The sequence below is a fragment of the Trichophyton benhamiae genome (genome assembly GCF_000151125.1).
Source record: "Trichophyton benhamiae CBS 112371 chromosome Unknown Abenha-G-c-176a04.f1, whole genome shotgun sequence".
NCBI lineage: Eukaryota > Fungi > Ascomycota > Eurotiomycetes > Onygenales > Arthrodermataceae > Trichophyton > Trichophyton benhamiae.
This window is the reverse complement of record NW_003315107.1, coordinates 1-535,460: the sequence shown is the minus strand read 5'-3', so window position 1 is coordinate 535,460 and position 535,460 is coordinate 1. Positions and strand designations below refer to the sequence as shown.

At 48.8% G+C, this 535,460-nt stretch overlaps 197 protein-coding genes and 1 non-coding gene across 198 annotated transcripts in view, besides 3 other annotated features; 101 read left to right on the top strand and 97 right to left on the bottom strand.

Moving 5' to 3' along the window:
* Positions 1-470, top strand: part of ARB_07118 (DUF89 domain protein) — a gene marked incomplete at both ends in the record, with an annotated part of 1,177 nt that extends 707 nt beyond the window's left edge. The window contains 2 exons of the mRNA XM_003014510.1: positions 1-160; positions 231-470. The exon at positions 1-160 is cut by the window's left edge and continues 707 nt beyond it. Of these exons, the coding sequence (XP_003014556.1) occupies positions 1-160; positions 231-470 (400 nt within the window). The remainder of the gene's footprint in view (positions 161-230) is intronic.
* A 206-nt stretch (positions 471-676) lies between these two features.
* On the bottom strand, positions 677-2,959 carry ARB_07117 (uncharacterized protein; the record flags this gene model as incomplete). The annotated part of the gene is made up of 1 exon (XM_003014509.1): positions 677-2,959. The coding sequence occupies one exon, from the start codon at positions 2,957-2,959 to the stop codon at positions 677-679; it is 2,283 nt and encodes a 760-aa protein (XP_003014555.1).
* Positions 2,960-4,095: 1,136 nt separating this feature from the next.
* ARB_07116 (uncharacterized protein) lies at positions 4,096-9,275 on the top strand (the record flags this gene model as incomplete). The annotated part of the gene is made up of 7 exons (XM_003014508.1): positions 4,096-4,284; positions 4,400-6,394; positions 6,525-6,854; positions 6,903-7,905; positions 7,972-8,399; positions 8,460-8,913; positions 8,971-9,275. 7 exons carry the CDS (start codon positions 4,096-4,098, stop codon positions 9,273-9,275), a joined length of 4,704 nt encoding a protein of 1,567 aa, XP_003014554.1.
* Positions 9,276-9,439: 164 nt separating this feature from the next.
* ARB_07115 (uncharacterized protein) lies at positions 9,440-10,648 on the bottom strand (the record flags this gene model as incomplete). The annotated part of the gene is made up of 1 exon (XM_003014507.1): positions 9,440-10,648. One exon carries the CDS (start codon positions 10,646-10,648, stop codon positions 9,440-9,442), a length of 1,209 nt encoding a protein of 402 aa, XP_003014553.1.
* A 470-nt stretch (positions 10,649-11,118) lies between these two features.
* ARB_07114 (uncharacterized protein) lies at positions 11,119-12,079 on the top strand (the record flags this gene model as incomplete). The annotated part of the gene is made up of 4 exons (XM_003014506.1): positions 11,119-11,208; positions 11,311-11,670; positions 11,729-11,838; positions 11,893-12,079. 4 exons carry the CDS (start codon positions 11,119-11,121, stop codon positions 12,077-12,079), a joined length of 747 nt encoding a protein of 248 aa, XP_003014552.1.
* A 1,114-nt stretch (positions 12,080-13,193) lies between these two features.
* On the top strand, positions 13,194-14,499 carry ARB_07113 (uncharacterized protein; the record flags this gene model as incomplete). Its single annotated transcript, XM_003014505.1, has 4 exons — positions 13,194-13,273; positions 13,344-13,411; positions 13,488-14,134; positions 14,206-14,499. The coding sequence occupies 4 exons, from the start codon at positions 13,194-13,196 to the stop codon at positions 14,497-14,499; spliced, it is 1,089 nt and encodes a 362-aa protein (XP_003014551.1).
* Positions 14,500-15,029: 530 nt separating this feature from the next.
* Positions 15,030-16,892, top strand: ARB_07112 (uncharacterized protein; the record flags this gene model as incomplete). The annotated part of the gene is made up of 5 exons (XM_003014504.1): positions 15,030-15,179; positions 15,329-15,388; positions 15,445-15,546; positions 15,619-16,006; positions 16,069-16,892. The coding sequence occupies 5 exons, from the start codon at positions 15,030-15,032 to the stop codon at positions 16,890-16,892; spliced, it is 1,524 nt and encodes a 507-aa protein (XP_003014550.1).
* A 1,010-nt stretch (positions 16,893-17,902) lies between these two features.
* On the bottom strand, positions 17,903-20,733 carry ARB_07111 (DNA damage and replication checkpoint protein Rfx1, putative; the record flags this gene model as incomplete). Its single annotated transcript, XM_003014503.1, has 3 exons — positions 17,903-19,769; positions 19,833-20,451; positions 20,523-20,733. The coding sequence occupies 3 exons, from the start codon at positions 20,731-20,733 to the stop codon at positions 17,903-17,905; spliced, it is 2,697 nt and encodes an 898-aa protein (XP_003014549.1).
* A 524-nt stretch (positions 20,734-21,257) lies between these two features.
* On the top strand, positions 21,258-22,622 carry ARB_07110 (uncharacterized protein; the record flags this gene model as incomplete). The annotated part of the gene is made up of 7 exons (XM_003014502.1): positions 21,258-21,265; positions 21,407-21,453; positions 21,474-21,688; positions 21,796-22,086; positions 22,203-22,266; positions 22,348-22,405; positions 22,499-22,622. The coding sequence occupies 7 exons, from the start codon at positions 21,258-21,260 to the stop codon at positions 22,620-22,622; spliced, it is 807 nt and encodes a 268-aa protein (XP_003014548.1).
* Positions 22,623-23,209: 587 nt separating this feature from the next.
* ARB_07109 (uncharacterized protein) lies at positions 23,210-23,362 on the bottom strand (the record flags this gene model as incomplete). The annotated part of the gene is made up of 1 exon (XM_003014501.1): positions 23,210-23,362. The coding sequence occupies one exon, from the start codon at positions 23,360-23,362 to the stop codon at positions 23,210-23,212; it is 153 nt and encodes a 50-aa protein (XP_003014547.1).
* Positions 23,363-25,237: 1,875 nt separating this feature from the next.
* ARB_07108 (uncharacterized protein) lies at positions 25,238-27,276 on the top strand (the record flags this gene model as incomplete). The annotated part of the gene is made up of 4 exons (XM_003014500.1): positions 25,238-25,395; positions 25,433-25,815; positions 25,885-26,980; positions 27,138-27,276. 4 exons carry the CDS (start codon positions 25,238-25,240, stop codon positions 27,274-27,276), a joined length of 1,776 nt encoding a protein of 591 aa, XP_003014546.1.
* Positions 27,277-28,102: 826 nt separating this feature from the next.
* ARB_07107 (K+ homeostasis protein Kha1, putative) lies at positions 28,103-31,113 on the top strand (the record flags this gene model as incomplete). The annotated part of the gene is made up of 3 exons (XM_003014499.1): positions 28,103-28,252; positions 28,324-29,434; positions 29,606-31,113. The coding sequence occupies 3 exons, from the start codon at positions 28,103-28,105 to the stop codon at positions 31,111-31,113; spliced, it is 2,769 nt and encodes a 922-aa protein (XP_003014545.1).
* Positions 31,114-32,700: 1,587 nt separating this feature from the next.
* Positions 32,701-34,566, top strand: ARB_07106 (MFS transporter, putative; the record flags this gene model as incomplete). Its single annotated transcript, XM_003014498.1, has 7 exons — positions 32,701-32,910; positions 32,982-33,027; positions 33,119-33,241; positions 33,299-33,655; positions 33,719-33,772; positions 33,931-34,263; positions 34,331-34,566. 7 exons carry the CDS (start codon positions 32,701-32,703, stop codon positions 34,564-34,566), a joined length of 1,359 nt encoding a protein of 452 aa, XP_003014544.1.
* A 727-nt stretch (positions 34,567-35,293) lies between these two features.
* On the bottom strand, positions 35,294-37,033 carry ARB_07105 (uncharacterized protein; the record flags this gene model as incomplete). The annotated part of the gene is made up of 3 exons (XM_003014497.1): positions 35,294-35,978; positions 36,049-36,875; positions 37,031-37,033. 3 exons carry the CDS (start codon positions 37,031-37,033, stop codon positions 35,294-35,296), a joined length of 1,515 nt encoding a protein of 504 aa, XP_003014543.1.
* A 786-nt stretch (positions 37,034-37,819) lies between these two features.
* ARB_07104 (uncharacterized protein) lies at positions 37,820-39,130 on the top strand (the record flags this gene model as incomplete). The annotated part of the gene is made up of 4 exons (XM_003014496.1): positions 37,820-37,871; positions 37,950-38,007; positions 38,073-38,244; positions 38,312-39,130. The coding sequence occupies 4 exons, from the start codon at positions 37,820-37,822 to the stop codon at positions 39,128-39,130; spliced, it is 1,101 nt and encodes a 366-aa protein (XP_003014542.1).
* Positions 39,131-39,719: 589 nt separating this feature from the next.
* ARB_07103 (uncharacterized protein) lies at positions 39,720-41,461 on the bottom strand (the record flags this gene model as incomplete). The annotated part of the gene is made up of 5 exons (XM_003014495.1): positions 39,720-39,910; positions 40,095-40,224; positions 40,288-41,130; positions 41,199-41,276; positions 41,357-41,461. The coding sequence occupies 5 exons, from the start codon at positions 41,459-41,461 to the stop codon at positions 39,720-39,722; spliced, it is 1,347 nt and encodes a 448-aa protein (XP_003014541.1).
* Positions 41,462-42,951: 1,490 nt separating this feature from the next.
* ARB_07102 (uncharacterized protein) lies at positions 42,952-44,562 on the bottom strand (the record flags this gene model as incomplete). Its single annotated transcript, XM_003014494.1, has 1 exon — positions 42,952-44,562. One exon carries the CDS (start codon positions 44,560-44,562, stop codon positions 42,952-42,954), a length of 1,611 nt encoding a protein of 536 aa, XP_003014540.1.
* Positions 44,563-45,472: 910 nt separating this feature from the next.
* Positions 45,473-46,884, top strand: ARB_07101 (uncharacterized protein; the record flags this gene model as incomplete). The annotated part of the gene is made up of 3 exons (XM_003014493.1): positions 45,473-45,589; positions 45,658-46,455; positions 46,519-46,884. 3 exons carry the CDS (start codon positions 45,473-45,475, stop codon positions 46,882-46,884), a joined length of 1,281 nt encoding a protein of 426 aa, XP_003014539.1.
* Positions 46,885-47,557: 673 nt separating this feature from the next.
* Positions 47,558-48,848, bottom strand: ARB_07100 (cAMP receptor-like protein, putative; the record flags this gene model as incomplete). Its single annotated transcript, XM_003014492.1, has 3 exons — positions 47,558-48,253; positions 48,318-48,444; positions 48,592-48,848. 3 exons carry the CDS (start codon positions 48,846-48,848, stop codon positions 47,558-47,560), a joined length of 1,080 nt encoding a protein of 359 aa, XP_003014538.1.
* A 1,728-nt stretch (positions 48,849-50,576) lies between these two features.
* Positions 50,577-51,725, top strand: ARB_07099 (uncharacterized protein; the record flags this gene model as incomplete). The annotated part of the gene is made up of 1 exon (XM_003014491.1): positions 50,577-51,725. The coding sequence occupies one exon, from the start codon at positions 50,577-50,579 to the stop codon at positions 51,723-51,725; it is 1,149 nt and encodes a 382-aa protein (XP_003014537.1).
* An 859-nt stretch (positions 51,726-52,584) lies between these two features.
* Positions 52,585-54,792, top strand: ARB_07098 (uncharacterized protein; the record flags this gene model as incomplete). The annotated part of the gene is made up of 1 exon (XM_003014490.1): positions 52,585-54,792. One exon carries the CDS (start codon positions 52,585-52,587, stop codon positions 54,790-54,792), a length of 2,208 nt encoding a protein of 735 aa, XP_003014536.1.
* Positions 54,793-55,148: 356 nt separating this feature from the next.
* ARB_07097 (uncharacterized protein) lies at positions 55,149-56,292 on the bottom strand (the record flags this gene model as incomplete). Its single annotated transcript, XM_003014489.1, has 2 exons — positions 55,149-55,701; positions 55,769-56,292. The coding sequence occupies 2 exons, from the start codon at positions 56,290-56,292 to the stop codon at positions 55,149-55,151; spliced, it is 1,077 nt and encodes a 358-aa protein (XP_003014535.1).
* A 617-nt stretch (positions 56,293-56,909) lies between these two features.
* On the bottom strand, positions 56,910-57,893 carry ARB_07096 (uncharacterized protein; the record flags this gene model as incomplete). The annotated part of the gene is made up of 2 exons (XM_003014488.1): positions 56,910-57,554; positions 57,615-57,893. The coding sequence occupies 2 exons, from the start codon at positions 57,891-57,893 to the stop codon at positions 56,910-56,912; spliced, it is 924 nt and encodes a 307-aa protein (XP_003014534.1).
* A 1,596-nt stretch (positions 57,894-59,489) lies between these two features.
* ARB_07095 (uncharacterized protein) lies at positions 59,490-62,198 on the bottom strand (the record flags this gene model as incomplete). Its single annotated transcript, XM_003014487.1, has 3 exons — positions 59,490-59,627; positions 59,705-61,991; positions 62,170-62,198. The coding sequence occupies 3 exons, from the start codon at positions 62,196-62,198 to the stop codon at positions 59,490-59,492; spliced, it is 2,454 nt and encodes an 817-aa protein (XP_003014533.1).
* A 1,912-nt stretch (positions 62,199-64,110) lies between these two features.
* On the bottom strand, positions 64,111-65,915 carry ARB_07094 (C3HC4 finger protein; the record flags this gene model as incomplete). Its single annotated transcript, XM_003014486.1, has 3 exons — positions 64,111-64,203; positions 64,277-65,508; positions 65,585-65,915. The coding sequence occupies 3 exons, from the start codon at positions 65,913-65,915 to the stop codon at positions 64,111-64,113; spliced, it is 1,656 nt and encodes a 551-aa protein (XP_003014532.1).
* Positions 65,916-67,026: 1,111 nt separating this feature from the next.
* Positions 67,027-67,354, top strand: ARB_07093 (uncharacterized protein; the record flags this gene model as incomplete). The annotated part of the gene is made up of 2 exons (XM_003014485.1): positions 67,027-67,083; positions 67,109-67,354. The coding sequence occupies 2 exons, from the start codon at positions 67,027-67,029 to the stop codon at positions 67,352-67,354; spliced, it is 303 nt and encodes a 100-aa protein (XP_003014531.1).
* A 180-nt stretch (positions 67,355-67,534) lies between these two features.
* On the bottom strand, positions 67,535-67,960 carry ARB_07092 (uncharacterized protein; the record flags this gene model as incomplete). The annotated part of the gene is made up of 1 exon (XM_003014484.1): positions 67,535-67,960. One exon carries the CDS (start codon positions 67,958-67,960, stop codon positions 67,535-67,537), a length of 426 nt encoding a protein of 141 aa, XP_003014530.1.
* A 735-nt stretch (positions 67,961-68,695) lies between these two features.
* ARB_07091 (uncharacterized protein) lies at positions 68,696-69,676 on the top strand (the record flags this gene model as incomplete). Its single annotated transcript, XM_003014483.1, has 2 exons — positions 68,696-69,097; positions 69,161-69,676. 2 exons carry the CDS (start codon positions 68,696-68,698, stop codon positions 69,674-69,676), a joined length of 918 nt encoding a protein of 305 aa, XP_003014529.1.
* Positions 69,677-69,993: 317 nt separating this feature from the next.
* Positions 69,994-71,104, bottom strand: ARB_07090 (nucleoside diphosphate-sugar hydrolase (predicted); the record flags this gene model as incomplete). The annotated part of the gene is made up of 4 exons (XM_003014482.1): positions 69,994-70,297; positions 70,344-70,425; positions 70,505-70,742; positions 70,925-71,104. The coding sequence occupies 4 exons, from the start codon at positions 71,102-71,104 to the stop codon at positions 69,994-69,996; spliced, it is 804 nt and encodes a 267-aa protein (XP_003014528.1).
* Positions 71,105-72,067: 963 nt separating this feature from the next.
* Positions 72,068-72,814, bottom strand: ARB_07089 (uncharacterized protein; the record flags this gene model as incomplete). Its single annotated transcript, XM_003014481.1, has 1 exon — positions 72,068-72,814. One exon carries the CDS (start codon positions 72,812-72,814, stop codon positions 72,068-72,070), a length of 747 nt encoding a protein of 248 aa, XP_003014527.1.
* Positions 72,815-74,298: 1,484 nt separating this feature from the next.
* On the top strand, positions 74,299-74,631 carry ARB_07088 (uncharacterized protein; the record flags this gene model as incomplete). Its single annotated transcript, XM_003014480.1, has 1 exon — positions 74,299-74,631. One exon carries the CDS (start codon positions 74,299-74,301, stop codon positions 74,629-74,631), a length of 333 nt encoding a protein of 110 aa, XP_003014526.1.
* A 158-nt stretch (positions 74,632-74,789) lies between these two features.
* ARB_07087 (uncharacterized protein) lies at positions 74,790-75,903 on the top strand (the record flags this gene model as incomplete). Its single annotated transcript, XM_003014479.1, has 3 exons — positions 74,790-74,960; positions 75,022-75,334; positions 75,395-75,903. 3 exons carry the CDS (start codon positions 74,790-74,792, stop codon positions 75,901-75,903), a joined length of 993 nt encoding a protein of 330 aa, XP_003014525.1.
* Positions 75,904-76,027: 124 nt separating this feature from the next.
* ARB_07086 (aldo-keto reductase, putative) lies at positions 76,028-77,170 on the bottom strand (the record flags this gene model as incomplete). Its single annotated transcript, XM_003014478.1, has 3 exons — positions 76,028-76,363; positions 76,428-76,857; positions 76,980-77,170. The coding sequence occupies 3 exons, from the start codon at positions 77,168-77,170 to the stop codon at positions 76,028-76,030; spliced, it is 957 nt and encodes a 318-aa protein (XP_003014524.1).
* Positions 77,171-78,837: 1,667 nt separating this feature from the next.
* ARB_07085 (tannase, putative) lies at positions 78,838-80,451 on the top strand (the record flags this gene model as incomplete). Its single annotated transcript, XM_003014477.1, has 1 exon — positions 78,838-80,451. One exon carries the CDS (start codon positions 78,838-78,840, stop codon positions 80,449-80,451), a length of 1,614 nt encoding a protein of 537 aa, XP_003014523.1.
* An 816-nt stretch (positions 80,452-81,267) lies between these two features.
* On the top strand, positions 81,268-82,902 carry ARB_07084 (uncharacterized protein; the record flags this gene model as incomplete). Its single annotated transcript, XM_003014476.1, has 4 exons — positions 81,268-81,634; positions 81,696-81,982; positions 82,053-82,174; positions 82,236-82,902. 4 exons carry the CDS (start codon positions 81,268-81,270, stop codon positions 82,900-82,902), a joined length of 1,443 nt encoding a protein of 480 aa, XP_003014522.1.
* Positions 82,903-83,075: 173 nt separating this feature from the next.
* On the bottom strand, positions 83,076-87,053 carry ARB_07083 (uncharacterized protein; the record flags this gene model as incomplete). The annotated part of the gene is made up of 7 exons (XM_003014475.1): positions 83,076-84,059; positions 84,116-84,223; positions 84,274-84,612; positions 84,681-85,124; positions 85,186-86,321; positions 86,382-86,555; positions 86,636-87,053. 7 exons carry the CDS (start codon positions 87,051-87,053, stop codon positions 83,076-83,078), a joined length of 3,603 nt encoding a protein of 1,200 aa, XP_003014521.1.
* A 477-nt stretch (positions 87,054-87,530) lies between these two features.
* ARB_07082 (DNA directed RNA polymerase III subunit Rpc82, putative) lies at positions 87,531-89,897 on the bottom strand (the record flags this gene model as incomplete). Its single annotated transcript, XM_003014474.1, has 4 exons — positions 87,531-88,562; positions 88,622-89,479; positions 89,586-89,634; positions 89,782-89,897. The coding sequence occupies 4 exons, from the start codon at positions 89,895-89,897 to the stop codon at positions 87,531-87,533; spliced, it is 2,055 nt and encodes a 684-aa protein (XP_003014520.1).
* Positions 89,898-90,152: 255 nt separating this feature from the next.
* On the top strand, positions 90,153-91,792 carry ARB_07081 (uncharacterized protein; the record flags this gene model as incomplete). Its single annotated transcript, XM_003014473.1, has 4 exons — positions 90,153-90,404; positions 90,514-90,688; positions 90,765-91,627; positions 91,697-91,792. 4 exons carry the CDS (start codon positions 90,153-90,155, stop codon positions 91,790-91,792), a joined length of 1,386 nt encoding a protein of 461 aa, XP_003014519.1.
* A 652-nt stretch (positions 91,793-92,444) lies between these two features.
* Positions 92,445-93,686, bottom strand: ARB_07080 (uncharacterized protein; the record flags this gene model as incomplete). Its single annotated transcript, XM_003014472.1, has 5 exons — positions 92,445-92,499; positions 92,570-93,242; positions 93,300-93,415; positions 93,462-93,519; positions 93,626-93,686. 5 exons carry the CDS (start codon positions 93,684-93,686, stop codon positions 92,445-92,447), a joined length of 963 nt encoding a protein of 320 aa, XP_003014518.1.
* Positions 93,687-95,337: 1,651 nt separating this feature from the next.
* On the bottom strand, positions 95,338-95,713 carry ARB_07079 (uncharacterized protein; the record flags this gene model as incomplete). The annotated part of the gene is made up of 2 exons (XM_003014471.1): positions 95,338-95,541; positions 95,654-95,713. The coding sequence occupies 2 exons, from the start codon at positions 95,711-95,713 to the stop codon at positions 95,338-95,340; spliced, it is 264 nt and encodes an 87-aa protein (XP_003014517.1).
* A 1,180-nt stretch (positions 95,714-96,893) lies between these two features.
* ARB_07078 (uncharacterized protein) lies at positions 96,894-97,355 on the top strand (the record flags this gene model as incomplete). Its single annotated transcript, XM_003014470.1, has 1 exon — positions 96,894-97,355. The coding sequence occupies one exon, from the start codon at positions 96,894-96,896 to the stop codon at positions 97,353-97,355; it is 462 nt and encodes a 153-aa protein (XP_003014516.1).
* Positions 97,356-97,976: 621 nt separating this feature from the next.
* Positions 97,977-98,693, top strand: ARB_07077 (uncharacterized protein; the record flags this gene model as incomplete). The annotated part of the gene is made up of 1 exon (XM_003014469.1): positions 97,977-98,693. The coding sequence occupies one exon, from the start codon at positions 97,977-97,979 to the stop codon at positions 98,691-98,693; it is 717 nt and encodes a 238-aa protein (XP_003014515.1).
* Positions 98,694-99,901: 1,208 nt separating this feature from the next.
* On the bottom strand, positions 99,902-101,762 carry ARB_07076 (uncharacterized protein; the record flags this gene model as incomplete). The annotated part of the gene is made up of 7 exons (XM_003014468.1): positions 99,902-100,090; positions 100,145-100,445; positions 100,504-101,111; positions 101,272-101,319; positions 101,378-101,462; positions 101,550-101,614; positions 101,694-101,762. 7 exons carry the CDS (start codon positions 101,760-101,762, stop codon positions 99,902-99,904), a joined length of 1,365 nt encoding a protein of 454 aa, XP_003014514.1.
* Positions 101,763-102,462: 700 nt separating this feature from the next.
* Positions 102,463-103,230, bottom strand: ARB_07075 (uncharacterized protein; the record flags this gene model as incomplete). The annotated part of the gene is made up of 1 exon (XM_003014467.1): positions 102,463-103,230. The coding sequence occupies one exon, from the start codon at positions 103,228-103,230 to the stop codon at positions 102,463-102,465; it is 768 nt and encodes a 255-aa protein (XP_003014513.1).
* Positions 103,231-106,305: 3,075 nt separating this feature from the next.
* On the top strand, positions 106,306-108,471 carry ARB_07074 (uncharacterized protein; the record flags this gene model as incomplete). Its single annotated transcript, XM_003014466.1, has 4 exons — positions 106,306-107,404; positions 107,477-107,510; positions 107,585-107,753; positions 107,818-108,471. 4 exons carry the CDS (start codon positions 106,306-106,308, stop codon positions 108,469-108,471), a joined length of 1,956 nt encoding a protein of 651 aa, XP_003014512.1.
* A 933-nt stretch (positions 108,472-109,404) lies between these two features.
* On the bottom strand, positions 109,405-110,562 carry ARB_07073 (uncharacterized protein; the record flags this gene model as incomplete). The annotated part of the gene is made up of 4 exons (XM_003014465.1): positions 109,405-109,535; positions 109,711-109,888; positions 109,923-110,260; positions 110,436-110,562. 4 exons carry the CDS (start codon positions 110,560-110,562, stop codon positions 109,405-109,407), a joined length of 774 nt encoding a protein of 257 aa, XP_003014511.1.
* A 4,744-nt stretch (positions 110,563-115,306) lies between these two features.
* Positions 115,307-119,330, top strand: ARB_07072 (plasma membrane H(+)ATPase, putative; the record flags this gene model as incomplete). Its single annotated transcript, XM_003014464.1, has 5 exons — positions 115,307-115,559; positions 115,625-116,092; positions 116,130-116,674; positions 116,741-116,971; positions 117,045-119,330. The coding sequence occupies 5 exons, from the start codon at positions 115,307-115,309 to the stop codon at positions 119,328-119,330; spliced, it is 3,783 nt and encodes a 1,260-aa protein (XP_003014510.1).
* A 1,169-nt stretch (positions 119,331-120,499) lies between these two features.
* Positions 120,500-122,927, top strand: ARB_07071 (heat shock trehalose synthase, putative; the record flags this gene model as incomplete). Its single annotated transcript, XM_003014463.1, has 6 exons — positions 120,500-120,673; positions 120,732-121,135; positions 121,192-121,467; positions 121,526-121,990; positions 122,044-122,153; positions 122,212-122,927. 6 exons carry the CDS (start codon positions 120,500-120,502, stop codon positions 122,925-122,927), a joined length of 2,145 nt encoding a protein of 714 aa, XP_003014509.1.
* Positions 122,928-125,825: 2,898 nt separating this feature from the next.
* Positions 125,826-126,427, bottom strand: ARB_07070 (major allergen and cytotoxin AspF1; the record flags this gene model as incomplete). Its single annotated transcript, XM_003014462.1, has 2 exons — positions 125,826-126,018; positions 126,138-126,427. The coding sequence occupies 2 exons, from the start codon at positions 126,425-126,427 to the stop codon at positions 125,826-125,828; spliced, it is 483 nt and encodes a 160-aa protein (XP_003014508.1).
* Positions 126,428-128,953: 2,526 nt separating this feature from the next.
* ARB_07069 (uncharacterized protein) lies at positions 128,954-129,958 on the top strand (the record flags this gene model as incomplete). The annotated part of the gene is made up of 2 exons (XM_003014461.1): positions 128,954-129,289; positions 129,461-129,958. 2 exons carry the CDS (start codon positions 128,954-128,956, stop codon positions 129,956-129,958), a joined length of 834 nt encoding a protein of 277 aa, XP_003014507.1.
* A 219-nt stretch (positions 129,959-130,177) lies between these two features.
* ARB_07068 (uncharacterized protein) lies at positions 130,178-134,068 on the bottom strand (the record flags this gene model as incomplete). Its single annotated transcript, XM_003014460.1, has 5 exons — positions 130,178-132,998; positions 133,065-133,466; positions 133,533-133,756; positions 133,822-133,944; positions 134,048-134,068. The coding sequence occupies 5 exons, from the start codon at positions 134,066-134,068 to the stop codon at positions 130,178-130,180; spliced, it is 3,591 nt and encodes a 1,196-aa protein (XP_003014506.1).
* Positions 134,069-137,503: 3,435 nt separating this feature from the next.
* On the top strand, positions 137,504-138,203 carry ARB_07067 (uncharacterized protein; the record flags this gene model as incomplete). The annotated part of the gene is made up of 3 exons (XM_003014459.1): positions 137,504-137,802; positions 137,956-138,010; positions 138,045-138,203. 3 exons carry the CDS (start codon positions 137,504-137,506, stop codon positions 138,201-138,203), a joined length of 513 nt encoding a protein of 170 aa, XP_003014505.1.
* Positions 138,204-138,584: 381 nt separating this feature from the next.
* Positions 138,585-142,509, top strand: ARB_07066 (RNA-binding protein, putative; the record flags this gene model as incomplete). The annotated part of the gene is made up of 9 exons (XM_003014458.1): positions 138,585-138,893; positions 139,054-139,215; positions 139,333-139,754; positions 139,819-140,068; positions 140,145-141,144; positions 141,212-141,378; positions 141,427-141,540; positions 141,597-141,783; positions 141,836-142,509. 9 exons carry the CDS (start codon positions 138,585-138,587, stop codon positions 142,507-142,509), a joined length of 3,285 nt encoding a protein of 1,094 aa, XP_003014504.1.
* A 1,677-nt stretch (positions 142,510-144,186) lies between these two features.
* ARB_07065 (origin recognition complex subunit Orc5, putative) lies at positions 144,187-146,015 on the top strand (the record flags this gene model as incomplete). Its single annotated transcript, XM_003014457.1, has 3 exons — positions 144,187-144,273; positions 144,348-144,845; positions 144,933-146,015. 3 exons carry the CDS (start codon positions 144,187-144,189, stop codon positions 146,013-146,015), a joined length of 1,668 nt encoding a protein of 555 aa, XP_003014503.1.
* Positions 146,016-146,355: 340 nt separating this feature from the next.
* On the bottom strand, positions 146,356-147,114 carry ARB_07064 (uncharacterized protein; the record flags this gene model as incomplete). Its single annotated transcript, XM_003014456.1, has 1 exon — positions 146,356-147,114. One exon carries the CDS (start codon positions 147,112-147,114, stop codon positions 146,356-146,358), a length of 759 nt encoding a protein of 252 aa, XP_003014502.1.
* Positions 147,115-147,426: 312 nt separating this feature from the next.
* On the bottom strand, positions 147,427-148,825 carry ARB_07063 (uncharacterized protein; the record flags this gene model as incomplete). The annotated part of the gene is made up of 4 exons (XM_003014455.1): positions 147,427-147,783; positions 147,856-148,314; positions 148,366-148,614; positions 148,700-148,825. The coding sequence occupies 4 exons, from the start codon at positions 148,823-148,825 to the stop codon at positions 147,427-147,429; spliced, it is 1,191 nt and encodes a 396-aa protein (XP_003014501.1).
* A 3,585-nt stretch (positions 148,826-152,410) lies between these two features.
* Positions 152,411-153,821, top strand: ARB_07062 (uncharacterized protein; the record flags this gene model as incomplete). The annotated part of the gene is made up of 2 exons (XM_003014454.1): positions 152,411-152,555; positions 152,593-153,821. 2 exons carry the CDS (start codon positions 152,411-152,413, stop codon positions 153,819-153,821), a joined length of 1,374 nt encoding a protein of 457 aa, XP_003014500.1.
* A 923-nt stretch (positions 153,822-154,744) lies between these two features.
* On the top strand, positions 154,745-156,703 carry ARB_07061 (uncharacterized protein; the record flags this gene model as incomplete). The annotated part of the gene is made up of 3 exons (XM_003014453.1): positions 154,745-154,879; positions 154,981-155,122; positions 155,193-156,703. 3 exons carry the CDS (start codon positions 154,745-154,747, stop codon positions 156,701-156,703), a joined length of 1,788 nt encoding a protein of 595 aa, XP_003014499.1.
* A 1,978-nt stretch (positions 156,704-158,681) lies between these two features.
* On the top strand, positions 158,682-159,454 carry ARB_07060 (uncharacterized protein; the record flags this gene model as incomplete). The annotated part of the gene is made up of 4 exons (XM_003014452.1): positions 158,682-158,692; positions 158,855-159,109; positions 159,189-159,237; positions 159,311-159,454. The coding sequence occupies 4 exons, from the start codon at positions 158,682-158,684 to the stop codon at positions 159,452-159,454; spliced, it is 459 nt and encodes a 152-aa protein (XP_003014498.1).
* An 818-nt stretch (positions 159,455-160,272) lies between these two features.
* On the top strand, positions 160,273-161,165 carry ARB_07059 (uncharacterized protein; the record flags this gene model as incomplete). Its single annotated transcript, XM_003014451.1, has 4 exons — positions 160,273-160,600; positions 160,721-160,765; positions 160,818-161,011; positions 161,079-161,165. The coding sequence occupies 4 exons, from the start codon at positions 160,273-160,275 to the stop codon at positions 161,163-161,165; spliced, it is 654 nt and encodes a 217-aa protein (XP_003014497.1).
* A 1,559-nt stretch (positions 161,166-162,724) lies between these two features.
* Positions 162,725-165,272, top strand: ARB_07058 (uncharacterized protein; the record flags this gene model as incomplete). The annotated part of the gene is made up of 7 exons (XM_003014450.1): positions 162,725-162,797; positions 162,869-162,993; positions 163,078-163,195; positions 163,264-163,376; positions 163,443-164,143; positions 164,206-164,541; positions 164,606-165,272. The coding sequence occupies 7 exons, from the start codon at positions 162,725-162,727 to the stop codon at positions 165,270-165,272; spliced, it is 2,133 nt and encodes a 710-aa protein (XP_003014496.1).
* A 204-nt stretch (positions 165,273-165,476) lies between these two features.
* Positions 165,477-168,085, top strand: ARB_07057 (uncharacterized protein; the record flags this gene model as incomplete). Its single annotated transcript, XM_003014449.1, has 8 exons — positions 165,477-165,570; positions 165,765-165,891; positions 165,973-166,148; positions 166,301-166,386; positions 166,455-166,913; positions 167,024-167,261; positions 167,323-167,934; positions 168,006-168,085. The coding sequence occupies 8 exons, from the start codon at positions 165,477-165,479 to the stop codon at positions 168,083-168,085; spliced, it is 1,872 nt and encodes a 623-aa protein (XP_003014495.1).
* Positions 168,086-169,876: 1,791 nt separating this feature from the next.
* ARB_07056 (FAD/FMN-containing isoamyl alcohol oxidase MreA-like, putative) lies at positions 169,877-171,488 on the top strand (the record flags this gene model as incomplete). The annotated part of the gene is made up of 2 exons (XM_003014448.1): positions 169,877-170,437; positions 170,514-171,488. The coding sequence occupies 2 exons, from the start codon at positions 169,877-169,879 to the stop codon at positions 171,486-171,488; spliced, it is 1,536 nt and encodes a 511-aa protein (XP_003014494.1).
* A 376-nt stretch (positions 171,489-171,864) lies between these two features.
* Positions 171,865-172,911, bottom strand: ARB_07055 (uncharacterized protein; the record flags this gene model as incomplete). Its single annotated transcript, XM_003014447.1, has 3 exons — positions 171,865-172,074; positions 172,136-172,385; positions 172,463-172,911. 3 exons carry the CDS (start codon positions 172,909-172,911, stop codon positions 171,865-171,867), a joined length of 909 nt encoding a protein of 302 aa, XP_003014493.1.
* Positions 172,912-174,146: 1,235 nt separating this feature from the next.
* Positions 174,147-175,449, top strand: ARB_07054 (uncharacterized protein; the record flags this gene model as incomplete). Its single annotated transcript, XM_003014446.1, has 2 exons — positions 174,147-175,153; positions 175,209-175,449. The coding sequence occupies 2 exons, from the start codon at positions 174,147-174,149 to the stop codon at positions 175,447-175,449; spliced, it is 1,248 nt and encodes a 415-aa protein (XP_003014492.1).
* A 723-nt stretch (positions 175,450-176,172) lies between these two features.
* On the top strand, positions 176,173-178,083 carry ARB_07053 (uncharacterized protein; the record flags this gene model as incomplete). Its single annotated transcript, XM_003014445.1, has 2 exons — positions 176,173-176,623; positions 176,702-178,083. 2 exons carry the CDS (start codon positions 176,173-176,175, stop codon positions 178,081-178,083), a joined length of 1,833 nt encoding a protein of 610 aa, XP_003014491.1.
* A 326-nt stretch (positions 178,084-178,409) lies between these two features.
* On the bottom strand, positions 178,410-181,736 carry ARB_07052 (uncharacterized protein; the record flags this gene model as incomplete). Its single annotated transcript, XM_003014444.1, has 5 exons — positions 178,410-178,541; positions 178,636-178,975; positions 179,051-179,376; positions 179,444-180,286; positions 180,312-181,736. The coding sequence occupies 5 exons, from the start codon at positions 181,734-181,736 to the stop codon at positions 178,410-178,412; spliced, it is 3,066 nt and encodes a 1,021-aa protein (XP_003014490.1).
* Positions 181,737-182,565: 829 nt separating this feature from the next.
* On the top strand, positions 182,566-183,528 carry ARB_07051 (uncharacterized protein; the record flags this gene model as incomplete). The annotated part of the gene is made up of 4 exons (XM_003014443.1): positions 182,566-182,586; positions 182,775-183,198; positions 183,239-183,346; positions 183,389-183,528. 4 exons carry the CDS (start codon positions 182,566-182,568, stop codon positions 183,526-183,528), a joined length of 693 nt encoding a protein of 230 aa, XP_003014489.1.
* An 898-nt stretch (positions 183,529-184,426) lies between these two features.
* On the bottom strand, positions 184,427-185,545 carry ARB_07050 (uncharacterized protein; the record flags this gene model as incomplete). Its single annotated transcript, XM_003014442.1, has 1 exon — positions 184,427-185,545. One exon carries the CDS (start codon positions 185,543-185,545, stop codon positions 184,427-184,429), a length of 1,119 nt encoding a protein of 372 aa, XP_003014488.1.
* A 788-nt stretch (positions 185,546-186,333) lies between these two features.
* On the bottom strand, positions 186,334-187,615 carry ARB_07049 (uncharacterized protein; the record flags this gene model as incomplete). The annotated part of the gene is made up of 2 exons (XM_003014441.1): positions 186,334-187,216; positions 187,320-187,615. 2 exons carry the CDS (start codon positions 187,613-187,615, stop codon positions 186,334-186,336), a joined length of 1,179 nt encoding a protein of 392 aa, XP_003014487.1.
* Positions 187,616-188,137: 522 nt separating this feature from the next.
* Positions 188,138-189,774, bottom strand: ARB_07048 (uncharacterized protein; the record flags this gene model as incomplete). The annotated part of the gene is made up of 4 exons (XM_003014440.1): positions 188,138-189,025; positions 189,084-189,254; positions 189,343-189,586; positions 189,695-189,774. The coding sequence occupies 4 exons, from the start codon at positions 189,772-189,774 to the stop codon at positions 188,138-188,140; spliced, it is 1,383 nt and encodes a 460-aa protein (XP_003014486.1).
* Positions 189,775-192,261: 2,487 nt separating this feature from the next.
* ARB_07047 (uncharacterized protein) lies at positions 192,262-193,173 on the top strand (the record flags this gene model as incomplete). The annotated part of the gene is made up of 1 exon (XM_003014439.1): positions 192,262-193,173. The coding sequence occupies one exon, from the start codon at positions 192,262-192,264 to the stop codon at positions 193,171-193,173; it is 912 nt and encodes a 303-aa protein (XP_003014485.1).
* Positions 193,174-194,551: 1,378 nt separating this feature from the next.
* Positions 194,552-196,930, bottom strand: ARB_07046 (uncharacterized protein; the record flags this gene model as incomplete). Its single annotated transcript, XM_003014438.1, has 2 exons — positions 194,552-196,723; positions 196,805-196,930. 2 exons carry the CDS (start codon positions 196,928-196,930, stop codon positions 194,552-194,554), a joined length of 2,298 nt encoding a protein of 765 aa, XP_003014484.1.
* A 714-nt stretch (positions 196,931-197,644) lies between these two features.
* ARB_07045 (ARS binding protein Abp2, putative) lies at positions 197,645-200,154 on the top strand (the record flags this gene model as incomplete). Its single annotated transcript, XM_003014437.1, has 2 exons — positions 197,645-198,355; positions 198,463-200,154. 2 exons carry the CDS (start codon positions 197,645-197,647, stop codon positions 200,152-200,154), a joined length of 2,403 nt encoding a protein of 800 aa, XP_003014483.1.
* A 522-nt stretch (positions 200,155-200,676) lies between these two features.
* On the bottom strand, positions 200,677-201,395 carry ARB_07044 (uncharacterized protein; the record flags this gene model as incomplete). Its single annotated transcript, XM_003014436.1, has 2 exons — positions 200,677-201,133; positions 201,247-201,395. 2 exons carry the CDS (start codon positions 201,393-201,395, stop codon positions 200,677-200,679), a joined length of 606 nt encoding a protein of 201 aa, XP_003014482.1.
* Positions 201,396-201,487: 92 nt separating this feature from the next.
* Positions 201,488-201,592, top strand: ARB_07043 (uncharacterized protein; the record flags this gene model as incomplete). Its single annotated transcript, XM_003014435.1, has 1 exon — positions 201,488-201,592. The coding sequence occupies one exon, from the start codon at positions 201,488-201,490 to the stop codon at positions 201,590-201,592; it is 105 nt and encodes a 34-aa protein (XP_003014481.1).
* Positions 201,593-201,945: 353 nt separating this feature from the next.
* Positions 201,946-202,056, top strand: ARB_07042 (uncharacterized protein; the record flags this gene model as incomplete). Its single annotated transcript, XM_003014434.1, has 1 exon — positions 201,946-202,056. The coding sequence occupies one exon, from the start codon at positions 201,946-201,948 to the stop codon at positions 202,054-202,056; it is 111 nt and encodes a 36-aa protein (XP_003014480.1).
* A 546-nt stretch (positions 202,057-202,602) lies between these two features.
* On the bottom strand, positions 202,603-203,153 carry ARB_07041 (uncharacterized protein; the record flags this gene model as incomplete). The annotated part of the gene is made up of 2 exons (XM_003014433.1): positions 202,603-202,989; positions 203,052-203,153. 2 exons carry the CDS (start codon positions 203,151-203,153, stop codon positions 202,603-202,605), a joined length of 489 nt encoding a protein of 162 aa, XP_003014479.1.
* A 934-nt stretch (positions 203,154-204,087) lies between these two features.
* ARB_07040 (uncharacterized protein) lies at positions 204,088-204,821 on the bottom strand (the record flags this gene model as incomplete). Its single annotated transcript, XM_003014432.1, has 2 exons — positions 204,088-204,675; positions 204,729-204,821. 2 exons carry the CDS (start codon positions 204,819-204,821, stop codon positions 204,088-204,090), a joined length of 681 nt encoding a protein of 226 aa, XP_003014478.1.
* Positions 204,822-205,560: 739 nt separating this feature from the next.
* Positions 205,561-206,006, bottom strand: ARB_07039 (uncharacterized protein; the record flags this gene model as incomplete). The annotated part of the gene is made up of 3 exons (XM_003014431.1): positions 205,561-205,739; positions 205,842-205,914; positions 205,974-206,006. 3 exons carry the CDS (start codon positions 206,004-206,006, stop codon positions 205,561-205,563), a joined length of 285 nt encoding a protein of 94 aa, XP_003014477.1.
* Positions 206,007-206,470: 464 nt separating this feature from the next.
* Positions 206,471-206,945, bottom strand: ARB_07038 (uncharacterized protein; the record flags this gene model as incomplete). The annotated part of the gene is made up of 2 exons (XM_003014430.1): positions 206,471-206,839; positions 206,904-206,945. The coding sequence occupies 2 exons, from the start codon at positions 206,943-206,945 to the stop codon at positions 206,471-206,473; spliced, it is 411 nt and encodes a 136-aa protein (XP_003014476.1).
* A 914-nt stretch (positions 206,946-207,859) lies between these two features.
* Positions 207,860-208,681, bottom strand: ARB_07037 (uncharacterized protein; the record flags this gene model as incomplete). Its single annotated transcript, XM_003014429.1, has 1 exon — positions 207,860-208,681. The coding sequence occupies one exon, from the start codon at positions 208,679-208,681 to the stop codon at positions 207,860-207,862; it is 822 nt and encodes a 273-aa protein (XP_003014475.1).
* Positions 208,682-210,754: 2,073 nt separating this feature from the next.
* On the bottom strand, positions 210,755-211,416 carry ARB_07036 (uncharacterized protein; the record flags this gene model as incomplete). Its single annotated transcript, XM_003014428.1, has 2 exons — positions 210,755-211,260; positions 211,323-211,416. 2 exons carry the CDS (start codon positions 211,414-211,416, stop codon positions 210,755-210,757), a joined length of 600 nt encoding a protein of 199 aa, XP_003014474.1.
* Positions 211,417-213,045: 1,629 nt separating this feature from the next.
* On the top strand, positions 213,046-214,008 carry ARB_07035 (uncharacterized protein; the record flags this gene model as incomplete). The annotated part of the gene is made up of 2 exons (XM_003014427.1): positions 213,046-213,324; positions 213,397-214,008. 2 exons carry the CDS (start codon positions 213,046-213,048, stop codon positions 214,006-214,008), a joined length of 891 nt encoding a protein of 296 aa, XP_003014473.1.
* Positions 214,009-214,255: 247 nt separating this feature from the next.
* Positions 214,256-215,152, bottom strand: ARB_07034 (DUF829 domain protein (PaxU), putative; the record flags this gene model as incomplete). The annotated part of the gene is made up of 1 exon (XM_003014426.1): positions 214,256-215,152. The coding sequence occupies one exon, from the start codon at positions 215,150-215,152 to the stop codon at positions 214,256-214,258; it is 897 nt and encodes a 298-aa protein (XP_003014472.1).
* A 450-nt stretch (positions 215,153-215,602) lies between these two features.
* Positions 215,603-216,795, bottom strand: ARB_07033 (uncharacterized protein; the record flags this gene model as incomplete). Its single annotated transcript, XM_003014425.1, has 2 exons — positions 215,603-216,466; positions 216,532-216,795. 2 exons carry the CDS (start codon positions 216,793-216,795, stop codon positions 215,603-215,605), a joined length of 1,128 nt encoding a protein of 375 aa, XP_003014471.1.
* Positions 216,796-217,377: 582 nt separating this feature from the next.
* Positions 217,378-218,757, top strand: ARB_07032 (uncharacterized protein; the record flags this gene model as incomplete). Its single annotated transcript, XM_003014424.1, has 1 exon — positions 217,378-218,757. The coding sequence occupies one exon, from the start codon at positions 217,378-217,380 to the stop codon at positions 218,755-218,757; it is 1,380 nt and encodes a 459-aa protein (XP_003014470.1).
* Positions 218,758-219,080: 323 nt separating this feature from the next.
* ARB_07031 (uncharacterized protein) lies at positions 219,081-220,637 on the bottom strand (the record flags this gene model as incomplete). The annotated part of the gene is made up of 3 exons (XM_003014423.1): positions 219,081-220,040; positions 220,118-220,564; positions 220,629-220,637. 3 exons carry the CDS (start codon positions 220,635-220,637, stop codon positions 219,081-219,083), a joined length of 1,416 nt encoding a protein of 471 aa, XP_003014469.1.
* An 892-nt stretch (positions 220,638-221,529) lies between these two features.
* ARB_07030 (uncharacterized protein) lies at positions 221,530-223,362 on the top strand (the record flags this gene model as incomplete). The annotated part of the gene is made up of 1 exon (XM_003014422.1): positions 221,530-223,362. The coding sequence occupies one exon, from the start codon at positions 221,530-221,532 to the stop codon at positions 223,360-223,362; it is 1,833 nt and encodes a 610-aa protein (XP_003014468.1).
* A 386-nt stretch (positions 223,363-223,748) lies between these two features.
* Positions 223,749-224,543, bottom strand: ARB_07029 (uncharacterized protein; the record flags this gene model as incomplete). The annotated part of the gene is made up of 1 exon (XM_003014421.1): positions 223,749-224,543. The coding sequence occupies one exon, from the start codon at positions 224,541-224,543 to the stop codon at positions 223,749-223,751; it is 795 nt and encodes a 264-aa protein (XP_003014467.1).
* Positions 224,544-225,745: 1,202 nt separating this feature from the next.
* On the top strand, positions 225,746-226,688 carry ARB_07028 (uncharacterized protein; the record flags this gene model as incomplete). The annotated part of the gene is made up of 2 exons (XM_003014420.1): positions 225,746-225,956; positions 226,021-226,688. The coding sequence occupies 2 exons, from the start codon at positions 225,746-225,748 to the stop codon at positions 226,686-226,688; spliced, it is 879 nt and encodes a 292-aa protein (XP_003014466.1).
* Positions 226,689-228,642: 1,954 nt separating this feature from the next.
* On the top strand, positions 228,643-229,493 carry ARB_07027 (uncharacterized protein; the record flags this gene model as incomplete). The annotated part of the gene is made up of 3 exons (XM_003014419.1): positions 228,643-228,964; positions 229,037-229,275; positions 229,341-229,493. 3 exons carry the CDS (start codon positions 228,643-228,645, stop codon positions 229,491-229,493), a joined length of 714 nt encoding a protein of 237 aa, XP_003014465.1.
* A 290-nt stretch (positions 229,494-229,783) lies between these two features.
* Positions 229,784-230,246, top strand: ARB_07026 (uncharacterized protein; the record flags this gene model as incomplete). The annotated part of the gene is made up of 2 exons (XM_003014418.1): positions 229,784-229,859; positions 229,930-230,246. 2 exons carry the CDS (start codon positions 229,784-229,786, stop codon positions 230,244-230,246), a joined length of 393 nt encoding a protein of 130 aa, XP_003014464.1.
* A 669-nt stretch (positions 230,247-230,915) lies between these two features.
* Positions 230,916-231,725, top strand: ARB_07025 (NTP binding protein, putative; the record flags this gene model as incomplete). Its single annotated transcript, XM_003014417.1, has 1 exon — positions 230,916-231,725. One exon carries the CDS (start codon positions 230,916-230,918, stop codon positions 231,723-231,725), a length of 810 nt encoding a protein of 269 aa, XP_003014463.1.
* Positions 231,726-232,832: 1,107 nt separating this feature from the next.
* ARB_07024 (uncharacterized protein) lies at positions 232,833-234,398 on the bottom strand (the record flags this gene model as incomplete). The annotated part of the gene is made up of 1 exon (XM_003014416.1): positions 232,833-234,398. One exon carries the CDS (start codon positions 234,396-234,398, stop codon positions 232,833-232,835), a length of 1,566 nt encoding a protein of 521 aa, XP_003014462.1.
* A 3,028-nt stretch (positions 234,399-237,426) lies between these two features.
* Positions 237,427-238,806, bottom strand: ARB_07023 (uncharacterized protein; the record flags this gene model as incomplete). Its single annotated transcript, XM_003014415.1, has 1 exon — positions 237,427-238,806. One exon carries the CDS (start codon positions 238,804-238,806, stop codon positions 237,427-237,429), a length of 1,380 nt encoding a protein of 459 aa, XP_003014461.1.
* Positions 238,807-239,907: 1,101 nt separating this feature from the next.
* On the top strand, positions 239,908-240,208 carry ARB_07022 (uncharacterized protein; the record flags this gene model as incomplete). The annotated part of the gene is made up of 2 exons (XM_003014414.1): positions 239,908-240,024; positions 240,125-240,208. 2 exons carry the CDS (start codon positions 239,908-239,910, stop codon positions 240,206-240,208), a joined length of 201 nt encoding a protein of 66 aa, XP_003014460.1.
* A 1,995-nt stretch (positions 240,209-242,203) lies between these two features.
* ARB_07021 (uncharacterized protein) lies at positions 242,204-244,061 on the bottom strand (the record flags this gene model as incomplete). Its single annotated transcript, XM_003014413.1, has 4 exons — positions 242,204-243,032; positions 243,171-243,541; positions 243,716-243,737; positions 243,829-244,061. 4 exons carry the CDS (start codon positions 244,059-244,061, stop codon positions 242,204-242,206), a joined length of 1,455 nt encoding a protein of 484 aa, XP_003014459.1.
* A 1,657-nt stretch (positions 244,062-245,718) lies between these two features.
* On the top strand, positions 245,719-246,694 carry ARB_07020 (uncharacterized protein; the record flags this gene model as incomplete). Its single annotated transcript, XM_003014412.1, has 2 exons — positions 245,719-245,894; positions 245,974-246,694. 2 exons carry the CDS (start codon positions 245,719-245,721, stop codon positions 246,692-246,694), a joined length of 897 nt encoding a protein of 298 aa, XP_003014458.1.
* A 2,266-nt stretch (positions 246,695-248,960) lies between these two features.
* ARB_07019 (CorA family metal ion transporter, putative) lies at positions 248,961-250,998 on the top strand (the record flags this gene model as incomplete). The annotated part of the gene is made up of 2 exons (XM_003014411.1): positions 248,961-250,357; positions 250,419-250,998. The coding sequence occupies 2 exons, from the start codon at positions 248,961-248,963 to the stop codon at positions 250,996-250,998; spliced, it is 1,977 nt and encodes a 658-aa protein (XP_003014457.1).
* Positions 250,999-251,787: 789 nt separating this feature from the next.
* ARB_07018 (calcium channel subunit Mid1) lies at positions 251,788-253,807 on the top strand (the record flags this gene model as incomplete). The annotated part of the gene is made up of 2 exons (XM_003014410.1): positions 251,788-253,057; positions 253,122-253,807. 2 exons carry the CDS (start codon positions 251,788-251,790, stop codon positions 253,805-253,807), a joined length of 1,956 nt encoding a protein of 651 aa, XP_003014456.1.
* A 756-nt stretch (positions 253,808-254,563) lies between these two features.
* On the bottom strand, positions 254,564-256,050 carry ARB_07017 (uncharacterized protein; the record flags this gene model as incomplete). The annotated part of the gene is made up of 2 exons (XM_003014409.1): positions 254,564-254,617; positions 254,641-256,050. 2 exons carry the CDS (start codon positions 256,048-256,050, stop codon positions 254,564-254,566), a joined length of 1,464 nt encoding a protein of 487 aa, XP_003014455.1.
* A 1,032-nt stretch (positions 256,051-257,082) lies between these two features.
* Positions 257,083-259,612, bottom strand: ARB_07016 (uncharacterized protein; the record flags this gene model as incomplete). The annotated part of the gene is made up of 2 exons (XM_003014408.1): positions 257,083-258,956; positions 259,063-259,612. The coding sequence occupies 2 exons, from the start codon at positions 259,610-259,612 to the stop codon at positions 257,083-257,085; spliced, it is 2,424 nt and encodes an 807-aa protein (XP_003014454.1).
* A 6,358-nt stretch (positions 259,613-265,970) lies between these two features.
* On the bottom strand, positions 265,971-266,264 carry ARB_07015 (uncharacterized protein; the record flags this gene model as incomplete). Its single annotated transcript, XM_003014407.1, has 1 exon — positions 265,971-266,264. The coding sequence occupies one exon, from the start codon at positions 266,262-266,264 to the stop codon at positions 265,971-265,973; it is 294 nt and encodes a 97-aa protein (XP_003014453.1).
* Positions 266,265-270,691: 4,427 nt separating this feature from the next.
* On the top strand, positions 270,692-272,320 carry ARB_07014 (uncharacterized protein; the record flags this gene model as incomplete). The annotated part of the gene is made up of 1 exon (XM_003014406.1): positions 270,692-272,320. One exon carries the CDS (start codon positions 270,692-270,694, stop codon positions 272,318-272,320), a length of 1,629 nt encoding a protein of 542 aa, XP_003014452.1.
* A 352-nt stretch (positions 272,321-272,672) lies between these two features.
* On the bottom strand, positions 272,673-273,800 carry ARB_07013 (lactonohydrolase, putative; the record flags this gene model as incomplete). The annotated part of the gene is made up of 1 exon (XM_003014405.1): positions 272,673-273,800. The coding sequence occupies one exon, from the start codon at positions 273,798-273,800 to the stop codon at positions 272,673-272,675; it is 1,128 nt and encodes a 375-aa protein (XP_003014451.1).
* A 660-nt stretch (positions 273,801-274,460) lies between these two features.
* On the bottom strand, positions 274,461-278,129 carry ARB_07012 (uncharacterized protein; the record flags this gene model as incomplete). The annotated part of the gene is made up of 2 exons (XM_003014404.1): positions 274,461-275,618; positions 275,676-278,129. 2 exons carry the CDS (start codon positions 278,127-278,129, stop codon positions 274,461-274,463), a joined length of 3,612 nt encoding a protein of 1,203 aa, XP_003014450.1.
* Positions 278,130-278,741: 612 nt separating this feature from the next.
* Positions 278,742-280,060, bottom strand: ARB_07011 (uncharacterized protein; the record flags this gene model as incomplete). Its single annotated transcript, XM_003014403.1, has 2 exons — positions 278,742-279,138; positions 279,222-280,060. 2 exons carry the CDS (start codon positions 280,058-280,060, stop codon positions 278,742-278,744), a joined length of 1,236 nt encoding a protein of 411 aa, XP_003014449.1.
* Positions 280,061-280,329: 269 nt separating this feature from the next.
* Positions 280,330-281,102, top strand: ARB_07010 (uncharacterized protein; the record flags this gene model as incomplete). Its single annotated transcript, XM_003014402.1, has 3 exons — positions 280,330-280,338; positions 280,386-280,722; positions 280,906-281,102. 3 exons carry the CDS (start codon positions 280,330-280,332, stop codon positions 281,100-281,102), a joined length of 543 nt encoding a protein of 180 aa, XP_003014448.1.
* A 149-nt stretch (positions 281,103-281,251) lies between these two features.
* ARB_07009 (uncharacterized protein) lies at positions 281,252-282,698 on the top strand (the record flags this gene model as incomplete). Its single annotated transcript, XM_003014401.1, has 3 exons — positions 281,252-281,390; positions 281,458-281,572; positions 281,627-282,698. The coding sequence occupies 3 exons, from the start codon at positions 281,252-281,254 to the stop codon at positions 282,696-282,698; spliced, it is 1,326 nt and encodes a 441-aa protein (XP_003014447.1).
* Positions 282,699-283,625: 927 nt separating this feature from the next.
* ARB_07008 (uncharacterized protein) lies at positions 283,626-284,215 on the bottom strand (the record flags this gene model as incomplete). The annotated part of the gene is made up of 3 exons (XM_003014400.1): positions 283,626-283,893; positions 283,918-284,061; positions 284,151-284,215. The coding sequence occupies 3 exons, from the start codon at positions 284,213-284,215 to the stop codon at positions 283,626-283,628; spliced, it is 477 nt and encodes a 158-aa protein (XP_003014446.1).
* A 689-nt stretch (positions 284,216-284,904) lies between these two features.
* ARB_07007 (uncharacterized protein) lies at positions 284,905-287,647 on the top strand (the record flags this gene model as incomplete). The annotated part of the gene is made up of 3 exons (XM_003014399.1): positions 284,905-286,998; positions 287,064-287,163; positions 287,235-287,647. The coding sequence occupies 3 exons, from the start codon at positions 284,905-284,907 to the stop codon at positions 287,645-287,647; spliced, it is 2,607 nt and encodes an 868-aa protein (XP_003014445.1).
* A 1,092-nt stretch (positions 287,648-288,739) lies between these two features.
* ARB_07006 (uncharacterized protein) lies at positions 288,740-293,082 on the bottom strand (the record flags this gene model as incomplete). Its single annotated transcript, XM_003014398.1, has 4 exons — positions 288,740-290,518; positions 290,624-290,867; positions 291,054-291,433; positions 291,502-293,082. 4 exons carry the CDS (start codon positions 293,080-293,082, stop codon positions 288,740-288,742), a joined length of 3,984 nt encoding a protein of 1,327 aa, XP_003014444.1.
* Positions 293,083-293,635: 553 nt separating this feature from the next.
* On the top strand, positions 293,636-294,949 carry ARB_07005 (uncharacterized protein; the record flags this gene model as incomplete). The annotated part of the gene is made up of 1 exon (XM_003014397.1): positions 293,636-294,949. One exon carries the CDS (start codon positions 293,636-293,638, stop codon positions 294,947-294,949), a length of 1,314 nt encoding a protein of 437 aa, XP_003014443.1.
* Positions 294,950-295,262: 313 nt separating this feature from the next.
* On the top strand, positions 295,263-296,348 carry ARB_07004 (uncharacterized protein; the record flags this gene model as incomplete). Its single annotated transcript, XM_003014396.1, has 1 exon — positions 295,263-296,348. The coding sequence occupies one exon, from the start codon at positions 295,263-295,265 to the stop codon at positions 296,346-296,348; it is 1,086 nt and encodes a 361-aa protein (XP_003014442.1).
* Positions 296,349-296,990: 642 nt separating this feature from the next.
* ARB_07003 (uncharacterized protein) lies at positions 296,991-300,207 on the bottom strand (the record flags this gene model as incomplete). Its single annotated transcript, XM_003014395.1, has 4 exons — positions 296,991-297,719; positions 297,782-297,862; positions 297,926-299,586; positions 299,757-300,207. The coding sequence occupies 4 exons, from the start codon at positions 300,205-300,207 to the stop codon at positions 296,991-296,993; spliced, it is 2,922 nt and encodes a 973-aa protein (XP_003014441.1).
* A 3,860-nt stretch (positions 300,208-304,067) lies between these two features.
* ARB_07002 (uncharacterized protein) lies at positions 304,068-304,406 on the bottom strand (the record flags this gene model as incomplete). Its single annotated transcript, XM_003014394.1, has 1 exon — positions 304,068-304,406. One exon carries the CDS (start codon positions 304,404-304,406, stop codon positions 304,068-304,070), a length of 339 nt encoding a protein of 112 aa, XP_003014440.1.
* Positions 304,407-305,155: 749 nt separating this feature from the next.
* ARB_07001 (uncharacterized protein) lies at positions 305,156-305,329 on the bottom strand (the record flags this gene model as incomplete). The annotated part of the gene is made up of 1 exon (XM_003014393.1): positions 305,156-305,329. One exon carries the CDS (start codon positions 305,327-305,329, stop codon positions 305,156-305,158), a length of 174 nt encoding a protein of 57 aa, XP_003014439.1.
* An 816-nt stretch (positions 305,330-306,145) lies between these two features.
* ARB_07000 (uncharacterized protein) lies at positions 306,146-307,408 on the top strand (the record flags this gene model as incomplete). The annotated part of the gene is made up of 4 exons (XM_003014392.1): positions 306,146-306,317; positions 306,385-306,493; positions 306,667-307,039; positions 307,109-307,408. 4 exons carry the CDS (start codon positions 306,146-306,148, stop codon positions 307,406-307,408), a joined length of 954 nt encoding a protein of 317 aa, XP_003014438.1.
* Positions 307,409-308,302: 894 nt separating this feature from the next.
* Positions 308,303-309,700, top strand: ARB_06999 (uncharacterized protein; the record flags this gene model as incomplete). The annotated part of the gene is made up of 3 exons (XM_003014391.1): positions 308,303-308,419; positions 308,594-308,672; positions 308,847-309,700. 3 exons carry the CDS (start codon positions 308,303-308,305, stop codon positions 309,698-309,700), a joined length of 1,050 nt encoding a protein of 349 aa, XP_003014437.1.
* A 790-nt stretch (positions 309,701-310,490) lies between these two features.
* ARB_06998 (uncharacterized protein) lies at positions 310,491-311,275 on the bottom strand (the record flags this gene model as incomplete). Its single annotated transcript, XM_003014390.1, has 2 exons — positions 310,491-310,554; positions 310,590-311,275. 2 exons carry the CDS (start codon positions 311,273-311,275, stop codon positions 310,491-310,493), a joined length of 750 nt encoding a protein of 249 aa, XP_003014436.1.
* Positions 311,276-314,531: 3,256 nt separating this feature from the next.
* Positions 314,532-314,849, bottom strand: ARB_06997 (uncharacterized protein; the record flags this gene model as incomplete). Its single annotated transcript, XM_003014389.1, has 1 exon — positions 314,532-314,849. One exon carries the CDS (start codon positions 314,847-314,849, stop codon positions 314,532-314,534), a length of 318 nt encoding a protein of 105 aa, XP_003014435.1.
* Positions 314,850-316,262: 1,413 nt separating this feature from the next.
* On the bottom strand, positions 316,263-316,436 carry ARB_06996 (uncharacterized protein; the record flags this gene model as incomplete). Its single annotated transcript, XM_003014388.1, has 1 exon — positions 316,263-316,436. One exon carries the CDS (start codon positions 316,434-316,436, stop codon positions 316,263-316,265), a length of 174 nt encoding a protein of 57 aa, XP_003014434.1.
* A 114-nt stretch (positions 316,437-316,550) lies between these two features.
* ARB_06995 (uncharacterized protein) lies at positions 316,551-317,399 on the top strand (the record flags this gene model as incomplete). Its single annotated transcript, XM_003014387.1, has 1 exon — positions 316,551-317,399. One exon carries the CDS (start codon positions 316,551-316,553, stop codon positions 317,397-317,399), a length of 849 nt encoding a protein of 282 aa, XP_003014433.1.
* A 4,164-nt stretch (positions 317,400-321,563) lies between these two features.
* Positions 321,564-322,558, bottom strand: ARB_06994 (uncharacterized protein; the record flags this gene model as incomplete). The annotated part of the gene is made up of 4 exons (XM_003014386.1): positions 321,564-322,017; positions 322,083-322,230; positions 322,285-322,404; positions 322,483-322,558. The coding sequence occupies 4 exons, from the start codon at positions 322,556-322,558 to the stop codon at positions 321,564-321,566; spliced, it is 798 nt and encodes a 265-aa protein (XP_003014432.1).
* A 2,148-nt stretch (positions 322,559-324,706) lies between these two features.
* ARB_06993 (serine/threonine protein kinase, putative) lies at positions 324,707-326,846 on the bottom strand (the record flags this gene model as incomplete). The annotated part of the gene is made up of 3 exons (XM_003014385.1): positions 324,707-324,821; positions 324,979-325,148; positions 325,326-326,846. 3 exons carry the CDS (start codon positions 326,844-326,846, stop codon positions 324,707-324,709), a joined length of 1,806 nt encoding a protein of 601 aa, XP_003014431.1.
* Positions 326,847-328,155: 1,309 nt separating this feature from the next.
* bet5 (TRAPP complex subunit Bet5 (predicted)) lies at positions 328,156-329,895 on the bottom strand (the record flags this gene model as incomplete). The annotated part of the gene is made up of 6 exons (XM_003014384.1): positions 328,156-328,462; positions 328,606-328,687; positions 328,756-328,955; positions 329,021-329,189; positions 329,295-329,612; positions 329,781-329,895. The coding sequence occupies 6 exons, from the start codon at positions 329,893-329,895 to the stop codon at positions 328,156-328,158; spliced, it is 1,191 nt and encodes a 396-aa protein (XP_003014430.1).
* A 464-nt stretch (positions 329,896-330,359) lies between these two features.
* On the top strand, positions 330,360-332,749 carry ARB_06991 (uncharacterized protein; the record flags this gene model as incomplete). The annotated part of the gene is made up of 5 exons (XM_003014383.1): positions 330,360-330,384; positions 330,467-330,627; positions 330,710-331,516; positions 331,566-331,703; positions 331,760-332,749. 5 exons carry the CDS (start codon positions 330,360-330,362, stop codon positions 332,747-332,749), a joined length of 2,121 nt encoding a protein of 706 aa, XP_003014429.1.
* Positions 332,750-336,650: 3,901 nt separating this feature from the next.
* ARB_06990 (uncharacterized protein) lies at positions 336,651-337,694 on the top strand (the record flags this gene model as incomplete). The annotated part of the gene is made up of 1 exon (XM_003014382.1): positions 336,651-337,694. One exon carries the CDS (start codon positions 336,651-336,653, stop codon positions 337,692-337,694), a length of 1,044 nt encoding a protein of 347 aa, XP_003014428.1.
* Positions 337,695-340,075: 2,381 nt separating this feature from the next.
* Positions 340,076-341,232, top strand: ARB_06989 (uncharacterized protein; the record flags this gene model as incomplete). The annotated part of the gene is made up of 2 exons (XM_003014381.1): positions 340,076-340,239; positions 340,320-341,232. The coding sequence occupies 2 exons, from the start codon at positions 340,076-340,078 to the stop codon at positions 341,230-341,232; spliced, it is 1,077 nt and encodes a 358-aa protein (XP_003014427.1).
* Positions 341,233-344,212: 2,980 nt separating this feature from the next.
* Positions 344,213-345,929, bottom strand: ARB_06988 (scramblase family protein; the record flags this gene model as incomplete). Its single annotated transcript, XM_003014380.1, has 2 exons — positions 344,213-345,217; positions 345,276-345,929. The coding sequence occupies 2 exons, from the start codon at positions 345,927-345,929 to the stop codon at positions 344,213-344,215; spliced, it is 1,659 nt and encodes a 552-aa protein (XP_003014426.1).
* Positions 345,930-347,174: 1,245 nt separating this feature from the next.
* ARB_06987 (uncharacterized protein) lies at positions 347,175-347,975 on the top strand (the record flags this gene model as incomplete). The annotated part of the gene is made up of 1 exon (XM_003014379.1): positions 347,175-347,975. The coding sequence occupies one exon, from the start codon at positions 347,175-347,177 to the stop codon at positions 347,973-347,975; it is 801 nt and encodes a 266-aa protein (XP_003014425.1).
* Positions 347,976-348,181: 206 nt separating this feature from the next.
* ARB_06986 (DNA damage repair protein (Rad9), putative) lies at positions 348,182-352,360 on the bottom strand (the record flags this gene model as incomplete). Its single annotated transcript, XM_003014378.1, has 1 exon — positions 348,182-352,360. The coding sequence occupies one exon, from the start codon at positions 352,358-352,360 to the stop codon at positions 348,182-348,184; it is 4,179 nt and encodes a 1,392-aa protein (XP_003014424.1).
* Positions 352,361-352,915: 555 nt separating this feature from the next.
* ARB_06985 (uncharacterized protein) lies at positions 352,916-354,211 on the bottom strand (the record flags this gene model as incomplete). Its single annotated transcript, XM_003014377.1, has 1 exon — positions 352,916-354,211. The coding sequence occupies one exon, from the start codon at positions 354,209-354,211 to the stop codon at positions 352,916-352,918; it is 1,296 nt and encodes a 431-aa protein (XP_003014423.1).
* Positions 354,212-355,595: 1,384 nt separating this feature from the next.
* Positions 355,596-357,020, bottom strand: ARB_06984 (uncharacterized protein; the record flags this gene model as incomplete). The annotated part of the gene is made up of 1 exon (XM_003014376.1): positions 355,596-357,020. One exon carries the CDS (start codon positions 357,018-357,020, stop codon positions 355,596-355,598), a length of 1,425 nt encoding a protein of 474 aa, XP_003014422.1.
* A 335-nt stretch (positions 357,021-357,355) lies between these two features.
* On the bottom strand, positions 357,356-358,894 carry ARB_06983 (uncharacterized protein; the record flags this gene model as incomplete). Its single annotated transcript, XM_003014375.1, has 1 exon — positions 357,356-358,894. One exon carries the CDS (start codon positions 358,892-358,894, stop codon positions 357,356-357,358), a length of 1,539 nt encoding a protein of 512 aa, XP_003014421.1.
* Positions 358,895-363,620: 4,726 nt separating this feature from the next.
* Positions 363,621-364,422, top strand: ARB_06982 (uncharacterized protein; the record flags this gene model as incomplete). The annotated part of the gene is made up of 2 exons (XM_003014374.1): positions 363,621-364,239; positions 364,295-364,422. The coding sequence occupies 2 exons, from the start codon at positions 363,621-363,623 to the stop codon at positions 364,420-364,422; spliced, it is 747 nt and encodes a 248-aa protein (XP_003014420.1).
* A 920-nt stretch (positions 364,423-365,342) lies between these two features.
* Positions 365,343-367,088, bottom strand: ARB_06981 (uncharacterized protein; the record flags this gene model as incomplete). The annotated part of the gene is made up of 6 exons (XM_003014373.1): positions 365,343-365,360; positions 365,503-365,877; positions 365,968-366,457; positions 366,549-366,778; positions 366,862-367,002; positions 367,050-367,088. The coding sequence occupies 6 exons, from the start codon at positions 367,086-367,088 to the stop codon at positions 365,343-365,345; spliced, it is 1,293 nt and encodes a 430-aa protein (XP_003014419.1).
* Positions 367,089-367,923: 835 nt separating this feature from the next.
* On the bottom strand, positions 367,924-368,878 carry ARB_06980 (uncharacterized protein; the record flags this gene model as incomplete). The annotated part of the gene is made up of 3 exons (XM_003014372.1): positions 367,924-368,085; positions 368,139-368,371; positions 368,470-368,878. 3 exons carry the CDS (start codon positions 368,876-368,878, stop codon positions 367,924-367,926), a joined length of 804 nt encoding a protein of 267 aa, XP_003014418.1.
* Positions 368,879-370,269: 1,391 nt separating this feature from the next.
* Positions 370,270-370,470, top strand: ARB_06979 (uncharacterized protein; the record flags this gene model as incomplete). The annotated part of the gene is made up of 1 exon (XM_003014371.1): positions 370,270-370,470. One exon carries the CDS (start codon positions 370,270-370,272, stop codon positions 370,468-370,470), a length of 201 nt encoding a protein of 66 aa, XP_003014417.1.
* A 772-nt stretch (positions 370,471-371,242) lies between these two features.
* Positions 371,243-372,045, bottom strand: ARB_06978 (uncharacterized protein; the record flags this gene model as incomplete). Its single annotated transcript, XM_003014370.1, has 3 exons — positions 371,243-371,687; positions 371,858-371,966; positions 372,006-372,045. 3 exons carry the CDS (start codon positions 372,043-372,045, stop codon positions 371,243-371,245), a joined length of 594 nt encoding a protein of 197 aa, XP_003014416.1.
* Positions 372,046-373,415: 1,370 nt separating this feature from the next.
* On the top strand, positions 373,416-374,375 carry ARB_06977 (uncharacterized protein; the record flags this gene model as incomplete). Its single annotated transcript, XM_003014369.1, has 2 exons — positions 373,416-374,081; positions 374,232-374,375. 2 exons carry the CDS (start codon positions 373,416-373,418, stop codon positions 374,373-374,375), a joined length of 810 nt encoding a protein of 269 aa, XP_003014415.1.
* A 1,478-nt stretch (positions 374,376-375,853) lies between these two features.
* On the top strand, positions 375,854-376,939 carry ARB_06976 (uncharacterized protein; the record flags this gene model as incomplete). Its single annotated transcript, XM_003014368.1, has 1 exon — positions 375,854-376,939. One exon carries the CDS (start codon positions 375,854-375,856, stop codon positions 376,937-376,939), a length of 1,086 nt encoding a protein of 361 aa, XP_003014414.1.
* A 1,417-nt stretch (positions 376,940-378,356) lies between these two features.
* Positions 378,357-378,903, bottom strand: ARB_06975 (hydrophobin, putative; the record flags this gene model as incomplete). The annotated part of the gene is made up of 3 exons (XM_003014367.1): positions 378,357-378,413; positions 378,471-378,550; positions 378,621-378,903. 3 exons carry the CDS (start codon positions 378,901-378,903, stop codon positions 378,357-378,359), a joined length of 420 nt encoding a protein of 139 aa, XP_003014413.1.
* A 5,661-nt stretch (positions 378,904-384,564) lies between these two features.
* Positions 384,565-385,395, top strand: ARB_06974 (uncharacterized protein; the record flags this gene model as incomplete). The annotated part of the gene is made up of 1 exon (XM_003014366.1): positions 384,565-385,395. The coding sequence occupies one exon, from the start codon at positions 384,565-384,567 to the stop codon at positions 385,393-385,395; it is 831 nt and encodes a 276-aa protein (XP_003014412.1).
* Positions 385,396-386,216: 821 nt separating this feature from the next.
* ARB_06973 (uncharacterized protein) lies at positions 386,217-386,962 on the top strand (the record flags this gene model as incomplete). Its single annotated transcript, XM_003014365.1, has 2 exons — positions 386,217-386,445; positions 386,508-386,962. The coding sequence occupies 2 exons, from the start codon at positions 386,217-386,219 to the stop codon at positions 386,960-386,962; spliced, it is 684 nt and encodes a 227-aa protein (XP_003014411.1).
* Positions 386,963-387,559: 597 nt separating this feature from the next.
* On the bottom strand, positions 387,560-389,274 carry ARB_06972 (uncharacterized protein; the record flags this gene model as incomplete). The annotated part of the gene is made up of 2 exons (XM_003014364.1): positions 387,560-389,132; positions 389,249-389,274. 2 exons carry the CDS (start codon positions 389,272-389,274, stop codon positions 387,560-387,562), a joined length of 1,599 nt encoding a protein of 532 aa, XP_003014410.1.
* A 173-nt stretch (positions 389,275-389,447) lies between these two features.
* On the top strand, positions 389,448-389,992 carry ARB_06971 (uncharacterized protein; the record flags this gene model as incomplete). Its single annotated transcript, XM_003014363.1, has 2 exons — positions 389,448-389,760; positions 389,895-389,992. 2 exons carry the CDS (start codon positions 389,448-389,450, stop codon positions 389,990-389,992), a joined length of 411 nt encoding a protein of 136 aa, XP_003014409.1.
* Positions 389,993-392,489: 2,497 nt separating this feature from the next.
* Positions 392,490-396,572, top strand: ARB_06970 (uncharacterized protein; the record flags this gene model as incomplete). Its single annotated transcript, XM_003014362.1, has 13 exons — positions 392,490-392,683; positions 392,743-392,816; positions 392,886-393,425; positions 393,478-393,704; positions 393,755-394,042; positions 394,100-394,485; positions 394,600-394,822; positions 394,992-395,451; positions 395,519-395,575; positions 395,715-395,765; positions 395,835-396,013; positions 396,086-396,347; positions 396,406-396,572. 13 exons carry the CDS (start codon positions 392,490-392,492, stop codon positions 396,570-396,572), a joined length of 3,108 nt encoding a protein of 1,035 aa, XP_003014408.1.
* A 327-nt stretch (positions 396,573-396,899) lies between these two features.
* ARB_06969 lies at positions 396,900-396,970 on the top strand. The gene has a single exon. It is a non-coding gene; the product is annotated as a tRNA-His (tRNA).
* Positions 396,971-397,397: 427 nt separating this feature from the next.
* ARB_06968 (DNA damage response protein Rtt109, putative) lies at positions 397,398-399,020 on the bottom strand (the record flags this gene model as incomplete). Its single annotated transcript, XM_003014361.1, has 1 exon — positions 397,398-399,020. The coding sequence occupies one exon, from the start codon at positions 399,018-399,020 to the stop codon at positions 397,398-397,400; it is 1,623 nt and encodes a 540-aa protein (XP_003014407.1).
* An 813-nt stretch (positions 399,021-399,833) lies between these two features.
* Positions 399,834-400,385, top strand: ARB_06967 (uncharacterized protein; the record flags this gene model as incomplete). Its single annotated transcript, XM_003014360.1, has 1 exon — positions 399,834-400,385. One exon carries the CDS (start codon positions 399,834-399,836, stop codon positions 400,383-400,385), a length of 552 nt encoding a protein of 183 aa, XP_003014406.1.
* A 168-nt stretch (positions 400,386-400,553) lies between these two features.
* On the bottom strand, positions 400,554-401,711 carry ARB_06966 (uncharacterized protein; the record flags this gene model as incomplete). The annotated part of the gene is made up of 5 exons (XM_003014359.1): positions 400,554-401,088; positions 401,152-401,276; positions 401,329-401,408; positions 401,453-401,484; positions 401,539-401,711. 5 exons carry the CDS (start codon positions 401,709-401,711, stop codon positions 400,554-400,556), a joined length of 945 nt encoding a protein of 314 aa, XP_003014405.1.
* Positions 401,712-402,203: 492 nt separating this feature from the next.
* On the bottom strand, positions 402,204-405,310 carry ARB_06965 (uncharacterized protein; the record flags this gene model as incomplete). The annotated part of the gene is made up of 6 exons (XM_003014358.1): positions 402,204-402,770; positions 402,791-403,293; positions 403,357-403,600; positions 403,664-404,017; positions 404,086-405,132; positions 405,215-405,310. The coding sequence occupies 6 exons, from the start codon at positions 405,308-405,310 to the stop codon at positions 402,204-402,206; spliced, it is 2,811 nt and encodes a 936-aa protein (XP_003014404.1).
* Positions 405,311-406,308: 998 nt separating this feature from the next.
* Positions 406,309-407,244, bottom strand: ARB_06964 (uncharacterized protein; the record flags this gene model as incomplete). Its single annotated transcript, XM_003014357.1, has 3 exons — positions 406,309-406,550; positions 406,721-406,863; positions 406,991-407,244. The coding sequence occupies 3 exons, from the start codon at positions 407,242-407,244 to the stop codon at positions 406,309-406,311; spliced, it is 639 nt and encodes a 212-aa protein (XP_003014403.1).
* Positions 407,245-409,388: 2,144 nt separating this feature from the next.
* On the top strand, positions 409,389-410,138 carry ARB_06963 (uncharacterized protein; the record flags this gene model as incomplete). Its single annotated transcript, XM_003014356.1, has 1 exon — positions 409,389-410,138. The coding sequence occupies one exon, from the start codon at positions 409,389-409,391 to the stop codon at positions 410,136-410,138; it is 750 nt and encodes a 249-aa protein (XP_003014402.1).
* A 288-nt stretch (positions 410,139-410,426) lies between these two features.
* On the bottom strand, positions 410,427-411,566 carry ARB_06962 (uncharacterized protein; the record flags this gene model as incomplete). Its single annotated transcript, XM_003014355.1, has 1 exon — positions 410,427-411,566. The coding sequence occupies one exon, from the start codon at positions 411,564-411,566 to the stop codon at positions 410,427-410,429; it is 1,140 nt and encodes a 379-aa protein (XP_003014401.1).
* A 601-nt stretch (positions 411,567-412,167) lies between these two features.
* Positions 412,168-415,584, bottom strand: ARB_06961 (uncharacterized protein; the record flags this gene model as incomplete). The annotated part of the gene is made up of 3 exons (XM_003014354.1): positions 412,168-412,381; positions 412,443-415,266; positions 415,338-415,584. The coding sequence occupies 3 exons, from the start codon at positions 415,582-415,584 to the stop codon at positions 412,168-412,170; spliced, it is 3,285 nt and encodes a 1,094-aa protein (XP_003014400.1).
* A 2,356-nt stretch (positions 415,585-417,940) lies between these two features.
* On the top strand, positions 417,941-419,063 carry ARB_06960 (uncharacterized protein; the record flags this gene model as incomplete). The annotated part of the gene is made up of 4 exons (XM_003014353.1): positions 417,941-418,132; positions 418,281-418,592; positions 418,645-418,810; positions 418,870-419,063. The coding sequence occupies 4 exons, from the start codon at positions 417,941-417,943 to the stop codon at positions 419,061-419,063; spliced, it is 864 nt and encodes a 287-aa protein (XP_003014399.1).
* Positions 419,064-420,806: 1,743 nt separating this feature from the next.
* Positions 420,807-421,470, top strand: ARB_06959 (uncharacterized protein; the record flags this gene model as incomplete). Its single annotated transcript, XM_003014352.1, has 2 exons — positions 420,807-420,918; positions 421,028-421,470. The coding sequence occupies 2 exons, from the start codon at positions 420,807-420,809 to the stop codon at positions 421,468-421,470; spliced, it is 555 nt and encodes a 184-aa protein (XP_003014398.1).
* A 594-nt stretch (positions 421,471-422,064) lies between these two features.
* Positions 422,065-424,454, top strand: ARB_06958 (uncharacterized protein; the record flags this gene model as incomplete). Its single annotated transcript, XM_003014351.1, has 4 exons — positions 422,065-422,201; positions 422,358-422,391; positions 422,455-423,833; positions 423,962-424,454. The coding sequence occupies 4 exons, from the start codon at positions 422,065-422,067 to the stop codon at positions 424,452-424,454; spliced, it is 2,043 nt and encodes a 680-aa protein (XP_003014397.1).
* Positions 424,455-426,580: 2,126 nt separating this feature from the next.
* ARB_06957 (enoyl-CoA hydratase/isomerase family protein) lies at positions 426,581-427,465 on the top strand (the record flags this gene model as incomplete). Its single annotated transcript, XM_003014350.1, has 1 exon — positions 426,581-427,465. The coding sequence occupies one exon, from the start codon at positions 426,581-426,583 to the stop codon at positions 427,463-427,465; it is 885 nt and encodes a 294-aa protein (XP_003014396.1).
* A 696-nt stretch (positions 427,466-428,161) lies between these two features.
* ARB_06956 (ribokinase) lies at positions 428,162-429,277 on the top strand (the record flags this gene model as incomplete). Its single annotated transcript, XM_003014349.1, has 1 exon — positions 428,162-429,277. One exon carries the CDS (start codon positions 428,162-428,164, stop codon positions 429,275-429,277), a length of 1,116 nt encoding a protein of 371 aa, XP_003014395.1.
* A 330-nt stretch (positions 429,278-429,607) lies between these two features.
* On the bottom strand, positions 429,608-430,663 carry ARB_06955 (uncharacterized protein; the record flags this gene model as incomplete). Its single annotated transcript, XM_003014348.1, has 1 exon — positions 429,608-430,663. One exon carries the CDS (start codon positions 430,661-430,663, stop codon positions 429,608-429,610), a length of 1,056 nt encoding a protein of 351 aa, XP_003014394.1.
* A 4,542-nt stretch (positions 430,664-435,205) lies between these two features.
* Positions 435,206-436,452, top strand: ARB_06954 (uncharacterized protein; the record flags this gene model as incomplete). The annotated part of the gene is made up of 2 exons (XM_003014347.1): positions 435,206-435,287; positions 435,353-436,452. 2 exons carry the CDS (start codon positions 435,206-435,208, stop codon positions 436,450-436,452), a joined length of 1,182 nt encoding a protein of 393 aa, XP_003014393.1.
* Positions 436,453-437,178: 726 nt separating this feature from the next.
* ARB_06953 (RNA polymerase III transcription factor subunit, putative) lies at positions 437,179-439,218 on the bottom strand (the record flags this gene model as incomplete). The annotated part of the gene is made up of 5 exons (XM_003014346.1): positions 437,179-438,346; positions 438,405-438,438; positions 438,573-438,650; positions 438,708-439,017; positions 439,072-439,218. 5 exons carry the CDS (start codon positions 439,216-439,218, stop codon positions 437,179-437,181), a joined length of 1,737 nt encoding a protein of 578 aa, XP_003014392.1.
* Positions 439,219-441,043: 1,825 nt separating this feature from the next.
* Positions 441,044-442,867, top strand: ARB_06952 (uncharacterized protein; the record flags this gene model as incomplete). Its single annotated transcript, XM_003014345.1, has 5 exons — positions 441,044-441,619; positions 441,679-442,032; positions 442,093-442,263; positions 442,318-442,445; positions 442,516-442,867. 5 exons carry the CDS (start codon positions 441,044-441,046, stop codon positions 442,865-442,867), a joined length of 1,581 nt encoding a protein of 526 aa, XP_003014391.1.
* Positions 442,868-444,522: 1,655 nt separating this feature from the next.
* ARB_06951 (uncharacterized protein) lies at positions 444,523-451,479 on the top strand (the record flags this gene model as incomplete). Its single annotated transcript, XM_003014344.1, has 2 exons — positions 444,523-444,741; positions 444,823-451,479. 2 exons carry the CDS (start codon positions 444,523-444,525, stop codon positions 451,477-451,479), a joined length of 6,876 nt encoding a protein of 2,291 aa, XP_003014390.1.
* Positions 451,480-451,690: 211 nt separating this feature from the next.
* On the top strand, positions 451,691-456,028 carry ARB_06950 (phosphatidylinositol kinase (predicted); the record flags this gene model as incomplete). Its single annotated transcript, XM_003014343.1, has 1 exon — positions 451,691-456,028. One exon carries the CDS (start codon positions 451,691-451,693, stop codon positions 456,026-456,028), a length of 4,338 nt encoding a protein of 1,445 aa, XP_003014389.1.
* A 391-nt stretch (positions 456,029-456,419) lies between these two features.
* Positions 456,420-457,232, bottom strand: ARB_06949 (uncharacterized protein; the record flags this gene model as incomplete). Its single annotated transcript, XM_003014342.1, has 1 exon — positions 456,420-457,232. The coding sequence occupies one exon, from the start codon at positions 457,230-457,232 to the stop codon at positions 456,420-456,422; it is 813 nt and encodes a 270-aa protein (XP_003014388.1).
* A 480-nt stretch (positions 457,233-457,712) lies between these two features.
* ARB_06948 (uncharacterized protein) lies at positions 457,713-460,171 on the top strand (the record flags this gene model as incomplete). Its single annotated transcript, XM_003014341.1, has 3 exons — positions 457,713-457,809; positions 457,940-459,934; positions 459,972-460,171. 3 exons carry the CDS (start codon positions 457,713-457,715, stop codon positions 460,169-460,171), a joined length of 2,292 nt encoding a protein of 763 aa, XP_003014387.1.
* Positions 460,172-460,603: 432 nt separating this feature from the next.
* ARB_06947 (fungal specific transcription factor, putative) lies at positions 460,604-461,839 on the bottom strand (the record flags this gene model as incomplete). Its single annotated transcript, XM_003014340.1, has 2 exons — positions 460,604-461,678; positions 461,751-461,839. 2 exons carry the CDS (start codon positions 461,837-461,839, stop codon positions 460,604-460,606), a joined length of 1,164 nt encoding a protein of 387 aa, XP_003014386.1.
* A 225-nt stretch (positions 461,840-462,064) lies between these two features.
* Positions 462,065-463,156, bottom strand: ARB_06946 (C6 finger domain protein, putative; the record flags this gene model as incomplete). Its single annotated transcript, XM_003014339.1, has 2 exons — positions 462,065-462,350; positions 462,408-463,156. 2 exons carry the CDS (start codon positions 463,154-463,156, stop codon positions 462,065-462,067), a joined length of 1,035 nt encoding a protein of 344 aa, XP_003014385.1.
* A 4,653-nt stretch (positions 463,157-467,809) lies between these two features.
* ARB_06945 (uncharacterized protein) lies at positions 467,810-468,106 on the top strand (the record flags this gene model as incomplete). Its single annotated transcript, XM_003014338.1, has 1 exon — positions 467,810-468,106. One exon carries the CDS (start codon positions 467,810-467,812, stop codon positions 468,104-468,106), a length of 297 nt encoding a protein of 98 aa, XP_003014384.1.
* Positions 468,107-468,481: 375 nt separating this feature from the next.
* ARB_06944 (DHHC zinc finger membrane protein) lies at positions 468,482-469,364 on the top strand (the record flags this gene model as incomplete). The annotated part of the gene is made up of 3 exons (XM_003014337.1): positions 468,482-468,590; positions 468,717-469,125; positions 469,193-469,364. 3 exons carry the CDS (start codon positions 468,482-468,484, stop codon positions 469,362-469,364), a joined length of 690 nt encoding a protein of 229 aa, XP_003014383.1.
* Positions 469,365-474,227: 4,863 nt separating this feature from the next.
* Positions 474,228-476,146, top strand: ARB_06943 (uncharacterized protein; the record flags this gene model as incomplete). The annotated part of the gene is made up of 2 exons (XM_003014336.1): positions 474,228-475,923; positions 475,998-476,146. The coding sequence occupies 2 exons, from the start codon at positions 474,228-474,230 to the stop codon at positions 476,144-476,146; spliced, it is 1,845 nt and encodes a 614-aa protein (XP_003014382.1).
* Positions 476,147-477,970: 1,824 nt separating this feature from the next.
* ARB_06942 (cell wall glucanase, putative) lies at positions 477,971-480,069 on the bottom strand (the record flags this gene model as incomplete). The annotated part of the gene is made up of 2 exons (XM_003014335.1): positions 477,971-478,115; positions 478,193-480,069. 2 exons carry the CDS (start codon positions 480,067-480,069, stop codon positions 477,971-477,973), a joined length of 2,022 nt encoding a protein of 673 aa, XP_003014381.1.
* A 1,046-nt stretch (positions 480,070-481,115) lies between these two features.
* ARB_06941 (uncharacterized protein) lies at positions 481,116-482,427 on the bottom strand (the record flags this gene model as incomplete). Its single annotated transcript, XM_003014334.1, has 4 exons — positions 481,116-481,348; positions 481,431-482,072; positions 482,105-482,245; positions 482,295-482,427. 4 exons carry the CDS (start codon positions 482,425-482,427, stop codon positions 481,116-481,118), a joined length of 1,149 nt encoding a protein of 382 aa, XP_003014380.1.
* A 72-nt stretch (positions 482,428-482,499) lies between these two features.
* ARB_06940 (uncharacterized protein) lies at positions 482,500-483,582 on the bottom strand (the record flags this gene model as incomplete). Its single annotated transcript, XM_003014333.1, has 1 exon — positions 482,500-483,582. The coding sequence occupies one exon, from the start codon at positions 483,580-483,582 to the stop codon at positions 482,500-482,502; it is 1,083 nt and encodes a 360-aa protein (XP_003014379.1).
* A 109-nt stretch (positions 483,583-483,691) lies between these two features.
* On the top strand, positions 483,692-484,790 carry ARB_06939 (uncharacterized protein; the record flags this gene model as incomplete). The annotated part of the gene is made up of 5 exons (XM_003014332.1): positions 483,692-483,719; positions 483,761-483,845; positions 484,021-484,445; positions 484,507-484,542; positions 484,567-484,790. 5 exons carry the CDS (start codon positions 483,692-483,694, stop codon positions 484,788-484,790), a joined length of 798 nt encoding a protein of 265 aa, XP_003014378.1.
* Positions 484,791-488,784: 3,994 nt separating this feature from the next.
* On the bottom strand, positions 488,785-489,471 carry ARB_06938 (uncharacterized protein; the record flags this gene model as incomplete). The annotated part of the gene is made up of 1 exon (XM_003014331.1): positions 488,785-489,471. The coding sequence occupies one exon, from the start codon at positions 489,469-489,471 to the stop codon at positions 488,785-488,787; it is 687 nt and encodes a 228-aa protein (XP_003014377.1).
* A 2,008-nt stretch (positions 489,472-491,479) lies between these two features.
* On the top strand, positions 491,480-493,150 carry ARB_06937 (uncharacterized protein; the record flags this gene model as incomplete). The annotated part of the gene is given in 5 exon segments (XM_003014330.1): positions 491,480-491,618; positions 491,638-491,941; positions 492,093-492,493; positions 492,568-492,881; positions 492,941-493,150. The coding sequence occupies 5 exon segments, from the start codon at positions 491,480-491,482 to the stop codon at positions 493,148-493,150; spliced, it is 1,368 nt and encodes a 455-aa protein (XP_003014376.1).
* Positions 493,151-493,555: 405 nt separating this feature from the next.
* Positions 493,556-494,707, bottom strand: ARB_06936 (uncharacterized protein; the record flags this gene model as incomplete). The annotated part of the gene is made up of 1 exon (XM_003014329.1): positions 493,556-494,707. The coding sequence occupies one exon, from the start codon at positions 494,705-494,707 to the stop codon at positions 493,556-493,558; it is 1,152 nt and encodes a 383-aa protein (XP_003014375.1).
* Positions 494,708-495,779: 1,072 nt separating this feature from the next.
* ARB_06935 (uncharacterized protein) lies at positions 495,780-496,397 on the bottom strand (the record flags this gene model as incomplete). Its single annotated transcript, XM_003014328.1, has 2 exons — positions 495,780-496,186; positions 496,265-496,397. 2 exons carry the CDS (start codon positions 496,395-496,397, stop codon positions 495,780-495,782), a joined length of 540 nt encoding a protein of 179 aa, XP_003014374.1.
* A 202-nt stretch (positions 496,398-496,599) lies between these two features.
* On the top strand, positions 496,600-499,848 carry ARB_06934 (uncharacterized protein; the record flags this gene model as incomplete). Its single annotated transcript, XM_003014327.1, has 1 exon — positions 496,600-499,848. The coding sequence occupies one exon, from the start codon at positions 496,600-496,602 to the stop codon at positions 499,846-499,848; it is 3,249 nt and encodes a 1,082-aa protein (XP_003014373.1).
* Positions 499,849-500,358: 510 nt separating this feature from the next.
* On the bottom strand, positions 500,359-501,186 carry ARB_06933 (uncharacterized protein; the record flags this gene model as incomplete). Its single annotated transcript, XM_003014326.1, has 1 exon — positions 500,359-501,186. The coding sequence occupies one exon, from the start codon at positions 501,184-501,186 to the stop codon at positions 500,359-500,361; it is 828 nt and encodes a 275-aa protein (XP_003014372.1).
* A 764-nt stretch (positions 501,187-501,950) lies between these two features.
* On the top strand, positions 501,951-503,605 carry ARB_06932 (MFS transporter, putative; the record flags this gene model as incomplete). The annotated part of the gene is made up of 2 exons (XM_003014325.1): positions 501,951-502,981; positions 503,053-503,605. The coding sequence occupies 2 exons, from the start codon at positions 501,951-501,953 to the stop codon at positions 503,603-503,605; spliced, it is 1,584 nt and encodes a 527-aa protein (XP_003014371.1).
* A 409-nt stretch (positions 503,606-504,014) lies between these two features.
* Positions 504,015-506,237, top strand: ARB_06931 (Woronin body protein HexA, putative; the record flags this gene model as incomplete). Its single annotated transcript, XM_003014324.1, has 4 exons — positions 504,015-504,289; positions 504,463-504,708; positions 504,779-505,159; positions 505,220-506,237. 4 exons carry the CDS (start codon positions 504,015-504,017, stop codon positions 506,235-506,237), a joined length of 1,920 nt encoding a protein of 639 aa, XP_003014370.1.
* Positions 506,238-508,420: 2,183 nt separating this feature from the next.
* On the top strand, positions 508,421-509,137 carry ARB_06930 (uncharacterized protein; the record flags this gene model as incomplete). Its single annotated transcript, XM_003014323.1, has 1 exon — positions 508,421-509,137. One exon carries the CDS (start codon positions 508,421-508,423, stop codon positions 509,135-509,137), a length of 717 nt encoding a protein of 238 aa, XP_003014369.1.
* A 2,011-nt stretch (positions 509,138-511,148) lies between these two features.
* ARB_06929 (uncharacterized protein) lies at positions 511,149-514,530 on the top strand (the record flags this gene model as incomplete). Its single annotated transcript, XM_003014322.1, has 5 exons — positions 511,149-511,399; positions 511,460-513,000; positions 513,151-513,259; positions 513,308-513,561; positions 513,695-514,530. The coding sequence occupies 5 exons, from the start codon at positions 511,149-511,151 to the stop codon at positions 514,528-514,530; spliced, it is 2,991 nt and encodes a 996-aa protein (XP_003014368.1).
* Positions 514,531-515,243: 713 nt separating this feature from the next.
* On the bottom strand, positions 515,244-517,654 carry ARB_06928 (transcriptional regulator (Cti6), putative; the record flags this gene model as incomplete). The annotated part of the gene is made up of 5 exons (XM_003014321.1): positions 515,244-515,983; positions 516,040-516,302; positions 516,357-516,606; positions 516,663-516,910; positions 516,999-517,654. 5 exons carry the CDS (start codon positions 517,652-517,654, stop codon positions 515,244-515,246), a joined length of 2,157 nt encoding a protein of 718 aa, XP_003014367.1.
* A 482-nt stretch (positions 517,655-518,136) lies between these two features.
* On the top strand, positions 518,137-518,869 carry ARB_06927 (uncharacterized protein; the record flags this gene model as incomplete). Its single annotated transcript, XM_003014320.1, has 3 exons — positions 518,137-518,340; positions 518,395-518,582; positions 518,614-518,869. The coding sequence occupies 3 exons, from the start codon at positions 518,137-518,139 to the stop codon at positions 518,867-518,869; spliced, it is 648 nt and encodes a 215-aa protein (XP_003014366.1).
* A 232-nt stretch (positions 518,870-519,101) lies between these two features.
* On the bottom strand, positions 519,102-519,835 carry ARB_06926 (uncharacterized protein; the record flags this gene model as incomplete). The annotated part of the gene is made up of 3 exons (XM_003014319.1): positions 519,102-519,322; positions 519,357-519,579; positions 519,617-519,835. The coding sequence occupies 3 exons, from the start codon at positions 519,833-519,835 to the stop codon at positions 519,102-519,104; spliced, it is 663 nt and encodes a 220-aa protein (XP_003014365.1).
* A 229-nt stretch (positions 519,836-520,064) lies between these two features.
* Positions 520,065-522,337, top strand: ARB_06925 (uncharacterized protein; the record flags this gene model as incomplete). The annotated part of the gene is made up of 4 exons (XM_003014318.1): positions 520,065-520,080; positions 520,146-521,042; positions 521,138-522,100; positions 522,222-522,337. 4 exons carry the CDS (start codon positions 520,065-520,067, stop codon positions 522,335-522,337), a joined length of 1,992 nt encoding a protein of 663 aa, XP_003014364.1.
* Positions 522,338-524,077: 1,740 nt separating this feature from the next.
* On the top strand, positions 524,078-524,691 carry ARB_06924 (uncharacterized protein; the record flags this gene model as incomplete). The annotated part of the gene is made up of 2 exons (XM_003014317.1): positions 524,078-524,263; positions 524,323-524,691. 2 exons carry the CDS (start codon positions 524,078-524,080, stop codon positions 524,689-524,691), a joined length of 555 nt encoding a protein of 184 aa, XP_003014363.1.
* Positions 524,692-525,373: 682 nt separating this feature from the next.
* On the bottom strand, positions 525,374-526,946 carry ARB_06923 (uncharacterized protein; the record flags this gene model as incomplete). The annotated part of the gene is made up of 4 exons (XM_003014316.1): positions 525,374-525,960; positions 526,026-526,485; positions 526,560-526,744; positions 526,838-526,946. The coding sequence occupies 4 exons, from the start codon at positions 526,944-526,946 to the stop codon at positions 525,374-525,376; spliced, it is 1,341 nt and encodes a 446-aa protein (XP_003014362.1).
* Positions 526,947-528,519: 1,573 nt separating this feature from the next.
* ARB_06922 (uncharacterized protein) lies at positions 528,520-529,831 on the bottom strand (the record flags this gene model as incomplete). Its single annotated transcript, XM_003014315.1, has 4 exons — positions 528,520-528,700; positions 528,776-529,201; positions 529,263-529,332; positions 529,402-529,831. 4 exons carry the CDS (start codon positions 529,829-529,831, stop codon positions 528,520-528,522), a joined length of 1,107 nt encoding a protein of 368 aa, XP_003014361.1.
* Positions 529,832-530,553: 722 nt separating this feature from the next.
* On the bottom strand, positions 530,554-533,728 carry ARB_06921 (urea amidolyase, putative; the record flags this gene model as incomplete). The annotated part of the gene is made up of 6 exons (XM_003014314.1): positions 530,554-530,913; positions 530,985-531,158; positions 531,333-532,956; positions 533,014-533,111; positions 533,170-533,368; positions 533,445-533,728. Coding segments are annotated over 6 exons (2,739 nt in total), but the record flags the coding sequence as incomplete, so codon positions are not given.
* A 357-nt stretch (positions 533,729-534,085) lies between these two features.
* Positions 534,086-534,457: a repeat region (AT_rich region).
* Positions 534,458-534,921: a repeat region (AT_rich region).
* Positions 534,922-535,460: a repeat region (AT_rich region).

Sequence of the window (535,460 nt, the reverse complement as noted above, 5' to 3'; positions counted from 1 at the left end):
TGCGGAAGGACAGTTGATTATTAGACCAAACCGATTCTGGACAACAGCGTCAAGTTATTGGCGGCTACCGCATGAGGCTCCTAGTCTCTATGAAGACCTAAAGGAAAGTGAACTGGTCATCTTCAAGGGAGACCTGAACTATCGAAAATTGACAGCAGATGTAAGACCACTTTCACATTTCCATGTCTTAAATGTATGATTGGAGTACAGATATTAATTCTATTGTTTAGGCTCACTGGGACCCAACTACTCCCTTTGACACGGCAATTGGACCACTTGGCCAAGGTTCAGGGGTTAGGGTTCTCGCTCTCCGCACTTGTAAGGCTGACGTTGTCGTTGGTCTCGAGAAAGGTGAAGATGAGCGCTTGCGTAACATGCCAAATGGGGGAGGTGACTCTGGTTCTCGGAAATGGGCCTGGAGCGGGAAATGGGCTGTCGTTTCACTTTGTGACGGGAAGAAAAAGGAATAAACGCATACTCAACCATGAGAGAAAAGTGGATATAGGAGAAATTATTAGTAGGAGAGCTAGAGTGTGTTTAATAGATATTAATTTTCGCGATGATTTCAAGGGGATGTGAAAAACGTTCGCTTGCTCAATGCCTTTTGAACAAAAAGCTAGTACAAAAATATATAACCAAAGACCAAGTCCAAATCAATTCATGCTACGGATGAACCCTATGCTGAAAGCATATTCTCCTTGTCCTCTGCTTCGACCTTAGCATGAAGTTGCCTCTGCCTTAACCTAGCCTTAGCCGCTGCAAGTCGGTCTGATGGAATAGAACCTAATTTGGATTGAGCAGGACCATCCGATTTTGTGGTGGATTGGCGGTTTATATCCGAATGATTAGTAGTTCGGTGCCGTTCAAGGTGTGAAGATGTCCGTGACTTCTGCCTTTTAGGCAAGGTGTCTACACGACCGGAGTTTAGATACGAAAGGGAAGGACGAGGTGAATGACCAGGGCGATACGACGTTCGTTGTTTGACGGCTGGCTTGGAGAGAGGCGTAGACTTCACATCGCCTACTGAACCTAGGGTCGTGTTTGTCATATCACTGTCCTTCTGGCGGAGTGATTCAAGATTCCGGGCGGAACCGCCGAGTCTAATAAACAGTTCTTCGGCGAGATTGAGCGGTTCATCGGAGTTCTTTGAAGTATTACCGGAAGCTTTTGCATCGGCTTTGAGTTGCAGTTTGCGACGGACGCTGGCCGTAGGGACGCCATTAGAAGCTTCGGTGTCCTCATGAATATGCTCGGATGTGCCTTGCTGTATAGATTGCTTTGTTGGTGAACCAGCCCCCCCTCGAAGGGTTTTTAATAAAGCACCTATAGTTTCTTCATCAAACGGACTTTCAGGAGCTTTACTTTGGGTATCCTCACGAGATTTAGTCAGTGACTTTGTGGGCGAATTAAGCACATCCTTATCACTTGGGAGGGTAATTTCTAGTTGGTCGTCGCTTGAGTCGTAGGAATCCACCCGTGCGTGATAGTTACTGGTAGCTTTTTTAAGCCGCTCAAGTATATCTTCTGTAATCTCCTCACGTCGTGTTGAGCGAGTGGATGTTTGGGGCTGTGAGTTGTCCGAACGCAAGGCCAAGGTTCCTTTCAATAAGTCGATAGTCTCTTGCATTTGTTTCCTCTCGGCGTCAAATGACTTTCTTAACGCTTCCTCCGCCGCTTGGTGGTCTCGTAAAGAGTCAGTCAAGCGCTTACTATATTCCTGAGCGCGAGACTCGAGTCGTTCTTCACGCTTCTTCGCTCTCTCTTCCTGTGCCTTTCGCCGCTCGCCGACGTGTAGAAGTTCGGTCTTTACCCTGTCAAGATTGCGCTGCAGTAACAGATTATCTCTTTTCAGTTCAGCAGCCTTCCGCTCCGAGCTCCGGACCAGCTCTTGTAGTTCCTTTAACTTTGGGTTTCTTTCGCTCTCGCGAAGTCGAGCGTTCGCTTCACAGAGAGCCTCCTCAACCTCACGAAGCTTCGCAGCAGTTCTCTCTGCTGATAGATCTTCTGCCAACATCTCCTTATTGACAATGCCATGATCTTCTAATGTTTTTCGGAGAGTTGCTGTTTTCTGTTTATGTTGCAGTGCGGCAGCAGTCTGCCTTGAAAGCTCGCGGAACATCTGGTCCTTGTTCGAGTTCTCACCGTCGCCACTGCCAACCATGCCAGCAGCAAGCTCAGAGACGCGCCTCTCCATCTCCGCTACTTTAAGCTCTTCTTGCTTCAGTTTCTCAGTAAGGCGAAGGGCCTCTGTCTCCTTTTTCTTTGCGTAAGATTTCGCGACTGATCGGTATTCGATGAGCTTTCGTATTTCCTTCTCCGTTTTGGTCCGGTAGTTTTCGAATTCGGATTTCCAGTATTTTCCGGATTGGGAATGCGGAGCTTCGAGGTTAATTGTCACATCTCCCTCGTCTTCCTCTTCTTCCTCAGACTGATCAGAATCACGGTACTCATCTTCGTCCTTTTCGCGGGTATCTTTGCGCTCTTCTTTCTTGACAGGAGTGTCATCAAAGCCATCTACTTTTTGTCCAAACTTCTCTTCGCGGGCTTCAAGTAGAGACTGTGTCAATTTGCTCCTGCGTCCAGAACCACTGGGCACGCTCATTGACCATTGGCTGCTGATATTTCCTCCGCTCAGCTCTAGATCCCGCTCATCATCAAGGAAAACGGGCTTGCGTTCATTATCCTTAACACCAGCCCCAAAAGACACCGTTTTACGGCGCGTTGTGGCAGTTCCAGGAGTAAGCAGGATACTCTTTGAGGGTGAAGTTATCGCATGTGCAGGCTCCTGTGTCTTTGGCTCAAGCTTAGGAATTTCCATTTTTCGGTCCTCGCCGGACGAAAGTTTCTGAACTGCCTTTTTCAGGTCATCGTTCTTCTTGTGAGAACTCGGGTCTAGTGGGCGTATCGGGACGGTTAAGTCCTTGTCCTCGTCCACCTCGGGGGCAGGAGTCCCAAGCATCGCGTTTTTAAAAGCTCTATACGCAAAAACCGGTGCTGGTGTCTCTGGCGCATCAAGTACCATAGACTCGTCTGTTTTGAGTAGAGATTCGTGGTTAATATATGGTGTTCAAATGACAGGTATATTTCCCAGAGGGAAGTGAGGTGAGGCGCCTTACCTCCCGCAACGCCCTGATTGGAGCCTGCCAACCAGCTCAGCATCGTTGACACCTCACGAGTATCGAATTGGTCTCAATAGCTGTCCATTACCAAGTATACCTTTCTCTCAGAAGCATGCGAGCCGCGTCCGATGCTCCCTTTGCCGGCCTCTCAGGTTGCGCTTCTATCGTCTTCCTCACGCGAACTTTTTACCCGCCGTCCAAAAGGGAGAAAAAGCGCTTTGTTTACTCTCCTGACGTCACGTGGTTGCCGCATCGACGGTACCCGCCACTAGTCCCGACCTGGACTAGCCGGTTTACTCTAAAACGTGCCGAGGTACGGGGTGCATGGGCGGAAGCGAAGTCGACAGACGGCGGCGACGGTGGCTCTCCATATTGTTTAAAAAAAAAAACAGAGGGCGTCTTGCGGGAAGGCAAATCAGGGCTGCGTAGGGATAATCTTGGAGTTTCTGGTAGCGGGGCTTGCAGAGTTCTGTAGACAGGGGCGCGCGCAAGATCAACTGGTGGTGGTGATCTATAAATAGGAACCATGTCAGCCTCCAAAAGTGACAGATTCCAACGGCGGAACGGTTGACAGCACCCACCATTGCTTCTCGAACACAATATATTAGCCATGCAATACTACACGAGATATAGACGGCCGGCCTTTCGAGTTATACTACACCTCCTTTATATATATTTTCTCCTGGGCATCGTAGACCGCATCTCAGGTAATGCAGACTTATCAGCACGTGATCCGGTGCGACTATCTTCCGCTCACCGCCAGCAAAATCCCTGTACAAAGATAGAAGATGTGAATCACTTGTTGGGCACAAAGACAGACAGGACAATCCAGCACTTCTTCTCACCTAACCACCAATTGTTTTCCGTCTAATAATGTTCCAATAGAGGGCTGCAGCTACGGCTGCAATCTCTGTTGCTTGCTTCCTGAGAAGCAACACTCTCGCTCGTTGAGAACACTCTCTATTTGTATGCGATCATGCCGCGCAAACAAAGGAAAGGGAGCACAAAAACCAACGGTTCCCCTGTGGAAGACAAACAGCAGACTGCCTCTAACCTGGCCCTGGCCACTAATTATGAAGAAATACACAAGAATGAGGCGGACGCCCTGCGTTCAATATATGGCGACGAGTTCGAGGACGTAGAGACAAAACCCTCTGCGTGGAATGTAAGTTCGTGTCGAGTGCTCTGCACTGCCTGTAAATTCGCACGCAGTTTTATAATGTATTTTCTTTTATATGAGACTCTTGATTTAACCTATTATGCTTATCTTGTCTATCCAGCAATCCTCGACAATATCCTTTAAGCTGCAGCTCAAGGCGTCCTCAAATCCTGACGTTCGAGTCTGCCTTTTGGTTGAACTGCCGACGACTTATCCCAAATCTGTTCCGATATTAAAACTAGAAACTGTTCAAGATGTCAGACAGAGTGCCAAAGAGCGGCTTGAGGGCGTTCTGAAGTCCAAGCCAGTAGAACTCCTGGGGTCCGAAATGATATATGAACTGGCTGTTGCCATTGAAGACGTCCTGGAAGATTGTGCGCAGGCACAAGCCCAAGACAAGGACTTACCAAGCCTCGAGGAGGAACGTATAGTCCAGGAGGCTGCTGCTCTTCAGCAGGCCGAGAAGCTGAAGCAGGAGGAGTTAGCTCGACAGCAAGAAGCAACCGTTGAGGAGGAGAAATCGCTACAATTGCTAGTTGAAGATAAACTGAAGCAGCGCCAAAGGGAGAACGAGCAGTTGTCTCGTCGCAAGAGTAGGACTAATGCAGAAGACTTTGGTCTTTTGGAGTCTGTTATCGATGTCCCAGATGCGATATCGTTCGATCCCCCAATGGCCATCACAGGTCTGCATGATCGCCCCCTATGGTTTAAATCAGTTAGTGGGAAGAATATAATTGGCAAATCTCATTACAAGGAAACGTTCTTAGTGAGGCCAATTGTCCCAGGAAACACACCGTTGGTACCACTCCTTGTTTTGAAGGAGATATTCATTCAGGAAAGTGAACATAAGGATATTGATCTCCGGTTCCAGATCAGCGTGAGTGAGGACAAACTTGAATTCTTGAAGAAGCTTCGTCATCCCAACCTTGTGGATTTCATTGGCTTCAAAATCCAACGTCCCATTGATTCATCCCCAAGTAAAACCGGCACCTGGCACATATATGCCCTCTTTGAGCATGCTAACAAGGGTTCCCTATCCGAACTACTGGATATTGTTGGCAGCGTTCCGGCAGATAATGCCAGAGCCTGGATGATCCAGCTGGTCGAAGCTCTGGAGTATTATAATCGTCACGGTGTGGTGCATGGAAATATACACTGTGGTCGTGTTTTGCTCTTCAGAAGCCCATCGAGTACAACAACAGTAAAACTACTCGGTAACGTGGAGGAAGTACTCCCGTTATCATCTACAGCTAGAAGAAGAAGTCTCACAACGCCGAAATCTCCATTCTGGTTACCTCCTGAACTCGCAGGTGAAGGCATGAAACCAACCATCAAGACTGATGTTTGGGATCTAGGTATTCTGTTCTTGCAAATGGGCTTTGGGAAAGATATCCTACAACGGTATACATCCGCAGATGCTGTCATCAACTCCATGGAGCTGTCCCCTCAATTAGAGGACATGCTTGTTGAAATATTTAGATCTGACCCTAAAAAACGTCCGACACCGTTCCAGATCCAACCATTCGAGTTCTTCCGCGTTGACACACCGTTGATCGTCCCCACTGGATCTCCTGGCTCGTCTTCCCTTCCACATCGCACACGTCATGATTCCCAGGGTCACTTAGCAGCAGTCTCCCGTTACAGTCATGATTTCGATGAAGTTGGTCGCCTGGGAAGAGGCGGTTACGGCCTGGTTGTCAAAGCTCGAAATAAATTGGATGGCAGGTTCTACGCTGTCAAAAAGATATCCCAGAAGTCCCCTGTTGCTTTAAAGGATACCTTGTCAGAAATCATGCTGCTGTCAAGACTCAATCATCCTTATGTTGTGCGATATTTTACGGCATGGCTAGAAGAGAATTACATTGCAATGAGTGATGATGATGGCTCGGATGCCATTCTGTCTTCAGACGGCTCCGGTTCCCATTCGGGAGATAATATCGAGTTTGGCTACAGCACTAGTGGACTGGATTTCATCAGCTCCAGCGGTTACCCAAAGGTTGAATTCGGATATGATACCGATGAAGAAGGGGAAAGTGATACCATTTCAGATGGCACTGGCGCTCAGAAGAAGGGCACCAATGCTAGTACTACGGAGGAGGGTGTATCCCTTCGCAGGGTAAGGTCAGGTTCGCAGTCACGAGTCGTTCCTACAACCCTATATATCCAGATGGAATATTGTGAGAAACACGTAAGTGGTTGTTCGGCAATAATTACCGAGGTTTTAGGAAATTAACCCACCGTTCTAGACTCTACGAGACCTTATCAGGTTTGGATTGCATGAAAATATCGATTCTTCATGGAGACTCTTCCGACAGATCCTTGACGGTCTCAATCACATCCATTCCCATGGCATTCTACACAGGGATCTCAAGCCAGACAATATTTTCATTGATATGGCAAATAACCCGCGAATTGGAGACTTTGGCCTGGCTACAAGTGGACAACTTAGCTCAACCGACCGATCGCCTGCGCTGGAGAGCATAGGAGCTGGTTTTACTCAGAGTGTTGGTACCACGTATTATGTCGCTCCAGAGGTTAAAAAGGCTTCTATGGGGCAGTATAATGAGAAAGTTGATGTAAGTTACTCTTCCTTTTATCACTAAGTTCATGCTAACAAGTCACAGATGTACTCTCTTGGTATTATCTTCTTCGAAATGTGCTATCCGCTTGAGACTGGAATGGAAAGAGATCGGATACTCCAGGGTATCAGGCAAAAGGAGCATACCCTTCCTGAAGCGTTCAATCTCCCAGAAAAAGTGGCACAGGGAGAAATAATCCTTTCTCTCATCAGCCACCGACCTAGTGAACGCCCAACCACAACTGAGTTGCTTCAGAGTGACAAAATACCGCTACAGGTTGAGGAAGAGATGTTCCGGAAAGCAGTCATGGGACTCCTATCTGACCCTGAATCTCCGGATTATAAAAAAATACTCTCCGCGATATTTTCCCAGCCTCAAAAGAAGTTTGAAGACATTGCATGGGATATCGACTCGCGTGCAAGTCCTACGGCTACAGAATTGCTACTGCACGGGGTGGTAAAAGACAAGCTTACTGCATTGTTCCGAAAACATGGAGCTGTAGAAACTTGCAGGCAGTCACTATTCCCACGATCATCCCATTATGGCCCAGGCGCCGTCCGGCTTCTAGACCCCGGCGGAAATCTCGTCCAGCTTCCCTACGACCTTACTCTTCCAAACGCTCGTGCTCTACCGAAACAGGATTTATCTATCGAAAAGGCGTTTTCATTTGGTACCGTCTACAGGGAATCTGTCCATAGGGGCGAACCCAGGGGTCATAAAGAAGTTGATTTTGATATTGTTTCCTATAACACCTTGGATCTACCTTTGAAGGAAGCAGAGGTAATCAAGGTACTGGATGAGATTATTGACGAATTTCCGCCACTGAGATCTACCCAGATGTGCTTCCACCTCAATCACTCTGACCTCTTGGAGGCAGTTGTGGCATTTTGCCGTATTACGCCCGAACAGCGACCCATCGTGAAAGAGGTCATCAGCAAACTTAATATTGGGCAGTACACGATGCAGAAGATCAGAAGTGAACTCCGATCACCGAGTATCGGTGTGCCATCGACGTCAATTGATGATTTGTCGCGGTTCGATTTCCGAGGTATGTGTAACGGACTTTCTATTGTGTCATTGTCTATCTAAGATATCAAATTGACATTTTCTCTAGATACCCCCCAGAAAGCATTAAGCAGGCTTCATGCGATCATGGATGGAACCGAATACGCCGATAGATTGTCACCTATCTTCAACCGATTGAACATAGTTGTTTCATATCTGGAGAAGTTCAAAGTGAAGCGAAAAGTCTATATCAGCCCATTGAGCAGCTTGAATGACAAATTCTACAACGGCAGCGTGCTCTTTCAATGTGTCTTTGATAAGAAGAGAAGAGATGTCTTTGCAGCCGGCGGAAGATACGACAGTCTAATACAGGAATTTCAGCCCATCTTGCGCTCGAACCGTCCAAGATCCCATGCGGTTGGCTTTAATCTTGGATTAGATAAATTGAACGGGTCGATGACGAACTATCTGAAAGGATCTAATAAATCATTTCTCAAGCCAGATGCAGAGGTTGGAAACTCCTGGCGCAAAAATAAGGTAGGTTGAACCCATTACTATGATATAATGGGCGTGCATGGCTAACGCAAATGATTACAGTGTGATGTATTGGTTGCTAGTTTTGATCCTTCTGTACTGCGAACTGTTGGAGTTGGTATTGTCTCGACTCTATGGGCACACGACATCAGCGCTGAGCTTGCAGCGGACACAACGCCTTCACTAGAAGACCTTCTCACCAGATACGTCGACGATAACTACAGCTGGGTGGTAATTGTCAAGCAGGACAGTATTGAGAGGGGTTTGAGAGTCAAGAGTGTACAACGCAAAGAAGACTTTGACGTGAGAAGCTCAGATCTAGTCCCCTGGCTTCGGAATGAGATGCGCGCTCGCAGGAAATTCAAACATGACCGACCCCCTGACTCTCCAAAGCTGGTCAAACATCCTAGCCAGGTTGAGGCCAGCCTTTCAGGCAGGGAGAGAGACTCGGATGTTAGAATCCTGACACCCCTTCACAAGAGCAAAAAGACTAATAGGAGAAATATTGTTGAATTTGGTAAGTCTTCTGCATAACCCCATGCGAGAGTCTCCCTTGTTAATGATTATGTTGCAGCACTGCGTCGCTCTCGTGAAGTTTTGGACAAAGGCCTTGATGGGCCCATTGCTGCAATAGACGTCCGAGATGATGTTCTGGAGAGTATTCGAGACACTCGTCTTTCAGATCCGGATAGCTGGCGGAATGCCATCCAGAGTGCGCCGTTGGTGGAAAGAAAATATCTAGGGAATATCCATGAGCTATTGATCGATCTAGCGAGTGAAAGTGTTGCACCGGATGGAACTGTGAAGTATACCAACGCTTTCATCTACAACTATCGAACCGGAAACTGCATTTATTATGACTTGAAACGAGGAAATTAAATTAATTAATCAGCAGACGGTTGAATTCATGTAAATATAGTTATTTTACAGTATGCCCTGTTAGAGACCAGCCAGATGAAATCTAAAGTACACCAGAAAAAACAAAAAGACCTAGGGAGCCTGGAAAAGAGAAAAAAAACGGAGGGATTGTTATCCCGGTGGTATCATTCGCTATCATCATCACTATCATAAGCAACCAAAGGACCGCCTGAACTCTTGGTTTCAGCCGGTTTTGTAGTAATACCAGAGCCTCCATAGCTCTGTAACGCAGCCAAAGTTGAGCCGGATAATATCCCATTACCCGCAGCCGGCTGTGCGGGAGGTGGTGCTTCAATCAACCCAGGCTGGGCCGCTGGTTCAAGCTCTTTTGCGCCATCTTGGGCCTGTTCCAGCTCTCGACTTCTCGCATACCAAACTTCATCTGGCGGCTCATAGCCATCCAAATTAAACCCAGCTTCTAGCCTCTTCCTTTTCTTGGCATCCGGGTCCCTGCCTTCAAGCTCTGCTACAAATTCAGCTGGTAGAGCTCTCCTCACAGCTTCCGCAGCCTGCTCTTCAATTCGTCTTGCCTCCCTTTTCTGCGCGGCCGGGTTTGGATCCACGGTCGCCCAGCGAACGTTTAATATTTCATTATTATCCAAGCTCTGATGCGACATTGCCTCCTTTGCGAACTGGGAATTTGCTTCATTCGTGTATGTGACGAACGCTACTCCTCTCTGGTTGAGAACGCGGATCCTGTCGATTTGTCCCCATTCGGCGAAATGCCTGGCTACCACTTCTTCGATATCGTCTGTAACGTGTATTCTTCCGACGTATAGAGTCCTATTCTGTCTCATAAATGTACCCACGCCTCCCATGTCATCTCTGTAATCGCTGAACTTGTCTCTGCCAAAACAGTCCACGTTTGGGTTGAAAAGGTCATGTATTCCTGGTAAGCGGTGAAGGTATTCACACTCATGTCCCTTTGGACAGAGCCCCCGAGCAAAGAATATGCAAAAGAAGGATCCTGTTATTTTATCGGCACGCGTGTATCCGCTGTCCTTTGCGATATTGCACCTCGACTCTGCTGGTTGTTGGGAGAGGTATTTGTCTTCTCGATCGCCTCCTGACCACTTATTATACCAGATGTTGAAGATGGTTCCGGTCTGCGGCGGCGGTTCCGATTTCACAGTCGATGGATCAACCTGCACTCGTGCCGGTCGTCTTTTCCGCCGTATTATCTTGGTCTTCTTCTCCTTGTCTGCTCCGTCTGTCGTTGCAAGGGCAGTTTCTGTTGCCTCTGTCGCATCTGCTTTTTGCACCTGGAGGTCCGTCGATGGCTGTTCAGCCATCGCTACACCCTCCTGAGTCTCAACCGAGTCTGCCGAAGCCATTTTTTCTATCGTAGGTGTAAGATTGTGGTTGTTCTGATAAAAAGCATGAATTGCAGCTCGTTGAAGCTCCAAAACTTCCGAAGCTGCAAAAAGCGAGCAGTTTTGCTTATGTAATCACTGCAGCCCACATTTGCGCCAATCAGTTGGCGGGGAGAAGACGATGAGAAGAAGAGAATAAGAGAAGAAACAAAGAAGAAGATATAAAAATTAATACCACTAGCTTGATCTCATTACTTTGGGCGTTGGTGGAAGAGGAAAGGTCAGAGATTTCAGACCTCACGGATAAAACATACCGATACTGGATTGATAATACCCTGCTACGTTGCCCATCATGGTGAACATCACGGAAAAGATTAAGGAGTGAGCTTTACCATATATATATTTATCCCTACAGGCGGTGAATGAATATAGGCTAATATAAGTGTCTGGTGATGTGCAGGATCGAGGAGGAGATGCGCAGGACGCAAAGTATGGGCTCTTATCATATAGATTTGTTGATATCATCATTTGGTATATATGAACTAACTACTTGGGCGTATAGAAAACAAGGCCACTGGTATGTTCGTACGGGTTCAGTTCAATTTCTGCATTGACAAAAACTGACGTCTTCTAGAATATCATTTGGGTCTACTTAAGGGGTACGTATACCTGTGTACAACCAGGGGTTCAGCTATCAAACTAATTTATACCCTACAATCAGAAAACTTGCACGACTACGAGCCCAGCTTCTTGAGCCAACTGGAGGATCTGGATCTGGCGGAGGAGCTGGTTTTGACGTTAGCAAGAGTGGAGATGCTCGAATTTCCCTTGTTGGATTCCCTTCCGTTGGAAAGTCAACCTTTCTATCAAAAATCACCAAGACCAAGAGTGAAGTTGCTGCGTACTCTTTCACAACTCTCACAGCCATTCCCGGCGTGTTGGAGTATGGCGGTTCAGAGATTCAGATTCTGGATCTTCCCGGAATCATTGAAGGAGCAGCAGAAGGCAAGGGACGAGGGAGGCAGGTTATTTCTGCGGCTAAGGTACTTATTCCCACCGATAGACTAAGTTTCCCTTTACAATAGCTAACGTGAGATGAAGACCAGTGATTTAATCTTGATGGTTTTGGACGCAACGAAGAAAGCCGAGCAAAGAGCATTACTAGAGGCAGAATTAGAAGCTGTCGGAATTCGGCTGAATCGAGAAGTGCCGTAAGTATACGCAGTTTCTATCACAGAAGAGCAATTCTTAATATATGCCGACAGAAACATCTATCTGAAAGTCAAAAAGGCTGGCGGGATGAAGATCACATTCCAGTCACCTCCAAAGTACCTCGACGAGAAGATGTTGTACAATATCCTGAGAGACTACAAGGTGCTCAACTGCGAGGTCCTGGTTAGAGATGAAAATGGTAATGACTCTCATCCTTCTTTACTTGCCTATACGCCATAGACTAACCATAGGCTATAGCTACCGTCGACGACTTCATAGACGTTATCATGAAGGACCACAGAAAATATATTAAGTGGTAAGGACATCAACAGCAAGACTAATCTAGAACCTCTTCGATTTGTCTAACCGGCCAATTCCTAGCTTGTACGTGTATAACAAGATCGACAGCGTCAGCCTGGACTTCCTCGACCAGCTAGCGAGAGAACCTCACACCTGTGTGATGAGCTGCGAGCTCGACCTGGGCATTAAAGACGTGGTAGACCGATGCTGGCAAGAACTCCAGCTCATCCGCATCTACACAAAGCGGCAAGCCACCCCCTGGTCCCACCCCTTTGTGCTTAATGTTATTGTTATTATTGCTAACCGGAGCGTAGGAAAGGAGTGGACCCCGACTTCAACGAGGCTCTGATTGTGAGGAGCAACTCTACAATCGAGGACGTGTGCGACCAAATCCACCGCACGCTCAAGGAGTCCTTCAAGTACGCCCTTGTCTGGGGCGCCAGCGTCACGCATGTACCGCAGCGAGTAGGACTGGGCCATCTAGTAGCAGACGAAGACGTCGTCCACATCGTGTCCAAATAGTCTACACCTCAATCTATATAATATCACTATAACATCATCCTCTATGCCTATATCAGCTAGTTATCGATATCAACACCCCCTATCAGCACCGCCGGCCAACCAGCGTTGGAGAACCTTCTCGAAGCTTCGCTCGGCCGCGGGATCGGCCCAGGCATCACGTCACAGGCGGCACCCACTTAGCCGGCTTGTAGCAACGCCTCATAAAGGACACCAGAGGCTGCGCCAACTCCCGCCTGCGTAGACATCACGGACGCCTCTATATATACTTGCTGGTGCTGCTGGAGCTTGGAAGCGAGAGACAAAACAGCCAATCTTTATCCAAGACTCCCTTGCCTGCTGGACAGTGACTTATTACCGACTCGCCAGCCTGGTCGCTGTTTGACTGGCTGCTTAATTCGCCCTGCAGCAACTCTAACCAACCAGTTAGTTACTTCACGACTACCACACCGCATAATCCACGAGACCGCAAGCAGCTTGACACTGCGGACAACCCAGCCTACACATTGAACACTCTCGCTCAGAACCAGCAGTCATGGTTGCTGAGACAAAGCTCTACGACTCGCTAGGCATATCTCCTTCTGCCTCGCAGGATGAGATCAAGAAGGCATACAAGTAAGTGTACCTCCTGGACCCCCCGCTTAACTAGCTCCCCGTGGCGTCGCCAGGACTGACAGATTGATAGGAAAGCAGCATTGAAATGGCATCCAGACAAGAACCCAGACAACCCCTCGGCAGCTGAAAAGTTCAAAGGTGAGTGTTTACTGGGTTTGCATGTGTTTACTTGACTACGGGTGGCAGACGGAGTGGGCTGACAACCTGTGTGTAGATGTCTCCCAGGCATACGAAGTGCTTTCAGACCCCGAGAAACGAAAAGTCTACGATCAATATGGATTGGAATTCCTCCTTCGTGGCGGAAACGCAGAACCCCCACCAGGTGCAGGAGGAGCTGAGGGCATGCCATTCGGTGCTGGTGGAATGCCTGGAGGCTTCCAAGGGTTCGGAGGCATGCCAGGCGGAGGGACTCGAACATTCCACTTCTCAACCGGAGGCGGACCAGGCGGATTCTCGTTCAGCTCGCCAGACGATATCTTCTCTAGCTTCGCCCGGTCCGGTGGCGTTGGTGACGACGATCTCTTCTCCTTCCTGAGCGGAGGTGGTGGCCGTGGCTTTGGAGGAGGAGGTGGTGGTGGCTCGCGATATAGACGAGAAGCACGACGGCCTCCAACGCCTGAAGTTACAACTGTTGAAAGACAGCTTCCCCTCTCGCTGGAGGAGCTGTTCCACGGTGTGCACAAGAAGATGAAGATCAAGCGGAAGACCTTCGATGAACGGACAGGAAAGAGAAGTATGGAAGATAAGATTCTGGAGTTTGACATCAAGCGAGGCCTCAAGGCCGGCAGCAAGATCAAGTTCAAGGGTGTTGGCGATCAGGAAGAGGGCGGAACCCAGGATCTACATTTCATCGTCGCCGAGGTAAGCCATTCTTCACCCGAACAAATACAAGTATCGTATGCAGAGCACCTTTGCTAACTATTATTCTACAGAAAGAACATCCACACTTGAAGCGTGTTGGCGATGACCTGATAACGACCATCGAAATAAGCCTCAAGGAGGCGCTGACTGGCTGGTCTCGCACAGTCAACACTATCGACGGAAGACAGCTGCGTGTCAGCGGAGCCGGACCAACACCACCTGGATTTGAAGAGAAATTCCCAGCACAGGGCATGCCAAAGCCGAAACAGCCAACTCTCCGAGGCGACTTTATCGTCAAAGTGGACGTCAAATTCCCGACCTCCTTGACACAGGCCCAGAAGACAAAACTCGCACAAACTCTCTGATCTGGGATTCCGTTCCCAACCGGTCCCGCTTCCATACATATACAGGACCTCGCTCGACATGAACACACAATGAATTAATGAAATAAATTCACCACAAAGGGGATGGAGGGCAGCTGCATTGTTGGAGTTTTTTTTTTTTTTGTTTTGGTTTCTAATATCATCAGTGGAACAACAGGGGATTGGTTGATTTCACATGCAACAGCTACTAACTAGTTATCATCTGGGATGGCGTTTATCTGTCTTTTTACTCTTCTACCTCTCCGGCAGCGCCCTTATTGCTCTATTATAAACAAATACATAGTTTCATCTCTTGCTTCTTGCTGCTCAGCATGTATCTACTACTATCTACTTCGGCTCTGCCCGCTTTTTAGTCTCAAAGCTTATTGGCGCGCTAGGACTCCACCCCAGAAATAGAACATTCAAGTTCCAGCAAGCTTCAAAACTACAAACAACCGATATAAACAAGCACGGAAAAAAAAAAGGGGACTCGAAGACGCCAGACGAAGACATAGACAGCGCAGTCCGTCACGATGAAGACTCGCCTGACGTACATCCACGAAGGCGACAGCGACTTCGACCCCAGCCAGACCACCGTGAACCAGACGGCGCTCTCCATCCGGGCCTTGAAAGCAGCTAAGCAGGAGAGGATCTTGTTCGACTACACCGAGCTCCCTCATGAGGTGAGATATGCTGGGTGCTGGGCGATACGAGCTTGATCAGCGGTACTGATAGCATGGCTGGTTTAGATCCGACAAGTGCTGAAGAAATGCCGCGACCTGCGCATTCGTTGGGCCTCCGAACGACCGTATGCCGCCGTTGCGCCGTTTAGCAGCAGGGTCTCTCCAGGACTGCATGTCGTCTTTACGCCCGCCAGCAGCGGTTCATCTGGGTACGTCGTGGCGCCCTGCGGCCTCATTACCTGATCCTTTGTCTACTTCTCCCTAGACATGGACTGCTGCTTACATCAATCTTTTTGTTTATAGTGAATCTCTATGCCGTCTGCTACAGAAAAGCTTCAGCAGTCAGATTGATTGTACCATTTCACCGGTTAGTTCTGGCACCTTCCCACTCCCTTGCTTTGAACAGAAACATATATTAAACGCTCAATGTGCTCTCTAGTTATCATCTTCCCCGTCCTCATTCATACCAACCACCGATCCCTACGCACGGCTAAAACTCCAAACACTGCTTCCATCCTTACACCAACTTATTACCTACCTCGATCGATACATTTGCCAGGAAAATGCCGAATGCCACAACCGCATTGCTTCGATCTCCTCGGCTTCTTCACTGGATATAGACTACAATGACTCCACGGCTCATCTTATGGTGGCTGCATACTGGCCAGACGCTCCCGAAAAGACTGGCTGGTCAGAAGTAATCAATGAGCCTAAATACGACGGAGACCGAGTTGAAATTGGAATCTTAGCGGAGCAGACTCCCCTGAAACCAGAGGAAGTGAGAGTGGGTGGGATGTTGGCCGATATAGGCCGAAAAGCAGAGCTAAGTATGAGCACCCTGTCCATGCAAATCACCCACCTAAAATATTTCTAACATCTCGCCGCCCAGCTCCCACTCTATTCAGCTTCGGTTCGCGACACCATCCTATCCAAACTACATACCGCACCCAATTCACATCTCCAACCGGTCTCCACCCTACTCTCCAGCTCTCCCTAAAGAAATCCTCCCTGTACCCGCCTACAAAACTACCGCCCGACACAACCTGCTCTTTATACACATACCTCACCCTCCCATCGACAATATTCGCCGATAAATACCAACTCTCCACCCAAGACCCCCTCTTCCTCCAATCCCACAACCTTGTTTCCCTACACAGCATCCAAGGCGAAACCGACCTCGAAGCACCAAACTGGATAACGCAACAATGGGGATCCAACCTGCTCCTAGAACTAGCCACGCCTTCACTGGAAGCTGCATCAGAATACCCTCTGACGAATGATGAATGGAATATAACCGTCCCTCTGCACCTGCGGTACCTACACCCTTCCCCGTCAGGGTACCGCGACATATCCGTCCCCTGGCCCGTGGTTTTCTGGGCCTGTGCCAACGACGACGGAAACGCAGACGATAAGCAGAAAATTAACCCGTTTGATCGTGTGAGTTTGGGATGGGAGTCGAGTTTCCCTGCTCGGACGACATATTATCATCTCCAGCCTGAGCCGGAGCCAGCGTCAAACCTGCTCGTTGAGACGATTAGCGTTCCAGTATTGAATATGAGCCGTGATACGCAACGGATGGAAATACAGGTTGGAACTGCTATGATTATCATCGGCGGTTTCATGTGGATATTGTGGAAACTGGGACTAATAACGAACTCACCGGCTCCCGTACAAGCAACGGATGAGCCAGAGGAGAGTAGGAAGGATCAATGATGCATCATACCATAACTTCTAAGCACACTTTTAATTAATAACTAGGCTACGTATGAAAAGGAAGATCATGACGGGATACAAATGAAGACATATTTAATTACCCTTGCAATAAACGCATAATACAACACACAAAAAAAAAAAAAAAAAAAAAAAAAAAAAGAAAAAGAGCTTATGAATGAAGAAAGTGGAATTTGCCAGTCATAAATCAAATGCCTCATGTATAATCAAGTCCAGTATCAGGGGGAAGAAAGGACTATATACACATAAAAGGAAAGAGCTTCAATCGATCCTATCATAAACATTCATCGTCATCATTAGATCGATAAACAAGGGGGGGAAAGGTGTAGGTTGTTAGCTTTGTGCATGAATAGAGTAAAGAAAAAAACATTTCCCTCCTTTTATTTTCCTGACATTCAGGAATAGCATCAGATTCCATACCACTTCGTTGACTTGAGCTTCCGAAATTGGTTTGAACAAAATAAGGGAAGCAAATAGAGAAGAAAAAAAAAGTTAAAGAGAATCGAATATGACATGAATATTGAATGGACACCCATCTGGAGTTTTCACCAGTTGAAGCCAGGGGATAGGATAGGAAAATAGGGGCGTGAGGTTTGGTATGGATCTGTTGCTCTTATCGTCATGCTAAAGGATGACTTCTGAATGAGCAAACCTGATTGAAATAGGGGCGAGCATCCTTCGTATGTGAAAGTCTGCGTGGAATTGACCGCAGTAGGAGACCGCTTGCGCGGAATGATATGAAGCTTAGAAACTCGAACAAAGAGGCAACAATGGTTCTATCCCAGTAACCACCAAAAAGAAAAGAAACGCCGGATCCAAATGGCCCAATGAGATATTAGTGCATCGAGGTGTGAGTGTGAATTGAATAATCGATCCAGTGAAAACTCCAACATGGTGAAATGGCCAACAAGAAGGAAATTAAACTCCAAAAAGCGGTACGCAAACATGTTGGAAAGCAGAGACGACTGGACATCAAAAAAAGGCGGTTTGTGTTATACGACGATAACGTCTCCTTCTGCATCTGCAGGATCAGACAATGTCATGTCTGTATATTTAGTGGTTCCAAGAAGGACGGAATCCTCTTCCAGAGCAATGGCGCTGTCATCATTATTAATTTGGTTTCCCTCTAGACTCGTGTCAACAGCAGGCCGATTTGGGACATCAGCCTTGATGGTCTTAGCTGCGGTATTCGACGTGACCTGATTCACGTTTGGGGCCGCCTCCTGAGCTGATTGCTCGGTTTCTGTTTGCTGACTGGAGAGCTGGTTGGTAGAGGCGAAGCTTGCAAGCTGGGCTGCAACATTTGCTGTGGGTTTGTTCAAGAGGTTTGCAGAATGTTCGCGTAGTGACCTTGGCGAAGTAGCCATAAAACCTCCCCTTTCTGCTTGCCAATGCATCATTTCAAGGAAGAAAACCTTGGTCATCCACCAGGCACTGAAGCTCTCTGCATTCGAAAGGGTGAGACGGTGAAGGGCAGTGGTCCATAGAGCATCCGCCTTTTCGATTATGCAAGTTGCCGAATGATTGGGGAACATGGCAGGCAATTGTAAAATGAAAGTGATCCATCGGTCTGGGAAATTTGTGTATTCTTCATTGTTAGTTTGCTGAAGGGGGAACTTTTGGAACCCAGCTAACTCGTGGTCAATAGAGTCGGTCTGAGGGGGTGGGCAGTTATCCAATGGGTATAAAAGAGATTTCATATGTTCTTTTAAGATGGTAATTGCGGTTTTCAGTGAGCATGGAGGTATGTTGGCCTTGATGACGGTCTCAGTCGGATCAACGAAGGTACTAAACTCTTCCCACATCTTATTTCGATTTTGTTGGTGACAGAGCCATGCAGCAGCGGCAATGGCAGACTGGTTAACGTCAAGCATACGTTTCAGCAAATGACAAAACAGCCGGCAGGGAACAAGTCGCGCGGTGGACACATGCTCTGGTTGTGATTTGAGGGTTTCGGCGATGTGAGTAACAAGCTTGCATGAAATGGATTGGAAAGCCTTGAGGACAGGGTCCGGGACAACCTGCGTTGTTAGTGGGGATACAAAGGCAAGCATCTTCTGGTACATGATCCAGTCGCATTCCTCCACCCATGGTGCGACATTCGGATGAATGAGAAGTTTGTGGACCGGCACAGTGAGGGTGCCCTGGAAGGCAGTAAAGTGACGGAAGAGGTTCTTTTCCTTGCAGAATCTGAAGCTGTCGATAACTGAGGTGCAATGAGAGCGATACAAGGCGGCAAGTGCGTCGGCGGCTGAAGGATCAGAGTTGTCGGGGAGATACTGATGTATGTTTGGCAATGAGAGGGTATCGCTGTCGGTGGATGGGGTATTGTCTGTCGGCTCAAAGTGAAGCAGATGGTTGATCTTCAATTGGGTTTTGACAGCCATGGGGTCAACTCCCACGTTGATATCGGAGATGTTGGTGTCTGCGCAGGCACAACGGTGTGTAGGGCCGGATGGCTGGCTTTGCTGCTGCAGGATATTCAGGCCCGGAGATGTAGCGTCTCCCGCATCAACAAGCGATTTTTGTGTTTGCTGAGAATCAGGGAGAAAGCTGGACTCGAGCTGTGAACCAGCACCATCAAGGTTCAAACCATGGTCTTGCACTTTGTCCATCTTATCGTCGCACTCAGCCTTGGTGTCTTGACCAATAAGGGACAAATCAACGTAATGATATTTTGACTCTCCGCGGACTCCGAGGCGACGAGTCTGCACGTTTGGGAATATGATCCTGACGAGCTTGCCAAAAGAGGCGGGATTAAGCACCGACACACGGTCATTTCCACACTTTTCGGCATAACAACAGTAAACACGGTCTCGACGGACCGAACCATCTCCTCTCTGGCAGTTCTCACGAAGCCTGTATCGGGTGAATTAAGTAAATAACACACATGACGAAATAAAAGTGGGAGACTATGCATACCATATCATAGCAAACACTTGTTTGACTTTTTCTGATTTACCACCGGCTCCCTCGTTCTTCCTAACCTCGGAAGCCATATCCTGTAGAGAGTAACCATCATATTGACGAAGAAGTCGTCGTAGTTCGTTATCATTGGCAATGGAAGATGAGGTGCCTCGTCTCTTTCGAGGACCGACTTCTGACCCGTCATTATCTTCAAGCATGCGGTCTGGTGTGGGATGATGGTGGTTTTCTGTGGTATCAAACATCTGGGGGAAATGAGCGGATGCAAACTCGGCCGGGATGATACCTGGCGGCGGAGACGGCTGTGACGGTTGTACACTAATATTCCTATTGCGAAGAAGATGCTCCTGAAGCTGTAGGTCTGGACGCTGCTGTCGGACTGCTGAAACATTATGACTCTCTTGCTGTTGCTGCAAGGTATGCTCGTCCAGTCTGGGCGCAGGAGGAGGAGCAGCATGCCCGAACTGCTCACCGTACCGCAGGATCATCTCTTCTGGGTTTGGATGATGATAAGTTACTTGTGAAGGAGGGTACTGAGAGCGCATGTACGTAGCATAGATATCCTGGGGCGCTGGCTGTTGCTGTTGCTGGACATCTGGATGGTACTGTGTGGTGACTGAGTGAATGCTGGCAGTCGACCCCCGAGACCTCGAGAGTCGAGCACTCTTGGTCGACGCTGTGTTTGACCTTGACCGCATGGGTTCAATGGTACTCTGCCGGCTTCTCGGTCGCTTCTGAGCTGTCTGAGCCGGCAAGCATGAAGTATCTGCCATCGCGAGGAGCCAGTCAGCCAGGATGTCAGGGTCATGATGGGGGGGTGGGCGGGAAACACCCCGAGTACAACAACAACATCAACAGCAGCAGCAGCAAATGCAAAAACAGAGGTCAACAAGGCCATTTACCGATATCTGGGGTCATGATGACTTGTGTGAGTGTTCAGCGAATGGCTGGATAAGAATATGATCCCTCTTTTTTGCTTCCTTCGTTTTTTCCGCAGTCGAGGGCGGTCCCCTGCTGGACTCGAGATTGTCACCGCCACAGGCCCAGCTCGAGCCAGGCAGTCGTCGATAATACCAAGGCGACAAAGCGATGCAAAGACAGCCAAAGGACAATGGGCAGTGCAGGTTACCTCGTCGAGCCCGGCGTGGCTGCGGCCGTCGTGGTCGTTTGCGGATGTGTTGGGACGTCGTTCGCGCAAAAAAGGGCCTGAGGTGCCTGGGTTGTCGTTTTCTTCCGTCCGGCATGTAAACAAGGTGTTGTTGATGGGGAAACGCCTTCGCCTGCGCTCGGCGCCTTTATTTTTTCGCTCTTTTTTCGCTTGTTTTGGTCTAGCTGCTTTTTCTGCTTAGTCATTATTACCACCTAAATCACATGATGTTTTATATCACGTGATATAAACAAAGGTCACGTGTTATGAGGCTAATGATCACGTGAGTAGTAGATAAGATCACATGACAAAGCTTATCGGTGAAGGCGGTGGAGGTCGGCAGAACTCCCAACCAGGGAAGTGGCAAAGCACGTGAAAGTCATCACGTGACCCCTCGCCTGCGCACACGCCCCAAAGCGAGAAGGCAGAAAACCCCGAAGGGAAAAGGAAAGGAAAAGGGAAAACGCAAAAGTAAGTAAAACAAGCCACAGGTTTCGAACTTCCTGGTCGAACAACACAACAACAAGAACCAACAACGACGAGCCGCCTCTCGACTCTCCTTCTCGCACCAACAGCTCCATCCCATACTGTCTTCGTCTTCAACACCACCGTCTCTCCCACACAGGCACACACATACAAGCTAGCTACCAGCAAGATGTCGTTCCAGGACCGTGTGCAGCACCAGATCGCCCAGATCGATAAGGAAGTATGCAAGCTCCTCGCTCCTCTCCTCCTCTTATCTTACGCAGCCCGACTCCAAAGGCGAGCATCCCACTTCGCACGAAACCAGTGCTGACGAAGGCCTCCCTGCAGCTCTCCAGATACCCAGTGCTCAACAACCTCGAGCGACAGACCTCAGTGCCCAAGGTATACGCCTTCCTCGGCGTCGCAGGCATCTACGTCTTCCTTGTCTTCTTCAATATCGCCGGAGCTTTCCTCGTCAACCTCGCCGGCTTCGCCATCCCAGGCTACTACTCCCTCAATGCCCTCTTTACCTCCTCGACGGCAGATGACACTCAGGTAGGCAGTGCAATGCTTCGGCTGTTCTCTTTTGCTCTTCCGACGCTTACGTTCGTCATCTGTGCTCGTGCTAACGTTTTGTTTGTGTTTTTGTAGTGGCTGACGGTTAGTTTTTTTTGCCCCGAATGACCCACCATGTGTACCGAGACCTCCAGGTGATCGATTTCAGAAAGCTAACCACGTGAAATCGTCGTCTATAGTACTGGGTTGTCTTTGCGCTTTTCAGCGTTGTTGAGAGTGCTATCAGTGCTTCATACTGGTTCCGTAAGTACATGCTGGTTTGCTTTGCCCATTTCGCTGCTGCCTAGGCTGACGTGTTCCCGCCCCTCTCCTTTTTTTTTGCAGCATTCTACTACCTCTTCAAGTTCTTCCTCGTCCTCTGGATGGCACTCCCACAGACTAGGTAAGCCCAGGCGACTGCTCTGATTGCACGGAGAACCCCCCTTTATATATATATGTATATATATTTGATAACTAACGGCCATTGTGTGTACAGCGGAGCTCAGATTGTCTTCCACTCCTTCATTCAGCCTGTCTTCGCCCGCTACTTCCAGGGCCCCTCTACCTCCTCCAACCTGAGAGCCCAAGCTGAGCAGGCCGCCAAGGAGCACTCCTCTTGATCGCCTCAATTCTTATATCGACATAGTCAACTGGAATGGTGGGCAAGTCCCTCCTTGCCCCTGCCGCTTGTTCTGACGGGATATGGACCCCTTCTTCCAGATGCGCGCATAACTATGAACGACAAGCTTGACGCTGCGTTTGGTATATGGATAAGGACACAAAAACATTCTCTCTCTCTCCCTCTCTCTGTATCACGGATGGATTCTTTTTTAATGGTCACAAGAGCAGTCATCGCGGCGTCCTTCAGGACGTGAAAACAAACAATTGCTTGTTCTATTTTACTGTCTGTCTGCCCTCGCGGTGACTCGACTCTTGTATCCAACTGCATCGACTCTTTTGTCTTTTTTATATTGTCTCTTCTGAATTTATTGTTATTTGTTTCCTTCCGTTGGCTCGCAGGGGGGCTTGGCCATGCAATAATTATCATAAGAAAAAAAAAAAAAAGGAACAACCCCCTGTTGCATGGTCCCACGCCATTGTCCTATATTCTTCTCTCATCTTGATTCATTTTCCATTTTCTTCGTCGGTACGCGCGGTAATTCTGGATGTAGTGGGAGAAGGGTAGGTGGTGGTGCAGTGGCTGGGCTTAATTGGTTGTTTTGATGTATAATGACTCGGATTGCCACCTGTCATTTGTTTTTTCTTCTTCGTCTTCGTCTTCGTCTTCGTCTGCTCTTCCCATACCCAAAGTTGGCTTTTTTCTCCTCTTCTGCCCCTCGATAGAAGCAAACTCGGACATGGAATTGGCAGAAGAACTTTCGTTCGGTAAAAGTAATTAAAAATATTCAGTAGAGACCCAATCTGTTTCCCCAGTTGTCCAGTTTCGGGTTCAGAACAATCTGGTAGGGAAACGGGTTCGACTCGCTCGTAATCGGCGGAATGTGGTCTTTATTCTTATTCGCAATAGCCACGATCTTGAGCGCGGCTTTCCTCAACATTTTCTCCATCGCCTTTCGCACCTTGGCTCGGTCTATACACACTTCCCCATTAGAGCTGCAACTACCACTTATATAAACACACAGTAGAGAGTCAGGTCAGGTAAACATACCTAGTTCGGTCCGCGGAGTCGCAATGGTGATATCTAGAGTCCATATCTCCCAACAGACCTCCTCCTCCCCACTGCCGGTCAACCCGGTGAACCACGCACCAGACTTCTTTCGCCTTTTCTCAAAGAACTGCACGGCAATGCGAGACCGGACCCCACCAGTCGCCGAGTTCGATGCCGTAGAAAGATGTTGCTGTATCAATGCATTCACCCGCGCATCGATCAGGGTCTCGACCTCCAGATCGTCCACAACAGGCAGCGTCAAGTCAAGAACGTCAACGGAATCCGGTCTGACGCAGGGGAAGTACCGATGGAAGAAGATCGCGTGTATGACTCCTGCTCAACCAGTTGTAATTTAAGTTAGCTACAGTACTCCACGGGACAGTAGACAGTTGTAGACATGGCGCAACGCACCCTTCACGATCTCCTTGACCGAGGCACGATCCGCAAAGATCTCGAGGATATGCTCCGGCGGCTTGCGAGGATCCATGGTTCAACGACGGCTGGCTGCCAGAGCAGGCTGGGGGGGGAGGGTCGGGTGTTGGTTGCGTTGCTGAGGGAGCGCGGTACTTTGTCCGATTTGGCTTGTGTGTCCCCCCCGCGGACCCAGCGGACTGGGATGCAGTGTATGCAAGTAAGTAACTTCTTATGTCGGTGGTTTTAGTATGTATGTATGTATATGCTGGGCTGTCAGGTAATATGTGTCTTGTATATGTAAGGGGAGGAACGCCACCGGCAGCGAATCCCGTCTAAGTAGTTGACTTATCGCACGCGGGAGGACGAGGTCACCATCTCGCTGGCGGCAGACAGGGCGCTCTTAACATAGCAGCGTATCCATCGGGTTCGCCGGATGTTATTACGGTGTAGCAGCGGCGGCGGCGGCGGAGGAAGCGAGGGATCGAAGCGAGGGACAGAGAGAAAGGAGCCCGACTCAGAGCTGGCTGCGGGGAGCTTTTTTTTCGCCTTTTCAGCTAGACCATCGGCCGCCTGTTCTTTTTTCAAGGAGAGTCTCGAGGGTGCCGGCGATCGCCTCTCTTTCTATATCATCTGAGCGCGCGCAGGGACTGGAGCCTCCAAGGATGTTATAAGTATACTTGAGAAAGTATATAAAGAAGAAGTCAAAGAGTTTATCCCTGGCCTTTTTTATTTTGCTTTGCTTTCTTTGGCTGCTAAAGGGAAAAAAGGGCGACGGGGGCAGCCGATGAGGCGATAGCGGGGTCACGGGGCCGCAGTGACGCCATAGCCTGCACGACATGACTTGGCAACTAGTCCAGAAACGGCGAGCTTCTCGTGACCCCGATAAAAGAGACTCTAGGTCACCTGCTGCCCTTTGAGCCGAGGCTCGAAGCTGCTGAAAGTCCAAACGAAAGCAAAAAAAAGCGCTGAGACGGACGGGAATCCGGGGAAGAAGACGAAGAGACGCAAAGAAAACAGCTTTATATACCATCCAGGGACGCACAGCGGTTATCTTTGGATAGGACTACGCGAGTATACGCCTCCTGTTGACCCTGTGGCTGCGGCAAAATACCTCGATAGCACGATAATGCGCTCGCGGTCAGCGTAGGGGGCATGTTCAACTCAACGAAGCAGTGGTTGCGCCGGCACCGCAGTGGCATTGCCATTGGTGCTGGAGTCATCGGAGTCGGCTACCTGGCCGGTCAGTATGTGCTGGGCAAGATATCAGAGGCTAGAGAGCGCATGAGCAGTGAGCGGATTGCGCGAGAGAAGTACGCACGAATTTCGTCATTTGGAACAGCACTCTAGACCGGATGAGATAGCTAATGATTATACTCCTAGTTTACGACGCCGATTCGAGCAGAACCAGACAGACTGTACTTTTACCGTGCTTGCCTTGCTACCTACAGCTACGGAGAATATACTCGGAGCTCTTCCGGTCGAGGAGCTGACGAATGAGTTGCAGCAGAAGCGTGCGGAGAGGCTGGCTAAGCAGTTGAACGGAGGAGAGACTGCAGGGTCAGAGATAAGCTCAGATCCTCTAAGTACAATAGACGACGATGGGAAGAGCCTGTCAAGTCTCAGGAGCCAGGGGTACGTGCATACCAGCCAGATGGGCGATTCTGTTTCGGGAGACGGGACACCACGGAAGAAGAGCAGGACGCAGCTGTGGAACGAGCTCAAGGTCAACTGTACGTCACATCCCCGGGTCAATGAAGCATATATTTATATATATATCACTTGCTAACCGGTGTTCACAGCTTTAACGCGATCGTTCACTCTTCTATATACACTCTCGCTGCTAACCTTGCTCACACGCATCCAACTCAACCTATTGGGTCGACGGAACTACCTGTCCAGTGTCATATCACTTGCCTCCCCACAAGCCGATCCAGCTATAATAAGCCTGGAAGAGAACGACGGTGACAATGCGTTTGGAAACGACTTCGAGACCAACCGTCGATACCTTACCTTTAGCTGGTGGCTGCTACACCGCGGATGGAAAGACTTGATGGAAAAAGTCGAAGAAGCCGTCGTCGAAGTCTTTGGACCGCTTAACCCGCGAGAGGACATCACGCAGGAAAGGCTCTCGGAGCTGACGCTAGAAGTACGCAAAAAGGTCGAGGGGGCCACGAGCGAAGAAAGACGGGTGAAGCAGTGGTTGCCATACCTACTACCGGCCGTCGAGCAGGAGGACTACGTGCTACGAGAGTCTGGTGTGCTGCTATCGTCTGAAGAAGTCTCGCCGCAGACAGCATCCAACCTGCGACATCTGCTCGACGAGACAGCCGACCTTATCGAGTCGCCTCAGTTCACGCATATTCTTTCCTTGCTCAACAACGAAGCCTTCTCCTACCTTATCGACCACAAATGTGCCATCGACGCCTTCAAGAAGCCGCCCACAGTCCCTGCAACACAGGCACCGGAAGCAAGTCCGGCAAATCTGTTCTCGTCTTCAGCTACTGTTGTGCCGTCAGATAGCCAACAGCCACCGCCAAACCCGAGGGTGAAGCTGGCTACGATTCTAGCGGTCGTTTCCCGCCAGGCACATACTATCGGCCAGGGCTCTAATCCGCCCAACGAATATCTTTCAGCCATGGAGGAAGGGGTGCGGGAACTCGAGGCCTTTGCGGCGGTGGTGTACAGCAGTAACTTTGGGCTTGAAGGGACAACGTCACCGGGGGGTTCGGTAGGCGGTTCCTTTGTCGTTGTACCGCAGTCAGAGAAGGCAGAGAAGGTGTCGAAGATCGAGATGAGAGATGTAGAAGCCGAAGACGAAGCTGGAGCTGGAGCTGGAGCTGATGTCGAGGAGATCAACTTTGAGTCTGCCTGGGGCAAGGCAACGACTGATGAGAAGTAACTCCCATGTTAGAATACCCTATATAGCACGAATAATCACATTCCAACCATCCATCCATAGACAGACAGCCATCACAGATAGCACAGCAGTGTAGGCATGTAGCTAAGTATCCGGAGTACTCCAGAGCTCCATCTGCTCCATCGCTCTCCACAGTGGCCTGACCATGCACGACGCTGATCTCTTTATCAAACCACCACCACCACCACCACCATCACAACCATCGCCAACGTCTATTTTCACCGTCACCGTCTGTCCATCTGATCTCTTATCTACCTTCGCCAGCTTCTTTTAAGCCCTCCAGCTCGGCTTGCACTACCGCTCTCGTGTTAGACCCTCCCGTATCCCGGCCAGCACCAAGACGCTTATCTCTCCCAGCGGCAAGGAAAGAAAGAAGACAAAAAGAAACACCAGCCAGCCAGCAGCTCCATCTCCATATCAGCTAAACTACGGTCCAGCACGAGAATAATGGCGTCCAGCGGAAGCGCAGCCTTTCTTCCCCGTCGACCTGAAACCCCCGCGCAAGCCAGACAGTTCGACCTAGCGGGCTAAGTTAATTTGATATCAACCAGCCCAGTCCATGCCATGCCATTGCCATGGTATGCTGTGAGACCCGAGACTCGTTCTCGCTGCCATGCGAAGTGTGACCTGAACCACATGGCGTCTGCAGGCTGCATAAAACACACTTCGAGCTAAGTCGTGGCTTTAACCATGGAACCGCTGGCGAGCGTTCGATAAAGGGATGGGCCTTTCGGGGGCCGGGGGTGGCCTTGGGACTGACCGGAATATAACACCAACAGCACCAAGCAACGGCTCAAGCGCTGAAGGAATCCCCAAGACAAGCCGTACCACCCTGGCCGAACTAACTAATTGAACGAGCTAACGAGAAAAGACATGCAAGGCTCTCCCTGGGCAGTGGTCCATGACGTCGACCGGGTGGTGAAAGTCGTTTTTTGCTTGCTCTCAGGCAGCTGAGAAAGCGACTGCTCAGGTTAAATAAATAGCTGCTGGACCGCTCCCCCCCCCCTTTGTTAGAAGAGCTGCTCTCGTCCAGCTGCTGCGTCTTTCTTGCTCTTCTGGCTGCCAGAGAAAAGCGTTTGAAGCTGCGCTGCGTCGTAAAGATGACTTCGGTGACTGGCTCGTTGGTGGCCGCTGCAGCGGTGGCTTCACCTACCTCTACGCACCGGGCGTCGCCGCAGGGAGGCATCTTCGACAAGGCGAATCCGACTCACTATGACTCCAAGAACCCGCTGGTTATCTTCATCATTCAGGTAGATATTTTACTTCTACTGGGAGAGTTGAAGTCGTAGAGTTAATGTTTGTAGACTGACATGTTCTATAGGCTGGCCTGATCATCATCTTCTGTCGACTGATACATATCCCTCTCTCGCGGATGCGCCAGCCACGAGTTATCTCAGAAGTCCTAGGCGGCATCCTGCTCGGCCCTTCAGTTATGGGGCGTATACCCGGGTTCCGCGAGACCATCTTCCCCGACGCCTCTATCCCCAATCTCAACCTGGTGGCGAATCTAGGACTGGTGCTGTACCTGTTCATGATTGGCGTTGAGACGGATCTCAGATCGCTGATAAGCAACTGGAGAGTGGCCGCCAGCGTCTCTGCGGCGGGGATGTTGCTGCCGTTCGGCCTGGGTTGTGCAATCGCATACGGTTTGTACCATGCGTTTCGGCAGGAGCCTGGCCTGGCGCCCATCGGATTTGGAACTTATTTGCTATTCATCGGCATTGCTATGGCCATTACGGTGGGTTCTAACAGAGAGAAAGGAGGCTATAAATGGGCCATTGCTAACAAAAATTTACAGGCATTCCCGGTGCTATGCCGTATACTGACTGAGCTGGAACTTCTCAGCACCAGAGTCGGAGTCATCGTGCTGTCTGCTGGCGTGGGCAACGACGTCGTTGGCTGGATCCTGCTGGCACTCTGTGTAGCCCTGGTCAACGCCAGCACGGGCCTGACAGCCCTATGGGTGTTACTGACCTGCGTCGGTTTCACGTTGGTGCTTGTGTTTGCCGTCCGCCCCGTGTTTCTCTGGTACCTGAGACGCACCGGCAGTCTGCATGACGGCCCCAACCAGTCGGTTGTCACTCTCACGTTGCTGCTAGTCCTTTCAGCCGCATTTTTCACCCAGATCATCGGTGTCCATGCCATCTTTGGCGGTTTCATGATTGGTCTGATATGTCCTCATGATGGAGGGTTTGCTATCAAGCTGACGGAGAAGATTGAGGATGTGATTGGTGCTCTTTTCCTGCCGTTGTATTTTGCTCTTTCGGGTCTGAATACCAATATTGGACTGTTGGATTCTGGAAGAGTATGGGGGTATGTGTTTGGCGTTATCTTCATTGCTCTTATTGCAAAAGTGACGGGTGGTATGGTTGCGTCGAGGTTGAACGGACTGTTGTGGAGGGAGAGCTTGACCATTGGTGTCCTTATGAGCTGTAAGGGTCTGGTCGAGCTCATCGTTCTGGTAGGTAACCTTTTTTTTCTTCTTTTTTTACTTCAAGCACTCTGGTTATGCCGAGACGATGCTAATTGTATTGTTTGGTACGGGTAGAACATTGGACTCCAGGCCAAGATCCTGAGCCCGAGGACGTTCACGATCTTCGTAGTCATGGCACTGGTGACAACCTTTGTGACTACTCCAGTAGTGTCCTATCTGTACCCTCCCTCGTACCAGATCAAGGTCGAGCGCTGGCGCCGCGGCGAGATCGATTGGGAAGGAAACGTTCTTGACTCCGAGCATGACCCGCACAGCGGCGCAGACAGCATTAGCCGACAAAAGTCACAGGGCGCGTCTGTCCGCAAGCTGATGATATACCTGAGGCTAGACAGCCTGCCAAGTCTCTTCACCTTCGTATCGTTGCTTGGAGCTGGAGACGGACGGGACCCAGTCGCCTCTCGAACCCATCATGCCCATACCAATACTAATAATAATGATGGCGAGGAGGCAGAAGAAGGAGGAAGACGATCCGAGAGTGCGAGAAGAGCCAGCAGTAGGCCGATCGAGGTTCATGCAGTGCGCCTGGTCGAGCTGACTGATCGAGACTCCAGTGTGATGAAGGTATCTGAGGTGCAGGACTCCAACTACAGCTTCAGTGACCCGATCCTCAACGCCTTCCGCACCTTTGGCCAGCTGTACAAAGTGGCAGTTTCCGGGGGCGTGGTGATAGCGCCCGAGCACGCCTATGCGGAGACGCTGGTCAACAAGGCTCGCGACTGTGCCTCTGACCTGGTGCTGGTGCCGTGGAGTGAGACGGGAGGCATGAGCGAGAGACAGATCCCGCTGCTGGACGACAAGAGCGAGAAGTTCTCCACCGGCCCTCACAGCTCGTTCATCTTCAACATCCTGAAGAACTCGAGGAGTAATGTTGGTATCTTTATCAATAAGGGGTTCGGGGGTGCCGGACTAGCACGGCCCAAGCCAGGCGAGATATCACGAACGTTCAGCGGACACAACACGTATCGAACGAATGATCTTGCCATGAGCCCATCTCCCGACAGCGGCCATCACATCTTCATGCCTTATTTTGGCGGTCCAGATGATCAGTTTGCGTTGCGGCTTGTTCTTCAATTGGCTAACAACTCATCCATCACTGCAACTATTGCATATATGAATGTCGTCAACGATGCGCCGACGCCGCAGCAACAGCAGCAGCAGCAGCAGCAACAACAGGAGAAGGACGCCGACGAGACTTTCTATCGGTCGATCCGCGACTCTGTGCCTCCCGAGCTTCGTCCTCGCGTCGTGTTCCAGACGGTCGATTGTGCATCATCGGCATCGTCGTCGTGCAACGCACTGCTGGCCACCACCCGTGAAACAGCCGCCCAGGACCTGGCCCGGAGCACTACTGGCAACAGCAACGGCAACCTGGTCGTCGTCGGTCGCAACAGTCCGGCCATGACCATGAATAACGCATCAGCACCGGCCGCCGCTGCAGCAGCAACAGGCTCTCCCTCTGTGGCACCCCGGCCGTCCTCCTCGTCTGCTGCCTCTGCTTCGGCCTCCCCCGAGTTTGGCCATGAGGCAAAGAAGGCGATTGGCGTCCTGGGCGAGGCGATGGCAGGGAAGGCCTACGGCATCGACGCCAGCGTCCTCATCGTCCAGGCCAGTCACTAACCGTCTCATTCTTCTTCTTTTCCTGTCATCTACCTCTCTCCATCTGTGGCACTCTAGCATATTAATAGCATGCGCTCTTATGATTTGAGATTTCACTCTTTTTAAACTCTTCGGCAAGATCGTAACCTATCCACGGAAACAAACACGCGGAGTAAAAAGGTTAGACACAGACGGGCCTGTCCTGTTGCATCGGCGAATATCCCAGCCCCGACGCTGGGCTCTCTCTCGTATTAAGAGCTCCATGTCCATCATGTCGACTTCCGTCCGTCCGCCGCCCCTTGTCACCCTCTGCTAGTTACTCCGGTCTATACTCTTGTCCCTCTCTATACAGCAGTGTGTCGCTGCCGCCATCCTTGCCGCATCTACAGCAAGTATACTCCGTAATAATAGACAGGCATCCGGCATGCGTCAAGGGCCCCTTTCTGTCTCCGTCTGGCTGCTGCACCCTGCCGTCTCCATCTGCCCTCCCTCCTCTTCCTCTGCGCTGCTCGGCCATGTGTCACTTCACTCACTCCTGTCACTCACTCACTCCAGGTGTACTCCGTAAACGCTCCCTGGACTTGAACCCGCTGCCGGAGGTCCTGCGCGCCCCGTCTCCACGTCCGCCTGTCCAGTCCCAGCGTCTCCAGCAGGGACGGCCAATCGCAGGCCCGCCAAAGGGGCCTTTTGCTGCTTCTTCTCTTTTTCTTCCAGAACATGTGGAGATGAAAAGATGGAGAATCTGAAGTTTGATGTCCTTCCTGGTCTGGTCTGGTCGGGGTTGAAATCAGCGAAAGCTCGTTGTCGGCTGCAAGTAAGGTTGTAAGTAGGCTGGACTGGAGTGAAAGTCGAGAGTGAAGGCTTTTCCCGTGCGACTGGGATGCGACGGAGGGACAGGAGGAACATCCAGGCTCTCTCACCATCGATCATTCACTACGGAGTACAACGGACGGCCTTTATAACCGCCACCAGGCCTCGTCTTTCTCCTTTTCTCTCCATCTCCTTAGTGCTCTCTCTCTCCATATTAACGTATCTTCTCGATACGAGCTGTCTCGCTCTTTTATTCGGCAACTCAAGCGCGCCCAGCAGGTGGACTCTCGACTCTCCCCTCCGTCGGCCAACGCCAGCCCTCGACCTCCATTATAAAGACCAGCATCAGGACCAGCAGGACAGCCAGCAGGACAGAGACGGGCCAGCGCAGATAACGAACTCGCCGGGGTCTCCCTTGCGACCTGGTTCTCCTCTTCCGACTGAGAGCAACCAGTTAAGTACTTAAACTGACTGTCCTGTCCCGCCGGCTGAAGATCTCACTCAAACTTCGCCCTCCACGCGACTCTCTCTTTAACTGCGTCTCCGGCTTCAAGTCGCCATCATGGGCGTCAAGGCAGGTCAGTATTGGAGTCTCTATCTCTTAACTATCCTTGCTGCTTGCCGGCCTGCTGACTCTCTCTGTAGAAGCAGATGTCTCTCCCGACCTCTCTATCGAGCAGGACAGCGAGCTCCCGCAGCTCAAGAACACCACCGAGCGCAAGCTCATGGCAAAGATAGACCTCTACATCTTGCCCATGCTCAGCATCCTCTACCTGCTCGCGTTTCTAGACAGGTAACATGCCCGCCTGTGTCTCACTTCACTTCACTGTTTCTTCTTCCTTTGTTCTCATTCACTTCATTGTGATGGTCACTAACGCTGGGCGCGCATGCAGAGTGAATATCGGTAACGCCGTCATCTTCGGCCTCAAGAAGGACCTGGGCATCACCTCGGGCACGCAGTACAACACGGCCCTGACCATCTTCTTTATCCCTTACGTCCTGTTCGAGGTACGACGGAGAGCAAAGTGATAGATGAGAAATTAAAACAATCCGAAAGAGTGAGCTGACTGGACGGATAGATTCCGTCAAACCTGCTGCTGAAGAAGTTCAAGCCTCATGTCTGGCGTGAGTTCGGCCCCTAGAAACCCGTTAAACTATTTATCAATTACCCCGAGTGAACAAGGGACGGGTTTGACTAACAAGCATTTCACTACAGTCTCCTTTTGCATGTTTGCATTCGGCCTCATTACCTGTCTCCAGGGCATCACGACCAACTATGCCGGCATCCTCGCGACTCGCTTCTTCCTCGGTCTTGCCGAGACCGGCATGTTCCCCGGCTGTAAGTATCGCCATGCCTCAATTATATTAAGTACATACACGTTCTGACCTTGGACAGGCTTCTACTTGATGGGCATGTGGTACAAGCGATCTGAAGCCCAGAAGCGATTCTCCTTCTTCTTCAGCTCTACTACCCTGGCCGGTGCCTTTGGAGGCTTACTTGCTAGTGGTATCGGCAAGATGGGCGGTCTGCGCGGCTACAATGGCTGGAGATGGCTGTTCATCCTCGAAGGTGTCTTCACCTGCGTCGTTGCTGTCATCTGGTTCTTCCTCATCCCCGATTTCCCTGAAGACGTCAAGTGGTTGACCGAGGAGGAGCGTGAGTTCATCAAGGCCAAGCTTGCAAAGGACGTCGGTAAAGCCGGTGTCGATGCCAAAGTCACCTTCAAGGACGTCATCTCTATCGTTAGTGATCGTGAGTCATACCGACCTAGTTAACCCATCATCCAACTGCTTCTATACTAACTAATGGGTACAGCCAAGGTCCTGATCGGTGGATTCATGTATCTCGGCATGATCGTTCCAGCATACAGTATGATATCCCTATTCTACCACCACCCCGTTATACCCGTGGCTAACAATCAATCATAGGCTACGCATATTTTGCTCCCACCATTATCAAGAACTACGGCTATGGACGTGAGTCTAGACCTACCTACATATTACCCCTGGAAAAAAGACATTAACCAGCTAAACTCTCCGCAGCAATTGAGACCCAGCTCTACTCTATCCCTCCATGGGCCGTAGCCTTCGTCTTTGCCATGTTAATGGCCTACGTCTCAGACCGCATCTCCCACCGCGTCTCATTCGCTACTCTGCCCGTAGCCTTTGCTATTGCCGGTTTCTCCATGCTTCTCACCGTCCATGGCAAAGAAAACAGACACATCCAGTACGGTGCTCTCTTCCTCATCACATGCGGCACTTACAGCGCCATGCCAATCATTATCTGCTGGTACGCCATGAACCTGTCCGGTCATAAGCGCCGAGCCATCGGAACCGGATGGCAGATCGGATTCGGAAACAGTAAGCCACCACCCATAATTACCATTCATCAAAAATACTTTGAAATACGTACTAACTGTTATTCTAGTCGGTGGAATCATAGCTACATACAGCTTCCTTGAGAAAGACGCTCCGCAGTTCAAACCGGGACACAGCATATCAATTGGCTTCCTGTGTCTGGCTGTCGTCTCCTCGGTGCTGTACCTCTTCCTCATCCTAAGCCGTAACAAGAAGAAGGATGCTCAGGGCGCTCCAACCCAGGCTTTGGACCAGGAAGATGGCGACTTGGGCGATCTCAGCCCGAACTACAGATACCAGATCTAATGTCACTGTGCTGTGCGTACGCAAGCGATTGAAGAGAGATTCTTTAACAGAACTTAGTAACTAATAGATGGATATGGATCGGGAACTTAAAACAGACGCCAAACAAAAACCAGAAAGGATCACGGCGGATAGTTTATGTCATGTTTGTTACGTTATGGGATGGATGGATGGATTTCTTTTCCCCCCCTTTCAATGCCAGCGATGAGCTTCTTTTTTATTTGGCCTGCATTCTAGCTAGAGTCAAGCAGTTTTACAGAATTTAATCCGTTCCTCTTTATTCCCTGTATTTATTCCATTTGACTTATTATATCTTGTCTTTATGAAGAGAAAAAGGGGGGGCCATTTATTGATTCCATTGATTCCGCTCTACACGCCTTGCGCCTGACATATGTATAGAGATGTGCATGTATATGTGCATCATTAACATCAGAAAAATGGGGAATGGACGTAGAGAGATGATGATCAATGACATGAGATATGAGACAGGTAGGTAGCCATGTTGGTAAGGGATGGAAGAAAAGTAGAAAAGATGCACATTATTAAGTGGAGAAGGTGGACGGGTAAAGGGGGCTATCTCGGCTCCTGCGAAGGGAAGAAGCGAGGCCCGGCAAAGCCATGGGCTATGATGCTCTCAATATCCATCCGGCCGGGGTTGTAAGGAGCCCACATCTTGATAAGGATGTATCGTGCAGACCTATATCGAGTTAGAAAGAAACATGTCATAGGTTCAAAGAAGAGAGAGACCATACACTGGAGGATTGAATCTGATCTGTACAGCGGCTCTCTCGTGTTCGATCGCAAATCTAGCGACAGGCTGCATGGTATCGGACTCCTGGTTTTGTCCTGTTTCAGCAGCTGGCCGAGCAAAGACGGTCGTGGGTGAGAGTGCTCGGTGCCGATGCGATGGTCTAGTCTGCATATACGGCACACGAACGCCGAGGGCCTCAAGTAACTGGCGTTGTCGGCTATCTAGGTTCTGGGCCAGTGCCTCGGCCACGCCAGATATGCCGTCACTGCTCTCGCTGTCGCTGCCATCGTGGTTCGGGGAACTGTCGCGCGAATTGGAGGGCTCAGGGTCAGAAAGGCCCAGTTGGTCGCGAGCGGCATCCAGCTGGGTTGATTCGTCGTCAGATTTGTCTTCAACGTCAATGCCGCCGAACGGGTAGTCGAAGGCTTGGTACGGCTGCTGGCTGGCGCGGGTTCGAAGCATACGGGCACGAAGGATTGAGGCTGAAGTCTCTGGTCGTCTAGTGTTCCCCATGGCCGCTGCTGTGAAGGGGGATAACTGTTCGTTCCGACGGCGAGGCCGGCGGGATGGGAACCCAGGCATGGAATCGGCGGTACAGCTGGCTACCGAGCGAAGGAAGCGTGAGTCAGAGTCCATGGCTATGCTCACTGTTCCTTCTCGGACACTATATATTTGTATCTATGTTAGTAAAGTAAAAAAGGTAAAAAAAAAGTACTGGAGCTTGATAGACGTACTTTGTCTCGTCGTGACATCCGCTCTTGGGAGTCTTGATGATCAGCTTCTTCAGCGAGAAAGGTATTTCGCCACGGTGCTTGAGGACGATGTTGCAGAAACCGCCCTGTGCCCTGTAGGCGATACCATCGTTGACCAGAATATGGTCCGGGGAGTTTCCTCGTCTGTCGGGTTCGGCACTGCCTCCCTTGCAGCTATGGACTTCCATTTCCAGCGGCACCGAGGTGACCTGGCCATAGTGGCTGTAGCTGAACCCCTTGGTGGTATCTCTGCTGTCGTCAGCGTCGATTTTTCGGCGCTTGGACTGGCGGTGGTCTGACATCGAGTCCGTGGGTGGGGATCTAGCAGGTGCCCGTTCAGGCTGCCGTGGTGTCGACTCTACCGCCCCAATACTGGCGATTGCCTGCCGGAACTGACGCTCTGCACGCTGCAGGGAAGCCAACGAGGCGAGAGACTCCTGTCTCTGCAGTGGAGGGCGTGGCGGCGGCGGTGGAGGTGGAGGAGGCTGTTGCTGCTGTTGCTGCTGTTGCTGTGCCTGTCTGGCTTGTCTCCGAGCCTCTCTCTGCGAGATAACGTGTCGTTGTAGAGTCTGGCTCAGGGTAGGAAGCGGTTCCGAAGAAGGGTTACTGATGGCCTGGGGGTCGACGGTCGAGTCTGCGGTGTTGTACTCTTGCAGAGAGCGGTCCAGGGCATGCAGGAAGAAACTCCGGTCCTCGTCCATTTCGGAGATGATATCTCTCAACTGCCGGATTCTTGCGGCGATGGTCTGGAAGCTCGTCAGGTCGTGAGAAGAGTCTCGGTCAAAGGATGGCGGTGGAGGGTTGTTCGACTAGATAACGCCCGTCAGTATTGTGTGCGTGTGTGCGTGTGTGCGAGTTTGTCTTAGTGAACAGGACAGGCACAGGCGTAACTGAACACAGGCCCGGTCGACGCAACAAAAGAACAGGTTGACCAGTTCTGGGGCGAGAGAGGGGTGTTGCTCACCATGGCTAGGGATCGGTAGGGAGGATTTTTAACAGCCAGACAATCAACCCTGGACGCTGCCTTGCCGCGGACGCAAGTGCGAGTGTGTGTGTCGAGCGGGTTATACACGCACTAACGTCCTCTTCTTCCTTCTTCCTTACGCTCTGCTGACTATTCCGTAGACGCGGGAACCGAAGGACGAGCTGGCCGTTCCGTGGGATGCTGCTCCAGGAAAGCTGAGGGAAAAAGCTGCAGGCCAAGCCGCCTCTTCTTTGACTACTGTTATTATGATTATGATTATTATCGCAGGCAGGAGAAGAAATAAGCAAAACAGCGGAAAAAGAAAAGAGAAACCGGCGGTTGTTGAAAGTTCGACGTCGACAAGCAAGTTACTTTAAATTATATAAAAAGACACGAGAATAAAAACGAAGGACGACGAAAAGCGCTGAAACTCGCCCGTTTCGGCGATGGAGAAACCCGGGAGGGAGTGGGGGCCTTAGTCATCACACTTTAAGCTGTTTCAGGACTAGCGCAGGAAGGTTAAAAGGGCGCACGGTTCAAGGGGGACCCGCCGTTGCCACGTGATGGATGATGTAAGCAAGAGATGACATAATCAGAGCTTCTTTGCTTTTTCTTTTTTGGATTCAAGTAATAATAATCATCCATATCATTTATTTAACTCAATAATAATAATGCTTTCCCGCCTCGCAACAACAGCTCACAGGTTCAACCCTCGACAAGCTGCTAGACGAGCTCTCTCGCTTGGTGGAGTTGCGGTGCTTGCTTAGGCGTGCTGGAGCAGTTTTGAAAATGGCTACCCATGAGACAATGGCAACCAATGGAAACAGTGGGATCAGTGCCGGTGAGTCTTGCGCTTGCGAGTAGCTGACAGCTCATGCCCTCTTCTACGTACAGCCTGACCCTAACACTGTGTGACTAGACGAAATCGCACTCTACGATAGACAGATCCGGCTCTGGGGCGTGAAGGCGCAGGAACGGTGAGGCGAGAGGATCAGCGAGACCATGTCTGAATAGCATTTTGCTGATATGTGTTATCCACCAGAATACGCAACGCGAACATCCTCCTGGTCACTCTCAAAGCTCTCGGGAACGAGATTGCGAAGAACCTCGTGCTCGCAGGAATCGGAACTCTAACTATCGCCGACGATGGGGTTGTGCGCGAGGAGGATCTCGGTGGACAGTTCCTCGTTACAGAGGAAAACCTCAACCAAAGTGTATGTGCATACTTGCTTACTGACTTATAACACAGAGGTCCCCAATCACTAACGCTGTCTGTCATAGAGAGTCGAGGCTGCTGCACCACAAATCCGCCAACTGAATCCTAGAGTCAAGCTCATCGTCGACCCCTCCAGCATCAAACTGCAACCGCCAGTGTACTTTGAACAGTTCGATCTTGTCATTGCCACGGATCTTGACTTCGAAACTTTTTCTACCATCAATGCTGCCTGCCGCGTCGCCAATCGCCCTTCATACATGGCTGGCGTCCACGGTTTCTACGGCTTCATCTTTGCTGACCTGATCAGCCATACCTTTGTGATTGAGCGTGAGAAATCAAACGTGGCCCCGCAGACAAACGAGACACCTACACGCACCGTGCTAGAAGTCACTACTAAGGTCGAAAACAACAAGACGATCGAGATGGTCACCAAGCGAGAGACATACACTCCTTTACTGCTGGCGAACACCTCCCCCTTGCCAGAGGAATTTACCCGTCTACCCCGGAAACGCAAGCAAGTCACACCCTTGCTCACCTGTCTCCGGGCTCTGTGGGATTTCGAGCGCCAACACGGTGTTCCGCCATCCTTTTCCCGCCAGGACCTGGAAAACTACACTCGTCTAGCGAATGAACGCCATCTAGAACTTCAACTCGATCCTTCAACACTTACAGCCGCGGTCCTGCGATCATTCCTACAAAATGTTGGGAGCGAAATTAACCCCGTAGCAGCGTTCTTAGGCGGGAGCCTGGCCCAGGACGCCATCAATGTGCTCAGCCAAAGAGAGCAACCACTTCAGAACTTCCTTATTTTTGACTCTGAGAAAAGCGTTGCCCCCGTTTATTCGCTTCACCCGTTCTTCCCTGATACTACCAATGGTCTTTAAGTTCCTTTTCTTAACTTCAATTTTGGGATTGGGGGGGTTTCTATGGGCCGGGGCAATGGTTTATTTACAGGCGGCTTAAGGGATTTTCTTTTTTTATTTCTTTTTCTTATATCTCTCCCATTCATATTCATGCTCGAATTTTACCCCTTATTTGGTTGGCATGTAAGATAATAAATCTTACGACTTCCTAGTACGATCGGGCAAAATATATATCCATCCAAACAAGGACGAACTTCTACGGTAGCAAGTAAAGCTGGAACTACTGCAGTCAAATCAGAAATACCTTCCCATTATTTGATTTCCTAACTAAACTCCCAAACCCTTATCCTTTACTTGATGACCTAGTGAAACGACAGACGAAAAAGACTGGGGGAAAGGTGAGATGAACAAATAAATACAAGAAAGTTAGGAATGTAGAAGAATCTGCTCGTCCTGAATATGCTCATGGTAGCTGGAAAGGTCACTTGTTGCGGGGAACATGGAAACGGAGCTGTTTCCGAAATAAAAAACCAAGAGGGATAAACCTCACTTTGGTCTCATGAGCTTGGGCGGAAAGTGAAGCTCTGGTAGAAGAAATGTGAGAAATAGCTCAGAGCTTAACGGCTCCGTTGGCTGGAGCTTCTTCCTCGTCACGGTCTTTATCAGCCGCGCCGATAAGGCCTTCGAGTTCGAATTCTTGGGCATCACGGATATTGCGTTCCTGGGCAGCAGCAGTCGCGCCACCGTTCATTCCACCGTGAATGTCTGCATTTGGGGATGCTCCATCAAGGCCAAATGGGGCTGTCGGGGCTCTGGCATGATGGTGGAATCGCCCAGGCATATGGCTCGGGCGGTGTCGGGTGTACACAGCGGACTCGGGCCAAGCATGGACTGCATAAATGTGGAGAAGAACATTTACGACTGTTCGGTACCAGATGGTTAGTTTGAAATAGCTATCGATTGGTTGGGTATTGCAGAAACTTACAGAGAAATAAGAGGCAGGCCAAGCTGTAGAGGATAAGGAGATAAGAGACATGGCCTACTCCAGCATCGTGGAGAAGCTGCATCTGTTCTTCTGTGGCACCCATGAAGATGAAGCCAGAGGCAAAGAGGAGCTAAATAGTTTTCGTTAGCTAATTTGACTGCAATTAAAATGCTCATTGAAAAGGTAAACTTACGTATGGAGTGAGATACTGGAAGCTGTTTGGGTCAGAACCGTCTGGGCTAAGGGTGCTGCGGTCCTTGAGGACGAAGGAGATCTCAATGATTCTTGCCGCACCAGCGGCCATCAAAGTGTATCCGAACACAGAGTGAACCATGGTGCTGAGCATTAAATGCTGGGCATGCGAGGACATGGCATATCCAGTAAGCAGAATGACCACTGCAGGGAAGATGTTACGCTTTGGACGTCCGTTTCGCTTTCTGCTCAACCACATTCCCAGAAGACCAGCACACCACCAAATGATGCCCATAGTTGTGTGCTGCATATCACTATGGCTCCATTCGGATCCCCAGCGGTGCTCAGTAAAGGTATTAACAAAGCCCCATGCAGTAATGACAGCCGAGTCAAAGAATTCCTGGCTTCGTCCGGTACTGCGCAACCAGAACTGTCCAACGAGGAGTAGAATGGTAAGGATGATGCCGTATGCGATGAAAGCGCTTCCCATGATAAAATGAGCAAGACACTGGCCGAGATGGTCTGCTCGGCAGAATCCGAGGGCTGTGATGCCTCCGAAAACCATCTGGATCCAGCTCACAAGTGGCATAATCTTTCCGACTACTCCGTGGGTTACAACCACGTATCGGCGAATTCGGCCATGGAATCCTCTCTCGATGTGAAGTTTGAGGTACACGCCCAAAACGACTTGCACAACGAGCATGAGCATAAGAGAGTTGGCAAATGAGGCATGAATGTTCGGGGCGAATTGGCGTCCCTTGTGAAGGTGGCCAAGAAAGTACGCGAGGATGGCCACAGCGGTACCAACGACTTGAACCGGAACATGGTATCGAGACCGGACGATCTGGATGTATCAAGAAATGTCAGAAATGTCAAAACAACGCGTGTATAGGGTGTTTCGACAGCACTTACGCCCAAAACCATGCCAGTTGGAAAGATGAGGCCGAACGCGAGAGTCATCAGCAGAATGTGAATCCATAGCGTAGTATCCTATCAACCAGACAAAAGTCATTAGCAACCGTAGCCTCGAACACGTCCACTTCAGTCTCCAGCTTCAGAAGATAACGTACCAGGGGATCTCCCGAGATGACCTTTCCATCCGGAATCTTGTGATGATCTCCATGGGCCATCACCACAGGGCTGAGGGCTAGGCCCAAGGCGATTGATCCAAGCATCTTGATCGTCTTTTCCAGCTAAGATATGGTCAGGGGCAGGGTCTGTTGATTATCAAGTAAAGGAAAAGGTGCAGAATAAAGCAGAAACAGGGCTGGCTCTGTTGTAGAGATGTAAAAGACAAGATATGTGCAGAGATCGGGGTTTGCTATATATATATGAAGGAGAATATATATAAAGAGAAAAGCAGTGTGACGCCGAGCTATTAGGACTATAAAGCCATAGCCAGTGTCCTCAAGAAGTGCGTCCTAGGCCTAGCAGACAGCAAAGACAGCCCAGGGCATCCTCTAGCAGATGGAATGCAGAGTGGTTTGATAATAAGATGGTGACAATGCTCTCCTGTCCTTAGTAGCAGGATGCAAGCCCTGTCGCAATCCCCTTTCTGCTTATGTCATCCGCTTCTTATCTCCGGCCGGTCCAGCCATGCAAAAAATTCTCCTGAACTTTCGACCAAACAACGTCCGCCCATTGACAATTAATGGAGAAAGCAGGCAGCAGCCCTTCAACGAGGACATTCGCTACATGCCCAGCAGCCATAGGCCTTGTGATCCCCCCCCCCCCCCTTATTGTGTGAATATACTCCTACGTTCTGCAAACAGCCCGGGCGAGTCGAACAAAGACTGCTTCTTGCTCTAGTTCGAAAGCTTGGGAGCCATACCAAAAGGGTACCCCGGATACCCCATACCCCAGATACCCAGATACCCAGATACCCCAGACACCTCAGCTACCTCAGAAACACCTAGCGACAATGACTGTGGCTATTGATGATGAGAATACTCCCGGAGTCACACCCCCAACGCCTCTGCAGGCTAAGAAGATTGTGCGTGCCGCCGTATCCAAGATGTAGTAGGAGACAGGATGTGGTGCTGATTGATTCTCGATTCCGGTATAAAGGAAACTTTAGAGGCCAGGATACCCAAGCTCCACGAGCAGATTAAAAACAACGAACTAGCTATTGTCAAAGCAAGAGAGCGACTCAAGTACTTCTTCCCCTTGTATTCTTTTAACTTTAATGTCCTGCAAGATCTAACACTCGAGTTTAATTCCACTATAGTGAGTTGGTTAAGGAACATGGGGGGCCTCCGGACGCTGCCGGTATCGTCAAAGAGCATATTCGGCTTCTTCACGACTATAATGAAATCAAAGACGTTGGGCAAGGGTTGATCGGACTCATTGCTCAAAGCCGTGGAGTGAGACACATTGAAGTACAAACTGAGTTCGGAATAGCTACCGCAGATTAACCCGACTGCTAGAGCCGCCAGAGGATGACGCCGTGTGGCAGGTATACTATTTTAAGCTAAATCTATATCTATTAAATTTAAGGTCAAAGTCAAGAACCAGCTTTCGTTCCATCCTAGATCGTTCACAAATGAAATTCATATAAATCAAACAAAAAATCTCATAGACAAAACAAGACTAGACAAATGAAAATGGGAGAGGGGGGTAAATATATGGATCAGACATTTCGGTGAAATAAAATGATATCTAACAATTATCCTCCGACGAGAGAAATACAATCTTCAACTGCGCTTTCAAGATCTATGATGCGGTTCTTTAGGTATCGGTTCTCCTCCCTTAGGATGCTGGTGACGGTCGAAGCGTCCGATGAGCCATTGGCACGGCAATCGGGACATTTAAGTCTAGAAGATGTCAAGGCATTGAAGGATGTGCCGAGAGCCGACGATGATATGCCTTTGAGAACTCTGCCGTAGGCACTCTCGCGCTGTGGTGCTGGCTGGGCGGCTTTCGGAGTACTCGGGCTAGATGTAGGCGCAGACATTGCTGGACTCTGCTGGGGGGTAGTCGCAGACGGGCTTGCCATCGAGACTGCAGAAAACCTGGTGTTGACTGATGCACCATCGTCATTTTCTCGAGAAAACACGCTTTCAGCAATGCTCTCGTCTCCTGAGTCAAAGCCGGAATCGCTAGTAATCGTCACGCCACTCGAATTTTTTGAGTGAGTACCCTTGGAATCTCGTGTTTGTGTAGCCGTGCCTTCCGGTTGTTTCTGCTGTTGCTGCTGCTTGGTCTTTATTTCGTCCTGGTATTTCTGCCTCTCAGCCTTAAGCTCCTCGGTCAGAGCCTTCAATGCTTTGTCTTGTTCAACTACCCTAGCCGCCATTCCGTCAAGCTGAGACTTGATATTTTTGATCCGCGATTGCGCGTCCTCCAGCTCGTCTTCCTGTGCATTTTTCTCCGCTACCGCCCCATGTAATGCAAAAGTTCGTTGTTTGTAGGATTCTTGGAATTCGTGTAGGAGGTTTTCTGCGTTGGCTCGAAAGGACTGAAGGGCTTCTTCGGGAGGGAGGTCAGCAAAGGAAGGGTGGCATAGGATAGATTTGATATCGAGATTTAAAAGCTTGTCATTGGCAGGTTCTGGCAGCGGTTCCCTTCGGGCTTGCTGGGGCTTTGACGTGAAGAATGAAAAGGGATTTCCTGAAGCAACCTGCCTCAACGAGGCCGAGACGTTCATATTTCCCGACAGCTTCGTGGGCGACGATGGGGAGGAGTTGCGACTTGATCGCTCGAGAGAAGGTGAGGTGTCGTGCATAATGTCATCTGAAGCTCCCCTATCCGAACGTGGGGAGGAAATAAGCCCCAATCGCATAGGTGTAGATTCTCCCTGGAAAAGCCCAGAGAACAACCGGCTGGAGCGGTTGGATTTAGGCTCGTTGGCTTTCTCCGTTGAAGCGCCCAGATCCACGTCCTCGAGCTTGGACGGGTCCGTGTCAGTGTAGTGGCTGGTCGTCCTTATTCCATCTATGGGGAATGACGGCCCATTCACAAGCCCCGGAAGATCTGTTTTGGCACGACGATGCGAGGCCGCAATGCTTTGGGAAGAGCTATGAGGTCGGTCCTCTTGAGGCCGTAGCCGCGATGGTTTCGTTGGTGAGCTGGGTAGAGACCGGCCTCCTTCTGCAGAGTATGTGGCAGCGCGAACAGTAGCAGACCATGCTGTTTCCTGTTGACCTTTCGATGGCTGGCTGTTGTTCGTCCTTGATTCGTCAAAAATCCTGTTTAAGCGTTGCTGCAACCGGTCTGGCGACGGGTTTCTTGACGTCTCGGGCGTCTTCTCGCCAACCTGCTTTTTCCACGTATCCATGCTTTCACAAAGCTGCCCGATAGCGGTTCACATCGATATTTCCACAAGTCGGACCGTTTTCGAACGGGTACCGGCCCATATATAGGACAAGGCGTTTATTGTTCGTGCGAAAGCTCGCAGCGTTGCTCAGAGGTGAAAGAGGACACACCGACGCCCGGAAAATAGTCGGCTTCCAAAAAGCAAATCTGCCTGAGACGTGCGATGACGAATTTCACTTGCTGGGCTGGCCCCTGGTGGAGCCGAATGATCTTTATCGATAAAACAAGCGTGTTGCCTTGGTAATGAAGGACCGCGTCCTGCACCAGCTTGTTTGTGACAAGGTCTCGCCATGAGAATTCACGACCGAGGCATTTGAATGGTGAGCTTTGCCGTGCTAAAGATGCACATTTAACTAGTGGCTGTGCGTTGGGCGTAAGTTGCATGCTTTTGACTATGACGGTTGCCACAGCATCGCGTGGACCATTATTTTAGTCGAGGTTAGCTAAGAAATGCAGCATAACCATAAAGGTACTAAGTACTCCTTACGTTAACAACTTTCTTTCTCGTCGTCTATGTCGTCTATGAGTATCTAGGAGTTGCGGATAAGCAGAAATGCGAGATGGATGTTGTAAACAAAGGGGGATCCAGATGTTCGTCAACAAAGAAGTGGAGCAGCGCGGCTAATTGGCGGGAACGGGCGCTTATTACTTAACCAGCCCGGCGAGCTTAAGTTCGACACCGCAGGGTTAACTCCATCAACTGGACAAGTGGCAGGTCCGCCGACATCTAACCGCACCCACGGCCTAACGAACGGCTGTTTGATTCCTCTGTTATATCGCTCGATGGTGACCTAATTTTATATTTTGCTTCCAATTTCCCGCCTGAGTTCTGGTCAATTGGCCGGGACCGCAGTTGCCCATCTTCTACCACCATGATAACGCTGGGCCTAGGATCGCTTTGCGCAGAGTGCGTAAGCGTAATCAAGGATATTCCTCTGTCGCTGCTTTTTGGTCTTTTACTCTCTTGTTGTATGGGACTTTTCAGCCTGGTAAGCCTTGCTTGATCCGCCGGTTATCAGTTAAAGCCACGTTGTAACTAACCAAGATGTTCCGTTAGGTCTACCTCCTCCTTTTGATCCTAGCGCCTGCTCCGCGAGCTCCATTTCCTGAGGAAAAGAAATACAAAGCGATTTTAGAAGATGGGAGTCTTTCTAAGGACCAGCAACTACCTTGCTGGCATGATAAGATCAACCTGGATACGTACAAACAGTCGGACCTCGAGGAACCCACCTTGTTCATGTCTGTCGTGATACCAGCGTATAATGAGGAAAAGCGACTCCCTGGGATGTTGGAAGAGACTGTTAGCTATTTACAACGCGCGTACGGAACACCAGAGCGAACGGACCAGGTAGAGAAAACAAAAACTACCAGCTTGCAGGACGGCGATCTTGGAGACACGAGACTTCGACACAATGCCAACGGCAAAACAGGATCAACCGCTGGCAAGGACTCTGCCGTGCCCTTGAAAGGCTGGGAGATATTGATTGTCTCTGACGGATCGACCGACAATACCGTGGAGACGGCACTGGCCTTCGCCAAAGACCACCAGCTGTCCGCTCATCCCAAGGGTCATGCAGGGCCATGGACCCCAAAAATAAAAGAAGGTGTTAAGATACCAGCCGGGAGTATACGGGTTATTGAGTTGACCCAGAACAGGGGTAAAGGTGGCGCAGTGATTCACGGAATGAGACATGTTCGAGGACAATATGCCATATTCGCGGACGCTGACGGGGCCAGCAATTTCAACGACTTAGGCAAATTGGTGGAAGCATGTGAGAAGATGGAGGATCCAAACCGCCGTGTAGTTGCTGTCGGGTCGAGAGCGCATTTGGTAGGAAGTGATGTGGTCGTCAAGGTAAGTGTCGACAATATACTTGTGGCTTTATTCCATTCAACATGAGATATAATGTAACATCAGCTAACGTTCCTCAAGCGATCCAAACTACGGAACTTTCTGATGCACTCTTTCCATTTAGCGCTCCGCCTCCTTACGCCACCGGCAACAGCCAGAATTAACGACACTCAGTGTGGCTTTAAACTCTTTTCCCGGGCAAGTCTGCCATACATTATACCCTATATGCACTCAGAAGGCTGGATCTTCGACGTTGAAATGCTCATGTTAGCTGAATTTGCCAACATCCCCGTCGCTGAAGTGCCTATCGGATGGAAAGAGGTATCAGGCAGTAAGTTGAGCGTCGTCTGGGATAGTCTGGGCATGGCTTATGGGCTTGCTATACTTCGAGCCGCGTGGGGTTTTGGCGTCTATACACGGGCTGGAAACTGAGCTTATCTTTTTGAATATTCATACATTTATACTTCTTAGACTGTACATCATTTGCATTTAAGCTGCTATTCTAGCTGGAGAAGAGTTAACTACCATTGATAGTACAATGGAAGCTAAGTTGGGAACTGCGGAGCTGTTTTGAAGACGATCGCTAGAATTTGCTCTACTTTATATAGTTACCCATAGTTCCCGCCGCCGCCGAGAGATACCCGTGTCCGCCTGATCCCACCCACTGATGTATTTCCAAACCGACTAATCAATAAAAGCCATTCCTCCCAAAAGCCCCAATGTAGTTGAAAATATGCCAGAGATCCAACGTTGGGTAGCCAACAGATAAAAAAGAAACAATAGAGCAGAAGTGCGTCTGACTGCGTTGCTCTGGGTATATGTACGGTGACGTAAAAAAATAACATCTTCGGAATCATGTCTACCGTCTGAAAGGCCGTGAAATATAATTGTACAGTCGTTTTGGGTGGAGCCATTGGTAGAGTAAGTGTGGGTTATGTCGGTATAAAGAGATGTATGAAGATATGGCTGACGATGAAACAGCAGTGTAGACAAGGGTGTTCCAGAAACCTTGTAGGGGGAGCACAAGGGAGGCGATGTATGTCAAGACGTTGCTTGGTTTGTTTGGTTCTACAAATGAGTAGACACGGTTTAGCGATGCAGGTACCTATCGGTAATTGTTAGAAAAATGATAAAGAAGAGGCAAAGTTGGTTTGAGAAGCAAGGGGAATGGCGGGGTACTCACCCAGGTGACGAGCAGAGAGCAGAAGAAGAGAAGAGCGAATTTCGAATAAGCCCATGCAGCGCTCTGTCGTTCCCATGAGGCCTTGCGGATGCGGTACTTATCACCAGTTGTGCCACGTATTCCGGCTAAGCTCTGGCTGTTCCCTGGTGCATGTTCGATGTCTATTTCATCCCGTGTTCCTCCAAGTTCAGGGCCGTGTGTGGTATGTCGGGGTGACGCCGGAGGGAAGTAAGCTGGTTCAAGGTCATCACCTAGATGATCTTGCCGAAGCGCCGGTTCTGGCCAATTTTCCAGGTGGTATGTGTCTTGTTTTGGTTGCTTTTTTTGCTGATGCTGCCGGTCTGTATGTTGACCGACTTTCTGAGCGTGTTGCTGGAGGCCAGGGCTGATATCATGTTCGGCGTAGCTTGAGGCATCGGTCACCCCAGCAGTGGTCGACTCAACACCCGACAAGGTAAGACTGATGTTGCGCAGGCGTTGAATGTCTCTGCGGCTGGCGAGGATGAACCTGGCACTGTATAGGTAGATGCCGAGAGTGATCAGGATGGTGGTCCAGATGGGTCCGTAGACGCCTCCGATTCGGAGGACCGACCACTCCGGTCTAATCCAACACCAAAGCTAGCAAAATGAATAAAATTAGCATTTTTTGCCAATACCGCCGATTATCTCTAGGCAAGCTTACAGTCGCATCTCCATAAACCTTCCCTTTCTCCTCATTTTTGATAAAGAGGAAGGCAAAAGCGGGTATGAAGGGAAACAGGTAGCATATGACCATGTACTTCCACTCCAGCTTCCGTAACTCTGCGGTGCTATATCGATGGAACAGGGTCAAGTAGACATTGCAGGCCATACAGAACGCCCAAAGAGCATCGGCGACATGGAACCTTTACTCCATGAAACAAATTAGCATCCAACATGGTCCTCACGAAGGAAGTGGTTCGAAGAGGGAGTCATACCATTGAATGAAGAGAGCTTGCCACTGACAGAGAGCGCTGTCCTCGCCCGCAACGATGCCAGATCTTGATGTGGCCGTGGCACAGATACCGAGTAGATTCCCCCATGTTGCGAAGAAGATGAGGCGGTTGACGGGCGTTCTGAAGCGGCGGCTGGCGACGAAGGTGAGGATGACGAAGAGGCAGCCGACGAGAGAGATCGTCGAGCTCACCCGTTCAGTGATGTGCAGCACATGCAGTTGTCGCTCGGTGAATGGCATCGGTCTTCGCTCATGGTCATCTAGTCAGTCAAGTCAAGCCGTTGGAGATGATTTTGACGTTTGTCGGGCTGAGAGTCGGACACGCAGAGATGAGGTGTCCAGCGTCCAGGCAAGGCTCTGGCTGTGTCTTTAGAGGGTGGGAGAGTAACCTCTCAGCCGTGCGGGTATCCTGCGCCTGGCTGCGTCCGGTCCTAGGTAGTTATATATATATATGTACTCCGTATATATATATATATATATACACACAGCTAGTGAGTTACTCGACGCCATCTCACCCGCCAGCCGCTTGCATCACTTCGCCTTTTTGCCTGCCTCTCGGTTTCATCTCATCTTCGTCCTTTTTCCATGTGCCCGGGGCGGATGCTCCGTCACGTGTCAGACTCCATGGATGGCATCAAGTTTGTTCTTCCTCAGCAAAATGCAAACCTGCATATAATGTGAGATTTCGCCGGCCGAAGCGAAAACGAAATCGACCAAAAAGAAAGCAGCAAAGTAAAAAAGTGACCAAGAAGAATCGGACCCCATATTATGTGGTCGGGTGGTTGGTATCAGATAGCGCGATCCGCTGTGGCGTGTCTTGTTGATCGCGATGCATGTCACTTATCACTGTTATTGGGCCAAGCGAAGGAGGTTGAGCAGTCTCTTCGACCTCTCCCTTGTAGCGGCTGGCAGGGGTATTTGTGCTGCAGCGGCAGAGGTACTCCGTACAACGCTGCTGTTGCTACTGTTGCTGCTGTTACCTGCTGCTGCAGTTACTCAGGAGAAGTGACCCCTGTCAGGCCAGCCAGCTGCGTATCCGGGGAGAAGGAGCCGTCGCCTTGATCGATGCACTATTGATGCAGGGCAGAGTGAGAACGTATTATATTATCTGCGTGTCTCTTGGTCCCCTTTCTCACCCGTCGTCTGCGCCCGCGTCGTCTTCATCATCTTCGTCTTCGTCTTCGTCTTCGTCTTCGTCCCTGCGTCTGGCTGTCTCGTCGTCTGCATCTCCCTTTTTTTTTTAGGGTTAGCCCCTTTTCAGAAGGGAAAAAGTTGCCGAGGTTCGAGTCCCGTGATCTCGGCCGGAAGAACAAACTTCCGCTTATCGTATCGGGTTCGATCCGCCCGCTATTTTTTTCTATGGCGGGACTTTTTAGTCGTAGATCCCGCCCGATGCCTGATAGTCCTCCGTAGTTATCTGGTCTTTGTTGGCTTGCTGACGGCGATGCTGAATTGCTTACATTGAAGATGCAGTCGGTAGAGCCTTGTTGAAGGGGAGACGGCGATTGATTCGAGTCTACATGCCGTCGATGCCTTTGGATACGTGGGATTGTGCTGTCTGTTTGGTCAGTGGGCGCTGTGGTCAGCCGTCGGCGCGCCTAATCCTTCGATCATCACCTCCATCAGCGACTGCTGCGTCCTCGATATCCGACGATACGTCCTGAAAAAGACGCCCGCCAGAAAGCCACTGCGCTTATTAGGACTGGATGGGCTGATAGTTTATATTCACTAGTTGATGCTTGATCTTACCCAACATCTCCTGACGCCTACATAACACCAGATGTTGTCTCTGCACCGTTAAGAACCAGCCGTTAGCCGCTAGCCAGTTGAGACGCACACACAAGCACAACAAAGAGGAATCGAGAGAGAGACGGTGAAGAAAATAGTCTCTCCAAATACGATATCCGACACCATCCGACTAGTCTATATAAGTCTCCGCCTCGAGGTGGTGGTCAAGGTCACCTACCCATGAACCTAGCCCCGGCGGACCAATCTCCTATACGATACCATCACAACCACTCACTCCCGCCTTTACCGCTACCAGACGACAACAGCGGTCTACAGGCCTACATTGAACAGTCGCGAGCGGCCCTACAGAGCCAGCGTGCCAGTTTCGAATGTGAGCGCTTTGCATTTGGCGAGGAACGTAAATTGTGGAGTCAGGAGCGGGAACTACTCAAGTCGAGGATAGCGAGTCTCGAGAAACATATCAACTGCACCCATGTGGACATGTCTACCGTCGAGCCTGTAAGCCAGGCCGGCAACTCTTCTTCTGCCAGCTTACGAGTCTGGGAGGGCTCAAGGCCGACAGGAAAACCGACAAGGAGGTTTCTGGACGGGACAGCAACAGCAGGACCCCTTGCACCAGCAGCGCATGATCCCCCTTTTCTCCAGGTCGATGATCACCTCGCTTCTGGTAGATCGCCGTCTCTAGATGAGGCGCTCTCCCCCAGAACCCAGCCGGTTGACCGAGCACACCATGTCGCCATTCCTGTGGAGTTGGTAGACAGCAGCCTGGACGGCATCACACTCAAATCAACTGGCCTGCCTCCCAATGTTGCCGCCAAGCTAACCTCCCCTCCTCTCTCAACCCCAAACGTTTCCTCTCCACGACAGCCAGGCACCGCCTTCACCGCCGCTGTGGAAAGTGAATCGCGGGCCCATTACCGGACCCATGATGGCTGTGATGCTGCGACCCTTCAGACCGCTCTTCCGGACGCCGGCCCTGCTGCTACTTCTTCCGAGCCCACTGTCCAAGCGCCCGTGCAGCGCCCCCGACTAACGACACATACGACAGACGAGCAACCTAAATTCACACCAGATGCGGACTCACCTGAGCACACTTATGCAGAGGACGAAGCCGACGAGGACCCGGAACTTACCGGCCCGCTTATGCTCCGGAATGATGAGGAGCACGATTTAGACTTCCTCGAAGCGCTTGACAAGAAGTTGCTGATGGAGGCCAAGAAGGCTGTTTCAACCAATCCTGCATTATCTGACTCCGATGCTCTGTCTGATGCGGCGAATCCCCAGTCGGAACCTGAGCCGGAGATTCGGTTCAAGAAGAGTACCAACTTCGGCACAGCCTTTGGCTCGACGCAGCAACATATAGCATGAAATACCCCATGCCCCATGCTGCAGTCATCTCAGTCTGTCCGTGCGTCTGCTTGGCTACGATGCTTGATTTTACCTGACCTTCTCCCTTTTTCGCTTTCTTTCCATTAAGTTAGTCAACTAACTACTCGATTGGATAATTGCATATGTTGATCATGTTCTGTGCTGAATGAGCGAACAAGCAAGCAGGCATTCCTCCATAGTATTCTCTTATCCTCCTCATCCCCCCTCCTCACCCCTTGTCATCTTTCACTCACTTCTCTCCTATCCATTTATTCAGTCCCAGTTCTTACAGCGTCTTGTATGCAGCATTTGGAGTTCGTTTTTGTACCAGGGACTGGCGGGCACAAATTATCATGAAGGGCAGGGATACCCGCGAATGTACATATCATAATAGCATTTATCTAATTACTACCTCTAGTTATTTCCTTCCTTTCCCTTTTGAAGGGACTTTCCGTTGCTTTAGTAGACACAGAACCGGGATATATACTCTACATTGCAAATATCACACACATCCTTGTTAATCACGATTCGATATCGTGCTATTTATTTATGATAATCTCCATTCCCTTATGTCGAGATATAAAAAAGATCCCCAAGGCAATCCATTATCCTCCCGGACGCTAAAAGCGCCTCACGTGACACTCTTCCCGGGACCCCTGCTCATCTGATTAGCCGCGCTGCTGCCTGGGCGTCAAGAAACCAACAACTACAACATCTCCCCTCCCTCCATCGCTGCCTGGGAGCGGTTGATGCCATGGCTCAAGTTGTGGCCTTTTACACTAGTAACACATGCTAGTACCCTTATATTTCTGATATCATATAACTAAAGATATTAACGGCGGGTCGTATTGCATTCAAGATGTCCAGTCCTCCAGACTACCGTGCTCTTTACCTGCAGGAGAGAGAGGAGAGAAGACGGGCGGAGGAAGAACGGGATCGAGAGAGGGAACGGACTCGTAATACGACCTTCTTGGAGTTCCTTGGTCTCTGTCATCATCTCTTCTCCGTCCCATTACGAGTTGGGATACCACATCTCTCTACCAAGGGATCTATCAACCGTCCAATAGGGAAGGCTTGTCCTTTGCAATTTTTAAAATGGGATAGCTGTGATGCTGAACAGCAGAGGATTTATAATTCTGTCTGCACCTATCTACAACCTTTCGGAGAACCTGCACCGCGGCTCTTTGCCTCGCGTCATGCTTTAGACCACTTTGGGGAAGTTTTCAGGGCCAGGGCATTAAGCAGTGAGAAAGACCTAGAAGGATACGAAAGATTTGGGGTCGAAGATCATGTTCACAAAATCATATCCGAACTCTGCAAGATACCAGGTGCTCAGGAGGAATTCGATTTGGGCGATGGAGTCTGGTTTGACAATCATGGGAATGACCTTGACTCAACCGGCGATAATACCCGTGATCTGGATTCAGATGGATACCCTTCGAGACCGGACCAGTTCTGCATCCATCGAGTCAACGGTCAGTCGACCCATCTTCTGACCACGGTTGAATACAAACCACCTCATAAACTCTCTGTCGAAAATCTCCGTTGCGCTCTGAAAAATCCCATTAATTTCTGGGAAGAAATAGTCAACGTTGACTCGGTTCCGAAGGAAGGTAAGGACAAGTTAGTCCATAATGCATATGTGCTGACTGGTTCGGCCATTGTGCAAGAATACCATGTCATGCTTCAGGAGGGCCTTGAATATTCCTACTTGACTAATGGGTTAGCCGTGGTGTTGCTGCGGGTTCCACGGGATACGCCTGAAGTCGTATACTACCATATGTGTGAACCAAACGAAGACATCAAACCCGCAACTGCTCATTTACAAAAGCCATTGACCACCATTGCACGGGTTCTCTGTCTCTGTCTGATGAGCTTTCGCTCGCCAATCCGTGACCAGACATGGCGACAATTTGCAAGGGCACGGGTACCAGAATGGACGACGAGTTTTGACCATACACGCTCCCAAATTCCAGACGAAGAACTGCGGCAAAATCCACCTGACTCAGAATATACTTCGTCGGAGAGTGTAGGTGCCCCTACTATCTCTGAATATATGCCATCATCATCTTCCTTTGAAGAAGTTGCTGGAGAGAGCCAGATATTGACTCGGGCTAGTACCCGATCTCGAGCTCAGTGCAGGCCTAATACAGAGGGAAGCAGTGATCCTCCAGATGCCGATGAAGACCCTGATGCTGGACCCAGCGGGCGCAAACGTGGCTTTAGTGAATTGACAACGTCTTCGTCATCCCAGTCAGCACAGTCGCCGCGTCAGACGACGGGCTCTCGACAAACTGGAGGCAGTCCTTATCAGCACAATGCCCAATTCTGTACCCAGAAATGTCTTCTTGGACTAAAGCAAGGGGACAAACTAGATGAGAACTGTCCAAACGTGGCTCTTCACAGAAAGAATGGGGACGGTGATCACCACCTCATCGATGCTAAAACCCTAGTTCAATTAATCAACGAGCAGCTGGATAAGAACCTTGACATTGACTGCACTCCCATGGGAAATTGCGGAGAATGCGGAGCCACAGGGGCGCCCTTTAAAATCACCTGTACTGAATACGGGTATACTGTCGTTGGCAAAGGAACCACCACTCATCTCTGGGGGGTGGTCTCGCGCGAAGCAGAAATATACCGTTTCCTAAAGCAAGCCCAAGGCTCAGCAATACCAGTCTTTCTTGGTACCATTGACCTTGCCATGACATACTACCTGCATGGGGCTGGAAGGATCCGACACATGCTGCTCATGGGCTGGGCAGGTGAACATATTGACGAAGAAAATGTCGATAGGACCGTTAGACGAGAAGTTTCAAAGTCAAAGAAAGAGATTCGTTCTCTAGGGTTATTGCACGGGGATCTTCGATGGCAGAATATCCTGTGGAACGCCGAGCTCAATAGGGCGCTTATTATTGACTTTGATGCGTCCCAGATGGACCCACGGCTAGCGAAGAAGCAGCCGAAGCAACTTAAGCGCAAACCATCTAGGCCAAAGGGTGCTTTATCCGAAAAGATTAATCATGGAGAAGTGAAGAGTGAGCGGAAACGACTTCGTGTGCTTTGATAGCCACTGTAGTCAGGAACGAGGAATGCTGAGCGGATAGTTTTGGATACCCATACAGGATATATATATATGGACATTTTTGCCTGGATATTTTTAATGATTTGATTAGAATTGAGAACTAATCTAGAGAGTGGTTTAAATCAAGTATTTGCGTTCTGAAGACATCATCAAGGCAGATATTTAAAGGCACTGCCTGCCTAAATAGGGGAATGCAATGCAAACAACGAGGAGATCTCAAAAAGTTCAATCAAATGAAACCAAGTCAAAAGGGACAAAATGTAAAAAAGAAAAGAAAAGCACCAACCCCATTCACTCCCGGCCAAGTAGATAAAACGAGAAGCAAAGTTGAAACGAGCCTAAACTCCCATGGTGAAATCGTGTTCGATGCCCGGCGTGACGCTGGCGATGAACTTGAGGAAAACAACCAGGTACTGATCAACCCGGATCGCAACCTCTTGGTCTGCCTCATCATCCCCTTCATGCTCTAGCACCTCCCACTCGTCTCCCGCACTACTGCTCCCACCCTTAGACTTATCTTCGCCAGAGACCTTCAGTTTCTCCGTATCATCCACAAGGCCCTCTAGGCCAGCTTCAACCTTGTCCTTGCCCTCCTTGGAGCGCTTCGACTGTTTCTCACGACGGATTTTCAGCGCAGCATCGGCACGGTCGAGCAGGACTTTCATCACACTTGCGTGCTTGCAAGGGTGGACGCTAGCCATCTTCACACCCCCGTCGAAAAAGGGGAAGTCTTCTAGCGTGACTGTCTTGTCCTTATAGTCGCCTACTATATCCTCCATCATCAGGTGGGGAGGCAGTGGTTCTGATACGGCGGCGTAGCCGGATAGATAGAGGCGAGGGGTCTTGTAGTATGGGGTATAAGTTATGTAAAGTGAGTATGTTCGCAGGGGACTAGATAGACAGGTTAGCAATAAGAAGCATATATCTTGAGCGAAGTATAAGAACGGTTAAGACTCACGCATTCTTCCCGCCCTTCTGAGCTGGTTCTCGAATGATAGCTTCCTCATCGTCCTCTTCATCGTCCATATCAGGAATCTCTTCATCCTCTTCTTCTTTCTCAGCTACGTTCCCCGAGTCATCCACTGTCCTGACGTCCTTTGCATGCGTCTCACCGGCGCCCTCATCGCCACCTGTATTTAACCACCCGTCGTCATCACCGTCTCCGCCTGCGCCAGAAGACTCTCCCAGTTCGCCTTGTATTATGATATCCGCAGCCTTGCCAGCGAAGTTCTCGTCTAGTCGGCGGTTACATGGTACCCCGCGGGTGACGAGGAACTGCTTCTCCTCCGGCAAGTAGGAGACTCGTTTTGACGGCGACGACGCGGCGGACCACGACCAGGTAGGGAACTTGTAGACGAGGTAATCTCCGGCGCGCACGAACTCTTCAGGCGTCACTTGGCCGGTATTTCTGAAGGTAGAGACGTTTGAGATGGGGGCCAGACGGTCCCGGATATCGTTTAGTTTGGAACGGATAACGTTCATCCTGACGAGTTATCTTGCTCTTCTTGCTCTTCTTGTTCTAGATTTCCAGAAAAGATATGTGGCTTGTAGATGTTGTAGATGTGTGTATGTTACAGAGTTGCCTGGCGGTTGCAGGGTGCCGTTTGACTGTCGTGCAGTTAGATGGTGGTGGTGGTGCCTGGCGAAGGCGCTTGACAGGGTGGGATGATCTCTATGACGTTTTTCACGTGCTTGGCGGCTTTCTTAAGAGGTCTCTAGACGGTCATATATCATTTATCCGCTAGGAGGACATGCATATATATCTACAGCTGCTTAGACGATGATAAGTTTGTGGTCATTTCTTTATCGTACATGGGCCTCTGGTGACTCTTGGGGTGTCGGCTGGCCGGCCTGTTTGCTGCTAGACCCGCTTTAATCAAGGTAGTTTACCAAGGTCTTGAGACGGGACCTGAGTACTCCTTTAGGGAGCTCCTCTTGAAAGCATCCGTTTGACAGTTCTGCTCGGTGGTGTTTTCTTTGAGCTGTTGCAGATGCTCTGTATGTCACTGTTTAAATCAGGACTCTCTCTCTCTCTCTCGTAGGTGAATAAAAGCATTCTTCCCGAGGCGACAGCGGTGGTAGACCATGGGCAGGTGGCATCACGACTCAGCGGAAGCGGCCTGCTGACGTCTAGATGCCTCTCTCTCAACGCCGCCAACGGTCAAGGGAACAACTTTGCCCTTCCAGTACTCATGTTCAGCCCTAGCAAACCCATCCATGCTCCTCATGGCGACAACTAGGAATCCCAGCTCCTCTCGATCAACGTCAAACACCTCCCACCACTCACTGTCAACGATCTTGACCCCTTGCTCCCTCGCAGCGAGGTAGATAGCGGCCACAGCCAGCGCATTCGGCTGGTGAGTTAGATATAGGATCTGAGGCGAGAACAAGGCGGCGTTGAGATGTGCGAAGGTACGCGCAGCCACGGAGGAAGAGGACACCTTGAGAGTCTGCAGGTAAGTCAGGGCGATGGTATGCGGTAGAACGACCCTTGTGTGAAAGGAAGCGGTGCGTAGGACGGCCGACTCGATCTTCATCAGGTTCTGGCGTTCAATCTGGTATGAGCCTTCGGACAGGTAATAGCTCTCTGGCTCGGGCTGTTCGGGAGCTCCCTCTGGGTTGACGAAGGGTAGAGGCGAGGCTGTAGGGGAGAGTAGATACGTGTACACGTTGAGCACCGAGCGAGGCGATACGGGGTAAAAAGAGAGCTTCGCCGTCATGTACAGCGCTGCGGCCGATACATCCTGTCAAGGTCGTTAGTTATAACAAACACCGTAACGGCTGAAAAGTGAAATGGGGCGCACCTTTGCAGAGTAGACTGCCAGACTGCCTCCCTCAGGACCGACCCAGAACCGTGTAAAGACGACTATCGCCTGGGCAATGACATCCTGCGGCAGCTGAAGCAGCACTCCAGCAGCCTGCGTGAGCCTGACGCCCGCATATCGAACGGACCTCTCGAGCTCCCCGGGCACTCCGTCCAGCGACGAGGAGGAGTGTTCCAGCTGCGCCGGAGAGGCGAGGGCGTTTGACAGGTGGCCCAGCTCGCTCTCTGCGCCCGACATGACTTCCTGCGCCGTGTTCATGCCGCTGTATCAGCCAGCAGCCAACATGTCGACGTCAAGATCTATCTCTCTTGTAAGAAAAGAGCCAACACATGCGCCTTCCACTCATCAGCCACCGGCGCCCTTCCGCCTTCCACCAGAAAGTCCTTGATGGTCTAGTGGTCATGATTTCCGCTTGTCAACTTCGCTGAGTAAGCCGAGTAACAAGCGCGGGAGACCGGGGTTCGATTCCCCGTCAGGGAGTTCTTTTTTTCGTTCTTTTTTTTTTTCGTCTTTATTTATTTTTTTGTTATTTCATCTTCTTCCATTCTCAACTGCATTTGAATCTCACCTGGTGCAAAGGATCAGCCATGGCCCTGAACTCGGCAGCGCTGACAGATCAGCCGACCCTCGGTGTCTCATGGCCGTTGCAGAAAATGGATGCCTTAAAGGCAGACAGTCCCCGTGTCGCGCATGCGCCGGGCGAATAGCAGCGCTTGCCGTCTGGTTGGCGGCTGGCAAATACAAGTTAATGATCAAACCGTCGCGGATGCATGCACCCGCCGCTGCCCTATAGGATCCTCCGCATACCTCGCATCCCATCGGTGTCCGGCCGTGTCCAACCTCAGCCTTGGACCGGGCTTACTTAACTAAGGGATAGGCATGAGCTATGACATCCGTGCATTAAGGTTATTTTCATCCAGGTTATTAATGCCTAGATATTGATTTGATACCCCGTCTAGATCGTGGCAAAGGACAAGGCCAGTCGCGGCGATGACCAAGCAATGCTCTTTAATTCAGCCGTGTAGAGACGGAAACATATGGCAGCCTTGACTATTAATTGGTAGCCGTGGTGGTGGCTATCAGTGGCAACCTTGCATTCTTGTTTGAAAAGGGGGTGGGCAGTTACTCCATAGGGCGTGAGATCGTTTGCTCTTTGGAAGGTAACCGTTATGTCGGTGAAGGAAGCGTATCGACCTGTCGAATGACTGTCCAAACTAACGTCACACAATGCAGAGAGGAAAGCGGTCAAACGCCGGGAAGATGCACACTCCAGCATATGCATGCATGAGGTGATCGTTTGAGAGAGCAAGGTGGATATTAGCCAATGAATGAACGAACGTATGATGCAGCGGCCCGAACACGACTTCATATATATCTAGCAGTGGTTATATGTACATATCGAGTCATATCCTATATACAAATTTCCGAGAAAAAAAAAAAAAAAAAAAAGGCAAGACGACGACGTTGGTAGTAGATATGAAAGTAAAACGTAATGTTGAATAGAGCAAGTAGAAAACGGCACGACCAATTTTCAAACATACGTGGCCATACAAACTCGGAGTGACTCAAGAGTAGCCTCCCAACGCTAAGAAACGACGACATAGAAAGAGTTATAGAAGTTGTAGATAGGATAAATAGAAACATGGGTGAGAGAGAAGGGAAAAGAGAAGGAACAAGGGCCGATCCCGGATGTTGGTATGGAGATTAGCGAAATTAATGAGATATGAGACCTCATGGCCCCCTATCCCAGTAGAAGGTCAGCTAGTACCTGTAGTTTCGACCAGGTTGCTTTTGAATATTCCAATTTTTCGATTGTCATTTTTTGCCGGCTTTTTTGTAACGTTGTGACAAGACTTATGCGGTTGCCTCAGAAAGCACCTCAGCGGCCTTCCTAAAGAAAGGGACTCGCTCCGAGTACCGTTCAAGCTGCGGAACAAGATCCTTTATCTTGAACCGTCGCTGGGAGGAGTCATATGTAAACCATCGGTCCATCTGCCTCACCGTGTTACCGACCCAACTCAAACAGATGCAAAAAAGAGAAAAACGGGAAAGGGAAAGGATGTACTTACGGAAGCAAGCCTGCATCCGAGCCACAGACACCTCTCGGCCCTGACAAATGCAGTATGAGCAAGCTCCAGCATCCGCTCTTCGTCCTCCGGCAGCTCCGTATTAACAAAGTGTCCGTCAGGGAAGTAGAGTCTTGTCCAGGCCAGGCCGCGCAGGTCAAAGTCTTCAGGAAGATAGTACTTGACGCCCACATCCCTGGACTCAGGGAGCGGGAACTCATCACTAGCGATCTTGGACTCGCTTACACGGTGGCGGTTAAGGGTATTAAGGAAAGTAACTAGATCGCGGAAGGGGACAAGGGGTTCAAAAACAAGCATTGCCTCTGGGGCAAGAGAAAGGGTAAATAGAAAGGCGAGAGAGACGTGAATTGCTGGGAGGACGTTTTTATCACCTATTTGGCGGAGTAGGAGGGAGAACGTATGCATAGACTGGTAGATAGTATAGTGGAGAGGGCTAAGGGAGGAACTAAATCTCGTGCTGGATGATGTAGGAATAGTGTTAACCAGAGAGATAAGGGGCTCTGATTGGGTACAGGTACTCCAGTAAGCTCTTGCGGAGGGGACTCTGCATTCAACTGGTGTTGCTATAGCTGTGGTATATAGACCCGTTAACGTCTTACCCATTTCTGGGACTAGGGCGTTATCATTGATAAAAAGCATAGCAAAGTTGGAGCAGGAGATATGGACTCCTTGTCCGCGGAAGTTGTCTCCCATCCGGCCTATATGTTGAGGCAGGCAGGAGAAGAACTGCAGGGTGTGCTCGAAGTAGGAGTGGACTGACTCCTTCTTGAATATAATGCCGTGTGCCTTGACGAAAGAGGCCAGTGTTAGTGGGTGACGAGTTTGCTGCTTGGGGCGGGCATGCTTGTGTAGCTTTTGCTGCTGCTGCTGCTGCTGCTGCTGCTGTGGCTGTTGTTGCTGCTGCTGTTGCTGTTGCTGTTGCTGTTGCTGTGGCTGCTGCTGCTGCGGCTGCTGTTCTTCTTCCAGCAGCGGGTTGAATAGCAGCAAGATACTTTCCCTCGAGCTGGCAAAGGGCTCAACACAGACCAGGGACTTGGTATAGTAGAATAGCTGGGCCAGGATATAGGGTCTGGCCAGGACAGCAGAGTGGTGCTGAATCCGGCCAACATTAGGCCCCTTATCTGCTGCCATTCGATACCAGTACCTAGCTACCTCAGCCCAGTTCTCGCGGTTTTGTAGATCAACCTCTTCCACTGCCATCTGATACCTAGCCAGATCGCCAAGGCACTCTATCCAGATATTTGCAAAAGTAGGCACACTCTCGAGCAAGAGAGTCATCATAGAATAGGCAGTATAGATAAAGGATATCATATGTTCCAGAGAACCCGGCAGTCTGTGCCTTAGTAGCTCCAAAAAGGAATGCACCCCATGCCTCCACATCCGAGCAGGCATCCCATACTCCGTGGCCAGCTTCCGCAGTCTCTCTGTGGCAGAAGGGTGCTGGGAAGCCAGGAAGAAGTCGTGGTGTTCATGCAGCAGAGTCCTGTGGATAGCTATCAGGGCCTTCCACTGGTCATTATTCAGTTCCGTCCTGCTATTGAGCTGCTGCATGTCAATCTCAACACACTTCTTCTCGACGACGACGAGCCCAGAGTAGATGCCCTGCACCTCGACAATGAGCTGGTCTTCAGCGATCTGCCTGGTCTCTGGCTGCAGAAAGAGGTCTGGAGAGCAGGGAATGCTGTGTGGTAGGGACTCATCATGACCACTGGCCTCTTCATCTTCTCCCACCTGTTCATCAATTCCATCGTCGTCATCTTCATCGTCCAGATCGTCATCTATAGCTTGATCCATGAACCCGTCGTCAGCAGTGGCAGGCCTGGTCTGGAAAAAGACACCGCCTCTTTCGACCGTGTGAGGGTGCGAGTGAGAGCACCGCTTCGAAGACGGCAGCCCACGCTGTCCGTCCGGCTTGCCGTCACCATTACCATCTTCATCGGCGTCTCGCTCGGAAGCAGGACGCTTCTTCGGCGTGGTATTACATTGGCTGCTTTGGTGGTGCTGTTGGTCCCGGGGGCTGGCCAGGTTGGACTTGGACTGCCGCCGACTGCGTGCCTTGGGAGTGAGCTCCTGGAGATTCAGCTTCTGCAGAGCCGAAGCATCCGGCGAGCGAGTCCTAGCTGCCGCCGCCGTCAGCGAGTCCTCCTCCAGTCCGGTGGTCCGGGAGGCTGAGACCGAGCCCGGGGCTGAGGCTGAGGCGAGGGGGGATGGCGAAGGTGACGGGGACGGGGATGACCTGGGGACAGCCAACCAGCACAAGTTAGACAGACTATGAAACAGGCAGAGACACCAGGGCGAAGCTAGACAGACGCTTACTGTTCAACTTTGTCGAAGCTTGACCATGACGTCCCGCGCGGCGACTGGGCGGCTGCAGGCTTATTTTGGTCCGGGTGGTGGTGGTGGTGGTGGTTTTGATGACGCTGCCGGTGGTCGAGATCTACGCGTACCATGATAGGCGAAGCTGCGGACAGAGCATGCCAGGACAGACAGACAGAGAGACAGACAGACAGGGCTCTCGACCGAACTAACCAGAGCTCAGCGGCAGCAGCAGAAGCCAGAAAGGAGAGATAGGGCTCGGGTTAGGTCTTGAAGGCCTGCCATCCATCATGCTGGCGATGGGTATCGGTAATAAATAACCAAGTGGATGGGCTCATATCTCTCAGCGGCTGCAGGACTTATGCTTGCTGCCTGCGAGCCAGAAAAAGCAAATTACACCAACAGATCGCTAACTCAATATTCTAGGGGCTGACTGTCGTTATCAACAGTCTAGACGGCGCCCTGGTTTGTTTGTCGTGTGCGCTGGTGTCTCCAGTGAGAGCCCCTGGTGGGCAGCCGGGGCAGTCGTTGATATCTATCTCCCTGCCAGTCTTCGGTCTACAGCATAACTACAGAAGCGCCCTTACAAAACAACCTGCTATGCGGAGTATACACAGTTAGGCGGAATCACATAACTATTAGTGTGAGTTACGGTTACCGCATGCATGCTACTCTACTTGATGGCCTGCAGCCGCGCTTCCGCCTGGTTCCCGGACATCCCTGGCCTGCATAGGGGCAGTGCAAAAGAAGCAAAGTGACACGGCATTAACTATTTCATAGGACCAAGATACGGGGTTGTCTGTGGTCACTAATGTCTCCTGAATGTGCCTGTTTCAAGGGCGATTCTGTCTCAAATGGTATGGTATTCTCGTAGTAACTCCCTCTCTACTCGGTTATTAATAGACTGGTTCGCAGGCATATAGCCTTGTCATAACTCGTTAACGTCTACTCCGTACGGAGTACTGCTTTGAAAATCACAAAGGATCCTATCCCATCTCACAAGGTCATGTTTTGGCTGCCTTGAAGCTGTGGGCGCCCGCATAATTGCCCGGAAGGGGCATGTCCAAGCAGAGGCTCACTTTGGACAGCAGACAAGCCACTCTCATAGACATTCCTCTATAGGCCATATTGGCTGACCGGCAAAGGTCATGCAATACAGCGGCTGGCAGATGGTGGTCTCTACGGTAACTAGGTGGTTCTCTCTTGTCTACCAAGGTGATCAGGCCATGGCAGGTGATACGAAGCGGGTGCAGCTTACACAAAGGCAGAGAGGACAGACTAGGCATATATAGAAAAGAGCAGCGGGAAAGAGGGGATTGTTGATTGCTCTTCTACGACAGTTACATACAGGGTATATCTATGGCATTAGATAGCTTGACTGTCGGGACCGGAGCCGGAACCGAGGCTGAGGGGGAGAGAAGAGAGAAGCCGTCCATTAGTTAACTAGTTATCGTGACATTAAGCCAGGCTACCTCGGGGAGCTACATGCTTAGCTAGACAACTGGAATAAACTAGATGAATCATGCCGATCGAAGTTGGCGGGTGCACAGCAACTGAAACAGAGAACAGGTACAGACAGGTCTTTGAGAAAGGGGGTCAAGATGCAAGGTACATACAAGTGCTCTAGGGCGGGGAAAAAAGGCAGGGAGTAGGGGGGAAAGGGGCATAGTGTATGTAGTTAACGAGTTCAAAGGTCCAACGCGGAAAGAGAGAAGCTAGATTCCAGCCAAAGTAAACTCCGTTTGGTTGCAAAGTCGTGTATTCGTTTAGATGCGATGGAACGGCCCGGAATGCGTGATTGAAAAAGTGATATGCAAGGTTGTCATGCGAGCGAGAAGAACGATCATGCCTAAAGTGATGCGATGATACTCGGAGAGAGAGAGAGAGAGAGAGAGAGAGAGAATAGGTTGAGTTGACGTCAGAAGGGCGAAAAAAAGGCAGACAGGCAAAGACCGTTCGGTTAATTAATTTTAACTACGTCTGCGGCTAGGAGATGAATATCCGAAGCTGCAGATGGGAAAAGTCAGCCATTGGTTACATCTTGCATAGAAAACATGGGAAAGGGCGGAGGCTTACTCTCTGTTTAATTGTCGTTCGACACACGGGACAAGCTGGCGGCGGCGCTGGACGGCCAATTTGCCCCGGCTTCGCAAGGATATGCTGCTCTGCACACCATCTGCAGAGAACAGCGTGACCGCAGGGGATAAGTGCGGTGTCAACGAGCTGGGTCATGCACACCTTGCATTCCATATTGACCGTCAGGTTAGCTGAATCCTTGGGCTCCGGGCGGCCATCGATCTCGACATCCAGCCCTATCATTGGTGCTGGCAGGCGGACGTTGGTAGATGTTTGTCCAGGTTGCCCCCGGCGTTGGTACTGGCGGAGCATTTGGAGACGTTGATCTGTGCTCATGGTTCTCGCAAGCCCTCTGTCCATAGCGGCCAGGTAGTTGGAAAGGTACTGCGGGTTGAGGATGTTGTCGCTGGTGTAACGAGGTCTGTAGCTGGGAAAAACAGGCTCCTGAGACTGCTGGAGACTGGAAGTAGCGGTGTTGGCAGCAGCAGATGACGCTGCTGGATTAAGCTGTGGTTGAGAACCACTAGCTGTAGATGGCTGCTGGGTAGACGATGCAGGAGATACACGCAGAGTTCTCATACGGACTCGGCGTTGAGTCAGGCCATCGCTGCCTACCTGTCCCTGGTGAGGAGCAGACTCATGCTCGGAAGAGGCCATGTCTTGGGCACTACGGCGACGCTGGGCCGGAGTTGTTGGCATCCCTGATGAAGAAGGGTTCATCGAGTAGCCGAACGTCTCAGAGTCCTGGCCCTGGTTCTGGTTCTGACCCTGACTCTGGCCTTGGTTCTGGTCCGGATCCTGATCCTGATCTTGATCCTGATCCTGGTCTTGATCTTGCATTTCTGATTCCTGGCGCGGGTCTGGAGAGGAGCTAAAGTCCATGGCCGACCCCATAATCTCACGTATGTCACCAGCAGATAATCGGGTGCCCGCTGACCCCAATGGAAGGGCGGGTCTGGTATCCTGGTGAGCTTGCTGGGGCGTTGTAGGCGATGCAGCGGAGAATGCAGGTGACGCTCCTGGCTCCTGGCTTGCCTGTCTCTGCGCGAGCTGCTGTCCCAGTAGGATATCATGGTCGTAGTCAGACCGCCCTGCTTGGGTACTGGCGATAGCATCCTGATATCCAGCCATGAAGTGGTTGAAGTTCTGGTTGGTATCATTCACATCAGGTACGGATGGCGAGTAGAAGCCAGGAACGGGCTCTGCGAGACTGGCCAAGTCAGACGAACTGGATCCCTGCAGTCTGGCCAGGCTCTCATAGTTGAAACCGCCGCTGTGGACGGTGTTGATGGCGTTGGTATTAGCAGTGGTATTATTAGCATTGGTATTGGCACTGCTGCTGTTGCTGCCAGCACCATCGTTCTGCCGTCTTGCATACGGCACCAGGTAGCCGGCTAATGCATAGGTATCAATATGTCAGCTTGACTATCTCGCTTGATTTTTTTAAATTTGCTTTTCAGGGCGTCTTACTCGTCACCTGGGGGTTTGCTCGCTGTCTACTCTGAGGAGAAGACAGGCCGTGCTGGAAGCTGCCAGGATACGCTTCCATGGACTGGTGTCTGGACCTGGTGGTGCCTGACCCGTAGCCAGGCTGGCCGTAGTTGGGCGGCATGCCGCTGCCGTCTGAGTAGCCAGCCGAGCCTCTGTTGCTCGAGGTGAGCCACTGCAGGCGGTCGGCCTGGTCCAGGGCCTGCGGACTCACGGGGGCGTTTTCTGGAAAGGGCCAGTTTAGCATTGGCTCTTCAGAGCGTCTGCGAAGAGGCGGACGGAGACGGGCAGGGGGGGGAGGAGGAGGAGGCATCTTTGCTCTTTGCGGTTCCGGACTGGGGAGAAGGCAGAGATGCGCGTGCAGAGACAAGCAAGAGAGAACAGTCCGGACCAAGATAGGGTAGACACGATTGTGGGTAGAAGTGTAGTGAAGGGGGTGAAAGAAATAAAAGGGGCAGAGAGAGAATGTGTGTGTGTGTGTGTGTGTGTGTGTGTGTGTGTGTGTGTGTGTGTGAGTGTGATATTGATATGTCCTGGCCAGAAGCAGGACAGGAGAGACAAGACAGCTGGTGAATCCAAGCAAGAAAGATATCAGACAAACTAAAAGAGGACAGGCAGGCAGTCCACCCCCTTTTTAGCGCCCTTTTTATATTATATCAAGAAAACAGGGAGGACATGGTGATAGCAGGTGATAGCAAAGGTGAATACAGAGAAGATTCAGGGACATTTGACTGACCACTAGAGGCTGGGTGATGGCGACGGTGGTAATTGACACGGCGCTCTACTTCCGGGATATCCAACAGAGGGCCCTCGACGGCAGGATAACGGGGATACGATGGTAACAGAGGCGGAGGCGGAGACGACAGGCTGGCCCTTCGAGGTGGTATATCAGACAGGCGCTGGGGCAGACAGGCAGAGCGCTTGCGAGTTCCAGGACGGCCAGGCTGCGCGGCTAGACACGACATGACGGGTATCGAGCATCCAGCAACATCCACATAAACACTCCTTTTCTCTTCTTCAACGGCACTCGGGAAGGGCGAGATCTAGATGTTCAAAAAGTACACGGCCTTAGCGAGGGTATGTATATGTATATATATCTATATTTGTTTATGGATATACGGTCCAGAGGTCCTCCCCCAAGGTCCCTTGCAGAAGACGAGAAAGGCGCATGTCCGAGTCCAGCAGATCAGGGAGTCACAGTGAAACAGGCCGGCAGGGCGAAGAGATAAAACGGAGGAAGAGAGAGATATAGAGAGGGAGAGCACCAACCGATCCTGACGCTGCCGTTGACGCTGACGCTGACGTTTGATATTAGCTAGTTATACTCCTGCTGTGGTGACGACCATGGGTGTCACCACCATCAGACACATCGAGAAGACGGACAGACGGACGCAGAGAGAGAAGATGAGAATGGAAAGAATAAAATGGTAGCTATTCTAGAGAGAATAGCAGTCTATTCAGCGCGGCGAGGGAGATACACAGTACGGATAGGGACAGGATATATAGGCTGTGGTATCAGGTCCCGACGGCGGTTTAGCTGATATCTGGCTGTTCTTTCGGCCACAAACCACACGATACGAAGATCAACCGCTTAAGCTAGTTAACTACCAGCCAGGGGGGGAAGAAGGGAGAAGAGGAGGAAGCAAAAAGGAAGAAGAGAAAAGAGAGAAGAAGACGCCGAAGAGAGACGGCGGCCTTTATAAAAACGATGCTCAGGCGAAGATGATTGAAGGCAAAGGCCTCCTCACATGACGGAAGACGCAAACGAGGACGCAAGCAGATGAACAGAGCCAGAGACGAGAGACTCCAGACAAGCCCTCTGACATCAGGATAAGTTACCTCAGGGCGAGAAAGCAAGAAAAGAAAAAGAACTTGCCGGACCCAGATGGCGGACGAAGATGGCCCCGAAAGCTGATCCAGGAGGCGAGCAAGCTAAACGGTGAACGAGAGGACGAGACACCACCTCCTAGGAGCCAGCCAACTCTCCAACAGTCTCTGGCTAACGCAGGCAAGGGGCGGGGGATGGCGCAGGACGGCGAAGAAAGAGGCACAAGCAGCAGCACCAGTTAGAGGGATGAGAAGCGAAGAAGCAACGAGATACTGATCCATGACCTTGAAGATCAGAGAGGCTGCTGGCTGGTTGGAACCAACATCTCCCTCTCGCTTCTTCGTTCCATCCTCCTGTCTTTCTGCTGCTGCTTCTGGCCCTGCCAGAGGATGACCAACCCCGAATCTGAATCCCAGTTGGTCCAGATGGACGAGACAAGAGTGTTGCATCGGCTGTACAGGAGGATCCGATTTGCTCATGGAACAAGGGAGACCGAGACCTGGTGGCTGGGATCTACCGTCTCTGGCCATCAAAATTATGCATCACACACACAACAACCTGCATCCATACATACATACATCACAAAAAAAAAAAACGAACTCCAAAGACAGTTAGTTACCGAGCAACTGAGTTGCGCCTGTCAGGGCAAGCAAAACTGGAATCTGATCGAATCGAGGCCGAGAACGAGATGACAGCATCAACCAGGTTTTCAGCCGCTGAGGCTGCCAGCTCGAACAAGATACAGCATGCCCTTCGACTCGGCTCGTCCCTTTGCCACATGATATCATGAAGCCGACCAGATGCGAACAGACAGCGTTTTCTCCAGCAAGGAAGAGCCCGCTCTCGCATCTCATTCTCCACGCCTGCCCGGGGTGTCGTTAATTCCGTAGCTACATAGCACGGGGTATTATTACACAACAGCCAACGGGGGCCCCATGGAGAAGTCAACGAAGTAGCTACATAGCTAGCGAGTCAACCTGAAGGGCATAAAACCTGTCACGAAAAAGAAACGAAGGCCGCCAGTGTAGAATGTAGTTAATGTAAAAAGCTGCAGGAGATGTTGTTGACGGAGAGGATCTAGATCTCTCAAAATCAAGAATCAGCAACCCATCTTTTAACCACTTAACTAGTTAGTTATCAAATACGACTTGCCGCGAAGACCCTATTTGCTGCCAGAGAGCCTCGGATGGCCTGTTTAACCAGTTCATTAACTAGTTAGCTACTTGGCTGTTCGTTGGTTGACTAGCTGGCTGTTATCAGATCTCATGCTGAGCAGGCGTCTGCAGCAGCAGCTTCGCCGGTTCTCACTGAAAGCCAGCCGCAGCACCATGGCGACGTCGACAGCACCATCGAGCTTCACGCTGCCCGGCTCTGAGCCCCCGGTGGCCGTTCAGTTGACGCCAGACATCTCCCAGGCGCAGTTACTGTCGTTCCCGGCGTTTAAGATCTGGCTGTCGACTCTACGTCATTCGCTGTCGCGGCAAAGCAACGCTTCTCACGAGTTTCACGTCAAGCCATACGCACTCCGAGGCATCACCGTCCAGGCCGTCGACTACTTTGGCGCAAAGAAGCTGGGATTCATCAAGATCAAGGCAGATGTCTCTACGGACGATGGGGACAGGCTGCCGGGGAGCGTCTTTCTCAGAGGTGGCAGCGTCGGCATGCTGGTGAGCGTCTAACTACTTGTCTACTTTTCTATTTGAACCGCTGTGCTGACTGCGAACATATAGCTCATCCTCCAGCCAGATGATCTCCCAGCCTCTTCTAGCGATGAGAAACACGTCGTTCTTACCGTCCAGCCACGTATACCGGCAGGATCGCTTACCTTCACGGAGCTACCGGCCGGCATGATCGACGAACACGGATCCTTCGCTGGAGCAGCAGCAAAAGAAATCCATGAGGAGACGGGGCTTACCATCAAGCAAGACGAACTCGTCGACATGAGCTCACTTACTCTGCTCAACAAGGACAAGGAGACGGATCAGGAAGAAACTTTACAGAATGCTGTCTACCCGTCTCCAGGAGGATGTGACGAATTCATTCCTCTCTTCCTGTGTGAGAAACGCCTGCCCAGAAATGACATACAACAGATGCAAGGGAAGCTTACTGGCCTTCGGAAAGAAGGCGAGATGATTACGCTTAAGCTGGTGCCTCTGTCTAGACTGTGGCAGGAGGCTGCTAGAGATGCGAAGGCCTTGTCAGCCTGGGCGTTATACCAGGGACTAAAACAAGATGGTCGACTGTGAAAAAACATAAAATAAATAAACAAAACCACCTCAATACCTATCTTTGTATACCCGGTGACGCCATTAGCATGGCCTGCAAGAGTGATATATGCTGTCATCTTTGCCTTATAGGTGGTCTCAACTTCGGTTTCAGCTTTTTTGACTTCTAGGTTTACCGTTTGGACCCGGCTCGCCTCTGCCACTACAAACATAAATATACCCCAAAAAACAGAGAGAGGAAACGAGAAAGTGGCTTATCTATTAGCTATTTCTAGAATCTACTTCTATCTAACTCCTCTATCTAATGGATATGCCATCATAACCGTAACTGCCGACATCTATCCGACAATCCCCCATTGCCGCGCCATCTCTATTCCCTCGGCTAAGGTTCCTACATGCGCATCAATGGCATATCCTTCCTCTCGCTCCAGCCGTCTTGTTTCCTCGAACAGTTTGGCAAGAGGAATACTGAAACTCTCGATAAACTCGTCATCCTCAAGCTTAGGCTTTGGATTCTGGTTTTCGGGCAATGACATGTCAACATGTACGTGAACCATGTTCATATTTGTGTTGCAGAATCCGGGATCTGAGTTGCTCTTTTCTGTTAGCGGGCGATTCTCGATATTTCCACCAAAGAAGGGCCTGTGAAGGCTCAGGTGGTGTCCGTCCTTTGCATTCCACTGATTACGATGCGGCAATTGGAAATAGCTCCCGTAGCATCCGGGAGTAATACACTTTTATTATATCTTCCTTCCAACGTCTTTTGTTGCCTTTACAGCTTGCCCGGAGTCCGAGGAATCCGCCCAACGAAGAGTTAAAATCAACACGGATAGAAATGCTTTTACGTACCATTGTATAAGATAGGCCCTTTCTGCTGGACAACACCAACATATCCGGTCTCCTCCTTCAGCTCACGGACAGCACACTCCTCCGCTGTCTCACCTGCATCAACCAAACCAGCCGGAATCTCAATGGTGACCATATCAATCGGAGGCCGGTACTGTTTCTGCAGCAACAGCTCAGGACCAGATGGTTTGGAGAGAATGGCAACTATGCCCACGCCGTCTATCGCGGAATCTGCACGAGTCTAGACGTCGTGCTGTTAGCATACCTTGAAGCTACATGCGTTATTTCATGGAATGCATGCGACGAGCAAGGCAAGGGGGATAAGAGAGAGAGAGTGTGTGTGTGTGTGTGAGAGAGACAGCAAATAAGAAACAAAACGAAGGCCTAAGCAAACCCCATCCTGGTAACGAGTTACACATGCACGAGATGGGAGTTTGCCCGGCATATGCATGTAATAGATGTGATGGCGCGGATCAAGCGGAAACCAAGCAAGCATGCATGCCTGTCAGCAGCCGAAAATGGACATGTAGCTACATAGCAGTTGTACCAGCGGCGGGCAACATCGACGCCATGCTCACTTGTGTAGCCACCATAGACATACATATCCTTTTCGCTCTGTACCGGAGAATAATGTAGAAAGATAAATAAAAAAAATCGGTAGAAAATAATACAGAATACGCATTATACTCACTAGTCTTTCAGCGGCTTCCCATGTTCTGGTTATCCCGTTTGGATCGGTGTACGTCCGCTTCACGAGTCTGATCCAGCGTGCCTCGGACGGATCCTACAGCAAGTATGTTTGTTAGTTGTCAAGAGCAGCAATCATTACGTAGAGATTAAAGTGATATCATCGTATTGGAGGAATTATATAGTTAGTTTGTTTGGGCGGTAATGAGAATCGGCTTAGGCTGGTAGCTCTGTGCCATAAAGAGAGCCATTGTTGGCCGCTACTTGAGTGGTTATATTGGCTAGTTACTTACCAAGGGCCCAGTGGAGAGCAGTGCAGGCCTCTTGAAAGCCGTCGATTGGCCTGACATGGCTCAATTGGTTGTATTTAATTGTTTCTGTGAGAGTGGCGGGTTTGCCTGTTAAGAGCCGGGCAGGGAACGAGTTGGGCCGCAGTTTTGGACGTTGGTTAGTTGGTTATGTTTTAGTTACTGCTAGCCAGTTAACCAACTAACGACTGCTTGCTGCTTCCAAGGTTCTATCATGTGACGTGGGATGGCTTCGGGAGGAGCCGTGGACAAGGGACAGAGAGAGGACTTATTTGGAGCTGCTTTGAACGGGAAATGTCTTTGGATTTTGTTCTTATCTGGGGTCTATCTGGCCATGGTGGGATTTCTGATCTGCCGGACATACATAGTTATGCGAGTTTGCATCTTTAATAACGCCCCATCTTTCGAGTACGGAGCAATATTGGAACAAGAAAAGCGAGGAAAAAGAAAACATCCGAGAATCATGAGAAACAGGTGGGACATGAGGGGTCAATTAGTTGTTCGTCAATTCGTCTTGGAGAGGAGAAGACAGGCTCTTGGAGAGATGGCAAGAGTGTAGAGCTGTACAAGACTAGAGGGAGGGGATGTCCATCTTCTCGATCTCCGCGATGCACTTATCCCATTCAGACCAGTTTCTCATGACGACCTTTGCTCCCTGCTCGAGCAGGAGCTTGGCCATCTCCTCCTGCTTCTCGGTGGTGGGGTAGCTGCCAACGTATGCGACGACAGGGATGCCGGCTCGAACAGCACTGAGGCAACCACTCTTGCTGTCCTCAACGGCGACACACTCAGTAGCGCTCTTTCCGATGACCTTGAGCGAGTGGAGGTAAATGGCTGGATCGGGCTTGGTAGTAGGCTTCTCGAGAGAAGTGGCAGCGGAGAAGATGTGGTCTTCGGGGAAGAACTGGGACTGGTCGACCTTCTTGATAGAGGCCCTGACGCGTCGAAGGGCAGAAGAAGAGACGACGGCCATGCCATACTTCTTCTCGGCGAACATCTTGACAAGGACCTCGGTGACGCCAACGCAGGGCTGAGCCTTAGCCTCGAGCTTAGCAATGACGCGGTTCTCCTCCTCCTTGACGTAGGACTCGAGCTCCTCGGGGGTAAGAGAGATGTTGAACTTGGTCTGGATGGAGACCATCATGCCGCGGAAGTTTTGGCCGACGAACTCGCCGATGAGCTGCTCGCCGGTGTAGCGTTTCTCAATGCCATGTTTCTCTAGGATCTCGTTGGCAATGTCGGCACAGGCCTCGAAGGCAAGCTCCTCGGACAGGACGAGGGTGTTGTCACAGTCAAAGAGGATGTGGGTGATCTGCATATCAGGTTAGCCTTCTAATATTCTCTGTTTGTTCCTCTATAGAGCAGATGAATCGCCTACCTTGGGCATGATGGCGGTTAACGCGGGGGAAGTAGACTCTAGATGGTAGGTGGAGGAACGTAGACTGATGCTGGCTGATGGCTAATGGTTGATGGCTGATGTTGCTGGTGGTTGTAAAAGAGAGAGAGAAGTAGAAGTGAGAAGAAGAGGAAGAGGAAGAAGTAGGAGAAGTCGACGGCACGTTTCTGGCTGTCCTGCTCGGTGGGGCCGGCGGGCAGGTGGGATGAAGCAGAGGGAGAGGCAGGGGAAGTACAGCAGCAGCAGCAGCAGCAGCAGCAGGGCCTGGTCAGTTAGACAGCAAGGAGGCAGCGCAGAGGGGTGGACAGCCTTGAGGTCACTTGCTCTTCTTCCTGGATGTTGAGGACGGCCTTGAAGATGTAGGCCGCCGAGGGTTCCAAGGTCGTCCGTGGCATGCCAGCAGAGACCAATATCAAGGAGCCATCACCGGCCACAACTCGGAAAGACACGATGGACACCTACCTCGGGCATCAGTACCAGCAGACCGTGGGAGCCTAAGCTGCGTACCACGGTTGTCTCGGGACTCAGCCGTGAGGCCTGAGATGCCCCTGGCCGGCTTTCTTTCTTGACTGGTACTGTACTCTCTGGGGGGGCCGTCTCTGTCACTGCATTAACTATGTCGAGACCAGAACAGCCGCCGGCCATTGCAGAAATAGCAGGAAGATGCATTCCGAATCTGTTGTTAGCGTAGTATATAATAATGTAGTTTATCAACAAGAGTTCCCCATCAGTTAATGACAGAGACCTTTTTTTTTTTTTTTTGGCCTGGTCATGGAGGGTTGGACACGGATTCAGAACAGGTTCAGGGTCGGGCCACTAGTTAGGCAAAACCAGGCCATGGGCAAAGCTAGACGTGATATTCTCGATCTCATGCCTGTTCCTGTTCCTGATTCTGCATAATAGCCTAGCTAGTCCCATTTGCAACGATTGATGCGCAGATAGCCATATATTATTGATCGGAATAGGAGAAGTCCTTTCTCTCTCCGGGTGGTACCCTTTGCCTGTGGCACAGCGAGTTGCTGTCTTATCTGCAGTGTATGGCAAGCAACCGTGCTCAACTCGCCCATCAGACTGTCAATGCATCGGAATCACCAACCCTCCCCATCTCCATCGCCCGTCAACGTCATTCACCTGCAGCTAAAAGATGAACGGTGGAGTCGTGGCCCGCCATGCGGAATTTTTATATCACGTGATCATCTCAACGCCCATTTTTGGCCACAAGGAGAAACGAAGACAAGTCAACGTCAACGACGAGGTCACCGTCTCATTATTATTATTATTATTATTATTATATACATCATGATCGTTTGACGAGTTCTTTTTTGGATAGACGGGCGCATGGCCCCGGTATATACATAATATTTTTACTTATTTTTATTGGTTATTTTGGATAATTAGTGCCCGCCATGCGGGAACCAATATCCCTAGCAGATATCCAATTCCCAGCTGCATCCCAGAATATATCCCATCTGCTCTCGGACCTCCGGAGATCGGCTCTGTCAATCACAAATAGACTAAGGTCTATGGAGACAGACTCTATCTTTGTCCAAGAGATATCAGACTACTATGGTTTACCCCTCGTTGCCAATGAGAGATGTGGGAGCTGGTATATCCCGCCAGACAAGAAGGTCGGCAGCTCCTATTTCAAAAGCACAGATGGCCACATGGGACAGTGGGACTTTAGCCTGAGACGGCTGAACTTGCAGGTTTTGGATATTTTGAAGAAATATGGAGGGTGAGTTGGGTTTATCTAAGATGGGTCCTTTTGAGCCTAACTAACCTCCGGCTTCTAGTTGTGTGATAGTTGATTCAACGAGAAGGGGTAAAAGTATGGCAATTCTCCAAAAAATCAAAAATAGTACATTATGAATTATGCTAAACTATATACAACTCAGCTATGCCGGATGCCATGGGGAAGACAATACCAATTTGGTGTGCGGTCATGAATAGAACCCTGTTTCCTGACAAGCCTGCCTATCATGCAGTTCAGTTTGCACCGGCATACCTTGGAGAATCAGAAGAGTCACAAATTGAAAACAAAATAGACGGTTTCATAGAATCATTTAGAGTAAGTACAAGCCCTTGATAACACAATTTCATATTTCATACAATTTAACTTGGGCTACTAGACGTTAAACTTGGATATGGGAAAACTAAAAGAAAGGCTGGGAAAACCTATCCGCCTGGTCTGGGCTAGCAGGGACTTTTTCTCAGACAATGACGAGCATGTCGATTCACATTTACTCGTGCTCTGCTCAGCGTCAAGATGCGTTCGTGGTGCCGAGATGTCAGAGGGCGGATATATCCAGGGTGCAGGTGATGACAGTGAGGGATGGTCCCACGGCCTCACACCTCCCGTATTTTGGAAACATAAAGACCAACTCATGGCAGCTGGAGAATCGGAGCTTCCTGGCCTTATTCAAGAGCTCGTTGAAAAGGAATGTAAGCTGCCATCAACTAATGGGCGGTATCTGATAAAGCCCACCAGGAACGTATATATAGGCAAACGCAGTGGTGTCGGTGATGATGATGCGTCATCTTTTGATCTGGTCATTGATTGTGCTGGAAGGGTCGATTCCAGTCAGTCGGGATCACCACAATCAACAAAATGGCTGAATCTGGGCTGTCCCTCAGGGAAGTTGGGAAGTCGGCAGCTTAGAAAGGTTCTAGCAGGTGCTGAAAGCTTTGTGTCCCGCCATTTAACTGGCGATCCCTCTCTTTCCCTCCTCATAATGTGTTCGGATGGTAAAGATATTTCTGTCGGAACCGCATTGATGGTTCTTTGTTCCCTCTTCGATGATCAAGGTATCGCCCCCGGAAACAACCTGGCGCGCGTCCAACTAATATCTAACTGGTTCACAGGAGCTTATTGTGGACCCAGAGACAAGTTTGCAATAAACAAGCAATTTATTCGGCAACGTCTGGCATGGATAGTCATGTCAAAGGAGGACATTAATCCATCTAGGTCGACCCTTCAATCAATCAATTCTTATCTTATAGATAAGGTATAAAGGAAGGCACTTGGAGCCTAGTTTTTTAAGCAGCCCCACCAATCTGTGGGCTAAAGAAGCAGGAAGAGAGTGCCTTCAAGAAAGAATACGCATAGGCAAGGATAATAAAAATACACCAATCGAATCAAGCATGCGGTATGTCCCAACGAGAGTGTCCCCACATGCCGTCATCCTTCAAGTCAAGAGTATTCATTTCTTCTTCCGTAAGGCTGAAGTCGAAAACATTTGTGTTGGACGTGATGTGGTACACGTTCGTGCTACTCAGCAAGGGCACCCAGCCCTTCTGGAGCGAGTACCGTATCAGGACCTGGTGTGGGGTTTTGTTGTATTTCACTGCCAGGGATACCAGGTCGAAGTCAAGAATCATCGCATTTCCGGTCATCGAACAGTACGCTTCAATCACTACGCCATGATGCCGTAAGTGTCGAACGAGCTCCTTCTGCTGATTCCACGGATTCAGCTACGTATATGAATGTCAGCTATCTCATGGCTCCTTTAGAAGGTAGCTGCGGAATTGAACTTACCTCAAGCTGAATTACATGTGGTGGCCCTATGTCTGAATACGAACCGATCTGGAGGAAAGGGAGAAGGGTATAGTCACAAACGCCGATACGTCTCGTCTTCCCCTTTTTGAGCACATGCTCCAGGGTAAACCACATATCACATCTCTTCTGGACATTATGGGAGAGGGACTGTATCAAGAGGAGGTCGACGTACCCGCCCATGCCGCCAATCTTGTTCACACTCTCTATTATTTTGCTGTAGGTCTCACCTGCGGAGGACCATTGCATCGAGACCTTGATCGCCAGAAAGAACTCCTGCCGAGGAATGCCAGACTTACGCACTGCCTCGCCGACTTCTGCTTCGTTGCCAGATTCTTGGGAAGTGTTGATATGGCGGTATCCGCAGGAAATTGCGTGAGAGCAGAGAATTTCACAATTGAACGCAGGGATCCTACAGACACTTAACCCAGGCCGGGGTATTTGCACCGTCGAGGTTTGCACTGGGACAGTGGTGTCCATGAAAACCTCCTGTACCATGTTGCTGGCCGACATACTAGGGGCTTTTTCACTAACAAGCTAAGTTGCTTTGTTGTTTCGTTGTTTCGTTGCTTCTTTATTGCTTGGTGGTTGCTGGGTGACTGCTTCGTTGTCGTGTGGTTGTTCCTTACTGTTTCGCTGTTGTTTCTTCGTTGCTCTTTAAAAGTGCGAAGTGTCTTACTATATATAAGGCGTTTTGCCTCTCTACCACTCTTGGATTTTGCCATCAGTCTATGATTCTGTTAACTCGAGCGTTGTTATATTTGAGGCCCGGATCAGCTATTTTAAGTATCATCAAGTCTATGATGTTGTCGACTCGAGCATGTCCTTATCTCTCGAGGCTTGGCGTCCTGGATTGGCCGTTGGCTATTGGCTGATGTCGATGACGTCTGTAAAAAAAAAGCGCCAGGCGCTCCTCTCGCAGCACCCTAATTACATAATCATGGAATAAATAGATATTATTGGTTAAGAGAGCAGAACGTGATTACTAAGTGGTATTCTTTGTATGCTATTTACATTACATAAGCGCCCTTTTCCTTGTAGACACACTTTTCCATCTTTTGCCCACGGCCTAACTTCTCCCCCTTAAGCCTGCTCCCCCTCCTAAATGCTCTAAATACTCTTCCTCCAAGTACGGAGTATGCTCTCCCTAATAGCGGTAAGAGACTTAAGTAAGAGAAGCCCTTAGTGAGAGGGGCTTAGAGAAGAGGGCGGGAGAGCAGATAGCTAAACAAAGAGGATAGTTAAATAAAGAGGATAGGTAAAGGAAGAGCCTCGTTAATGAAGGAGAAAGAGTAGGCTTAAGACCAGTTGGCTCCGTGGAATTATCCCTTACTCGGAAGTTGAAAACGAATTTCGCCCTGGTTTAATCAAGCTATTTCGTCCCGCCGCCGTGGTTATGGACAAGCGCCAGACGCAGCTTCCGCGGACCAACCGCGGCTGCTTTGAGTATAGTTACTCCGTACAGAGTAAACAGCAACAAAGACAACAACACAAAAACGTCAGACAGGGCCGCTTTGGTGTGATACTCGAGAGGAGACTCGCAGCAAACGGAAAGCCCTGGTTGCAGGGCAACAATGGAAGATACTCAGCGAAGATGGGTGTCAGTTGCGGCGAGAGGCGGCATGCTTGTGTGGTGGAGGAGCACTCTCCTCAACCGTCGGTTTTGTCTCAGTTTTGTGATATTTGGCTTTCTGAAGCCCGTGGATGTCAGAGCATTAAGCTACTGGTCGAGGAAGATAATGGAGGTTTCCATTGCCAGGCTGACCTAACGCCATGCCGTCCAGCCATATCCCGATCCAACAGCCGCAGCGGTTCGCTCATTTGGGACGCCGCATCCGCATCCGGGATACAGGGCCTTTCCTGTGCTCAGGTGGAGCGGCATATCGCACCAAATCGACACTCCGCAGAAATTCAAACAGCAGAAGCTCCAAGACAAACGCATCGGGAAAAACTCATGAGTGGCTGTCGGGCAGAGTTCTTCCGGGCGATCCTTGGGCAGTCCAGGTGGATCCTCCAAGAATAATCATGACAACAACCTACACGAAGGCTGGAGTAGCAAATCCTTCGAGAACATGGAGAGCGGGCTGGGGTGCCCTCTGTACATGCTCGAAGGATGGGGGTCACAGCCATGGCCATGCAGGGATTCAATGGATCTTTCGGCCCGTTTGATAAGTCTTGTTACGCTCTGTTCGTGTCACCTTGCATGGGGCGGATAAGGAGCCCCCGAAAGCGATGCTGGTTTTCAGTACTCCGGTATATGCCTCCATTATTATGTTTTATGCATTCGCTTTTGCGAAGTATATAAAGAAGGACTCAGGGTCCCAGTTGCTACGACGTTGAAAATTAGATCGCATACCTATGAATTAACTACATTTTCTATATCTCACCCATCATGGTTACCCTCCCTCTCTTGTTAAGCATACTTCCCCTTGCCGCAGTCTTTAGTTCTGCTGCATCACTTCAGGTCCGTGAAAATCATGACTGTGCTTCGATACAGCCTCCTCAGGTCCCGGGAGCTGAGATCCTGTCTGTGATAGGCGTGCAACGCCGGGTCGAGGTCGCTCCATTCCCGCCTTCGCCATCAAAACCCAACACGACCATCGACATCTGCAGCGTTAATGTTACCCTTTCCCACATGGGAGTCAACGACAAAGTCGTTGTCTCAGTATGGCTGCCTCTACCTGATAAGTGGAATGGACGTTTCCAGGCGACAGGTGGAGGTGGTTGGGCTGCCGGCACATTTGACCTGCTCATGGGTCCAGCTGCCCTCGAAGGATATTCCACTGCTGGAACTGATGCCGGCGTGACCGTTGACCCAGGATCTGCTGATAAATGGGCCCTAAAGGAGGACGGTACTGTCAACTACGACTTGCTGGAGAATTTCGCTAGTCGATCAATTCACGACATGGCCATCGTCGGAAAAGCCGTGACTGAGAGCTATTACAAGAAGCCGGCCAACTATTCTTACTTCTACGGCTGCTCCAATGGCGGTCGACAGGGAATGGTGGAGGCACAGAAATACCCAGATGACTTTGACGGCATTCTTGCGGGTGCTCCAGCCATCTACTGGCCCCAATTTCTCACCTCGACCGAATGGCCACAAGTTGTTATGCAGAGCGAGAAGGTCTTCCCGTCCCAATGTGTCTTTGAGGCTTTCAGAAAAGCCGGTATTGCCGCATGTGACAAGCTGGACGGAGTAGAAGATGGCGTCGTTTCTAACCTCGACGGCTGCGAATTCAATCCCTTCGCCCTTGTTGGCAAGAAGGTAAAGTGTGGAGAAGAGTCAACTACCATCACCCTCGCCCAGGCCTGGGTTGCGAAGAAGATCTACGACGGTCCCAAGTCTACGGCGAAACACGCCTTGTGGGATGTCCTTCCCGTAGGGGCCTCTTATGTCGGACTCGCCAACAGCACCATCGAGAACGGTGTCCCCAAGATTGCTCCCTTCGTGATCGGCTCCTCCTGGATCAGATCGTTCTTGAAAAAGGACGTGAACTTCGATCTCTCCACCATCACGTACGCCGACATGCCCAAACTGTTCCAGCAGAGTATCGACGAGTTTGATAAGATTGCCGGTGGAAGCAACCCCGACCTCTCCGCCCTTAAGAAGAGCGGAACGAAACTCCTCAGCTGGCACGGCCTAGCAGACGAACTCATTCACCCTCAAGGCTCCATCAAATACCGCCAGGCAGTCGAACACCGAATGGGAGGCGGCTCTGAAGTAGACAACTACTACCGTCTATTCTTGGCCCCTGGAGTCACTCACTGCGGCATTGGAGTTAATGACGGAGCAGCCCCCATTGATACGCTGAAAGTCTTGGTGAGATGGGTTGAGAAGGGCGAGGCTCCAGAGACGATGCCTGCTACTGCAACCGATGCAAGCGGTACTACTACCCTTTTCACCCGAAATCTCTGTCGATACCCTTTGGTCCCCCGATACAAAGGAGGCGATAAGAACTCTGCGGACAGCTTTGAATGTGCCAAAGACTTCGGATCCCACCATTAACTGGTAGGTTGCTGGAGGGATTAAGAATAGAATAACGAATGAAAGTCTTCTTAGTCTAGATAGAATCGATTTTTCAATTATTATTATCTTTTGACCTTCAAATTTCCTGTGCATTATTCTTTGATATTCTGAGTCCACTAACTATTTGTCACCGCCAGTTGTATATATAACTAACAGGTTGACTTGATAGCTTGCAGTATTTGTCATTCTAGGGGCTGAAAAGCCTCAACTCAACTGATTCCAAAAACCCCAGCTCAGCCCTGCGGGATCCTTAGTTGAAGGCTCGGGACAGAGACTTGAGCTCTTAACTAACCAGGTGCCCCTAGCCTGAGCAATGCTTAACTAGCTTTTCAATACCCTATGGCGTTGCGAGGCGTGATGATCCTTTATTCTGGGCCCTCAGCCGTGGTATTGGCCATTTCTTAAGGCTACCATATATCATAGCCCAGGACCAATTGGAATACTCTATGCATCGTTCCAATGCCTTGTCCCAGGGAGGCTCAGCGTCTAATGATTTATCCGAGCAGTCCGATGGAGCCTTTAGCTCGTTCTCGAAATCGACGATCAGCCGGACCTGCAAAGCATAGGCATCTTCACCGAGCGGTTGATATAAACGACTCACCACTCCATACGAAGTATAAGTTGCATTAGTTACACGTTGAAAGGCCATGAATATATAGCGAGAGGGACACCCAGCACTATCCTCGGTTTTACCTCAACGGCTCCCTTCCCGCAATTGCAAAATGGCGGAAAGTGACCTCTCAGGCAGTCCCCAGGTGGGCTCCAGCGAATCTGACCAGCCTGCCAGGGCCTCAAATGCCTGCGAGCCCTGCAGACGAAGGAAGAAAAGATGTGACAGGATATCGCCGACATGTAGCTCATGTAGGAAGTACGCTACGCCCCTTAATTGCTCTCCTGGTTTGGATAATACTGACTATCGACAGACATCTCCTCCAATGCTCATACCCCAGAGTCAGCCGAATTTCACAGCTTAAAGTCCTACGTGAACGACTTCAGGTTCTAGAGAATGTCATTGCAACAAAGGATAGCGGTGCATTTACCCAGCCACAGGATATGCAAATTGCTGCGTCCCTGGTCACTGCTTCATCCATCCAGGAAATTGGACTTCCCCAAATATACCCCGTCGAATCTCAATGGTATATGCCTGAACTGCTACGATTCTGTAAGTCTGGTATCTCGTTTCCTTTGTTCCGTCGAAACAGTTTATCTCATTTTACCTATAGATAACGAATCTATTGCACTTCAGTCGCAAGGAGATGGGTCATTCACACAGCTTGACACCCTGCGAAACATATGGATGACAACATCTCTGACCGACGAATGTATGTTTCATGCTACATTATACGCCGCATCTGCATATCTCGACCTACTTCGAGGGCAAAGCGGCAATGTTATTACTCTATATCACCAGACGGAGACCCTTAGGCTGCTAAGTAGCCAACTTGCAGTACCTAACCTACAGGTCACTGACGCCTTGATTGCAGTAACAATGGCTCTATCTCAGACCGAGGTGAGTGATACCCCTCCTTAGCTATTATTGACTTTAAGGGCAAACAGATTTGCTCATTCCTAATGCCTAGGCTCTCTCTGGCAATGTATGCGTCTCTGGGGTACATAGAGCTGGATTACATCACCTGGTGAAGATTAAAGGCGGCCCCGAAAACTTGGGGATGGATGGTCTACTTGCTGAGTTGATATATGTGTAAGAACTCCGTCATTAACTAAGGGATATATATCCATTCCCACGATACTAACTCCTGTAGGGGTGATACCATGGACTGTCTTCTCTATGGAATTGAACAGTCGTTCCAATGGGCCACAAATCCTACGCCTCCACCAATGGCCCTACTATCCAACGTTTTATCATGGGAGACTTCCGCACATAAAACATCGCCCACCAGTCAAAGTTCGGCTAATATCTTAGGACTTGTACAGCAATCAATGTTGTTAATTGATAATCTACCCAGTGCATCTGTGGAAGATGTTATAGCTCCCTCCTTCATTCAAAAATTCATCCATCTCCATGATGAATTTTCATCTCTATGCAGAGACAATACCATCAACTCTTCCTCGGACTCATCTGCGGAAGTTTACATAAATGAATGCTGTCGTCAGACAGCATTGCTGCATTGGCGCCTAGTCAACAATAAAGGTATCTTTTCTACTGAAGACACAATACCAGCTGATGGTAAAGATCTTAAAGTGGCTATGGGAAAGATGGACATCCCGACATGGTCGAAGGTTGCTCCAAGGGTATTTATTTGGGCCGGAGTGACTGGAGCTGCCGCGTCCAAAGAATGTGCAGAGCGTGCATGGTTTGCGGCCCGTTTAGGCCCAGTGGTAATGGCTCAAGGGAAAGACGGGATTCCCACTCTTAAGCAAGGAATGGCTCTTTACCATTGGCTGAAGGCACCAGTTCTGGTGTGGTAGGATATAATTAAAGCTTAGATTGGAACGGCCGAGTGAGCTTAACGAGATATCTTAGACGTCGTGGGTGATTAGTATCCGATTTCACCAAATCAGCTTTTACCAAGATGAAATCTAGCCAATATATGTACACAAGGTCAAGGGCGATAAAGGCAAATGATCCGTTAGCAGGTAGTTCAAGCATCCCACATAACCTCACTTAATCTAAGTAATGAATCGTCAAGCCCACGCTTAGCTGCCATGAACTCTTCTCTCGCCTCAGGCCCCTGAGGACCTTTGAGTGCAGCAGAGTAACATAGCTCAATCAACACCCTCAACTCATCAAATGTAAACGGCTCCCCGTTGCCTTCCGTCAAGACTTGGCTGCCCATCTCCTTAAACATATCTCTTTCTTCCTTTGCATTTCGTAATGTCTTGCCAGGCCCTTCAAGGAACCAGTCCAGGAACTTGGCACTTTGTGGGAGTGCAACTACTTCGGGCATAGAAGCAGCAACGTCTTTGTCCAACGATAGGCTGCTCTTGGATGATACTGGGGAAGGGGAAACAACGATGATATTCTTCAGATTCTGTTGAAGCACAAGGACATCAAGCTGAAGTCTCAAAGCTCCGTAACTGTTCATTGCACCGATAAAACGAGTGCTGGATACCAGTGCACGGTCTATGAGTCTTGAAAGGCAAGATGTGATATATCGGCATTCATTTGGTCCCAGATAGTTGGACATTCTAGCACCAAACGAAATAAGGTCGTTGTTTAATTCAAGCACGATAGGCGAAGCAGATGTTGGTTCGACCGTTAATATATAAGACCAGTTGTTTTCGGTCGAGGAATTTCGGTTCGGCTCCTGTGGCTGTCCATCATTTTTTCCTTTTAATGCTCGGGATATCATGTATATTGATCCACATCGAATATCGAGGTGTAAGGTGAAAATGGCCGTAAATGCTAGGTTCTGAATTGATGTAACAGCACCATCGAAACCCACAACAGACTCTTTAGTCATAGGAAGACGCAGAGGACGTTCGAGATCACCACGTTTCGGTCTCATCGCCGCCTCTAGAGTCCAACGTCGAGTAGGCGCTACCTGTCTTGATTGGATATGGCTCGAATCTGTTTGATGGGGAGTGATGTGGCGCAGTTTGGACAGGTTACTCGATAGCCAGTTCTAAATTAAAGGGTCAGATGATATCACAGCCTGCAAAGCACAAGGGAAGAGTTTACCATGCTATTATAGAGCAGTGACAATGATCCAACTATCTTTGGATCAGCTACCATGTCATAACCTTTCAGTGAGGTTTCATTGGTTGCAGAGAGAAGAAGCTCTATTTCCTACATAGAATTAGCGTCTGACCTCAAAACTGATTTATTTGAATACCAACCCTGTTGATTAATGACTGTTTCTCACTAGCAGAGCATTCCCATAGCTTTCGTCCAACTTCGCGGATATCCTGGGACTCTGCAAATGCCGCTGAAGTCTTTAGGGCTACACCACCAGGATGGTTAGGTGATATCCGAGTCATAAGGGCTGTACGGGCTTCATTAGAACCTATCGCAGATACACTGGGAGAGTTGTCACACTTACCCTTATACCAGCCACAGCACTTTTCGTAGTAAGTAATGATTTGATCAATTATCAATTGCGTGAAAGCTTGATCGTGGGGTATACTATCCAACATCCGGCTAAACGTTTTTATTAAATTCATGAAGTTTATGGTTCCCTAAAAGTGTCAAAAAAGTCAGGCCACAACCTAGTCAATGAAACCCACAAAAGACAAGAGTTCCTTACTCTGAAAATTGGCCGAGGAGAGTGCAAGGCCCATTGAGGATCCTCAGTGTAAGCATCCATAGAAATGAAATTGATGGCACAGAGCTCGCTGACAGCTTCATCAAGCTGAGGTTGGAAAACGTTTATCAAGAACTCATCGAGGAAAGACGTAAGTGCGCCAACCGCGATGTCGGAGCTGGGGGGAACTATCTCCTTGAGCCGGTGGATAAACGAAAGGGCAGGAGGTAGGAGCAAGCTGATATTAAAGACACTAGGTTCAATGAGTAGCTTATGGCCAGTCCCTGAATTTTGTTGGTTAGAGCTATTGTTATCGCTGGTCGAAAACATCTGGCGTGATTTAGGCACAAGTCCGGGAACCGAGGCTCTCAGGATCTCGGCCAGCTCATCTTGCTCTGCTTTCAAATCAGAAGCGGCCTGGTCGACTTCGGACATTTTGAAGAGTTTCTAGAAACAGAATTAGTGGTGGTTTGGTAGGAGTTCGAGACAAAATCCAGAGGTTTTATACCTTTGTTTTATCGCGCTTGACAGAAGAATGGGTGTAGCCGTTATCCGTTGCTCTAGTAGTGGCTCTAAAAGACTCGGCTCCGTCTGTGGAAAGATAGTCATGAAGTAGAGATCGCATCTGCGTAGACATTAGTATTACCACTGCCGATTTGATATATGGCGTACATACCTCGCTTTGATACAATTTCCATAGCTCTTGGAAGCTGCTGGTCAAGTGAACCTCATTTGCAAGCTTGTCTCGTTTGACAATGCCACTGATAACTTCATAAAGGAGGCGATGACCTTCCGCAATTGTCTCAAACTTGGCATATAAATTCCACAGAAATTCTGACAACAGATGCCTTCGCTCTGACGCGGAATCGGCGACTGCTCCTGGCCCAGGCTTTCGAGTATCCTTTTGAAAATTAGGATGGCTGTTATTTACCTCAGCGCCTGTTTTATCGACAACACTGTACAGCTCGACAGGAAGACGTTGCTCTATCCGATCAACAACAACGTCCAGGTTCCCCATTTTATGAAGAGCTTCCAATAAAAGATGGATGTAATAAAACGTATCTGTCTCTGGGTTGCGAGATATATCCTCCACAAAGTGTGTAGTTGCATCCAAAGATGACAGATATTGATAAAAGGGCTTCTCCCAAGAAGTTCCACTGGCACTAGCTGAAGCACCATCTCTGTCGGACGAGGGCTTCCACCGGTCACAGCAGTACGGGGACTTCAGATACAGGTGGTCATGCAGTTCCTCGACAAGGATATCAGTCAAAGAAGTTTCTTGGTTGCTGAAGTAGGTCCGAAGGTCTCCTAGGGAACCTATACCGGCAAGCTCGGGGCGTTGAAGGAGCGCAGTCCCTTCTTTGAGGATATCAACCGCTGCAATAAATTTCTTATCCGACATCCGAGCTTCTAGCTTCTCTGGGAGGGATTGAGCATGTTCAATCAGCTCGAAAAGCTGTAGGATTTCATCGTAGGACTGCGATGCCATTGCCTGTTCCTTCAACTCCGGCTTCATAGTAAGCAAACTGGCTTTAGCTTCCAAAAGGGCGGCCTTAAGAGTTCTGATTTGGTGCTGTGAGCTTTGCAGACTACCCTGGATGTTATGGTACGTCCCGAGGAGACTGTTGAACCCGTGGTGATGCTCTATAAGGATAGTCAACCCGGCTGCCCTTTGCAAGCGCATCAAGAAGATGTATCACCCACCATTGACCACAGACCGCAACGCATGCTGGATCCGCTGATGTATTTGTAAAAACTCCGGCTCTCTATCTGCGCGACCAAGGGTACTTGTGTCCATCAATTGTAGGCCAACTTGAACGGGGATGCACTCGCTGTCCGCCATAAAGTCCCATTCGTCTTCGATAGCTTGAACAACACCTGATAGCAAGTTCAAACAAGTAATTAGCAAGACATGACTCTTCCTTTGGATGCCGCCAAATGCTTCATGGGGAACATACCATCGATCTCCTCCCCTCCCTTGATTTCTCGGCCGCTACCTCCGCTTCGTCCGCTGCGACTGGCACTCCTCTGCCTCGCATTCTCTTCCCGTCTCTGTCTTTCGCTTCCTCGAAATCGGCCTTCATCTTTGCGACCACCCCATGAGGGACCATCGTCTATATCGCGACCCCGAGACCGCACGGATATCTGGGGAGACAGCTGTTCCATTGAGTCGCCGGGCGAGGGCGATTCAAGATAGGTCCCTCCTCCATATCCTCCTCCGCGCCCCTCGCGCCCCCGGCCATATCCCGCAGGCGAATTCATTGACCCATTATTCGATGCGCCGTAATCGTAGTCGTAGTCGTAGTCGTAGTCTCGTCTGGGGTTGCGTGAAGTCGTGAAATAATCGTTTCTTGGTGTTGGGTTGCCTGAGTTCATGATGGTGATGCAAGGGGCAAGGAGTAGGAGCTTTGAAAAGCCCCAACCATGCTAGCGGCTCTGGTTACAGGTTAGTTGGTTACAGGTTACAATGAGGGTTGAAGCCAACGCACACAATAATAAGAGATATAAATATGGGAATATATATATAAAAATATAGTAAATATCAAATATATAAGTGAGAATCCAAGGTAGAATTATGACATAGACATCATGCGCGAAGGTTTTGGTTAACATTTATGCGTACCATGGAACTTGGTTACTTAGAGTGATCAAAAGTGGCTGATAGCACATAATATACATGCATGATAAAAAGTAATATAACAAGTAAGATATCCATCATTATATCGTATCAATAGGTGGCAGCACCTCCAGGGTCCGAATGCAGCCCTCGCAAGTGCAAAAGAGCCTCGCTGAAGGCCCGAAGAGGACCAGTCGAAGAGGCTATGAGGACAATAAGTACATAGGCTGGAGTTTCTAATAGTCCCTCAAGATAGCAACAAGTTCATCCAGCCTTGCAACTTCGCCTAGGAGTAAGGTCTCCTTTGCTTCCCATTCCTGGAGTGCAGCCATATCAGAGGCAGAGAGATACCGCTCCATGTTACGCTTCACATCAGATCGTTCAGCTTTTTCAATCAGTGCTTTTAGTTTGCTTCGTTCATAGGCCAGGCGTTGCAGGCATCTGGCCATACTCTTGTAGGTATCTTCGATAAGCATCATGACCACTCGGTCAGCATCGTAGAACCATAGGTATATTGTTCGAGAGGGCTGCCGTTGGGCATCCCGAGGAACTTCTTGCAGGTCGATAAACCCGCCAGATTGCAGCCGTGCCAGTATCTGCCGTAGATCCTTGGAGGGCATCAAGCTTATTTCTTGCAACCGTTTCTCGTCTAATCTCCCCTTATCTGCTAGAACACGGAGAACTCGTACAGCAACACTGCCGTACCGAGATTCAACGAGCCGTTCGATTTCAAGATGCCGTAGCTTTCGAGCAAGATGTCTGAACTCCACAGCCCATGTGATGATCCCCGAGTCCATCCTCCGCGTAGAAAAATGGTAGGGCTCTGAAGCGAGTAGAGAAAGATGCTGTGCGACTTGGAAAACACGGCTTTGAGCTTTCGATTGCGCATTCCCTTCACCGTCCTCTTCATCAAAATCGTCTTCATCCTCATCCTCGTCATCCCCGCCATGGCCATTTTCCAGACCATTCTGCTTTGGTTTGGTCGCAGATATACCCGCAACACTGCTGAGGAGATCCAGGTTGGGGTCAAGATCATCAACTATGGTATGTAAAGGGATCGGAACAGAGTAATGTTGCCCTTCTTCTCCTTCTAGAACAGGCTCATCCTGCTGGCGGCACTTCCGAGTCTTAAGTTCAATCCGAGATAGTAGTATTTCATATACTTGTGAAGTGACATGCGAGGTTGCCTGGTCAGCCAACTTAATCAGCCTTTGATTGCGGAGAGCAACATTGAATTGCTCATAATTGATCCGGATAGTCATATTACTCTGTCAATCACAGTTAGCTTAAGGACTTTAGGGTTATAGAAGGCTAAGCTGCCACTTACGTCCAATGTTATATCACTATCACCATCATCCTCATCTTCTGATATGTCATAGTTGTCCGTTTCGACTGCTTCATCAAGCTTCGGCCGCTTGCGCGGGCCTTCCGAAGCCCCATTTGCGGCTCGCCGTTTTATGCCCCTGGTGATATTTCGGGGAATTAAGCCATATGCAATGGTCCCATCCATCCATTCCTGAAGCATGACCTCCGCCTTCTCCTCAATTTTTTCTTCAAGCTTTTTCCCTTTTAGCCCTTCTGTTTCACCACTGGCCTTGACCGCTCTCCTAGCCGATTCCCGTAGATCAGATGGTGATTGAAAATGGACATCCTTCACTCGCATGATGTAACCATAAGCAGCAAGCTCGCGAAGTGTAGAGTTGAGCCGAGAATTTCCCTCTCCATTTGTACTATCAAAGGCCCCAGCGTCTCCGTTCACACCATCCTCCATACCATTCTCCATAGTTTCCTCATCTCCATTTTCAAGTGAGTGGTCACCGTTTACACCGTTGGGTTCATGGGCTCCATTGCGCAGAAGAGCTGGCTGAAGCTCCGGCAGGCTCTCGAGATGGCTTATTTTGACATGTCCCAGGGAAAGAATTGTCGACACCACTTTTGCGGCATAATCCCCCAGCCGCTCCCTTGTCAATTGCAAGATACTTCCAGACCGCACCAGCAAGTATGCAGCCCGCCAATTCGCCTGGTAGTATGAGACGCCGTCCTCGAAACCGGTATAGTGGAAGATAAGCTGCTGCTGGATGAGGACAGCTAGACCGTGTTTAACTTGTCGAGGCGAAAGATGTGTGTTGTGGACTATTCTCATGAGCGGTTGCCGTCCATGGTGGACAAGGTAGGAGAATATCAACTATACATAGATATATCAGTCACACGCACATTGTTGGCCCCATGCTGTAAAGACTAGGCGCATACAGAGTATAATTCTCCAAAATTATCTGCAATCAGAAGCGTACATAGCTCCGCGGCATACTAAAATGATCGTCAGCCTCCGCTTCCCTTCGTCTATTGAGTCCCAAAGAGCTCACTCACCTGCGACATCTTTTTTTTTGTGTATGACTATGACTTCTAGAGAGATGCCACTCTAGAAGCTCTCAAAGGTCACGAATGAGCAGTCATCAGCATTCCACGCATAACACACTCCAAGCGCACCCTCGCTGCTTCGTCTGCTGCGCTTTTCTTCCCGTTTTCTGGCCTCCTTCGTCGTCTCTTCTTCTTTCTTCGTCTTTTTCTGCCTTTTTTCTTCTTCTTGCAACAAGCGGGACCATCTTCACGTGACACGAAAAGCACCACCACGTGACTTATAAGAGTGTCGTCAAGTTGACCAATCAGAATGTCCGCATTTAGCCCATTTCGTGAGTGACCGGAAGCTTTTTTTGGCCCAGAAAGGCGAACGTCGACTTCTTCACTCCTTCTGGTATATCAAGACCACGACAGCCACACCCGAACAACCATCCCCCCGGCTTCAGCCCGCCCGTTTCTCCCTCTCCCGGCTGTACTCACCGTCGACACAGAAGGCAATGATGCTTCCGCGAGCTTCCCTTGGCCGGACCGCCGCGCGCGTCTGGCGCAATGGCTGCTATCAACAGACCACCGTACGAGGCATGGCATCGCAGGCCGGTCTCGAATTTGAGACTAGTGAGAGTGCTGGTGTGAAGCTTGCCAGCAGGGAGATCTCTGGACCAACTACCACCCTTACCGTGGTTGCTAAGGCCGGTTCCAGATACGAACCATTGCCCGGCTACTCTGAGGCATTGGAGAAATTTGCTTTCAAGGTGAGCCCGGAACCTCCAGAAAAGCGTCGATTGCCTATCAATCAGAAGGGCTATCGTGTTTATTTTTCATTGCGGAGGCATTGGCTGATGGATTGGATTTCAATTGCAGTCTACTCTCAAGCGTTCGGCCCTACGAATCACCCGTGAGAACGAGCTTCTCGGAGGCCAGCTTTCCTGCTACCGATCAAGAGAGAACCTTGTTCTCTCTGCCCGCTTCCTCAACAACGATCTGCCATACTATGCTGAACTTTTGGGAGAAGTTGTCTCGCAGACCAAGTATTGCAGTAAGAAAGCTCAATTGCTCGTCTTGTTTCTGTTTTCGTTTCAGAAAGGATAACTAAACATCGATTGATATATCAGCCCACGAACTCAACGAGCTTATTTTCGACCTCATCAAAGCCTCACAGAACAACATTGCTGCGTCTCCATCGACTCAGGCTCTTGATGCTGCGCATACCCTTGCTTTCCATCAAGGACTCGGAAACCCACTCACCATCCCAGCTGCTACTCCACTGAAGAAGTATGTGTCTGCTGAGGGTGTTGCCTCCTTTGCACAGGGTGTCTACACCAAGCCATCTATTGCCGTTGTCTCCAGCGGTTCCAACTCTGCTGAGCTATCCAAATGGATTGGCCAGTTCTTCAATGAGCTTCCTACCTCCACTGCTTCCGGTCCTCTCGCCCCAGCTGCCACCCAGCAGACCAAGTACTTTGGAGGAGAGCAACGAATCTCCAGCCAGGCCGGAAATGCTATTGTCATTGCTTTCCCTGGTTCCAGCGCCTACGGCGCCTCTGGATACAAACCAGAGCTCGCCGTTCTCGCCACCCTCCTGGGTGGAGAGTCCAGCATAAAATGGTCTACTGGATCTTCCATCCTCGCAAAGGCTGCTGAAGGTTTCCCTGGCGTCCGCGTCTCCACCAACCAGTCCGCCTACAGTGACGCTGGATTGTTCCATATCACTATCTCTGGCCAGGCTGCCGACCGTGTCTCTCAGGCCGCCAAGGCTATTGTTGATGCCTTGAACAACGTCGCTGCAGGCAACGTTGCTGCCGAGGACGTCAAGAAGGCCATTGCCCTTGCCAGATTCAATGTGCTTGATGCCGGATCCAGCCTTACCGCCGGAAGCGAGGCTACTGGCTCTGCTCTCATCCATGGTGGCAAGCCATTCAGCATTGTTGCTAACGCACAGGGAATCGAGAAGGTCACCGACGCCCAGGTCAAGGCTGTAAGTTTACCATTCTGACAATCAAGTGATATCTTTCTTGTAGATACTCAACTAACAATGACTTACCAGGCTGCCAAATCCCTCCTAAGCAACAAGGCCTCCGTTGCTACCGTCGGAGAACTCTTCTCTCTCCCATATGCTGCCGACCTCGGTCTCACTGTGTAAATATACCCCCAAGGAACAGGTACTTCTCAACCACAATCGCTGAACTCCTAAAAACCACACCTACACACACAATAGACTCAGCGTAACTTTTTTGATGTTACTATACTAGTTGAAATAGTTGAAGAGAAAGAAAAAAAGGGAGAGTTAGATAGGTGGCATTTTTCCTTCTTTCCTGTGCTCTCTTCCCTATCCTCCATCTTCTCCGTCACTCTCCATTTTGTTCTCTTTTGTTTGTCCTCTAGTAAATGTACTTATATAAAGAAGAATCCGAGTGTTTTTCATCTTTACTCTTCCTCATGGTGTACTCATCAACTATGGTATTTTGTTGCTATGCACGACTGAGATTATAAAGCTTGAACTGCTTTGAAATATTTCCCCAGATTAATAAATAGATGGGCAAGAAATGACATACACGAAGGAAGTAATGACACATTTTTTTTTCTACCCACATTCGTATCGACGACAGTAACTTCGTGGACGTTTTCTTATGAAAGCCAGAAACCTGAGAAAGAAAGGGGGGGCAAAGAACACATTACTTCTATAGCTAATACAACATGCTGGAAGATATATGGCGAAAATGGAAACGAGATGAATAAAGAAGGAAAGAAGAACATATTTTTGCAGTTCAAGACCGTGATAAGCTGCTGGCAGCTTAATGTTTGGCAGTGACCTTTTCTCCAGTTAGTTTCTCGACAGCTTCCTTGGCCCTATTAGAGTCGACGAATTAGTAAAATGAATATGAGACAGACAAGTAATGGAAATTAAAGATGAACATACATGTCTCCAAGAGCAACCATGCAGACAGTCTGCCAGATACCAAGACCAATACGAGGAGTGACACCCCTGTAAAGACCCTTGATGCCGTTCTGGCTATAAATGTAGCTGAAGGCCTTGCCGACAGTCAAATTCTTTGGACGGTTTGGGTCAACGGTCTTGCTCTGCATCTCGACACGGATAACCTCAATAGGCTGGTTCCAGGCCGACAAGCCACCACCGATGGTACTGGCAGCAATCTTTTCAAAACTGTTGAGCTTCTGGCCGTCCTCCTTTCCAGAGACCTTTCTAATACCGATTTCAGCAAGACGAGAGAGACCGAATCGAGAACCCCAGTTAGTAGTCTGTCGAATGGCGACGGCGTTGACGCCCTTGTTGATTCCGCGGATACCTTCACGGCGGTAGATGTCCATGAAAGTAGCAAAGGTGCTTGGGGGCTTGACGCCTGCAGCAGCCATCTTGGACTTGGTGATTTCGACAGTCTTCATGCATGTGCAGAAACCCATGGTAGCGTAGGCCTGGGCAACACCACCGGCCATACCACCGCTGATTCCACCGATGAAGTCATTGGCGCCGAAAGTTTTGGCATAGTACTCTGCTTCGGAAGCCACGAAGAGAAGGACAGCACCTTTGGTAGAGGCCTCGATCCAGGCCCAGGGAATGAGACCTTGGTAGTCTATAGAAAACGTCGGTATTTATACAAGCGAGTGTATGAAAGAGAAGCAATTCTTACATCCAAGGATGCCACCACGACCCCAGATACGACCCATGGCACCGGCAAAGGTATCTGACCGGTTAGCAGCCATTGTAGTCTTGATGACTTCCAACGGCTGGCCGAGGGTTGTAACCCTATTTCAATTAATCGTTCGTCAGCACTGTACAGCCATTGACACACGTAAGGTGGGCATATATAGGCGGGGGAGCGTACTCGAACAGGTTCAGGCCAGCGCCAACTAAAATTCTCAATCCATCAGCATCAAATCACAGTGCGTAAAGGGAAAAACAATAATAATAGCAATCTTCATTCCACTCTTCTCTTCTCGCGCGGACTGCACTTACGTAGCAAATTGCTAAACTTGACGGGCTTCTTCTCGATCTTATTCTGGCCTGAGGCGGACATCTTGGATACTGAGATGCTGAAAGGGGCCCTGACCAAGGGAAGAAAGATTGATGTTTATCGGGGTGGAGGACGCCTTATTTAAATTATCTGAGGGCGGCTAGCTGGAGCTGACGGAGTATACCCGTTGGGACTTTGACTGGGTATGTATATATTGCGGCGAAGGAATCTAGAAGCACCAAGGCTGTTGCTGTTGCTGCTGTTCCTGCAGGTGGTCTCCGAATATACAACGACTCAAGGGCACCTATTAAGTATCAACAACAGCGCGTTAGTCGAGGCCAGCCTATTAACCGTGCTATCTGACGGCGTCTTTCACAAGCCACCGAAGACAATGAAGCGCCTTTCTACTGCGGCGGTATATGCTCCGTTGCGGACAGGGGCCAGTGGACCGCAACGAAGCACAAGCACCGCCGCCCATGGAACGAAGAGCTCCGGCAAGAGTTAAGTAAGGGGAAAAGCTTACCGTGAAGTTTTTTTCTTCTTCGTCCTGCTTCTCTGGAGACAGTGATTGACAGTAAAGAGATGACCGAGTTGAAAGCGAGATGAAGCAGAAAAATGAAGACGACGAAGCCGGGAAGGGGGAAAAAGCAGCTGAATACTCGGACCTTTTTCTCTCTTTTCTTCTTCCTCCTGGAAAGGGACCGCGGGCGGTTTTGGCCTGTGATGAGCTTATGTAAGCGGTGAGAGCCTGCGTTTTAGCGGGCCTGGTTGGGGTGTTTTAGCGTTAGGCGCTCAACAAATGCGCCTGCAGAGCCGCGATAAACGGAGCTTTTCTTCCTCAACAGCTCGCCTAAGGGGAGCAATCTACTTGTATCTACTTATATCGGACACGACTATGATTATTGCTGAAATACGAGGCAGAGGACGAAAGTCGGTTGGTGTTCTATGCGATGAGCTGCTCATCCTTAAGAGGCTATCGATAGATATAGACTCCATTCTCACCACTTCAACAGGGGAGTGTCAGCTAGGTCCTAGGCAACTAAGGCTTATTGCTATGCATGCAATTACTAAGTATAATTATCGAGAGACTCAGACTTTGCCAAAGTTCCCTTGCCGATAGTCCGTCGTTGGCCTGGGTTAGCGTGGGGAGTCGGCCGCGTTGATCACCCTGAGTGGAGCATATAACTACCGCTGATTTTATATATCAAGTACTTCATGAGGAAAGCCCTTGTAGCACTTCTGTGTAATTGTGATTAGCTATGACGGATCTATATGCAGCTTCTCTAACAAATTTTGACATCTCTATGCCTCTCTGCATAATATAATAGTGAATATAAGTAGAAATGAAGAAAAACTATAAGATTCCTTGACATCGGACCTTATTAAAGCCATCACCATCACTACTTAGGTTTCCAGTAAAGCAGGCTAGAAATGATGATGCCACGAAGCCTAAGCGAAAGTCAACTGAGTTCTGCTGAATTGGAAGCCCATCAAGTAGTAGGCAGCTGTATAGAAGGTAGTACTTTGACTTGCTTGGCTTCGCCAGACAGCTGGCTACTGGTCCTAGACACCACGTAGAGGTGCAAGTCTTGCCTAGGTAAAACAGAACGCCCAAACGCTCAAACGCCCAAACGCCATAACAAAGGAAAACATGGAGAAGTGCCGCATTACACGTCATGCGGCGGACCAGAGCACCACCAGAGCCTTCACCATCCTAGGCAGGAGAGGAGTCAGGAAGAGCGCTGACAGACTCAGGGGCAGGGTCACCAGAAGGCGTCAACTGTTCGGCTCCCTGCTGGGCGCCGGACGCATCAACGCCCTCCTCAAGGACCGAAATCCTTTCCTCTTTCCAGAGGATTCGCCTCCTGACGAGCTCAATCTCCCTGCGGAGACGAGCAGCCTCCGCCGCCTTCTCTTCCTGCGAAAGGCCTCGAAGCCGCTGCCTCTCGGCCTCCTTCCTCCTCTCCTCCTCCTCCGTCGACCTGGAGGCGCCGTCAAGCAACCCCCGCCACGGCCCCCGCGTCCCCCACCCCCTCCTCTCCCTCCTCCTCTGCCTCTCCTCCCTCTCGCTCCTCCACGACCGCGGCCATGCCTGTTGGCAGGGTAGCTGTAGATCGTCACGTTCTTCGCGTGGAAAGTCTATGCAAATCGAATATTAGCCACATCAATCCAACTATGTTTGTTATTCCCAAGAATGAGATAAGAAAAATGATATAAGAAACACGTACCATTGTCGAAATTTCCTGTATACGCGAAGAGTAGGTAGTAATGAGTTAGTCACAGCTGTTTGAACGCATTTAAAGCGTGTATAAGGGTACTTACTCGAATATGAAATGTTCGGACGAGGAAAGAAAAAAGGAAGGAAGAGAGAGAAAGAAAGAGGAAAGAAAAGAAAATAAACAAAGAAGTGAGAGCTGGGCAGAGTGGCTGGGAGGGAGCTAGGGCTGGCACTAACCCCTTTGGGCCTGTCCTGTACCCTCGAACTAGATATAAAATATCCTGCTTACTTTATGAACGAGCTGCTGTGTGCTCCATGTCCTTTGTGCCGCTTAGTGATTATATCAACCACTAGACAAGTGCAATTGTAATCAAAGATATAATCCTATGTTCTATTCTCAGGGGTATCTAAGAGAGACATCAAGCTGTAAAGCTGAGATAAAGACGCAGTAAATTGGATCTGCTATGATTTAATGAACATGCTCCTAGCATAGCCTTCTTCTTGTTGTCTCTCCTCCCTTTTTAATCTATATTTCCTCAGATTATACAAAGGGTGAAATTTTGGCATGGTATATAGGTTCTTGATATTTTTGGGTATATTCAGCGGATCAACTGGACGCCCTTGATATTTATATAGTATCTGGAGTAAAGTGAAAATATGCGCGTCGTTTATTTTTTATGCCAAAGATGGAATAAGGTTTAGTTATGATAAATCACGTGATGCTTCTAGCGCCGATCCAGCTTCTGCTGAATGACGTTACGACTTCCGAACTCCAACTCCAACTCCAACTATATCATTATATTTTATTATATTAGGGGGATACCTCTCCTATGCACTCCTGTAAACACGACACAACAGGCTAAACGAGCCCTCGGTTTCGTAAGTGCTCAGCTGGTACCCACAAATCTTCATGTCGTGTCCCCCCGATACCCTAGTTGTCATTTAAACATAGAACACTAACTAAACATGACTTGCTGTCCACCGTTGACCATCTTTACAGTATCATACTCCTGGTACCGCTGATAATCAGCACGTATTGCACTACCGCAACTATGGACAGCGTTTGCAAATTTATCAGCGAGTGGATTTCAGCAAGTTTTCCCTCGACCGAAGAGACCCGAGAAGCGGAGGCTTTTAGAAGCGCCTTGCGAATTGAGCATGTCATCGATGGCTTTGAAGATGACGTTCGGGACCTGTATCCAGATCGTACAGACATCATCACTGTGATCAAAAAATTTAGGCAGGCTTTATACGATGAACATGGTGGAGTACCACCATCTTCCGTCCTCTGTCTCCCTCTTACTATCCAGGCCCAGGGGAAAATGACATATGACAGAGTGGTTGAAAGATGGTCAGATTGGACCAGCCTATCCAAGGAGTTCCCCTTTTTGACGGGCTTCCCCTCTATCGAAGAGCAAGCTGACTCCATCGATGACAGCGAAGCGCTCGCCGTAGAGACTGCCCTTGCCATGCAAAAGTGGCATGTGGATAAATATGGGAATGCCTTATGCTAAGGATGGTCAGTTTACTTTCGAGTTCAAACTTTGTAATTATACCCTGATACCCTTCGATCTTATCGCTGTTTTATTCGCCGCTTGAAGGCCTTAGGCCACCACTTATGTCTACTTAATGGCCGTGGGTGGCTTTCCTCGAAATTCTCGCCACTCTTGATGTATTTCTTAAAAGTATGAAACGATGGATATATTAAGATGCCGTGTCTTGATACCTCTTCTTCACTTTCTTTTTGTTCTCGTGCCCAGCCAGCTGTCCTGCTCACTGCTGAGCCTGAAAGTGTTGCATCAAACTATACGCACCTGCCGCAATAGGACAGAAAACGTGACTGAGCGTGATGGAAAGGGGCACTAACCTGGTGGCTCGAAACTGACGCGAGTTTTTTTCTTCTCAAGACTCTTTTCTCAAGACTCTTTCTCAAGACTCTTTCTCAAGACTTTCTCAAGACTTTCTTCCCCAGACTCTTCTCAATTTTCTTCTCAAATATCACGTTCCTCGGAACCAGGTTTCTAGATCACTGAATCAAAGATGGCTCCAGGATATAGCAAGTTCGCTTCTCTAAGCCGTAGCTTGCAGCATGCTTATGCTAATGTTTGCTCCTACTTAGACGCGATATCCAGATCATGGATCAATGGTTGAAATCAGAGCAGGTGAAGAGCTACATTAATGCATGCCGTCAAAGACAGGAGAATCATGCATTCGAAAAGGCAAGGTGTAAGGAGTACTTTGCTGAACTATTCTATCAAGATGCTCAAAAGGGGTTTAAGATGGAATGCCCCCCGGCCTTGTGGGTTCTGGCGATCTTCTGTCGATTTCTGTTCGCCTTACTGCGGAAACCGGCCCTTGACCTTATGGAAAGTGGCGGTCACTGGAACTGGCCCTACTGGCTCGGAGAACTTTTTTGCTGCGGTGGCATGGTGCTGCAACTGGCCATTGCCAAAATCCCGCAACTGAGTACCACTAAAGCCCGTGTCACTAGATTGGTAAGTACCTTTGTCTCTCACACGATGGATGCTATTGCAGCATGCTACCTTGGGTCTAGGGAAAACGACGCCTTTCTTAACGGCGTAGCTTACGTCTCAAGGATTGGTTGTGAGTTTTTCATTATGATCATAGGCTGCTGGGCTACGCTACATACCCTACAGCCACAGGAAGTGGACCAAGCCGGATGCTTGGAGACGTGGGATCAACTTCCCGCTGAATACAAATATTGGGCCGAAAGCTCTCTCAGTAACTACCGCGACGAACAAAATTGCCAAGGAGCCCTCCGACGCAGCAGCAGACAACGCGTACAAGCTAAGGCGAGAGCTTCTCCAGTTGACAATACCAAACCCGTATAACAGACGTTAGCGGAATATACTCGTGTTATATCGAGGACCACTGATCCTTTGGTTTGTGCCATCGGTTACGTGGGTGCGATGACAAAACGGGTTGAACATATTGGACAATTGGGGCTTCGGACCTGGTTCTATGGGGCTTCGGACCTAATATATTTCAGACTTATAGTTTGACCGAGCCTTCGGGCTTGGAGTCATCGCGTCTATATGTGTTCAACCCACCCCCCCTTTTTTTTGTCAGCTGATGGTCTGTGGCGACCATCTGGTATCACGCTCAGAGTCTCTGCGCCTTGTTGCGTACAAGATGAGGGTGTATGTGGGTTCGAATCCTACAGCTGACGTTTGCCGCACCCATATGTTACTATTCCTGATTTCAAACCCTGCTTCTCCTCCTCGGTAGGCCCAAATACTATTTTTTTTTTTTTTTTTTATCCTAGAACCAAATTGCCCTTTCGCTAATCCTTCGCCAGGAATTTCAATGGAGCTTTCTAGTTGAAAAACTTGACCGAGGTCTCCTTTAGCAGGTAACCGGAATTTTACGCCGGGATAACTCCCAGCACCAATTAGCTTCCGCGGCTCTATCGAGCAATATACCATGTCTTAGCACCTATTTCGGCGTTGTACGTATGTAGGATGGTATAGATCAGGATAAGGTGATAGATAGCTATATAGATATAGTTATTGGTACTTGGTCGTAGCCCTTCCGCGATATACTCCAAGGCTTGCCATTTCGCTTTGAGAATAACAGAAAAAAATATGATTGGGTATATGCGGTGTCCCAAGAAAAGTACATGCAAGTTGATGTCAACTCTGCATGATGCATGGAGTGCTTTACAGCCACCAGCAGATGTCAAATTAGATTAAGTTTGGGTATGCGGGCGGGCCGCTGAACGTGAGGTCCCGGCGCGCCATTTGGAACAATATATTTCCCATTCTAATTACATAATGTAACTTTATTTTCCAAACTCAATTGGATGGATGGCCTACGAAAAACCGGAGAGGAATACAGACTCGTCTGACTAAAGAGGATATAAAATACAACTTGATAGTTTCATATAGTTACAGACTCGAACGGACAAAGGAAATAAAGAGGAGGTGAACAAAAGAGAAAAGGGAGAAAATGGGTTGTCAGCGCGTCATTCTAGACAGCCATGTTCCACGGTCTATAACTTTCGACTTTTGGTTCGCTCAATGATTGTAAGGTATATAATTTACAGCTTTGCGCCGACGAGCTTGGCGTAGCCTTCGGTACTGAAACTCTTTGGACGCTCGATAGGGGAGCCGAGGGCGCGGTCGATGATGAGCTGAGGAAGGACACCAAGGGCACGAGAGACACCGAAGAGGACGGTGTAGTAGCTGGCCTCGGTCAGGCCGTAGTACTGGAGGAGAACACCAGAGTGCTATTCCATGTTAGAATTGTTCAATTTTAGGGGAAATATAGCATTCAAACTTACAGCATCAACGTTGGGGTAGGGGTTCTTGGTCTTTCCGTGTTCGGTCAAGACACCAGGAGCGATCTTGTAAACCTGGCTGACGAGCTTGAAGAGTGGATCCTCAGGCAGGTGACGGAGGGCGAATTCACGCTGAGACACGTAGCGGGGGTCGGTCTTGCGGAGAACGGCGTGGCCGTATCCGGGGACGACCTGGCCAGCGTTAAGGGTAGACCAGAGGTAGTCCTTGATGGCCTGGTCGCTCAAGTCATTGCCAATGGCCTTCTGCATCTTTTGAAGCCAGTTCAAGACTTCCTGGTTGGCCCTGTAGACGGATTAGTCCAAATGATATGGCTATGGTTACGTTATGAAAGATGACTTACAATCCGTGGAGAGGACCGGCGAGACCGTTAAGACCGGCGGCAAGAGAGAGCATGGGAGAGCTCAAGGCAGATCCAACCAAGTGAGTGGTGTGGGCACTAACGTTACCACCCTCGTGGTCGGAGTGGATGGTAAGGTAAAGGCGCATCAACTCTACGAAGTCGGCGTTGTCACCGTAGCCAAGCTGGTTGGCCAAGTTGAAGCCATAATCCTTGTCCTTTTGGACGGGAGCGACCTTTCCGTCCTTGAAGACGTTGCGGTAGATACGGGCAGCAATGGTGGGCAGCTTGGCAATCAAGTCCATGGAGTCCTCGAAGGTGTACTGCCAGTAGTCCTTCTTGTTCATGCCCTTAGCATAGGCCTTGGCAAAGGCAGACTCATGCTCAAGAGCGGTGACAGCGAGGGAGAACTGGGCCATTGGGTGGAGGTCAGATGGGCAGCGGTCGATGAGTTCCTCAATGAACTTGGGGACATCGGAACGGGCAGCCCACTCAGCAGAGAGGTCGCGAACTTGTTGCTCGGTTGGGACCTCACCGGTAAGCAACAGCCAGAAGAGGCCTATCAGCTTGTTAGACCTCCGTGTTTCAGACACGTTTTCCATCCGTCTGATCTATACACACCTTCTGGCAATGGCTCCTGGCCGCCTGGCGCCTTGGGGAGGAGTTTCTGGCACTCAGGAATCTAGTTATCCACAGTTAGTTGAGATATCCTAAGACAGCTATTTGTCCATCTAGATAAAAAAGAAAAAAGGAAAGAAAAGAAAAACTTACGGTCTTTCCACGGAAGCGAATACCCTCCTCAGAGTCGAGAATAGATCCCTAAAGCGCGGAGTTAGGCTCTGTTGCCATACTAAACCGGGTCCAGCACCCTCCTTACCTCCCAGACGAGGGACTTGATGCCACGGGCACCACCATAGACCTGGTCGAGGGTCACCTCACCAAGGACCTTGTGTCCATGCTCCCTGTAGATTGTAAAGGGCCGTCATCAGCGATGCTCTCCAGACTTCTCAATGTCTCGATACTGTTCTTGGGGTTTGAACTTTACATACTTTCGGAGCTTCTTGACCTGCTCAATCTTCTCTGGTATCTGGGCGGCGAAGGTCTCCTTGAGGGTCTATAGGTAAACAACCACTTGTTAGTAAACTAAACCATCGTGTATGCAAGCATACTCAATTCTGGAATTGGGTACGTACAGGAGCCTTGGAAGAGTACTGTCGGAGAGCATTGCGACCAGCAGCCTGGATAACTGGCTTGGAAGCCATGGAGGTGGATCGGAGAGCAGCGCTCCCTAGTCTGAGTGAAGCGGCCATACCAGCGGCTGATAGAAGATAGTGTACAGGGGACGAATTAGAAGTACACGGCGAGGGGAAGGCTTGTTCGAGGGTTGAGATGAACTTGAAGCTGTGAAGTTGAAGAGGAAGAGAAGGAGAAGAAGTTTTGCTTTGCTTGTGAGGGTATTGTCGGGACCGAAAAACGTGACCAGCTGGAATTACAAGGGCCGGTCTCGCAGTTCCTGGCCGTCACGTATTGTCACGACGTCTTTTTACTCTCCCGGTATTTTGTTGGGCCCAGCAATCTTTTCATCGCTTTTTTCTTCTCCTTTTTGTGCCGGTGATGCATGGAGTTCGGAAGTAATAAGGGGCAAGGCTGGCTGTCCAGGCGTCAGTTGGCTTGCTTCCCTCAACCATTGAGCGATAGACAGCCTCGGAGGCAGCTGAGGGACAAAGGCTGTAATGATGCAAGTTGCTGCTGTCGTTATAGAACATGGCAGCGCTGTGCCGAGGCTCAGAGATAGAGTTATGCGATATAGATGCAACGCACATATTATTATGGAGATGGGCTATTATTATTATTATAGCTGCAGCGATATTTTATGCTATTTTCATCTCCACGGCATCCATGTCCCGTCTGAGGTAAACCTGTCTAGAATGTGAATAATGCATACAGATTGTGGGGAGTGTGTTAAAAATCCAAGGTCTGCATCCCTGGCAGCTCGTCCCCGGTGAGACCCTTCTCCTTCAGCAGCACTGCTCTTCTCTCTAGATACGCCTTGTAAGGAGCTTTAGGAATTGTCTTCTCCTTGTCCTCCCATGGCTGGTATTGGACCTGCTCCCATACTTCCAGTTGATCCATGAACCCTGGGTTGGGCCGGATCTTCCGCTTTTCTTTCACATCCGCTAGCACAGCATCACGGCTTTTCCCATATTTCCGCATCAGATAGGCAGTTACCATGGTAGGAGAGCGAGATATTCCTCGCTCACAATGCACAAGTATGACATTGGTCTCAGGGGCCGCTTGGGTGTCTTCATGCCCTCCCGTTCTTTCGAACTTGCGATGTACTAGCTGAAGGTTTACATCGGTGCTGTGGAACCCATCTGCAGCAAAAGCCGGTAGCCAGTTGGAAGCAAAATAGCCTTTATATTCACTGCACACGGGGCTTGCTGTTGAATTTCTCGGAGTAGCGTACACTTCATCAAGGAAATCGCAGAAGATATTCATGTGTTTGATGAGATCTTGGGTCTCTGTGTCGTCGCACCGTATCCAGAGATGATGCTTGACATGTCGTTTGAACTTTTGTTGCTGCCACAGTGAGCATCCGTTTCCAACTAGAGAGACCACAGCGGATATATGATTGTCTCGTAGCACAGGTTCCTGGTACGTATTGAGGACATCTGCGATATATAGAGCATGATCAACCTCAGAAGGTGGACGGACATCGTATTGTACCATACTTGGCTGTAGCAATACAGTGTTCAATCTATAGTAGTAGATCTATGGACGATTGAGCAGGTGTTGCAGACCGAATAACTAATTAAGCAGCAACTACAAAGTTTGTCCTAGCCGGAGATTTGGAGAACCCGACGGCCAATGATGTCGAAACGCAACAGGCTGCCACCATAAGTTTAAGAATATAAATACCCTACCATTGAATTTGCTTCTGGCGTATTACCAGGGCTAATTAATATGGCGTCACAAAGACCGCATTTGCCGATTCTACCATCCCTAGCATACGTGGGATCCACTGCGCTCAGCTTTTGGCTGCTAGCATTGCTAGAAGAGCTCCAGGCCTCAGGCTGGTTCTCCCTTCCGTTTCTAATCTACATTAATATTTTACATTGCAGGTAGATGGACTTCCTCCCTAATTGTTTACTTACAGCTGTGGCCCCTTGAAAGGAAAGAGTCAATAGTAAAACGGTAGAATCATGGTAGAAAGGTGGGAAGGTGCAACCGAGATCATACTAGTGACTTCTGCTATAGGGAATTTCTAGAGTAAACAAATAAATAAACATTCCATCACAGATCTGGAAGGAGAATCCCACAGTCTTTAACGAAAGGGAAGGAGTATCTTAAGCTCAAGGACGCTCGCTGCCACATATCAATTCTAAGATAAAAACCATCCTGTCATCTTCCCATGTAGGCCTCAACAAGTGAATGAGAAACTGTTCCTGAGGTAGGATAATGGTATAGAAATACATTGTGGGTATGGCAGTTTAAGGCTCAAGATCCGGATATATATATTATTCGAATGAACGAAAAATCTTTATGCAGCTTAATGAGTTTTGCTGGTGGTAATAGGTGGACGAGCATTGTACGATCAACCTATAAGGATTCAAGCACCACGAGGGAAATAACCGCAAGGTAATCAGGCACGCTTCATGGTAGCAGCTAATTTTTATGCTTCCCACGGAGATTTCTCAAGTGAGAAGAGCGAATTATCACGGCGTTGCTTGAAACGACGTCTATATGATCACATTCTCCGAGCTGTGGTTTCAGGGCGATTGTCTGGTGGTTTAATATAACAACTAAAGTCTCCCTAATTCTTTACCTGCTTTGGGAATTTGGAGGCCGTGCTACCAACATGGTTTGTATTTAGCTCATTCCGCTATCGCCTACATGGTTTATCATGATCGAGAGGAAGCCCTTTTTGTATGGCCCTAACTACAGGCTGATCATGTCCACTCATGAGCAAACCCATTGTATGACGAAGCCTCGGTTTCCTTGTCTTAGGGCGCTGGCTTCCACAATCCTGAAATTTTATCCCATAACCAGGAGAAAGAATCTGCTCTCAGTAGAACCGTATTAGGGGGTATCTAGCTTGGGCTTGTTCGAGGGTATTTGGTACAGAGGTAGTGGGAATTCATCTCCTAGCAGCCTCATCAAGACAGGCAAACACTCACTCCAAGTTCAGGGCAATAAGTAGCGAGTTATAAAAGGACCTTTTGTATCTGGAATCAGAGGTATTCTATAGCTTAAGCGAACCAGAGCCCCATCCTTAAAGAGTATCAGCCTGAAGGTCGAGTTAAACTCTATTCCAATTACATAATCGTAATCACATGAGTCACATGACCATGTCGCCATTGTCACCTGACCATACCTTCCTGTTTAGGTTAGTCTAGGACAGCCAAATTTCTTCCTTCTCCTTGAAACTTGCAAGAGAGAAAAACCTTTCTCACCAGCGCCCAACAACTCCTGTCTTCATCACCCTTTTCTCTTTCTTTGAACACTTTTCATCGCCTAATATTAGCAGACAGGCTGTCTTATCACTTGTATCTGGCCTGCTTGGATCTTTTCTGTCTTCTTTCTTGAAACTGATAGTGGAACAACCGGCCGTAGGCCCTTTTTTCTCTGAGCCTGCTGCTTGTGGCCGGGACTGTAGTGACAAGATCACCCATCAAGCGTCAAATAGAGACCTTATCTACTGGATCACGGATAGCTTTCCTACTCTCAGTAGATACAAGATACAACATAGTGTGGAATCTTCCGGTCCCAAAGAACCTGCAGATACCAGCCCAAAACCAGCCATATTTGCAAGTACTAGCTTTCACATCCTATTCACATAAAATCGGTAGCAGCCTCTATCAGCCATGTCTTCTGCAGTAGCAGAGCTGGATGGCTATCTCCATTCTATGCTTTCCTTGAAGCCCCCTGGTGTGTCTGGATCCAAAATTAACGGCATTACTTCATTGTGTACTGCCAATGTTCAGGTTAGTCATACGCAATACTCTCCTGACACTCTCACTTCTTGCAAGCTCTTTATGACTAGAAGGACCCTAACTAACTTCTTTCTTCTCTTCTCTATATAGTCCGAATCGGTGTTGATACAAAAGATCTATACCCATTTTAAGCGAGCACCGGGGACACACAAGTTGGGCGTACTCTATGTCGTAGACTCTGTAACTCGACAATGGGTAGAATTAGCACGCAAGGCTGGCCAGCAGATTGGCGGCAGTGCTCCGGATGGAACGTATGCTGCAGGCGTTAACCGAGTGACCGAGCTTCTCCCAGTCCTCATGACTGATATCATAAACAATGCTCCTGAAGACCAAAAGGTACGCGTACTCTTAGACATGAATCAGACTCAATATCTCCTGCAAGGTGGAAAGCAAAATCTCCCCTGCAGTGCAGAATATGATAGACCTAGGCATCCGCCAGCATGGCGTTGCCTTAAGACGCCTAAATCACCGTATCACGAAACTCCTTTTCTCCCCTTATACTTATGATTTTATATCCGCTGCCCTTCTTGAACAATAGGTCATATATCATGCTGTGGCTGAATAATTCCCACTTACGTATATCCGGTTTTTTTTAATTTAGGACAAAATCAAAAAGTTGGTGGACATCTGGGAGCGAGGATACACATTTCCAGCTCCCATGCTCCAATCGTTCAAAGACAAGCTAAATGCTCCAGTATCTCAAAGTAAGAAAATGCCCCCTTGGAAAAACGCCCTCTGAGTTCATCCCCATTGGTTTTAGAGAAGTGGTTTTTAATACAGCCATGGGATTCTATACTTGGGGGGAACTCGAATGGCTGTAAGTTATAACAATGGACGAACATTTTTTTCTAATGTACACGCAACTTTCTTAGACGTTGAATCCACAACACCAGAAGGGTCACCGGCTCCAAATTCCTTTGCGTTCGGTGGATCAGGCCAACAGCCGGCTCCTGCAGCTCCTGCTGGAGGTGCTGCTGTTCCTGACACATCAAGCATTTTGAAAGCGCTTGCTGAAATGGCAAAGCAAAACACAGCCGCCCCAGTCGCTCCCGCCGCCCCAGCAACACAGACTAGCACAAGTAATGTATTAAACACACAGGCTGCAGTCCCGCAAACAAATGCACCGCCTGTAGACCAGACTGCACTTCAATCTAACGGGCAGTCCGTAAACCCCTTTGCTGGAAATCTTGCCGCCCAATTCCCAGGTCTGGCCAATACCGCCCAAAACATGTTCCAAAACCAACCCCAAGGTCAGGCTGCAGGTGCAGGCGCAGGTGCAGGTGCTTATCCTGGTCAGAATCCGCTTGCACAATTGATACAGCAGCAGCAACCTCAGCAGCAACAGCCAGCCGCCCCAACTCCTGTTACTCCAGACCCCCTTCAGCAATTAAATCTGATCCAGCTTCTTGCTGCACAGGGTATTCCACAGGAACAGTGGGCTACAGCTCTTCAAATTTTAAATCTTTCCAACGCAGCCAACGCAGGTGGAATGGGTAATATGAATCCTGCTGCACTGGCAGCCTTTGGCCAGATGCCCGCAGCGAATCAGAATGCTTGGGGAGCAAATGCGCAGCAGCCCGAGAACTCATCACGTGACAGAGACCGGGACACCCGCTCTCCACCAGGCCAGTATCGTCGCCGTTCACGGTCTCCTGGATGGGATAGACGGCGTGATGTTTCCCCCCCTCGTCGGCGCGATAGCCCTGTGTATGGTGAATATCATGGTGACTCTCCTGGCCGTAGCCGCGGTGAGCACGGTAGAGGAGGCCGGCGAGGGAACGAGTACCGTCAGCGCAGTCCACCCGGTAGACGCCGTCGAAGCCCTAGTCCTCGCAAGGAGAGTAACCTCCCTCCTCCGGGACCGAAGTTCATTGACTATGACTATTCCATTGGAGACGGAAACATTAAAGGTTCGTTTATAGATCTCTTTATTAGTCCTATGCGTCTATATGAAACAAGGAGCTAACGTGTATATTATATAGTTCTGAGCCGGACATTATTCGTTGGTGGTGTAACGTAAGTACCAGTACATCCTGCTTGTTTATGTCTATGATTTGAAAGATTGTCTTTTTAACACACGGGGCGATTAGCTCAACTGAATCTCATCTCCGATCGCTCTTCTCCCGCTACGGCACAGTTCAGACATGCATTGTCAACAATGACAAACGACATGCGTTCGTCAAGATGGTCAACCGGCGCGATGCCATGAATGCCCGCGAAGGAATGGAGCAGTACAAATCCGGAGACATGCAGCTTAGAGTAAGTCATACATCCGTTTGCCCGCATATAAATAGCCTGGTGGCCTAACCTTGAGTTATTCTAGACACGCTGGGGAGTTGGATTTGGTCCCCGAGACTGCAGTGATTATCATACTGGAGTCAGCATAATACCCGTTGACCGGCTGACTGAAGCCGACCGCAAATGGCTCCTTACTGCAGAGTACGGTGGGACTGGCGGCAAGCCCATAGAGAATGGAATGGTAGTTGAAGAGCCCGATATCGAGATTGGAGCCGGTGTATCTTCCAAGGGTACGTACAAAAACCTAAAGGGCCTGGAACCTTCTACTTTGTGTTTTGCATGTAGACTAACTGAAACAACCAAAACAGCCATCAGCCGACGCATGGCAACCGACCAGGGAGGCAAGCGTGGGCCCCAGTCGAGCCGATATAGCCATGAGCGCTTCCGCCGCAACGAACGCAGCGGCGGCGGCGGTGGTGGCGGCGGAGGAGGAGGAGGAAGTGGTGGTGACGACAGCCACAATAGCGGTAGTGGCAGTGGTAGCGGTGACCATGACCGCGACCGAGACCGTGACTCTGCCTCTGGGCCCAACGCCAATGCTATAGGAGTTCCTCCAGCCGTTCCAGGGTTCGGCTTCTCGTTCCCTGGAATGCCAATGTTCCCGCCTGGGTTCATACTTCCAGGCACGCAGACGTCTACCACCGGAGCCCCATCACAGTCAAATGCACAGGGCCAGTGAATAGTAGGAACAGAACGTTGAAACGGCCTCCCCCTCCGTCTCCCATGCATGACATCAGTATACGGTATACCTCCATGGCGTTTTTAAAAGAGTCTCCAAACCTTCGGTCAAGGAAATGCTTTCTTCCCCAAAAAAAAACAATCCGAGCTAGTTCGCGGTGTGCCAGTCGCGAATGAACCAGAACAACCCTCTCTCTGCAACAAAATAAATACCCCTTTTTTTCCCTCGACTTGCTGTTCTACTTACTTAACCCAGGCCGGCGTTTGAGCTTACTTTTGCATCCCTTCCATTTCTTCTTGCTTTGTGTAATTGATTGATCTGTTCTTCCCCTATCTTCTTGTTCCCTTTTCCTGGCGTGTCAGTGGCTTTCTCCCTTCTTCTTCTTCTTCTTTCGCCTTTCCTCCTCTTCAAGTCTTGTACAGTATTTAACCTTTTTGCTTCTCTCAATCACCTTATTTACTTGGGGCACATATGTAATGGCAAATCCAAAGCAATTGCTATCTAATTCTTTTCTTCATCATCCGTCCCGTCCAGCCGTAAAAAGAGAACAAGCTTAGCTAAGCTTCATCACGTGTAGATCACCTCGTCTTAACTTGCAGCTTCTCGCAGTGCCTTTTTTTTTTTTTTCTTTTGCTTCTGCGTAGTTGAGGACACCGCATAAGTAGGTCGGGTATAAAAATAACACCTGAAGTAAAGTATGGAGCAAGCTGCAGCGTCATAGTATCGTCGTACCGAGGGAGGTGAGCAGCAGCTATCCGTCTCCGCGAACGTCATGGGAACAAAAAAGTGGGAACATCGCCACGCTTCACGAAGTGCTTGTTCATTGCTTATCTGTAGCACGAAGGCCACCCATCGTCCAACCCCCCCATCACTGAGCGCATGCTGGGTTCATTTCTTTTTCGTTACCCTTTTTTGCTTCTTCATCCTCCTCTCTCAATGCGAGGGAGTCGACCAAAGGTTGAAGCCGAAACCGAAGACGAAGACGAAGAAGAAGAAGCAAAAGGGCTCGGGTAGCTTGTTTTGTTTATATTCATATGTTATTGTTTTGCTGATCTCGGACGTAACTAACAAACTTAGGTAGTTAGGTTACTAGAGCCCAGCATGCCCATCCACAAGCTAGGTACGGATACACTTATGATATAATCAATAATGGATATATGGATATAAGTATAAATGGGGGGCGAGGGAGGGGGAGAGAGAGTGAGATAACACTACTTGACTCGCCGGAGCAACTCCTACCAAGCCCCAGACCCAAGAGTATCACCACCCAGAAGAACCACCAGAACCGACGCCCGCCGCCAAACACGCATCTGCTCGTCCCCTTTGCTGACCCCTGGCAAAGCAATATGCAGCCCAGCGCAAGTGGACCAATGGCAGCACGAGAAAAGGCAATGGTCGCAGTTTCAAAATTCATTTCCTAACTGCCCATGGGACTCCACCGACCAACCCACGTCGACATCTGCAGCATGACGAGGGAGCGAACAAACAGCTTGGGGCAAGCTTCCTCCTCCTCCTCCTCCTCCTCCCCCCTTCATAGTCGAGTTATTCGTTTTTCCTTGCTGCTCGCCCTTCCTTTCCCTCGTCCCCCCTCCCGCCGCCGCCTGGTCGTCGCCAATGCTTGCGCCGAGCACGATCTGCGAAATATTTAATTGGGAATAAAAAGGGGAGGAGGAGGGAGGCATTGGCAGGTCAATTGGGCGGATAAAGGGGTCAAGGATGGCTGGAGGGCGTCTTGGTCCAGCTTTGAGCGGCTGTGCTTTGCTTGGTGGTGGTGGTGGTGGTGCTGGTGCTGGGCAAGCGAGGTGTCATCATGACTTGCTTTGTGGGAGCTTGGGGGAAGCTATCCTTCATCTTCTTTCGCCCCCCCTGTCCTTTTGTCCTGCTCTTCCTTGACTACCGCGAGCTAGTCCCGTCCTGCAGGTTACATACAGCAGCTTTATTACTTACATACGGGCCATACGTACCATACGGGGTGTGTATGGTACCGAGTATTTGATACGGGTACATACAGTACACTATTAACTCTTGAAGAAGGAGCTCAAGCTCGAGCGAGCGAGCGAGAATAGAGAGAGATGAGGTAATAATCGTCATTAAAGTGCAGCGGGAGAGCGATACGAGGCTTTGTTACTCCGTACATTACAGAGTACTGGCGGACATGCCCAGATTACTTTACAGCGTTATTGCTCGTCATTATTCATGGGGATTACGCCCCAAGATACGCCTGGGGGTCCTCCTCCATCGTATAAGTACTTCTGTCGGAAATGGCGCCTGTTCTCCCCAGAGAGGAGGGCCTAAAGTAAGGGAATATTTAAAAGAGAAAGAAAAAAAGAAAAGAAAAAGAAAAGAAAAGACAGCTGCAAGGAGCGTCAAGGGTAGGCCAGACGAAGCGGAGGAAGCTCTCTGCTCTGATTGACCGGCACGGCCTCTCCCCAAGGCATACCAGACTCGCTAGCTGCTTCGATTGATGATTTGCATGCATCACCGATGACACCTGGGCATGGACCACCCCGAGAAAATATTAATAGGTAGGCCCCGTTACGATGGCAACGGGAGAGGGATAAACAGCGAGACTTACCTAGCTCTCTCTTGAGACGGTGGATAGCAATAATATAGACGAACATCTTATGGCCGCGATGAGGTCACCGTCTCACAATAATGGCTGCTAGTTACTGCAACAGTTACAGCAGCAGAGGAGTTGCAGCACAGCACAGCACTAGCTAGCAAGCACCCGAAATGATGAGGCCCGTCTCCATACACTATTAGTTACATACACGGCAGCAGCAGCAGCGGCAGCGGCAGCAGAGAAGAAGACGCCTGCATAATAATGCGTGAATAAAACGACACAAGACCGCAGGCAAGCTTTTCTAGAAGACGCGAAGAAGGCGGGAAAAGCGAGACAACACAGAGCCAGCCAGCCAGCCAGCATTGAAGACGAAGAGCGAGACAGAGAGAAGTAGAGAGAAGAAGCGACGCTTGGGAGGTGGATGAAAACTTTGATTCATCTTGCGACCTTTGCGGCATTTTCGTGATTCGTGTGAATTTTTATTTTTTTTATTTTTTATTTTATTTTATTTTTTTTTTTGCGCTGGCTTGCTTGTTTCCAAGGCCCGCGGAAATCCTTCCTGACCCGCCCCCGTCCGTCCCAGCTTTGAAGCAGCAGAAAACGAAGGCAAGAAGAAGAAGAAGACGAAGAAGAGGCTCGCTCGCTTCACTCTCTCCAAGGGGAACACCGGACGACCCATTCAACCGTCACCTAACCAGACCCCGACGCCGTTAGCGTAGGGCTTGGTCCCATATAATAATACTTCAAGAATAATACTACTACTACGGAGCACTGCCTAACAAGTATGGGGAGAGATTGAGGAGAACGAGTCTTGTCTTGCTCGTCTACCCGGCTTGGCGATTCTACTGGCTTCTAAAGCATTGATGTGCATTATCGCTATCTTGCTTGTTTGTTGTTGCTGTTGTTGTTGTTGTTGTGGAAGCCGTATCTCTCCGAGATGGCGGGCCGGCCGGCAGACGCAATTGATAGCCATATAACTACGGTGACGAGTTGAATGGCAATTGCGGGATATACGCCGTGTCAGAGTGCACAGGCTAGAAGGAGAAAAAAAGAGACTTCTGCTCGACATCCGCGCCAGCCGGAGCCAGAGCCGGAGACCGTTGGATTGGGAGCAAAAAAAGGGCGGAAAGGAAGCGTAAAAAAGTTAAGATGTGAGATGACGCTTTGAACCTCGACTGGGGTGCAGGAAGGAAGATAGATATGGAGGGAGAAAAAGAAGAAACGAGGTGCCAGAGCCAGAGCCAGAGCCAGAGAAGAGAGAGTCCGGTGACACTTTTCTCGCACGCATGGACGGGCCCGTACCGACCGATATAACCATGCCTGTCCATAACTATTATTATTATTTACTTACACACTGAGTTGTTGAACATGTCAGCGTGGCCGCCCGGCATATAACTAGACGCTAGCATGGCATGGGCATGGCTGGGGGGACATGGGGCATGGGACATGGCTTGCAAACCCGTCCATGCCCACGTCCACGTCCGCCGTCCGCCGTCCATCTCATGCCCGACGCACAGGCAAAACGGTAATCTATGTATAACAAACAAAAGCAAGGAAGAGAGGAAAGCAAAGAGATTTGACAAGGCAAAAAAGAAAAGATGAGAGATGAAAAAAAAAAAGGAACGACGCCCCCCAACGCCCCAAATCTACGGGGACTGGAAGAAGATGGCCAAGTGCCGCTGTTTCCATCCCTCGTCGATTAAGTTGAGCAGGCGGTCGTGTGAGCTAGGTGTGTCATCCTGCCGGCCGGTTCTGCACAGACAGAGGAAGAAGAGAAGAGAAGAAGAAGTAAAAAAAAAAAAAAAAGGCCCGGCAACGAGTCCCCGAGTGGCTCTCGCATTCCATTCCATTCCATCCATCTACACCGCATCGATGGAGGAGTTTTCTCGGTTTTGCCTCTTTGTACAGGAGGTACCTGCTGGATAGTTAACCTAACGAGGTACTCCACGTTTACCCGCTGAGGGTGGCATGGCATGGCATAGCATGGCATTATTAAGTAACTACTTCTACCAATGGCCCAGGTTTGAGTGAGTATTAACAGCGTCTATAGATAGACCTTGAGAAAGTAAGGAAAATAGCTGACTGTTTGACGGCAGAAGCAAGATGCAAGCCAGCCATTGACCAATGAGCGCAGCTGCATTAGAGGCCGTCATCGACAATCACCTGATGGATGGAAGTTGAAGCACCCTAAAGTAAAGTAACCTGGCCTGCAGCTAACATTATTACTCCGGCATAACCTTTCAAAAGCAACGATCAGCCACCGACTAAAGCTAGCTCGTTAACAGGAGCAGTCAAAGTGTCTGTCTGTCTGTCTCTCTGGTAAGGCTTCAGGCTTCAGGCTTCCCGTCATAAACTCCCGTCGTCGCGTTACATCCGCGTCCTTTTTTTTTTAAGTACGAGCCAGCCTAACCTTCTTTTCTGCTAGTCAACCAACTCCGATCATGCAGAATCAGTCTTTCGGGACAGCCTGACCTTAACACTGATACTACTACTACGGAGTCCTACGACTGACTGGCCTTCTCTCTATCTTAACCTTAAGCAAGGCCCCTTCTTCTCCGTCTCCGTGGGGTGGAGGATTATTTCCCCTTCTGGCCCTGCTTGCTTTTTCACCACCTTTAGCTCCGAAGTTGAGGACTTTTTTCTTTTACTCTTAGAGGTTAAGAGGAAGTCGAGGCGTCAAGTCGAGCGAGTTTGCCGAACTTGCCGAAGGGAGTTTTTCTTTTTGGTTTTGAACGGCCAGTCCCAAGGAGAAAAAGTTAGCATCCTTAGTCAGCGGGGCCTCTTTCTAGGTACTTAGGTAGGTACCGTACCTGGTTAGTGTTGGTTATTATGCGGTCAGTTTGAGACTTCCGACGAGGTATAAAAAAGTGAGGAAAAGAAAGGTGAGCAAGCAAAAGAGGTGAGTCTGATTCGGTCGGCAGGCAGGGTCGGAGGGGGGCAGATAAGCAAGAACAAGCAATTGATCTCGTCGGGAAGAAAAAGAAGAGAGAGAAGAAAGAGAAAGAAAAAGAAGAAAAGATGGACGCTGTAACGGCCGAGTTATTTACCTCGTTATGGTTGATACTTGTATGGAGTATGCAGTACATACATACGTAGAGATAACGATAGAGGCAGAGAGAAGGCATACAAACAAAAGAGAAACAAAAGAAGAGACAAATAAGAAAGAAAAAGACAGGAGAGCCCTGCCTCAGCCTGCGTGTCCGTCCATGGCTGACTCGCCAAGGGTCTCTGGTCTCCCAGGTGCTACTATCAGCGCTCTACCATCGCACATCACCTCTTGGGGTTCTTCAGACAAGCCAGCATGCCAAACCAACGCCCAGAGACGCTGCCTCTGCTTCCTTCAGATCTCCTTCCCTTCCCCCCTTGGCATCGTGACGAGTTCGTCTTGGATCTACGACATGGATGCGAATTGAGGGAGCGCAAAGGGAGCTCGCCAAGTGTTTCGACCCTTCACTACATAGTATAGTAAACGACTTGAACATCGTACACACTTCTTAACAATCACGTAGTTAACTAAACCACGGCACGGCGGAGAGGGAGGAAACCAACACCCTTGTTCCCTTGGTTTTTTTTTTTTTTTTTTCCTTGGGTGCTGGCTGCCCTTGTCCTGCCTGCCAACCCCATGGGGGATACGGGACTTGACTGACGACTGACTCCTCTCTTGTCCGTCCTGCCTGCTCGCTTGGTTCGTCGTCGTCGACGTTTTTTTTTTTTTTTTTTTTTGGTTTCGCCTTCAAAGGCTCGTCAAAACCGCTTGTCCTTGGCCTCCCTGGTCCCCTTCACGTGACCACGGAAACTCCGTCAAGCTTTAGAGGCGAGTGAGCGTCAGAAAATTTCTGACTTGATATGAAGAAGAAGAAGAAGGTGGTTTAACTAACTAACTAGCGAGACGGGTAAGGGAGGCCATGTGGAGAGAGACAGGAGGGGAGGAGGGTTGAGAAAGAAAATTTTCGTTCGTGGGCTCTCTCCACTGCGACCAGCGGCCAGCGTTACAAAGATTGATGGTGATAGGTGATAGGCAGCGGGAGGGGGAGATAAAGATAAGTAAGGAGAGGGAGAGGGAAAAGGAAGGGAGATGGATGGAGGCGTATGGAGGAGGGAGAGGGAGTGTTATTGGCTCGGGAGGCAGGCCGGTCGGTCAGTCGGAGTCGGTTCAGGCCCGTTCTAAGGCCGAGGAGTGGTAGAGGCAGTCTGAGGATGTACTCCTGGAGTAGACGGCGACGCAGACGAGGTAGTCTTGTGTAGAAGTGACGTAGTAGATGGAGGAAGAGGATGATGAGCAAAGATCGAGCTGATATCGGCCGTGAGAGCCGTCCGTCGAGCGAGGAGAAGACTTCCGCCCAAGGCTTCCTCTGGCTGTTCCCTAACTGGCTTCTGCTGCTCTGCCCTGCCGCCGTCCTAGCCGACTCTTCCACTTACTCTTCTTTACTCTACTCTTACTTACTACTATCACTACTGCTATCACTCTACTATTGCTGCTGCTGCTTTACTGTCTGCGCTCTTCTCTCGTCTGTGTATCATGATGGTAAATACCAAAAGTGACAAGACGTGACAAGACGTGACAACACCAGCATCGCCGAAAGAGGAAAGGCCTCCAAAAGAAGTGGGTCTTTTTTTCCTTTTTTTTTCTTTTCTTTTCTTCTTCTTTTTATTTTTTCAGCGCTAGTCCCGATCGAGTTTTACCGCGGATACGCCTTGGAGCTCCCTTGGGTCGCCTGTATCCTTACGCCTCCTTACCAAAGTTACTCACCTTTCGAGTGTCGTCTTATGTGGGCGTCTTACCATACCTTACCGGGGCAGCAGGCGGTCGCACCCACTTTTCATTTCTCCTGCTGGCGCTGCTCGGCTTCTCTTCTTATATCTTGCTCGCCCTCGCTCTTTTTCCTGCCTCTCTCTTCTTCCCTCCTCCTCCTTCTCTTCTTCTTCTTCTTCTTCTTAACCCGCCATCCTCTCTTCTCCCCCTTGCGTCTCCCCTTCTTCTCTCTCTTCTCGCCCTCTCCTCCCTTTCTTCTTCCTCTCTGCAATTCCAGCCAGTCACTGCGACTGCGACTGCGTCTTGTTCGATGAGCACGTAGGATCGCCGACCAGCTCCCAGCTTACGACCAGCTAACGACCGAACCTCACGACCACCCCACGAAGAAAAAAAACCCACTTTCAATTCAAATAAGAAAGAAAGAAAACAAGTCATTCGCAATGGCCGACCACGCAGCCCAGGGGCAGGGCCAGCCTGTCCCGCCAAACCATCTCGGCACTGCTGTTCCCAGCGGCCAGTTCGGCGGCGAGCACAAGGATGAGGTCCAGCAGCACCAGCAGCAGCAGACCTCGGCCGCGTTCGACGAGAAGAAGGGCGCCATGCCCGAGGACGACGAGGAGGACGAGGACATGGATCAGCTCATTGCCGACCTCGAGTCTCAGGACGGCCACATCGACGAGATCGACGAGGAGGACGATGACCAGCCCGGTGGCGAGCGTCCCGTGCCGGACGAGCTGCTGCAGACCGACACCCGCACCGGTCTGACCGACGCCGAGGTCACCACCCGCCGCAAGAAGTACGGTCTCAACCAGATGAAGGAGGAGAAGGAGAACCTCATCCTCAAGTTCTTCTCCTACTTTGTCGGACCCATCCAGTTCGTCATGGAGGTAAGATTTCTCTTCATAGGACTTCAATTGATTGATTGATTGATTGGTACTAACCAAAATGTATAGGCCGCCGCTATTCTTGCTGCCGGTTTGAGAGATTGGGTTGACTTTGGTGTCATTTGCGCCCTTCTCTTGCTCAACGCCTGTGTTGGTTTCATCCAGGAGTTCCAGGCCGGTTCCATTGTCGACGAATTGAAAAAGACCCTCGCCCTCAAGGCTGTCGTTCTCCGTAACGGCCGTCTTGTTGAAGTCGAAGCTCCCGAAGTCGTTCCCGGTGATATCCTCCAGGTCGAAGAAGTGAGTACTCCATATCTTTGCTCTGACAGCAGAGACTACTTGTTACTGTAGAAGATAAATGCTAACAGGTTAGGGAACTATCATTCCTGCTGATGGCCGTGTTGTGACCGAAGACGCTTTCCTCCAGGTCGACCAGTCTGCCATTACCGGAGAGTCTCTCGCTGTCGACAAGCACAAGGGAGACCACTGCTACGCTTCCTCCTCCATCAAGCGTGGTGAGGCCTTCATGGTCGTCACCTCCACCGGTGACAACACCTTCGTTGGTCGTGCCGCCGCCCTCGTCAACGCTGCCTCCGCCGGAAGCGGTCACTTCACCGAGGTCCTCAACGGAATTGGAACTGTCCTGCTCATTCTCGTCATCTTCACCCTGCTCGTTGCCTGGGTTGCCTCTTTCTACCGCTCCAACGGCATCGTCACCATCCTCGAGTTCACCCTGGCCATCACCATCATCGGTGTCCCCGTCGGTCTGCCCGCTGTCGTCACCACCACCATGGCTGTCGGCGCTGCTTACCTCGCCAAGAAGAAGGCTATCGTCCAGAAGCTCTCTGCCATCGAGTCCCTCGCTGGTGTCGAGATTCTCTGCTCTGACAAGACCGGAACCCTGACCAAGAACAAGCTCTCTCTCGCTGAGCCCTACTGCGTCTCTGGTGTCGACCCCGAGGACCTCATGCTCACTGCCTGTCTCGCTGCCTCCCGCAAGAAGAAGGGTATCGATGCCATTGACAAGGCCTTCCTCAAGTCTCTCCGCTACTACCCCCGTGCCAAGTCCGTCCTCACCCAGTACAAGGTCCTCCAGTTCCACCCCTTCGACCCCGTCTCCAAGAAGGTCTCTGCCGTCGTCGAGAGCCCCCAGGGTGAGCGCATCATCTGTGTCAAGGGTGCTCCTCTCTTCGTTCTCAAGACCGTCGAGGAAGACCACCCCATCCCAGAGGACATTGACGCCGCCTACAAGAACAAGGTCGCCGAATTCGCTACCCGTGGTTTCCGTTCTCTCGGTGTTGCTCGCAAGCGTGGTGAGGGCTCTTGGGAGATCCTCGGAATCATGCCTTGCTCCGATCCTCCACGCCACGATACCGCAAAGACCGTCAACGAAGCCAAGACCCTCGGTCTCTCCATCAAGATGTTGACTGGTGACGCCGTCGGTATTGCCCGTGAAACCTCCCGCCAGCTCGGTCTCGGAACCAACATCTACAACGCTGAACGTCTCGGTCTCGGTGGTGGCGGTACCATGCCCGGATCTGACATCTACGATTTCGTCGAGGCTGCCGATGGTTTCGCCGAGGTCTTCCCCCAGCACAAGTACAACGTCGTCGAGATCCTGCAGCAGCGTGGCTACCTCGTTGCCATGACTGGTGACGGTGTTAACGACGCTCCATCTCTCAAGAAGGCCGACACCGGTATTGCCGTCGAGGGTGCCTCTGACGCCGCCCGATCTGCTGCCGATATCGTCTTCCTTGCCCCCGGTCTCTCTGCCATCATTGACGCCCTCAAGACCTCCCGCCAGATCTTCCACCGTATGTACGCCTACGTCGTCTACCGTATCGCCTTGTCTCTCCATCTCGAGATCTTCTTGGGTCTCTGGATCGCCATCCTCAACACCTCTCTCAACCTCCAGCTTGTCGTCTTCATCGCTATCTTCGCTGATATCGCTACCTTGGCCATCGCCTACGACAACGCTCCCTTCTCCAAGACCCCCGTCAAGTGGAACCTGCCCAAGCTCTGGGGTATGTCCGTCCTTCTCGGTGTCATCCTCGCCATCGGAACCTGGATCACCCTCACCACTCTGCTCGTCGGCGGCAAGGACGGCGGTATCGTCCAGAACTTCGGTCAGATCGACCCCGTCCTCTTCCTCGAGATCTCCCTCACCGAGAACTGGCTTATCTTCATCACCCGTGCCAACGGTCCTTTCTGGTCCTCCATCCCATCCTGGCAGTTGTCTGGTGCTATTCTCGTAGTTGACATCATCGCCACCCTCTTCACCATCTTCGGCTGGTTCGTTGGCGGTCAGACCTCCATCGTCGCCGTCGTCCGTGTCTGGGTCTTCTCCTTCGGTGTCTTCTGCGTTCTCGGCGGTATCTACTACCTCCTCCAGGGCTCCACTGGCTTCGACAACATGATGCACGGCAAGAGCCCCAAGAAGAGCCAAAAGCAGCGATCTCTCGAAGATTTCGGTAAGCCACCACCACCTCCTAACATACTCTATGCATCCATTCAGCTACTAACATCCTCGTCTAGTTGTCTCCCTCCAACGTGTCTCTACCCAGCACGAGAAGAGCGCATAAATGAACATAACCCCTATTCCCCAAAACGCGCTATCTTAATCCGGAGGCTGCATTCCCTCTTTTCTTGCCTTGTTTAAAGCTCAAACAACCCCCCCCTGCGCGCATCTTTTCTTGTTCTTTGTCACTACTACCAATTTCACGCACACACCCCTTACCCTCCCCCTTTGCTTGTCCTTCATATAGACAGACAGACACAGCTGGCCAGATTTTACCCCCTCTGGCATGGCACGGCAAACGACCCTAGCTTGGTGAACCCATATACGCACTCTGGCAGGATCCGGGCCCGGCCTAACAAACAAACAAACAGTTTAGAGCGGAAATAAAGAAAAAATTCAAATAATCTGGTCCTCCTTTGCCAATACCAAGCATGCAAGTCTTTTTTGAAGTGATGTAGTTTGATCCGTGCATAAAAAGCAACAGGCAAGTTCTACTGGATACCATACATGCATGCATACCTTGTATTATGCCTGGATTGGGTTGCCTTTATGTTTCTTTTGCCTTTTTCTTTTTCCTCTGTTCGTTTTTCTGGCTGGTGAATGGGCCTTGGAGTGTTTAATTACCCTAATTTGTAGCTATTAGATATGCCCTGTGTGGTTTTAATTCTTAGACTGTATTCATTTTTCTCTCCCTTTTCTCCCTCTTCTTGCGGCTGTTCTATGTGTGTGATTATGTAATCATACTCTTTTAACTTCCGAACCTAACTTGGACGTCAAAGAAACAACTTCAGCTTCTCGGCTTCGACGTCTCGCCACGCGGATAGACGAGCTGGATGAGCCTATCTATCTTGGCTCGAGTGGTGTTGAAGTAGCTATCTTTTTGTATCATATACTTAGATGCAAGGTGTTTTTCATTGCGGGCTTTCAATCTATCGTACAGATAGATGGTGGACCCGGACGTTATGATGCAGCTATGCCTCAACCGCCGGGATAATGACGAAACCACCATCAACGTCGCCATATACCTACTCTGTTCCCCAGGATATGTCCAGGTTGATATTGTACCATGTACATCAAGCTCTAATTAGCTAACGTCTCTACCATCCTCATTGGGCCATGGGCCATGCCCGGTGACCTGACCTGGCCAGTAGCTAGGCTAAGCTTGGAAGAAGTGACGCAACAGCTCCGACTTCCCCTACTTCTCGTCTATTTATTTATACCCTCGGTCATGAGGCCATTCATACCTATACACACATACCATCATTACCTATTATCTGAGTAGTACGTTGGTAGTAGGTTGACGATTGACCATGTTAGCGCACCATCCGGCGCCCCCGGCGCATCACTTCACTCCCCATCTAGCAGAGGTAGTCGACGCCGCTACCTCGCAGAACAGACTCTTCCAGCGCCGCACATCAGTATACCAGAAATACCATCTTCTAGAAAACATCAGGAAGAAGTCATGGCTTGGACCGCCGTCGGAGGTACGCCCAACCAACCAACCTCTTAGATACTCTCTCTCTCCCCTGCTAACGACTGCAGACAATATACGGCGGCATTTCCTTCTCTTTTGAGAATGACGACAAGCGGATTGGCATTGCCCTTGCGATCCGTGATACGGTCTACTTCCTTGATTTCTGCGAACACCACTTCTCCATTGAGCAGTATGAGCCCGGCGAGGTCGGGGAGGTGATTACACAGTTCATTATCGACCAGCTGCGCACGTACGAGAAGGATCATCTAGAGAAGTTCTTTGGAATAGCTCTGCCATCGCTTTTGGTTGAGAAGTGTCCGGCCTTGTGCTCGCGGATGTGGGCGGAGTTAGACATCGTTCCGTTCGTACTTGATCCGCACGGTCCGCAGAGGTTGGAGTGGGTTAATATGGAGCTGTGGCGGACGAAGACTCTGGATGAGCGTGCAGAGTCCATTGCGAGGAAGTGCATTACGTATGTCATTGTTGCAGACTCCTTGTTTGACGGGATGCTAATGGATAGCTGAATAGATACTTTGGACCTAACCAGGCGCCGTTACTGCAGGTTGGGTTCAGGGGACTGGTTGATGTTGACGCCGGGTCGACGGCGGTGCTTACTTCGCTGTCCGATTATGAGAAGACGGTTGACGAACGTACGTGGAGAGCGGTGATGAAGTATGCGGCTGATATGAAAGAGCGGAATGTCAAGGTTGCTTTCTTCAGCAGTACACCGCAAGGGGGAGGCGTGGCGTTGATGAGGCATGCTCTCGTCAGGTTCTCGCATGCCCTTGGAACGAACATCAAGTGGTTAGTTACAAATTGCCTTTCGCTATGTTCCCGTTTCCATTCTAACTTGGTTGGCTAGGTTCGTGCCACGACCACGACCAGGTGTATTCCGCATCACCAAGAACAACCATAACATTCTGCAGGGCGTGGCTGCGCCTGACCAACGACTAACGGATCAGCATAAACGAGACCTAACGGACTGGATATTCGCGAATGCAAATCGATACTGGTTCGGTAAGGGAGGGCCCCTTGAACCGCCTGAGAAGGGAGGTGCGGATATAATCATCATCGACGACCCGCAGATGCCGGGCTTGATACCCCTGATTAAAAAGGCGACTCCCAACAGGCCTGTTATATACAGAAGTCATATACAGATCCGAAGCGATCTGATTGATCAGCCGGGCTCGCCGCAGGAAGAGTGCTGGCAGTATTTCTGGGAGAGTATCCGTCAGGCCGATTTGTTTATCAGCCATCCCGTTGAGGCGTTTGTGCCTAGTACGGTTCCCAAGGAGTCTGTGGGATATCTTCCTGCAGCTACTGATTGGTGAGTTCTATTCACGTTTTGCATTGTGTTGGAATGCATACTAATATGCTCAGGCTTGATGGTTTGAATAAGTCCATGGATGATTGGGATGTGGGATATTACGGTCGTGTGTTCAATGGTAAATGCAGGGAGATAGGCATGACCACCATTGACTATCCACAGGGTAAGCACATCACCCCTCTAGAGACCAATACATTCCTCTAACCGATAAATGAATATAGATGAATATATCGTCCAAGTAGCCCGCTTCGATCCTTCTAAAGGCATCTTCGATGTTCTCAAGTCCTACGCCAAATTCCACGACCTCATCAAAGACGTGCCCGACGTTTCTACCCCCAAGCTCCTAATCTGCGGTCACGGCTCAGTTGACGACCCAGACGGCGCCCTCATCTACGACTCGGTAATAGAGTATCTATCGCGCGACCTCGCCCACCTCAAATCGAAAATATGCGTCATCCACATCCCTCCATCCGACCAAATTCTTAACGTCGTCCTTTCAAAAGCCAGAATAGCCCTGCAACTATCCACCCGCGAAGGCTTCGAGGTCAAGGTTTCCGAGGCCCTGCATAAAGGTAAACCCGTCATCGCAACCAAGGCAGGTGGCATACCGCTACAAGTCCAGCATGGCAAGAACGGATACCTGGTTGAAGTCAGCGATACGGACGCAGTGGCAAAACACCTCTATGACTTATGGACGGACCACGAGCTGTATGACCGTATGAGTGCGTATGCTCTGCATAGTGTTAGTGATGAGGTTTCAACGGTCGGTAATATCCTGTCGTGGCTTTATCTGGCCAGCTCGATGTCGAAGGGCGATAAGTGTAAGCCACATGGCAGGTGGATTAATGATATGGCGAGGGAGGCTGCTGGAGAGCCCTATGTGTGCGGCGAGAACAGATTGAAGCGTTCGGTGGATGTCAGGCCATTTGGTTGCTGATCGCGGAGTACCTTGATGGATGTTTCGTATTCACACTGGATTTTTGCCTAGTTGCGTCATATTATTTCAAAATCTCTACTCAACGTATGATTCGACATAATTAGTCGCTTAGGAATCACTCGCGCATCTGTTCTAGCAGTTATGCGGCTTTATAAAGCGTTAATTTATCTTCTATTCGATCTAGTTGGTGAGTAACTAGCGCCGGCGGCTGGAACCAAGAGTTGCGGCTTAAAATGCGCCGAGAAAATCTTGGATAACCTAAACTGAAGGTTTCTCTCAACTTGCTTGCCACCTACAACATTCAAGATACCCCTACCTGGATATATCAAGGGCATTAAAAAGTCGTTTTACAGGCCCGTATGCCCTTCTGTCTATTAAATTAGGATATTATAGCCATATTTATCCGGTTTTATAGGAGGGTGAAAGTCTAGGCACCTCAGAAATGATATCCGTACCATAAACATGAGACCAATACCCGGATTCTACTATGGTATGTCGGACTGTCGTATTCCTTACTCTCCATCTGGTTTAAGCAAGGCAAATGAGAGGGAAATGCTATATTATACCCACTCGGCTCTCCAAAGTGATGGACAGGACCGTTTAATCGGCTTTCGGGTAGACTGCTCTAACAACACCCTAGATACTGAAAAGAAGAAGTACTTCAAGATACAACCCGGCCATACACCCCAAAGTCAAAGTGAGCCGAAATACACGAATGCTGAGATAAATAAACGCGAGACACAGTCCAAGGTAAGCCCCCGACACTCCAGCATCACGCACTACAACCTACTTACAACCAACAAAAGAAAAAGCGGCAAAAGGTCGCACATCATGAGCGTACACGGCTTGAAAGGGTGAAGAGGACGAAAATGCTTTATAGTCCTATGCTTGGCGTCCTTGGAGTCGAGCAGGAAGCAGGTCGATGCAGAGTACCGAGTAAAGATACCCTTAGCCAAAGAGCTATGACGTGCGCCAGTCTTATGGAGCGCCGAGAGCTGGTTAATCTTAGCCGCAGGGGAAGACAGTATTGTCATGAGTTTGCGCGAGATCCGAAAACCGGAATCATACTTACCGGTATGTGCGTGGGTTAAACCCCAGCGGATCAAATGCGCATAGCTAACGCGGGATATTGTTGAAGCTCTGAAAGCTACGAGCACGTCTAATTTTAGGTAAGTTATTTACCGCCTATCTTCTCCTGGTTAAATTGTCAGTGGGTAGGATTTCTGATGGTGGATATTTATTAGTGCGTTTCGGCCTCTATCGTCCAAGAGGCCATGGAAATATGACGAGCGTGTTGACGACGGTATAATCGAACTCAATCACTGCGATTGGGTAAGTTTTCCATGGTTTTTTCCTTCTTCGCAGCGTCTTAACCGATCAGTAGGTTGGTAGTGTCGCTATAAACACGGATAGATATGCGCTGTGAGTTTCCAAATTATATCTGCCTGTACTGGATGAAGCAGCTGCTAACCACCCTTATGCAGTGTGGTGTCCCAGGGCCTTTTGTCCGGGAAAGGCACCGAATTTGCCGTTTGCAAGCTCATTGAGCCTGATGAGATATATGGTAGAAGCAGCAGAAGCGTGTTCCAAAGTAAGGCGAAAAGATGTAGTAGTCCTTGCTTACTACTGACTAGCTAACAATGTGCAATGGGCGTTAGATTACTCGGTATTTAAGCGGAAAAATGCAAGCTTCTGTTCAGCCGTCGCCTATCCAGGTGCCCATTCATGTTCATTCATAATTGGGCACGGAAACGAGCTGATGGTTGTGAGCTCTGCTCATGGAATGCACTCAATGGGTCGCTTTAATGTCTATCCAGCCGATATAATGGCAGTTGACTGGATAAGCAATAGCGAGGTGATTGTCGGTCTGCGGAATTCAGCCGTAGCTCTAACTGACTGGCGGTGCGCTGCCTCGACTACACGACTGGTGCATTCTCATGGCGTGAAAAAACTGAAAATGGTGGGCGAGTCGAAAGTACTCGTTGCCGGGTTTGATAATACGGTAAGTATATCCAAGGATTTTACAAGCCCGTATACCCATATTTGCCTCAAACCGGAATGGGGGCCTAGTTACAGCTTCTGCTCTAACAATGCAATACGTAGCTTGATATGTATGATCTACGGTTCACTCGAGCAGCTGCCCAGCGTCATCTAGATCCAAATAGTCGGAGTCACCGATCTAGTACGCCTTACCTTCGGTTCGGCGAGATCAACTATAGCACACTAAACGACTTGGATGTTTCTGCTGAACTTGGGCTTGCGGCCTGTGGTAGGTCTCGCTTTTCCTAGAAGCCCCTGATGAGCTCTATGCTAACTTAGGTTGGGTACAGCAACCGATTTGTCGACGGTACAGCTTTACTCTTTATATACCGGCAAACTACTTGAGGCTTCCGCTACATATCCAAGCAGTCCCCGATGCGCAGGGGGGTTATTGTCCCGAAATTACTTGAACCCGATTGACTGCGTGCGATTTGAAACAGTTGTCGAGCCATACGAGTATGGGAAATCGACACAAACGAGTGATGGCCGCAATAATACCCGTTCTACTAGTTTATTGGTTGGATCTAGCGAAATTATAGAAGAGTGGAGTATGTAGAAGCTATCGAATAGCGGAATTGTCAGTGTGCATCCAGAGTATACATAGAAGAATTGGTTTTGTTCGGCTAAACGGATTTATTCGGGTGTTTAATGAGAATCCGGAGCTATTCCTAAGGTTCACTATAATCTCTTATTGAAGGGTATTTTAATTAATTAAAGTCAAAACTTTTAAGCATTTCCAGACAAATCATCTCAATCTTCCACAATACTTCAGACATCATTAGATCCTCCACCACTTAGATATTCAAGTCAGCTGTGCGTCAAAGGACTCGAAATCGGAATGTGTGGCAAGAGATACATCTACTTGCAGAGGTGGAAGAGTCCAGCGTTTGGATTGTGACCAATTCCATCATGAGAGATGATGCCGCAGAAATGTCGGCTGTCCTTAGTAGCAATGAGGCGGAAGGGGCCAGGGTTCTCTTTGGGGCGAGAGTTATAGTTGTATACTTTATGGTGCTGCTGGAAGACCGGGTACTCGCGGAGAGACCTGCCCCTGCAGCGCCTAGGGAAGCGGAAGTGCTGCAGGTTCAGGAAGTCGTGAGGGTAGCCAGACCTGCCTGTCTCGATCGGAGCGTGGCCAAGTTGCCATTTAGCGTTTGCAATATCGATTACCTGCGCGGCGGCCGGGAGAGCCACGTTATGGCATTGGACGTGCTGGATATAATTGTCAGTCCTGACTGTTTGTTATTGAGTAGCTGACGAAGGATGTTTCTCACAAGCAGGCCGCGCTCCTCAATGGCATCTGCAGTTGGGTCTGTTCCTCCGAGGTCCATGCCACTTCCTTCAGGGGAATTTGCAACTGCGCCAGAGTCTTCAACGGGCTCTGCAGCTCGCTGTTCAATGGGGGTTGCAAATGCAGCGCCAATCAGGGAGAGGGTGAGAATTGCCTTGAAGGACACCATTTTGACGAGAGTTGGTTTGTGGAAGATGTTTCGTATAGTGGATTGAGCTGTGTTAATATGCTGTTTTGTTGCGTTCGATGATCTGTGTGTTGATGAGAGGATATAAGCTGACTAGTTTGGAGGACAAAGGGTTCTTTATATAGACATCTTTCTTCGTATCTTTCCCATTCTTCTCGATAATCTCTAGGATTGTGTGCTCGAACAATCATCTGGCCATGCAGAAGACCTTGCCAAGCACTATGTCGCAGTTAGGCAGTCATCTGAATGAATAGGTAGATGCAAGATTTGCATCGTCTTTGGGCAGATCGCAGGTTAATTAGGGACAGAGAGATAGGGTTTCCAAGGAGAATCGGGTGGTCCAAATGAGCTTAATTGCTAGATAGAGCATGATACATGTTCTATGTAGGAGCATGTCTAAATTTCTAGGCAGATTTCTCGGACTACGAAGGTATGAGAAAACATCTTATCTAGCAGTCGGATTGCCATGTCCAATTGTAAGATACCTTGGCCGGTTGGTTGTCTTGGCTTTGACAGTTGGATTGTTATCCCGAAGTATGGTAAAAGCCAGGTTACCCAAGTGAGTAGGGAGCTGGATACCTATCTAACCTGGTGGGCATGGCAATGAAGGATTGCAGCAACTTGACGACTCCAGCAGGATATCAGCCTTGGTCTTGGCTATTAAACTGAAGCCCGACTGCAGATTTAAGTGACGGCCGAGATAAAAATTTTCTGGTCATTTCTAGCTCGTAGCCATGGAAAATAACATGATATGCCCTCTCTTCCAAGATGAAGATGGGCCCTGATACTGAAAGAGGGAGTGATCTGTCGAGGATGTAGATTAACTATCATTTCTCCTCTCCAACGGCCAAAAGGATAAAAGGAGCTGTAATCCACATATTGTTAGAATAGACGGTGAATTGTTGAACTGTCCAGAATTCAAACGAATTGCTTGTGTATTTGCTAGCTGATCCGTCAGGGCAGCGTTAAACCTCCGTAGGTAGGTCGACCGGTATTCCCCGGGAGGCTTCGAAGAAGGAGAGAAAGATCTGCACAGGGATACCACATCCTCTTCACAGAGCCTGTAAAATGGTGTTCTATAGTGATATGTGGAACCTGTCCTGTAGCATGTATAGGGTATCAGATCTCTGCACTAACACACCGTTGGCCAGTCTCCAGATCCTCAAAGGTGACCAGTGCCATTATAGCGGGGCGTTCGGCCAGCAGCTCCAAGATATCTAAGTAACTGCAGCCGAAGGAAGAAAAATACGGAGTACTCCTCTCCATGCTGCTATCTCCCCGGTCCCGTAGACAGCCCGGTTCGTGGGCTGATGTTTGATCGACGCCGGTTTAGGATCGTCACAACTAACTAACAAGTTACTTCGTAAGCACGTAGTTAGTTAATTCCGTAACTGGTTAGTTAATGTTAGCTAGCTAGTTAGCTGCTCGACTTGATGCCATCTGAGCTTCCCATCGGGCTCTCGCTTTCACTAGCCACAATATCCCATTAGATAAGCAGGTCGAATATCTCTTGGCATAACTATTTCACTTGGCGATACTTATTATGCTCAAGCTTATGCGCGATGCACAACTCGACATAATTCCGGACAAGCTCCCTTTTTTCCATTGGCCACTTATTATAACTATTATGATTAAATTATCTTTTATTTACTCTTGACTCCGTACTTCATGCGGGCATTGCTAGACCTGTGGCAAATCCTCTTGTTTACTCCCCTTATTTGATCCTTTCCTGCTTTCCCAACCACCCTATCGGGCCGTCTTATGTAAGACAGGCCATCATAGCTTCTCGGTACTTATATATCAGCAGGTAGATAGTTGTAGGAGTAGAGATCCAGGTACGAATCGGAGCAAAAAGTCCCTCCCGGCTACGTATATGCGGTTGACTAGGTGAAATAGGATCTCACCGCATCTCAGCATCTAGTTCTTAAACAGGAAATCAGTCCGATTCGGGCGAGTGTGTATATAAGCGCATTTAACGTTTTTAAACTCCCCTCCTGAACCTTAACCAAACCCACGGGGGGTCTCAAAGTGGTTGTCGCCCCCCTTAGGTCTCCCTTTGATAAAGACGTTGATACTGATGCCAGTGACAAGCCAGAAGAACAAGCTAGAAGACAGCCAGAGAACAGCTAAAGGACACTCTGGCCTCTGTCCAGTTAACCAATGCCTACCATCCGACGAAAAACACCTTTCTCCCGCTTTCCTTGCGCCCGGTCGACTTTACTGGCCAAGAATCGGAGACGACTATCCGCAGCCAATAGCCACGTCACGTCACAGCGCCCTTGGTCGATGTTCAGTCGTCACTTGTAGGTGCCAGGCCTCTCCCCACTCCAGCAAGGCAGACAGAGCAGAAAACATACAGAAAACCAGTTACTAGTCAACTAAAGAGTGATCCGATCCTCAAGGGTGCCAAAGAATATAACAACTACCCCGCTGCATGCTTCATCGAACCACCACCCATCTGGTTTTCTGATTGTACAGGCAGCAGCAATAGCATATCTGAACGACAACATGGCACCTCTCTCTCTCCGTCTCCCATCTCTTGAAGATGGTGAACCTTGGATCGTCCATAGGAAGCTCTTCGAAGTTCTCACTGGATACCTGCAGCCTGGTAGCTGCACTGCTCCTTCCGCTGCTGCCAAGGAGATTGACGACTTGACTCCAGATAAGCGCCAGTCTAACGATGGAAAACCAAATGAAGACCACGAGAGCTTTCTTCTGGAGATCTGGGACTCAATGATCGAGATTGCTAAGCAGATCCCAAGTGACCATGCCTCTCAGGACCGCCTGGTGGAGCTGATCAAAGCGCTGACTGAGCTGCCGGCTACTGATATTGAGGTCTGGGGGGTGAGTTCGATTCAATAGAGGATAGCCAGACAAAATGGGGCCCCTATTTTAGTGAAGTAATATGTTAATCTCCATACCATTGCAGAGCAACGTCAAAATGTGGGCTGATTTGCCTTTACTCGGGCCGGCTATGAGAGAGGCTTGGATAGGTAAGCGTGTCCCCTGGACAAGAAGAATGTCGATCTGGCTTCTGCTCATACGGTTGCAGGACCATCAAGTGATGACAAGGCTCCCACCCCCGAGGAGGCCGAGCGATGGATCAACCAGAACGCCTTTGCAGCACGCCTCTTGAATCTCAACCAGATCGACTGGTCCAACTTTGCCGTCTGGAGTCTCCGGTCTGCTCTTGAAGAGGCGCCGGTTACCGCGGCGGAAAGCCACAAGTGTGACATTGCTGCAGCAGCACAATGGATGCTGTATAGCGGCCAGTACCTACTCGAAGAGGCAAAGGGTGATGCTGCCAGAGAGGCAGAAGAGGAAGAAGCAGCGAAAACAGAGGAGCAGCCAAACAGAGGCCAGCCACTCGCTGCCGGAAGCTTGTATAAGGGCAAGGCAAGACTTTGCCCTGAACGTTGGGAGTTCTGGAAACAGCAGTTTGGAAGCATCACCCAATCGGATGTGCAGAGTGTTGCATCGCTCGCAAAGCAGAAGATGGATGCTGCCAAGTAAAGACAGAAACACTGCCTAGCTAGGAGGTGCAGTAGACTCAATGATTTCGTCCGCTTGTTTATCATTAATGTATGTCATTCACTAATATACATTGCGAACACTCGTTATGTTGGATGTCTATCTTTCTCTCTTTTTTTTTGTCCCAGTAGTCAATCGAACCCACGTAAATGCAAAAATCCAAAAAATATGCCAACTTGAAAGTCGCTACGATAAAACATGCTACATGCCTCGGTCTTCAGGGAACTCGTCCTGCAGCCTTAACCGCGCTACGACGTTCATGCTGAAAAGCTCCTGCACAAGCAACTTGGCCGCATATGGTATGACCATCTTCACCACCCCCACGGAGGACTTACAGCGCTGACACCAACCGGAATAGCCCATGAATCCACAGCTCTCACAAACATCCACCTCATGACGATCGGACGATATCATCAACCGCTCAAGGAGAAGCTGGCTTGTACCGTACGCAATCAGACAGTCACGCTCCATTTCTCCTAGGCGGAGACCTCCATCTCGAGATCGACCTTCTGTGGGCTGGCGGGTAAGCGTCGCGCGAGGTCCACGGGCACGTGAGTGCATTTTATCTTGGACCATATGCTTGAGTTTCTGGTAGTATATCGGGCCGGTAAAAACATAGTACGTAAGGGGCTCCCCGGTGATGCCTGAGGTCAAGTAATCCTTTCCACCGTAGCTGAACCCGTGGTCCACAAGGATAGCAGACATCTCTTCGACAGGGCTGCCACCAAAAGGGGTGCCATAGCCAAACTGGCCAGAAATAATGCCAGCCTTTCCTGCAACGAGCTCCAACATCTTGCCCACAGTCATTCGAGACGGGAAACCATGAGGATTCATGATGATATCAGGGACCAAGCCTGTGTCCGTAAATGGCATGTCTGCCTGCTCCGCAATGATTCCTACAACACCTTTCTGTCCGTGGCGAGATGAAAACTTGTCACCAACTTCTGGCCGTCGGGTTTGCCGAGTTTGAACTTTGATAAGCTGGCTCTCGCCTTCGGTAGTGGATATCATCACCTTATCGATGTAGCTATAATCAGGGAGTTTGTAGGTCTGAGGCGTGGGATTATACTTCACGGGTAAACCTGCATCAGAGCCAGTGATGCCGGATGAAAGCGCATTGTCTGGTGTCTCCTTATTTATATATACTTCTCCTGGACTGACTTTCTCTCCAACTGCAGCCAGGCCATCATTGTCCAGAAGACCGTGTTTCCTGATCGATACTCCGTTCTCTCTCGTCGGGCCAACGAGTCTATCCTTCGTCCCATTCGAATAACTTTTGAGGTTCGCCGAATACTTTCTGAAGACCTGACAGCGCCCAAATCCACGGTCTACCGACCCCTTATTCAACACGAGAGCATCCTCAATGTCATACCCGGAGTAACTCATCACAGCAACCATTGCGTTTTGTCCTGCTGGGAGCTTGTCATAGTTTGTCAACTCGATGGTTCGAGTTTTCACCATCGGCTTCTGCGGGTATACCATGGCATAGAGCAAAGAATCGATACGAAGGAATTGGTTATTAGCAATCGCGCCTATGGCTTGTTTACCCATAGCACACTGATAGGTATTTCGAGGAGATTGGTTGTGATGGGGGTAAGGTATCAGTCCTGCAACGGCTCCTAGGACTGTAAATGGTTCGATTTCTAGGTGTGTTGTGTTTGCGTCTATCTCTCTCTCGTAGACAGCAATATTGGCATCGTTCTCTTCGTTGACATCAACATATTCCACCAACCCATTAGAGAGGAAATCGTCGAAATCCATCGTGCCATTTCGTAAAGCACTTAAATGTCGAGCTGTAACCCTAGATCGTTTCTTTTCGACAATGATCAATGGGCGGCAAATACGACCATCATCGGTGGAAACATGGACGCATTTCTGGTTATGGTTGATGAACACACTGACGAATTCCGATATCCTGCCCATTCGTCGTAGACGCCGGAAGGCATTGAGGAAATATTTCGGTCGCCTAGTCAAAGCAATCGGGGATCCGTTCATGAACACAATATAAGCACCCTGGCCGAAGCATTCTCTGCCTCCAACAGTTTGTATATCCTCTGCACCAAGAGTAAAGACAAGTTTCTGGACAGGTTCCTCTTCGTCGTTTGTGGTGATATGCGTCATGAGTGCCAAATTCTTTACAAGCCCACACGCTTCACCTTCCGGGGTATCTGAGGTGCAGAGCATACCAAACTGCGAGGGTTGAAGTGCACGAGGACCAGAAACTTTGCGTGTCTTCTCGAATTGACTGCTTATTCGGGTCATCATGCCGAGTGCAGCGATGTAACTCAGTCTGCTTAGAACATGGGTGACACCGGCTCTCTCCATTCGGAAACGTTTCAGGCTCCAGTTACCGGTTGCAATTGCACGGTTCATTCCCTGGGTGATATGATTCCCATGAATAGCAACGACCGGGTAGGCATCGAAGGCTTCAGTTCGTACTGGCTTCTTCAAGACCTTATCTATGTTCATTTTGATGTCGAAACAGAATTTTTTGAAAAGATCTTCAAACAACAATGCCAGGAGCTGACCAGCCAACTCCAACCGCTTGTTGCCAACATAGTCACGATCATCCACCAAGCTTGGGTCAAGTTTTGCCATGAGCACACGCCGGGCCATGTGAGTAACGTAGAGAGCTTTCGGCCGAAAGTTCATATCTTGCACTTGGACGTGGGATATTATAACAGAAGATATGGCCTCGATAGCTTCTGCAACATAGTTTCGGCGTGCAGGCCCAAAGCCTGAAGCTTTCCGATTGATCTTGATACGCGCACCCAAGTATTCAAGAGCCTGTTGCTGGGTGTATATACTCAACTTGACAGCTTCTTCGAAGTTTATGGCAAAGTCTTCCTGGTATTCCATATCAACCCCCGCAACTAACAGCAACATTTCCTTATCGGATTGTATTCCCATGGCTTTCAATAGAATAACAATCGGAATATCGTCATTCAAAACGTTGTGTCGGAGGTAGATGCGTCCCTTTTTCATAATAATATAGCTCTTGGACTTTCGTTCGTGTGAAGAACTATATGTCGTACATTAGTAAAAGCAATCCAGTAAAGTTATATATACCAACTTCTTTTGAGCATACCTTGTCACTGAAGCCTGTACGATTTCCTTCTTCGGATCTGTTTCGACAATAACTCTGTTTTTGCTCAGCTGCTCTTGTACCAAAATGACCTTCTCCGTCCCGTTAACAATAAAGTATCCGCCGGGGTCAAGAGGACATTCATGTAATGTATACATTTCCCGTGCCGACTTATTTGATAGCACACACTTAGAACTTCGGAGCATGACAGGCATACGGCCAATCGCAGTACCGTTTCGCTTAACTCGTTGACGGCCACGGACATATTCGAAGTCAACCAAGATAGGAGCAGCATAGGTCATATCCCGAAGTCGACATTCGTTTGGAGTTATTGTGGAATCGACCTTTATTCCTGACTGTTCTTCATCGGTTCGCCGAGGTGTTCCAAGATATATGTCATGAAATCTGCAATTGAAATTGAAAAAAATAAGTCAGCCTTTGCGCAATTTTCTGCAAGCACCTTCAACATACTTGATATAGAACTTTGGATCAATGTCACTGCGAATCTCTGCGCTGGACTGTACAATCTTCTTAAGTTGGACTTCAACGAAGTAATTGTAAGAGTCAATATGCTGCTTGACGAGACCTTTCACTTTGAGAAATGCCGGTAATAGGTTCCATTTATCTCTTTCGGTATTAATTGGGTCCGTCAAGTGTTTATCGTAGTAAAATGGTTCGAGGAGGGCCTCAAAGTCCTGTACGCCTTTGTTAGAACACTCCGGAACTTCTTATACCGTAAAATAGAAACCCAAAAGCGTACATCAGATCGTCTGCTTTTTTGCGCATGTCTCCTTTTTTGAGCTTCTGTGTCGTGTGGATCTTCTGTGGGTTTTCCGGTAGCATTCCCAGAAGATCGTCTCCGAGCGCCTGTGGAGGATGTAAGCTGTATTAGACGGTTAGCACTCTGGCTGCGACTTTGCGGATATGAATAATTGAGTCACTATCACACATACATTGCCTGCCGCACCCCCGACACTCGGACCTACCGTCTTCTTCCGAGGAGGCATGGTTCCGTGCTATTAATCCTAGGGGCGCATGAATTAGAAAACAAAGAAAAAGAAAATCAAAGCAAGAGCTATAATTGTGTCAAGCCATCATGAAGAGAATAAGTCTGTATCAGTCCGCCAGTGTCATTTCTGTATAACTTTTTTTTTCGATGATGCTTGATTGGAGGGGCCCGCCCGCGGAATTTGAAGCTCCACGCATTTTTGTTTCTCCGGGATGCCGCTGAGCCGCGCTGCCAGGTGCCCGCGCTTCGAAGACGCCAGGACATCATGGAACGAGACCGATGACAGTAAGCTTATCACATTGCACCAAGTATACCACTAGATATGATCGATCGCTTGAATCGCTGCAGGGATCTATTGAGCTCTTTTCTTATCCATTTTATAGCTGGATGGCACTCCGCATATTGACGAGGACATTGCCACGGATAACACCTAACAGTTCAGGAGTTAATCTGGAATGGAGGGTAATGTAATTCACTGGTATACCGAAGAATAGGATTCAAATATCCGATATCCTACTGCTAATCAAACACATATTACCTGAAAGCAGCAGTTAGTTTGTGTCCTGTGTTGCATAGGATCCCAGTGATATGGGCAACGAGGTACACAACCCTCTCTACAGGATGAACAGTAGCGAAATTACGGAGCACAACGCACAAGTTGCCCAATGATGCCCGTGATAATACCTTTGAACCCAACACTTAACCTTTCGACAACATGGACATGATTGAAAAAGTCACAGCCGGACGTTGCCCGACCTTCGACAAAAAAAGTATCCTTTTTGCGCAACCATAATATAATGGAATTGCAACCATCAGATTTCATATTGTTATCATGGTATATCAGCCATGGAGGAATTTCACCTTCTCACAGCCCACTCGCTTAGATACAAGCCCAGAGAAGTTGTGGTAAATCATTTAATAGATACAATTATCTATAAAATGAAGATCAACCTTAAATTGGAGGTGAGTTTCTTCAACCCACAAAGTCGAATTGCTAAGCGAAGGCATCAAAATGGGAAATGGCTGTCAAGGGAGCATAGCATCAGATACGGTTGTTAGGTATCATTGCTTTCCGTCCGTTGCGGCCTCACCGACTCGATACCTAACCGGTAGGGTGGTGCATACCTAAAGTGCCTCGTACCCTTGACTTGATTAGGATGAGGACGGCAATGATAGTATGCGGCTATCAGAATCAACACTGTAAAGTGGGGAGCTTGACAACAACTTTCATCCAGGTTGTACAGCAGCCTGCATTATCCCCGGTCAGGGTGCAAAAGACCAACTCATTGCCGCAAATATGCTTGATCGAAGGACCCGTGCATGCTCTGCAAGCGATGTATACACACTCGCTGGAGTAAAGAGGGCATTCCTGAAATACAAGAGCCTGGAAGTGGTTTGGTTGGATTAGAAATGTAACAAACGTACCCATCAAGCAGGACCATGATTAATAAAAAGGCTGTAGTAGAGACGACCTAACTCCAACTTTCTGCCAGCCATGGATAGATCTAGTGCCTCGCTGGATGCTTAAAATGAAGCTCAATGCACTGACAACAAGTTACACCGTACACCGACCAACGATCCCGCGGGAGAATGGGACCATTTGGAAAGTGAGCTGCCAATCGCCGCATACGTTGATGACAGGGCTCCTTGATTGTGTACTTGGCGCTAAAACCTGGGGAAGCAACATGGTTGGATCGGGAGAGAACCTAGAGAGACATCAGCATATACTCCGCGAAATCGTAGATGTGTGCTAAGAGATGAATAGCCCTAAGGATATGATTGGACTCTTCTTGTCCCCAAAATATCTGTTGTGAGTTGCGGGAACGAAGGGCGGGGGCAACCTTCTACGGCACGGTACATGGCATGTTGTACCGCAAAAAGTACATTTATCTTGCTCAAACGGCTGGGTCTATGATGGTGCGTCGTGGCAAGCTTGCATACTTCGAAACTTAGCGGCCGCTTCCATGCTTGTGCTGGCATTTCCACCGCTCATTCGAAGTCGGGATGCTGACCGGACCGGATGCCATCCTCGATGTGACTGCCAGGTTTAGAGGCACACTTTACAAAAATAGCCCAAATCCCATATCTGAAGAATTTCCCAGGCAGCAAGGTAATGAGACACGGACCCCCGTCCCAGAATGAAGACAGATGTCAAGGGTGCCTGGAGCCAACAACCCCATTCAAAGAAAGATAAAAGAAAAAAAGCAAAGACCTCAGGCCAATCCATATTTTGGCCGTGCGACTTTCCTTTCCTATTTCTTCGAGAGGGCAAGCAAGGCACGGAAAAGAAATACGGAGTGAAAGAGAGAGAGGGAGGGATATAGTAACCAAGCCTTTCTCCGCATTTCCAGCCTCCTGACTACGTGCTCCGTATCCGTGACCGTAATATTTGATAACTGACCCAGAGCGAGAATTTTTTTTGGTTGATGATGTGGGGAGTATGACGAGAAGTCAGATTGAAACTTCGTCTGTGTGTTTTTTTGGGGATGCTTGTTTCTTTTTCGCCAGAGGTTCAAGGGCGGCGGTGATCAGAGTTCCCCGTCTGCATTCATTGGACTCGAAGGTTCGATCAGCGTTTATGACTCTCTTCCTGAGTCTCTCTTCCACAGGCAAAGCGAGAGAGGCAAGAAGACAGACAGGGTGTTCGTTTGCTCCCGGTTGCCTCTCGTAGTTATGATAAGGGCGAAATTTACAGCGGACAGACCCTACGGCTGCACGCTGCGCAGGATGCACAGGTTCTGGGCCTTGTGTCAGTGAGTGATTGAGAAGTTAGAGACTCCGGACTCCTTTGATTGGACCATATATCGGGTGCTGGGGGTTCTCCACCCACGTCGTCGTGCATATATCGAGAGGTATGCACCTAGGAAATGCCACCATGTACCTTGCAATCTGATGCGTCGTCGAAGATGCACAAAACACTAATCTCGTTAGCCGACAGCAGCTTTACTCTGAACGCCTCCTTCTGCTGTCAGTTCCCTAGCACAAGCAAATGGGATGGACGTTTCCCGTCAACTTTCGAGACAAACCGTCCGCCCAGCTGTCCTCCGTACTGGTCCTGCTGTATCCCCGCCCTTTCTTCCCGCGGCTCGTTTCTCGGGAGGGTGTCGGGTCAGGTCACTGGTACCGGCTCGCGAACGAGGATGCAGCGCCAAAGACAGCGAGTTGTTGGGCGAAGAACGAAGTAGCGGTGACCCCTCAGTGGAACCTCCAAGGCAGCGGGTAGCCCTGCCTGACGCAACCCTATTTGTTTAGAATTTCGAGGGTTTCTGCAAGACGTATTCCAATCAGAAAATAGAAATCGGCGAATATTTAGGCGTGGTTGAGTATCCAGGGGAGTGAGGAGGCCAGCCATTCGTCCAGAGCAGTTGCTATTATTCGATGTCTATCTGGGACAAGACAACATAGGGTTTCCAGGTTGCCTTTCCATCGTTTGATGCTTGAGCTGCTGCAAGCCATTGAACTGAATCCCCGCTGTCCATCACATAATATTTGGTCCCTCTTCCTCCTCCTTTTCATCGATTTCTCCTTTTTCTCTCCTCTCCTCCTCTTCTGTTCTCTCTCCCTGGGCTTCCCTCTCCCTCCCGTGTCCTGCTCTGCTGGCCCTCCCCAAGTCTCACAGGGGCGCTCCCATGCTCTGTACAACAACCAACCTTGCTCGATTTCGCTTCGTTCGACGACCGGCTCTGTCTCTTTCCATGCTCTCTCACCGTTCTGGCCTGGAGAGATAAAACCGTATGTATATTAGCCCCTCTGGGCAGTTTCTCCCGCCTGTTCAGCCTTATGACTCCTTAAAGCGGATCTCTGAGACGCCCTTGCTCACTCCTTATTTTTCGCCAGACACCATCCACCCTTGGAACGACCCTCTCGCCAATTGACCCGCCCCAGCGCTGTCTCATACCAGCACCGTCTACCCCGCCAAAAGAAGCCCAAGAGGGAGACCGTAAATCCAGCACCGGCACTGTGTAAGCCAACAGAAGAAGGAAAAGGCTGATCCGAGCCTTGATTTCTGGTTTGACAGCGGCAGAGCGGTTGAATCAACCAGCCAGGGCGCTGGCTCAACGGGATCTGCCGCCTCCGAACTCCAGCCCAAGTCCTTCAGTTATTTCAGCATTCCCTCCCTGTTAACCGAATAATAAGGATCTCTGCAGCCGTAAGTTCGTCCCCGATTTCGCCTCTTCCTCTTGTCTTTTTGCCTTCGCCCTTTTCGCCATCCGGCGTCTCTGTGCTGGCCTGCGGTTGACTTCCCGGGCGTTGTTCCCAACTTTCATCCTCGTTTGGCTTTTTTTTTTTTGCCGTGACGCGGGAAGAAGCTCACCGCTTTCGAACCTCCCCTGAAATCTATTTCAGGCGCCAGAAAACCTCCGGGCGTCTCCATCTCGACGACGTCCCGCTCCCCAGCACTGATGTTTGATATATATATGTCTTGCGTATAATAACGTGTTGATTTGTTTTTCCTCGTCTGCGTGTATATACGTTCCTTTTTTTGTTTTTTTGTTTTTGCGTCATGTCTGACCATGTTCGCGGCTTTTCGAGAGCAGATGCCCGGGAATATGGCCTTTAGAAACAGCTTCAGTGGGAAACTCGACGACTTCGTTGGCCCTTCTCCTCAGTCTCCTCCGTCAGAATCGCCCTTCTCTGCGTTCCCATCGCCCCAGGGAAGCCAGAAAGGCTTCGTGCACAGTATCAACGCGCAGCCGTCAACCAGCGAGGTCCGTTCGACCATGCAGCGTCGTTTTACCACCGAGTCGGCCGTGCTGCCGCAGTGGAATGGTTTCAATCAGCAACCATTGAAGCAGACCGAGCAGCTGGATATATTGTCGTCGGTGAGTTTGAATACGCGCTTTGTCCTGTCCCTCGGATGGCGTGATCGAGATGTCAAGTCAAAAGTGAAGCTGAATATCAGGCTGTCCTCACTTTGATATTGTCATTTTTTTTTTTGGCCAATTCACTAGGAGACCAGTAGACTAATTGTTGCTTGAATAGGCCACCCACCTCCATAAATCCCAGCTTGTGAGCAGAAAACCCTCCTCACTTTCTGTCCTCCTACCCACATCTTGCCTCGCCTTAAATTCCCCTCCCTCTCCCTTTTCCCCTCCTAACTCCCGCTCTCGATTTCTCCTTTCCTTTCCTCCCTTTTCTCTTACCGTTGTCCTACCTTTCTCTCTCCTTTAACCTGCTTGCCCTCCTTTTCTCCTTGTTAAGAGGATCACCGCTTTCCATAACGCTTCTGCCTTGCCGTACTCCTTCTAACAAACTTTCTAGTTTGAGAAGAAACGACAGCATATTGAATATATGCGGGAACAAAAGCGCCGATTTGAAGCAGACCTAAAAATCCTTGACCTCCAGCAGGAAAAGGAACGTCAGGAGATGGACCAGATTGCCAGAGACCTTGCTCAGGTCGGTCTCAGTGGCCCCGTTAGCGAGCCTACCACTCCTCCAGAATACTATCGAGACAGCGGTTTTCCTACTGCTCTATCTCGTCCAGCTCGGTTTTCTATTTCAAATGGACAACCCATGTCACCATTTGGAAGTGTTTTCTCTCCTACCTCCCAAGTGACATCTCCAACTACCAACCAGTCTTCCAACCAGGACTTTGCCAACCGTACTGGCATGGGGATGGGTCTGCGTCGAAACTCGGAGCAGACTTACGGAGCTGCTTTCACAGGCTTTAGAGCTGGTCATGCGTGAGTTTCTCTTACTGACTTCCAACTTCCACTTGCTTATGATTATCCTTTACCGGATCTACAGAAGCCGCTACTCCTTATCAAACAACGTCTTCGGGTCAGCCTTGCCACCAGTCTCCTCTCGTACCAACGGATTCAATAACCATATGGGTTTCAGTTCACTTTTCTCTTCTAAAAATCCCTTGGAGTCTGAAGAGGATAAATCCAAGAACGAAGACCGTGTTTCTACTCCAGATGTAAAGAGCTACCTTCGCATGACAGACCCTGATGACAAATTCCCTACCTTAGTGCGTAGGGATGATAACCCATCAGTTGTAAGTTCTTTCTTCTCATCCTTTGTAGTTTTACTGAGCTACTGCTGACCCACTCTCTTCTTTTAACCTTAAATAGCTCTCAGCCAATTCTGCAGCGGTTGATTTTGCAAACTCCCGCACTCCTGTCCCTGAGAACTATAATGGTAATGGTCGTCATCATGCCGTTCACCACAGCATGCCGCAAAACACTTTGTCCTGGTGGTCTGATAACTCAGCTGAAAACCCCCCACAAACCAATGGAAATGGCAATGCGAATATCCAGTCCCTGCGTCATGTAAACCGTCTTTCTTTAGAGAGCAACCTTTCTGGCCTCGGTGGTCTTGCTTCTGCTGCCCACCAGCAAAACCATACCTCTGGACACCATAGGCCAACCTCCTTACAGCTCTCCTACTCAACAAATGATCTTCCTGCCACTCACAATGGATACCAAAGCGATTCTACCACCGGAACTCGGGCCGAAGTTACCCAGAACAACTACCAAACCCATAGCCGGATGCACTCTCGTGGTGGCTCCGCAAACACCACTCCACCCACCCCTCAGTCTTCTTCTGACCGTGAGGAACCTGGCCCTAGCATTCCGACTTTCCAGTCTGCTTTCCAACCCAATGCCATGTCCCACGCCCTGGTCTTGACATCTCCAACCACCGTTGCTCCATCGGTCGTTAACGGGTCTGCTACCCCTACACCAAGCACCTATGCAACACCAGTTTATGGATATAGCATGCAAGCATATGCCCCAGCGCCATTGCAGCTCAATGGGAACTACGCTGGCGTCCAGAGCCATCCGATGTTCGGAGCATTTGGAATGGCGCCACAGCCACCTCAGCCGAACAACTACGGTAGATTTGCAGAGAACCCTCGTACTGCTACTCAAAACCGTCGTAATGGAGATTCTGAGAACCCATTGAACCGCTTTGGCAATGTTCCTCTCGAGAATTACTCTGGGGAAATCTATGGAATGTGTAAGGACCAGCATGGATGTCGGTACCTTCAGAGAAAGCTCGAAGAGGGTGTGCCTGAGCATGTTCAAATAATCTTCCGTGAAACTCAAATGCACGTCGTCGAGCTCATGACCGGTATGATGCACTCGCCACCTTGTTCATCTCGCTTCCATGGTTTGATTATTCTAACTATCGAGTCCAGATCCATTTGGTAACTACCTATGTCAAAAACTGCTTGAATTCACGAACGATGAGCAACGTACAGGTCTTATCAACATTGCTGCCCCTCATTTGGTCCAGATCGCTTTGAACCAGCATGGAACTCGAGCTCTCCAAAAGATGATTGAGTTTATTTCTACCCCTGAACAGGTACGACACCTTATTGACATGTCATAGTTGATTACTAATAATCTTTAGATCCAAACTGTTATCCATGCCCTTAGTGGCCAAGTCGTCGAGCTTGTCCAAGACCTCAATGGCAACCATGTGATCCAGAAATGTTTGAACCGCCTATCAGCTCCCGATGCTCAGGTACTTACTTTTCCTTTCCAAGAACATTCTCTTGAGTATTTACTTATTTCATGCAGTTTATTTATGATGCAGTTGGCAAAGAGTGTGTTGCTGTTGGAACTCACCGCCATGGTTGCTGTGTTCTTCAGAGATGCATTGACCATGCTTCTGGCGATCAGCGCGCAAAGTTGATTGAGCAGATTACCAAGAGCTCTTACTCTCTCGTTCAGGACCCGTTCGGCAACTACGTCATCCAGTACATCTGTATGTTGACTCCCGTACCCTGTCATGCTTCATCATTCTAACTTTGATACAGTGGATCTTGGAGAGCCCCTTTTCACTGGACCACTTTGTGCAACTTTCCAGGGAAGCATCCCCGCTCTGTCAAAGCAAAAGTTCAGCTCCAACGTCATTGAGAAGTGCATCCGTACTTCAGACTTCAATATGCGTAGAGCTTTTATTAAGGAGATGTTGTCTCCTCATGAGCTTCCAAACATGCTCCGTGACTCCTTTGCAAACTATGTTATCCAGACAGCTATGGACTTTGCTGATCCCGAGTCTCGCAATACCCTGATTGAAGCTGTCCGCCCCTTGCTGCCTGGAATCCGCTCGCAGCCACATGGACGTCGAATTGCAGGAAAGATCATGACACTTGACTCCCATGCTCGAAACAATGGCACAAACGGAACGAACCCAGGAGCTCCCTTGGCTCTTGATGAGGTACGAGGCGGCTTCTCGCAGCCTTATACTCTTCCTCCCAATCAATACAACTCACAGTTCAACTCCACTGAGGCCTCTGCCAACGCTCCATCCGCAGCCGTCTCCGAGCCTGAATTTATTGAAGCTCGCTCTACTCACAGCGAGAGTGGGGCTACCACCATTTTCAGCCCTGTTCCCCAGCACACCAACAACGCCATCAATGGTATCAATAACATGAACGGCATTAATGGCGTCAATGGCTCGAACCCTCATGGCTTCAACATGTTTTAACTCGGAGGAAAGCCAAATTGTATCAATACTTCGTTGCGTGGAGATTCAATGTCATGACTGCGCAATGTTTTCATTTCTCAACCCTGTAACACCAGCAAGATACGATGCCACGACTCACGATTTTACGGCTCTGATTTTAAAGAAATAAATTCTTACCGCGACAAGGACAGCATTATCGACAAGACTTGAAACACCAGATACACACAAAGTGCTTTCTTTACCTTCCGACAGCATACCGTTAAGAAGCATCTTCTTGGAATCTTTGATGATGCCATTTTTCTTTCATATTATGATTTTGATACATATCCATTCTCCAGTCCTTTGGACCATCTTGGGCTAATGAATTTGCATCTGCCTGGTATTGTCACAATCAACTTGGCATATTCAGTCTTCTAAGTGGAGATATGGATGATATCACTTTACTTCTTATGTCCACCTTTTTGCCATAATGCCGATGCATAAATATGGCTTTTACATACTTTCCGCCCACCTCAAAATACCTCTTTCCCTCTCTTTTTTGCATTCCCTACTCTTGCGGGATTTCTTGTTTTATTTGCCTTTTTTTAACCTTCGTCTCTATTTCCTTCTTCCCTTTGTGCATTCTTCTCTTTACTGTGTTTACACTTTTCCCTTCTTCTGGACATTTAACCCTTCACGACAGTTCTAACCGCAGCAATAATCAACATTCTAGGTCTTGGCTTATCCCTAATAGCCATACTACGCGCAAGTGTTCTAAACACAGTGAGAATGTCGTCGGTTTCACAGCTCTCTCACTCTTTTGAGGAGCTCAGTCCATATTCATTCTACTTTGTGTTTTACTTGTTCCAACCCTTGTTTTCACTTTTCTATTTTCTTTCTAAGGGCTTTGCATACCCTTGCCATTACATATTGTTGACCCAAGTTCAATACCAAGCGTGGCTCCTGATGCCTCCTTGAACCTAGCCAGTCTTAACCAGGCTCATCTCATTTATCAAAGGTTAATGGCACAAGGATATCCGCTGCATTTAACTCCACATGGCATCTTCGAGCACCTTTCATACTCTGCCCTTTTATGACCCTACAATCCTGCCCTGATATGCCCATGCAAGCAAATTATGTACCATCAGTCGTGTTCTGCATTGTTCTGCATTCATGTATCTATATGAGCCCCGACTTATCGATGCTCAATGTTACCAAGATGTTTTTTTACCCTTGAACCCAGACCTAGCTTCCCACACACACACTTCCCCATAGCAAGCCCACCTCGAGTTCTTTCTTCGCATTGCAAGTTAAAGTTTGTTTTCATACAGTTTTGCAAGTTAGTTAGTTTCGTAAATACAATCAAAGACTACCGTTCGGTTTAGTTCTTTGCTGTGCATCATGCTTAAGCTTAGCGGCCGCTCTGTACCGAAATTGCTATCATATCAAGGTGGTTATGGTTAAACCTTGCCTTGCGTATGCAGAGTACGCTTTTTAAGAGGCTAGAGACCCATGCCATTAAAGTCTGATATCATCCTGAGTTTGAATAGGTAACCTTAAATTTGAGGCGCGCGTTTAATTCAAACCTAATTTAAGTTTAATTTGACGCGCCAAGCTCAACATCGTCAAGGACGCGAAATGTGATGGAAGATTGAACTAATCTACCAAGTTCACCCTTTCATTTCTGCTACCGTTTGCTGAGGCTGCCTTTTTTTGCCAATGTTGCCTAGCGATCTAGTGGCCACTGTCTCTCGACAGTGGCCTTGCAGAGAACAGCAGGCGAGGCAGCTCGCCCATCTGCTATGTGTTCGTAAAATCGGAGAGACTACCCATTCAATTATTATCATCCTGCTAACTGATTTATACTATATTTCAAATAGACCCCCTTCTCCTCCCCTCCGGCTGTAATAGTCCATGGCCCCAAGGGCTCTGGCAAATCAACAATTCTCAAATCCTTACTGCAAGTGTATGCTGAAAGTCAAGGGCATCGAGATGCGAAAGAGAACGGTAGCCCTCGAGCGATATCCGGAGCTAAAAGGCAGAAATTGGGCCATACTTCCGATAATGAAGTCAAAGGGCACCGGTTTTGCTACGCAGTAGTGAATGTTACTGAGTGTATATCAGCAAACCATCTCTTTATGAAGATTATATCGAACACCCTTGATGCTATGCAACAAGGCGCCACTGGCCGACCAGGTGTTGAACGGACAAATATTGGCAATTTACGTTGTGAGCATGTAAGCTCACTATCAGGGCTACTTGGGAGTATTCTAGGCAAATCCGAGTGTCGAAGATTTGTTCTTTTGTTAGACGGAATAGATGAGTTGCGGGAAGGAGGACAAATGCTGTTGGCAGCATTGTGCCAGATTGGTCAGATGGTATGTCGACTTGCCTTATCCTCTGAAGCCACCCTACTAAATAATGGCCGGACATAAGCTAACGGAAAGTCGTTCTAATTACTTCAGCTGCCTAATACCTCGGTGGTTTTTACTTCAAAATTCTCCCCTCGCCCACTTCTCCTTCATGCAGCCGGCACACCCCATGTCTACTTCCCACCATACACACGAGCAGAGAGCATAGCTATTTTAGCTAACTTACCTCCGCCTGTTCTGCCTCAGCTACCTGAAGCCACTGCTACCAAGCTATACCCTCCATTCTTATCCACGTTGTATGATTCATTGATTGGCCCAACGGGGGGTACAGTATCTACTTTCCAATCAGCGTGTGAGAAAATATGGCCACGGTTTGTTGCACCTATAACAAATGATGAGACACCACCTGGAGGGGCTGCAGTAGAATGGGACTTCCCACGGCTCCTTGTGAGGAACAGATCGCTATATCAACATCAGGGAGAGCTGTTGTTAAGCCATAGAATTGTTTCCGAGGACTACACCACTACCTCCAATGTTCCGACTTTGGCAACAAAAGCCGCTCCCGCTTTACCGTCTCTTCCATATCTACCAACCCTTGTGCTGACTGCTGCCTTTCTCGCGGCTCATATTCCCCCTCGCCTTGATTTATCTCTTTTCTCAAAGTTCACACCATCGGTCAAGCGCCGTCGAAGGCGGTTAAATACAACTATTCAACCAAAAGCATCTGCTAAAGCAGATGATGATCCAACAGATGACCCTTCGAAACAGGGTGGAAAAGCTGCAAACCAGTCCAAGGCTCCTAAAGGAGCAACCAACACCACATCTATTCCTGGAGGAACACGTGGTGGTCGGAGTTACTTTGTTAATCCTCACTCATTTACTCTTGAGCGACTATTAGCTGTTTATCGTGCTATAGATCCAAATCCCCCATTAGTCACAGATATATCTCTGGCAGATACGATATTTCCAGAGCTAGCAACGCTACAGCGCCTCCGTCTCCTCATACCTGCTTCTGCAGGAGTAGCGGCAGCTGGAGGAGTTGTGGATGGGGCTGAAAAATGGTGCCTCAATATCAATGCAATGGTTAGCGCAGGAAATTCTATCAGTGATGAATGGGTTGTTGAGATGGCCCATGGGATAGGCGTAGAAGTTGAAGAATACTTGGGGCTAGGATAACCAATGATTAATCAGGCATGGAGGCATCAAGGGATTTTCTTTCTTTTTTTTTATGAGGATCTTCTCATCTTCTACCACTTAGTAATGCTTAAAAAAAGCTGCCATGGATCCATTAGTCCAGCAGAAAACAGCAATATAGATAACGGAAAGATATACTTGCTGATATAGACCCTATTCTACAAGAGCTAGATAACCACCCATCCCATTACACTGCTCAACAGTTAACCATACCCATTCCTGTAGCTTATGAATTGTCCATACGTCCTCATCAGCCTTTATACCAAAAGCCAGAATGAAATCTGGGGGGAAAAAATAGATTCTATAGCAAAAAATCGGGAGCTCAATTTGTACAACCCTTCGAGCCTATAATTGGTAGGGCTTCCGATACCTGCGGAACGGCCCACCACTCATGCCATCGAGACTGTGATCCAACTTCGGGTACCTGAACAGAGATATTTAGAGGTTTAGATGGCTGCTTGTCCAGTATAGCCTTTTTGACAGTGTCAATTGCTATGCTTGTTGCAATACATGCTCGAAGCATATTCTTTGCGTTTTTTATCCAATCACTCTCGAGACCGGATTTTGTCTTTGACGACTTATCCTTGGGTGTAAGGTAAGGGCCATCTGCCAGATACCTTTCTAGACCCTTCTTTGCCTCGGCTGCGGCTCGAACGGCTCTATTTAGAACCGACTTATCACTCTGGCCATCAAGCGTGGCTTCACGTTCGTAGATTTCAAAGGGTACCACCTCGGGCAAGGAAATTGGCAGAAATGGTTTCATTCGAAGTTCATAACGAAGCTTTGCAGCGGAATATCCAGGTGATGAAGAGCAGTCTTGGTCTATCAGACGATGACGTGAGAGAATGGTATAAAGGGCATTCAATGCTATGGAAAACGCATCCGTAACACCGAGTTCCGTAGATAATCTGTCAAGGAGGTTGAGAGTACGCTCACGAAATTTTATCCGAGTTTCAATGTCCTGCCGTAATTGTTCACCAGTTTTGGACAATGCCTTCTGGCTCTCTGTGATGACACAAGCCCGTATACGATCAAGATGTACGAGGTGAGTTGAACATAAGTGTGATAGGTACCAATACATGCCTTGAAACTCCCCCAATGAGTACATTGAGAGCTCAAATCCTAGTTGAGCCACTAGGCGCATTTGTTGGAGCTTATAGTGGTAGGTCCAGCTGCTTAAGGGGTAGGTATAGGTTGGTTCCTCTCCGTGTAAATATATGGGAGTTTCCAGGGTCCACGTGCGAAGCTGGGTATCGCATTCCTCGGCCTTATAGTTGAAAGATGCATTAGTGCGTTCTACACAGATTATCAAAATCAATATTTCTCACCTCAGCTTGTAGTCTATCCCAGTCAACAATGTTATGACAAAGTGTACGTCGTACTCGGCAGCGGTTCAAGCAAATTGTTCGGTAGGAGTCAATGAAGGGCTTTTAGAGGTTAACAGGAGCACGATAAAAAGATGTAACATCAAATGATGTAATATCAACATTACCTGAGTCATTCCCTGTAAAAATGTCTCCATTTGTTTCGCTATATGAAACTTGGGATTTGAAGGAGCTTCTACCTCCTTATTTTTTGGGTCAAAAAGTGGGCTAAATGGAAGCACAAGGTCCTTCATGCTGTTGCTGCAGAATTCCTCGGCAGGTAACTTATCAAGAACCCGTCCATTCAGGAGTATAATGGATTGCGCTAAAGATCGGATATAAACACCTGGCTGTGGTTTGCGGGATTGCAAAGCCCATAATAAATTCTGTTCAAATGTCAGTATTAATAAGCCTAGTAGGGATGGGTATTAATGCTGCAATGATGCAATGAAACCTACATAGAGGGTGAATGCACTATCAGAATCTAGTATTTCCTGTAAATCAATAGCGTCCTGACAGAATCTTTTCAAGTATGATATAGCATCTTGTGGTTCAATCTTGATTATTGGACGAGGAGGGACGGTGCTTGCGAGACGTCGTTGAATCTTGCCACTAAATGCATCTTCAACAGGTTTTCCTAAATGTAATGACTTTTGTATGAGGTCTATACGGCCTAGTGTGGATGCTAAGCTCTTTGTAGACCGTGACTGCGCCAGAACAAGGTCTAGCGACAGATATTCTAGGATATGATGCCGGAAGGAGAGCCTATCAAGAAGGGCAGCCCTGAGAGTTTCGTCGATTGGTTCCGCATCATGATTGAGCCACCTAATAGCATCGTTGAGGACTACTATAATTTCCTCAATTTTGACATTGGGGAGCAGCTTTCTGTTGTATAGTTGAGTGCTAAAATCCTCCTCCTATTTTGGTCAGTATTGTAGTTACATTGTAGATGGATGAAGAATACAAACCTCATAATAAAACTCCGATGCAACTCTTTCTCGAATACATGCGCAAGCTTTGATTAAAGCAAGGCAGTAAGCTCTCAACACAATGGTCACAATGCCACCTGCTGCATTTGCTTCCGTTTTCTTTGGAATAGCTTTGTTGCCGTCGAACCTTGCATCTTCCAGTGATTTAGGGACCGGCCAAAGTAAGTTGTCAAGATATATCGATGTAAAGAGTGTTTGAGAAAGTGGATGTCCCATATGCCACGCTACCTGTATTGTATAGAGAAGTCAGATATTAGACTCATGTTTCAAAATTGATAGTAAAAGGGCAAAAAGGCTCGTAGTGAATAAGTACCTCATAGCATAATAGCTGGTCCATTATCCCAATAACTTCTTCCGGAAGTAGTTCCTTCATCACATCATAATTATGGTCCAGTGTCTCTCCGGGAGCAAGATAGCCGCTATCCATTTTTGAATCCATGATCTACACCGCAGCGATTTTTGTAAGTAACTCATTTGTCCGACCACACTGCGCAAGGCATGAGGTAAACAGAGTGCGTCGGGGTATGTCTCTGACCTCCAGGGCTCCCACAGCCTCGAATAAAGTAAAGTATTCATCTTTGACAAGTTCGCCGGTGACGAGCACTAGTAATCCCAAGCATTGTTAGCTATGCTCCCACTACAACTACGACGAGAAACAGGGCATTTTTGGAAAAAGACAAACCGGACGCCGCCTTTGTAAATTTTTCCGTGATATCGCAAGCCATCCTGATCCAGCTATATTGTCTCGTGGTGGCAGCAAATTATCTCTTTAGGTGGCGGGGCAGAGAGGCCACAAAAATCGCGGTGATCGAGGATTGAGGCCTGAGCCAGGAAGGAAATCAGGCACGTCGCAGAGCGAACACCATAACAGCATGACAAAAACACTAGAAACAGTCGGCTGCAGGTAGTATTACCACGTCAACAGTCAAGATATCACCGGAAACAGGCCAGAAGCCGGAAGGTAAAACCACAACTTCACAAGGTGGTGATACTTCTTTGAGATGAGTTTAAAATTTAAGGATCTCATGCTGAGTCAAGGCACAGCGCTTCGGCATACAGGCTCGACTGTTCTCGACAACACCTACAGGCAATTGAATCGGTAAAAGAGTATAGAACAGTTTGAATTCTTCTATTGAATTGATACAAAATATATTTATTTCTCCGTCTGCAGTCTATCACCTCGTATTGTACAGACTTCCGATGGTATGTCTTCCGTCCCCTTTAACGCACATCGCACACTCGGCCCAACTAATCCATCCTCCGTCAGGAATCGACTTGTTTATTTGGAGGCCTGGTTAGCGCTCTGGTTCAGCTGGGAGCCAAGGTCAACAGCGTCGCCTTGCTTTCCGTTCTGTATCAATTCAAAAGTCGCGGGTCAGTCGGGTCCGGACAAAAACCAGCGATCCCCCATCATCATCAATCGGTAAAGAGACGAAGCCACCGTGTACTAACCTTCCATGGGGCGACCTTGAGCTCAGATGGAGTCTGAGCCTCGACCTTGACACGGATCTCTGGCTTGAGAGAACGACGGACTGCCTGAGCAGCGACCGACAGGTAACGGTTGTAGCTGAATGAAGCCACCGAGGTTAGCAATTGAAGCGGAACAAGCTGGAAACGGAGTGCGGAACAGGTACATACGTCAAACCGGCGGCTTTCCACGCGAAGGTCATGGTGATAGGTGTGCTTCTGGACGTTCTTCTCTTCGGCTGCTTGAAAGTGGTTGTTGCGTTCGACGTTTCGCTCTCGATGAGGCGTCCAAGTTTGTCCGATGGGGATGTGTCACGTGATGCACAACCGGCGCCGGCATCAAAAAAGATGCAAAAAAACACCAAATATGGGCTTGACTTAACGGCGTTGTTGATTTCAACCACAACATGCGAGTCGATCGGGACATGGCTAATTCTAGGTTGATACGAGCCTCCTCATTGATTTACGTGAGGCAACCAAATGGGAAGAATGAATGCGACATCACCGAAATACAGCCATATCTCTGCAGATTGAGGCATATGTAGCGATGGTCCGTTAGCCTCGAAGCAGTACGGAACAGCAATTCCACCACTGCCTGGATGGATACAGCTACTGGGGAAGAAAGAAAAGCAGAAGCTGGTTTGATTTAAAAGTCGGTAGCATCATAGCCCGGTTCGCAAACTAGACAAGCCATGGAAGTGGGAGGGAATCGTCCAACTCGTATCCCCATTTGTACTGGCTGGAAAATATGCATACCCATGTGTAGTCGAGTAGGAACCAGTTAGATTGCCCATCTCGAATTTTTATCCTTGTATGCTTTGGATACTAATAGTTGTCTATCCCTGCATTGCTCCTATTCCCAGAATAAGATCTAGACAAAAGACTACTAGTGAGTCAATGAACAAGTTCAATTATTCTATTACGGTGTGAAAACATTCAAATAGTGGATACATAAATATTCATATTCTGGTGAGCCTTTGTTATTTAGTAGACCCTGCTATGATCGATTATTAGGGACAGGCTAGATGTAAAATATTATAGCAGAGAAGTTACAGTGCTCACATATATAGTAATAAGGAGATAGGGCCTAGAAGTGAGATCCTGTTTATCCTTAGCCGCCTTATCAGACACTAGACAAGCAGTCACTTTAGACTCTATGTTCCGGAATGCCTTCTCGCGCAACGCTTGAACCTTCTTTGATATAAGTCTAAAAAAGGCGGAGACAGATAGACAACCTTCTTTAGTTTAAGCCTAACCGGATGGCCGGATCCTTCTTAATGAGAATGCATCTCTGCTCTGTAGACTGTGAAGCATGTCCCTTAGAAGTATTGAGGGAGAGCCTTTCCCTTGAGCCATCAAGTACGGCAGTTAAACCACATTTGGGCGGAGGCCTGACCATCCAACTAGGCGTCTGCATGCAAAAGGGCCCAGCAGAGTGGTATGGAATGCAGGAGTCGGCCGTCCCGCGCCTAGTCCACGGCCCTGGAGTAATATTTCTTTTTTCGTTGCTCCTCGATAGGTCGATCCTCGTTCTATATGAGCGGTGAGGAACCGTCAGCCGCATATACTTTCACTAAGAGTGGTCACATATTATAAGCAGAACTGCTGAAAGAGGTATTCAAAGGGAGGGGGATACCCAGTTCTTCCACTTGACACGTAGAGTGAACCAGCTCGTTGTACTCCCTCTAATAAAAGTAGCAAGAGAGTAGAATGATACCTGCAGAATAGGATCTCTTGAGTAACAGCCTGTGATATCATTGAGGGCTGCACTGGTCCGTTGAAGAGAAGTCAAGATGGTTTCGTGCGTTATCCGGTGAACTGGGAGCGTCGTGCATGGAGACGACGACTTTTTGCTGCAGTCGACGTCTCGAAAAAACAACAAGGGCTGCGAACCTGACGCCACTCCTCGCATTGACTAGCAACATAAAGACATCAATACCTGTTCAAAACCAGCTAGACCCCGGCTACCAGACTCTCGGGCGTGGCTATCAATCTGCTGAGCGCAGGCCAGGGGAACTGGACGGGTCTTGAGACCCCCCCTCGCTTGATTGATATCAGATCCCCCGTGTTCCTGTCTATTGTTTCCTCGACACCAGTCCTGTCAACTTATCACGCAACCGCCAACCAAGCACCAGGTACCAAGGACACCCCCCCTTCCTGCTAACCTCACTCTTTTCTTCCACGCCCGCCCCCCTCCTTTTCTTTTTCTTTTCCTCCCTCTCCTTCTTCTTCTCCTTCTCCTTTCCTCTCTACCGTACCTCTCACCAACAACTCTACCACCTCTCTATCAAGTAGAGGTTATCAACTGTTGTGTGGCATCTTGCTATCAGAGGCTCTCGTTACCTAACGCCCGCTGAAAACCTATTGAATAGCCTGGGAGCCGCTCTTTGAGAGACACAGTAAGCAGCTAATGCACCTCCATAAAGAAGGCCTCACTTCTAGTTCATATTCCACCTGATATCTCAGCAAACTCGGAATCGTTTTGTCCCGGGCCTCTGCTCCAGTGAGTCGATTGCTAACCACGATTACTACATCCTAGGAGATAGTTCAAGAAATCATGGCAACCAAGAAAGGAGACGTAGTGGCTGCTTCCCCCAAAGAGGCCAAGAAGCCCAAGAAGCCCTTGAACCGACCTCCCTCTCGATCCATCGTTCGTTGGTGTGGTATGCATAGAGATATTTCCCCAGACAATGGGCCAGGATGTGAGATGAAAAGTAGACTCATGCTAACATTCACCAGATGAACTGGACCGAAAGTTACTTCTTGCAATCCAGTCCGCTTGCAACAAGCATGGCGTCCGTATTCCTTGGGTTGAGGTTGCACTCATGATGGGAAGCAGCATCACCGACGGCGCGATTATCCAGCACCTGGCGAAGTTGCGTGTCCGTATGGTTGAACTAGGACAGGATGTTCCACCACCACTTCGTCGTTCGGCTGGCTCGGCCCCAAAGCCTGCTGAGGCTGAAGAGGGAAACACCCCAGCGACTAAACCGGCTGCGACTCGAAAAGCCAACTCTCGCAAAAAGGGACCAAAACGGTCCATTTATGATACCGATGACAAAACCTATGAGGAAATCAAGAAGCCCAACAACAAAAAGTCCAAGGCAAAAAAGGGTAAGGGGTCCTCAAAGGAGAATGATGACGAGGCCGAGTCTGTTCCTATCAAAATTGAGGAAGAAGCCGAGGATAGCAGCGTCATCTCAGAGCTCCAGCAGATCGAATCCCACAACGACAACGCCGATCAAGATTTCGTTGGTGGCGGCGAGGAATTTGCCAACTTCGAGTACCAGCATTCCCATGGTCTTCTCACTCCTCCTAATGACGAACCATCTAGCCATGGCGAAACTGTCATCACCCAAGAGGTGATCCATGACCAGAATGTGACCAGTCCAGGTCAAGCCTCAAACGGTGGCATCGAAACTTCGCAGTTCCTCCTTGGCAACGAAGCTCATCCAATTCAGGGAAATGAGGCTCAAACCATGTCATTTGCAAACGTTACTGCAGTTGGTAACCAGCAAGGGTTCCCCATGGGTATCAGTCAGGCCGTTCCACATGTGTACGTTCCTCGCCATGAACTGCAGGCCCTTCCAACTCACCGCAACTGGCCAGTAACTCAGGTCGGAGGTAACCATTTCGGAGATCCTCAGCAGTTTACCATGAATGGGTTTGACTTCATTCATGGTGCCACGAATCCGAACGGGGCTTTCACTCAAGGTTTCCACTTTCCTTCCCCCCAAGGTCATTTGCAGCACGGTTCTCACCTTCCTTTTGCCCCGAGGCACTCTGCACCGTTGAACCCCGCCCCAATCAGCTTCACCAGCTCCAACACCTCTTTGGCTAGTTCCATGACGGAAGATGATGGTTTGATGCAAGCCGGGGTATTGGACCACGACATTGACTGGGCGTTGCGTTCTGCCCGAGAGGCAGAAATCGAAAACGACTTCAACAAGTTCATCCAGCAGCTTTGAATTGCTTTGAGATTCATTCAAACATTGGTTACTCGGGTATCTATCTGCCATCTTGACCTCAGGTGCACACTCATATCCTGAAAAGTTCACATAGAGCTCGGTTACTACATCACATTGACAGTTCCCACATATGTGGAGACCAGCGGCTTAACCCTAAGCTGCTGGTTAGTTAGTTCAGATAAAATCTTGTCTCTCCTTTATTTTCGTCTATTCTGTTTTTCATTTTATTGTCATTTGCTTCTCTCACCTGCTTCATACAGGCCAGGTTGGGTCAGCTTCCAGTTTCACATATCTGGACGCTAGGTTGGGCGTTGGCTGGTCAAGGAAGTTACAGCTTTTTGCCATTAGGTCTTGTGGCAAACGGCAGCAATGTACATATCTTCCTAGCAATGACTGATAATATTCAAATACGGTGTCCCTAAGAGAGTCGTTTCCAGCCGGCCGTCACTTCGGTAGAATAACACCTGTATAAAGTGACGACTCCTAGCTCTAATGGGGGGTATTTTCCGTCCACTCTCGCTTTCGAGGCAAACAATAACTTTCTATAGTACCGGCATGCGCCCGCCATAGCCTGGTCAAGATGGGCTTGCTCGCTCGTGTGCGTCTTCGCCGTCTTGCTCGTATTTTCTATCGGACGTCGTTGGATGACCCAAAAGGGGAAACAAGCTGGGCCCAGTACCTTTCACGTGACTTACTAGCAAAAAAGAAAGGCCGCCAAGACTTTCTCCAGAAGTTGCTCGAAACATCAATTTTTTTTTCTTCGACTTCTTCATAACGCCTTTTTTTCTCCTTCACTCTTCGACGTCTGACACGGCTTCAATCTCTCTTGTCTTCTATACCCTTCTTTAATTAGGAGTTTTTTTGGTTCTCAGTGGGCTGATTTTGCATCTCTTTTGCTCCCTTTATAATAATATCATTCAACCATGCAGCGAGCTCTCTCTGCTTCCTCCAGGGCTTCGGTCCTTGCATCTGCTGCTTCTACCAGAACCCAGCTCTCTCAGTTCCGACCAGCTCTTGCTGCCGGTATAAGCCTTCAGCAGCAGCGATATGCCCATAAGGTATGAGATTCATCTTCTTCTGCCCAAAAACAGCCTCAATTGGAGCTCTTTTTTTCGCTGTGTCTGGACATGGGCTAACAGAAGCTCTTCGTCTGATATAGGAAATCAAATTTGGTGTTGAAGGCCGCGCCTCTCTCCTCAAGGGTGTTGACACCCTCGCTAGAGCCGTCACCGCTACATTGGGCCCCAAGGGACGAAATGTTCTAATAGAGTCTCCCTATGGTTCCCCAAAGATCACAAAGGGTATGTTTACAGCCGATGAAACCCTTCGTCTAGCTTTGGTTCAGTGTTTGCTAACTCGAATGAATTTTAGATGGTGTCACCGTTGCTAAGGCCGTTGCTCTGGAAGATAAGTTCGAGAACTTGGGAGCTCGTCTTCTCCAGGATGTCGCTTCCAAGACCAACGAGGTCGCTGGTGACGGAACTACCACTGCCACCGTCCTTGCCCGTGCCATCTTCTCTGAGACCGTCAAGAACGTTGCTGCTGGTTGCAACCCAATGGATCTCCGAAGGGGTATCCAGGCCGCCGTCCAGTCTGTTGTCGAGTACCTACAAGCCAACAAGAGAGACATCACCACTACCGAGGAGATTGCCCAGGTTGCTACTATCTCCGCCAACGGAGATACCCACGTTGGCAAGCTTATCTCCAATGCTATGGAGAAGGTTGGAAAGGAAGGTGTCATCACCGTGAAGGATGGAAAGACCATCGACGACGAGCTCGAGGTTACCGAGGGTATGCGTTTTGATCGTGGTTACACCTCCCCATACTTCATCACCGACCCCAAGACCCAGAAGGTCGAGTTCGAGAAGCCTCTTATCCTTCTTTCTGAGAAGAAGATCTCTGCCGTCCAAGACATCCTCCCAGCCCTCGAGGCTTCTACTACTCTTCGCCGGCCATTGGTTATCATTGCTGAAGATATCGATGGTGAGGCTCTTGCCGTCTGTATTCTTAACAAGCTCCGTGGCCAGCTCCAGGTTGCTGCTGTCAAGGCTCCTGGGTTCGGTGACAACCGCAAGAGCATCCTCGGCGATATCGGAATTCTCACCAACGCCACCGTCTTCACCGACGAGCTCGACATGAAGCTCGACAAGGCTACTCCCGACATGCTCGGATCCACCGGCTCCATCACCATTACCAAGGAGGACACCATCATCCTCAATGGTGAGGGCAGCAAGGATGCTATTGCTCAGCGCTGTGAACAGATTCGTGGTGTCATTGCTGACCCTGCCACCTCTGACTACGAGAAGGAGAAGCTTCAGGAGCGTTTGGCCAAGCTCTCTGGTGGTGTTGCCGTCATCAAGGTTGGCGGTGCCTCTGAAGTTGAGGTCGGTGAGAAGAAGGACCGTGTCGTTGATGCTCTCAATGCTACCCGTGCCGCTGTGGAGGAAGGTATCCTCCCCGGTGGTGGCACCGCCCTCCTCAAGGCCTCTGCCAACGGCCTTGCCGATGTCAAGCCATCCAACTTTGACCAGCAGCTTGGTGTCAGCATTGTGAAGAGCGCCATCACCCGCCCAGCCCGCACCATCGTCGAGAACGCTGGTCTCGAGGGAAGCGTCGTTGTCGGTAAGCTCACCGATGAGTTTGCCAGTGACTTCAACCGTGGTTTCGACAGCTCCAAGGGCGAGTACGTTGACATGATTGCCTCCGGTATCGTCGATCCCCTCAAGGTCGTCCGAACCGCCCTTGTTGATGCCAGTGGTGTTGCCTCGCTCCTTGGAACCACTGAGGTCGCCATTGTCGATGCCCCTGAGCCCAAGTCTGCTCCTGCTCCAGGTGGCATGCCTGGAATGGGTGGCATGGGTGGCATGGGCGGTATGTACTAAAAAGAATAACGTGTTTAATGCGTCCCTGCTTCCATGTTTTTCCCTCTTCACTTTCTCCCCCCATGTCTTAAAATGTTTTATTTGGCGTGCTGCATTTCCATTTTTTTTTTTCTTACTGGTTGTTTCTTTGTAAACCTATGTACCTTTCCTGACTACTCCGTCTCACTCATCCTTCTCGAATCTGTTGTGATACTCCCCCAGCTCCAGAGATTTGTACAATAACCACATCCATACAACCTCGACCTGACTGATGAGCACCTCTCCACTCTTGTCCTCTTTGCCATTTCAACTTTGTACGTTTGTTGTTCCCTTAAGGTAGACAAAAGGCTGCAGTTGAAGAGAGGAAGGGCGGAAACAGGCATTATGGACCATGGACTTGTGAGGTTCCTGCCGACGTCTTCATGGCCATGTACTTATATAATATGAATCCAAACTCACTCTATAAAAAAGAAAGAAAAACTATTCAAGTAAAGTTGTGTGTGCGGAAGGCATCTCCACCAGCCAACCGCTTATATATATATATTGTGCAAATAGCTCGTCGAGCCTATTGTTTTGTAGGTATCTATCTTCAATCTTAATCTAGGCCTATATGTCTAGAAGGCCGAACCAGGCTATACGATTAGAACAGCATCACGGGGCCATTTGCTTTGAACCTGCGCTTGGACATCTCTTCCAACGACGCCAAAGCTATTGACATTGCCACGGGTGTTTGAGCCATTCCACAGTACCAGTTTATTCGTGTGATAGCGTAATAAAACAGCTATTACTATTTGATGCCCAGTGGTAGGCTCGTCTTTTTTTGGCTCAGCTATTTGATAGTTAGTGCTTTGACTGGACCCAAATTGGGGAATTCTGGGTATCAAATATTGACCAAACTCGAGCATGGCAGTGGAGCTTGGCTCAATCCTGTCTCGCAAGCTCTTGCTAACACTTCAGTTGGCGCTTGCAAAGCGAAATATATGTTGCGGTCAAATTTCTGACTCCAGAAGTCATTCATGGGGTATTGTCTCATGAAATGAGCTTGATATTCACCCTCTAACATATGGTCAAAGGCAGTCCTCACTATGAGGAAGTGGAGGCTGCAACCCTGATCAATTGCTGCAACAATCGACTGATCTGAGCAACATGGGCGCATAAAGTAGTCCACCAACATCTAAACAACAAGGCAGACCGAGTCCGTATCAAGGTTGACCAAGAAAGGCGCAAGGCAGATTGTTGATTCTCGATGTCGAAGTTCCATGCGCGGCGAGGTGCACCAGCACACAAAACGCCGCAACAGGCTCCAACATAACCATTATTCCTGCATCTCGCGGGCAGCCAGGACCCTATCCGGCGCTTACGTGTTTCCCGGTGGCTGTGGAATCGACAGGCGGGCCCATTACTGCCAGGCTGATTTCGTTTTCTCTATTTTTGCATGAGCGTATCGCGGCAGTTGTGCCTCGTCGTTGGTTAAATAGTTAGCAGTAGTGGTTAATAGTAATAGCAGGAGTAGGTAGTTAATAATACTAGCAGCTGTCCCCCCACCAACAAGCAGAATAAGAAACACCTCAGCCCCGCCATTACTATTCTGCTGCCTCCATCACAAAAACACGCCAGCTTGCCAACCACCGATATCCCCCTGTCGCTGCGAATTAACGTGCTATCCACCTCCGCCTCTCTCTTCCCTAGACGGCCGTCCCTCTCAAACTGTAGGTTGGCGTTATTTTGACCCCTCGCCACCAGATTCGCCTAGTTAGCAGCTAGTTTCTTCCTCGTCTCCCGCACCCCTTTCTTACCGCTCCGAAGACAAGTCACTATTGTGTGCGTTCAATCAGACTGACATACGGATCTTTACCTATCCATAGACATATAAAAACAACCATTTCAAGGAGTTCCCGGTTCTGCAATATAAACGCGCAATCATGTCGGTATGTTGGCTCTCCTGCATCAAGCGTCAGATAAGTGTTATCGTTGCTAACGCTGCGTCCACTCCATACAGATGGCATCAGGGTACGTTTCCCCCGCCCTCCCTTCTGAACCGCCTTGCACACATAGCACAATACGCAAGAAGAAAGGATCCTGGGATTCAATATCGGAGAAGGCGCTGGAATTGATTGATCAGATCTATGCGGAAGAACCGGGGCACGCCTACTAACCACAGACATACAACAGAGTTACCATAAACCCCGAATGTATCGAAGCATTCGAAAAGCTACGGCTTGGAAAGGGTGCCGGCAGAACAAAGTACATCATCTTCAAGATCTCGGACAACAAGAAGGAGGTTGTGGTCGACGAAGTCTCCACCAACGATGACTACGAGGTTTTCCGTGAAAAACTAGCCAACTGCAAGGACTCAATGGGACGACCTGCCCCAAGATATGCCGCATACGATGTTGAGTTCCAGCTCGAGGCTGGCGAGGGATGGCGGTATGTCCTATCTCTTTTGTGCTGCGTTTTTGAAGTGACAACTTCATTGGACACAATCCCGACTGACGTGCTTAAACAGACAGAAGATTGTCTTCATCTCCTGGGTTCCGGCTGAGACTCCTGTCCTGGTAAGAGCTTCCACTTACTCCTCCGAACATATTAAACCAAGAAGAAGTCAGAACTAACGATAACATCTTGTAGTGGTCCATGATCTATGCCACCACCCGACAGACACTCAAGGAGACCCTCCACCCACACGTCAGTATCCAGGCTGACGACCCTTCCGAAATCGAATGGAACCATGTTTTGGCCGAGGCTGGCGGCAAGAACGCTACTTCCAAGTAGAATAGCATGCAAAGAAAAAAAGACACAGAAAAACCCCGTGTGAAAAAAATAAATAAATCAACGCAAGGGGCATCTGACGCCGTCACACAAATAGCATTTTGCCAGTGTTTTGATATCTTGTGTGATGATACAGCGTGCTGGTGGCTGATATGTTTCTAAGCCCTCTTCGTCCTTCACTTCTGACCATATCAATCAATAATGCAAATATGAACACCAAGCAAACAGGTACGAATTCGTTTCCTTATACCTATACGAACCCAGGTGTTGCGTGTGTGTAGATATTCGGTTGTTTATAGAGATTCTCGACCTCGATCTCCAGTCCCAGTAGGAGGCTTCTGCTTTCCCATTTCTCCAGTGGTCCCGTAGGCACATCGTAGATGCTTGTGTTTTGGTATCGTGGAGGGCCGTCATCTTCCTGTCCAGGGTGAGCTGTGAGGTGCTGAAGGGCGCATGCCGCAGTACGACATAACCTACACTATCTCCGAGTCAACGAATGTTGCTTCGACAAACCACAATGGCCGTAAGCTGTAGGCATCTGATTTTGATACCCCTTCGCTGTGCCGAAAAGCATCGTCTGATCCTCGCCGTTTGGGCGCAGAGGCCGGGACCAATCAGAACATAGCAATTTCCACGCTGAGTCAGCACCACGGAAACTTTCGCAGCCATAATCATCAAACCTCACAACATCCCAACTTCGACTTCGCTCCTGCAAAAGCGTTGATTTCAGGTCTTTCGCTCTCTCTTTCGGCGCCAGGAATCAGACTCCATCTACGCCTCTTCTCTCCTCTCCCGCTCCGTCTTCTTCGAATTACCTCGCCATGTCCTTCCGAGCCACTCCACGGGCCGTCGCAGGCACCGTCCGCTCCGTCTCGACTACATGCTCGAATTTTGCTGCACGAAGCAATCAGGCCTCACCAATTGCTTGCCTCAATGCCCGTGTGCCCGTCAGCAGCCAGCTTGCGTCTCCTTCCAAGCAGCAGATCCGCTCTGCCTCCTCGGAACACGCCATTGCCAACCCTCACCTCGCTGGAATCGAGAAGCGCTGGGAAGCCATGCCTCCTCAAGAACAGGCTGAATTGTGGATGAAGTTGAGAGACCGAATGAAGGTTGACTGGAAGGAGATGACTCTACAAGAGAAGCGAGCTGGTAGGTGATATTTCCATTGCCATTGAACGCTAATGAATCATCCTGGCGTCGGTGTCTTGTGGGATGGATATCCATACCTGAAACTGGCATCATCTTTATCACTCCTATCCCCCTTATCAGATGGTTTATTTATACCATTGCACTGCGCCAAAGGAATAAATTACTGTATTTCATTGTTAATTATCACATACTAACCTGTTACTTCCTGTTCGAGCAGCTTACTGGATCGCCTTCGGTCCCCATGGCCCCCGTGCTGAGACCCCCAAGGGCGAGGGTGTGAAGATCTTCGTCCAGCTAATGAAGTACGTCGTTATCTCTGCTGGTATTTTCTACGCCACCCGTCTCTTCGCCGGCAGCCCGCCAAAGACCATGACCAAGGAATGGCAAGAAGCCACCAACGAATATGCCCTGGTACGTCAATATATATATCCTATCAATGGCCTGTGAACACACACTAACATACTATCCACCACAACAGAAAGAGAAGCTCGACCCCATCACCGGTATCAGCAGCGAAGGATACTCTGGAAAGGGTTTCGTACAGAGTGCACCAGCTGGCAAATAGATTCGATAACATAATACGAAGTTCCGCAAGGGAAAAAGAAAAGAGAGTGCCTTCTACAAGGTAAAGATGAAGACTTCTCTTCCGTTTTTTTCGTCAGTGTGTCCCGAGTTTTTTAATATCCTCGGACCTCGCCTTCCAGATCTACTCAACTTGTGCAATATCAGAGAAAAACAATTAAAACTGTATTAATGGAATCGAACAACTGTATAGTCTCTTTTTTCCCTCTTTTCCCTTCATATCTTTTCCCCCTTTCCCTCCTTTCTTGTTCTCGGTCTGTCGGAAGGAAGGAGTGCATTGTCCGGTCTCCTAGCATGTGTCGATGCTGCACACTGTCAGAAGATGGAGGGCCTGGACCTCCGCCTTTCTTCTCCTGGTGATATTTCCCCTTCCATCAAGCCGTGCATCCTCTGTTTCCTTTGTTGCTCCCTCGTCTGTCTGTACCTCATGTGTTCTATATATAAAGCAAGTGTTATCCTTTCATTATCTCAACCATATTGTGGCTCCCACCCTTGAGTCCGATTCCATCACTGTATCATTACCATTTCAACGAATATTAACATCGGGTTCTAGACACCGGTACCTGTTCTACTTTGACCTAGACACCTCGCGTAGAATTTGCATGTACTTGCGGGGGGATGGCAAAGGGGCGATATAAATAGTAATCGTATGATTCTCCTGAAACTAACTTAAGTAGTCAGTTATCTGGTGCCAACGACATGCGCCCTTCGCCTAGATAACTACTCTACTAACAGGTAGCCGACTACCCCAGGAACAAAACTCCGTGGACGCTGGACAGTTTTTTTTACAAGAGACCCTGCGCTGGATAGTTAGATATTCCTTTAGTTCTATTTAACTGTAGGAGCTGGCCCGGACCTGCATAACAACGCCAGCCAAAAAGAAATCGCTCATGGAAAGATAATTCCGCCGGGCATCCAATCATCAATTCCAACGCCATAGCTTAGCCTATGATAAATGCTGGTGGTATGCAGAGAGCTCGGGGGTGGTTGGAGCTTAGCTATATAGCGCTGCCCACGCCGCTTTGCATATGGACTGGGCTATCAGACAGCAAAACAAGATTTCCTGCTTAGCAATGACGTTCTGGGGATCAGGGCAGGGCAAGGGGGGAAGAGGGTGTAACCAGCGTGCCGCCTCCCCAGCAGACTGCTCTCTCGCTCTTTCTGACGCCAACTACTCAGCTACTTGTAGCTATCTCCATGCAGAGGGACGAGAGAAAAGCAAAGACAGCAGTAAACTAGTCCATGGACCGCAGTTCGCCTTAACAGCAGGAAGTTGAACTCTTGCTTGCCACTCGAGAGCAAGCCGGCCAGCTGGTTAGTGAGTTGACTAGCCAGTTGCCAACTGGTTATCTCGTCTCTGGCCGTCGTACGCACCCTTGGGAGGAGCTATTTATTGTCCCTCTTTGTTGGCCCGGCGGGCTCTGCTGGTGAACTACCTTAGTTCTCTCTTCATCTCCTCTCCTCCGAGCTGTTCCTGAACGCGCTTCTCCCCAGTAACTAAACTGCATCAGCACTGACTTGCCTCGAGTTGCCTTCGTTAGGATGAAATCAGAGAGATACACGCAGTATACTTCCCAGCCGCAAACCATGGCAGCAAAAGTTCCAGATGGCACAGGTCAGTTTGCGAGAACATACTTTTCGCTCTGTTTTGATCAACGCGGTACCAACTTAAATCATCTTGCTTAGGAGTCGTTGATTTGGATCCGTGGCTCGAGCCGTTCAAGGACGCTCTGAGAAGTAGATACAAGCGGGCAACCGACTGGATCCGCAAGATTGACGAGACAGAGGGCGGGCTGGACAAGTTCAGCAAGGTCTGTTTCGCGCATTTTTCTTCTTCTCTGTGTTTATTTATTTATTTATTGGAGATATTGTTTTCTTCAGTCTGTGTTGAATAGATGCTAAGTCATGCACAGGGCTACGAGAAGTTTGGTTTCAATGTTGCGAGTAACGGCGACATCACCTACAGAGAGTGGGCTCCAAACGCGACCACGGCCCATCTCATTGGTGATTTCAGTATGTTAACCGCAAACTTGTTCTTCTTAGATGCCATGTTTTATACAATTAAACTGACATGTTTGAAGATAAATGGGATCCAACTGCTACACCATTGAAGAAGAATGACTTCGGAGTGTGGGAAGGCATCCTCCCTGCAAAGAACGGAGAGCTTGCCATACCGCACAACAGCAAGGTCAAAGTAAGGATAAATGATCCCCTATGACATGCCCGGTGCTCAAGGTTAGAGAAGCCAGTCCTAATATAGAAGCATCAGATTACCATGACCACACCATCGGGGGAGCGACTTGACAGAATACCAGCTTGGACCAAAAGAGTAACTCAGGATCTCAGTGTCTCTCCAGTGTATGACAACGTATTCTGGCATCCACCCAAGGAGGAGCAGTACCAGTTCAAACACGCTGCCCCTCCAAAGCCAAAGTCGCTTCGTATCTACGAGGCACATGTGGGAATATCATCACCCAAGACAGAGGTTGCAACATATAAGAATTTCACTGAGGTCATGCTTCCTCGTATCAAATACCTAGGATACAATGCTATCCAGCTTATGGCCATCATGGAGCATGCATACTATGCAAGCTTCGGATACCAGGTCAACAACTTCTTTGCAGCGAGTAGTCGCTATGGCATTCCAGAAGACCTGAAGGAGTTAATAGACACAGCTCACAGCATGGGTATCGTGGTTCTCCTTGACGTGGTGCACAGCCATGCATCCAAGAACGTGCTGGATGGGCTTAACATGTTTGATGGAACGGACCATCTCTATTTCCATTCAGGTGGAAAGGGTAACCATGACCTATGGGATAGTCGTCTCTTCAACTATGGAAATCATGAGGTGCTCAGATTCCTTCTCAGTAACCTGAGATTCTGGATGGAAGAATATCGTTTTGACGGCTTCCGCTTCGATGGGGTCACAAGCATGCTGTACATTCATCATGGAATCGGAACGTAAGTTTCTACCTTTTTTTTTTTTCCCCCATGGAGTGCATGGTATATGCTGATATGGATAGTGGATTTTCCGGTGGATATCATGAGTACTTTGGTTCGTCTGTTGACGATGAAGGTGTTGCATATCTGGCTCTGGCAAACGAAATGCTGCATAAACTATACCCCAACTGCATCACAGTTGCAGAAGATGTTTCTGGAATGCCTGCATTGTGTTTACCTTTGGCCCTAGGGGGCGTAGGATTCGACTATCGTCTAGCCATGGCTGTCCCTGACATGTACATCAAGCTGCTCAAGGAGAAGAAGGATGAAGAGTGGGACATGGCAAACATAGCATTCACCCTCACCAACCGCAGACATGGCGAGAAAGCGATTGCATATGCCGAGAGCCATGATCAAGCGTATGTATCCCAAGACATTTTACCACGGCTCTCCTTCAGGAGAAGTGCTAATAATGATTGATAGGCTTGTCGGTGACAAGACGCTGATGATGTGGCTTTGCGACAAGGAGATGTACACAAACATGTCTGTGTTGACGGAACTCACTCCCCTCATTGAGCGTGGCATGAGTCTACATAAGATGATCCGCCTGGTCACACACGGACTTGGAGGAGAAGGCTACCTCAACTTCGAGGGCAATGAGTTCGGTCACCCCGAATGGCTCGATTTCCCCCGTCAAGGCAATAATAACAGCTTCTGGTATGCCAGAAGGCAGCTGAATCTCACTGAGGATCATCTCCTCCGATACAAGTTCTTGAACGAGTTCGACAGAAAAATGCAGCTGACCGAGGAGAAATACGGGTGGCTCCAGTCACCGCAGGCCTACATCAGCCTCAAGAATGAACAGGACAAGGTCTTGGTATTTGAACGCGCCGGATTGCTCTGGGTGTTCAACTTCCATCCGACCAACAGTTTTACAGCCTACCGTGTCGGAGTAGAGCAGGCAGGAACGTACCGGATTGTCATTGACACTGACGACAGCGATTTTGGAGGATTCGACCGCAACGCCAAAGGAACAAGGTTCTTCACCACAGATCTGGAGTGGAATGGGCGCAAAAACTATACAGAATTGTATCTGCCCACGAGAACGGCCCTGGTGAGTTCCAAGTTCAGCCCTTTTGATCCAGGATGAAACGGCCCCAAATATTGACTGTGATAGGTCCTCGCTCTCGAAGACACCCTGTAGCGGGTGTAGCCCAGCCAACGTATTTTCTTTCTTATTGCACCGACCTCTCGTATTATTCTATAAAAACCTCCTCAGTTTACTAGCTCATCGTCAAGAAAAGGCTTAATATCACATCGAAGTACTCCGTAGTCAAAAAAAAAACAACTGAGCATGCCTCTCACCATCCATCTCCTGGCCCTGTTTGATATCGCAGTCCTGGCCACTAACTATGCCTTGGCGCGAGGTGGAACCGGCAACAGACGGAGCGTGTAATTTTTCCACCACACAAAAAGGACAGACTTGGCTGCACGGAAGGCCTTTTACGAGGCTGTCTGCGTAATACGTAAAATTACGCGCTGGGTGCTGGGTGGCGGTACTGCGGAAAAGGCGCTGCTCTTGGGCGTATCCGGAAGTACCCTGGCGGTATCTATCCCTGTAATTACGTACTGTGACCACTAGCCGTATCTGAAAACAGCGACCACACCCGAGCAGCTTTCTCGCTCTTCTTCCCTTTTGCTTCCAACCTCACCTCTTCAACTCTCTCCATCCACCCTCCACTCTTCACGCATCTCACCATGTTCAAGAGGTAAGATACTAGCTCAATGCCCTCGATAGACCATCCTCACCGGTCAGACAGCCCTTGCTGACGCTTTTCTCCCCGCCGCAGCGGCATTTCCCGGACCCTCGGAAGGTCTGCATTTGCACGACCTTCCTCCTCTGTCCTCTCTTCCGTCCGCCCAACCTTCAAGAACAATGCTCTCCAAGCTCTCACAGCCCGATATGCCAGTACGGACGCTGCCAACATTGGCAAGATCCATCAGGTCATCGGTGCCGTCGTCGACGGTACGTTTTTGCCCCGTAAACACGGTCGAGAAGAAATTTCACCATCTCGGCCGGACACCAATTGGCATCAATTGAGCATCAAATCTCGAGCTCAATGCCATTGGCGATGGACCTAGCTCGTTTTCGATGATGGAACTGATGAATTCGTGTAGTGAAATTCGATACCGAGACCCTTCCCTCCATTCTCAACGGTTTGGTGACTGACAACGGCGGCCAGAAGCTGGTCCTCGAGGTCGCTGTAAGTATCTTCTCGCATCGGCGGCCATCTCAATTATGGCATTGTTGGCCGCTAACTGGACGCTTTAGCAACATTTGGGTGAGAGAGTCGTGCGAACAATTGCTATGGACGGTACGTGTCGATATTTCTCTCAAAGGCTTGGCATCAAACCCGATCTGGGAGCCGAGCTGGAACTAAGACGTTCAATGCTAACACGCCTCTGCACTACAGGTACCGAAGGTCTCGTTCGTGGTGCCAAGGTCACTGACACCGGCCTTCCCATCCAAATTCCTGTCGGCCCTGGTACCCTCGGACGTATCATGAACGTCACTGGTGACCCAATTGACGAGCGAGGCCCAATCAAGGGTGTCAAGATGGCCCCCATCCACGCTGAAGCCCCCGAGTTCGTTGAGCAGTCCACCTCTGCTGAGGTTCTCGTCACTGGTATCAAGGTCGTCGATCTTCTTGCCCCATATGCCCGTGGTGGTAAGATTGGTCTCTTCGGTGGTGCCGGTGTCGGTAAGACTGTCTTCATCCAGGAGTTGATTGTAAGTCATTTGAAACCCTGCCCCAAGAAACAACATTAGGCGAAAATTGGACAATTCGACAATTTCGTCGTTGGTGAAAAAATAATTTCGAGTATTAATTGTTTGTATAGAACAACATTGCCAAGGCTCACGGTGGTTACTCTGTTTTCACTGGTGTCGGAGAGCGTACCCGTGAAGGAAACGATCTCTACCATGAAATGCAGGAGACCCGTGTCATTCAGCTTGATGGCGAGTCCAAGGTGGCCCTGGTCTTCGGTCAGATGAACGAGCCCCCAGGTGCCCGTGCCCGTGTTGCTCTTACTGGTTTGACCATTGCTGAGTACTTCCGTGATGAGGAGGGTCAAGACGGTGAGTCTCTTATGGCTAATAGAACTTTAAGAAATTCACGTTCTAACAAAGTATATTCTAGTGCTTCTCTTCATCGACAACATTTTCCGTTTCACTCAGGCTGGTTCCGAAGTGTCTGCCCTGCTTGGTCGTATCCCATCTGCCGTCGGTTACCAACCCACTCTTGCCGTCGACATGGGTGGTATGCAGGAACGTATTACCACCACCAAGAAGGGATCCATTACCTCCGTCCAGGCCGTCTACGTCCCTGCTGACGATTTGACTGATCCTGCTCCTGCCACCACCTTCGCCCATTTGGACGCCACCACTGTCTTGTCCCGTGGTATTTCTGAGTTGGGTATCTACCCAGCTGTCGACCCTCTTGACTCCAAATCCCGTATGCTTGACCCCCGTATCGTCGGTGAGGACCACTACAACACCGCCACCCGTGTCCAGCAGATGTTGCAGGAGTACAAGTCTCTCCAGGATATCATTGCTATTCTGGGTATGGACGAATTGTCGGAAGCTGACAAGCTCACCGTCGAGCGTGCCCGTAAAATGCAACGTTTCCTTTCCCAGCCCTTCACCGTTGCCCAGGTCTTCACTGGTATCGAGGGTGCCCTTGTCGACTTGAAGGACACCATCCGAAGCTTCAAGGCCATCATCAACGGTGAATGTGATGATCTCCCAGAAGGTACGTTTTCCCGTTTCTCTCCCCTTTATTTCCCCTTCCTGGTAATTGAACAAATGCTAACTCCCGTGCAGCCGCCTTCTACATGGTTGGAGACATTGAGTCTGCCCGCGCCAAGGGAGAGAAGATCCTGGCTGAGCTTGAAAAACAATAGATGTGTGAAGATATGTAGATTAAAGAAACCAACTCACCTTGTATCCCAAGCCTTGATTCCTGTTCATTTTAATTTAGTCCTCCCAGGAAACCTCTTTTTTCATTTGTCGAAAGAAATGTATTTTTTTTTGTAAGTTGAGAGTATATGGACGGGGCATCACTTGATATTTCCATGATCGAAAGCTGTTTTATAGATATCATGAAAGGTCAGAACGTCCTTTTGCTTCCATGTCAATTGTTAACTGTCGCTGCTCATACATGGCCGTTCGTAAGTCAGCCCTCGACTTTGATATTAATCCGCCCCAGGGATAAAGGCTTAAAGATAATAAAAAGGCTTCCTTAGGTCGCGCTCCCTGTCGCCACTCCGCCCAACTATTTAGTTACCCGGAGCAGGCGGATATCGCCTCATCGACGGCAACCTCACTAGAGAGGAACTAATAATCTCCCACTCTTCACCTTCGAGAGAGATTCTAGCTGGTCTCCCTTGCAGCAGCTAGTTAGTCAACTAGCGCTGGCGCCTGTCTCAGAAACACTGGTACGATTGATCGTCGAAGCCTTCATCGCAATCTCAACCAAGCCAGCTGGCTTCTCGTCCAGACACACGAGCTGAGAGTATCGCAGCAGACAACACAGAGCTAGCAGCAATCCAGCTGAGCCACCAAGACAGAATTAAATGGCACTGCTACGAAGAAATACGACCCTTTTGCCAGATCAAGAGGTCAACTCGACAATAGGCTCAACTGGCCAGGCTACCTCGGAACTTCGCTCCAGTTCCTTGTGGAACCATCATCCGGGCTGTGCTTCACATGTTTTGATGTCAGCGCAGTTGATGCCGAAATTGAGCAAAAAGAATACGAGCCCGTGAGCTCCCGGCCAAAGCAAGTCGGGCGCTGACAGGCTAACTTAGCTTCGGCTGGAGCCCGGATAGGAGTCAAGATGATGGATATGGAGGAGCTGACTATCGTCCGCGCTGGTTACCCCATCTGGAGATGCATATACTTAGCTCCTCTACTACTCCAGGATTGCAAGCCCCGTCACCATGGGGGGCTTCGCCCCAAGAGAAAACTACAGAAATATCTATGGATTACGGAGTAATAGGGGTTCAAATAAAGCTGCTGCCTGGCAGCACTGCTCAACAGGGCGTCTCTTGGTGCGCCCGATGGGGAAATGAAGTCGTATCCTCCCCCCAAGGCTTATACTTTGCCCTCCCAGATTGAGTCAAGGATTGCGCTTGATTGCAGGCGAATTGAATTAGGGTTGAACTATAACGATATGTCGGCCAAATCGACAAGCAGCCTGGAGCCGGGTGGGCCGTGGCCGTGAGAAAGAGACTTTTTTGTCTTTTCGGGAGCGACATCAACTCCAGTTCCCAGGCTGCCTGGCTGTGGGGGAAGGTTGTATAGTTTTCTATATAAGTTTACCTTCCCCGGGTTGGCATATACCGCAGAACTCTTCTTTTCCTGGTGTATACTGAGTCGAAATACGTGGAAGGTGGCTTGTCTTGGTTTTGTTTACCGAAGGAATTGCGATCTATACCTACGCACGACCACATCAGCATACTATGAGAAGTACAGCATACCTAACGGCTTTATTGTCGTTCCTCGGGGCAACACATGCGGCCCCAGAGGGACCTCGATGTCGATGCACACCTGACCAGTCTTGCTGGCCATCCCCAGGCCTCTGGCAGACGCTCAACAAGACCCTATCAGGAAATTTAGTCGCAGTAAAGCCCGTGGGAACCGTTTGCCACGATCCAACATACAATGGAGGCCTTTGTGACAGTGTGAAGGGTATGCAGACGGACTCTTCCTGGCGATCCGCACAGCCAGGCGCGGTACAGAGTATCAACTGGGAGACATGGCCGGAGAAGAACGAGTCATGCTATATCGACGGGCCTCGACAAGTTCCCTGTGGTCAGGGTAGGATACCATTATACTCTGCTGTCGTTCAGTCCCCATTGGATATCCAGAAGACAGTACGGTTCGCCAGCAAATATAACCTTCGGCTGGTAATTAAGAATACGGGACATGACTTTCTCGGGCGCTCGACTGGGCCACAATCGTTACAGATATTGACTCATAATATGAAAAGCATCAACTTCACCGACAACTTCGTGCCAGAGGGGAAACCGGATGGTAGAGGCATAGGACAAGCAGTTACAATCGGTGCTGGTGTTCAACTGAATGAGCTGTACGAGGCTGCAGGCAAGAGAGGACTGACGCAGGTTATTGGTCTGTCAACTACAGTTGGAGCAGCTGGTGGGTATATCCAGGGTGGTGGCCATTCACCTCTGGGCCCATGGAAGGGTATGTCCACCGATCATGTACTGGAGTACAAAGTGGTAACTGCAGGTGTAAGTATAAATCACGGCCATTTCCACCCATTCTGTATTGCATTTATTCCACACAAGTATCTGACAACCTATTCAGGCAAAATTCGTGACTGCAAATGAATATCAAAATTCAGACCTGTTTTGGGCTCTAAGAGGTGGTGGAGGAGGAACGTTTGGCGTCGTCACCAGTGTTACTCTCCGGACCTTCAAGGACCCTCCTACCATCGTGTCACAGGTGAACGTCACCATGGATGGAAAGGCAAACGAGTCATACTGGGCTGCAGTCGAGAAATTCCAAGCATACTTGCCCACCCTTAGCGATGGTGGCTGTTCAGGCTATTATTACATGCTTCCCAATGTTACCCTCGGCCCACAAAGCGCAGCTGTTATTATTGCCGCATTTTACTATGCAAACAAGACAGACAAAGCACATGTCGACAACCTCTATAGGCCCCTTTTTGCCAGCCTCTCCTCAATCCCTGGAATCAACGTTGCCAGCGTTAGCGTCCCAGTTTCGTCGTCAACTGAAGCTTTCAGGTCCGCTTTTGATCAGAAACCACCTCGAGACGGCGGCGGAGTAAATATCCTAGGCTCAAGATTATTCTCCAGGAAACTCCTTGAGGCTCCAGGAGGTGCAGCAAATCTCACCGCTGCGCTTTCCAAGCTGGATTTTAAAAATCTGCAACCTGCCATTGGACATCTAGTTGCTGGCGGACAAGTCGCTAAGAACACACATATTCAAAGTGCGCTCAATCCTTCATGGAGAAAAGCATTGGTTCACCTTGTTATCAGTCGTGACTGGAGTATCGACTCCACATTTGCAGAACAGGAGAAGATTTCAACCAAATTGACTGCGGAAGAAATACCATTGCTCGCTGCTGTGGAGCCTGACATGGGTGCTTATACCAATGAGGCTGATGTGAACGAGCCAAGGTTTCAACAGACCTTCTGGGGCACGAATTATAATACTCTTCTCCGTGTGAAGAACAGATGGGATCCAAGGGGCCTCTTTTTTGTCCGTTCGGGAGTAGGCAGCGAGGCTTGGGATAAACAAGGGTTGTGTCGGGCCTAAAATGAGCCAATTCACACTCATTATTATGATATCCTGAGCATCTATTGGTTTAATTTAATTTTCACGAGAGTTAATACCGGCTTTAGTAATGCGCAAGACATTGAATTCATGGACTTAGCAGTTAAACATGGAGACTTGATGTTATTCTGTCGTAACTATGTAGAAAGCACCACTAACGCCTGGACAAATGAAATACAACATGGCAATCAAATTTCCATCGCTGGCGTCACAAGAAAAACAATAACTATTTACGTGCGAGCCAACCAAAAAAATCATCTCTGGGGTAGCTTAATCAAGTTTCGAAGCTAAAGTAGAAAGCGCGAAGTCCCAGCAAACTCGTCCGCATACCACATCAAACTTAGTCATAATCCTCCAATTACTGCGGGCTGTCTTTATAGCTGGCGGTTTTCCCACAGGGCTGGGCTGTTGCCCAGCCGATCACGTACTTCATTCTCCTGTCCTGTTCTTTGGGTGGCATATCTTCTGACATCGCTATGGGTTTACCGTAGTTCACGTGAACATTTTTGCCATCATAGTATGCCTCAATGATCACATAGTGATGAGGACGGATAGAGATCAAGAGAACCTATACATTGCCTACAGTTAGCGACGAAGTAGTTAACATGGGTCGAGAATAAATGACATACAGGAATAATCGCATGAGATTGAGTTTCAGACCGACGCGATTTCATCACAATGAGTCTAAGAAGGATCATCAACTCGCTTTGAAGAATGTATTTCTCGGTGCCATCTCTCGTGATCTGATGAATTGCCTTGATCATGAGATGAGGAGCATTCTTATATTCATAGATCATATCTGTGTACCATTGATACTGGCGATTGCGAACGCCGCACCCTGCATACTCAATCATCATGGGGTACTCGCCGTTTCGGTCCCTGTCATAGTGAGAAAATCGTAAGTATAAAAGTAGGGCGATAAAGAGTGAAATGTAGGCATAGTTGGGTAAACAAACCTTAGCATCTGCAGTCCCAGTTGGTCTGCCAGCGATCCTTTCCGACCCATGCCGACTAACGCAAAATACTCATTGAAGCTCAGCAGGAGCTCATACGCTGAATCAGAAGCGTTTCCTGGAACCACATTGTTTCCCTTCTGGCGTTTGAGACGGAATTCAGGGAATTTATATCTCTCTACCAGCTCCTTCTCGCTTGTTGGGATGAAGAACTTTGGCTTGGTATCCATGTGCATCACAATGTGAGTGGGGACCGAGGATGGGGTGAAGTAAGGAGTTTTATTGTAGTCAACCGCGTCATAGATCTCCATGAGATTGTCACTCATAAGGGCTTTGGCCATGATAAACTGAGCCTGCTCTGGTCTCATGCCATTTTTGACCGCTTCGTTTAATATCCCTTTAACCTTGGTGCCGTTACGGCTGGGCTTCTCATTCAGAATTGGGCGTGGCATGGTGGGGGATACAGTCGATGCTAATTAGAGAGGGTGACGTGTAAAGACGGACTGTGAATTTTCAACCAAAACTGAGAAGGTTTAACATGCAGTTTTAGGGAATGGGAAATGGAGGTAGAAATGCTGGAGGCTATATATTAAAGCCGGTGCGTCACAGCGGTTAAGATGGTTGTTACGAGCAACGAATCAAAACAAAATTGCTAATAATAGTTTCGTTAGCTGACTAATTTCCCATCCGCCCAACTCACTTAGCGCGCTGCCCGAAGTTTGTTAGCTGTTGGTTGTTGGTTAGTCTCCACTTTTCAGCCCCGGGCGCTTAACCGACAACGTCAATCCACAAATCAGCAATCTCAGCAGGCATCTCCCGCCATATGTCCGCACGTTGTTGGTGTGATCCTGATCATGGAACCATGCATATACGGGGAGTTCCATCAGGGAGGAGGAGGGGTCAACTGGGTACGGCGAATTAAAAGCCAGGCTTCCTTGATTCCGGAGGAAAAGTAAAACTTCCGTGTTGGCTCGCTTTTCTAAACCAGGACCTGTGTTGGATGGATATGAACGGGATATAATGACCCCTCCCCATGGATAAAAATAGAGGGGTGAGAGTAAAGAAAGTGAGATACCTTCTCCCTGATATATTCTACGTTCTCCATAACCTAGCTATCTTGCTCTCTCTCCCTCTGGGGTGGAGTCAATGTTAGGCCTCTTGTTTAGGAGATTAGAGAACGGGCAAAATGAAGAGTACCAACGTGGCAGAATGAAAGACTGGTGAAAGACACGGAGTAAAGGCAAGGGTAAAATAAGAAGGTACGTACCCACCCCTACGCACAGTATGATCCTGGTTAACCAGGTCTCGGGGAGTCGTTGTCCCGATGCATTAGTTATTGTTGTGACTGAGCAATTCATGTGAACCCGGCGCTTAGAGAGCTGGAGGTAGTGATGAAATCTATTATCATCATCTAGTTGCTGTAAAGGATGATTCTCCGCTTTCCGGAGTTACAATTATAAATACTGCTTTCCATTCACGCAGTCTCACATTTCCTTCACATAACTCTCATACTCACTTCGAATAACTGAATACATCCTCCACTTGCAAGTCTGAATTTTTTTTTTTTTTTTTTTTTCTATTGTTGGGCCCAACAACTTCAACAGCTGTCTTACAATATCTTAGCCTTCACGGTATCCTTCCACGATAAATCAGCATGATACCCCCGAGTAGCAAGTCTGATTGGCGAATGCGCGCCGCTGCGCTCGGTCCACAGTTTCAAGCGATTCACAACCTCGATAGCCTTAAATCAGGCTCTAAAATTGGGGAAGAACAGTTCCTTGCACTTCGTGTGTACTGGGCTCCAGCCAAAACTGTGGGACAGATAGATCCCAAATCCGACTATGGCTTGTCGATAAGCGAGGCGGCGTCAAACTTAGCCCATGTGAACCATTGGCGATCTTATTGCCACACTGTCGAGGGAGGGCTTGGAAATGACCCGAATTTCGGCAGGTTCGACCTGCTGTGGTCCTTTCAGAAGCAGGTACAGCAAATATATAAACCTGTTAGAGAATCTGACAAGATTTCGTCCCCGGTCTCCTCGAGAACACGAATGGGCATAGCCTTAAGGCAGAAAACCGACCAACCTTCGTCTAGTAAAAACCCTTTTAGCGGCATGGGACATACAGCCAGCCCAGGACAAACTTTCAGACCATCTTCTAAGTTTGACCAATACCCCTTGCCACATCCGTCCCAGGCACCCTCAACGCCATCCAAAGGAAAGTCAGTTGCTCATGGCGCCAGCACGCCCGAAACGCCTTTTTCTGTTAGCATGGTACTAGAAAATGAATACGATACACCTAGCTTTCCGCAGAGTATGGATATCGACGACCTTTCTCCTGCGGCAACTAGTGAAGACTATCAATTCCCACCAGCTGACGACGAACAGACCGTGAATACAGCTCTAATTTTAGCCCTGAATGCAGTTTGTCTCAGTCGACAAAGGTTGGTTGATTTTCCATGGTCTTTGGAACGCAAGGCTTTTATCTTTAAGACCCCCTCAAAAAAGCTCTATGAAGCTAGAACAGATGGGCATCTCAGATTCAACAGAGACGGAAAGGACATCTCCTTGGCCATTCTTGAGGTCAAAGCAGGTATACGAACAAATACTTGGCCTCAGGCGCAAGAGAGCGCACAAATGGCGGCTTGGATACATGCAGAGCCTGATGCGGGGCCGCCAGAAAATGGCAAGTATAGGTATGTTCCCGCTAACATCACTGGATAGAGACTCAGCAGACTGACCTCTCCTTAGGCGATTGATGATCTCCCAGGACCGCCACGAAGTATGGATAATCATTGCAGAGTATACACGAGACTATGTGAAATACTTAAGGGGAGAGAAATACGACGACGACACATTCATGGCCATGCGTGAATTTGGACCGTTTAACCCCGAGTCGAAAGGCCATTTGTTGTTGTTAGGCGCATGTCTCCAGGCGTTCACTTTACGACTACTGGAGAAAGCGCGTGGAAATGAGCCATTCCGCTGGTGACATGTATGCAAATTTATTTAATTTATTTTAAGTTTCGCAGTTCGGCTCTACTTTATTATTGAGGCTTAGTTTTAGCCTGAGAAAATTATATCGTTACTTATCTATCCTGTACGTACCCACTTCACCCAGCGCTGGAGGTGAGAAGTTACCCATCTCTACCTTCACCAGCTCAACCATAAATACACCCTCAACAATAACCACATTTCTAATATGAATGGTCATTTTTCAAAATAAACAAATATCCCCTCATAACACCTCTAGGAGCTTCTAGATACCAAGGGAAGTATCACTTTGGGGGTAGATTCCAAACGTCTGTATAATATATATAATCTTGAAGTAAAAATTAGAAGTAGAACAACTAGAAAATAAACCCCTTTTTCAAGGATGATTATATTCAAACGGCGATATAACACGCTATTTTAAAAGGAGGGGTGGTATCTCTGTAATACTTCAGGTATGGTCGGCAGTATAAGGAAATGGCATGAGGGTGGAATTGAATGGATGATTTGAGGAGTCCGCGTCTGGTAGTTTTGTTATCTGATCGAGCTTGGTTAATTAAACTTTCGATCACGTGGAGATAAGATGAAACGGATAAAATGGCGGACGATCGCGGGGAGTCACGTGGCGTTACCCCGGCTCCCAGTCGCCTTGCCTGCTGGGAAGAGCCACTCTCGATGACAACAACACCAGCAATTCCTGTCCAACGCCGACAGGCCCCAACACATGAGGTTCCTCCATCCATACATTTATATACTCCTACGGCGGGAGACTATGGCATTAACCACGTCCACTGCCCACTCCCGAGCTCGATTCTCCTACCTTGCGCTCCATTCGATTCGTCGGAGCTTCTCAGTTTCGGCATCGAAGTCTACCCAGTTTCACAGATCAGATTTTACAAACCAGCCGTATACAAATAGCTATGAGACAGGGATACCTACGCCGGGGCCCTTGGGGTCGACACCTTCGTTCGGTGTTCCTCGAGTCACTCCGAAGGTGCTGAAGCAGCACTTAGACAACTTCGTCGTTGGACAGGATCGTGCCAAGCGCGTGTTGAGTGTGGCAGTTTATAACCATTACCAGAGAGTTCAGGAACTACAAAGGAGGCTAGAAGAACATGAAGAACTCCTTGCTCAGAGGGCACGGAGGGAGTCGATGGAGAGTCATCCAGTAGAAGGTATGAACCTTCCTGCTCGGCCTGAGATTCGTCAACAATGACCGACCCCGTATAAAAAGCTAACTACTATTACTATAGATGAATTCCCAGGTCAGCAGCGGACTATACATCTTTCCGCCCCAAGGAGATATTATGATGACAATTTACCTTCAGAACAAGACCCTCTTGTTGATTCATCCATTAACATGCTGGAGAAATCCAACATACTCTTACTAGGACCTTCTGGTGTGGGCAAAACATTGATGGCAAAGACACTCGCCCGTGTCCTTTCAGTGCCGTTCAGTATGTCTGACTGTACACCGTTTACCCAGGCGGGATATATTGGCGAAGATGCCGATGTATGCGTTCACCGCCTTCTTGCAGCGGCGAACTATGATGTGGAACAAGCCGAACGAGGTATTATTTGTCTTGATGAAATTGATAAGATTGCCACTGCAAAGGTTAGTCACGGCAAAGATGTAAGCGGGGAAGGAGTTCAACAGGCATTGTTGAAAATCATCGAGGGTACAACTATTCAGATTCAAGCAAAACCCGAGCGAAACGCCTCGCGCCCTAGCCCTGGAGGTAGTGGCTCCTCGGGTGGGACCTCATATAATTCAACTTCGGGTCCTTCCGGAAAGGCAGAAGTGTACAACATTCGAACAGATAACATACTCTTCATATTTTCTGGAGCATTCGTTGGCCTACAAAAGGTCATCATGGACAGAATATCACGAGGGTCAATTGGCTTCGGACAACCAATTCGAGCCTCGTCATTTCAAAATGATTCAACGCAAACGAAGAACAACGCACCTATTCCGATACTTCCTGGGTCGCATGAAGAAGCTCTGTATAAGAAGTATCTTCCCTTTTTCACACCAACGCAAACACCAACGGCACCTGATGAAGAGCCTGTATATTTTAACCCTCTCGATCTTGTTACACCAAGTGACCTCCAGGCATATGGCTTTATCCCAGAATTAATTGGTCGTATCCCCATCACCTCTGCGCTATCTCCATTATCCCATTCCCTCCTCCTCCGAATCCTCACCGAACCACGCAATTCGTTAGTAAACCAATATACCACACTTTTTGCCCTTTCTGGAATAGAACTACGCTTCACTACCGCCGCTCTCCATAAAGTTGCGGCTAATGCATTCGCGATGTCCACAGGAGCTCGCGCTTTACGAACAGAGATGGAATCAATTCTGGCTGATGCAATGTTCGAAGCACCGGGATCAAGCGTGAAGTTTGTCCTTGTCACCGAAGCCGTTGCAGCGCGGAAGGAGAAAGCCGTGTATCTCTCTCGTGGTCAGAGCGGGAAATTCCATGCGCTTATTGCTGCAGAGGAGGGTGAGTGGGAGGAGCGGATGAAAAGAGAGAGAGACGCCTCGAAAGAAGGCAGAGTCCGAAACCAACCGCATAGTTTTGAGGAGTGGCGGTCACGCTCAACTGCTGGTTCGGTTGCAGGGGCATCTTAATTTACAGTTAGCGGGAGAATGGCTCTTTTTTTTGGCGTTAGAGTTTGTATATAACAGGAGTATGGGTGTGATTATATCCTTCGAATGATGACAACGAATATTATTATTATTATTCCTTTCCTTTTCCTCCACCTATTCATACTCCTTTTCGAGACTATAGTGCCTCCGAAACCAAAGATGTACGTCCTAGGAGTACAACGGTTGAACCTTAACCAAAGAAAAGGAAAAGTTGTACATGGTTGATATTGTGAACAGAAATTGGTGAGTATGGTATGCCTCGCCATTCGATATTGAATCAGGAAATATATGACGCCTGAATTCGGCCATCATGTATTAGTTTGACTCTCAGCTATCGCAGGTTGAGAAGGACCTTTTTGGTTTCGTGTTGACTCGCTAGTGGCCGCTATGTCAGCCTTCATGTATATTTCATAGAAAGCAGGATAGTTTAGTATCTCAATCTATTGATACATAGTTAGCTTTATCACTGACAGAGAAGCAATGGAATTTTATCCGTATGAAGACAATAGATTAATTTCATGGGATACAACTTACATGGCTCCATTTTTCCCATCGTAATTGGGGCATTGAATGTACCAGCACAGGGAAATACCTGAAATTTTCGACATTACTGATGGCCCAGCCTGCGAAATATTCAACAAGATGGTCGGTATTTCGCGCCCCTTGCGTCAAATTCTTAGGTATATCTGGATGCTCATCTTCAGATCTCCAGCCATAATTCGGTATATGAGGGGTAGAAATGACGACGTGAGGCTGACCCTCGTCATCTGTTTCTCCATCTAAGCTCCAGGGGTAGTCTTCGCGACCAGGAACGTAGCATCCGCTGGGATAGTCGGGTATGAGAGCTTCTAGAATGCAAAAAATATGGTATAGACTGCGTAGGAATTGGAGGTTAGTTAATGTTCCCTACACCAAGGGAATGTGGGTAATTTGGTAACTGGTAGCTCACGTCTCATCCGGCCAAGTTGGCCACAGCTGTTGTAGCCAAAGTCGTATATTTGGGCGGAAAAATAATTTAGGGCCACGTTTGGCATTATTATCCCAAAACATATTAGAGACCCATTTTATCACCATCAATGCGCTTTTAGGGTCGTGAAGAATGAAGTCCTCCGTTATAAGAATCACACATCCATTAGGGAACAGCCGAATAATATGGTGCCTTTTATTCACAGATTTAAATGGGCGCGCCAGCGACAAAGAGAATACATTTACTTGGTGGTGAAGAAGTTCCTGAAGTTTAGGCATGCAATTATAGGCATTAAACTTCTGATGACACTATATAGCATCCTGCTTGTTAGATACATATATCAAGCAGGAGGGGGGAAGTTATAGATTTGCTTACAATTATTATGCCTTGCGGTTTTACTTCTGCTTCGGTCACATCTTTGATAAACTTTGTCCAATCCCCTTGGTTCCTGTGGGAATAGGGAGCTATTCTGTTGAAGACTAATAGTTGCTGAATCAAGTCATGTTCCTCCCTTTCTATTGAGGGGAATATAAGATAAAACACCGGTAGTGTCTCTTTGCGATACTTTGAATACTTCGAACGAGTTAAGTATTCGAAAGTGATTCGGTAGTGATTTTGAAAATAAGTCTCAACATCTAAATCCCGGGTCCTCTCGGGTAGGGATTTAGTGGCAAGTTCTCGTGACGAGTGTTGTGCTGGTGATGAAGTCGATTCATTCGGAGGCAGCGGTGTCTTAAGAGGAGTAAGAGTAATAGTGCGAGGTGGTTCCTGCAAAGAAACCAAACTTGGTGTATCGGTAGCGGTGCCGACAGCTATTTCTGAGTATCCTTGGACAAGTACAACTTCTTCTGGACCTTTCCCTAGTTGTACATCTGACTGTGTTTGATGTGAAGAACTTGGTATTGGACTAGGCAGCGGTATTTTTCTTAACTCGGAGGTATCAGGTAGAGTTATAATGACAAGCCGAAGCATTGGGGATAGATGTGATGGTGATTGCTTATGAAGAAATCTCCACTCATAAGCTTGGGAAGGGTATATAATTATACTGCGACTTGGCCAGACTAGGGAACGCCAGATTGCAGCTGATTGATTGTTAAGTAGATACTCTGTTAAGTAATTTACTTGATTCATCGTATCGTTATAAGGGATAACATGCCCATGATTAACTTTGTTAGGCTCCTGCAAGAATAATAAGTTAGAAATACCTAAAAATATATCCTGTATTAGAGAGTTAGTCACGTACCAGCTGGAGAAACTCCTTGGGGGAGCAAAGTTCCTGAAGATCAATAACAATTTGATCACCTTGCTTTAAAGAAAGCAACCAAGATCTAGCTGAATGAGGGAGACCGGTGATACGTATATCTCCAATAACTTTTTCCTTTGCACTAAATACAAGGTGAACCATAACATCCCCTTTGTTCCATTCACGCCAAATCCTTGTACATAGGGATTTGCCGTCGGCGTTCGTGTTAGAATCCTTGGAAAGCACGGGAGGCGGGTTATTTGGGAGAGAACCGTTGTTATCATCCTCAGCGACGAACAAATCATCTATCGACGATGACATTGAAGTTGCTCCGATACGTTTCCTACCTAAAGAGATCTCTGGAAGTGCAGACCTTCCTGCAGCGGTCAACCACTCGCTTGGAGGCCGAAGATCAAGTTGAGAAATGTCAGGGGGCCTCTCGGTTCGAGACATTTTGTGGTATTTCCGCTGAGTTGATAGGGTTCGAAAGAGTCTGTTGTTTGGGGGTCCCGAGGGCTGCCTGCTTCCTACTGCCGCGGTCATGGAGCCGCCTCTTCGAGCCGTTGCAGGTGCGAAAGTGAATACAGACTTTCTTGAAGGAGCCATGCTGGTGGGAGGATTAGCGGTTGATGACTGCACCGTCTGACCCTCATTCCCGGGCTCTATAACATTGACAGAGGATGTTCTGATCGGTAGCCTAGTTCCACGTTTTTCAGACACTTTTATGGGGGGAGGCGCCGTAGATGGTACTTTTAGTTTTGAGGAAGGGGGTATCTTTAGCTGCCTTGGAGGCTGAGACGCCCCACGGAGAGCTGCCTTAAAAGTACGTCCCTTGATTGCATCTGAGCTACCAGCTGCGCTACTGGACGACTTTCGAGTAGCCATCAACTCTTGCTTTGGCAGGAGGATCCCAGCCCCTCTTTTCCTCGAGGCAGGAGAAATGCGTGAGCTCGTGGGTTCATCACTGCTGCTGCTTCTGCTGCTACCATCACCATTATCTTCCTCGTGGCTTTCTGGATTGTTGTCCCCGGACTCGCTTCCGCAGGCCAGCCCAAGACGCATCCGCTTGAGCCTACGTTTTCTTTTCCTTCGTAGTTTGGCCTCCTCTATTCCTGCGAGGAGGTTTTCAAAAGCAATAAGGTCAAACTCGGGCGCATCTCCCTTCGTAATTGCCTCTTTCTTCTGGTTCCATTCTCTCAGTGTGGTTTCAGGGTCCCCAAAATTCTCTGCCGGCTCCCAGGAGGACCTATGAATAGGATAGTTTTCCCAGCTGACAAGATATTCGGTCGCGCCGTTGTCCGCGATCCTCTCAGCCAGTACGCCAGTTATATTATACTCTTCTTGCGGCTCACTAGGCACAGTGGATGTGAGCGAGATGGCATCCTCATCATCCTCACCCCTATATAAGGCACACTGAGACGCCATCCGGGGACCATCAGGTTAAAGAAAGAACACAGATATATTGACCAGAAGGCCAATTCAAAATAGCTAAATCAGCCGTAATTCTTCTTTAGCTAGTTTAGCTGTTGTGCAAGGCAGGCAGATGTAGGCCGTAGCTAAGACAGACCGTGTCTGATAGAACTAGACGCGCTGCTTCTCCTCCCTTCACGAGGTGAAAGTCACTCCGGGGGTATCCACTAGATACGGTCAGTCCCTTGCAGCCAGTGCTGCCCCAGAAAAGCTCCCCTTTGGCCTCTCAGCTCCTCAACTCCGCACCTTAGATGTTTCTTGTCTCATTGTTTTATTCAGGTCTTCGGCAAAGCTTGAAATATATATGTTATTTTTTATTATTATTATTATTATTATTTCTTTGATAAACTAAGTGAATTTCTACGCTTAACCCCTTTGGGAACAGGCAATGACATAACCAGCCTGGATGACTCAGCTCGCTGACTAATGTTACTTGTACTTCAGTTTTTGTGGGAAGTCACATGTTATGTGAAGTACCAGCGACTTCGTTTGCCCGAGTGCGTTCTGCGTACTCCGGAAAAGCACAACGACCTCCGTCCAAATCCACCAAAAGTCAGGGGAGACATTCCGTTGTAGCTGCATCTCGGTTGCCCACTTTGACGAAAGCCATACTACAAACCAACAGCTTGCTTCCAAGTGAAGGACACTCTGTTTTTACTCTCGCATCCACGGCCTCCCTGATATCTCAGACCCTGCACTTTACTCCAGATCAGAACTCCCTTGCTCAACTACAAGCTGCCCTGTTGCCTGTTCATACCAGCACACTCCTCCAACAGCGCTACTCATGGCTAACGACGAATACGATGTGAGTTATATCCCAAGGTTTACCGCTCAGCTGCTGGAATCTATGATCTAACACATGGTTAAAAATGTAGTTCCTATTTAAGGGTCTGTCGCCTCTCCCCGCACTCCTGTCCGCATGCCACCAAGCAGTCCTAGTTGAAGACAAACCTACCCCCCTCCTCTGTTCCTCTGGCAGTATTATGGGTTTAGCGCGAGATAGCTGACAGTGTTGGTACCTGTATAGTGGTGCTTATCGGAGATTCTGGAGTCGGCAAGTCTAATCTGCTGAGCCGATTCACGCGCAATGAATTCAACCTCGATTCCAAGTCCACCATTGGTGTAGAGTTCGCTACTCGATCTATCCAAGTTGACTCAAAAACCATCAAATCTCAGATCTGGGATACTGCTGGACAGGAACGATATCGCGCCATAACCTCCGCTTACTATCGTGGCGCTGTTGGCGCTCTTCTCGTTTACGATGTCAGCAAGCATCAGACCTACGAGAACGTTACTCGATGGTTGAAGGAGCTACGGGATCACGCCGACTCGAACATTGTCATCATGTTGGTCGGAAACAAGAGCGATCTTAGACATTTGCGGGCTGTGCCCACTGAGGAGGCCAAGCAATTTGCGAGTATGTTGCCGCTTTTTAGGGAGGCAAAATATTTGTATAGTTCCTCAGCTAACTTTGATGGTTTTAGGTGAAAATAACTTATCTTTCATTGAGACTTCTGCCTTGGACGCAAGCAATGTCGAGCTTGCCTTCCAAAATATTCTCACTGGTAAGATCACTCTGTTGGATTTTCGGAATACTTGTGACTAAGATCTCCTGGCAGAAATCTTCCGCATTGTATCAAGTAAGGCCCTTGAAAGTGGCGATTCTTCCGCAAACCAGCTCGGCGACCGCAAAGTCGTGGAAATCACCAAAACCCCAGACTCCGAGAAGAAACAAGGGTGCTGTTGATTAATCGAATCCTATCCTATTTCTACGTGTTTACGTTGGATGTCATTTAATGTGCAAAGCAACTATGAAGGGTACCGGTGGCTGGAGCTTCATATCCTGGTTTTCTTTTTTTTTTTTTTGTGCTGCGTTTACATTTCTGTTATTACACCTTCTCCCTCCCCCCTTTACTTCCAGTCCCTTCTCATCCGGCCTAGGATAAAGATCGGTTTTTCATTCCTTTTCAATCGGATTCTACAACGAACTTGTTTTCTATGATAGGAGATGCCTTACTTTTTTCATATTTCCCTTTTTCCGCCTTCTAATTACTTATCAGATTTCCTTATATCCTCATGGTATTCCGTGGGCTTAACCCTAACCTCCGGCGGATTTCCTTACTACATGTATACTCCTACTGGCCATGCTGATATCAAGACTGCGTTCCTGTACAGCTCGTCACAATCACAAGCCATCCTTACGATCGATCGAAAACTTTAATTCTCAAATCTAGATGAATTCAAGACTAAATGGTATACAGGGAGGCAACGGACGATGTTAGGCAGATATTGTGTTGGGCAAGAAAGCAGTCACCTGTTTCACCTGTGTTCCATATATACATAAACAACATGGTGCTTAATTCTCAGCCAAAGGCGGCTCGGGCGGGAAATTGATTAATTTTGAACGAATATTAATGGCTCCTTTTATACCAAATAACAAATAATGGAAGTACATTAGAAGTCTATGTCCCTCATCACTGCAGACTGGGTATAAAAATTGGCGATATCTACCCAGTACTTCGTATGAATTATTGTCCATGAGCAAAAGCCACAAGAGAGAATCAAGAGATTACAATACAGGTGTGACATCTCATAATCGTCGCTGACAGGTGCTTGCTAACGATATAAAAATTGAAAATGAACCATCACATATCAGACTTTGCAATTCCCAGTTCCTGGTCAAAGATGGCGTCTTTGAATGCCTCTATGTCTTCTCCACGCTCATTGAGAACCCACTCAAGAGTCTGACCAAAGGTTTCTCCGTTATTTTCAAACCAGTCTCCAATTGACTTGACGTACCGTTCCACTTGCTCCTTGAGTCGCGTGTTCTCCCTCAACCAGATGACCTGTCCAGGATCTAGTTTCAACATATCCTCTACCACATAATAATGAGGGATTTCATCGCCCCAACCCTCTGCGCCTGGATCGTGATAAAGATCCGAGCGAAATTTAGTGGCATATTTGTTTGTGGAAGTTGAGAATTGGCTGGTTCCAGATCGATCATTTTTCGAGGGGTTAAGGAAGAAGGTTTCCTGGTCATGTAGCGGTGGAGTGTGCGAACGATAAGGATCCGCAAAGTAAAAATCGGACGAGCCGTGCGATGGAGGGTAATTCAAGTGAATGTTGAACGAGAGGGACTGAGTGTTTTCAGGGAAACGCTTGTGGAACTTTCGCTGAATAGTGCCGTTACTCGGACAAATATGATTTTGAACCACTTCACGAATGACCAGGCGCGTGTCTTCCATCTCAGCTAGTTCGTCTGTTGACCAATTATGCAACAACTCAGCTCGCTCACGGACCACGGCAGGAACTGCTCGCGACCCGCGTGGGTAGAGAGCGCAGTGAAATGCCCTAGAATACAGCCATAGTCGATAAATCGCGCGACGGAGGGTGTATCGTTCGTGGTCGGTCAATAGTCGTCTATCTTCGAAGTCGACTTTCCATTTCTTGACAGGGTAAATTTCCTCCCATTTTCGAGCCACACGCCCAACTGCAACAATTTGCTGAAGGAGATTAATTGAAAGGGGAGCTTCGCGAATCGCATGCGCGGGCTGGCTGGAGTTCTGAGTCACCAATTGGATAATATCTTTCAATGGACCGTATTCAGCCTCTGCAGCAGAGGCAAGAAGTGGCAGCTTTTGAGAGGACGCAAAAATTTGGTGGAATCGGCGGCAGGTAAGAGCTAAGTTTAGAATGTCGGCAATGGATGTGCAAGATTGAAATATCTGGAGCAACAGCTCCGTCGGGAACAGATATGGTAACATTGTAATAATAGTAGGGGATATCTCTGGTAGCTTATAGAAGACCTGGTCAGCTTGGTCCCCGGCATTTTGCAAGACGGTAAAACAACAGTTGTACGAACGCACTTTTTTCAAATTTATATTCTGAATATTCAGCTTCAGTTGTGGTTGAACGTCTAGGCGTAGCACGGTTCTAGAACCTGTTCACTCGTCTAATCGATCGGCGGAAGGAGATGGATGAGTGGTATTAAGGACAGAGAGGATCGAGTGGTAACGAAGCAATATGACACGGACAAATGTTTGATATACCCCCTTTAGAGGGTAAAGATATCAACCAGTCTCTCCGTGCACGGAGCTGCGTAGTTCAACAGGCGACCACCCCTCCGTCCCGGGGGGCTATAGAAAGGGTGATCACATCTGCATGATCTGTAACTGATGGTATATTCATTCTGAAGGAGTGTCCAAGCCGCGAAGGGCTGAAATTGGTGGGGATTGCCATGGTGCTATGGGATCGTGGTTGGAAAGGAGAGAGAAGGCGAACGAGCTCGAAGACAAAATCGCGCGTTGCAGATATAGACTTTGATTACATAATAAATGATATACATCAGGCTTGGCAAATTTGATATTGGACGAGAGAAGCCTTAGGTAACTAAAGGGTCAATCAAATCAAGAGGTTCATTTACTCCTATTTACACCGGCCAGCTTTTTGAGGATACAAGGGATATCGCGATAGAACAGAAGAAGCAAATACCACGCCCAAACCTGATCACCACCAATAACAGCAGGTAATCAGAACCAGAAGTAAAAACTTTCTATGCAAACAATACTCTTGAATCAAGCTCATCGACCTTCTTATCCTTTGAGCTTTCAGTGTTTAATCCCAGCTCCGTCTTCTTGACGTTCCTATCAATCTGTCCCGTTCTCCTGGCATTGTATCGAGAGGCCTTCTTCATCCGTATTTCGCGCCTAACCTGGTTGGGACTCACATACTCGCGATTCTCGTAGATAACCGGGCCACCAAAGCTTCCCTCCAGTATCACGATTGGCGTAAGGACAAACCGCGGTCCAATTTCGACCAGCGAGATTTCAGGCCCACCCTTACCGCCGCCAGCAGCACTCTTGGACTTCTTCTTCTTCTCCCCGGCCGCGGCATTTTGAAGTTCTTCCTCCGCCTTCTTAGTGGCAGTAGCCACGTCCGTCTCTCTAATTTCGTAGACTCGGATCCAGATCTTTCCGTCCACAGCGAAGATGCCAATTACCCTGTCGACGAATGGCTTCATACCTCGAACGCCTCGTTTGGGCACGGCGAACACACTTCGTAGCATTTCTCGGACCAGTCCCCTCCACTCGTTGCCCTTCTGTAGCACAACATTGTCATCGAATGAAGGGTCAAAAACGACAATGCCCCGTCCTCCCTTGAGACAGTTTCCAGCGAACCCAGTGCCTAGCTCGCCCATTGTGTGTAGATTGGTAACGCTGAATTTGAGCGTGGGGCCATTGGGAGGCCTTGAGAGCCACAGGTATAGATCTTGGCCCTGCTTGCGCGCCTCGAGGAAGAACACAACGTTGCAGGAATGGAGATCGGCCAATGAGTTGAGCAGGAAGTTGTATCCTTGTGACTTTTTGGTGTCGAGTTTGCTTTCTTTGTACGTGTGTGGGAGAAGGGCAGTGAGATCGGTAACTAGATGACGGTGTCTATGAGGTGAAAGTCAGCTATCATTCAAATAGAGCAATTGCAATTGTTGAGCATCCTGGAGATTGGTGTCTTTTCTCTCGTAGTGGAAGATGCAAACCATACCGGTACGAAACACCTCTGGAGGTGAGCACGAGAACTCTAGTTTTTGGCATAAAAGCCGGGTTCTTTTGCGATTGTGAGCTCTTCTTGGGTGTCGTTTTAACGCCACCATCTTCTTCATCGTCATCATCCGAGCCGACCTCTGAATCGCCTTCCGATATTTCTTCCTCTTCGTCCTCTTCACTGCTGTCGTCCTCGAAATCGTCCATCACATCCATGTCAACATCCTCGTCCTCCGCATTGATCCTGGGAGTATCCTTCTTTTTTCTTTTCGAAAGCGACTTATAAACTGATGCCATTGTTAAATATAGCAAGAAACACAATTAAAGCAAGAGGATGGTAGGAGTAAATTGGGATTATTAGTTTGCGCAAGTTGCGTTAAGCTATCAGCTAATTTTTTTTTTTTCTAAGAAAAACGATATGAAGATACTGCCAAACTCTAAATGCGCGCACTGGCTTTGAGTCACGTGCCGAAAATAACCTAATATCACAAAGCTTTCCTATATTTAACAAAACAAAAAGACGAAGAACAAGCGGAAGAGATAACACGGAAAAAGAAAAAAGAAATGTAAGGGGGGAGAAAAAATAATAGATAACTTTCGTTCTGCTTTTTCCAAAAATTTATCAAACAAATGCGTATCGCTGCGGAAACGAGCAAAAACAGGCCCTCGAAGCGCAAACTCGTGTCATTCAGATGGGTTCAAATTACAAACTCGAAGACGAGTACTCGGTATAGCTAAACAGAAAAGGGAAAAGAAAGAAGAGGATACGTTCTTCTCTCCATCCGGTAACGTCGATTTTAGTTTCTTGTGTGAGCAGATTTACCTCCCCCAATTGCCAGGATATCCGCCAACATCTCCGTAATGCTGCTGTGGTGGTGGTACGTAGTCCGCGCGAGGCGGCATGCCAGACTGATATCCTCCATACTGCTGTGGTGGAGGCGGTGGCGGTTGTTGCTGCCATGACGGCCCATTCCCAGGACTGCCAAGCTGTCTTGAAGTTCCATACGGGCCACCGGGAGGGCCTTGGATTGATTCATGATATACGGGCCTGCTTTGGTCGATGAGAGGATCGTATATTGGATTTGAGCCAAAACCTGGTGGTGGTGGGGGTATGTTTCTCGGTAGGCTTTCTGGTTCCCTGTACCTGTGGTCATAGTTTCCCGGTGGGGGTCCTCGAGGGGGATATGGCTGGCCCGCTGGTCCAGCTTGGTATTTTGCAAATGATTCCTGTCGTTCTGACTGTCTTTTCCTCTGTGCTTCACGATGAGACAAGGGAAATACGGGAGGTGCATTAGGGTCTTGATTGAGGAGCGTGATTCCATGTTCTTGATGTCGCTGACTTTGAACTGGGGACACGCGAGGAGGGAACTTTCCAGGTGTTACTGGAATTGCCTGGTTTGTATACCGAGGATCGGTAGGCTGTTGGGGGCCGCAGAAAGGGCGAGCGTTGGAATCATGCATCTGGCCGCCATATAACTGACCCTGCGGGCTTGGGTTCATAGGTATACTGTTGACGTGGGGTGGTTGGCCCAAGGGAAGGCCAGAGTTCTGCATGTGGCTATCATTGTAAGATTGGGGATGGGGAGGGAAATGTTGTGCTTGGTGTTGGTTAGCTGGCGAGCCTGAGGTAGTATGGAAGCCTTGTACTTGGCCGGGCAGAGACATCGGCTGCTGTGGCGTATTGCTCCCAACCCGGGAGTGATTTGGCTGTTTAAAGAAGCGAATCAGCTCGCTTGTTCTATTTGATGAGTAGGTTAAAACTTACACTATTATGCTGGACCATCATCTCGTCTTGGCTGGCCAGGGCAGATATATCGGCGATGGCATGCACTGGGGTGGTTTGAGCCGAAGAACGGGGGTGTGGGACTGCATCGCCAGCAACCGGAGTTCTTTGTGATCTTGGAGAGGTGCTCTGAGGTGATAGCTGCTGTGTAGCCTGTACGAAACCCGAGAAATTGATTAGCTACTGTTTACTTATCTGATGCAATCCCAGATATACAGTCTCAACGAGGTGTTCCACATACTGCAAAGTTACCATTTCCATTCCACTTGGCATTCCTTACTTCCATCAATTCTCTTGTGGCTTCGGACTCGGGCGAGGTGGCACTCATAGTGAGAGGGGAGGGGTAAGGGCCGGGACTGGCGGCGGAGTGAGGAGTCGAGGAGGTCGACGCAATGAACGGTTCAGTGGGTATCTCCCACTGTGATTTCCTGGTTACTGGCTGGACATAGTACCATCGTTGCTGGCGGCCGTCCCACTGAGCAAGCCTAGAGGAGGGAATCAGCACGGACAACAGTCAGCCACGAGGATCATGACAAAAATAAATAGCGAACAAAAAGATAAAAAAAAATAAAAATAAAAATAAAAAAACGCACCATCCTTCAGGAAGAACGGGAGGAGAGGATGATGGACCAGCTGCATCCGGGCTCATCACCCTTGAAGACTGCGGACTCATTGTGATTGTGTCTGGTATGCCAACGCCCGCTAAGTGTCAAGATAAGAAGAGTACACCTTGTTGGCTATGGAGCCCGGACAGGACGAAGAAAAAACCGATTATATTCGAAAAAAAAGGACGATCACCGATGTCGAGCCAGCAACAAACGGCCAAGATGTCGAATGAGATGGTATTTTATTAGTAGAGAGGCGGATGGTCGGTGTACGTGTATATGTATGCTATCCGGCTGTCCAAAGCGGAGTCGTTGAGATAAGCAGCAGCAGGTCTCGAGTCCCCGCGGGAGATATTAAGGGGAAAATATAGGGAAGACGGGAAAGCGGACAGGCAGAGGAGCGCGCGGAGAGTAGGAATAAGGACGCTATTGAGTTTGCATGGTGATGTGATTAGTCGTAGATCGATATATTGTTCGATATGATAAGAGTGCGCGGGACAGGAAATCGGGTCTATCAGGCGGGCGTCCGGCTGTCAACTTGCTCGTCCGTTTTTTTTTTACTGTACAAGGGCCAGCGAGAGGCAGCAAAGGCAAAAGACGACAGCGACAACGACGACGACGACGACGACGACGACGACGACGACGAAAACGACGAAGCTGAAGCAGACGAAGAAACGCTGAGGCAGAAAAGCCAACGATGTGCTGTGTGATTTCTTCCCTGTGGTGATGTGATGGTGATGGTGGGGATCGCTGGAGATGGCAGATGGAGACGAGGGGGAAGGATGACCAGGACACAACAGCGCTGACGAGACTGACGAGACTGGCGATGGAAATAAATACGGAGAAAGATAAATAAATAGACGGCTTCTTTTGCTTCTTTGCTTCGTCCCTACGATCTGCTCTCGTGCCTAACGGTCAGGTAGGAACGGCGTCAAGTCGGCCAGTGTGAGCTAGTCGCAGCAGCACCTCTCTCGTCTGGCCCCCTTGATGCCCAACGGCAGACACAAAACTTGGCAGGCAACTGGACTGGCTGACTAGATAAGAGTGACATATAGAACTTGGCGGGTAAGGTAAGCAACGCAAGCACTTGAGAAGACGGACGTTAGAATGCTTATTCAACCCCAGCTCTGCTTCGATGCACTCAGAGGCCGGTAAGTTAGTTAGCCTGTGACTGAAAGGCCCTCCAGCTGAGAAGAATACCCCCCGAGAAAGGGCATGCTGCTGGCTTAAGAGCGACCAGGCGTGTGGTGTGACCGGGTAGCTATTGGGCAGGCCATCCATAGCCATTTACAAACACACCAGAGGGACGTCCTTTAGCTTGATATAACTTATATTCATGGAATGTTCGGAGTAGAATAATTTAATAGTAATTAATGCGGCCAAGTTGGCTGCCCGTTCTGCTTCTCCCCAGAAGCGCCCTTACTAAGCAGTTGTAATAATGGCACTGGAGCTAGTGCCTAAAAGGCATAGCCTGTCGTTTAGCCTACCCGTGACGGGGGATCTTCAGAAGCTAAAGGTATCAGAGTATCAAAGTATCGATTCAGCACGAGATACCGCGGAGGGAGTGCGCTGAGTACATGGAAGGGGCCCCTTGGTTTCCATGGCTGCGGCTGCATACATAATTTCCAAGCTGAGATGCCTGTTTACGGAGTATTTATGTGCCACAAAGGTAATGAAAATGGGGATGTCTCGAGGCGATATCGGCGCAAGGGGAAGACTGGCGGGGTGGCGTGAAAAGGACGCATCATAGTTATATTGATTATTTTGCACACAGCTACGCGGGTCGGTGCCAGTAAATAAGTATAATGAAATGTCTCTGGACAAGGAGTCCCCGCTCCTCTATCCCTGCTCTATCCCGGTTGCACTCCATCCTCCAAGCGAACATTTGGAATGGCCCACAGGGTGCTGTAAGTATACTTACAGTCCTTGCTCGCTGCAAGTCGTTGGCTCTTCGTTCAGGACAAAGTTTCGATCTCGATTTAAGATTAGGATTGGTCACGTGATAGTTACTATATGCGGTTAGAGACATCCGTATCCGGTAAAGTGTGCTTATTCCTTTTTCCTTAGTGAGTTCTTGTCCTTGCTTAGCGAATTCTTAAATCTACGTTAGCGCGCGCAAATTCGCAAGTCTATTTATTTACTCTTTGAGCTGGTTATTATTATTGACTCCGTACATTGAGCCCTGTCGTTGTTTTTTTTCCCTTTTCTTTCTTTCTTTTTTTATTTTATTTTATTTTATTTTTTTGAAAATATGGCGGCAAGACGTCTATATCCTGCTATACCACCTCACCGGACAGAGTCCCGCAATGTCCGAACAATAGAGATGGCTCTATTGCCCCATCTAGTTGCGCTCCCAGGTTGACGAAAGCTATAAAAGGGGTGGTCTCCCAGCCTGTATTCCATCCATTCCATCCGTCACCAGCATCCAGCAACGGCCTTCAGAGTCGATCTCTTCGGTTCAATTTACGCTCTGCAAGCCTCCACTGCTGCGTCAATCTTGGATACCACATTTTACCCAATCCCAATTTTCCGAATAACAGCCAGCCAACGCAAAGATGTTGTTCTCTAAGTTCTTTGTTGCTTTGTGCATTTCTCCTGTCTTTGGCAACTTCTTGCCGAATGACTACGTCACCGACCTCATTGCGCGACAAGCCCCTGGAGAAAGTCGCACTATCATCGACGGCGATCCGTGGCTGGAGAGGCTTGTGAAGGCCGTGGCTACTCTCCATAGACGTCAGGATGTGCCAGATTACCCGTACGTCAAGGAACTGAAAAAGGCTCTCCAGGAAAGCCATAAAGTCGATAACCAGTGGCCGCCAGTTGGAGAAGTCGATCCTATTCCATCATCCACTGAGTGCAAGCTAGGCTGCAGTGGAACGTGCAATCCTGCCGCAACCTATACACGTCTGGTTCTCCGGACTATCTCTGAAGTCAATGTCACTGGATTTCCGCATGTTGATGAGATCTTCGAAAATCCAAATGACGACCCTCTGGACATTGAGGTCAAAAAGGGAACTGCAGTGACAAAGGGGAATACAAAGGGTTGGAGCATTGGGTTAGGTCTTAGTGGGGGCTTGGGCCCTGCGTCTGCCGAATTATCGGGCCAAATTTCCCAGTTGACGGAAGAGACCTCTACCGAAACCCGCGAAGTCAGCTGGAAGGGCAAGTGCCCCCCGCACACGGAATGCCGAGTCACAACCGTGACATTTACGATCACTGTCACGGGCATGTGCGACGAGTCGCCTTACGTCTACTGCTTGACTGGACGTCCGCAGAAGAGAAATATGTGTGGGGAGGGCAAAGAACACTTCCTCACCTGTCTCTGCGATGCACAGAAGGGATTGATTCAGCGCCAATGCCCAAAAGACCCCCAACTAAAACCCTGCGAAATTACCTTCCCACTCAGGAAACCAGACGGCAAGCTTCGCACTGTGCAATTCCTAAGCCAAACGCCTATCTCTAAATAAGATTCCGGGATGAAAGAAGTCGGTGGCCAAGGGTTGATTTTCAATGAGCAATATTGCATCGCTTTTTGACCTAGGACCGTTAAATCATTGCCCCTGCCCCCTGAAATTCTCCTGAAATTGTCAATTAGCCTTTAGCTAGCGCCACAAGCAAGAATATTATAACATTCCTTAGTATATTTACCTGAAACGTTTTCTCTACTAGCTTACCTTGTAAGGACTTATTGCTATAGTTACCGGAAATTTGTAGATTTGTAATACCACCAAAATACCAATGTTTCGAGGTTAAATATAATATCGGTAACTACTAAATATAGTAAGGTAACGGCTGCAAAATGTGTCTATCTCATAGGTCGCTACTCGTAGGGCTCTCTACCTAAGTAGTTAGTCTGACTGTCTCGGGCTTGTTAAGTCGGTTAACTAACTCTGGCAGGCGCCATCTCCCGTCCGCGGCTGCAGATCCGGGTCGTTTAAGTTAGCTAGGTAGTCATGCAATTGGCGCGATCATTCTCGAGTTAACTAAGTAGTTGCTCCCTCGACTTATGCTGCACGTGTACATATGTCCATTCACTAGGCCTTGGCAAAGTTGCTTATAACCAGTAGCGAGCAGTTCCAGCGATAGATTTACGCGCATGCAAGGGGTCGTCCATGCATGGGGTTTCTTGTCTTCCATGGCTGCAGTTGCATGCTTAATTGCGAGTTTAGATGCTTGGTAATGGAGTATGTTGCCACAAAGGTAACTAAGGGGACTATATCGAGTATCGGTACAAGGGAAGCATCTTTTGCAGGTTTGCGGAGGGTCCGCGTGGGTATCATATATATCCAGGTCCATAATATACCATGGAAGCGACACGGACAGATGGCTCGATGTTTCGAGACGGAAATTACTTTGCTTAAGAGATTGTTTTGATTATATAGAGATAGAAGTAGAAAAAAAAAAGACCACCCAGGGTTGCTGTTCCTCCCTCTCTCCTGCTATGCTGCCTATAGACCAGTTTATAAGTACCGCCCGCCATAAGGTAGTTGAAACTCCGTTAACCTTGCTCCGTTTTTTTGATAGTTGGTAACCCCAGATGTAAATCCCATAATGATGATGCAGATGGAGTAACACTGTTAAGGAAAGAAGAAGAAGAAGAAGAAGAAGAAGAAAAGGAAGAAGAAGAAGCGCGAAAGACAACAATTGGAAGAACAGACTCTCAGCCAAGAAAGGGCGGATGTGAGTAGTTAGCGATCAAAAGAAAGGAGGAAACGGGTAGAAAAAGGTTTTCGGCCTGCAAAACCTGGTCGAGAGAATCTGGCGTAAACGATTACGACGGCTTCGTTTCTGTAATTTCGTTCGTTTTAGTTCATCTGGGAGGACCATCTCCATCATTATTATTAGTCACCAAGCATAGTCGTCGTTGAGAAAGTCGAGATCGTCCCCGTCCCAGTCGTCGTCTCCGCTGGGTTCTGCATCACTCAGATTCTCTGCGGGCAAGATCACGTCTGCAGGCCTGAGATTGTCGATTCGGATTTTCACCACATTGCACATTCCTGGGCCATTGGCCATAAAACCTTGCCGTCCAATGATCAGGGGGCTGTCGTTTCGACTATGAAGCTCGTTGGGGGACGGCGCGTCACTGGATCGCCTGCTTTCGTCACCGCTCATGGACGGTTTGCGCTCGGCAAGACGTCGGCTCTTTCGCCTAGGCACATTATCGTCCGTGGCCTCGTCTCGGACAAGGTGCGAGACGTCGGAAGCGTCTGACCTTGATGATGGCCTACGACTCAGGGCTGAAGACGCTCTCAGGTTTCCGCCGGAGATGCACAGTGGAGGCTCGCTTCTTCTGAGAAACGTTCGTTCCAGCGTCCGGGCCCATTCATCCCTGAACTGAGCACGGTCTCGCCAGTCTGTCTTCAGGATTGCGGTAAGGGTAAGTTTGCGCAGATACTTCAGGCGCGGAGCAGCTTCGATCAAAGACCTAAACACAGCCTCCGCAGTCATGATATCCCATTTGCGGAGGCGTTCAAGCTCAAGCGTTTCCAGGTTGGACGGCCATGTCGGTACCTGACCGGGGTGAAGGAGCAGCTCAAAATGCGGCTCGACATCGTGAGCTAATGTATCGCCAGAGCTGAAGTTTAGATCCATCCTGAAAACACGCAGAAGAGGGCAGGATGCCCGCAGTCCGACAGTGAACGACATGTCAATCTCCTTGTTATGGGTCAGGTTGAGAACTTCCATTTTCTGGCCATGTTCAAACAGATAGCTCGCAAGGCCCTCCGAGTCCACATTTTCACACTGGTCTAGAGTCAAAGTCTGCAAGTCGACCGGCAACTTGAAAAGAAACCCATCCGGAAGGTAGCACTCAGTAAATTCCAACACCGACAGTTTTGGAAGAGCAACTAGTGAAGAAACTAAATGTTCGGCTGGCAGAGGCTGCTCGCTATCATCCAGAGACAGCCGTGTTTCAGATGGCTCATACGGCCAGATTTTAAGAAACCTCAGTGTCCTGAGTGAAGAGAACATTGGATGGAGATGAAATTCTTTCAATCTCGATAGGTGGACTCGGCTGCTCCACTCCCAGCTCCGAAGCTGGATGTAATCTGGAGGCATCGATTCAAACCAATGTTCAAGAAAGGCCAGTTGGAAGGGCTTCGACATCTTCCGTGGGGTATCACTAAGATCACGAATCTGAAGATGTTTTAATTGAGGCGCAAACATCAGAAAAGAATGTATCTGAAACCTGTCCACTTTGGGCATATGGGTAGTTATTTCCAAACATTTTACCTTGCTACGATAGTTGGTCAAAGACGTGGACTGGTCGAGCTCTAACGGCTTTCTAATCTCCTCGAGCCAGTCCATCGTGAAGGCCATGGGGGAATAATACAGGGCTGCTATAGCAGGCTCGAAAAAGGCCCTGCAGAGCCGTGAAATGCGCACTAGCCACCGTATTGACTTCAATACCTGGGTGACTTGGACACCTTTCCCCATCGGCGCAGCTCTCAGAAAGATGTCAAACAGAACGTGGTATGGGAGGGTCTGCCATGGTGGAATTTTGGTGGATTCTACGGGGGATGGCATTTCGAGCTCAGATTCATCTTCTGGCTTGAGCTGTTTGGGGGAGGTAGTCAGGACGTTCTTGCGAGACGCTTGAAGGAAAAGAGCTCGCTTCTTATTGTTTGATGACGACCTTGTGATGCGGGCTCCGAGGGCCTTTTTCTTCCGAGGTGAAGGTGAGAGCGAGCGTTGTTCGGCCCGAGGTTCCTCTGAAGGGATAAAGTCAGGATAAACCAGTGGTCGAACAGTGACTGGGGAGCTATCCGAGCTCTCGTTGTAGATGTCTACCTCATCCGAGTCCGAACTATCCTCACGGTAAGTCTTCACTCGAGTACTGCTTGCGCGAAGGGGCCGACCCGAGCGTCTCGGAGGGTTAGCCGGTAAAGGACGAAGACTTGGAGCCATGCTGCGTCCAAGGGCGAGTGCATCATTGGCGGGCGAGGTCGAAGCGAGGTAGAAGTAGTGATGGAGAGTCGAGGAAGTTGCCGCAGCCAGCTCAGCGGGCAGCAGAAAGATCTAACTACCAGGAAGGTAATTTATACAGCAGCCAAAAGGATGAGCGACAGAACGCCTTTAAACGCCACCCAGCAAGCTCACTCGCTGCAAACCATCTCTCTCTTCGATCTCTGTCTGTATATTAATGTTCGGATGTATATCGTCATTCGAGTTGGATTCATCATCGGGAGGTCGTTTTTCCCGGAAACCAGACAGTCCCGTGACCATCCCGGTGCCCGGGCGCCCGGCGAAGTTTTATCGGACTATAGTTGGCCCGAAGATAAGATAATTCATTACATAAGCAACTGCATACTACACAGCGCTTATGTCATCCTCTTCTTGCTTTGTGCTAAGCGCCAGACGCCAGACGCCAGACGCGTTATTTATCTCTACCGTCGGGCGATATTTCTGCGGCCAGCTCTAGCTCACCCTCCATCCACCCCTCCATCGAGAGATAGACGCCAGCCCAGCAGGACGCCGGTGCGCGACGAGAGCCAGCAGCCTCAGGCCGCAACCAACGAGCGCACAGGGGCCAAGGAGCGCCCAAGAAAACCTTGCCTAGGTACCCTGCAAGCAGAATCACATGACGCCTGCGATTTGATGACTGTGCATAAATTAATTTGTCTTAGGATGGAGATGTTTCTATTTATAACGAGCCAGAAGGTGAAACAGCTACCACTTGGCCCCGATTTGTTATTATGAATGTGGGATGCTGGGAGCTTCTGTCGTGTCTACAACGCTCTCGGACGACGGCTCCGCACCTTGCCTCTCGTATATGCCTGCGAATTGACTCTCGATCAGCCATATGGCAGCCTCCCGCTCCGCCGGCAGTACCTCGTGAATGCGCACATCCAACACCCGTACCAGGCTACTTCTCCCTCCCCCTCTCCGTTCCCCCAAAGGAAATGCAATTCGCTTGCACAAGGCTGAAGACGACCCAGTATGGATGGGCTCTCCAAGCCAGGAGCTGAGGATGGAGCCCATGGGCCGCTGCAGTCCTCCAGCAACAACGAGAACGAGCAACCATATACTAAATATCCCGACATTCCAGAGCCACCGCACCACCAGCAGCAGCAGCAGCAGCAGCCGCAAGAAGGAATGCCGGAGACCAACAACAGCCACAGTCCCCCGCTAGCAGGCAATACCAGCGGCAACAGTACACATCCTAGTGGTGGTGATAGGTATGCCATGCCGCAGGTAAACCGTGACGTTGCACCAGGCGGTCTTCAACCGTCACCCAGAGATCCTCGGTCTGCTATCCTGTCTCGACGTTCGCCGTCCGCCGCGTCCATGTCCCCTCCAGTGTCCGTGTTATCCCAGGAGCGCCAGAACGAACGCCTCCCGTCTACCGAACCGCGATCTCTTCCTTCGCGTGATATCACCAATGCGACTATTGACGATGCCTACGTCGAGTTCATCTTGTACTGCAACCCGACCATACCAAGCTCCACAAACACATCGGAGCTGCGCCGGATGTTTAGGTCGCCGCCTCGCAGCGAAGGGAAGAATTTCTGCACATTCATGCTCTGGGAATTGATACAGAAGCTCGATCGCAAGGAGCTGAAGACCTGGATTCAACTCGCTATAGAGCTTGGAGTAGAGCCGCCGTCCGTGGAAAAGAAACAGAGCACGCAAAAAGTCCAGCAATATGCAGTGCGTTTAAAGGTTAGATTTGGCGACTTTTTCTACTGTTTATTTCTTTCCCTTACGTATCATGCTTGGCTTGCTGGTTTCTGTGGTCCTGACTCTTTCGTTTCTAGCGATGGATGCGCGCAATGCACATAGACGCATTTTTTGAATACTGTCTAGGCCACCAACACACATACTATACGAAGGTCCATCCACTTACTGAACAAGAAGAAGAATGTCGTGACGGAGTGCCAAGAGACGAAGACCTGGCTCTGCGTGCTCTTGTGCCCGAATGGAAGCCTAAACGAGGCCGAAAGAGGGTCGACGACATTGGCGTTGATCCCAAACAACAAAAGCGAACTCGCCTATATACACCAAACTCCGGGATAGAGGGAGGCTATCACACCGACGAGACACCCCAGAGCTCTATGCCCTGGAGCGCGTACCCTGATTCCGCTGAACACCCGCCTGGCGGCTGGCCGCCAGGTCCAGCAGCACATCTTGACAGCACAAAAAACCCACACCGTATGGGAACTCCAGAAAGACCTATAGACGTTCAGACTGCTGCATCTGGATGGAGTTTTCCCATACACAGGTCTCCACCGTTCCGATATCCACAATCTGCAGTTACTCCCCGCCACCGTGATCTTGATGCGCTATTCTCAAACGAGCCACAGTCTGCAATTACTCCGTCTTCGGCAGATAGGGTGGGCGGGAAAAGGCGAGGCCGCCCAACAGTCTCTTCAGCGTGGCTTGGAAACAGCCCGTCTGCCGGGAAGTCTCGAGGTCGACCTATGCACCCTGAAACGCCGTCGTCTTCACTTTCGACGGCTGTTACTAGCCACCCGGACATTCGTCCCAATGATACTAATTTTCACGCCGAGCCCCCCAGTTCCGCAACTCCTGCTAGCAATGAAGCAGCGATGGCAACACCAGTTGGTACAAATACCGGTGCTGCCCAACCTCTTAGGAACTATGCTCCCTCGAGACCTACCAAATTACATCTTCAAGTGCCAAAGTCTGCTGGCACGCCCATTCGTCTGGCAACTCCGCCTCTATTGCTAGTTAATGGCCAAAATGGCTCGGGTGGGAACCCCGATGCAACACGGACTCATTCTGGAGAGATTCCTCAAAACGCTAATGAGGTATCCTCTCCATTTAGCTTGACGCTTGAGCAAGTTGATGACGCTCTATCTCGTGAAATACAAGGAGCCACTCTGTTCGGGAGGACCACTCCTCTTAGTCCTGCCGAATCACGAGCCATTGCTCATGCAACTATCCAACAAATCAAGTCACAATGCCACCCAGATGCCCCTCCAAGCACTGTTGCAAGCTATTGTGCCTTCTCACTTGGTCTCGGCCACAGGCTTGGCTTAGCCTGCAAGGCCCCTGATCAGATGAAAATCAGAATCGAACCGGGCATGTCAGATAATACCATTCGCGTACATTGCCCACCAGACGGCCCTACAAGCAGCGATCCCAGTGGGTCATTTCCCATTAGCTATACGCTTTCTTACGACTTTTCTCCTACCCCTGGTGTTACATCCCAGGTATCTATACGGGGTAATGCTCCATCGCAAATGACGCTGGGTGAAGACAGCACAGCTCAATATGGCCACGGCCACTATAGACATGGGGATCAACGTACAGCAACTGGGGTTGAAGAAGGGTTATCTGATGATGAAGCTAGCCTTGAAATCGGCATGACCGCGAGGGACTGGAAACAGCGGTACCTGCTCCTACGACAACAAACCCGCAAGAAAGATGCTGCGCTTTTGAAATATAAAAAACAGATCCTAGAGGCTGTCATGACCGATCCATGACATTAATTCCTTTATCTTTCCTTATTATATATACACTTCCTTGCGGTTTCGCCCCTTCTCTCGTTTTTAGTTTTCCTTCGAAGGCCTGATACCCAGTGCTAAGCTGTTTTGGATTTTCGATATGGAATTCTGAGCTTTATACCCCTTCCCACATCCGAAGTTCTGTATTATTACTACTTATTTAATTTCAGACTTCCATTCTTTTCTCCTGGCCTTTTCCTGACATATCTCCTTGGACTTCTCTTGTGGGTGTTAACCTGTTTAAATAAACGGAGGGTCAAAATCGGTATATATCCTCATTTGCTTCAATATGTTTCTCCCTAGAGCGATCAAGCATATCTACCACCATGCTCCATATCAAAACCAACCTATAGGGGGAAATTACAAGAGGATAAATGCATGAATAAAGTAAAATCTCCTCCGAAACTCCTCAATTCGTGTTCGGGTCCGGCCGTATGCAGCGCTTGTGATCTGTGATGGTTAAATGAAGGCAAATAGGCGAATATGCGACAGCAATATCCTTTAAACGACCTGGTTTTCAATCATCTCGCTCTCGTGCTTGACCACGGCTCCAGTGTTGCAGAACTCCTTGAACATTGCATCCTCTGACTCCTTATCGACACCAGGAACAGGCAAGAATGGGTCATTCTTCGTACGCAGCGGGAGTTCTTCCTCTGCCTCATCATTATCAGCTTTGGCGGACGCATCAGAGTCCAAAACCTTTTCTTCAGACTTGAATTTCTTAGTGGGGCTTTCGTTGTTGGCTCCGCCCTTGTTGGTCTTGCGCTTGGTAGGAGTCTTAGGCGCTCCGTTGGCCTTGGGCTTAGTCGGAGTCTTTCGAGGCGTTTTGGGCTTGGTCGATGCCCCATTCTTCTTGGGAGTCACGTTTGCGGATCCGGGCGCACCGTCCTCGTCCACTCCCTCGCCGGATGATGGATGAATACCATTGCCCTTAAGGATACGCTCATAGCGTTTTGCGCTGAGGTGACTCTTATCAGCATTCGCTAGCTAATGCGTATATGTCAATGGACTCACGCTGCTCCCTTGCTGACAATACCACATTCCTCGGCAACCGCAGCGAAATCGACCTACCTGTCGTTAGACTTGAATGCATACGGAGCTGACTGTTTTCCAAGGAGCTCATACGCGATACGAGAGTGAATGCTTACCTTTCCATTATTGGAGTACTTGATGCACTTGATCAAGAAGATATTCGTCTCCTCAGCTGAAACACGAGACATCTTGATTGTAGATTATTGGTTAATTCGAATACCGAGAGGGTTGTTTGCGCTATAAGTGGGTATCAGCTGCTGCCGTGAATCAAGTATAATCGATGGACGTGGTTAAGAGAGGAAGCCAAGAGAAGAAAAGGAAGAAGAGGAAGAAGAAGAATGAAGAGGCCAACTTGAAGCAAGGAGAATGGTATATGGGGATATAAAAGAAGAGAGAATTCAGATGTGAGGATTCAGTTGGTGTGAAGCTAAGAATCAAAACACTGAACTATCACTTAGTACCAGGCAAGGTCAGGAAAGCTGAACTATCAGTTTCAAGGAGATGCAGTGAGCTGTAAGTGGTATAGAGACTGGCCTTCTCCTGAATTTTAACCAGGCAAAAATCAGGAAATGTAGTTTGTTTAGTTCTTTGCTGCTGAAGCCAAGGTATAATATAGAGGGATATGGTTTTGAACAGACAAGTCCAGTAAGGGAGGTGGAGATTAACAAACCTTTCTCTGCTAATAGCTGGATGCCTTCCTTACAGGAAGGTGAAGATATCAGATAGCTTTGAGAAGAGATGATCTGGTTTGTAGAAAAGGAAGAAAGGAAGAAAGAAAGAAAGGAAGGAAGAAAGAAAGGAAAGAATATCTTTTATAGAGGGAGGCAGCAGCAGCAGAAACAACAGTGAGGCGCGTTCAGGCTAGAAATGAAAGAAACATAGACGCGCTACGCAGCAACGGTGTAAGCGTAACTAGCAACCAAAAAAATCTATAGAGTATCAGGAATTGCGCAATTTGACCGCTCAAGAAAAGTAAAGAATAATGAAAAGAAAGAGTTACGGTCACTTCAATTGTAGTTGTGCTATGTAGACTAGACCCAACCGGATATCCTGGCCCAAAGCAGAAGTCCCATTTAATGATATCCACTGTCCAAGGAAAAGGGAGAAGAACTTGTGTGTGGTATAAAAGCCGAGTACACAGAGTAGAGCTGCTCATAGAGAGCAAGAGGCATTAACAATCTCCGTGATAACAAGTTCCTCGGATGGGATAGTCCATGAAAGAAAATAAGAAACAGAAATTGACGATTAAATTTTGATGCTCATGGGCTCGCATTGAAGGAGACTGGTAGGGCGCGAGTCATAAGATCTAGGATAAATTTAGTGAGGTTGAGTATAAGCAGGAAGGGGAAAGTCATACCCTGATATCAATGCAGTGCCACTTGAGGCATCAAATTCTTACGCAGCTTCTTCCTCAGTTTCCTTTGTAGTTTCGGGAGCAGCTGCATCGTTCTCAGTCTTTGGCTCCTCGTTTTCCTTATTGGTTTCGGAAGCTTTGCGCTTCTGTCCACCATTTGCTGCGGGCTTTCTGCCACGTTTAGCGGGGCTTCCACCCGCCTTCGAATCTTCCCCCTCAACTTCGGGTTTGGCCTTGATCGGCCCACGGGTCGCCTTGGCTCCCTTACGAGGAGTCTTGGGAGTAGTAGCTGGTGAAGTGGTGTCTGCGCCGGTTTCCGCGCCCTCGGCGACGCCAATACCCCATTTCTTTTTGATCGCGCGTAGACGATTCCCAACCGATGCAGGGTTCTTGTACCCTAACTGCTCTGCGACAGCAGGCAGATCCACCTAGAAAGGCAAAACAGTGAATAGTTGGCTTTGAAGATGGGTTATACGTATTGTTGACTTACATTGAAGGGTCCCTGGAGATACTTGAAGCATTCAGCCATGAAGGCAATATCACTCAGTTGTTTGTTGCCTGCCTCGGCGGAGTTCTCAACATTGTCTGCCATTTTTGACCACTGGTCGTAGATGAGGTATTGTTAAGAAGTAGTCAGAAGCAGCAAGTTGATGATTGTATGTGTATTGGAACAGTCAAGTTGAGGCTGGTGTGGTAAGAAGGAAGGGAAAAGGAGGAGAAGAAGAAGAAGAGAAGAAAGGGGGATGTGGGTTTTATAGTGAGAAATCTGTGAGCAGGTACTAAAAGGGAACTTTTCTTAGTGCGGGTGCGCTCAGCACCGTGTGGCCAAGCTATAGCCGACTTCGGCCTCGTAGAAAAGTGATGGAAGTGCAGGTAGGAAGTGATTTCATTGAGGCTAGGTGCCTCTCAAACTAAGGGGTAGGGAAGCAAGAAGAATAAGCTAGGCATTTCTAAATATTCTCGCCCATTGTTGATCTGTATATGCTTAGATCTTGGGGTGAGAAATGTCAGAGCTAGTGATATAGTGAAAGCTGCATGTCATGCCGGGTATTTGCCTAGCCACAGAGCAGAGAAGAAATATTCTTCCCTGGGCTATTTGATATTGACAGTGTGTACGTGGCAATATTGGTGATATCTCGTCAAACAGGAGCCTAGTAAGGGGTATCATTATCACAGTGCCTAAAAGAAATTTAATATCAGATATGGCCAGTATTCCTACTGGGCAGCCGGCTGTCCTCGAGCACAGAGGCTTCAACGTAGCGAGACAACGCGCCCAGGCAATAATAGACATAGTTATCTCATGAGAAAAGAAGGTTTAATCTTCTTGTATTTCGACTGAATAAAAAACATATACATCATGCTGCATCTTGCAGTCTCCATGGCCTTCATGATGGTTGCAGAGAGAAGACAGAAAGATGAAACTGCGAAGACATGAAGTCCTTTTTACCTAAAACAGAAGTCCACGTGACACTCACTTTGTCTTCACAGTAAAAAAAAAGTAACAAATAACTAGTTAATTGAACAGCTCACAAATTTGGTTCAGTTTTGATAAAGAGATCCTGCATCTCAATCTCGCCATCGGCCCTTTCGCTCTTGATCTGGACCCAGTTCTCTCCAAAGGGCGGCGCGGAATAGCCGATGACTGGCTCCGGGACAAGAGAAGGAGTCGTCAGCTGTGCTGGAGAGACAGTTGAGAAGTCGAAAAAGGGGCTAGGATTTGGAATAGCTGCGTTCTCGAAACACCTGGGGACAGCCTCCATGCCCGGCGGATAGAAATACTGTGGTGGGGGCGGGGGAGAAACCGAAGCTGGCTCTGACATCCCGACTTGAAATGCTGGCTCTGGCTTCACTGGCGGTTCGGGCTCCTTCTTGACCGTTGGGCTAGCACTTCCGGTGGGAGACCGTTCCTTGCCCTTTACCGGTTCGTCAAACATGGCCTTCTTCGACTTTGCAGTTTCTGCCTTGGACTTCTTTGCACGAGGCGAGCGAGCGCTCGTTGTGTTGCCTTCCATGTGTTGCCGGAACCGTGAGAAGCGCATTCTGGCTGCATGGCCGTTGGTAATTTCTAGCTGAGAGGCAACCAAGTTCCAGTCGATCTGGTGGTCAAGTATTAGCTATTGCTCAGAGAGCCCGTCTAACCACTGGATATATGCCCTGGGTGTCTTACTGATTTCAAGTCCAGCTGCTTCAGGATTGTGTATAAGAACTTTGTTGTTTGGCCATCCGCAGGCATAGTTTTGCCTCGCTTGACCGTTGCCATGGTGTAAGGCAATAGCTCAACCAAAACGCTGGTCTATCAGGGGCCCGGTATAGAAGAATCGACTCAGGCTAAAGCTAGAGTTTGGAGGTGACTCCAGGTGCTGGCGGATGTAGGTATCCTGATGGTCAGACAGATTCCAGATATGAACACTGATGAGCATATGTGCAATCTCAGCATGGAAGAGGCAGGGTAGTTATGTCTTCTCACTCTGTAGCTTTCTGTTCTATACCCCTATACCCTTCTAGTTTCAAGAAGGATCCAGCTATACACCAGGCTTGAAACCCATAGTTAAAGCTTTGTCGCGGCCTCCTTTGATGCTAGTATTTGTTGTGTGTGCCCAAATTATAACAAGAACACAGCCCTTTGTGTTTCTATGCCAACTTTGATACTTTTTGCTCTCCCAGCCGCTCTATTTTGTTTGACTGACTAGAGATACTGACCTAACCTCTACCTTCAATGAAGCATGGACATATTTCTTGTCCTTAAAGCTTCTACAATGCACCACTACTCTGTCCACCTATGATACCTATTATTTCCAGAAACATCCTCTACAGTGCTAGATACTGCCAACTATAATAGAAATGTTATTCTATGTCTGATATACTGTGTTTTCTTGGTTTTGTTTTGTTATGCATATCTAGTTCTTCCTACAATTACATGCATCGAGTCCCCTAGTTCTGCCGTATATCGAAGATCCAAATATACGCAGTTTGCCAGAGAGACCAGAATTCGTAGAAGTTCACTCCTCACTTTCAGACTCCTCTACGTGTTCTTTTTTGACCTTCTTAGCGTCACCAGACTCCTCATCGGAGTGTTCCTCGGCTGTGCGTTTTTTGGTGGCCTTTTTCCTGGCAGACTTGGATTTCGGAGCTGCTGGAGAGGCGGCGTTGCTATCAGTGACCATTGTCTTGATTCTTGCTAAGCGGCGCTGAATTGCAATTGCCGTGCACCCTGGATTTCAAGTCAGCCCTGTAAACATTCAATGCGCTTATAAGGCGAATAGCCAGGAGTTAGGCATACCATTCCCCATGATGTTGGCTACTGCTTGGTGGTCCACCTTGGGGGCAGAGGTGGAAATAATTGCGAACAGCAACTATTTCGAAGTTTTGATTAGCCAATTGTTGATCTCCTCAATGGCTGGCAAATACTTACTTTCATATGTGCTTTTTCGTCCCAGGTAATCATTTTGAGCAGTAATGTGTAGTAAAGGTTACTCAAGGTTGGTTTGGAGAAGGTAGCTTGCTAACAAGTCTAGAGATTGAGGTTGCTGGTTGCTGGTTGCTGGGTTGTTGTGAAAACAAAAAGGAGGCAAGGTCTTAGCTGTGAAAGAAATATATAGGAGCCTTCTGGTATACCATCGCTGCGGTAACAACTAAGATAGGGTATAAACATAACTATACTACGATCTAAGCCTATAAGATCTATAAGGTAGGACCCCCAGGTATTGTCTTAGGCTGAGTTATATCAAATAGCGTTGTCAACTATTTACAGTATATTAGACATACTAAGTGTCTCTCAATTTTCCTTGTGTTATTAATTCCTACTTCTTTCGATAGTTACATGTATGGAGGGTTCTCTTCTAGCTTTTCGTATATCAAAGACCAAATATACGGCCCTTGACTAAACGTAGAAGAATATGTAGAAGATGTTCACTCTTCGGTGTCAGACTCCTGTACATGTTCTTGTTTGACCTTCTTGATATCTCCAGACTCCTCGTCAAAAATATCATTGGCATTGCGCTTTTTGGCCTTCATTCCATGTCCACCACCAGTTTTGGAATTTGGAGTTTTAGCCGGAGAGGAGGATGCACTGTTGCCCTGGTCAGCTTTCAGTTTGATCCGGGCTAGTCGATGTCGAATGGCCTTCGGCGTACAATCTAGTAAAGGGTCAGCCATCTGAATTATTTGGAAGAACTGCAATGGAAAAACGGTTGCTATATTCATACCATTGCCGATAATCTTCGCCACTGCATCGTAATTGATTTTGGGCGCCGACATTGAGATAATTGCAAACAAAAGCTATTGCAGTGTTTATATATTAGTTACCGCATCCTAAGCAGGCCATAAATTCATAAATACTTACCTTTGCATCAAGCTTGTCATCCCACGTAACTCCTCTTCCCATCGTTGGTAGCTCAAATTGGCTGTATATTATCTTCAAGTCTTTTGTAAATTATGACAGGATAATTAATTCTTTAGAGGCCAGAGGATTTTTCAACTGTGATCTTGTAAAGATAAAGGGGAAGGAGAATATATTTTCTTTGCTGTGAAAGAAATATACCCTCTAGCACATTATCGCCATAGCAACAACCAAGGATAGGACATCAACATGTCCATATTACAGCCTAACCCTAGGAAATAATGCTTTCTAGACATTTTCTTTGGCTTGGAGGTATAAAATCAACATAAGTGATCAAATTTTGTTCGATGCCAACCGTATCAGGGGGTACTAACAACCCCCATGGCAAACGAAAGGGAGGAAATATCCCCTGGACCATACTTGATACTAGGACAACAGGTAAACAAGTCTGACTTTTGTGCATTGTATCTTCAAACCTCTATAGCTCTAGGGGTATTGCTGAATGCAACAAAAGAGGTTATATATTTAATGTTTTTCATATTATTAAATAAATGATGACCTTAAAAATAGGCATAGAAGAAGTCAAGGGGCATCAGGTTGAGGTATCTGGGAGGGTTTAACAGGGAACAAAAACCGGAAAGCATTTGTTTCCTGTGCTCCAGGAAAAATAGCGAATGTATGCTAGGTCTAAAGAAAAATGGCTATGAATTTCATGTTATAAATATTCCTCATGCAACTACTCGACTGACAATTCGAATCAATGCAAATGAGCTCTGCGACAAGACAAATGTGGGTATCAAAATAGACTAGCACAAGGCCATTCATGTGGCCAAATGTTGTGAATATGAGTTGGCGTAGACCACTGGCAACTGGATGATATCTGAAGAGATTCTTGGATAGCCAGAGAGGTATAGAAACTAGAAAAGGAACGGAAGGTTTAATCGGTACGATAGCACTTATCATTCCTTGTGTCTAGAAGCATCCATCTCCCAAACTTGAGAGGTATCGGGCAACTCTGCCATGGGTGGGTGCTGGTTTCCGTATCCAACTGCTCCCGCCTTTTCTGGTTCCATTATTGTCGGCATTGACGCAGGCGGCGCATGTGGTGGTCCGGTTACGGGCGACGTTGGAAGAGAGTCAAGTTCTTGGAACCCATTTTTTGGCGGCCGAGGGGAAAATGGGTCTGTGGATGTCTCCGGAGGCGGGGATGCTGCCCTTGCTTTCCGCAATCGGAAGATGAAGTAGCCAAAGAATACCAATCCACCTACACCAGCTATTGATGCAATGACTGCCCCAGCAATTACGCCTCCAGATACAGGTGGATCGCCATGAGGGTGTTTTGGTCGATGTGTATGTCTCCCAGTCTCAATCGGTGTGTCTGTTGAAGTTTGCGTCGTTGAACCAGTTGTAGGCGCATTTGTGACCTCGGTTGTCGGTGATGTTGTCTCGGATGACGAGGTAGAGCTGGTTCCCGTAGACGACTCTGTAGATCCGGAGGATGATGTCTCCGTTGGTGTGCGTGTTGTACTTGTCCCGCCGTCTGTGTTGGTGCGTGTCATAGATGTAGTCTTGTCCGATGCTGTTGATGAGGATGGTTCTGGAAGCTCATCGCCTTCCTTGTTCACTAAGAAGGACTTAACATAAGATTGCCCAAGTTTTCGGGGCCCCCATATGGGACATGACCAGCCGTTGCGGTCTGCACAATTGTCATCTGCAAATAAATTGATACAGTATCGACCTGATGTTTTCGGGTCCCAGCTGTAAATCTTTCCCTTGTCCATATTTATTTTTGTGCAAGAATGCGTCCCAGATCCAGTCTCGACATGAGCGTCATTTTCTGTATCATGCCACACAAACGACCATGCGTCCGTCGCTCTTATGAACAAAAACACTCCGAGAACAAAATGGCAAAGCAGAGTTATTCGAAAAGCCATATTCTGTACCGGTTATTGCATCACCGTAATAAAAATAAATCAGTTAATAACTCAAGAGAGTTATATTTATTCGGGGTAACTTGGCTTGATCTTTGATTTATGAAAAATGTATGCACATCGAAGGCGAGGAGAGGAAAGGAGTTCCAAACAGAGCCGCAATAATATGGGAATGCATTTCATAGGAAGGAAAGCAGGTACGAGCTGCAGGGGAATTCAGCATCGTAATATGAAATCCCAAGGGCCGATCAGCACACTAAGTTCAAGCATCCCAAAGCGAACCCCAAGGAACAGTCAACTCGAGTCGCTCCACCACAACCACACGCCCTCGGCTTAATGCTGTCCTGATGGGGGATGTTCGTATTCTGGAATGAAAGATCCACAGAATAGCAATTGGAGGCACCATCATTTCCTTCAATCAGCCTAGAGCCTAAAGATATCCCGCACTAACACGAGATGTCACTTCAGCTTTGGGCTCCGTCGGAGCCCGTCGAGAGCGGAATACCAGCATGGCTGTCAAGAGCGAGGGTTACTTTCGCCCAGACTCAGATAATGGCAAGGCAGCATCTGGTCAAATCCTTCATTATTGCGCTCTCAAAGGCATTTTTATTCACTATTGCTGCTTCATCCAAATAATGAATCTGGATGGTGTCGCGATATTTATTCGAGGTCGCTTTTTTGGAGATTTTGAAGGTTGGACTCGCAAACCTTCTTTCACGGGCAAAAGGGACAAGCCTGACTAAGCAACCTAGTTTCTAAAAATAGCAAACAACGACATCGAACGAGAATGAAGAAAAGGAGTATCAATACGGAGTACACGGAGTACATACCCAGAGCAATCCAGGCATAAAAGTTGATGAGACATCCACAACCCTGAGCTATATACCCACAGTGTATGTGAAGTAATGAGTTGGTGGCTTTCTATAGAAACCCGTCGATCGTTCTAGGAGAGATGCTTCAACCTGCAACCCTTACCATGACCACACGGCACACTGCACCAAAGGTATTGTGGAATATGTGTACTAGCTCTCCGTAGATGAGAGACTTCCAAACCAGAGGGCCATTAGACGGCTGCTTCTATTCTTTATACCCATAATATATCCGTGACCTGGAATGAGTGCTGTCCTAGTTGCCATACCTGAGCTTTGCAGCTCTCGAGGGTTGCACAAAGCCACAAAGCGAATCTTCCGGCTTCATATTGGATGTTGGATTATGAGTTTATCGCAAACCACTCGAGGTAGCACTTCAGCAAAGGCTCTTGGGTATAACACTGTTATGATGATCATTACTGCATAAAGTATACCTGGCTCAACAACTGAAGTTTTCGATAAATCCATGGCAGCTTGTTATTCCCAGATTCTAGCACCACGGAGAAACTATCGAGTGGCATTTTAGCGTTGTTAATAATTATGCCCCCATGGTCTGCGATAGGGAAAGATATCAATAGCCACTGCTCAAGGGCTTTATATCCAGCCTCTATGGAACCACGTTGTCCACCATAGGATAGTAGCGGGACATACTTTGGCCAGAAAGTGTCAAGAGACTCTAGTACATCGATTTATCAACCATATCTCGCCTTGGATTGAACTTCCACGCTTACTACCAAGATTGAAATCACGAGGACCGATGAGTTCAAACGGAAATAGAGCCAAACTGGCCGTTTGAATTTATCTTGGTAACTAAGAATCACGCCCCTATTGGCTAAAGCTCGCGTCGCTGTCGTGGAATACTGAGTGCGGCTGTACGTTGCATTGCAATAATACCAGAGGTCGAGAAACAAAAGAAGGGAAAAGAAAATTTAACTAGAAGATGGTACCACCGTTGCCTCGACTATGCCTCGCCAGAATATGATACCAATTGACCATTTCAGGAGCACCCTATTTCCTTCCTGAAGATCACATCCGGTACTGTGCGTTGTCGAGATTAAACGATTTCATCCTTAATGAGGTCATCCATGAAGTCGTCATCGTCTTTGTCATCTCCATCAGCGGGAGCGAATTCGCTGACGCTGCTTTCGTACTTCATTGCATCTTCCTCGTCAGTATCTCTTTCATACTTGATCATCCCTAGGGGCAGGGCAGGGTTGGTTCTCACGCGTTTACCCAAAGGTCGGTGCGTGAACATATCTTCCAACTCCCCATTAGAAACCAAGTTCTCATCAGTCGTCTCTTTTTTCACCGGCCCTCCATTGTTTGCTGGGGTCGGAGTGCGAGGGGAACCATTTTCTCCACTCGTGTCTTTCTTCGGGCCTCCAGTGCGAGACCGCTTGGTGCTAGACTTTGAGCCTCTAGGTCCGCGCTTGCGAGAAGCAGGGGTTGTGGGGGCTGAAGTGCCATTTTTGGCTGCAGTAGCTTTCGCGAGTGCGCGAATTTTATGGATTCGCTCAGTGATGGCGCGAGGCGTAGGACGGGCGTCCTCATTTTCAGCTGCTATTTGCGACCTTAGACGGATGTTCATTCAACAGACATACGAAGTATGATTGCTAACTTACGCCATGCTTCAGAGATCTTCTTCGGGTCCACGCTAATGTCATGGGTCTCAATGAACTTGATCAGAAGCTGCTTACGCGACAAATTGGTTAGCATTGTGGCCGATGTATGCTAATCAAATAGTCAAGCCATATTTCCAACTCAACAGAGGGGAACAATATATAGATCCAGTATTCTGCTAAAAGACAGATCCCAGTGAGGTTGAAAACAACGGCATGCAGAAGAAAAGTCAAGGATATAATGTAAATGGTATTACCATCTGATCATTCTCGCTCGTCCAACGAACAGGCATCTTGCTGGTTTGTGGGTGTAAATTTGAGAAGTAGTCGAGGCTAGATTCTGCAAAACAAGCGGTTTGTTACAGCCGAGTTTGACCAAATCTGAAGTGTAAATGAAGTCCAGCTGAAGAGAAAAGAGTTGATAGTGAGTGGAGTTGGTAGTGGATGAAGAGGAAGCTGGTAGAAGAAAAGATCAGGCTCTTGTGAGCTTGATATCAAGGAGAGTGGAAGAATAGTGTGAAAGGAAGAAATAAAGAAGAAGAAGAAGAAGAAGAAAGGGGGGTTTTATATGTGTGGTTACTAGGGCGATCTAGTAAACACAAGCTTAGAGTGAGAGGTAGATGACGCTTCTTTTGTGTTGCTAACTAAGCGGTTAAAAGAAAGAAACCAAGTTAGGAGCAATACAGGCTGTAAGTTGTGAGTTTTTATTCTTTAAATTTCAAAGGGAAGATATAAGTTAGATAAGTGTATAAGCAATATTAGTACCTCAAGTTATAGTGTTGCTAGTTCCCATCTACTTATTCTGTAAAGAGGCTTCCCAATATTTACTGAAGTTGATAGTATAATTAGTGCAATATATTAACCCTTTTAAATTGTTTATACCCTTTAGCCAGTAACAGCTTAAATTCATCCTAAATAGAGTAAGAAAAGAAAGAAGAAAAAGTGGCAAGCAGTTAAACAAAATATAGAAGTTGAACACTTAAGATACTTTTGATAGAGGCTGAAAGCTTAAACCATTTAGGCGCACCAACAGAAACCTTAAATAAACCCCAAACCTCACTTCTGAGATAAACATCCAACCTCAAATCGAATGTCTATGGTAGAATGTAAAGGGCCAATTGTTTACCTGTCACTTGAATACCACAAAATAAGTTGACACAGCGTATAACACGTATCTACTTTCGTAGTAGATGAATCCCTTCTATGGGTCACCTCGCCTTGACCCAACCCGCAAACCCGCACGCGGTTTGTCTGCCTAGCTCGAGGAATGGGCTTGCTACGTCTGCCAAGATGAGATCCCCTTTACCTATACAGCCCTCTGTATAGTGATCATCGCTGTATCTGAAATATCCTATAACTCCCTGCCAGCCTACACTTCATACCCTTGATCTTGGTTGCATTCCGTTGTCGTTATACCTCCAGTCCTAAATAGTCGCGTTTTAAGCTGTATTATGGTGTCATATCCGCGAATATACTTCTCCAGGGCAGTATAACCAATTGGATATCGGTGTTATTACCCATTGAGCTCTACTTTTCATTCTTCCTTACAGCTTTATATACCACATGCTAGGCTTATGATAGATATGGATATACATTAAGTCAATGCCTTGGCTTTACTCGCGAGCTATTTGCATACGCCAATGACTAACAGTCAAAGTAAACTAGGCCCCTGTCGTTTGGGGACTGCTTTTATTAGGGACCCAATATTCTTTGGAATTGGTGTTCCATGACAGGACTCTGTATGCCTGAGACGACTGGCTATGTTAGTTCTCTAGCTCCCTACAACACGCTAGTGAGTTCGCAGACTTTCCACACAATTAAATACCGGCCTTTACTTATTTTCAGCTTTATCACCAACCATCTACAGGACTGTGTACCCGAAGCCAACCACCACCAGCACACTGTTGCTCACACTCCTGCTATTCGGTATACCATGGTGACCTGGGATAAAGCCAGCATTGAGAGACTGATTGCAGCACTGCTCGCTGCACATCCAGATCTTAACGTACGTTGTCCCCGATCAATCTCATTTCTATCTTGAATGCAGCGAAATTCCAGGCTAATAATGGTTATATAGCCTGACTACCGCACGATGGCGGTATACTTCGGTCAGGGAGCAACATATGATGCAATCCACGGGCAGTTCAGGAGGTTTCGGCAAGATGCGAATAAGATGCGTGGTTCCGCAAGCGGCACAGTCCCGTCAACGCCCAGTCGCCGGAGGAATGTCGCCTCATCGACCCCCCGCAGCGGCAGAGGTGCCATAACCAAGTCAGGATCCGCTAAAAAACCAAACTACGGCAATTCTAATATTGATACACCCACCAAGAAGCGGGAATTGAAAATGGACAGCAACAAAGATGATCCAATAATCCTGGACGATGATGAGGAGAACGTCACTACGCCACTTGTTAAGCACGAAATGAGCGAGGTAAAACACGAGAATCCTGTTATCAAGGAGGAAGCAAAAGCGGGGGAAGTCATCTCCATGGCTGATATGTTTTCGGCCGCCGCCTCTGCTGATAATGAAGGTCCTCAACACGAGAGTGCCGCGACTGGGAAGTCTACAGCTACTGCCTTTCCTTCTGAAACTCCACACGTGCCAGGCGAAGGCCTTCTCTCCATGCCTCTACCCCCAAATCGAGTGTTATTCTTCAACTACGATGACGATGAAGACATAATCGTTTGAGCAGATACTCGGGCACTCGGAAATTTAGTGGTGGATTCTGTGACAATGTGAACTTATTTTCTCGTGGGCTTCGATCCATGATTTTGATGTTTTCGTCGGTGACAGTAGTTACGCAGATGTGACAGCCTGATACTTGTGGGTTTTGTAGCTTCTAGCTGCAAATTTGGTTGTGTTCTGTCTATTGGCCTCTCTATTGTATCTATCCAACATGGTCAATGTTCCCAATATATTAGCGACGATCGTATATCTATTTAACTGCGATTTTCAAATAGTATGAGACTATATCCCAATAACGTAACGGATCAAGTCTCATGTGCCCAACGTGAGGTGATCCCTGGAACTTCTCTCTTGATACATGGAAGCCCTTATCCTCTGCTTGCAAGGAGTGTTCCTCAACATCTCTCCAGGAGATCAAGTCGTCCGTCTCAGAGTATATATAGCACCGTTCAGCCCGGCTATCGATAAGTTTGGTATCAATTGACGCGTTCCACGCGAGCTCAGTAGGTAATTCCAGGCCCAACAGGCGGCAGTAGGCAAAGGCCCATAATAACGCAATATAGACAGCCGCTCCCGCGAAGAGGCGAGGGATAAAGGACTTCGGTAGTCCGTATGAAACTGCCCTATGGGCTCCAGACAAGGTAGACTTCCCGGGACAGCTGTCCATTATGAGAGATTTTAGCGGCAGCGGGTTTTTCGTTGCTTTTTCATAAGCCACGGCGATGCTTCGGAGAGTCACACAACCACCGTTCGAGAAAAGATGGATATGTAGCCGATCATCGGAAGGGAGCCCAGGGGACGAGGCAGAGGCCGTTGAAGACAGCAACACATCCACTGCTGGCTGAACTCGTCGTGTTTGAGAAGCCTCGGAGGTGTTCAGGAATAGGTCGGAGGAAGACGTGAGGACAAATAAAATCCGTGCACGGGGCGCGAGTTTGGTATATTCGGAGATATATTTGCTTGCATAACGGAGCTGTGCGTCCATCCAGAATAGAACCACGATTGTAAGGCGAGGCGAAGTTGTGATGGCTGCGCTGCTGTGTTCAGTAGTGTTACTGCTGGCCCCATCACGAAGCCAGATTGAAGGACCGATTTTGACAAAGGAGGGATCTATCAACGAGGGCAGTTTTTCCAAGGGCGAGGCCATCTCGAATGGGCTGGGTAGTCGTAGGATTGCTCTCTCTTATCCCTTATATTTTATCGAGTCTTGAGTCTTAATTGCAGTCTATAATCTTCTCAAACTATACGAAGAAACAACGGTGGACACCACCGGCTGGGCTAACTGCGGGCCAGGGGCCGGCTAATATATAGTACCTACTGCGTAATTCGGGGTAGAGGGCCCTCGAGAACACGGCTAAAAAGGCATCACTGCCGGTGGTAATCAAGCGTTCACTGATCTACAGTTGGAAACGGCGATGCAAACGAGACGGTATGTGCAGCAAGGGATATTATTGACACACGACAGCGAAGAAACGCCATGGCTCATGAGGGAGAACAAAGGGTAAGGGGAAAAGCATGTTCAATGGATAAGGGTACAGGCAAGTTCAAATCAGAGTGGCCCCTGATATCTTTTCCTTTTTTTTTCTTCTTCCCGGTTTTACTTCGGGCGGCTTGACTTTCCACCCAATGTCCGGCCTTTATCTTTCTTCTCTGTGTCACTGCCAGAGGCTGGAGTGGCCTGCCCAGCCAGCCCTGATCCTTTCTTCTTTGCTCGGAGAGTCTGGCCTGTGCCCAAGAACTTGGGCTGTGCGCCCGATTCCGGACTTTCATCACTTGAATCCTTCTTTTTAACCGGGGTAACTGCATATCCAAAGAAAAGTTTTCCGGGTGGTAGCCTCAGTGGCTGAGGGCCGTTTGATCTTCGAGTGGGAGGTGCAGGCGGTGGGTTGCTGGATTTCCCAGATGCAGGGGTTGCGGATTTGGGTGTAGAAGATTTACTTCCCTTCTTCATGTTAAGTCGTTGACCACTGCCGTGGAAATTAGAGGAGGCTGCGTTTGCTGCTCTCGCAGCATCGTTTGACCCAGGGGCTATCGCGGCATAATTGATGGATTGCGCCATTGTTCCATGGGAATGAAGGGTTCCGCCTGCAGGCAAGGAGCCAGCAGCACCACTGGCTGGCGTACTTGTCCCGCTCAATCGGGTTGGCTCCTCGTATCCCACTGGGGGAGCAAAATCGACCTCTAAGTCGGTCTCTAGCACCGAAATAGCGTTCTGACTGGTTTCTGGTTTTGTCTCCAAAACGGCCATCTCGTATATTTGATCATTGTAGGAGAATGTGAAGATGTCGCCTTTGGTAAGGCAAGAGAAGTTCCGAAAGGCGTTCTCGAGCACAGCTTTAGGGTCACTAATATCGAGAAAAGATGTTGACTGGGCCTGGAGCTTGATTTTAGACCCTGGAGGAAGATCTGTAGATTTTATCTGTACCAGGTCCCCAGGTTCTAGGAGAAGCGTTTGCATAATCTGTTTTCACCGGTGCCATTAGCCACGGACCATCTCCACAGAGACTACATATCTGTTTCACATACCCAAAATGGCAAGTATATTTTACCCTCCTCAGCAATGAATTCCAGTACTCCAGCATGAGTCATCTGTTGCTTTGCGCCATTATGTAGCTCGAAAAGCATGGGGTAAGTGATGTGCAATCGAGTGAGCTTATCCAGAGCGCTCGGCGGCATGATCACCTTGCCTCCATGGTTCACGTTCTCACGCTCTGGGCCCGGTAGCATAGCTACTGGGTAGCATCGATAATATTCATCAAATCGTCGAGAGGAATGTGTTGAATGGCGCATCATGGAGGGATGCAGGATCCCATCCATAGGGTCGTCATTATAGTAGCCAGCCTGGGAGGGCGACACCTTTTAGCCAACAGACCAATACCTTAGCAGAACACTTGAGAATCTCTCACCATTATGAAGATAAAGCCTGTTGTCCGGCTATCACTTGCTGGGAGTATGCTTCTAGAAATGTAAGAGAGAGGCAGGCAGTGAAATTGTGCATGTACTAGCGGAGCCCAGGCAGCGTAGGTGAGGGACAGGACAAAATACAAAATATGATATGAGATAGTTAAGGCCAGCTAGGAGTATGTCAACATGGAATAGGCCGTCCAAGTGCTCGTAACGAGAGGTCCTGGTCGTGAGAGCCTTGGGTGGCAGATGTTGATGTTGATTAATAGCCAACACTGGTAGCTTTGAACTCTGGTGGGAGTGACGCAAAGAAGACAAACAGTGCAAACAAGCAACTTCGTCTTCCTGTTTTACTCTCTAATAAGGGCCAGCGGCCGTGAAGCTGTCCGGGTGCCTTTTCTACGGCGTGTGCACAAGCAGTACTCGAGCTCGCTGCTGACCACTGTTTACTTATACCGCGCGCAGGATATGTCGTCCTCATATACGAGACAGAAACGAGGAGGCGAGGAGGACGACTCGGACGGCGCAGAGCAATCCTCGTCCAAGAAGCCGCGATTTGACGTCCGAAACCCCTCTGCGCTCGCACCAGATGCCCTGGAGGACGATGCTGTTTTGGATGCGGACGAGTTTGGCCATAGGGGCCAAAAAGTTCGTCGAAATGCTGTAAAAGTGGAAGGGTTCGAGTCGGACAGCGAGAATGAAGGATTCGACGCCCGCGCTGAAGCAAAGTCGAAGGCTAAAAAACGGGAGAATCGTGCTGATGACGACGACGATATGTTTGCCGAACTTGAAGAAGACTTTGCAGAAAACGATGATGAAGATGAGACAGGCGGAGTGAAGCATAAGAAGCAGGTTCGGTTCCTGGAAACGGATGAGATAGAGGGACAGGTTAATTCGTCGAGAGCTGGAGGGAAGGTTACCCTAGATACCCGATCAGCCGGCGGAATAGGAAAAGGAAGAGCTATTGATGATGATGAGGAGGAGGATGATGATAGTGGGAGTGATGTTGGCGACGATGTCCGCGCTGCCCTGCCAACAGACGTGGACAAGGAGCTTGGAGCTGGGAGCAAGAAGCAGCATGCACCTCTCCTCGATGCCTTCAACATGCGGGCTGAGCAAGAGGAAGGCCGCTTCGATGACGCCGGGAATTACGTTCGAAAAGCAATGGACCCCGACGCTGTTCACGATTCATGGTTAGAAGGTGTATCGAAGAAAGATATGCGAAAGGCGAAAGAGGCGGCGGAGAAAAGAGAGGAGGAAAGACGCCAGCAATCTCTTGTTGCCGACAAGGTGCTGACTAGTGATGTCTTGAAGACATTGATACAACATCTTGATCGAGGAGAGACTATTATCGAAGCTCTAGCAAGGCTGGGCAAAGGGCTAAAGCACCGGCCTAAATGGCAGAATAAGAGCAAAAAGAATCAAAAAAGGGCCAATGGGGCAACTGAGGATGTGGAAATGCAGGAGGAAGACCCAAAGGAAACAGAGAAGAAGCGGGCTGTGGAAGAAATTACTGAAGCTGCTGATATGCTGCTAAGTCGTGGCCAGACAGATATCTACGATACGGAGCGCGAGCTTCTCACTCGCATGTATCAACGGGAAACAGGAGAGCAGTGGGTAGACCCTCCTGGCCCCGAGACAACAGTTGACGATGGTGGAGATGGAGAGAATAGTGAGATGTGGGAGTTCCGCTGGTCGGATTCTCGAGATGGCGGGATAATACATGGCCCCTACGATAAGCCAACTATGCAGTCATGGAGTGGTGCCGGATATTTCTCACAAGGTGGAGCGGAGTTTAGAGTCGTTGGAAGCTCAGGTCCCTGGAACCCAGGGGATCCATTCTCATGATGTCTAGCTAGACGGTAACGGGGGTGTTTCTTTTTCGTCTTTGTGTACAATAAGTAGTTGTTTGATTTTTGCGGATATACCAAAGCGCAGGCGAAATAAAAATATAAACGGGCTTTGATTCTATTACGATGAAATGTAGATATTACCACCTAAAATCCCTCCTGAAAACAGGGGAGAAGCATCGACACCCCTATTTCGTATTGCACAAACACAGCCCATTATGGAAAAGAAGTTTTTAGTTTCCCCTGCAAAAGCCCCAACGCGCCAAAACTCGTACAGTACAGTCATTAAATGAAGGGTCCAAGCAAGCTCCAGTAGTTCGATCACGATACTTCCATGGGATCACCACCGTTGGCGGCAGCCGTTGAAAAGTTGACGTTTCCGGAGTCACTGATGAATCGTTGTTCGAACTCGTTGACAAACTTGACACTTCGTACAGGGTCGTAGAAGAGACTATAGCTGCGTTGGATATCTTCGATTCCGACTTCTTTAGATTTCCGCTTCTGGCTAAGAAGGGTTGATGTTGCGATGATGTTGCTGGCGTAGCGAAGGCCGGATTCCTGTCCGATCTTAGTCAAAAGAGCAAGTGCATCAGGACTGAGGTCAATCTCCTCTTCCTGCGCACGGATGGCAAGGATCTGTTGTATATCTTCCTTCCCATATGGTTGAGTGCTAACAATGACGACTCTGTCAAGGAAGTCCAATGGCAAGCCATGAGGGGACTGGTATGTTGTGCCTCGTATCCTGGTATTGCCTCTGTTGCTTGCCATGATCACAATCGGTGCTAGCTCAGCCTCTAGCGCGCGGTTGATGTATGAGAAGCACTCAATGTCAAGCATGTGCACTTCGTCGATGAAGAGAACACCAGGAATAATCTCTGCTTTCCCTTCCTCCTTCCATTCACCGACCTTGGAGTTAATCTGGTCACGGACTTCGCTTCGAATCTCGCCGGTATCTCCGGAGAAAAGAGCTAGGAATCCCTGGCTTCTCGAATTTATCACGTCGATTTCATGAAGGCTGACAGTGTGAACGACCTCCTTCCGGACCTGGAGTTCACCTTCAGGGCACTGAACGAACTTGGTGTCAGGACCCATAGCATCATAATCTCGCGACCTGGCGAAGGATCGGCCCAGCTTGGTTATCTTCCCAGCCGCCTTGTCGATAGAGATGACGTCTCCGGCCATTACGCGCTCCTTGGTCATGGAGTCAATCATTTTCGTTCCCATGTCATAAACAGTTTCCATATCTGTAGTTTTAATAGTCAATTTTCCTTGTTTGTTACCCTATCAACGTGAATCAGTAAAATCTCTTATGCAACGTCTCAGTCGAACACGAGAAGAAAAGTAGCAGCAAAGCTTACCCCTGTAACACTCCGATCAATTTGGATCTCGACGACTTCTCCCTCAATGATCTCGCTCTCCTCCTTTATCCGCACACCGATCGATTTACGGAACGCCTGGGTAAGAGCTTCGGTCTTGGACAGCTCCAAAGAGAAGATTTCGGAAGAAGCAAGCATCGTAAACGGAACATCTGGGCCCAACGACTGTGCCATTCCCATGGCAATGGCGGTCTTTCCAGTGCTAGGTGGTCCCGCAACCAGCACCGCACGTCCTGCAATCTTGCCCTCCTTGACCATCTGCAGTATGACGGCGGCGGCCTTGCGCGCTTTCTGCTGGCCAACGAGTCCCTGCGACGCGGCACGAGTCTGGAGAGTATCTGGGTCGACACCAAGCCCTCTGATATGCGAATGCGCTGCTACCAAATTGAGGCCCCGGAGGTCTCTGCTTTCAGAGACGGTCGTGATAGGCTGCGTAGGAATTGTCAGTAGTGTTTCTCATGACAGCTTGGACTTGGAAGAGCCAGAAGCTTACAGCCGCCATTGCTGCGAGTATAACTTGTCGCAAACCCTCACTTTGTGACTTCCTGAATCCTGCTATCCAGCAAGCTGCCTGTCTGTTGATGTGTATCTATGTATTTGCAGCCTCCGTCGTCGTCCAAAAGCTCAAACCAACATCCACGAACGCCAAGATAATATATTATGTAATCATTGCTTCGGATTTTAGTTTTGCCGTGAATATTTTTATTTTTAATTTTCCATTTTTTAATTGGTCAGTATTTACTCTCCGCTTTGTCTCTTTGATAATCGTTCTATCGTCCATTTATTGCATCACCGTACGACTCGATATCTTTAACTAATGCAGCATCATGTTGCGCTTTGTCAAAGAAGTTTACCTGGACTAGCATCATATGGAAATGTGTGGGCGTAGCCCCGGAAACCACCGAGGAGCGTGTCTTATCATAACAGACGCGCCTAGTTAACGTCGCGATAAGCTTAACTAACTAAAAGCCAAAAAAGAAAAAAAAATCTAACTACTAACTAATATTTTCGAGTCAATATTCTATGCTGAAAACGGTATATCTGCCAGAGACTGATGCTCACCACTCCTTTTAGAACCCCTGGTTCATTCCATTCCTTTGTTTTGTCCCTTATACTCTTTTTACTCTCTGAACTGAGGTTGAAGGTGAAGTGAATGTTTATTTATTCACTTTATACAGCAAGTTTGGAACTGTAGTTATATTTACAGCTTTTAATTGTTTCCCGTCTTATTTCTTTTCTTTAATAGTTCCACACACAGAGTACACGTTGGGTCTGAGCTTAGTAAGTGCTGTTATCGTCAATAATCTATTATTATTAGTTGTATAGTTACTAATTGATTTATATCTAGAATTGAGTCCATCACGCTTGAACTCCCGTTTGCACCACCTATAAAGATGGACAGACCTAATCCCAACCTTATCGTCCCCACTGGACCTCGTTTCGATCCATCTCGAGACCCTCGCCGTGCCCCCCGGAATAGGACTCCAGACGTACAGGGAACCGTAGACATCCTTAACCAACTTACTGCGGAAATAACTGAGCTCACCCACATCAATCTTGCAAGGAAGCGTATTATAAAAAAACGTCAAGCGGAAGAACAGAGCCTCAAGATAGCCAAGGAAAGAGCATCCGTCTATCCGTCTTATATCCAAGGACTGAAGTTAGCCAGGGAAGAGAGTGACAAAGAGCTGAAAATGCTTGATGATCTGGTTGATACCCACAACACAAATAAAGAGAAGATCATTCTTTCCCTAGCACATGCGATCCATTCAACTCCAAATCAAGAGGCACAATCAGACCATATGGTAGACAAGCTAGAGCGGGAGCAAAATGATCTGTGGCGTCAAAGTGATAAGTATAGATCAAGTATCGCAGACTTGTCTTCACGCATTAATGATGTCTGTAAAAGGCTTGATACTCTTAGGGATGATGTTGACTCTCTATCAAAGACGATGAAACGGAACAATACAGATACCTCTCCAGTCAATAAGCCCCAGATAAACAAAGATGAGATTGACTCGAGACTTTCAATACTTTCATCGGGTTTTGAAACTTTGAAATCCACCTACGAAAGTGCAAACAAAAATAGGGACGACATTCTGCAATCTATAGACAAGCGGGTCAAGGATACGATGACAAGTCTGGCTGCAACCAAGGCCGCTCAAGTAAATGACGCCAGAAAGTCTGAAGAGCGTCTCCAGTCTGCTTTGAGACCGCTGTCAGAGCAGACAAGTGCATTGACAAGTACATTGGCTGCGAGCGCACAAAAAATTGACAAAATTGAATCGCAGTTGTCTAACCTGGAAAGTACCATGGAGAGCACGGTCAAGGAGATGATACCATCTCTCCAAACCCAGGTCGACGAAAGTTCTAAAGCTATTCAACTCCATATTGAACAGCCACCAGAATATTCTAAAATCCCTTCACAATTACCCCCTGACAAGACCCAAGAGAATCTCAAAGAAGATTTACGTCTCTTATCGCAACAACTAAACAGTTTTCAAAAGGCTCAGGAGGGCAAACTGGAAACACTGTCAAAAGCTGTGGATGGTGTTAAGGAAACAGCCTCTCATACCAAAAGCGTTGACTTTCAGTCCATAGAGCAGAAATACACCCAGCTACATGGTCAATTAGCTGACCATGTAAACACACTTTACGGTCGCCTATCTGGTACTCATACAGCTCTTAACTCCTTGGAAACTCGATATGGCCAACTCGTCACCGAACCAGTTATCCACCAAGTAGTATTACGCATGCGAGAGATGTACCCTTATGCAAGTAAGGCTCAAGCAGAAATTGAACGCCTATTCAACGTTGCGAATGACCACCTTGCACACATCACTTCCCAGGGAACGAGGATCACTTCTTTAGAAGAAGGACTAGCAAAATTAAAGAAAGCCGATGAATCTCTCATCACATTCCTCCGTTCTGAAAGGGCCGAAATAACAGGAAGAGTGGATGCAGTTCAGGCAAAGATAGACGAGTTAGAAAACAGCACTGTCGACACTTTTGCCAACCTTTCTGCAGACGTAAAACTCGCTATTGAGAAGATTGAGGAGATAAAACCCCAGTTTCAATCAACGAGTGATGGCAGTCCTTCAGCTCAAATACTTAGCGAAATGAGTGTCAGCTCCATACCCTCCGATTCTCAGCCAGCATCTCAGTCAAGCTCCGAACAGCATCGTAATAAGAAGAGAAAATTAGATGAAGAGACACCAAAGCAATAACTGATGACCGTGGAGATATATGTCGCGTTCTATGCTGGCCGATGGCAGTCTTCTTACTCCTGATGTATTACCCTACCCCATCCATTCCCTTGTACAATTTCTACCTTCTTTTGCACGTTAATCCTTCCTTTACTATTCCAAATGATACCCATTTCCCTCCACCCTTTCTGGTTTTATGGAGAGTTTGATAGCGCTGATCAAGCGATGCATCCTAGACGTTGAAGACCGTTCTCTATAATATTTCTACCACTGCTTCGTTATTAAACCCCAGACCTTTTCTATACAAAGCGACCAACAAGTCGAAAAATTCAAGAATGACAGAAGACAAAACAATCAAGTTTCCTCCAAGATTGACAGGTATCAAATACATCAAGGGCTTGCATAGCTCAAAGAGCACCAGTCTCCTTAGCTACCGCATGAATCTGCGATACAAGTGCGTCGACGTCGTTAAATTTAATGGGTAATCGGTGGTCACCATCCCATTCCACGAGGCGAGTAGTACTCTTCACAAAGGACGAATCACGCAGGTGCCGATGAAGATAAAGGCCTGGGTCTCGCCGCCCATGAACGTGTATTGTGGGTATGTGTAGGAGTCCACTAGCAGACTTGATATCTTCTGATTGTTCAGTAGCGGAAGAAGCTGAGCTACCAGGGGCACTACTGTCGCTTCCATAGTCGAGACCCAGTTCTAGTAAAGGGCCCCGTCCGTTCATTATAACGCCGAATTTGAAGTCGAATGAATTCTCATCCCGTATGTTTAACTCCGTCTGGACTTGCTGCTTCATCAGAATGCTCGCACTCGTCTTTGCGCCTTGACTGAACCCCAATATGCCGACCCATTTGCCGGTTGCTCCTTTGGCATCGTCCTCAGCCATGGCTTCTCGAAGAATCTTCTCCACGTAGTTCAATGTCTGTCCGCCAAAGTCCTCCGTGACACCAGGCTTCCAGTTATGCCAGCAGTAGAATGGCGCATAGTCTTCGTATACTGACTCGATACCCGGTCCTGCAGGGCTGGAGAATGGCGCATCAACAAAGCATAGCCTGAACGTGGACTTGAGGTGAGCCCTCATAACACGGCATTGGGTATAGAAGATTCTCGCATTTGAACCACCCCCATGAAGACAGAGTATTCGAGGCAAATGGAGTGTTTCTATGTCGGCTGTCACGTCAACTCCTGGCATGGTTAACGTCTTATGGCAGTGTCACGGCCTTCCTCGGGCTTATAATCTAACAAGGCTGCTGGGAGAATAACTAGTTAGTGTTTGTTCGAGTCGGCATAGTTCGGTGGGGCAACATGCGCTTGATAGCTCGATATTCACTCGGGTCCGCGTTACACCAGACAGCAACGAAGAAGAGTCCAGTTGTGATTTCTTGAAGATGTCATGGCGATGTAAATGAATGGTTCGGGTTTGGAGATAAATTCTTCTGGAAAGAAAGCCCCGAAGCCGCCACCTTTCCCGACCCGAGGCTACCTGTTATAAATAGTAACGAATTACTCGGTGTACGAAGCGGGCCGCAGGATGATGGAGCTGACCATACGAAAAGAACTTTCCGAGATGGCTATTCGGAGGGTTTTATGGCCCTTCGGGCATCGACGAGCCTAAGCCCATGGTATTCAGGTACCTAATAGAGCCTTTGAATGGTGTTTGGAGATGGAATGAAGAATCATCTTCCTGTTCACCCGAGCCCAAGGTGGTCAGCCGTGTTCGCGCGGAGGATCCCTTCATTGCCATCGTATGAGGTGAGGACTCATACCTTACTTAAGTCTTTCCACCTTCTTAGCGAATGGGCTGTCAAAGGGTGACCCATGTTTGTTCGGTAAACATTCCCGCTATCGTATTAAGTCCGGGCCTGATTCTTCTTACATCGATTGAACTATATAAAAAAGACCAGAACAGCTGCCCTGATGGAATAGATATTTCATCAGTGATCAATTTCGCATCGATCAAGTTGCGTGACCCTTGTCTTAGCATAGTTAGTTAACTAGTCTTTAACCACCTGGGACCGTTTTGAATCCTCAGGAAACCGTTAGTTGAGCCTTAACTGACGGAAAAAGGCCACATTAATACCCCTGGCAAACCCTGTGCCCTGCTTCTGTGCGAATAGTCAAAATTATCCAAGCTCACATGGAAGCCCACCGCTAGGAATTCCAGACGGGAAGAACGTACTCATTTTGAGCCATTTTTCTATCCTCGATACCTCAGGATTGATCGGCTGAATGCCGGGATAGCCAGCGCCCTGCTGCAGTGAGACCGGGAACCCCGGGTGAGGAGTTTCTCGTACTTATATAAGTATATATAATGAGAACATGTGTCCTGCATGGTCCTGCATAAAGGCTTCCTTACGTTAATTTCTCCATGAGAATACTCTGATTTCTTGTTGCATGGACCAGAATCAAGCAGGCATGACTGACACTTCCGTGGTTGGCAAATGGTACGACCAGAATGCCATTCTTGAGCACAACAGGCTCATGGCCTCCTGTATAGAGTACTCCATAACAATGAGAGTAATAAAGCAGTGTCTTCTGGAGCTTGCAACCAGCTCTGGCAAGCCGATCCGCATTCTTGACCTTGGTGGCGGGACGGGCAGATACGGTTTGGCTCCTTTTCTTTTTCATTTCTCCAGCGAATGGCAGACCCATTTACTGACCCGTATTAGCGGTCGAACTGGCTAAACTGGGGCATATCGTGACTCTCTCAGATATCTCACAGTCAGAGCTGGATTATGCAGCCAAGTTCGCTGGCGACAGTGGTGCGATTCTTGAAAATATTGTCCAAGCAGACGCCCGACATGTGAGAAATAACGAGATTCTCTTTCGAAAGGGTCACTATGACCTTGTCCTTTGCATGGGGCCAATGTACCATCTCCTTGAAGAATGTGAGAGGCTAGCTGTGCTGGAATCGTGCAGTTTAATGACCAAACCGGAAGGATTCGTCATAACCGCATTTGTCACAAAATACGCACACTTGCGAGATATTGCTCAAAGGGATCCCAGGCGTCTATGTGACGAATCGGACTTTTACGCTCAGTATCTGTCGACTGGAAAATACACTCGCAATCCGAGCAATATCGTGTCACACCATATCGATGTTGGTGACATACGGGGGCTTTTTGACAAGCTGCAACGCAACGGGCTGGCAAATATTCGTCTTGAAAGGCTGGTTGGATGTGAAGGGTTTTTAGGGGGTGGCTTAGGAGCAACTATTAATCTGAATGACGCAGAGACGTATGAAGCTTGGGTGGATGTTCTGGCTAGATATTCAATGGATCCCCATGTTCTTGGTGCCTCAGATCATATTGCCGCAGTTGCCAGGCGTGTTGGGTAGGTGGGCCTGTCTATGTTAATAGAAAGTGCTGGCATAGATATACGCAAAAATTGGCCATAACGATTCCCACTACACAGCATACTGGTCGAATGATAGTGCCACTAAGTATTGTCCTCTAATCGCTCTAATTCGAACCATGTGAATCCTTTTGCTGGGCCGTAAGTTGAGCTTAAAGCTTACCTCTGGAACCGCAGCCCAGATCAAGATATTATCGATATAAGCCTTATTAGTGTCATTTCGTCAGGCATATACTTTTTCTAGACGATGATCTAAAAAAAAAAAAAAAAAAAAAAAAAAAAATGTTTGCAAACAGGTTTAAACCCCATTCTTCTTTTGTCACGGAGCTAACGACGTGACATGCCATCCTGGATATGAAGATAGCATCTGCCACCACTATTTCGACTCATCTCCACAGACATGGCTGGTCAGGTCGCCGGAGGCTCCCTCCGCGAGAAAGGTAGCGGACAAAAAGGTGCACTCACGGCTAAATGTCTCAAGTAGACGAAGCCAACGAAGGAGCACGTTGTATGCTAGTCTATCCCACGCAGATTAAACTGTAAAATCTGTCGTGACAGCAATAAACAGCCTTTTTTTTCCCTCTAGCTTCAATAAGGTCTAGATCTTGCCTTGGTCAAATAACAAACGACTAATAATGAGAGGTTCCAGGCAAACTAAGGACTGGTTGAGATATAGCCACTGGTAACGTATGCGAAGTGCGTCCATCGGTTATTATTCCAACACATTCGGCATCCTATGGGGTATATATGAATTTTGGCCAAAGAGACAAGGATTTGCCTTGTTTCTCTGAGATAAAACTTAACTATCACATGCAAGGAAGTGACATGCAGTCTTAACATGGCCCACGGATCCCGTCCTCGTACCTGTTTAGTGTGGCTGCCAGCCGTCTCCCCGCATATTCGCCCACCAGGAAGTGCTTGGCCCAAGTTGGACCCGCAGAAGACAACAGGGTGTGCAGCACATTATTAGTTCTTGGTACGGAGTATGTTGAGGATTGTTGCTCTGAAATTCTTGGAGCCGAAAGTCTTAATCATCGATCATGATGCTGATTAACTAGTTACGTAATCATCACGTGCCCAGTCTGTCCGCACGTCACCTGATATCAATCAATCCATGGATCAAACAGGGGGTTGACGGTTGAGAGCCTTCCAGACGAACTGCATTCCTTTCGCTTCCAAGACAGACGGAACATTCTTCGCCGTGGTTCGCATCAACTATTTTTGCTAGAAGGATATTACAGGATCGGCCACTAAGATCAGGCTGCCGGACTAACTCAAATAGTTTCACTGACCAACTAGTTTACAACTCTGAACTGTGATTACTCCTGGCCCCCTGGTAGCCGCACCATCGTCATGGGGAACTCGCTTGAGCCGTGTCAAACGACCAATTGCTTCCAAGACATAGCAACCCTAGTTCATTCTCAGTTCTTTAAATATACTCCTGGACAAGGTATCCAAATTTACCGCCACTTGCCCTTGCTAGCCATATGAATATTCCTGAAATGATGACGAGGACGGTGACCTATGTGAATGGCCAATAAAGATAGCTTTTGCTATAAAGATGGCTATCCATACCCCGCAAATGATACTGCACCAAGACTTGCATGCCCTCTCGAACTTGCCTCTTGTCCACATTTTACCCCAGTTTCTGCACAGGACCCCTAACAATGCAACCCAACGCAGCCCCATCAGGCACTTGGTATTTATACTTTCTCGGTATACTCAGAGGAACAAGAAAGCCGGCGCAGTATACTAAATAAATTGCGGGAGTGGGTTATCTTCGGAAATCTCCTGATGCTTTGATGAAGTAAAAAGAAACAAGATAAAACACCGGGATATATAAGGATGGCCCAGAGGATGTCAATCTCCCGAGATCTTCAACCCAGTTTGCTTTGGTAACAGGCTGATCCCTCATTTTGCGGTGGAAATCTTCCAAGATGCGCTCAGTTTTGTCTCTTGCGCTGCTTGCAGCCAATGTGGTCACTGCTGCTGTAGTTGCCCCCTTTGATTATTCTGGATACAAGGTCATCCGTGTCCCTACCCAGAAGGACAATGTCAAAGAGGTGCAGAGGATCATTACCGACCTGAACCTTGACACCTGGAAATACCCCAAGTCAGAGGGTCAGAATGCGGATATCGTGGTTCCACCAAGCCAGATCTCCTCCTTCATGGAGCGTATTTCTGGAATGAACATCGAGATGATGCATGAGGATCTCGGATTGTCTATTAGAAACGAGACTTCCTTCGAGGCATACAGCGGTAAGTTCATATTGATCTTATCTGATTGCATTTATATCTCAAACTCGTAGATCTGACATGTGCATAAATTAGCTGGCTATGCTCCTGACATCAACTGGTTCAAGTCGTACCATAGCTACCAGGATCATCTTTCCTACCTGCAAGATCTTCAGGGTCTTTTCCGCACTCGTTCTGAGTACGTTGATGCCGGAAAGAGTCACGAGGGCCGCACCATTCCAGCCCTTCACATTTGGGGGAGCGGCGGAAAGAACTCCAAGCCCGCTATTATTTTCCATGGAACCATTCATGCTCGCGAATGGATCACTACCATGGTAATTGAACCCGGATAATCTAATATATTCCTAATAATGTCCTTTGGCTCACAATTCCATAACAGGTCACCGAATACATGGCTTGGTCTTTCCTCTCCCAATACAACAAGAACGCTGACATTACCTCCATTGTCGACAATTTCGATATCTGGATCTTCCCAATTGTTAACCCAGATGGTATGCCCTTCCTCAAATATGGTGCATTCCTCACAAAATAACCCTTGCTAATGAAATTTAACCAGGGTTTGCCTTCACTCAAACTAGCAACCGCTTGTGGCGCAAGAACCGTCAGCCAAACCCCAATGCTAGATGCCCTGGACGTGATCTCAACCGCAATTACCCATACCAGTGGGTTGGGCCTGGATCTTCTTCCAACCCTTGCTCCGATACTTACAGAGGTACCACGCCCTAACTATTGCCTGTTCTGTCTAAAGTTTCATACTAACTCATCGTCTTGGCAGGTGCTCAACCTGGTGATGGAACAGAGATCAAGGTTCACATCGCCAACATGAAGAAGATTGCGGCTAACAAGGGCATCGCCATGTTCGTTGACTGGCACTCGTACGGCCAGCTCTTCATGTCACGTAAGTCCATGCTGCACTATAATCATTAAGGACTATCAAAGAGCCACGATCAACTGATAATTACTCATAGCATATGGATACTCTTGCACTGCTCGCCCACCAACCGATGCTCGACACCAGGAACTTTCCAGGATTTTTGCCCAGGCATTGAAGGCGGTGCATGGAACTCCATACAAGACCGGGCCCATCTGCAACACCATCTACCAAGTTAACGGAGACAGCGTTGACTATGCTCTCGAAGTTCTCAAGGTGAAGTTGTCTTTGACCGCTGAGCTCCGTGACACTGGCGCCCGCGGATTCGTTCTCCCCGCCGACCAGATCATTCCAAGCGGTGAAGAAACCCTTGCTGGTACCGTTGCCATGCTCAAGGCTGTGATTCAGGGATAGATGATCCATATTGGTTATATGTGACCGATTGGGTGTACATAGTTCAATGACCATTACGACCTTTGCCTATATTAAATATATATATTTCCTACTCGACATTTTGCAAAGTGATCATCAATACGCCCTGGCTGTTTGTAGGCTTCAAGTGTGTTATCTCCCATGCTCATCGAATAAGCAGGGCATTATATTGAACAATAGCCGCTACAGACGTTGATATAAACTACTATTTAACTAATTGCGGGTCGTCGATCAAAATCCTATATGAGCATCCTGAGATGGATCTATTCAAGGATTTTTTTCAAGGGTGCCAGTGTCTCTAACTCCGATCAATTTATTAATAGGCTGTTTGAGGCCCTTTTGAAAACGAGCCCCTCAGATCAATGTGATGATCATCTCGGAATACCCCGCAGATCATGTTTCAGGGAAACAACGTAAAATCGACTGTGATCTCTTTGATTACAGAGATATTGTACTGGAAGCGACTATTCAGCCATGAAGGTACCGTTGAGATTTGACGAAAGCGAATATTGATAAAGTGGATGATTTTCGCGGGGTGGATTTTCACATTAATCCCACCACCATTGGTTGGATCCCCAAATTTGAACCCGCTTCACCAAAGTCTTCTCAACTTCAACTTCAACCGCCATTGATTCAAGATATACAACAAACATGGCCGACGAACAACGCCAGAAAAGGGATGAAGAAGAGGAGGACGAAGAAGATCTCCTCGCTGCCCTGGAGGCCGAGGAAGATGACCCCAAATACCGCGCCAATCGCATAAAACAGCTGCAGTCCGAACTCTCAGACACGAAATCCAACACCCAACAATCCAATAATACTACACACGATGCCGAAAAGTCAGAAGCAACTTCGCTATCTACAGGAACAGATGCAGTTGTAACGACCATGCTCAATAACTCTCTCTATCCCACACTCCCAAACGACCAATCACTCCTAGATTTCTCCACGCAAATACACCGCTGCGTGATTCACTTCTTCCACCCTGACTTCGCCCGTTGCAGCATAATGGATAAACACCTTACAACCCTCTCAGAAGCTCATAATAAGCGGGGAAAAGATGACGCACGCTTCGCTCGAGTCGATGTGCGGAACGTACCGTTTATCGTTGAGAAGTTGAAAATACGAGTTCTTCCATGTGTGCTTGGATTTATCGATGGAGCTATTGTGGAGAGAATAACGGGCTTTGAAGGGCTGATTGATATGAATGCTTTAATGGGCAAGAAAGGCTCAGAAAAGACCACCGGTGAAGATTTCAAGACAAGTATGTTGGAATATAGACTTGTTCAGACGGGGTTGCTGAAGAATGCGGTGTTGTATGGGGATAATGCCGACGATTACGACGATGATGATAGGGATGATGATGAAGATAATGAGAGAACGGGCAAAAGGAAAACTATACGGACGGGAAAGACGATGAGGAGACGAGGGGGTGAGGATGATGAGGATGATTGGGATTGATTGATAGATAGGTAATGACTGGATGGACCGGCTCGAGACCTTGGTTTGGATGCTCGAATGACTGGTCTTATTTGGGACTTGTGAAAACAACCCTATCTTTACGCCTATTGAAGCTGGAGTGAGCGAATATCCTCACTGCCATTTAATCTTGGTTGCACCAGCTGTATATCCAGCTATAGCAAGCCCATTGAATGGTAAGAGCTGCGCTCTCAATACACGTTTTAAGGTGAGCTGCCAGGCTATGCAAAATATCTGGATGTTGCACATATCATAGACTCATACTACCTGACAAGGTTTATTGAAAGAAGATACTCCAATATAACTCAAATGGGTATAATATGTAAAACCTTTTAGCCTTTTGATATTGTTTCGTATGACAGACGGGGTGTCAAACCTATGACAGGCTATATTAAGTAACAGAACACCACCGTTGCGAGAAAAAGACGTGGAACGCAAGCCCAGTATCTGCCAATGGTTCAAAATCCGGACGGCCAAACTCAATAGGCAGTAGGGCATTCATTATACAGGGATAGGGGGCAGGGCATGGAAGAAGACAAATTTATCAGACGTTTTCCTTTGGAGCCGGCGGACATGGGAAGAATAGAAGTATTCGTCGATCTGTCCTAGTATGGAGGATACCGGTACATGATGGATAGGAGAGGATGTCAAGGAGAGGTAGATTAACCCATCAAGAAAAAAATCATTAGGCCATGAATACAGCATAGCATGGAAAGTCGAAGGCTAAGTGAAAAAATTGGCTGACAATACATTGAAAGAGAAAGGAATAATTCTAAACTGTTTGGGCGAAGGAGGGAAAAGTAACGGTGGAGACCACATAAACTAGGGAATGGCGAGAATGAGATGAAAAAGAAGAAGAAAAAGACCCAGCCTATGGGTGCCTCCGTTGTAACAAGTGGAATTCGATTGGGGGGTGGAAAAAACCTGCAAAAGCCGAGAGAGGTGATTTAGACGCTGCAATGACAAGCAAAGGTTACATATTAAACAATGGCATGGGTTGACTGACTGGAAGCGAGGGAGAGAAGCAAAAAGAAGAAGAACAAAGCCGGCCGTTTCCTGTTTATCATGAAAGGGGATGTGGGGAGGTCTTTAAATTTCAACAGTCTTCATGTCGTCTAATGCATCTGCGTCTAGGCCTTTAGAGGGAGTTGCTTTATCGTTGGTGGGTGGGCTGTTCTCTTTGGCTTCACCATTTGTTGCTTGTTCAGAGGATGTTTCTGTTTTTGTCTCGGGAGCCGGGAAGGGCTCAGTTGGCTTCTGCAAGACGGGAGAGGAGAGATCCACCAAGTCGTCTGATTTTCGTAGTTTGCTTTGAATCTTCAAGTCTAGCTCGTTCTTGGTAATATTGTTGTTGTTCACGGGGGAAGACGTTTCTTCAGTCACGCGAGCAAGTGGGCTCGAAACACCCATTGCTCCCGCAGGGCTTCCGGTAGGTCCTCGGGATGGGAATCGGTGGGGTGATCTGCCTCTGTCTTCACTGGGAGTTGGGCTGCCGTACGGAGAATCCCTGGTGGTTTTGCCGTTGATGTTGGTATTCACTCCGAGTCCGTTGGATCGACGTTTGGGCTGCCGTCTGCCGTACTTCTGGTCGGTTCTCCAGCGGAGGATCTCAAGGTATGGAGGTTCGTGCTGTCTGAAGGGCTTCAATTTCAATTCACCGCCTTCCTCGTCAACGTAGACGTGCGGTGAATGAAGGTCGTCTGCTACAGTTGCGAGGAATGATGCCCAGGATCTGGCAATGACGTACTTGCAGTCGTAGTCGCGGCCGAAGATAATGACTTGTCCCCATTTTCCAGCTGGTCCCGGTGCAAGGTCAATGGCAATGTTGTTACCGCCCCAGTCTCTGGCAAGAGGGATCCAAGCTGGGTGAGCATAGGCCTTTTGTATGGCTCGAGGAGGCTGGGAGTCCTGTCTGTCAAGCAGTTCCTGTCTCCACAAGGGGTTTGATGCATTTTGCTGGGATGCGGGGGGCGGTGGTGGTGCAGACGAGGATGATGCAGCTGCGCCGCCGTAAGCTCTCAATGGGGGTTGAGGGTGAGAGACAGTTGAGCCAGAGAGGAATTCTTCATTGACGGTTCTCCAGTTCTTCCACTCCTGGACAATTTCTTCACAGTCGAGGAGCATGCATCCAAAAATGATACCAGTTGGTAGACCGCCACGCTCCTGACCGTCGTGAACCTGCAACGACTCGCGCACCTCGAGCGGTAGGCTGCAATCCAGCTCGTGTTCGAGTTCATTGACGTCATTCTGCGTACATCCTTCGCAAAGCTGGTCAAAGAGTTCCTCGTAATTCTTCTCGACCCACCGATCGATCTTCTTCCAGGAATGTGAGACAGGAGGCGGAGGAGGAGCACCATCATGAAAGCTCTGCATCTGTATCTCGCCGCCATCTACCGAGCTCTGGTCGAGTTTTTGGGAAGATAATGACCTCATCCCGGGGGAATACGGTCGTGTGGGGGAAGTAATTGTGTTTTGCGAGGTCGAGGACCGACTAAGGGACGGCGGCTCATCGAAAGAGTTGGTGAGGTCCGGCCGCGACTCAATAGCGCTGGTTGCTACTGAGGTGAGAGGGGCATCACGGCTCTGGCTGAGAGGAACATGCTGGCCGGTCCTGTAAGGAGAATCGTGAGAAGCATGACGGTCGTTGGAGGTCATGGTATGCCAGAAGGAGCGCCATGTTGAAGAGAATCTACAATTTTTTCCCCGGAGCGTGTTAGCAATTATGATTCCAGCAGCGGTCATCAAGGCAGCACTGGATGTCTCGACTTACGATGCTGCCATGATATATATCTGCAGGCGGCAAGAAAAAAAAAAAATTTAAACAAAAGATAGAAAATAGAAAAACCGATTCGTCAAAGCTTGAATCGTGAGATTAGGGGAGATGTGAACGACGGTCCTCGGTACTTGCAGCTTAGGGGGTTCCTTTTTCCTGGCTCAAGCTAGTCTCGGGACTTGGACAGACGACGTCGTAGGCGGTGCAATGCAGGTTCTGTGTATTATTTGTATCTCTATATCGGTCCACAGAGCGGTGTCTCCTCTAACCGAGGATGCTGAGAGACTGGTACAAGCCGCCGGTGGCTACTTGGGCGTCTGCACTGGGTGGGAGACGGACGGAGGGAGCACGCCAGCGCGGCAGGCCAACCGCACGCAAGCTAGCCCAGGGAAAAAGCGAGTCGAACGCGTGAGAGACGAAGCTCAGCAGCAGCCGTCCGGCAGCGAGAGGGGCAGAGAGACGAGGAGCTGTCGCCGGCGAGCTGGAGGAGGACGGGAGGGCGGGCGACGATGGGCAGCGAGGAGGTTGTTGGATCGGGGAGGGCGAGGGAGGGAGAAGCGGGAAGAAGAAGAGAAAGTCGACTTTTTGTTCGCTCCAGAAGGAGGACGCCGAAAGATTACGGCATGTCCGTAACGGCCTGGAACGTGGCTCGTGCATGAAATAAACAGCAGCCAATCAGCGGCGCCCAAGCCACGCTCAAGCCACAGCGAGTGACATGAAACGCAGTGGAGCCCTGCTGGCCACGCCTTGGCGCCCATGGCCCGCGGTATTCGTATTACCAGCACCCTGTATCGATATATCGACATATATCAAGGGGGCTTTTTTTTTTTTTATTTCTTATTTTTTACTCTCTCTCTTCTGTCTGCTTCTTCTGTCTGCTTTTTATCTTCTGCTTCTAGAGAGAGAGAGAGAGAGATGGAGGCTATGGAGAGAAGACGAAGATGGAGAAGTGCTTCGTAGGGAGATCGATCGACTGTGGTGGGCGGTTACATTCCTGACTGCCGACGGCCCCCCGGGCATTGCTTGCGCTCGCAGCTCCCTCGCAGCTGTGCATGCCCATTTACGGAGTACATTTCCCACTCATGGTCTTTTTTTGGCTTGCAGAGGACGGACAGACAGACACGAGCAAGAAAGAACAGGGTGGTGGCAAATTGGGTAGTAACTAACTAGTTGGTTGACGCCGTGGAATAAGATAATAGGGAGACCCAAGAAGCCCTCTCTTTTGGTGCATGGCGTTGGTTTCATGCCTGGGGGACATGCAGGCCCGTCGAGAGATCGAACCTGCAGGCTGTACGGAGTAAAGTGCATGAATGCCTGATACATAATGCTACATATACGCACTTCTACCTCTATTTCAGCCTACCAGCGTCGACGCCTCCTGAAGCGCTTGATACAGATGTGATGCTTTGTGGCGGGAGCTTCCAGGATGCTTCGCTGCTTAAAATGACTGTGGCCACCCCCTGAAAACCTTGTGCTTAAAGCCAGCCGTGCCGGGGCCTCCTCTCATAGGGCAGATGCTGGCGCTGGGACTGCGATGTCGTAGCAGAGATATCTTCCCGGGCGGCAAGCAGCGGTTACCACACTCTATTGGCCCCTTTTTTTGGTTCCTTTTTCTTACTCTATTTTAATTTTAATATTTTTCTTTTTTTCTTTCTCTTTTTCTATCTTTTACTGGCATTGAAAATATGTGCAAACAAACGAGTGTGATATTGAGTGATGGACTAAAAGTGTCTAGTGATAGTGGGAAGTTGAGTCGCCAAGTTTATGATAAAAGGAGAGAGAGAGAGATCTAAACGAGCGTGAGGATGTCGTCGAGGACATCGATATAAAAAAAAACAGTAAAGAACCCGAGATGAGAAATAAGAAGGTTAAAGCGAGCGACGATGGGTAGGGGGGTAAAAATAAAAGAAAAAGAAAGGGAAAGGGGACGGAAAGGATAGGGTGCAGGAGGAAGGGCAGGTATCAGGGGTACAGTCAGGTACAGTGAAGAAGGGCAAGGGGCAAGCAGGATCAGAGCAAGGGAACACAACTCCATCAACCCCCGGCACATGCATATGCATACCATAAACAATGAACATGTAGCTAGCGGCCAGCCGAATCATTCATCCAGGTTTTCCATACGAAGAACATAAAGCGAAAAAAGACGACCCGGGCAGGTATAAACTCCCTTAAAAGAGCAAAGAGCCGTGGGAAACAACCATATCTCTCCGACCGTCAAACCGAATAGAACGAGCAAACAACCAGCCAAGCCAAAGTGCACGTTGAAAGATGATAAGAATATGTAAAAACGGGGAAAGCAGTAAGAAAGCAGATGGCAGATGACAAGGGAAAAAGAAAGGAAAAAAAAAAAAAAAAAAAGACTCCAGGATATCATCCATCCTCGTATGACGCCATGCTGAGCTGAGTGGTGCTGTGCTGTATCAGAAAATAGCAAAGGGAGACAAAGCTGCCTGGCAGATAAAGAAGAAAACGAAGGCAAGAGGTTGACTCCGGACCTTGGGAACCCAACTGAAAACCATAACCGTGATAAACATGTTTCCATAGCCCAGGTCAACATCGCAGATGATATGAACGCTGGAAAGTCGAAAAGGAACAGGGCCAAAGAGGAGAAACTTCTCCTAGTCTGGCTTTGAAAGGGAACATAAAAAAAGAAGAAGAAGAAGAAATCAGGCATTGAGTGATGGTGAAAACAAGGGAAAGAAAACAAAAAATGCAGGCTTCGACCGGAAGATCATATCAATATGGGATGGACAGTTAAGTGATTATGACCACTTTCACAACTGGCACAATAGCTGGGGTATGCATAAGACGTAGGAAAGGAAACAATGGCCAACCAAAAAGGAAAAAAAGACGAGTTCGTAAATATGGTCGGCTGAGAATTTGATAGCCTGACCTAACCCAGTGAATCATCTAGGAGGAACGCCGCTCTGTGTTCTCGGGGTGTTGACCATCGCTCACATTAAGGTTCAACATACGCCGTAAGTCATCTTCCATTCGTTTGGTTTCCGCAGAATCCAGTTTTGGCGGAGGGCAGTTCCTCGCAGGAGGCGTGGAAGAGTTTGGTTGCATTGTTCGGTTCGGCGTCGGAGAAGTAAGGGCACCTCCAGCTGCCCCATTGTAGCTTGCATGAGCTGGAGGAGCACTGCTAAGCCCAAACTGTGCATATCTCGAGAAGGACTGCTGACGAGGCGGAGTAACCGGGCTGGTTGGAGCCACCATACTTCGCAGCCCAGAAGATGGTGCGGGTGAACGATGGGTTTGGGCACACAGGGATGCCAGATATTGTTGTGGAATCGTGCTCTCCGGGCCGCTAAATTCGTTGCGGGTTCCTAAAGGTTTACCGGAATGGGCAAAAGGTACTGGTGAAGCGGGGCCAGAAGCATAACGAGTGGGTTGTTGGTACATAGAGTAGTCCCCAGACATTCTGAAATTGTTATTATTATTATTACTGCCATTGTTGCTGGGGCCGTTTGAGGGGTCCGTGAGCCTCGGGGATGCTGAGGCTGCGCGCTGCGGTGGAGGGTTAAGAAGTAAATTTTTGAGAGCTTCGCTTTTGAGTTTGTTGGTATCAGTAGTGTTGTTTTCTCGTGTTGTGCCAGGAAGACCTCCTTGTTTCCCTGGGCTAGTTGCACGCAAGGCATTCATCCGATCTTTGAAAGAGGTTGCAAATGAGGGGCCAATCGGCGACATTCGGGTATCTGAGCCTTCTAATTCTAAAGGAAACATACCACCACTGATCTGTCTTTCGCCTTGCTGTGGGCGTACCTCGCTTCTCGGAGGTGTAGATCCATTGAAAGGGCCAGAATCCTCAAGCTCGCTCACAGGGTTGGCGGCTCTTGCTTGGCGTGCGGCCTTGAAAAGAAAATCGAGAGGGGAAGCTGTACCAGCTTCCTGTTGGGGTTGCTGGGGGGCATTATTCGTCTTTGTAGGCGTACTGTCTCCCGGGTCGGTGTCTGGTGACTCATCCTGGAGCTCATCAGAAGTTCGACCGTCAGTTTCCGGCACTGACTTTGAAAAAAACGATGGTATTGGGAGCGCCGATGGCGCAGGAGAGGCATGGAAGGTTGGTCCGGCATATAGAGGGCTATCCTTGATAGAAGACTGCGAGGAGGTATGACGGTGACCATGACCAAGGCTCGCAGTTCGAGCTGGAGCCGGCGAATTCTTGTGATTATCTCTATTTTTCTTTGCTGACCGGCCATTCTTCGCCTTCATCGCACTGTCAGACGCACGGTTCCCCGAGTCACTGGCAACATTCGAGTCTCGGTTTGCTGCTGGGGTGGTGTTCATCTTATCAGGCTGACGTGAGGGGTCAGCAGCACCGGATTTCGACGACGGAGTGCGCTTCTGGTAACGCCGGCCATTTCGAGGCGCTTTGGGCGTAGTAGGAGCCGGACTTGACATCTCGTGTCGCCTCGGACCGTTGTAGGTGGCTTAATAAATAGGCAGCCGTAGATATAAGAATAATAAGGAAAAGAACAAAAGGAAACGAAACCAAGAGCTAGGAAGAACGCTCCAAGAAGAGGCGAAAAATAAAAAGGCTTGCACGCAACAAAACAGGTCTACTGCGCTAAGGTGTTCACTGAGTAGAAGAGCAAGACAACGATGGCGACCGTGGTGGTATGAAGGCTGCGTGGAAGCGGGTTCAGCCGGCTGCCGGAAACGCAGTGTATGGCTGGGGGTGTCGGCTGTTTATATCTGTGAGAAGCGCAAACGAAAACAAGGGCGGTCCCCCTAACATATTCATAACTTATCGGGCGGCAAGACCAGAGTACGCTGTGTGTTTCACGCTGGCGGCAGGAAGAGGCGCGATGGGGGCTGTTTTGGTGTCTTGTAGAGGCGTGTGGAGGTCTGCAGGGCTGTCGTCGTTGCTTGTTCGTCGATGTTCACGGTCGAAAAAGGCGAACTGCGCAAAAAAGCTCCGCCTGGCTGGTTGTCTGGGGCGGGCCTGAGCTTGGGTCATGTGACCTTAGCGGGAAATCTTATCTCCGCTGCTTCTCCCGCCCGCCCGCACAAGGTAGTTTAAGGTCCATAGGTTAGGTAGGTCGGCTGCCTCGCAGTGTTTACCCTCCATCTGACATCTGGACGACGAAGCCGTTGACGGAGAAGCCAGGTGGTGACAGCGTCGAGTGCTGTGTCTCAAGCTGGGTGGCATTGCAAACAAGACTGGGATATCCTACACCGGCTGCATTCACAGAGGTACGACCCATCGCGCTGCTGGCTGTTAGATAAGCGCTTGTTAACTGATGGAAGGCAACAGCCGCTACATCTTAGCGTCAACGTCGAACCTCCCAGCACATAGAGTATAGGGAGTCTACTTCAAGTGACCACACGAGATAACCCCTTCTTTCACCTGTACGAAGTCGATGATTGTTTGTCCTGCACGCAACCATGGCAGATGTTGAAATGACGGATGCTGCTGGAGATGCCAGCAAGGGGAAAGCTGTAGCTAAGATTGCAAAGGCTGATGCAGCTGGAGAGGGTAAGAAGAGATTTGAGGTCAAAAAGGTGCGTGGTCCCGGATGGAATTTCCGTCAGAGTCGTTCGCGTCTGTCACTACTGGAGTGAAAGTCCTTCTCCCGCTGATTTTGATACTGGGATACTTTAGTGGAATGCTGTTGCTCTGTGGGCGTGGGATATTATCGTTGATAACTGTGCTATTTGCCGAAACCACATCATGGACCTGTGTTAGTTACCATAAAGCTGCTATGCATGTCCCCTCATATCCGACAGTTTCTCTAACGAAGCTATAGGTATTGAATGCCAGGCCAACCAGGGCTCATCCACCACAGAGGAGTGCACAGTTGCCTGGGGTATCTGCAATGTAAGAATACTCTGTCTCGGCGTTAATTTCCATTAGCTAACACATTTGCCTTTTCAGCACGCGTTCCACTTCCACTGCATCTCGAGATGGCTAAGAACCAGACAAGTGTGTCCACTAGACAACAGAGATTGGGAATTCCAGAAATACGGACGGTAGATTGTCTACCGTGTTTGGTTTCTTACCTTCTCTTCTCTTACCCGCTCCGCTGCCCCCGTCATTTTTCAACATAAATAAAGCTTTATGATATTCAAACCGAGGCCAGGGTTCCGGCGTATGTAGTTCAAGGGCTGTGAAGTTATGGGATTCGAATTCAAGACCTGGCAATTCTTACAGATTCTCTCAAGAAAAGAGCTACAAGCTTTCTCTCCTGTGCTGCCTACTCCTAGATAGAAGCCGCCGGGTAGAAGGGGACTTCCTAGTACCTCTCTCCACAACAGGATAGGCAAAAAAAGAAACTAGTCCAGGGTGAATTTTACCATTGCGCAACCAAACAAAAATCCACAGCATGAATAAGATTATATCGTCATCAACTCCCCGCTTTGTCTATAACAATTCCGTCTCTGCCGATTCCCCCAGCTCCCGTGACGAGCCATGACTCAGGATGCTGGTTATACATAGGCCACGGTGGAACAATGACCAGCATCGTTAATATGGAGCCAGCCGTCATCGTCCAGAGTGTTAGGAAGACGTCCTCGTACGCATATCCGATTAGAAATGAGACGACCTAGAAACCAAGCCCCTTGTTATTATTCTATGCCCTGGCAAGAATTTCCAACTTTACAGTTCGATCTTAATATATCAAACGTTCTGCACTCGGGTATAACTCACGGCGAATATAGAAAGGAGGGCGGTTGACAAAAGGTCCGTTACTCGTTGGCCATGGAAGTCCTACCAAACATCGTTAGTTACCAAGAACAGCTAAAGGATGGCGGACTTCAAGGACAGCTCACAATTGGGCCATCAAGAGCCTCCCGGAGGGGTCCAAGGAGCTCATCCATGATTTATAATATTGTTCTTTTGTTAGCTGGTATCCTTCCAGCTGGAGCTTTGCCATGCGCAGTCAAAGCAAAGTAAGAACAGTCTGGCAGTTCTGTTGCTGACTAATACACCAAAATATCTTATATCACGTGATAGAGTTTAAGCTTAAATTAGTTACACCAAACATCTTCACTTCAGCACAAGCAACTACTGCGAGATTCGACACACAATTGGCACCCAACGCATCCCGTCACATTTACTGACCCTGTACGAGGGATGGAGTGTGGACAGCGTAGGATTTGATGCTTGTTCACAGATTTACAGATGATCCCAAATCCCACCAAGTTGACACCCTTGAAGTTCAGATGAAACACTTCAAGGTGGACTTTGGTCGCTGATGCCGCCCGGGATTCCAATCAGTGTCGGTTATCTCGACATGCAATTATGATTGCGCCAGCTTTGCCCCCCCCTTATCATCATGACTGGTGTATCGACCAGGAACACCTGCTTGGCAAGTGATCAGCACGCTAAGCTTTCGGCTCTTGGTTGGGGAACAATCAAGCATCTCTAGAGCTAGGAAAAGGGATCTCCAGGCGGCTTCCGGGTGGGCCATAGGTCCGCATTTATAGCAGGACGGCAAGTCTTCGGAGTCAGGGTAGCCAGAAAGAATCTAAACGTGGTCATCACTTTGGACTCCGTTTGGTCTCCTATAATAGGAAGCTACTCGACAATATGGAGCATAATGTGCAGTCATTCTCCACTCGAGAAAAGATCCTGGCAAGTTCTTCGAATTCTTCTTCTGAGCCGGATTTCTTATCTACTCTACTTCACTCTTCTATTTTATGTCTGCTGTTTATGCTTTGAATACTTCGGCAAGTTGTTGTCCTAGTATCCGTCCTTGTCCACTCCGTTCTCCTGATATACCTGCAAACTATACCTTGCAAACTTACTGCGTGCTCGGATCCGTGGTCCATACCTGGTGAACAAGGGCGGAATGATGCAGAAGACAGTTGCCAAAGCTGCAAGAATAGAAGTGGCTAGATTCGCGCCCAGCACTTCGTACATCCGTCCGGCAAATAGTGGAAAAACAGCAGAAAGTGTGGAACGCACAAGAGATAGAGCAGCGAACCCACTCGCTGAATAGCTCAGGTAGCTGTCGGCTAGATAGCCGGCTAAGACGGCGTCGAACTCATTTAATGCATAGCCGATCAGTACCAGGGATATAGCAGATACCACCCAGTGGACTCCAGGAACACGCGGCGGAATAGTCCACGCAAACCACCAGAGACCAACTGCAAGAACCGGAGCGCCAATGGAGAATCCAACAAGCTTATGTTCTGGCTGCAGTACCTTGCCTTCTCTCTGGTATCTTGTGATCATTCTATGATCAAAGATACGGGTGAGAACTCCGCTGATCAAACCGATGCCAATCGCGAGGAAAGGAAGGGACGAGTTTGCGCTGGAGAATCCAAGGTCCTCATATATCGGGGGAAGAGCCTCTGTGAACAGATAGATGAGTGCAAAAGCTACTGCACTAATCGTAGCAACCATGAAGACAATCGGCTCTGTAAAGAATAATTTGAGGGGTCGGAAAAGAGCTATCCGAGCAAACGTCTTCATGTCTGGGGTATGGTCAGGGTTTAGAGCCTTGAGCGTGGTTATACCGGTTGACTTTTTCAATTTGGCAACCTCACGGGAAAGGAGCAGTGATGGCCTAGATTCGCGAATCCCAAACAAAAGAATGGTGATCACGGCAGTGAAAATAGCTGACACATGAAAGACCCATCGCCTAGAACGAAACAGGAGTCAGTAAGGAGGGTCATACCCGCATAACTAGGCTGATCAAACCTACCAGTCCAAATGATCAATGATATAAATGCTCATGATGGGTCCAAGGATCAACCCCATGTTGGCCACCATTGCCCACATGAAGATCAGCCAGATGCGGTCTTTGGAATTGAAAATATCCTCGATGCTTCCTGCCACCACAATGGTTGGGATGGCCGATAAGAATCCGGAGAAGAAGCGGCCCACTATGACTCCAGCTACGGAGGGGACAAGCCCAACCACAACGCAAAAAAGGCTGTATAGTCCAGTGCTGACGATATACAGCTTCTTGCGTCCAAAAGACTCCGAGTATGGCGGGAATATGATCCCTCCGACTCCTTGGCCTAAGAGATACCTAGTTTTCCAAGAGAGAAGGTCTATAATTAGCGTGAAAGGCTATAAAGTGTAACGGGGAAAGTAACAGGGCTCTACTTACACAGAAACGAACAAGAAGACCGCTAGGGTACGGCTAAGTCCGTACTCATGTCGTGCGTGATCAGCAGCTGCACTCTGCAGGGTATCGTTGTTAGAATCACGTCATGTTGGAGCTGTGATTAAGGATCAACTTACACCTGCTGTACTCACGGCCGTTCTACACACGACAAAAAAATACCCGTCAGTAAGCAGTTCAAATAAACACGATAGTGAGAGGGCAAAGAATGGTGTGTGTCGAGTGGTCATACGTGAAAAGATCCAAAATAATGATCAAACCGCTGTCATAGATCTTTCGTAACATGGACCAATTGCGTGGGTGCTTCGGATTCGAAGCTAGCCAGCGTATATGCTCGCCATCAGGGGTATATTCAAGACCGTGTTCCTCTAGCAGAGCTTGTAGGTTATTCTCCCCTATCGTAGGAAGAATTTCGAGCTTCGTCATTGACGGCTGGGAGCTGGGTGTATCGCCGGGAGAGCTCATTTCGACGTGACCACTTTCAGGCGTTCTCTAGCAGCCTGGAAGCGCAAGACGAGGTTTGAAAGATGAATGGCAGAAGTTGTAGGTGAGCTCCTACATCTGTATTCTTTGTAGACAAGAGAAGAACGGATATAATCTCCCGACTAAACGGTTAATTGAGGATATCAATGGGGCGTAGGAGAGGATTTCTGATACAACTTTAGTTACCTGCACAGCTGCAGAATATTCCAAAAGCTGAAAGGTCCGCAAGATAGCTAAGTGGCCTATCATATTATGCGGCGCAAAAGACGTAATCATGCCGAGTTTTGTTGAAGGATCCACGAACAGGGTCAAGCGAAGTAACTAACTGGACGGGCCGGTAAAGTTTTCGCTCTTCTTTTGTCGTCAGAAAGCCACATCAATGGGCATGCAAGCATTTTTTTTCAAACCCATTTCCTTAAGTGATCTGCGTCGGCTTGTTATCCCCGTAGCTAGATCTACCCTCTGTCTCAGCTAGTTGTTCATTGATGATATGGTGAGGTCCCCTTTTGCCCTTCATAAAATTAAGTCGCCGCCTTAAAAAAGTATTTTTAGGCTCATCCCTGACAAGCTCTCGCGCTCTGAACGAGTTCCTGTCCGCCTTAATTCGGTCGAGTCTAGGCGATCCTTCTCAGCTTGCAGACGATCCTTGAGAGTTTCTAGAACGTCCCAGCAAAATATGTCGACACCCTGGTATAGACACATTTTTTATGGGTAGGACATGGTCAAGAAAACCCTGGAGAGAACGTGCTGGATGCAAGGGTTGATAGATATTTGGATGCATGAGAACCTCATCCTTCAAGATACATGGGTACAAAATTTGACACAAACGCAAATGACCAAGACTGAATTTGCACTATAGCGGTGAGTATGGAGACTGGAAACTGGAGACTGGAGCCTGAAGTCTGAAGTCTGGAGTCTGGAGTCTGGAGTCTGGAGAACTTCGATCATCATCAGCGGCGTTGGCGCTATTTTTGTGGACTAGTTAAGGGGGTTTGGAGATCAGGCGAAATGGATCGACACATTTGCGTGTACCTCAACCAGCTTTCACCAGAAGGCTGAGCTGATGAAAGAGGCTCTTGGGGTATGGTAAATTTAACCTGGTTTATTGGCAGGGACTCCCTTGGGCAGGCAACAACGTCCTTCGAGAAAGCCTAATTGGCATGCAATACGCAATGCTGCAATGTAATGCATTCAACAAATGGAATCAGGGCCCCGCATGGCTCCTATTGCACTAAGCTGTCACAGCGGAGGTGTGTACGCGGAAACGGAGTTAACTCAGGTATTGAAATCGGAAAAGTGACATTCAACCTGGTCATCTGGGCCTATTCCTCCACCACGAATCGCCCTATAATGTACTTATTGACGGTACGTGAGTGCAGGGTTGACAACATGTCTATGGCGAAATGGGACGGTTTACTCATTCGGAGGATCCTGACTTATCCGGTATCTCCCGAAAGGTCAGTTGGATGGGTGGCACATCAATCAGACTTGTAAAGGGGCTTACAAGCCAGGGGCTGAGCGGGTATATATATATGTATGTTGCCGGACTGAAGCTGTGGGAAGAAAGGAGAAGATCCAACGCACCCACATCCCTTGGTATCAAATCAGCTAAGAACGCAGGCATCTGTCATTCGTCACAATGGCCACCATTGCTCTCGCCCTCGTCTGCGCTCTGTTTTATATCATCTTTGTTCTCATCTCCCGGAACGGAAGCCAGAAGAGTCTCTCTCACGAAGGTTTCTTCCAGCGTGTTACCCATCTGCTCCAGAGCATCGGTCAGCAAAAGGGACCTCAGGGTTCAAAGATATTGAAGAGGTACGACATGCTTATATAGACTTATCTGGTAGAGGAAATTCAGAACACTCTACTAATAAACCCTTTTTGCCGAGTACAGGAAAGAGGTTGAAGAAACGTTTGGCCCTACGACATGGCAGAGGCAGTCGTATGATGCCTTCCAAGCCGCCGTCTGTTCAACAGACCCTGTAGCTTTCCCTTGTGTATATGCTACCAAGGGCTTCAAGGCCAAGGAGCACAGATATATCTTCCTTGATTCCGAAGACATGAACAACAAGAAGAACATCGCCACCTTGGCCGCTGCACTCAAGGAATATCTTACAACGCCGCAATCGGAGCTGGGCCCCAACACAAGTCTGGTTGTTCTTTTCCCCATTATCAACTCACAGCTATCGCCTCAAGAATACCATCAGAAATACTGGGACTGTCTCCGTGCTCTGAGAAAAGTTGACACAAAGCCATGGCCATCACACATCCCGACGGACACTGATACTCCGCTGTGGAAATTTTGCTTTAATGGCGAGCCAGTGTTCAGTGCAGCCATGACGCCTTCTCACGAGAAGCGAAGATCACGATATGCACCGTGCTTTTGCATTGTCTTCCAACCTAACTTTGTCTTTGATATTCTCTTTGCCACGGATCTGAAGAAGAAAGCGGCTATCTCAAAGGTTCGAGGACTGCTGGCTGACTATGACGAAGTGCCTATTAGCCCGGAGTTGAAGAACTACGGAGATGCCACTGGTCGGGAGAGCAAGCAATACTTCATCATGGATGAGAATCAGTCATCGCCTCCATGCCCTTACACGTCCCTTGATGTCTAATGAGATTTCGGGAAGCTGTGTTTCATTTTGTCGGTGCATTGGCGGCAGGCTGTAGACCTTAGAGACCAACATATAGACGTTTCTATGGGTAACAGAAATAAAAGTCAGGGCAAGACCCCATCGTTTTATTTTCCTCCCCTCTCTTTTCTATTGTTTCCCAAAAGTAATAGTGGTATGCTCCTATGTTGGTCTAACGGCTGGCTCCTAGTCGCCGAATGTCACACCACCGCGATGGTTGGGTATCAATTGCTGAAGTAAGGGGGAAAAAATTTATCAAGCGATTAACTTGATAGTCATGTTGTCTCAGAGCTAGTCGTGAAGATGACCCAACTCTTGAAAGGCCCAAGGGAAGTTTCTGAATAGAAGAGCGACGATTGGTAGGAGATATATCAATATAGCCATCACGGCTAATGAAAGCCACAGGTGGAGCAAACAGCAAAGAGGGAAAACCTACGCAAGGCGTCTAATTGGATTTCTGGGTTCCACGTGAGCCGTCGATATCGCACGGGTCCATTTTGATAGTGACTGGCTGGCCGATTCAACGATCAAATTTTTAGTAACGTAGGGAGCCGTCGAAGCTTCTCCATATGACTCGAGCATCCCACGGGCTAGTTACGCCGCCCAACGAACAATTAGCCGTAAAAGAGGAAGAAAAAAGTAAAAAAAAAAAAAAACGAATGACAACTTCGGTTTTGGTCGTTGCTCAAGATGTTGTTCCACGACCACGCTTTGACAAGCCGAAAAAATTAACAACTACGGAGTAATAGAACGGAGAAGAGCCGAGATCAAAAGCGGCCCTGGCGAGGACGCCTTGGGTAGCAACTTGGCGGCGACTATCGGAAGTACAGGCTCACAGGCGCTCCATTGTGTACAGCTGACATGCAGCTCGTCACCGAAGAGGTAGCACGGCGACTATCAAAAAATGGCTAGACGGACCACAGAGAGACTCGGCTATCGAATCGGATTAAGCACAGGCGATAAAAGATGTAAAGACGAAGACGGAATACCGAAACGAAGAAGAAAGCTGGGTCACCGGGGCTGGAGTTTTATATCATCAGCCACATCATAGACAACCAGCGCCAAGGACGCGGCCAGGGCTTCCACACCCACCTGCATCTCCCGTAGCACCCGGACCGAGCATTTCCCTTCCGGCAGCGACCATCTGGCCGTCTCCGGCTTCCGCGAGCCGTCTTGCGAGCGTCCTTTCGTCCAGTCATCCTGTCTTCTTTGTTTTCTTGGTCTTCTTCGTCTTTCTTCGTCTTTTCAACCTGCGGTTTTTATCTTGCTTTTTAGTGGCGGAAAGTGTCAACAATGCCAAGCTACGCCATCCCCTTTTAGGCTTAGCGTATTTACTTTTTGCTGGTATTCCTCCTGACTCAGCAGATTCCGGCATTAGATAAGCCAGCTTTGTTCTGTTTTTATTTTATTTTTTTTTATTTTTTTCTTCTTTCTCTCGCTTTTTCCCTTTTCTTTTCGCCCTTTTTTGCCGACCGCCACAGTGCAGACCCTGCAGCAGCAACCTCAACTCCCACCACCAACGACCAACAACCGCCGTCTCAGCACCAACGCAGCTTCGAAATCAAATCTGTCATTGTCGCAGCTAGGCAGGGCAGCTCAGAGCACGGATCTCGCGGACAGAAGCTAGTGATCGTCGTCGAGACGTTCTTTTTTCGGATTGTATCTTGTTACTCGAGACAGTGAGTGACAAGCGCAGGGAGACCAGCAGCCGGACGCAGCCTCTTCCGTACTCTTCCTACCCAGCGACTCTGGAGCCTCGACGCTCCCATTCTGAAAACTCCGGCAAGTTGGCGGGGCTTAACTACACTCAGAACTCCTTCCTCCACCCTCTCCTGGGCCCCAAGTTCCGGGTCTTTGTCGGGGGAGACATCCGACCTCCATAACTTGACTCCCGCAAATATATGGCAATACGCGAAGCAATACACGTTGATCACACGCAGCCAGCCCTTTTTCGAGGGCTAGGCTGGACCGGACTATCCAAATAAACAAGAGTGGCCGTTTTCTCGCTGAAGAGAAGGGGGTTTCTTCATTTGGTTTGAGCTTATCAAAAACAAAAAAAAACAATCTCACATTGTCGTCCCAAACTGCAGAGTGAGCGTTACCCTGCGCATTTGCTCGACGAAGACTACGCATACCCCGCAGTACTTCTTACAATTGGACAGCTTTTAAGAACACAAGGAAATCTAGGAAAACCGATCCAAAAAAAAAAGAGCCAAATACAACACAGATAAAAAGGGATAAGAACACAATGAGTGATTCACCAAAGTCGGACAAGGGTGAGACCAGATTCCCCACGCCCGCCCCAGAGTTGGACGACCACCGATTCCAGGCCGAAAGTCTTCCCAGAGCAGACATCATGGAGAATCCAGCCGCACGAGGCTCTGTCGAGGGCCGTGACCGGCCAGAGCTTCTACTGCCGGTCAACGGCAACACAATGCAAGAAAGGGCCCCGATATGCAGAGACTTCGAGCATGCTGTTATTGATGATGAAGAGGAGGAAGATCCAGGCAGACTTGGGGTTAGGGCCGTTTCTTTGAACCCTATGGGACCTCTTCTGGGGCCTAACGATGCCCGCAGGCCTTCAGTGACGTCTTCGCGCACTTCTGTCTCAACCTCCCCCCCAAACTCGGTCGAGGCCTTTGCCGAGCCTCGTCGACGTGAACGGGCAAACACGATGGAGAGCCAAATGCCTGGAGAGCGTGAACTCCATCTTCATCGCACCATATCTGCCGCTTCTCATCACCACAAAACAGCTTTCAGCAATGCTAGTGTGGTTCACCCTGGCAGCGTGGACGTTCGCGTCAACCCAACGGAGGAGGCAGACGTATGCTTCCCGCCTCCACCCTTCGAAGATACAGGTCGCTCGCCAATAATCGATTACGAAGAGCTTGAGGAGTTCGTTGCTCTTAGCAAGGCTAGGGCAGATAATATATCAGCACAGAATGGAGTTCAGCGCAAGCATAGCATCAGCGCCCAGAGCAGGCAAACTCTCAACTTCACGGGCATTCAAAAGGGAAACAGTAATGTCGATGTCCCTGAAATTGTGATGACTCCATGTGACATGGAAAAGCCAAATACTACTGTCCATCTACCCACGGACAGTGCCAAGGATTCCGGCTCGGACGAACCTGAGGATGAAAAGACTGGTCTTGAGGCCATGAAGAACATCAATAGCCCACAGCGCTTCAGCTTCTTTTCCTCTGAGTTTGAAAGCACCGTCCATGCAGCCTCAATCGGAGACCTTGTACTTCCAGGAGACTCTTTCCGGGATCTCTTCCAGCTGGGCCCCGATGGAGGTGTCTGGTGGCTTGATGTCGTGAATCCAACCAGTGATGAGATGGGCGCTATGTCCCGCGCCTTTTCTATCCATCCTCTGACTGCAGAAGACATCATGACTCAGGAAGCCCGTGAAAAGGTCGAACTGTTCCGCCAATATTACTTTGTCTGTTTCCGCACTTTTTACCAGATGGATAAAATCAGTGAAGACTATCTAGAACCTGTCAATCTATACATGGTGGTGTTCCGGGAGGGTGTTATCTCTTTCAGCTTTACTGACAACCCACATGCGGCGAATGTGAGAAAGCGCATCGGCAAACTGCGTGAATATGTCTCTCTTAGTAGTGACTGGATTTGCTATGCCATGATGTAAGTTTCTTGTGATCTTCTTTGTTTATTACCTGCTTTTTATCTAACTTCTGTGCAACAGTGATGATATTGTTGATAGCTTTGGCCCTGTCATTCGCGAAATCGAGGTTGAATCTGAAGCCATTGAGGACCATGTCTACGTTGCCCGAATCGAAGACTTCAACCTCTTCCTCCCGAAAATTGGCGGTCTACGCAAGAAAGTTATGAGTCTCATGCGCCTTCTAGGCGGTAAAGCCGACGTTATAAAGGGATTCGCCAAGCGTTGCAACGAGCAATACTCTGTCACACCTCGCGGCGATATCGGACTTTACCTTGGCGATATTCAAGATCACGTTGTTACCATGATGTCCAGTTTGGGCCACTTTGAAAAGATGCTCAGTCGTTCTCACGGAAACTACCTTGCTCAGGTCAACGTAACAAACATCATGGTGGGCAACAGGGTTAATGAGGTGCTTAGCAAGATTACCTTCCTGGCCAGTATCATCGTTCCAATGAACTTGATCTGTGGTCTTTTCGGCATGAACGTGCATGTTCCCGGTCAAGGCGGCGATGACCTGTTCTGGTTCTTCGGTATCGTCGGGGTCATTATTCTCATCTCCATAGTCAGCTTGATTTTTGCCCGTCGATATAAGCTGCTGTAAAGAAAACGCACTTCTCAGCGCCTACCGTTGTTGACTCTACGGCCCTTCTCTTCTTTTTCTTGACGGCCGCCTGGACGCACGCCAATACAGTATCAGTGGGCTTGCCTGCGAAACAAAAACATCAATAATGCTTTTTACTAATGCTTTGACCCAGTTCTGTCTTATGCTTCTGATGTTGATACTTGCAGTTTCTTGTTGATATTTGGTTGTGATTGTTTTACTCTGGATTTTTGATAACTCATGGAGATTTGGCATCTTGTTTAATCCTTTCTAGTACCCTAAAAGTCTTTATCGCTGTAATATTACCATTAATCCGTATATAATCCATGGTCCTCTTTTATGGTTCTTTCGTCGGCTTTTTTTTTTTTTTTTTTTTTTTTTTTTTTTTTTTTTTTTTTTTTTTTTTTTGATATCACAAGGTTTTCTAGCTCCACGGGGGTGGGTTAGTTATTACATAATCCCGCAGTTCCTTGGAAGTTATGTATGCTGGCAACGTCTTTAAGCCTTAACGGAATAGGACGTTGGACAGTTTACATCGATCTTGAACAAGGACAACGACCGGAGAGACGATAATATAATGAAAAACCGTCAGGCGAAGACCTTGCCCTTTCACTACTATTCATCCGTTTACACGAGCCTGGATTATTCTGCAGCATCGATGGTCAATTTCGTCTTATTTTCACGGTAATAGGTGCCAATAAACGGTCAACTACATACATTCAAAGGGACCACCGGCCCTCTCCCCCCCGCTATTCATTTAGCAAGCGATACGTTCATACCGGCGCGCCGATGCCTTGGCCGAAGCTCACTCCCCTCCAATCCCGCTTTGCCGCCTCCCTCGCTGCCACCATCCTCCTTATAATACTCTACTTTGCTCTCTCCAACCCACACCTCGCCTACGCAACAGACGTCGATGCTCTGATAATAGAAAGGCATGGCCCTCCGGATTTGACACTTATAGATACCCAAGAGCAGATTTCTGTACAGTGGGACCATGTTTCTATACAAGAAGAGAATAGACTGGACACTGGGGATGGCGCAGATATTGAGCGGAGGGCAGCTCCAGGAACAGAGGCCCTGGCAAACAATGTTGCTAAGTTGAAGAATATAAAGATTGGGGAAGTACAGTATTGGGTATTCCCCAAGGAGGCGGTGCATGGCCCCAAGTCCCCGCCTACACCGGGCTTGCCGTCAGATATAAGCGTCATTCTGGATGGAGGCACGACAGATCCGGGTAGCAACTCTGGAGACTCCAAGAGCTCGGAAGATTCGGATAATGTATTCAAATTGGACGTCCGGGACACAAAATTATCTCGTCGTTCTGTTTCCGTACATATCACTGCAAATACTTGTCTTCAGCCAGAGCTCAACGTTACCCGTGCCGCCAAAGACGCTGGACCGCCTCAACTGGAAATGTATGTGTCTACGAGCAAAACGTTCGATAGGCCTGGTCCACAGTACAAGGACAACTCTGCTGTTACCCATAAACCCTTTGATGGAGGCTACGTTGCTGTAAATCCCGATGCAGATGAAGATGTATACATCGCCGTTGCCGCTCCAAATAGCACCCGGTACTCAGGAATATATAATTACGAAATCGCAGCCTCAATCGACGCCCCGTTCCATGGTCTCGATAATAGCAGTTCTTTCCTCTATTTTGTGGATGGTGATAACAATGCAGCTCTTTTACAAACAAATGATACCACACGTGAACCACCAGAGTCGGAAATATATAAAAAGTGGCTGGCCCTTGATCCACCACCTTTTACGTTATTTGCCCACAATATGAACGATTCAGCTATTTTGGGTCTTCAGCACTCGTACTGCGGTCTGCAGAATAATGCACAGATAAGCAAGAAACAGAAAAGCCTAGATGTTGGCATGACTGCTCGTGGTATAGACCATAAACCCAAGCAACAGATTTATGCTAAGGGCCTCAACAGCAGCTCTGTTTACTATGGATTCTTGGCCATGGAAGGAAATTCAACTGCTTATGGGAACAAGGTTGTAGGGGGTGGAGGAAAAGTGTGGAAAGCAATGAATTTCACAACAAAAAGAGGTAAACTAAAATCATACCCATTAATCTACCAAGCCAGTACTGACTAATATGGGATTTTATAAAGAAAACAATTGCGCTATAATATATAATCTGAAATTCTGCTCCGAAGTTGCCTATGCAGTCCCATCCAGTCCGGAACTCAAGGTTTCTCAGCTTAGCGAGATTTATGACACACAAGCGGAGCAATTATACCAAAATTTCAGCTATTCTCTTCAGCAGGTATCCTGCAATGCACCCGCAACAGAGCAGTATTCCCTTGCAACGAACTGCTCTCAATGCGCAGGTGCCTATAAGCAATGGCTTTGCGCAGTCACTATACCCAGATGTCAAGACTTTTCCAGTGACCTTCCATTCCTCCGTCCGAGAAATACTGGCCAACAATTTCTCAATGGCACCATGCTACCAGATGATTACTCAGGCCGCTTGAACGTTTTAACCAATTCCTCTCGAAACCCACTTATCGACATCAAGATTAAACCAGGGCCATATAAGGAAGTCCTTCCTTGCCAGGACCTATGTCATTCATTAGTTCGAAGCTGCCCTGCGTCATTTGGATTCGGATGTCCCACAGGCCAGTGGCTAAACTATTCTTATGGGCAGCGAAGTGCCAACGGAGATATTACCTGCAGCTACCTCGGGGCCGCGTATTTTTTGAATTCGGGATGGAAGTCTGTGGACGGAATGAAGTTTATTTTTTCCTTTACACTTGTGTTTTGGGGACTTGTCTGGGGATTTTCGCATTGGAACTGATCTGAAACAACCGACCAGAACGGAAAGTGATCGGGTAACTAATTGCCACCCACGTCTCAAAACAGTTCCAAGCGAAGTGACTGAGCATCGCCTATAAAAATGAAACGATTGATTCGCTTGGACCTCAAAACCGGTGTCTGGTCTATATTCAAATCATGCACTGAAAGAGATTAAGGGCGTATCTGGCAAGATAACTGCAGGTCAATGCTGATAACCGAGGAAAAAGCACGGGACGGCTCAAGTACTGCCACGTTATAGCCCTCGTTATGGGAGAAACATACTCCGTACAGATCTCAAAAATTTGCAATACGCAGGACAGGGAATACCCAGTTTCATTTCTTTGTTCATCCATTTATATGACCTTATTCCTGACAACAAGGCTATAGTATATACTGTACATCGACCCCACGAGATCCAAGGTATCTCAACTATCCGAAGAAAAAAAAAATTAACAGATTCATGTTAGAGAAGGATTCTCGGCACAGCGTCAGGGCCAGGGTCTTTGCGAATATTTGGAATTTCTGGGAAGGCATGAGTCTTTGATGTAATATGGAAGCAAGGTGTCAGGCGTTCTGTTATACATTTGTTCAGTTGGATGATAATTCTCCAAGGCTATGACTCAATAAGTTAGGTAATAGAAAAACTTAGTATTTATCGTGTTCGCTAGCTCGTGCATCTATAGATAGAGTATATCGTAATATTTACAAGGGGTTCGTTGTTGGGACGGGATAACCAGTCCATCACTACTTAGCTCTCCTAGGGGTTGGTGTCCACATATTCTTCCCACTCGTTGAACTTGACATCACAGCTCTTTTCGGAGTGCTATTACCTACCTGAGCCCAGAGCCTCTGGGCAGCAGGGGTAAGGGCCGCTCGGCTCATCGCTGGAGTTTTAGAAATCGACGATCTGTCGCCCGATTTACCAAAGGCGATCATGGGGCTGCTTGGGAACATTGGAACAGGGGTCTTCGTCTCTTTGATTGCCTTCTCTCTTCTATTATTCTTCGCCACACGATCTACCATACGATGAAGCAGCAGTTCTCGCTTGCCACTTTCTTTGAGCTTGAACGGGTTTGGCGTCGAGTCAGACACTTGGCTCTCAAGGAGCTTGAGATGATATGCCTCTTCATTCTCGTCAACTTGTGGCGCCGAGTGTGGCTGAGGGTCAGGTTCATCTTCGTCAACAAACGCGTATCCGTTGACACGAGGAGTTTCACCGCCAGTATACCCCGGCTCCGAGTCGGTTAGTCGAGGCCTTCCAGCTATTGCGTCACGGACTGCAGATAAGGAAGGTGAAGGCGGAACAGTCGAGTATTGTTCCCCATCACTATTTTCAACATGCGGCCTGAGGCGGGTGTTGTGATAGAGGACTTGTTTCTCCCCCATTCGAGAGGTAGACTCTTGTTTCTGCTGAACTGTTTCCATGTCGTCTTCTACCGATGAAGGGATGAACATCAAGGAGTTCTCGGGTTTCGATTTCCATCCATCTGGTCTCGCTGGTCGGTCATCTGCCGTAGACTTGTTGTCCGATAATTTCATAAGTTGTTTCTCCTTGCTTCCGTCTGGCGCGGCCTGCGCTTCCAGTCTTTTAGCTTCTCGCTTTTTATGCACTAGCTCCCTAGCAGAGGGTATCTTATTCCCGCTCCATAGCCATGCGTATTTCTCTCTCTTCTTTTCATTCTGTTTATCTAGTAGTTTGTTGAAAGATTCATTATCTTCGCTGGTATATTTTTGTTGAAAGGCCCCTAGCCCCATATTTCGAATCTTGGATGAGATCCCGTGGCCGGCTGAGCTTGTTGCAATCGAAGCCATGCTACCGGGAGTCGCACACGACATCGGGGTATCTCCTTTCCAGCCTCTCGGCGTATTCTTGTCTATGGCAGGAGTCCTGTGGGGAGTATCCATATTCGACACGCTAGGAGCCCTTCCGCGCTGCGGTGTCATGGATGTCCCGGCATATCTTCTCTGCGAGCCTGGCGTCATTAACTGCGCCATCTTCCTTCCTGCTGTGGCAATCCATTCTTTATCCTTGGACTCAAGGGCATCGAGGTAATCTTGCTGAGCTTGGGTTTCGAGCAGCCCAGGGAAGAAGTCTCGGGCGACAATATGGGAGAGGGCATCAGTATAATCATCTTCGTCCAGGGCTACAGGCGGTCGTTTTATTCGTTTGGCAGGTGGAGGAGGCGGCATAAGCTGAGTATCGGACGACCGTTTCGCAACTGCTTGTGACGAGGGTGAAGCCATGACTGCGGCTAATATCTTCAGAGCGCTGTCATAAGCCGTCGGTTACTTGCATCGATGTCATCAAAGTAATTTGCAGTGAGCTTAACTCCATGCATAAAGGCTTCATGAAAGAACTCGTTTACCCTATGACGGCGTTATCTTTTGGGTATCACGTGAACACGGAGAATAGTATATGCGAGTAGTTGGTTTAAAGTTATTAGTCATATTTTAAAGTTCCGCTTTAAGCTTTAAAGTTGTGCACAAAAATAAAATAATGACTTTCGTAGAGTTTGTTTTGTTTGTCCAACCTCCTGTGTTATTCTACATCCTAGTTTGTATGATATAGAGGTGGTTGGAGGTAGGCATTGTCCAGAAGAAAAAATACAGAAGCAAAGAGTATATAATATAAATAAATTAATCAATTAGCGAAAGAGAGACGGACTCCAAATAATAACTCGCAATAATTCCACCACACCGTTCACACCGACGGCCATGCGAATGCTCACACCCTTAGATGCCAGCCGAATAATAACCCCATTCCCCAAAACCATATAACAATGAAAAGAATTAACAAACGATGGGCTGAGACAAACCAAAACAGGAGATGAAAGGCAAATTTTTGCACACCGTCCGTAGTCTATTATAGATCCCCCCAGTAACGAAAGCAAAGAAAGCGGTAGCAGAAGACAAAAGTTGGAGTGCTGCAAGATGCTCGACTAAAAGGAAAATTTGGTACAAATAAAATATTTTGCTCGCATGCTCAACGGGTAAAAGAATGGTGGTGTAACAGGTAAACGGAATCATGTAAAGCACCAGCCCATTGGGCCGGAAGGGGGTAATTAGAATGTAAATCATGTGCCTGCAAGACTTGATCGTTATGGGTGAAAAATGGTTTGAATATAAGGAAATTGGCAGAGATGTGTTACCAGCACTTAAATGCATGATCATAAAGGTCGTTGAATAGATCAAGGAAAGAGATAAGAAACGGACATCGATAACGAGAGGTGGGGGTTGAATGGGGTATAGAAGATGTACATTTTATGTACGAGGTGCTCAGCTAACCTTGGGGGAGGTAGCTGGCCCGGTAACAGGGAATAGCGAGTATGATGGTCGGTTCTTGCGAACCCCACGGCTCAAAGTTGAAGCGCGTTTCCGGTTCACCTGGCTAGTTCTGACGAGCGAACAGTCGGCAGAGTCGAGTACAGATGCGGACTTGGAGCGGTCATGCATCGAGACGGAAGGGTTGGAGGTAGATTCGATGCCCGAGAAAGAAGCGAATGGCATCCTGGGCATTCCTTCGCGGCCAATTGGAAGCGGTCGAGAATAGGTAGGCAGTGCTGGTCTCTCAGCCAGTGGGCTAGTTGGGGCCTCACGATCGACCATCTCGCGGCTGCAGTTGGGGCTGTGGATGAGGTCTGGAACGCTGTTGGTCGAGGTGGAAGATCGGTGTTTCCGGACGATGGAGGCAGCGCGAGACAACATCATGCTCTCTTGAGAGTTGCACTTGCTAAGAGGAGAGGAGCCAGTGCGAGTGTACGCTGGCTCGTCGATGTGATACTCGTCGTCTTCGTTGATGTCAGATATCACGTGAGTGTAAACAGAGTCATGTGACACGTCCTCAAAATGAGTCTCCAACACTTGGATTTCGGTCGTCTTGGGCTTCTTGTCGATCGACTCAGCGGCGGACGGAAACGTTCCGAAAGAGTGATTAAAAATAGCTGGGCTGGCAGCATCACTTTCAGCTCTCGTCGAAGCCGAGATTCCGGACGATGGCTGCAGCTCTGGCGTGGTCTGGCCGGAAGTGGTTGTGTCCAAGGGGTGGAGATAAAACGAACTGGTGTTAGACTTGAAACAACCCGAGGTTTCGCTCTTTCCGAGATGCGAGCATTCCCGGTCTCGACTCTCCTCAGCCGATTTACGGTTCCAATCGAAATTCGAGTTGGATTCGGCGGCATGCTCATAGCAGTAGTCGATATCGGCTTCCCAGGAATCGTTAGAGACATGCATCCCAACAGTTCCAGCGGGACTCTTTGGCTCGACAGGTGGTAATAGCTTGCGTGGTTGCTCGGATGGAAGGATGGGAGAATGCAAATCTTCGTATTCAGATCGGGTTTCTTTGAGTGGGCTCAGATGTAGAGCTGGTTTCTTGAGCTCAGAGGGTATCTCGACAAGCTCAGGTTCCATATGCGCGTTATATGGAGCTGGGTCAAAAGCTATGACATGGTTGCTCTGTGGTTCATCACGTTCGTTGACTCCACTGGGCTGGACGAGCGGAGATATGTTAGTGGAGGGAGCGTTATTTTCGTCAGGGCTAAATGCACGTCCTATCTCTTCGATCGGTTCTGCGACAGGGCCTTGCTCCGGCGGCGACACAGCATACCCAACGACATCGTTAATCGGCCCATCCTCCACTGGAGATAAGGACAACCCATTCAGCCCCATAAGCTCCTCCGACGGGTCGGTTCTTTGACCGCCAGATTTGGGACTCATTGCCATCCTGGACGATCTCCGAGGCGGTGGTATCATGGGAGGTGAGAATGGCTGTCGTACAATTCTGGAAACCGGTCGAGAGAAATTTTCGACTGAGCGAGGTGCTCTCAACTGTCGGAGTTCTGGTGAGGTGACTGTCGTCCTCGTGGCTCTCGGCGATCCCGGGGGACTGCGAGTAAAGAGAGATGGAGCATCAGGGGCGAGGGTGTCAAGAGTCCAGTCTGACTCCTCCTCGGCTGTGTATGGTCGATATGAGAGGTTCTGAGCATGTATTCCCTTAAGCTCAGAATTTGGTCGTTGAGAGGCGCGGATGATTGAGAATTCAGTAGCGAGATCATGAGGATGAGTGTGAGCAATTGGTGGTAACTGGCCACGGCTAGTGTGAGTGATGTGTTGGAAGTGGAAGGGCTCCGAGATGCTGCTTTTGAGTTTTGAATCTGTAAGATGATATATGTTAACAACAGAAGAGATAAAAGCACAAGGTGAGAAGATGCTTTTCGGTGTTCTTTTTTTTTTTTTTTCACGAAGGGTGTGTTAACATACGGCTGGTAGGATTCCTCTGTCGATTGATACGACGAAGAACAGCGGGTTTCTCGCGCCTCGGCTTCACCTTCTCACCGTACCAGACCTGATCACTAGACATTTCTTCCTCCTCGTCCAAAGTGAGAGTGTCCAAGAGGCTAAACTTGCTTCCCTGGCGTCTGAGAATGCGATTACCGCGGGAGAAGAACGACTTGCTCGAGCTCTCTTCCTTTTCTAGCGGCAGGACGAAATCGAAGACCCCCTTGCTGCCGTCGTGAGAGGATCGTTTCGACGATGTCATAGACGAGGCAGGGGATAAATTAGAGGAATTGGCAGTGTCGCTTCGAGAGCGCTGGCCAAGTACAGACAGACGCTTGGGAGTCTGGGTGCCAGTGTTGTTTCGAGACCTTGAAGGGCTACCCGATCGACTTCGTGAGGCTCCTGATATAAATGGTAGCTCCCGCAAGATCTGATCATGATACCATTGGGAAGTCGAGGGGCGAGACGAGGGCTGGGATGGGGAGAGAATGGAGGGAGAGGGCGAGGATGTATACTGTTCCAAAAAAGACATGGTGACTTTCCTCGGTCCACACAGACGAAGAGAAAAAGGCAATGGGGGTATTCTTATTAGGTTAGACTTCCAGGGAGGGCGAGTGGACGACGACGATATATCGGAGACGGGGGAGGGAGAAGGGCCAAAAAAGGGTGGGCTTGCGTCCTATCCTTCTGTCGCTTCTCTCCACATACGCCCACGCGAAGGACCAGGGGTCGGTCAAGTCGAGTATGGGAAAAATGAAAAAAAATAGCAGCAATTGAAAATAAAAACGACGGTGTTGGAGGGATTGACCCTGTTGGGGGAGGAATTCCTTGTGTGGTATAATGCTTGCTCGCCTTGCCTGGGCAGGGCCGGGATTATGCCTCAGGGGAGCCAGGCTAGCGAGCCACCATGGAAAGGAGCCGACAAAGAGCAATGGCCGAGCAGCAGTCGAATTGAAACGCAATCGAGGACGTCAAGTCGGTTCCTGATGCCGTGGTCAAGAAGGCACGGACACACTCAAATTCTAGCAGCGGTAGCCTGGGACGAAAAGAAGCCAGCGTCTCAGGTCGGCAGTGCTGTATATATATAGGGCGTGTATGTATATATGTATATGTGTATATATATAAGTTTTGAGAGCGAGGAGTGTGAGATGTAATATATGAGCTCTGGAGGGACGCAAACAACCAGTGTATGAGCAAGCGACCCAAAAGTAGGCTCTCTGTGAGAAGTTAAAAAGAGACCGACAAGCCAACCCTCGACAGGGAAGTTATCGTTGGGAAAAGGACCGGAAAAAATAAAAAAGAATAAAATAAGACGACGAAGAATTGAATAGACGGTTCGATATATAGGCGGGTGGCTCCTTGATATCAGGCTGGCGGGATGGAATAGAATTATCCCTGACGCTGGGCCACGAGCAAGATATGTATGAATATCAAAAAGCAGGCCGGACCGGGAACAGAGCAGGACAGGTTAGAAGTTAGAAGTATAGACAGAAGCAGAAGCAGAAGAAGAAGAAAAGAAAAAGAGAAAGCCGAGGTGGTCCAGTGAAAGAAGGGAGAGGAGAGATAGCAGTTAAAGAAAAGAGAGAGAGAGAGAGAGACTCAAAAAACGTACTTCTTCCTCCCCCGGTTGCGGCGGGAAACGCCCATGAATAAGTAGAAAAGCCCCGAGCAGCAAGACCCAGAGATTAGGGAGGACCTGACAGACAGAAGCTCAAGGCGTATATGCAGAATGGAGCCCTCTCTCGTCCTCTCCCCGTTCTAGTCGTGTTTAGTACTGTCCACTGGCTTTTTGGGGCGGAGTTATCAGGACAGAGCAGATCCCACCTGCAGGAACGGGAACCATGGGAGGGCCTCTTCTTCCCACTGTAAAGTTGAGCGTTGCTTTTTCTTCTTCCTCTTTGCTTCTTCCTCTTCTTCCCTGGCTTCTTTGCTTTTTTGCCTTTTGGACAGAGTAACAAGCTCAGCGCTTCTTTTCTTTTTTTATATACCCTCTTTTTTCCTTTCCCGTTTTGCTTTTTTGCGTACGGAGCATAAGTAACTCTCCCAGGTACCACGGCAAGGGGTCGAGCGGCCGGAGAGAACAGAGAAAAATATTTCTCATTGGCCGTGGACGGTACCCGGTTAATCCTCCGTTTATGGTGTTATGGTGTTATGGTGAATATATATCTTTTTATACACACTAGCAGCAGCCGTTCCAAGGTCCATGTTTTGTGATGGTTGATGATCTTGGTGTTATTTTAATATCATTCTTTTCTTCTGCTGCTGGTGATGGTGCTGATGGTGGTGCAGCTTTCCCGCGAGTGGTAAGAAAAAAAACGCCCTGTCAAGGGTCGTGTAGCTGTATCTTCCCACCGTCTGACTGCCTTGATGTAGAGATAGAGGGAGCTCAGCATGTGCTGATCGTTCTTGTCCGTACGATCTCAGTCGTGTTCTCATCTGGCTGTCCCCTTGCAGCTGAGGCAAATTTGCCTGCTTGCCTCTTCCTCCTTCTCCTATCTGTACGGAGTACGGAGTATCTGAGAGAAAAAAGACATCTGAAACGCCGTCTTCGTTTTATTTTTGTCTTTTTTTCTCTCCCCTTGCCAGTCGTTATTTTTTATTATTTGTTTCTTTCTTTCCTTTCTTTTTTCCCTCGCCGACTTCACTGTGCGTATCTGTAGTGTGTACTCATGTGGAAGTGTAAGTATGTGCCAGCCGTTTGTTTCATCGAGTGGAAGTCAACCACTCCAACGGCAGAGAAGTCAAAAGGAGGCGTCGTATAAGTCGAATAAATCCGCCAATCAGGCAGGCCTCGACCTTCCGCTTCTTCTCTCCCATTTGTGCGATGGATGCAGGCAGGCAGGCAGGCAGGCAGGATAGCGAGATGCAGCGAATGCACGAAAGACGCAGCGCTACTGCAGATGGCTCGACGCCGGGCCAAAGGGGACAGCTCGTCGTGGCTCTCCTCCCCGCCTTACGCCAGCAACCAGAGATCGAGGCAGCGAGATGCTAGCCATCTGAGATGCGTCTCTTCGCCAGTCGCTTGTCTCCTCCAGCTCCGCCGGCCTGTTTGTGCGCTCTCACCATCCTCTGGCGGACGTGGAAAAGGGGGGTCCCTGTCCCGATAGACTTCGAACCAGAAACAACGGCGCAACAGCGGGCTCCATCGTCCTATGCCAGTAGCAGCAAAGCGTCCGACTGCCAGGCAGCGTCATTGGCGCGTTCTGGGGGCGCGAGCATCCAACACGCCGGGATTGTCTGCCGTCTCGTCTTCTTTTTGCTCAGGGGGGGCCATCGCGGGCATCGCTGCTGGCTCGGGCTCTGGGCTCACGTATCTCTCCCTCGCGCTCTCTCACTACTCACTCTCTCCGCGCCTTTGTTCTGTCTCTATCTGGACCGCGGGAGGTGGAACTCGGCTGTCCTCTCGCGACTGCTGACACGGCCGGCAGCGTGAATGTGAAGATGCGAGAATGTGAAAGCCGCGAGTCGTGGGCGTGGATGTGACTGTGATTAACTGCCGAGCCCAGCGCTGTCCCTTCTCGATCGCCATATAGACCAACCACCGCTATAGCTTCTCGCCCGATGGCGTCGCGCAAACGCAGCCATCCATCACCATCGACAGCGACGAGGACGAGGGGACGACGCTGCTGCTGCTGCTGCTGCATGCTGTATGTATGTCTTGTGCCGTGCCTAAACGCCTTCGACTGGCATTCGACCGGCCTTCTGCTTCTTCTTCTCTTTTTTTTTTTCACACTGCCTGTCAACTCTAGGCAGACTCTAGCTGCACGCCACCGTCACGGCGCGGGATGCCTGCCTGCTGCTGCTGCCTGTGACCGTTCAACGTCCTGCTCGGCCTCGACGGTGACTGTTGTTATCTACGGAGCTGCTCTGCGGAGTCCTGGGGCGCGCCAGCAGCTGGCTATGGCACGCTGGATCGCACGTCTGGCTGCCGGCTTGAGCAATCAGACAGCTACGGTAGAGTTATCTATGGAGACCGGGTTGGCTTGCCGAAGAGGGTTATCTACGAGCCATCTCTCTAGACAAGAGGCAGAAGTGTATCCTACTACTAGATGATGCCATGTCGACGGCGAGGTCTGAGATGGAGAACCAGCAGAGCCCGTCTCCTGTTAGCGTCCCTTTGCTGCGGAGAATAAACGGCGGGTGTCTGGGGACTGCCCTTGCTTGCTCCTCCGGGGCCAGGTCAGCATCCATGAAACGACAGGACGAGACAAGAAAACATGGCTTGGGCAGGCCGGCCTCTTCTTCTTCTTCTGCGTCTTCTTCTTTTTTTTGCGAAAGCCGGGCCAGGATACTCCGTACATAAGTACATATCGTCGCAAAGCATAAAAGCCGCCCTGCTAATAGTACGCTGCCACTATAGCTCGGACTCGATTCAAACAACGCTCGAGCAGGCCGTCTTCTGCCATGTCATGTCCGAACAGACCTGGCGATAGGCTAGCTGGCTGGCTAGCTCTCCCCAGATAACCAGCGTAGGCCGGTCGATTAGCTGCAAGGACGCTTATTTTAGCAGAGGTTGGCGTCATGTTAAGAGCAGCGTTATACATCCACCTTGCTCCTCCATCGACCACCCTTTTTGAGGCCCGGCGATCGCTGGTTGTTGGCTCGTTTGCTCGGATTTGATGTCATGATTCTCATTACGTTTCTCGTCTGTCGATCCAGGCTAACCGTCAACCAGACTTATATTACACGCTTTTTATACATATTATCTATTCTCCAAGCGTGGTTGACAGTCACCCTAAACTCTGTACGCTCTTGCGATCCATGGTTGACCAACATGCGTCTCCCATTGCCTTCTACCGAAGATCATCTCTTGGACGGAGACCTGGAGCGCAACTTTCGTCTCGGTAGTGGCAAACCTTCACCTTCTCAGAGCCACTCCTGATTGAAGGTTCAGAGGTAAAGAAGAAAAAGAAGACACGCACATGGGCTGACCCCCTTTTTCGTCTTTTTTTTTTTTTGACAGGACAGAGGTGGAAGTGGTTGAATGGTGGGATCGGCAAATGGCTTGCAGTCCTCGCGCGTATTCCGTGCTACCATGAACCTCTCTCTCTCCACGCAGGGATGTTCCATCTGGAGAGGGGAGAGGACGACCCCCCCTCCCTTTCCCCTCAAAAGTAAGTCGGGGGTACTTATGGAGCAAGGAGTGTAAGCGTATACTCTAGAGCAGAGAGAGTTGAGGGTGCCCCGTCCATAACTTCGGCACCTTGTCTCCATCGGTTCACTCTCGGAGCGGAGAAGGGAAGCTTCTCAATACTCCATACATGTGATAGTGTATGCGAATCATAGCATCGATCATTTTGTTGCCAATGTCAAGCCGCACTGCTCAGCCGACGGAAAGGGTAAAAGGCACATGAGAAGCATGCGGAAAACAAAAGACATGAGCTGAAGCTGAATAAAAAGACAAAACGGCCAGAGAGACACATGTCATTTTCGTGCCCGACCATGAGGTCTGATGTCTTCCTGACCGTTGACCTATTCGAAGCCACGTTAAGCCACGGCCTACAAACAGCAAGCAGATCTCCATCCAGGCTTCGGAACGCCAGTGCTGGTATCCGATGGTCTACATCACAATCACTCAGGAATTCCGCGTTTCTCGCCCACTAGTAAGGCGGAATCCTGCAGCCCGCCCATTGTCCAGTGAGATGTCTTGATATACGCTGTATAAAAAAGGAACAACTTCGAGAACTGCAGCCAGCCTTTCAGGTCAAAGCACAAAAACAACCACGGCCACTCAGGCTCGACAAACGATACACGAGCAGTTAAGAATGAAGAAAATAAGCATGAAAAAGAAGAATAACAATAGAAAAAAAAAAAAAAAGAATATCTCGAAACATAAACTTGAGTTCCCATATCTTTGGATAAGGCAGAGTCGCTGCACACCTTCGTCCCCAACGGCCGACCCAGGAGACCGCTTTCAACCTGTCCGGGTCTACACGTGTGACGGGATGCTATCAGTGGTCCGGAGAGCCTTGCGCTCGTCCTGTCCCTTAGTCCCGGCTGCTTTTCTCTGGGTGAGCCCCATAGCTTGCGACCTATTATTGCGTAAGTATCCCCATGTGCGCGCTGGAGAAGTGAGAGGCGAGACGGTAGGCTGGCTAAGCATCAGGTTCACGCCTTGCGTGGCTCCAGCGGCTATCACGCCTGCATGAACAGTACCATGTTTGAGGCTGGTTGTAGCATGTTTGTTTCAAGTATAGTTATATATACCTAAAACTGAATATCGGGGGCGATTGTCTAGTTAACTGTCTCCTCAGCTCGGCCCCCTCGCCGAACTGGAAGGCCAGGTGGATGTGTGGGTTCTCCCTTTCTCGCTCGCCCCGAATCTTGCAGGCATCTTGCTCCGTAAGTTACTGTCCATCTATCGCGCTCTGGTTAACCAGAGTAAGGTATCACAGACGACGCCCTGTTGATGACGATGATGCACCCTTGAGGTCCGCTCTATACATGTTACATTCGGACATTCTACGGAGTAACTAGTTAACTATCTGAGGAAGATCTGATCAGCCGGGCTGACGAAGTGCGTATGTCTGTGCAAGGAGGAAGAAAGGGAAAAAGGCATTGTTTGCCTTGCAGAAGATCAGCAAACGGCCTCCTACAGATCAATTGATGCGAAAAGGCTGCAAAATCCGTCTGACGTCCTACTCTCCTAAACGGGAGAATGCTGGCCCCTGTCCAACTACACGGGAAGAAAACATGTAGGCTAGGCCTTTTCTCCCGCTCCCCTTCTGTGCTCCAACCTTCTTGCGTCCTTCTTAACGGTATACTTAGACAGACGGGTAAGGCACAAAAATGTATCCGCCCGGCAGGTCTTGATATCGATGCCCATGGGCGGCCGCAGCGGTCTCCTGCCGCCAGGGTCCTCCGGGGGAGAAAACGTGCATGCCATGCTCTCAGTATGTGAACCCGATCGCCAAGGGCACGTTGCTTCTTGTCGGATATACACAGGTAGACATAGGAAATCCTCCGTATATATCTGTTCCCTCCTTTGGGGAGGAAGCCATGACAAAGGATGTAGGCTTGCGCTTATGCAAGATGTAGTCCGTCGACGGGCCATCACGAACTTCACGAGTAACCCCAAAAGGTATGCCAGCTTCTCCCTCTCCTTTACCCTTTCTTCCCATGTAAGGTTCCTGGTATTCCATCAATGAGATTCCATCAATTGGCTTCGTATCTTCCTGCTGCATGAAGATCGAGTAAGAAGCCCAGGGACTCCCCGCGTCGACGGCTCTTGGCCTCCATATCAAATCAATCCTGTGCTGTGTTATATACCACCATGACACATATCAATGGAGCACGTCAGCATGCGTTGTACTCCGAACACAAGTACTTACAGGGCCCAGGCATGCAAGGACAAGCTGGCAATTATATCCATCGAGCCGCCCAGTTGGGCACAGATGGACACTTCGACACCTGTTAGCGAGATATCGCCTATATTATTGTAGAATGATCCAGAAGAAGGGAAAAAAATTTTCGAATCAGAGCTGCATGAGAAGTTGTCCACACTAGGCCACCGAATGCAGGTGAATTCCCTATCCCCTTTAGGCTATACACTCGGGACTTTTGCCAGGAGGAGTAGGTATTGGTATTTGAACCGCTCCTAATCCCTGTGCTTATCCACCCATCCTCCGAACAGGGGCTCTTCAGCCTATGGATACCCGGTCGAGCAAGGAACATATGCATGAATTAGGACCCTGCCCATGGTACAATCACGCACATATAGAACGATCACGCCCAAGAATCCAAGACACAGGGATATATTCACACCTCTCTCTCGTGAAGTCAGCAAAGCAAGATCCTTACGGTTGTTCCAGATGGTGCAGACACGACCCTGAGCCGAAGCTACAAAAAAAGTGTCTTCCAATGGCATGACATTTGTGCATATTTTGTCGCACACCAGCTTTGCAGAAATGGTGCTTATTATTAGCACAATTTACAATCTTAGCCTGACATGCGTCCGAGATGTATTTCCCTCCAGGCGGGCGGGATCTAGACAAGGGCTGATCTCAGCAGCACATGAGGACCTTGTCATTAGCAGACGGGTGCTATTTCCACCAACATGTCAACCCCCCCGCCAACTCCTCGTTGGCTATGGCCTATCACCATGGAGGGAAATCCAGAAAGGAAGGAGAGGAAAAGACCGGACTGGCTGATCTCTCTGAAATACGAGCCTTAAACTGCCTATGCTTTGGGTGTCCTCGTCCCCGCGAACGAGCTAGGTATGCAAGGAACAAGTGTATGGAAGGGCCATCCTCGGCCTTGAGCGCTCTTTTGGATGGAGGGTACAGGGTTCGAGCTCCGTATGCCCGGAGCAGCCTTCCTTGCGGTCCGAGTCGTAGCGCGGGTCGTCTTCTTTTCTCTCTTCCTTCCCTCTTCTTCTTGATGCAACAGAGAGACGCCCACGACATCCACTCCCTGGTACGCCCTTGTCAGGGAAATGCACGCGTATGGGGAACCTCGGAATAAGAACCCTAACCGTATTTCCTCATGGTAAGTAAAAACAAAACAATGATTAATATATTATTCATGGGAAAAGAAGCATAAAAATGTAAAGTTATCGGCAAAATAGGCTTATGCTTCTATTTTTAAGCATTTTCAGCCTTGATATATTTGCTCTCTGTACACTTCAACTCCCACTCTGGTGATTTCTTGGGTGGCTTCCTCGGATTGAGCTGTCAATTATGGCAATGTATTAATGGCGTCTGCTGGTGCGTGCCTTGAAGCTAGGGTGTCATGCAGGACATGGGAGAGATAGCTGCATATGCTGCGTATTCCTGTTTTATTTCTCATCTCTTCCAGAAAGACGGTGCGGTTGGGAATGTTTATCTCGCTCAGTTTGCCATGCATCTATTTGCTGTAAGCAGCATTATTCCATCGAAATATAGACATGGGGTGGCTCTCTCCCTGCAACCCCTATCGAAGGAAGAAAGTCTTGTTGATCTGGTGAAGGGTTCGCAGGAGGGGGCCGATTCAATTCTTCAGCCTTTATCCAACCTCATTCATCCTCTTCATCCTTCAAGAAGGGGATTGGCATCTTTCGGCGGGTAGATTCGACTTCAACTCCCTGGTCTCTCTGTCTTGGCTGAATAGAAAGGCACCGACTGTTCCCTGATGTGTAACAACCAATTGCTTTTCTACCCTGGGCTCATGTCTGTCGTTCCATCCACTCAGGTCTGTGTAAGTATACATATGCAGAATGCCCCTCCATCCACTCTGGCCTGATTGCCCATCCAATATGCAATTTAAATCATCTGATAAGGACGAGGATTGAAAGTTGGAAGCCCATCGCTATACGGTCTGACGTACCTTTTTCCTTTTGTCTCTCACCCTTGGAATTGATTTTTCAATTGAAAAGGAAACAGAAAAAAAAAGAGAATGGCATCATATAAGCCACCAACTTGGCCTGACCTGGAGTAACTGTGGGCATGACTGATATTGAACCATGACTCGGTCGAGACGCCAATTAATAATGCGTCCGATCTTCCCAAGGTCGAAATTGATGTCGAAGTCGAGGGATGCTAGTCGGCAGTTTTGACCGCTTTTCTTTTTTGTGTCTTTCTTTTACCCCCTTCAGGCACCGCGGGGGGAAGCGGAAGCACATTCCAGCTGGCCCTGGTGGCTGAAGATTAGCTAGCTAGCTAACCGAGCTGTCAAGCCTCAGAAAATGGTTGAGAGATTGACGTTGTCGAAGCTCTTGTTATTTTCTTTTGGCCCTTCCAGTTTTGTTCCGTGTCTATATTTAAGTATACACTGCTTTTCGTTTGCAAGAAGGCAGGGGAAAGCGGTCCCGAAGCAAAGGGCGAAAAGGATAATAAAAAAAATATTTTAAATCAGCCGTACCTGCAGCCGAGAGCGAGTGTTAAAGTTGATCAGATCGTATCTGAGTATACTGGCACATGAAGCACGGAGTGTTTCTTTTGCAGACCCTTTCTTTTATTATTGATGAAGCCTGATATTAACGGTAAACTCCATTCCGAGGTTTCGTGGCAGCTTGCTGACGGCTTCCTGCAGTCCCGAGACAACATACGCTGGAGCAAATTGGATTAATCCATTAACAAGACGTCAAGGAAACTCCCGGGTTTGCTTTATATTCCTGGCGATATCAATGCCTTATTCCAGCAACCGAGGACTCAGCCCACCAGGAGACGTGTCACCTACGGACATTGGCTTGGGCTCTCTTCCTCGCTTTCTCTGCTGACAAGCGAGAGGATGAACAATCGAGATAGGCTGATGAGGGCGGACCAATTGCTTCAAGTTGGTTGTCATCTGGTGGGCTGGCCTTTTTTTTTAAGGCCTGTTTTTATGGGCCATGGAGCAGCTATGGGCCATATATCCCCCTATTCGACAGCGTTCGAGCAGATATCAGCGTCCATCCGAGGGCAGCAGCATGTCTAGGTAGGTAATAATAGCCACCGTAGCATAGCAACCTCGCAGCAGGTGTCCCTTGTTCTTCCTTTCATCCGTCGTCCGGTGTCCGCTAGTTATGGGACAGCAGCGCGCCCTCCAGGAGCTGGCCCTGTCTCTGGCCATCCGCGTACACCCCGAGCATGCTGTATATCTGTAGAGGCTCTTCCCGCGTCATTCAACGTATATAGGCCCTGTATCTATGCCTGTATCTGCTCTGATATCGCGGTATCTCGCTGACATCCTGGCCGTCCCGCGTCTCGGTCGACTCCACCGCGCTTGAGGATTCCCCATATGCGCCAGCTTCACCTTAATTTCGCGGTTAGCAGATCCTCCGTGCGAGATTCAGCGTCATCAACACTCGTTGAGCTGCTCCGTCGCCTGCTGCTGGCTGTGGTTTGCCGTCGCTTCTTCTCGTCTGCGTCCTCAGCCTGGCCGGCGAAGCCTTGAAAGGAGTGGCAAGGCTGGATGGCTGGCTGGCTGCGAGCTAGCCAGCTAGATAGTTAACTACAAAGAGACCCCCCCGCGCGCGTCTCTTCCCCTGCGATGACTGCAGCTTGTCCCATCCATATCCATGACCCTTGTCGCACCGCGCATGCCATACTATAGGACCTCGAATCGTACGCTATATACTCTTCGACCTGTGTGATAGTCACTAGCCGGGCCACGACGAGCCACTGGGGCGCACGATGAATCCGCCGCGGAAGCGTCCGTGGTCTGTGGCCGAGCTCTCCTCCAACCCGTCGAACCCACCGCCACCACTTGAAGCATTGCATTCTGCGCCAAATGGCTCCAGCGTCAGCGATACAGCCATGTATAGATCTCCAGACAGCTTGTCGAAGACCCCCAATACCCCTCCGGTTTCGTTTGGCATAGCTCCTCCAGAATCGCCCCAGATCAGCGTTGCGGTGACGAGCCGCAAGTCGACAGCATGTCCCGCGTGTAGGAAACAAAAGGTATAGAAAGGTTTCTACCACTGAGTATCTCCATAGAACACTGCTGATATATATTGACAGACCAAATGTGTTATGGACGATGACACTCCACCGTGTAAACGCTGTGCGGAGCGAGGTCTGGAATGTTCACCAAACAAGTCTATTCAGGATATTGTGGTGGAACAGGCTAGGTATGATATATATATATACACCGGCATCTATATATACAGGGCTGCAGGCGCTAATGTATGCACTTCTACAGGTGGAATTCTCGGATGAACCGTTATTTCTCGCACCTTCAAACGGCCCTAAATGAAGCTAGGGCAGCATTATCACTACCTCCTGTATCTGCAGTTGATGAGTTGAGCATGAAAGAGGAAGATAGCAAAGCCTCCCAGCGTGAACAGGCTGATGAACAACCCAATACGTTGGAGGTTGCCATGGAGCAAGATACACTCGCCTCCGCCCCAATGCGGTCTCTCTATGAAGTCACCAAGTCCAGCGAGGTGCACGAAAAGACCACCCAGTTTTCAGGCTTGGTCATGGAGCCAGACTTTGTCTCTCGGGGAGTAATTACCGAAGCAGAAGCTGGTCAGCTTACCAAAACATACCTGACCCGACTGGACCACTTCTTTTATGACCACCTACAAAAATACGCAGACATCAGCGAGGTACGCAAGACATCTACACTACTTGCATTAACCCTATGCACAGTAGCAGCTCTGCATGACCCTCTGGGTACAGATGCCTATGATAAGTTGAGCAGAGAGCTCCGCAGCGTAACATCGTCACTCATGTTTCGTACTCATTTGGGGGTAGAGGATATCAAGGCCCTGTGTATGGGCTCGTACTGGCTGGGGAATCTGACTTGGGTTCTGTCTGGTCTCGTCCTTAGAAAAGCAATTGGGATGCAGTACCATACGGCGCATATGAATCAGCCACAGACCGATAAAGAAGGGTTCGGCAAGTCACAGATGTGGCTATTGATATTTTTAGCCAATGAGCAAATATCGATACTCCACGGCTCTCCAGCCTGTGGTGTGGAGCCTGGATATATCAACTGGAAGAATCACCTGGCCTCCCCCTTTTCAGGGGAGATAGACCTGAGGTTAATCAGTCATATTGACCTCCTTTTACTTTTGGGAAAGGTACGGCAGACGTATGGGGTGGATGCAATGAAACCTATCCCCCTATCACTCATCCCACAACTTCGAGATTACCTTGCACAATTAGACAGATGGTCCCAGGCATGGACGGGAAGACTAGCAAGGAACAAATGGCTTGGAAACTTTCCATCTCAGGCTGTTAAACTGCATTTCCGATTTGCAAAGTTCTTTATATGCTCCCATGCATTCCGAGGGTTAAACGTGGAAGCTGCCCACGTACCACTCGCTCCAGAGCTACAGGAAATTGCAGGCAGTGCAGTTGCAACGGCAATCTCCATTCTCGAACTGCTTATTGAATCTGACGAACTACGTGCGTACCTTGTTGGAATCCCGCATTATTTCCACACTATGTTTGCGTTTGCGGCTGTCTTTCTTCTCAAGGTTGCCACACGTAATAGACAGCATGTGCATGTTGATACACAGCTGGTGTTTCGGATTAGTCGACGCGTTCTGGAAGTGTTTCAACACTGTCCTTGCGCCAAACAGCACCTTGTGCATCGCATTGCTCAGGGGCTCCAGGAGATGATCGAGCGTTGTGAAGGTCAAATCGCAACTGAAAGCTCCGGCCACCCTGTAAACCGAGTTCTAAACCGGGAGCCACCTATCCCGGCCTCCATGCCTCCTCCACCCACAACCTCAAACCCCGAGATCGGATCCCAGGATATGCTTTCGTGGTTTAACCTGGAGAACTTTGACTTCCTTTCTATGTCACCTCCTACCTGGAACACCGAGTTTTAGTATCAAAATAGCTGGCACGCTCAGACACCACATTTTGAACGAGCCCCTGATGTTTAGAATCTGTCTCGACGTATGGTTAGTTGCGTGCTGTATATTACCATGTACATTTGCATTTTTCCGTTTGTATCCTGATGTTTGTTCCCTTGCTAGATATCCTCCACCGTTTGTTGGGCATATATATGGTGAAATAAATTTGACGAATGTGACCGGATGTCACAACTTAAATGCAAAACTGGTTATAACCATATAACTTCATGTTATTTTTAACCCTTTATACGTTGTAAACTTGCAATTTAGGTATGAGCACAAAATACCAGCGATTCAAGGATTATCTCCAGACCGTGTATCATCCCTACTCGCACTCAATCTTAACCAAGGCCCCTTTTGCTTTAACTTTGCAGAAGTACAGGTCCTTCTCGCTGAACATCCAGATACCACCCTTGACGAAGCAGAAGTTCGCCGTGGTGCATCCAACAATTATCTTGCCAACAAGAGTCCCATCCGGGGCCCAAACATGAACTCCATCTCCACAGCCGGAATACACATACCCATTCTCATCACATTTGATCCCATCAGGCACCCCCGAATCACAAAACGCAAACATCCTCCGGTTGACAATCCGGGTGCCTCCATCAACCACGTCATAGACATATATCGTCCCAGCGTTTTGATACTTGGCTTGGAACTTGCGTCCGTTTCCGGAATAGCTTCGAGCCTTGACGGCCCCCGTATCAGTGACGTATAGCAAGGTATAGTCAGGGTTAAAGCAGAGCCCATTGCACATATCAAATCCATCCGCTAGAACGTAGCAGTCCTTTGTAGAAGGTCTAAATCTGTACACCTGCGCTGGTAGGACGGGCTCAGGGCGGAAACCCTGCTCAAAGCCATACGTTGGGTCCGTAAACCAAACGTCTCCTGTGCCATGGTGGATCACGACATCGTTGACAGAGGAGAACTCTCGGCCGTAAAAGTTGTTGAGAAGAATCTCGGACTCCTTGGTAACTGGATTAACTAGCACAAGGGCGGATGGGGTTGACTGGTCACCCTGGGAGCAATAGAGGAGACGATCTGGCTCGTCGCCCCCGTTTCCAGCACCAGAGGAATGGGTAGACGCAGTCTTCCCAGGATAACTGCATGCTCCATTCGCCTGCACGACATCTGGATAGTCGAGTTTCTCGATTTCATGCGTGTCACAGTTTATGGCGTATAGATCGATGGGATCGCATGTCTGGAAGTTGGAAGTGAAATACACGGAGTTGGTCTCGCGGATGTATACGCCTGCTTCATGAGCGAACTGCTCTCCTTTCTCCCTTCGCTCGTCGACTAGCTGTATCTTTGGATCCGAGCCCACGACGTCTCCGATGAACCGCTCATCGTAGACACAAAACGAGGGTGTCTTGCTCAAGGAGCGGGCATACTCAGGGTCCTTGACGGCGCGGGGCTTGTCAACATGGACTATTGTTGAGATTTCTTCTTTCATTATTATTTTCTCTTCTGGTATCCCTTGATGCGCGACTGAGGGGCTTCCACTTATCCTTGTCTAGATCTCAGTATCTCATCTTCTACTCCATATAGCGGTGTTGGGATGGGGTGGTTGGTGATTTCTTGGTTGAGCGGACGTTGATCAGTTGGAAAATTGGTACACTAAATCGGGCTGTGCTTAGCTTCTCCACCGGGTAGCTAGCTAGCTAGCAAGCTGGCTGGCCTGACTGACTATTATAAAACAGGGTTAATCAAGAAAATGAAGCTGGTTAAAAGTACACATATTGGTGATGAAAGATTGCCGGGTCGTTGGTTGCCAAAGGAAAAAGGGGGAGAACAGCAACAAAAAACGCCAGTGCAACATGAGATTATTATTTTTTTGGTTGAAAATTGCAGTTCCATATCACAAAGGACGTTGCTATCTGGAAGACTCAAGAAAGACAGAAGGTAGGGAAGTGGAATACAGGGGGAAGCAAGGGTAAATGGAAATGCAAGTGACCGCTTTGATATTCCGGAATAACATTCACACGACGCCACCGTTAAATAACACGAGAAATGGGAAGGAAATTGTTGTAGGTTATACGCAAGAAGACGAATTGAGTATGCAGTATCCGTACGGAGTACATAGTCCGAGTAAATAGAAGGCGACAGGAGGAGCTCACTCCTCCTCTTCTTCCTCTTCGGCGGCCTTCATATCAACATCCTTGTCAGCTTCGTCTCCAGCTGCCGGAGATTTCTCGTCAAAGAGGTCGTCGTTATCATCATCTCCGGCAGGGGTAGCTGCTTTCGGCTCCTCGTCCTCGTCCTCGTCATCTTCAATTCGCAAATTGGCTTTCTTTCTTCGTCGTTGAACAAGGTCGTCTTCGTCCTCGTCGTCATCGTTTCGAGCTGCTGGCGGCGAGCTGGCCTTGTCGCCGTTAACTTCAGCAGCGGCTTCTGCATCGCTGTCGGAGTCAACGACAATTTCAGTGCTCTTGTATTTGTTCGACTTTGCGTTTCCGCGTCGTTCAAGACGTCTTCTCTTTCGGGGGGCAGCAGTGCGTTCTTCCCCTTCATCAGACGATGAACCGGAGCGTTGTGGTTCACTGTCTTGTCTTTTCTTCTCTGCGTCTGCCTTCTTCTTTCGTTTGCCGCCCTTGGATTTCTTTTGTTGCCGTTTATACCGTTCTCCGGTTTCACTGTCAGTAGTGTATTCGGCAGCTTCCCTGGCCCTCTCTTCATCAATGCGGATAGCAGTGAGCCGCTCAGCTTCTTCAATCATGAGCTGGCGCTCTTCAGCGATCTGTCGCTTCCTTTCCTTTTCTGCCTCTTCGGCCTTGCGTTTCTCCTCTTCACGACGCTTCAATTCTGCGTCACGGAGCTCTCGGGCCTGCTGCAATTTGGCGGCATTCTTCTCTTCGTATTCCTTTTGGCTCTGAAGAGTTCGCTGAAGTTGATTACGGATAGTGTTTCTACCCATAGTTGCTCGAGATTCTAGTGAACTGCGAGGATAAGGTGGGTTCTTTGAGCTGGCAATCTTGTCGAAGGCTTCAATTGCTGCCGTTAGGCCATTCATTGCCTCTTCAACATCTTCAGATGACTTCTGGCCTTCAGGAAGACTGATTGCAAGGAGAGCTATCTCGTTCTGAACAAAAGCAATGTTGAACTCGAGATGTATTTGGTCAGGGGCAGCGGAGCGGGCGCGCTCCGCATATTCCAGCGCTGTCTTCATGGCCGTCAGGTTTTGCTCCTGCTTGCCCTTGAGGAACCAGACACGGCCGAGACAGGCAAGGATCTGAGCATCTCTGGCTCTATCCTTTGAGAGTGAGATTTCATACTATCCGCTGGTTAGTATCATAGAAAGTAAGATAAAGTAATGTCTGAAGTAACATACGTTTTCAATAGACTTGGTGAACTGTCTCAGCTCTGCAAAAACGTGGCCCAGGTTCAGGTATACAGTTGAGTCACGTAGAGTGTCTCGGACTTTTGAGAATATCTGGACAGCGGTCGAGTAATCTTTGCGGTCATCAACCAAAGCAATGGCGATACCTTGAGCTGCGTAAGCGTTCTTTGGATCAAGCTGAAGAGCTTTGTCAAAGAATTCAACAGCCTTCTCATATATCTTGTGCCGTTTCTCTTTTTCCTGTTCACCGTCTCGTCTCATATCTCGACCTGTAAGGAGATACAGGTTACCCATTCCTGTTAGGGCGTACCGGTCATGCTTGTCGTAACCCTGTAGAGTATGCTTGTAATGCCGCTGCTCATGGTCCTCTGCTAGGTTGGCAACACGGCGCTTTGTCTTGTTGAGATACCAACCATAAAGTGCCCGCACTTCCATGTTGGACGCTTCTGTCTCGTAAAGCTTGGTCATCTTCTTTGAGCCTTCACCGCTGGGATCTTGACGGAGAGAAATATAAGTGAGTCTGGCGTTGGCTTCGACATAATCACTATGTCTCTCAAGCAACCCTTCGTAAACCTTTTTGGCTTCATCTAGCATGCCTGCTGCCTCATATGTCCGGGCAAGGTTATAGCTGATGGTAGTAACATATGCATCAGTGTCGGAGGCGTCTTCACGTTCCTGCGCTTGTACACATGCATTCAAAGCAGTTTGGAGCATGGTCCTAGCCGGCTCAATCTTGTCGGCCTGGTAGAGGAAGCAGCCGATATTATTAAGTAGCTGAGGCGAGAGCCTCTCGCGAAGAATATCAGTCATGGCCTGTTCGCCTTCAACATTTTCTGGCTTTTCATCATCGGGAATTTGAGCCAGCTGCATTTCTTCAACCTGGTTGAGGCATTGCATGCTCTTGTCCGGCGCAGAAGTCTCGTACAACCTAGCAAGGTAGAGCAAGACAGACTCGTCTGGAGTGAGTTTCTTCTTGTCAGCTTTCCAGGAGGTTCGTACAGATTCGAGTAGCGAGATCGCCTTCTTAGCTTCTGCCGACTTGTCTTCCTTCGAATTGGCTGCCGCAAACACTTCATCTGCATAAAGAGATCCGAGAAGAGCCATGGCTTCGGGGTTTTTTGTCTGTTGAATGATCTTTTCTAGACGGAATTTTGCACCATCAAAGTCCTTCCTCCTGACCAGCATCTGGACTGCACCAAATTTAGCCGGAGGGTATCCCTTATCTGCTCCACCTCTTGCTTGGTCTGATCTGTTATAATACTCCAGCGCTCGTTCCGGATCACCTTCAGTGTGCTCCTTTCTAGCTAGTAGATACCAGCCATCACTTGCAATAGCATTGACATCCGTAAGCTCAATAGCTTTGCGTGCAAGGGCTTCGACAGTTGGGAAATGTTTTCGTAGAAGGAAATAGCTGCCGAACGTGGCACAGGTCATCGGATATTCCTTGTCAAGTTTGAAGGCCTTCTGGGTGTATTGAGTCATAGCAGTCTTGTAAAGCGAACTGAATTCTGGATCGCTTGTCGAATGGCGAGAACTGTCATGTAGATAGTATGCAGCCAAAAGGATATTAGCGGCCTTTGAATCAGGGTTCAACGACAGGGCCCTGTTCCATGCCACCTTTGCCTGATCTTTGAAATCAAGCTGCCAAAGACAGCATCCAATTCCAATTCTCGGATCAGGGTCTCTCATGCTAGGCATCTTCACCAAAGCCTCCTGGTATCCTTCCAAAGCCTCAGCATAACGCCCAAGCATATAGTTTGCTCTCGCGCGACCCAAAATAGCCATAATGTTCCGGCCTCCAAACGCCTTTGCAGACTCGTCAAAACACTTTATGGCTTGCTGAAGCGACTCAACTCGTTCCGAAGTGTCAATGGTACCGGGTCTGAGAGGCTTCGAAGGAGGTTGAAGTGATGCACGCAGGATAGAAAGCACACCGCGAGCAAGAAACAAGGGAGGAAAAGCAGGGTTCAAGCGTGAAGCCTCGTTCAAAGTCGCCGTAGCAGCCTGTAAGTAAAACTCCTTCGTCTTTGCCTCGGAATGCAGCTGGCCCTCTGGAGCAACTCGAGGAGCCTGTCTGCTCTTGATCAGGTACAGCCAGCAGATCCAGCCTAGCAAGCTGAGCCTTTCCTTTGTAGCGCCGTGCGCAAGGGAGGCAAGGCCACGGGTAAGAATCTCAATAGCATGATCAATTTGCTTCTGTTTAGCGTATGCCAGGGCGATAATAACCCAGAAGTTCTTCGCGGCTTTTTCGTTGTCTAGTAGGGTACAGAGCTCTGTAGGGTCGTCGGGGAGTTCTTGTAAGCTGATTTCGACCTCGCTGTCGAAAGTAGAGGCTGGAATATCAACGGCGGAAGGGATATCGGAGAAACGACCAGTGTCTTTGACCATGGTATCCGGCCCGTTTGCGCTGCTGCCGTTGGCAAGGCCGTTCTGAAGGGGCGCCATGACGGGGCGCGCAAAGGGTGCTGCTCGTTGCTTGTCGAGGCGAGAAGAAACTGATTAGGAGAGCAGGGAGAAACAGGAAGATCTCATCGTCTGCTCGGTGAAGGATGGCTCGACTCTCGAGGGAGAGACTGGATTCGCCTCTTGCGCAGAGGAAGAGAATGAAGAGGACGAGCTGAAAGCGACGGAAGCAACACTTGGGATTTTGTTCGTCTTTTTGATATACGAAAGTCGAAGCTCCAGTAGAAAAGCTTGGCATCACGTGATGATATCAAGACGGGAGGACAGGACAAGACAAGGCGGAGGGCGGCGAGGTATAGAATAGGACGAAGGACAATAGAAGGAATAAGAAGCGAGGAAGAGAGTACTCCGTAATAGGGATATAATGTAATGTCCGTGGGGACTGGTAGCTATTATGGTGTTTAAGAATTCGTGCCTCCGTCGCCAGCCAACGCCCAAGTAAGCTCTATGCCATCCATCATAACTTCTCCCCCTTGCCCTTGATCAACTTGAACGCCTCCAAAAAAAGTGAGATAAAACGGGGGAATAAGCGTTTAAAAGGGTAAAGAAAAAAGACATCGCTATTGTAATTCCCAGGTAAGAGCATAAAGTCATTCAGCCGTAATACCGTCGGTAAATATGAATAAGAAAAGCAATGAAAGCAGGAACGGCAAACACCCTGCAAATCTCGGCCCAATAATTAAGTCGGACCACACCCTCGACGTATCCGTAATTCTTGCCAGAGGTGGTCTGGATATCAGGACTGTTTGGGTCCATCTCTACGAGGTCTGAATTCTCAAAGGGCGGGAATTTGCCAGTTTCAATAAAAGTGTCCAAGAGTTCGTCCTTCTCGGCCCAGCGCTCAAATAGCCAGGCTTCAAATTCCTCTTGGCTCTCCAGCGGGATATCATCAAATGCAAAGCGTCTCCAATAAAAGTTAACAACCCTTGGCGGGCGACACTTGAGATAGGTAGAGCGAATGGTGAAGTAGCTATCGGGAAAGCTTCCCTTTCTATACGAAAATGTTAGTGTCTCAATAATGCATAGATAGTAGCTGTATTGCGTATTGTTGCGCGAAGTAATTGAAAAACTTACGGTGGACCTTCATATGCCATAGTACAGTCGTAGACATATTCGACACTGCCCCTGAGCTGCTGAAGGCAGAAATAAAGCCCCGTGGAGCGTGGATGAAGCTCATGCTTGAGTGGAGCGATGCCCTTCTTCTCTCCATAAGCATCGCTGACTTGTTTGGTATGCAGTGACAGGTTTGTCCCCTCAGGGAAGATGAGCAGCCACATGGGGTCGAATTTAGGTTTGCCAGATGAAGACTTTCCGCGCTTGATGGAGAGCTTGCTCAGACGATGCTGCAGCCTGGGCTTGTCTGCCATCCACTTGCGGGCCATAAAGATGAACCCGTAGAGGGTCATGCCCTGACCAACCAACGGGATATATTTGAGTGACTCCTTGAGAATGATATAGATGTGGCCATGCATCTTGTTGGTGTAAGTCACCCACCAGAGGTACAGCCAGTCCGTGTAGACCTGGTGGTTTGCGATCAGGACCAGACGTTCAGGGAAGTTAGTTCTGATGCCTCCGTTGGATGTGAGAGTGACCTGGCCGAGGACACTGCGGTCACCACTGATGCGCACCGGGGTCGGGGCACTCCACTCGGTCAGCGCGGTGATGGCGAGGCCAAAGGACTCCTTGGTCAGGGCGATCCATGCATTAAAGTACTCTTTCTTGATGACATAGAGCGGCAGGCCGACGACCTGGGCTACCACGATGCAGGTGCAGCAGCAGCAGAACCAGGCAACTATGAGAAAGCTGCGGACAAGCTGGACGAGGATGCCATAGTTTGCCGGCTCTCGTTCGTACATATGTCTTGATGACTTCTTCAGTTCGGGTCTTGCGCTGTTCCTGGCCTGTGAAGCCATCTTTCGGTGTCTTGCTCGGGGCATCAACAGTGAGTAGTAGTAAGAGGGAGTTAGCTGTTGATCTTCGACGTTGTAGCCCGGGCTGAGTCTTATATCAAGCTTCTTTTTTTTCCTTCTTCTCAGATCCCAGGCCAGGATGCCGCAGCGTTCCGAGGCTGCTAGCTAGCAGATCGCTGGTTCTTATAACAAGCAAAAGCAAGCTCTAGAGGCACAGCTAGCCACGTGTTAACCAAGTGTGATGCCGTCACTCTCACAAACAAGCCTGTGAGATGGTTAAAGTAAGCAGCTATAGATGTGAGAAGTGAACAAAAACAAAGAGAGACAGAGAGACAAAGGAAAGTCTGAAGTTCTGGGACTGGCCGTCTTGCTGCCTGACAACAACTCTGGAGGCAACAAATTGGCAAGCACTGCCCCTTCGTTAGTCCTGGCTTGGTTGCTTACACCAAGTTGGCTCCTCCAAGCTCTTGTTTCCCTAGGTTCTTCTCTTTTACTTCTACTTTTTGTCTCTTCTGACCTTTTCCACGGCGTCCTACTCTTGTCCTACCATGCTGCCACACTTCCATCTCCCCGTCTTTCTTTCTGCTTCTTCTTCTTCTTCTTCTTCTTCTTCGTAATATCAAACTTGGCCTTTTTTTCTACTATCAATAAAAAGTTAAAACAAAGTGCGGCCCAAGCGTCGCTGAGTAATCAACGGAAAGTATAAACTATAATCCGGAAATAGTAATCATGTGACTTCGGGACTTGGCGTCGTGAGGTCATAAGAAAAAGCCGAAAAGAACGACGAAAGGAAGCAAAAGAAAGAGACCAGAGACGAAAGTTCAGGATGCTGGCATAGACGGCGGTAGACGGAGCTGAACAGCTGTTTGACGTACCTGGGCCATGCCTATCCATCGGTGTAAGGGTTTCACCTGATCGCATCGAACGGAGGAGAGACCAGTTCCTCTGGATGGAGAGCCTCAAGATATCGAGGCGCTTGCGGAAGAGGAGTCAGAAGAGCCAGGAGAGCCAGAAGAGCGAGAAGGGGCCGAAAAAGGGATACTAACATACATACTGTATGGTCCCATTTATTCCTTCATGCATAGCCAGAATCTATACTGATAAGCCATAGATATAGTCATAGCACACACACTGTCACACGCCCTTCCACTGGAAAATAAAAAAAAAAGAACAAGTCATATCTCAACTGTTGCAATGAAGCGTTGTACCAATATATCGGCTGCTATAGCCTCTCCCTATTCCGTCTTCCGTCGCCAATTCTCTGCGAGCTCGAGGTTGAGACAGATAGAAGACATCCGAACCCTTCCTGGGAGGGTGTTTCCAAAATATGAAGGTGTGCGTTGGTCCTTTAGCTGGTATTCTGCCTTCTGACTGCTAACCATGAGATAATCTACGAATAGAGTCCGGAGGAAGTGATTTACTTGCTCTGAAATGGCCTGGGCCGCCCAGGAACATTCTGTTGATGAAAAAGAAGGGTGCTCCGGAAGTGACTCAGTCGGTGGTTGAGTTCGCAAAGTATGTTCTAAAATGATGGAGAAAAGGGGGAAGCGGTACTGACAATGGTTATAGCCATATAAAATCGAACTATTCGCCGATATCAGTGATACTTGAACGAGATACGGCCACGGAGATACACGACTCCCTCCCGTTTCCGGTATATACCAATCTGGTCGAGTCATCGATACCTCCGGAAAAGGTAGACCTGATAGTAACGTTGGGCGGAGATGGAACCATTCTACGGGCGTCTTCACTGTTTGCAACATCCAAGATCGTACCGCCGATACTCTCGTTCAGCATGGGCACGCTGGGATTCCTAGGAGAGTGGAAATTCTCAGAATACAAGGGAGCGTTTCGGGAGGTTTACATGTCTGGTGCCGGAATTGGCGAGCGAGCTCCCTCTCTTGTCGAAAATGGAGAAAGCAATGGTATCTCTACTGCTGCTGCTGATGCTGCTGATGCAGGTGGAGGGTGGTCGACGCTACGGGGAAAATCGATGGGAATGTCACGCAGTGCACGTATCCTGGTCCGCAGCCGGCTACGAGTAGGAGTGTTCACACCGGACGGCGAAGCAGTACACAGCAACGGGGTGACGCTGACCTCGCCCAAGGAAGCGGACACGGGCGTCTATGCAATGAACGAGGTAGTCATCCACCGCGGCCGACAGCCTCATCTGGCGATTGTGGAGGTCTTTGTTGGCGGCCGTTTCCTGACCGAAGCAGTAGCGGACGGGATGATCGTTGCGACACCCACAGGCAGCACAGCGTACAGCCTCTCATGCGGCGGGAGCATCATCCACCCTCTCGTCTCTTCCCTGCTGCTTACACCGATCTGTGCACGAAGTCTAAGTTTCCGGTCCCTGGTCGTGCCATCCAGAACACCGGTGACGCTCCGGCTCAGCGAGAAGAATCGTGGCCGGGAAGTCGAGGTGAGCATAGACGGGGTGACCATGAGCGAGGGCCTGCGAGTGGGCATGGAAGTGCGTGTCTGGGGCGAGGACATCCGGGTCGTCGACGGTGCCTGGTACGGTGGTGTGCCGTGTGTGATGCGCAAGACTGTTGGCGAGGGCGGCGCTGCTGACGGCTGGGTAGGGGGTCTGAACGGCCTTTTGAAATTCAACTACCCCTTTGGATCGGAGTCATGATATAATATGTTAGACTCTGGCTCACAGACATGTTTATCCTGGTTCGTTCGTTCTCTTCTCTTTTTTTTTTTTTTTTTTTTGCTTCCTATCTTGGCCTGCATATAAATGTACGAGCTTTTGCTCTCTCTCTCTCTGCCGTTGGTGATCTTCCGCCATAATATACCGGATCCCTGTGTTAATCCACGCCTTTTCGCCTCTGGTCCTTGGAAATCCTCGAGGAATATCATCAATATTGTCCCATAGCAAGTTCTCCTTTGGCTCCTTTGCTGTCTTTAACCCCCCCTTCTTTTTTTTTTCTTCTTTTCTTTCCTGCGGTCCCAATCCTACACGTCTACTGAAACCGCTTAAAATTGGACAAATCGTACTACCATCTCTGCTGTGGATGTAGCGTGCGTATATTATATATGGAACATGCCTCCATATCCCGTCTCGTCTCTGCGTGTCTCAACGGGCTCTCGAGGAGAAAAGAAATAGGGGAGAGGGGGGCTAGCCAGTTTATATATATAACCAGCTACGCCGGAAGTTGAAACAGTTTTAACGTAGCTTGATGCATGTAAGGCATGTATGTACCCGCACTCCATAGTTCGAACCGCATGCATGCTCCAGTCACTACTGCAGCGTAAGAGGGACAAGTTCAACCGCAATGCATCGACGGTACTGCGTAGGCAGGCCCGGCTCTGTTGCACCGGAGCAGAAATATATTGGCTGGTCCTCGAGCCTGGATCTGATAGATAGAAGAGCCATGGAAAGGGAGAAGACCTTCTTCCCCCCTCCCCCCTTTCCCCTGGATGGTCGGCATCATCCACCACAACTTCGCCCCAGGAACTCCGCCTATGAGGAGGTTGACTAAAATCCAACTTTGGTCAGGGGGGGCTAAGTTGTACCCTGTAGTTAACAGAGGGTCCTGGAGCTGTTGCTGTCGATATGTTACTGTGCTCCCGCTGAGCGAGCAGCCGGCATAGAGTTGACTACTCCATGCGCAGTAGCAGTAGCAGCAGCAGTAGTAGTAGCATCCCGCCCTGCAACGTCTCCCCCAGCAGGCAAATTGAGCAGCGAACGGTGAATGGCCACAGCAGCGAGTCTTGTCTGGTTCTGCTCCTCCTCTGCGTCCCTCTTGATGCCCGTCTCCGGGCCTGTTTTATAAGCTGGGAGGCCCACCCGGCGGCACGACTCCTCCCTCCGGCGGAGCAGGGGACTGTATCACTTTTGCCCGTCAAACCAGCAACCAATATAATCCTGTGGGTAGGCAGGGGACAGCTTGCTGGCTCGAGTCGACGCCGACCGAGCCTTTCCCGGCTTCTTCGTCTTCTTCTCGTTCTTCTTCTTCTTCTTCTCCTTCTTCTGCTCGTCTCGTCGTCGCTGCCTGGAGCAATATCAAGCCCGTCTTGCTGTCCCTTTCCCGCAGCCGAGTTGATCGCTCCCTAGCGCCCCCCTGGCCGACAATTGACTGACCACCGCCGCCTCTTTGCTCTGCCGTCGAGTCGAGCGTCTCGCTTCTGATACGCCATCACCGCCATCCTCGACCTTTATTCCCGTCCTCAACTTTGTCGTCCTCGTCGTCCTCGTCGTCCTCGTCGTCGTCGCTTGTTCCTCGCGTCGTCGTCCTGCCCGGCGTGGTCCTCCAGCGGCCTGTTGTTGTTTGCTGTCTCTGCCCAACCGCCTCAAAAACCGAAACCGGATCTTCCTCCCCTTCGCCCCCCCCCCTAAAAGCCACCTGAAAACCCACCCTTCTCGCTCTCCCTCACGCGCAACGCAAAAGACCGCCCCAACTCCTCGACCCGGCGCCTCTCTGCTGCTACCAGTGGCAGGTCGTGTTGCCGGATGTCCTGCTGAGTCTTTGCTCTCTCACTCTGCGGAAAGCATGGCTTCGTCTCCAAAGTGAGTCCCCCTCCTGTCTGTCTGTCTGTCTGTCTGTCTGTCTGCTCTGCCCCTCGGGAAACGGCGCGAGCGTTGTTAGGGAACCCATGTCGAGCGCCAGCAGCGAGGAAAAAGCAAGCAGGACGGGAATAACAACTTCTGCGGCCTTGGATTCGTCGTGTGCGGAGAGCAGAGCAGGCAGACGACACCCCAGAGACGCCCTCATCCGGACTGCGTTTGTTGCTAACGAGACCGCCTATCCAGCATGTATTCGCGCGAGCAGTTCATGAACCCAGGGCCGGCGCCTCGCCCGCCTACAGACCGGCCGCAGCTGAGCTCGGTGTCGACCATGGCCGCCGTCAACTCGGCGGCGACGACGTTCGACCGGATGAACATCAATTCGCCGTCGACGCCCGCGCTCTCGATATTCCCCAACTCCTCCTCGCTCTCGCTGAGCCAGAAGACGACCGGCCAGGGCGGCGTGGCCGTCATCAAGGAGGGCTACGTGCGGTGCAAGGAGGACAAGTTCCTCGCCAGCTGGAACCAGCGCTACCTCGTTCTACGCGAGTTCCGCCTCGACTTCCTCAAGAACGAGACGGGCAAGAGTGTGCTCTCCATCCAGCTCAGCAACGTCATGAACGTGACCCGGTCAGAGGATACCAAGATGGCCTTCGAGATCACCAGAGTGGCCAACCCCAAGGATGCAAATGCCCGCAGCCCGTTGGGGGGCCGGGACGTCGCTACCAAGACCATTACCTGCGAGGTCAAGAGCGACGACGAGATCTACGACTGGATCGATAAGATATACGAACGATGTCCCGGCATGGGCGGTGTCAGCAACCCGACCAACTTCAGCCACCAGATTCACGTCGGGTTTGACCCCCAGACCGGTGCCTTTGTCGGCCTCCCGCCAGAGTGGGAGAAGCTGCTCACGGCATCTGCCATTACCAAGGAAGACTACAAGAAGAACCCCCAGGCCGTCATCGAGGTGCTCGAGTTCTACTCTGACATCAAGATGCGTGAGCAGAACCCTCAGTATTTCCCGGGCATGAGCACTCCTGCCCCCGCTCCACATAACATGCAGCCTCTCCGCAGCCATGGGGGCGGTGGTAGTGGTGGTGTAGCTCCCCCCAGACCTCCTCCTCCAACTGGCCTTCAGCGTCTAGATACCAGCCAGTCTATGCGCGGACACGACGACAGATCCCCCGGCAGCGGCTCTCCTGCGCCGTCATCTTCACAGCGCAAGGCCTCGGACCCCGCTGACCGGCCATACGACCAGCAGCAGTACAGCCAGGACCGGTCCAAGGAGATGCCCCATCCAGACCAGAGGCGGAGAATGGAAGAAGAAGCTCGTCGTATTCGTGAAGCACAGAGACAGCGTGAGGAAGAACAGGCCCGCAGAGAACAGGAAGCATACAATGCCTCCTTACCCAAGACCCGAGTGCCAATTGCTCAGCAGGAGCTCGGTGGATATGGTGGTCCTCGGGAGTCACCCAGCACATCTAGCAGCAGCAGATATAACCCTTCACGACCTGCTCCCCAGGCCCCTTCAGGCGACAGAGCTCGACAGCCACAGCAGGATTCCAGACAGATGACTGCCCAGCGTCCTGCTCCCTCTCCACCCAGAAACGGGGCCCCCTCATCATCATCATCACCATCACACTCCAGAGACGATCACGGAGCTCAGCGAAGTGCTCCCCGTCCAGACCAGAGCCGACAGCAGCCTTCCAGCTCGCGTTATGCAGGAAACGACAGCCGCAGCCCAGCTCGCACCCAACCACGCCAGCCAAACGGCTCTGCTGCGTCTGGCCAGCCTCCAAGCCGTCTCCCTGCTCCTGTTCAGGCCGTTAAGCCTCTTAACGTTGCCAACAAACACGGGGCTACTACTACCACTAACAACAACAATAACAATACCAACAAGACCAACGGAGTCCCAGACGGTGTCCGTCAAGCTGAAGCCGCTCTGGCCAAGAAGCCAGACCCTTCCCGCCAAAAGGACGTCCGCATGTCAACCATGTCCGAGAGCGAGGTCATGGAGAAGCTCAGACAGGTCGTTTCAAAGGAGAACCCCAACGAGTCGTACAGCAAGCAACGAAAGATCGGGCAGGGCGCCTCTGGATCCGTGTACGTTGCTCGTGTCAAGGAGAACGCAAGCTCTCCCGTGGCCCGTGAACTGTACCGCACACACGGCCCTCGTGGACAGGTTGCTATCAAACAGATGGACCTAAGGAGCCAGCCTCGCAAGGAACTCATTGTCAACGAGATCATCGTCATGAAGGACAGCCAGCACCCGAACATTGTCAACTTCCTCGACTCATTCTTGCAGGAGTCCAGCAATGAACTGTGGGTTGTTATGGAGTTCATGGAGGGCGGTGCCTTGACCGACGTCATTGAGCAAAATCCTGTTATTCAAGAAGATCAGATCTCCACCATTTGCTACGAGGTAAGGCGCGCCCAGCTGTCTAAGCCTGCATGGTATATACACACCATTACTAACCAAGATCCTAGACATGCAAAGGCTTAGCCCATCTACACGGCCAAAACATCATCCACCGTGACATCAAGAGTGACAACGTCCTCTTGGACAGGGTAGGAAACGTGAAAATTAGTAAGCCTCCCTTCCCTTTGCCCGCTCACAAACATCATATCATAGCACCACTTACTAACACATGTTTACAGCTGATTTCGGATTCTGTGCCAAACTCACCGAGTCCAAGAGCAAGCGTGCCACAATGGTGGGAACTCCTTACTGGATGGCCCCCGAAGTCGTCAAACAGAAAGAATATGGCCCACGAGTCGACGTCTGGTCCCTCGGAATCATGGCAATTGAGCTGATCGAATCTGAACCACCATATCTGAACGAAGAACCGCTCAAGGCACTCTACCTCATTGCCACTAACGGAACCCCATGTCTCAAGAAGCCAGAGAAGCTAAGCAAGGAACTCAAGTCTTTCCTCAGCGTATGTCTTTGCGTCGATGTCCGAAGCCGTGCCTCCTCTGATGAATTACTCTCCCACGAGTTCCTCAAGAACGGATGCAGCTTGGCCAGCCTCGCCGAGCTCCTACGATTCAAGAAGAACTCTTCCAACTAACGTGACGAAACGCATACATGGAAAAAAAACTACTCCTTTTTACCTTCTTTCTCAACTCAACCAGGGGCTCTTCATCTCATCCTTCCCCGCCATTTCTCCCCTTTTTTTTATTCCATTTTCTTTCCCTGCAATTCGACCAATTCTCCTCCCCGCCTCCGTGTCCTTCTTCTCACTTCTTTTCTACTTTTTTCATGGGACGAAACGGAGGAAATATACCTCATGCACCGGGAGGAGGGGTTTTTTTTCTTGTTCTTGTTCTTGTTTTTTCCCTTTTCCTTTGCTTTCCCGCTGTATGTACTGCTCGATTTCCATTTTCCCGCCTTTTCCCATCGATCCCTTTCTCCATCTTGGTCGATTGATGATCTCTTTTCTTCATCTCCCTCATTTTCTCTTTCTTGCTTCTCTGCTTCTTTCCGACTTCTTGCTGCTCTGGGTATCTTATGGCCAAAATATACGATTCTATAATGAAACAACGATGATAAAAGGAGCACTTGGGAATCCGAACGAAGCTTTGATAGACGTCTTTTTTTTCTTTTTTTTTTTTTTTCCCCCTTTTTTGCATGCGTGGGAGCGAGAGAATAGCGAGGTCGATAATTAATTATTAGCTAGCGAAGTGATTCGTTGCTTTGTTTTAATCGGCGATTCAAAGACCTGCACTGCCCTGCCTGCACCTGCTTATGACCTCTTTCCTTAATTGGCCCTTCAGGGCGTTGATCAAAATAACTTAGGATTAATCAATAGTTTCTTATACGATGCTATTTCTAAGTAATGAAAAATACTTTATACTTGCACTGTTTAATTCAGAATCCTCATCTTCCGATTTGATATTCATACTTCAGAAGTCCAGAGAGAAAGCAAGAAGAAAAAAAAATTCATTGCTCATGAACCATAACTGGCATATAATGCTATCTACACATCTTCTCACGTAAACCCACCGGGATATAACAGTTAAAAACCAAGAGACCAACGGTTCGGTCCCAGTCATTATACAAGCTCACGCACTCGCCTAGCAATAAGAAAGTCGTAATAGCACCAGAGTCCCGAAAGTGTCGTTCGTATATATTTATGTCAGTCCTTACATGCATGCATAGATTAAGCCATAATCTGACCAACAAATCCAGCCAATTCGCCAAACAGCACGCCACGGAGTAGCACTTCGCCTTCGTCCAATGCCCAGTGGCCCGCATCAGCCAGCTTTTTCTTCCATATCTTGCGCTGTTCATCAGTCAGATCTTCCCACTTCTTGGTCTTTGAGTGGTCTACTCCGTGCTTTTCCCCATCGTCTGACAGAACAGTGGACTTGGCTGATATCTCGGTACCAAGGTCATGGACAACGATGGCTTCCGGCGGCTGGTCGGAAGTAGGCGAGGAGTCGCCCTTCTGAGCCTGTGAGAGTGAAGATACCAAGTCTCGGAGCGGTTGGGATGTCTTGACTTGAGGGATGTCTTTTAATGATGGGATAGTCGTTTGAGCATTTGGGTGGCCGTTTTCGAACATGTATGGTCGTGCAAGCATTTCCCGGAGACGCGGACTAAGCCAGTTCGTAGCTCCTAGAGTAGGGGGAACACCGCCTCGGATCTCCGTGAAGGCTTGCAGGAAGAAAGCACCCAGCGCGACAACAAGTATGGCAACGAGAGAGCTGAATATAGTATTGGCAAGTTCCGAGAGGCCGGGCATCACCAGAACGTACCGTGGGTGTTTTGAAGTAGTAGGATATGGAGATAGGGGGAAGGTGTGAACTATAACTGTATTCCCCACACTGACAGAAGCCAGCTTTACAAACTGGGGCCGTACATCCGAGGTGACAGGTAAAGCTGGAGAAATAAAGGTCGAGAACGCTATTCTTGTCATTGAAAACGGGTGGACATCTGTGAAAGTGGTATAGTGTTGTAGTTTTCCAATTTGGCCCTTGGAAGCAGATTCGAGTGTCAGAACTTCGATTGACATATCACTGCCTGATACGGCAATGATGCACTGCCTTTCTCCAGAAGACGACTCGGATAGTCGACAAACATCCAAGCCTAGACCAATCTTCATCGACCTATGGAGACCTCGTCTCCGGGAAACCATCCATTTAGACATTTGAGCGGAGAGTGATATAACCACTAGCTCGCATCCGGTGCGGCCAGGGTAGTTCTGCAGCAGGAGAAGGGTGTTTGGAGAGATAAAGCGCAAAGCTCTGATTTTGCTGCTTTTCGGTCCTCTGCCGACCTTATATATAGAGTTTACATGCAAGTTGGATTTCGAGGACATCGATATATTCGCAAGGTAGACCTCCTTTCCATCCGTATATGCGAACTTGAAGGTCCCGTCCTCGCTTGTGTCTATGATATCCACGTCCTCCACCTCTTCTTGTGGTCCCAGTATGATACGTCCTAAAACATTTGGTGCGGATACAGATTGTGCGTCCGCTTCAAAGAACACAAGTTCTCCTCGGGGAGCAAGGCCAGTTGCGATTGCACCAATGCGCTTTGCGTCTTCGCCTTTCCAGGGAGAAAGTCGTAATATGCGCTGATATGCTTCTCCCTCGGTCGATTTTGATTCTTGTTTCCTGAATAACGAGACCTGAGATAGAGCTCTTGTCTTCGGCTCGCCAACATTGACTTGCGCTCCATCATCGCCACCGTAGTCCCCGTTCTTTAAATCTGTAATAGCCTTTCGTCTTGGAGGGTATGTGATTTCGAAGGAGCGTAGGTGTTTATTGTTGTCTCGTTTTTGTTCCGCCTGCGAGCTGTTTATTCCGGCCAGCGCCACGACGTCTTGATCGCTGCATTGTAAAATACCTAGAGATGTGACCGAATCTTCATCCCGGGAGAGCTCGATGTCGACTACCTCCGATATAGCGTCGCGCCGAGACGTATCGAGAAGGGACTAAGCAAGCAAAATGACAGTCCATGTTAGCAAATGATATACTAGCATTGATCAGAGCCATATCTGCGCCTCCAATTCATCTTCCCAGGAACGGCTTATCCTTACAATCTTGTTGCCAACGCCACTGCGTCCTTCACCACCGCCCCCTCCTACCAGCAGAAAGCCATGGTTGTGAGGGTCGAAATCAGCCGCAAAAAGCGGGCATGAAAGCGTTATCTTGGACGAAGATATCTTCGGTGCCATTATACCATGCCAGAGCGCAGAACTTGGTCGTTCGATGTTCAATCCTGCATCTTCGTGCCTGGAGAATAAATTAAAGGAGTTGTTTTGATCTCCTTGGGGGACAGGCCTACTAACCGCTTTGGGACGAGCGGCTCAAAGACCTTAAAATGACATCACATTTAGTTATTTAGCAAAGGCGAGTCGATATTGCTTTTTCCTGATATATTAAATTATTTCTGGATTTTGTGGTTTTTACTACTCCGTACAATAGATTTTATATAGTGTATTGTAGCTAAGGAGTGCATGAGTTTACTCGACTTCCTGGCCGGTAAACTCCGGCAGCCGCTTCAAGACATCCTCCCAGGTCTCTTCGCCGTCGACCAGGCTCTTGACGGCGTTACATATTTCATCTTCACTGGCGCGGACCTGTTTTGTGGTGTCTCGGTCACGGAGAGTGAAGGTGTTGTCCTTCACGGACTGGAAATCGGCGGTGATACCGAAGGGAGTTCCGAGCTCGTCGTTTCTCGAGTACCGTTTACCGATACTCGCGGACGAGTCGTCCACACGGTTGGAGACACCGAGACGACGCAGCTTGAGAGTTAGGCGTTGGATAAGTGGCTGGAAAGATGCATGAGTGGAGAGAGGGACCAGCAGGACCTTAGTAGGGGCCACTGCAGGTGGGAAAGAAAGGACCTAGCGGGCAATTGTTAGCATTATGCTAATGACAGTTGAAGATAAGGAAGGGGGGAACTAGCACTTACACCACGAGCCTCATCATCTGGTCTAGACCAGTAAGCATGCTCCATCAAACAGTAAAGGATTCTACCAATTCCGAACGACGGTTCGATAACGTTGGGAGTGTATTCGCGGACATTTTCTACTCTCATCCGCTTCTCGATCTGAACAAGGTCCTTGCCAATCTCAACTTTGCCCTCACCAACTCCGTCTACCTCAATCTCTATCTTGCCATTCTTTTCAAGGTCTAGTGAAAGTTTCTCTCGCATATCCTGAGTCAAGGCCTCAATTGCGTTTTCGACAGTCTTGCTATCCTTCTTGAAGCGAGGTCCAAACTTCTTCTTGTCAATGTCGACCTGCCACTCCTCAATTCGAAGGGGCTCGGCTCTGGTCTGTCTGACAACGAGTGGTGCACCAGTCTTCTTTTTATGAACACTCAAATCGTAGGCACTTCGGTCAGCACAGCCAACACACTCGATCCAGCCGTAGCTGGTGAACAACTCGGCATCCCAGCAGTCGGTTGCGTAATGAGCCATTTCATTCTGCATGTGCTGACGCAGTCGGATCTTGGACTCATCGATACCGATCTTCTTAAGGAACAAGTAGATACGGGCAAGGAAGTAGCCCAAGGTCTCGTTGTCCACTAGACCGGTAGAGACAGCCTTTCCGATGCTCATTCTAGTTGTAGCCGTGCTGCCGGAGAGTTGAACTTCCCGGTTCAAGAATTCCAGCTCCACGTCCTGCACTTCATGGAAGCGAGGGTGTTTCTTCCCGCCTTCAGGGTCGACGAAATGTTCAATCTCCGCCATCAAGAATTCACGCACACGCAAGAGGCCAGATCGCGGGGATATTTCGTTGCGGAAGGACTTGCCAATGCAGGCAGACGCAAAGGGCATAGACTGCTGGTTGAACTCGAGGAGCTTCTGGAAGTTAAGGAACTGTCCCTGGGCGGTCTCAGGTCGAAGATAGCCGGGAAGATTGCTGCTGGGGCCAATGGCCGTCTGGAACATGAGATTGAACGAGACTGGGGGCAGCAGCTCGCCATTGGTGGTAGGGTTCTTGATATCGTACTTGACGATGAGAGCACCGAGCTCTGGGCCATCGTAGTTGTCAATCTGAGCCAGCACTTCTTCGTACTCGGCCACGACGGCGTCGTCCAGCTTGACAACCTTGGTCTCCTTGACCTTCTTCTTCCGCTTTGCGTCCTTCTCCTCGTCGACCACTACTTTCTGGCCGCGAGCCTCCTTGTCGCCCTTCAGCCGCGACTCCAGGACTTCCTCCACCAGATGGTCTGCGCGGAAGATCTCTCCGGTCTTGGGGTCCTTGCACATCCAGTCGGCGAACTTGTCGACATGTCCGCTGGTCTTGAGCACTTCATGCGGGGTGAGCATCGAGGTGTCTACCTCCAGCATGTCCTCCTCCAGGACGAAGTGCTTCCTCCACAGGTCGACGACGTTCGCCTGCAGAGCGCAGCCCGGCGGGCCGTAGTCATAGAGACCAGATACCCCGCCATAGATCTCGAACGAAGGGGTGTAGAACAGGCGTCTTCGCAGCAGGCTCTCGCAGACGGCGCGGTCGAAGGGCTGGCCGGACTTGGTGGTGGCCATGATGGCGTTGGCGTGGGCAGCGGGCGGCGGTCGTGTGGGTGGTTTTGTCGATATTTGTGCGCTCTGGAAGCCGAAGGGGCGCCCGCGATGACTGGGAACGGGACTGGGCCGCGGGGCGGAGCGTCCTCTGGCTGCGCTTATGCTGCTTATGCTTATTCGGCCTGCGCTTAGGGGCTGGCAGAGCCGCGGGCAGAGGTTGCGAGGGAGCTGGAGAGGGCGCATCAACCCAGGCGCGCAGCAGGCAGAGCGACAGAACGGCAGAACGGCAGAGGGAGAGACAGCAGAGAGCGAATGCCTTTTATATACAGCGTCTAAGGCTCATACAATTGATTTATTATTGACTATTGACTATCTTCCACCCGGCAATTTTTTTTTCTCTGCCCAGGAACGGCGTGGACTAGACTGGAGCGATATCAACCGGCAAAAGGATCTTCCGTCGAGCTTTCGTGGAGCTTCAAAAAAAAAGTAACAGGAAAAAAAAAAAAAAAAGCAAACTTATCGACAGAGTGATTAACTTGAGAAAAAAGGGTTGACGACGGCGTGAGGGTTGAAGATGGGCAAATCTAGCGGGCCACGGCCGTCTGGGATGGACTATAAGCCCGGGAACAAGCTGAAGAGACAGGAGCTTCATATCAAGCGCAAACAGACCAAGGACAAAGAGACACGGGCATTGCGCTTTGCCAGACGGAAAGAAGAGGCGAAGAACCCTCAGCTAAAGGCCGAGCGGCTGAAGAAGAATGTGCCGCTGACGCTGGAACGGAAGCGAGTGTGGGATGACGCCGGTAGTGACGTTGAAGACGGGCTGGGCTTGAGTTTCGACGTGGAGAGGATAAAGCGACGGAGGCAGGAGACAGAGCAGGAACAGAAGGATAAAGACGATTTGATACCCGATGATAAAGAAGACAGTGAAGACGGAGACGGGGACGCAGACGAAGGTGGTGATGGCTCGGACGACGTTGATAGCATGATCGATTTTGACAGCGACAGCGACGAGGGAGACGAGCAGGAAGAAAAAGACAAAAAGCCAGCCGGGAAGGACAGAAGGAAGAACAAGGTGCCCTCTGCGACTGAGCGAGCAACGAGTCCTACACAGTCGACTCGAAGCACGAATATCGACCTTGCGCCTGATGCGCTTGCAGCCAAATTCCCCAGTCTCTTCCCAACAGAAGCCCCCCCGCCGCCGAAAATACTGATTACCACCTCTCTTAACTCAACCCTACACAAGGAAGCCAAGGTCCTGACCGAGTTCTTCCCTAACAGTGTCTATATCCGCCGCTCGGCGCATAGATATGGCCATAAATTCTCGGTGCGCGAGATATCGTCGTTTGCCGCGAATAGAAATTATACTGCTGTTGTGGTGCTGGAGGAGGACCTGAAACGAGTCTCTGGGCTGACAATAGTACATCTCCCCGTTGGACCGACATTCCACTTCTCTATCAGCAACTGGATAGAAGGCAAGAAGCTGCCCGGACACGGAAATCCAACCAGCCACTGGCCCGAACTCATACTTAACAACTTCCGCACCCCCCTTGGTCTATTAACAGCCCATCTCTTCCGCACGCTATTCCCGCCTCAGCCAGAGTTCCAGGGAAGGCAAGTGGTCACACTACATAACCAGCGTGATTATATATTTGTCAGGCGGCATCGATATGTATTCCGTGACAAACGAGAGACGGAGAAATGCGTTGTTGATGCAAATGGAGTAGAGATGAAAGGCGTGGAAGGAATCCGAGCAGGTCTACAAGAGCTTGGTCCCCGGTTTACATTAAAACTACGAAGAATAGATAAAGGTATTCAGCGGAAGAGTGGCCAGGATTGGGAGTGGAAGGGCCGCATGGAAAAGGTCCGGACGAAGTTCCAGCTCTAGACAAAATCTGCCCCTTTTCACGCGACTATTGGTTATTGGAATATATATAAAAAAAATACGTCCATGACATATGCTTCATATTTATCTACCTGTAGCAATAAGCGTGTTACAATCCGCAGGAAGTGTGTTCCTCTCCTTGCCGATTAGTCAATAGGCTGGTCACTTTGAGAAATAGTAAGTGATCGTCAATTTCATCCTCTGCCACTATCAAATCCAACTCATCTACACAAATGCCGGGAGGTATCCCATACCGTAAGCCAACACGACTTTGATACCATCACCATCATTATACACTTCAAAAATTACCAGAAGGATGGATCGAATCACTTTAACCAATATCCCGCTCGAGATCCGGGACATCATCATTGAGCTCGTCATAGCCACCAGGGTTCCAGTACCCAAAAGGCCAGCTCAGATGGCAGGACGTTCGAAATCAGTCAATCCGGACATTAACCCCCTATCCAATGAAGGATATATCACAAACTCCCTCTCCCTCCTCCTCGTCAACCAGCAACTCCACGCTGAAACTAAGGCGGCAATTGGCAGGTTTCTCAAAGGAACCAAAGAAGAGAATGAAGCAGGCAAAAAGCGCCGAAACTTGACCTACACCTATGATATCATGCTCGTTGACGACTCCTACGTGTGGCCATCCCATATCTGCGTACCAGCTCTATCTCCACGAGTCGACAATGTGGTTGTGACTATTCAAGCCTTTGGAACCTGTCCAGTTACCAAAGCAAGCATGAGCGGCGTGAACGCATTCAGGAGTGACATGGGCCCAACAGAAGTACAATGGGCATTCTACCGTCCTCTAGTGAATCTCCTTAGAGACGGCCCTGGCCCAGAGATGTGGACAAGCAAGAAACCCACCCAACGCCCGGTCATTGAAGCTTTGTCTCAACTAGGCGGCAGTAATAGAGGAATCACCGTGGGTACTCTAATACTGGACTTCCAAAAATCCACAGATAACACTGCCACCGATGATATCTACTATAAATGGGCCGCTGATCAGGAAGGTGGTCTTTTTCAGCCATGGAAAGAGTGCCGAGGTATGCCGTCTCAAATAGATGGGTGGGAGGACGTTCATCGAATAGTCATTCGGCCAGAATGGCTGATGAGATACTTAACTATGCGGCTTTCATTTATGCTGGGTATGAGCTATCATACTTCGCAATATAGCTCGGTTTTATTCGAAAGAATTGGAAAGATAGACATCCGATTGAACGGGGTCAATGTCAGAGTAATCCATATTGCGGAGAAGCTGGAAAGACTGAATTTCAGTCATCCGATGGACACATTTGGGCATCTCCCTTCTGAGGAGCGGATAGCTGCGTTTCAGAAATGGAAAATAGAAGTCATCCAGCTGCGAAAAGACCGTGGTTTGCCGGTTGTGGAATAATCATATGTTTTGGTAGCTTGTCTCTCTTATGTTGGCTCTTCCTTTTATCTAACTGGCTGTTTGTCCTAACTTGAGGGAACAGGCAAAGTAAATAGATGCTAATAAAACATATTTCATGGGGGAAACAACAGAAGGGAAGCAACCGCTTAATGGGTACGATACAGAGAATATGCTCCATAGCCAACTAAATGTCGCTCATCGGTGTTTTTAACGTAATGCGGCCTAAGAACCGTTTCTGGGAAAGGGGGAAGAAATAATGAGCCAAAGATAAGCCAAGGTGCGAAAAAGGGGACAAAAAAATGGGAATGAAATGGTATATCAAGAAGAATCGAACAACGAAGACCGGTGGGTATTATACCTGTTATCAAGAGTTGGAAAGGACAGCTTGATAACAAGTGCTAGGATATTTGAATAGAGGAAATAGTGCTCTGGGTAGGTCTAGGAAAGGGAGGAAGAATATGAAGGTAGATTGCAGCAGGCCGTAACTGCACGGCTCGTCCGTAGATTTTCGCCATGCTAGCTCATCTCAAGAGTAGGCAGGTGAAGAGTAAATTTCCTTCACTTCAATCAGGGTCAAAATCGCGGTAGCCAGACTGCATATTGTGTGTAAAAGAAGTATATAGCAAGGCTGTATTTGAATGATCAGGGGGTTTCGTCATCCATGTTGCTTTGCTCATTTCTGTATGGATCGATGCTCCGATCAGGCATATCGGCTGGCAATGGAGGAGGGGGAGGAAAAGGTGGGGGCGATGATCCATGGGAATTGTACTTTCCCGGTGACCTTGAGCAAGGGGTATTTTCATCCTCAAGTTCAAATTCTTCGTCCATCTTTCTCTTGAAACCCCCGTCTATGTCATCTACTTCCATTGAGTTATCAGGACTCATCGGGGGTGGAGGAGGTGGTGGAACAGGTGGGGATTCGGAACGCTGCCGTTTCGATAACGAGGAACCATCGTGTTTGGTGTCGTTATCCTCTTCTTCAACTGTCTCATCAATGTCACGTTTTCTCTTTAGGCTCCCCCCTGGTGTCATTGATTCATCTTCCCTAGGTGACGAACATTGGACATCATCTTGGATAGGCTCATCATTGTCCGACAAGTTGACATCATCATCAGCAGCATCACTCTCATCAGCTTTGTCAGTAGGAGGTGGGATGGCCGGCTCCTTAGAATTAGAAATGCTGCCCGACGGCTTGCTGTGTTTTCTTTTGTGTTCTGCTTTCTTCTTCTCGTAGGCTTGGTGCTTCACAACCGCCTTCTCGAAGTATTCTTTGCAGAACTTCTTCACTTGCTTTATTTGCTTCTCACTGACTTTAGTAGGATCAGTCACACGGTTATTTTTGAAATCAGAGTTCACAAGCTTTTTGGCAACCTATATATCAGGTAAGTATTAGGCTTGTAGCACATCTAGCATTTATTACATAGGTGGCTTACCTCCTTTGCATAGCGCTTCAGGTCATCCTTGGGAAGCTTATTTTTAAATTTATCCACAACGTACTTGACATGAGGAAAGAGCTAGATATTGCTTGTTATCAGTATATATATATTTCTAGCCCAAGTAGTCAATAATTGACTTACTGTGTTTTCATAGATCTTCTTCTGCTTCTCTTCACTTAATGATTTCCATTTTGGTTTATGTTCCTTCTTTTGAGGAACATCAGCGGGAGTTGCTGGAGTAGCGGATACTTCTTTATCCTTAGATTTCGGGGTATCCTCTTTTGAATTCATTATCCCATCGATAATGTCTTGCAATGTCTTATCCTTTGACTCGGGCTTCGGCGGGGGTGGTGGTTGTGGCGCAGGTGCTGTTGGTCTCACCCAAGTAGTATCTCCCCGAGCAGAGTAGTAGTATGTTTTCCCATTAGCTTCTGCAGCGAACCATCCTGAAGGGAGCGGGTTAAACGGTCGACGGAACGGTCGTGGGCCTTGGTGGTATGAATTCCTGTGGCTCTTTCCACCCCTACCATGTGCTGCGGGGCCTCGAGGGGCGACTCTGGTAGGATCAACCGAAGGTGATTTTGGAGATTTATCCCGAGACTCAGACGCTGATTTTCGAGGGCGATCTTCACGCTCACGCATTACTTCTCGACGCTCGAATTGTTTTGCGGAAGGTATATTGGCTGTAAGTGCAGGGTCTCTCTTCATTCTAGGAATTCGGTAACCAACTTCCAGCGCCGACCAAGTCTCGAGTAGCGAAGCAGCTTGCTTTTCAACGCGCTCTTCACCACACTCGGTCAATGGCTTAACAGTGGTCTCAATTTTGGAGTCAATGATCTTATTTCGTGTAAGCCGTGGGAATTTATCCAAGATTTGGAGAATTTGCAGCACGACGTTGAAGTCTTCTTTCCAAGCACTAAGCTGGGAATTGAGAATCTGGTAACCATGCATCCTCACAATTCTGTTGATGACCCGTTCATCGTCACAGCGCTGCATACGGCCCAAGAGCTTTACAGCAATCCATTTCTCTTTGCATTGCATGAGAGTTGCCATAACCTTCGTGACACCCTCTTCATCCAGCGACTTGGGTTGGAATCGGTCGACATATTCTTCGTCGTCTTCAGCGGTCTTCTTCTTTTTGGGCCGTTTTGGAAGAGCGGTATCCCAGCTATCCAGATCATCAATTCCCAATGCCTCAATGGTGGCATTCGATAGCTTCGTTGCTCGTTCTGTCTGTGTCTTCCCACCAATATAGCCAAGGCAGTTAGCTTCGCCACAATAGCATGGCTGTGGATCAGCACCATAGCGGTCAACGTTGTAGTTGAAGACTAATTCTTCGCCGGCTTTGATGTGTTTCTCAGCAAATATGCCCATGCGAAGCTTTTCTCCAACGACCCATTTGTCGATGTAGCAGTTTGGATTGCAGGAATGATTGCAGAAGCGGCCTAGGTTTCCTTTCCTTGTTGCATCGACGAATTCGCCCTTGTTGAGGGACATGAAATAGAAATGTTTGATACCCTCATCGTCATACTGCATCATACGTTTCCGAAACTGCGGTTCATTGATGACTTCGCCAATATATTCGTAGATAAAGTCGTTGGGTCGCAGATCGGTGTTTGCTCGTAGACCAAATCCCTTTTTCTCTGTTTTAATAACTGTCACATCGGCATACTGTCGTTTTTGAAAGCGTTGATTCTGGCAGTTGTCACCACAGCCGCAATTATCAACACATTCCATCTTTGTAGCTCTGTTTATGCAGTCTGAATCTTCCCCACAGGCCTCGTTTATTCCTGTCTTGGGATCTATAGCAGCCAGATTAGTCTCTTCAAAAATACCCAACATAATCAAGCAAACCAAAAAAAAAAAAAAAAGCCCAGAGCATAGATAGATAGAACAATAGTGTAGCAACTAGATCTATAAAGATGGGGGAATGTGTGGGAGACAAATAAGTCTCTATTCAGGAGCTACTTACTCCACTCTTCAGCACAGTCACATTCCATAGCATGGTCCGTGTAGCCCATATTCTTATTCGAATATGTGCATGCATCTATCACCTGGAAAAGAGCAGTAGCCTCTGCAGTGCTGTCAGGGAGATGGTCGAACATCTGAGGTTTCCTGGGGACAACTTTCTTGGTAGCAGAACGAGCCAGCTTGGGAGGTTGGCCTGGTTCTTGCTTGACGGTGATATCCCCTCCAACCTTTTCTTCGGATTCCTCATCTTTCAGGGCAGAAGACGGCCTATCTGGAGGAGACGAAGCTGCTGACTTGGCAGGTGTGGCGGGAGTGCCGTTGGCCTCCCCGTTGCTAGAGGCCTTGCCGTTGAGGGACACACCCTCTTCCGAGTCCTCTCGCTCCAGCTTCATGTCTGTTACCGCGTCTGCCACCGATTCTGTCTTCACATCAACATCATCGTGGTGAGCCATGAGGCCGGCGGGAACAGACGTCTACCGCCTGGCCGGAGTTCTTGCTTTTTATTCTGCAAATAAGTAATGATCGAATCCAGTGAATGAGACTGGAAAGGACAAGATTTGTGACGCTAGGTCCTTCATCAACACTCTTTTACGCTCCTGGTGTGTTACGGCTTTTGAGGCCTGTCGCTGGTGCTTTGGATCAGAAATCTTCTGCCAAGACACACCCTTCAACCATGCAGCAGCCCCTAACTACTGCGACAAAAAAAAGTGATAAGCTGTGGCTGCCTCCGGGCTGAGCAGGTAGAGAGCAGCGAGGCAAGGTGAAAGAGACGTCGGGGCGCAAAGCGACGCCGTGAAGGGGGGTTGAGACGTCGACCTTCCTGGGTGTTCAAGGTCGTCGACTTTTGAATTGGAGATTTTTCCGAGGTTTTTTTCTTTTGGGGGGGATGGCGATGAAAAGGGAGTGGTGCAGTGGCAATAGTGGAAATACTAGGGTCAGGAGAAGAAGGATCAAGCCCGATGGAGGAGAGCCGACCTCCAGGCGCGGGCTAGCTAGAGCTGGTGATATAGGCTGCAGGTGAACGAGACAGAGCAGAGCAGGAAGAGGATGCAGCGAGAGGGGGGATAGACTGGGTGGGTGGTGATTTAGCTATGGATGTCTTTGTGTTTTTGAGGTTTTCCCTTGAGAGAGCTGTTGGCCCGGTGTTGTTGTAAGGAAGAGACGTGAACAGCCAGCATCAAGCAGTCCCAGAGAGCATCTCCTAGGGCGTCACTTAACGCTTCTATGATTATCCGTCTGGGTAGATGCGCCTCTTAAAAGTGTATGTCTCTCGGAGGCTGTGTTTTCCTTCTTAACTCCTCAAGCAGTGGTATGATAAGTCTCCTGCAGGCATTTTCTCGATGTCAAAACCAGGTGTAAAATGGCTCCTGGTAAACCAGTGATATAATCTCTCCAGGTGTATGTGCTTCTCTTTATTTTTTCCCCTTGCGAACAGTTCTGCGAAGGGGTGAGACCAGTAGACGCTGGGTATACCAGCGTTGGTTGACGGTGAATGATAAAAAAAAAATCATGAACTGACGTTGAAAGAAGAGGAGGCCCTTGGACGAGGTTTCTCTACGTAAAAGGAAAAAAGTTGCAGGACAGGGCGGTGGCTCTAAGTGAGTGGCAATAGCACTAGCTCCAAAGGACCTCCTGGCGGGAAAAGGAAAAAAGAAACAAACGAAGACCGACGACCGCTTCCATCCCCAGCTCAACCTCACTCTAACGCTGACTAGGACTGCGACTGGGACTGGGACTAATAATACCTACTGGCGCTGTCCTTTCGTTCAAACGGAACAGACACTGGTGATCCTACTGGAGGTGGTACGTACATCGGGAAAACAATCATCCCCAGACCACCGACTCCTGCCTCGACAGTACCTCGCAGACAGGCTTTTCTTCTAGTGACCCTGATACCCAATTATCTGCCTTTACCTAAGGAGGCACTGAGTGGCTCGTGAGCAATAGCCGAGAATGTTATGGGCGCCCATAAGAGGTGGAAGTCTCATCTCGACATGGTAGGCAAGGGCACTATGCCAACGTATTGCACTTATCCTGTGCTGCCATTCACCACTCAATTCGATCAACTGTGGTTCACCTCCACCAAGATCGTAGGTGTGTGGTTACGAGCAGCAACTACCACGATCCAAGTGTGAAATCGAGGATATTTGGACTCTGGCTAGAACCACATAGCGATCTAACTTGTATGCTGTCTATAGTGATTGGTAGGATCACATTCACCCTATATACCTGGGTAATGGTACCTGTTGGTTGCAGACGGTATGACAACAACGATCGGAGGCAAATGTGTGAAGACTCAGAAATAGCCAAATGTTAAACGCTAAAAGATTCTGGCAATCATCTGAGTGTATTTTGGTAAAGATCCGGATAAAATGCACGACATAACTGCAAACAACGTCGAACCAACGGCTAAAATGAAGGGTAATTGGTTTAGCACGCTGGCAGTGTCGTTGCTCCATCACACCAAGATCGGGGCCACATTTTTGAGACCTAACAGGCTAGCAGATGTGTGTGCTCCGGGAAAAAATTAATGAAATAATATCAAATGGGACCTCGCCGGAAGAGAAGGGTCTCAGCGATATTGGGGCCACGGGACGGATTGTTGGAGCTCTTGCTAAACATGAATTGAATGAGGGGGAAAGGGGCCAAACTTACAGAAAACAGTCAAGGATGAACGTGAAAATTAAAGAAAAAGCAAGTACGGAGTATCAGTAGCTCATCCTTCATCTCTGTATGGCTCGTTGAAGATAGAAAAGCCAGTAGCCGCTCATCATGCAGATGGATGTGAAAATGCGACCTGAAAGGCTGAGATCGGGAAGATGCGTTAATTCCCAGGTCTCCAATTGGAGCGACGATCTGATAGGCCAGACTGGGGACAGCCAATGCCCACGGCTCGACTAATTTGAACTGCTGATAGCCTTCTTCGTGCGCATGTTGAACAGAGCGCTGCTGTCTGGTTCGTGGGCAGCGTCTGGGTTTCAAGACGTTCGTGAGACGCACGGGGGATTTGCGGGTAAGGCTGATTGATAGTTAACTATCTGTTGATTGGATCGACAAGTAGTTAGTTATTGAATGCGCAACCGATCCCTCGTATCGTCAAATTAAATTAATACGCCCAGGCAGACCAGGAATAGTTCTGCAGGCTGATACACGGCGTTTCCTGTACTCGTCAATCCATGAATCAACGTGTGGTACTCCAGTATCGTGCGTATGCAGGAAGGGACAGAGATGTTGTGACAGCAGCTTGAGGTTGCAACCTATCTGTGTCGGACCAGGGGAAGAAGACAATTTCCAGTGTTTCATAGTTCATGTTATGTATCGGTATTGAATCACTTGTTCTGTGCGGTATTGTCCCTTCCAGGTCATTGGAGGACACTGAAGATGGGGTGACAGGGCAACCAACAACTCCATACAACCATTTAAGAAGAAATATGATCAAAATATTCGAAATGGAGCCATATTCGTGTACTTTGCCCCTGCCTCGCCTATGTAAACTTAAAGTCCCGCGATTTCATATAGTTAGGTAGTTAACCAGTTAACTGGTGGTATTGGTTAACCAACCAGCTGGTTATCTCATATCGAAGTAGTTAGGTCATTATAGTATATAGTCGTCACCCCTCTAAGCTAGGTCTATGTCAGAAGATCTTAGTTTCTTAAGTTCTTTCAGCCAAATGCCTGATATTGGGTCGCTGTGATGCATCATATAACTAACTAGTTAGTAGTAGAAATTGAACGGCTCTTAGCCGGCTGCACTAGCTAGAGCAGCGGTCAAGTAGAAAGAACTGGAGAATGTAGTCATTAGTCATGGTATTATTTATCATTAAGAATGATCAGCTTTCTAGCGTATCGAAGGGAGCAATTTTAACCACATAATATAGAGCTAACCAAATTCTTTGTGCCCGACTCAAAGTTGGTTGTTGCATCATCGATCTATATATACTGAGGTCGTCTAGAGTAATCCATGGAGCATACATCACATCGCGAAAGCCTAGGAACAGCCCAAATGAAAACTCCAAATAAATGAATGAACAAATAAATAAATAAAAATAAAAATAAAAATAAAAATTGCTGGCCAGCTACCGAAAACAGCTCGTTAATATTGTGTTTATATACCGTGAGCTCGCGAGTGAGGGGGCGTTGGAAGTGAGCCCGCAAAGCCTTCACACCTCGGATCTCTGAGAGATGTGAGCTCACCATCACAGGTGCAAGTACATTTCGGGTCTACAACGTAGCCATCCAAGGAGAGATTGCATTCTCCTCTGTAATCAATATGTTAGCTTCAATTCATGCACCTGAGTTTGAGTAAGTATCCTTACGATAGCATGCAGTCGCTATACCGCGCCCAGAAAGGCTCCTTTATCTTCTTGACGAATTCGTTGTATTCACCGTTAATATAGTCGCAGCGTGCGTGCAAGTAGTCTCCATCTTTCACACGGCAGGTTATCGGGAGTATAGCATCCTCCGCATGGATATCTTCAACATCAACGGCGTCGGAAAGGTCGTTCATAGGCTCCATCTCCTCCTCTTCTGCCTCCAACGACCCCCTCTTACGGAATTTACCGTCAGAGTCCCAGCTCCACTTGCTATGAAACCACCTATAGGTAAAGAACCAGGCATAGTTATCAGCTGCAGACATGTTAGTGAACTTCATTACGACAATTTTGGTTCGTCATTGTAGATAACATACCATTATATGCGGTACCCATATTCACTCCAACTTCTGGTCCAGTGCCTTGAATGGGTGTAGTATCTAAGAAAAGTCGAGCAAATTTATGAAATAACTCGTATATTGGCTATGTGTTAGCCGTTAGCGACCATTGTTCCATCTAGTTATTGTATTGCGTGTAAGCCACTCACTCTCTTCCCGTTAAAGTCCACATCCGCAACTATGTCCGTAGCTATATCCAACCAGTGAGTAGGAAACGAGACATTTACTAAGGTGAACAAAAAAAAAAAAAAAAAAAAAAAAAAAAAAAAAAAAAAAAAAAAAGAAAGGTTCAAGCCGTTAGTTAGATAGCTATTGGGGCAACTTACTATGAAAGGTTATGGATTCAATATCTCGTTCGGACCTGGGTTGACGTGGAAATGGACTTGCTGCTACCAGGGCAGTCAGGAGAATGTAGACCAAGATGTGTGAGGAAATCATGATATTGCCAGGTTCCTTAGATCTAGGAAGTATGGGATATCTGAATGGGAAAATAGAGCAAAATAAGAGTAGCCCCGTGGTGGGGGGGTTCTTACAAAGGGAACTGGGGCATTAAATAGATTTGGGAGAATCGGAACCCGGGTCCAAAGCTCAGGGAATCAATTCCTTTGACGTGACACTCGGCCTGCGGTAGGCTCATGTGAGGTCCCGAGTATCTCCTGTCTCAGAATTATGTATTGAATCAAGACGTCTATTCAGCCCCTAACGCCAGGGTCACAAGCCCTGCCGCAGGTGTACTTTGCAACAACAACAACAACAACAACAACAACAACAACAACAACAACAACATAAATAGCAGCAGCAGCACCGGCAGCAGATAGAGGCACAAGAAAAAATGGCCTCGGCAGGCGGGTGTTGTAACCGCCCATGGGCCCTACTCTCCCGGTTTTTGGGCCTGCGGTTCTGCACAGTAACCCACTCATGGGTTTCTCTCCAGGGTATAACAGGCATACATACGCCATGATTCAGTTCACCTTTTCTAGCCTTGGGGATGGGTGCATATACAAAATTAGCTCGCCAACAGTTAACAGCAAACGGCGGCGCAGTGCATGTCAGGGAGGATCTCTAGTTAACTGACTTTGATGGCCAAGTTGGAGCAGCCGTAGAGGCAGACGGCATTCAGCTCATCCATAACTAATTGTTAGCGCTCAACCTGCGCTTGTGGTTATACCTCCGAATGCATTTCAGCAGTGTTTGCACCTGGATTGCTCACAACTTGAGAGAGGGTGTAAAGATAAGAGGTAAGTTTTTACCTCAAGTTTCAGCTTTGATTAGTTACGTAGTTAACTAACTAAATTAACTAACTAGTTAACTACTTCGTTGTTAACTGGATAACTGGGGCAGGGATAAGTCGCTTTTAGGTTCTATATTTGACTTAACACTCTCTATATATAACTGACTTGTACTCTGGTTACTTGTCATCAATGCACGGTAATCCAACATTAAACCACGCATGGGGCTGTGCAGCTAGGGTGTCTAATTAACTACTAGAGAGGCAAACTGGTTATAAAACTGGCCTCTTTTATTGTCTTGCTGTTTCATCCAGATCGCTTCCTTCTCGCCGTTTCCCCCATATTTAACACGTTAACTTCGTATCGACTTAAGAGCTAACTTAACTACAAAACACATTGTCCTAGAGAGTACTCTATACAACGGTCCCTTTAGCATTGTTGAATCTCAGCAACATGGCTTCCGCTTTGCTACCCAAGTTATATCTCCTCCTATCTTTGCTCTCCGTCGTCTTTGCCGATGCAACCACCGGACCATACCGTATGACTGCGTCCTCACAGTTAGATAAGATGGCAAACATGCTAATGCCTTCACAGCCCTTGGTATCAGCTTTGGCCCAAGATACATGTGGGTCTTCAATTTTATTAACAAGTGCACCCTGTAAAATACTGAAGTTTGGGATCTCTTAGCAAAGTTGCTTATATCGACTCCGACGACAAGCCGGTTACAGTCACCAGCATCAAGGGGAGTGACGAGTACCGCGCCTTTATGGAAGACACAGAGAGAAATGAAGGGGTCATAGTGTACGTTCATGAACCGTCTATTGCCTTATTCCTCCCTCTTGCAACCTGGCTAAGCCCTAGACAAGTCAACATGCAGGGGAGTGGTACATCCGGGACGGTGAATCTCTCATTCCAACCTCAAGGCCAAAAATCAGCCCTGATTATAAGGAGCTCTTTCGCACGGTAATACGCAGCACCAAGGAAGAAGTTTTGAACATCCTGGGTGAGCCTCGAAATATCACCGCGATTTCCATTCCGCAATATTTCAACGACAGTTCGATGGGCATGATTTTCAGTGCCGCTTCAGATATTGAAAACAGTATTCAGTATTGGCAAGTCAAGAAACAGTTCTATGTTGGACGTTTTGCGTACGGACTCAACTCGTGCGAAGGTTTCGGTCTAGATCCGAAGAACTGCAATGTTGAAGATGACCTCCCTCTGATCATATTTGTTGATTATAATGAAGAATATCTACAGATTATGTTGGCAGAAGTGGGGGAGTTCACATTCGGGGACTTGGACAGTGTAAGGCTACCCAGTCTTGGTGCAAAGCGACTGCTTGACAGTGTAAGTGCTGAACACACCGCCGAATAATCCTTCCAAACATAGTGTGAGATCTAATAGTAGCTCTCTTAGAATTTGGATGAATACAGACTCGAATTGCAGAGCGCAATTCAAGACTTCAAGGACCGTGACTCACTTGGATATATTGAATCTGTGGGTGAAATTGTGATGAGTGGCGAAGCGCCAAAGCCAGCATTTGAAATCATTCGTGACGCGATTGCTACTGTTCTCCCTCACCATGTTGGTATGATCCGCGACTCGATTGATCCGCTCTTCACTGATGCTGTGGGGGCTGCGGAATTTGCCAAAATCCTGGTTTTGGACCCTGAGGATTCTCATGTAGATGTCTGTAATCTCCACGATGAGCTATGAGTTTCTATACCTAAAATATATTCAAATTGGTGGAACTGTAGATAACCCGGACTATAAGGATCATTTTGAACTGGGCGCGGCGCTTGAACAAACCGGATATACACATCTTAGGACTGGAGTGGATGTCCCGTTCATCACGGTTTGATCCCTGCAGGACGAGTTACAACAGCTTCCTAGGGAAATATGCTCCGAGGAGTCTCCTCATTATCAATCCGGCAGCGCGGCCAACCGCCGAGGAGACTTTGAAACATTCTTTTGTTAGCTCGGTCTGAATAGTGTCCGTTGCGAGACCGAGGAAACCTCAAGGGTAGCGCATGAAGGGAGAGAGCATCACGAAGTACGAAGGGCCAAGCCGGGAAGAAAGTACATAGTTACCTGACCTCCCAACGATGTATTCCCAGGAAGTTAGTTACGCCGAAGAGGCGGAATGTCACGAGAGTCTACCTACCTCACTGCCTAGGTAGTTACCTACAGGTTGTGTCCTCCATACACGAATGCGAGCAGCAGCCTGCATGGAAATAATATGTAGACGTTTTGAGTTACCGCCTCGGCTTCTGGTGCCTGGCTAGTAACGCGCTAAGAAGCTAAGAAGCCCACCAGATGCAGCCTGCGCCGCTAGACTAAATCTGGCTTAGTGTGGTTAGACAGATACGCTCAAACTTACTAGCGGTAATTGACAGAAAGTTTATGCGCCGGGGATGCGGAATATGCACGTGACATATCTTGATGTGATGACTAATACCGACGTCCTCTATAAAAAGAGGAGGAAAAGGAGCCACGCAGTCCTCGACGTCTCTGCTTCCGGCAGCTATATTTACCAGCACTCAAGTGCACAGAGGAAAGCAAAGTGAGCTACAAGCTACTGTATGGGAGAATGGTATATTATGTATTCCCATGGCGCTGGAATATACGGGATTCCCTACTATACCCAGTTTTCTCGATGCTGGAAAGCCAGAAGCATCAAGCATGGAGAGCGAGTTATTATTTTCTCCATGCATCTTCTATACCTCCGTGACTTCTGAAGGAACATAGGAACATAGACATATATGATATCCCAAATGTTTCCGTAGACTGCATTAATTATACCCCAGCGAGTAGCTCTATATCTCTCCTGCTGCTACTGCCTACTATCCATCTGTGCCTTGTAATCCATCAATAGCTCTCTCCTAGATGGTCATTGAATAGAGCGTCCCCTGGGCCACAAGTGTCGGCAGTGCTGCTCTCTCTCTCTCTCTCTTTTGGTCAATGGTTGTCCTGCGCCTACGTTTGTCTTGGTTTACTAGCGCCTTCCATGTCATGTGCTTGCTCCTGCCCTCACCGTCACGTCTACCCGATTAGGAAACCCCCGCGTTAACGCGATGTCCTGCTTCTCCATCACGAACTTCGTCTCTTCTCTTCCTCTTCTCTTCCTCTTCTTTTCCCTCTCGACCCACCCCAGCTGAAACCAGATACCTACCGGTCTACCGTTCATCTGTCTCTCCGTCTCTGCAGCATACCATCAGCCATACAGGCCAGCAAGAATACCCAGCGAGAATGGGCCCCCAGACCCTCGGCCTCTTTTTGATTGTCCTTTTTGTTGCTACCCGAACCTCCCGTGTAATGTCAGCACCCGCATTGACTGCCCGAGATTCCCCCACTGCAGGCGGGGCCGCGGCAGGTGAGACTAATGGGCAAATCGCCGCAAGGTGGATGGCCTATTTCTCTCCACTTGTTGGTCTTATAATTTCGGTACTATCGGTGACGGTAGTACCGAAGCTTGTATTGTGGTTCAAGAACCTCGGGAAGACGGGAGATGAGATTATCAAATCTCAGGAAGAACAGATTGAGACAATCAGGCGGGACGTCAGTTCTTTGAAGTCCGTTGTTGATAGCATCAAGTCTCACGTTGAGCCAAACCAGCAGAACTATAACGATCTGAAGACAAGTGTAGATGAAATAAAGACTAGCATTAACAGTCATCACGAGACTGTTGAGGCGCATCTTTCTTCCATTGACACATGCCTTGCCACTCTTGAGGAAAAGTGTGAGACCCTCAAGGCCGGACAGGATACAATCCAGTCCACCCTTGATAACCTCATGCAGAAAGTCAAGGACGGAGAGCCGTTTCGGGGTACAACCTCGGACTCGCTCCAGAAAGTTATAGAGAAGCAGGACGGTTTCAAAAAGGGGCTTGATGCCTTCAATGACAGTCAGAAAAGAACTCTCGAAACGCTTGACCGGCTCATTGAGTTCATTCCTGCTCTGGTTGGACAACCGGCTAACCCGCAAGTCGCTGGACAAGGTCCCGACTAGTGGTGCGGCTGGTTCCCCCGAGCTCTCCCCCTGCATAATTCCTCCCTGGGCTTGCCCTTGGAGAGTTATGCGGTGTGTCATTGCGAGCTGACTTCGGTTCTGTACCTGCGGGTATTTTTGATTTTTCTTTTGTTCGTATGTATGTATGCACGCATGTATGTACGCTCGCGTCTCGGTCGAAAGCTCACACCTCTTCGTGGTGATCGGGACGAGTAGTTGGTGATCACATTGTTGGCCATTAACGAAACGAAGATGAGCTATTGTACCTCACATGGCTTGCCCTTTCTTTTTTTTTTTTTTTTTTTTTTTTTTTTTTTTTTTTTAACATCCATATCAACTGTCTGTCTTTCTCCATGTGAGAGTCATTTTCATGTCTATTTTTTGTCTTTTTTCTTTTTTTTTTTCCCCCTGATATTACTTTGTGTCGAGGGTCTGGAACCGGGGTTATTCTCAATTTGCCAGTGCCAATGCCCTATCTCATTCTCTGTCCCAATGCCTTTCTCGATCGGTAGGGGCGACACAATCGACAAAGTCATGCAAATGTGTTAATTCACATTGGTTTATTGGGATAGAGTGGTTCTTGTCTATCTCCAAAAAACCTCGGCAAACGTGATACCACTCCCCATGCTCTGTATTTTCACACTGGCCTACATTTTCCCATAGAGTGGTTCGAAGAGCAGCATATCCAGGTTTATCGCGGAGGTGAATAATAGAGTATTCCCTCTCAGCGCCGCACCATTCACACCTATAACACGTGGGGGGGAGTTCCTCGGTCAAATTAAATGCCATCTCAAATGAACTCCAAAGATGTGGATAGTTTATCAACGCTACTTGAGTTGCCCTTGCCTTCGATACTGGATTTGACAGGTTATATTCCACCCATACGTACCGCCTGAATTTTAGGTTGACGCCACCCCCATTGTCAACACACTTTATATCCATGCAGTCAACTCCCTTGATGTCCTTATCTGGTTCGAACATGGGATATTGCGTCTGGGGCACCAGATCATGCTCGCTGCGTCCGTGTCGTGGACCAAACCGATAATGATTCACAACCTCTTTGGCATACCTATAGGGGAATATAAATTTCCACTGCCCAAAGTGTATGAGCCCGCACTCAGAATTACAAGGTAGCCAGGGTTGCCAGATATCCCGTAACCGGCGATGAAATTTTACACAGAGATAGCAAAGGATATGGTCTGGAAATTCGAGCTCCAGCCGCTGCAGAAAGTTTATCCGATATGAAGGCTCGGCTCGCAACTCTTGAAGAACTCTTGTTCCATCCACAGCTATGAAAGCGGCTTTGCAGGTCAGTGCAAGCGAGGCTGTATCCACCAGGGGCAGGAAGGATACTACAAGGTAGTACAGGATATCGGCGCTGAGGGAGTGGACTGGGGATTGTGGCTCAGCTATCACTGGCTCGAGTTGAACTTCCGTGAGATTGGATTCATTTTCAAATATATGGCTTTCATGTGGAATCTCGACTTCTTCATCGTCAGATAGTCCACAACACGATGCCCATAATTGACGGCATATCCAAAGAGCCGCAGTGGACTTCAACCCGCTAAATTTCATGCTACAAGAAGAAGATCGTATATGTCGAAAGAGGATGTAAGAGAAGTGGAGGAATAGGCTCTTCTACGAGCCAAGAGCTGTTGTCAAGTGATGTGTTGCGTTGTAAGATAGATATAATAGAAATGGCACAGTTCATCCGTGACTCTGATATCTGTCCATGTAGTGACTGCACTCATGTTGGTGTGATATATGTATCTACGTGGTTGAAGCACGTTAACTACAAGTACGCTGTAGAAAGCTATAGACGTCATTGATGACTGTCCGTCGACTCGTCAAATATGATTGGTCTGCCTTGAGAGCTAATTTTCTTGACCTGTGATTGGCTGTTGTGTCTAAGAACTTCCCCCTTTGGACCCCGATCTCAACGTCCATCAAAAAGAGACTGACAGGACAAGAAGAGATAGACAGCGGGACGAAGGCCGTCGAGGAGCAGGATGTATCCGTATGGAGTACGAAGTACCACTGCTGCCCCTAGTAAGATCGAGCGTATGGGCTGGACCGCGCTAACTAACTGGATGTCCATAAGTAGGGGAAGCCACCTCATGCCGCCAAGTTGACTCCATCGCGAGGGGGCCAGGTCGATAACTACAAGCTCACTAACTAAGTATGTACTCTTCTCTGTGGCCGGCTCTGAGAGTCGTGTTATGATATAAATTATTATTTTAAGTTACCGCCGGCGTGCGGATACAGGTGCAACTCTGACACTTGACTCTTGCGCACCCAACGATCTCCATCACGGCTGGACTCTGGACATCCTCCTGTCCGCCTGTCCGCCCGCCTGTCTCTTTGTTTGTTTCTCGTGGGTTGTGCAGCAGGCAGGCAAGGGAGGGCGGGCGGCTCCAATCATCCAGCTCCCCTGCAACATGGTTCCTCCCCGGCTGTGTTGCCCTCCAATTACAGATCTTTCCGTACCTCTCCACGTCGGACCCATCATATCTCCCGTTGAGAAGTCCAACCTAAACAGCTCAGCAGAATTAATGGGCGGGCAGGCAAAGCAAACCGAGAATAGCCTTGGGGGGAGGGGGGAGGGAAAGGGAAGGGTGTGCGAGCTTGTGGCGCCGAGGCAGTTGACTGAGTCCAGTTTAGGGCGGATGATCTGCTTGCCTGTGAGGGGGACAAGCGGTGTCTTGCGACAGAGTCAGAGTGAGTGCCTTGCTCGTAAGTGTCGAATCAGCCGACAAAATAAATCACCTGAGAGAAAAAGACAAGATGGAAGGGAAGGGAAGGGGGGTGGTGTTTGGAAAGGCAACGCAACGCGCATACATCTTCGCTGGCATGGGTTTTAATTCCTCGAAGGGCTCCAAATCTGCCCTCGTTGACGCTCTGTGCGACCAAGGCTTGTCTGCCAAACTTCGAGAACAGACGGTCTTTTTTGTTTTTTTGTTTCTTGTTTTTGTTTTTTTTACACAAGAACGAGCTCGGTATGTATGGATGTATGTATGGGCTGCTCCTGTTTCTAGATGTCTCAGGGCCCTTTTGATTTCGTTTGAAATACAGGAGTGACTTCGTTACATGGCACCAAAAACAGCCAAACAGAAAGCGACGTTATCCACACACAGGGACACCTTATCACGAAGCCACGGCCAATCATTATTAGGCAAGCCGACGCCTGGAGCGCTTCGTTCCTGGGCCAGCATGTCCAATCAATTAACACAGGGCAAACCATAAACGGGCTATATGATCGCTGGTTCTAAGGTCGGTCTCCCGGCCCTCAAGCTTTCCAGCCAATATCGACCGAGGGAAAACAAAATATTATTATACTTGCACATAACTTTCTTTTTTTTTTTTTTTTTTTTTTTTTTTTTAAACTTGAGGTGCACTGCACACCCTCGCTGCCTCCTGTGCACATCGAACAAAAACGGTCAAAGTTTTGGCCCCAACAGCTGTTACTCTTGCATAGTTGATAGTTGCCAGCGCTTCCCCGGGACTATCATTTGCCACGGAGCGTGAAACTGATACTGATGATAATGCTCACACGAAATATGCTTAGACGGCGCTTGATAACTAGCCACAGGCAGGCGGACTAAAGAAAAGCAAGGCGACGAAGAGCCAACCAGCTAGCCAGCTCACTAGCAACGACGAAGGACTACTGGTGTTTATTTCTTTCTTTCTATTATTATTACTCCGTGCAGCTCTGCAGGTTTCCCTCTGGCCAGCTCCACTCCCTGGTTTCTCCCTCTGGCACCCGGCGTCGGTATCACCTGTCCTGTGGGAGCTGCATGGAAGGATTGTTACTGGGCATCCCCGTAGCTACTCCGGATGTTCCTCAGAGCCGGAAGATAACGACAGAAGAAGAAGCAGGATAAGAAGGAATTGAAAAAAAGAAGAAGAAGAAGAAAAGAAAAAGAGAGAGGGAAAGAGAAAGAAAGAAAGAAAAAGAAAGAAAGGCACAGTGGCAGACCAGCCCTTCGGAGTGATATTCTATTCTAAGCAGGCTAATCAACTCCATGCTCGTTCGATCTCCTCCTCCCCCTGTGCGGCCTGCATGCGACAAACAGCAACTCCTCCTCCTCGCCCATCCACCAGTTAGACTAAAGGAAATAATAAGTTACGACGGGAGAGTAACTTGTATGGGCAAAATATCGACCTCTATCCTCCCTTTTTTTTTTTTTTTGTCTCTCCTTTCCCTTCCCTTGCGACAAGAAGAAGAAGAAGGGTCGGTCCAGTCCCAAGCCCAGGCTAAATAAGGTGTTTCAAGCCTTGCTGGCCCGTCTATTGGATTTTCCGCCGGCCCTGATTGGCTGCTCGCTGCTCGAAATAATCCCAAGCAACTCCTGCCTGCATGCCTGCAACGGGCTAGCCTGGCGAGTTTTGGATTCATCTCTTGCATGAAGAGCGTACCCGTACCCACCAGGGGAGGGGATGAGGAGGGAGGAGGGAGGGAGAGAGAGTGGACAGTGGACAGGGACAGGTACTTTCATCTTGTATGGCCGCCTCGCCCGGGGGCCTTGTACCCATTACCCATCCATATTAACGAGTCAACTCCCCCGAACGAACTCAAAAAGAAGGACGAAGGCCCTCCTGGTTATTTACTATACGGTATTGCCGTGACCGCTGCGGTACCTTCGAGTTACCTTTTTTTTTTTTTTTTTTTTTTTAAATTCTTTATTTTTTTATTTTATTATTTCAATTCCCGTTCCCTTGATTGATCCCCATAAAAAATCAACCTTCAACCTTCTTTTTCTTCTTTTGTTGTTGTCTCTTGTCTCTTCTTTCGCGGACTTTCCAACCTCCATCATATCACCAACTCCCTCACTCACACTCTCCTCTCCCTCTCTCTCTCTTCCTCTCTCTTCTTCTTCTTCTTCTTCTTCTTCTCTCTTCTTCTCTCTCTCTCTCCTGTCTTGTCTCTCTCTTTTCTTCCCTTCTTTTCCTTTGGCCTTCCTTTGCCCTCCGGCGCTTCGGCCCTTCTTCCCTTTGCTCTCTCTGCTCCTCCTCCTCCCCCCCCCCCTCTGATCTGCTCTGCTCTGGCCCCTGGTTTCCCTCTCTTCGCCTTCTTATCGCTCGTTTCAAGTCTCTCCTTGATGTTGCCGGAATAACGAAGTCGCATATTCATTCCTAGCAGTGTGTTCATTGTTGATTCCCCTATCTACCTACTTGCCTCGCCGTCACCAGTACCTACCTCTCTGTACCTCTGCCGGCAAAGACATCAATCAATGCGAAATCGACCACCTTCTTTGTCGCACACCCAAACATCCATCTGTCCTACGAATGAATTAAATACGAGCTTCTTCTTCTTCTTCTCTTTTTCCCTTGCGCTTTAATTCTCCTGCTTTTTCTTATTCTTCCTGCCTGCTTCACCCAATCCCCAAGCCTGCATCCCCGTCAAGCTCTCGATGGGTGACAACTACGACCGTCCTCGTGGCTAAGAAAGTATCCTTGTTGTACCAACATAATCCAGTCTGGTCGCCCGTACTTATTTCCGCTGTACACACTCACGCACTCACATACTTCTCTCTGTCTCTCTCTCCCTCTGTCTCTCACATATATAACTACCTACCGAGCACTGTCTGCCTTCCTCTCGACCTCCGCGCTGCCTCCTTTGCTGCCTGTCTCTGCCGCCGAGTGGAGTGTCAATTGCGTGTGGCAACTCCTGCGCTCACGCTTCCGTTCGTTTCTACTACTATTATTTGCTACCAGGCTGATCGATACTTTGCTGCTCGGCCAATTCGCGTGGGCTCGCGCGCCGCCACTGATTTGATTTGGTTTGGTTTGATTCACCAGGCCACCGAGAGGACTAACCGACAGATTGACAACCGGCAACAAGAGAGAACAGGACGGCCATATCCAGACAGAACTGAAGACGAGCGTCTGCGTCTTTCCTGCTCGAACCCGTCTCCAGCGCGCCCGGGATTCTTCTTTCCTGCGCTCCCCCACGTCCTGGAGCTGTGTGGGGTTGGTTGTTTACCTTCCTTGCCCGTTGGTTGGATCTCTCTCTCTCTCTCTCTCTCTCTCTCTCTCTCTCTCGGTGCTGTCTGTTGTTGTTTACCATCAAATCCAGCCTTCGTTTCTCTACTCTCGTTTCTTCTACTCTATACCGCACAGCTGGAAAGCTCCCTGCTGGCTGTAGCACCGGCCTCGTCTCGTCCGATCAAGTCCATCTCTCTCGCTCGCTCTCTTTCTCGCTCTCTCCGCGCGACGCAGTGCCGGCCCTGTCGTGGTTTAATTACTGGAGCTTCCCGCCGCCGTCTCTTTCGGCCTACTTTCTGCGAACTCCGCTGACGACTCTCCTTTCTCTGTATCTTGCTCCGGTCTTTTGTTTGTTTTTTTTCTCTATATATTATATTTCTTTATATGAACTCTCCAACATATGCGCATTCGTTACGTTACCGTTTCACACTGTACATGACCACCAGCTGGATATGTCCCATCAACAGGATAAACTATGGACGGAGGAGGAGAGGGTACTACTTTCATACCAAAAAAATATTCCCCCAATTTTCAAATGTTCAATTCGCTGACTTCTGTCCTTCTTTCTTGTCTCTCTTTACAGAACTTTCTTCTCACGGAGATATTGAAGAAAGCAGGCATCTCCTCTGCATACCTCTTCAGTATCATCAGAGAGAATCGCATTGCCCCAAGTTGGATGGAGATACCACTTCCGCCAGGTAAAGAAACCGACTTCCTTCTCCCCTCCCTCTTTCTGAGTAGTGAAATGCATGGATTCAGATAAACCCGTGTTTAATCACTCTGCGCTCCTGTCATAACAGCGGTTTTATTAACTTTTATACATCTAGGCCGATCACTTAGCTCCTGTCAGACCGCGTTCTATCGCATGGAGCAGGAATATGCGAGCCAGTACAGACAGAGCATTCCCGGCCCGCCTGCTCCGCTGCAGATGTCTCCGATAATCCGAAAACGACCTGCGCCGTCTGGAGAACGGCCGCTGGCCTCTGCTCCCCGTGCCATCCAGCCAAAACCCCATACCTCTGATACCACACGATACTCAATCTCCGAGGTTCGTACTGGTGTACCAATTCCTCGCGCCCCTGATCCTCCTCGTGGAGACACTCCTCGTAAACGGGGGCGACCAAGCAAGGCCGAAATGCAGCGCCGTCGGATAGCTGAGGAATCCCGATCCCAGGCTCATTCTGCCTCTCAACAACCGAACAACACGACGCCCAGACCAGGATATGCTGCGGGAGGTTTACCCGCAACTTCTCCCGGTACGTCGTCACAGGGGCCGCCCTACTCTCCTGCAATGGGCCAGCGAGCGCCTCCGGAGCAAATGCGTGAACCCGATCCCCCGACCCCAATGAGTGTACAGTATCATGGGACCGAAACTCCTCCATCTCAGACACAGGACATACAAGTTCAAAGAGGGCAACGACCCCAACAACAACAACAACAACAACAACCACTGCTGCCGCGAACTGAAGGCGGCCGCCATCTCCAGGAATCACCCATGATTGTAGAGTCAAGGGACCCGAACAGGCCAGCTCAAGGAGCTCATCATCCGCAGACAGAAGTCCCAGCAGGCAGCAGTGGCCAACGACTGGATACCGCGCCATCAGCAGCCACAACAACGCCTTCTGGCCCATCAAAACCGGAATCGCCTGGTAACCGGGAACGAATTTCACCAGAACAGCCCGATCCAAGCCCAGAGGAGGATAAAGGCTCATAGCGACACGCAGAGGGCACACGTATCATGACGGTATCAATGATACTCTGTGCGGCCCCCCCTTGCAGCTGAACTCGTGGTGGATTTGGATTTGCATACGATAAACAAGGAGTAATGAGGTCAAGCGAGACATTTATTTTTGCCAATGAACCCAAGTCATATTTATATACAATGACTTGATGCGAGAACGTGACCAAAGGTGTTCGCAATTGTTTCGTTTTTTTTACTTTATATTTTATTGCTTTTCACACACCCCCCTTTTTTACTGCTATGTTGTTCGATCTGTCCTTTCTCCTTTTCCCAAAACCACAGCGCCTATCTTCCGAACGAAATCACGAATCCCCAGCCTGACTCAATCCGACTTGGAATCCATCCTACCGCCCGGATTCTCACCGCCCCCCTACTAGACACGCACACACACCTATCTACTACCCACGGAGCATGTGTCCTTTTTTTTTTTTTTTTTTTTTTTTTTCGGAGATTTAACGGCCGATATTTCCCCACCCCCAGCAGGAACAGGAACAGTCCTTGTTCCCATTCCCAAATTTTCCTTTTATGCTACTGGAAGAGGAATCCTGACGAGACCGTGTCTCTTCCTCTTGGTCTAAAAAATCGCGTGGGAGGCAAATCTGATCATTTAGCAAAAAATTTTCTCATGGACCTGCTGCTGTATTGCCTTAAAATTGCCAGTTACCTTGCTTTTTTATTTTTTTTATTTTTTTCTGCTTTCTTTTTCTTCTCCCCTAACTACTTGTTATTCTTGTTTTTATTTGTTTTCTTTTTATTATTTGCTTTGTTTTATCTGCCTTCCGCTTGGACGGTGCCTTGATCTGATCCCGTTAACCGAGTGGTTTGGACACCTCCCGAGCGCCTAATCGTGGATAATCCAAGCCAATCAAGCATATCTCCCCCTGAGGACTGTCAAAATTACAATTACAGGAACCCCCTTGGCCAGTGTTCTCTTCCGGTATACCTGTCCTGCAACGAATGAAGTTACTCTGCATCCTGCAATGAGAGATTCAAAAAACTGATCAAGATAAAAATGACGACTCTTCCTTATGATGTCGACTGCCGCTGCCAACCCAAACATGCGTGTGTGCGCCTTGTTTTTCTACTTCTACATTTATCCTCCCCTTGCTTTTTTTTATTTTATTTTCTTTCTCATTCGTTTGGCTCATATCCATTTCTCCTTTGTACTGCTGTAAGTGTTTACATGCGCTGCTTGTTTGTTTGTTTGCTTGCTTGCTTCGTTAACTTCAAAAGCTACGCTCTTAATGAACAATGTACGAATAGATTTGGCCTGTTTTTATCTATGAATCAACGATATCCCATTCCATTCAATTCAGCTAATCTTCCTTTCAATCACCGGTTGTCGATCCGGCTCAATCCTTCTATACAGCTCCTACCAAAGTCCACCCACCTTCGTAGATACAGGCCTCTTCCAGAACCACCCCCCCCACCCACCCTTCAACGAACAAGGTTATAGCCTTCATCTAATTGACTTTCTCAAGCCAACAGAACAGCCATCACTCCAGCTCCCTAAAAGCTCATTCTGTTATCATCCGCAAGGAAGGGCGCTTTTACCTAACACTTTTGCCAGGGGGGCCTTCAGGGACGAGTTGCGAGTTGCCTATTACGGTTTAGCGCCAGCAGAGCCGCTTCCCAGGCTATATTAGATCGCTCTTATATCAACCGCGGACGCGCAGAACAGGATCTGGTCAGGTCGATGAGTCCAGCGGGCTAGCCACGCAAGCACAAAACGTCACTAATATACCCATGGCCTGTCTTATGCTCGCACCTAAAAGTCAGGATTAGCTTCTCGGGAGCGGGCGAGCGGTGATGAAATAGCTAAGTAAGTGTTATTTGACTAATATAGCTAATAATTAGCTGTCTTAGCATTAACGGCCGCTTTGCCTCGCCTCGCCCATTAATTATTAATACAATACTGGAGAAACGACGGGCTACATATATACCCTCCCCGTGATGCCGCTATCCGGGTTCGACCGTGAGTCTGCCCTTGCCCGTGAAATGGTGTGCATGTTGTGGCTGCCTGAGAGGGCGGAGGCGAGAGGGCTACCCCGGTATCAGCTGTCTCCCCTCGCCCAAGGAGGAGGAGGCGATTAAAACGGCTCTTACTGTCCACTGGAAGCTTCTACGCCCGCTTCCATCCCCACCGCCTATTTTCTGAGCTGGACTGGACCCAGAGCTTCCTTGTTTCAAGCTGCATTGTTTCGGTCAAAATGGCGATGTACATAGTAATCATCATATGTCAACGGGCCTTTTTGTTTCTTCAGACGCACGGGCCTTTTACTGTTTATATGCTGCTGCATAAACACCCCTATTCGCCCATATCACAACCCATTGCATGATGCAGTTGGGTTTGGATACTGTGTTGGCACGATATTATCCAAGAGAAATTGCACGAACAAACGTCTCGGGTTTCAAGATGAAAAGAGTCAACGGGACTCGCTTAGCTGCTTAAGAGAATGGGCGGCGCTCCAACTGGAGTTGACTGACAGGTACCGGGGGGTCTCGGGGCTGCGAAGGTGCTCGGACGGAATGGCGAACTTCCAACTGGACAGCGCAGCGATTGGGGGTCCCTTGAACTATAAGGCGCCAGGAGACGCCTTGGAGCATGGGATCTTATCCCTCACGGGCCATTGCTTTCAGGGCTGCTCCTGGCATCCCTTGCGAGATCTACCAATCACGTGAGATATTCATTCGCATAAAAAAATAGGCGATGCAAGGGTTTCTTCAAGGGCTGTTTGGTGAGGATGAGGAGGACCCTGTCCTTGATTCTGATTCTGGGCCGGGTATTAAGTTATCACTGTTATGCGAGTGCGTCGTCGGGCCACCGGGGCGGTTCGTGGATGAGGATCCCTTTCTTCCTGATACAATGCGCGCACATCCGGAGTATGCGAGAGCATGCACCTAATATTCGATGTGCTTATCATTGAGATATACCGTATCTGCAGGGAACAGGATGTACATTATGTACATCCATACATTGTACTTACCACCTAAGTATGGAGGGGCGTTTTTTCTTATGGATACGGGATGACAAGCATGTATCTTGCATAAAACAAGCAAGCTTTATTCCGCGACTACCCATCAACTGGTATCCTCTCAGAGGTGAGTCTACAATACAAGGTCGAGCCATTAAGTTAAGCCCTTGTGCAACTCTCTGCCTATCAGGAATATGTTAAGCATAAATAGGTGGGCTGATTTTCTCATTTTCTATTTATAATAGTTAATGGGCAGCGTTGCTTAATGATAACTCATATCCCATGCACAGGATCATTACTTGTCTCATCCATGACATTTGATGCTCAACGAGACCTTCATCCGAAACCCAAAGACGCTCACTCGAAGGAATAGGTAACCATGTCCGATACACGATGCAAGTAACGGCAGGTCGCTGCTGATACCCGCCTAAACGGGCCTCCAGTTCGAGACGGCACGGACAAGCCTTAATTTGCTTTAGCCGCCGGGCAGGAAAAGCATGCTCTGCAGTAAGAATATAAGGTGCAAAGCGCAATCCATCGCCGTATGACATGGATATACGTAAAGGAAGCACCTTGAGAGAGAAAAAACGAAGAGAGAAAAAAAAAAATCCCCACGTCAAAGCTAGCACAACACGTATGCAGTTTCCTCTCGGGGTCTAGTGCCATCGAGCTTTTGACAGGATATTGCTGGTAAGATCAGGAAAGTTTGAAAAGTTTTATGAATTAGACGCCTCGGGGTCTGTGGCGATCGTATCAAAAACTCAAGGCAGACCAGGATAAGACGAAACAGCCGGATGGTTGGCTGGCTTTTTTGTTTTGGACCGTTTAAGGGGACTGAACGCCGGAGCATGGATCGGAAGTAGGCTGATGCAGTCGTTTCATGTAGCAAGGGGTGCGGAGGTATACCCTTACAGAGCTAGCTGAGCTGTCTATATATATTCCTACATTATCTCCGCCCTGTAGCCCTCGCAGAGAAAGAGCAAAAAAAGGAAATCAATTAAAGCGAAGCGCAAGATGGCAGAAGAAGGGGGGAATTGGGGGGTGGAATATTATACTTGATGTATATATTGAAAACACGCTAAAACATGACTTCATGTGACAAAAGCAGAGAGAGAGAAGAGACCAGAAACCAGAAGCAGGGACGAAGAACCACCAGCCCTGATCAAACAGTGCCGGCAATGCTTAAATCTCTGATTTCCTGCAGTACCTGTTCAACCTTATTGTCTAGGTTGCCAGATGCATACTCCTCTCTTGTGTCTGAGTCAAGATACTGCTGGACCTGGGCCATGCGGCTGTACGCCTCAGCGCAAAAGCGGAGCTGGATCTTGACAAGAGCCTCAAAAGACGGGTCGAGATATGGGACACGCAGGTCAATAAGCTGCGGTAGCTCATTGTATAGCTGTTCATTTAATTGGTCATAGGCCTGCTTAGCCATTTCCGCATCCTTTTCAGCGCGCGGTAGCTTGGAGGCATCCTTGTCGGGCTTCTCCACGAGTTTCTTGACTTTAGCTCGCATGGAATCGTAGTCGAGGAGTTTGTGGTTACGTTTCTTGATACATTCGTTGATATCAGGGAAGTATGCGCAGAAACGAGAAATAGGGTCAAGGACGGTCGTTCTGAGGAAGTAATGTTAGCATATCTGATCTGATTGATGAGGTGCATGGGTGGCGGTGGAACGAACCTGTAAGGTCCATCGAGTGCCTTTATTGTCTCTGCATCTAGATCTTCAACAGCCTGTTTGTAGCTCCTGCTCACGCCATCCTTGGCTCCAGCATCACCATAGAAAGCATCAATAGTCTCCGCAATTCTCATTTGAGAGGCAGTCATGGCTGTCAACCTGGTTAGCAGCAGATTCTTTGGAAGATTGCACGATGGCTATTTACCTCGTAACGAATCCAGGTATCCCTTTGCTTCCTTCTGTAGCCTGTTTGCAGCAGATTCCATTGTGCGATATCTTCTTTCTTCAATCTCATAGTCGCGATCATTCGTCTTCTCAACATGGCCTGTAATGATGTGATACCAACGAGTCAGCCTCGTCCAACAGGTGTCCAAAGCAATATGCAGAGGATTAGCCTACATACCAGTCTTCATCATCACCTGGGTCGTCGCCCGGTTGACATTTTTCTTGAAGCCTATAAGAACAACCTGCATCAGCATTGGTCGTGAATATATCCGGGACCGTACTCCGGGCTGCAAAGAGTAGGCGGAAGCGTATGGAGCAGTCTATCATCAACGTACCTGCCCAAGACATGGTGATTGAACTGTCGCAGTTGATAGCAAGTTATCAAATCAGACTCGATAAAGCGCAAATGATGCGATTCGAGCTGTATCCAGCGGATAGTCGAGGCAAGAGGACAGGCCGATATAAGGGCGTCCGTTCTGTAGCGGGGCAGTGATTGGTTGCGTGTCGGTACGGAAGTTGCTGTCGAGCGAATCGAAGGTGGTACAGTACTGGTAACGATGCGTCGAGGCCAGCGAGGGCTAATTAGCAAGACCACAGGCTTGTTTCTATGTCTCTATCGCGGAAGATGGTATCTCAAAACGAGCAGCGGGAGGTGGGAAGCAGAAAGAGGCTCTTTAGCTCATCGACGACGGGTTTGGCCTGGGCAGGTTTTGAGTCGAAGGAAGCGCCCAAGCTGTGGCTTAGCTAAGATGACGAGGCTTGGCGTTTTTGTGGCGCAGCGGGATGTCACGTGGACGGAGATGAGGCCGCTTCATCTTTCTTTCTTGGGTTGATTTGATATTCGGCAGCGAGTGTCAGAGACAGAACAAGGATGGGACAGACGCTGTTTCAGGCAAAGGAGAGTAATAGGGGATTTGTTCTCGTGGTTTGCGAGGCTGCTATCAAAGGCTGGCCGTGCCACCTAGCTAGTGAGAATCACCCTGTAACTAGCTATCTAAGTATACAACTGCTTTGGCAAGCAAGGGGACTATGCAAGTATCAACCAATATGCAAAAAGGTCTCAGGCTGCAGCGGCAAGGCAATAATATATATCAAACTCGAAAAAAAAAAAAAAAAAAAAGGAATGAAGAAGAACCAGGCCAAAGCGAGATAATGTAACCAAGACGAGGGACCAGACATGATAAGATCAGATAAGATCATTAACCGAGAGGAAGCAAATTGGTTGATTGATAACACGGCCAACACCTCGCGCCAACCCTCGAACCGACGGGGAACATTTGTCATTTTCTAGTCTTGCTTTATCTGCCTTCCATCGGACGTTCCCCGACCCAATTCGCTGATCGTCGGATGCAAGTGATTGGTACGGATGCATCCGTTCTGATGGGGATATGGGACATGCTAATGTAAGGCAGCAGTTCGTACCCAGTCGGTGGAAGAGACTGGATGGAGAATCAAAAAAGAAAGTAATTAAAACAAGCAAAAAGGGCAAGCAAGTTAAGGCGGAACAGTGGGCTCCGTAGTTCGTTGTTTATTCCGTCTTGTGATTTGCTTTTCTTTGCATTCCACTTTTTCTGTCTGCTGGTCAGTCCTCTCGTGTGATGCCGGCCACGTTGAGAGGGCTGGTGAGTATGCGTAAGTCGTAAAAATAAGTACATAGTTAATGGTCGAGCCGATCTAGAAAAAAAAAAAAAAAGGGGGAGGAATAGATAAAGAAAAAAAAAAAAAAAAACCAAGCTAATACAGATAAGCAGTGAAGCGCCGGTAGATCGAGTGCGGAAATGACGTTATGTGAAGCATGTAGGGGTGTACTTTATGTGCAAAGGGCGATATAGACAAGGAAGAAAAAACAGGATAAAGACAAGAAAAAAAGGAGCCAGCCAACGAAGAATGTGAAGAGGGATGAAGTGACGGCAAGCTGAGAAATACGTTGAGTCATATATCTAATCAGTCGTATAATAGCGAGTCCAATTCAATAGGGCAGGTCGAAGCAGCAAGACAAAAAAAAGTCCATATCACGTATCCCTGTGCATGAGTTCATCACCAGCCAATGCCAATACCTTTTTCGGCATGTGAAGGGGAAAGGAGAAGGGATGGGGAATGGAAAGGGTTTGTGTTATTGTTGTAAGGAGACCATATATAACGGTATTGACCGGCTTATCGGTGCCAGGAAGAAGAAAGAAGAAGGGAGGAGGAGAAAAAAGGAAATTATACGTTAGAAACGAAGAAATGATCATAATTCATTAGACCGAGCAAGCCCTCCGGGGAGAAGGAAAAAAAACCACAAACCAACAAACCAACCCATTGGCAGAAACTAAACCAAAGAATCATCATCGTCGTCTGTCTGTTTATCTGTTTGTCTGCCTGACTGTCTGGTTATAGGCATAGATGAGTAGGCCAAGGAATTAAGGAATCGGCGGAAGCAGGTGAATACGACGACCACCAAAAAGCAAAACGCGGAGATGAGAAATGGAAGGCAGGGAAGAAAGGGAGAAAAAGAAAGAGAGAAAAGCCACCCAACTGGAACCAGAAGTATGTCGGTTTGAGTCAAGTCAAGTTAGATAGCCAGCTCAGTTCCCGTTTCCTTTTTTTTTTTTTTTTTTGTTCCGACCCTTCCTTTTTCTTAGTTCGTTTCTTTTGGTATTCTTTCTTTCTTTTTCCTTTCCCATCGGCTTACCTGCCAATCGGACTGGTGCCCATCATTACCTTTGCATCGGTGATGACGATGGTAGGAGGAAGGGAGGAAAAAGGTGGGATATGAGGAAAAAGTGCATGATTAGAAGCCTTCTTCACCAGCTTTGCATAGCTTGATATCCCGGACCCATTCGGATTTAAGAACCTGAGAAGCTGTGATACGGCGTCCAGGGTTGGGGTCAAGGATGGAGTAGATAACGTTTCTACAGCGTGCCTATATTTTCATCTATATGTTAGCGGGGAAGAGGAAAGTTGAGACAGGGAGGGCGAATGGGGTATGGTGATGTAATGTCAAGTGCCAAGACAAGAGAATCGTGCGATGTTACTTACACGATGCAGAGTCTCAATAGGGGCGTAGCCATCTTCGTCCCTGCGTCCCTCAAGGTATCGATCATAGAATTCGTCTTCTTCCTTCTGGGCCTGGCGCCACAAATGTCTTCCGGTCCGCATAGCCATGTAGATGACACCAGTAGCCCACAGATCTACAGCTCTGGGGTCGAACTCCTTATCCACGTATTCTTCGGGTGCGATATATGGTGCAGACCCACATAAACCAGCGGTCATGTGCGCTTCTTTCTCCCAGGCCATGCGGAAACATTCCCCGTTGCCGAAATCAGTGATCTTGAGCGCACCATGCGTAGTGAGCAGGAGGTTTTCGGGTTTCAGATCTCGATGAGCAACGCCCATTTCGTGCATGTATTCGACGCCACGCATGAGTTGCTTGAAGTAGCAGTCAGCCTCACCGACCTCAAGTTTGCCGGCAGCGAGAATGAGAGTGTAGAGGTCTCCTCCAGCGCAGTATTCCATGACCTCGCAGTAGTCACCCTTGGCGTCCTGCATGAGATCGAGGGTATGAATGATATTTGGATGGCGGAGCGAAGAAGAGATGCAGAACTCTGAGGTAAGACGCTTCTGGTATTTCTTGACTGTTTCTTGGGGTCGACGGCGGAATTCCTTGACGGCATAGACGTGTTCTGTCTTGGAGTCCTTGGGATCGATCTTGTGGGAGATGCGGACGATTCCAAAGGCACCCCGTCCGACGATTTCATGGCACTTGCCGTACTTGTCAACAAGAGAGGCCGTGCTGTTTGGTCCGCCCTTCTTATCGGCTGCCATCTTCTCCTTTTCGTTCTTCAGCTGGTCAACCCAGGTGGAGACTAGAGACAGCTGCTGCTGGTCATCGGCCTGGCCTGGTGGGTGAGCGTGAGCGTGAGCAGCATCTTCCTTCTTCTTTCCGGCTCCGATCATATCTCGTAGCATGTCCGAGAGCTTCTCCTGACGCCTGGCCGACTTGAGAGTGTGCTTGTGTGTTCCATCTGGGAGTAACTCGAACCGCTTTATTGGCTGAACGGCGTCCTTGCCCTTTTCTGCCCTTTTGTCTGCAGGTTTCCCATCCGGTTTCTTCTCTGCAACCTTCTGGTCGGCTTTTCGGTCTGTTGGGCCTGTAGCCGGGGAAGACGAAGGAGGCATCATCATGGTCGAAGCGATGGTCGAGTCACCATTCTGTCTGGGGGACGGGTCGAGAGACTGTCTACTGGGGGAGACCGAGGCAGAAGGCGCTGACGAGCGGGTCTGAGAGAACATGCGACTGAGCCGGTTGGTCATCTTTGCTTTCGGCGGCTTTTGGGGGACGATCGAGGAGGCCGCTGAGAGAAGCGAGGCAGTCGTGGCGGTAGAAGAAGCAGTGTTGGGGGGTCCAGGAGCGGGAGCAGGAGCAGAGGTAGTCGGAGGAGCGGGCTGACGGGAGTCTTCCAAAGCGCGTGTTAGCTGGGGATCTCCATGCTGTGAGTGCGAGGTCGAAGAGGAGACGGAGGACGGAGACGGAGACGAGAGTGGCGTGAATGAATTCATGAGAAGAGCCGGAGCAGGGAAGGTATTTGTATCAGTTGTTATTGTTGCTGCTGTTGATGAGGTGGCGGTTGGCTGGTGGTGAGAGTAGTAGACGTAATAAGCAGCCCGTAGTAAGGAAGTAAGCGGGCAGAGGAGGTGAGAAAATAGGTGAGGGAGCAGAGTAAGCCAGGCAAGGCCCGGCGGTCAACGAGACGACAAAACGGTAGCAAGCACCGATGCTGAGCGTCTCTCTGTCTCGGGCGGTGTCTCTGGCAGTCTCTCCGTCTGGCGGGCGGCGTGTCTGCGGCTGCGGGTTGCTGGCGAAGTGTGTGGGAAACAGGCGAGAGAGAAAACGGCGGGCGACGGACGAGACGAGGAGGAGGAGGAGGTTTTGGGTCAAAAAAAAGCCAGGCCAGCGCTTGGTGTGGCTGACTAAGCCTGTCCTTGCTCCTTTAACCAAGTGGCTCGAGCTCCCCTCCTTGCTTGGTCAGCGTCTATAATCGCGGCTGGCACCAGGAAGTGCTCCATACGAGGTCAGCAGCAGGAGGAGTGATAGACATCAGAGCGCAAAGCAATGCGAGAGCAAGAGCAAGGAGCAAAGAGCAAGAGCAAGAGCAGGGGCAGGGAGGCCGTCGGCATGAGGTCCAACCCTTGCCGGCTGTCCGGCTTGCCTTGCCTCCTCGCCCGCTGGCTGGTCGATGATGCACGACGCTGCACCACGCTGCAAGGCCATGCACGACGCTCATGCACCTCGACCGGCTGCCGCATGGCGTCTGCCCTTTGCTTCTTCCTCGTTCTTCGTTGCTTCTTCTGCTGCATCCCTCTGCCTGCGATCTCCCATCTGCCACCGAGCCAGCGCCCGCCCGGCTAAATCGCGCAACGCCGGAACGCGGGAGCTTTTCTCCCGGTTAAAACAGCGTGGACTTGCCTGATTAGGGGCGCCTGCCGGCCTGAGTGCCGGTGCCGCCTGGGTGTTATTAGCTGACTCAGCGCCAAGGCATTAGCCACAAAGCTAAGTCGAGGTACTTAAGGTTAGTTCGACGCCTCGGATTTCACAGCAAAGAGAATGGAGCAGTACTCCGTAGAAAGTACTCCGTAGAAGTACTCCATACTCCATGAAGGCGCGGGTGAAGGAGACGCAGGAAGTGCAGTGAAAGTGTGCAGGATGGAGAGAGGCATTTCAGCTGGTTGCTACTGTAGGACAAGGAAGGTCTAGATGCTATCAAACAGCTGGTTTTCTTCTATTCTCTCTCGCGCCTTGGTTCGCCGAAAGTGAAAAAAAAGATGACCCTGGTGCTACCGGCAGCAGACAGGGTGCCTCTCAGCCCTATCAGCTATCAGCCCGAGCCCCTTGCAAGTCGAGGGGAAGTCGATTCCCTTCTCTTCTTCTCATTGATGCGCTGGCCTGCTTCTGATCTTGAAATTTTGCACGGATATACCCGCATTGTTCTTGGCGTGGCTTGCCAGAGCTGAAGATAGCTTGGGCCCCGGTGGGCTTTTGGGGCTTTCCTGGACTAGGTTTCGATGCTTGTTGCTGCTGTTGTACAGGGGAGAATACATGGTCCGGTATCCCTATCGTGCCCTTCCCCCCTCGAATCTCTTCATCGCTGTGGCTGGGTAGTTTGCTCTTTTGATTTCTTCAAATCACTCTTGGCTCTCTGCTTTCTTGGCAGTTCACCTACTTAGGAGAGCACCCGGGTCTAGAACGAGACGGTCAGCTAGTCTTTTTTCAACTCCATTTTATTGCAGGCGCAGAGAAAGGAACGGTAGTACCACAAACTGCTCAAGTGACTCTTCGAAGAGCTCGTTGTACACTCCAACGCCACCAGGATGTTCGACTGGAGAAAGGGGGTTCTTCACCACTAAATGCCAACATATCAGAAAAGCACGCCCTGTCTGGAACAAGGGATAGCAGCGTGGAGTGACTCACCGTATTCCACGTACAGGTTGACATATATCTGGTGCAAGGCGAGGCGCATATTGTTTGCCTTCGTGTCGGTCATCATCACAAACTTCAGGTTCGTTGGTGTCTCGTAGTAGTGTAGCTTATACTGGCCCGTCCGGTAACACACGAAGCTTTTTCGCTCAAACCACGTCAGCTCCTCGTCATCACCCACAGCTACCTTAGCCCTATACCTCCTTTCTCTCCCGCTTCTCTTGCCGCCTGTCGTGGAGCGCGGGTTTGGGGGCCATACTTATCGTCCTCACCACCGAGCTTCCGTACCATGTTTCGCAGCGAGAAGACAGCCCCAAACACTAGTCGAGTGTCCGTCGAGCCCGACTTGTGAGAGTCTTTCATCAGGCCGTTCGAAAGCGCTCCGTCCGATGGATGTAGGTCCTTGCTCGCTCCCCCGGCAGCTGTGCCTGGACGCGGGTACCATTGTCGTTGGTATATGCACTCCGCTGCGCTCACGTCAGAACCATTACAACAACGCCTCTTTTTTCTTCAAGGCAAATCGATGCACTTACCATGCCGGTCGAAGATGAAGAACGAGTAGACGACCATCGTGGGGAGGGCCAGCGCTGTCTCGCCCGCGTCTTTGCTTGCTTGTCCTCTTCTGGGTAGTTCAAGGGGGAAGAAAAGACGCCCGTTCACGTGACGTTCCTTTGTAATCTCCCAAGACGCCTTTTCTTCGCCTGTCGAGGATGTAGCTAGATACTTAGCAGACAGCCCAACAACCACGCTCTCTTCAGCCGTTGTTATCTCCCTTACGCGGCCCAGTGTTTTTAATTTAGAGTATTTGCCAGGGCTATCTGGACGTCGACGACTGGCTGAGCCTCTGCAGACTATCCAGGTGGCCGATTTCAATCCCAACGCCCGTTTTGCCTTGCCGAGCCGATAAGAGTGGCCAGGGAGACGAGCCGTCCACCATTATACATCCCCCCAGAGCACCACACAAACCAGATATCAAGCGCCATGATCTAGCTGATGCTCATGCCCGACCCTCTACGAACCGTCTACAACACTCTTGACCTTGTCTACCGTCTCGATTTCTCCCTCGACTGTGGTGGGACACCATGAAGCTATACTAAATACCTGGATAGCCCGGTCGACCGCCATACCCCACATCCCTCCAGCCTTTTTCTTCCCTGTGCATGCACCTTGAGTGCTTAGGCTCACAAACGTGCACGGCAGACAGAAAACGGTCAGATATATCAGGCCACGTCCTCCATCTCTTCAGCATTCATGTTCGAGAAGACCGCTCCGCCGGAAAGCAGCGCGGCCTACCTTTTCATATAGATACTACCCGGTTTGACCCTTTCAACTGACGCCCAGTCGCTATAGATGGACGCCGATCCCATCTTGAAGCATGGCCGAACGGCCCAGCTCGCTCTAGACGCTGAAGCGCGGACTACTCGAAGCTCAGAACCTGGTCCAACCGCTCCAAAGGGGTGCGTCCCTCCATTTTCCTCTCTGTCTGTGTGTGGGGTAGCAAGCACAAAACTAGTTCAACTAACGACGCTCTCCATGAGAGGGGGGAGGGTACAGTGCCAGGCCTACCTCCGGCTCCTACGATAGCCCACTGCGGCAGCATGCTCGACACCCTACAGCCCCACGGCAGGTTAAAGTTCGTCGTCTCCGTCTACCTCATGCAGCAACATGCTACAGTTTCGATTCGACGCGATTGACTAATGAATAGCCTATGTCAAGGAAACACTCAATGCTCAATCAACGTACACCAACAGCCAGGACGATAATACAGCGGAACACCGTATCAATCAGTATTTAATCAAGCAGGAAATTGGCAGAGGCTCGTTTGGTGCCGTCCACCTAGCTACGGATCAGTATGGGCAGGAATATGTACGTTTCGCAAAAAAAAGCTGGCCTGTTCACCAAAAAAAAAAAACGCACAAATGTTGCCTTCAACCTCTAACAGCATTAGGCCATTAAAGAATTCTCAAAATCTCGCCTGCGAAAACGGGCTCAGTCTCATGGTCTCCGCCGTCGTCCCGGAAGACATCCAGGTGTTCAACCTGCTGGTGTTGGCTTCAATTCACCACTCCATCGGCACCCTTCTGGAATCGACGAAGGTGAAAACGGAAACTCTCTATACCTTATCAAAGAGGAGATTGCAATTATGAAAAAGCTCAATCACAGCAATCTTGTGTCCCTGATAGAGGTGCTAGATGACCCTACCGAAGATTCTCTCTATATGGTGATGGAGATGTGCAAGAAAGGTGTCATCATGAAAGTCGGCCTAGGCGAACAGGCAGACCCATACAGTGAGGAAAACTGCCGATGTTGGTTCCGTGACCTTATCCTAGGCATTGAGTATCTACATGCGCAAGGGATTGTGCATCGTGATATAAAACCAGATAACTGCCTATTAACAAACGACGACGTCCTCAAGGTAGTCGACTTTGGTGTTTCCGAGATGTTCGAGAAGACTTCAGACATGTTCATAGCTAAGTCAGCAGGCTCACCTGCCTTTATCCCACCGGAGCTTTGCGTTGCCAAGCATGGTGAGATCTCCGGTCGAGCAGTTGATGTGTGGTCTATGGGAGTGACTCTGTACTGCCTACGCTATGGCCGCATACCATTCCACACAAGCAATATATTCGACTTATACAACGCTATCAGAAATGACAAAGTGGAGCTTCCTGGCGAGACTAATGAACATTTCAAGGATCTCATGACGAAGATTCTCGAGAAGGACCCTGCTAAAAGAATTACTATGCCACAGTTAAGGGTATGTCAAATGACCTTGTATCAATTTCCTGTTACTAAATAATGGCTAGGCGCACCCTTGGGTTACCAAAGACGGTACAGATCCCCTTCTGTCTGAGGAGGAGAATACAGCAACTCTCGTGGGGCCACCGACAGAAGAGGAAATGGATACCGCCATCACTAGGAATCTAGGCCATGCGCTTATCGTAGTATGTATCTTTTACCGCATGTTGTTCTCGAAAGCGGTCTAACCCTTCGCTTGCAGGTTAAAGCCGTCCAGAAATTTAAACGACTTATAAATGACGGAAGCCCGTTGCAGATGGAGAGCATTCTCGGTGAGGGTGAAGAATCGCACTTTGTGCAGCCTCCTCTTCTCATGGGAGAAGAGGAAGAAGAAGAGTTTAGTGCCGTCTTGCATCATAGGAACATGCAAGAACATGTTTATCCCAGACGGCCAACTCAACCCAAACGGCCAAGTCAGGCAACTACCGATAATTCACCATCAGTTTCCACTCCGCCTCTCGAGATATGTACATCTCCATCCCCACAACTCCAATCTACACCCAGAGCAGATACACCCACGCGACAGACAGGTTCTGAAGGCACCCGTGGTCATGCTCGTGACCCGCTAGAGGAAGAGATGCCTTTCCTCCACATTGGCCCGTCAAATTTTGGACCGGAGGCCGAACTTAACCAAACAAAACCAGATGATTCGGCCTTGGAATCTGGTGGAATCCCGATCCCTGCTAGGCCGACTCTTACTGAATCACCCATGATCGTCAGTGAATCTCCTCCGGCAGCGGACATCGATATCTACGAGACAGCATATAAAGAGATAATCGAACGGATAACTAGCCGGAGTCGCGCAGCCCAATCACCTACACCTAGGGTATACCTCAACCGAAGAGTTGAGAAGAAGGCAACAGCATCTTCTGGCCTGTGGTCGCAAGTGAGAAGGAATAGCAAATTGTCAGGTGTACCCAGTCCTTCGACTGCTACTCCTGTACCTGGCTCCCCTCCTCCGCGCCCTAGCCCTATCAAGCGATTCACTGCCGCAGCTGCATCTTTTGCAGCATCTTCGGGAAGGCAGTCGCCGTCGCCGTCGCCGTTGGCAACATCGGTAAAGGTGAATGATGTGGTTGACTCGGATAGGGTTATTGAATCTAGTCCTCTGGACACCTCTGCCGCTGTAATAGAGACAACGGCTTCCCCCACCGCACTATCACCGGTTGATGATGCGAAAAAGGGCATTTGAAAGTTACTTGATTTGTCTTACTACGTGCAACTAGTACAGGAGGAAAATGCTAACTCCGCAAATGATGACGGAAATGATTGGATGATAACGGCGCTTTTCTTCATTTCCGCTTTATTTCATAAAATTCTTTCTCCCTTGCCATGTTTTCTTCATTTATCCTATTGATATTGGGATGGATCATGTATTGAAGTAAATCTTATACACAGCGCAATATACATAAATGGTTACTCGCGTATCGATCCTCTATACCCATTTGGCATTAACTCTATGGTTCTATAACCAGTCATATATTACATTGATATCCAAAGCATCTTATTATACCCCACCCGGAGCAGCCGGTGCCACCGGTGGTTGAATAGGCTTCATCTCTTTTTGAATTCGCGATATTTCCCTCTCCAACAGCTGTCGCAAGTCAATTCCCTTCGCAGCTAGGGCATCATGCTGGCCTTTCGATATCGATTTCAACAAATAATCCGACACCGCATCTCGCTCACGAGACATAGGCCTGCCAACCCCGATAGCCAACCTTATCAAAGCTGTAGGATTCGTCGAAGAGTGGGCACCACCGCCAGAAGAAAGCAGTCTAGCCTTGACTAAACTCTCTACCACACTCTTAATCCCATTATGTCCTCTTGAGCTCATTTCCGGCCCACCATATCGAATATAAAGGTTCCCGTAGGACCGCTCCAGTTCATCATGCAATAATATTAAATTCGTCGCGCGAACATGTACCATTGGTTGCATCCCTCTTGCCTTTTTCTTTCCGATATCCGGGGATGGAATGGGTATGTCGGACGCCAGATTCTCTCTTGCAAGCCATGATTTATATGCTCTTGCTAAAGATGGGCCTGATGTATTCATGTAGCTCGGCGATTGCCATAATGTTAAATGACTCCGGGTCTTGGGGAGGTAGGTTTCTGTTGTTAGGCCGTTGCTGAGGGTTGGGTCAGGATGAAATGGGGCTGCTCTCATGAGCTCCGCAAAGGAACGGAGAAGGATGTGGCCGGCGCTATGAAGAGTGTTGTAGTACGTTTGCCCCGGGTTGCCTATCGAGGCGATGAAGAAGGAGGAAGTGGCCGCCATAACTGGGCGGCGTGATGAGGTGGACTTCGTAGCTGTGCCCTTGCTTGCGTTAACTGTCCACTTAATGAGTTTCCTGACCGGGAGTGTGAAAAGATATAACCGTTCAGCGGACGCCTTTAGTGGTATATCACAATTATGTGACTCATATCATTCAGTGGTGGTGAAAACCACCGAGTTTTGCGTGTGTCTAAAAAGCTTTTTGGTGGATGATGACTCGATGATGTCTTCGTTCACTTTGCCAAGAACGCCAAGCCGGATGACACTGATAGTATTTTGAGCCTCATTCTAAGTAAGCATATGTCTGCTGCCTTCAACGCCTCCAAAAATACCCAAGTCCGTTAGCTTAGTGACTATTGGTCTGGCAGATATCCTAGTGGTGGCTTTCTCTATGATGGACTTGGGATGCATTACAGTGGGCTTAGAAGCCTTTGAGCTAAATTTTCCTTTCCTGGAGTTTACCCATTTCTTACTCTTCCCACGTCCAACAATGGTTAACTAACGACCTACTGGGCACTTACCAAATACTTCATCATTCCGTAGTTATAACTCCATCAGTACTCCGTAGGCCTATAAGTAACCGCTTTTTAGCATATAATAGAGTGTAAGTGGTTATTGGTGTGTGTTTTGGTAAAGTTTTAAACTGTGCTATTTATCTGGTAGGCACCACCAATACTCTTATATCTTCCTCTCTAGCGCTAGCTTATTCAATAGACTAGAGCAATACTCCAATGCTTTGTATCTGTCTTGGCTACAATATATAGGCTTACTACCAACACACGTTAAATATTAGCTGGGGCTCGGTTTCTAGATCTCACATCATTTATTCTCCGTTAAGACATGCACCAATGGTTTTACTTTGCGATAGCCATTATTGTCCAGCACCTGTTCAGGAATAAGAAGAAAGAAAATAGTCGATTTTAATACCGGGGTGATATGCATTATTGAGACATTTCCAGGGGTCAGGTAAGTATTCCCATGGATTTCACAATTTTAGGTAGCGGGTCGCCCCGCTGGGTTTAACTTAGATTTGAGCCTCATCTGCCAGCGACATATAAACAACTTTTCTCTAATTGGGAGTCTCTCCGAAGAATACCAACACCACTATCCCGTATATAGTTTATTAAGTACACAAGGATATGCAACCTGCTATGGTGGAAGAATCAACTATTGGATAATATCGTCTTTTTGGCTGCTTTGGATGCCAAAAGTTACAATAATGCTTGGAAGTGAATATCGCAATTTATCGTATGGTAATCGCATCCGAGAAATCTTTCGGGATATAGCATAGTTGTCGGCATTAAGCAACTGAAAAGGGAGGAATATGAGGTGAGGAGGCATACGGAGTTAGTTAAATGGAATTTGTGGTATTTACCCCCTTCGGGGCCGTCAACCTAAGGATTCATCCACAGGTTCGGGAACCGAAGCCTTCTGTTCAGGAGCGTCATTGTACAGTTGTCGTACATTCCCTTCAGCAATGCGCCCGACATGATATCAATTGACGGCATCATACTAGTTAGAGTCTAAGAAACCTCTCCTTCGTATCACCAAATATGCTGGTAGAATTCTTGGTATTATTGGTGAACTGTCCCGAGACAACCCCGCAATAAATGAATGTCTTTACTTGCCATGTTTCAGTTGACTTGAGCAAAAGACGTCCTGTTTTTATGGACAGGCTGAGAAACTCGGTACCGAATGAGACGGAAGTAAATAAAGGGGTAAGATGACGGACTCAGGGGTGCCCTGAAAATTGAACGCAATCTGGCACTTAGAGGTTTTCTCTATTTTGCGAGCCTTTAATGATCGACTGCGATACGGAGTACGGAGTACACTACTGCGGATAAACATGCCTTTCTGACGATTGCAGTATACAGACCCGAAAGTCTGCAATATACAGGGGAGGGGTGACCACTGGAACAACCATCCTTTTCCACATGTCCCGAAGAACTGGAACTTGCAAAAGGAATATATAACTAGTTGTCAGAGAAGCAAAAAGCTCACAAAGTAACCCCTTAGTTATCAAATCAAGACCGACTTTCGGGTCCAAGGACAGCTGGTCTCTGAAATTCCCTTTCCTTGCTTTTTCCCAGAAATCTGATTCTAGCTTCCCGTCTCCCAGTGCCCTGGGAACAGTGAGAATGGCCAAGCTACCTGTTTGAACCACTCGGGGATATTTCCTCCGTTATTTGCTTTTATCCACCCCGCCGAAAGATCATTGTAACAGATGTTGTCGATGGCTGACGTGCTTGCAAATCCAATCGATTGGCTATTTCTCTGTTACAGGATCTCCGGGGTGAGTGTATGGTAACAAGTCTGTAGTGAACAGTGTCTCCTATGAAAAAAGAAATGGGAAGCCCAGTAATGTTAAGGAGTACACATGGCATTTTCAGCATAGTTAAAAACACCTCCCGTGTTCCTTGGACAATTGACTAACTAGTTAACTAACTAGCTAGCTTTTCGGCTTGAAGACAACTTTTTTTGTGACTTGTTCGTGTAGTTATGTATGTCACTAGTTAGTTACCTGTTGTCTTCCGGACTAGTTAGCTAGTTAACTAGTTAGTGAAAAACCTACTCGTTAGTCATCATAATATATTTAGAACTCGTATCAGTTTTCGCACAAATAAACAGCTCTTCGACTGCCGGTTGTCATGCGGCTTACGCGGACTGTGGTAAGACGTATCTGGGACAGACAGGGACGGTAACTAGTCCTACTTACGAATAGCCACCTCTTCGTTGGGTGCGTTTCTTTTTCCTCCTCTCCTTTTCATTGTTGTCCTTTTTGGTTCTCATAGTTATATATATTTCATCGTCTTAGGCCGTGATGGAATATAGAGACAGGCGAGAGAAACGCGGCTCATCGCGAACTGAACGCAGTCGCTCTCCTGAACGGCGTCTCGTTCAGGAAAAAGACGGGGCTCAGCCAACACCCCGCTGTGCTTCTAAAGAGAACAAAAAACTTATCTCGTCGATCCTAAAGCGCATTCCTAGCTGCTCGGAGGGGTTTCTTCTTCAAGGCACCGACGTTCCACCCCTGAAGGCCGAGGAATGCCCTGGATTCACAGGCGTAAAAATACGCGTCTTGGAGAAAGACCCATTGGATGCAGCAGTAGAGCTGGCCAATAATACCCGCAGCGGAAGCGATACCTCAAGTAATGCAGTGTCGGCCGCAGGTGACACGCCAGCCACAATCCCTGATCATGGTCGCACATGCCTTCTCAACACGGCTATCGCACAGCTGCCTAAGGATGGTTGCGGTTTTGTCGAAAAGTTGAAGCAGGAGAAATCACTCTATGAAAGGAGCACTCTTTCTAAGACCCTGAATGGAGATATCTACCCCGTCCCAAGGAAAACGGCTGTATACTCGCCTTCTGTTGTCATTTTTGGGGACAGCCAAAAGCTAACACACAAGCTAAAGTCCCTTGAAGACCCAGCTTCACTACCTTTGGTGAGCTTTATCAGTACTCCTGCGATTGTACACCCAAATATTAGAGCTGTGCGGACTTATGTAGTCAAAGCCGACTGGAAGGGCGTAGTACGGCGGCTCCCTTCATATGAACAGCTGTACCATTTCAAATCTCACAGACGAGCCGTTAAAGAAAGCATCAGACTTCTTCTGAGGATCTCGGCATCCAAGAAGCACAGGAGGATTGTCGTATCAGTTCTCGGCTTTGATGAGTATATGCACCCCAAGGAAGACTCAGCCAATTGCTGGGCAGAAGTATTTGGAGAGCCGGAGTTTCAGGGAGGATGGTGGACAGATGTTGTCTTCGCTGTTCTTGACCCGCCGCCTCATCCTGAAAGGAATTACGGTCAGGGGCACATCTACATCAACAGGCTGGAAGGGCTTGCAGTTTCTCCTCCGTAAGGGTTGCTTCCTGCGGTCAAATATGGGAGGATTTTGCCAGAACAAGGCAGGGAGTTAGCTGATCGGAGCGAAAAAGTCCTATGGTGCTTGTATATTATAAAGGCGCCTGGTCTGATTTGTTAGGAATAGGGGTGGTTTGTTGGCCAATAAAAGGGGACCTCTAGAAGCCTGGAGTCCGACAGGCCCATTCCCAGAACCAGGTCTACGGGACAGGCTCCAGGTAGAGCTTCTTTTTCCTTTTTCCTTTGACTTCTTCTGTTTCTCGTAATCCGTACTGGTGCTCCGTACCTCCCAGTCAGTATCATTGGTAGGTACTCCGTAGTGCCAGTTGTCGTATCCGATGTCGCGGGCATCATTGTCCGTTGTAGCATCTAATATATGTCACCTCGATTGTGACTTGGATTAGGCTAAAAAGGATACTGCTGGGGACAGCAATATCATCCACAATTGTTGGTGACAAGGACAACTTGATCAGGACAGGGATGCCGTTGGCTCGTCATGCTCTTAAATGGGCCCCGTGGCCCACTCCACTGGAGAGAAGTTACCGACGAAAAGACAGGAGACGCAAGCTGACATGGCTCTGGGAGGGCGATCAGTCCTGGGCTGAATAACGGATGCGGGAGCGGCTTTGCAGAAGTACCCATAGGTCATCCAGACACAACGGAAGAAAAATATCATCCGTCATATTCACCTGCACCTTCCTTCGTCTAAGACCTAATGTGATTCGATCCAAGCCCGAAACCCCATATACGTTGTGTGACAATCACAGAACAAAGGGATGAAGGGATCGATTAATAATGACCACGTACAGAGTGGTTCTAGACAAGACCTTCTCATGCAGCCAACAACTTGTTAGTTCATGCATGGAGAAGTGCGCCGGGGTGATGGGAAGCTACAGCTGGATTTTCGAGCGATTTCAATACTAATGTGACGAGAAGAGTCCTTGGACAATAATACCTTTTCGGCTAGTAACCAATGCATCAAAGACAATCAATTATTGGGTTTCCTTGAGTATGCCGAAGGCCTCAGACCGAAGCAGACTATTTACTATTCAAAGCAAGTAATGATTGTTATTCGGATGACTTTGTTCAAAGTCAAGTCGTATTGGCAGGGGTCAAGCATGCCGCGTTTGTATGGAATAACTTATTAATCTGTACTCCTTAACATCCATGGATAAGAAGGCGTACTCCGTCTGGTGCCCACTTCCCCAGACCCATGAACAAGGCCCCGGTACTCTGTCATGATCATCGGCTGGCCACACCCTCCCAAGCATCTTCGTCACCTCACGCAGCATGCAGACACTTGGTAGGCCGAGAATGCAGTGCTGCTTCATACGGAGTATAATAATGTTGTCGTAGTACCCTATATTTTTCTGTGGCTTACTCGATACTCCGTAATCTGCGTAACTAACTGGTATGGTGGATGGTATCGGTCATGGAAGAAGCAAAGAAATAAGCGTTTGACCAAAATCCCACCACTCTGGGTCAGGGGTAGTTAGCCGAGCCGTAACTATTCTTCCATAAAATCGACAGGCTCCTCTCTTGAACCTGTTGTATATTTCTCCGCTTTCTCCTTTCTTCACCGGAGATCAGCTGCAGTAAACTCGCTACTGCGCGCATCACAATATCCAAATCCGGTCAGTCCGGACATCGTGGGTTTCTGTGGTGATGAAACATGTCTTCCCCTTGGAGAAAAGAGGGACAGCAAGGGATAGGCAAGGGATACTGACACGTTTTGGTCACGATGTATCATCCATTTGTGGAGCTGCTGGGCTTGGACTATTTCATGCACGACGACAAAGTTAAAAAGCAAATAAGGGTCCTGGAACTCTCTGGTTGGGAGATGCGGTGCAACCACCTCCCATCGCTGGTGCGTGCTGGTGCCGGCTTCAGCTCTCCCGACAAATGCAAACCGCAAAATTAGGTTGTCGCATGTTGCTCGTGCAATATATGAGGATTTAATTTTACCCTCAGGTCCCGCTGAGCTTTGCAAAATGAGGGCACTCGATCTACTTGGCAGCACCGAGCCGAGTTATATACGAAGCCAATTCCTCGCCTTCAACTGTCTTTCTCTCTCGCGCTTTTTCCGATGAAGGTTAAGGGGGGGAAAAAGAAAAAGGTCGATGTCCTGCCAGCGCAAGCACTAAAGTGACATGTGCGTGCATCGCACAAAGCAGCCCTCCACCCAGTCTCTTTTCCATGCTTTGCGGTCTGTTCAACATATTCCGGAAGTGTTGCCGTATGATAAGGAGTGTTATATTTGAAGAAGTAAGTATCGCCCCTTTCAAGTTATCTTCGAAGAAATTTATTTTTGCCCAGATGAAAGGACATCCATGGCTCTTGATTTGTAGCTAATGGCAAATTGTAGGTGGGCGTCATGTCATGGCCCAAACGAGACCGCATGGACACAGGAGCCCTCGGGGAGAAACCTCTGACTCTGACATAGATATGCCAGATGAAGGAGATATACCTGATGTCGATATAGACGTTAGTACAGACGGACAGTATTCATCTTTGGCTCCTGGAGAAGAGACTACAAATGCTGGGTGAGTTCAAGTACATTGCTACCGATGAAAACCTCTCTTACCAATTGTTTACTTGCATATATTAACTCTCCATTTTTCAGTTCCACCAAGTCCTTATCCGAACATGCTTACCAGGTGGTGGAGGAAAATGGCCGTCAATATTGTGACAATACATACTTCATGCCGAACGACGAACGAGAACAGACTCGCTTGAACATTGTTCATCAGATGTATCTCATCATCCTAGAAGGCCGATTGACAAAGTGTGCTCTCCCTCAATCGATAAAAAGGGTTCTCGATGTTGGCTCCGGGCCTGGTGATTGGGCGCTCGCCATGGGGGACGAGTTCCCAAACGCCGAAATAATAGCCACAGATATCAGTGTATTTGATATCCAGTCAGTTGGTATATGTCCACCAAATGTGTCCTTTCAAATAGATGACGCTCAAGGGGAGTGGACATTCAATGAGCCGTTTGATTTTATCCATGTCAGAGGACTGGGCGGTGGAATATCTGACTGGTCTCTATTTTACCAGCAAGCATACCAGCACCTTGCTCCTGGAGGGTTTATCCAGGTAGCAGATAGTGCTCTTTTGACAGGTGACATAACTCTGCCGAACTCTCCCCCAAACTCGTACCTCAGCATATACCTTGGGGCACTCGGCTCCGCTGCAGAAATGGCGGGGTACCCTCGAAGTTTTAATCACCTTCGTTCTGCAGCTTTCGAGGCAGCTGGCTTCACTGATATCCGCATATATGACACCAATATCCCTGTAGGCACCTGGCCTACGGATCCACAGGAGAAAACCCTTGGAAAAATGACGTTAATTGTCTTGTTTGAAAGCCTCGAGGCTACCAGTATGCGCCTCTTAACAAAATACCTTGGCTGGACAGCGGAAGAGGTTATAGATCTGTGTAAAAAAGTTCAATTGGAAATTTTAGCGAGCGAAGGCATGGGGGGACTGGTAAAGATAGTTGTGGCCCGGAAGCCACAACAGCTGCTGAGACCTTGCTGATATTTCCAGGTGGTTCTTGTCTCGGCGTTATGGACGTTTGGTAGAGTCCATGGGAGGTTATTTGGATAAATCCCTTAATGGCGATGTCACAATCCTACAAGTAGGATTGTTCTGGGGGTGAATGGAGCAGTTTTATGCCGTCACGTGTTGAGCCCGATTGGGAAAAAGCGACGTCCTTCTGGTGTTCTTTATGTTCGACCTCCATCGTATTTTCATGCTTGTGTTCCTGAGTCTGCACGAAGACGCTGTCCTGCTGACTATATTGTTGTATTTTTTGTTCCTTTCCTTCAGTCTTATTTGATACCCAGTTCATGGAATCCCGGAAGAATTTATGTCCCAAAAATGCTAGTTGCACCCCTGATCAAGATAGGGTGGTGGAATATATCAATCGACTCCTTCTTTCGATCGTCGAAGAATTATCCAAGCCCGATGGCACTCCGTCGATTTCAATGAAGCGCCGGTCTAATCACGCAGGCTATAATCTCAATCTCAGAACTGGCGCTCTAGAATCAAGTGATGAAGTCCGTACATATACCTATTCATGGCCAGGAAAGACAGCCCAAGAAGGTTGGCGGTTTGGTATGAAGTATTATGCTGCGTATGACTGATCTTTGGGTAATTGACTAACAGTCATCATTGTGACAAGGAGTATTGACCCGGATATTGGGTTTGATATCAGAAGCAATCAAGGGGGGTTTTATAAGTTCCAAAAGGGATATTTTCTACCAGGACCCTGTATACTTCGGGTCTCAAAGGCTGGTAGACAGGTACATCGATGATATTGCTTTCACACTCGATGTGGACAGAGCTGCCTTACATGTAGTAGGTTATTTTATTCAATCTCTTATAGGCCGTGGGTTAACATGGAGTGAAGGCAGCAGCAGCAAAAGGCGCAACAGGCGGAAATTTTAGGGTCACGATGAAGAATGGGTCATCAATAGACGTTGGCGCTTGCACAGAGGTAATGTAACCATGATTTTTGTCTCACGCATATGTTCCCTTGCTAAGATGCACCCCAGGGTATCGTAATTCCAAGGATTCATGAAGTTGAAGGAATAGATATTTCCGGTATCTCATGGATCCTGGTCATCGAGAAAGAGGTAAGACTCGCTAACCAGATACTGATAGAATTATATTGTTAACCGCATATAGGCAGTATTTCACCGTCTGATAACATCAGGCTATCACAACGCATCAGCGGCAGGAAATGGGATCCTCTTAACGGTAAGAAGCAGTTAATCTTCCTATAATTCAACCGATCCCTGGGTAGGCCTAATAATCACCTAGGGAAAAGGTTACCCTGATCTTAGTAGTCGAGAATTTCTACGCCTTCTTTCGAGGCATGAAGTATGCAACTCTAAGATGATTTCTAACCCTGTGCCGATATATATACTGGTTGACAGTGATCCAGATGGGATAGCAATAATGTCAACTTACAAATATGGGTCGATGGCCCAGGTGCATCGAAATGCCGATCTCAACGTGCCTTCAATACAATGGGTAGGACTGCAGGCTTCCGAGATGATGTCGGTGGCAAGTCATACAAATATGTCCTCACTAGTCCCAATGAGCCAACGTGACCGAAAAATGGCAGAGGCTATGCTTAAACGAAACCCAAGCGTTGCTGAGGATGGCCCGGAACCAACATGGAGAAAAGAGCTGCAATCAATGCTAGTTATGAATCTGAAAGCAGAGCTTGAGATATTGTATGAATCGGATGGTGGCATGGAGGGATGGCTCGATAGAAAAATGTCGAAGTTATGTTGACCAGCCGGTTTTTTCTATGGTTATATCGTCCACATCTTCATTGCTATGTTAACAGTAAGCATATTATTTAAACGTCCTCGGTAGAAATGCAATCGATAAAAACTAACCAAGCAACATAAGTGCGGCCGTGGTAATAATTCACCGCGCTATACCAACGCTAAACCACTTTCCTCCTTTAAAATATGCAATCGTAACGAGACAAAACTGTCCCACAAATAAATGATATAAAGTGAGGGTTGGAAGATCAACCGCTCAAATGGATTTTGTTTCCATTTCACAGTCCTAGTCCCTTCCTAACCTCTTCCCTCACCCTTGCTTCATAATCGGATCTTCTTTCTCGCCACATTTTAGCAGCCTCTACGTTCGCCGGACTTTCGTCATTGGGTTCAGCTAACATGCTCATAACACTTATAAGAATCTTCTCGACACTCTGAATCGGACTCCACCGCTCAGATGCATGCTCGTAGTGGTTTGGGTCGTCGCCCGGTGGGTGTAAGATAGAAATGCAAACGTTTCCGTTTTCAAATACTGCAATTTATGTTAGAGTAAATTCTTCTAGATCGAGCGGAATTGAAGGTAGAAGGGAAAGGTAGCTCAATCGTACTATTTGGATGCCACATATTCCCTAAAAATCGCATGGATGGCGGGCTGAGAGGGTAGTCCTTCGGGAACTTCAGTTCAGCTGCGAACACCCCTCCTTCAAACGGTGTCCCCTCGGGACCTTGTATTAAAGCCTCCCAAAGGAACATATCATCTTCAGTTATAGGGCCAGCTGTAATTCCATCGGGAGGAGAGGTTGAGAGGAGCTTATATTCGTGGAATAATCGCTTTTGGGCGACGGATGATGCCATGGTGTCTCGATATTACGGCGACCGTGGAAGCGAGAAAGTAATATACCGCAGTATACAGAGCCTGCGGAGTTTGACAGGTGCTAGCTTATGCTGGCAATGAGCTTGGTATCTTCGGTATCGTTTTCACGGGTTTTGCTGTTGGAGGTTGACGTTGTTGAAGGTGTCGTTGCTGGTTGCATGTTGGAATGAGCCACTGTGTGGGCCGCGAATAGTTAACTAGTTACCTTAAGCTTTCCTGTCTATCACCGAACCATGGCCAGGCAACATCCGTTTTTACAGAGTTCCACGTTTTGATATATCACATAGTATACAACTTCTAATACACAAGCCTCCATCTTTATCCAGTATGCAACAAGCTGGCATTAAAAAAAATCATCAACGTCACTGCCGTCAGCGCCGTCGCCGCCGTCACCCCATGGGTCACTGCCACCACTAGGCCAGGCGTCTTGCTCTTTCGTTGGGAATGGGCTTTCGTCTCTTTGCTCCCAAGGATACTGATCAACTTCTCCCCATACATCTTCATCTGCTCCTTGTTCAGTACCTCCGTGGCGCTGAGCTTGCTGCCCCTCCATATCTTGAGGTTGTTGTGCTGGGTCCTGGGGTGCTGAGCTTCCCCTACGCATAGCTTCATACCCTGCAATGGAACCAGCACCAACAGCTCCTGCAGCAGCACCTTCCATAGCCCCAGCTCCTCCAGCGGCTGTACCCGCAGCTGCCCCTGCCCCGCCTTCACCAAGGCCAAACAATGGAATAGGGACTATACCGGGGCCGCTGCTATGACGACTGAAATAGTCAAAATCGATGGTCACAGCGGTGGCAAGCAAAACAGCTCGCTGATCCAATGTCATGCTCGGAGCAGGTGTACTTTTCAATGGCTCTGTGCCCTTTGACTGTATTTCTTCAGCCGTGCTTGCTGAATCCATGCGTAGTGCATAAACTCCTGTGTCTGTGAATATCTCTCTTGCAAAGCCTGCAAAGTTGCGGTTAACGGATCCGAGGAGTTGAGATTCAGCTGAGCGCACGGAGAAGTCCCATGATAGAAACGGTTCATCGACATGCGCAAACTGATGCAAGCTTTTTTCCGGCGGAACTGCGGGTTGTTGAATGCCTGCTGGTATACGCCTCACCGGCGTATTTGGATGGGAGAGGAATAAATTGTACTTCCGTCGAAGTGGCGCCCAACGCTGCTGTGCAGCTCCTATAACACGCATCTGTGAATGTTCCAGTGGAGACACTTTAACAGATCCCGCTTGTGAGCCGGGTACATTGTGCTGTAGGTCAATCAATGGTGCATGAGTCCCAGCCGTATTGTTGTGAGGGTCAAACACAAATATTGTAGAATTGATCCAGGAGAAGGGCCTATGAAACTAGTAAAGCTATTAGACCCAGTTATATATATATGCAACAACTTTTGATAACACTTACACGCAAAACTTCATTTTGGTTTCTGTCGAAGACATGAGTGACAAATGGCCGGTGAGTGTGTAGCCACTGGCGAGATAGCATGCTACCCATCCCTTTTTCTTCTTCTGCCATGTATCCTACATGGTTTCCATGGGCATCCAAGATCACATATCGGTTTGCTTGTTCAAAGCCACTGGATAACGGAACATGGGTTAGCCACTGGTTAGAGTCACCCATCTTCCTATCTTCGTCAAAAAAGGGGTATGAAATTACTAACAGCAAAACATTCATCATCTCCAGTTGTCTCTGCACTACCAGCCCTGAATTGGCTAGGATCTGGCTAGAAGGATGGTTCTCTTTAAGTAGTCCATCCGGGTCTTCGGGGATGTGGACTGGAGCAAGCAAGGTGTTATATTGAGGATTCGTTCCGCTGCTGGTAGATGATGCATCACCTTGGCCGCCTGCCTGAGAACCAGCAGAGCTTTTACCTGGCTGTCCCCTGGAAGATGGGGTATTAGAAGGGTTATGCCGTTGGATTGGTCTTTTTGATCGCCTTTGCCATGGGTTCGGCCTGAATGATGCACGCCTCACAGCGCAAAGTCCTGCCGCCACGAGGCAGCGTTGCTTTGGGCGCACAGGTGCATGGAACGATAGAAGTAATCGGGCTAATTCCATTTTTATATTTTCAAGATATCCATGTTATTCAAAATACCGCAAGATATTCACCATGTAGATGCTGTGATGTGTAATTTGCATAAAAAATGCGCTTGGATGTTGCTAATCTTTTAAGAGGTAAATAACTAGTTAGTAGCGTCAAGCAAACGGCACACTATGACTTCATCGTACGTAGCTTGGAACGCAGAGTTGCAAATGTAATATAATTACAATGTCGACGGAATATTATACTTTAAATAGACATACACGAAAATTGATTGATTGAAGACACGGAAGCGTATTCGATTGACGGGAATAAATGCTCAGAATGTATGCTGCATGCCAGGTGCTTATAAAAATACACGTAACAAAAATATCGCTAAACCCAATTGAACCAGAAACGCCTTCTCACACCGTATACGGAGCGCAGATAATGGCATCGTCCCATGGTAATGCCCTGACGTATATGAATTCAAAGAAGAAGAGGCCGTGAGCGGGTTCATAGTAGCCCTTTTCGCGCGAGCTCTATCTTCCGAGCTGTCTCGCCGGCCTTGAAACCGCCCTTGGAAGCACATATGGCGCTTCCTTCCCCAAATTCAAACTTCTCCTCAACCCTAGGATGTGCGCAAGGGCAGTGATGTGGAACGGCAACGCAGGCTAGAGTGCCAGGGCACAGATAATTTGAACATTGAGCTGAAAGATGTATAGATTAGCGGAACGGGTCCTGGTATAGCAGAATATAGAGATCGAATACACACCTCCATTGTAAGCATTCTGATACCATGCGCTATCACTTGGTACATTGCCGCCGTGGCCTGATGATTCGTGGTGTTGTTGGCCACCACCAAACATTTGCTCGAAGAACTGGAACTGAGCCTGCGCGGTGGTAAAGAAGAGAAGCCCAAGCAGGGCTGTCCGGAGCAGGCTGACCATTTCTCAGTCCGAGTGTGGGATCCCGGGTTGTACGTCCGCAAGCTATCCAGAGTCCCTCGCAAGTGGATTGACTGTCAGCCGTCGAGTAGTTATCGAGTATAATGATTGAAGCCCGTCGTTGAACTAAACACGTTGCTCCATCGCCGATAAGCTTGATGGGCCGCGGACCAGTCACGTGACACAAAAATCGGACTTTTTGAAGCTTTTCAACGCAAGGAATGAAAAAAAACGGTCGACAGCGAGCAGCGGATTTCTATCTCGACAGCACCACGGTCTCCGAAGGTTGAGGAAAGGGTGCGTTCGAGTAGCTCTTCTCGAACCACTGGATATACCATGCTAAAACCGCAATTGAGGGCGCCGGTGAGGCTCCTCGAAGGGGTCTTCGCGCAGTGCACAGCCCAAACCTCGAGTCGACCGCATCTCCAAGTCTCCAGAGCCCTTACATCCTCTCTCCTACAGTCCAGACTACGACCGCAACCATCATCTATTATCTCGCAGCTCGGGCAGGTCCGATACGCCTCTCACAACTCGCAAGGTTCCGGAGCGAACAAGCACGCAAAGAACTCACCAGGACGAAGACTCGGTGCTAAAAAGACCGGCGGCCAGGCTGTGGTTACAGGGAATATCATCTTCAGACAACGAGGCACAAAATGGTTCCCTGGCGAAAATGTCGGGATGGGGAGAGACCATACGATCTTCGCCCTTGAGAAGGGATACGTCCAGTACTACCGGGATCCCGAGCGTCACCCGAAGAGAAAATATATCGGCGTTGTTTTCAACAAGGACGATAAGCTGCCCACTCCAAAGAATGCTGTAACGCGAAGGCGGCTGTCAATGGTTGCTGTTCCAAGAAAGACAGAAGAAGCTCCCGTGGAGGAACCTGCCGACTCATCCAAACCTGTCAAGTTGACACTCGTTGCGTCCAGCTCGACAGGCACATACCGATCCGGATACATGCACCGTGAGGCGAACTGGGAGATTGGAAGAGCGGCAGATAAAGCTGGAATAACGGTCCAGGAATGGAAGCGCAAGGACCGCTGGACCGCCTGGAGGCGCAAGCTAGAGAAGATAAAGCGTGTTGCACAAATGAAAGAGCTGAAGAAAAAGAAGAAGAAGATCAAGGTGAAGGCGTGATGACACCACACTTGAATTGTATTCATAATATTTTTGACTGGTTTATTTCATTGTACAATAAGACGGAGCTATCGACATCTATTTCACATATTTTTTTTCCATTACTACCTAATTTTCGGGGTATTCATGTAGCATGATCATTAAGCCGTATAAACAATAAATCATAAGCAAGAGCCGCTGGCTCTGAATTTCAAGAATAACCGCAGCTATCTCTCAAACAATCGACCTAGAATCAAAATTTGACAAAGGAACTCGTTATCCAAAATCTTAATGTTTTTAACGCTTTCATCTGTTCTCTTCCTGTCGTTACCATCTTGCCCTTGAGATGGTTTAACAGATCGAGCACGGCCTCGTGCTGGAGGTTTCAAGATGGTCGACGGAAGCTTAGATAGAGCCGTGCGAGCTGTTGTTGCCGCACTTTCATCGCCAACATATATCCAATCCCATTTACTGCGCCCATGTACCCAGCCTTTTGGTTTGGGATGCAGTTCGTCGGCTTGTGATAGTATGTCAAGAGCAGTTTGGAGAGTTTGAACGGGATAAACATGTTCTGCACCCAATGCACAAGTAAGGAATGCATAGGCCTGTCGTTGCTGTGCTACCTGCTTGCGTCCCACCACGAAGAGCATATACTGGTCACTGAAGACCTTTGGACGAGTAGTGAAGACATCCAAAAATTTGGATTCAGAGGGATGATAGGGTCTAAGAATTCGTGACTTGACGGCGTTGTCAAGAAAGATGGAAGATCCTGCAGCAAGGAGGTATGGTTCCCATTCCACGATTTCCTGTTTCTCGATGCACGCAAATACCCATTGGCTGGCGAGGCAAGGGAGATTAAGGGCCAGAGCTTGCATGTACTTAGCGCGCCGTGAGTGTTGGTCTGTGATCAAGCAGGTAAATCCCATTTCCTTAGCACGTTGGGTCAGCATTAGAGGCCCTTCGGTATGAAGCTCTTCATCTTTGGCAGTGGGCAATATTAACTCCCAGGAAGACGTTTCAAATAGTTGGTCAAATCCATTTTTGAGGATAGTCCCACCGTTTTCAGATAGCATAGATTCAATATGCTTCCCCCTTTTCTCATTTCCAGTATAGGAAAGAGCAAAAGTCATACCGGAAAATATGCCAGCTCTGCCTGGTTCAACAACAGGAGTCTGTTCAGCTTGGGTGCCACGGGTATGCATACTTTGTTCCATTGCTTGAGGTACAGCTGCCTGCGGGTTTTTTGGTAGTGACTCGGTGGAGTAAGGGCGTTCTCCAAATCGAGACCATAGATTTTGATCCAGATATATCTTAGATATAGGCACAGTGATAGCCTGGGGGATTTTACCTTTGGAAACCACCTTGGTCAGTTTCCGTTTCAATCGGACAGTAGTGTGACCATAAATGTCAGACATTTGTCTATCCCAAGCGCTCACTTCTGCACCTTCTGAAGAAGATTGCAGTTTTCTTCCAAATCCTACCACATAATGCGGAGCTTTAGGCACATCCGGATGATTGACCTTAACGATATCACCAATTCTCAATTCTAAGGATTTGGCTCCTCGAATGTCGATTTTCTCTACCTCCTCAGAATCGTCAAAACGTACAAGGAGTTGCTGACTCGTAACGCCATCACTAGAACCCAAGCAAACAGCTGGGTAATATCCGGCTGGTCGACCATTGAAAAAGGCAAAAATATGATTTGCAGCAATGACGTTCTCATTCAGCTTTCCCATATCACTAGTTAAGTCGAGAATCGAATCACTTCTCTCTGTATGGGGTCGGAGAGAGGGTGAGCTGGGGGTGCGTGATAGGGGTTCAAGAGGTGTAGATGAGGATGGATTAGATGGAAGGTGAATAACGACGGCGTCGATAACTGTGCGTTTGTTCCGAGAACGGGGGGCTTCTGCTTTCTGTGCCTTTTTCCGAAGGATAGGAAGGCCAGTAGATAGCGTAGGTTCAGTTTTTTCTACTGGCCTTTGAGGGGATGGCTGAAAATCCCAAATATCATTCGTATCTACATCAACAGGGGGCTTTGAAGGTTCGTGTAGCTGTTTGGTCGCCCGTTGAAGAGTCTTAGGGGTATCATCATCAATTGGCCCAATGGGTGAAATAGGCCTATATGCTGGCATATCATTGTTCAGCTCATTAGTTAGGTTGTGCCGACGATTCTGAAGAATCTCCTGGATTCTTTTCCCATCATTCCCGCGTCTTCTTTTAATGGGCGAGTCAACCGTAGCCATCATTGACTGAAAAATCCGATCATCGGTGTTAAGTAGGCGAATTTCGTTGATCGGGATGTCAGAAACTGCAGGGCGTGGGGACTCATCCGAAGCAATAGCCGTCATACTCCTCCGCTGTCGGCCACTGGGGCTAGATAAAATTGTTTGGGCGCGACGATTAGTGCGAGAGGCGGCCAGTTCTTGAGACCCAAGCGATTTTAATATTGCAGAGTTTCTGAATCGTGGTGGGTTAGGAAGATTATTGTCCTCATCTATGTCGTCAATATCATCGTCAAATTTCGTTGGACTGTCAGTATTACTGGTAGATTCAACGAAATCATGCCGCTTGCCAGTAGAACTAGTTTCAGGAATTGCTTGCAAGAGATTTCTCCTTTCAGGGGCGGACTGGGAAGGGGTTTCGAAGACCCGAGAGGTTATGGAGGACTCATTGTTAAGATTTGACGCATCTGTATCAGGGTTATGAGGTGTTGAATATTTTTTAAGGTTTATTGTTTTCGGTAATGGTGACGGCGAATGCTGCGAATCTGGAGAGCCATACTCTGCATCATGCTGGCTGTTGATAATGTTGTTGATGGCTTTCAGTGGAGGTGATGAAGGTATTTGCTCTGATACTTTTCTGGGCTCCATGTCAGTCTCAATCATCGTGCTCCTACGGCTTAGGGGATTATTTTCCTGTTCTTTCCGTAGAGTGCCGGATTTAAGAACACCTTCTCGAGGATTTCCACTCCTTTCTGGTTGGAAGACCCATGGTGGGCGTCCTCCTCTCTTTGTATTAGGTATGTGTTGGACAGAACTCGTTTCTGTGGAAGAGTGAAGTCCTCCAACATTTGATCGGCGATTATTTGATGGACTTTGATCGAGATCTAAGACACTTGAGAGTGCACTATGAGTGCTAACAGCGAGAGTTGAATGTTGAACTGGACCGCTGTCAACGTTCTCCTTATCTTCTTCCGCGAAGGATTGAGTCCGCTGAGAGCTGCGAAGCTGTTGAATCATGCAAACATCTTCCTGCTCAGTTTCAACCTCGCTATCTTCGCCTCGATCAGTGTCAAGAACCTTTTCCTCCCTGCCATTGTCTTCCATTACAGACTGTAGAGCTTTTAGTCTACCGGCAGTGGTATGGGCTGAAGTCAGAGGTGGTGAGGATGAAATATCTCGCTTGGAATTTTTGCGAGTGGACACCCTTGCAGGAGCTTTGATATTTTCAAACTGCTTTCGGACTTCATTTTTAGACTGCATTTGGCGTATGCGGCGTTCAATGGCAGATTCTTCAGCCTGAAATAGATCATCATCCCCATTAACAAGATTTGAGTTAGATTTTAGTCTCGATAGCTGTTTTTCTCGCTCAGCTTGTGATTCTTTCATGGATATATAGTTTGTTTCCGGTTCAATTGGGTCGGGACGAGACATGGATGAACCCAGAAAACTTGGTGAGAAAGGCACGGTGCTACGCATCGGCCGCTGGATTGGAATATTTGGTGATGGCATATCAGATGGTAATTCTAAACGAGGCATATGAGTAGATGGGGACGAGGTGGCCTGCGTTGCATTGAACAGCTGGCTTAAAGCCATTACAGACCCTGGTGTTTTATTGTCTGGACCAAAAGGGTTCCGAAGGGTTGATGGTGTGGTAGTGCTTGCAAGATTCGACATATGTCCATGATGAATTGCTGGGGTGTTGGTATTGAATCGTTGTGATTCTGGGAATGGCTCGTAACGTGTCGGAGAGGACGGACCCGAGTCAGAGGCCTGCGAGCCACGGTCTTCGTCAGGATTGGCAGCATCCGCTATGATATCAGCATCAGAAAACAAGTCCACATGTCCCGTGTCCCCTTCATGAAGCGTCATTTGCGTGGTTCCTCCCTCTGCTGCCTCAATGGCATTTATAAACGGTTGCTCCGATGGGCTGCCATCTATATCTTTGCTATTTAACAAACCCTCATATACCGACTGAGATACCGGCTGGGTGTCCCCTAAGGCGCTTCCAGAAGGCGACATTTCCCTATCCTGAACTTCTGGCGTGGTATCCGACCGTTGAACTGCCGAAGATTTCATATTTGACATGGCTGTCTTGTATAGCGACTGCCCAGATTGTTGTATGACACTCGAGGACGAGGAGTTGGCGGGTTTCTCTGCAACAGCCAAAGACTGGTTGCTGAGCATTTCATACTCAAGGAGTGAACCATAGCCCGCAGCTGTCGATGTGAGCCGCGTAATAGCGAAAGTAGCTTGTCTACTCAACGAGGCCTGGGATTCCTATAGTAAAACTGGAAGTTAGGATGAAAATCCGTGGTAGTTAACTAGGCAGAAGACAGGGATTGTCAGCACTCACATTGACGCCTAAGGCTACACTTCTCAGGTAAGTCAAGTCAAGACTGTCTTCCTCGGTTTCCATTGCAGACACATAATTGAGAAAGACAGACGATCAGGCAAGCCGTTTTGTATGTGGCTCTTCGGAGTCGCAGATTTACGAGAACCTCGGAGTTTCGCGGTTGGTGCAAGGATGTTTTTTCCCACGCGAACGAAACGCGCTACGCTGACTTATCCAATATAACTGCTTTGGGAACCAGGGGGGAGTATCAGATATTTCAAACACCAGCCAGGACAAATCGTTACATGGTTATGTTTCTAGTTGTGAAGACGAGTGGTTTACATTTCTAATACAGGCTGCTCGGTGATATATGCAATTAGGATACAAATACAATATAATCAATATAATCAATCACGGCTCCGGTTCGGCACCCATCGCTTGACGGCCAGTTCCCGGACCTGATATGTCTTCAGGAGTTCTCCAATATCCTGTTCATCAGGCTTGCTACCTGTTGTAGGTGGTGGGATCTCCACAAAGCACATAACGAAGCTCTTTTTAACCTGGGCTTGCACCCGGTTTACGCAGTGAAGCCACCACCACGTATGGTTCAGCTTTGCAGCCACATACTCTCGTCTCTCTTCAGTCTCTTTCCAGTACGGATGGCTGTAGGACGGGAGAAGATTGACAGCGAATTCAGCATGTGAAAAGACTGGGCCTTTGTTATAGAGAAGCAAGTCGACACCGAACTTGACTCCGGACCGAACAACCCAGCCGAGGGAACGGAAATGGTGATATGCAATGTATGAAATCATGAATCGGTCGTCCGGTTCGGGCGCCGCAGAGGGAGCACGAGGCGGGAAGTATGAATGCTGACGGAGTAAGGCAAGGAGTGCTTGAGGTTTAAGTACTGTGCTTCTGGTATCATCATATACATCAAGAACACCAAGGCCATATGAAAGGAAGAAAGCATCTTCACTGGAAAGCTGAAGGTGCTCTTCATCTACCTCAATATCGTCATTTATATCTGCCACTTCCACCGTAGGTGAGAAACGAACAGACTTGATGCGACTGGTAGTCGTCTTTCCAGCAAGTTCATCATTTGGTGCAGATGTACCGCCTTCAGCAGTTTTCGTTTCCTGAGCTGCTTCGTCGTCTAAGGCTGATGTACTTTTATCTGATGCTGGCCCGTCTGGTAACTTTCCCTCGGCTCTGAGTTGTTCAGCAATGGCCTCTTTCTCCTTTCTCGCTCTCTCCAGCTTGAATTGTCGTCTCTCTACTCGCCTCATCCTTGTCGCTTCCTCGCTTGTGCTTTGGCCAATAAGCCCTCTTCTCTTTTTCTCGCGTTCGAGCCACGACGGCTCGCTTCTACTTAGGCTACCTTTACCAAAAAAACCCATCTCCCATAAGATACGGATGGTCTTGGAATCTGTAACTTGGATAGAAGAGGTACAAGCGTCAAAATAAGCTGAGCATGTTATTGGCTGAGGCGGAGATATATAGAAGGTGAGATATGAGAGAGCAATACTGAGGAGTGAAAGGGGGTTGTGCGGTATTAAAGGGGGCAATGGGTGAACAGTTATAGGTAGGGGAAACCGGTGAATGTGTTTATAATTTGGCCGCCGAGGTCGACCCTTAGCTGCTCCATTGTGTGGAACTGACTTCTCCGGACAAACGGTCTTCAGTTCTAAGGTAGAAGATGCCATGACGCCGGCCGTATTGTATACCTATGTATTCTTGACACCACGTTGTTAGCATAATAGCCGGCAATGACAGGTGGGATGCTAGGGACCAAGATTGTCAAAAAAATTGCAGCGTGTGACTCAGATACCGTTGTAGTACAAAAGCACCATCATCGACAACAGCTAGAAATCAGTGCTGATGATCTAGGTAGCGGATATAGTTGTAATCATCGTCGCACGGTGCAATTCCTCTAGTTCATCCTAATCCATTAAGGATTATGGTAGAAGAATGGTATATACTCACAGCAATAACTAGAGATGGGTCGCTCCGTTCTCATCTCACTTCCATATTTTTCTTCAGCCCAAGATAAGTCTCTAATAACAGGGCAGATGTTAGATATTCTGCTTCCACATATCTAGGACATATTCCCTTCTCGTAAGTCAAAGAAGAGCGTCTTGTTTTTGTTTTGACAGTTTTGTTGCTGTTGTCGAGGTTGAAAAAAAGTTGAAGCTTTTTGTCCCGATTTAGTGTGCGCGGCGCGGCAAAAGTTTTCTCCAAAGTTCCGAGTTGCGACATAGAAATAATTTTTTTTTATTTTTGTTAGTGCTGAAGAGCTTCACGATCAACTTGTTGCTTTGGAGACACTTATATCTGTTAAGGGGCCGGTATAGAAACCGTCGCAATGTGAGTACTGCTAATTATCCCTCATTTTTTGCTCTATCTTCACCACCTAATGAGCGTTGCAGCATGCATTTGATGTACACACTCGACTCGGAGGGCAAGCGAGTCTATACCCTCAAGAAGGTCCTCAACGGCCAGGTCACCAAATCCGCCCACCCAGCCAGATTCTCTCCTGATGACAAGTACTCGAGGTGAGTCACATGTCCATGAGTAGTGGATTTATCGTTCGGCCGTTGCGCATTGTACTGATTTCGTCTTATCTGCAGGCAACGAGTTACCCTGAAGAAGCGTTATGGGCTACTTCTAACCCAACAAGCCGGTACGTGGATACTCGATAATAGTCCTAGGTCGGTGAAATTATACTATTGAGTAGTCTGTTAACTTTTACCTTCTTTGCCAGAATCGAAATCGTGAAATTGTTGGCTTTGAAAACGGAGGCGCAAGGCGTTTTTACATTTGTGGGATTCATATCGGATTTGGCACGTCAGGACTAAAAATGCATCCCATAGGATATACACTATTTGAGCTCATATTTGAGATTTGAACTCCTTCCTTGAAGCTCCGCGGTATTGTAAATATATACTACGAAGCATAGATTTATGGATTCATATGATTCTAGCTGAACTAAAATGTTTCTTGATTGCAGCGTCCTTTTTTGCGTCTATAGATCATACCCATATGCGTAAATCATCATAATTATTGCCGTTAAGCTTCCCAAGTTCATCTCTATCTCCGTTTCCTCGAATTAACATTGCGGCCAGCTCCGACCTTAATTCTCCCACCTGCCCTCTGTCTGTCTCCACTGAGAATGGAAGGCAGATAGTCATCATCCATGAGATCTCTTCCTTTCTTCTTCCGTCTCTCCTCCTCGGTAACGGCTCTGATGTGCTCCTTTTGATCCTCAGCCAATATCAGTCCCATTCCCCACCCTCCCTTACCACCACCAACACCGCTCCATTTTGTATTGGCGGTGCCAGCAATAGGTTTGGGAATACTGTACTTGTTCCCTCGGTTGTTCCATTGCATATTCTTCTTTAGATGTATTCGGAACTGTCCCTTGCCTGATGTTGAACAAGAGACTCTGTTAAGGGTGGGTTGTCCGCAGCGGGGACAGAAGTGCTTAGACATATCCCTTGTTACAGTGAAGCAGCCGTGGCATCGCATGACGTAGGATTTTAGCTGACGAATTTGTTGCATGTTGCTGGGTGAAAGAATGTTGAGGTTCATTTGTAAAAGGACGTTTTGCATGGCGAAATCCCCCGTGATAGTGGCAACCTGCATAACTTTTGTCTCTTGTGCGGCTGTACCAATTGCGGCATCGCGAATCTGTCGTTTCTTCAGATTGGAGGGAGTGATCCAACCATCAGGGTCAGAATCTGATTCGTCTATTGGTATAGCATCCTGTTCTTCATCGTCATCATTGATAGGCTCGCCGTCGTCGTTACCGGGGTTTTCAGCATCCTTATCTGGAAGGTCTGAAGCTGGTTCCTCTGGAGCAGCTTCAAGACTCGGTTCGATTGTCGTATTTTCTATCTCTTGGGTGACTTCTTCCACCGCAATATCTGGCTGTTGCTCTTCTACCGTGGCTGCTACCTCATGTTTCTCTTCGATATCCTCCTGCTTTTCTTGGATTTCCGGCTGTTTCTCGCCATCTTTCGCAGCATCCCTTGCTGCAATCAGATGTGCCGGAGGTGACCCATTTATTCCCTTCTGTCCAGGCTCTCGTCTCAACCTCCAGTCTCCGCAGTTTCTCTCGCATTCCACCTCATAAGCCAGAGCTAAAATCTCCAAATCGTTCTTGCTAAGAACTTCCCGGTCACCAGTTTTCTTAGCAAATTCGGATACAACTTTGAGACTGGTAGGTTTCGGAGTCCGTTGAGTAAGGAATGGGAGGTAAAGAGTTTCTATTCGGCGACGAGCTTCTGGATCTCGAATTTCTGAAACTATCGATGGAGTGGTGACGAGGACGTGGGACTGTGAGAGGAGGGTTGAGACGGAAGGGATGTTCTTGATCAGCGGTCCTGCATCGAGTATTATAGTGTGGACGGGCTTTTCCGGCTCTTTGGTATCGACTTTTTCAGACATGATTATTTCTTTCCAGCAAGTTTTCTCTTGTTCCAGTGTTGTTGATAAGCGAAGGCAATATTGCATGTTATTCCCGGAAAAAAAAAATCTCGATAAGGAATTTCAAGATAGAAGTGGGTCTGTGCGTTAAGCTTATCTTATCAGCGACAATCGACCATTTCCCACTTGGGCCACTCATCACTCTATGGCGACAATAATTAGACGGCCACGGACTCTAGGTAAATAATTATGCATGTTTCATTCAGTATCTATAGCTATGCTATCTTTGTAAAAATGAAAGTGCCTATATTAGACAGGCTGAAACCAATGTGGGGGAGATCCTGGAAATGTAGATGTCTGACCGAAATCGACGGGAAAATAACTCCGCATAGATGGTTTCTCCTTACAACAAGGTGAGGCTTTTAGAAGTCTGCAAACTCCTTGTCGACTTCCTCGAAATGGTCAAAGAAGGCCTTGAACATTTGCACACCGAGACCGGGGTCAAGGCTACCAGTAGTGGCTCGGATACTGTGCATGCTCAGCTGCGGGATTCCGACATCAATAGCTCTCATACCAATTCTAGCACTAGTCATGGGTCCAATAGTACCACCACTGCGGCTATCGTTTCTAATCTGGAAAACTTGGAGCTTACAGCCACCCTTGACGGCAAGACGCTGGAAGAGAGCCGTGCTAACGCCCTCGGTAGTCATATGGCCATTAGGATCAGTAGAAACGGCAACACCGTAATTCAGACGAGGTGAGTGATTCTCAAGGTAAGCGTTGAGGAAGTTAGGGTTGACAGCATGGGTGACGTCAGAGGAAACGAAGAAACTGTTGGCAACAGTTTGAGACAGAATGTTGGGTCCATAGCTTTCACGGCACAAGGACTGGGTGATCCGCTCCATGACGCTGCTCATGAAATTGGAATTTGCTCCGCCACGAAGCAAGCTGCCGATTTCCTCGTCGTCGAACATGCCAACCATCTTGATGATACCGGAAGACATGTGATCAGGGGATGCAAGGACTGCTTCATGGGCACTGTAGCAGCATAGTTTGTCGTCGATACGGCCAGCAAAGATAAGATCCTTGTTTAGACCACCAACCTGTGCAGGCTGTATATCGAACAGCTCTAGCTCCCAGTTGACAATGGTGCTGTGGTCTACGTCAAGCTGTTTGGCAATCGCATTGACAAGCCCCTTGGGCTGGGTAGAGGTAAAGTTGTCGGTACCTAGGTCTCCACCGTACGAGTCCTTGGTCGATAGCTCGGGGCCCTTGAACAAGTCCGAGTTGTCAACCCCGATAATGGGAGTCATTTGAGTCTCCTTGTTGAATGGTCCAACGGCGGCAGAACCGAAGTGAGGAGCAAGGGTGGGAATGCGAGCGATTGGCCAGTCCAGCTTGACCAGTCTCCTCTCGACCTTATTAGTTTTGGGGTCACGCACCAAAACTCGACCTCCAATGCCGAGATCACGATCCCACCAGGTCGAGTTCATAGCACCTGCATAAGGGGCGACTCCGAGCTGGACGTATCCAGCTTTGTTTGGAACTGTTGGGAGTGGCTTCAGCTTTGTGCACAGAGCGTCGACGTGTCCACCAACGATAGCCATGCCATTGCCGGGGGTGTAGTGCTTGCCGATGGCGAAAGAGATGATAGCACTATCATTTCGGGTGACGTAGTACTTCTTTCCGCGAGCGAGACACCAGGGCTCACGCTCGGTGAGCTTGATATAGCCCTTGGCCTCAAGTTTCTCAGCGAAAGCGTTGACAGCGTGGAAGATGGTTGGGTTTTTAGTCATGAACTCGCAGAAGGGTCTGGTATAGGCTCCTGGGTTGAATTCGGTGTGTTCATGGTGGATGGATTCATCTAGGGCCCGCGGACGGTACTGAAGGCTGGCCTGAGACTGAGAAAGGTACTCGCTGGAAGAGCCGAAAGAGGCGATTGAGGGGACCTTCTTCGTCATCGTGCCGACTTATACACACGATTACACCGATATATCAACTGTTAACCGTAGCGATAGAATTCTGAAGGTCTTTGGTCGTTCGAGATGGAAGAGGCTGACTCTTACAAGGGCAAAAGGTTGAGTGGATGACGAAACAGCCAGCTATGACTGGAGTAGTTTCGATGACGGCACTCCCCGGGTTTAAGTAAATATTTATGCACCAGAGTCTCAAAATTGGGGAGCGGCCGGCTAGGCTAAATCCACCTGTGGCGCCGCCTATGACTGCTCTCCCTGTCACCGAGGAAACCCATCAAGGGCGCACTTCTGGGAGGCGGTTTAGGGGCTGATTGGCTGTAGCAGCAAGCCCCTGAATAGCCATATGGTAAATCCCAGGCCTGATCCTCTCTTCCCCCAAGTCTTCCCCAGATTCAGAGGGCACTGTGAGACGCTGCAGAAAACCTTGGACGAGGTCTCTGATGCCATTTCGATCGATCGATCGCTTTGCCATCCTCCCAACCAGGTCATATGCTCAAGTCCATGGGACAAACGACATTATTAGCCTTTGCTATATAGAGCTCCTCTCGTACTCCGTACTCCCGGGTTCATGTGGCCGACCACAAATAGAGATAAACATTCGCAGTCTGTTTCTGTGGCTTGCGGCCTTTGGCTCGACCGTGACACCGCCAGAGCTTCGGCAGTCAGGAATAGTAGCTGATAGCCGTCGATGATAGTAGTTCATATTGCTTTTCAGACTAGATCATGAGGCACAGAGGAGCTTCTCGCCTTGGTCTAGGCTGTTGTGTTGCTCCGTAGATTGTTATGTTCGTCTTGCTGGTCAGCGAAGTGCAACAAGAGCAATGGAGAGCATCTTCTGTCGGTTACACATACGGTCTTACAAGATATGAGACTCGAGGAGTTTTCTATGCCGTCAGATGCGCCATCTTGTCATCGTCATCCTGCCTGCGGCCGTGTATATCAACAGGCGAACCGCCAACTGGCGTCTGAACGAGAGAGAGAAACCCGACGACAGCGCCTGACAGTGAGTCCAACAGCTTCTAAAGAGCATGGCTTGGACAGGCCTTCATTAATATTATTATTATTAGCAATGCAAATGCTGGAGACAAGAGCATCGTCACCGTCGCAGGCCTGGGGCTGTTTAAGGCCGTTAGCGAGCAGCCTTACGGGCGAAAGGAGAAGTTAACTAGTTAACTAGTTATGCACCGCAAGGAGACCTTCCAACGCCCAACACCAAGACAAAGACACGATCATCAACCCTGGGGAAGAGGCTTCGTCACTAGATAGCCGGCCGTTGCTGACGACGACTTGATTCTATCTACGGAGTATATCACCACATATTGCTCGTTGGGTTGCCGGTGTCGTTACGCGCCGGCCGTGATGGCTGCTGCACCCATGGCGAACAGCCAGCCGGAAGACCATATCAAATCACTTGGCCCCAGACGACTCTCTTCCAGACGAAGGATTTTGATTAAGCCCAAGGGGACAAGCTCCCATGCATGCTGTCTTATGTTATGAGATAGGAGGCCAGCCCTTGATATATGTATCTCTGTCGGCCTTCACAAATAAGAATGCCAACCCCCCCGGTCCACTTAGCCCTGCTTCGGCTCCAAAACCATCCGGGAACTCCATCGAGGCATCCTTCTCGCAACGCAAGGTTCAGACACAAGTTCGGTACGCCAAAAAACCGCTGAGTCAGCATATTGAGTTGGCCGGAGACCGAAAAGGGTATAGGGCGTCTCCTTAGTCAGCTTGGCAGTGATATTGCTGCAAAACAACCAAGCAGAAGGCGAGGCATGGGCGGAATACGACAGGGAAGACGCGCTGAGTGGGATCAAATCAGGGGTCAAGCCGTCGCATGGCGGCCACAAAAAATACGGAGGCTGTGTAACACCAACAAGGAGAACTGGCCTCGTTTCAGGTGCACGCAAAGGCGCAGGGAAAGGCGCAAGGTCAGCTGTTTACCGGTATTCGTGCATTGTAGCGGGGGTATGAAGGAACGGGCAACATTTCCTGTTGGTATTGTTTGCCGTACTAACTTGTTTTTTCGGTTTACCTTGGTGGGAATCACACGCAGCTCTGGTTCTTAGGTCGCTTTCATTAATTATCGGGATTTGAGAGTTTCCAAGGCTTGTCGTTGCTCAAACCCAAAAAAAAGAGTCAAGAAGGTTTATAGAGATTATGTAATATTCGTATTAAAGTTATTTTTATCTGATCAAGGTTATCAGATGAGTGTCACGGTGGGGCCGCATCAGATAAACAAAAATGCCTATAATAGGAAACCATTAAGCCAAATCACACTCGTCTAGTTGCCCCAAGGTACCTTACTTCGCCTGTTTAAATCTTGCTTATTAGTATAACTTCCCGGAATTATCTTCATATAACTACCTGATTTCAAGCTTCACATTTCCAGTGGATGTTAAAAGGAATCTTCGCCTTCCGTCGACTAAAATGATAGCTAGCTGCTTTCTTTACAGTAACTACCCTGTAGCAGCCTGGGTGCTAAAGAGCCTAGTCATTCTAGACCATGAACTGGGTTAGCTGCAATTAATACGTCTAAGCCAGAAAGGAAAAGATGTGCATTTCAATATTCTGAGCATATATGAGATAGAAGAGTCACTAATAACTGTGACTAGAATACATAACTATAGAGAGGTGCATCGCCTCTACTTCTGAAAGTGGCATACCTTAGCCCTAATAAGCCCGAGGAATATTATTTCAAGCTCGATTAGCAAGGACCCTCATGGCTGATCAATTATCAAAGGTTATATCAATGTTACCAAGCTCGAGGTAGGGCTGGGTTTTGGGGTATAATTGGCGGGTAGTCATGACGGCGCCGAAAGGAGACTTTGTTAGTATCTCCGACTGACGACAACTCGGCCGCCTTTGTTACCGGATCAACCTTGTACGGCCCCACAGCCTCTAGCCTGTCGGAACTGGGGAATTCTTCGTGGCAAAGAGCACCGCAGCGCTGCCTAATCAACAAAAGGGCAGTTTTCGTGCCCGGATATCCTATTGCTTGAAGTAATTATTTTGCAACAGGATGTGCGTGGGTATATCTCACGGTTAAGAGGCCTTTGGCAGCAGCACCAGGTTGAGGGTTTCTATCAAACCCCCGGGAACGAGTTGAAACTAGTTAGTTACGCTGTACCCAAGGTTGTCCAGGTGGAAAGCCGTGCACCAGGGCCGTTACCTTAACTACCTATGGAAACTAACCAATCACGTGGCCTTGCGAACTCGCGCGCCTGAACGACTTCCAATAGTGTCAAGCCAGAGTCAGGATATCAACGACTTGGGCATTGAGGAACTGTGCCTGGTACGAGCGGGATCAATGCTTATCATGGCCCATCACTAATCTAGGCCGTTCAGCGACCAATGATGGCCCTGTCAAATTCTCTATCAAGCATTGATTTCGGCATCGGCCGCGTTGGGATCAGGAATTCGCAACGCTCAGTGGCTCATTCTGCTAGATAGGCATCTAGGCGTCCAGGCGTCCAGCAGATGAGAAAACCGGGGCTGATGTGCCTGCTGCGCCAAGTGGTCCAACTTCATCACCTGCTGCAGCGTTTATTGCCGTGCTGGGCCATATAAAACCGCCATGACCATCGTCCAAAGCTTGCAATCGAACGCTCACCGTATGTTGGATTCTTCACTCTTGTTGATTTTGTGCAGCACTGTCCGCTCTTTTTTTTTTTTTCCCCCTTGAAGACAACATGGTGGCAGCCTTGGGATTCTTCACCTGCTGGGATTCGGTCAAACTGGCCATGCTATTGGCCATCATGCATGAAGACATCATCACCCAAGCATCAATTAGTCATGTCACCATGGGAGCTTTCCCTCTAGAAGCATGGGGCTGGTTTTGATAGTAGGATGATACCCCGTCAAGTTTGATATGAATTGATTCCGCACAGTACTCTTCCAACCCCTGAATGTCAATATCACAGTGTTCATCGTCGCTGCGCAAACATAGGACGAGTCGACCCCTGACAGGGGTAAAGTTACTCGGTTTTTCCGCGGTTGCTGAGTACCGAACTACGAATTTCAGGCCTTGCTTGGAAGTCATTCCGCTTAGAGTCGATAAGATGTGGCCCCGCGTGTTCTCGACAATCCAACCACAGTCGCCCACATTTCCTTTGCAATCCAAAGCCTGTCATACCCCTCACTTTGTGATGGAAAGTTCGGCTTCGGCATACATGACATAACTCACGCTTGGTGGCTTGCTCTCATAACATCAACCCTTCTCACCGATAGAGGGAAGAGAAAAAATGGTACATCTAGCTCATGGCTCAGCCGTCGATTGGGTATCCACGCAGGTTCTCCATGTGCACATGATAGCCATTACCACACCAAGGTGAAACGCAAGGAGGATCTATTACTGCAATCAGATCTTGATGCAAGGACTCGATAATCTCCTGGGAAACACAACTGAACAAAAATATTGGTTGAGTCTGCTTTTTTTATTAATCTGCTTTTTATGCGGCTCTTAAAGCGCTATAAGAAGTTTAAAACTCGGCCCCAGAACAAACTCAATGGAATTGACATCTAGTCACGATCGTACCGTGTGTTGAGAGAAGCCGCCAAAACCTTTCTGTTCTACCCCAAACTTTCTAAGGAAAGGCAACGCAGCCTTGGTGCCGGACAACCTCATCGCCCCGCAATAAACCTATACTTCCTATACTGGCGCGCCGCATTCCTTGATCAGAATCTGCTCCGTTTTCCTTCCGTGCAGAAAATGGGTGACGAAAGATACAAGTCACTAAGGTTCCTATTCAAGGTGGATTATATACAAGTGGACGACGAAAGTCTACAGTTTGATGCTGATGGGTTGTGGTCACCTCCGCACGAATGCACCTATAGCACACTATATTCCACCGAATGGTTACAACGAACTCCGGAGCGTGTGGTTCCTGCAAAAACCCATGGAGACAGCGATTTTGCTGTGTGCAGTCTTCTCTATAGATCGTCAACATCGTACTTCTTTACAGTTCCAGTGGACTGTCGAAACAACGACAGCATGCAAAGTCACCTTGAGCAGACAGAACAGTCCTGGAGACGACTACGCTTCAAGAACGATGAGAGACAGAATTTGTCAATAGCTACCTTCTCGGCTACCAGCTACACACTTGCAGGACGAGGGTCTCGCGACTGGGTACCAGAACTTCTCCCAGACACATACAACGATAGCTATTGCAGCCCGGTTCCCTTTACCCACCTTACAGGCGACCTAGCGCTGATTGTGGGCCTTATTGCCTTCTCTTGTCCGAGGGAAAGGGACAAGTATTGCCTCTCTGATATAATGCAACGATGCTTCAAGCCGCCTCGCTGGAGTCCTCACCGATCACCCCCTCAAAGTAAGTCATTCACCTAGAATACTACTCCTTTCTTGCTTCTAACATTCCTGGATAGGGATCGACAGGCACGGCGTGGTTGTAACCATCAGAGCCGACCCAGAGGCTGGAGACCTGCGTGAAGGAAAGAGGGAACTACGAAAATTCCAAGATGGTAGCTACGGCGCTCTCTTTAAATCCCCCTGATAGTCACCTCTGAAGTTGGCAAGGAAAACAGGAATATCTTTTGCTTTCGTTTTGTTTACATACGTCCTCCAGATCTCGATCCATTGCTCCCCCAAAATCTACCTTACATATGCACGTACACCAGTTATGCTAAAGATAGCCTTGCATTTCTGCCTTATCAGTATCCGCGTCACTTGAGGCATCAGCGCTTCTTACCATCTACATAGGTAACAGCAAGAGGTGCCACACCCCGGCAAGTCATGAGTTTTCTCTTTTCTCTTTTCTCCTTTCTCGCTTTCTCCCATCCCACTCACCACCAGCACCCTTGCTTGAATGTACATTGCCTTGATTGTTGCCTGCAACGTTTGCATCTTGGCAGCTCTCAGAAGCGCATACCTCGTTTGTAGGATTTTCGGTTACACGCAGCTCGTAACTGATGCTGTTATCTTTCTATCCGGCAACCCTGTTCGCGTTCACCGCTGGTTACATGGGATAGCCATTTTCGTTGTCATGTATGTTTCTATCCATTCAAGTCAATCAAATAATTCAAAGATGGTAGACCTTGGATGGTTTGCATCCACCACTCATAGACTGCGTTATATTTCTCTTCAAAGTTATCATTGTGCTATCTCTTGTTCACAGTTGACATGCAGTTCTAAACGTCCAAGAAGCCCATTTCTTTTTTGTTCAGGATGGCCGAATCAATGTGCCACTCAAAACTATTGGGCATCCGGCAAGCGAACTGCAATGTCCCCGGACTGAGTGATGTAGCGAACCCACGGTAAAGACGGGTATTGTAGCTAATAGGCGACTTCAAGTCAGTATTGGCTAACAAAGAAAAAGCAACGCACTTTATCACGAAAAGCCACAGTTCATGGCTTGATGTGAATTGTGACAGAGGGAACACACGGGGCGCGGGGAACGAGGAGATGTACAACATGTCAAACGTGGCCAGGGAGCTTGACAATCGCCTCTTGGCGCGGAATGTTGAACAAAGCCAACAAGTGGATGGCATGTAGTAACACAGATGTGGATACGGGCAGAGAGGTAGAGAGACCGATAAAGTAGAATAGAGGTTGAGAGGGAGAGAGGAAGACGTACCTTTGGCTCTGTGATCTTCAAGTAGCGGACCTGGATGCCACTCGTTGTAAAGTACGGAATCTCGAACTTGACGTTGATAGGCCTCTTCCCTTTTCCACCTTGTCCTGCACCTCCCATACTTCCACCAAACCCGCCGGTCATCCCACCGCCATGCTCGTCATCACCCTTAACGGACGGTAACCCTAGTTCAGCACGCATTAAAAACTCTTTTCCACCGCCAAACTGTTTGATCTTCCATATAATGGCGGATTTCTCGGGTGCGTAATGAACTGTGCCCACATTTGTCCGGAATCTTGGTGAGTCTGCATCTTCGGGTACGGGAACGAGAATCTCCACGTTGTTTGCTGTACTACGTCGCTTAAATTGAGCCTTTGCCTAATTGAAAGGAAGCGAATGAGTCAGTCTATCTGTCACGTTTGGCTTTATCTTTGCAAGTGCTGCGCAGATAGGTATGAAGTAACATACTTTAAGCATATATTCGATGCGCGAGCCTGAGTGCGATTCCACGAGACACTCTACCCATATCAGCGGCTTCACTTGGGTGTTGAGTCGGTAGCTCATTAGCTCGAATTCACCATCTGGTGGGATAAAGCTAATTGTTCTGTCGTTTTCAAATCTGGACAGTCGTACGCATTGGTGGAACTTGACATCTTCCATTTCGACAGCCTTACCCCTAGTTGCTCGACCTGTTGTTTCGAACATCACTTTGTCATTTAAGCCTAGCCGAAGTTCTGGCATACCGCTGAGATAGCATTTCATCTTCACAGCACCCAATATTTCTGATCGAAGCACGTTTCCGCTAGCAGAAACAAGGAGGTTCAACGATTCAACGACATCAAGGAATACTTCATTTTTGCGGTATCGGATTCCTTCGCTTCTCCATGAAACTGCATTCGTGACAGCTATTGGGGGTCTTGCTTGTACTTCAAGCTTGTGCGATTCTTGGGTAATGTATCTATGTAATAAGGAATGTGGTTAACCATGCCCAACCCCTGGACATCCTACCTCGCCAATCTTATAGCCAAAAGTGGGATAGGTAATCATACTCTTGTAATATCTTGCTCTCTGTGGTTTGTGGATGGCCAAAATCCATCATTTCATCCAGCAGTTCGTATATAATGACAAAATTGTCTCGAATACTCTCCTCCTCCAATTCCTTGAAGTATTCCGTAAAGACCTCCACAATCTTGTGTAGGAAGAGAAGTATTTCGGCGGCATTTGTGTTTCGTTTCGTAAGAGCAAGGAGATACAGGTTACTGTGTCGGATATAAAGGTACTGTTTATTGCCCCGGGTTAGACATATGCGCCTACTAGAGTCCGGAAATACGTCGACATTGTATAGGAGTGTTGGCAACATACATTAACTCCTTCGGAGGAAAAGCAGGGAGGAACCGCGGAGCTCTCTTCTTCGGCTTCACTGAGAAGGATAGGGAATTTTTCGACAGCAGACATGGGGATGTCACCGCGATAGTTGCGGGCAAGAAGGGTCTGGCGGATGCTCTGGTTAGCTGCAATGCCAGTGGAAATGTCATCAGGGAACACCTTACCTTGCCCTTAAGGTCTAAGAAAAACACCGCCGAAGCCATTGCTGAGCAAGATATAAGTAAGGGGGACCTCTTCGAACAGCTATTCGTTTAAGATCAGGAGGCAACAACGGCTTATTTATCTAGCTAATCATAGTTTTGTTCGAGGTAAAGAAAGGAAAGAAAACTAGCGTAAATAAGAGGCCGTCAATTCATCCCGTTGTCTATATCGTCATCAGCAGTCAATCTCAAGCGATGGTTGCGTATCAAAGGCAGCACCTCCTCCTCGTCGTCGTCCGTCTATGTTATCCACGGAGGTTTGGCGTCGCTATCTCTAGACAGCCCGCAGACGTGGCCACATCGGGACTAGCGCCACTCTATAAAAACTACAACTCTAAAAATTTCCTGGCCGTTTCTTTCTCTTCTTCACAAACGCGCATCCTTCAGACAGTGCTAACCAACATATCCAGTCTTGTTTTTCAGGGCTGGTCTCTAATCGTGGCCTCTGGCTTTCTGTCAGGCCATATCAGGGTATTCAATTGCTGCGCTTAGCGATATTGTGATGCGTAGACCAAACTCCAGGGACTTCATAAGAACTGGCCGGGCATTTTTTTTTTTTACTTGTTGCGCGGGCGGTGTCAGAGAAGTCGGACAATCGTTATCTAATTATACAGAGGTGTGTATATATCAGTGGCGATAGAGAGAGAAATTTGAGGGAGCCATGTTTTACATTTCATCCGTCTGTCAGTATTGTACAAGCCTGTTCAAATACAAGAAAATATAAAAAATACAAACGATTAAGAGCAAAATCTAAGGCTCAAAGGTGCCAAACAGAATATCTTCAACGCCATACCATGCCATAAAGCCAAGTGTATATATCTATTTACCGCACTGCTGGTCAAGCGTTTCCGCCGATTTGGAAACCCAGGGGCTTCAGGATTCTATCGCGGACGATCTCGTTTGCGACTTTACTTCCGTGTTCGAGTGCAATGGCTCCAATGATTGCGTACATAGCATGGGTGTATATCGTGTCAACTCCAGATTCAGTCAGGTCGTGTTGCTAGATCGTTTGGTCAGCGGAAGTTTCTTTGCTGCATACATTCCAGCACATACCATTCTTGGTACCCATCTCATAACCTCATTTACGCCGTAATGTCTAGCTAAAGCAGACATTTCCTTCTTCCGTGTCAATTGAGACCTCGTGTTCTGAGACAAGACTTCGAGACCCTTGAGCGCAGCAGAGTCATATGGCAGCCTTTCAAACGGATCTGGCTTTGAGGGTTGGGCGTAGGCCGTAGGGTTTTGAACGAGGGCAAGAGATGCTTGGAGGAGGATTATTTGCTTCCCTGCGGCGTAAATACTATTAGCAAGTCATGATTTCCTTTCGTTTCCTTTCATCTTCTCATATGTGGGCGCAGCGTCCCAGTTGTGTATGGGAACGTACCAAAGTAGGCCAACCGATCATTGAACCCCCTCCGTCCTTGATCAAAACTTTTATGCGTAACTGCTTGCCATTTGACTTCTTCTGACAGTAATTTGTCCCCGTTTTGTCCTAGCATTCGCACGTAGAAGTTGTCCAGCACCGCAGGGTCGGAATTGACCTTGAACTCAGTCTTATTCGGAGATTCACGCAGGCGGACCGGAGCCTTCATGGCAGGAGGGGTTCGCTGCCATCTTGGGATTGAGTTCGACACGGCCTGCTGTTCTTGGGGAGCGCGGGAGGATGATATTCTTCGTCGAGAGCTCGGTTGAGACTGTGAGCAAAATGGTAGAATGAAGCGTGGGGCGCGCCTGCACACAGGCTGGGCAAACCCAGCAGTAATTGTCTGGAGAGGAGATATTTTTGAAGCCATTAGTAGCAGTCGATGGCCTGTCCGCTATTCATCCGGAGGTATCAAGTGCCCGTCAAAACGTAGTCTTGGTTCAGCAAAGTCGCAGATGGTCGAAAGCTACGAGATTTCTCACACGATCACGCTAGCCCCGATTAGGACAAGTGTCGAGCTCCTAACGACTCCCACTGTGCCAAAGACAACGACATCTATCATGAGGACTGAGTGTACCATTCCTCCATGTACATCGAAAGTGAAAGATTGTATGGATGCTCTTCGTCGAACTCATCGTCATTTCTCCAGCTCTTATTCCGTGGCAATACCTCTCTTCCCCAAGAAGTAATCGGAAACCATGCCGGAAGTATACCCATATAGAAGAAATGGCTCCTTTCCAACTATGCACGTATAATAGAAGTATCGGTTGACAACCTGATATGCGTACAATCAACTTCTATAGAGAAGCTATAATGTCGATGACATGCAGAGCTTCCGCTGGGATACCCCGTCAAACAAACCCCACGGAAGTTCCTCGCCCACACAATCTGACTGCAGCGTAGAGAAGATCCAATGCTTCCTATTCTTAGAAAAAGGACTTCGTCTTTCTGTTTGCTATTCTTTTCACCAAAACCAAACGTCATTTTTTTTCACACATCTCCGTTTTCCTACCTGGACCAACCGAGGTGCCATGCACTGATAAGTATATTTCGCTATACCATGGGTGTTTCTCAAGACGTCGGACCTCATACTGCCTGGTGGGACTGGCCTCGACTCTGCCTTTGACATCTCGCGCGGGGATGGAGAGCCTTACTGAGTGTTTGCCATATTTTTCTCTATTTGGCTACCGTTGAGACTTGCAGCGTTTAATGGGTGAAACGGGACCCGCGGGAACTCTCGTAATAGTAACTTATACCGCTACAGCCTAAGCTATAGCTGCTGTAACTTCCCCACGGGAAGGGAATAGGGCGGCCAGTCAAACGAGAGGCCAGGAATGCGGCCACGAGGGTGAAGCGGCAGCTTGCATGTTGCACCTGAAGGAGCAACAACCCAGGACAGACTGGCAGATGGGCAGCCAGATAGACCCTGAAAACAGGCCCTTCCTCTCTTCTTTTCTCCATGTCCTCCACGTGCACTGCCTGGAGTCCTTGATATCCAAACTAGGCACTGGCTAGAACCTTCGATAGAACATAGATACCTAGTTGTCCTGCTTGCTCACGTTATCTGAAGCTCAGGCTTTTGTCTCGTTTAAATTCGCACACAACCTCTCCCTCTTTCTCATCCTCTCTTATTTTTGTCCTTTACACATTGTCTACTATCACACATTCGCACGCTTCCACGCTCTCAAGCACTTTCTAAGTAATAACAAGCCTTGTTCCTCCTCTTACTACACGCTTAACCCGCCCCAACTGTTCTCTGCAATGCCTGTTACCATGAACTTCTCTTCTGGGCCCCGTGGTATCCAGCGCTGTACTTCAGGACGCTCTTCCACTCAGGACAAGCCTGCTACTGCCAACATCAACACCCATGCTGAGGCTGAAGCCTTCAACCAGGATGACTTCTCTGTCACCCCCTTGTCTCCTCGACCAACTCCTCCAAACCCACCACCAAGCCCGGTTTAAGGGCCACTCCACAAAGCAGCCGGCATTTCCAAACAAACTCGTCACAACTTGAGAATGCTACGGTATCAGAATCCGAGGCCTCAATGGCTCTACATGTTGAGAAATGGAGATACAACAAACATAAAATAAAAAAACCCGCCTGTTGAACAAAACACCACTGATCGGCCATACCACTACTACTACGCTGTTCTACTATCCCATCACCAACAAGCGTCATCACTTCTATGGAGTATCAACAACAGACGAAAAAAAAAAAAAAAAATCTATCTCTGAATGTATATTTTATCACAACTTTTCAACCTCAACAATTCCGGATTTTACAACAACATTAATGTACCCTTACCGACTAATGGCATTTTCTATGAACTCAGCAATTTTTTTTAAAAGGGAAAAAAAAAAAAAGGTGTGAGGTTTTATGTGGAAAAAGGTGAAATATTATGTGGCTTCATTATTGTCAAAAGTGTTGTGCCTAGTTTGTATGTAGAATACATTAATGAGACCCTTAGACATTCCATGCTGCCTGTAGCATAATGTTTAATGTTCCTGCCTACACAAGAGAGAATTAATGCCTAATTTCGCTTCAAAACTGTGTAGGGAACATTCCGTGTAAGGATCTATGGTAGATAGCACATAAGACTTTCATCTTATTAGGATAAAGTAACTAGAAATAGATGATGGGTTTCAAACATGGACATATACATTGAGCAACACGCAATGGTACAAAGATGAAAGAGCAGTCAGAAGCCTGGTGGTCCATACTTTAATAAGGAACTTAGAGCAAAGCCAAGGCAAGAGCACTGCTAAGAGTCAACCCAACAACAGTCCATCCAGTGGTAATAACCTGCTGGTTGGTCAACTGCTTTCCTAAATCCCAAACAAGATGCCTCACACCATTGAAGCAATGGAAAGTGAAGGGCAGAGCCATGGTGAACTTCATGGCAACTTTAGCAGCAATAGGGAGGGCAGCAAAGGCAGCAGCCAAAGAAGCAGATTCAAGGTGCCATCCGAGTAGTGGAGAGACGAGATAGGCGCTGGCGAAGATATAGAGGCCACCGGAGAGAATGGCACCAGTGATACGGTTAAGACTGGACAGGTACCAGGTTATCTGTGGTCGGTATATGCTGAGATGTGGAGAGACGGGGCGGTTAAGACGCTGTTTGGCGAGGATGTTGTTGGTCTCAGCGGCGCCAGAGGGCGCCGCAGAAGATGTTGCCGGTCTGATATAATATGTTTGTTAGTCCTCATGTTGATTAGATATGCGCTTATACGCCCATTCCTCGATCGTCAACGTTGATTGAATTCCAGGTTATCAGCCTCCCCAGCCCACACCACAACCATGCCAGGCGTGTAACAAGAGAAGCACCGGTATATCAACGAGGATACTAACCTGAACTGAGCATAGTTTCCGGTTGCAATGGCAGCCGGTCTGGCGAACTTGGATACCGAGTTTCTGAATGCAGATGGGTGTTGTGTCGCAACTAGGACGATTATTAGCACTGAACAGCCCACCAATTGGCGTATATATAACCACTTACGTCGTCTCAGCGACTGCTGCGCTAGCCTGTTGGAAAACATCTTCGCGTCTGATTGAATTGCCCTGGTATATCTCTGCTCTCAACGGGACATCATAGGCAAAATCCCCAAACCAGAAACGTCCCGAACAAATGATGAAGTTACCCTCGGCTTATGTAAGGCAGAGTCGGCAGATATCGGAGCCAATCACAATCGTGCTAATTCCAAACACATGACCGGAAGAATTATATCCCGCTCCGGTCCATTTTGGGAAATCTGCACCAAACGGGCACAAAAAACTTCCCCTTCTCTCCTTCCTCTCTTCTTCTTCTCTTTACATCAAGGACCTCAGCTTTCATCTCAGACCGGCTTGTTGCTACAGTTCCTGTGGATGATGCGCTCGGAATGAAGGAGATGCTTTCTAGCGACATCTCACTCTAAGCTGCGGCATTCTGTCGTGGCTCATCGAGATGGTCATGAGGTTTTGAGAGTGAGAAAGCATATTTCAACCCGTCGTTAATCGCCCAGTCCACTCTTTCAATGAGCGAGCTGGGTTTCATATCAGGGTCACAAATTTACTGTCAGTATTTGGTTATTTATTTTCAACGAGTTCTATTTTCTGCGAGACACCAATATTGGGTCTCTTTACTATCCGAGTTCCGGGGTAATATGATCCAATAACTTATATCAATCTAATTGCATATACGAATGATATTCATCCAAAGCTCTTGTCATATCTTACCTGTCTAAAATATGCCTAGCAACCCAGTCTTCAGCCCACTGCTTCATCACTGTATCAAAAGTCCATCTGCACTGATATGCTGAGTAAGCGCAGACTCAAAAATGGTCACATGACGTGTCACGCGAGCGAGGTGCCTCGGTCCTCGGCCTGTGATGTCTTGATGGAGAGCCGCGAAAGCGAAGCGACGTTTCTTCCAAGGCGTCCTTCTTGGGGGGGAACGTCCCTCGATATATCATTCTTTCTCTTGCAGTCGTCCCGTTCTGTGCCTTCCCCAGCCCCCGAAATATCACGTTCGCTTTATAGACTAGAAGTATATAGACTACATACCGCTGATACCCTTGACTTTTAACTTGTCGACGATGCCTTTCACCACCGAACTCACGCGGAAACTAGGGATCAGAAGTCAGTTCAAGTCTTCACTGTTCGCGAGGCTTCTTGTGCAGGTTTTGCTAACAGATACCCAGTTCCCGTTGTCCAGGGTGGTATGCAATGGGTTGGATACGCTGAGCTAGCATCCGCCGTCAGTAATGCTGGCGGACTTGGAATCGTACGTCCTTCACCTCCGTCGAGCCATTTCTGTGCCCTAAATGTGGTTTGATTGCTAACGGGTATCAAATAATGACAACAGCTTACCGCCCTGACACAACCCACTCCCGAAGACCTCCGAAAGGAAATCCGAAAGACCAGGACGATGACCAAGAATCCGTTTGGTGTCAACCTCACTTTCCTGCCCGCGCTTACACCGCCCGACTATCCCGCCTACGCCAAAGTCATCATTGAAGAAGGAGTCCGCATCGTTGAAACTGCAGGAAACAACCCTGGTCCTATCATCACGCAACTGAAGAAGGCCGGCTGTACCGTTCTCCATAAATGTACTACCATTAGACATGCCAAGTCGGCTGTCAAGCTAGGCGTGGATTTCCTCTCCATTGACGGCTTTGAGTGCGCCGGACACGTTGGGGAGACTGATATTACAAACTTCATCCTTTTGAGCCGTGCCAGACAGGATCTGGGTGTTCCGTTCATTGCATCGGGTGGATTTGCGGACGGCAACGGTTTAGCTGCTGCACTAGCGCTGGGTGCTTGCGGAATTAACATGGGTACACGATTCATGTGTACTGTTGAAGCACCTATCCATAATAATATTAAGGAAGCCATTGTGAAGGCAGACGAGACGGATACTCAGCTGCTTCTTCGTCGGTGGAGGAACACATCCCGTCTGTTCAACAACAAGGTGGCAGCGGAGGCATATAAGATCGAGAAGGAGAGCCAGACGGGTGAGTTCTCCGAGCTTGCGCATCTTGTTAGTGGAAAGCGTGGGCGTCAAGTCTTTATCAATGGTGACGTAGATTATGGAGTAAGTCCATTTCTCCCCGTTTACCCCGTTCACCCCCGTCTTTTCTTTACCGGAAGCACAATTCCGTTTCCACTCTTTTTTCTTCCCCCTTCCTTTCCCAGGCTATAGTTGTGCTGACTTGTATTTTTTTTTTCTTCCACTGTGGAATAGGTCTGGACTGCAGGACAAGTCATCGGCCTTATCCGTGACATTCCAACCTGTGCCGAGCTTCTCACTCGTATCGAGAAGGAGGCTGCTGAGGTCATGGCAGCAACCAACAAGCTATATACACCAGCCACGCAGAGCAAGCTGTAGATGCATACAATGGTGATTGGGAATCAGCCCATCATAGACCCGGCTAAGATCTGTTTGAGACGTTAAGACATGCATAGTTGTGTTAGCTTGAGCTTACCATGCTTCCTATCTGATAGAATAATTTTAAAACCTTTGGCCGTTTTCTTCCTTTGTCCATGATAGACAACGAATTGCCCGTATCCGTTTCCAGCAGGACATATTGCACCAAACACTCCGTAGAATGAAACAGTTGCATGCATTACCAGCAAGTCTTTGGAAGCTGGCTGACGCCGTTTATCGTCCAGGTTCAAAAATTTCCGGCCGCAAGGGTCAGGATAAACTAGCTTCCCTTCCGCAGACCCCTGAGCCGAGATGTGGAACCTTGCGGGCGGGACCCAAAACAAACCGAAAGCTCTGCACAGCCTGCCTGCGCGCGATCGATCTTCTTCTGCTTCCTCAGATGCGTACGTACGGGTGCGAATTAGAAGAATAAGGCGAGGGCAGAATCAACGGGGATGGAAAGAGACGCGTTCCTGGTAGAAACTCAACACACCCGACGCTTACTAGAAGTTTTGTAACCTAGTACCATAGTTAGTGCTTGCTGGCGCCTGTCACACCCTGCGATTGAGATCTCAGCGCGAGCAGGAGATATCGCAATCCCGGTGCGCCAACGGCAGCGAATAAACGTCCCGTAGGGCTCACAAAAGACAGCAAATGCAAAACATTGGGCACAGAGACATGCAGGAAGCAAAAAGGGAAGCAAGAGGGAAGAGAAAAAAAACCCAGCTACGACCTGTGCCCCCTTTTCACCCTGGCCTATCCCTCCTAAGAAAGGCGAGGCCTCTTCGGGGAGATGCAGGTTGCCATGGACGAAAACGACTGGTTCTTTCAGTCCCCGTCTCCACAGAGATCTCGCTGGCCAGGGTCTGCCCTGCTGCTGGTGCTGCTCCCAGAGCGATGCCCAAGTTGCTGCTTCACTCGATCCATAACGACAGACTTTTTTCACAAACACCTTCACGAAGGCGAGTGCGTCCCTGAGCGATTGAGAAGCGTCTGAAGGCCGCTGCAGAACCTCCTGTGCCGTACATAGTAGACGCCGGAAGGGTGTTATTTGGCCCCCTTTCACGCCACGGCCTGGAGATCTTCGCTCCGTCTCTCCCAGGGGAGATATTATTATTATTATTCTTTACCTTCCTTGCATTTGGTTAACCGTCAGCGTTTGACTTTCTCCCTTCTTCTTCTTCTTCATTCTTTTCTTTGCTTCGTTGTTCTTCGGCCTTTTTTCCCTTTCTTCTTGCCCCCCCCCCTGCTTGCATCGGCTGCATCGGCTGGAATCGTCGATATCCATAGCTTCCTTTTGTTAGTTATCAATCCCGGGGCCTAGTTAGCAGAACCCAAAGCTCTCCTCCCGCCGTTGCAGCTGTCCAAGGTTCCAAGCAAGCAACCTCCAACTTGCTTCTCCTCCAGCCTACCGGTCCGCTCTTCACCGCTTAAAAGCCATGCCTCTGTTTGCCTCTCTGTTCTCCCGTCGACGTTCTCGCCAGACGCGAGAGAAGGAAGCAGCGTCAGTGCCAGCGTCACCTGGCAATGATGCTGTTGAGGCGTCTGCAGGGCAGAAGAATGGGACCAACCATAAAGCTCCCCGGGTCGAGCTCGATTTTCCGCACATCAATCCATCGTCGGCAACGAGCCAGCCCGCGGCCGAGAACGAACCCCGAACGCCAGCTCCCGACGATGACGACAAGCCCGTGAACCCAGCTTCGGTAGAACTGCCCGTCTCGCCACAGAATGAGCAGCCAGGGTCCCCCGGGATAGTGGTATCCAAGAAGCAGTCGTTGATGTCAGTAAGGAGTGACGGGCAGCAGCCGCAACCACAATTCTTTAAGGAGGGGAAGAGACGGGCTCGCCGAATGTCTGTCTTCTCGTCTCTCCGATCTAGACCGTCGACCGCAATGTCAACCGCGACAGAACCAGCTCCAGAGCTCCAGATGTCGCCTGTCACCTCGCATGTCAACCGACCCTACTTCCCTCCAGACCCAAAGTTCCAGCTGGACTTGAAGCCAGATGCCTTTGGCAAGGCTTTCACCGGATCTAGCCTCCCTTTTGTTGAGGAGATGTTTGGTACCAATGGTGGTGAAAATAATAACTCAGTTGGATTGTCTGGTACTTCTACCACCACCACCACTGCCGCCACCACTACAACATCCTCTCTAGATCCAGGAAATAATGTTTCACGAGGATGGTTGTTACCAGATTTAAAATCAGTTATGGATGGAGATACCCTGAACACAAACCATACAAATGCTACATTGAACCAGTCCAGTTGTTCCGCAGACAATGACGGAACAGCAACCCAGGCCACCCCCCATGCCAACTCTGAGAAGATAGAGGAGACCTCCTCAGAGAGTCTGCCATCCCCCTCCTCGTTACCCCCACTACCTGCTTCGCCAGAACCAGGTTCACCCAAATCCCCTAGCCGGAACTCTCTAAAGAGGCTGCTTAGCAAAAGGATATCCCCAGAGACACAGCAGGGTAGTACCCTGGCTGACACCAACACTGCTGCTCCAAATGGTGTGACTGCGTAGTAGCATTTGGTTAAAGAGACTGTATCAGGGCATGGTTATTCTGATTTTATTCTTTCTTTTTAGGCGTTCTTGGGTATTAGCAAGATCCAGAGCACAATAAATTGATACACCCTTGTTATTCTTTTTTATTATTATTCTCTCTTCCTTGACATGTTATGCTACCAGAAAAGAATGCTATTTATAGGTCAGCCGTATGCAGAGGGGTGTCGAATATGCAGGGGAAGCATACGAAAAGCCATGCAGGTACGGAGTACAAACACTCTTTCTTTGATAAGCTACATATGTCTGGATATATCCTCGCTTAATTAATGAGTAATGCATAAATCACACATGTCTGATGCTACTTGTCGTATCCAAGAATGCCCCCTTTTTGCTCAATCGAAGGATACATACATGTCACAAGAAGCCAGCAACCAGCAACCAGTAATTACATACATAAACACTTGACTCGGACGGGACAGCTAGGCCGATAAGGTCCTGGTATTCCCAGGCCCAGCTGCCGTCCCCCTCCCCTTTTGCAGTGGTTCTATCAGCTACAGTTGATAATCCTTTTGTGGCTTCCGACTATGTCTAGATGGTCAAGACTAGGGCTCTTAGCCCTCAGTAGAAGGTACCTAGTAGCATACTCTGGAAGTCAAAGGAAATGCACCAGCTGAAAGCTACGTTGCCAAGTGAACAAGCCGTAACAGGTCAGCCATGAGGTCACAAAGTAGTAGCGTCTCCTTTGTTTTTTCCCGTCTAACCAGGAATTACCTAGGTAGATACCTGTTCACTAACACAAAGCTGGAAAACAAAAAGGAAAGACCTTGGACGGCGGGGATCTCTGTGGGAAGTTACATGATTATGTAAGTCGGAAATTGACTTCCGGGTTTCGGTAATACAAACTTCCGATAAACTGGAGCTGGTGCCCACCGGGGCCCGTGCACAGGGATCCACCTGATGAACCTCAACCGGACCTCAAACTTGAACTCCTGGCTGCACGGAGTTACGTGTACACAAAGAGAATGCTTGTACAGGTTATTCGAATCGTGCTTGGAGGCGGTTATACCAAGATAGCCATCGTTAGAGCAGTTCTGTGTCCGTTTATTGTGACTTATTTACAAAATGTTTGGAAATTAGAACTGTGAAAGAATAAGCAGAAAAGGCTGCGGGAAGAAGTGAAGTATGCAGTCGCAAGCAAAATATATTAAGTACTAAGCATATTATTATCTAATAACAGGAAAGCCAACAGACAGTGGAGGTGGATGTTCTATCCCGAATCTCAACCCCTTTGGGTAACATAAGGAACAGAAAGGAAAGGAGAGAAACGGTGGCATTGGCCTCTAGAAGAAACCACCAAGATGTATGCCGGTTGATGTAGGCTGAATCAGGTTGTGACTCAAGACCATCAGTGTCGAGAAGGGAGTTGCTAGGCCGTCTAGATGATGTTCTGGGCAGCACACTTGAGGTCGACGTTGGCGTTGACGAGACCAACCTAGAGTCTGTTAGTTATGCGGGCGGAAGACAGGATTGTATGGGGATAATTGCTTACCTGGTTGGTGTCGCCAACCTTGCAGCAGGAGACCTGGGTCTTGCAGTTGGAGTTGAGGAGGTCCTGGACTCCGATGACGGCTGTAGAGATGATATGTTAGCGAGAGGCTTGCGGTTTTGATACCCCGGATGGATAGGCTGAGTAACTTACCAGCAACGTCGACCTTGGAGCAACCCTTGAGGAGGGAGAAGTCCTCGAGGTTGATGTTGTCGAGGATTGGGATGAGGCCACCGGCGGTGAGGGGAGCGCCGACCTTCTTGGTCTCAGTGTTGCAGCAAGAGACCTGGTTGCCGTTGCCGCAGGCAGTGACGAACTTCTGGAAGTTCTGCTGGAAGTTGGCCTCCTTCTCGGGGGTAGAGACGTAGCCAGCACCGGGGTGGGCAACAACAGCGGAGGCAAGGGCCAAAACAGCGGCGGCAATGGAGAACTTCATTTTGACTGATTGGTTTTTTGGAAGAGGATTTCTCTTAAAAAAGAAGAAGTCGATTGTTGGAGATTGAGGCTGTTTTGGAAGTTGTTGTGAGATGCTTGAGAGTGATGCTGATGGAGAAAAAAAAAGTCGATGGATGGGCAGACTTCAAGCTCCTTATATAGACATTCTGGAGAGGTTTGACAGTCACTTTCGGACTGAAAAAGGGGTTACTGGCAGACAATACTGTGCAACAATTGAACTCAAACGCAAAGGGAGATATCGTCTTTGCCACATTGGGGTTGGGTTGCAAATCCCGCCGCCCATCTCGTTTACACGGGAATGTGGTATGGCCTGTATTAGGATCGGCGGGTCTAAGCTGTACATGCACGGGTTCAGTTCTAGATGGACTTTTCCATTCTTGCCTCTAGTAGCATTTTCGCGTAGAGCGGAGAGCGAGCGCCAGCCCCCCCGTTCATGCTCCGCAGCCTCCGTCTCTTGCAAATACCGAAAAGGAAAACGAAAAAAAAAAAAGAGTCATAACTCGCTTTGATCCTACACAAGTCCATGCCTTCTAAACTATGAGATGGCAAGCGAAGTCATGGCATCCCCAATGGAACCGATCATATTAGTCAAGCAAGGCGATTTGAGCGCTCCATGTCCAGTGATGTAGCTCTCCCACAGAATGTCACACAGTGTGTAAGAAGGGTACATTCACCCTTTTCCTAGACAATAGCTGTATGACCTCAAAACGATATCTGCATCCTGGATGTTAATTCCAAGTCCCTCCCTCAATGCTGGAAAGCCACAATATTGACTTATTGCTTTTTCCAGCAAAGGGAAGCTCTCGATTGGATCGGGAGGCAAGTGACTGCATGGGGGTAACAAATCTCCAACCCAACTGCCCTGCTGGATTTATGTGGATCCCCACTCCATTCAAGTGTTTGCAGTTGATTTTCATACATCGATCTCGCACAAGAGAGTTATAAGGGAGGATAAGCTACTATTACTCGATGGAACCAACAAGTCAATTTCTTCATGCAATTAAACTGACCAGGGAGTAATTTTATTTCATTTTTTGCTGATAATCTGGTCAGGGAAGTCCCAGCAAGCTTTTGCCAGCTGGTTCAATAGTGCGCAAGGGGGGCCAGGGCTGAGGCGGCCGCGGACGCAGGTAACAGGGACCTAGGCGCGTAAGAGCTTTCCCCTAGGCTCAGCAAGCAACAAAGGAAAGGCTTTCCTTCCTCCGCCGGTCTGGTTGACTAGATTGTTTAGACTGTTTGACCAAGGATCTAATAGTCCATAACACTAAGCGGTCCAGAGCATCGCATAACCATTTTTCTCGCTTCAGCTCAGCAATGACTAGTAGACATGTTTGTTAGTTACTGGCCACACTCTCTCCACTGCAGCGGTTTTCGCTTCAGGAGATACCTCCAGTCCATCTTCGCGGTTCCTGCGTTGGAGTACGGCAAGCTCGAGGTCAAGCTACGGGGCATCCGGACGGTACGTATTTGCCTGGACGGTTGCACAAGTGTAACGTCCAAGCCATCATGCATTGCCAGCTTTACTCGTCAATCTCTCTGCCACTCCGATTGCTTTTCCTTTCGCCGCCTCCTGATTTGCTCTGAGACTCTTAGCAACTACTGGCCGCGTATGAAGTCTCGAGAATCCCTTTACTGGCGTTGCTCTACTCTGCTCCCCCCCTCCGTGCTGTTTCTTCTTAGCGTCGCCGAACTTCAGCACGAACTCCTACCCCAGGTTTTGGGCGACTATCACTGGGGTCAACTTCCCGTGTTATTCTTAGCCTGGGGCAAAAACATGGAGAAGGACACTGCGAGTCAGTCCAGCCCAGGTACATGCTGGATAATCCCCCAGCCAGCAGGCAAAAAAGGGGAGAGACGATCAGGGGAGGCAACGTCAAAGCTGCCGGTTCCCCCGTTAAATAAAATATTATCTGACGAAGCTTCTTCTGTTTGCCTTTTGGGGATGTCGTTTTTGCTTCTTCGCCGTCGTCCTTTTCAGCAAAAAAGTCGGTAAACGGATGCTGACATAATCTCTTTGCCCTGTTGATCCGCTGCCCGATGCAGTCTAGCGTCCGCTGTCCCAAAAGCGCAAGTGATCGGCGCCTCTCCCAGACTTTCCTTTTAGCCCCTTTTTTTTCTTCCTCCGCTGCCGCTGCTGAATGTTGTCGCGGCGTCACTCGCTACACATCTCAATCCCGGCCCCGACTAGGAGACGTCGGGTATCCCTTGAGTAGGGCCAGCAGGCACTTGACAGTCCAGATTCATACACTTGTGGGTCGCTGAAGGCTGAAGCTGGCTATCCAGAGACACGCAAATACATCAGGCCTTTTTTTCAACTCCTGCAGAAGCCAAAAACCAGTATGCATAATGCGTCTGAGCAAAGGCCGCTTCCACCTCTCGGTTGTCACTTGATGTATCTGATCTTCAGCGTCGGATTATCGATTTCTTAACAAGGAAAACAGTTGTCGATACAATGTTTGGCAGGCCGGTTGGCAGGCAAACTAAATGGCAAAACCGCACAATCCGTACGGGTAAACCAAGGATGAGCTGAGCCAAATCACCTCAACTCTCCTTTTTCCTGGCTGTCAATTCGTGCACATGGGATGATCGGATCAAATTTCCTCAGAGGCTATCCGTGGACGACACTGGTGCAACTTTCATGCCAGAGCCCTGCAGTCTCTGACGCTGCTTATTCGATATCAACATCCTAGCTTCGCCTTTTTTTCAAGCACTTCACCTGCTGTACAACGGCCGAGTCCTGGAATCCTAGATCACGTTGGGTGGCTGGACGGGCTGCTATTATTCTCCGCTTACAGGCTTCTGCTGCCGTAAGACACCATTCTCCTTTCGTCTCTCTGGGCGGTCTGAGGCCCCGCGACCAAACGCCATCTATTCCCACTCAAACAGACCTAGATCGTGACGATGGTCTCCATTGTCAGTGCGAAAAGATATTTTTGTCTTTTTGATCCACTTCGATATCAAACTTCTCGAGTTGTCTATTATTCTTTTCTATCATCTCCTTATGCTCAGCTGGGTGGATGTCGGTGTACGATCAGATTTTTTTTTCCCTCTCTCTTCAAACTTTTTCCGACAAGCCTTATGGCTTCGAGCGGTCAGGGAAAGGCTCGAGAGTAGCTTAAAATTAAGAAAACTTGGTTCCTGGAAGCCAAAAACAACTTTGATATATACGGAGTGCTCCGTACTTCTTGGGATAGTCCTCCGTAGATTTGAGAGCATTCTCCACTCGGATCGCCCAGTTATTGGGGGTCAGTCCGTCGTTCCGTGGCTAGAAGCCACCCATCCCCATCAGCTATGCGGTGCATTTCCTTGAATCTTTTTTACGGAGTACTCCTCCATTTCATATCCAAGGTGGGAGAGGATCGGAGATCGAGAGTGGCATGCTTCGAGATCATCTTCCTGACTGCATGTCAGCGGCGGGCAAGATGGTGACATTGCAATAATATGTGCATATACAATGCAGTTACCTTTTTATTGTCGTACAGAGTACAAGCCGCTTTTCAATTATCCATTGACCGTGAGATTTTTTTTCCCTGTCGATGACTTCCTGCTGCACAGTTGACCTGCCACAATCAGACGGGGGGAGCAATATCTCCTTCAGCCAGCATCATTTGCTGTCACCACGACGTGGAAGACATTCCACCCACGATTCGTTCTCTTCACCCGTCAACCAGGCTAGTTGAGAAGATTCGGCAGATATTTGATCGATAGTCATGATGGTTGCGTTAACAGCAGTGATATACTCGCCGATACCCCAGGACAAACCTTTCGTTCCTGTTCTATCATTTCCTTCTTCTGTCTCTTCGCCTTACAAGTTCAGAAATTTCTGTTGACATCCATCCCAATGACGCTTCATGTCTCTATACAGCATCGACTTGCTACCACCCCCAATCAACGATCGTTCTACTGAATCAGTCTCATATCCCCTCCCTTCGCTGCACCCCAGGCCGAAGAAAATACACCATTGCAGCACAGCAAGATACCTACCCCGCCCCTCAGTGCGTTCCATCCTACTCTTCGCTCCTGGCCACCAACTTGTCGTCAGTTTGTTGATTGCAACTTATTTGGCGTACGACCCAAAAACAGGCGGGGTAAAGTAGAGAGTGTCATTGGAATGCCGTATAGGGACATAAAGAACATGTTTACTTGCATCTAACTCGCAGCAGTCGGGTTCTCGGTGAAAAAGGAAATCCTGCAGCACTTTCCGTCTGGCGTGGCCTTCGATGTTCCCTGCCCTCACACAGGGCGGTCTTGTCATCCGTTATATCGGTTGCTCGTCAGCAACCTAAAAGGAAATGAAAATTAGAGACCCCCATGTCAGACATGCGTGCACGTTAACGACCCGTACCATGGCCTTAATGCGAGAAGTTTGACATTGAAATTCTAACCAATACAGTGAATTGCAGCAGGATTGTTTGCGGATTAGAAGCTTCGGCCAAATCTTCCAGCCTTTCCCATTTGCTTTGACCCCGCAGCCTGTGTTCATAGGGAACTACGTAGTTTTTCAAAAATAAAGAGTTCTTTTTCTAGATCGTGCTAAATCTTGATTCTTTGGCCAACCCGCAGACACCTTTGTAGCTTCTAGACTCTCCTTTGGCTCCTTTTTTTTTCCTTCCGACGTAGATAGGGCAACGTGGTGTCTCTTTCCCTGTTTGCGTGGTCGGAAACCACTACCGAGCTTGGCTTGTAAAACTATACGTGGCCATTCCGATAGGTAGCAATGTTGAGTATAGATGCCGCCCGGCAGAAGAGATAATATCCAGACAAGCCTGTGTGAATATCCACGTCGTTTCTAGGCGTTCAACCTTCGCATTTGAGTAGTTGTTCATTCCATGGGCCCTTTGGTGCGGGCTATGTGCCACGGAGAGGGGCTGTAGCGGGGTATTCCAGTATCAGAAAAATATCCATAGCCTATGAATGGATTGCAAGTATCAGAATGTACAACATTCTTCGCTGTTGTATGCAGATAATAGGCAAGTGTTATGGAAATCTAGATATTTCGATGTCTGGAATGGAGAAACGTAGTATGAGGGGTATGCCCATGGGATACAATTTCCTTGGAAGCCAGTCAGGTAGTCTCAAGTTATCCTTCGAGTATCTGGTACAAGGGAAATGAAGGATATAATAGTCAAGGACAGCATAAGCCACGTCCATTCTGTACACCTACGGTGTGATGTTGACGTTTGGTGTTGGTTGTTTTGGTTATTTGCATTTTTACACTTAATTTAATTTTGTGAATAAAAAGGTGGTAAATGCTACTTGCCGCAATCGCTACTCACCCTAGTTAAAATAAACCACTAATATATATATCAATATACTCCATGCATTAAATACACACGACTATCCATGTATATCCTATAATAACAGCCGTAATTCGCGAGGATATCTCAAGGTATTCCTATATCCACGCAGAAGCTAGCTCGCGAATTTTATATCACGTGAGGATGTAGTTAACTTAATAATGCATTACTAACAGCACGAGTTAATCCAAAAGAGGCTAGGGTGTTTTCCTATTCCTTTCAAGTTCCGTGCCGTCCTTGATCAGAATCCAACTCCCTTCGGCAAGTTTTGCAATGACACCCACACAGAACGGGTACAGATGGTTTCCTATGTTTCTATACCATAGCTTCATTTATACTCAATAATGGCCGAGGATGCACCTGCGGAGCCTACCCGTCCTGCTGACGAACAGTCACGATCTGGTGACGAACCCGATTCCCTAAAGACAGAGCCTACGCCGAAGAAGCTCGAGGATGACGAAGTGACAGGAAAAAGTGAAGAATATGAGAAAAAGAAGGATGAGATAGAAGAGGGTGAGGTGAATCCTGGTGATGGCAAGGATGGTTCACACCCTCCACTGCCGGATGAAGAAGTTCCTCCCCTTCCTGATGAGCCGGTGCCAGGGGTCGTCGAAGATGACGGCTGGGATGCTATGTGGGATGATAATTCACAGGCTTATTACTTTTATAATCGCGTCACGGGAGTATCTCAGTGGGAGAATCCTCGAGTTCCAGACGCAACAGCATCACAACCAGGCGCTTCAAGGGCAAACGAAGACAAGATGCAACAGGCACCCAAACAACCACGAGCTGCAGGTGGGTATGACCCGTCCATACACGGTGACTACGACCCGACGGCCTGGTACGCCCAACGAACTGAAGAGGGCCCCTCTGCATCAACCGCAGCTGGCGCCGAAGACCCAAATTTACTGTACACAGCTACAGGCACATTCAACCGGTTCACGGGCCAATGGCAATCTGCTGGCTTACGACCAGAGAACTTCAATGACGAGAACAAAAGTTATCGGCAGCTGAACGCGTTCTTTGATGTCGATGCCGCAGCCAATAGCCATGAAGGGAAGAGCCTCAAAGCCGAGCGAAGCGGAAAGAAGTTGACAAAGAAGGAGTTGAAAGCATTCAGGGAGAAGAGGCGCGAAAGAAAGGAAGAGAAACGCAGAGCCTGGCTGCGAGACTGAATCCTTCTTCTGCTTTTTTTGATTGTTTCAGGCTTTTTTCTTGTATACCCACGGGTCATGGATTGTTTTTCTTCTATACCCGAGAGGTTCCAGTCGTTAGATCTGTAGTCTTTTTGCATCAACGGGTGGGAGAGATGGTGTGTCACGGTTTCTATTTTTGGCCAGCATCTTGGGATCACGTTTCTGGCGTTGGGCTCTCCGGCACTTTTGTACATCGCATAGCCTTCTATCTAGCTTTTTGAGAAATACTAGAAAATACACTTAGTGTGTTGTGAACTATACTGAACGACCTCGCATCAAACACATGGCGGACCAAAAATACCACAGAAATTATCTCCGAGATCTGCTCACGTGACACTTTTGAGGGGGTTAATTTTTGAGGGTATTTGATACTCTGGGAAATTTAGAGACGAGGACCAATACAATCGCATTTACATATCTCCCAGGAATTTACTGTGAGTATCATTTCTCCATATACTCATAATATACCCTTTTGCTTCTGGATGTATTGGAATCTTGTCGCAGCTAAGGTCTTAATACCCCTCCAAAAAAAAACCCTGAGAACATTTTTTTATATCCTCCTCATTGGGACCATTTTCCTGCTACAACACGACTCTACTCGAATAAGTGTCTGATTTGGACCGGGAATCCCCGAATATTGACTGGTGCCTAGGGAAGAAACCAAATAAAACTTGTTCTGATTGACGAGGCAGTGAAGTAGATACCTCGGATTGGAGCCTCAACGGACACAGCCGAGTTTCGCAAACCAAAAGTCCCTATAGACGCCCCTAACTAGGTGCATAATTTTGCATAAGACAGAGATGGCTACTATGGATGTGGTTTCTCTGCCCTTCGAGGCCGTGGACGATCTCATTTATGATGCCCGAGCAGGTGATCTCGAATCGTTGAAAGCAGATATCACAAAATTCAGCCAGGAGTATGATTGCTCCCCAGCGGATATAATCAAAGCAGCTATAGATACAGAGGATGAGAGTGAAGGAGGTACCGGCTCATGTCTTTTACACTGGCCCGCGGCTAATGGTAACGCTGGTACGTGGTGTTCAGCCTATCCTTCAATACCCCTCAATCAATCGCTAACTCCAACCCTCTAGAAATATTGAATTATCTTCTTAGCCTGCTCAAAACCGAAAATGGGGCGCAAGAACCTTCAAACCTTCAACTTATAAACCATAAGAACCATTCTGGAAATACACCGTTGCATTGGGCGGCTCTTAATACCCACCTGGAATGTGTCAAGGCGCTCGTGGAAGCTGGAGCGGATATTATTTTGAAAAACAACGCGGGCCATGATGCTGTTTTTGTTGCTGAGCAGTCTGACTGGAATGCTACTGCGACTATGCAAGAAGAGGATAAGGAAAAAGATGCCGCGGAAGATGAAGCGAACGTGGAGGAAGCCGAGTCGTCAACACCGCGAGAGACTACGAAAGGTCAGCAGGTCGTGGAGTGGTTACTGACCTGTGAGAAGGGTTCGGATATGGAGAAGAGTGCTGTTGATGATGCTGATGTCCCAATGGCTGAAGACGATGCCGGTCCAAGCAAGGAGTGACCGCATAAGTATCCTATAGACCGTTTACAAAAGTATCTTTGCTGTGTTTCTAGAGTTTCTTTGTCATTTTCTGTTAGCTGTTATGTATCCATGAATCAAACGTTTAGATTTGGAAAGTATTCATTCGTATGATTCCATTTATTATCTTCACTATCTAATTGATAGTAGTGGCAACAGGCCATAACATCCACGACCTCACATCAGTGCCATGAATACTTGATGTGGTCGTCAACTTGGCCTGGCACTCGAACAAAACCTTCTATATTTACATAAAATTTAGAAGGTCATAGACATCTCCAAAACATAGGATAGATGCATAACCATCGACGGTTGAGAAACAACACCAACCCAGAAAGGTAGAGAAAGGGAAGTTATTAGGTAGGGGATAATTAATATAATTTGTAACAGTGAAAGAAAAAGGCTGAATAGGTTTTCGTGTAAGTGTATGCATGAAGGGCTAAAGGCGAGAAAAAAAGGGGCGATACGAGAAGGAGAAAGAAGTAGTAGGAGGAAGTGTATCGGCTTGCTGAATAGGAGGAAAAGAATTGAGAAAGTAGTAGGAGAAAGCGTAAATGAGAAAAGTGCAGACGTTAGAGATTAAATCAATCGGGATGTTTCATCGAGGTCCATGGCAGCAGCGGTAGTTTTCATACCCATTTTGGTGAGGTTCTCGATTGGTGTCCTCCGTCGAACTTCGCAACTGTCATCTGACCCGTAAGACCGTTGAGATTGGTCGTTTGGGTCGCTGTTAAGCGAACCATTGCATGACCGCTGCTTCGAGGCCGGACCAACTGCATGAGCGACATTATCCATGCCCACTCTGAACTCACGGTCCCTCCAGACGATGGTAGCGCCGCCAAAGACACTCCATACCCATATGGGTAGAGCAAGAGTCTCCCGGCCAAGCCAGGCAAGGAACCATTCCAGGAATGGTCGTCTGGCAATCGATTCCGGAGCTGGAGGGCGGGCGAAGCGCGGTGTGTTTTCGTCTACTTCGATGGTGACAAAAGAAAGGAGGGTTCGGTATAGGAAGAAGTCTGTTAGCATCCAGACGAAGGCGCTTAGACCCCAGACTAGCCCGAAAGCAGACCATGTCGACAGATAAGTTGAGCAGTACTGGCTACCAGAGAGGAGGGGAGGGATGCCGGTGGTGATACCGAAAGCGAGGTAGGCAGAGCAGACGAAACATTCAATGCCTGGCTCAACAATCGTAGCTAGAATAACTATGAATTTCCGAACACGGATCCAGCGGACTCGGCGGTTAATGTAAGAGGAGGTGGTCATCTTGGTGACCGGTTGGATAGCGAGATCGCCGAACACAAGGTCATGTTTACCCCATTCTGATGGCTGACCTTCCTCTTCTTCCTCAAGTTTGCCATTCCACATGCGTTCTCCAAGGAGGTGGTCTTCGCAAATGTTGTCGGAGAGGGAGTCCAGACCTGGTTTCCGGGGATATGGTCGAGAGGGTATGACATGGTTCTTGGTGACCTGGTCGAGGTGCGAACGTCTGAACATGGTTGACTTTCCCACGACACAAGGGGCAACGAGAATGGTGTTAATGGCACAGTACATCTTCGCATGGGAGGAGGCGAGGAATATCTCCTCTAATCGACCGCCACCAATTGAAGAGATATATTCAATAGGAGAAACTGGAGCAGGTTTCGTGGCCACAACACTTCCAGGAGCAGATTTTAACGCGCCGTTGCCGTTCATAGCCGCCGCTGGAGGGAATATGGCATTTTTCTCAAAGTCCCTTGCGGCATCTTCGCTCTCAACGTCAACAACGACTGGTAGGTGATGCACAAACTTGTACTTCTGGCCCTTTGAATCCAGTCCACACAGACGTTCTACCATCCTCCCGCAAACGCCTTTCCCTAGCCAGACATTGCAGTCGACCACCCAGACGACATCGCCCTTTAATTCACGGTATGCTTGGCTCATGTTGCGAATCTTCGGGTTAGGTCCCAGCTCATGGTCTTCGTACTTTGGCTCCAGGTAGAGACGCGCATCTATATCCGGGAATCGCGCAAGGACTTTTTCTATCACTGGGTAGGCGGGATCGTCCCTTGACGAGAGACAGAGAGAGATGCTGAGCTTGTCCTTGGGATAGTCTTGCTGAAAGCTGGAAGAGAGATTTTCGTAGAGGTAGGGCTCGAGGCCCTTAATGGGTCTGATAATGGTGACATGTGGGAGATTCGGATCTGAGGGAGCTCTCGTAGCCTTCGGAAGGGGCCTGGAGTATCTCCTGAATCTGTACCAGAACGGCTTATTAGCGCTGATAGCTACTTTGACTGGGGAGCTGTGAACTCCATCCCATGGCCGGGACTCGCATGCAAGAAAGATCCAACAGCACAATAACCACAAGGATAAGGAGGAGAGAATGTGAAGCTCACACTTGTATAGTCCCTATTGTGCTAACAGTAACAACAAAGACGTACCAGCCGATGGCCAGCCAGCCCGCAGCAACTAGCCAGAGACTCTGGCCATGTTGGCTGCAGGTGGTGACCGCGTTAACCAGCGCGCTTTCGGCCACCATGGATCGCAAGAACAAGGGGCTGTCTCTAAAAAAAATAAGAAGCTCTATAGCTCTATAGAGGACAGTCTCCCTCTTTCAGACAGAGAGGAAGAGACGGGCAGGAGTCTCCTTTCTGCTGAGATTGTTTTGGAGGCGAATTCAAGCAGGCTTTCAGGACAAGCTCATACTTTTAAGGAGGACCAGAAGATGGAAGAGGGAAAAAAGAAAAAGAGCGTAAAAAAGCTTGACCCCTCTAACTACACGGGAGAGAGAAAGGTGACGAGTAAGAATAGGCCCTGGTTATGCGGGAGACTTGAGTGAAGAAGAAGATGTTGATGGTGGGAGGGAGAGGGGAGGAAGATTGTTCTGTGGCTTGCAAATATCAGAAATTTTGCTGCCCTTCCCTCTTCTCTCCAGACATCAAGAGTAAAGGCCCAAGATTAAGGAGTCAACGGCCTGAGGAGAAGAAAAAAAGCTTGAGAAAGAAAAAAGACGGCCCACACTGGTCTAACTAATTCATTTTAAAGCCCGTGGATCCCCCGTCACGCCAATCAGTAGGGCGAGATGACTGCATGCGAAGCTTGGGAATGGGACGAATCCGATGCAACCCCTGTAAGTATATAGATCAGGTGAAGAGGGCAACGACAGGGAGGACAGCGGCGGAGGATACACGATCTTGCTCTTGGGCTTTACCTTACCTTGGTATCATCATCGTCGTCGTCGTCATTATCGCCCTCACCATCACCATCCTAAGAACTTAGTAGGCGCCCTTCTCCTTGACTTGCTGACACGACGTCAGCTTCACCTTTTATTTTATTTCTCGAAGCTCCCTATTTTGTTATTATTAGCCTCGGACAGGACTCCCTAGAGAAAACTAGACCTCTTGAAGCTCAGCCGTCAATCGGAAGTCTCTTTCGTGGCACCCCAAGCGAGCGATGAATGGTGTAAACCTTCTCCTTTTCTCCTTTTTTTTTTCTTTCTCTCTCTCTTTTCTTTTCTTCTGCTTCTTCTCTCCCCTTTTCCATAGTTGTTCGACTATTTAACCCTTAGCCTTCCTGCGTTCCCATGGAATCTTTCTTTCATGATTATTTATTGTCGACTAGTCGGGTCGTTATTGCGTTTCCTGGGCTTGTTGGTGTTGCACCATTTTGCCACTTGCGGGAAATAAGCAGGTGTGTCAAGTCGCTCAACCAGGGTTGATTATCTGTACCCGAACGGCTGTTTCCGTTAATGTGACGCGGTGGCCCTGGAAAACTCTTCAATTAATGGTTTGAATTGAAACGAGAGGTACGGAGTACGGAGTAGCCCTTTTTATTCTCTTGCTTTAGCGTAATGATATTTTCTCTTGCTATGTCGGAGGACTCGCTTAAATCTTCGTCAGTTATCCGAAAAACGGCCTCTGAAAACTCCACAGAATAGTAGAATAATAATAATAATATGGAGAATCGGACGCACCAACAAACTGGAGCTCATCCGCGGGAAATCGCCCCGAGTATATAGACTGGAGACTGCAGCTGGAGCTACGTGAAACGCTGCATGCACCAAGGACTGCAGGATGAATTATCCGACCGTAAGTTTCTCTGCCAGATCGGCGTGCACCTTTCCACAGGCTCTCTGTTAGTTAACTTAGTTGGCGGGATGTATTCTTCATGGATGTCGCTGTGGCTGTGCTTACTGGTCAGTCGAGGGAGCAGCAGCAGCCCGTTTACTCTGGGTCGCACGGTATGTAGTAGAGAAGAAGCAGCTGAGGGCTGGACGACCTCTGACTGTAAACACGCTTGCAAGAGCAGAGGCGTCTATCGTCTCTCTCTCTCTCTTGCGTAGTAGTATTAGTAGTTATATAACTAATTCCATCGAAATAACAAATCAGTAATAGACGACGTTGCTGGTGTGGCACGAGCTTCTCGGCCTGCCAAAGCTTGTTTTCTGCTGGGAAACCCAACTTCAACCTTCGACATCAGCGACTAGCACTTCCATCTTCCTGCGCTGCAGCGCATTTGACGGCTCAGCGCTTAAAAGACAGACAAGAACCTGTTCAGCTTAAGTGCTTGCGTGCTGTGTGCTTGTGTGCGGTAGTAATTGACGACCCCTGTGCGACCACGCCTTGTGCAGGTTTACCCGGCTCAACGTCGTCATCTGCAAAGGATGCAAGACGGCGGCGTCGCACTAGAAGTGGGTGAGTGGTCAAGCAGCCGTCTTTCCCTCTTCCAAGCTGACTCTGGAGGCCGGCCAGCCTATAGGAATAGTTATGTGACTAGATAGGCGGGATTGGCCGACCCGACAGTATTCTGTCTCGCATTGCAGTCGCGTGCTATTAGATACTCTGGCCGTGGAACCTTTGATTCCGCTAGTCAATGCGTCCCCTCCTGACGGGAACACGGATGCATATTCTGACTGTTGGATTAGTTATTATAATATGCCCTCCAGCCTGGTCATTCTTGTCACATTGGCGGACTTGGACTGTCCTCCATTCGGACCTCCCTGGTCTCTCGTATATTAAAGCATGTGCTTTAATGCATTTTTGATATCCCTCGATCCCACCTGTCCCATTGCTGCGCCACGTCTAGGTCGAGGTTTAATCTAGCTACAAGCTAGAGAGTACAAGGGAAAGTCAAATTACTATGAGGGACTTTTCCCTTGTCCCAAAGCTTTGCTGGAACAATGTCCCGGCGCGTCAGTTCCCAAGGAGAGGTTCAGCTGTGGCATCCATGCTCGTAACGTGCGTGCCATGGGAAGTGGTTGTGGTGATATTAGTAGTCCGTGCATGGCTATTAACTGCTTGAGGCAACTATAAGCTGAAGGGCTGCTGATTTTGCCATCTTCTTCCCTTGTTCTTATTCAATATGGGAAGAGAATTTCGGTGTTGTTTGTGCGGCTGTAGCCGATCTGCTGTCGGAATACCAATATAAAAAGATCGTTTGGGTGGGATCAATTTCATCAGTTTTTTCACTCTACCCGCTTATCCAGTCTTTATACGTTCTCTCCCCATTTCTAAGTCTATTTCTATCCAAAATGGCGGTTGGAGGTGACGCCGAAAAGGCTGACGTGGACTCGGACATGCGTATTCGTTACGCAGATGAGGAACAGCCTCAAGAGAGTCGACGTCGCTCTCTTCATAGGAAGTCATCTGTTGGTTCCATGTCCATTCGAAGTGCACGTAGGATCGTGCCCCCAGAAACCGTCCTCCCGATTGCGTATCGTACCCTGTACGTAATCGCACGCACATTAGCTAGCCCTCTGGCCACTCACTTATCTCTATCAATAGTTCATACAATGTTGAAGAGTCCATCCAAAAGGCGAAGGAAACACCTCTCAAAGGCGCCACGCAAGCTGTCGATGGTGAGATCAGGTTGTTTCTTGCCCTCTTGGCTATAAGATCATCTAGCTGACCTTCGATTACTACAATAGGTATCTCGGAGCTAGACTGGCATTTGATCCCCATTGATAACATAGTATCACGTCTGAATACCTCAGTTTCCCAAGGTCTCTCTGCAGACCAAGCCCGGAAACGTATACTTGAGCATGGTAAAAATGCTCCCACCCGTCCTCGTACCGAATGGTTTCGCAAAATCACGGGGTACTTCTTCGGCGGGTTTGGTATACTGCTCTTGACTGGATGCATCCTTGTCTTTATCGCCTGGAAGCCTCTGGGTGACCCCCCAGCCCTTGCAAACCTGGCACTGGCAATTGTTTTGTTGGCAGTCTTCTTCATCCAGGCCGGTTTTAATGCCTGGCAGGATTGGTCATCCTCAAGGGTCATGGCCTCCATCACCACTATGCTTCCTGATGACTGCACAGCTATTAGGGACTCAGGTACTGTTGTAATGTCTGCTGTTGAGCTTGTGCCCGGAGACATCATTAAAATTAAACAGGGGAATAAGTTGCCTTGCGATATTCGGTTTGTGGAGGTATCGTCCGATGCTAAATTCGATAGGTCTATACTCACAGGTAAGCCCTCCACCAGATGACCCACGGTATTATATCTACTAACTTCTCCCAGGTGAATCGGAACCCGTGGATGGCACAGTCGAGTCTACGGATAAGAATTTTCTAGAAACTCGCTGCATTGGCCTCCAAGGAACACACTGTGTCTCGGGTACTGCCACTGGCATATGTATTGCAACTGGGGATAAGACTGTCTTTGGTCGAATTGCCAACCTGACAAGCAAACCGAATCATGGACTCACGCCGATTCAGAAAGAGATATTACGCTTTGTCTTGATTATCGTTAGCTTTATCGCCTCAGTCGTCATTCTGGTTGTGGTCGTCTGGTATAGTTCACCTTCTCCCAACAATACCCCTTTAATATATTGACACAGTATAGGGCTGCATGGTTGAGGAAATCTCATCCAAACTGGATCAATGTGCCAATGCTCATAGTCAATTGCGTGAGTGTCGGTATAGCTTTTGTTCCAGAGGGACTTCCCGTTGCTGTTGCGCTCAGCCTTACAATTGGAGCGAAAATCATGAGAAAGAATAACATTCTTTGCAAGTCTCTTGCTACGGTAGAAACACTTGGATCTGTCTCCGTCATATGCTCTGATAAGACAGGCACTTTGACCAAGGTAAGAGCTTACGGCCTTTACTTAGGATAACTGTTATTGACTCGTATTTCCTTATAGAATGAAATGTTTGTGACCGACTGCTTTGCGGGCGGGCATGAATACAGGGCAGATGACGTCAAAAAGTTCCTTGGTACCGCGTGTGAAGGCTCTAATTCTCCTAATAATGCACTGGAGCGCACGCAGATACTGGGTGCTCTATGCAACGCAGCTGAAATAGATGCGTCTACTCTCAAGCTTCCTGCACAGTCAATGAAAATACACGGAGATCCTACTGACCAAGCCATTCTGCGATTCTCTGAGTCTCTGGAGCCTACCAAGGAACTGAAGATGAAGTGGAAAAAGGTCTTTGAGATTGCTTTTAGCAGTAAAAACAAGTACATGATCCGAATTATGGCACCTGCATCATCATCAGATACAGAAAACGCTGAAAAGCACACGGAAATGTGGGTCATTCAGCTACCCTGACTTTATATTCCAGTACTTACTATATCCAGGGAACTTTCGATAAAAGGGGCTCCTGATATCCTGTTACCACGCTGTCGTACGGTTCTTAATAGTGATGGCTCCGTTGCTGTGTTATCTGACATGGACAGAGAGTCTATCGAAAGAGCAAAAGACAAATGGTCTCGCGAAGGAAAGAGAGTGATACTTCTTGCGAGGAGAGATGTCACCCAGGCTGTTGAAGATAGCCTGAAAATGGCACAGCCTGAAAAATCCATCATGGATTATGCAAGATCGGATCTTACTTTTGTTGGAATGTGGGCATTGATTGACCCTCTGGTTCGTCACCCTTAGCAATATCTTTCGGATACTGTCATTTCTAACTAATGAGGCAGAGAGATGAAATACCGGATGTGATTAAAACTTTACGTGGCGCTGGTATCAGGATATTGATGGTTAGATACTGAACACCTTTTTCTTGTTACATTTTACTAACAGTATTCTGTAGGTGACGGGGGATTTTAAACTCACTGCTCAAGCCATTGCGGTCGATTGTGGGATAATCAAATCCTCAACTACAGTGGTTCATTCCATTGACAACTTACGCCGCGATTTTGAAATAGAACAACATAATCAACGTGAACAGCGATCTCCTCTCGTTATCAGTGGCCCTGAGCTTATCACTCTCAATGACACGCAGTGGGATCAACTCTGCACGTATGAGGAAATCGTCTTTGCCCGCACTACCCCTGACCAGAAGCTTCGAATTGTGAAGGAATTCCAGTCCCGGGAAAAAATAGTGGCAATGACAGGCGATGGTGTGAATGATGCACCGGCACTGAAAGCTGCAGATGTTGGAGTAGCACTAGGTAGTGGATCTGACATAGCCATTGAAGCCGCCGACATGGTCCTTTTAGACTCATTTGCCGCTATTGTCGAGGCCGTCAAATATGGCCGTGTCACTTTCGGTACGATATACCTTCCAACCCCAATTATGCACTCACCTTGATTTTACATTTGCTGATTTATTATTAGACAATTTGAAGAAGACTATATGCTACCTTCTACCAGCAGGGAGTTTTAGTGAACTTTGTAAGCTTATCCACTGTTCCAGATTTATGGATACTGATTTAGTGCTGACCTTCTGCAAGGGCCTGTCCTGGCAAACACTTTCCTCGGTATCCCTCAGGCCTTGTCGTCGTTTCTCATGGTATGTTCTTCCGGTCTATAGATAAAAAAAAGGCCGCGAATGCTAACTGGGATGGTAACAGGTCATTATATGGTAGGGAACATCGTAAGGATTTGGAATGGCTATGAAAACTTGCTAACTTCCTACGAAGTTTGTTTACAGATGCTGCTGGGGCTATTACCCTGTCCTACGAACAGCCGGAGATGGATGTCCTCCTTCGGCCTCCTCGCAACCAGAAGACAGACCGATTAGTCAACGGCCGTTTTATTCTCCATGCATATGGCTTTATTGGCGTGTATGAGTGTCTACTCTCGTTTGTCATGGCTTTCTGGTATATGTCTGTAAGTGTTACCCCGAAGTCCAGAGTTGAAATAAGATGGACTCGAGCTCATGCAGTGCTTTTACCTTAACAGAGGCGCGGCATTCCATTCAGCGCCATGCTTCTCAAATTTGGCAAAATGGACCCTCAATATGACCCGGCATATGTCACCGAAATATCCAACAAAGCATCTTCGATCTACTTCGTCAACCTCGTCATTTTGCAGTTCTTCAATTTGCTGGCCACCCGAACTAGACGGCTAAGCATCTTCCAGCAGCCCCCAATATTCAACAAGGAAACACAGAATCCTCTCCTTTTCGCAGCTATGCTGTTTTCTCTGATGATTATCTTCATCTGTAAGTAAAGAGTTGTCTTTGGAATTCGTTTTGAAACGTAACTGACGAGCTTGAATAGTCTGCTACATCCCTGGAATTCAGAACACAGTCGCTACGACGACTGTTCCAGTGGAGCACTTCTTCCTTCCTATCGCATTTGGACTTGGTCTTCTTCTGCTTGATGAGACAAGGAAGTATTTTGTTCGTAATTATCCGAAAGGTCTGTTGGCGAAGCTTTCTTGGTAGTCGATGCAGATAATACTATTATCTGGACTGAAACTCCCAGGTCAAGTCTAAGCAATCAACGCTACTTGGAGGATAGCAGGAAAACTAGGGGGTAATTTTCATTTAGTCAAGGGGTAGAGCTCGTGAGCTTTGGAGGCAAATTCGATTTATTTGATTCTTCGCGGTATCGCACATATACTGTCGGCACAAATTCTAGCTATATCTCCCTGTATGCTTTCTTTATTCGCTATCGGCTGTCTGGTGGGAAGTGAGATGCGGTATTATGTAATTGACAGCGCACTAGCTTCACTCAACAGTCTAGGGTGAAAGGCCCCTTCCATCGAATAAGGTGGTATGGTCTAGTGGTATGACGTGGCATTGTGGCTGCCCCAGCCTGGGTTCGATTCCCAGTACCGCCAATAACCCGAAAGGGTTTCTTTTTTTTTTCCCCCTTCGTATTCCTCCTACTCATAAAAATGTGTAGAGCTGAAGGGCGTTGCTTTAGTTGGTCCACAGTAACTTAATAAACTGTCAAGACGTCGGGAAAAATTAGCGGGTCGCTAAACTAACTACTTTTTTTTGTTTCTTTGAGCCAAATTGACTTGGTTCTTTGCGATGTACGGAGTAAACAAAGCGCATATACTATTTATTATCTTTCCTTTCATAAATACATCATTATTTCCTTTCATTCCTCTCAAATAACATTAACTTACAACAGTGATTGCTCATAACCAGCCACTTCTCACCGGGCATCGATTCTATCTCGCCCGGTATCCTGAGATCGTAATCATCACATTATATGCTGATGCCATTAAGGCATGATAGATTTAATGAGGAGTCACTCCTCTACTTTTTCTTTTTTCGGATTGAGCTACCACCCAAAACATTGACAGATGGTTCGTTTGATATCTGTTCTTGAGTTACAGTGGTTGCTGGTATATCGGTGTGTTCTTTTGAGCCGTCTCGTGCTGTCTGGGATGAAGAAGGGCAATGAGCAGGCATGACTGTGTTGTCCCCCGGGACTGCTGCAGTGTCGCTTGGTTGTCGTTTCCTTTTTCGTATCAACCCATCGCCTAGCACATTGGTGGAGACAGGGGGCGCCGATGTTACTGTTGGAGGTGGTGGCCCGACTGGAGCTGCCGTTCCTGTGATCCTTAGGCCTTTCTTATTGCAGCCGCTCAAAGAAGAAAGCTCTTCAATCCACAGCTTCGTGTTGGCCGTCGCATCCGACTGGTTGGAAAAATCAAGATCAAGAAGGAAGCCTGCAAGGGCTTTGTAGTCGCTGTTGCTGATTTCAATTATCGAATTGTCGATGCTGTGTTTATGATTCGCTGACAACTTCTCAGTAGGGCTTTCCCTATTTGCGAGTGGGTCGGATTTTACTGTTTGGTTTTCGTCTGTGGAGCTACCCTTAGGGGAAGTCGGATCAGAAACCTTGACGGGGTCGGTAGAAGGCTTGACAACCATCCAAAGAAACCCAACTAGCCTGCCAGCCGAGCACTCCTGACGATAGGACATCATTTCCCAAAATTGATCGAGCGTTTTTACACTATGCCACCTCCCAGAATTCTTCAGCTCATGAGGGGGGTTTTCGTCTGTTATCTCATCGTCGAGATCAATAAGAAATCGTGCTTTCGGGTCATCAGGGAACCGAGGAACTAGACAGCGAGGGGGGGCATTGGGATAAGAACAGATTTGGTGGAGAGGGTAATCAAGTCTCCAGCGGCTACCAGGGGTATTGACGGGCCCTCCACTCTTTGGAATGAAATTCTTGGTTTCGAATGTATCACAGCCGGGAACGATAAGATGGGTTGCAACAGACTGTTTTGTGGGGACAGTCGCAGCATCGGGGGAGTTGACAAGTGAGCGATCATTGTTTCCCTGCTCTAAGGATCTCATGATAGGGTCAATAACGCGACACCACCATTTTATTAGTCCGCGGTCGTCCAATATATGTTTCCCCTTGTGTTCCGAGCTCCCCGGGAAGAGGTATTGATCCTGTGCCCTTGCAAAGAGGGAGAGAACAAGGGTAATACCCGGCTTCTGGTAAATGCGAACAAGGTGGTATAAAAATGTGCTCAAGACATTCCTTGTCAATGAGTATGCTACTGGTGAGTTCTGATCATGGTTTAAAAGAGAAAGATAGCCGGTAGAATCGGCTTTAGAGACAAAGAGAGTAGATAACTTGTCTGTTGTGTACACTAGCACCTCAATTGCGAAAACAAGCAGCTCGTCACTGTCTGCGGAATCCTCGTTGTCTGTGTCCTGCTTTGTTTCCTTCTCGGCACCAGGGTTAATGGAGACAGCTAGGAAGTGCTGCTTGCATATAGTAGGCTCATCCGGTTCACCTATTGGTGCTGAGAAGATTGGTGGACAAGGAGTTGGAGCACCGGCGACATGTCGAACCACCAGGTTTACATCCTTGCGGACAGCCTGACTGAGAGCTTCTTCCAATGTCACTGGACTCATAGAAACAAGTGCGCAAAATGGGCTCGACCACTGCGTCAAGGAACAAGATACCCACAGCTAGTTAGTTAATAGTTATAGAATGCTTGATATAACAGAGAGAGAAACTTGGTTGGTTTAAAGTTGAAGAGTCGTATCCGATATTAGTCATACCTTAGTAATCCTTGGGGATAATTATTAATCCGAGTCATCTGACCAAGGCCCACTTTAAAATCAAGAAAGAGTCCCTATTGGTCAAGTCTACCTTTAGACTTTAGATACTTCTATCAAGCAGCAATCACGCTGAGAAGAAGACCTTGCGAGATACAGGAGGATTGGAAGAGGAATTTCCGGACCTGCGGAGCCTCTGGCCTCTAATATGGACCAGCTAAGACCTACAGTTATCATTATCGCTCCATCTCATGTACTGCCCAGGTAAAATGCGACTTGGCCTGCTGGTTGCTTCACGATGTGCAGGCTATAGTCCAATCACATCACCGTTCAGGCTTCTCATCGAAATCAAATTTGTCAAAGTGCACGCGCATGCACGTCAGCCAACGTGCTGCGAACACCAACCAAGCCAGCTGTTTTATGCGGAGCATTATCTAATTGGAGCCAGCCAGGCATTCTGGAAATGCCATGGGTGAATGGACGTATGATCACGCTTCAGGGCCTGCCAATTGACTCGTACGCCCAAGTATAAGAAAGCAGCTCTTCCCCGCAGCCATCTGATGCCCCTCCCTCACCATCGGGCTGATCTGATACTCGATCCCATATACCTACGTACGGCAAAATCAAACTCTTCGTCGAGCGAATACACGCCGCCAGCTGCCAAAGATGTCTCTCCCACCTACCATCCGTCGAATAGTTACCGGCCACAATGAAAATGGAGAAGCTATCTTCGACTCAGACGCCCAACTTTGTCCGTACAACCCCATGACGCCTGGCACTCCTGAGCCTGCCAAAGAGGGGGAGATGGGCTTCGTTACCGTCTTCCGCACTGCCGGTATCCCTGATGACAACACAAGCCCATGGGTTGACATGCATAACAAAATTGTCAACCTGGTTGAGAAGGGCAATGCGACGTTGCGAATCGTCGATTTTGCGCCAGGCCTTCCCGGCCTAATGCATCGAACCATTAGTGTGGACTTTGGCATGGTCCTGAACGGCGAGATAGAGCTGGAACTGGACAATGGTGTCACCAAGGTTATGAAGCAGCATGATATCGTGGTGCAGAGGGGTACTATCCATTCGTGGAATAACAAGGGAACAGAAACCGTGCGAATGCTCTTTGTTCTTCTCCCTGCAGACCCGGTCAAGGTGGGCGATAAGGAATTGCCAGATACTCCTCTACCTGTTTCGTTTTCAAAAGATGCTGGTGAGCAGTAAACTGCTCCTCTGGTCTGGGGATATTTTGGGGGATAAGGTTTTATCTCTAAATACTATTCATGGGAGACGGTGATAAACCCGCCTGGGCCTGTCAAATATTATATATTATATCGAAATAGCTGAATATCTACCAAGCACAAAATATCGTCATCGAGGCAATACTCCTCATTAAAAATACCCCTTGGCAGCATTTACATCGTCGGCGTTCAATAAGGCGACACCTTCCTTCCAAAGTGTTCTCCACAACTCGTTTCTCAAACGAATGGGCCATCCGGGAGTCTCCCAGTAACGAACACCGATGCTCTTTTCCTTTGCGGCCTTGATCTGCTTGCGAATAGCCTCGAGCTGGGTAGGGTTAAGCGGATTTTCACTGTCGCTCTTGATATCTCCAACAACCTCCATGAGACTGGTGGAAGCAATAGGAGAGATCAGAGAAGTAAAACCAGTCAAATCCTTAAGTGGGCCATCGTAGAAATAGTCACGGTCTGCGGCTGAAACGACCTGGCTCAGTGGCGTACCGCCAGTTCCAATCACGGTGACTGGTCCCGGAACAAATGACTCATTGTTCTGGATCTTGGTCAGGTAGTTGGCATCTCGGAGCGGTTGGAGAGCCTTGACGATGTGAGGCCAGGCCTTTTCACCGTCATTCTTGACGTCAATCCAGAGATACAGCGTTTGGCCTGAGGAGGTATCGAAAACACCGCTGTCATCGTATTAATAGGTTGTTATTAGCTAGTTATAAATAGAAAGTTATAGACCAACTTACTGCCTAGTAGGCCCACTTACAAAGGGGCTCTTGGGGTTGGTCTTCTTAAGGACGTTCATGAGAGGCTCGATGTAAAGGGACTGGAGAGTGCGTTCCTTAGTCAAGGCCGATTCTTCATGTCCAACCTGGTGAGATAATTAGTGGTATTTCACGTAAGGCAAACTCGGGCAAGCATACATAGAGAGTGTCGTTGAAAAGGAAGACGTCAGCTTCAATAGAGATGCATCCAGCAGACAGCGCTAGCTTGGTTGTTAGTGCTATCCAAGCTGAGATTGATAATACTAGCAGCTGCGAGGCATACCAGTATAGAATGGAATATCTCTCCAGTAGTCGCTATGGAAAGCATTAGCCGCAGCTATTATCATCACGGCAAACTCCACCACTTACTTGTGAGAATGAACTGGGATAGGAACGATTCCACGGGTCACGTCGGTCGGATATCTATAAATTGGGCTTCGGTCTGTGTTTATGAGGATGTTTTGTAGCGGTTCAGAGAGGGCGGCGACAGGCTCGAGGGAGGCCGCGAGGATGGCCGCAGAGGCCAGGATGGAAGACTTCATCTTTCTTTAGACTACTGGCTGTATGGAGTACCAGCTCTTGTTCATGAAAAAAAACTTCTGAAGAGCTCTCGATGCTGGGAGACCGCACCGGACGGTCTTTATAGACGTCGGGATGGATCCTCAGGACGCAGGTTTAAATGAACACAGCCAGCATGGATGCTTGCTTGCCAATTGGTTGATCGTCGCTCTCCACGTGTGAGGCTTGTCTGGCTCGCTAGCTCGAATACGGCGGTTCTGGGGGGAGCAAAATACGAGGAGAGGGATGGTGCTGGTTGATATACAGGGAGCAGTTGAAGATGGTTGCAGACGGCGAGACTACATAACTAGTTGGATGGTCGACCGACGACGATGCGATCAGACGAGCGAGCGACGCCCAAGACAAGTACACGCGATAACTAGGCAAAGCAGGGGAAGCGACAGTGCTAACTCGAACAAAAAGCAGACACTGGGACAAAGAGCAAAAGTAACACTAGTATAGTAAAAGAAGATATGCTAGACCTCCCTCTCCCTCACCCGGGCCGTGTTGGACTCCTCTCGACCTTCCTGGCTGGCACTGCTACTCCGGCCTGTGATATTGAGGCTTCCTATCCGCTGTACCAGGCTGCTGCCCACGGCGTCAACTGCGCCTTTAGGAGCAAGCAGCGTCGGTCCCTGCGCCGCTGTCTCCTGTACTCTGAATAATTTGATGGCAGTCCCATTCCAGACACCGACGGTGCCTGGTGTTGCGTTGGCGGCAGACCCGACAACCATTTCACTGGCAAAGATGAAACCCCAGAGAAGCGACTCGTACCAGCCGAGCGAAAGAGGTGACCATTCGAACATATGTACGCGGATGGGAGATGGTTCTGCTAATATTGCTCTGATCTGTGGAGCTGCAGCGAAAGATGGGAGCTCCGTTATTAATGTGCGAGCTTCCGGGTTTAGTGATGACTCTAACGCGGCTGCTGGGATACGGTGTGATATCGAGGAAATGATGGTTAGAATGGTGTGAAGGGGAAGCTCGGGCACCCAGGATTCAATCTGGTTTTGACAATTTTCGTCAGCCATACGCAAGTTCAACTATGGAAGGTTAAACATACCCATGAGGAAGTAGGGACAAAGCCACGAGCATTTGCGGTGACAGTGGGTGCATAGCTGCTTAGGCTCGTCATGCTGTTCTGACGCGAAAATGTCGGCTGGCCTGCAGGCATCTTGCCTCGTGCCTTCTCAGACAATCCTCGAAGTTGAAGCGGTACTGACTCGTCTAGAGGCGATATGGGGGGTGAACGGAAGCCTTCAGCCGTAGGAGAAGTGATTCGAGAGGTCTGCTGTTCTCCATCTCCATCTTCGTCGGAATCGTCGTCCCCAATGGCAAATGTTCCATCCTCTTCTTCTGGAACATGGCTTAGCGGTCGCCTTCCGCCTCCCGTCTCATTGGAGTCGCTATCCCTTGAGTGGGTGCGATCGCCGCTAGAACTAGATGTAGCTTTCCGTAGTTGATTCTGCTGTTCAATTTCCTGCTGACCACTCTCTAAGGTGAATGCACGGAGCGACTCGAACCGACGTCTGGACTTGAGTACGACATAAACGAGATATGCGTTCTCTATTCTATGTTAGTAGTCACAAACATTGTGGGCACCACGACTAGATAAAGAGCTGTACTCACTGCTGAACTGGTGTTCTAGGACAGTATTTATAAATTCAAGGAGGGAGGATAGAAGGAGGTGGTTCGTCTCGTTGGCTAATAGGAAGCTTGGGGCAGACATTGAAACAAATAGCTGAAGAACCTTGGAAGCACAGGCGGGAGAAAGTCGTTGGGCATATGCTGCCACATTATTGATGATGGCAAGCAACGCCGGGTATACGGCGTCTAATTTCCCTTTGCTAGTGGTAATGAGTGTATGGATGGACTATACGTTGGTCAGAGAGACAATAATCCCGTAAAACGGGCGGATCAAGAATGGAATGCTTACAATGATCAAGAAGTCACCATAAGTGCCCCCGAAATTCTCTAGTCGAATGCTGGGCGGCAGAGTATCCTGGGCTTCGAATCTCCGGAACAGATTTTTGCCAAAGTTCGGCTCAACGCTCAGCGTCTGAAGTAAGAAGATGCACATCTTGACCAAGCCATTTTTAGACGGATCGGTCTTGTATTCTATAGCGTAGAAGATGCAGATGATGATAAAATCATGGGCGCGGTTGGAATCCACGATGAACGATCTGAACCGCTTGTTGCACTGGACCAATTCCCAGAATAGCATGAGCATTTCTGGAGCCCATTTTATTGATTTCTGGCTTCCTGGTAGATACGAGGAGGTTGCTTGCATCTGGGGATATGGTTAGTTAAATGTAGGAGAATGGTATTCGTTAGCCCGAAAGAAATATATATACGTACCGGCTGATTTAGTATCCTAGTCATTCCTTCGACTAGGAACTGGAAATCCTGAGGCTGATGCAGGCGTCCGAGGAAGTGCCGATAGTAGTTCTTGGGTAGACTACCCCGGCCATCTTCTGGGATAGGGTAAAGAAGGAGAGCGAGTAGGAATTGGAGACAGTATATGACGAGGATCTGTTTGGGGTCTTTCCAGACAACATGATCGTACGGTAGCCGCCACGGTGTAGGGTTATACTTGATTGTTGTATTTAGCAGGGAGCACAGCAGTGACATGACCAATTTCTTATCACCACAGGTAACAAGGTATGTGAGAGATTTCACCCCTTTTACGGGTAGCAGGCCTTGACTGGCGTTAGTTATGATGGTGTGGTTGAAAGAAGGCAATGGAGGGAGGTACGTACTGGGTTGCATGTACATGGACTGGCCGGTCATGGTAAGCAACAGCCTCAAAACTTCCGTTCTATTGCTCTCAAGCTCCTTATTCGAACCCATCGCGGTATTGCATCCTACACCACTCTGCCATATGGAATAGACGACTTTCCCCTTTGACGGGGGGATCTGTGGTATCGTGAACCCGCTGAAGAAAAGCAGGTCCAAAAGCGTATCCAGCAGTTCTTCAGCAAGCGGCTTGACATCTTCGAAATCCTCCTCCGACAACCCTCGTCGACCAGTCTGCACACCCCCTTCGTCATCATCCTCTTCCTGGCTGCGAGATTCATCAAAGAGCACCCGAGACGAAAGCTGTGCCTTGCGAGACATCTTCCGTCTCCGCCTCCAGAAGAACTCATCTTCCCATTCCTCCAGGTTATCGGCTTCATAGACATATGGCAGAAGCCTTGTAAGGATGCGGATGCAATTCAGCGCATCTCTTGCAGGTGCGAGTTCGGGGTCAGGGAACGATGGGTGGTGTCGTAGCGCAACCAGGCGAGAGCAGATTGCGAGTAATAATGTCTCTAAATTCGACAAAGAGCCATCGCGCGTCCGCCGTATGTCGGTGGGAGAGAATAGACTGAAGACATCTTCGACCGACTCGGGCAATTCCCAGAACTAAAAGTGGCATCATCCTGGGTTAGTATTGCTTGCGTTTCTTCGATCTGTAGATGGTAGCGGAAGGAGGATAGATACGAACCCCAGTCCAATACTGATCGTCTGGCGGGATATTAGCCTGCTCAGAGAGTCGGAAGATGCCTTGTTTAAAGACGAGCTTGGACTCTGAGGCACCCATGGCCGGGCAGCGCGGAGAGGTGTTGTCGAGGTTGGGATTGTTGACGGCGGCTTCGTGGTTGACTGGGAGTTGTGGCGTCTTGGAGGCTCGACACCCGCCAACCGGCCGGCTAGTTAACTAACCAACTAGTGAAGTCCGCCCGTGGTTGTTGCTACTGAATTATAAGCTGTTGACACGCCGCTCTGCGGACAGCTAACACAGGCATGCTATTTCTTTCGACGTTCAGGAGGCGGTCTTCGCGTTAGCTGCTGGTCTGCTGGTTAATTGTCGCGGTGAAGATGCCACGGTGTTGTTAGGTTGCTTGGTATGAAAGACGGCTGCTAGCTAGGTTGCAGTTAGCGACAACTAGGTTGGCTGGTTAGCCGGTGTCTGCTGCGAAGTGTTTAGGAATGAGAGTACAAGGCGGAAGAAGCAAGCTAGAATGATCATTCATCTACTCGGGTTGCCTGAAGCTGAAACGAGGGCGTCCTGCCGGTGTTGAAGCTGGACGGTCGATGCTAGATCCCTCAGCCATGACCTAGTTACATTAAATACGGCTCCAGCCGTGCTCTAGTACTCCTCAACGACTGCATATACTCTGTATATCCATGATATTTATTTGATAAGCTGACGGCTTCCTCCTACATCTTCTTGAGCGAAAGCCGCCGGTCGTTTTATGACGATAACTAACCTTCGGCCACCAAAGGAACCAGTCACATATCAGAATCCAAGGTTAGATCCATGGATTCCCGTCTGTCAGTCAGCAGAGGCCAGAACTCGCCAACATTTCTTTTTCTCGCCCTCGTCTTCTCCCTGGTAGATACGAGATAACGTAAAGAGAGCGAGGCCCTCGCCCAAGCCGCCTCTGCTGTTTGATGCCTGCACGCTTCGTAACTAAACCTGCCACAGCAGCACGCAAAGAGACGGCCGGGAAGCAGTGCAACCTCGACCTTCCGGCGCAAACATCCTCCGTTTCCATGCATGCCGCCGTCCCTGGTTCGCCAGACAGACAGACAGAACTAACTGGCTGGGTTGGGCTGTTGTTCCATCATCGACTTGCGCAGAGTTTTTCTTCTGTTCCAAGTTTCGCGCGGTGGACCAACCAGCGGCTGACGCACGATCCCTGCGCTCCACTCCAGCAGACTCTTTTTCAACCTCATCTCTTCGACTTCATCTCTTCCTCTTCCTCTTCTTCTTTTCGTCTCATCTTCTCCATCTTCATCTTCATCTTTTTTATCTTCACCATCTTCTGTTGTCTCGACTATTCACTGTCAGCTGCTAGCTCGGTCCAGGTGTCAGCTAGCCGGCGATGGTCGAGTCGGACTCCCCACCGTCGTTCAGAGCGGCCAGCGACTGCCCCCTTGACCTCCCTTGACCTCGCCAGACTCCCTCGATCCTCAGCCTGGGACGTTTTTTTCATATCATATATACTGGTTTCCAGGTCTTCTTCCTTGATAGTGAACCCTTTTGTCCGTAGGAACCGCCGGGATCCTCTTCTTACCGTAAATCGTGGATATTTGGTCTCTCTGGCCACCTTTCTCTTCCGTAAAAACAGCAGTGGCCGGGGTATCTCTCTGGAACTCAACTCCACTGATGGACGGCATATAGGGCATCCTGCGTATCCTGTATTTGATCTTGGCCGGATTATATATATCCTTTGGTATTTTTTTTGATATATATTTCCGATACCCTTATATATACCCGTTATATCTCTTGATATCCCACTGCGTATCTTTGGTTGCGTTCTTGTTATCCTCCCTTTCCCTCCTAATGTTGCCATGCGTTGTCGAGGAACTTCTATAGCTCAACCTCCTTGCTGAACCATCCTGATGTCTCTGTCTGTCTCTCCTGCCTCCTGTCCATTGTTGCTTCTGCTGCCTTTGGATCCAAGTATTGTCTTCCTTAAAGAAGGCAACTGCACCCGGTAAACCACTGGAGCCCGGCAGGACCGTCATACTGTGGAAAGGATATTCCAAATATTCACATTCCTGGCTGGATTCGAACTCACATCCCTCCCAGTTGATTAAGTTTCCCACCCGGCTGGAGAAATGAACTTACCATTCGACTACTACGGAGAGTCACAGGTTCCCTAGCCCTTAGCTGGTGCTGGGCAGATGGCCTCTGCAGCGCCCTGCTGGCAAGCCTCCAGAATAGGTGGGAGAAGCCATGCATCTCTGTATAGAGACAACCAAGGCCATCAGGAAGATAAAAAAGGATGTACATAGGTAAAGGAGACTATGTACATCAAACTGCTGTCCCTTTTGTCCCGTCTTACTCTGTGCTGCGAGGTGGGGTGGGAGATCGAGTTTTGGCTGAGAGGCCTTATAAGGTCCCTTAGGATGGTGTCTTTCACTGAAGCCCGCTGGCCTGGTCGAGCGGTAAGTTGCTGTGGTTATGGCGTAAACCCAGATTGGAGGTACATGCCGAGAGGTGTGTGCTAGCAACCCAAGCCTGGTAGTATCCCGCAGTAACTTGCCACCCGATGTCTAAGAAAGGCGGGTGGAGGAGAACAACCAAGTCATTGCGACCGCGTTTTCGTAGGGAGGCTGCAGACTCCCGAGCTTTTTTGCACTTTTTTTGAATATCCGATGTTATATCCCCTTTTCCTCGTCTTCAAATCCCTGATCGGAGTCTTCTCCGTGCCGTCTCGTCGGCCTTCAAATCTGGGGATGGTACTTCTGCACTGTTTTCGACGGCCATAGGGAGCTATGTACCCCCTTAAAACAGGTCCGACGCCGTGGGTTCGAGCCGCCGTTGGGCCAGCACCTACAGACAAGACGGCCCGTTTGAATATTCATACCCACCCCTTTTACCCCTTTTTTTAACACGGTTGAAACGAGCAAAAATCGACGGATTTTCTGCTTTTTTCAGCATCTAATTACCAGGTCTGGATGACGAGTTGTGAAAAAGGAGGTGTTTTTGACTATTTTCCTATATTCACTGCAGGCCCTCTTGCTTTGGTTGTTTTGGTACATACACCAACTTACTGTCACTTATTTACTCCAACAAGCAGCTTGATATCTACAATACTTTTGCAAATAAAATATCTATTTTTTGATACTCCCAGAGGCCAGGAGACTGAGTGTCTCTACTACTCCTGTTTCTACATGTGTTTGCCGGTTTGTTTGTTGTTTTACTCCTACAACATGTTTTTGGTAGCTGCCGCTCAACCCTCTTCGACAAGATGCGACCGTGTGTGCTCACCACCCTATTATCCCCAATATCTCGCCACCACATCGTCTATTACCTTCTCCCGATGTTGCTTTACACCCCCAGAGTCCTCTGCATACTTGGAATCCAGTCAGTGACTGTAAACAAAGCGTCCCGGTCGCACAGTGAGTGTTGAGGTAAGGGGGAGCCGTGAACCAGGCCACTTTACCCCCTTTCGACACCCTTCACTGGCTATTACTGACTGGAGTACACTTTATTATACCTTCTAGCTGCTCCCAAATGAATATCGAGACCCTCTGACTCTTTTCACAGCTCTAAGGTCCCGGCTATGACCCGTCCCGTTGATAAAAAAAAAGGCCTCGTTTGATACCCTCTACCCATTACATCTGCAACATTTATTCAGTGCTGGAGAGATCCCCATATTCTGCTCTCTGAACTCTCTGTTGAAGAAGAACAGTTTAAACAAGGGGATAAGGTGAACAATGGAGACAAATAAAAGAGATTGTTCACTGTGCTCTGCATTGACAAAGGTATGCATCACTATTTCTTTACTGGCATTATTGGAACATCACAACCCTTCTGTTGAGATACCTTTCTACATCTGCCTCTGCTGGTCTCTCTCCTTTGATTTATATACGGCATATGTCCAAAGATCTCCTGGTCAGGAATTATTTATTCCCACCACAGCCCTACTACCACCAGTGAAGAACATAAATGCTGATATTGCAGTGCATAGCATCGAGATAGGAACTGTGGTCTACATTACGCACCAAAGCTATTCCCCCTCTTTACCTGCGCATCTCAGAGGAAGCATATTACATTAACCGCAGAAATGTCGCAACCTGAAGACAGACCTATGACGGAGACCTCATGCGCTACCTCCCTGATATCCGCTAAATCGGAAGGCTCAGTAATTGTCATTCCCAGCATGGTTTATCCCTTACCGACCTTTGCCAAATATTATAAAAATCCCGAAAAACTCCTTGCCAGGTGTGTTAAAGGTCACAAGAATGGGCCAAGATTGATACGACCGCAGCCCCCGGAGGCAAATGATATCTCAAAAAGCGACCCGCCTGCTAGTTTGTTGAACAGCCATCTCCCTCCTGAAGAACTAGACCCTGAAGAACTAGACAACTACGATAACGCATCCTACCAAGACTCAGACTCCGATAATATAGTGATAGATTTTGAAGGCGAAGACAGTTTTCGCAAACATGTCTTCTGCTCCTACATGTCGGTAACTAGCGACGAGATCGTCTGTGACCTCGATGATGGCAGGCTAATGCCCCAGCTGATTGAAGCATACGACGTCCTCTTTCCGGATGAACTTGAAAATGGCATTGCAGACGGTACAATCAGTCTGGATATCTCTTTGGGAGAAGAAGATGATGATGACTCCGAAGAAGATGACGATTCGTCCTCTGCTTCGTCTGAGGAAACGGGTCCTGAAGATATAAACCAGGATGTCCCCCGGCCAGGTATCGGCGAGAAGAAACGTTTCGTTGAAAGAATATTTACATGGATGAAACGGGTTCCTGCCACCGATGAGAGTGAGCTGTCTGTCTCCTTGTCTGAGAAAAATCCATCGGAAAAGAGCGCTGAGAGTGACCTGAAGCGGAAGTCTAGCATGAGTGATCTTCATCATGCCTATGAGGCCTCTGAAGGGCAAAGTTCATAGTCTATCTTGTTACATATCCCATGATTTTATGCCCTATCTCTTGATTACTACTGGAATCTAAGATATTACTAGGTTTGAGAATTGAATGTTAACGGCCAAGGTTTGGAAATGGGTTAGTATGTGCGCTCTGGCAGCAGCATAGCTGAGTTCAATTTTGATAACAGCCTCCTTATGCAAAAATAGTAAACCAACAAGAGTGGATAAAAATAAGAAAATCACTAAAAACGACGTATTCCCTCTGACCAGGTCGCTCCCGCATACCACTTAATAATGAAAGTAATAGCGTTCTCATTTGGCTCGTCTCTTTCTAGCTCGTTGAGAGCCTCGTTGCTGGCGCCCATATCTGAAGGGACGGGAGACCATGAGAGGCTCGGTAACAATCAGTTCGGCAGGATCAAACAACTGCCTCTGTCGAAAATCCCTACAGACAGATGGGGTGTAGTTATACTCTCCCCGCCTAGACCTCTCCATGGACGACAACGCAACATCGCTAAACTCGTAGCTCCCCGTAACACTCAGAGTGCGGAACCACTTCTTCTCTACCAAGTCAACAACCCTACTCGCGTAAGGCCCAACCTCTGATGAAAAGTCTGAATCACGTCCAGAGGTATGCTTAAGATCGTCAACCTGCTCACGTATTTGCAGGGTGTGCTTTGCGAGATGGGACCATCTGCCAGTGCGGAAGAACATTCTGGGGCCGCAAGGAGACTCATGAAAATCAGCGTAGTTGATTATCTGCCACTCTATATCCTTAATTTCCCAGCCTACAATGCTGCATACTCGGGCAAGCCATGACTTGATACGAGAACTTTCACCGGGTGGCATCTGAGATGCCCTGTCGTGTAACCTATGGCGGTCCATCGGGATGTAGTTCAAGGGAAGCTGATTCCGGTTTTTTTCATTGAGCAAGAGACACTGCTTGACTTTGATCCAAAATGTGCCGTTGTCGACTACTGGCAGGGAAATGTTGTATGCATTTGGGCCAAAGCATTTCTTGCACTTCAGGACTTTGGAGATAGGCACCATCACATCCACGTATTCAAACAACATAGAATAAAGCGGGGAGAAGTCTGGATAGTCGTCCGCAAGCTGTGCGGCTTTCCGTGCAATGCGCGATATCTTTTCAATCATGTGTATTTCCGGATGGCAGAGAGTGAAATAGGTGTCAATCATCTGTGTTACGAACCCCGACAAGATGTCCCCTGGCGGGGTATCACCGGAATCCTTCAGCCATCGGCGGGCATGACCTGAGGACTTCTTTATGAGGTTTCGTGTAGAAGGGCTAATGCGGTGCTCAAGGATAGACTGAAAAGCAAGGAGAGCCGAGCGGATTGTATCCTGGTTGACGGGGCGCTTGGGGAGTTCTTTGCGGAAGCCTAGGGAGGCTATCATGTAATTTACGTCGAACTCCGGTTCTTCTGAAGGCATGGCGAGTTTCTCTTCCGTTGGCTATGGGTATCAGATATATCAAGCAAATAATAAGTAACGAACGTTGGCTGAGGTGGGAATAGCATGAGCGAAAGTGATGCGTAGACTAAGATAAAAACGAGTGCCGAGTGGTTGGTCTGACCATGTAGGAGGCTACCTACATGATCTCGCGATTCACAGCAAATAAATGGCATGGGTCTCGTTTCCCAGTAGGTCCTGCTTTGTCGTATTGCTCATGGTTTCAGGGAAGGGGAAGTCGGATTTGGCGAGTAAACAGTGGCGAATCGTCTGGCAGCAAGAACGAAATAAACGTTGAAATATTGGATATTATGCATGATCACGGTGCAGGAATATCAACTATGAAATATGAAACTGGAGTAAGTGAAAAGATGGCACCAAGAAAAAGAGATAGAAACGGCCAATAAAGTGACGAGTTGCACCGGTAATGATAAAAGACGAGGGAAGAAGTGTATAAGCATTGAACTCCTCCAGGTATGTATGTCATCTAAATCCGTCGCTCGGTTAGGAAAAAGAGAGCCAAGCCAGTAAAAGAAATAATTCATAAGAAAGGTAGTAATGGTAGTAACGTGGCATATTTATTCTAGGAATCGTGTGAATCGTTTCCCTCGCGGGTATTCGGTGAGATTGATGCGTCTCGGCTAGGAACGGCAGGGGGCCCAGAGCTAGGGGTCGGAGATGATGAACTGGCAGCAACATGTTTTGCTTCAATGATTGAAGTAAGGTGGCTAGCAAGCTCATTTCCACCATCAAGCTTCTCCAGCTTAGATCGAAGGAACTGGACGTCGGATAGCATTCTTTGCGATTGGTTAGCGGATGAGAGTCATGCGGTAAATAGATGCCGTTAATTTATCATACCTTTGCCTAGCTCTTTCGGACTTCAGCGGTGCCTGTTGGAAGGCATCTGTCCATTGGTCCTTATAACTCGCGAAAACAGGGCCCATGATCATCGCAACAGTCGAGTCTGGCAAATGCTTGGACAAAACTCGATGTAAAGTTCCGGTTTCTTTCGCTAAAACTTCCATGTAAGGGCTGGTAGTATCTGTGTTCGATTCTGCTTCCCAGTCCATCTTTTTCATAGAGGTAACATGAACAGAGGCACGGGAACTCATGATATCCACAAGTTTCTCATGGATCCCGGATTGATGCTCTTGATAAAGTCTTTTGACTTTGTCAAACTCACCCATGACGGGAGTGGATGGGCAATGTCGGCGAATGAACTCCCTGACATAGGGAATAAGGGCAGTTATGAAGCTCAGAGATTGAGATGCAAGGGCTAGGTGTTTGGTAGTGATGTTTTTCAAGCCTGCACTCTTCGTTGCCCCGGCACCGAGTATCAATTGCGACGTTCTCGAATTAAATAGCTTGAGACACTCAAGTAGAATAGGAGCAATGTCAGGGACCACATTTGGTATACCTGCCATGAAGTGTTGGAACTCTTCAGTAGCTTGCAATATTAAGAAGGCAGACTCTGGGAGAATAAATTTCTGCTCATCAATAGTTGCGCTTCTGACACGCTCTTTATTAGCTCCTGAGCCGTTAACGGGAGCTTCTTTGCTTCCTGCCGCTTGTTCTAAGTCGTTTTCACCCGTGTCCCAAATTCTGGAGGAGGCGCTCCACACCTCTGCATCGTGTGTACTTGCATCCAGCACACGGGATAGGAAAGTGTGTTCACGATCACCGAAATCTTTGGCATCCCATTTATCCAGGTCCATAACTTGAACAATACGGTGTTTCCAGGCGTCTCCAAAACTAGAAATGTAGTTTTTTATCTGAGTATCAACCACCGTTTTAAGGGCAGTGCCGCTTCGGCCAGATATAGCCTCGCATTCTTCAGCGAAGAGCCTATTCAGAGTGAAGTATTGTAGAAATTGTTCGAGGGTGAAGAACTCGATCTGCCCACTTCGGACCTTTAATACCTTCACAATTTGCGACTGGACTATATCCACGGCTTGGCCAAGTAAACTTGACATATCTAAAACTTGGAGGATCTCATCTCTGGCCAGGGTGTTTGGCGATGGAACATTGACCATGGTGTCCAAACTCTGAGTGCTTTGACTCCGAGTTGGGGATTTCACCGATGCCGACGGATTCCCCAAATTGCTTGTGATATCAAGCAAGACTTTCACTTGGACACTCAGTCTTCTAAGCGCCTCACTAATCCCAGTATATATAGTAGTGAGCATTGAAAATGCATCATCTGCACCCAAAGACCGAAGGTTACGCGCAAGAATGGATGATTTTTCCTGTTGATTTAACTGTCGTCCACCATGTGTTGAAGCAGACATAATAGATTCATTGTCCTCATCTGTTGAACTAGGGAGATTCAGGCGAATTATGTTTTTCATTTCTCGGAGGACGGCATTTTTGAAAGATGTTGCACCAGTCATTGTATAGCGGGCCCGACCCAAGCCGGAGAGCTCTCTCTGAAGCTTTGACCGCATCTCACTATCAATAGTTAAGTATGCTGGAGTACTGGAGACAGTGTTCCGCTGGCCACGACGAGATCTCTGGAAAGCTATGCCAAGTCGAAGTAATGTCGCCTCTGGCGAGGAGTTTTCAACATGTTGGCGAAGGTCTTCCAATAAAATGTTTAAGAACCTGCTCTCATAACCAGCCCCTATGTAGGATCGGAGCTGGGCGAAATCATCTGACGCTCGATCAAGCGCATCGACTCCTCGGAGATCTATGATCCTGTCCGTGTCCGTAATATATTGTCGGGGCCTTACCGGCCGTTCGCCAACAAGAAGCCTTTCAGCATCGTCTAGCTCGTCAATGGCGTCTTCAAGGTCACCACTATCAATGAGTTTCTCGCATTTCGACACGGAAGAAATGACTTCCTGTAACTGGCAAACAGCATCTGCTAGCTTCCTCACATTTTCACGCCGACGTTGAAGCTTAACTACCTTCAATCCTCCCTGAGCCATATCGGCATCCAATTTTGCCAAGTCTGCACGTAGCACTTTGATATTATTTACGGAGGTTGCAGCTTCGGTATGGAGATCCCTCAGGGAACCTAATGCCGAGAAAAAGGACTTTGAAGCAGTCGATATGGATGAAAGAAGATGAATTTCCACGGTATCCAAATACCAAGAGAGTTTCTCCTGTAATATTGCGTTTGTAGCGAGCGCTTTCCTGCTGGGACGTCTCTCAGCGGCCAAGTCATCGGAAACAGGCCGTGCGGGGCCCTTTGGAGAACTAATAACCTCTGATCGCTCCGACACTATATCAAACGTCCTCGGGTTTTCAAGTTGGAAGTTTTCATCAAAGTACACATTTGGTATAGTAGACAGTGGGGTTGGTGAAAGCGCTGATCTGTGGCTGGATGATGGTCGAGAACGCTGTGTAGGAGGCTCAGATGATGAAAGTGACCCTGACTGACGCCCATCAAGCGCCTTGCTGAGTATTTGGTCAAGTTCTGGCGAGGCCAAAGAAGGTGTATTCCTCCTAATGATACTCGTGTCCTGATCTCCATTTTCCTTCGCGTGATGCAAGGCATCATATAACGAACCAACTTGAAGCAGATATGGTTGGAAGGACGCAGAATCAACATGCGGAATATTCGTTAAGGTGACCGGAGGTATATCACGAGAGGAAGGTGGTTTATAACCACTGGGTGGAGCGGACGTGTGAGGAAGAAGTCCAGTGCGGACAATTGGGGGTTGGAGGAGGGTTGAGATTGCTGTCAGTAACGATAACGGTTAACATAGACGTAACGTAGCTGGGCAGGATAGCAGATACAATAAATCCTACCATTTTGGCCGGCCTCTGCTATTGACCCATGCTGCTGGTGCTGTTGTTGCAGTAATGGCGGGTGGAAAGTCGAACCCAAGCTTGTAACAGAGCTGGCATTGGAGCTCCTGCGAGATCCGAGCCGATGCCGTGATACGGATTTACTATTGCTATCTGCTTGCTGGAAGGGAGTTTGCTGAGACGCAGCAGATTTCGGAGATGATAAAGGCAAGCTGTCCACCGACTTCCTGGAGTCCGGCGAGGTCATGTCGGACCTGGGGACCATGTGAGGCTCTGTAGTTCAGTGGCAGCAATTAGGGCCTAGTTATCATGACGGCAGGTCCTCGGAGTCGACGAACAGAAATTTGGCGCATTCGGGGAGGGAAGCTCTAAAATATCCGTTTGATAAAGAGCCAGTAAGAGAAGAGCGTCAGAGGAGAAGGGCGAGGTATGCGTTTATAGAGAGAGTATTGTATTGTTATAGTTGTCATTCCGTCAGGCGTTTTCTTTTGGGCTGGAAGCTTAGACCAGTGCAGGTGGTCTGGGGATGTACATTCTTGGCATCTAATCCCCTTTTGGCGAGATATTATTCCTGGAAATATATAGGTTATCCATATATCACGTGAAATCTTGATTACCTAAGCTAACAGGGGCCTTGATTCTTCCAGATTGCTGGTGTTCTGATTGATGTTAGTATTGATATCACCCATATTCTACCTGCAGGGTTATGAGTAACTTCTATTTAGTGTTATCCGGGTTTTATCTTGTGTTTGACATTAATGCTTGCTTTGGGGCAGTTACGCGATGGATTGGCCAATAAATATATCAATATTTTTAGGGGCCAAAAACCGCGCGATGTTTCTCCAGCCGCCATGCTATATGCATATTTACCTTTACATACTACATAGGTTGTATACAGTGGACCGTTCTGCAGCTGCATTACTTATATTAGAACTTGGAGCTCTGCATATGTTTCATAATGATACCCACACACATTTTAACTACAATGCTGATTCGTCAATGTAGGGTGAAGTTTTGGGGGCCAAAGAATTTTGCATGAAACTGTGCATAATGTGCCCCTAACCAATATATTCTTGCCGTTAGCCGCTCGACCATTTCTGGAGAGCAATGGGTAAAGGTTATGGACCTCAAGCAAGCTTGAATGATGCGGGCTCTAATAGATATAAGCCACGAAATATCCTCCCATCACTCAAAGTAGTCAATACAAAATTCTTCCTTGCTTCCGATCTTACAATATACTCCAAGAACTTGCCCATTCAACGCCTACCTTCAGCATTCTACCGCAGATAAAACATACAAAGCAAATGTCTAGGGCCTTCTCCACTACCCGGCAGCACTTTGCGAAGTGGCTCGGGTACAGAAAGGAGCTGCTCACCCCGGAGTTTAAATGGGCAGCTGAGCATTATTCTGAGAATGGTGCTGTTAAAGTACGTTTGAAGGAACTGTCTGGATAGTTATGTATATGTTCATTACTAACGTCCCTTAGAAAGTCGGAGAGATTGAATCGATCGAAATCTTGTAAGCATGAAATAATGATCTACCAACACTCTTGCTGATGGACGTTTTATATAGACACCGAAACGATGGCACTAGTCCTATTCATCAGTCTCGCTATAACCCCAAAGACAAGGAGCTGATTATTAGCGCCCGGATTACTCCTGCTGATGGCAGCAAAGCACGAACCCACCATATTTACGCAAACGGAACTGGTACTATGAGGGTTGGAGATAAGCGTGAATACTCAACATCTACTAGGGAGTAACATGCCTATTCCACGGCAGAGTGGGAGAACTCATGTTAGACGATTATTGGAGTATTGCGGGAACCAATAGCTCTAATTACTTAGTTATCTACGTGAATTCATCTGATTTGTTTTTTTATTTTTAGTCTATAATAACAAATGACAATAGGTTACTCAAATGGAAGACTGATTTTAATAAAATCTGCGAAAACAATTAGGAGCCGTAACTAATATTGTTTAAATAGCATACCACGATGTTATAGACGGAAGAGGAAAGGTGCTTTACTTAAGTTAAATCCCCACAATTTTCCAAAATTAAGGTTCATGCGCCTCCAGGGACGTGCTTAGTCATATTCATCTGTAATTCTGGCGCTTAAAACATCATGACCTCAATTATTTTTAATGGCCAACAGATACGGAATATGGATTTATGGGTTTATCTTCTCCCTCCGATAACTTTTACTCCTTTAAACTAGAAGTCGATTTATTTCCCACGTCATCTCATGGTACCCTCATTTCTCCGACGGTTGTCACGGTTTGGGTTGTCATGGAAGCCTCTGCAATTCACAAATTCAAACTTTACGCGGATACCTGCAAGCCAAAAAATCGAAGAAGAGACCATTCCAGACTACGTTGCTTCTAGATACTACCCGACCCGAATAGGGGAAATTTTTGAAAAGAGATACCAAGTCATTGGAAAGTTAGGTTATGGAGCAACGTCAACAGTTTGGCTTGCTCGGGATATGCTGTAAGTCATCGGTATTTGTGAAAACTGCAGCATCGAATCAGCCAGCTAATATCCTACTATAACTCCAGTCGCCGCCGTTATGTTAGCCTTAAAATCTTCATAACCTCTACCTCGATGGGCCAGCGATTAGATGACGAGCTCCAGATGTACAAGCGAATGGAGAAAGGCTCGCGATCCCATCCCGGCCGTAACGCTGTTCGATCACTTATTGACTCGTTTGATATCAATGGCCCCGAAGAAAAGCACAGATGTTTGGTACATCCCCCATTATGGGAAAATTTGTTGACTTTCCTCCACCGCAACCCTGTACGAAGGTTACCTCCACCCCTTTTAGCATGTGTGCTACAGCGATTATTTTCGGCATTGGATTATCTGCACACTGAATGTCGTATAATACATGCTGGTAAGTCTCCGTTCATCTGAAACCTTTCTCGGGCCGTAGCGCTCATTTTAGTATGAATCAGATATCAAGGCCGATAATATCATGTTTAGTACCGGCGATGATACGATTTTCAGAGAATTTGAACAAGAAGAACTCACTACTCCATCTCCACGGAAAGAGCTAGATGGAAGGACAATATACGTATCCAGAGAGCTAGGAATGCCCGAAGCACTGGGGCCACCAGTCCTCTGTGACTTCGGTTCGGCCATCCCTGGTGACATTGAACACTCCGAAGATATTCAACCCAATATCTACCGGGCACCAGAGGTGATATTAGAAGCTCCATGGACCTATAGTGTGGATATTTGGAACGCGGGATGCATGGTAAGACAACAGAGCTATCTATAACAGTCTACAGCTGAATCTCACCATTTAGATCTGGGACATTTTTGAAGGCGAATCGTTATTTACTGGTCACGACCCAGAATTCCAAACCTATCGAAGCCGAGCCCACCTTGCTGAGATGATCAGGCTCCTTGGACCTCCGCCGCATTCACTGCTTGCGCAAGGGAATCTAAGGAGTAAATTCTTTTCCGCCGAAGGTATGTTCTTTCTCATTCGTGCCCCTCCTTTGAATAGCCATAGCCAACTCACATTCTAGGTGAATTCTGTGCTGGAATACCTCTGCTTGAACGTGTTCAGCTCGAAGAAAGAGAAACTACTTTTGAGGGACAGGAAAAACTGGCCTTTTTACGTATGGTACGAAAAATTTTGCTGTGGCAGCCAGAGAACCGTAGTTCCGCGAGAGAGCTTGAACGTGATGAGTGGATTCAGAGTTACTTTCCAAAGAGCTAGCTTTCTATTTGTAAGTGAAATATGGTGTATGCTATTCTATCTTACACTGTAATATCTTATGTTTTTAGTGTCAGTTTATCGTAGGAGGCACCAATGTACTGTCCCAAGAGAAGAATAGTTTACGTATCTAGTTAATGACTCTCGGCCCGAGCCGAAACTTAACTAGATATCTAAAACACCATTGGTTTCGAGTAACCAACCCTTGGAACGCTGCCGTAGCCATAGTACCGATTTTTACTTTCACTTTTTATCTTACTTTATGCTACCTTTTTACGTTGAAAGGCAACAGTAAAAAGCGTGAGACACGGAATATCACGCTCATTTTTCCAGCCCATTATCGCAGCCTCTACCAACTCCTGCCGGTTTTCACCATAGAGTGAGCTTGTCGATGAGGAATTTTGCCCGAACAACGACTCAAACAGTCCGTACCCAGCTGAACTTGGAGATATTCTTGACAATCACTATTGGATGCTGAATTCAAGTTGGAGGCCTCGTCAACGATACGGTTTGTATGCGATATGCGAGTAGTTATTCACTACAGATCATATTCTTGTTGTTAACTTTTGATTTTGTCAAACCGCTGGGCTAAAAAGGGAAGTCACTAATTGGTTTCAGAGAGAATCGTTATGTGTCAGGATTAGTCATCCTCTTGTGTCTGTAGAACTCGCAGATGGCTCATGTTCCGTTGTGGACATGGGGCATAAGGCCTTTTTGTCCCATGGTCCTGTGGTCCATGTTCCGACATTATGTCATTAACAGATGTTTAAAAACTATAGGCATCAATAATTATGGATCCAAAAATGCTGTGGTATGAGTTTGGCAAAGCGTTGTTGTAAACGGAAAGTGAGAATCGTATTAATAAAGCCATCATATAATAGCCGTGCTCTTCTTAGAACGTACCTGCAAAGATTTGATATGCGGATTCGAAGGGAAAGCATGTGTCTTTAGCGTATGGGTTTAGGAGGGAACCAATATGGCAGTTCTAAAAGCCGATTCAAGGATACACTAGGTACTATGATATCAATGGGTGACCTACCAGAGTTAACTGCAGAAAACTATGTGATAATATATATATATATATGATAATGTTGGTTTTTACAGAGTCCTTCTGAGCTCCAGACTATGATTTCATATTGGAACATGGACCATCTGCGAGTTCTACTGACACAAGAGGATGACTAGTGTCAGTTTTTGTATTAGTCATCTTATCTCGGTACACCTCGCTTTAGCACATTCGATAGATCTTCAATATCATCATCCTCCTTTCTGATAGTTTCGAGCCCGGCTAATACCGGTTTTTTTTTTTTTTCTTTGCAAGCAGAGATTCAACAGATAATTGAGCCCATTCCTACGTTATTTTGACCTCTGCTGACCTCTTCCGCTCGCGATAGAAGAAATAGGAGTTGATCCGGTGCCAACGTAATAGGCGAGAATATCTACTTAACTAGGGCCTGAACCAACATGATAGCAAGGATAGTGCTTAAGGATATATGGGATTGGGAGGCCTGGTATGGGATAATAATGGGCATAGCTCGAGCCCAGGGTATAAGGGAGTTTGTGGACCTATAGATGGGTGCCAAAATACCAGAGATACCTAAGAGCCCTACGCTAAAGGATGCTCTTAGACCAGACAGAGAAGTTACTAAGGAAGTCACTAAATTTGACCTAGATGAGAGGGAATACTAGAGGTGGATAAGGCTATATAGTGACTACATCAGGGAGTTCACTATCTATTAGCAAGTAATGAAGGAACTTGCTTCTTTTCGACTCCAGATCCTCAGCACTGTTAGGCGTCAAGGTATTGCTATCGAGCAGTCCGCCGAGTACACACCAGAGCAGAACGGCGCAGCGGAACGTTCGGGCGGCATACTGGTACAGATGGCACGAACGCTGCGAATGGAGGCCAAACTCCCAGGAGAGCTCTGGAGCGAGCTTATACACACTGCGGCCTACATTTTGAACAGACTGTCACGCAGGCACTGGGCTGGAAGTCACCATTGACTTACCTGCAAGAGCATATCGCGAGCAGGGGCTCTACGAGCCCTACGCTGCCAATATCAATGTCACTAGCTCATTTACGAATTATCGGCTGCGAAGCCTACGCAAAGGACCACAAGTACATTGCGCTTTCTTTACAGGAACGCTACGTGTTCCCGAGCCTCCGAACGAGCCTTCGCCAACACTGTCCACCTTCCCGCCGCCGCCGAAGAACTGGCACGAAATGCCCAAACACCCTTACAAAAAGGAATTTATCGAAGCAGCGGAAGTGGAATGGAACAAGATAGTGGGAAGGAACACGCTCAAACCGGTACCAATGCCCAAGGATGAGCAAGTCCTGCCTCTTTGCTGGGTGTTTACATACAAATTTGATGCCAAAGGAGGCTTAAAGAAAGATACAGGGACTTGATGGAGGGAGGTGGAAACAGAGGCAGAGACCCTGTTAAATGGGTGGATGATTGCATAAAGGTGTGCCAGGACCTAGAGATGATGGGGGTAATGCAGGGCTTCCTATTCTAGAGGTATTATACAGCCAAAGCCCCTAGATAGTTATAGGCATCCTTACAACTCTATAAGGATAGACCTAAGGAGGAAAGAAGATACCACTAACCTGCCTATATAGATAGATCTATTAGTTGAAAGACTACTAGTATCTTATACTATCCCGGAGACCTGTAAACTAGCAAGAAAACCCAGAGGTTAGGCCGACCCCTTGCTTTTTGAAATATCATCGCCGTGCACATATTTTGTTAGTTTAGTAGGTAGGCGCCGCCAAGCCCCACCAAGCCGCGCATGGAGTTATGTAGTTAGGGGAAAAAACCACTTTACGCGGTTGAAGAAGCGCGACGCGTCCCAGCGAAGTCTTTTTTTGCGCTTTCACACATCCCGCCGAGCAGCAATTCTATCAGGTTGAACGGATCCTCCACATCACCACACTCACAGTAGCAAACGCACTTTGGCAGATCTTAATTAAATTGACGTCTTCGATAACATTGCCGCGATAATGGATCGAAGAACACCTTATGCCCTAAGCGTGCTGCAACCGCAAGCAGACGGACCAGATGACACCAGAAGCCATATTCAAGCTCAGCTACGAGAATTTATCCTTGCCTTCCAGATAGATAATACTTTCGTCTACCGGTAAGGATTTTTAGTTCGCTAGTCTTAAGGAAACTTATACTAATATCCATTTTCTCGGAAAAGAGATCAAATAAGACAAAATGTCCTCGTTAACCGGTATCTTTGCGATGTCGATGTCGCACACTTAATCGCATATAACGAAGAGCTGGCCCACAGGCTCACAACGAATCCGCAAGACACCATTCCCTTAGTATGTTTACTTTGGCGTTGTTCTATCACTGCTGAATTACGCTTACAAAGCTCGTTTCTCTAGTTTGAAGCTGCCCTAAAACAATGCACACAAAAGATTGTCTATCCCTCCCAGGGGGGTATCGAACTACCAGAGCACCAACTCCTTCTCCATTCAAGCGTATCTCTGATTTCGATCCGAGATCTCAATGCTTCAAACGTGTCAAGCCTGGTTCGCATACCTGGAATCGTCATTGGTGCATCAACGATTTCATCCAAAGCCACAGTTGTCCACATTCAATGCCGGCATTGCCAGGAGCCCGATAACATTATAGTGGAAGGTGGATTCTCAGGCCTGACCTTGCCACGTACATGCAAACGGATGAGGCAACCGAACGAAGACAAATGTCCGATTGACCCCTACTTCATCGTACACGAGAAGTGCCAGTTTGTGGACCAACAAATTATCAAACTCCAAGAAGCCCCAGACCAGGTTCCGGTGGGAGAGCTACCACGACATATCTTAATTTCGGCAGATAGATACCTTGCCAATCGAGTGGTTCCTGGTACAAGGTGTACGGTCATGGGTGTTTTCTCGATTTACCAGGCAAAAGGAGGCAAGAAATCCAGCGATTCAGCACCTGCTATACGAAATCCGTATCTTCGAGCAGTCGGTATCATGAGTGACGTTGATCAGACTGCCAAGGGGGCCGGAGTATTTACTGAAGAGGAAGAGCAAGAGTTTCTGGAGATGAGCAGACGGCCTGATTTATATGAAGTATTTACCGATTGTATTGCACCGTCAATTTACGGGAATAGAGATATCAAAAAGGCGATCGCATGTCTGCTCATGGGTGGCTCAAAAAAGATACTCCCCGATGGTATGAAGCTACGTGGTGATATCAATGTTCTCCTCCTTGGTGACCCAGGTACGGCCAAATCACAGCTGTTGAAGTTTGTCGAGAGAGTGTCGCCAATTGCCATTTACACATCCGGGAAAGGATCCTCAGCCGCTGGTCTTACTGCGTCGGTACAGCGTGATGCGACCACTCGTGAGTTTTATCTAGAAGGTGGTGCGATGGTGCTCGCTGATGGAGGCGTTGTTTGCATTGATGAGTTCGATAAGATGAGGGACGAAGATAGAGTTGCGATACACGAAGCGATGGAGCAGCAGACAATATCCATTGCCAAAGCAGGAATCACGACCATCTTGAACGCTAGGACATCAGTCCTGGCTGCAGCAAACCCCGTGTTCGGCCGATATGACGACATGAAGACAGCTGGGGAGAACATTGACTTCCAGACTACCATCCTCTCTCGATTTGATATGATTTTCATCGTGCGTGACGCACACGAGAGAGGGCGAGACCAGACCATGGCCAAACATATTATTAGCATCCACCAGGGAGGGCGAGGAATTGAGGAGCAAGCCGAGGCAGAGATACCTATTGAAAAGATGAAGAGGTATATCAGTTACTGTAAATCGTAAGTGTAACTCCTTCCCCCTTCTCATCCCACCATCTGATGCATGCTGGGGTTTCACAACGCTCTTCATGATCGACTCAGCAACTAACCATGGTCACAAACGACAGCCGTTGTGCTCCAAGGCTCTCTCCAGAAGCCTCGGAGAAACTCTCGTCACACTTCGTCTCCATCCGTAAAAGGGTGCATCAAGCTGAGCTTGACGCTAATGCGAGGTCGTCTATACCAATCACAGTCCGTCAGCTTGAGGCTGTGATACGTATCACCGAATCCCTAGCCAAATTGTCGCTTTCTCCAGTAGCGACGGAGGAGCACGTCGATGAAGCCGTACGATTGTTCCTGGCCTCGACCATGGACGCCGCTGTACATGGAGACGGCCAGGCAAGCAAGGAACTATCGGCAGAGGTAAGCAAGATCGAAGACGAACTGAAGAGACGATTGCCTATTGGATGGACTACAAGCCTGGCCACCCTGCGGCGCGAATTTGTGGATGGCCGTAATTATAACGAGCAGGCATTAAATCGAGCCTTATTGGTTCTGCAGAGAAGAGATAGTATACAATTCAGAGCAGGGGGTGGTCAGATCTATAGAAGCGGGCCTTAGAGAGAGCGACCAACACTGCAATCACCCCCCTGTCCTACATGCAACGCTTTTGATGACTGTTTTTGCACGAAACTACCGTTTCAATACATATTAAACCTCCTCGCCCGATTGCTGCAGTGCTCTTATACCCTGATGCTTTGTGCATCCGCCGTACGCAGCCGCCCTCGCCACTTTTCCTGGGGTACGGACTTTGCTATGTATGCCGCTTGCCTCCAGGATGGCGTCTGCACCCAGTCCTTGGTTTTTTCGCTACAGCCTGCAGGACGGGGTCATCACCCGCAAGGACTGGCGCCTCTTCAATAGGCTATGTAAGAAATCTCTGATTTACGTGTTTACGATAGGCGTTCAGATAATTTGAATGTGGACAAGATGGCGTTTATATCTATCACAATAAATAATACATCTCCATTATTGATTGCCCAGGCGGTTCTATCTTGGATCCCGCAATGATGCCAGTTTCTCCCAACACAAGAAAAAAATCTCTCAGAGTGACGAGTTCAGACATCCGCGAGTAAGTTAACTGTGTAGTTAGTTACAGGGTGTGAATAACAGGGAATAACAGGGAATGCTAAGTCGGACGTATTCACCCAGGCTTGGCTCTTGCTACTCCGTAACAACTCCGTCCTGCGCATCGGGTTTCAAATGGTCCATAAGCCTTCAAGGCCCAAGGCGCAAACCGGGAACCAAGTGCTTTGTTTGCCTGCCCCAAACGAACAGAGTCGTTAGCTAGTTAACTTAGGAGCTAGAAAACAAAAGACAGGGAAAGAAAAAGAAAAGGGCAGCGAGTCGCTGAGCTCCAACTCCGGACCGCGAATCATCGAGCTGGAGGACAGCGAAGTCGCTGCGTGAGCAGTTGGGTCTGTGGAGAGAAAGAAAAGTGAGAAAAGAACGAAAAAAAGAACCAACGATCAAAGTGCATAAGTCAGATTTTCCCCCGCTCCCTGGTTTTCCGTCATTTTGTTGGCTGCTGGCTGCTGGCTGCTGCTGCACGCTGGCGGGTTGCTCTCTGGTCATGCAGGCATCGGCTACGTGGTTCGCTTTGCATGAGGGAAGTATCCCTGGTGACATCCCAATTTCGCGGGACGATCTGAACCCGAAAACCCGCAGCGGCAGATAACACGATGGATGTACCGCGTATATGTATAATTGTACACCGTATATACCCCCAGGCATATAAGACGAAACCGGACGGAAATGCGAATCTGGAGCAGCCTGGAATAATACCAAAATATAAAAATATCGGCCTGGACAACCATAGCGGGTGGGCCAAAGTGCTCCGCCTGTACGGAGTAGTTATTGAATCGTGTCGTTATTCCCGGAAAGCAGCAAACTATTCACGCCGAAAAGCATGGCGGAACAAGGATCCCTTTGTTGGAAACAGGACAACTATTAATAACTTGACCCTGTTATCAACTGATGTGAACACGGAGTAGTTTGCTTCACTCCGGTCTCCTCTTGTCTCTGGATGCCTCTCCCCGTCGGTCGAAGGATGGGGACCGTCGTAGCTCTCGACCGTCTGTGTCTCTGGGGAGGTGGGCAGCGAAGCTGGGTCGACCCCATCCAAGATGTACCCTTATGCACCTAAAAAATGGGGTACGTCGAATGGAAGAGGGCCGCTGCGCGAGGAGAATTTGGCCTTATGACCAAAGGTTGGAAGGATTTACGATGTAGCGCAGCAAGCTAAAGCTCAACCTCGACATAACCTCGGCCTCAGAAAGGAAAAATAATCCATGGAGGCCAGAGCAAGAGGCAGTTAGAAGAAAAAGAAAGGCGTCCTGCAACTCTTAGGTTGTGAAGTTTAACCTAGTCGGGCCATGCAAGGGTTCAAACTGGCGCAAATGTCCCATTGTCCATAAATCACTCGGTTGGCGTCTCTCCAGGTCCATGGTCGAAGAGGGGGGAGAGTAGTGAAAGGAAGAGGAGCAGGAGTTGGTCCAGGCAGTCTAGCTTGCCTCGGGTGGCACATTCCGGCGCCTTCTTTTTTTTGTATATATAGAGGGTCTCTTCCGTTTAAAGGCGCTAGGGCGCCCTCTCTGGCCAAATATTTCCCTCTCGACCAGACCCCATCACCTATCGCACACTCCATCATAATAATAATATATAAATAATAATCAGATATGCCCGAGATGCCTCTCCCAGACCCGGAGCCAGACTCGATAGTGGTTGAGAAGACGGCAGATGGCGTCACTACCATCGGAATCAATAGACCCGGTAGGAAGAACGCCATCAATCCGCCAACCGCCACCAAATTACGAGCAGCCTTTCTAGACTTTGAAAAGGACTCAAGCCAGAAAATATGCGTCTTGCATGGTATTGGCGGCACATTTTGCTCCGGCTTTGATCTCAGCGAGCTCAGAAAATGGGACAAACCGACGGAGAGCAAGGAGGACACGGCCTCCAAACACGACAACAGTGGCAGTCACAATAATGGTGGCAATGGCCGCAGCAGCAGCATCACGCGTACACACTTTAAGCCTGTGAAGGGCAGAAACGAAGCACCGCTAGGGCCGGGACGGATGCAGATCGAGAAGCCCGTCATTTGCGCTATCTCAGGCCATGCTGTTGCTGGAGGCATGGAACTAAGTTTGCTAGCCGACATCCGGGTGGTCGAAGAGGACGCTATCTTTGGAATATTCAGTCGACGCTTTGGCGTACCCTTGCTGGACGGTGGTACGGTCCGACTTCAGGAAATCATTGGCCTCGGCAGAGCACTGGATATCCTTCTCACGGGCCGGCCGGTGGGCGCGACTGAGGCCCTGCACATAGGACTGGCCGCTAAAGTGGTTCGGAAGGGAAGCGCCTTTCACGAAGCCATGAAGTTGGCTCGTGCTCTGGCAGCAGTGCCCCAGGAGTGTTTGAATGCGGACCGGAAGGCATGTTATCATGCAGCGTATAACTCTCCTTCGTTTGAGGACGCGATGTCCTATGAGTTCGAGGAAGCCGTCAAGGTCAGCGACCTGGCTATCAACAAGGCCATGAATTTTAATAAACGGGAGAAAGCAAGGCTGTGAGGAATGACGTTTATCATTCTTTTTTTCTTTCACTCCTGATGACTGATGATAATTTCTGATTGCCGGTGGTTTTGATATTCAGCGGGCGTGACATGCGACCCTTGTGAAGCGACCACCGGCGGCCGGGGCGGCAGACTTTGTACAAAGCACCTTTTTTTCAATTCATGTTGTATCATGTTGTAGTTAGTATGGCTTCTCTGGCAGCTTATATTTAATGGAATAGGTAGTACCTGGCATCTCGATATCTGTTCCCTCCTGGCCGTTGTTCTCAGGTCGAGTTAAACATCTCTAACTTTTCCCGGCGGTCGGTAACTATAGAGCATGGATCTAGATGCTATAGTTAACTATGAGGCTCCGGCGGGCCACCTGACGTGGGCCAAGCGCGCGTCTCCGGCGGCAGACAGCAGTGAAACAAGTACAAGAGACCCCAGGAGCAGCCTGTCTACCTGTGTGTACATCCGGTACGTCGTCCTATACATCTCAACGCCGACGTTTGTCGTTTGTTTCGGCAATCTGATACAGACAGGAGAGTTTGACGGCGCGGATCGCAAAGCTCTCCTGCTAAGTTAACTAGTTAGTTAGAGCCCGCCGAAACTTATATGAAACCCCACCTCGATACGCCGAGTTGAAGATATTTCACCCACAGACAGGAACAGGCCGCTCGATTGAATGCAGCTATCATAGCGTACACAAACCATGGCTCCGTCGATTCGAGTTATCGGTTCGCTGAACGTGGACATGGTCTCCGTGACCCCCCGGTTCCCCGGCCCCGGAGAGACACTGACGGCAACATCCTTTACGACCAGCCCAGGAGGCAAAGGAGCCAACCAAGCCGTTGCCTGTGGTCGACTTTCTCGATCCCGAACTTCCTCCTCCTCTTCTCCCTCGGATGTGCTGGCCAACGTCGAGATGGTCGGCGCAGTCGGCCGGTTAGACGCACACTTCGGCACATTGCTACAACCTACACTCGCCAACTCCGGAGTTAGCACAGACCGAGTACGGAGGATAGACGATGAACACACAGGCGTAGCTGTGATTATTGTTGACACATCTGCTGCTGGCGAGAATAGAATACTGTTTTCACCCAATGCCAACTACTCTGGAATGAAACCTACGGATGAAGTGATTTCGCAGTCACTGTCGACTCCTCTGCCAGACCTTATTGTCCTGCAGGCGGAAATCCCTATTGATACGGTTATTGGTATTCTGAGAGGAGTAGCTGCTAAGAAGAAACTTCAAGAAAGTGATGTTGAAGTGGTATTCAACCCTGCTCCCGCACCCGAAGGCGGGCTACCGGACGATGTATATGCAGCCGTTGACCATTTGATCATGAACGAGACGGAGTGTGAGTTGATGGCACCCGAGGAATTACGAGATAGTAGCCTCTCTCAAGAAGAACAGAGGAACAAAATTGCTGTTCACTTCCATGCCCTTGGGGTGCGATATGTGATTGTCACACTCGGAGCCAAGGGGGTATGGTATAGTGCCGCCGAGCCTGGTAAGGTTGCTCAGCAGGATGCGGGCAGGTGGATTAGGTCTGTCAACGAGGTTCCTGCCTCAAGGGTGGACAGGGTTGTTGATACTACGGCTGCGGGTGATACGTTCGTTGGCGGATACTGTGTTCAGATTGCACAGTGGAGGGAACAGAGGAGGGCGGCGGGAAAGGCTTGCTCGGCTCTTACAACAGATGAATGGAAGGATAGGTATGGAATTGTGACAGAGGAAGCTGTTAGATGTGGTACAAGGGCCTCTGCTCAATGCGTCCAGCGATCTGGGGCAATGGATAGCATCCCATTCAGGGATGAGATTTAGATTTACATAATCGAAGTACTGTGGAATAAAGTTCTCTTGAGATATGGAGTCGGCTCTGCAGGACACTTAAACAATTAGATTATGGGTATCTCAAAAACTAATAGAAAATGTTGTGACCATATATAAAATGTTAAAGTTACTAAGAATATAGAGTAGTAGATAGCGTTAAAGTGACATGGTTATATTTGACCATCAGATTCGATATATAGACTACATCCCTGACCCAGTCAAGCCGTGATATATGAGCCACCAGGCTTCGGTAGGTGCTACAACTGGGGAAATGTCCGCTTAAATACATCATGAGCATGGATTCAATGTCTAGTGACCTGTTTATGCAGCGGAAGTGGTGACCTTCTGTTGGCAAGCTCCAGAAGAGCAGCCGCAGCCACCATTGCAGGCATTGGCACAGCCAAGGGAGTGTGCACTCGCGAACCCGGAAGCCTGGATGGTTGGGTCGCTCTGGTGGTTGGACTGGTAACACTTCTTGGTTCGAGGGTGGTAGTCGACACTGTGGCACTGGAGAACGGAAGAGCAGGCATCCATGCACTCCTTCAGGCTGTTGACAATCTCTCCGCCGATAGGGGCAGTACCATGTCTCTTGCCGCAAGACATCTTGTAGACTTCTCCATGGTCGGTGGTATAGATCATACCGTCGGCTTCGGGGCATTCAACAGAGCAAAGGGTTCTCTTCTCAACAGCAGTTGGATAAGTTGGCGGGTCAATGGTATAGGCAAAATGATGGTTGTTGCAAGGGACACTTTGAGAGTTGGGATCGTATGGGCCTTGCATGATGTCACAGGCGCCGTTCGAATGCTCATAGGTGATGGCCTCACAGCCGTCGGTGGAACTGCACTGATCAACGCAGTCTTGGTAACTTGAGGCGGTGATTCTCTTCTTGTTGGTGGTGAACCAGTTGTGAGTAACACACTGGAGCTTGAACCAGCTGCCATCTGCGGCCTCATAGACCTTCCCGTTATCAGAATTGCAGTTCGGAGTGGTTGTAATCTGGATGTTTTGTTGGATGGGCTGGTTGTTCGAAGATCCTCCTCCACTCGAAGGGTTTCCGGTTCCGGAATTGGAGGTGCCGCCTGCACCTCCACCGCCGCCGCCGAGGGTAGCCCATGGATCAGTGGCTGGGGAGGGGGCATTTCCTCCGCTCCCTCCACTGCCACCGCTACCACCACTTCCTCCATTTAGAGTAGCCCAGGGGTCATTGGCAATTGGTACTTGAGGGGCGGGGGCAGGAGCAGGCTGAGAACCTTGGGAACCTTGGGATCCCTGGCCAAGGGTATCCCAGGGGCTACCCTGGGCAAAAGCCCCGTGAGTGCTCAGGAGGGTCGAAAGGACGCAAGCGCCATTGATGACTGCCGCATTGAATTGAACCATGGTGACTAGGATAAAGGGGTCTTGGAGTGTAAAAAATGGTTATAATCAACAAGTGCAGGTGTGTGCTTCTTCGGTCTGACCTAGGATATCCATTGTCCTTTATATAGTTGTCATGAACACGTTTCCAAGAAAATATACTCCATAAGCTTGGATAATGAATACGGAGAAGAGTTGTGATCCAAAATTTCAGATTTACGCCACGTATGTAACAGTACGTGATTGTTCTCGATTATTCCGGGCATCTAATGCCTAGTTTGACTTAAGATGTTCTCCGAAAAGGTCATAACAGCCGATGATGCCACTGTTTAGTCACTGAGACTGTAAATCAAGACAATGACATAGCTGAGGAGATAAGGTCCTGGGTGGCTAAAAATGTAGATCCGGCTGGTCGAGCCCTTAAGAGAATTCTGCGTCTCAAAATTGCGCTTGGGGTATCAAGCAGGTAATGTCAGGTTACTCAAGTCTTGTAAAGCCGTTATTGGTTGCTCTAAATTGCGTTCACAATAATATGAGCACCTTTGCTGAAACTTGATATCTTCTTCAGCTAAACGAGTGAGATCGAAGTCCAAGCCTGATGAAAATCAAGGAGAGCAACACAAGTTTGAGAGATTTGGCATTTAGGCCTAGCGTAGTATCTCCAAAAGGCAAATGCAGATCTCTTTGTTGATCGTGAAGTCAAGAGGAAGATTCTCAAAAATCAGAATCTGATTTCCTTGTCTTCGGGTAACGGCGAGGGGGTGAGTTCTTAAAAACCGATAAGCTCAAGGCGAGGTATATAAAGGCCTATCCCCGTGGGTATGGTTCCATCTTTCATCATCATTCACCTCATCAAAAAAGACATAATTGACCAACTCCTACTATTAGTAGATATTACTTCTCACTTGTGAAGGTGTGTCTTTATCCTGCCAACCTACCTCTCAATTGAGGCTTGTTAGGCTAACCATGCATCCCATAGTATTCTTTCATCAAGCCAAAATGCAGCTCACCGCACTTGTCTCTGTTGCTCTTGTCCTTATGGGCACTGCCAACGCTCAACTGTGGATTCCTTTGAACATCCCAATCCCGAGACCAGCTCCACCCCCCCCAGCACCTGCTCCTGCTCCGGCACAGAACTGCCCGCCGTGCCCAGCAGCGCCAGCTTGCCCACCACCACCGGCCTGTCCGCCAGCCCCAGCATGCCCCATCTCGCAATCTAGTATCCAACAGGGTCAGCAAGCCTGCAGCAGCGTGTTCCCTGGCTCCGAGCCAGTGTTTAAAGCTGATGGAAGCCCCAAGGGATGCGCACCACCTGGTGGCTTCTGCACGAAACAGCTCCAATGTTAAGTCTGAGATGGCCCATATCATGCAGAACAGTCGGACGATATCATCAGGCTTTCAAGGCAGCCGAGTCTCATGGTATATGTGGAGGACGCCATCTTCACCATGCCTCCGGTTTCATGTCATTAGTTAGGTTAGCAAATGTTTGAGTCCAAGCGAATTTCAGATCCTTCTACCATGCCACCCAGCTGGAACTAAAATGTTCGAAAATTGTAGAACAATAATATGTTTGTCCATAAAACTGTAAATTTGTTTTGTTGTCCATCGGAGGTAAAAACAGGTTCTGCCGAGCCATATCACGTGACATCCTTAAATCCAATTAGATTAGACTATCAAGATATACTATGTGGTCTACGCCTTTTTAGGTCTAGCACGGAAGTTTGTTTCGATGTCTAAACTCACCCAAAACAAAAACATCGTCGTTGACATATCAAGTAATCGATGACTGTAAATGTGCAACTTAGGCGGTATAACCACCGTGTTCATCATATATGGCATATCCTCCTCGAACTGAGGAGAAGGATCTTGAAGCGATGTTAGCCGCACGTGTACTCTGCACTCGGCGTCGTTTCTGATATCCCACATGGGCGCTGCAATAAACCAGGTACCTAACAATTGGTCCTTGGCGAGCATCGATAGCAGGACATATGTTTTGTCTTGCTCTTGAATTAACGCATACCTAATGGCCTGCGTGATTCAAATCTCGCCTGGTGCTACATCATAAGATTGTCACCTGCTCCGTTACTGCTTTCGAGATAGACATGATAGTATTCCTGAGCCACTCAAGCGACTAGCATTTGCTTTTTGTGGCTTGACTTCATTATTCGCCCAGCTTTTGAGCTTCCCAGAAAGCTGAGACCAACTGTTGGGAGCAGATCAATGATTGCCGTGCAGCAGATAACCGAAGGCTGGAATTTGGGGACTTGCTCAGCCAAAAACCTTGACACGGAAATCAAGTTCCGGTCCATACGTTGATCTGCCCTCAGAAGGAGATTTTAGTTCAATTGTGGGCATGGTATATATATAGCTTGAGCTCGAAACCCCATGGTTAAGACAAAGGAATAAGAAGGCTTACTCCCGGTGTTGTTATATTCACAATGTTTCCGGTCAAGCTTCTCACAGTTCCGCTGCTACTGCTCATCGGGTGTTCAAAGGCTTCCGGTCAGTAGTCTCTCTATCTCGAACTTGCAATGAATGTATCTAACCAGGTGTGAAGACAACGTCTTAAATATACCGTTTTTTCGTCCGGATGAGTCCACGAGCTGCCCTGCCCATTCTTATAATACCTACATCATAAGTCGAGAACCACTTGTTACTTACATATCTTCCTTTGTTTCCAACGAGGAGATTAACCACCTTTTGAAAGCAAGGTAGGCTCACACGAAGGATATCCTTAAAAAAAAAAAAAAAAAATCGACATGATACTGACTTGCTAATGTTGATGGTTTAGTGAAGAAAACTATGCGCCCTCTGGTGTTTACAGCGGGGTAGGTACGGGTATAAACGTACAAGAGAGACTTTCTGAGGTCGCATATCCTGAAGGCGTGAGTGCTGTCGAGTGCGTCGGAAAGCGTGCTCTCGCTTTCCAAGGCTGGTCACCGTACATCAGTATTGAAAAGCTCCAGGTACAGCGCTATAAGACGAATGGATTTTTCAAATACCACTACGACTCTTTTGGCGAAGGGTTGAATGGGGACAGGGTATCGACCTTCAATATATTCCTCCATTCAAACTGTACTGGTGGCGGCACTCATTTCCCCAACCTACGGATGCCGGAGGACCCAAGGTGGTGTGAATTCATCGAGTGTGGCCCGGACGAGTCTGGGGAAGCGAGGACGGGCATCACGTTCAAGCCAATTAGCGGGAATGCAGTGTTCTGGGAAAACATCCGGCCTAACGGGGAGAGGTATCAGGAAACCCTACACGCCGGTCTGCAGATAAAGTCTGGCACTAAGATTGGGTTGAACATCTGGAGCTGGCATGGCATTGGTCTCTCTGAGGCTCGGTTGTGAATCTGCTGTACGGAGCAGTACACCCAGGCATTCCGGATCGGGCTGTATCAGGGACATCAACACTGGCTCGAACAGTGTGTGCCTCCTGGCCATCTGTCTGGAGTTGTCTCTGTGATACTGGTATCAGTTAGCGTATGCCAGAACTTGCATCTGTTCGTCAAGTCAAGGAGTTGGTTATGTACCTGCATGCTCCGTAGCCGAATATTGAATATGCACGAGCCCTGCTAGATGTACGACGGTGACAGCAGCAGGATCAAGATCTGCCTGTCCGCCCCCCCTGCTGTCCTCCCTGGCCGTCTCGCGAACAGGTAATTAATTAATTAGTTAGTTCACGTCGCGACTGGCTGGCTCTACGGTGCCTCTACGCGTCGTTCCCCTGAGTATTGTAACCACCAAAACCAGCCAGAGCAAGCAAACCGACGGAGATAGAAACTCGCTGTATTCTAGTACTATTATCTTCTCTCATCATCATCATCATCATCATCATCATCTTCGTCTTCTTCATCATTGTCTTCTTCCTCATCGCCGTCGCCGTCGCCATCGCATCGCCAGCTCACGTCGCGTCGCGTCGCGAAAAACCACTATAACCCAGTTGGGCCTTCGTGGCTGCGACCTGCATAAACGCCACAAAATCTTCCGACTTGCTCGCTGGCCGTCGTATCACCGTCAAGGCATCTCCATCTGCCAGCCATCAGCATCTCGCATTCTCCTGCTTTGCCGCCCGCATCGTCACGGACTACATGTAGCGGCACGTATCGACTGGCTGAGATCGACCCCTGGACCCTCCTGTATGACGATAGACGTGCTGGGGCCTGGTTCTCCTCCCTTCGTCCGCCCTCTCTGCGCCATCCGAATTTGCTGCTGAACCGCCCTGGGTCGCGACGAGGGGTCTTAGTCCCGTCCTTCTATTGAAACGTACCATCGCCAGGGTCCCGCGTCGCTGAAATATAGGTCGCGGTCGGCCGGCTTGCCTATTAGTGATCGGGCATCCTCTATATTGCTTGCGGCGCCTCTCTCCCTCGCCAGACATCTTCATCTCCCCAAGCTCTGTGGTGAAGACGACTTGAGAACCCCCATCCCTTGCTTCAATATATATACTCCGTACGTCTCACATATATATACACATACACCATACGGACATATATACGCAGGTATACGCGCTCAGGAGGATATCTCAGCAGCTCTCGAAGATATGGCCGCAGTATCCTACCCAATGTCTCCTGCGAGGCAGCCCTTTGCGGTCCTGGGTGAGGCCAGACTGCGTACGGCCAACAGCATCAAGAACCAGCAGAATGGTATGAGAAACCCCTTAACTTCCTCAAAGACAGTATCAAGATAAGCGGGACTTACCATTAGCCAGGCGCGGCAGCAAACTCGTTGAAGCGTCGACTGGACGTGTTGGACACCTCAGATGCTGAGAATATCGACCCTCTTCTCATGGGCTCTCCATCCAAGCGCAACAAGGGCGGCGTCCAGGTGCATCAAGATACCACTGATAGCATCCACATCTTCACCAAGCCAGCCTTGCCTGTCAAGACGCCAGCAAAGGCGCGAAGCAGCAGCTCGGAATTCATCACGCCTGCGCGCCCAATTCGTGGCCAGTCTTCTCTCTCTGCTCCCCTCAGAGCACCAGCTGGCCGTTCTCCAAAGTCAAAGGCAAAGAGCGTCAAGGCCTTTGGCCGTCGTAGCCTTGGCTTCTGCCGCGTTGACCCTCCCACTACCAACAAGCGTAGCATGACTCGCGTGCCTTTCTCCATTGCTGATGCTCTCAATGGCACTTTCACCGTCTCCCGCCCAGTTGCCGAGTCGACCTCGTCAACCACGCCAAAGGCTAGACGTCCAAAGGCATGGGACTTTGAAATTCACGCCGACACCGAACAAGACGAGATGGCAAACTTGATGCAACACTCGACCTGTGTTCTTGACATCAGTGACGACGAGGAGAAGCAGGCACGCGAAACCAGAGGAAAGGAGAACATTCCTCCTTCGCAGCCTCTTGGCGATGGAAGCAATGGGCCTGCTACCGCCCAACATACGTCGACCACTGCTGCTAGGAATGTAGAGATGGGAGATGAACCTCGTTCGCCTTTGGGTGAACTTGATGTAAAGGCCTTCATCCCTGAAGGTGAAGACATTAACAGTGTTGTTATTATCCCAGAGGACGAGGACGACACATCTGCCGAACAGAACTCTACCGCTGTTACTGCTGAGAAGCCATCGGATTCTGCCCAAGACAAGCAGTCTAAGGCATCTGTTCAATCAGAAACCCTCTCCAAGACAGAGATTGCGAGTCTACTCGGCCGCACGGCTCCAAAGGTTCAAACCGAGGAGCAACCCAAGGAGGACACCCCAGCCACCGAAATAAAAACTTGCGAGGGTTCCACTACAATCGAGGAGGCCTCCACTACCACCAAGGGATCCGATGAGCCTGTTGAGCCATCTGCCCCATTGTCATCCTAATAACCTCGATACCTCAGGATGATTGACATATGTGATGACTAGTTTTCTCCCCTTATTTCATCTCTGTTTCCTTTCCGGGTGTTCTGGGTCGGAGTTATCTTCTCTTTTCCCTTTTCTTTTCTTTCAAAATGGGTATATTCTCCTTCGGTGTTGTGGGTATCTATATTTCCTAAGGAGTTCCTGGTTTGTTTTCCTTCTTTCCTATCACGTCACTCATTTGATTGTTGATTACAGTATCCCTATTCCAAGTTTAGCTCTTGCTATCCCACCCCTAATCAATTGCTCACCTCGGTTCTGCGCCTGTTTGCTTGATTTGCCATCGACTACTTTAGTTTTGCTTGCTTGCCTGCTCGCCTGCCTGCTTACCTGCTGCCCATTGCTTGCTTGAGTTACCGCAATGACCGTGATGTTGAATGTCCATGTCTGTTTACGCAGCGTTTGCGCCAAAGTTAACCCACAGCAACACGATGGCCATGATTTACGAGGACAAGAGCTGAAAGTGTGAACGACGGAATGTGTGTGAAATGTTAATTTATGAAAGCTGCCTTTGAAAGTTTGTTGCGCTGCTTCATTTTTTTCCCTTTTTGACTTTGCAACGGTTTGTTGCCACTGCGTAATATGTTTGAGTTTCCCGTGTAATTACTACCCGTGCTTTTAATGTTTGTATCGTTCAATATAAAAACTATGGCTCCTAGTTAAACGTGCTTGGTAGAGACAGAGGCATTGCTATCCCTTCTGGGAATCGATATCGACATCTTCCCCTTCATCGTAATCTCCCATTACTTCGTCTTCATCGTCTTCATCATCGTCCCGATCTTGCTCCGGCTCCTCACCCTCCCCATCATCTTCATCCTCGTCCGGTTGATCGTCCCATCTAACTCTCTTTTCACTCCTCCCTAAAGGCCCAACGGCTCCCCTAAATCTCTCCCTCATCTTGTCCATTTTCCACGGCACATTTCGAGCCACTGCTCGAATCTCTGTGAGTAAATGTGATGGTACGGGTCCCAGCCCATCCTTAACCAGAGTTAGCTTATTCAGATCCTCCTCTGAATCTACATGGCTCGGCAGACTCAGTAGAGGCAATAACTCTTGCTCCGAAGGCCAGTCTGTTCGGCCTTCCATCATCATGGTCATCTTCATACGCATTATCGTGCGAACTATTGAGAGTGTAACGTTGCCGTACCACCCACAGGAATAGATATCACACTTTTCCCGAGGAGGATGGGCGTCAGGAGACGAAGGATCTAGTAGCCGGGCGAGTATGGGATCTTCAATATCTACTATCATCCAGGTCTTTCCATCTTTGGAGAGTGGCGGTTCGCCAGTCCAGATATGCGATCTAGCGAGTGTAGGGTCAGTGTTGTTTTCAAACGATAGGCGAGGAAGAGTGTGTCGCCTTCCCGACAGAGGGGTGGTGGTAGTTGTAAATTGTGCGTTTGGGTCATTTTCCTGCTCCCGTCCCTCCGTCTCCGCTGAGACTGGGAAAAGGCGGAACATAAGCGTTTGATAGATTCTGTAATCAGGCGAGATTCGGGGATCAAAGCCAAATTTGAATATGCCATCTCGCCAGGGTCCCGAGCGGAAGAGGTAGCCGACATATGGAATGGCGATACGGAGGGCATATTTTCTTTCGGGTGTGGGCAGTTTGTTACGAAGAGCGCGACGAGTCCAAGCTGGTCTTTCATTAAAAAGTGCGCGCAGGGCAGCCACAGTGTCGTGGACCGTAGGGTCCTGATCTGACAGTGGTGGGCAATTTGGTTGTGGCTCCGTTGGTACCGCTGATATGTCGTAAGACACAAGGTGAGTGGGTATCTTTACTATTCGTTGGGTGTTGGCAGTTGTTACTTGGCCAGATGGGTCAATCGAACGCTTCACTGTTGGGTTTTGTCGGTAGCTATGGACTTGTTAGAACATGTTTGGGGTCTGACTATGACGTAATGGAGTCTCCTTACAGATATTGGAAGGCAACGTCGTTGTTACTTAGGGCTGGGGGTGGGATGATGTCGACGTTGGATGTAGCCCCCTTTGAGAGGTCAAATTCAAACTTTTTCAGTTTTTCGTCTCCAAGGCAGGGTCAGCAAACACTACGATTTATTGAACTGAACGCACCCATAACTTACACTCGAATGGTAATATCGTCTCTCGGAATTTTTGTATGAAAGGGCTGCTTGTCGTTGAGTATGCAAAATCAGGCAGTCCTACATCCAGTCATTAAGCTGAAGCTGCAGCAATAAAAATTCGTGAATATTACACACCTCTAAAAACATGTGTTCGATTAACCTGGCCAACAACATCTACTTGGTACCGCCCGGCATCTTCCCGTAGACGCTGAAGAAGGCCTCGAGCATCTAGTTGGCTAAGAGGCGTCGCTTCCCCATCCTCATGGCTATCAACGAACGGGTCCTGAGAACCTCGCTTCCGCCTTCGCCCGGTCCTCCTGGGCACAGTAACCTTGAGAAGAATATTGTTTGTCTGCTTGCTTGTAGATCTTATTGGCCTACTCATGACATCTTCCGGATTCAACATGAGAGTCAAGGGTGAGTCTCGATTTGACGCATCAAGCATCTAACAGGCAAATTAGCATGTAAAGAGGCTGCAGTAAATGTTTGGTCGACCTACTTCTGATATTGCTGCATGGCCTTGGAGGGTATCAATGGCTTTATCGATGTTTCTTACAACACATGGGTGTTCTACGCTGACAACGTCCTGTGGCGGCACTGCATACCACGGAGCAGTACGCTCGCCACCAGTGTGTTCATGAGACATTGGGTATCAATTGCAGGCCCGCTTGGTGTTGTTGTTTTTTCAGCCGTATAAAGCAGAGATAAGATCCTTTATTGATCGTATAGCTCCTTGTTGGTTGCTTGTTAGTTAACTAGTAGTGCTGCAGGGAGCTCCTGGCACTGGGTATAGAGTCCTTTCAGACGGCCAAACGTGTAGTTGCTCTCGTTTGATGCAGTTTGCCCATGATCGGTGTCTCAGCATCCCCCATTCACCTGTCTCAACCGACCTGCCCGCTCTGTATATATCCGGCGTCTCCCCTCCGTCTGCCTTGCCCATCTTCAATCTTCCATCGCCTTTGCTTGTCTGTCCGTCTTTCACTTTGTGCTGCAACGCTCACGTGACACCTTCAAACCTCCCCCCGGCGCCGTTTCGAGATGCGAAGAGCGTCGACTCTCCGGCCTGCCAACGAGAAAAGACGAGACTGAATGGCTGCTTCAAGGCTCAAACTACGCTGACCTCGCGCCCGTCGTGCCTCTGTCGCCTGCTGCTTAAGCACCGCCTTCACTCCCTCCGGCAACGAGATTCACTCCTCCTTGCCCAATCGCTGGTTAGCTACTTTCGCTGGGCCCCGAACAACAACGCCCCCCCGCCCTTCTGGAGTTTGGACAACGCTCGCGCTGCCAAAACCACACCAAGGAAGCAACAGAAAAGGGGCAAAAGGCTTCAATAGACGCGTGTGAATACGGCTGTCAGGCCTGCTACTGCTGGCTCCGAAAGGCTCGAGGTAGGTCGTGCAACGCTGCTCTTCTTCCTGCTCTCCCCTTGCGTCTCACTCTCCTTGGTGGACGGGATGTTGTTTTGGCCCTGCGCTCCCCCATCCAGCCCGTGCCCTGCAACCTCAATCTGTCTACCTCGCCCAATGCTTTTGGATCCAACGCTGCATTTTCTCGCTGGAACAAAATAAATTTGCTAGTCTTATATGCTTGGAACCAGCCAGGTCGCTAATCAGCCATATAAAAAAACAATAGTTGACCACCCGCCGTTCACCTCTACCTATCCACCGTCTTCGGCTACCCGTCGACTTCCCCCCATACTTTCCTAAACAGGGGTAAGATCCGTGGTGGTCGGGCACGGGGCCAACGTTATATTCTGTTGATGCGGCGGGATTCTACTTGTTTGTGAGCAAATATGAAGGGCTTCAGACAGAGAGTTGTAAGTTGCGTGTCAATGGCACACCACCCTCTGACGAGACAACACACACACCCGCCTGCTCTGCTCAGGGGGGGCTTGGAATTTTTCGTACAATGCGGAGGGTAGAAGCTGATGATGTTAGCACGAGCAGCTGTCCCGCGCGAAGGACTCGAATAAGTCGTCGAAAAAGAAAGACTCCTCTTCTTCTGGTACGTTGTCTCCTGGGGCCTCCGCGAATCTTGGTCAACCAGGGCAAACGTTATCACCGGCAGGCTCGAACCACGGTACTCCTACGTCGTCCACAACCGCTGTCAATGAGACAAAGTCGAAACCCACCAGCTCTCCCGACAATGGGGCCGCCGCCGGAATCACCTTGCACCACAACGCTCCCGTTCTACCTAGTGGCGCGCCTAGCCAACAGCATTACATCCCACAGCAACAACACATAGGAGGGCAGATGTCGAGCAATGGACCTGGTACGCCAACTCGGCAGGGAGTTCCCATGGCCCCAAGCGTGGTTATTAGCCCTAGTGCACCAGTATGTTGACTCTTCTCCGATGGACTGATCCTTTCAAGTTCCTCATAAGCGTCTTCAGAGTCCAGCTTTATCCACTTGTTCCTGTAGCTAACTATTGCTGTCTCATAGCACATTCCTCCTCCCGGGGCGGCAGAAACAATGCCGGGTGACCTACAGCCACCGAAGATAGGGCAAAAACCGCACCTTATTGACAGATTACAGACCCCCAAAGATATCACCGGAGGGCCTAGGCCTCCACGGAGACAGCACTCGTCACGCTTTGATATCTCAGACCAACGTCAGAGGGAACTAGAGAAACTTCCTGGGTTCCATGAAGTTCCCCCAAACCGACGACAAGACTTGTTCATGCAGAAAATCGACCAGTGCAACATTATATTTGACTTTAACGATGCTACGGGAGATATGAAATCCAAAGAAATCAAACGACTTGCCCTCCATGAGCTACTTGACTACGTTGCCAACAATCGATCGGTCATCACAGAACCTATGTACCCCAAGGTGGTGGAAATGTTCAGCAAAAACCTGTTCCGACCCATTCCCCCTCCCGTCAACCCACAAGGAGACGCATTCGACCCGGAAGAAGACGAGCCTGTGCTAGAGGTAGCATGGCCTCACATTCAGGTTGTATATGAATTCTTCCTCAGATTCATTGAGAGTCAAGATTTCAGCACCAACATCGCAAAAGCATATATCGATCACCAATTTGTTTTACAGGTAAGATTCCCTTTTCTCAGCATGGCGTATAATCATTACAAAACTAACTCCTTTCCTAGCTACTTGAACTATTTGATTCTGAAGACCCCCGAGAGCGTGACTTTTTGAAGACGACATTGCATCGCATTTACGGAAAATTCTTAAATCTACGCTCATATATCCGACGCTCGATCAATAATGTTTTCTTCCAGTTTATCTACGAAACTGAACGATTTAACGGTATTGCTGAGTTGCTGGAGATTCTTGGCTCGATTATCAATGGCTTTGCGTTGCCACTCAAGGAGGAGCACAAGCTATTCTTGACGCGCGTTTTATTGCCAATGCATAAAGTCAAGAGTCTAAGCATGTACCATCCACAACTGGCATACTGTATTGTGCAGTTCCTAGAGAAGGATGCAGCCTTGACAGAAGAGGTATACTGCATTCTTTCCTCCCCTCTACTGAGTATCCAAGACTAATATGTTGGTTTCCAGGTTGTTCTTGGCCTCCTTCGCTACTGGCCGAAAGTGAACAGTACGAAAGAGGTCATGTACCTAAATGAGGTCGAAGATATCTTTGAGGTTATGGAACCGGCTGAGTTCGTGAAGGTTCAAGAGCCTCTGTTCCATCAGCTTGCCAAATCAGTCGCCAGTCCTCATTTTCAAGTATGTTACCATCGCTTCTATTAAATTATCAAGCTTGTGCTAATGCGGTTTTAGGTTGCGGAACGAGCACTCTACTTTTGGAATAACGAGTACTTCTGTAACTTGGTCGGTGATAATGTAGAAGTCATTCTCCCGATCATGTTTGCACCTCTTTACGAGAATTCCCAAGGACACTGGAACAGGTATGCTGCGCGCGATATCATTCTAATATTATACTCGTGCTAACTCTGTCGTCTGCAGAACAATCCATAGCATGGTGTACACTGCTATGAAAATGTTTATGGAAATCAACCCTCAGCTATTTGATGACTGCTCTCACGACTACCGAGAATACCAAAACTCTGCTGAGGCACGAGAAAAGAGCCGCCAGGAGAAATGGGAACGACTGGCTGAAATGGCAAAGGCCAAGCGAGAAAAAGCTGAACTCCCACCAGTGGAAGGCTCCAAGTCTCCTGATGCAGCCGGCTCAAATGACGGCCTAGATCCATTAACTCAAGACAACCAGCAGCGATTAAACGCGCTTAAACTGCAAGACGACACTGCTGCCAGCAAGGAACGGCGGAGAGAGGGTCAAAACTCGGTTAGTGCCTCACGCGTTGATTAAGCATGGAACGGAACCCACGTACCTTGCCTTGCTTCGCTCTCCTGCATTGTTCTCTTCGCTTCTTTTTCTTGTGCACTGGTTGTATTGTAAAATTTTCCCCGCTGCCCTTTTACTTTTTATCCTTCTTTTAGAGATGCTTTTTACCTTTCTTTTTTGATATCTGCCTTTTTTTTCTTTTCTGAGCCGGCGTGATCCTAACGTTAGATATACGTTTTGAATTCAGAGGCGTCGCCGTGGATCTATCGATGATTCTCGTGGTAGTGGTAGTGGAATGGCTGGGGCAGGTCGGCGGATTGTGGTGGGAGAAGCTCGAAGGCGAGGAGAACGGCGAAGTTCGCTCGGCAGCAACAGCAGTCCTGGGCCTTCTCATGCCTCCGTTACTCGTAGCAACTCAACTAGCAAGAGCATGCGGTCTGTCTGAAGCAAAGGGGGTGTACTTTTTTCTTTTTCTTTTTTCCTTCTCGCCACCCAACAAAAGGCGGCATGGAAAAAGCTCTTCTTCTACACACAGGTTCGGTACCAAGTTATCCAGCGAATTTAGACTAATGATGATGCCCCCCGTTTATCTCATTCCTCTTTTTGAAACAGACGTTTGAAACCGATTGGCTTTCTTCCCGGTAATACTTGGTTTTCATGTCTTTGTGGCTATGGATTGATTCAGGACCCCTTTCCTGTTCAATATCTATTCCCCTGTATTTTGATCTTTTATATTTCTGCTTCCTGTAATTATTGCTTACCTATCTATCCACATTCTGGATAGGATTCTGGCTTGACTGGGCTGCTCCGGAGGAACGCCTGGGACAAATGGGTGAAAAAAAAAAATTACGGTGCGGAAGGAGTTTTGGAGTGGGACACCTGGCCTTTGCAATGTTAGCTGGGAATGAAATATAAACCTGTCTTGCGGCTGCCTTGTTCCAGTGTTTCTCTTGGTCTTTATCTCTATCGCCATTTTGAATCATTTTCAATTCTTTCTCTGCCATCTCGGCCTCTTCGCTTTTGCATCATCAATCAATTTGATAGCTGAAGGTTTGGGGCAAATTACTTCACATAGCAAGTTTGCACCTCAAGCAAATGCATTACATCATCATTATATAATCACTACGCTAAACCATATTAGGCTAAAGTGAAGATGCCGCTAGTCCTCTTTGGGCACTAGCGCAGATGAGAAGTTGCGGGCGCGATCCCCCAGGTCCAGATGGTCTCTAGAGAAATTCATTTAATTCACTTATCAACATTCTTCACCTCAGTATCCAGGCCCTTGTCCCTCCACTCTACCGGCCGCCCGATCCTCGTTACACCTTATTTTCCGGGCATATTCACACCGACGACCTCTCTTACCCTTTAATTCGTCCTCCATCCTTTTTCTCACGGCCGCGAAACCTCCTACAGCCGTCTGTACAGGCTTCCAAATTGCTTATAGACCCTCCTCAAGCCTGTCGAGCTGGAGGACCAGGGAACTGTCATCTTGTGGGCGTTGAAAGGATTTTAGCCGGCCTGAGGGCCTGGCACCCGGTTTATATCAAGGTCGATTGCCCCGGGAATGCCAATTCTGGCTGCGCGCAATCATGGAACGCGAATCGATTGAGCGAAACTTCGACGCCTACGTGACGAAACTAGGCGATCCAAACATTGGTTAGTGGCCTGTATACTGTAGGATGACTATTGCCATATCGAGCTATCATTTGCTAACAGAAGACACGCGTTATTATGTTGTAGAAACTAAATTAAAATGCGCAGCCGCGGTTGAGATCCGTGACTCCCTGGAGCATCTGTGCTCGGGCGCTACATACCCCATTTTCCTGGCGAAACTATGGCCGGCGTTCAAGAAGGTGCTCAAGGGGGAACCGGTGTTTATCAGTCTATCGTTTGAGCAGGTTAGTGAGGAGAATCTGTGAATGGGAGAGTGGTATACCCTTTCTTAAAAGAGGAACTGACCGTGCGTACTTTGAACTTAGAAACTACGGAACTGTATCCTGGAGATTCTCCATCGCCTACCTCTAGAGCTTCCGGAAGTTGAGCCATATGCTGGTGACATGGTTGACCTGCTCATAGAACTTGTGAGAAATGAGAACGAGGATAACGCCGTCATCTGTATGAAAACTATCATGGACCTCCAACGACGACAAATCAGGGCGACGCAATCGCGAGTTCAAGCTTTTCTGGAGCTCATCCAAAACATGTTTGAAGGAATGCCGCAGGTTGTGCGAGATACTTTTGATACCCCTCAGGCTCAGACCTCCACTCCTGGAATGCCTTCGACACCCAACACGGCAGCTCAGAACTTCCAGTCCCCACGCCCTAGTTCTCCGGCTACTTCTGTATCCGACCTAGGGCCTGAGCAGCAGCAAACAAACCAAATGTTAGCGAAGGGTATGCATTCGTTCAAGGTGCTCGCGGAGTGTCCTATCATCGTTGTCTCGATCTTCCAGATACACCGCCACCCTGTAACCACCAACGTGAAGGTGTTTGTTCCCCTTATAAAGGGGATATTACTTCTCCAAGCACGGCCGCAAGAGAAGGCCCACAACGAAGCCAGAGCGCAGGGGAAGATTTTCACCGGGGTCAGCAAAGATATCAAGAACAGAGCCGCCTTTGGGGAGTTCATCACACTGCAGGTCAAGACGATGAGTTTCCTTGCCTACCTACTAAGAGTTTATGCAAGTCACCTCCAGGATTTCCTTCCCTCTTTGCCTGGAGTCGTCGTTCGTTTGCTGCAAGATTGCCCTAGGGAGAAGTCCAGTGCGAGGAAGGAGCTCTTAGTCGCAATCCGCCATATCATCAATTTCAATTACCGCAAGATATTCCTTGAAAAGCTCGACGACCTATTAGACGAGCGGACATTGATCGGCGATGGTCTTACGGTGTACGAGGCGCTCAGGCCACTAGCTTACAGCATGTTAGCCGACCTGATACACCATGTTCGAGAATCCCTTACTCGGGACCAAATTCGTCGTACCCTCGAAGTCTACACTAGGAATCTTCATGATGATCTTCCAGGAACAAGCTTTCAGGCAATGAGCGCGAAGCTCCTCCTCAACATGGCTGAGAAAATAGCTAGCATGGAGAATAAGAAGGAGGCGCGGTACTTCCTTATCATGATTCTGGATGCTATTGGGGACAAGTTCGCTACCATGAACTATCAATATAACAATGCAGTTAAGGCATCGAAGCTCGTCAAGCAGAATGCAGATAATTTGTCAGAAGGATACCTTGCTGATAAGAATCATCCTCCGGACTGGGACGAGATCGACATATTCACTGCAGTACCGATAAAAGCCACCAATCCCAGAGATAGGAATGCCGACCCTGTCAATGATAATAAGTTCCTGTTTAAGACTCTTATTACTGGTTTGAAGGGTCTTTTCTATCAGCTAAAGAGCTGCAATCCAGAGGATCTAAAACTAGACCCATCGTACACACCTGTTAACTGGGCAGAAGTCTCGTTCGGATACAACGCTGAAGAAGTCCGTATCATTAAAAAACTCTTTCACGAAGGTGCGGGACTTTTCAGATATTATGGTGCGGATAGCAAGGAGCCTGAGATTCAATATGCAAGCCCTCTTGAGTTTCTCTCTAGCCAGTATATGCGGCACATGAGCTCCGAGGAAAAGGAGCTTCTTGAAAGCTTTGGGACTATCTTTCACTGTGTTGATACTGCGGCATTCCATGAAGTTTTCAAGAGCGAGATTCCCTATTTGCACAGCCTTATGCTGGAGCACAGCGCCCTGCTTCATCTCCCGCAATTCTTTCTCGCGAGCGAAGCCACATCTCCTGCCGTTGCTGGGATGACTCTACAGTACTTGATGGAACACATCCATGAAGTTGGGTCTGCAGATGTCGCCAACTCCCGGATTCTCTTGAGAATGTTCAAGCTTTCGTTTATGGCTGTCACACTGTTTTCGGCACAGAACGAACAGGTACTTCACCCGCATGTCACCAAGATTGTGGCCAAGTGCATTGAATATTCTGTGACTGCAGAAGAGCGGATGAATTATTTCCTGCTTCTAAGATCACTTTTCCGAAGTATTGGAGGTGGACGCTTTGAGTTACTCTACAAAGAATTACTGCCCTTGCTGGAGATGTTGCTGGAAACTTTCAACAATCTTCTACTTGGCGCTAGGAAGACACAGGAACGTGATTTATATGTGGAATTGACGCTGACTGTCCCAGCACGACTTAGTCACTTGCTTCCTTATCTAAGCTATCTCATGAGGCCGTTAGTTGTTGCTCTCCGGGCAGGGTCAGATCTTGTCAGCCAAGGTCTTAGGACCCTTGAGCTCTGTGTTGACAACCTGACTGCCGATTACCTGGATCCAATTATGGCCCCGATAATGGACGAGCTTATGACTGCTCTCTGGGATCATCTCCGACCAAACCCTTACAGCCACTTCCATGCCCACACCACGATGAGAATTCTTGGGAAGCTTGGTGGGCGAAATCGAAAATTCCTAAATCACCCTCCTGAGCTCTCATTCCAACAATACTCTGATGATACACCGAGCATGGATATCAAGCTTATTGGGTCTAATAAGGATAGAGCCTTTCCTCTCGATATCGGAATTGACCTTGCCCTAGGGAAGTTACTTGACACTCCTGCGGCCAATGCATCCGAGACTGTGCAGAAGGCAGATTTATTCTACAAGAAGCAAGCGTACCGCATGCTGAGCTCTCAGCTCAAGCTCTATATTGGTTTCGAGCATCCGCCCGATGACCTGGCAACACTCCTACGCCTTCAGGCCAACGATCTAGCAGATGGGAAGTTCTCTGGGACGGTGGATATCTTGGAGAAGTCTGATCGTCAATGCTCCTCCTCAAAGAGACTTGCACAAGAGACCACCCTCAAGAAGTTATTGAAGGCTTGCATAGTTGCATCTACAATCCCGCACTTGAAACAATCTGCAACCGCTTTTCTAGCTGATGTTTGCCGCCATTTTACCATTATTGAAATCGGAAGGTCTCTAGCACAATCACGGCATATACGTCGTCCTTTCAGCGTGTCACTGGGCGAAGGCCCCTTGTATCTGGATACGAGGACTCTTGCTGATGCTGTGGTTGAATGTTTAGCCTCTGAAAATCCCGCGGTTCGTGACGCCGCTAAAGAGGTTATCTTCAACGTCCGAAGTGCTGCCGTTGTTATATTCGGCTCTGCAGAGAAGGCAGGAAAACTCCCATTCTTCCCCCATCTCGGTAGAACGCTTTGCCATGCTTGTCATGACGAGGAGTGGTTCACAAAGGCTGCTGGAAGCCTTGGTATACATCTTTTCGTTACTGAACTGGACTTGGGAAACGCTTGGTTGATCGACCGGCAAGTTGAATTCATTCGAGCCCTTATGTACGTGATTAAAGATACGCCATCCGATTTCCCGGGAGCGACTCGAACACAAGCCCAAGAGACAATGGACTTGATTCTCCGGAAATGCAATGAGGGCGTTTCCAAAGAGGAGCTGAAAAACGAACGAGGCCGAGTGTTGGCCTTGTGCGGCGTATTGAGCTATGAACTATCCCATATGAACAAACATGTTCGTCAGGCTGCCCAGAGTGGAATAGCGACTCTGGCAACAACTTTGGGTGCGGAAGTCCATGAGCTCATTACTCCCGTCAAAGACCGACTTTTGATGCCAATATTCAACAAGCCACTCCGTGCTTTACCTTTCCCTACTCAGATTGGCTGTATCGAAGCGATAGCATACTGCCTCGGTCTTCGTCAGAACATTGTCACATTTAATGATCAGCTCAACCGTTTGCTAATGGAATCTCTGGCCCTTGCCGACGTAGATGATGATGCCTTAGCATCCAAACCAAATGAGTTTAAGACTGCCGAGCAGATCGTTAACCTTCGTGTCTCCTGTCTCCGTCTTCTGTCAATGGCCATGGGTTTCCCTGACTTTGCAAGTGGTCCACAGAGCCATAGCCGCGCTAGAATCATTGCTTGTTTTTTCAAGTCGTTGTATTCAAGGTCCCCCGAGATTATTGAAGCTGCGAACTCTGGCCTTCGCGATGTTCTCACTCAGACCAACAAGTTGCCTAAGGACCTCCTTCAGAACGGCCTTCGACCAATTTTGATGAACCTTCAGGACCCCAAACGTTTGAGTGTTGCTGGTTTGGATGGATTAGCTCGCCTTCTCACCCTACTGACGAACTATTTCAAAGTTGAAATAGGATCACGGCTCCTGGACCACATGAGAGTCATTGCTGATGAAAACATCCTGCAAAGAGCATCTTTCGGGCTTGTTGAACAGAATCCTCCCATGAAAATTGTTGCTGCTATCTTTAATATTTTCCACCTTCTTCCTGCAGCTGCGACCTCATTCATGGAGAACCTTGTTAACAAAGTCTTGTACTTGGAAGACCGGTTGAGACGGACATCTAGCAGCCCTTTCAGAAAGCCATTACTCAAATATCTCAATCGATATCCCCGAGAGAGTTGGATTTTCATGCAGGCCAAGTTCCAGGAAGAAAAACACGGGAGATTCTTTGGTCAGCTCCTAGCAAGCCCTGAGAGTTCGGCATTGCGTTCAACCATTTTTGCGGATTCCGAAACATTAATAAAACTCGCCTTCTTCCAAGAAGAGTCCCCCCGCAAAAATACCGCGGCAATCAATGGAATCTACTTTGTCCATTCGATTTGCTCTCATGAAGCTACTAAGGGATTCTTGAATGCCCAGCCTGACCTGAAGCGACACCTCTTGAACAGTGGCCGAGACCTGAATTCTAAGCTACGTAATGATAGGCTCCCTCCAGACGAGCGGTTGAGAGTCGAACAAGCCCAAGATCAGCTGTTGGAAATATTCACAATTCATCTTTCGCAGTCCCTTGATGACCTTGATTTCCTGTTCGATGTTATCGACAAGATATCCGCCGGTGACTTGAAGACAACTCTTACGTTGCCAAAATTTTTCTACCAGTACATTATCACAAACTCATCCATTGCTTACCGGAGGTCCGTAATTTCTCGCTGCTTAGATCTCTACAACCAGCGTACCTCATCCCAGAAATTGAAAACTTACGCCTTCCATCATCTTGTTAATCCCATACTTGCCATGGATGTGAAGAATACCTGGGACAGTCCAACCCCTGGTACGGGAGTTCTTGATCGCAGTTTAACCGATCTTATCCACAACCGACTATGGAAACCACAGCTGGGTGATCTTAGTGAAGAATCTGGTCAGCCTGGGATAGACCATTCCCGCATGGAGCTTCTTCAGCTTTCCGCATTGCTTATAAAATATCACCATGGCATTGTTCAAGAAAGTAGAAAAGACATCATAAAGTTTGCATGGAGCTACATTCGTCTCGAGGATACCATCAACAAGTATGGAGCATACGTACTAATCAGTTATTTCATTGCACATTATGAAACACCCTCAAAGATTGTCGTCCAAATCTATGTCGCTTTGCTGAGAGCTCATCAGAATGAGGGAAAATCTCTAGTTACCCAGGCATTGGAAATCCTGGCGCCTTCTCTTCCAAAGAGAATTCTCTCCGGCCCTGACCCTCGTTTCCCAGTGTGGGCCAGATGTCCTCGTCGCATTCTAACGGAAGAGACAGCGAACTTACAGCAGGTCATGAGCATACTGCAATTCCTTGTCCGACAGCCCGATCTTTTCTACGAGTCCCGCGAATACTTCATCCCTCTCATAATCCCATCACTTGTCAAGATTGCAGGACCAACCAATGTCTCTTTTGATAGCAGAAAGCTCGTTTTACACTTGATCAACCTTATTTGGATCTGGGAAGAGAAGAGAGTGACTGGATGGCGAGACCCGACCTCTCCAAACTCAGCGAAACGAAAATTGGCCGAGATGCAAGCGTCACCATCAATGAGTACCACACCACTCCCACAGAAAGAGCGTCCGGAATACACCATTCCCCTTGACTTGAGGACGCCTCTTATCAAGTACCTTGTTACCTTTGTCTGCAGTCTCGTTGATCGCTTCTCTGTACCTGCAGCGCGGTTCCGCGATCTACTGCCACCAAAGCCTCACCAAGCGCTGAATAACTATGGTGAAATTTGCAAGAAATCAGTGGTTTTGCTCCGACGATTCCTCTCTCCTGAGTATTGGCCTGATGTGGATATTGACCTTTACCAAAAAACCCTAGAGCCTGTTTTATGCAGCGAAAAGGCTGAGAAACCCGACGAAAAGCATGTCACGGCCATGGTCAACTCCCTCCAGGTTCTACGTATTCTCTTGGCCGGAAAACCGAACAGCTGGATTCTTGACCGCATGTCTACCATCCAGCATCTTGTGGAAAAGGCTCTAAGATCTGATAACCCCGAAATCCAGGATTGTTTACATGGTGGCGAAGAGGAGATGGACATCTCTCCAAAGTTACCACCACCCATCAAGAGAGTTTTGGATGCCCTGCCACAAGAAGAGCCAGTGGAAGAAGAAGGTGGTATGGATGTTGATAAGCCGTCCGCTGAATTTGTAACCTTCCTCTCAACGGTCGCCACGGAGTCAATTTCAAGCGGCAACTATATCGCTGGAATTAATATTCTCTGGACACTTTCGAAATGTCAACCTGCGGAGATGGACCAGCATATACCCCATGTCATGAAGATTTTTTTCGCAAAAGCTTGCAAAGGACCACGTCGCTTCTTTCAACAATAACCCACCAGTAGCAAATCGGACTGCGGAACAACAGGCACAGGTGCCCGACCCCTATGAAGTAGAGATTGGCATCGATCTGATCTCTAAAACCATCGATTTGATCGCCGTTCGGATGTCAAATTTGGGTGATCAAAGAAGGCCTTTCTTGAGTGTGTTGGCGCAATTGGTTGAGAGGTCTCAGAATATTCCCCTTTGTACCAAGATCCTAGGGATGGTAGAGAACTGGATCTTCCAGCCCACGGAATCCTGGCCTACATTGAAAGAGAAAACAGCAGTTCTTCATAAGATGCTGCTTTTCGAATCAAGGACCGACTCAACAATGCTTGGGAAGTTTTTGGAGCTTGTCATTCGAGTCTATGAAGACCCCAAGATCACACGAACCGAGCTCACGGTCAGGCTAGAACATGCTTTCCTAATTGGTACAAGGGCTCAAGACGTTGATATGCGAACTCGTTTCATGTCAATATTTGACAAGAGTTTAACACGTTCTGCCAACACTCGCCTGAGCTACGTTCTGACTTCACAGAACTGGGACACCCTTGCGGAGTCATTCTGGCTCACTCAAGCTTCGCAGCTGGTGATGGGATCAGTTGATATGTCTGCATCAGTCAAGCTACACCCAGACGACTTCACAATTCCTCCTACATCTTTCATATATGGGCATTCTGAGAAAGATCCAGCTAAGGAGAATGTCGTTGTCGATAACCACCTGGAAGCTCTAGTGGCAGAACAGAAGAAGTTCTCTGCGGAACTTGGGGATGTTAAAGCCCGCGATATTCTTGAGCCACTCACTGAGCTTCAACACGCGGACCCTGAAGTTGCATACAAAGTCTGGGTTAGCTTATTCACGATCTGCTGGGCCTCTTTGACACGAGACGAGCGAATTGATCTGGAAAAGGGGATGGTATCACTTCTCACGCGTGAATATCACCATAGACAAATTGACGAACGGCCCAATGTTGTGCAGGCGCTTCTTGAGGGAGTTATTAGAGCTAGTCCTCGCTTCAAGATACCTCCCCACGTCATGAAGTTCCTCAGCCGCACGTTTGATGCATGGTATATGGCTGCTATCGCTCTTGAACGGTATGCGATTGATCCGGTCATTGACACGCCGGTGGTTCGAGAGAGCAACTTGGACGCCCTTGTTGAGATATATGCTGGATTGCAGGAGGATGACATGTTTTATGGTACCTGGAGAAGGCGCTGCAAATTCGTCGAAACTAATGCTGCTCTTTCTTACGAACAACAAGGGATGTGGGATAAATCGCAACAATTATATGAGTCAGCTCAGGTAAAGGCACGCACCGGCTCTATTCCATTCGCTCAAGCCGAATACTTCCTTTGGGAAGATCATTGGATGATTTGTGCACAAAAGCTCCAACAGTGGGATATCCTGACCGATTTTGCGAAACACGAGAATTTCAACGACCTGCTTCTGGAGGCCACTTGGAGAAACCTGGAGAATTGGCAAGGCGACACCAATCGTGAACAAATTGACTCTCTTCTAAAGTCAGTTTCGGATGCACCCACTCCACGCCGCACGTTTTTCCAGGCCTTCATGTCCTTATTAAAATTCCACACGAAACAAGAGACTTTGCAGGAGTTCAATAATGTTTGTGACGAATCTATTCAACTGTCGATTCGAAAATGGCACCAGCTTCCAAAGCGGATCACCAATGCCCACATTCCCATATTACAGAATTTCCAACAACTTGTCGAGCTTCATGATGCCAGCGTTATCTGCACCAGCCTTTCGCAGACCAACGAACGCAACATGGATACAAAATCTGCCGAACTGAAACTCCTTCTTACCACATGGCGAGATAGGCTACCCAATGTATGGGATGATATCAATGCCTGGCAGGACCTTGTCACTTGGCGACAACATATTTTCCAACTTATCAATTCCACATACCTTAGCCTTCTCCCTCCTCAGACCAACAATGTGGCAAGCAATTCGTACGCCTTCCGAGGCTACCACGAGACTGCATGGATAATCAACAGATTTGCCCATGTTGCACGGAAACACCAGATGCCGGAAGTTTGCATCAATCAACTCAGCCGAATCTACACGTTACCCAATATTGAGATTCAAGAAGCCTTTTTGAAGCTGAGAGAGCAAGCAAAATGTCATTATCAGAACCCGAAGGAGCTGAATAGTGGACTAGAGGTCATCAACAACACCAATCTCAACTACTTCAATGCACAGCAAAAGGCAGAATTCTACACCCTGAAGGGTATGTTTTTGGCGAAATTGGACCATAACATGGAGGCGAATGAGGCATTTGGCGTAGCTTTATTCTATGACTTACGTCTGGCTAAGGCTTGGGCCGAGTGGGGCCAGTACAGCGACCAACGATTTAAAGCTGATCACTCAGATATTGATCAGGCTTGCAATGCAATAAGCTGCTACCTTGAAGCCGCTGGCCTGTACAAAAATCACAAGTCTAGGAAACTCCTCAGTCGTATTCTCTGGTTGTTAAGCCAAGACAACGATGAAGGGAAAATTGCAAGTGCGTTCGAGAATTTCAAGGGGGATACTCCTGTTTGGTACTGGATTACCTTCATACCTCAGCTACTTGCAAGTCTTGCACACCGGGAGGCTAGGCTATGCAAGGCAGTTCTCGGGAAAATCGCCAAGTTGTATCCTCAATCACTCTTCTTCTTGCTCAGGACCAGCCGCGAGGATTACCTAGGCCTAAAGAAGTCACAAGAGCAAAAACAAGAAAAGCTCAATCGTGCAAAAGCCTCGGGATCTCCAACAACAAAGAGCGGTTCTCCAGAGGCCAAATCTTCTATGCTTCCAGATGCTGCGGCGGCCTCGAGCTCACCGAGGGCTGTAGCGTCTCCCAAGCCAACGCCCCCAGTGGCAAATGGACAAACTCCTAATGAAGGTGACGCAGCTCAAAAGGATAAACAACCTTGGGAATATGCCGATGAAACAATGGCAGGTCTTAAAACAGCCTTCCCTCTACTTGCCTTGACCATGGAGACTATGGTGGACCAGATACACAAGAATTTCAAATGCCCACCTGATGAAGATGCTTACAGACTTATTGTTGCTCTACTCAATGATGGTCTTGCATATGTGGGCCGTATGCCTACATCGTATGCACAAGACTGCAAACTCCCACATTCTACCGAAGCAAATATTACCCGTTTTGCAGAAACCATTCTTCCTGCACACATTCGAAAGTCGTTTGAGGCCGATTTTGTCACCAAGAAACCAACCATGTACGAGTATATCCATAAGCTGCGACGATGGAGGGACAAGTTTGAAGAGAAATTGGACCGCCGGCCACAATATGCCCACTTGGAGTCATTTTCGTCTCACCTTAGCGAATTCAAGTTCATGAAATTTGATGAAGTTGAAGTTCCTGGACAGTATCTTGAACACAATGACAAGAACCAAAACTTTGTCCGCATTGATCGGTTCCTCCCCCACGTTGATCTAGTGCGTGGAATTGGGGTATGCCATCGTCGTTTGAGGATTCGTGGCCATGACGGCAGCCTACACACGTTTGCTGTCCAACATCCTGCAGCCCGCCACTGTCGTCGTGAGGAGAGAATGCTTCAGCTATTCCGAATCTTCAACTGTGTATTAAGGAAGCGTAAGGAAAGCCGTCGACGCAACATTTACTTCCACCTTCCACTCATGGTTCCTTTTGCACCGCATATCCGCTTGGTTAAGGACGACCCATCCTACATCTCTTTGCAGGGTATATATGAAGACCACTGCCGCCAGACTGGAATGGCCAAAGATGAGCCGGTTCTGTTCACAATGGAGAAAATGCGAGCTCTGGCAGAAGCAAAAGCAAATGTAAGTGTATCAAGTGTGGACGACCCAAATCCAACTTCAGCTAACCCTTCTCAGCGGGCCCCCGAGCAGGCTGGAATCCTTCGTACCGAGATTTTCGACGCCATCCAAAAGAAATGGGTGCCCAACACCATTCTTTTGCAGTATGTCCAGCAGACGTATCCAAACTTTGCAGACTTCTGGCTCTTCCGACGACAATTCTCGTACCAGTATGCTGCAATAGCCTTCATGACTTACGTGATGCATATGGGCAACCGATACCCAAGCAAGATACATATCTCTCGGCGGACAGGCGATATTTGGAGCTCTGAGTTGATCCCAGCAATGAACTCTGCCAGGGCTATATTTTACAACCCAGAGCAGGTTCCCTTCCGGTTAACTCCCAACATCCAAACGTTGATGGGACCGTTGACAACAGAAGGCATCTTTGCTTGTGCCATCATGGCTATCGCTCGTTGCCTCACTGAACCAAGGCTCGAGTTGGAACAGCAGCTCAGCATATTTGTACGGGATGAGCTTGTGATGTGGGCAAGCGCGCAGCAGCGTGTTCTCCAGCAGCTTAAAGATATGGTGCAGAGCAATATCGACTATATCGTGAACCGAGCAGCCAGCTTGACAAGTTCTCCAGACGGAAATCTTCCCGCAAATCAGTCGGTTATTGATCTCATTTCTCGGTCTGTCAATCCTCACAACCTAGCCCAGTGTGATGCTTTATGGATGGCATACGTGTAATCTTGTCTGATCCGCTTCCATCCTCTTAAACCTCTTTCTCTTCGCCTATTGTATTATTGGTGATGTGATTTCTGTTGTTATTCTCTTATTTATCTAAATTTCTTGCGTCTTACGGGCTGTCTAATATGACCTCGCTCATCGACACTGCAAAGAAAGAAGGGTTAAGCATGGCGTTCTTCTGGAAGGAAAGGAGGCTATTCATGTTTTACGTTTTGTTTGAGTTTTGATATTGTGATGCTCTTGTATGATTTATTCCAACTGACATTAGGCCAATTTCCTTTGTCGCAATAAAAAAAATATGTAGTTAATCAAGTTAATCAAGTTAATCAAGCCAATGAACGCTTCGCCCGAGTACCTTCCTCACTAACGCCAGAGATGATGCATTTAAATATTAAACGAGGGGACCTTTCTTCTTTATACCCAATCCTGCAGAAAATGGCTTTTTTGCCTTCTTTACCCGCTTAAACGAGGGAGGAGGCATTTCAGTTGGAGTTGCGGTATCTTGATCATCATCATCAACAAGCCGTTTAACTCGATTGCCGTCATCAGTCATAAATGCCCTTTTAGCTGCCTCTTCAATCTCCTTGTCCTCCCTAGCTCTCGCCTCTTCAGCTTCTGCCTTCGCCCTCTGCAAAGCCAACTCTCCTCCTCCACGTTCCCCCCTCTCTATCCTTGCGTTTCTCGATCGTATTTCATCCAGAGCATCGGCTACTGCCATTTCCCGCTTAGAATCCTGCATCTTCTCCTCTAGCTCTAGCATTTTATCTCTCTCCTCTCGCTCGAGCTCCTCATTTTCTTCCCGTTCGAGACGATCTAGCGTTTCATCGTGTGTTTCGCTCACTTCCTCGCTTTTCGCCTGACGCCACGGTTCAAAATTTCTTTTAGCTCCTCGTTCACAGACATAATCCATGTTTTTAGGGTCCGTCTTAAATGTGATCTCGCTCGAGCATCGGGTACATCTGATATAGAACCGGTATATTGTAATGTTGAGGTACTTCTCATCAGTGGTTTCCTTCCGCGCATTGAACTTGCGTCCCTTGTATATGTATTCACCGCAATTAGTGCACTTTAAACTGAACGGCGCCATAAGGCGGACAGTCAGGAGCTTAGACCCTGACGCCCGTAGATGCTTGGGAGTTCGGGTGATGAGCGACGGATCAAAATCCGGTGGGTAGTACTTGGTGAGGACCTTTCGTTCAGACATTTTGGCGGCTGCAGATGTACAATATGGGTAGCTATTCGATGTGTCTAGCTTTCTTGAGCTTCTGTTCTGGCGTTATGAGATTTTGAGCTTGCGACTTTGATATCTTCGACGTTGAATCTGAAAATGAATTAAGAATTATGGATAAGCCTGAGATTTCGATAACTCACGTGATTTTCTTTATCGGAAGCTTCTTATTGGTCAGCTAGTTTGAGAGGCTGGAATTACATAAGCATCCAATGTTTTTTGCCCGTCGCGAATGTCAACAACACACATTGGAAGTAAAGAGAAATCAGAGGACGGCGAGGGATAGAAGGAATTGTTGTAGCGTCTTCTTCGGAGCGAATGTGTGCATATAAGCGGGCGATTATTGTCTTTTATTGAAAAGTGACCTCCCGAATACCCTCTCTTCTATTCCTGAAAAAAGAGCACCTAGCACCAGTGCAATGTCAACGAGCTCTCACCGGTGAACCGCAAACAACCATGGAGGAGTTTTTACGCAACTGGAGGCAAGACGCCTTGAATAAAGGGCAATACGATTCGGCGGTATATATCGGTGATAAAGTGCTTGCTTTAACCAGTACGCACAATAATTCTAAATACAGCTACCTGAGAGCCGCCGGGGCTAACTTCGAATAAAGACAGTGATAACGACGCATATTGGCTTGCTCAAGTGCACTTTTCAAATAACAACTACACTCGAGCCTTAGCGTTACTATCCACGAAAGATCTCATCACTCGGAATTCATCATGTCGATACCTTGCTGCCCATTGCTATATCAAACAGAACAAATTCGATCTCGCGCTATCCATACTTGGGGAACACAACCCAACCCATCTTATTCAGAGTGCCAGCCGACGAAAAAAGCCGCACTTGAATGGCGGCTCCCATGTCACCCTTAGGAACGGACGCTCTATACCATCTCGCACGGATAAGAGCGATACGGATGCGTACCAGGATGCCAACCATATTAAATATGAGGCCGCCATGTGTTATCTACGAGGGTGCTGCTATGCAAATCAAAATGCGTTTGACCGCGCGAGAGACTGCTATAAGGATGCTGTACGGATTGATGTACAGTGCTTCGAGGCATTTGATCGGCTTATGAGAAACTCGCTTATGTCCCCAACCGAAGAACTTGAGTTTTTAGAATCACTGGACTTCGACTCAATAACTCCGTCCTCAGATGTCTCCCTTTCGCAGGAAGCATCAGAATTCACGAAGTTGCTGTATACAACTAGGCTATCAAAATACTCCTCCTGTTCTGCACTGTCTCATGCCATAGAGACTCTCTCCACTCACTATAACCTCGCAGATAACTCAGACCTCCTACTCTCTCGCGCAGAAACGCTCTACACTCAGTGTCGGTTTCCGGAGGCGCTTTCTTTAACCTCATCGATTCTCTCCGCTTCGGATTCAATGTCGGCATTAGTATCTCAGGGAAGTCAAAGCCAAAATCTTGGGCATTCCCCATCAGTCTACCCCCTCCATCTTGCCTGTCTTTACGAAACGGGCGCTACGAATGCTCTGTTTCTCCTCGCGCATACTTTATCAGATAACGTTCCAGAGGAGCCTTATACCTACCTTGCCATTGGTGTTTATTATCTCTCAGTCTCGAAGATTGCTGAGGCAAGGCGATTCTTCTCCAAGTCTTCCCTTCTCGACCCTCACTCGGCGCCAGCTTGGATTGGATTTGCGCATACATTTGCTGCAGAGGGTGAGCATGACCAAGCTATTGCAGCTTATAGTACTGCTGCTAGACTATTTCAAGGGAGCCACTTACCCCAGCTCTTCCTAGGAATGCAGCATCTGGCATTGAATAATATGGCTCTAGCACATGAGTATCTGTCTGCTGCATATTCCATGTCTTCGGGATCCCCCTCAACTAGCAACACTCTCTCCTTAAGCGTCAATTCCGCTGGAGAGCCGCCTGTTCCCGGACCCTCTGGTGGAGACCCTTTAGTGCTTAACGAGCTTGGAGTCGTCTTATATCACGAAGCTAACCTGGAAGACGCTGTTCACCTCTTCCGGCAAGCTTTAGCGTTATCTGTTTCCCTAGAATGTGACCCCAGTGCTTGGTTGGCAACCCGGGCAAATTTGGGTCATGCGCTTCGTCGACTAGGAAAATTGGAAGAAGCTTTGTCCGAGTTTGACGAGTGCCTTCGTATAGGTGCTGGTGGTTCAACAACCATTTACACCGGTTATACAGGCAGGGCAGGGGCAGGGGCAGTCAGGTCTGCTGGTGCGTCCGCTGTGGGAGGTTACGAAGACAGAGGTCTAATAGGATCCTTCCACACAGCCCGTGGTATAATACTATTAGAAATGGATCGGACGACTGACGCTGTTACAGCATTGCATGAAGCTGTACGAGTACTAGGCACTACTGGTGGGGATGCAGCAGCTGGCGCTGGAGTTGCAGGTACTTTACTTTCAAAAGCTCTCGAAGTTTGGGCTGTCGAGGAAGAGACCAGAGTAGTGTCGTTCCAAGACACAAGTAAGGCACGCAAAGGAAAATACTCTTCAGCCAATTCCAATAATGAAAAATTAAGACATAGGTCTACAGCCAAAGGAACCAAGAAATCAGCGACTGTAGATGAATGGACAGATGATGTTCCTGACCGACCATCATCTAGCGGACCGGATGTCCAAAATATCGGTATGGAACTTGATGGAGAGGCCAATGATTTACTTGAGCACGCCCTAGGTAAGGCGGGATACGGGATACCTCGTGTTATGCCCAGAAATCCTGGGTCTAGCACTGCTCACGAAGCGCGGCCTCGTTCTGATATACCAGAACCAAGTCGTCTCCGGTCGACAAGGACAACTCGAAGACGAAGTCCTCAGAGAGGCCCTGGTGGATGATAGATTATGCCAGCCACTTTCTGACCATGGACTGATACCGTTGGAGCTGTACCAAAAACGCATTTTTATGAATTGCTAAACTTATGAATATGAACTTACTGATGATGCATGGCGGTATATCCTGTCTCGCTACTTCAATATCGAGCCCTGTCTACCATTAACAGCCCAGTTAACCTATCTGTTCCCTGATCACCACTAATTATGGGGCATTATTATAAGAACTTATAGAGAGGATGCAACAATATATTGGTCTGCATACCATATTCAGGCTCCAAATCCCGCTAATATAGAAAACCCTCCAAATACATGCGTTAGAGACATGCCTGTGACTTCGTTGCCGGGCAGAGAAGATAAAAACAAGTATCAACGCCAAAGAACTCCAGGTTCCGTTGCGGGATAAATGAAAGACAGGATATGTATATCCGTCGCTCATAAATATAATGACGAGTGCAGTATGTTGCAAGTTGCTATTGCACCGAGATAACCATAATAATGAAGCTAACCTGAGAGATCACGGCCATAAGGGTGGATCTATGTACTCTGCTGCGCGGTCAACCAGGGTTGGGAAACTCCAATCTCCACTGGCAGAGCTCTCTGGTGTAGGAGGTGGAATCGAGCCAGATCTCGTAGAGGCAGCAACCGAGGCCCCTACACCTCCCGTGACGGGTTGAGTGTATATTGGAGCAGGGTTGAAGCCGCTAACAGACCCAGTGATAACGCCATGCTGCCTGAGGTGTATCAACAATGCTGCATTTAACTTTTGAAGGGCACGTAGGGACTTGATTAGTGGCTTGGCCCATTGCGTTTCTGTGTCTGTGGGTATATCCGTGGCTTGTTTATTTGGGGCCATCGCAGCGGCGGGATCATAAGCGCCCTCTAGAGATCCCATGTTTGATGAACTTGCGGCAAAAGTAGGGGAACTCTCAGCTCCCGCTTTCGGACTCATTGGTGAGATATCATCTTCTTTTGCACGCTCTGTAAGAACACCCTCTAATCGCCGGAGTAAAGTCCAGATATTTGGGTCGGTCTTGGATTCACCAACAACGGCCAGTAAAAAGGCGCTACTAATGGCCCGCTGAAGGCCGATCCATGACCGGGCAGCTTGGCGGTTCACTGAGTACATCTCAACGTACGCTTCTACCGTCCGCGATAGAGCAGCAATGCAATCTTTTCGTAGTGCGATAGTTGTAGCATCGTTGAGATCAGCATTTGGCCTTAGCGAGGGACGACAGATCTCTGATGTAAGGTACGAGGAGTGCAACTTTAGGCCCAGTCTCTCAATATTCTGGTTAGACGAGACGCAGCATAAAGGATCACGTAGATAAGGCGCTGTATCGGCCAATATTCGTTTGAGCTCCGTCCTGCATGTCTGTATGGTGGAAAACGGGACCTGCGAGCCAGTTGAAAGCATGCGACTTTTAACTATATTTAAGGTTAAGGCTATAAGTTGGCAGATGGTTTCGAAGAAAGATCTCTTTCCAGGCTGCGAGTCTGGATGGTAAGGAATATCTGGATGGCTAAATGCCATTGCAGATGGTCTGTCGTATGATAGCGAGAAGTGACTATCTTGCCACGCGGTTGCCCACCTATAAAGGTTCAATTAGCAAAGCACCTTATATATGTACCAGCAGTAAGCTCGAAGACCATATTCAACTTACCATACAACCCGTCTGGCATACTGTTGAGCGGGTGAGAATTTATGCGACTCAACTTGGAGGCCGAGAACCATGCCCATTCGATGGCTCATTCCTTAAGAAAGGTTAGTAAAAGACTCACAGATTAATGCAACTGAACGAAAACACACATACCCAAAAGTATATATGACACCCCAGGGTTCATATTATATGAAAGGACATTCCCAATAATTAAGAGAGTCTGTATCGCATCCAAAGTTGGTCGTGATACGAAGTTTGTTGCTCGTAAAAATTGATAAGCACAACAAACTAGGAGGGAACTTAGCAACCCAGCTTATCTAGTCAGAAAACACAACACCATACATACCATATACCTGAGAAGTCAATTCACGTTCCTTTCCTGGCATATCAGACGATTGGCAGCCTGCGGCTAGCACAGCGAATAGCAAGCCCACAAACGCTGTGGGCATGCCAAAAGGCTTACTCAGCTCATCACCGTCATGTTCGCTAATCCCAAAAGCAGCCCTGTTCCGAAGACATAGCTCTAAGTTCTCCTCAAACCGATCAAGATCAGAAAGTACAGGGTAGATTAATGCCGCGATATCACGGTAGTACTTGAACAGTCTAGGTTACCTTGTTAAACTTGGGCTTTCCCACGTATTAAACACGATCATTGCTTACCTGCGGCACTGTTTATCATCTGGAATAGCAGCACAAACAGACCTGATGTCGTATGTGGTTGAATCGGAGGACCAGAGGTCAATAAATGGATATGTGGCAGTCTCATTGTCGAGACCTAACTTTGGAAGAATGCCACCCTCCAATAATGCTTGAGTGGCTTCCTTGGGTGATCCTCCAAGCAGATAAGCAAGAACTGATCTAGATCCCAGATGAACAGTGCCCCCTCCGTACACATTTTTTGCATGAATTCCTTCACGATCTGATAAGGGCTCGTCACGAGGGAGGCGGGCCTGTTCGCTAAGAGGCTCCGGTGACACCAATGCAGTGCTGTCAACCTTTTCCATTTCCATTCGGAGCGAGGACATGGCGCGCTCCATCTCTTTCAGCTTTGAACAAACGCTCTCCCACTCAGCCCGTGATATCGATACTCTCTCCTGCTCAGCCGCCATACCATGCATTTCAACGTCTCCAACCGAGACATTTCCGGAGCCCTCGAGATTTTTTGACATATCCTCGGAGTCGTGGGGAGGAGGGGTATTCACATGGCGCTTTTTGGAGGGGCGTTCATAGGAGCATAGATCTGCATGGTCTCGTTTTACACACCCGTCGCAAGGCAAGTTGCGATCGCATTTGACCTTTCGGGTGTGGCACGGGTAGCATGCCTTCGGTTCGCGCACCTTTCTCTTCGTACGGATTATGGCGTCAATCTCGGACTGGGGGAGGTGGGAGACGGGCGTTGTTGAAGACATGGTTAAAGGAGCGTTCCTTCGGGGCGTCTGGGAGGGCTGAAAGTGGGTTCAATGCAACGGTTCTGGGCACAGAGCTCAGGGATTCAGCGACGAGAGCTGCTAGTACTACCGATTGAGTACAAACGCCATGGCGACGGGTGTTCGGGAACAATAATTATCTCTCTGCTGTCGCAGCTGGTCTGCAGCAAGAAACGTCGAGCCGTCAATTCCTCTTGCCGTCGATAAGTTGGATCCATAGATATGGCTTAGTCAGCAGCCTCACCCCGTCGGATAAAACGGACCGGCGTGATTGCTTAGATAAGCATGCATCCATTTGATCTGCATGCAAAGAACGAGCGAACTAACGCAGCAGCAATAAAACAACGAACGACAACGACGATAACGACGGCAACGACGGCAATGACGGCAACATACAATATACAAGGACGATAAGGAGAAGGATGGCCGAGGCAGCAGAGTATAGAATGCAGGTGTTCGATGCAGCCGTATGATGGTTGAATGGGCAGGTTGGATGACCACATGCCCAGTTATCATCCCTGGCCGCCGTGACAAGGCTTACCTGATGTCGGAAATTGGGCAACTCGGACGATAAAGGGCAGTTCCTGCAAGGAGAACTTTTCCAGAAGGTCCATGGAAACGATGAGGCAGCAATCCGTCAGCTGCCTCGAGTAATTCCTGGGATCAATAGCCTGTTGTCTGGGCCAACTGCGGTGAGGAGCACCCCCCTGCTCAACGGTCAATTAATTCTCGCAGCAAACTAGTGGAATCCTGCATCATAGATGTTGGTCTTGTGCCCTTTCTCCTGCAGCGAGGAAACAGGGACTCCGAACCAGAATTGTTCCTCGACATGGCCGGAGTAGGCGGTAGCATGGGTATGGTGTTGCTGTGAAATTGATGGAAACAGTCCGAGGCTATAAGAAATCTATACTCCATCATACCGCCTACACGGAGTATTCCGTATTCACCCGCATGAGAAGGCTCGTCTCTAACAAATATGAATCATCAGGTCCAACTGCGGGCGCAGTCATGCAGTCTCCCAGTTAAGCGCTACGAGATGGATTCTTACAGGCCTGTTATTACTCCGTCTGCAGGGTCGACAACATTGATGCATCCTTGTAGTCGGAAAGGGTCTTCCAAAGCGCCCACCAAGGCCAACGGGCTCTTGTTACGCCCAGTACGGAGTATGGATGAACTCAATTCTACACTTTCATTCCACGAGCGGTAACTAATGGATCGTCTTGTGTCTCCAGAGAACTTGGTTGATTACCCATAACTACGGAGTACAAATGAGCCTTGATAAATTTTATTTCTTTGGCGTATCAACCTTTGAGCGCCCCATATAAGCCTCAGAGCCACAAGCCCCAAATGTCCCACCAACAGGGAGGCTGAGGTAAGCAGATAACTAAACTAACTAATTGAGTTACAGGCAGCGAATAGCGAAGGGAGAATAACTCATCATCATCAGCGGCTTCTGCACGACCTCATCCTTCAGGGCAGGAGATTTGCACCAGCATCAATTCGGTTCCCGCTAGACTGGATTGGCGTTGGCTATCTCTCCCTTGCTGCCTAGCGACACCCCTGCATGCCCTTTGAGTCAACTGCTTTTCCGCCGGGCGTGGGGTTGGATAGGGATAAACCGCAGGCGCACTAGTTAACTAGTGAAGTGACTAATTCACTAGCTAGCGTCTGCTGCCTCAAGGCAACCACGAGGCTGAAAATAGCCTTGAGGAACATTTTACACTCTTCACATTTGCGGGAACACTAAGGGACTAAGCCATGCCAGTTCCACAATACTCGCTTGACGCTCCTGAGGCGTCGAGTTACGGTGAAGGTAAGACAAGAGATATTGCAAGAAAATAATTGTTATATTCTTTAATCAAATCGAATTTGTCTATAAGCTATGGTAAAAAGGAATAAATGAAATCCTCATGTAGTAACCCAGCAATCCGTCGCTATGATATATATAAGTATGTAAAAAGTGGAATGGAAGATGAATGAAAAACTCGTCGGTACAGGCAAGTGAGTGCCCTCCGTGCAGACAGAACCATCCGCTTAATCGCAACGCTCAAAAAAGTAAGATGGGAGATAACAACCAAAAAAAAGTAGGCAGCAGTGATGGGACCATTTCCCAGCAACAGTCTCTTCAGAGCTGGAGATTAATCGCAAATATCAAAATTGAAAAAAAATTGAAAACAATAAGTAAGGAGTGCAACGTCAGTCATCCAGGGTGAGTATGCATCATAACAACATAAGAGTACATCTTGGTGACAAGTTAGCAAGCCGCATTTTTTAACAGATGAAGACCCGCATAAATGTCCATACCAAATCTCGTCTCAGGTGTCATTTCAAGGTAGTCATTCATTTTATATAGGTGCAAGCGTCGCAGGCGTCATGCTGGCAAACTATGCATCGGCAATGGTGCTCGTAAACCTTTGGTCCATCACCGCAGCCACAACAGAGGTATAGAGATGTTCCTCGCTGCCGCAATGAAGGATTATAGTTAAATGTAGGCATGACGACAGAAGGTAATGTGTGTGGCTCCATGGAGTCATTTATTGACAGCCTGTGGTATGAATTTGTCGATGGCATTATTGAGGTTGGATTGTGGAGTGAGAGTGATGTCTGGACGCAGCAAGGAGACTTTGCTCCAGGGTGCTGGCAGTTTAGGCAGGAAGAGCAGCTGTCGATGATCATTGGGCCAAAGCCACACCGACAACAGACCCAGTGAGTAGCCTGCGGCATGGCCCTATGTATAGATGAGGGCAAACTGTCGAGTTGATCCGCAAGTGAAAACAGTTGGTTGCCTAGTGAGAAACGCAACGCAAAAGGGACAGTGAGCTTTATATATGTCTAACAAGATATACAAAGTCTAGTATAGCAGTCCAAGTAACAGATAGTATGATCTTTGATTCTTGCTTTATGGTAGGCTGTATGAAGAGTGTTCGTGGGATGAAAAATAGGAAGCAAGAACAGGAAAACTTGGTGATATATAAATGATGATTCATCTATATATGTATGTGACCGAAGGAAGGAGGAAGCCTGTAGAACCAGGGCATCATGAATGCCTGGATTTGCGGGTCTCTGTGCCCTTGAACGCAAAACCGCAAAACCGTAAGTTGCCTGGCAGTGCATATAACTTAGGTCAGGTGTGTTTCGCTCCATTTGAGGTATCTGACGGCTTCCAAGCCGAGAAATCACGAGATAGGCACCCAGGATTGTCCCAGGCGGAATCGTAAAGGGAGGCCTGGACATCGCTGTGGTTGCCCGGTGGCAGCTCCGCCCCAAATTAGCGATTAGTAGTGGGGGGCAGAAATAGGCACCAATGTGCCTGTGTAGATCTCGTGAGGACACTAGGGATGACTCGACCGCTAACCGCATACATCTAGACGTGAAGGTTGATGTCAGGCTTGCAGGTTGAGTCAGAGGCTGTTGTGGTTGCTGAGGCCATTCAGCTGTCTCAGGAAAGTCCGTGATAAAGTTGCTTGGAGCCTTCGCTGCCCTTGGTCGAACTGTTTCCCTGCCTCCACGCTAAGCCCAAGGCTCCAACGGCAGGTCGAGGGGGCTGTCCAATAGGAGCCTTGCTTGGCCTGGACCGCTCCTTGGTTGCCTGGAGGAAGCGGGAAAACAATCAAAAAAAAAAAAAAAAAAAAAAAAAAAAAAAAAAATGAAAATTAAGAAGAATCGGACAACAACGATAACGACAGTCGACGTGACCAGTGCAATGGTGATAAAACATGGGAAATACCGTAGGAATTCAATACCGTGTTGCAACTCGGTTAAACGACATGTTGAACAGGCTGTGGTTATTGTGTAGTTAGCTGCTTAAAAATTCGGAGGTCTTGAGATGCAAATGAATGTTGTTGAATAATAATCCAGCATCTAATCCTGAATGATCCCAGGAGCCTATGAGAAATCTATCCTCAGTAAAAGGCGAACGCAGCAGCCTGGGATCCTTAGAATGAATTCCCTGTAGCCTGGACGCAAGGCAGTGATGTTTCAGCAGGCTGAACTAATCACTCCTATCAAGTAAGTTCGGGCTTCGGTCGTAGGATGGAGAAAAACGTGGAATGCAAGATTGACCATGATCCGAACACTCGCAGGAGCTCTCCGTATGCTGTCAGCAGTTCTCGTGAGGGCTTTTTTTTATTATTAATTTCTATTTCCATTTTCATTTTCGCCTCAAGGGCAACTACCCTGGTGCCTGAGATCGGAAACCTCGTGTCAATCGGGGTTTTCCTTTCGGCTGGGTCTGTAAGTGGGTAGATTTCGGCATGAAGCGAGAACTGAATATCTTGACCTACCACAGAAGGCTTTTCCTTAGAGACAAGATCTTCGGACTTTTTTTTTCTTCTCTTTGTATGGATGGCTGCCATCCGTGTTAGATATTCGCTTGTGTCAAAGAATAGATGGTCTGTTGGCTCGACTCCTCGGGCCTAGCTCCGCCCCTCCTTCAAGATGAAACTTGATATTCTGACGGGTAAGCTTGATTTGTTTCAGCTGCAGAGCAACATCATGTAATGTTATGGACATCATATGTGAGTGAGCATTCCAGCAGCGCTGGTGTCTCCAGACACAGAACCAGTGTTTCTATCAGGCTGGATATAGTGTCTTCACGAACAGCTAGCAACGGCTACCTATCATCTGGCTGGGTTAATGTTGCTGCAGGCCTTCGTAAAGGACTGTGCTTCCTCTTCGGCCCTACTCAGTGCTGATGATAATGATGATGATGATGATGATGATGATGATGATGATGCCTCGCTGTCAACCAAAGGCTGGCGCTGTCTCATGGATGGCTTGTTTCCTGCCTCTGCCTGTCAGCCTTATTGCACCCAGTCGCCCGGGAGAAAAGCAAAAAGAGCGGTTCAGCTTGACCAACCCATCATCACACCAGCCAAAACCTACACCGTTTTGCTTGTCTCTAGCATGATCTGCCTCCTTCGCGAGCGATGAGTCCACCCTGCATCGGCTCGTATCTTAGTTGGCGCTTCGTTGATGTTGATCGTTCAGTCCAACCTTTTTTGACGATCTTCCCGGGCGTGCGGGGTGTCACATGACATCACCCTATTTTGATTACTAAGCCCAATGAAGCTTTGCTTGCTTTTTCTTGGTTGACTTTTTGGAATCTTGAAACTTGGGCAGCAGCATGGCAGCATCATCATCGTTCATCCGGAGTGCATCTAACAGCCCATATCGACTCATTCTTCTTACCCCATGCCCGTTACTTAGCTGGAATATATTATTTATCAACTTCGTGTGAAAACTCCCCGCAGGTCTGGCAGGCAGCCTGATGTTGGCTGCTCGACAAGCTACCACCAGTCCGGGCTGATGGCATGCGATCAGAAAGCTGCCAGTCGAGCTGTCGCGAGGATCATTCCAGCTTTCCTAGGTGGGCTTATTGTCTATGGCTGCTATTCTATTACAAAGGCCTTATGCAGTGAGTAACTTCGCCCTCTCATTGACGGTTGGGTCTTTACTAACGTCTACGAAGTTGATTACTTGATTAAGCCGGCGGCTGTGACCGGATTACACCCACGCATCAGCATAGCTATCGGATTATTAGTTACATTCTACGTCCTTCTCGTATTCTTGGTTACGACATACCTTCGATTGCTTATCACAGTTATATTTTTCCCCGGCTACCTTCCGAGAGGGCCACAATGGTCAGGCTCAAACAGGCAAAAGAAGAATGAAGGAGGGAAGGGACACAACCGCCCTGGTAGCATCGATCAGGAGAAGCCAGAAGCTATACCATATGCGACACTGGGTAAGCATAACGCAAATGACGAAAAGAACGTTTATCCTTTTGATGCTACTGGCTTGGAGGCATTTTACATGAAAGACATCTTCGTCTGCCAGCTAGACGGCAAGCCACCATGGTGCTCCACTTGCTGCCAATTCAAAACCGACCGGTCACATCATTGCAGTGAAGTCAACAGATGTGTGAGGAAAATGGACCACTTCTGCCCCTGGTATGACTCCTGTATACCTCTTAAACTTGAATGCTGCTGAATGTGTCGATACTGACTCGGAATGCAGGGTGGGCGGTGTGGTCAGTGAGACTTCATTCAAGTTTTTCATTCAGTTTCTATTTTATGCGATGCTGTTTGTTACCTTCAACGGGGTTGTAATGGCTGTTTTTGTTGCTGAACAGAGAAATATGGTAAATATATACACCTTTGACTTTTACCATGTGGCTTATAGGGACTAATATGGCTCATACTAATACAGTTCGGTACATTAAATATACACTGGCTTATTATTCTAGCGGCGTACGTATTAGAATCCTAGTACCCTCATCTCGCTGACACTTAACTAACCTGCAATAGATCCGGGTTCTTTGGGCTCTTCTTGGCAGGGATGCTCATAAGCTCCCTCCAGATGGCGCTCCGCAACTGTTCCACAATCGAAAGTCTCGATTGGGGTAGTAAAGTTTGGACTTTGGCTATTTTAATTCCTAGGCCCCTGGATCTCGACAATCTCCCTATAGAAAGTCGCCCGCCATTTCCCGTTGTCTCTTACCCTATATCTGCGTCTCAGCCAGGAGCTCCATATGCCTCTCGCCGCCAATTTGCCATATTACATACACGTCCTGGCGAAAACCCATTTGACCTTGGGGATCCCTTCGCAAACCTGGGGGAGGTCATGGGCCATTCCGTGCTTGATTGGATTTTACCCCTAAAGCATAGTCCATGTGCCTCCCATAAACGGCAGGACAGCATGTACGCCCTCGGCCCTGTTGTCCAACGGATGAAAAAAGAAGCAGGTTTACTGGAAACTTCCGCTCGTAAGTCTGGCTACCACTCTTACAAGACCAAAAGGAGACGTAGGGATGGAAGATCCAGCGACTCCGATCCATCATCCTCACGGTCCACCCATAGTCGGTCACGAGACGAGAAAAATAAAACTAACCGGAGACAAACAAAGGATCCTCTTAAGCCTCGCCATCATTCTCGAGATGAAGACAGATCGGTCCGGAGATAGTTTTTTGTCGATGGTGCTTGATATATCATATATATAACATCGGTTCAAGTACTATGCACTAGAGAAACAATGCTCACACTGTAGACTAATTATGTACATTGATACCCTTTCCTTGGATACCCTGCCAGACTCTCTATTTTTTCGCTATAATTTACCCCCTACTACTGTTACAGCGACTGTTACATTAAGCTGAAGAGGCTCCCTCTTTACCCTACTTAGACCTTGTAATACCCCCGTACATGCTCTTAGTTAATATAAGATTGTCTTATACCTAATGATCATTACTCGACAGCTATGGCCTCTCACTCAGTTATAACGAAGCAAAGTTGAAGAGCTAAGATTGTCATTTGTCATTAGCTCTCTAGGTCATGTTGGTAATAAAAACTAGTGGTCGGTAAAGACCGTAACAGGCAGGCCCATATAGTAGACTCCTGCGAGAGAAGGAAGGCAAAAGATAAAATCATAAAATCGAAAAGAGGAATCAGAACAAGGATAAGGAATACAGAACGGGTATCAGGCGTTAGGCTTAAAAGGCATAGACAGGACATCATAGAAAGTAAGGAAGTAAGCGGTAGGAAGTAATCATCCACATTGAAATATCAACAACAACGGATCCATTCAGTCATCGTCATGTTTCGTAGGGTCGGTGATGAGGCAGACGTCAATGAGAAAGCGTGTGTCGACGGGTTATAGGATGTTGGTTTAATATAATGCCGCTCGTAGTTCGAGGTAAAAGGTACGATATCGAAGGTGTAGGTCAAGGTGCCCCACCTTTTAAGGGGGCGTTCTTGGGTGTTCAACGGCGGGACTCATAAGTGTCTAGGGTGATAGGGCGGATATGTATGTTGTAGTAGCGAGCGGTTGACGGTTGTAGTGCGGGATTCCACTGTCTAGACGATCATATGGATGGAATCTCTACATGTGTCGCATCGAAGGTGTCCACAGCTCGGGCATCTTGACGGGCTGGTGTCATAATCGTTGCTTTCCGAGCACTCGCAGCACGTCCATCGATCAGAGCCGAACATGTAGTTCTTCGGGTCGGGAGACTTGACCATGGCTTTCGATGCCACAGAAGTTCCACCGAAGACGCCGCGGACTTGGGTTGTGTATGCAAAGCACATCCTGAGGTGACCCTTGCTTGAGTGAAAGAAGTAGAATAGTGTTCTTGAGCACTTGAAAGAGATGTTTCTGTCCTTTTGTCTGGCTTCTTTGAGGCTGTTCAGAGCAGGGTTGTCTTGTCAGAGGTGAGTATGTGTGAGGTGTAGGTTGTTGGATGGAGGAAGAAGCCGACGAAGAGGAGGGGGGAAGACGTGCAGTTTAAATAACCAAAACAACAACAACCCATCCTCACTGACTGACTGCCTTCTAAACAGAGAGCAGAAGAAGCAGCAGCAGAAAAGCATAAATCAGGAGCCCAGAAGGCAGCAACACGTCTGCCTTCCCTAGTGCATGAGATAATAATTGCTATAACAAGCCAGAAGCCATGTAGCAGGATGCACCGCCCTCACGTTAGCAAACATGCTGTTCGAGCAGGAGAGGACAGCCAAACCAGACACACACACGCATACATCTGAGCCAGAGAAAGGGAACATCAGAGTGTGAACAATGACCATTGTTCAGGAGACTCTCTGGCCTCCGGTGGTGGTAAGTTAAGGCCGCTAACCCGTAAAAGTCGGTCAGGGGGAATGTTTTTGAATGACAGGCCGTATACTGACTTATTGAACAGTCCAGATCCCAGTAACATAGCAGAAAGAAACCAATAAAAGCCCTCGATCAGCAAGAAAATGGCTAGATGATCATGGTTCCTGTTTTAGCGGCTTAGGCAGCTAGCATAGAACTTCCTCTGCATGAAAGGTGCATATGATGCGCATGGGTGCCTTTGCTAGACAAGGCTTGCGGCATGGATTATGGCAGCTAGCTTGCGTTATGGCCTCGAACACCTGTCAATGTTCAGCCCCGGTGCTGGTTTGCTTTATCTGGCAAAGTATTTCTCTCGGAGTACCCTGCCAAACGGGGACACTGATGGGTATTTAAAAATCCAAATCTTTTGAGGTTTACCATGAAGCTAACACACAGGTTTTTTTTTTTCCAGATACAAGCTCCAGTTCTGTAGCCTCGCTGATACCAATATTCCTTTTTTTTTTTTTTTTTTTTTTTTTTTTTTTCGATGCCTTGGAAGCGAATTTTCCGGATGTCAGGTCCTAAATAAACGGGGAAAAACCACGCTAGTCAACACTGTCTTTTTTTTTGACGGCAAGCCCTGCAGATCCACGGCCATCATCAGGTCCAGAATCATACCCAAACGTCTCTTTGTCTAGGATAAGTCGAATACTGCTAGTTTTTGCATTGGCTCTCATCTTCATGGATGTCAAATCCTGCTCGCACAGAAACTGTATCACGTGACACGTTCAAATGCCGGCTGAGTCGATTGCAAAATCTCTTCCTCCTTTGCACGGCTTGCGATGCGATGAAAGGACCAATTGAAAACAGTATATTTCGGTGCTAACCGTTGGATCAGGATGAAATCCCATGCGCTGCTTACAGCTGCAGTGCCACAGGTTCGCTCTTTATTGTTGGTGGAATAGTGAAGCGGTTCCTTGAAGCAAGGCTAGGGCCATACGAGAACGGATGGCCGGTGGCTGTGCTGTTTCTCCCAGCCGGATAGCACTCAAAATTTAATATTAATCCGTATCAGAAGCGAACATGGGACTGAAGCGGTTAATTGCTGATGTTCATCAAGAAAAATATCTTGGAAGGCATCAGAAAATGTGCCTTGGTTGAGCAACCCACAAAAGGCACACACAAACACACACACACACCCATGGTTCGCATTAAGGCTTAGCCCGCTCCTAGATCAGGATGCAGGCTGAGTTGCAGGGGGGGGTGGATATGAGATAGTGGATAGTGGGTTAAGTCTGTTCCACGGTTCGGTGGTGAGTGAGTTTGGCCCTGTGTTGATGGCAGAACAAGCCCTTGAAGGGGCTCGGTGTCCTGCAGTCTGGGATGCTCGGGGTGGTGCCTCGCCTTGCAGGAGATGGAGAGACGCTTTTGCCTCTGCTTCTCTTTGCTTCTGCTGCGGAGCCAAGTTAGCTTAACCAGCTCAAGGGGAGATAGGAGGAAAGGCTTGCATACACCTTCATGCATCTCGGCGGCACAACATAGCTATGGAGCGCTACCACCAGCTGCAGCCTTGGGGGAAGGGGCGGGGAGTGCCCCTGAGTCGAGTGGAATAGAATCAACTAGACGACACTGGCATGTCCTCAGCGTAATCAACCGACCGACCGATCAGCCGGACGGTGAGCTCTGCTGCCTGGTGTTAGTAATCGTCCGTTGAATTGGTCGACGCAGGGAAGAAGATGGCCACACACGCTTCTTAGCAAGTTTGAGTGACTCTTAGCTTCACTCGTTATCAATTTTCCCGCGCCACTGCCCACGTCAACACCAACAACAACCCACCATGCTCCCGATTTTTATCCAGTTCACTCGGTTGCCAGCTTTCAAGCATCCGCAAAGTGACGGCCAGTGAGACAAAAATATGTAAGTAGTCTCGTTCCCTGGCCGTGAATGCCTGCAACGGCATGTCAAAAGTCATCCCATGCCAATGCCTGCACCCTGCATCTCGCAGTGACGCCGGTATTATCTGGACCAACCCCAGCGCGCCATGCTGCCTGCAAGTTGCTGCAAGTTCAACTGCTAGAGACAACGTCTGGCTAATGGTTCGCTTGTTCTACAGATATAACAGGATAAAAGATACGAATCAGCGTCTCGCGATCTACCATCCATCACCTCCTTTCATCCTAGCGATTTAGCTACAGGCGCACGGGAGACCGACAAAACCACAGCAGTTCTACCTAGGCATCAAAGCAAGAGAGCCTCCAGGTGCATCAAGGGGGGTAGAGAGAGGCCCTACCGCCTATAATATTCGTCAGACTCACGCGATACGGGGATTGGCTCTCCCCCTTGGGCACTGAAGGAGTGCCCTACCACCCCCTCCTCATTCGCAAAGCTACACATAACGAGTGAATATCGCGATCTCTCTCGACCCGGCTAACAGCATTACGGGCCTTTTGAGGGCCATCAGGTGGGAATCATGGCCAGCCAGGACATTCGAAACGGAGCGAGGAGGAGCTCGAGGGTGTCTGGTGGTCGCGAACTCAAGCTACCCCCCTCCTACACCGTTGACGGGAGAACGTATACGGCTGGCCCCGAGATGCGCCCGCGCAGCCATACGATATCAGCGGAGGCGAGCCGAAGCCCGCTGAATCCACTGAGTCTACCTAGCTCTCCGAGCCGGCAACCCGTAGTGACCACTATTAAGCCACGGTCTCAGACCATCTATCCCACTCCATCCCGAGATGGTGGTGAGCGTTATATAACCCCTTCGTCATCTCATTCTCGGCATAGGCAACCTAGTGGGCCACTGGGAGGAGAGCCCGATACGATAGTGCCTTCTGGAGAACGTGAGCTCAAGTACAGGAATGGGTATCTTACTCCTGCCGGAAATTCTGGGTTCCCAAGCCCTAACCGGGATTCCAGCTATAAAGATATCGATGTCCATGATTCATTCAGCTATACCAACGCTCGAGAACAGTTTTATAGAGACTCTGATGCGATTCGGGAATCCCGTCGACAAGTCCCCGCTGTCAGAAAGGCAAGGCCCTTGAGTTTGACCGGGTTGGAAGCTTACCTTCCACAAGTCACTCGGGACCCAAAGGCTGCTGGGCCTCCGCCATCATCTCGGCGATTCCTAGCGCCTGAGAGAGAAGACGCGCCTCGCAATTACAGAGAGATAAAGCCGCGGGATCTAGATGCTGATGCAACCAGGAACAACCCTACAGTCCCTCGAGCATCTGACAACGCCCGGCAAAATAGCTCCCTTCGCAACCCAGTATCTTTACATCAGGACAGAACTACGTCACCATCACCCGCCCCTCCTGCCCCACGTCGTTCCGGCTATGATAATTCAGTTGAAAAAGGGTATCAGATACGAAGAGATGCGAACAACAACGTGATTGTTGACGATAAACCCGAAACTGCTCGGCGTGACCGACGCCTGAGCGTTTCTGGCCAGACTCCGAGCCGAGATCGAGGATATTCTACCGGCAGGGCTCCGGATGGAATGACGGGTGGTGGCCTTGGAACCGCTGGCCTTGCCAGTGGCTATTCTAATGAACCCATGGATGCACACCCACGGGCTGAGGCTCGGAGCGGGCGAGATCGGTCAGACTATTCCAGTCGCCCTGAAGATAAATACAAGTCCTCTAGGAACTGGCCTCAAGACACAAATGATGGTTACTATTCGGATGGAGCTAGGGGAAATCACAAGTATAACCCACCACCATCCTCTCGGGAGACAGAACGGCGCCCTAGGGCTCCGTCACCAGTTGACTCAGACTCGAAGCGGTCAGTCAACTCCTCACGTCATGAAAATTACGAAAGAGCAGCCCCAAGAGAATCGAATTCTTCTTCTGCGAAGAGATCGCCTCCTCCGGCTAGTGGAACGAGCCCAGACACCCAAGCACCGCGAGGGATTCTAAAACAACCCACCGAGAAATTCCCCGAGGAGCCCCATGCTGTCCGAGAAGGCGTGGCGCCTTTGAAGGATGCGCCAAAGAAAGGCGTACCAGCTGGCGCCCGCTGGACCAAAATCGACAGAAGGCTAGTCAGCCCATCTGCTCTTGAAGGGCGAGAAAGGTTTGAAGAACGACCGGACTACGTTATTGTGCTGCGAGTTCTGTCCAGAGAAGAAATTGAGGAGTACGCACTTTCGTCTGCTAAGATACGAGGTGAGTCTTGATGATTGGGAACTGCGAGTTGCTGTAGCTTGATGATACTATGGAAACTGATGGTGGGTGTCTAGCGTCACGAACCCGACGAATCTCAGATCGTAAATCCCGAGACGACGATGATACTCGAGCTCGCGGACGTGATTCCGACAGCGATGATGAAGACGACCATGACTCATCCCAGCTGCGACTCGAGCCACCACCACGAGACCCCAGACGATGACGAACGTGAATCGTAACGCACGTATCCGTCATTTACTCACTTCACGTAGTTTCTACAATATCCCACTCTCTTCCTGCACCACACTTCGCAGAGCCATGCTTTTGTCTGATTTCCTCGCATCTAATGATTTTGTTTGTTGACATGAATACCAACGTACTAAATGAAAAATAAAAAAAAAAAAAAAAGGAAGAAAAAAAATTAGTTTCTTGCTTTGTTTTATGACGAATAGCCATTCATTGAGAGGTGAGAATTTGGATTCCTTGCTGTTGATTACTTGGTATAGGCTGGTTGTGAGTCCATCAAGTAATCTATGCTATGCTACTGACTTAAAGAAATGATGGTCGTTACTACTTGTTTGCTTGAGGTTGCTAGATTGTTGAATTCAAGAAAACTATCTTAGTGCCTTTTGAATTTGACGAGCGGTTTACTCTATTGAATGACTGACTGATGACCCTTTCAAAAGCGTAGAGTTATTTCACTCGTTCAAATAACTGTTTGGTGACGTCGGCGTTTGATGCTTTCAATAAGCGGGATGTGGGGCAGCTGTTGTTACTAAGCGGCGGTAAGTTAAAATTAACCGCGGAAGACAACGTCAACAAAGAACATCCCCGTATGATAGCTATTAGCTATGGTATTTCGTAGTTACGCAATGGCACGAAATTATACATAAATATGTGGTATTATTAGTTCTATGGCTAAGTGATTGAAATTTTCGTTATGTCGGTTCTTTCAGCGTGTCATTGTTAGTGTATCAGAGCCCCTACCATTCCCGGGGCACATTCTTACCAGGTTATTCATACTACTAAATATCAAGCCCCAAAACCACTCTCTTAGTATCAAGTATTCCGTGAAGAGGACCCTCCCAACACTATATGTATAGCCGTTGAGATCAACACGCATCAGGCCCATCCACGAAACCCACCAGCCGATCAACAAACATTACATCATACTCCGAGCCCCTCAAAGCCAAGTATAAAAAAAATATGTATATATCTAGATTAATCTCGATCCCAAGCTCTAGCGGCCGATCGAATCATAAGCTACCTAAAGTAAGCTACTCCAGAACGAACTATATATACATGCAAGAGCGATCACCAAAACAAGCTTCCAATACAACAACACAACAGGCAGGCTGGCTCGGGCTGGCGTTACAAAAGCAATAAAAATAAAATCAAAAACAAAAAGCCACTCGAAAAAGTAAAAAAGAAAACAAAAGCAAAAAGCAACGGCGCGGGATTGCCCATTGACGTCAAAGCGGAAAAAAAGTATAAGTGGGCTCTGCGCGAAAAAGAAAAAAGGGCGCAAAGCAAGGCGTGACAAGGCATGGCAGGGCATGGCAAGGCAGGACGAGGCAGGGAAGCGGGGACCGACCGCGGGGCGGAAAGTATATGCCGAGGGGTGCGTGTGTCTGGTCGAGGAGCTTATTTGAGCTGTCGTCGATGCCACTAAAGTCGATCGATCGATCGGTGGGATCGAGTAAAAAGAAAAAGGGCGATCTGCGGATTTGAGGGGAGGAAGAAGGTAGGTAGGTAGGGAGGTAAGTAGGAAGGGGAGAAGAAGGTATTTACATAATGCATGTGTCAACGTCAATCAATAAAGGAAGAAAATAAGAACAGGAAGAGTGCGCTGGTGCTCGAACGGGTGAAAAATGTGAGCTGGCTGAACGGTGTATATGCCGGTATATATGGCTGAAACGGAAGGTATATAGAGGAAAAGGCGAGTCTATGTCGACGTATATGTCGAAGTGTAGATGGTGTAGATGGTGTAGATGGTGTAGATGGTGTAGATGGTGTAGATGGTGGTGAAAGTCAGTGGAGACGTCGGTTAATCGACTGTCTTGCCGCCGCAGTCGGGAATCTTGATGCCAGGCTTGAGAACGCGGGCAGGATCCATAAGACCCCATTTATCTTCCCATTCCTTACCCGGCTCATTGAACGTGACTTTCCACGGCTCATCAAATGCCTCAAACCTGCATTCATTATTAATATCACTCAAACAAAGAAAGAAAAAAGAAAGAAACAGAGGTATAAAGGGAGAACGACATACCAGAAATAATCAGTCCCGTTACTGAGGGCCTGACACACCCAGTTCTCCATGAAGATATTCATGTCCTTGACGCTCGCTACAGACCCCGACTTGGAATCAGGACACTTGGAATCACCGCAGTTATTCCCTCCACCGCTAGGCCATCCGATCTCCGAGATGATCTGTTTCTTGTTCGTGCCCTTTGTCAACGAGACGTCGTGTTCTGCCCAGAACGACCATGCCCAGCCCGTGCCCTTGTCGGCCGTGACACCGGCAAAGAACGGATGGACGTTGGACATGACTACGTCGACTATCTTTGTGAGCGGCTGAGTCCAGGCATCGCCCAGGTCAGACGTGGCGATGGGGAGGTCGAGTTTAAGCGATGCCAGCTCGTCCTTGACGCCGGTGATGTACTTCATCAGCTGCGTGAGCGTGGAGGGATCGTTTTTGCCACGATACAGCACCTCGTTGCCGACGATGACGCCCTTGAAGACGGACTTGTCGCGGGTGTTTTCGAGGATCTTGTAGAGCTGTTTGATCTGGCGGTCGTTGGTGGTGGTGTTGGTGTCTATCCACACGCCGAGCCAGAGCTTCATCTGCTTGAGCTCGAGGCGCTCAAAGGCATGCAGGACCATCTCGGTCTGGTTGCAGTCTGTGCCGTACAGACGGACGGTGTTGGTGAGCTGCGAGAGCACGGCGATGTCGCGGGTGACGTTGTTCTGGCTGGGCGGGTACTTGAGGCAGAGCGGGTACTGGGTGCCCCAGGGGGTGTAGTCCATGCCCGGGAAGACCTTGTGCAGGTCCTTGCTCTGCAGGGCCTTGATCTCCTTTGAGTCCTTGCCGAGATCTCCCTTGTCGTCGTCTGTGCCGGAGCCGCTGCCGCCGGGCCTGTTGGGGTCGGAGCTAGCCTTTTGGTTGGCGAGGATGCCTGCGGTGACACCGCCGGCTATGGCACCGGCGAGGACGAGGGCGACGATGATGCCGATGATCCAGAGGCGTTTCTTGCGGGATCGTTCTTCGTCAACGAAGACCTTTTTCTCCCCCGTTGCGAGGTTGTAGAGGGGAGTGTCTGGGCCGACACCCGCTCCGTTACCGTTGCCGTTTCCGCTGCCACTGCCGCTTGCACCGGCGGGACTGCGGGCACCCGAGCCAGGCAATGAGCCGGATGCAGCGGCTCCCGCCCCGACGCCGGGATAGAGGTTGTTGTGGCTTGAGTTGTGGCCCATACTGAGGAGGGAGCGTCTCTTGGGCTCGGGGATGAAGCCATCGTCTCCGTCGTCGACGATGTCGTGCGGGTTGATGGACTCTGGATGGACTGCGCCGAGGCCAGACTCGTCTCTCCTGTACGGGTCTTCATAGTGGTATCTTGCGGCGTTATCCTGGTACGCATTGTACCTGTCGTTACTATAGTTGTTGTTACTATAGTTGTTGCTATGGTTGCTGCTATAGTTGTTGTTGTTGTTGTTGTTGTTGTTGTTGGTGTAGTTGGTGTGGTGATCCTGGTAGCCACGGCTATGGGCATAGCCCGCGGGATCATAGCTGCCGCCCATGGTCTCCTGGTATCCCATCTCCTCGTAGGCACGCGAGTCATGCAGGTGCCGGCGGGAGTGGCCCGGGTATGCAGCGACCCCCGAGGCCAGGCCGGTCATGCCTCCGCCGGCCGCTCCATGGCCGTAGTTGTCTGCGCCGGCGGTGACGTCTGACCGGCCCGGATGCTGCGGGATATAGTCTTCGGAGTAGTAGGGCTCGTCGTGCGGGTGATGCTGCTGCTGGCGATGCTGCGGAGGGTGAGGCTGGGGGTTGACGGGCGAGTAGTAGTTGTTTTGCGGCGGCAGCATGGCGAGGTCCTGGTCGGGGTCGGGCGAAGGGTTTCGATAAGCCGGTCGATAAGGCTGCATTTGTCGTTCTTTGTCTATCTCTTGTTATTATCTCTATTGTGTCTTCTGTCCCCGTTCCTCTGTTCCTCTGGTCTGTTCCTGTCCTGATCCGTTTCTAGTCTTCCTGTTCCTGTTCCTGGCGGTGTTCCTGGCCCGTCAACATATCAAGCAGCACCCGCGGATCGGACGGCAGAAGCGGACCGGCCCAGGAGGTTTGAGTATAGGAACCAGAGCGAAGAAGAGAAGAGCGAAGATGAGACCGCTTCACCGCAAAAAAGTGAGCGATGCACTTCAGCCCTTCCTTCGCAGCGCAGGTGGTTGTGTTGTCTCGCTCGTATCGAGTACGATCGCCGTGCTGTTTCTCTTACTAAGGAGGCGGACCGGGGGAGGGGGGGCAAAGCTGAAATTGGGCGTTGAAGCCAGGAGCAGCGCTGAAACACGGCGATCAAATGAGATGAATTATGAATATAGAGAGATTATGTAGAGAATATGATAGAGGATATGGTAGCGATGTGAGAGTAGAAAAGGAGAGACAGGCAGAGGAAAAAGGAGGCTGAAGCAAGCGAGATGTCTTGAACTAGCGCGCGAGGCCGGCGGCTTGACCAGTAGAAGAAGCGAGGAAAGCCGCGGGCGTTGGCGTCCATCGTCCAGTGTTGATGGTCGGCGTCGGCCTGACAACAGCCTGGCGACAGGGTTATCGGCAGCTATACTACACCACAATTAAGGCCAGTAACATACTTACTTTGAGTAGTAAGTAGATAAGATGGATGGGGATAGAGATGGGCGGGTCAGACGAGGGGGCGAAGATCGTGATCACCGCGATGAGACGAGACGAGAAGATGAGACGAGATGAGACGACAAGATAAGATGAGATGAGATGAGATGAAACGCCTGAAGGTCATCATGTTCATGAAGAAGTAGAAGAAAAGAAGAGAAGAGTAACCGCCCAAAAGACCAACTTTTTAGCATACATACATACAGCCATGAAATGAAGATAGACAGAGAAGAACATAGGAAAGACATCATCGTAAGAGAGTAGAAGCAAGTAGAAATTGAGCGAGTAAAGACTACTCGACCTCCTCAGCGGACCGGGAGGAGGCAGTCGTGAGCACCGCCGGCGGAGAGGCAGCAGACACAGCAGTAGTAGCAGCAGTAGACTCCTTGTCTTTGGCGTCTGTCTTGCGGCCTCTGTCGAGCCATCGTCGCTTGCCCACGCGAGTCTCAAAGTAAGGCGCTATCTCGCTGGTCTCATGGCCGGCCGTCAACATGCTGTTTCTCATCTTGTTGCGATACGCGTCCACTACAGAAGTTAGTTAGCAAAGAACATTCTCTAGCATGGAGTAGTATAGAGTAGTATAGAATAGAGTAGAAGGTAGACTTACTTGATCGTTGTAGGAAGAGCATCCTGCCCGCAAAGACTCTGCTCTGGCCCCAGCTCATGCGATACCCCATATCATTAAGCAGCTCTTCTCTCTCCTTCTTCGCCCTCGTCAGGCGCGGGACCAGCACTTCCTCTCCCTCCAGCATGGCCATGGGCACACTCGTCTTGCCCGCCGTGACATCTTCCTCGTCTGCATTGCTGCTGCTGCCCGCAACCAGCCTTCCCGCCGGCTGCGACTCATCATCATCGTCCATGAACCGGTCCCCCTTCCGGCGGTGGTGAGCAAAGGGTGAATGGACGGGGACATACGTGCGAGGGAAGACGGAGTTGGCCTTGCGATATGAGTCCGGGATCTCCTTCATGTCTACCTGGTCGAGCATGACCTTGACGCGCACCCGGCATGAGCGCTGGGGGTCCTCGACGAGAATGAACTTGCGTCGTTTGCCCTCTGGTAGGTCTTTGAATTGTTGCTGGTGGTGCGAGGAGTGGTTGGGGGTATCATCTTCTGCCGGGCGTTTGTCGGCGGTGGTGGTGGTGGTTGCTGAAGAGGCTGGGGGGTATGATGGGTATGTAGAGCCGTTGAAGACATGGGCTGGTCTATCTGTGTATGTTGGTGGCTGTTGTTGTTGTTGGCGGTACTGGGCTGGGGGTGGTGGATGAATTAGCTTAGTTTACTTTTGAGGACGTGGACGTGGACGTGGACATGGACATGGACAGGGACAGGGACAAGGATGGCGGACAAGGGAGAGACAAGGATATGGATATGGATGGATGGATGGATGGTTGGTTGTATGGGTATATAGAATGGGAATTCGGCTGATAGATACACAGCTCAAATACAGTCACTCAATAGATAAGCATAAACATGAGAAGAAGAAGATGAAGATGAAGATGAAGATGAAGATGAAGATGAAGATGAAGATGAAGATGAAGAAGAAAACCTTTTCCCTAGCTCCCAAAGTCCCAGCACTCCTTGTCCGGCCCGCTCCAGCATACATGACACATAAAAAATAATCACAAGAAGAAGAAGTAAATGAAGTAGAAGAAGAAGTAGAAGTGAAGTAGAGTGGTTACATCTGCTGAAACATACCGCTAACATTGACGTCCTCTGCATGGCTCTCATGCGGCTGATGCGGCGGCAGACCCGGCAACGGCTGCTGCTGAGCCTGCTGCTGCTGCGGGTGCTGCTGGGGGTGCTGCTGCTGGTGCTGGCTGAGATGCGAGGCATGCTGGGCCACCGCCTTGCGATTATTCGCTTTAGCCATGCGCTTGACTCTCCGGCTCCTCAGCCGCGGGTCCTGATGCGAGTTGCGCCAGCTGTCGACCGCCCGCTGGATGAGGCCTCTCTTGCCCCTGAGACACGGGTTGAGCTCAGCCAGCGCCCATCCGACGGCGTTGCACTCTGTTTCGTAGACGAGCCTGTTGCCGCGGTACTGGTCCTTGGTGCAGCAGGCGCGCGGGTAGACGCAGTTCTCGGTCTTGAAGTCCTGCGGTAGAGTCTCAATGTTGATGTTCTCGACGTCGCAGCGGATGGTGTATTCCATCTTGACGCGGTCGCGGGAGTACTCGAAGGCGATCCACTGCACGCCGTTTGTGTCTTGCCGGACGACGAGCGGGGTGGTTGCCGGGATGGGCCCCGGAGCGGCGCCGGAGTTTGTTGTTGGCGAAGAAGACGTCTGGGGCCTGCTCTCGAGCTTCATGCGCGGGCTGACCTGTGACGGGCCCTGGGGAGGCTGCTGCTGCTGCTGGTGCTGCTGCTGCGGCGGCGGCGGCTGCTGAGGGTGTTGCTGCTGCTGCTGGTGCTGCATCTGGGGCATGGGCGCGGAGACGGGGCTCATCAGCATGCCCTGGGTCTGGGGAGGGTGCTGCTGGTGCTGCTGGTGCTGCGGCTGGTGGTGGTGCGGCGGCGGCGGATGTTGCTGGTGCTGGTGCTGGTGAGGCTGTTGCTGGTGCGGCGGCTGCTGCTGGTGGTGCTGGTATGGCGGGAGGGAGCTCATGGGCGAGTACTGGGGGTAGGCAGCGGCGGCGGCGGCGTACATGCCGAGGGCTGGCGGTTGGGCGTAGAGCGAGCGGCCATGCTGGTCCTGCTGGGCGACGGAGGAGGCAGGGTGGTAGATGGGCGGGTAGGGCCGCTGCATGTGCGCCGTCGCCATGATAGAGTAGATGGAGAGTAGATAGAGAGTAAATAGAGAGTGAGGTAGAGTGAGTAGAGAGAGTGAGGGTAGAGAGAGAGAGAGAGAGAGTGAGAGTGAGAGAGAGTAGATGGTTGGTAGAGAGAGTGGATGTCTGGGTATGGTATCGGGGACGGGGAGACGAGGGAGAGCTTATAAGGACAGGAAAAAGCAAGCGAAGAGGTCGAAGTCGAAGTAGAAGCAGAAGCAGAAGAAGCAGAGTGGAAGAAGAAGAAGAAGAAGAAGTGGAAGACTAAAAGAGGAGGAGACTAAGAGGAGAAGAAGGTTCGGAAGTCAAAAGGGGATCAACGCGCGCCCCGAAGATCTAGAAGAAAGGCGTTGTCATGGGCGGGCAGGCAGGCAGGCGGAAGGGCAAGGGAGCAGGGCAAGGGCAAGGGTGAGACAGCAGAGTAAGAGTAGGGGGAGGGAAAGTTGCTTTTTTCATTGTTGCTTTTTTGCTTTTGCTTTTTTGCTTTTTTTGCTTTTTTGCTTTTTTACTTTTTTACTTTTTGCTGTTGCTTTTGCTTATTTTACTTTTACTTACTCCGTACATACGAAAACGAGTCTATCTCTCTCTCTCTTCTCCATTACTCTCTCTTGCTCTATTATTACTCTATCATTACTCTTCTACTTTTACTCTTTTTGTCTTCTACTCTACTCTCTACTCTCTACTCTATCTACTTCTACTCTACTCTCTCTTATCTGCTCATCGCCTTCCTTCTTGAGAAGTCGTCGTCGTCTTCTCCTTCTTCTTCCTTTTCGACTACTTCTACCCTCCTTCCTAATCCGACTTCCCCCACGCTTGGCGACATGTCTTGGCAAACAAGGAGATGCTTCCTCTTTCGGTTAGAGCTCCCGAGGGGATCCACTCTTCCAGAAGCAGACAGTGAAAGTTTAATCGAGTAGAGAAGAAGAAGAAGAAGAAGACAGTAAGAGAAGACAGTAAGAGAGAGTAAGAGACAGTAGAGAAGAGAGTAAGTAAGTGGGAGAGAGAGAAGAAGAAGAGAGGGACATTCACCACTCACCACTTGCTCCTCTTACTCTCACTCTCTCCTCTTACTCCTCTTTACTTTACTCTTCTCTACTGTCTTCTCTTAATGCTTCTCTCTCTTAATACTTCTTCTCTTAATACTTCTTCTCTTAATGCTTCTACCAACCCAGCGCCGATCATGCAGGCATTCCTTATGTAATGCCAACCCAGTCAACCTTCTCCTCTGAACCACTCCCCACCTTCACTCTCTCTTCTTCTCTTCTTACTCTTAACTAAACTACTTACAACAAAGTAAGTACTACTGGGCTCCTCCACCTCCATCCGCCCGCCCATCCCTAAGCGAGGTTCCCTTGTCCCCTACTTACATTACTCTCTTACTCTTACTCCAGTCCTTCCCAGGCACTAGTATCACTCCTGCTCCCTGCCCGAGCTCCAGACAGGCACGATGCTTGTTTCGTATCCCTCCCCCCCTCGTATCATCTTACCTTGTTACTGAGAGAACAGCCAGAAGTTGAAAAAGAAAAGAGAAGAAAAAGAGGACAGCGGCTAGCGTCGAACATCACCTTCTCTTCGAACCCGCTCAGCTCCTTGTCTTCCCGCGCCATCCCTGCCCACACCACCCTTATACCACCGTCTGATAAGCGCTCTCCAGGATGTTTCACCTTCGACGCTTTTCAAGAGTAGGTACTTCATCTCCTACTCTTACTACTCTCTTACTACTCTCTTACCGTACTCTTACTTTCATATACTCGGTCGAGTCCCCGCACCCGCGTCTTCCTGGCCGTCCACTCTGGCTTAAATATCCGGCCGCAGGTTGGGAGGGGGGGTAAGTGGGAGAGGGGCCAGCCAGGCCAGCAGGATCAGGATCAGGATCAGGATAATTTCTCTCTCTCGTTGATGCTGCTGCTGGCCAGTTACTCTTCTTCTGTCGGCTAGATTTGCTTTTTCTCTCTCTCTTTTCGACTGAACTGAACTGACTGACGGACTGCAATATCATTCTTCTTAACACCGGTGTGTCAGTGAAGACCTGGCTGTCTCTGCATCTATCTTCCTGTCTGTCTGCCTGCATCCTCCTGTGTAACGACTCAAACCTCCCATTCGACAGGCGACTTTCCCCCTCGTCACACCCTTCTTCTTCCTCTCCCTCTTCCATCGGCTATTCAAGTACTCAACTCATAAACACAGTAAGTAAGTAGTATTGTAGTATGTAATAATAATGCTTTTAACTCCTTTCTTTTTCGCTGCTTCGCCTCAAATCGCCTGATAGAGTTAATATCCTGCATTAAACAAATACTTCCACCACACAACTTAACACACTTACTTACGATAGATAGCCCGTCAACCAACCACTCACCTCGCTCTCTTTCTCTCTCGCTGTCAATCTCATCTCGTCTCTCTCGTCTCTCGCTCTCCCGCAGCCCACTCCCGTCCACCCGCAGCACACTAGTGCATGTCGTGGTTTATGCTATGCTACATTATATCCCCTTTCCTCTTCCTCTATGTACGTATACTTCCTGCGCTGTCCTCGTATCGATCTCAGCCTGCGTCGCACTGCCTGGCGCTCCTGTACGAGGCCGCCCCCCAATCCCTCACCCCCTTTATTTCACACACTCTCTCTCTAGCTAAGCACTTCCCTAAGCCTAAGCCTAAGCGAAGCCGCTTTCGGATAGTCGCTGGCTGGCTGTTATGCTTAACCTGTTCATCCCCCCGACCGACCGTCTCTCTTTTTCCTTACATTATTATTACTTTCACCCAGACCCAACTAGTCAACTAGTCATTTTACTTAGTGTACGAGTCTAGGAGGTTAGGAGCTGGGTTGGTTCATGCTTTAGTGCGATAAAATACTTCCGGAAGTTTCGTGGATGGGCTCCGTCTTTCCACTGAGGTTCAAGGGTCTGTCTTGCTTCTGCTTTGTGCCGGATGGGCTGGCCTGGCGATCCTGGGACCGACCGACCAGTCGTACAAAAACGGTTGGCCAGCAAGTAGACAGCAGCATCACTGCACTGCATCAATAACACAGTCGTAGTCATAGTCATCACACAGTGAGATGCAGGTAGATGTGTAAGTACATAAGTTAGTTGATGTAGGAAAGAAGGTAAGGTGATCCCTGAGCTTCTCCAGACTCGCAAGGAATCGACATGCCCTTTATTTTTTTTAAAGTCGTTTTTCCTTTTTTTTTTTTTTTTTTTGTAGACGGCGAGGCGAGGGTGAGTGGGAATGAATTGTGGCTGAGGATTTGGGGGGATGGGATGCGGGCGGGAGGAGTGGACAGGACAGCAGGCCATTCAAGCAATTTAATTATTATTATTATTACCCATTTGTTTGTTGTCCCATGGATAGTCCGTAGTCCGTCGAGATAACAATGGTAGTAGGTAAGTAAGTACGGAGATAGCAGCGAGAGAGTGTGAGAGAGTAAGGGGAAGACAATTTGCATGGGTGGATGGATGGATGGATGGATGGGGATAAGGGCTTCGGAAATGAGCAGCGAGATTAACGGAGAAACACATAAGAAAGTCGTTAAGCAGAGGATGTTAGAGGAAGGTGAGTTTAGATGTGTGGTCTTCTTCTTCTTATTTTTTTTTTTTTCTTCTTTTTTTCTTTTCTTTCTCGAAGGTACATACATATAGATAACTAGCTTGGTAGAGAGTGAGAGATCCACTGGCTGGGATGGGAGAGCCTCACGAGGAAGCTTGACGGGCTGGGTAAGGATGGCTGGCTAGTTAGGGGGGAAGGGGGGAAGGGGGAGGGGAACGCCGACAGGGGAGAAGCAGGTCAGTAGGCAGTTTAGGGAACCGCTGGCGTGGGAAGGGGAAGCACAGTCGCCGTCGCGCATCTCAGCAACTAAGCAGTTATCCATACTCTACTATCCATATCCAGTGTTTATGGAGTACATGTTTAAGTTGGTAAAAAAAAGTCAAAGCATTCTCGACAAGGACTAACATCCATTATCTGTTGGGATGGGCTTGTGTGTTCAGCTCGTTGGATGCATGGCAGTTTTTTTACGGACCTCCATGCAAACGTGGCGAACAATGGGGTCTTGCTCGTCCATCAAGTGGTCAGAGCCAAACCAAAGGTTGCCAAAGTCACGTCGTCAAAAGCTGCCCTGTGCATCCTGACTGGGTAGATCGAAGGGGAAGAAGGGGGGGGGCGGGCTCGTTCGTTCGTTAACTAGTTATCATTCTCAAATCCCGCGAGCCAGCCAGTTAGCCAGCTAGCCAGCCAGAGGGCCCCATCGGAGTCCTCTCGTCGTCTCTTAATAAGGGGCGATATAGCCTGACTCGACTGTCTTTGAAGTCCGTTCCATGCCTGTTCTCGGTCCGCAGCTCTTGATTGGCAGGCAAGAGTCAGTAGTCACCCTTCAGGGACCCAGTACATAAGTGTGCGGGACAGGAAGAAATAATAATGGCAATCAAGCAACAACGAACAAGAACGGAAGAAAAATAAAAAAATAAAAAACATGATCAGACCAGTGCATATAGATGTGGGTATGCATGCAGGGCAGTGTGTATAGCAGTGTTTACTTATAACCATCTCAGGTCATATCATGTTCGACCAACGACCGCCAGAAGACACTCGTCCCCCAGAACGGCGCCGTATTCGGTTCAAACTCCGGCAGACGCACTGACTGGTTCTTGCTGTACTCTTCCAGCACCTCGTCTCTACTCATTATTATTGTCGTTAGCAATAGATTATCTCCAAATACGGAGTAGAATAGAACATGAAAGACTCACGTAGATGTCTCTAATGGCCCACCGAAGAAGACCGCAGGCCGTCTAGCCAGCACCTCGACAAGATGCCGTCTCTCCATGCCCGGCCCAAACACCACCGTCTGCTCATCCACCATGCCAAACGCCTCTCGCCGCACCACTTCCACCCCCAACGAGGCCAGCAGCTCGACGTCCAGCCTGTTGAAAACCGGATCCTGGGCATAACACCGACACGCCCTTTTACTGTTGCTCTCCGTCGCCGTCGCCGTCGCCGTCGCCGTGGTTGTCGTCGTACCTATTGTATAGAGAAAAGAAAAAAGTGGGGGATAAGTAATCCGTTAATCTTACGTATCGCCACAACACCGACGCATATTATTGCTATTATCATGCTTTTTTGTTTTTTTTTTTTTTTTTTTTTTTTTTTTTTTTTTTTTTTTTTTTTTTTTTAAATTGAAAAACAGACGGAAGGTCATGTCATGTCACGCTTTAATTATATGAGAGCGGGTAGACATGGGATATTTTAAAATTATTATAGCCTTTTTGTTTTTGTTTTTCTATGCGAAAGCGAGAGAGAATGCGAGGAAGAAGAAAAGGTACGTACGTACGGGTATTAGGAGAGAGAAGGTCGATCAGAGAGATGAAGGCCGCCAGCTGGAAGAGCGAGACGGCTCGACGGTCGACCAGCCCGCCGCGAAGAAAGCCGCTGGGACTCCCAAGGGCGATGCAGATGAACTTGCTGTTGTCCTTGCTGCTGCCGACGGAGCTGGCGATGGGAGAGGCTGCGATGGCCTTCCAGGTCTGCGAGGCCAGCCATTTTTCCTGGTGGGCGTCGAACTGCGCGCGCAGCTGGCTCAGCGTCAGCCCGTCTGGCATCTCTGCTGGTATAAGCTGGTCTGTCGTAGCTGTCGTTGTAGCTGTAGTCCTAGCTGTAGTTCTGGTTGTAGTGGCCACCCGCCTGGTGTTGGTGATATGAGTCCAGCCATCGTCGTCCTGGACAGCCACTCGCCGTCGCGGGACAGCCTGCGTCTGAGACTTAGTCTTCTTCCGCGGCATCCTTTCAGTTGCAATTGTGATTGTGATTATTATTAAATTATTATCATTATCCGCTGCGTTGTTCTTGTGAGGTTGAATTAACGATTGTGTGGAGTTCCTCTTCCGGCCTAGTCGAGCCATCCATCGCCATCAACCATCCAGACTTCTACTTAAAAGCTAACTTAACTGGCTTAGACACGCCAAAACGACGACCATCCCGACGCCACGCCTACGCCTGGGAAGATCCTGCGTCCATCGCGAGCCAGCCATGAAGCATGTCCACCACGCGAGCGGCAGGCAACAGGCAACAGGCAAGCAACAGGCAAGCAAGCAAGCAACAGGCAGCGGTTGCTCAGGAACAAACACGAGCCCATGAACCACTTGAACCACCAGCCAGCCCGTCAACCCCTTAGCCGCCAAGTCAGGTCGAAACTCTGGTAACTCACAAGCTAAAAAAGGGTCCCCTCTCCTCTCCTCCCCCCCTCCCCAAACGAACTCCACGCTAGATGCCAACGAACATTCCATGCAGATACTTCTCAGATTTAATGCTCTGGTGGATGGGCGGACGGGATGGACATGGTCATGGATTGCGCTGGATACTTTACTTTTCGCTCATCATGGACATGGGCTCAGGGTACAGGAAGTTATGCTTCGATGGATACGACAAGGGCCGGGGGGGGCTTGGACAAGGGACAGGGGACATGGCTGTGGTCATGGACGAGAGGAAGTTACGAAGTTTCTCCCCGCGGCCGCCCGTTAAGACTAAAGAGAAAAACGAACTCAACTCTGGACGAGATACTTAATTTTCTTAGCTAAACTTCCAGCTACGCTAAGCTAAAGCGAGAAAGAGTCAAGACTTGCACGCCCGGGATCTGCTGCGGTTAAACTTGATGCAGTTACATAAAGGGAGGGTGTGTGAGAGAGTGATAGGCAGATACCCCGAAATACCCGCGGGATGACGATGCCGATGACGATGACGATGGGATGAGCAGCCGGGCGGGTTTGAGAAGAGTACGAGCCGGACGAGACGATGGCTTTTTACTTATTTTTCGCTTGTGTCAGATCGGTACTTATTTTATGGGGCGTGGGCGAGTTCGATGGTCGGTGTAAGAAAAATTAGCAAAAAATATGGGCGACGGAAGACGGATGCGGAGGAGGGTCAGAGGTGCCGATGTGGACGGTGAAGCGCTTGGCTGGCGATGGGAGTTACAGCTGCAGGAGACCAGACGAAGGATGAGATCATAAGATGGGGATGTTATATTATTAAGATGGGGATTTTTTTTCTGGAGATGGGAGATGATGGAGATGCGCGAAGACGGGCCAAAATGTTAAAAAACGCGGATGATAACGAGGAGGGTGTCTTTTTTTTCATGTGCAATCGGCCATGGATAGCCGATAGCCGGAGAGAAGATGAAGCCAGCTAGGACGTGACGGGCAGGCAGTTGGAGTCTATCTCGTTTGGCTCGACGGCGTTGGATGTTTGGGTGAAGACCAGTGGAGGAGCTCTACTTACTCCGTACTTGAGATTACTCTATCTCGCTATGGACTACTCGATCTCAGGAGCAGAGACTGTCTTTGTGATGGTAAATGCCGCGTCGCAGTCTCTCCCTTGTATAAAGACAGCACTGAAGCCATCTTCACCTTCTCTTCTTTTGGACTATTTGAAAACTTCTGCTCTGTTATGGTAGTGGATGAGCTGAGAGTTGATGGAGTCGACGGACGGTGGATATAAATATCAAAGACACCTCACAGCTTGACGACTCACGACTCACGATTCACGACTCCACGATTACTGTTGGCCCCCAACTTACGCAGAGTATCCAGAACGATGATGAGCGAGCAGTCAGAAGCAAGAAAATTCTGCTTACGGAGTGAGTCCCTGCAGCCGCCCTGCCTCCTCCCTTGTCCCTTGCTCGCATCGCACAGCCAGTCAGTTGCTATTCTTGCTCCCTCTCGATCCACCGCGGCGCTAACTCAAGCATAGCCAGTTCCCCATCTACTCCGGGCTGAATAGCAACAACAAGAACAAATGCAAAACTTGGCTCCTGACCTGTGAATCTCGAGTAGAGCCTCGCTTCGGACGAGATGTCCCTTTTCTCGCTGTCGCTCCGTACCGTCTCCTCCTGGGGCGGCCGAGGGAAAAAGGAGCATGCCTAGCAGCAGCAGCAACTTCAAAAAAGGACCAGACCAGGCGGAAGAAGCAAAGTTAGTCTGCTATCGGGGGCGCTTCGACGATGATCTGACCTGGCGAATAGGAAGCAGAGATGCCGCTGCGGAGGCCTGTGATGGTGAGTTGCGATGCTGCAGCTTCGCCTGTGCCAGTCACATCCGTATCCATGCAGCAGGCGAATCAGAGGCTCAGGATGGCCTTTGACGGGAGACAGGGATGTGAGCCAGAGCCAAAGGAAGTTGAAGGAAGGACAAGCAGAGCAGAGGTCGAAAAAGCGCAGAGAGAGACAGAGATCGAGAGAGACAAGAGTCGCTGCTGGTCGAAGGCTTACAGGGGCGAGTCTTCTATCACATCGTTTAACCGCCCAACATTCCCAGCCAGACGGTTAGGCCGGTGCTATTGGCTGTGCTCGACTGGCAAAGGGGACTTCTCTTCGCTGCTGTTTGCTGGTAGATGGCCTGCGATCCCTGTCGCAAGTCACCTCTTTGCTTCTCGCCGCCCCCAGAGAGAGAAAGAAAGCAGGACGGGCCCTTGAGGGTTGCTGACCGTGCCGCTGCGACCGCCTGCATGACCCTGAGCCCCCTCCCCCCAGAAAGAAGTTGACCTCTTCTTTATTTAACTACTTTGCTTCTTCATCTCGACTGAGGCCGGCGGCTAGACAGACTGCTATTACAACCATCTCTCCTCCTCGTCGTTGTTCGTCGTCGTTCGTCGTTATCAAACTCGACTCTTTCAGCCGTCCATATCAAAAAGACGACAGACACCTCATCATGAGGACGCACTTCTCGCTAGGACCCTTCATTGGAGTCTTCCTGACTCTCGCCTTTGCGACCCTCGCTGCAAAGGGACACACGGTCATCGTCTACCCGGGATGGAGAGAGAACAACCTGCACAGCAACGGCACCGTCGACGAGACCAACGGCGCCGGCGTGGCCATCAGATCAAACACCTCTGAGCTGCTATATCCATACGGCATGCAATGGATCTACCCATGTACGCATGCATTCCTTCCTGTTCCTACAACTTAATCAGAACGTCCAGAAACTAACAGACACAACCACCTCCAGGCGGCGGCACAGTAACCAGCACGAACAGAACAAAATGGCCCATCAATGGCGGTGCCATCTCCTTCCAGCCAGGATGGTTCCCCGGCCACAAGACCGCACTCATCTACATCAACCTGGGCATGGGCACTACTCCCCTCAACATGAGTCTGCCCATGGTCCCGCCCTTCCAGATAACCGGTCCAACCGTTGCCCCGTACCCAGGCACCTTTTGCCTCCCCCAGGTTCCACTCCCAGCCAACATCAGCGTTAAAGCAGGCGACAACGCTACAATCCAGGTCGTCGAGGCTGCCCGTCACGGCGCCGTCTTATACAACGTGAGACAACTCTAAATTATGTACATAGCTCTTTTTTTTTACTTTGTTTTTGCTAACAGCTGCAGTGCGTCGACATCACCTTCGCTGAACCAAGTGAGGTTGAGCCGGTGACAAGAGAAAACTGCTTCAACTCGACCAACATCACCTCCAGCACCATCTACGCCATCCCCGACAAGCCTACCAACGCAGCCCATGTCACTGCCGTCTTTACCGCGTTGGGGGTAATGCCTCTCCTTCTTGCCGGCTATTACTTTAGCATCATGCTGTAACGCAGACAGCCAGTCTCCCTGAGTAGTGAAAAGAAGAAAGAAAAAAAGAATGTCCCTTATGCGACGGAGTTGTTGATTCCTCTCTCTCTCTTTTTTTTCCTTTCAATTGATGTTTGTTGTATTTTATACCCCCTTTCCAGCCTCTTAGTTACTGTTTTTTTCCTTGCTTTCCGTCTGGTTTGGCATCTCATATGGATATCCTTATTTGTTTTCCCGGGTCGATTAACGCCGGCATCATGAAGCTATATAATGCATTGGATGGCTTTGCAGTCATATATGATCGATTCTTTATTGACGATTACTGATTATTACTGATTATTATTGATTGATATTATGGTCGGTCTATGGTTATTAGATGGTATATCCTTCTCTAACTTGGGGGCCCTTTCTGCAAAATTACTTCTATTACTGCCAATGTATGAACGCCGCAAGAGCATCAACCACCTCCTGCGGCTTCTCCTGCGCCAGCCAATGTCCCGCGTCGTCGACTATTACTTCGCAGAAATCCTCGCATACGTTGTTGGCCAGCTTCTCGATCGCGCCAGGTACCTGGTACGTGCCCCAGTCCCTTGCGCCGCCAATATACAGACACGGACAGTCGATCTTCCGGCCAGCAAAGATGTCCAGGTCTCGTTTGAAGTCGGGACAGGAGCTCGTGGCCACGCGGTACCAGTTCAGCCCGCCCTGGAAGCCCGTACGCCCAAACTCGTCGACGTACACTGCCAGCTCCTCGTCCGGCAGCCAGCTCCGCGACTCCTGCACGGGCAGCGGCGTATCCAGAGCCACGCTGAAGGCCACGGCTTCCGGCATGGAGGCATACAGGGGCATGACGTAGTAATCCGGCATCTTCGCGAGCTCCGCGGCCGTCCAGGCCTGAAGCTCAACCGGCTTGTTGAGCAACCAGGTAGCGCTCTTGAGGTAGAAGTATCCGCGCAGGAACTCATGCAAGCCCTGGGCCGGCCGCACCATATCACCGTTCGCCTGCCGCGTAGAGTAGTACCACTTGTAATGTTTCCTGTTCAACGCAGCCAGCTCCCGGTGTATATGATCGTCGTCACCGCCGCCCTCGACCTCTCCCGAGAGCTCTCGCGCGCCGACAAACGGATGGTTCATGAAGGCCACGCGCTTGAAGAAATCGGGTCTGGCGAGAGCGCTGTACCCGGCCACCACGGCCCCGAAGTCGTGTCCGACAATGCACTCGACGCTCTTATACCCCAGCGCATGCACCAGCACCACCATGTCCCGCACGAGGTTCGTCACGGCAAAGTCTCTTAGGTCGACGTTGTCATAGTCTCGCGTGTCCCAGCCCGTCGTCCGCCCGAAGCCTCGCTGGTCCGGCGCAACCACATAGTACCCTCCGGACGCCAGTAGCGGCATCACCTTGCGCCACGAGTAAGCCAGCTCCGGGAAGCCGTGAAGCAGCAGTATCAGCGGCCGGTCGTGTGCAGCCGAGTGCCCTGCCTCGAGTATATGGAATGATATTCCGAGCGGCGCCGTGTCGATCTGTCTGGAGGTCACGCCTTCTGGCAGCGGGAGCGGAGGAAGCTGGAGGGCCATTGCGGGGTCTCTCTCTCTCTCTCTAACTCTCTCTCTTCTGTTCTTTGCGTGTTGCGTCTCTCTGTGTGTGCGTCTGATCAATATGTATATATGCGTAGTGTAGTTGCGGCGGGTTTGGTATCAGGTCTTCACGGTAGTCCGACTGTCTTCCACGTTCGGATATATCATAATTCTATCGGCGAAGTTCCGGCCTGCGAGTCAGCTTTCTTCGTATCTACACGCTCAGATAGCACACTTGCGCTGCGACTTAGTTCTCCTGCTGCATCCTGGCCTGCTATGCCTGAGCTGAGCCATGGGTGGCATGGTGGTGCAAGCAAAAAACGGGCGAAAAGCGCACAAGGCCGGAGGTTAGAAAAGCTACCAACCAGGTTCTACCCGCGGGTCTGTACCATGGATCAGCTCGAGTTTCTTGCTTCGTCCGCTCGTTGTCTTTTTTTTTTTTTTTCTCCCTTTCTTTCTGTCGCCTGTTCGTGGTCTGGTCGCCGTTGAAGCTGGCCCTGAAGCTGAAACTGGCGTGGATGCGCCGTTTGGTTGTGTTTCTTTTTCGGTGCAGAGGAAGAAGACGAAGGGGCTGCGGCGGAAAAGAGAAGCCCATCCAACTTTCTCTTCCTGCGCTGTTTCAACCCTCCCAGTCAAAACCACCGCCAGGCACGCGGCCACCCACCACCAACCACCAACCACCGACTTTTAAGAGCCAACCGCCTGCTTCTCCGTCGTTCGTCTTCTGGTATTATCGCACTTCTGCGTGTTGCTGTTCTCCATCCACGGCCAGAGAGTGATCGTCTGCGTCTCCGATAGCGTCTCCGGGGCGAAGCTAACTAGCGAGCTATCGATAGCTCTCTCTCTTCTCTGCCCTTGCGCTCCTGTTACAGATTCCAACCTGGCCACCCCGATCACCGCGGCCACTGCAGAGCGAATTCTCCGAGCACCAAGCGGCCATCGTCATCTCTCTGGGACAGGGAAGAGGCCTGTCCCGCTGTCTTTGCCTCTCTTGATGAATTCTCCGCGTTGAGCAGTCCAGCTATGTTCCGTCGCAAGAGGAGCGTCCGTCATGCTGTCAGTATCCAGGTTTTTATCTGCCAACTCCCCCCTCCAGCATCAGTGCCGAATATGATGAAGAGATAGAGTGGCTACTAACACTGGAATAGCCTCTAAATACCAATCCATCGCCCTCTGCGCAAACTGCTGCCCTCCAGGCGTTTCGAGCATCCCAGAATCCAAATCCCAGCCTGTCCTCCTCCGCCGCAGCAGCTGCCCTTCGAAGCCATACCCCTCCTCCAACACCCGTCAGAGATGTCCAGACCAAGCGTATGCTGCGCAGGAAGCAGTCTGCTTCGTCTATCAGCGTTCCTCCAGGAAATACGCTCCCAGATGGCAAGAATGGAGGGCTTCGGAGAGTCCGCAGTTCTGGGTCCATGACTGCAAGGACGTTCAGAGACCAGTCGCCGGCTCGCGGAGGCAGTGCCACATCGAACCCGGCTGATATGGTACCGGTTCCTCCCCTACCGCGTGGCTATGCAGCCTCTCCTCCGCAGAGACCTAGAAATGCAGACTTACCGGGCGTCCAGGGGACTGCTTCGGCAAATGGAGCGTCAGCAGCAGCGGCGATTGCTGGGCGTAGGGCACGGTCAGTGTCCAATTTGTCATTGGGGCCGGCTGATCTTGAAAGGGGTGGTAGCAGGAACTCCATTAATTTCTCCTATCCGATGAACAGGCCGAACTCGCCACGGTTATCAATAGCTTCTCTAGATTCACCCAGAGGGGGTGGCCTAGGCTCTCCAAGACTACTACAACAGCACCAGCAGCAAAAGCTCCCTACCGAACAGGCATCGGTACAGTCTACGGATAAACCAGCTACTGGCAAGCCACCGCCGCTGTCAGAGTCTCGACCAATGCTGGTTGATCAAGCCACACAGGTTGCAGACGACTCCTTCAACCCAATGTCAACTTCTCCGCCTGGTACACAGCAGACAGACAACAAGCCGGTGGTGAACGATACCGTTGCTAAACCTTCGCCTACTGTTACTGGTGGAACGCAAACGGATAGCCATGATGAAATACGTCATGCATCACCACCGCCAATCCTTGGTAGGAGGCCTTCGACAGTCCTAGAACTGCAGGAAGAAGCCGAGGATGACCAGCCTATCAAACAACATGTAATCCATGAAAGCGTAGATTTCACCAAGCAGCGTCCGATGGAAACTATCAAATTGAAGGAACCACCGCCTGTTCAACATGTCAAACCCAGGGAAAAACCACAACAGCAACAACAACAACAATCACAGCCCCAGGACTCTTCTGCGCTACCTACCCCAAATGTCTTCCACATCAGGCCTTCTTCCATCAGTCCAAACAGGCTCACACGCTTCTCCGAGCATCTGGAAATACCAGACTCGGAGAAAAGCCTACACAATCCTCCACCAAGATCACTTTCACCAGCTAAACCTGCCCTGAAATCGACCCCCAGCCCTTCCCTGGGAGCTCGTCCCGAAAGACTAACCTATCAACCGGGCCAACCAGGCAGTGAGACTTCCGAGGGGACCTCCCTGGTCTCTGACGATGGCTCAAGGGCGGGTTCGAAAAAGAGACATCCCAAAGTCAGCTTTGAGGACGAGACCGAAGTCATCGGCCATGGCATCAGTCCTCCTACTTCTCCAGAGTCTCTAACATCTCAAAGTCCCCGGGCACATACACCTCGGTCGTGGAGCGACAGTGTCATTCGGTCCAAATTCGGCGACGATGATTCGAACGACTTTGAGCAGTTCTTCACTCCACGCCCTGCCCTACCGTCATTTGGCAGCATTCGGGGTCGCAAGCCATCAAGATCAAAGGACATTGAGGATGACTCGAATCCAGCATTGGAAATATCATCTTCCTCTGCCGACCATGCAATTGGGGGGATCTTTTCTACTGCTGGTGGGAGAGACCAGAGCAAACATGATGCAAACACTAATCTGCAGCTGCCGCCTGAAGTGACATCACTGGACAGCACCGGATACAGCTCGCTATCAGACGACACTTCCAGCGATGAAGGACCAGAGCTACACTATTCCCCAGCACATCTCGATGGCAAGAGGGATGATACCACTGCGTCAAAGGATACACCCAGCCAAGCCAACGGAGCTTCCCAACCTCGCCAAATAGAGGCGCCAAATCACCTGAAGCCGACTCCCGCGATATTCATTCAACCTGCCACACCAGGTATGGAGGAGGTCGCGCACTCTAAAAGGCCATCCTCTGAGGTACCCAAAGACGAAAGCACGCACGGAGTTAACTCGTATTTCTCGGCAAATGATACAAGGCTTCAGGGCCGCGAAGAGGAAGATGGTGACTCTGACTCTAATTCGGGAAATAGCGTCTATAGTGATGCCTATGAAGATCTCTCGGACATGGAGGGCGATGGTTTTGGCTCTATTGATGCGATAGTCGATAGATCAGTACCATCCGTGCCGGAGCCACAGCAGCCCAGCGTCACGCATTCTCAGCCTCAAGAAAGAAACCAACGAGACGAATTAAACGGTACAGCCGAATCTTATGCAGCGGCCAATGTCACTCCAGAAACGCAGTCGCAACCTGCTCGTCCACACCAACCGGAAGGTACCGCTGAAGAAGGTGAAAATGGCTGCCAGGCTTTATCTACAGCTAAGACAGCTGGGAAGCCCTTATTCGAAGAGAAGACGACAAGCCCACCCGCAGCCTCATCTCATCCAAGCCCAAACATATGCTCTTCTGGACAATTCAACCGTCACTCACCCGCTCTTCGCCCAATCCTAGAATCCAATGGTTCAAGTGAAAACAAACCTGTCAAAGCAAAGGGGAAAGCCGCTCCTGCAATCCGTCCCCAGCGGACTATGTCAAATGCAAGCGACTCATCCAGCAGTTTCAAACGGCCCAAGAGATTCCGTTCAACGGGGCGCTATACCCTACGACGAACCATGAGGACGACCAGTGCTGATCACATGGAAGTGCTATCGGACGGCGGTCTGCCTCCTACAAAGACAATTGACCATTCATTAAACCGCCGACCGTTCTCCTCTAACGATAGCCGTCCAACGATGCGAACCACGCTGCGTCAGCCTCCAAGCACGGCCACTTCGAGATTCTCTGTGTTAACCGGCCGAGGCAAATCTACAAAGGCAAATGGATCATCAGCAAAACATCAGCCGTTTAAATCAAGATACGAAGATTCTAGCGATGAAGAAGGCGGGGCTATCAAACTCAGGCCTGTCCGGGGTATACCGAGGAGACGAAACGAAATAGAAGGCGACTCGACCGACCTTGACGATAGTTCCGAGGACGAGGCTACCAGACATGTTCTACGACGGAAAAAGTCGATTAAGGGTGACTCAAGGGCTATTAAGGACCCCGCCGTTGCTGCTGCTGTAGCAAGGCTAATGGCCCCGAGAGACATTGAGCAATCAGCTGCAATCTCCGCCATACCAGGCCCTGAACAACTTCCTGAGTTCAACATCAAACACAGGAGTGGTTTTCTTGGGCGTCTTCACCTGCCAAAGAACAACAAGCTACGTAGAGAGTCAATACTACGAAAGCCTGATATAACCCTCGAGCAACCAAGGCTGGGGCTGGAACAAGCCACCATTGCTTCCCCGGGCCTACCAGAAGAAGACTACGCAAGATCCACATCTGTCAATGGACACGTATTGGAAAGTTCGCGAAGTGATTGGCAGCCACTATCACCCAAACTGCAGAAACGAGCAAGCAAGCTAATTCATCAGCCTGCTGGTGATTCCTGGCCTCTTCGTTCAAACGGGCACACTGCATTCTCTCTACCATCGTCACCCAGTACGACCGAGAGAAGAAGGCCAACAGTGTTACCAATACAGGAAATCACTAATGGCAAGGACTCAGACACTCGCCCTCGGACAGCAGATAGTGTGGCAGCACAGAATACAACACAACATACAAATACAGCTTCTGTACCGAACAGCCCAATGAGTCCGGCTAGAACAGAAAGATCTCTCTGGACATCTCGGTTTCGGCCTTCTAGACGTGCCACAGATGACAATTCGACTGTATCAGCGGTATCAGAAGTGCACCTCTCATCATTGCGGAATGAGATTCCCCGACATAAGAAAAAGGGCAGGTTTCCAAGGCTGAAAAAAGTTTTTGGAATTTCCTAAAACAAGATATCTACAACAACACCAATCGGACCGTTGATCAATGCCATTCTCTGATATATTTTACATCCCCTGTTCAATATTTTTTTTTTTTCATTACACATCAATTAACTCTCCTTCAGCCCAATATCTCTACTTACATTCTCTAGTCCGCAGATCATCTATCCCCCTCCTATTTCCTTAAAATTTGCCATAAAAATATTTATTTGCTTCTTGATATGTCGTTGCATAATATTGGCATCAGGTTTATGTTTCAAGTGAAATCCCAAAAGCACCACGATAATAATGTTTTGACTGTTTAGTATGGCTCCTTTTCTTTCCCCTTTCACCCACCCATACATTCCATCTTCCTGCAGATAGATTGTTTTTCCTTCTGTCCTTTTAATGTCATGCCAATAATGATAATAACGCTTGATATTTGTACCACTTTTAATCCAGCTCATATACGAAAAATCAATACGTATTTAAGTAGCACGGCCCTCTGAATAAATAAACCAAGTAAAACCCAGCCATCTATGCTCCATTCACGGTACCAGCCAGAACCATCTGCCCCCAGAAATAAAGGCCCCATCCAACAGAAGCCTGGAGCCAGAAATACCCTCCCTTATCACCCGATTTCTTGCTAAACGCATCTTTTGCAACAAATAAATCACTAATGACAAACATTACAGCTCCCAAGCTTCTTTGATTCTGCATCGACATGCTCGTCGGGAGTCGCAGCACCGGTACCGTCGAAACAGCAGAAGCAACCATACAGCTGATGATCAACGTATACAAACACACCAGATGCCGCATATCATCCGGCACAGACAGACGCAACACATTTGACCTCATCAGCGAGGCGTTTGCCTCCAGCTCACTTCCTGGACTCGGGTATAATACCCCCAGCCATCTCGCAGCAAGTAACGAGGCCATCGCCACACTCACGAAGACAGGCCATGATATGCTTTGCGTATCTTCCAGAAAGGCAAGGATATACGCTATGTGAGCTGCAGCGAAAGCACCGATTCCAGCCTGGAATGACGCCGATATAGACACTTCCTTCTCAACCTTGGGTTGGTTTGGGTTTTGGGACTTGGTGTGTATGCTGTACTCGCTTCGAGAGGGTATTAGGAGGAAGTCTCCGATGAGAGAGAAGAAGAGGCCCCAGGTGATGTAATTGCGGTAGGGGGAGGGTTCGTTGAGGGTTAAGAGGAGGGCTCCTGAGAGAAAGGCGAGGGAGGAGATTGGTTTGGCCAGAAGGTGGCCTATGTATATTGAGTTGACCTCGCATAGGACCAGGATGGGTAGGGATACCAGCAGGAGGTACACTGCAGCCTGTGGAGGGAGACTGACATCCATCGTGAGGTGTGCTTCGTTATCCGTGAGTGGATGGTTCTCATGAAGTTCATGAAGCTGATGCAGCAGCAGCAAATATCTAACAGCTGCTCGTTATCTCCAAACCTGGAAGACAGTTTTCTATCTGCACCGAGAAGACCATCGCGGCCCGAGGTGAACCAAGGCAGGATGCGGGACATGTGACTTCTAGGTATAGCTTACTACCCGATCCGGCAATTCTGACTACAGCTTCATCTTTGCTGCTTGAGACGCCATACCGACGCTGATTCTACTCTTCAGCTGATGCGTTCAATTGATAGATTCAGTTGCTCTTCGAACTGCTCATGCCCATACTTACTTCTGATGGTCCTTGGGTAACTTTATGGCGGTTGACATAACCCCCATGTGACTTGCCGGGAGTCCGGTTATACGATAGATCGCTATGAATAACATTTTCGCGTCCAAGGAAATGCAGCTTCATCCTAGCTAAAACATGCATAACACCTGAGGTCGCCACTCGAGTCATTTGTTTTTTCCCTTTTTTTTACCCTTTTGTGTCAGTTTATCTGCACCTTTGGGAAAGCGGGTTTAACGGAAATAACAGCAATTCCCGGCGGTGACGCCCTTTGGGTCGTCCGAACGGGGTGGGGTATCAAAGAGCATGCTATTCAACCATGAGCTTTGAATTTTTGGTACAGTCTGGCTGGATCTAATATATATATAAAAGTCCCCTGGGATTCCGAAGAAAGGACGAATTACTACCTCTTCAAGGAAACCTGGACGTGAATATGCCAGAGAAGGAAACAGAAAACGTTATCTGTCAGGATGGAGTACTCGATGCCAATGCCAACGGTGGAGCCAAAGATATGGGAGAACTTGAAAGTGGCCATACCCAAGGAGAAAGAGGAGGAGAGGAAGAAGCGGCGATCTATTCAGCTTTCAAGCCAGGAACCAAGATTTTTATATTGGTGATGGCTACATTTTCATCCTTATTCTCCCCTATGTCGACAACAGTTTACTTGCCGGCCCTGACCCCCATTTCAGCCGATCTGAAAGTCTCGACTAACCTTATCAATTTGACACTGACCACCTACATGGTCTTCCAGGCCCTCTCCCCCACATTTTTTGGAGACTTTGCAGACACAAGCGGGCGCAGGCCTGCATACATTACCACTTTTGCAGTTTATCTAGCTGCCAACATTGGCCTAGCGCTGCAGAACAGTTATCCAGCACTTCTAGTGCTTCGGTGCCTGCAGAGTGCAGGAAGTAGCGCGACCATTGCTATCACGATGGGCGTGATGGCAGACATTGCAACTGTCTCCGAGAGGGGGAGGTATGTAGGCATGGTTTTGACGGGAACTTTGGTTGGTCCAGCTATAGGCCCTGTACTAGGTGGTGTACTTGTGCAGTACCTTGGATGGCGATCAACCTTCTGGTTTCTGGCAATTGGAGCCGGAGTGTTTCTGGTGCCGTATGTGCTTTTTGTGCCGGAGACATGCCGGAATGTGGTGGGCGATGGCTCTGTGCAACCGCCGTGGTGGTGGAGCCGCACACTGATGGATATATGGAAAGGCAAAAAGGCCCGGCCGAGCAAGGTGGAATGGGAAGCATCTCTGGCAGACCAAGGGATCAAGAGGAGGACGTCTAGCTTTCCTAACCCGCTGCAGTGTGCAAGATTGGCGCTAGAAAAGGACATCGGACTGATCCTAGGGGTCACGGCGGTGTTGTACGGGGCGTTTTACATCATGTTGGCTTCTGTCCCATCCCTCTTCAAAGAGATATATGGTTTCAACGAGTTCCAGGTTGGACTCTGCTACTTGTATGTCAATTCAGTCGTGGGTCATGGGTTCTCGTGGGATAGAAGTATTTTGTTTGCTAACGGATTTAAAGGCCAAGCGCAGCTGGGGGGATAGCATCAAGCTTCAGCATTGGCCACCTTCTAGATTGGAAGTTCCGGCGCATCGCTACGAGCCTTGGCCTGCCTGTGGACCGCAAACGAGCCCAAAGCCTGAAGGAATTCCCCATCGAACGGGCCCGGATTTCGCTCATGCTCCCACTCCTCTACGCCGGCATGGCCACGATGGTTGGGTACGGTTGGGCTCTTGAGCAGAAGGCGATGCTTGCTGGACCACTGATACTGCAGTTTGTGACGGGCTTCTGCACCGGTAGTGCCTTTACAGCAATGAGCACGCTGCTGGTGGACCTGTACCCGTTCAACCCGTCGGCGGTGACAGCAGCAAGCAACCTGACCCGTTGCCTAGTGGGAGCGGGGGCAACGGCATCGTTCAACCCTCTGATCGAGCGGATTGGAATAGGCTGGTGCTTCACGGTGTGGTGTCTGTTGACTGTGGGGGTTTCTCCAGGTCTCTGGGTAGTTATCCGATGGGGTCCGGCATGGAGGGAGCGGCGGCGGCGGCGGCAACAGCAGCAGCAGCAGGCGTAATCTCTCTGACAGCAGCCAAAGAGACACACGCATCCCATCGTGCTGCCATGGTAACACTACTGACAAGCGAAGCTGGCGGTAAAACAACACCGCAACGGAGGCCGGTGGCTGGCGCTGTCGCCCGGGCAACCGCAGCAGACCAAACAGGCCAGCCTAAAAAAGCCGAGGTCCATCCCCATCCCGTGATTAGTCATCGGCTGGCCTTTGTTTACGTCTCTTTTGCAGGCGCCGCGCGTAACACTGTATTGACGCCGTAACGCTGTAATCTGCACTGCTGCTCCGTACCAGAAACATCAGAAACATGAAAAGCAAGCAAGCGACCAGGAGGATCAAGAGGCCCCAGACATGGTTTTTGACATGTGGGCGATGCGCTGCCCGAGTTGCCGTCTTCTGAAGGCTGGAAATTGGGATGCTGCAGCAATGGAGTCGAGTCGAGGCCGATGGCTGGGGAAGGCAGCACGCAACGCCGGAGCTGGAACTGGAGCTGGAGCGAGCCAGAGCTGGGGAGGCTGGGTCTGAGAGCTTGCATGAGCTGGCAGTGTGGTGGCAACCAACCACCAAGGTCCACGACGTCTTCTCCATCGGCCCTTTTGTCTTCACTACTAACTGTCCTCATCGTCTCTCTCACTTTGTATATCCTTCTTTTCACCATCTCTCACTCACACACTCTCTCTCACTTGCGAGGTCTCTCACTCGGGGCCTGTCAAACCAGCAACCAGAGTTGAGATCCCGTCTGTAACGTAAAATACGTGGTACGGTACCAGGGACCTGTGCCAGGAAACCACGCTAGCCGCTTCTGGACGTGACATCGTAAAATAAACAAACAAAAGCCTTGTTTTCTTACCGTACAGATACAGGCCGCCTTTGGTCCTCCTTTTCTGCCGCAGGCCAAATAAGAAGTCGAAAACTTCCCAGCCTCCGACTTTCTCTTCCTTCTTCTTCTTCTTCTTCTTCCTCTTCCTCTTCCTCTTCCTCTCCTCCATCGCCAGCCTCGACTTCACTCCATCAATTCCATCTCAATTGACCTTCTTCCATCTCCCAGAACAGGACAGACGCCAGTCTATCTTCGTTCTCATCACCCTCTGTGCCCCTTCGTCCCCGTTGTAGCTGTAGGACTTGAGAGACCCCCGTCTTTTCTTGTCTCGCCTTTCGAATTGTCACCCAGTTCGAAAGGCATTCGAGAAAGGACGCCCCTCAAGCAGCCAATCTGGACTTTGACGCCCGCGTCCCCATCCCCTTCAGTGTCTTCCCGTCGTCGTACCGGAGTGACGCTGCTGCCGCTGTCTCTGAGTCGACTCAGGAGAGAGTAGAGGGCGAGGTCAAGTTTTCAGGTGCTTCGCGCGTCGGACGGGAAGATACTCGATACGAAGGCCCCCTCCCAGCACCAAGAACCTCTACCCAGCAAGCCACTGCTTCCTTTGACCAGCGCTTCGACAACGAGGAGTTCCGTCCTGTCACCGACTACAGACAAACCACTGTCGTAGCCCACGAGGAGCACCCCCGTCACAGCCACCAGCAGGAGCACATCCCTGAAGTTCAGCTTTCCCGGGAAAGGTTAGTCTTGTTTTCTTTGCTTTTCCCTCCATTTCCCTCCCTCTAACTAGAGTATTCTAGATACTACGAGACCAGAGATCGTCGAGAGACTGAACTTGATACCCAGCTTGACATCACTGAGCGTCAATACCGTGCCCGTACTGATCCTCGCTACCAAGCCCAGCACGAGTCTGAACCCCGCCAAGTTCGAGACGTAGACGTCGGGTACAGCAGCAGCCGTACCTTCAGCTCCGTCGAGAGACCTTCCGAGAAAGTTCGAGAAGTCGACGTTGCCTACAGCCGGGCCTACGAGACCGTCGACAACGCTCGTCCACCAGTCGAAGTCCGTGACATCGACTATCAGGAGCAGACCAAGAAGTCAGATACCCTCAACCTCATCTCCGATCACCGCGTAGTTCAGGAGCAGGACCCCAAAGCCAAAATGGGTTACTACGACGACGAAGGTCAGTACCACTCCTTCCGCCGCGGAGTCGAGCGTGCTGCCGAGCGCGTGTTGCACCCATTCCATCACCGCCACCATCACCACCACCACCAAACTCACGAAGATGGAATCATTTCTGACGAGCGCCGCGCCGATCAAGTTGTCCCACGTGAAAACGTCCGCGTTGTCCAGCCCCGTGGTGGACACCCACCAGACACCATCACCATCCCCTGCCACTTCATCCGCATCGGCGACCTTTTGATCCTCCAGGGCCGCCCTTGCCAGGTTATCCGTGTCTCCGTTTCCCAGCAGACCGGCCAGCACCGTTACCTCGGTGTCGACCTCTTCACCCGCCAGCTCCATGAGGAGTCCAGCTTCATCTCCAACCCATCCCCATCTGTCGTCGTCCAGAGCATGCTCGGCCCCGTCTACAAGACCTACCGTGTCCTCGACATGCGTGACGACAACCGCATCGTCGCCATGACCGAGACCGGTGACGTCAAGCAGGGTCTCCGTGTCGTCGACCAGGGCAACCTCTTCAACCGCATCGCCGATGCCTTTGCCGAGGGCCGTGGCTCCGTCCGTGCCCTCGTCATCAACGACGGTGGCCGCGAGCTCGTCGTCGACTACAAGGTCATCCACGGTTCCAGACTTTAGACAACCAAACCCACCAACCAGCCAGCCAAACAAAGGTACCTCGGCCCCAACCTTAACCTTATATTCTGCCTGTTACTAACACACACTTGTAGAGATACAACGAATTCAATTTCCTGTCATTTTGATCTATGTCTAGTTTGGATACCAGATGTATTGCCTGGGCATCAAATTTGACATGCTTGTTTCCTCTTTACGTCTCGGAATCCAATGTTCTATTTTCCTTTGTCGATAACTTGAAACTTAGTAGTAGTGAACACCTTTCCTTTGTCAGTGCCTGCTTTGCTTTCTTACTAACACGACGTCTAATCAACCTTGTAAAAATGAAATGGAAATGAAAGTTTGCTCTATGTAAGACTCTTGCCTTTCGTTAGCCCTCAAGTAGACGCTTTTTGTAGTACCAAAGTAGTGAATGACGTGTTGGTTTGCTCTATCCATGGGCCAGCCATCTAGGTGTTTGGTTCGAAGGGTTACATCCGTGGACCTAGACTGTAGTTGTAGTACATGGCTTCAGCAATACCTGTGATCTTGGTATATTGAGCAACACGAGATAACGGGTTCCAAGGTAGTTAAAGGAATCTTCATACAAATGTTACACTGTGGTAAAAAAACAAGTCGTTGCCAGGATATGTTAGTTGACGCTGAACTATGCTCTTGAATTTGGTAGACTCTTTGAATGGCTTCTTAGGTGGGAGCCAACCATTCTTCTATTCTTACTGAGTAGAAATAATATCTACACTCTGTCTGTGTCTTTCCTGTCTATATCGACATCTACTGTTAGTTACTGTGTATAGTCATTTCTCCATGTTGACGTAAAATTGAAGCTCATCATCTGTGGTCAATTCTTTCCACTGACTTGCTGGTAACTTTATAACCATCGCGAGTCCATTCCCTTGACGTCTACTTTATCTATATCCAACAACCATGACAGACAGGTTATGCACGGAGTAATCTAGCTACTGCCAGGGATGACGGCGTCCCTTATCTCGGGAGCAGCCTAAACCCGGTGGACTTTGTTTTCCGCGGCATTTTATCTCGCCTCATCCTTTTGGCGCCGTGCTATTGGAGGCAGAGCCAGTGAGCCGGTTTCGCGGGGCCTGCGTCTGTCGGAAAAGTATGCAGCGGAAGAAAGGCTACTGCTCGCTCATGGCCTACTGGTACAGCTACAGAGGGGCTTTAGCTTGGTCTATGAGAGAGGGTTGGTTTGTGCTGGTAGCTACCAACATCCGCCGGTGGCCTGATATCGCTGGTCATGCTCAAGAAACCCTCATACCATCGACTGACTAGCAACTTTAGTTACCCTACGAGACGCCCGAGTAAGCAACTAGATATCGAAACGAGAGGCAGACTCCAAAGCCCACAGGGCCACAAGACCACATTCGGGTCGGCTACCCACAACTGCTGCCTCCAGCGAATAGCAGCGGTGGGACAGCGAGACACAGAAGAAACCCCCGCATCGCAAGGTTTACTCGCTCCTTGGTCTCCTATTCGAAACAGGTTTCATGGCCGCCTTCGTGAGGCCCGTCGGGTGTCTCGTGTCGTCGCATGACTTCTGGCTTGTCAACCTGCAGTTAGGCCGATAACTATCATACTATCTACCATCCTCTGGGTTTGCAGATACATCACAAAGACAGAGATAATAGGGATGCACCATAGCTACCCAACCAAGCTACATGATACATATCAAACACCGCAGTTGAGTTAGCAATAAAGCATTCATTGGTTAGCTGAGAACTGATTATACGAATTGGAGGGCAAGCCCGATGGCGGGGAACAGCTGACTTAGGGAACAGATTGCTCCTTTTACTAGTTGCTCTTGCTCGATGGAATTGAACGACTTTTAACTAACTACTTAGTGAGCCATTCACCCGAGAGGTAGGTCAACTGCAACACTGCGTTTGATGCATACCTCACCCGTGCCCCAGCCATCCCCACCTAAGCTGATCGATACCCACGATGCGATCGGCGAACAAATCAAGACAATATCGTGCATATATATGGCCCCCATGCACGATAAAAGAGCCCTATGAGTTGGCGATATTTCATTCCAAACTGGAGTGAAGACAGGGGTATGATGTATATATACGTCTCGCCCCTCTACCTTACCTTCTACACCGCAAGTCCATATTATTATCTCCCAGTCCCGTATACATCTAACGAGCAGCAGACTGTCAATAGTGGTGATAATGGAAGCTCCCAGCTCAACAAAGCAAACGGATGGCCCTTTTCGTTTTCTCGATCTGCCCTTTGAAATTCGCCATGAAATCTACTCATACTGTATGCCCTACCATACCCATTTTGAGGAGATACGCTATTTCAGGGCCCGAGCTAGCTTTCCGCAGCCGGCAGTAAAAAAGTCAAACGTCAAGAACAAGAATGCCCTCCTCCGCGTCTCAAAACAGATAAGTGAGGAGTGTCTGAACATACTATACGGCAAAAACAGATTCTATATCACCCTCAACGCTTCGAAACGATGCCTCCTTGCCAATCGTATCACTACAGAGAACAGAGCTAGAATCAGAGATGTGGTTGTCATTGTGCGACACATGGGGCCCGCATACGGGCTACCGCCACCTGTGCCTGCAGATGGACTGTGGTCTTCGTTGCTCCCCGGCTTAAGACAGCTGAAGATAATTGCTGAGCAGCCCGTGCAATCTCCCAATTCACCCTTTGACCCAGCCTTCGACGAAAAGGTCAGAAGCTGGGTCAAATGGTTCGGCCTTCTGATGGAGTGTTTTGCGAAATATTTGACCTCTTATACCGTCGTCGAGGTGGACGAGAACGGAAAGGACGTCACTACGGAGCTTGTCAGGCAACATCTCACCCATAGCTATCGAGTGGTCAGAGACGATATCCACGGCGACTTTATTTTCCAGAGGGGGCGATTTGCCATACATGCATAGTATCCCATTGAGCAGCTGGACTACTCCAACCATTTTAACGATAACCGATTTTAATCCCTTTCAACGTTGTTGTCTCTCTCTTTGTTGTTCCTTTCTTGGACTGCATATTTTAGGGCATACTTATCTTTTTTTTCCACCTACATCCAACACAATTCATTCAACATCCCTTCTCCCTGTCCACGGCGCATCATAAAATACTCAAATCCTCATTTATGACCACCAGTGAATTTCATGGATATACTGTTGTCGACCGAGATATAGCCACGTGACTAGTTATTTATAGCTCTTGACGCACGGAATCCACTTTTTAACACTTGCTCAAGACCCACATCGCGGCTACTTCTCTGACTCCAACCACAAACGCGCTACCAAGTCGTTTGTCCTCCAAGCTCCAACGTCACAGATCCATCCCCTTGATAAAGAACGTAACTTTCACGACATCACGGAGTATTTTAAGCATTTTCGGAAGAAACCCTCATCCAAAACCAACCTTATTATCATCTGCTTAGTTATGGAGAGATCGAAGCAGACCTCTCACTTCCGTCTCCTAGACCTTCCCCTCGAAATACGTCGGGAAATCTACTACTGTTGCCTGCCTCGAGGGCGGCTGGTCATTCTACCATCGACGGCTGATGGCAAGCCGCAATTTAGCTACCCGCAGCAACCTTCTGATCAACAGATTTCAGGCCACAGAAACAATATCCTTCTTCTTTCCAAACAAGTAAGCGAGGAGTGTCTTGACATTCTCTATGGCGAAAACAGGTTCCGTCTGAGTTTCAGTGCTACTGTCCACTATGCACCTCGGACAATTCAGGAGACCACCGAACCGCATCTTATAACTCAGCACATCTCGCCCGAAAATCGCAACAGAATCCGTTTTCTGGTGATTTTAGCATTGCCGACGGCGTGGCGCCAGGATATGGCAATTTGCACTGGCTTGAAATCTGTGCCTGAGAAACTCAACTGTTTTCATATTTTTACTCGGAAAAGACAGGCTACAGGCGATGACACCGAGCAGGTGATACTTGAGCGTTTTCATCAGTTTGTGGAATTTATGTGTAGCCGCATAACTCCTCAAGCTACGGTGCGACTTTCGGATTTCGTGTCTAAGAATGGTAAGCCTCGGGGAGGTATGCGTCTAAGCATAGTAAGTGCTAGCAATAGCCCGAGTGTGAGCTACTATGCAGTGTGAAGTGGGTGATGCTGCGGTATATAATATGGATACCGTTGCAATATATTATACTATACGTTCATCGTCGCCCAGATTTCAAGTGCAACTTGGCGATTGAGTCGGCATAATGCTTAGCAGTAATCATAGATACAAGCCTCTTACTTCACTTGAGATTGTAAATAAGAGCTTTCTTACGCAGAGTAATCCATGCCAAATATCAAGCTAATAATGCAATACCAGATTCCCAAGTTTACGTATGGACATCATTCGTGTAAGCTACTGGAGTTACATTCCTTACAGGTATATTACGCTAGGGTCAGTAGCAATATATTGGTAGGATTTGACGCTGGTCTGTCCTTTAATAGTATGGAAGCATACCTTTTTGATATTTCCTAGTAGCTCATGACGATCGATGTTTAATTTGATAGAAATCAGTTAGTCACCTTAGAGGTGTTTTAAGCTCAAGGACTTAAATATGCTGCTGTGATGTTCACTAGGTATATAAGCGTTGTTAGGCTCCAAAAGCATGTAACTAACTACATGCTTAGTTGTAAGCGCTTACTATGATTACAATAGGTACCTGTAATGGAAGAGTTTATATGTGGGGCTTAGCATTTAACTAGTGGGGCTAACTTAGTTAACTCTAACTCTAACTAGTTAGTTGCACTGCTCAGGAAATTAAGTTAGTCAACTTAACAGTTAATTTGGTACGGAGTAACCAACTAAATAATACGGAGTAAGCGCTGACTTTCGGATATTCGGAAAGCGATTGCGCCCACCGAGCTCTCTCCAACCACTAGGTGGGTAGCCGTACTCCGTACCTATATGGGCATTTGGTCCATGCTAACTCCGCCTATTCATACATCCGGACGCAGTCTATTGCTCTACTTTCATTTCTTGCACAAGGCAAAACGCTCTCTTTCTCTCGCAATGGCACGAGTTGGACGCGTCGGGTTCCTTGGAACTGCGATCGTGTTCCATGTGATTTATATCTATTCCATTTTCGACATCTACTTCGTGTCGCCAATTGTACATGGAATGCGTGCATACAAAGTCGATACACCTGAACCACCCGCCAGGCGATTGGTTCTGTATGTCGGTACATTTCATCACTCTTTCCTGATCACATAGCCATTGCATACTGACCTAAGCTTCGCAGGTGATGGACTCCGAGCCGACAAGGCGTTCCAGTTCTTTCCCGACCCTTCAAGATCAGCAAACGATTCTTCTGCGCAGGATGTTGTCCCCATGGCCCCTTTTCTGCGCTCTCGAGTCCTTGAACATGGCACTTTCGGCGTCTCTCACACCCGTGTCCCCACTGAATCCCGGCCAGGTCATGTCGCCCTCATCGCTGGGTTGTACGAAGATGTGGCAGCAGTAACGACAGGATGGAAACTCAATCCGGTTAACTTCGACAGCGTCTTCAATAGAAGCCATCATACCTGGAGCTGGGGGAGTCCAGATATCCTACCAATGTTTTCCACTGGTGCTGAACCAGGACGAGTCGAAGACCAGATGTATGAGGCTGAGTTTGAAGATTATAGTAAGGATGCTACGGAGCTAGATTACTGGGTCTTTGATCGTGTTAAGAAGTTATTTAAAGATGCCGGTACAAACAAAGACTTGAATGCGAGGCTAAGACAAGACAGGATTGTGTTTTTCCTACATTTACTGGGCTTGGATACTACTGGACATGCACATCGACCATATTCACAGGAGTACTTGAGGAATATCCAAATTGTGGACCAGGGCGTACGGGAGATTACGGATATCATTAATCGGTTTTACGATGATGATAAGACAGCTTTCATTTTTACTGCAGACCATGGGATGAGTGATTGGGGGAGTCACGGAGATGGACACCCAGACAATACTAGAACGCCCCTAATTGCTTGGGGGTCTGGAGTTGCGAAGCCGAGGACGGCGAAGAGTGGCAAGGCGCCAGGTCATGAAGATGGCTTCTCGAGTGACTGGCAGCTGGATCATGTCTACCGCCATGATGTTGCTCAGGCAGACATCGCGGCTCTTATGGCGTACCTTGCCGGCCTGGAATTTCCTGTCAATTCTGTTGGAGAGCTTCCGTTATCATTTCTGGACGCTACTGATGAGGAGAAAGCAAAGGCTCTGCTCGTTAATGCGAAAGAGATATTGGAGATGTATCGTATTAAGGAGCGCGAGAAGATGGCTGAAGTTCTACATTACAAGCCTTACCCTGGCTTTGCTGAAACTAGCATCGAGAATCGTCTCGCATCCATTGAGGAACTCATCCAGGAACAAGATTACACAGCCGCAATACAACAATCTGACGATCTCATCAAGATTGCTTTGCAGGGCCTAAGGTACCTGCAGACCTATGCATGGCTATTTCTGCGAACACTGGTTACAGCGGGCTATCTTGGCTGGATCGCATTCTCTTTAACAACAGCCGTAGATGTCTACGTGCTTGATGGCAAGATTGAGGTGCAGAGATCACCGGGCCTCATTGTCAGTTTTGTCTCGATCCTGGTTGGGATTTATAGTCTGCTCGCTTTCCAATCGTCACCGATCACATACTACGCATACGCCTTCTTTCCAGTCTTGCTTTGGGAAGAGGTCTTTGCACGCTCGAGGGCATTGGCCGAGGGCAGGAAGAAATTATTTTCGCAGTTTTCAAAGAGTGATACAGTCAAGTTTGCAATAAACACCGCTGCATGTTTGGCGTTGCTGGAAATCATGGCGAGTACCTAAGTTCCATCTATCAATGCCTGCTGACAAGTTTCACAGGTTCAAAGCTACTACAATCGACAGGTCTATACGATTGTCTACCTGGCGGCTACCGCTTGGCCACTGCTCTACGGTGCAGATTTTGTCAAGACAAACTTCTTCCTCTGCGCTACATGGGCATTTTCTTGCGCAGCTATGAGCGTCTTTACCCTTCTTCCAGCCAACAAACTAGAGAACATAACTCTTATGTATGTGAACCCCATATGACATATTAATCATTGCTGACTCCATTCTAGTTCTGTCGGTGGTATCCTAATCTTTCTCGTTGGCTTTCTATATATTGTGTTTGAAAGGAGACTATTGGAGCGGACGGTGCTCTCAAGCGATGGGCAGAGCGCAGTAGATGCCAATGGAGTGTCGAGAGTGATTCTTGGTTTGCAAATCGGACTGGTTGCTATTTCAGTGTTTGTCACGAGGTCGAGTGTGTCTTCTCTGAAGGCGAAGCAGGGACTCCCGTTGGGGACACAGTTTGCTGGATGGACTACACTGGGTAAGCACTGTTTTGTTTTTTCCTCCCTGCAGATGTTATTAACCCTGTCCACTGTATAGCTTTGAGATATGCTTCCGAGTCTTGCACATTACGTGTCTGGGGCCTGTTTCCGCGCTAACAACGATGTAAATAGTTACATCTCTTGTGCTACCATTTGCCCATGTCTTGCGCCCACGAAAAGATCACCTCCTCCGCCAAATGATCATTTTCCTCGCACTTGGGCCGCTTTTCATAATTCTTACAATCTCTTATGAAGGGCTCTTTTACTTCGCTATTTCTATTACTCTCTTTAACTGGGTCCAACTTGAACACAGGATACATCGACGTTCTAAGAATGGCATTAGCATTACGTCCGGCGCCCTGAGCTCCAAAACGGGCCTAGAAGAGGAAATTTCAATGCCGCTAGCAGCGAAGCAGGGAGAGAAGGCTGCCATACAGGGGAACTACAGAAGTCTCGTCCTATCAGATGTAAGAGTCTGTTTGTTCTTCCTCTTCCTGCTTCAATCCGCCTTTTTTAGCACCGGCAACATCGCGTCAGTCTCTTCCTTCTCGTTGGACGCTGTCTACAGGTTAATTCCCATATTTGAACCCTTTAGCCAAGCGGCTCTTCTCATTTTCAAGATCCTGGCTCCTTTCGCCCTGGTTTCTACTAACCTTGGATTCCTGACTAAGAGATTGAAGCTTCGAGGTGGGAGCCTGTTCACGGTTGTCATGGGTATAGGTGACTACATGACCCTGCGCTTCTTCTGGGCCGTAAGAGACGAGGGGAGCTGGCTGGAAATTGGCGAAAGTATTAGCATGTTTGTCATTGCTTCTGCATTGTGTGTTTTTGTTGCCGGATTAGAGGCGTTGTCGGAGGTGTTTGTTAGAGGCGTGGAGTTTGAAGATGATAAGCAAGAGGGAGTTACAGGGACGGACGGGATTTCCGTCGGTCTTGGCTCTGGCGGCCCAATGAGAGATCGTCGCTAATTGAGTTTAACCGAGGCCTCGGGTTGGCCCGCGAAGACTTACATAAGCGACATTGGCTTGAGCGGAGTTAGCAGCGGAGTTAATGCATATAGGTATCGGTGGTGTAAAGTAGAGCGACACTTTGTGTTGCTACAACATAGCAAAATCACCAGAGCAAGTCGATAAACAGAGCAAGGGCATTGATTAAACTAGGTCCGAGCGCTAGTATAAGCTATATTTGACATCGGTTGAGAAGTACAAAGATAGAAGGAATAGCGCCAAAGTTGTAGCAGTAACAGAACAGAACTCCATTTCCCTATGTTTGATGGTGGAACAGTACAGACTGATTGAATGCGGTTCATCATGGAAGGCAAGATGCAGGTGGTTGCTGGGTATAGATTGTTGGTGATGATGGGAGCGAGATGAGAAGGTATTATAAAACCGACGAGTGGTGTTGAGTATGTGATGGGTGGGAGGGTATGTCGCTATCAAAGCGTATGCATGGTTGGGGAGAAGAGCAGGTATGCAGGTATGTATGTATGTGAAAAGGGGGTGAGGTAAACATGTGCGTTGAGAAGGGAAGAAGAAGCCGGTGGTGAAATGAGAACTCCTAATATACAATGGTATCATAAGACATGGCATGCTAGCAGAGCAAAGCAAGCAAGGAAACAGAGCAGGACAAGAGAATGGGATACTCGGCGGGGGTAGTGACAGTAACGGCGACAGCAACGGCTTTATTTATCACCATATTTGCCGAAGAGTTCCTGCCACTTGAACAAGCCTCTGGTCAGGACGTCCATCATCTCGCCGCTGGTGAGGTCCTTGAAGTCCTTGTCCTTGCCAGCAGCGTCTGCGTCAGGAGCTGGTGCTGAAGTTGGAGCTGCCTGTGCATCTGACGAGCTTTGGCATTCGCTCGACGATGTGCCATTAGTTAGGCCGTTTAGTATTGCCTCTGCTTTCGCAATGGTGGCCGCCATATCACGGCTTGTTGTTGCCATTGTCGAGCTTGAATCGCCTGGCGGTCGAGTCGGTTGTTCACCGCTGGCCGCCATTTCCACTTGTAGCCGCGAAATGAATTCGAGGATGGCGGCTACGCGCCGCCGCATGTCGTTCATTGTAGTGCGATTGGGGTTCATGTAGCGTGGTCGACTTGCTTTGCCGGTCTCGCCGTTTGCATACGTGCCGTTGGGCCCTGTGTTGGAGGCGCTGGTGGGAGAGTCGCCTGTTGTGACATCCTCGCGGGACTGGCCTCGACGAGGAGAGTTGGAGATGGCGTCTGTAGTGCCATTGGGAGGATCACGGTCACGAGTGTACTGGTTACGGCCTAGACGGCCACGTCGGGCCGGGGGTCGGCCAGATTTGCGGGTGGCAGGTTTGGAAACAGGTGTAGAAGCTGTTGGTGTATCTGGGGCGGACTGTGCAGGTGCATTTGGAGTGGGTTTTGTGGGAGAAGTGGTTTCGGGGGGTTCAGAGTCTACGAATTTAATTAGTAAGTGGTCCAAAGTCCGGGGAATAGAGGAGTTGTCCTACCTTCGCCTTTGCGACGGTCAGATCTGCCTTTACGTCGGCTAACGGGTTCAGGCGCAGCCTCCTTCTCGGGTTCAGGTTCAGGCTCAGGCTCCTTTTCGCGCTGGTTCCGAGTGGCTCTAGTTTTCTTTTGGTTGCCATTGACACTTGCAGTCTTTGACTTTGTTTCTTCTTCTGAGGGAGAACGGGTGTTGCGCCGGGAGGGTTTTGAGCGGGAAGAGGGGGAAGGCGAGCTTGTCCTCTGTCTCTTAGCAGCTTGTTTGTTTCTATCAACGTATTAGTAGACTGCGGACTGCGTTTAGTATGGGAGGAAGACGTACAGTTCGCTAACACTGCGGCTTCTCTTGCCTCTGCGGCCGGTAGTAGTCTCTTCGGCCAGGGAGGCAGTGTCTTCTTTGCTCTCCTCAATGGCTCTGCGTAACAGCTCTTCCTCATCGTAGGCAGCATCACGGCTGTTCATGGTTCTACGTTTAGTGCGAGGAGACGTATCGCTGCTCTTGAGCTTCTTGTCCTTCGAAGTTTTCGCGGTCTCTCTTGAGGTAGTTGAGGATGCCGATGAGGTAGACCCGGCTACCGGGAGGTATTGGGAGGACTTCTGGCTGCGAGACCGTAAGCGCGATGCCCACATTTTGAGGAATGCCGGAGTTCAAATGAAGCCAGTGATTGAGGAGCAAGGCAGGTGGAAGGGTGATGTGGTGAGGATAAAGAGAGAGCAGCAGGGCTCAAGGGAGGGAGTGAAGCCATCCTATATACTGTATAACGTGTGTTGCGAGAACAATTGAAAGTGTAGGTAGTGCCGGAGAAATCAATGGAGGATGTTGTGAATCGCAAGAACACAGCAGCGGTGAATAGGCAAGAGAGATACCAGCCACCACTAGTAATAAGGAAAAGAAAAAATCTTCGAAGTAGAGGACAGAAGGAAACAGACAAGATAGGAAGCAGTATAAAAAGAGACAACTCACCCATGAGGTCCGACAATGATACTGTGCAAGTCCTTGCGGCATCTCTCGCAGAAATACTCGTCAGGACTCGAGGCCTCTTCCATGATGCCGACGCAGCCGCCGTGCTGCCAGACCTTGCACTCATCGCACTGGATGAACAGGCTGCCGGCATCGTCAGACTGAGCATCAGCCCCGGAGCCCGCACCCTGGCCGTCGCCGTCCTTGCCGCCCTTTGACGAGGACGCAGTAGCGGCGCCGCCGCGGTGTGCAGGCAGACCCGGGTAGTCTTGGTGGCCGCAGATACAGCGTGTGATCTCCTCCTCGCCCTCTTCGTCGAACTCGTCTCCCGTCAGCGTCACGTCGGCATCGGCATCGGCCTCGACTTCCTCGCGGCCCCTGGACTGTCGCTGCTGGCGGGTGCTTGTGCCAGAGCCAGAGCCCGATCCAGAGGTGGCGGCGTCGTTCTTCGAGCTGGCCGTGTCCGCGCCATCGTCCAGCGACTGGGACCGCTGAGCAGCCGACCGGCGCGGCGGAGTAGGCTTGTTACCGTTGTTATTCGACCGTGTGGTTCGCTCCGGCCGGCTGAGGGAGTTGAGCGAGCTGGAGGAGGCCGAATGCTGCATTGCGGCGGATGCTGGGTGCGTTGCGCGGGCTCGAGAGGAGCGACGAGGGTTCATGGCGGTGGGCGCATGCAAGACTCAGGTATTAATGGGTGCGTACAGGTGTAGAGAGGTATCGTGAGAGATATTATCAGGCCGGAGAGGACCAGCAGCGCGTGTGAGGATGGATGCGAAGCTCCTGGGGGCGAGTGGGCAAAAATCTCGGTCCTTCTGGCTCACGAACCCGCGGCGTCCAAAGGGGAGGGTTTCGAGAATTGGGGCAAGCTGAGAGCGAGCAGCAGGCAGGGAAGCAGGACTCGCGTACGGGAAGATGCGAGATCGAGGACTGCTACATGCTAGGGAGGTGCTGGTGGGCGGGAAGTGGACGAAGTCGAGGTTGACGTTGGGAGTTGAAGGCGAAAGGCGAGGATTGGAGTTTATGGAGTTTTTGGAGAAGAGCAGCCTCGCTAGTAGCTCCGTCCCCGCCCAGGGCCACGAACAGACAGCGAGACGGCGGCGACGGCAGGACAGGACAGGACGATGAAGAAGATGAAGAGATGATGATGATGATGATAAGGAAGAAGCAGATGCAGAGATTAAGCGAAGAGAAAAAAGAGGTTGACGGAATCTGCACGGCGGTTGACTGTGGGAGGCTTCTGTTTGCGATCTTCAGTCGCCTCGGAGGCTTCGATAAGACTCTTGCAGCGAGCACCGATGAGTTGAAGGCCCTTTTCGACGATAATAAGAGGACGAGAGAGCTAACGGTGTGCTTGACTCCGTAGTTACGGCGGTGCGAGGGGCTGTCATCATCCTGGCAGGGGAGGGAGGACTACAGGACAGAAGCCAGAGACCAAACACAGAGACGCCTGGGAAAAGGGAAGCTCTACTTCAAGGATGAGACCGAGAAGACGGATGCTAGTCCATTATTGCTGCTCTGGCTAGCTATGATACTGCTTGATGTGTTGGTGCTGGTGGCTGCACCTCGTCTACGCTTGCTGAAGCCCTGGTGTGAACTCTTCTCTGGCCAAAATCTATAGCTCGGAAGGAAGACACAGGTCCAGCTCGACAACGTCTATCTGGCTTGTTGATCTTGTCCTGCTGGTACAATGCTGTCTCTTGGAGAATGGCTGGCCTCAATGGCCTATAATAGCCCCGTCTACATTCCTTAACAAGGGCATTCAATGTGAAGATGCTCCTACAGAACGATACCCACATATCCTGATGGCTGAGTATAGTGAATACTTGCTCTGGCCGGGATATATTTGCTCTCTGTTGCTTCCGCTGCTTTCCTAATGGAATAACAGTGCTTCTTCTCGGATGTCGACCGAATCAACAACAGGCAGAGCTTCAACTTCTAGCTGAAGCTTGTGAAGGACATCCATGGGACGGTATGACCTGCTTCCAGGGCTAATACCGCACACAATCCCATATGATGCCTCTATTTCTCCGTTTCCCCGAGTGTAACTACAGCTTCATGCTCAGGGCCTTTTCAATCTGCTGTTGGAAGTCTCCCACAGAGTCAGGGCTACCAGAAGACGGGGGGAGAATAGCTCCATACAGATGTAATAGGGAGAGAGATAGAAAGAATAGAACCAGCAGGATACACGAAGACATACAGATAGCCGAAGAAGAGGCATGTTTTCCGGCGACTTTGAGTAGAGCTGGGCTTGGGGATATAATATTCAATTAATATAGGCTGCTCGTAGACCAAACCTCCCGACATTGCAACATCACCACCACCACCATCTTAAATATCTCAACCCTGCCACAGTCCGCTTACCATCACCTGTCCCCTCCCCCATCTTGCTGTCCCTATCCCCATCCCTCAACCCTTTCTGTCCCGTCTTGTCTTTTTCTCCTCGGTTGCCGCCAGCTTCGCCTATCAACCGCGTCTGCCACTGGCTTCCCAAAGAGGCTAGCGTCGAGACATCCAAAAAGCGAGCAGCGAAGAAGAAGAAGAAGAAGAATCTCAACTTCACACGCTTGACGAGACGCCGACGAGCCTGAAGAGCGACGATACTCGATATTCCGGAGACTCACGGCCAGACGACCTGACAGCCTCCAGCTCCCTCCCTCCCGCCCTTTGTCCCCTTTTCCCCCGGTGGTGTCTTCCGCCTGCCGAGCATCTCGCTTCGATTCTCCGTCACCTCGTCCACTGTGCCAGCAACGGCAACGCCCAGCTCGCAGCAGTCCGCCTCTGTTCAGATAGCAGGCTTGGTTTGGTAGGTCTGGGTGGACGGCCTTGTGCTCTCTTTGCATGCTTCTCTGCCGGATTTTCTGTGCTGGCTGTTCGTGGTGGACATTGATGCTGACCGTGACAAGGCCGGATAGTTGTCAATATTGGGCATCCACTCAACTACCACATATCACGCCCCATTCGCCTGAACCAAAGTCGATAGAGACGAGAGACGAAAGAGACACAGGCAGACAGGATTGTAGGACCGAGTCGTCTACGTTTGCTCCCACTCTGCAGCCTGCAGGACGCACCATGGCTGCCACTCTGAGTACGTCGACGGCTCTACCACTCAAAACTAGGGGTTGGACTTGACATATTTTTATATATGCATAGATGGCTGTTCTGGAACTACGCTGACGATTGATGAATCCTCGACAGGCGGGGCGTACACCTCTGCCCCTGATACACCGTCTCCTATCTTCCCTGAGCGGCTCATCCGTCCACTGCCAAAACGGCCTCTGCGCTCTCGGCTTTCCTCAGATGCTGCAGACACTATCCTTTACCCACCGTCACAGCCAACCACACAGCTTTTCTACGGTGCATACTCGACCACGGGTGATTCCCTCAACGATGCAAAGGTCTATGTGCAGCGTAACGTCTACGGGTACGAGCATAACGCCGATGATGACGGAGATCATGACCATGATGCTCACCACCACCACCACCATCACCACCACCATCATCACCACGATCACCACCATGATCATGATCATGATCATGACCACGACCACGATCACGACCATGACCACCATCACTACGAAGACGGTGCAGAGTCTGGCGAAGATGACGGTCCAGTGGCTGTTAGGAGAAGTGTAGGGCTTCAACGAGCCTCCGCACCACCTACAGTGGGGAGTGCAAAAGTGGCCTCGAATGGTGCCCAGGACGGATACGATGCATTTGAAAATACAAATAATAAGAAGAAAAGGAAAATACCTACATCTGGGGGGCTAGGGTGTCACTCTAGCCTCTCTTCTGATATTGCCAGTCTCTCCTGCAGTGGGGGGAGCGGTGCTTCAATCTCGGTGGACGACGGTAGCGGACAGGGTTCCTATTATGGTTCCGGCAATCCTGCCTCTCCCGTTGGAACTTCTGGTATGTCGGGTAAAGGACGGTACGGCCGGAATGGCCCTGGTCGCGGTGCTTCTGCCAGGCAGCCTCTTGCTGCCCATTCGCCCAATACATGGTCGACCGGGAGGCGTCATGATAGCGCCCTTTCTCAGGAAAACTTTGGTATTCACTTCAACTCCCCCGTTAACTATCTATGATTACTATTGGCATGTTCACTGGAGAAAAGCGTATTCTAACCTTTTTTTTTTTTATAACAGAACCAGGCAAAGATCAAGGAATAATTTCTGCTGCAATAGCCAATGCTGCCGCTGCCCTGTCGTCCAATCCTCAAGGCCAAAAGAATGTCAGTTTACTCGACCAGACAAAACGGTCAGCTCCTGCAAAAACGCAATTCACGTTTACCTGCGAGTCGGACTCTTCACGGGGTATGGCGTGGCAGTCCGCACATCCTTACTCGCTTCCCGAACATCACCGATCCGTCACTCAACCTCCCTTGCCTGGCCAACGAGGCTTCTCCACCCAGGGCACTCAGACCAGTCCCAACATGGCCACCCAGGCAAACCACCAGCAGCAGCAGCAGGCCCGCCAACAGCAGCAGCAACAACAACAACAGCAACAGCCGCCGGGGCAGGCTCAGGCCCCTGCTCCACCGCCTCGGAAACCTCGCAGGTCAGCTCGTGCAATATATACACAAGCTGCTCGCCAGCGGCGCATTCAACAGCAGATTACCAATCTTCACCATCCGCCTGACCTCGAGAGCATCTGGATATGTGAATTTTGCGAGTATGAAAGCATCTTTGGCCATCCTCCCGAGGCTCTTATCCGACAATACGAAATAAAAGACCGGAAGGAGCGCAGAAGATTAGCTGAGAAGCGCCGTTTGCTTGAGAAGGCCAAGATGAAGGGCCGAAAGGGGAAGAAGGGAAGCAAGAATGCTGCAAAACATCAGAATACGGCCGCAGCCCATGGTCAAGGACACGTCCAGGCTCACGGTCAAGCTCATGGTCACGCGGATCGAGCTCCTCACCCCAATGACCAGAGTATTCCCCCCGACCTCGAAGAGTATGATGAAGAGTATGAAGATGATGGACATGAAGATATACCCACCGACGCGGCGCCTCGCATTCCACCTTCAATTCCAAAGCAGCATCATCCTCCCTCCCCACCAAATTCGGTGCAAGATAGTATTGGCGGCGGTGGTGGTACTGGTGGGCAGTCAGGTAAGGCTTCCGCTTCAGCGGCCGCTGGTGGGGGAGGAGGAGGTTCAGGCCGAGCGGGCTGACTGTCAGTTCTCTCCGAATTTTCACCTCGGTGTGGTTCCCTCAGTTTCCTCCTAACCAGTCTGTTTTATGTCTCTCTCCTCTCTCTGTCAATCTTTCTGTATGTGTTCATTTTCCCCTCCCTTTTTCTTCCCAAGTTTACATCCTGATGCATCCCTTATCCACCATTATTCATAATGCACCTTCTGGCTTTTCATCATTTTATTACCTCTTATCCCCTATCACTATCAACCCTTGTCCCCTAACTCCCTTTCGTTACCCCCCCTCATCAACAAACCAACAGATATGAGCGTCATGTCGATATGTCTGAGTCCCTTCCCCCTATTTCCCATTTGTTTCGAATCCAATCCATCCCATCATAACGTCCCCACTCTATCCTTACCTTTACTTCATAACAATCCGTTCCCCTCCCGCTTTCCTTACCCCTTGCCTCGTCCTTTTTGGAAGCATACTGCGTTATGCATGTAACCTGCATGATATAGCGCTCTTGGAAGCGTTGATTCTTTGTTTCTGAGATATGATTGTCATCCTGTCTGTCAGTGGGACAGTCAGGACGCGGTGGTTTGCTGAGAAAAGAGAAGCTTACCCGCTGTTCGGTACCAGCAGCTTAGTACCATGCCGTACGATGATACTTTTGCTATGGCTTTGGTGAGCTAAATAGCTCGTCTCTTGCTATGCTGATGGATTTCGAGAGTTACTGTCTGGTGGCAGTTGAATTGAGAGTCTGCGCTGCTAGTGTTCAGGCCGTGGTTTGATGGATGCCAGCAGTGTCTACCTAGATACACACACACACACATTACACGATGGAAGATTGTAAATAGAAAATATCAATCAAAGACATACTTCTTCCATCGCCGGCTTCTTCTACTCTGTAACTCGCCTTGTCCATCCATATCCTGTCATCCCTGAAACGTCTTAAGTGGGCACGGCGCTTAGAGCAGCAGTTCTTCACTCTAGCCGCCGGTGCGGGTTTTTATGATAAATATAGCATGAAGGTTTGAACCATGTCTATAGCAAACCAAATATACAGTCGCTTTCACCTTACTGGCCATCGTCCTGTACCTGGGCGCTAAATGAAGCTGGCGTTTAACCGTCCAGCTACCCCTTAACCACCGACAAGATCGCCTCCTATCCAATCCATCTTCCTCCGGTGAGCGAACCTCCAACTTGTTCCGGCCCGTTTCTGTACACTAACTAAAACTTTGAAGTCCTCGAAGGCAGCTCCATCGCGAAACATCCGGCATGATGTTTCATCGTCTCTGCCTGGTAGTTATTTGATTCGAGCATGGGGATTATACAGGCCCCCTGAGATACCATGCCTCGGCGGCACTTTTGCTGCTATCTTTGGCCCATGGCCATGTAGATGGAAGACCCATCGAAGAAATAGGAGAGGACAGAGCATGACGGAAGGAGATGTACATATAAAGCGTCTGCTGTCCTCGATATCAAATCCTCCTTTTCTTCCTATTCAGCATTAATCAACCAGGACATCCCCAATTCACCGGTCTTTCCCCCCTTTCTCTTTCCTTTCTATTTTCTCTTTCTTTTCCTTGTGTTCTCTCTCTCTATTCTTTCATTCATCTATTGCCCAGTCTCCATTCATTCAACCTGCTGTGTTGTCTATTTATTCCTTCACTTCATTCAATCAAACCCACCAGGTGGTGCAGCGCACTGCTTCCTTCCTACATATATTCATTACTTGCAAAAGAGCCCTGCTTCTGTGAAGCCAACGCATATCGACTTAATATCGAACGTCTTTTCCCTGTCTTTATTTATTTGCTAGAAGCCCTGCAGTCAACAGTTATAGCCAGTCTATAGCCTCCGTTCTTCGTCTACCTCTTCGATACACCTGCATCAACTCATCAGTCAAATACATCTACACACCAACCAACCAAGCCACCGATACGGATTATCAACATGTTTGTTGCTGGACTTCTTCTCAAGGGCATCAAGAGCCGTTACTCTACTGGCTCTATTATCGGTACGCTGTTTGAATGCTGTATCCGATTCCTGCAGTTCGTCTTTGGCATCGCTGTCATCGGCTTGTATGCACAAGACGTCGACCGGGCCAGGAAACATGGTGACAGCCAGGACTCACGATGGGTTCGTGTTCCTTATTTTAACTTGAGAGATAATGGTATCATATTCTAACAGTCCTATAGATCTTTGCAACCGTCGTTGGCACACTATCCGCTATCTCTGGACTTGTCTACATCCTGATCCCCTGCGCCGTGCGGCGACCTCTATCCCAAGCAACTTTCATCCACCTACCGTGCTTCGTCTACGACAGCGTCCTAGTCATTCTCTGGCTGACGCAGTTCGGCATCTTCGCAAAGCTGTACATTACCGTCGACGATGACAAGGACAAGAGCCTCAAGCGCATGAAGCACTCCGCCTACGTGGACCTGGTCAACCTGTGCTTCTGGGCCATCACCTGTGCTTGGTGTGGTATTCGCTGGTGGAGAGGAAACAAGGCCGGTGGTGTCCAGAAGGAGGAGAAGGCCTTTGATGAGCATATTGAGCAGGTTTAACTGTTCTGTCTACCAATCTGTCTGTTTTTTGAAGAAGAATTCCTTCCAACACTCGTTTGGGGATGTGCCGGTTCTCCCCTGTATGGATGGCATGGCGTATTCCTTCTTTCGTCTCCAAGAACCGTTATTGTTGTTGTTATTCCTTTTCTCTTCCTGATATTTTCATTCTTTTTCTTCCATCTGTTTCTTTCAGCATCTTATGGGCGCTCGAGGAGTCTGTCTATGCGTTAACATAGCATAATCAAGAGTAAGAAGACATAAAACTTGCATATGATTTTTTTTTTTCGATATCAAGTCCAAACCATGGGTATACAAAATAGATAAAGAGAAAAAAGGAGAAGGACAAAGGGGGTAAAAAAGGAGAAGTATGTCCACCAGCTGGATTGGAACGCGACTAATCCGAACTTCTCATTTCTCCATTCAACACGTCAGTTATCCATAAACTACCCGAACGAATCTGGTTACATCATGCTATCCTTGTCTCCCCTGTTGCCAGAGAGGAATGCAGATCTATCTATCCATATTCCAGTGATTATGTATTTCATATCTCGTTGCCGACGAAGCCAGAAAATGGTAACAAGACATTTGTATAAGTACACTCAGATCAATAAAAGGGGAGAGGTGGAGTAGTGTTGTGGCGGGTTAGAGGGCGGAGGAATTTGAAATAAAGGAGCTGGGTCGATCATTTTTTGGCTCGCCGGGTCGATGAACTGGCATAGGTGGGTGATGGTGCTGTTGCTGCTCTCGTGGGAGAAGGTCTATTATTACTATTATCATTACCAGTGGTAGAGTGGGTAGAGCAAGCGGACGGCGTTGGCGAGTGCTTTGATTTTGGCTTCGATTTCCTTGGAGAAGTGGAGGAAGAGGAGGCCGAGGAAGTATTGGGAACTGGCGCTTGCCCAGGTTGGACACTGTCGATTAGGTTGGTAAGAGAGGAAACGCGGTGATACTGCTCTTTAACTTTGACTTGCTCCTTGACGAAGCGGGAGCGGAATCCCTTTTCAACCAGGGAGGCTGTAGATGGCTGTTCGGATGATGGTTTGTCTTCTATGACTACAGGCGAGTTTGCAAGGTATTCTTCCAGCATCATTTTATCTCCGGCCGTAATAGTTGAGGACATCCTTATGTTGGCAGTCAAATTGCCTTCCTGGGCAGTGTATGAACCCATCTGTTGGGGCTGCGAGGGGGATTGTGTTGTAAACGGAGACCTAAACTGGGGTTTTCTGGATAGACTGGAAGGGGTAGGGTTATTGGGCCGCGAAGTGGGGGCTGAAGAACGGAGCTCATATCAATATTACATCCATTTCCAGTGACAGCCGGGGTAGGGTTCTTACATTGAGCAGGGCTGTCGTCGAATGGACCCCTAAACTTGGATGGAGGTGACTGCGGCCGAAGCTCAGCAGGACTGTCGAGAGTCCTCGTGGGGAAAGGCCGGTTGATCCTTCGAGGGAGAGAACCTGGCTCCATCTCCTGTGAGCATGTGAGATTACTGGCAAATGTGGTCTTCTTTCTCCTGATTGAGCCGGAGCGTGACCTGTCAGACTGCTGGTACAAACTGTCTCCCGAATAGGATGCGGTAACGTCTCTCCTGGAAGGCGAGTCAGGCAGCTGTTCGTCTGACGGCGGCCGCGGCTTCTTTAGGATGGATGGGGGAAGGGTTGTTTTTATGCTGCTGCCGGATGGAGTGAGCCTGGAGCTGTTACTCCTGCTTGGCCCCTGATCGGATGGTGATTTAGGCAGTGAGTTGTCAACGTAAAATCCGTGAGGAATGGCCCTTGGCTTAAGGCCAGCAAGCTAGATTCGGCCAGTTAGTCTCTGCTTGTTTCCTCTGGGAATGATTGGAAAAAGCGCTGCTCTCAGTTGTTTACCTCTCTTTCCTTCCTGAGCCACTCTTCGGTGGTGTAGTCCCCTTCCGAGATCTGGATAAAGAGAAACGCCAGGGTGTAGCCGCGGATGGTGCAGCTTATCCGTCCGTTACTCCATATCCTCCAAAAGAGGTTCTCCAGCCGTCGGCCTGCATCTTTCTCCAGGGTGGTCTTATTCGTCGTATAGACTAGAGACCGGGGTCAACAGTGACAAAAATCAAAAGGCGAGAAGCTGCTTGCTCAGATGAACAAAGAACAAAGGAACAAAGGAAGAGCCTCACCTCTCCACAGCCTGGCCACATCCTCAACCTCGACATGCGAGTCATGGTTAAGCTCCGAGCGGATGCTGTGGGTGTTGAAGACGATGCCGTGGGGAAGAGCTTCCGTCATGGTCCAGCGGCCCACGAGACAACGTAGATTTGTGAGGTACGGCCCGACAACACCACCAGCATAAGGATATCACTGGCTACGGTCAAGCAAGGTACAGCCAAGAGCAGGGAGAAAAACGGGACGGCCACCGGTGGTATATATGTCAATATCTTGGCCCTCACTTGTCCTTCCTCTGTACTTTAAGAGCTGGCTGCCTGGTATAGTATGCGGTGTGCAGGGTTAAGCTCAACGGGCGCGCATGATCAACATGGCGCGGGTTGACGGCAGCCAACGGAGCGCGAAGGGGTATTTAGCCTCTCGGTTCGCTGTTCCTGGGGATGGAGGATGGGCTAATGCAAGGAAGCTGGCGTATGAGCAGAGGAAAAGAAGCTGAGGTGAGGCGGGCGGGAGGTTGCGAGAGGGAAGACGTGGAGGACGTGGAGGAGAGCGGGCGATAAGTTATAGAAAAGAGGCGCGGATGGGGCAGGTCGGCTGCTGCAGCACGTGAAGTGTCCGGATGACCTGCGGGTCCGCGATAAGTCAAGTTGGAGAAATATGAAGCTGGAGGTGGTGGTTTGTATGGTGGCGCTGGCGGTGCTTCGTGCTTCGTGCCTCGTGCTGGCGCTGGCGATGCTGGAGATATTAAAGGCAGCGGAGAGAATCGACGGTGTAGTTGAAGAGGTGACGTTGGAATGTCCCGATTGGGATGGGCTCGACAGCTTCTTTTGACGACTCGACGTCAAAGTTAACTAACTAGTCAACTATCTCAACCTCGCAACCTCACAACAACAACGACAGCGACGATGACAACCACGACGACGAAGAAGCTCTACACGGCTACAGGAGGAGCCAGACAAGATGTTTCATTCAGATGAAGCAGAACTAGAAGACAGGCCGACTGGAAAAACGGCCACTGTCATGTGCCGCGCAGAAAAAGCTGGGCCTCTACTTTGACCAGCTAGCTGGAGTCTCGATATCCAGCGGTGATGTGACGGGAGAATCCGTGCAGCCAATGCAGGACGAGGTCAGGAAGGCCGAGCAGATCCAGGATAAGCCTGGGCAGACAGCTGCACGACGAGAGAGACGCAGACAGGGGCAGACAGCCGAAGAGAGACTCTCCAGCCTCCGGGTTTCAGCCTGAAGCGAGTTTGTGATCGAGACTCTGCTTCCGAGTCGTCCATCAGCTGCAGATGTTTTCTTTTTCGCCTCCCCTCTTCCAGCAACAGCTGGACTGGACACCATCTCGAAGACTTGCAACCGTGGTATCTCGCCTGTTCAATGCATGTACGATGTACAGCGGATTGCAGATTCGCTCCTCGTATCAGCGGCTTTATCTCCATTATGATTCTAGTGTCTGCTTGACGAGGCTGGAATCCCATATACGGGACGCATACAGACATGGTACATACGTCTATGCATACACAAAATATTGAGCGAGCAAGGATATCGGCTAATGGCCTACGGTGGCATTGTTGACTCATTTATTATTAAAAAGTAAGCAAAGCAGATCTAACTAACGGAAAACTAGCCAGCCAACCGGGGAATAGGGAATTGACGGAGGAAGGAAGGAGCTCCTTCACCTTTTTTTTTTTTTTTAGGTGACGGTGTATCCGCCGTCAACACGCAGGTCCGCACCGGTGACATACTTGCTAGCGTCACTTGTAAGGAAGACGACGGCACCCATAAGATCCTCCGGCACACCCATCTTGCCCTGGGGAATCAGCGAGGTCCATTTCTGGTTCAGGTCTGGGTTGTCGTCAAGGATTTTTTGTGTCCTAACCGCAACGCACCCCCTTGTTAGTACCATAGATAAGGATGCAATATATACTTCTCGACAAGAGTAGACTTACAATGCAGTCAGCATGTACCCCGGGCTGATACAGTTAACCCTGATGCCAGCTCCAGCCCATTCGACAGCCAGCGAAGCCGCCAGGTGCCGGATCGCCGCCTTTGCAGCGTTATATGGTGCCTGAGGCTGTGGAACATTAACAATCGAGCCGGACATGCTTCCTATCAGCACCATGCTACCGGGAGCCTTGCGTTCCATCAAATGCTTGGCTACCTCGACGGCAAACAAGTAGGAGCCATCAACATTGACTTTCCACAGCTTCTGGATGCGATCATAAGGGTAACTGATGGCATCGAAGTTCTCGGTAAAGCCAGCCGAAGTGACCAGGTGGTCTATCTTGGTGTGTTTCGAGATAATCTCGGCGATACTAGCATTGACAGACTCGGGATCGCCCACGTCCGCATAGTGAGCTGTGATTTTTGGTAGGCTGTTGTTATGCCGTCAGCTTCGTCATATAGGCTGGGTATCTATGCGGTGATTCTACTAACCGGTCAAGGCCCGGGTTTTCCTTTTCAAACTGCTCTAGCAGCTTCTTTGCTTGAAGCTCTGCTTCCTGTTCTATACAGCTGTTAGCTAAAACCACACATCAATTGTTTTTTTCGTTGTTTGTTGATTGTTGCAACGTACTGTTCAAGTCCACAATGGCAAGATCAGAGCCAGATGCGACCAATGCTTGACCCATAACCAGTCCCAATCCACGCGCACCCCCTGTGATGACGGATACTCGGCCCTCGAGCGAGAATGAGGCCAGCGTCCGCTTGAAATGTCGACCTCCCCGGCCCTGCACGATAGGGGTCTGTGGCATCTCATCGTCCGGAGGGTACTCAACTCTCACGCTATCATCTGTTCGAGCCAAACCGCCCTCTGCATCGATAGCTGCCGCCGGAACCTTCTCGTTATCCTTGTACAGAGCGGTTGAAGAGGATATGTTTCTTCTGTAAGCCGCTTGCTGCACTCCGAATCGCCCTGCAGTAGCGGCAGCCGAAGGTCCTCTGATGATTGATGACGGACCGCAGGCGGCCCGAAGCAAGCTGCTTCTCGCAGATAGCTTGAACATGGTGTCTCTCTCTGTGTTTGTGTGCCTTTCTGCTATCTCTTTCTAATGGCAGATGTAGTCGATGATTGAATCACCACTGCTGGGATCGAGATTTATGGCCTGCTTGCAGACGTCATGCAAATTAGTAACTCAGCGGAGCTGCGCAGCTTGCATCGAGCCAAAACCGGTCGCTTACCTGGTTCTGTAACAGTTCACCACCCAGGTGGCCAATGGACAGTCAACTTCAAACAACGACCTTGGTTTTGTTCACCAAGACGGCCGCAGCAGCAGGTTGGACTGGGAAGAGATAGCAGGAGTAGTAGGAGTATGTGCAGGAGGGAAAAAGAGGACGCAGATGATCAGGAAATAAAATCTCTTCCCAGGCGAGCCCGAGGAGGACAAGAAATATGGGACCTCTCTTCCATCGCTGATCCACCGAAAGGTCACTTGAGCACCTGTTACTAGCTAAATAAACCGCAGGATGGCAGCGGGCGGAAAGGGGTGATAAGCGATGAAAGGGAGGCAGAGCTTCGGGCGCGCCTTTTTTTAGCTGGCACCTTACGCAAGGCTTTAACTGGAGCTTTAACTGGCCTTTAACTAGCTTTAACTGGCTTTAGCTGGGGTTTAACTGGAGCTCGGCCAGGGGCTTCCCTTGGTAGGTGGAGTCGCCAGCGGTGGCGGTCGGGCTTCCAGAAGGGCGAGACTCGCTCTCTTTGCTTATTCTCTACTTTCTAGCCAGGGATTTATTTTTTTATCTTTTTTATTTTATTTTGATTGCTGATTTCTATCGGTCTAGATCTGGTGGTTGGTGATGGTATTTTGAGGTTTATATATACAGTAAGGAGAATGCTCTTCTCTCCTCGAATCGCCGCCAAAAAAGAAGAGAGAAACAGCTCGGAAGATGTGTAAACAAACGAATAAAAAGGACTCGTCATCGTATCATCCATCATGTATAACCCCTTGAAAACAAGAATGCCGCGACGTGAAAATATATTGAATACTTGGATGGGAGGGATATCGGCCTGTCCAGGGGGACCGATGAGCTGCGAAGAAAAGCCATCGTGGCCTGAAGGAGTCGTTGGTTTGCTATGTTTCTGTTGTCCCTGGACGATCAATAAGAAGGGGGAGGTGGAGATGCTTTTTTTTTTTCGTTTCTTCTTTACATACTCCGTACGGGCGAGAAGATACCGGCCCAAAAAAAGGATGATCGGAGCCCATGGTGGGTAACTTCGTTGCGATATTTGATAATTCCAACACTAAGACGAGAGACCAGACACTGGATTTGTCTACTCTTTCTTTCTTTTCTTCTCAATTCATCAGCAAAGATGTCAATCGATCGTTTGACCGTCTTTGATAGCCCTGGCCAAAGGCCGAAAATCGGCCTCCATTACGACTCAGGGGCTTCCGGCTCGGCAGCAAACTCGACCAGCGCTGTGCCAGCTTTGCAGATATCCTAAAAAAAATAACAATTTTGTCAGCCATCGCCTTCTAGACTCTTGCTTTTGATCGGTGTAAGGCTTACCCCCTGTTTATGCACAATCTTCTCCACCACACCCTTGATGGGACTCCTGATAACAGTTTCCATCTTCATACTCTCGATCACAACAAGAGGCTGGTCCTTCTCCACTACTGCACCTTCAGCTACTTCCACGCGCAGAATCTTGCATGGCATGGGAGCTAGGACGCTGTTGGTCAACTCTTTAATACCAAGCGCCTTCTCCATCCACTTGGCTCGGGGAACCTTGAGTCTGTACTGTCGTCCGTGCTGGAAGGCAGTGATAGTATCCTCGTCACGAATTACGGTGGTATCAAGACGAGTATGGGGGAAGAAAGAGGTAAGTGACTTGCCGTCGGCCGAGAGCGTGGCAGTAACGTTGCTGAAAGTCTTTTCATTGTTGACGGTCACATCATAGCTCGATGGGCTAGTCTGATAGATCTGAACTGTAGCTGGTGTGGCCTCGGGGGTATTTGGGGCCGTAGCCTCAACAAAGGTGAACTGACGCTGCTGGTAGCCCGGGCTAAAGCCAATGCCTGCGCCAGTGTTTCCAATTGGGTTGCTGGAGCTAGTTCCCGCGATGAAAGTTGAGAGGGCTACCTGAGCCCAGAGCTCCGGTTCGACTGGTTCCTTAGCGAACAGCTCATCGCGGTGCTTCTCGATGTAGCCGGTCTCCACTTCGCCGGCAATAAAGTCGGGGCTCTTGCACACACGCTTGAGGAACTCGATGTTGGTGATTGGACCAGCAACTTCGTACTGTTCAAGGGCCATGGAGAGGTTGCGCAGGGCCTCGGTGCGGTCTGCGCCCCGAACGATGAGTTTTGAGATCATTGGGTCGTAGTGTGAAGAAACTTCATCACCGGCAACGAAGCCGGCATCGATACGAACGTCCTCGGTAGGCTGTGGAGTGCGGACGTGGATCAGCTTACCGGAGTCCGGCACGAAGTTTTGTTCGGGGTTTTCAGCGTAGATTCGGGCTTCGATGGCATGGCCCATGGTAGCCATTTTGGCCTCGACCTCTTCCTGGGTGAGAGGAAGAGGCTTTCCCTCGGCTACAAGTAGCTGCCAGTGAACAAGATCCTGACCAGTAACCATCTCCGTGACTGGGTGTTCGACCTGTAATCGAGTGTTCATTTCCATGAAGAAGAACTCGCCAGTGTCGTTGTCGAAAATGAACTCGACAGTGCCGGCGCCTTCATAACCGACAGCCAAAGCGGCATCTCTCGCCTTGGCCCAAAGATCCTTTCTTGTGGCCTCTGGCAGATGTGGTGCCGGCGACTCCTCGAGGACCTTCTGATGACGACGCTGGACACTGCAGTCTCTCTCTCCCAGGGCAACGGAGTTTCCGTGCTGGTCCGCGAACACCTGGACTTCGATATGGCGTGGAGTGGTGATGTACTTTTCAATAAGCATGGTATCGTCACCAAAGGAGCTCTTTGCCTCGGATTTGGCGGATCTTAGCTGGTCTTGGAACTCGGCAGCGCTGCGGGCGATACGCATACCCTTTCCACCACCGCCCTTGACGGCCTTGATGAGGACGGGATACTTGATCTTCTCGGCCTCAGCGGCGAGGAAGTTGACGTCTTGGTTTGTGCCGTGGTATCCGGGGACGCAGGGAACGCCGGCAGCAGTCATGATCTCCTTAGAACGACTATCGTGGTGTTAGCATAAACTGCAGATTGCTGTTGAAACTACTGTGAAAGCTCACCTCTTGTCTCCCATGGCGTCAATGGCCGAAGGTGGTGGCCCGATGAAGATAAGTCCGGCATCTGTACACTTCTTTGCAAAGCCAGCATTTTCACTCAACTGCGTCTTGTTAGCATCTATCGTCACGTTGGTGTTCAACCAAGGTCTAGTAACATACAAATCCGTAGCCAGGGTGTATTCCCTTGCATCCCTCGCGTTTGGCAATCTCAATTATTCGGTCTCCGTCCAGGTAGGCAGAGGTTTCGCCTAGGTTATAGGCAAAAGGCGAGCTCAAGGCATGCTGAGCATGGGCGTCAGGGTCGGTGTACAGGGTTGTTACGCGGATGCCATGCTGTCCAGCTGTTCTTCCCACTCGTCTGCAGAGATAAACAGTAATTAGCAAACAAACAGCTCGACAACAGCTGTAATTGGCACCGAGGAAGCATCTCTTACAGAGCAATCTCTCCTCTGTTGGCAATAAGGATCGAATTGAGAGAGGTCGTACCCTTGCCGCTAGCTGTCGAGGAGCTATGGCGGAGGGACGAGGCAGCAAAGAGGGCGCGCTGGGGGATGCGCGAGGCAGAGGCGCGCAGGAGAAACGACATGATGGACGACGTTGAAGCTGGTCGACTAGAAGCCCAACACCATGTCCAGTTCAATTCGATGCAGAGAAGAAGATTTCTGTCTTTCTCTCGATAATCAACACGCTGGAAGAAAAATGAAGCCGCGCGAGTTTCCTAGTTCGGCAATTCAGGGTGGGCGCCGATGGCAAGCGGGCGGTCGGCGCGCTGTCCCGGTAATTACGTTGTATTTACGGGTCGGACGCGGATACCGAAGTCACGGGATGCTCGGCTTACCTTCCATTTTGTTCCTCCACGTGACTTGTTGCCTACCATACCGGATAAAGTATGTTTTGCGGCACTACTATCTTCCGTAGCCCGATAGTATCTAAATAAAGCTAATATATTCTAACCTAATTAGATATATTAAGTAAGTAATAATAGATATACTATTACTTTTTTTAGATACTTTTCTATTATTAATATATATTACTAGCGAGTTATACTATAAATACTCTCCTTATCTTTTTAGATACTTCTAATATACTTATAGAGTACTACTAAGTAAGTAGACTACTCTTCTATATATAGGGAATTAGAGGTTATTAGTATTAAATTTAAATATATATTTATTATATCTATCTAGCTAATATTATTAAAGGTTATTATTAACTATTAATTACTCTCTTGACTTTATAACTCTTATAGAAATATAATATTTTATATATAAATAATAAAGAAACTTCTCTAATAATTTAATTAAATAATATTATTATAAATAATATTAATTAGAATAATAAAAATAATAAATTTAATTATAGAAACTCCTATAACTATATATTTATTAGTATTAGCTATATATAAAATAGGGAGTTATAGAATAATATCTTACTAGATAATTTATATTAAAATAATATATAGAAATATCTACTTAATATTACTAAGTATATATATAAAAATTATAATAATCTAGCTAATATTAATATTTTAATATTTAATAATATTACTTTAAGTAATAGTAGTATAATATTCTTATTTATTAAAAATAAAATTTACTTTCTAGAAAAATTTAATAAAATATAATTTAAATTTAAATATTAAAATTTTCTTCTAATTTTTTTTATATACTTTATATAGTATTTTAAGAAATAAATATATATTTAGAAGCTTAGATATCTTTATAGATAATAATTATAATTTTATTATTATTAAATCTACCTTCTTTTTAGTTTAGATATTAATAATTTAATAATAGTATATATTAGAAATTTTAATATTAATATATATAATATTAATTTATAGTAACTAATTAAAAATACTAGAATAAATCTAATATAATTTTTAAATTTATATAATAATAGCTAGTTTATTATTACTAAAGATACCTTATAGAATTAACTATAATATTCTCTTAAAGCTCTTCTATATTAGTAAAATTTTCTTAATATTTTAATAGTTTATTCTATAGATAAAATTCTTATAATTATAATATTTATTTTTACTAATTAAAATATTATAATTATTTATAATTTTATACTTTTTTATTTATTTAGAATAATATATTCTAATATATATATTAGATTAGTTCTTAATAACTTTAATTTCTTTTACTTAATAAAATATAATTTTAATTATTATTAGTTTTTTACTTAGTACTTATATAATATAATTTAGTATTAGAGTACTTTATTAGGTAGAAACTATAAATATAGCTTAGAAGTATATAAAGGTAGTAATAATAACTATATTAATTAAATTTTATAAAAGATAATATATTTTAATTATTATTCTCTTTATTTTCTTAAAATTATATATTATAGAATTCTAAAATATAAGTACTAAGTTACTATAAATAATAATAGTAAATACTTTAATTATTAAATTTAGCTAATTATTTATATTATTAATA